This window comes from Kogia breviceps, chromosome 9, assembly GCF_026419965.1.
Source record: "Kogia breviceps isolate mKogBre1 chromosome 9, mKogBre1 haplotype 1, whole genome shotgun sequence".
Taxonomy (NCBI): domain Eukaryota; kingdom Metazoa; phylum Chordata; class Mammalia; order Artiodactyla; family Physeteridae; genus Kogia; species Kogia breviceps.
Window position 1 is genome coordinate 59,984,239 of NC_081318.1, and position 576,716 is coordinate 60,560,954.

The following is a 576,716-nucleotide window of genomic DNA, read 5'->3' on the forward strand; positions in this document are numbered from 1 at the left end:
AGAATAGGAGGATATGATGCATTTGGAGCCATGTGTGATGGGAATAACAAGCAGAATCAGCTTTTTAAGTTTACAATTTTAAGACCTTTAGGGAGACTGACTCCGGGCCACCCTGTGTGTCTGTGGGGACTTTGTTCTGAAATGTAGTGAGATAGCCTCAGCTCTCAGGTCTCTTGCAGTCAGAGGACAGGCAGCTGGGCACCGAGGAAGGTGTGGCACTTCACTAGGGGACAGCACTACTTTTTTTTTTTTTTTTTGCGGTACCCGGGCCTCTCACTGTTGTGGCCTCTCCCGTTGCGGAGCACAGGCTCCGGACGCGCAGGCTCAGCGGCCATGGCTCACGGGCCCAGCCGCTCCGCGGCATGTGGGATCTTCCCGGGGACCGAACCCGCGTCCCCTGCATCGGCAGGCAGACTCTCAACCTCTGCGCCACCAGGGAAGCCCAGCACTACATTTTGAGGAGACTTCAGGGAATCTCACCGGACCACGGCCTGCTTGGCCTGGACTAGACAGGTTTAACAAAGGCAAGGGAGGAGAAAGAGCAGCCTAGACAGCACCATAATGACACACCTCTCTCCTGCCCTGATTCCATTTCTCCACTGCTCCACGCTTCTGCTGACAGCCTCTGGAGCAAAGTCATTGCAGAGCATGATGACTAGCTGCCAACAGAAGGAGAGGGCATGGAGCAGGCTGGTCAAAAACCCTAACCAAGAGTTTGGAAAGTTGTCCCCCAAATGGCAACAGGTCTTTGGGAGTAAACAATTTAGTTTAGTTTACTAAACTAAATTGTTTAGTAAACAATTTAGTAAACAATTCTTTCGAGGAAGAAATATTTATGATTAAACATGATAGGTATAAAACGCTGGGAGAAACAATTTTATGGGCTGCAAGAAAAAGAGAGAGAGCGTTTACCCCTGCTCAGAGTGTTAAAAACCTTTCTCCCCCCTGTGGTCTTTGGCAGCAGATGGTACTCACTGGCAGGAGACCTGGTATTGCTTTTCCCTAGTCCCTAGTAAAGTTGCTCTGGACTCTGGCTGGCGCCCTTTTGGATCGTCACCACTGACTACATTTCAAGTGGCATGTGGGGTGTAGCTGGTGGGAGAACTGGGTTCTCTTGTGGTCAAGGAGCATTTAAAAGAGCAGGAGAGGACTTCCCTGGTGGCTCAGTGGTTAAGAATCCGCCTGCCAATGTAGAGGACAAGGGTTCGAGCCCTGGTCCGGGAGATCCCACATGCTGTGGAGCAAATAAGCCCGTGTGCCACAACTACTGAAGCCTGCGCGCCTAGAGCCCGTGCTCTGCAACGAGAGAAAACGCCGAAATGAGAAGCCTGTGCATCGCAAGGAAGAGTAGCCCCCGCGAACCACAACGAGAGAAAGCCTGCGCGCAGCAACGAAGACCCAATGCAGCCAAAGATTTTAAAAAAAGAGCAGGAGAAGGAACAGCCACGTCAAGGCCTGGCTTGTCCATGGGACCTGCTTTTGCCAGGAACCACGGGACGCCCGACCCCAGTACAAGGAAGGCCACATGGAGAAGCTGGCAAAGGAACTGTCCATCGGCAGGGCAAAGGAAGCAGCTTCTGTGGGTTTTCGCAGCAGCCACACTGACAGTGTTACACAATGTGATACGATGGGGGAGGGGAAAGCGGTCTTTCTTGCTTTTCCAAATTAAGATAGCCTTTCCTTGAAAAATTAATAAAAAATAAGTTTTTTAGAGTGAAAAATGATCTGAAGCCATTTGCCCATTAGCCAATGAAATAAATGGCATATGAATGTTCGAAAGGGAAATGGATAAACTGCAGTTTCACTCGGCTCCCTCCAAACGCTGAGACAGACAAGCTTGTTTCATCCTGGTCAGGAGCATGTGGTTTGATGGTCAGAGGACGGGCAAGGGAGTCAGAAAGTCTGGGTTGCATTCCCAGCTTTGCCGCTGACTCACTGGGTAACCTTGACCAATGGTTGCACCCTCTGTGTCCCCATCCAGAAAATGGGAATTTAATGACAGCCCCCAGAAAGGAATGTTTGAGCAGTTTCTAGGTACATGGGGTTAGATATTTTGAGGTCCCAGGCAGGCGAAGATGGCAAGATATCCAAACTTAATTTTCTTGCACAGGGAATCATGGTTGAGAGCTTATAGGAACAATTGAGTTTGAGAACACGATAAATCCCCATAACTGTCAGAGGTAACCTTTGATATATGGCTTTAAAAACTCTCAAATCTTTAAAGCCACCCCGTCACCTTCCAAGGTTTCAGGCTATTGGACTCTGAATTTATTTGAAAACAATTTAAAATTAAATTCCATGGCATTGAGTCATCTCCTGCCAGCCACTAAATACTAAGATGAAAATCTCTTGTGACATTTAAAACAATGGCTGTTCAGAGGTCTTGCATTAGATATTTTAAAGACTTTCATATTTTGGTTTGCTGCCTTCCATAGGAATCTTAATAGTTTGAAACACTGCTAATTATTTTCAGCCAGAATATGAATACCTCAGATTTGGGACAAAGACACTCCTCTTTCACGGGTTCTGTTCTTTGCTTGTCCTATAGAGGTTCTTTCTTGTGATGAGCCTAATTGGTGCTGTGAAAATAGTAACTAACAGAACAGGTGTCAGGAATCCTGGCATTTCTGTTCTGGTGAATAAGTAACTTAGTCCATCTAGGCATCAGTTTCCCTGTTTGTAGTATGAGGGTGTGTCTCAAAGCTTTCTGTTTTTGCTGTTGCCATAGACCCCTTCTTTCAAAAGAAGCATTATGCATCATTCTAGGATTAAAAAGATGGAAAAGAGGGACCTCAGCCCTTCTTTGCTCTGCTGACAAGCGCAGATCAGCAACTTTGTGAAACCCAGCATGAGTACCACTGGTTAGAGTCCTTCAAGTCGTTTTCATGTATGAGAATCTGTAGGTGAGAAGAGAGAGGAGGAATTGGGTATGTTTACAGCCAAATAATGCACGTTAGTAACAACTGCTGAATCCAAAGATGCCTATTTTGGGTTTGGTCCAGTCATTAAAAATAGAAGGCTTTCTACAGATTTAATGTGATCGCTATCTAATTATCTATGACATTTTTCACAGAACTAGAACAAATAATCCTAAAATTTATATGGAACCACAAAAGACCCAGAATTGCCAAAGCAATACTGAGGAAAACAGAACAAAGCTGGAGGCGTAACCCTCCCAGACTTCAGACAATACTACAAAGCTAAAGTAATCAAAGTAGCATGGTATTAGCACAAAAACAGACATATAGATCAATGGAACAGAAAAGAGAGGCCAGAAATAAACCCACACACCTACAGTCAATTAGTCTTCAAAAAAGGAGGCAAGAATATACAATGGAGAAAAGACAGTCTCTTCAGCAAGTGGTGTTGGGAAAGCTGGACAGTCTCATGTAAATCAATGAAATTAGAACACTCACTTGCACCACACACAAAAATAAACTCAAAATGGTTTAAAGTCCTAAATATAAAATATGACACCATAAAACTACAAGAGAACATACACAAAACATTCTCTGACATAAATCGTAGCAGTATTTTCTTAGATCCGTCTCCCAAGGCAAAAGAAATAAAAGCAAAAATAAACAAATGGGACCTAATCAAACTTAAAAGCTTTTGCACAACAGAGGAAACTGTAAACAAAATGAAAAGAAAACCTATAGACTGGGAGAAAGTAGTTGTAAATGATGCAACTGATAAAGGGTTGATTTCCAAAATATACAAATAGCTTATACAACTTAATGTCATAAAACCAAACAACCCATTCAAAAATGGGCAGAAGATCTACATAGACATTTCTCCAAAGAAGACATAAAGATAGCCAACAGGCACATGGAAAGATGATCAACATCACTAATTAGTAGAGAAATCCAAATCAAAACCACAATGCGGTATCACCTCACACTGGTCAGAAAGGCCATCATCAAAAAGTCTACAAATAATGAATGCTGGAGAGGTTGTGGAGAAAAGAGAACCCTTTTACACTGTTGGTGGGAATATAAATTGCTGCAGCTGCTATAGAAAACAGTATGGAGATTCCTTAAAAAACTAAAAATAGAGTTACCATATGATCCAGCAATCCCACTCCTGGGCATATATCTGGAAAAGATGAAAACTAATTCAAAAAGATACATGCCACCCCAGTGTTCATAGTGGTACTATTTACAATAGCCAAGACATGGAAGCAACATAAATGTCCATCTATAGATGAATGGATAAAGAAGATGTGGTACATATATACAATGGAATATTACTCAGACATAAAAAATAATGAAATAATGCCATTTGCAGCAACATGGATGGACCTAGAGATTATCAGACTAAGTGAAGTAAGTCAGACAAAGACAAATATTATATGATAGCACTTATATGTGGAATCTAAAAAATAATACCAATGAATTTATTTACAAAACAGAAACAGACTCACAGACATTGAAAACAAATGTATGGTTACCAAAGGGAAAAGGGGGGAGGGATAAATTAGGAGTATGGGATTAATAGATACACACTACTATATATAAAATAAACAACAACATCCTACTGTATAGTACAGGGAACTATATTCACTATCTTATAATAATCTATAATGGAAAATAATCTGAAAAAATATGTATATATAACTGAATCACTTTGCTGTACACCTGAAACTAACACAGTATTGTAAATCAACTATACTTCAATTAAAAAAAGAAACTATTTCAGATAAAACAAAATAAGATGAAATTTTAAAAAGGTTTTAAAAGTTTGGATGAAAGCCACTTTGTAGTGCCCTTTTTGATATGCTCATGACCTATACTCACATAAAGTACATGTAGTTACTCTCATTTAACTACAATGCCCCATTCTTTAATCACTCCTGATGAATAAAATTCACTGTATTTTGTGCATAGAATTTATTCCTGACTTGAGTGGTTTCCTTTAAAGAAACAAAACCCTCATAAAATATTTTCTGTTAAGAGATTCTTTTTCCTCCAAAGTGAAAATAGCTTTAAAAACTATTGAAGATATACATGTTTACTTTCATAGTTTTTAAAGATATTTAAAAAAAATTATATAGCATATAAAGTAGAAGAATAAATTTACCGGTGATCCCAGGTACAACTGCTGGTGTACATCAGGTACAATTGCTGTTAACATTTCCACATATTTCTTTGAAGTCTTTTTCTATGCACACACCCTGTTACAAATCATGTAAAACATGTTTTGAGAAAAGCAAATAAATAACCTCATACATTTATTTATGCAACTATAGATATCCTGAATACATACATATCCTGAAAAAAAATACATAGACATACACACACATATACATATTTCACTGTCTATAAAGATAGATTTCATCATCTTTAGTGGTTATACAGTATTTCAATTCATGAATGTATCATCAGTTTTTTTCATTGAAGGACATTTAATTTTTCCAATATTTGCCTTTATAAACAATAGTGTGATGAACATTTTTGTACATATATTTTTGTGTAGTGCCCAATTATTTCTATTGAATATATTTCTTAAAGTGGAACTCAAACTGTACACACATGTGCAGTTTTAATATTGGCTATGAGAAAAGTTGGTACAATCTATAGTAGTAAAATGTGGCATCTGGTACGGAAATACTGAAAGGTTTGGATTTTATTAGAAAAAAGAATGACATTGTTTATTGGAAATGCTTTTTTATTGACTTTAAAATGCTTCGTCTTTGTTGGTTAAGGACGAAACTGAATGCTCTGAAAGTGGTAATAACTGACCAGAAAACTTCACTTAAGAAAAATGGTTACACAACCAGATGATTGGGTCCCCAGCTGGAATACTTAGTGGATTTCTAAGGCTCACAACTATTTTGAAACTAAAGGAATACAAATACCTTATCCTTGTTCATTGAGAATAATTCCCTCCCTTCATTCTTTTATTTTTTTAATATTCACATGATCTATATTTTCAAATGATGATTAGATTCAGACAAAAATAGGGTTAAATTGATGGATGACGGGGAAAATATTTAATCCAGAAGCAATTATACCACAACATATCCCTCTCTTAAGTAATCTTAGGCTCAAGAATGACTTGCCCCTGAAGAATGAAATTAAATTGTTTGAGACATTACTTTGATAATATTGAACGAGTTAAGGAAGAAGTACTATTATTTTTGTGTTATGAATTCATCTACTGTGCTGTACAATGATGGCCTGTCACTCTTTTTTTTTAACATCTTTATTGGAGTATAATTGCTTTACAATGGTGTGTTACTTTCTGCTTTATAACAAGGTGAACCAGTTATACATATACATATGTTTCCATATCTCTTCCCTCTTGCGTCTCCCTCCCTCCCACACTCCCTATCCCACCCTCGCTATCCTACCCCTCTAGGTGGTCACAAACCACCTAGTTGATCTCCCTGTGCTATGCGGCTCCTTCCCACTAGCTATCTATTTTAAGTTTGGTAGTGTATATATGTCCAGGCCACCCTCTCACTTTGTCACAGTTTACCCTTCCCCCTCCCCATATACTCAAGTCCATGCTCTAATAGGTCAGTGTCTTTATTCCCGTCTTACCCCTAGGTTCTTCATGACCTGTTTTTTTTTTTTTTTCCTTAGATTCCATATATATGTGTTAGCATACGGTATTTGTTTTTCTCTTTCTGACTTACTTCACTCTGTATGACAGACTCTAGGTCCACCCACCTGACTACAAATAAGTCCATTTCATTTCTTTTTATGGCTGAGTAATTTTCCATTGTATATATGTGCCACATCTTCTTTATCCATTCATCTGTTGATGGACAGTTAGGGTGCTTCCATGTCCTGGCTATTGTAAATAGAGTTGCAATGAACATTTTGGTACATGACTCTTTTTGAATTATGGTTTTCTCAGGGTATATGCCCAATAGTGGGATTGCTGGTCGTATGGTAGTTCTATTTGTAGTTTTTTTTTGTGTGTGTGTGTGCTAGGCGGGCTTCTCACTGTTGTGGCCTCTCTCGTTGCAGAGCACAGGCTCTGGACACGCAGGCTCAGTGGCCATGGCTCACGGGCCCAGCTGCTCTGCGGCATGTGGGATCTTCCCGGACTGGGGCACAAACCCGTGTCCCCTGCATTGGCAGGCGGATTCTCAACCACTGCACCACCAGGGAAGTCCTACTTGTAGTTTTTTAAGGAACCTCCATACTGTTCTCCATAGTGGCTGTACCCATTTACATTCCCACCAACAGTGCAAGAGGGTTCCCTTTTCTCCACACCCTCGCCAGCATTTATTGTTCTAGATTTTTTGATGATGGCCATTCTGACCGGTGTGAGATGATATCTCATTGTAGTCTTGATTTGCATTTCTCTAATGATTAATGATGTTGAGCATTCTTTCATGTGTTTGTTGGCAATCTGTATATCTTCTTTGGAGAAATGTCTATTTAGGTCTTCTGCCCATTTTTGGATTGGGTTGTTTGTTTTTTTGTTATTGAGCTGCATGAGTTGCTTGTAAATTTTGGAGATTAATCCTTTGTCAGTTGCAAATATTTTCTCCCATTCTGAGGGTTGTCTTTTGGTCTTGCTTATGGCTTCCTTTGCTGCGCAAAAGCTTTTAAGTTTCATTAGGTCCCATTTGTTTATTTTTGTTTTTATTTCCATTTCTCTAGGAGGTGGGTGAAAAACGATCTTGCTGTGATTTATGTCATAGAGTGTTGTGCCTATGTTTTCCTCTAAGAGTTTGATAGTGTCTGGCCTTACATTTAGGTCTTTAACCCATTTTGAGTTTATTTTTGTGTATGGTGTTAGGGAGTGTTCTAATTTCATACTTTTACATGTACCAGTCCAGTTTTCCCAGCACCACTTACTGAAGAGGCTGTCTTTTCTCCACTATATATTCTTGTGTCCTTTATCAAAGATAAGGTGACTATATGTGTGTGGGTTTATCTCCGGGCTTTCTATCCTGTTCCATTGATCTATATTTCTGTTTGTGTGCCAGTACCATACTGTCTTGATTACTGTAGCTTTGTAGTATAGTCAGGGAGCCTGATTCCTCCAGCTCCATTTTTCTTTCTCAATATTGCTTTGGCTATTCAGGGTCTTTTGTGTTTCCACACAAATTGTGAAATTTTTTGTTCTATTTCTGTAAGAAATGCCAGTGGTAGTTTGATAGGGATTGCATTCAATCTGTAGATTGCTTTGGGTAGTAGAGCCATTTTTGCAATGTTGATTCTTCCAATCCAAGAACATGGTATATCTCTCCATCTATTTGTATCATCTTTAATTTCTTTCATTGGTGTCTTATATTTTTCTGCATACAGGTCTTTTGTCTTCTTAGGTAGGTTTATTCCTAGATATTTTATTCTTTTTGTTGCAGTGGTAAATGTGAGTGTTTTCTTAATTTCACTTTCAGATTTTCATCATTAGTGTATAAGAATGCCAGAGATTTCTGTGCATTAATTTTGTATCCTGCTACTATACCAAATTCTTGATTAGCTCTAGTAGTTTTCTGGTAGCACCTTTAGGATTCTCTAGGTATAGTATCATGTCGTCTGCAAACAGTGACAGCTTTACTTCTTTTCTGATTTGGATTCCTTTTATTTCTTCTCCTTCTCTGATTGCTGTGGCTAGAACTTCCAAAACTATGTTGAATAATAGTGGTGAGAGTGGGCAACCTTGTCTTGTTCCTGATCTTAGTGGAAATGGTTTCAGCTTTTCACCTTGAGGACGATGTTGGCTGTGGGTTTGTCTTATATGGCGTTTATTATGTTGAGGAAAGTTCCCTCTATGCCTACTTTCTGCAGGGTTTTTATCATAAATGGGTGTTGAATTTTGTCAAAAGCTTTCTCTGCATCTATTGAGATGATCATATGGTTTTTCTCCTTCAGTTTGTTGATATGGTGTATCACGTTGATTGATTTGCGTATACTGAAGAATCCTTGCATTCCTGGAATAAACCCCACTTGATCATGGTGTATGATCCTTTTAATGTGCTGTTGATTTCTGCTAGTTGGTTTCTTGCTAGTATTTTGTTGAGGATTTTTGCATCTATGTTTATCAGTGATATTGGCCTGTAGTTTTCTTTCTTTGTGACATCTTTGTCTGGTTTTGGTATCAGGGTGATGGTGGCCTTGTAGAATGAGTTTGCGAGTGTTCCTCCCTCTGCTATCTTTTGGAAGAGTTTGAGAAGGATAGGTGTTAGCTCTTCTCTAAATGTTTGATAGATTTCGCCTGTGAAGCCATCTGGTCCTGGGATTTTGTTTGTGGGAAGATTTTTAATCACAGTTTTAATTTCAGTGCTTGTGATTGGTCTGTTTATATTTTCTATTTCTTCCTGGTTCAGTCACGGCAGGTTGTGCATTTCTAAGAATTTGTCCATTTCTTCCAGGTTGTCCATTTTATTGGCATATAGTTGCTTGTAGTAATCTCTCATGATCCTTTGTATTTCTGCAGTGTCCGTTGTTACTCGTTCTTTTTCATTTCTAATTCTATTGATTTGAGTCTTCTCCCTTTTTTTCTTGATGAGTCTGGCTAATGGTTTATGAATTTTGTTTATCTTCTCAAAGAACCAGCTTTTAGTTTTATTGATCTTTGCTATTGTTTCCTTTATTTCTTTTTCATTTATTTCTGATCTGATCTTTATGATTACTTTCCTTCTGCTAACTTTGGGGGTATTTTTGTTCTTCCTTCTCTAATTGCTTTAGGTGCAAAGTTAGGTTGTTTATTTGAGATGTTTCTTAAGGTAGAATTGTATTGCTATAAACTTCTCTCTTAGAACTACTTTTGCTGCATCCCATAGGTTTTGGGTCGTCGTGTCTCCATTGTCATTTGTTTCTAGGTATTTTTTGATTTCATCAGTGATCACTTTATTATTAAGTAGTGTATTGTTTAGCCTCCATGTGTTTGTATTTTTTACAGATCTTTTCCTGTAATTGATATCTAGTTTCATAGCGTTGTGGTCAGAAAAGATACTTGATACGATTTCAATTTTCTTAAATTTACCAAGGCTATATTTGTGACCCAAGATATGATCTATCCTGGAGAATGTTCCATAAGCACTTGAGAAGAATGTGTATTCTGTTTTTTTTGGATGGAATGTCCTATAAATATCAATTAAGCCCCTCTTTTTTAATGTATCATTTAACGCTTGTGTTTCCTTATTTATTTTCATTTTGGATGATCTGTCCATTGGTGAAAGTGGGGTGTTAAAGTCCCCTACGATGATTGTGTTACTGTCGATTTCCCCTTTTATGGCTGTTAGTATTTGCCTTATGTATTGAGGTGCTCCTATGTTGGGTGCATAAATATTTACAATTGTTATATCTTCTTCTTGGATTGACCACTTGATCATTATGTAGTGTCCTTCTTGTCTCTTGTAAAAGACTTTATTTTAATAGCCTTTATTTTAAAGTCTATTTTGTCTGTTATGAGATCTGTTACTGCAGCTTTCTTCTGATTTCCATTGGCATGGAATATCTTTTTCCATCCCCTCACTTTCAGTCTGTATGTGTCCCTAGGTCTGAAATGGGTCTCTTGTAGACAGCATATATATGGGTCTTATTTTTGTATCCATTCAGCCAGTCTGTGTCTTTTGGTCAGAGCATTTAATCCGTTTACATTTAAGGTAATTATCGATATGTATGTTCCTATTACCATTTACTTAATTGTTTTCGGTTTGTTATTGTAGGACTTTTCCTTCTCTTGTGTTTCTTGCCTAGAGAAGTTCCTTTAGCATTTGTTGTAAAGCTGGTTTGGTGGTGTTGAACTCTGGCCTGTCACTCTTTGTATTTAATTTTTGACAGTTTGATTATTATGTGTCTTGGTGTGTTTATCCTTGGGTTTATCCTGTATGGGACTCTCTGTGCTTCCTGGACTTGATTGACTATTTCCTTTCCTATATTAGGGAAGTTTTCAACTATAATCTCTTCAAATATTTACTCAGTCCCTTTCTTTTTCTCTTCTTCTTCTGGGACCCCTATAATTCGAATGTTGGTTCGTTTAATGTTGTCCCAGAGGTCTCTGAGACTGTCCTCAGTTCTTTTCATTCTTTTTTCTTTATTCTGCTCTGCAGTAGTTATTTCCACTATTTTATCTTCCAGGTCACTTATCCATTCTTCTGCCTCAGTTATTCTGCTACTGATACCATCTAGAGTATTTTTAATTTCATTTATTGTGTTGCTCATCATTGCTTTCTTCCTCTTTATTTCTTCTAGGTCCTTGTTAACTGTTTCTTGCAATTTGTCTATTCTATTTCCAAGATTTTGAATCATCTTTACTATCATTATTCTGAATTCTGTTTCAGGTATACTGCCTATGTCCTCTTCATTTGTTAGGTCTGGTGTGTTTTTATCTTGTTCCTTCATCTGCTGTGTGTTTTTCTGTCTTCTCATTTTGCTTATCTTACTGTGTTTGGGGTCTCCTTTTTGCAGGCTGCAGGTTCGTAGTTCCTGTTGTTTTTGGTGGCTGTCCCCAGTGGCTAAGGTTGATTTAGTGGGTTGAGTAGGTTTCCTGGTTGGGGGGACTAGTGCCTCTCTTCTGGTGGATAATGTTGGATCTTGTCTTTCTGGTGGGCAGGTCCACGTCTGGTGGTGTGTTTGGGGATGTTGGTAGTCTTATTATGATTTTAGGCAGCCTCTCTGCTAATGGATGGGGCTGTAGTCTTGTCTTCCTATTTGTTGGGCATAAGGTGTCCAGCACTCTTTGTTGCTGGTCCTTGAGTGAAGCTGGGACTTGGTGTTGAGATGGAGATCTCTGGGAGATTTTCACCGTTTGATATTGCGTGGATCTGGGAGGTTTCTTGTGGACCAGTGTCCTGAGGTTGGTTCTCCCACCTCAGAGACACAGCCCTGATGCCTGGCTGGAGCTCCAAGAGTCTTTAATTCACACGGCTCAAAATAAAAGTGAGAAAAAATAGAAAGGAAAGGAAGGAAGGAAGGAAGAAAGGAACGAAGGAAGGAAGAAAGGAAGAAATGAAGGAAGGAAGAAAGCAAGGAAGGAAGGAAGGAAGGAAGGAAGAGAGGAAGGAAGAGAGGAAGAGAGGAAGGAAGGGAGGAAGGAAGAAAGGATGGAAGGGAGGAAGAAAGGGAGGAAGAAAGGAAGGGAGGAAGGAAGGGAGGAAAGAAGGGAGGAAGAAAGGAAGGAAGGAGGGAAGAAAGGAAGGCAGAAAGGAAGAAAGAAAGGAAGAAGACAAAACAAAGTAGGATAAAATATAGTTATTGAAATAAAAAATAATTATTAAGAAGAAAAATTTCTATAAATAAAAAAAGGGTCGGTCTAACCCTAGGACAAATGGTGAAAGCAAAGCTATACAGACAAAATCTCACACAGCAGCACACACATACACACTCACAAAAAGAAAAAAAAGGGGGAAATAATAGTATATCTTGCTCCCAAAGTCCACCTCCTCAACTTGGGATATTTTGCTGTCTATTCAGGTTTTCCAGAGATGCAGGGCACTTCAAGTTGATTGTGGAGTTTTAATCCACTGCTTCTGAGGCTGCTGGGAGAGACCTCCCCCTCTCCTCTTTGTTCGCACAGATCTTGGGGTTCAGCTTTGGACTTGGCCCTGCCTCTGCGTGTAGGTCGTCCGAGGGCGTCTGCCCTTCGCTCAGACAGGACAGGGTTAATGGAGCAGCTGATTCGGGGGCTCTGGCACAGGCCGGGGGGAGGGAGGAGCACGGATGCGGGGCGAGCCTACGACGTCAGAGGCCGGCGTGACGCTGCACCGGCCCAAGGCGCACCTTGCGTTTTCCCGGGGAAGCTGTCCCTGGATCCCGGGACCCTGGCAGTGGCGGGCTGCACAGGCTCCCGGGAGGGCCGGTGTGGAGAGTGACCTGTGCTCGCACACAGGCCTCTTGGTGGCAGCAGCAGCAACCCTAGCGTCCCACACCTGTCTCTGCTGTCCGTGCTGACAGCAGCGGCTCACGCCCGTTTCTGGAGCTCCTTTAAACGGCGCCCTTAAACCCCTCTCCTCCCGCACCAGGAAGCAAAGAGGGAAGAAAAGGTCTCTTGCCTCTTGGGCAGCTCCAGACTTCAACCGGACTCCCTCCCAGCTAGCCTGGTGCACTAACCCCAGCAGGCTGTTTTCACTCTGCCAACTCCAGACCTTTCCCTGGGATCCGACTGAAGCCCGAGGCTCAGCTCTCTGCCCACGCCCGCCCCGGCGGGTGAGCAGACAAGCCTCTCGGGCTGGTGAGTGCCGGTCGGCACCGATCCTCTGCGGGAATCTCTCCGCTTTTCCCTCCGCACCCTGTTGCTGCGCTCTCCTCCGCGGCTTCGAAGCTCCCCGCGACCGCCACCCGTGTCTCCGCCCGCGAAGGGGCTTCTAGCGTGTGGGAACCTTTCCTCCTTCACGGCTCCCTCCCACTGGTGCAGGTCCCGTCCCTATTCTTTGTCTCTGTTTATTCTTTTTTCTTTTGCCCTACCCAGGTACGTGGGGGAGTTTCTTGCCTTTTGGGAGGTCCGAGGTCTTCTGCCAGCGTTCGGTGGGTGTTCTATAGGAGAAGTTCCACGTGTAGATGTATTTCTGATGTATCTGTGAGGGGGAAGGTGATCTCTGCGTCTTACTCTTCCGCCATCTTCTCGCCTCCTTGGCCTGTCACTCTTGACAACACAGAAAAGAGATCCACTTTGATCTCTAGAAGTTAAAGCTGCAGGCAGGAATCAGTGTGGATGATAGACCTCCTGTTCCAGACTCTCAAACACAGAAACTCCAGGACAGAAGCAACAGAAACTGCCCTTCTATGTAATAAACACCTTTCAAAATACGTAGACAACTGGAGACTCTTATTTCTACCAACACTACTGCCATCATCTCAAAATTCCAACATCTTTTTCAGACATTAGAAATATAAATCAACTGGCTTAATTTGAAACCTGTGACTCCTCTTTTAAATTAATTTTTATTGGAGTATAGTTGATTTACAATGTTTTGTTAGTTTCTGCTGTACAGCAAAGTGAATCAGTTATACATATACATATATCCACTCTTTTTTAGATTCTTTTCCCATATAGATCGTTACAGAGTATTGAGTAGAGTTCCCTGTGCTATACAGCAGGTCCTTATTAGTTATCTATTATATATATAATAGTGTGTATATGTCAATCCCGACCTCCCAACTTATCCCCAATCTCCTTTCCCCCTTGGTAATGATAAGTTTGTTTTCTACATCTGTGACTATATCTCTGTTTTGTAAATAAGTTCATTTGTACAATTTTTAAAGATTCCACATATAAGTGATATCATATGATATTTGTCTTTGTCTGACTTACTTCACTCAGTATGGCAATCTCTAGGTCCATCCATGTCACTGCAAATGGTATTATTTCATTTGTTTTTTATGGCTGAGTATTCCATTGTATATATGTACCACATCTTCTTTATCCATTCATCTGTCGATGGACATTTAGGTTGCTTCCATGTCTTGGCTATGGTAAACAGTGTTGCAATGAACACTGGGGTGCATGTATCTTTTCAAATTATGAAACCCATGACTCTAAATGAGACAAGTTAGTGAAAGGATTAATTAACAGCTGTCCACAAATATTCAAAGCACCCATCAGTCTCTTCTGAATAAATGGAAAGGACAACAGATAAAGCCTAAGAAGGTGCTTTGTGACTAGAATTTGCCATACTACTGTGAGTTATTAACACATTTAAAGAAAAGTTGAAGAGACAATGGGTAATTTGAACCAACCTATTAATCTAGAATTACTTATGATGGAAAAGAAATTTTTATAAATGGAATTAGACACAGGCTTCAAGAATACAAGTGCTATAACAAAGAAGAGGCTAACTGATTGTTTCTCTCCAACTTTATTCTACCTCTTCTCTGTCCCCTTCCTCCCCTAGAATACAAGTTTAAGTTTAATCTAGAGCTTTAAATTAGATGTTAGAAATATTTTTTGATGATGCATATATTTTAACTACTGCAATGGGACTATAAAACAACATATAAAATCAATTTCTCTAGAAAATGTTTAATAATAAAGTTGCTATTATTGGTCTGGGTTGGTTTGGCTCTTAGAGAGACATAAAATGAGGGGATCCTGAAAACTTTTCAGTTCCTTGAATCTGTACCATACTTTGGACTCTGCCTCATCTGAGTGTTAGGAAGTCCTGGGCAATTACCCTCCATGATTCTGCAAATAATCTCTATTTGGGAGAAAGTTTATTCTAATAATGAGTGGATATAGCTCAGATATTTATTTCCCTTCATTTGCCCAACATCTACAGAGAGGTATTCTGCCTCAGTATTATTATTTATTTTCTCTTCCTGATGATATCATTGTGGCCTACTTGATTTTAAAGATTTGGTTACACACACACATTCATTAATAATGGAAAATAAAAAAGATACATTCATACCAAGTAATTCTGCCTAAGGAAATTTGAGGTTTTTTGTGTGTTTTAACCTGTTGACCAGAGCTGGCCATTTATATGAACTAAAAAGGGAGCCACTGACTACAATGATTGGTTGAGGGACATAGATCCAACACGTTATACCCTTATCCTCCCTGTATTTGTCAAATGGCCTGAAGATCTTAACATTAGGATAATTCTTGAATGGCCTTCTTAAGGACCCAAGAGTTTGAATTTATGTGGGAGAAGAAATATACTACTTGGTTAATATAGCAGCCTGGTTAATTTATATGGTCACTGCAATAGTCCACTAGGCAGAGAACAGATCTCAGAGGGAAAATGAAGGCAAAGACAAGAATTGAAAGGAAGTTGATAGTGTAACTGTGGGAACAGAGGTTCCTGCCCAGGCCCAATCCTGGATGCCCACAGAAAGGCTTGATGTTAGGTCTTACTTGGCCCTACTGCCTAGCAAAGAGTCTGGTGCTGAATGAATAAATAAAGGAATGAATATGTGGGTGTCAAGGTGAGAGGGTATTTAATAAGTGTTGATGGTGGAGGCGGCCTCATAAAAGTGAGAGTACCTAGATGGGGGTGGTATGGATATACAGGGAATAAATTTAATTTTTTTAAGGGTGCCTCTCAAGATCTGGAATTTGTCTTGGGAACAGTGCCCCATAGCAGTTGCCTCTTGTGGGATTTTCTGAGGGTAGAAGTGGCAGGGTCCTCTTTTATGGCCTCTCTCTCTGTATACTAGCCCACATTGTCAGCCATATTTTCCTCAGGGCCATTGCACAGACCACCACTAAAGAACTCAGTCCTCTGTCCAGTATACCTTACTGATGGGGACATCAATCTTCCTCATAGTTGTTCCTCCCAGGTTTTCATAATAAAAATGTTCTCAGCTATTTGGGCAAGGACTTTTTTTTCCCCAGACTAGATGCAAAAATACCTCTTTGCACTGGGCCTATCTCATATGTCTTTTCAAAGCAGCACAGAGGAAAAAAAAGACTTAGAAGATATTCACAGTTTTTCACAGTAAACTCAAACCTTTCTGATGTGGGCTCCTGACATATTTGGCTAAACTGAGCAGCTGGGGGGCGAGGAGGAGGTAATGGTGGTCAAGTAACTTCCAGCACTCAACCACCATCCTGTTTAGGTTGAGGGCCTCAAGTAACACACTTGGTGGGAGGCCTGGGCTGAGCAGGATGAGTCTTCCTCCCAGGGAGCCAAGGAGAACACAAGATCATTGTCAATAAGGTTCAGGGGCTGCTGCAGGAGGCTTGGGCAGTGGCTGTCCCCAAATACCCACTGCTAGGGAGTCCACAGAGCAGCACTGGCTGTGACCTCAAAGGGATGGAGGAAACTGCCACGCTGGTCTGGGGTCACACTGTGTGTGGTGACAGGGAAAGGAATGTGGACTTTGGCTGAGTGAAGAGAGGAAATATGGGAACCTAGGAGAAGAGCCACATGAATTTGTTGAAGATTTACCACCAGCCAGGGAGGGTAATGTTTCTTGACCCTCAAGATGTGGTTTAGGAAGCCCCAATCTATTAGCTGCTGTGAGAAGTCTCACTCTCTATTGGGTACCATCTCAACAAACAACATGAGCTCTTTAGTGGGGGACAGAACTAATTGTTGGGTCCATTCCATGGAGAGTCAAGGTACATCAAAGGAAGAAGTCATTTCATAAGCACACAGATTTGTCCTTGACTTGGATTGCTGTAAAACTAGTTTGCAACTAGAAATTACAGAAAACTCTCAAAGGGGGAAATTACTTAGTAAACTCTTAATTACAGCTGTGAATGGTGGAATCCAGCAGGTTGGATTAGAAACAGGAATATCTGGGATGGAGCCCATTGTCTTCCATTTTCTAGTTGTGATGGATTTGAGTAAGTTGCGAAACCTGAGTTTCAGTTTCATTCCTATAAAATGAGGATAATCATTCCTTTCCTATGTCTGTCACAGTGTTGTTGTGAAGGCCATAGGTGGAAAACATTCTTTCAATTCTAAAGTTCCATACAAGTGCAAAGATTTATATTTGCTAGAGATCAGATACCTTTCCTCCCATTTCCTAAATGCCACTCTGCCACTGCCCAGAATACAAAAGGTTGACTCACAGTAAATACTAAAACAAAGAAACAAAAAAAATCATGCAGCTATAGAGCAAATATTGTGATGGAATGATCTCACATTGCAACAAACAATGGCACAGTCCTAGTCCTATACAGTTGGAGTTCCAAAGCCCAGCTGGTTGCATGTTATTGTCAAGGCCTGCATTCAGAAAACTTCAACATTTACCTTTATTTTATTATTTTTTAAAATAACTTAACCCACTGCTTCTTAGCTGATTAGCACAGACATAAACCAGAAAAGACTGCTCTGTGACCTCGGAAGTTTGAACAAATAATACTCCATCCAGGCTGTAATTACACAAGAGATATAACAAAGACAAATGTGGACCATTTGTAATAACCTCTGAATGTTGAAATGAAACTGTTCACGTCCAGCTGATTTCTATAGAGAGTAAAATAAAAAAGAATCAAAATATTATGTACTAGTAATATGAGGTAAGACTCTAAGAAGTATAATTCAACTTCTATTACTGATGGAAATGCTCTAGGAATAGAAAAAAAAAACAGAGAAAACTGCATTGTTAAAGACCTTAAGTCCTTCAGAGCTGCCTTAAATCCTTTTTATAACAAGACAGGACATAAACCAATGCAGACAGACACACATTAAAATATGTCCAGAATTCTTCCCTGCACATATTTTTAGTCTATTTTTACCTGGCCAAAAGGAATACAGAATTAGAAAAAGTGGCTGGTGAAATAAATCTCCACAAGGGAACCAAATAATCATTTAGTCCAATAACTGAAGACAAACATTAAAAGAAGGTGCTTTTTTGATTTGTTGTTGTACCTCTATTGCTCTTCACTGCCCTGACCCCCCCCCCACCATAATAGTAGTTTTAGGGGCTTATCTTTTACTTCTCTTTGTTTTACGTGTCACTGTCATACTCTGCGTAACTGAAATGGCCACTGGGACTGGGAATGCAAGGGAATTCTGAAATGAAATCTGTAAGAACTATTTATACAACTCTTAATCACCCAATTTAATTGAACTTTCAAATAAATGTCTAGGATTAGGGGAAGAGTTACTTAAATTTAGACTCAGCAGCATGATGAACTATATTAGGCAGTCATTTAAATAAATGAAAAATATTTACACTATAATATAAGGGAGAGTTAGTATAATTCAAAATATGATTAAACATTATCTGAAATCTATGTACAAGCAGAAGGTAAACTGTAGTAACATATGGGGATTGTGGTCATGTGCTTGCTGATAACATTACCTTTAATACTATTTTGGAATTGCATTTAAAAACATTAATGTTGCTTTTTTTTCAGTCTGAACAATGGTTGCTCAGTTGCCATTTTGACCTCCATAAAAAAGAAGAAGGGCTTCCCTGGTGGCGCAGTGGTTGAGAATCCGCCTGCCAATGCAGGGGTCACGGGTTCGTGTCCCGGTCCGGGAAAATCCCACATGCCGCGGAGCGGCTGGGCCCGTGAGCCATGGCCGTTGAGCCTGCGCGTCCGGAGCCTGTGCTCCGCAATGGGAGAGGCCACAACAGTGAGAGGCCCGCGTACTGCAAAAAACAAACAAAAAAAAAAAAAAAAAGGAAGAATCCAGGACGTCTTCAACGTTCAATTTAGTGTAGATTTTTAATTTTCTAATACACTCTGAAAGATTTTGTATTCATGCTGTTTAATGTTTTTCTCTGAATGATGTCCAAACTTCTACTTCTGCCCTCACAAGTGCAATATTGCCTGAATTTTTTTTTGGCTGCGTTGGGTCTTCGTTGCTGCACACGGTCTTTCTCTAGTTGCGGCGAGCAGGAGCTAATCTTCGTTGCACTGCGCAGGCTTCTCAATGCGGTAGCTTCTCCTGTTGAGGAGCGTGGGCTCTAGGCGTGCCAGCTTCAGTAGCTGCAGCACGCAGGCTCAGTAGCTGTGACATGTGGGCTCTAGGACACGCGAACTTCAGTAGTTGTGGCTCGATGGATCTAGAGCACAGGCTCAGTAGTTGTGGCGCACAGGCTTAGTCGCTCTGTGGCATGTGGTATCTTCCCGGACCAGGGATCGAACCTGTGTCCCCTGCATTGGCAGACAGATTCTTAACCACTCTGCCACCAGGGAAGTCCTGCCTGAATTTAACAACTATTTAATCTATTTCTCTTGAATAAATACTTTACTAAGCTCCTAAGAGGTACATATATAATAAGTTTTTTGGTAATATGCACCATGATATCTTTCCATTTCATTTAAATTTGATTTTTAAAAATTGGCATTTCTAAAACACTATGGAAACTGCTGATGAAAAGAGAAACCAGAGCAACAGTGAAAGAAACTGATAAATTGCTCTTATGTTCCTGAAAATCCTGCAGTTTCAGATTCAGTCAAAATGTAGTGAGATCTTATGTACCATAACAGGCACCACACCTGACGCATTGAATGACTTTTCACTCAACTTCCAAGACTCTATGCCATTGGATTATTTGCTCCATTCTACAAATGGGCACACTGGGGTTCAGAGAGGTTCAGTCATTGACAAAAGTCACAGAGCTGGTGAGAGGCTGGATTTTAACTCCAGTCTTCTGATTTCAGATCTAGGGCTCTTTTGATTAGAGCTTGCTCTAATATATTGAATTTGATAAATTCATCCTTTTTACATAAATAGGTGTTTTTTTGGTTTTTCTTTTAAACTCAAGTAATATTCCACAAAATAATCACATCACAAAGTGAATAAATATAAAACTACATATGAGAAAGGCATATTTCTATTAAAAAATAGATGGTAGGACTAGAAAAATGAGGGGAGGGCTTCCCTGGTGGCACAGTGGTTGAGAGTCCGCCTGCTGATGCAGGGGACAAGGGTTCGTGCCCCAGTCCTGGAAGACCCCACATGCCGCAGCAGTGAGAGGCCCGTGTACTGCAAAAAAAAAAAAAAAAAAAAGAAAAATGAGGTAGCTAAGATGGTAACATAATCACAAAGGACTCTGATAAAACTATTTGATTCTTAAATCAAGGTATGCCAGAGTGAGTGTAATGTTACCTGACCCACAGGTTGTAGATTAGTTTCTACCTGGTCAACATAAGTCTGGGCATGATTTCTTAGCTCTGCTAGTTATTGTAGGACTCCAGGCTGACAGATTAAAATAGGGATCTCCTGTCTAAGTAGGGAAAATGGTACTGCTCAAAGGAGTGAGATGAGTGCCTTCTCTCTAGATGGGGCTTCTTGGAGCCATGAGGACTGGGCTGTTAGTTCAGTGGCCGAGTGCTTTGGACAGGCATGAGAACAGGAGGAGGATACAAGGAACCAAGCCAATCCAATAAAAACAGGAAGTAAAATATTAGTATGAGATGGTAGATTAAAAAAAAAATATCCCAGAGGACCAGTGGGTAGGACAACTGGGTTTTAGTCCTGGGCCTTTCACTAAGGAGGTGGGTAAGTTTGGATAAATTACATGACCATTTTGGACTTCTATTTTTCATATGTAAAATGATGAAATTGAATTACATGATCTACTATCTCTCCCAACTCCCATCTCTCTCCTTATGTTGTATTTTGCCAGGAATTCCTAATTTGCCAGTAGATCAAAAGATTCAGGACTGAGGGAAATCTAAAACCTTTGCTCACTGGGGCATTTCAAGGCTTTGGGGAAAAGCATCTCTGCTTCAAATACCGATAGGCAATTTTTCTTTACTCATGATGATCCTGGTTTGATTGGATCATCAGTAACATTTTGAGAGAATTGGAAATTTTATAAACTCTTCCTCAAGATGGGCTCAAGAAATGCTTAAAATAAACAAATATCATGGAGCTGGAGAAATAAAAAGGACAACTAGTAAAAAGAGACCTTCTATAGGTAAGACTGGACTCAAGTCAGGCAGAAGTCCTTGGAAGAAGATATAGGGTTGAGTGGAAACCAGAGAAGGATTCATTCATTTATTCAACAAACTGGATACTTACCAAATTCAAGACTCTGTGCTGGTTAGTTAAGACATAATATTTGATTACAGATACTGTTTTCAAGGACTTTTATGTTCAGAGGTGACATAAAAATATACATAAATAACAGTAATACAGGGTAGAAAACATTGTTTCACTAGAAATAGAAGTAAAGATAAAAGTGCCACTATGGTCACAATGATGAAGGCACTACACCTTCTGATGATCAAAGATCTCAGGAAATGGCATTTGAACCAAAAGTGCAATAAAAGCTCACTGAAAGGAATCTAGGTAAAGGAGGTGAAAGACAGATGCAACTATAAACCATAGAGAGTAAACGTACTAATTCTGGGCCACTTATAACTGTTTCGGATTCAACCCAGGGCAGGAACCCTCTGATCTCCCTGGCACCCTGGATCCAGCCTGCCATCCTTGGATCCTGAACTGTACTGTGAATGAAAGCAGAGCTTCTGTTTGTTTGCTTGTTTGTTTTGTTTTGTTTTGTTTTTTAAAATTAATTTATTTTTATTTTTGGCTGCCTTGGGTCTTTATTGCTGCACGAGGGCTTTCTCTAGTTGCGATGAGCGGGGGCTACTCTTCCTTGTGGTGTGTGGGCTTCTCATTGGGTGGCTTCTCTAGGTGCGTGAGCTTCAGTAGTTGTGGATCATGGGCTTAGTTGCTCCGTGGCATGTGAGATCTTCCCGGGCCTGGGCTCGAACCTGTGTCCCCTGCATTGGCAGGCAGATTCTTAACCACTGAGCCACTAGGGAAGCCCAGAGCTTCTGTTTTGAGATCATCTGGCTATTTTGATCATGTGAGCATACTACAGTTTTATGAAAGCATGTTATCAATGTTTGCAAAGATGTATTGAAGTGGTTAAAAGTTTAGAGTTGTCAGATTCTAACATACCTCAGGATTAGGTTTGAAGGAAGGCTTCCTTTTTTCCAGTTGTCTAAAGATGGAGCCAGATGCAGGGTGATTTAGTAGTAAGAGCCCAGGACTCAGAGCCAAGTCCTAGCTCCAGACCTCACTCAGGGTAAGACTTGATCACATCACTTATCACTTGGAGCCTTAGCTTCATAATCTGTGAATGGGGTTTATAGAACTTCTCTGTCTACCCTACTAGATTCTTATAAAAACCAAATTAAATAAGGTTTTAAGTTAGTACTTTCGTCTTCCTTAATAGCAGGCATGTGTTGTGTGCATCTTTATCTCTTTAACCCCTAACCCTTAACGTTGCATATACCAGACCCTTGACCAATTATGTTCCATTGTGTTGTGTTGCCCTTTAAATAAACCACATCAGGCCCCTGCTATGCCCTTGCTTGGGAGTGTGGATTTGACTGTCTCAGTGGCTATTTATCCCTTTGGTCCATCACACCTGATCAAGGTGATCGTCTCTGATGAAGTACAGTGTAGTCTTTTTTTTTTTTTTTTTACAGTGTAGTCTTCCATTATATCATGCTGTTTTCCTGTGGTCACCATTCATCAATACAGTGTCATTTGTCATATAAAAGGATTTGCTATTCAAGAGCCTGGGGTCTGTTCTGTGTTAGCTAACAGTTATCCACCATGGGACGGCTAACAATACCACTCAATGGGAAATCATGCTTTAAATGATTTGTTTTATTTTAGACATGTCATCCTGTGTAGCTCTGCATTGCTTTATCTGGGCTATGGAAATAGTTTTGAGTGTGAGTGGTCAGAATCAAGCAGTGTTCTCTCACTTCATCGAATATGGCATATATTCTCTCCAGAAAATCCTATGGACATTTTGCAGACCTGCTTATCTCAGGAAGACTGAAGTTTTTAGAACGCTGCTCTTCCTATTTAGGGGTAAGTGGCAAGGGGAGGAAATGTTCGCTACTGTTTGGGTTGTGTTTTCTTAGCTTGGCAAAGGATTAGAACTTAATGGGATTGATTAATGACTCACACACAGGAGACAAGGTCCAGTAGTTTGGGCTGAATGAGGCTGAGTGCCTATTTTGCTTTTCACTCTCCCAGGACCTTTAGCAACTGTAAAGTCTCTACTTCCCCAGTTTACCCTTGGGGGTAGATTAGACGGAGAAGAAATGTATTTTGAGTAGACTTCAATGTACCTTATCTGCAGCTCTCTGGGGAATGTCACACCCCAAGAGAATGACATGTCTGATTTCATAGAGACAGTGGGGTTGAGCACTTAAACTCTTTTGAAATGGCTTTCCGAAATTATCTCATTTGATTTTATGAGATTTCCTTCCAGAACTTTTCATTTGGGAAGGTTAGACTATCAGACTGACTTGGTGGAGAAGTCAGCACCTTAGCAAGAAGATAAGACTCAGGATGTAAGTGCCCAGAGGTCTGGCACCACTCACCAGCCTGGCATGCCCTATTATAGTGGCTAGGCGTGTTTCTGTCCACCTTTCCACAGCCCCTTCCTAGCTGAAGTGCAAGTCCCTTAAGAGTAGAAACCAGATCTTACCCATATTTTGGTTCATCTGTTGATAGTGTTTCAATGTGTTAGCTGCTGCTGCTAATGAGTGTTTTCCTTATTAATGTATACATGCATGCAACAAATAATTGGACGTATTCTAGGCAATAAGGCTATGGATGTGAGCCAAACCAAGCTCCCTACCTTCATGGAGTTTGCTTTCTTTCTTTTTTTTGCGGTACGCGGGCCTCTCACCGTTGTGGCCTCTCCCGCTGCGGAGCACAGGCTCCGGACGCGCAGGCCCAGCGGCCATGGCTCACGGGCCCAGCCGCTCCGCGGCACGCGGGATCCTCCCGGACTGGGGCACGAACCCGCGTCCCCCGCATCGGCAGGCGGACTCCCAACCACTGCGCCACCAGGGAAGCCCTGGAGTTTGCTTTCTAATGGTGGAGAAAGCCTTCCATGAACAATCAAATTAATATTTAATCTTGTATCAGGTTGCTATGAGTGTGATTTAAAAAAATGAAGCAGATTTAAGGCATAGAGAGTCACAAGGAATACTGTTTTAGATCAGGCAGCCAGGAAAGGTCATTCAGAGGAAGTGACATTTGAGCAGGAGCCTGAATGGAGAAAGGAAGGGAGCTATGTCGATGTGTATCTAGGAAAAGTGCTTTCCAGATAGAGGGACAGAGCAAGTACAAAGGTGGTATGGGACTGTGGTTAAGACAATGGTCTCTAGAGTTTGGTTGACTAGGTTCAAATTCTGGCTCCTCCACTTATATCTCTGCATGAAATAATTATGATGACAATTGTTGGTGTTCTTTAAGTACTCACCACACATCAGTTACAATGCTAAACGTTTTACATAAGCTTTCCTGTTGAATTCTCACATCACCCCCACAAAATCAGTACTATTATGGATTCTATTCTAGCAACAAAGAAATGAAGCAAAAAGAGGTTAGTGAATAGTGGAGCCAGGATTCAATCCCTGCAGTTTGACTGGAGAGACAGTAGTTTTAAAACAAAATAAAACGTGGGATGAGCATAGCCAGATGTGGGAAAATTGGGACATTTCCCTTTATAATGTCTCTCTCTCCTGCCAGTGACCTCTTTTCTTTCAATACTGCCTTGGACCTTCTGAACTGGTTTGGGAGTGGTGTACCCATATGCATTACCACCCCTTTTTCTGGACTTTTCCACACAGAAATTATTCCTGGTTCCCACACCTTGGGGAACAGCCATTCTGGTCTTAGTATAAACTGTCAAACTAAGTTCAGCAAAAGTGCCAGTGGAATTGTGATTTAGCAGAAATAGCAGGAAATGATAAGTCTTGGCTTTGCAAGTAACCAGCTGTGTGACCTAAGTCAAGCAATTGGATCTCTTAGCCTCAGTTTCCTCCTACATAAAATGAATTGGTACTATTTCTACTCTCTTCTCACCTAATATTAAATATTATTTCTCCTGTAGAAATCAAATGAGGTCACACATGGTAAAGTAAAATGTAAGCTTTAGTCGAGGACAGCATATTGTTATACATATGCAAACACATCCTGTGATGTTTAATTTCTTGATTATTAGAATATGTTACTGGGACAAACTTCTGGCCTATTTTCATATTTCTGTTTCTGATGTCATACTTTACCACTTCTTCCAATTCTTCAAATTTCATTGCTCAGAACAATGAAAACTAGACTTTCACCAACAATTTACTTAAATGTTCACTTCTTTAAAAACTAAAAATTAGAGCAGTTTGTACCTTTTGGAATTGAAGCTATTTGACTCTGTACTATCAAACGTGTATTTATTTTGTTGTACAGAAAAACCTCTGTTAACCAGAATGCTAAGAGAATTAAGAGATTTAAAATAACTTATTCCTGGTTAACTAAAAGGCAAAAATGCATTAGAAACCCCTTTCTTTTTTTATACTGTAGACAATATTTTTGAAATACATCATTTACTTCTCTGATTTAGGAAGTAGAGCCCAATGAGGATAACCAAATCTCTGTGTGTATATGTGTGTGTGCTTGCATGCATGTGAAGACAGGGCGTGGGGAGAGAGAGAGAGAGAGAGAGATTATTATTATATTTTGGAGAACAGAATTGACAGTTTGAACTTCTCTGTTCAGTGTACAACACTATATATACAGTCACAGGCAACATAAGAAATTGAATTAACAAAGAAATAACCTTTAGAACATCACTTAGAATAACGAAGACTCATTACGAATTAAAAAATCTACGTAGTGGTTAAGGGCTTAGGCTCAATGTCAGTCCACTTGGGCTGGAATCCTGGCTTGGTTACTTAGTAGCTCTGTAGCCCTGGATAAGTTACTTAACTTCTCTGGGTCCCTAATGTTCTCATCTGTAAAATTAGGATAATAATAATAATACCTACTTCATAGAGTTATGCAAGTAAAGGCAGTACCTGATGCATAGTAAGTGCCCTATAAAGGTTAGAATTATTTCTGTGTTGGTGGTGATGAGCACTTAACTATGTCTTTAACATACTAATCCACAGCAACTCTGTGAAGCAGGTACTATTATTACCTTTATTTTACAGATGAGAAAATTAAATAGACAAAATGAGTAACTTGCCTAAGGCCACTTAGCTAGTACCAATGTGGCTGAGAACCCATTCCACACTTGTCTGGCTCCAAATCCATGGTCCTAACCTCCATCCTTAGCCACTTTGGTCACATATTTCCTGATCTCAATCCTTCTTATCACCTATCCTATTTTTTGTTATTTACCTTTGTTCTCAGGGTTAGAATAAACAAAGCATTTATGAAATGGAATGGCACTGAAAAATCAAAATTGAGATCTGATAGTTTGACTCCATTTAATGAGGTTTTTGGGCATTATTTGTTAGTGAACATGGTCCTTTAAATAAATCACATATTGGGAGTGGCCTTGAATAAACTATTTTAAAATTAATATTTCTTTTGCATCAAACCTACTAAAGTCATCACAAGATTCACCTAGAGCAATTTTATTCTGTTTGGCTTTGGGATGCTTGGAAAATTTTTTTCAGTTAATGTTCTGTCTTAGAATGTATTCTTCCAGAGGTCCAGGTTAAACTCTCAATGGTGCCTAGAACACCCACTTGCGTGCATATTTACATTATTTGATGTGGGCGATGGATTGCTTGACAGATGTAGCCTGTGAAGATGTGAGGATGGGGTGAAGAAAGGTATGCATGATCAAGTCTGTCTTTTCCAGTAACAGTAATGGGTCATGGCTGCATTTTGAAGGGAAAGGGAAAATTACTTTTCCAACCCAGAGTATAAAACTATGACTCATGCTGGAATTGTTCCAGAATGTTGGTCAAATTATCCAGATTGACAACTAAAGCTTAAAGATCTTGGGAAGACAACGTAGAGAGCTGAAATGCAGGGACAGACACATGGGAAGCTTAGATTCATTGGAAAAACATGAACTGGTTTGAGAAAAAGAATAAGAAAAGCAGAGTGTATAACATAAAAAAAAAAAAAAAAAAATCAAAGAAATGCCTTTAAAATAACTTTCCTGATCTCCTTAGATAATGCTAGGAACTCCAAACTCCCTACCCAGCAAATTAATAGGCTATCCAAAGAAAACCAATCCCTCCTTGTAAACAAAGTGGAAATTTCCTTCTTTCCAAAAGGGCCCCAGTCCCAGCCATAGAGGAAGCAAGGAGACGAAAACACATTTCTGCCTGAAATGACCTCCTATTTTAAGAAAAAACAACAGCCTCAAAAGAAGGAAAGGAAAAACAAAGTTCCACCCAGAAGGAAATTGTATGTAAACAGACCAAAGGGAGGCCAAGACTGAGAGGGCTGGAATACTGAAATAAGCAAGGAGCAAAGGCCTCTGACATTGTCCTTAGCCTCTGACAATATCAGAATCTGAGCTTTGAGACAGCTGCTTTGTGATTAAAAAAAAGGGTTGGGGTAAGGGAGGATCCGGACAAAAGCAAGCTGGTTGAAAGGTCCCTTCTGAAGTTGTGGCAAGTTTGATCTTTGAAGTTTGCCTACTTTTTCAGGACTCTGCTAGTGAGCAACCTGGGGGAGCTCAGCAACCACAAAGCGCTGGCTATGATTTTCTGCAATTTGCCACATGCCCTCTTCAAGCCCTGGTGAGATGGTTTTCTTTTGTTTTTAAGCTGAGAATGGTAGCAAGGTAATTCAGGCAAGATAAGAGCAAACTGGAATCTTCCTTCAGTTAATCTAAGCTTGGAAGCTACGCTAGCCCATTGGTGTATTTTAATTTTATTTTTTTCTGCATATGTATTCGGTTTGGCCCACACAGCACTCATTTTTCCCTCTCTTTTTGGATCCAACATTCAAAAATCAAGAGATTTCAAGTCAAAATTGGATTTCTATTTACTCTTGAAAAATCTGGTGACACGGGTCCCAGATTCCTGTGGGGTAACATCTGAAGCTGAATACCCGCTGCCCCAGCTCACACGGAGCCTCCACAGGACATCCTGACAGTCCCCATTGAGCTGGTTCTACTCAGTTCTGTCACCTGTTTGCCCCACCCACGGAAACTTGTGTTGGGTTCTAAACTTATCCATAGACATTTTTAGGAGTATCCGCAGTCTAATCCAGGACTGCAGCAGCCTGCTAAGAAGGATTCTAAGGCCAGCTGGGCTTGGCACAGGAGTTATGATTAGTTGTTGATATTCTCTTTGGCCACAGAGGGAGTGGGTGGCCGCACAGATGCCATGTATTTGTCCTCTCTGATTAGCTACATCTCTGCTTTAAGCCTGTATCTTGCCTTTAAATAGGACCCAGGCTGCTTCTCAGTGCACTCTCTCTATAAACATTCTTGAAACCAGTAGTGTTCATCTCATCTCAAAACCTCTAAACAAAACCTTATGGAATCTCATTGACTCTCTTGAAATCTCATTATTCCCACCTCCTTTCATAGGCCCTCAGCCACTTTACAAGCAGTTCCTGGTATAGTTCAAACAGAGCTCCAAATAAGTGAAAGAGAAAGCACTGATAACTTGTTTTAAGGTGATATGTGCTATGGCTTCTATTTATCTAACTGCCTATCTAATTGCCTATCTATCTATCTATCTATCTATCTATCTATCTATCTATCTATCTATCTATCTGTCCATCCATCCATTTAGACTCCTAGCTGCCTGCCAGAGGAGTCTGGCCTGCAGGTATTCTCTCTTCTTCTCTAAGTGGCTTTTCACATCCTCACCATGGCTCTCTATCTGCTGTCCCTTGGCCAACCTCTACAATTAATGGAGGCCAGTACCTAACCAAACCTTTCACACAAAATGGCCCACTAGAAGTCCAGGGGTGGGAATCTTGGTGAGCTGCTTTTAAAACTCCTCTGACCCTTAAATGAAACCTCTTTGGTGCTTTTATGGATTCTGTTGTTGGACCCACAAAGACCCTTAAGAATAATGCCTGGAGCCAGCTGGTCCCTGCCATCACTGAAACCCAAAGGGAGGAGCCCCACAGGCGAGGAACTGCTCCCTAGATGTCTTGAAGTTGCTTGTATTTCAAAAGAATTCAGCTTACCACCACTGTGGCTTTTAGCCTCTCTAATAAAGCAGGTTTTAAAAAGCTAAAAACGTAATCTGCCTTTTAAATTTGCTCTTCCTGCTGAGTCTAAATGGGGTTGCAGCAAAATGCCTGGCCAGCATTAGAGTTCTCTGAAGCCAATCAACTGAAATAGGCTTGCTTGGGGGATTTGAAATATATTTGAAAACACTGCAGGGGTGGCGCAAAATAACTGAACAAAGGTGAATTACATGAAAGGAAGAAGCAGGTGGAGGTTTATAAAACTAAAGAATCACTTGTATATTTTGGAAACATCAGTAATTGAGACAGGGATGCTGACCTTAGAAGTTCATCTATCTGATCATAAAAATGGTTTTCATTTGGCATTAAAAAAAGATTGTGATAATGAGTAAGGCTTCAAATACACAGCCCGGAATAGCCAAGGCTGTGTAAAATCCTTGAAGAAATACCTTTGTATCCAAAGAGAAGCTGAGGCTAAAACAGGTCACAGGCAAGGATGGGCATTACTGTGATGTTTTCTCAGCAACTTTGAGTAGGGCAGCATCATACATTTTCTTCATCCTATTGAAAAAATGTGGAGTTCCCTGAGAGTTGATTTTTTTGGTAACACAAACTAGTTTGCTCTTGTATCTTGTGGAAAAAAGAAAATCAAGGTAAGAATTGCCATAGCAAAATCACTATAGATAAACTGTATTTTTTGTGAAGACCAAATGAAGATTGTGGCATGCGACACATTGTACTCAATAATTTCCTGAAGGTAACGTACCTATGGATCAAAGTCATTTAGAATAAGGATGACTTATAGAGTAATAAATGTAAACTATGGGTTATCCAACAACATGCAAATTTTCTGATAGGGCAAATTTGGATGACTGCCCCCTGCCAAGGGACATCTCTCTAAGGCCTTAAGACAGGCATGAGACCAGTTTTCCAGTAAATTTGCAGGTTGGATGACATGAGTTGTCTTACAATTTTACTTGGCCAAAGTGAGTTCTATACTTAAGGAAGAGGATAATTTAGCAGTGCAAAATACTCTGAAAATAATACATTTCTCTGCAAGAGGGTCTTTAATGTTGCTTTTCCTATATTTTCCTATACTTTGTATGGAATATATAGAGAGTGGACAAAGTTGCCAGAAGTTGTTGTTCACTTTGTTGGATGATGGTACGGGGGTACAAACTTGAAAATGCAACTTTTGCCAGCACACAATTGCTTATTACCCTTTGAAGGCCAACATGTGTGCTGAAAGAAATGCCTCAGAACACTTGAGAAGGTGGATGCGTATAAGTAAATTGCAAGGGTTTGAAGCATTGGTTTGGATAAGAATGGAAAAATTCAATTGCTTAGCCAAGGCAGTTCCAAACAACTTTGATCTGGATATCTCAGGAGAATGAGCTTGTGCCGTCCCAGCATTTTCTGGTTTTGGCTGGGAAAGCATATAGTAAAGAAATAAATACAAAATAAAACCCAAAGTTTTTAATGGGTTTTTAGAACTTCCACTTCTGGCTACAAATGGGAGACAAAAGGCAAATAGATATTGTTTTAAAAATGCTAAGCCAGGCCTTTTCTAACCTCAAGAAAACATTGGGGTTTGATTAGGTTCAGATTTGGGGCAAGTTTCAGGACAGTGTTTGTTCTAGCAACTTCCTCCCCATCTCTGTGGAAAGTGTTGGTCAGTTGTGGTTCTGGAAGCCATGCTCTGAAGGCTCTAGGCTGGGGCATCATGAGACAGGCTCCAAAATCTGTCATTTGTGCCTCTGCCCACGCTTCCTTCAGTGTGTTCCCTGGAACCAGGCCTCCCCAACTGCATGAGCCTTTTCATGGCTAAGCAGAGCCCAGACCTCTTCTTGTCTCAGCACTTTATAGTAGAATCTCTCTGTTTACCTCCCATCTCCAGGCATCTCTTGTGTTAATCCATCCCTGGTGCCTCAGATGAGCATCTGTTCCATTTCTGCCTTCAGCTGAGCTTCATTTCACTTCTCTGTCTAAGCTGCCCTTTGGATTCAGGGATATTTCTTTTGTTCAGTCAGCAGGTACTTTTGGTTGTATTATTTATTCATTTAGTTCTGGAAATCCACTTCTATCTGGGAGATATTTTCTAGAAGGAAAGATAGTGATGTCTCCTGTGAAATAAAAGGAGGACAGAGAGGAAATTAATATTTTGTGAGAATCAAAAATGCTCCAGGCTTGGTTGAGAAGCTTAACCAAGGATCTCATTTAATCTTGATATCAATATAATATATAACATATTGCTGTAAATATCAAAAGGGATAATTCATGTAAGATACTCAGCACACAGCCTGGCACATAGTAAGGAGTCAATAAATTTGAGTTATAATGATTATTTCTTAACTTTTTTCCTAGAGAGGAAGGGACTCATTAATCTGTTCATTTCAGTCAGGATCTCCTACAACGGCTTGCTATTTATAGGGCTCCATAAATGTTTTCTGAACATGACTGAGTGAATGGACTCTTGCCAGAAGTATCTTGCTACTGTTGCTGACTTTCTGGTTAACTAGCTATAATTTGCCAGATTAATTTTTCCCCTTTATAAAACCATAGTTTTGAAGAAGAATCTGACATCAAAATGGTTGAGATAAGACAAAAATTTCCCCCTTATTTCATCTTTGTTTATTTTTCTTCACCTTATGTTATTATCCCTGAATTCTAATGAGCCATATACTTCTTATGCTTGGATGAAATATAAATACACTACTTAGATATAACTGTTTGATAAACCCAACCAGGGAATGCAATGTTTTGCAGACACAGAGACTAGGTTGAAATCAAGCCATGGGAATAAAAAAGTAAGAGTGTGAGAAAACAGAATATTGCCTGAAAAACATTATGATTGAGGAAGCCAATACGGGCAAATACTGCAGTAACAGCAAGAATTTGGAATGCATTTTTTAGCTGTAAGTGGGGCAACATAGAATAATGGAAAAGCTCAAATCTCTAGCACTTACTCCAAATCTTATCCAGTTTTCTCATCTGTGAAGTGAAAAAGTCATGTAGGTGAACTTCATAACTTCCTAACCCTAATATAGTATGATTTTATTTAATAATAATAATTTACATGTATAGATTTTTCACCCTTTGAAAACTCTTTTACATTGTCCTATTGAATATAGGGCTACTACACTAGTAGGTGCACATAAATTATTTGAGAAAGAAGAAATACAAAGGCCCAAATCTATATATTACTATAAAAAATGTGATGCACCTAAATCTGTTGAATAACTTTGTCAATCACAATGTCAAAAATAAATTTAACTGATTATTTAGCCACCTAGGATGTTAGAATGGAAGACGCTCAGAAACCACGGAGTCACCTTCTTTATCATAGATGATTTAAAGTAAAAGAACAGGCTCAAGGTCACTTGGCTTCTGGTTGAGATTTCTGAACTCCCACTAGGCTATTCTTTACTCAACATCAATGTCACTGAATTGATTGCTAAATTGATTATACCAACAGTCCCATGCAACTCAGGCAATCTTCTGAGCAAAATAGAGACATATAAGTAGTGAAATATATTAAAAGTCAGAGAAGGAAGAAATTTTGCTAGAAAAATGTCTGAGAAACTTAAGTGATTTCTGCTTAGTATCATTTTATCTTACAAAGATTTTGGCTCACTTGTCACCTACAATCAAGGAAAAAGATCTAGTCTCTATGTTATTTTTGCTTCTTTTTTCCTTCAAATCTACTGTTGGAATGTTTAGTGTTTACGTCTTTACCTATATTCTCCTGAACATATGTGGTGTCTCACTTTGGAAAACCAATAACAGAATTCTATATCTCCTAATAAATTAAATGTTAAATATAGAAGTTTTTTTTTAAAACTAATGTTATACCAGTTTTGAATTTATCCTCATGAGTGGAATGCCAGGGATCAGAACTTTTAAATCCTTAATTTAATTTTGTGCTAGAAAACTAACATAGTTTTATGTACTGACATCTAAAGTTTGAATGGCACATTAGCATAATTTTCAAGATTTCAACATGAACATCTATTTTATATTTTTTTAGAAAGACTGCAAAATTACTTCTCTTTGGGGGTAGGAGAAAGTCCTATTGCAGCATGGAATTTCTGTTAAAAAATCTTTTGTAGAATTCATATGCTAAATATCAAACTAGGTAAGTGTCAAACTTTGTAGAAATATAAGGAAATTAGTGCTTTCAAATTTATTAGTACATAGAAGCAGGAATCCTGTGGCACACATTTGAATACTAAAAAATGTACAGTGGTGTTAAAGTAAGAGGCATTTATCAAAACTCTGGGATATACAAATCATTAGGCTAGGAACTTCAGCTACTTCTTCCCCTTAAAAGCTTATCATCTAATATAGATCAAGCATCAAAAACATTTTCTGTAAAGGGGCAGATGGTAAATATTTTTGGCTTTGCAGGCCATATAATCTCTGTTGTCAACTACTGTAGAATGCAAGTAGCCATTGACAATACACAAAAGATGAGAGTCACCATGTTCTAATAAAACTTTATAAATGGACACATATTTGAATTTTGTATTTTATTTTCATGTGTTACAAAATATTATTCTTGCTTTGATTTTTTTCAACCATTTAAAATTGTGAAAACTATTCTTAGTTTGTGGGCCACACAAAAATAGGCAGTGGGCCAAATTCGGCCTGTGGGCCATAGTTTACTGAGCCCTGTAGTAGATGTGTAACAAAATAAAATAGAACACAGGGACTAGTATGCTATGATGGAGGAAACATATGCTATGGGACTATAAAATGGGACAAATTAATTAGAAAAGACTGAATTCTAACATTTTAATGGAAATAATCATTTTGCTTTCATATTTCTTTGAAATGAGATTTACATAAGGTAAAATTAACTTCTTAGAAATTAACAATTGAGTGGCATTTAGAATATCTACAGTGTATATCTACCTTTATATAGTTCCAAAATTTCTTCACCCCAAAAGGAATCCCTGTCCCCATTAAGCAGCTGCTCCTCATTCCTCTCTTCTCCCAGCCCCTGGCAACCACCAATCTCCTCTCTGTCTCTATGGATTTACCTGTTCTGGATATTTCATATACATGGAATCATACAGATCACAAAAGATATGTGATCTTTTGCGTCTGGCTTCTTTTACTTAGCTTTTCAAGTTTATCCACATTGTATCACGCATATATCAGTACTTCATTTTTTATGGCTGAATGATATTCTATTGCCTGTATGTATCATGAATTGTTTATCCATTCATCAGTTGATGGATATTTGGGCTGTTTCCACATTTTAGTTAGTTTGAATAATGCTGCTATGAACAAGTTTGTACATGTATTTGTTTGAGTACCTAATTTCAATTTTGGGGGGTATTTACCCAGGAGTAGAATTGATTGATCATACAGTAATTCTATGTTTAACTTTATGAGTTAAACTTTATTATCAAATTGTTTTCCACAGCAGTTGAACCATTTTATATCACCCCCAGCAAGGTACATCCTCACTAACACTTGTTATTTCTGTTTTTTTAAAATTATAGCCATCCTAGTGGCTGTGAAGCAGTATCTCATTATGGTTTTGACTTGCATTTCTCTAATGATTAATGATGTTGATCATTTTTTCATGTGCTATTGGCCATTTGTATATCTTCTTTGGAGTAATGTTTGTTAATGTCAATTTTTAATGCCCATTTAAAAATTGAATTGTTTATCTTTTTGTTGTTGAGTTGTAAGAGTTCTTTATATATTCTGGACATTAGACCCTTATCAGATATATGGTTTGCAAATATCTTCTCCCATTCTATAGGTTGTCTTTTCATTTTCTTGATAATGTCCTTTGATACACAAAGGTCTTTAATTTTGATGAAGTCCAGTTTTTCATATCTTTCAAACTTAGGTGCATCCTACTTTTCAAATCTCCAATTTTTATAGCTTAAATTATTAATAAAAATCATAAAAACCAAATTACTAAATTTTATATCCTTATCTAGTTAGGATCTAAGAGAACATCAATGGCATCACAATAACTAATATTTATTGACCATTTGCTATATGCCAGGCTCTGTGCTAAGTATTTGATACACAGTATCTTATTTAATTCTTACAGCACCAACCACTAGGCATGGAGAAGTCAAGTGTCCTGGGCAAGGTCACACAGTTATTGCATGGAAGAGGCAGCATTAAACCCAGGCAGTTTGGTTTTACCACCTCATAACTTTTTCAAAAAAATTTTTGAATGTCCATTTGCATACAAAGAAGAGGCTAATGTTATCATTATGTCTTTGGTTGACACGTAGGGGAATAGGAAATTGAGTTTGGCATTTCAAAAACATCTGATCAAGGGAGGACCAAATCATTCCAGATCTCTCAGGTAATTTGATAGTAAGAAAAAGCTCTGATTATGTCATTTCTTTGTTCAAATTGTTTCCATAAATAGACTATGTCTTCTGAATAATAAACAAAAACCAGGATTAATGAAATATAGTATGTGGCAGTGCTTTCAAATATGTTGCTTTGTTAGAACTCTGATAAGTATTGATATTTTAATTTTGCTAAAGAACCAGTTTTTAAAATGCTAGATTTGTCCACAAGGCCCATCTCTCCAAACTACTCAGCATATTCACAGGTTTCTATGATCTCAAAGGATCATTGTATCTTTATATCCTCTACTCCCATTAGCGTGAGTCAAGGAAGACTACACTTTCTCTTATGCTCCCATGGCTTTGTTTTCTGTGTCTCTTCTGTGGGCAGTTGTCATTCTCATGTGTCTACCTATTCTTCAATGCCTAAGTGAAACATCAGTTCATCCTTCAGGTCTTCACTGATCCTCCCAACAAGAATTCTCTTTCTCTCTTCTGAGACTTCATGACATGCTCTGTTTATAGACTCCTATTACTGACTGCATTTGTATGATCAGAGGTGGATTTTCTCTCTTCTACTGGACCGGAGTCTCCTAAATTCTGAATCTTATTTTAACCCCATTGGTGCCCTTCTCAACATCTTATCCAGTGTTTTGCCTTTAATGGTTTACTAGAAATAAGAAATACCTCATCAACTGGAGCCAGGCCCTAGCCTAAACATTGGAATTCAGTTCTCATTAGTAAGAGCTATCATCAGTGAGGTTTAAGAGAATGATTGTTATAATTGAGTACAGTGTATTTTGAAAACGTTTGTATTAGAATACTGGGTATTCCAGACTTCAGACAATACTACAAAGCTACAGTAATTAAAATATCATGGTATTGTCAAAAAAGCAGACATATGGACCAATGGAACACAATAGAGAGCACACCTATGGTCAGTTAATCTTCAACAAAGGAGACAAGAATATACAATAGGGAAAAGATAGTCTCTTCAGCAAGTGGTGTTGGGAAAGCTTGACAGCTGCATGTAAATCAATGAAGTTAGAAGATATACCCTCAAACCATATGCAAAAATAAACTCAAAAATGGCTTAAAGACTTAAATATAAGACATGACACCATAAAACTAGAAGAGAACATAGGCAAAACATTCTCTGACATAAATTGTACAAATGTTTTCTTAGGTCAGTCTCCCAAGGCAATAGAAATAAAAGCAAAAAGAAACAAATGCAATCTAATCAAATTTATAAACTTTTGTGCAGTAAAGGAAACCATAAACAAAATGAAAATTCAACCTACAGACTGGGAGAAAATATTTGCAAATGATATGACCAACAAGGGCTTAACTTCCAAAATAAATTGTACAAATAGCTCATACAACTCAATAACAACAAAGAAAACCCAATCAAAAAATGGGCAGAAGACCTAAATAGACATTTCTCCAAAGAAGACATACAGATGGCCAATAGGCACATGACAAGATGCTCATCACCGCTAATTATTAAAGAAATGTAAATCAAAACTACAATGAGGTATCACCTCACACTGGTCAGAATGGCCATCATTAAAAAGTCTACAAATAACAAATGCTGGAGAGGGTGTGGAGAAAAGGGAACCCTCCTACACTGTTGGTAGAAATGGAAATTGCTACAGCCACTATGGAAAACAGTGTGGAGGTTCCTCAAAAGACTAAAAATAGAGTTGCCATATGATGTAGCAATCTCACTGCTGGGCATATGTCTGGAAAAAACTATAATTCAAAAACATATAAGTACCCTTATGTTCATAGCAGCACTATTTACAATAGCCAAGACATGGAAGCAACCTACATGTCCATCAACAGATGAATGGATAAAGAAGATGTGATATATGTATGTGTGTGTGTGTGTGTGTGTGTGTGTGTGTGTGTGTGTGTGTGTATATATATATATATATATATATATATATAATGGAATATTACTCAGCCATAAAAAAGAATAAATGCCATTTGCAGCTAATGGATGGACCTAGAGATTGTCATACTGAGTGAAGTGAGTCAGAAAGAGAAAGACAAATACCATATGATATCACATACGTGAAATCTAAAATACAACACAAGTGAACTTATCTACGAAACAGAAACAGACTCACAGACATACAGAACAGATTTGTGGATGCCAAGGGGGAGGGGGCTGGGAGAGGGATGGATTGGGAGTTTGGATTAGCAGATGCAAACTATTATATATAGAATAGATAAACAACAAGGTCCTACTGTATAGCACAGGGACCTATATTCATTATCCTGTAATAAATCATAATGGAGAAGAATATGAAAAAGATTATATATATGTATAACTGAATACTTTTCTGTACAACAGAAATTAACACAACATTGTAAATCAACTATACTTCAATAAAATAAAAAATATTCAGTATTCATTCATTCAGTCAGTCACTCAACTATTTGTTGAATATGAATAAAACAGCAAATTCCTATTTAATGAAGCTTACAATTGTGTGTGTGTGTGTGTGTGTGTGTGTGAGAGAGAGAGAGAGAGAGAGAGAGAGAGAGCACTAACATAAAAAAATAAACATATGTCAGTTAGTAGTAAGTGCTTGAATATAAAGAAAACCAGGTGCAGGTTTAGAGAATGATGTTGGGAACTGGGTGATGGGGAGTCTGGTCAGGAAAGCCCTTTTTGATAAGAAGACATTTGAGGAGCTATAAAGGAAGAACTATAAAGGAAGTAAGGGACTTAACTGTGGATACCTGGGGAAGGACATTTCAGGCAGAGAAAGAGTTCAAGGACTTGAGGCAGAAAGCTGGTTGTGTTAGAGTGGTGGGAGATGAGGTCAGAAAGGTAGGGGGAGGCCATGCTGTGAGGGTCTTGTAGGTCGTGGTAAGGAGTCTGGAGATAAGCACAAATGAGCAGGAAAACTAGGGGGCGGTTTTGAACAGAAGAGTGACATGATTTACCTGATGTTAAAGGATCATATAGGCTGCTGTGTCTGATTTCTTCATTGACTGTGTCTCCTCAATGGCAGGGGATGCCTTGCTTATCTTTTTGTCCCCAGTCACTAGTACAATCAGAGTCCTATTTAGTATCCATTAAATAAGTGCTCACTGGATAAACGTTTACGAGAAATACTGACTGTTGGAAGGTCTGTGAAAGAGCTTAAAATAGAAAAGTTTCCTGAGTTATCACAACTCCAATAATACAATTTACTTCAGCAAAACATTCTAAGGCCTTTTGTATTTATTTATTCAGTGGAGAGTTGTTTTTCTGTTTCTCAATATTAATGCCCAAACTAAGGCTTTTGCTGCAATAGCTGAGAAATTTACAGCTTTTCTTCATAAGAGTCTTATACAATTATAGTGCTACACAAGTTTTTTTGTGTGTTTTTCGGTTTTTGGTTTTTTTTGTGGTACGTGGACCTCTCACTGTTGTGGCCTCTCCCGTTGTGGAGCACAGGCTCCGGACGTGCAGGCTCAGTGGCCATGGCTCACACGCCCAGCCGCTCCGCAGTATGTGGGATCTTCCCGGACCGGGACACGAACTCATGTCCCCTGCATCGGCAGGCGGACTCTCAACCACTGCACCACTAGGGAAGCCCCTCTACACAAGTTTTGAATACTGGGCCAAGGGAAATACACTGGGTTCTAATCTTGGCTCTGTAATTCATCAGCTGTGGGACCTTTGAATGTAAAATAGTCACACATCCATTTGTTTGTGAAGCACCTATTTGTTGAGCACCCGCTCACTGTCCTTGAAGTCAAGACGCTCACAGTCTGAGCAAGACAGATGTAAACAAACATAAAAAACCCAGGGCAGTGAGCTGGCTGCGGTGGAGGTACGCATCGAGTGCTTTGAGATTAACCATCTCATCTCAAGTTCACCAGGAAGCTAAGAGAGACGGGAATCCAAGGCAGGGGCATGTGCAAATCGCTGATCATAAAGAAGAACATGGTGTGTGCAGGGAATTGAAAGGCATTTGGGAGGGGGTTGGAATAGAGTAGCAGAGGATATGTCACTTTTCTCTGCCAGCATCTCTTGGGGAAGTCACACCTTACCCATTCCAAGTGTGTGTTTTTTGTCACTGTGCCAGGTTGCTGGCCACAGGATTGGACAGGTCATCTAGGATGGCCCTTCATAGTGACTTAGCCTCCTGGACCCAGGCAATTTTCCCCTCAGTTTTATTGAGAAATAATTGACTTATACCACTGTATACATTTAGGGCATATAGCGTGATGGTTTGATTTACATATATAGTGAAATATTTGTAAATATATATTTACATATATATGTATATATATATTTACATATATATGTAAATATATATTTGTAATATATATGTATATATATGTAATATATATATACATATATTATATATAGTGAAATAATTACCACAATAGGGTCAGCTTACATCCATCTTCTCATATAGATGCGATAAAAAGAAGAAAAGATTAAAATGTTCTCCTTGTGATAAGAACTCGTAGGATTTACCCTCTAACAACTTTCCTATATATCACAGAGCAGCCTTAGCTATTGTCATCATGTGGTACATTACACCCCTAGTTCTTCTTTAACTTATAACCAGAAATTTGTACTTTTTGACAACCTTCCTCCAATTTCCCCTGCTCCCACCCTCTGCCTCTGTAACCACAAATCTGATCTCTTTTCTATAAATTTGGTGTGGGTTTTTTTGTTTGTTTGTTTGTTTTGGTTTTTTGTTTAGTTTCTTTTTTTAGATTCCACATATTAATGAGATCATATAGTATTTATCTTTCTCTATCTGACTTATTTCACTTAGCATAATGCCTTCAAGATCCATCCATATTGTCATTTTTTTTATAGCTGAATAATATTCCATTGTATGTATATACGCCAACTTCTTTACCCATTTATCCGTCAATGGACACTTAGGTTGTTTCCATGTCTTGGCTATTGCAAGTGATGCTGCTATGAACATGGGGATGCAGATATCTTTTCAAGTTAGTGTTTTCATTTCCTTCAGATATAGTCCCAGAACTGGAGTTGCCGGATCACATGGTGGTTCTATTTTTAATTTTTTTAGAATTCTTTGTACCGTTTTCCATAGTGGCTGTACCAAGATACATTCCCATCAACAGTGCACAAGAGTTCCCTTTTCTCAACATTCATGCCAGCATCTGTTATCTCTTGTCTTTTTGATGATGGCCATTCTAACAGGAGTGAGGTGTTATCTTATTATGGCTTTAATTTGTATTTGCCTAATGACTAGTGATGTTAAGCATCTTTTCAATTATCTGTGGGCCTTTTGTATATCTTTTTTGGAGAAATGTCTATTCAGGTCCCTTGTCCATTTAAAAAATTGGGTTATTTGGGGTTTTTGTTGTTGTTGTTATTGAGCTGAATGAGTTCTTTTTCTTTTTTAAGATTTTTTTGATGTGAATAATTTTTAAAGTCTTTATTGAATTTGTTACAATATTGTTTCATTTTATGTTTTGGCTTTTTGGCCCCAAGGCATGTGGGATCTTAGCTCCCCAATCAGGGATCAAACCTACACCCCCTGCATTGGAAGGCAAAGTCTTAACCACTGGACCACCAGTGAAGTCCCTGAATGAGTTCTTTATATATTTTTGATATTAACCCCTTATCAGATATATGGTTTGCAAATACTTTTTCCCATCTGTACATTGTCTTTTCACTTTGTTGATGGCTTCTTTTGCTGGGCAGAAGCTTTTTAATCTGTTGTAGTCACATCTGTTTATTTTTTTATTTTGTTGCTTGTGCTTTTTGTGTCAGGTCCAAAAAATTATTACCAAGACCCATGTCGAGGAGCTTTAGTTCCATGTTTCCTTCTAGGTCTTTCATGATTGTAGGTCTTACATTTAAGTCTTTAATCCATTTGGGGTTAATTTTTATGAGTGGTATAAGATAGGGGTCAAGTTTCATTCTTTCACATATGGATATTCAATTATCCTGGCACTATTATTGAAAAGACTGTCTTTTCTCCATTGCGTATTCCTGGCTCCTTTGTCAAATATTTGTTGACCATACAGTCAACTTGGGTTTATTTCTGGGCTCTTAATTCTTTTCTATTGGTCTATTGACCTGTTTTTATGCCAGTACCACATTGTTTTGATGACTATAACTTTATAGTATAGTTTGAAATCAGGAAGTGTGGTGCCTCCTGCTTTGTTCTTCCTTCTCAGGATTTCTTGGTTATTTGGAGTCTTTTGTTGTTCCATATAAATTTTTGGAGTGTTTTTTTTTTCTACTTCTATAAACAATACCAACTGGAGTCTTGATAGGGATTGCACTGTTGGCTTCTGGTAGTATTGATATTTTAACAACATTCATTCTTCCAATCCATGAACATGAAATACGTTTCTATTTGTGTCTTCTTCAATTTCTTTCATTAATGTCTTGTAGTTTTCAGAGTAGAGATCTTTCATCTTCTTATTTAAATTTATTCCTAAGTATTTCATTGTTTCTGATGCTATTGTAAACAAAATTTCTTTCTTTTTTTTTTTCCAGAAAATTTGTTGTCAGGTGTAACAGTCCTGTGAAAGTCACTTAAGGACACTGGGGGAGAGTATCTCTTCCTTCTGATGAAGAATTGTAAGAATGTGAGTTTGGGTGTGACTATGGTTGTGTTTTTGTCTGAAAGGTGAGAACTTGTTGGAGAATTAATCCATAGCACTGAAGGAAGGAAGTTTAAGAAATAGGAATGGATATTTATATCTCTGTCTATCTGTGTGTATGTCTGTATGTTCTATCTATTATCTATCCATCCAGAGAGAAAGAGAGAGAGAGAAAATGACATAAGTTGAGCTTCTGGGTCCAGCCAAGATGAAATCATCCATGTCTGCAGGGTTCCTAGATTTATGAATCCATAAAAGTCTCCTTTTTACTCTTGATAGCTTAAATTATATATCTGTTACCTGTAGCTAAAAGACTTTTGATGAAAACCACAGTGGTAGAGGACAAGACTACAGAATTACCTTCAGTTTTCTAATTAAAAAAACTTGGGACATTGGTTGGTATCTGACAAAAGCATTTTATTGTCAGGACACCGCTGTGCTGAGTTAATACCTGGGACATTGTTCTCACTGAAGACACCTCTGGGGTCTATATTCATTTTTTTTCAGATTTTGGCTTATTTCTGCAATCCTTTCCATGTCCCCTTTCTCCTTTGCTTATGCATAATTTTTATTTACTCTGCTTGTACATAGTCTTCAGTGTACGTAAGGTTGCCCCAAATACAAGTACATCAGCAACTTTAATATGTCCATCTGACTTCCTCTCTACTCTTCATTTAAATAAAACATTATCAAGGCCCCATTATGTGCCAGGTACTGTTCTATGTGTTAGGCACACAGTGATAAACAATATAGGCAAGATCCTTGCTCTAATGAAATGTACTTTTTGATGGGAGAAAAGGTCAATAAGCAAGCAAAGACACAATAAATAAGATAGATTGTGATAATGCCTATGATGGGAAATAATAGGAACTGAATAGAAATAAAGGGGGATGGAAATCACTTCTGATGGACGACCAGTAAAGGCCCTCCCTGTAAAGGTGACATTTAAATTAAAAATGATTTCAAAATAAGCATTGCAAAGAGTTGAAGGCAGAATATTCCAGCCAGAGGGACTAGCAAGTGCAAAGTCCCTGAGACAGAGAGAGTGTGATGGGCTCCAAGTACTAACAGAAAGTCAGTGTGGCTAAATGGATTGGTATGAGTCAGGTTGGAGAGGGATGCAAATTTCAGATCATGCAAAGCCTTGGAAATCAGTACAATGAGTTCTTTTTTTTTAACTTTAATAAACAGTATTATTATTTGTAGTATTTACACACATAGTCTTCCATGGTAATGTTAAAGTTACCATTTTCTTCAAATGCCCCTCAAAATAACACACTCTGCCTTCCTAAGTAAATCTTGGAGGGGAAATTCAGTGAAAGTGATCTGCCCTTCATTTAGGTCTTTAATCCATTTTGAGTTTATATTTGTGTATGGTGTTAGAGTGTTCTAATTTCATTCTTTTACATGTAGATGTCCAGTTTTCTCAGCAACACTTATTGAAGAGGCTGTCTTTTCTCCATTGTATATTCTTGCCTCTGTTATCAAAGATAAGGTGACCATATGTGCGTGGGTTTATCTCTGGGCTTTCTATCCTGTTCCATTGATCTATATTTCTGTTTTTGTGCCAGTACCATACTGTCTTGATTATTGTAGCTTTGTAGTATAGTCTGAAGTCAGGGAGCCTGATTCCTACAGCTCCATTTTTCATTCTCAAGATTGCTTTGGCTATTCGGGTTCTTTTATGTTTCCATACCAATTGTGCAAATTTTTGTTCTAGTTCTGTGAAAAATGCCATTGGTAGTTTGATAGGGATTGCATTGAATCTGTATATTGCTTTGGGTAGTATAGTCATTTTCACAATGTTGATTCTTCCAATCCAATAACATGATATATCTCTCCATCTGTTTGTATCATCTTTAATTTCTTTCATCAGTGTCATAGTTTTCTGCATACAGGTCTTTTGTCTCCTTCGGTAGATATATTCCTAGGTATTTTATTCTTTTTGTTGCAGTGGTAAATGGGAGTGTTTCCTGAATTTCTCTTTCAGATTTTTCATCATTAGTGTATAGGAATGCAAGAGATTTCTGTGTATTATTAATTTTGTATCCTGCTACTTTACCAAATTCATTGATTAGCTCTAGTAGTTTTCTGGTAGCATCCTTAGGATTCTCTATGTATAGTATTATGTCATCTGCAGTGACAGCTTTACTTCTTCTTTTTCAATTTGTATTCATTTTTTTTTTTCTTCTCTGATTGCTGTGGCTAGAGCTTCCAAAACTATGTTGAATAATAGTGGTGAGAGTGGGCAACCATGTCTTGTTCCTGATCTGAGTGGAAATGGTTTCAGTTTCTCCCCATTGAGGATGATGTTGGCTGTGGGTTTGTGATATATGGCCTTTATTATGTTGATGTAAGTTCCTTCTATGCCTAATTTCTGGAGAGTTTTTATCATAAACGGGTATTGAGTTTTGTCAAAAGCTTTCTCTGCATCTATTGAGATGATCATATGGTTTTTCTCCTTCAGTTTGTTAATATGGTTTATCATATTGATTGATTTGTGTATACTGAAGAATCCTTGCATTACTGGGATAAACCCCACTTGATCATGATGTATGATCCTTTTAATGTGCTGTTGGCTTCTGTTTGCTAGTATTTTGAGGATTTTTGCATCTATGTCCATTAGTGTTATTGGCCTGTAGTTTTCTTTCTTTGTGACATCTTTCTCTGGTTTTGGTATCAGGGTGATGGTGTCCTCATAGAATGAGTTTGGGAGTGTTCCTCCCTCTGCTATACTTTGGAAGAGTTTGAGAAGGGTAGGAGTTAGCTCTTCTCTAAATGTTTGATAGATTTCACCTGTAAAGCCATCTGATCCTGGGCTTTTGTTTGCTGGAAGATTTTTAATCACAGTTTTGTTTTCAGTGCTTGTGATTGGTCTGTTTATATTTTCTATTTGTTCCTGGTTCAGTCTCGGAAAGTTGTGCTTTTCTAAGAATTTCCCCATTTATTCCTGGGCAAGGTTGTCCATTTTATTGGCATATAGTTGCTTGTAGTAATCTCTCATAATCCTTTGTATTTCTGCAGTGTCTGTTGTTAGTTGTCCTTTTTCATTTCTAATGCTATTGATTTGAGTCTTCTCCCTTTTTTTCTTGATGAATCTGGCTAATGGTTTATCAATTTTATCTTCTCAAAGAACCAGCTTTTAGTTTTGTTGATCTTTGGTGTCATTTCTTTCATTTCTTTTTCATTTATTTCTGATTTCATCTTTATGATTTCTTTCCTTCTACTAACTTTGGGGTTTTTTGTTCTTCTTTCTCTAATTGCTTTAGGTGTAAGGTTGGTTTGTTTATTTGAGATGTTTCTTGTTTCTTGAGGTAGGATTGTATTGCTATAAACTTCCCTCTTAGAACTGTTTTTGCTGCATCCCATAGCATATGGGTCATCGTGTTTTCATTGTCATTTGTTTCTAGGTATTTTTGAGTTCCTCTTTGATTTCTTCAGTGATCTCTTTGTTATTAAGTAGTGTATTGTTTAGTTTCCATGTGTTTGTATTTTTTACAGATTTATTCCTGTAATTGATATCTAGTCTCATTGCCCTGTAGTCAGAAAAGATCCTTGATATGATTTCAATTTTCTTAAATTTACCAAGGCTAGATTAGTGACCCAAGACATGATCTATCCTGGAGAATGTTCCTTGAGCACTTGAGAAGAAAGTGTATTCTGTTGTTTTTGGATGGAATGTCCTATAAATATCAATTAAGTCCATCTTGTTTAACACATCATTTAAAGCTTGTGTTTCCTTATTTATTTTCATTTTGGATGATCTGTCCATTGGTGAAAGTGGGGTGTTAAAAGTCCCCTACTATTAACTGTGTTACTGTCGATTTCCCCTTTTATGGTTTTTAGTGTTTGCCTTATGTATTGAGGTGCTCCTATGTTGGGTGCATAAATATTTACAGTTGTTATATCTTCTTCCTGGATTGATCCCTTGATCATTATGTAGTGTCCTTCTTTGTCTCTTGCAATGGTCTTTATTTTAAAGTCTATTTTGTCTGATATGAGAATTGCTACTCCAGCTTTCTTTTGATTTCCATTTCCATGGAATATCTTTTTCCATCCCCTCATGTTCAGTCTGTATGAGGACAATGAGCTCTTGAACTCTGAAGAACCTCTGAAAAATTTTAAGCATATAAGTGACATGATTTATTTACACTTTATAAAGCTCACAGTGGCTGTCATGTGGAGAATGGATTACAATGGGGCAAGAATGGAAGCAGGCCGACCACCTTTGAGGATATTGCAAAGTTAGTCAAGAGATGATGGTAGCTTGGGCCAGAGGGTGGGCAGTAGAATTGAAAAGAAGCAGATAGACTAAAGCTATCAATAGAACTGGCAGGGCTTGCTGAGATTGAATGGAGAGAAAAGGAGGACTCAAGGATGACTCCTAGGGTTTTGGCTGAAGAAACAAGTGGATGGAAGCGCTCTTTACTGAGATGGAGAAGACAGAGAAAGGGGCAATTTGAGAAAATGTCTCAATAGATCTATTTTAGAAATGTTGAGACTCAGTAGGAGCTGTACAATGAGGTCTGTATTTGACAAATTACCTTATCTCTGTTGAGAGATACATCCAATTGGCCCAGTTCATCTTTTAGAGTCTGGTCACACTAGGTCATTCATTGTCTAGCTTATGGTCTGATTTCCTTCCATTAAGTGCTTCCACCTTTCCAAACAGGTGAGGCCATGGAGGGATGTAGGTTCATGTAATCCAATTGATAGTTCTGGTAAACACACCCATACACAGTGATAAAAATGTCTGCCTATTCTACCTCACAGGGTTATTATGGGGGTTAAATGGGGGATTCGGTAGGTAAAAGTACTTTGTAAACTCTAAAGGTGATGAATTTAAAGGACTTTGAAAGCTGTTTAATTTACCAAAGCTACACATTTATACCAATTTTACTAAATCAGTTGAGAAATTATATTAAACTTTTATTTAACCAGACTGGTTATTGCCAAATGCCCATAGAAATGTAGCAAAAACTCACCTACTTTTGTGCTTAGTGGAATGTAATTTAGCACAAAGGCTAAATTGGGTCCATACAACTCTGAATAACAACTTGAGAACAATTACTTCATATTTATTGAGGAGTAAGTCACCTCTAACACTCTTGCCAGCCTGGTGTTGTGTTGGTACAAGGCCCATTTATCGTTGGTACTCTAACATCCTGGCAAAAGTGAGAGTAGTTGCTTAAAACAAGAATAAGGTGTTGTTCCACCACTTGTCCCTCCCTTTTAGACCACTATCCTGGAATTCAGCCTTCCTTGCTGCTAATCTGTGGCCTGAATTCTCTTAGGTCCAGCCTTCTCTCCAGGGCTGGCTTCATGGGCATGTGACCTGTACCACTGCACATGGCCCTGTGCCCAAAATTGCCCCACACTTGTTTTATTTCTCTGCTGTCTGTGTTTTGAAATTCTTAATTTTATCTTTGAACCTGTGTTTCATGCATGAAGTCTGATGGGACAATAAAGCATGCATATGAGCAGAGGGGGTATGTGCAGTGTAAGTCCCACCCTTCCTAGCTGTCCCATTTGTAGGCAGTGTTCACAATGCCCCATGGGCACGGAACTCTGGTGCACTCATGCAGCATGAGAGTTCAGCGAAACTCAAAGCAAGTATAAAGTAAGTGTGTTACATCAGGGACTGAGCGGCAGAGCTTGTGGGAGCGGTGGTATGCTAACAGCTCCCCAAACCACACTTTCTGTTTAAAAGAGAACTTGTGTCATACACAAGAAGAAGGCAGCAGTGTTGTTCTAAGAAACAGAAACAACCTGGGAAGCCTATCATATCTTCTCTTCCTCATATTACCCCTCTGTTTCAATGACTTATGCTGAACATGATGGCACAGAAGGAAAGGGAAAGATGGGGCAACCCAGAGTTCCTTTTCCTTTCAGTCTTACCAGTAAGCTGAAGGTAGAGTATGATGGTAAAATATGTGCATATCAAGAAGTAAAATAAAATAATTGAGATAGTTCTGTTCAGCATTTTCACTATTCTGGTAAGAACAACATACCTATGCCTATATGAGTTACTTAACAGATTTAACAATATTTTATAATTAGGATGGTCCCTTTTAAATTAGTGACTACTTTGAAGTGACTTCAAATTAGTATATTCTCTTATGGAATCAATCAAAATGGTCCTTCACAAATTCTAAAGACACTGTTAATTTCCTTTATAGATTCGTTGTGTATTGACAATTTGAAGTTGTAAATCACCTTATTTTAAAATTAATGAGGTTTAATTTGAATTTTACTATACTCTTAATTTCTTAATGAATCACCAAAATGGAATCACATTAAAAAACCTCCATCTATAACATCTGTTGGAAGGAAGAGTCCTTCCCTACTCCAGTGGAGGGAATTCTACTTGGGAAACACACAGGTATTCCTGCCCACTCCTACTGCTCCCTTGAGGAGTGACTTAATCTTATTCCTGAGTTTGGAAAGTGAAGTTGGACATGTAAAGCCAACTCTTTCCTCTCTAGCATGCAGCCACCAGCAGAAGCACATCTTTGGCTCAGCTCCTTGGTTTATGCCAGCAGTTTTCCCAGGTGATGTGGTCCAGACACCGGGTGGGTAAGTTTTTCTAATTCTGGGGTTTAGTTCTATTAGGAAGCCTGCCTGTCTGTGATAGAAGTCATACTCCTACAACAACCATGTTCTCTAATATGATGTTTTAAACAGTATTAAATTTTGTTAATTCTTTAAAATATTGAGGCAATTTCCCTTGAAAGTGTAGTAAAATCTGAATTGAATTCTATCAATTTTAAATAAAGGTAATATGAGTTCTAATCCACCTTACCCTTTTATTTCTTATTTGGTTCAGAACTCAGGAGGGGAAGCGAGAGTACTATTTAGTGGGCATCTTGAATTCCAACAAGGTCCATACTGTTACCTCTAATATTGGTGACAACTTCAGGAAAACTACGAGATGAGATAGGATTAGTTGCCTTCATTTTTGTTTCCATTTTCATGTTCCTTTCATATCCTTTGTAGTTGGTATAATGGCTTAAGCTTAGAAGAGTTTTGCACAATGCTCCCAAGGAGAAAAATAAAGATGAAGTAAGTGAAGCTCTGAAACATGCCATGGGGTAGACAGACCAGGGCCTGTGACTGGACTCCTGAGAGGAAAGGCTTGCACTTTCCTCTCCCAACCTTTTGTAGGAATGAGGAGACCAGAAATAGCAAATTGGTTCCATGAAATATCTCAGCCTCAGACTTGGTCTCAGTCTCAATCAGATTCAGCCACTGTCTAGAGGTGGAGGGAATGTTCTACACAGAATTTACACTGAAAATGGAAGGTCCAATGTTAGAACAATCATATTATCTTAGCTTAAATTTACTCTTTGGCAAAGTCAAGCTTGTCAAGTTGTCCTAAGATATTTTCTAAGATCTATTATGAAAAGTAATACTCATTCCAGCCTTGTTCATCTCCCCTGCAACACAAAAAGCTACAAATGAATCACCTAATTCCATCACTTTTGAAAGACAGTCTCTATAAGTAAACATGGAAATGAGAATAAATTCCAGAATTATCCTCCTTCATCCCATTAAATCAAATTTTCAAACAAAACTGATTTGGCTTTTAAAAGTCTTTGAATTTAAAATTTCACAACCAACTTTTCCTTGGCAGAGAAAGCTCTGTAAGGACTAATGAGCTCCAGATAGCTCTGGGGGTGGTCAGGGAGTGCTCCATGGATTCTGTAAAGTCCCACCTTGGGTTTCCTCTTTTAATGATGTCCAAAATAGACCCATTCATCTATTTTTAAACTTTCTAAAATTAGCAAGAGAAAAACAGAGTAGCAAGCCAGAGCCATAGGCTACTTCATTACCTCAGTTATTAGCCTGACAAAATAAATGACTTTCCATTAAACTGCAGTGACAGCAAAGGAGGAAGGTTTAGAGGTCAATAGCTCCTGTGATACATATCCCTAAATGTAGCAGTTCTCTAGGGACTGTTGGAATTAACTGTTGACAAGCTAATTGCTCTTATTACCTAATTAACCAAGTCTTGCTTCATTAGTAGCTTGTCGCAATTGGACAACATTTTCAAGGATATAAAGATCTACCCAATAATAATTAGTAAACAACTGAAATGAAACCAGCCTCCACTTGTTGACAAGATTAATTGAATAATTATTGTTTCATTGAGGAGAAAAAGAGCAAGGAAATGTAGCTAGGGAAACTGCGCCAGTCTTTCCTTGGGCACAATTTCCTTGGAAACACATGAAAGCTTTCTATTAAGAAGTGCTGCTGAATCTGATCTACCGAAAGAATCACAACATGGAATGTAATATTGAATTTGTTATGATTTATTGGGTTTTAACTATTTTTTCAATAAAGGGTACTTTTTCATGTATACACTTAACATTTGTATATATCATTTAAAACACTAACCATATGGATAGATTTTAAACAGGTATCTAACTGATGCTCTACACAAATATAACTTTGCAAAACCTAATTGATGCAGTGAAGCAAATTGTATGCTGTAACAACTTTTGGCAAATATTTCAGAACAGTGTGTTTGGTTTAGTTTGACTTAACAGCTGCGATTTTTGAAATTGTTCAACTGATTCTTTAGTGCCGAGTGCAAAATACAAAAATTTACAACAAACTTCCATGAAAATTCTTTTTTTGTGTGGCATAATTAAGCACTTGGGTGGATTTTACAGTCTGAAAATTGGTCACTGTGGACGGTCCGTGATTTCTTTGTACTTGAGCCTGTTTTTTACTTGTCAAAAATGATTTCAAGCGCACAGCTCAAACTGTCAGTAAAAAAAAAAAGTCCTGGCTGTCTTGGACAGGATAGTTCTCTCTGGAGACTTGATAGACTGTTAGTAAAAACCCATTTTAAAAGGTCTGGAAATTTGCCGACCCCTGTATCAGTGGGAAATAAGATCTCCCGGATGACTATGGGGATGTCTACCTGTCTTACTACAGGAGGAAGAGGGGACTCTAACATTTTCTTCCCAAATAGGCTGACATTACTGGGCAAGTTTGAAAGCCGAGGGGAAGCTCTGAGCAGGGCATCTAGAATTTGGGTGTTCAACCACCTCCAAGTGACAACTTTATGAAGCTTAACTAAGGGGAATTAACTTTATTCCAACAAGTTATACCAAGGCAAGGAAATGGTGACAATGTTAATCCAAACAGTGGCAGCAGCCATTTAATAAGCAACTGGTAGTGCTAGGGACTGTACATGCATTATTGCAGTGAATCCATGCGAGGATCCTGCAAGTTTTCTCTTCTCCCCAGTTTGTAAATGAGGAAACTGAGGTCAGAAAAGCCAGGTGTCCTTTAGAAAGTCATACAGCTGCTGAATGGAGGAAGTAGGAATTGTTTGGTGAGAATGTCAGCCAAAAGACGATCTATGAGAATCAAGGTTATATAGAATATAGATGACCTGGAATCAAACAGTATGATTTGGGGAGAAGAAAAAAAATCAAGGGGGCAGGGAGGGATAAATAAGGAGTTTGGGATTAGCAGATACAAACTACTATATATAAAATAGATGAACACAGGACTTCCCTGGTGGCACAGTGGTTAAGAATCCACCTGCCAATGCAGGGGACACAAGTTCGATCCCTGGTCGGGGAAGATCCCACGTGCTGCGGAGCAACTAAGCCCGTGTGCCACAACTACTGAGCCTGTGCTCTAGAGCCTGTGAGCCACAACTACTAAGCCAATGTGCTGCAACTACTGAAGCCCGCATGCTCTAGGACCTGCATGCCACAACTACTGAGACTGTGTGCTCCCACTACTGAAGCCCACGTGCCTAGAGCCCGTGCTCTGCAACAAGAGAAGCCACCACAATGACAAGCCGGCGCACTGCAAAAAGAGTAGCCTTGGCTCGCTGCAACTAGAGAAAGCCCGCATGCAGCCAAAAATAAATAAAATAAAATAAAACAGATGAACAATGAGGTCCTACTGTATAGCACAGGGAACTATATTCAATATCTTGTAGTAACCTATAATGGAAAAGAATATGAAAAAGAATATATATTTAAAAAACTGAATCACTTTGTTGTGTACCAGAAACTAACACAACATAGAAAATGTTTTCCTAAACATTTTTAAAATTTTATTTATTTTTAATTTTTGAATTTTATTCAATTTTTTTTATACAGCAAGTTCTTATTAGTCATCAATTTTATACACATCAGTGTATACACGTCAATCCCAATTGCCCAATTCATCACACCACCATCCCCACCCCCCCAGCGGCTTTCCCCCCTTGGTGTCCATACATTTGTTCTCTACATCTGTGGCTCAACTTCTGCCCTGAAAACAAGTGTACCATTTTTCTAGGTTCCACATACCTGTGTTAATATACCATATTTGTTTTTCTCTTTCTGACTTATTTCACTCTGTATGACAGTCTCTAGATCCATCCATGTCTCAATAAATGACCCAGTTTCATTCCTTTTTATGGCTGAGTAATATTCCATTGTGTATATGTACCACAACTTCTTTATCCATTTGTCTGTTAATGGGCATTTAGGTTGCTTCCATGACCTGGCTATTGTAAATAGTGCTGCAATGAACATTGTGGTGCATGTGTCTTTTTTTTTTTCTTTAACATCTTTATTGGAGTATACTTGCTTTATAATGGTGTGTTAGTTTCTGCTGTATAACAAAGTGAATCAGTTATACATATACATATGTTCCCATATCTCTTCCCTTTTGTGGCTCCCTCCCTCCCACCCTCCCTATCCCACCCCTCTAGGTGGTAACAAAGCACCGAGCTGATCTCCCTATGCTATGTGGCTGCTTCCCACTAGCTATCCATTTTACATTTGTTAGTGTATACATGTCCATGCCACTCTCTCACTTTGCACAACTTACCCTTCCCCCTCCCCATATCCTCAAGTCCGTTATCTAGTAGGTCTGTGTCTTTATTCCCATCTTTCCCCTAGGTTCTTCATGACCTTTTTTTTTTCTTAGATTCCATATATATGTGTTAGCATATGGTATTTGTTTATCTCTTACTCTGTATGACAGACTCTAGGTCCATCCACCTCACTACAAAAAACTCAATTTCGTTGCTTTTTATGGCTGAGTAATATTCCATTTCATATATGTGCCACATCTTCTTTATCCATTGATCTGTTGATGGACACTTAGGTTGCTTCCATGTCCTGGCTATTGTAACTAGAGCTGCAATGAACGTTGTGGAACATGACTCTTTTTTTTTTTTTGGCAGTACACGGGCCTCTCAATGTTGTGGCCTCTCCCGTGGCGGAGCACAGGCTCCAGACGTGCAGGCTCAGCAGCTATGGCTCACGGGCCTAGCCGCTCCGTGGCATGTGGGATCTTCCCAGCCCGGGGCACGAACCTGTGTCCCCTGCATCGGCAGGTGGACTCTCAACCACTGTGCCACCAGGGAAGCCCATGACTCTTTTTGAATTATGGTTTTCTCAGGGTATATGCCCAGTAGTGGGATTGCTGGGTCGTATGGTAGCTCTATTTGTAGTTTTTTAATGAACCTCCATACTGTTCTCCATAGTGGCTGTATCCATTTACATTCCCACCAACAGTGCAAGAGGGTTCCCTTTTCTCTACACCCTCTCCAGCATTTATTGTTTGTAGATGTTTTGATGATGACAATTCTGACCAGTGTGAGATGAGATCGCATTGTAGTTTTGATTTGCATTTCTCTAATGATTAATGATGTTGAGCATTCTTTCATGTGTTTGTTGGCAATCTGTATATCTTCTTTGGAGAAATGTCTATTTAGGTCTTCTGCCCATTTTGGATTGGGTTGTTTGTTTTTTTGATATTGAGCTGCATGAGCTGCTTGTAAATTTTGGAGATTAATCTTTTATCAGTTGCTTCATTTGCAAATATTTTCTCCTATCCTGAGGGTTGTCTTTTGGTCTTGTTTATGGTATCTTTTGCTGTGCAAAAGCTTTTAAGTTTCATTAGGTCCCATTTGTTTATTTTTGTTTTTATTTCCATTTCTCTAGGAGGTGGGTCAAAAAGGATCTTGCTGTGATGTATGTCATAGAGTGTTCTGCCTATGCTTCCCTCTAAGAGTTTGATAGTGTCTGGCCTTACATTTAGGTCTTTAACCCATTTTGAGTTTATTTTTGTGTATGGTGTTAGGGAGTGTTCTAATTTCATACTTTTACATGTACCAGTCCAGTTTTCCCAGCACCACTTATTGAAGAGGCTGTCTTTTCTCCACTGTATATTCTTGCCTCCATTATCAAAGATAAGGTAACCATATGTGCATGGGTTTATCTCTGGGCTTTCTATCCTGTTCCATTATAAACATTTTATATGTTTTTATATATACAACAAACAAAATCAACTATATTTCAATTAAAAAAAATCAGTTCATCTGGGCTAGTGCATTGCAATTCACATCTCACTGAGAAGCTATGTCGTTCATGGGCCCAGGGCTTAAATTTGTCCTTACTAGGAACTGAGAAGTGCTTGGGATATCTTTTCTTTGTCTACACTAATCTCCATCCTCAGATTGAAGAGCCTGCCCAGCTTCTACATTAAGAGCAGCAATGGCAGTGGTTCAAGGCAGCCTCACAGAAGAGAAGAAGCTGAATTTCAGTAGATGGGGCCCCAACTGTTAGAGCAAAGCTTAAAAGGGGTGGGGGACAAAAAAATTGTAGCTGGCAGGAAAGTCCATGTGCTGGAGAGGAAAGAACAATAGGCTGGGAATCAGGATACCTGGGTTCATGCTGGCCTTGCCCCTCTGACTAACCCTGGTGAAATCATTTCAGAGCCATGTGATTCTCAGCCCAGGTGGAACCAGATGACTCTCTTAGTAGCTGATTTTAGTCAATACAAGTATGGGAGGGCAACAGGCACTTAGCTGAGGAAGTTAAAAGACTACCATGCAGAGGTCAATCCTACACAGTAAAGACTGCTTTTGTCCCCAAATGCCAATAACATCTTCACTGAGAAACACTGAGCCCAACCTCCTGTTTCTCCACTTGTACATGGAGGGAGTGGCATTTCCATCTTGAAGTCCTTACTAAGAAGGTCAGGTCAGTGCAGCAGGTGGGCTTCTGGTGGGGCTTTGCGCCATGACCAGAGCACATCCAAGTGGCTCTGTTTTACATCTTGGGTTTTGGGGTGAGCCTGCATTTGAAGAAAGGATTCTCTGATTTTAAAAAAAGTTTGAAAATCAGTGGATTAGAAGACCGTTAAGCTGCTTTCTATTGTGGGTATTTTTGAGTAGAGGAAACTTGAGGCCGAAAATGAGAAATAGGAGTTCTAATGGGAAAAGGAGTCAAGCCTGATAAGATCTGGGAGAACTAATGACCTGGCCCAGCTGCACACTGAGTCTTTGATTGGCTGACAACCCCATGGGTCACAGCCTTAGAGTGGTTTGACATCACCCTTTCAAATGCAGATACAATCTCACTGGATTAGTGGCTAGAACTGGAAGATCCTCCCTCAGTCTCCTCCTCATTGTAATAGGATTCAGAAAAATTCTTGTTATAAGCGCACCTCTGTTACAAAAAGTTTTATGCAAATCAAAATTTAAAAGTTGAAATTCATGTTCAGTGCAAAGTAGGATCTTGCAGTAATTCTCCCCCGGAAAGTGGAGACTCTTTCTTTAATGCATGTAATTACCTGCTAACTGCTTTATCTATTTATATTGTATTTCTTTAAAGTGGTAGATGGTCCTGTTACTTATGAAAGCCCATGCATTGCTGGGTTGCCCTTCGAATAGTTCATTCCAAACAGACTACCTAAAGGAGAATATGTCCTTTATTTTTCCTCAGAAACACTTCAGAAAAGAGAACTAAGAAAATGGAAAGTGATCTTGAAAATTGATAAATGTAAGAAATGAGTGAAAATTTTTTACTATCTACAAGACAATATCTTTCTCTCTCTCTCTGTCTCTCTTTCTTCCTTTCTTGTGGTAATTCTTCTCAGTAATAGGATATGAATTATCAAAATATCATATAAAATTGATCATACTTTCTGTCTCTTGCAGCTCTCTAGCAGAACCGAGGAAACTAATTCCATTTAGAGGCTGGCATGTTATACTAGCAGTCATTGTTTGTAGGTGAAAGTTTAAAAGGCCACACTGCACAGAATAATGTAAATAAAGAAATAGACATAAATAGAAAATGTCCATCTATGCAAGCACGGGAAAGTATTAATGGTTTGGTGTCTCTCAGAGCACTCTGTATATGGTGCTCCGTGAGGAACTCTAAGGCAGGTGAAGTGTTATATGCTGTCCTTGTTTATGATCCTACTAGGGAAACAAGATGTAGCCACATAGGAGAGATAAGAAACACCACAAGGTGGGGTATTATAATTCAGTACATTTATTGAATACCTCCTAGGGGCAGCATGATTTGCTTGGAGGTAAGAAGTAGTACTACCAATGTGGCTTAGAGGCACCCATGGCAGAATTTGAGCTTGGTCATGCTGGTCACACGGTGAGGATGTAGCTGTACCTCAGAGAGCAAGCTGCAGGTAATAGAAGAGGCAGTTACATGCTGGGCTCTGGTACCTCGCTCCTATCTGGAAAGTTCCTTCCATCATTCACATCCTTCCTCAACCCTACATTTGTTGATACAACCAGACAAGAAATGCATGTGGGAGAGGGACCAAGTTCCAAGTGTCTAGAATGACTGCTAGTGTTCTTCATGTCCCCCAGGTTTCCAAGACTTTCAGAGGGAGGGAGTGTCGAGTATGACACAAAGCCTCTGCATGGCCAAGCCTGCCCCGTCTGCCCTATTGTTCTCAGCTTTGGACAAACTCAAGTTCTTTTGGCTTGTGAGCTGATTGCAGCATGGCCACCCCAGGGGCATGTGTTAGAGCCTGTTGGATTGTCCCTGGTTGCCTCATCAACTACCCCAGTGTTTGACCCTTTTGGGACCTAACACAGGTGCTCTGAGAAGTTGAATTTTGCACTAATATTCTTGTTCTTTATACAGAGAGCAGAGAGGCACACAAGTCTTTCCTCTGTCCTGGAAAGATCTGAAATAAGACAGAGTCAATAGTTGCATTTTTCAGGGAAACCCATACAGTATAACCTCCCCAGGCTCCCAGAAGGGCAATCTCCCTTATCAGCTCAGCAAGCCCAACATTCTGTGTTGCAGCATTAGAGCTTTTTCCATTTAACTTAAGACTCTATTCTTGGTCAAAATGAAGAAGCTTTAGGAAGTGGTTACAAATCTTACAAAAAGAAATAACATGTGAAGACTTGGCTTTACTGTGAGACTGTATTTATCAGTTATTCATACCTTAGCAAGAAATATTTACTCTTTCCTCTTAGAGCAGGTTTCCCTTCCACCCTTTCTCTCATACACACACACACACACACACACACACACACACACACGTACACACACACACACACACACACACACTTTAGTTTGGCTAATGGGGTATTCATTGCATGGTTACCAACTCTGCTCACGACCACCTTCACCTCCTGAATCCAAAAGAGACATTCCCTGTGCATTCTTTCTGTCGGGACAGGAGGGACAAAGCCAAAAAGCACGGATAACCTTGGCCTGCGAGACATGTTGAAGTTACCTTCATACTTTCCAGCTGCAGAATATGTCTGCTTGGTTCTTAAGATGCTCAATGAGCTGGGAATCACAAAGAGAAGTCTAAGGATTGGGAACTCCAAATGGACATTTTGACTTCTTCAGTGTTTTCCAAGATATGTTTTTTTTTTTTTTTTTTTTTTTGCGGTACGCGGGCCTCTCACTGTTGTGGCCTCTCCCGCTGCGGAGCACAGGCTCCGGACGCTCAGGCCCAGCGGCCATGGCTCACGGGCCCAGCCGCTCCGCGGCATGTGGGATCTTCCCGGACCGGGGCACGAACCCGTGTCCCCTGCATCAGCAAGCGGACGCTCAACCACTGCGCCACCAGGGAAGCCCCCAAGATATGTTTTATTTGTGTGACATTGTTCAGAAAATTATATTTCTGTTGACAATTGCATAGAAATATTTGTAAAATTTAACAATTGAAATTGCTTGGTTTTAATGGCATACACACCCCCATGTCCCTGGGAGCCTGTTCTCTCAGCAAAAGTATTGTAGAAACATGGGGCATGTTTCCAAAAGGAGTGCTAGACAGTGCTAGAACTTGCAACAGAAGCTAGATAGATCAAACTAGTGTGTGTTAATGGTTAATTTTGCCTCTCAGCGCGTGCACACGAGCGCACGCACACACACACACCTTTATGTATTGGGTTAATTTACTTATAGCACCTTAGCTAGATCTTGCTTTTTCATCAGATTCTTGCTGCAACTGCTAGCTGTGTTCCCAGGACCTGTGGGAGCCCCATTAGCTGCCTTTCCATAGCTTCCACACAGCAGACCAATCTATTATTTTATCAGGATCATTCAACCTCACGAAAAGATCTGTTTCTATGTGGGCAGATACTCTAAGTGCTTATTTCAGACCAAGGTCTGCTGCTCTGTTAGAGTTTTCTCTCCATATGCCTGAATGCAGAGCCCCAGAAATGAGGAGATGAATGGAAATGCAAACAGACCTCAGCTCCAGCAGATGAAATAACTGCTTCACAACTTTCATTTGCACAGAGGTCGAAAACAAAGAGTGAAAGTGGGCCCTCAGTGAAGAAATATAAGTGTGTTAGAAAATATGCTTTTGCTATAATAGGAGGAACAACCTGGATTGACACAAGCAGATTTTGTCCTCACTGATCTTTTTTAAAAAAATTCACATTTATCATCTGGAAGAGAGCAGCATGCACTTGGTTATGTCATGCTTTCCAATTGATTTCTAGCTTTTGAATATTTTAATTAAAAATTTTTTTTCGTGGATTCTTGACTTCTTTGCATGGTGACCACTCTTTGGTAGAAATTATAATTAGGTAACTATGTATTCTAATAACTTGGGCTCACAGAATACATGTTGACTATATATGTTCTTAATTGTTTGAATATGCTTCTGTCTACCCAGGTCAGCTTAACCTGTTGCTGAAGGGTCCTGGGGTGGGGATTAGGGAGGTGAGGGGGTGGGGAGTGAGAAGGCTAGCAGCCTTCAGCTTTTTCCTCATTCTAGCACCCCAAAGTGGAAGGAGCTGCGGGTTTAGGAGGGCGAGTTCACTTCCCAGCAAGCCCAGATGTCTCCAACTGTTTGCAGCTTTCTTTCTTTACAGTGTGGATACTTGATGCTTCTTTATTCTGGCCAATTTAAGGGCAAAAATATGAGGTCACCTTTTCATGTTGCAAAATTATTTGGGAATCTTTTCATTTATCTATTTTAAAAAATCAGAACATTTTAAATAGCATTAAATATACTTGGTCCTGAGAGTTTTGCTAGAAATTGCTTTTAACAGTTTTTGGTATGGAGCTTTTTATGGGAGAAAGTCTTATTCTTGGTCTTCTTTTTCAACTTCCTTCTATAGTTAAGCTATTAATTTATTAATATTCTTCATCCCCTTTAAACTTTTTCTTTTTCTTGAGGTATAGGTCACATATAGAAAAGTGCAAAGATCTTAAGCATACAGGTTGATGATTTTTACATACGTATAAACACAGGGAAGCACCACAGAGAATAAGAAACAGATATTTCCAGCACCCCAATAGGCTTCCTCATTCCTCTCCCCAAAGTAACCATTACTCTAATCACTATCATATATCAATATATCCATTTTGTTTGTTCTCAAACCTCTATAGATGGAATCATCCAGCATGTGCTCATTTGTGTCTGGCTTCTTTTGCTCATTAGCTTTCTGAGATTCATCTATTGGCATGTAAAAAGTTGTTTGCAAATATATAAAGAGTTACTGAATATATTATCTTTCTATCAAATCTGAGGAAAATAGTTGAGTAGACACTGTAACCAAAATGGAATTAATCAGAAGAGAGAATTCAACATAAGGAAAGATGAAGAGGACATAGGGAGGGGCAAAGGAGGATAAAGTATTTTCCCATCTATTTAAATGTATAATCATTATACATAATGCAAGGGCTAAGACAATGATCCTGGAATAGAGGACATGTACTGCAAAATATAATGTTAGTCTGGAACTAAACAAAGTACTAATCTCTGTACAACCTAGGAGGAAACAGGAGGAAAGGAAGAGAAAAAAAACATGGGAAAAGACTCATTTGGGAGGGGGAAAAATAGTGTCAAAAGAACATTTGTTCTAAAGAGCATTTCTTTAAAGAAAGGAGTAAAGAAATGAAAGACCAATGCCTTGTTGGGGAGAAAACAGTTGGTATCTACTTTTGTGTAATAGTTGAGTAAAAGGTGCTTGCTTATGACCTCCAGGAAAGGGAAAGTGAATATTTATGAATTGAAAAATTACAATGGCATTTTAATTATTTATTTTTATATTATTTTAAAAATATTTATTTATCTATTTATTTATTCATTTATTTATTTTCTGGCTTAGTCGGGTCTTAGTTGTGGCACATGGGATCTTTCCTTGTAGCGTGCAAGCTTCTCTCTAGTTGTGGCGCACAGGCTTCAGAGTACATGGGCTCTGTAACTGTGGCTCATGGGCTCCAGAGTATGTGGGCTCTGTAGTTGTGGTGTGTGGGTTTAGTTGCTCCACAGCATGTGGGATCTTAGTTCCTCGACCAGGGATCGAACCCACGTTGGAAGGTGGATTCTTAACCACTGGACCACCAAGGAAGTCCCTAATGGCATTTTAAAATAACAGGAGAGGGCTTCCCTGGTGGCGCAGTGGTTGGGAGTCCACCTGCCGATGCAGGGGATGCGGGCTCGTGCCCCGGTCCGGGAAGATCCCGCATGCTGCGGAGCGGCTGGGCCCGTGAGCCATGGCTGCTGAGCCTGCGCGACCGGAGCCCGTGCTCCGCGACGGGAGAAGCCACAACAGTGAGAGGCCCGTGTACCGCAAAAAACAAACAAAAAAACCAAAAAACAAAAAACAAACAAACAAAAAAACCAAATAAGTAACAGGAGATTGTGGAGGTAGGGAATAATTAAACAATAGAAAAAAATCCAAAGACCAAAAAAAGTACAAATAAATAAAATAAAATGAAACAAATAAAATCAAGAATATGAGCTTTATGGAAAATAGACTGAATTCTCCATTTAAAAGCAGGCTAATTGGATGTACTGTTTACAAAAAATATCCAAAGAAAGTGACAGACTTCTGGTCCTAGTCAAGATGGGGTAAGCGTACCACAGTCTATCTCTTCCACTGATTCCAGCTGAAAATCTGAATAGACTAGAAAGTGACAAAGAAAGAAAGGAAGTGACAGACTTCTGGTCCTAGTCAAGATGGAGTAAGCATACCACAGTCTACCTCTTCCACTGATTCCAACTGAAAATCTGAACAGACTACAAAAAGCAATGAAGCATCTGAAAAATTTGAGAAGTAACAATAGCAGACTTATGGGGAGGAAAATGAAGAATGACCAGTAAGGGTGAGTTTCCTGTTATCTCTCCCCTCAACAAAATATTAACAAATAGAATCCAGCAACATATAAAAAGGATGTCATAATAAAGTGGGATTTATCTTGGGAGGGAAAGGCTAGGTCAACATTTCACAGTCAATCAATGTTATTCACCATATTAACAGACTAAAGAAGTAAAATTGTATCATCATCTCAAGAGATGCAGAAAAAGCCTTTGACAAAATTGAACATCCATTCATGATTTAAAAAAAGAAAAACTCTCAGCAAAATGAGAATAGAAGGAAATGTCCTTAACCTCATAGAGAACAAGATATAAGTTTATTAAAATTCATTTAAAAAGAAATGGGAAATTTTAATGGAACAATTACATTAAAAGAAACTGAGAAGGTGACTAAATAGCACCCATTGACAAGATAATGGTTAAATCGTACTTAATCTCTCAAGTTATTTAAAGGATTTTAGACCAGTATTTCTCAGTCCTAAACACTCACTAGAATCACCTGTGGAGCTGTTTTTTAAAAATTTAATTGAATTAAAAATACTGTTTTCTGGTGAGTCCCAGACTACTTGAATCAGAATCTCAAGGAGACAGGCCTGAACATTAATATTTCTCTAAAGCTCCCTAGGTAATTCTAATGTGCAAACTAGGTTTGCCAGCCACTGTTCCTGTCTACTGACAAAGATGACAAATATAGTTCCCAAATCATTTTATAAAACCAGCTACAATTTGATACCTCAAACCAATAAAGAAAGCTACAGACTAGTTGTTTATGGATATAGAAGAAAAAATTAAAATAAAATATTAAGATATAGGATCCAGTAATATATCAAAAGATACACTAATTTTGTTGGTGTAACTGAACCATTTGTTGATGTAATTAATTATATTAACTTAATCAAGGTAGAAAGACTATATTATCATATATATAAGAAATTTGACATATTATCATATATAAAGAAATTTGATAATAAAAAACTCTGATTAAGCAGTCATTCTAAATAAAAAATTCTAAGATAGCAAGAGAAAAAATTATTTTTGTGTTATTAAAAAACATTTACCAAAATCACTTAGATGGTGAAACATAGAGCCCATTTCAATTAAAACCAGTAAATAGATAATGCAAGCTACTATCATTATTATTCAATATTGTCTTGAATATTCTATAGCAGTATGCTCAATTTTTACTGTGTACATGAGTCACCTAGGGATCTTTAAAATGCAGCTTATGATTTAGTAGGTCTAGGGATGGGGCTGAGATTCTTCATCTTTAATAAGCTCCTAGACGATGCCAATACTGTTGATTCCACACTTTCAGTAGCCAGATTAGCAAATGCAATAAGACAAGAACACTGAATAATCAGCATAAATATTAGAGAAGGAAAACAAACTAGCTTTTTTTTTGCCAATTCTTTGAATTTATATTTAGAAAATCCAAGAGACTATAGTAAAAATGCTAGTAAAATTTAACAAAATGCCTGAATATTTGATAAATATAAAAACATAGCTTTTTTTTTTTCTGTGCTAGCAGTAAGCACCTAGAAATAGAAGTGGGAATATATCTCATTCCCAATGGAGACAATTTAAAATATCTGGGAATAAACTTAACAAGAATTGCACAAGATCCAATAAAGAAAACCTTATTGAATGACAAAAAAAGTAAATCTGTAGGTGTCAGGTTTAGGGCAGGAAGAAAATAGTAGGTTTTAAACATGTTGAGTGTGTGTTGCTGGTGGAATATTTGATTAGAGATATCAAGTTGGCAGTGTGATATATGAGTCTTGTCTAAGAGACATGGATGGAGATGAAGGTTTGGGGGTTGTTAGCACTGTAGATCAGGAAAACCAGAAAGGTCCATTAATAGTTTTCAGGGTGTCCATGAACCTCCTAAAATGGTTTGGAAAAATTTCTGCTTGTGCACATGTTTTTAGGGACAAGGCCCAGAATTTTCATCAGATTCTCAAATGGACTGATAACAAATTTAAAGACTGCTGATATTGATGGTGGTTGAGGTTATAGGAATGGGTGAAATTACTCAGCAAAAATATGTAGAGTGAGAAGATAACCAAGGATGGAGCCTTATAGTAGAATAACACTTGTAGGGCAGGTAGAGGAAGATACTGAGGAATGGACAGGTATGTAGTAGGAAAACCAGGAGAGTGTGATATTATAAAAATTAATAGAAGAAAGTGTTCCAGGAAGGAGAAAGAGGTTCACAGAAATCAAGTAAGTTAAGAACAGAGCCCCATCCACTGAATAGCAACAAGGAGGTCATTGGTAACTGGTAAGAGTAGTTGCAGTGGGTTGGTTAGAAAACTTAGTTGGAAGTCAAAGCATAAGTTTAAGGATCAGCCTCAGGAGGGGAAACTCTTCCACTGAGACAGAAAGAAGAAAAAGACAAGGGTAGATTTAGTTAGTCTTCTAGGTCTGAGAGTGGGAAGCTAAAGAAATTCTCATAGGATCGTCTCTTCATTCTTCCTAAAGTAGGAGGTGAGGTCATGTCTTAAGAGCGAGACAGGAGGTTTGAGGCATGTTGCCTGAGAAGACTGATGAAGTTTTAAAATTATTACTAATATTTGATAAGATGAGATTGCTGACTAGGAATATATGGTTTACAGGCAGTGCTAAAAACCAAGTGAAAATCAAAGATCTAGAATATGAAGGGATACCAATATGCACTGTGAACTTACATTTTCCAATACTGCCTGGTAGATCATAGAAGTTAAAGGTGGGGTTTCCTAGGATAGAGTGTTGGGAGGATATGGGGCAAGGTTGTTGAGAAGAGTATTATGAGAGGGGTGACATGATAGATTATGAGGTGTAGACTAAGTAAAAAATAAAGTAGAGACAGGAGAGAATTGAAGTTCAAGGACAGGCATAGCAGGAATGAAGGACTTTAAAGAGCTAAAAGTAGCTACTATACATGGATTTTTTTTTTTTTTTTTTTTTTTTTTTTGCGTTATGCGGGCCTCTCACTGTTGTGGCCTCTCCCATTGCGGAGCACAGGCTCCGGACGCGCAGGCCTAGCGGCCATGGCTCACGGGCTTAGTTGCTCCGCGGCATGTGGGATCTTCCCGGACCAGGGCACGAACCCGTGTCTCCTGCATCGGCAGGCGGATTCTCAACCACTGCGCCACCAGGGAAGCCCTATACATGGATTTTAATTGGGATCTCTGGAAGAGACTTGGGGTGGAGAGGACCATTATGATACAGAGGCCAAAAACTTTGATTAAGACCATAACCAGGTGGGTGGTTAGTGGTTGATACTTTAGGAGGAATTGATGATATGTTAAACAAAATGAATCTCAAATGACAAACATATCTTTTAAACTTAAGGACAGGGAAATAATGGTTTGAAAAATACACTGGTGAGTGAAAAGAATGCAAAACACATGCCTTAGAGCTATGGAATATGGTATTTGGGAGAGAGTTATGGAATATGGCATACGGGAATATGGCCCTTGAAAGGGCCACCAAAGAAGTAGTGGCCTTGGGAGATGCACCAAATTTTAGTAAGGCAAGGAAGTATAGAAAGTGTTCTGTGTAGCAGCTGAGGGTAGAAGGGAGTCTGTTTACTCTGGAATAAGGTACATAGGGTTTTGCAGTGGGATGCTTTGGAGGGAAAGGAGGGTAGAGGTTGGGTCAGAAGAGGGGAAGCACAGAGCACGAAGGAGTGAGCTGACTGGATAGCTGTCTGGATGTGTGTACATTTTGGGGTGGTGACCAGGGATGGCAGGAGTGATAGGCATAGAATAGTTTGGCCTCCACAGACCTGATAGAGTCTGCTTTAGGGCTGTATCAGACATGGCTGCTTTTTTGGGTGGTGGTAGGTTTTTTTTTAATTTTATTAAAAAAATTTTTATACAGCAGGTTCTTATTAGTTATCTATTTTATACATATTAGTGTATATATGTCAGTCCCAATCTTCCAATTCATCCCCCTCACAGCTTTCCCCCCTTGGTGTCCATATGTTTGTTCTCTACATCTGTGTCTCTATTTCTGCCTTGCAAACTGGTTCATCTGTACCATTTTTCTAGATTCCATATATATGTGTTAACATACGATATTTGTTTTTCTCTTTCTGATTTACTTCACTCTGTATGACAGTCTCTAGGTCCATCCACGTCTCTACAAATGACCCAATTTCATTCCTTTTTATGGCTGAGTAATATTCCATTGTATATATGTACCACAACTTCTTTATCCATTTGTCTCTCTATGGGCATTTAGGTGGCTTCCATGGCCTGGCTGTTGTAAATAGTGTTGCAATGAACATTGGGGTGCATGTGTCTTTTTGAATTATGGTTTTCTCTGGGTATATGCCCAGTAGTGAGATTGCTGGGTCATATGGTAGTTCTATTTTTAGTTTTTTAAGGAACCTCCATACTGTTCTCCATAGTGGCTCTATCAATTTACATTCCCACCAAGAGTGCAAGAGGGATTGACATGGGCTGCTTTTCAAGATAATTTTTCTCTGACAGACTGTAGCTTGTTTTGTAGATCTTGAATCATTGTATTCTTGCCTAGTATTTTCTTAAATTATAAAGATTTCTTTTAAGGCTTCCAGTTAACAGATTTTGACTAAGGACTCAAATTCTGAGTGTGAGATACAGAAATTTATAAAGTGATAACCAGACTGAGGATCTGACCTCATGGAGCCTATTGACTAGATTCTACATGGGAATCTGTCACTAAACAAATGTGTTAAATCCTATAGGAGTTTCCTACAATACATATTATGGAAGTGTATCATATGGTACTCAGCCTTGTGTGGGATGGGGAATGGTCTCCTCTAGCTTATGTAAAACAGGTGGTATAAAGAAGCAAGAAGAATATTTGTTCTTTAGACAGACTGACCTGAGGCCCAATTTATTACTCCATCATTATTTCTATGTAAACCTGAATAGGTTTTATTAAACTCTGAGCCAAAGTCTTTTCATTTTTATATTGAAGATAGGTTATATCTTGCAGTATAGCAATGAGTGCTAAGCAAGTTAATGTAAATATAGCAATAGGTATAGTAGTTGGCACATGGCAAATAATCTAAAGGTTAGTTCTCTCTTTCCCTAGAGAACTTCCTACAGGTACTTCATCAAATACTACTAAAGTTATAAATAAAGAAATGTATTCTATTATTATATAAACTATCTCTTTGATATTATTATATTTAGATTAGGAAATTATCTTACCCATTTAGTTGACTGAATTTTTAAACTAAATTAAGCATATGGTGGAACATTATCTGATGAAGTTGGACTGGGAAATAAAAAAAATTTGTATGACTGCTACTCTGTTTTTCCTTTATAATATGAAAATCTTAGTAAAAAAAAAAAACTTTGTTTAGGATTGCCATGGGATTTGTTTCTATTTTTCACTTAAACTCTGTTGATTTGAGGGACCTTCAAGATGGTGGAGGAGTAAGATTTGGAGATCACCTTCCTCCCCGCAAATACATCAGAAATACATCTACATGTGAACAACTCCTAGAGAACACTTACTGAACGCTGGCAGAAGACCTCAGATCCCAAAAGGCAAGAAACTTCCCACATACCTGAGTAGGGCAAAAGAAAAAAGAAAAATCACAGACAAAAGAATAGGGACAGGACTTGCCCCTCTGGGAGGGAGTTGTGAAGGAGGAAAAACTTCCACACACTAGGAAGCCCCTTCACTGGTGGAGACGGGGGGTGGTGGTGGGGAAGCTTCAGAGCCACGGAGGAGAGCACAGCGACAGGGGTGCAGAGGGCAAAGTGGAGAGATTACCACATAGAGGATTGGAGCTGACCAGCACTCACTAGCCTGACAGGCTTGTCTGCTCACCTGCCGGGACGGGTTGGTGCTGGGAGCTGAGGCTCGGGCTTCGGAGGTCAGATCCCAGGGAGATGACTGGGGTTGGCTGTGTGAACACAGCCTGAAGGGGGCTACTGCACCACAGCTACCGGAGGGAGTCCAGGAAAAAGTCTGGAACTGCCTGAGAGGCAAGAGACCAGTGGTTGTGGGTGCACGAGGACAGGGGATTCAGAGCACCACTTAAACATGCTACAGAGATGGGCACGAGCCACGGATATCAGCATGGACACCAGAGACAGGCATGAAACACTAACACTGCTGCTGCAGCCACCAACAAACCTGTGTTCAAGCACAGGTCACTATCCACACCTCCCCTCCTGAGAGTCTGTGCAGCCCGCCACTGCCAGGGTCCCGTGATCCAGGGACAACTTCCCTGGGAGAATACACAGTGCACCTCAGGTTGTTGCAACATCATGCTGGCCTCTGCCGCCGCAGGCTCACTCCGCATTCCGTACCCATCCCTAATCTCCGGTGTGAGTGAGCCAGAGCCCCCTAATCAACTGCTACTTTAACCCCATCCTGTCTGAGTGGGGAACAGATGCCCTCAGGCGACCTACATGCAGAGGTGGGGCCAAATCCAAGGCTGAACACCAGGAGCTGTGGGAACAAAGAAGAGAAAGGAAAATTTCTCCCAGCAGCCTCAGGAGCAGCGGATTAAATCTCCACAATCAAATTGATGTACCCTGCATCTGTGGAATACCTGAATAGACAATGAATCATCCCAAAATTGAGGTGGTGGACTTTGGGAGCAAATGTACACTTGGGGTTTGCTTTCTGCATCTAATTTTTTTCTGGTTTTATGTTTATTTTAGTTTAGCATTTAGAGTTTATTATCATCAGTAGATTTGTTTATTGATTTAGTTGCTCTCTTCCTTTTTAAAAAAATCTATCTATCTATCTATCTATATTTTCCTTTTTTCTCCTCTTGTGAGTGTGTATCTCTTAGTGTGATTTTGTCTGTATAATTTGTCCTAGGGATCTGTATGTCCATTTTTCTTTTTTTTTTTTTAGTATAGTTTTTAATGCTTGTTATCATTGGTGGATTTGTTTCTTGGTTTGGTTGCTCTCTTCTTTCTTTCTTTTTAAAATCTTTTAAAATTTTTAATAATTTATTTTTTATTTTAATAACTTTATTTATTTATTTTGTTTTTCTCCCTTTTCTTCTGAGCTGTGTGGCTGACAGGGTCTTGGTGCTTCAGCCAGGTGTGAGGCCTGAGCTTCTGAGGTGGGAGAGCTGAGATCAGGACATTGGTCCATCAGAGACCGCCTGGCCCCATGTAATATCAAACAGCAAAAGCTCTCCCAGAGATCACCATCTCAACGCTAAGACCCAGTTCCACTCAACAACCAGCAAGATACAGTGCTGGACACCCTATGCCAAACAACTAGCAAGACAGGAACACAACCCCACTCATTAGCAGCGAGGCTTCATAAAATCATAAAAAAGGTCACAGACACCCCAAAACACACCACTGGACGTGGTCATGCCCACCAGAAAGACAAAATCCAGCCTCATCCACCAGAAAACAGGTACCATTCTCCTCCACCAGGAACCCTACACAACCCACTGAACCAACCTTACCACTGGGGGAAGACACAAAAAACAATGGGAATTATGAACCTGAAGCCTGTGAAAAGGAGACCCGAAACACAGTAAGTTAAGCAAAATGAGAAGACAGAGAAATACACAGCAGATGAAGGAGCAAGATAAAAACCCACCAGACCAAACAAAGAAAGAGGAAATAGGCAGTCTACCTGAAAATGAATTCAGAGTAATGATAGTAAAGATGATCCAAAATCTTTGAAATAGAATGGAGAAAATAAAAGAAACATTTAACAACAACCTAGAAGAACTAAAGAGCAAAAAACCAATGATGAACAACACAATAAATGAAATTAAAAATTCTCTAGAAGGAATCAATAGCAGAATAACTGAGGTAGAAGAACAGATAAGTGACCTAGAGGATAAAATAGTAGAAATAACTACCACACAGAGGAATAAAGAAAAAAGAATGAAAAGAATTGAGGACAGTCTCAGAGACCTCAGAGACAATATTAAATGCATCAATATTCAATGCATCAACATTCAAATTATAGGGGTCCCAGAATAAGAAGAGAGAAAGAAAGGGACTGAAAAAATATTTGAAGAGATTATAGTTGAAAACGTCCCTAATATGGGAAAGGAAATAGTCAATCAAATCCAGGAAGCACAGAGAGTCCCATACAGGATAAATCCAAGGAAAACACGCCAAGACACATATTAATCAAACTATAAAAATTAAATACAAAGAAAACATATTAAAAGAAGCAAGGGAAAAGCAACAAATAACATACAAGGGAATCCCAATAAGGTTAAAAGCTGATCTTTCAGCAGAAAGTCTGCAAGCCAGAAAGGAGTGGCAGGACATATTTAAAGTGATGAAAGGGAAAAACCTACAACCAAGATTACTCTACCCAGCAAGAATCTCATTCAGATTCGACAGAGAAATTAAAACCTTTACAGACAAGCAAAGCTAAGAGAATTCAGCACCACCAAACCAACTTTACAACAAATGCTAAAGGAACTTCTCTAGGCAGGAAAACAAGAGAAGGAAAAGGCCTACAAAAACAAACCCAAAACAATTAAGAAAATGGTAATAGGAATATACATACCAAAAATTACCTTAAATGTAAGTGGATTAAATGCTCCAACCAAAAGACATAGATTGGCTGAATGGATACAAAAACAAGATGACTCTATATGCTGTCGACAAGAGACCCACTTCAGACCTAGGGACACATACTGATTGAAAGTGAGGGGATGGAAAAAGATATTCCATGCAAAGGGATATCAAAAGAAAGCTGCAGTAGCAATTCTCATATCAGACAAAATAGACTTAAAAATAAATACTATTACAAAAGACAAAGAAGGACACTACATAATGATCAAGAGATCAATCCAAGAAGAAAATATAACAATTGTAAATATTTACACACCCAACATAGGAGCACCTCAATACATAAGGCAAATGCTTACAGCCATAAAAGGGGAAATCGACAGTAACACAATCATAGGAGGGGACTTTAACAGGCCACTTTCACCAACTGACAAATCATCCAAAATGAAAATAAATAAGGAAACCAAGCTTTAAATGACACATTAAACAAGATGGACTTAATTGATATTTATAGGACATTCCATGCAAAAACAACAGAATACATTTACTTCTCAAGTGCTCGTGGAACATTCTCCAGGATACATCATATCACGGGTCACTAATCAAGCCTTGGTAAATTTAAGAAAATTGAAATCATATCAGGGTCTTTTCTGACCACAAGGCTGAGACTAGATATCAATTAAAAGAAAAAATCTGTAAAAAATACAAACACATGGAGGCTAAATAATACACGATTAAATAGCAAGAAATCACTGAAGAAAACAAAGAGGAAATCAAAAACTACCTAGAACCAAATGACAATAAAAATACAACAGCCCAAAACCTATGGGATGCAGCAAAAGCAGTTCTAAGAGGGAAGTTTATAGCAATACAATCCTACCTCAAGAAACAAGAAACTTCTCAAATGAACAACCCAACCTTACACTTAAAGCAATTAGAGAAAGAAGAACAAAAAAACCCCAAAGTTAGTAGAAGGAAAGAAATCGTAAAGATGAAATCAGAAATAAATGAAAAAGAAATGAAGGAAATGATACCAAAGATCAACAACACTAAAAGCTGGTTCTTTGAGAAGATAAAATTGATAAACCATTAGCCAGATTCATCAAGAAAAAAAGGGAGAAGACTCAAATCAATAGCATTAGAAATGAAAAAGGACAACTAACAACAGACACTGCAGAAATACAAAGGATTATTAGAGATTACTACAAGCAACTCTACGCCAATAAAATGGACAACCTGGAAGAAATGGACAAATTCTTAGAAATGCACAAGCTGCGGAGACTGAAACAGGAAGAAATAGAAAATATGAAGAGACCAATCACAAGCACTGAAATTGAGACCGTGTTTAAAAATCTTCCAACAAATAAAAGCCCAGGATCAGATAGCTTCACAGGTGAATTCTATCAAATATTTAGAGAAGAGCTAACACCTATCCTTCTCAAACTCTTCCAAAAGATAGCAGAGGGAGGAATACTCCCAAACTCATTCTATGAGGCCACTATCACCCTGATACCAAAACCAGACAAAAATGTCACAAAAAATAGGGACCAATATCACTAATGGACATAGATGCAAAAATCCTCAACAAAATACTAGCAAACAGAATCCAACAGCACATTAAAAGGATCATACACCATGATCAAGAGGGGTTTATCCCAGGAATGCAAGGATTCTTCATTATATGCAAATCAATCAATGTAATAAACCATAGTAACAAACTGAAGGAGAAAAACAATATGATCATCTCAATAGATGCAGAGAAAGCTTTTGACAAAATTCAACACCCACTTATGATAAAAACCCTCCAGAAAGTAGGCATAGAGGGAACTTACCTCAACATAATAAAGGCCATATATCACAAACCCACAGCCAACATCATTCTCAATGGTGAAAAACTGAAACCATTTCCACTCAGATCAGGAACAAGACATGGTTGCCCACTCTCACCACTATTATTCAACATAGTTTTGGAAATTTTAGCCACAGCAATCAGTGATGAAAAGAAATAAATGGAATGCAAATTGGAAAAGAAGAAGTAAAACTAACACTGTTTGCAGATGACATGATACTATACATAGAAAATCCTAAAGATGCTACCAGAAAACTACTAGTGGTCATCAATGAATCTGGTAAAGTAGCAGGATACAAAATTAATACACAGAAATCTCTTGCATTCCTATACACTAATGATGAAAAATCTGAAAAAGAAATTCAGAAAACACTCCCATTTACCACTGCAACAAAAAGAATAAAATACTTAGGAATAAACTTACCCAAAGAGACAAAAGACCTGTTTGCAGAAAACTATGACACTGATGAAAGAAATTAAAGATGATACAAACAGTTGCAGTGATATACCATGTTCTTGGATTGGAAGTACCAACATTGTGAAAATGACTATACTACCCAAAAGCAATCTACAGATTCAATGCAATCCCTATCAAACTACCAATGGCATTTTTCACAGAACTAGAACAAAAAATTCCACAATTTGTATGGAAACATAAAAGACCCTGAATAGCCAAATCAATCTTGAGAAAGAAAAATGGAGCTGGAGGAATCAGGCTCCCTGACTTCAGACTATCATACAAAGTATGATAATCAAAGTAATCAAAGTAATCAAAACAGCATGGTACTGGCACAAAAACAGAACTATAGATCAATGGAACAGGATAGAAAGCCCAGAGATAAACCCATGCACATACGGTCACCTTATTTTTGATAAAGGAGGAAAGAATATCCAATGGAGCCTCTTCAATAAGTGGCACTGGGGAAATTGGACAGCTACATGTAAAAGAATGAAATTAGAACACTCTAACACCATACACAAAAATAAACTCAAAATGGATTAAAGACCTAAATGAAGGGCCAGACACTATCAAACTCTTAGAGGAAAACATAGGCCAAACATTGTATGACATACATCACAGCAAGATCCTTTTTGACCCACCTCCTAGAGAAATGGAAATAAAAACAAAAGTAAACAAAGGTACCTAATGAAACTTAAAAGTTTTTGCACAGCAAAGGATACCATAAACAAGATGAAAAGACAACCTTCAGAATGGGTGAAAATATTTTCAAACAAACAACTGACATAGGACTAATTTCCAAAATATACAAGCAGCTCATGCAGCTCAAAATCAAACAACCAAACAATCCAATCCAAAAATGGGCAGAAGACCTAAATAGACATTTCTCCAAAGAAGATATATAGATTGCCAACAAACACATGAAAGGATGCTCAACATCACTAATTATTAGAGAAATGCAAGTCAAAACTACAATGAGGTATCACCTCTCCCCAGTCAGAATGGCCAATATCAAAAAATCTACAAACAATAAATGCTGGAGAGGGTGTGGAGAAAAGGGAACCCTCTTGCACTGTTGGTGGGAATGTAAATTGATGCAGCCACTATAGAGAACAGTATGGAGCTTCCTTAAAAAACTAAAAATAGAACTACCATATGACCCAGTAATTCCACTATTGGCCATATACCCTGAGAAAACCATATTTCAAAAAGAGTCATGTTCCACCATGTTCATTGCAGCTCTATTTACAATAGCCAGGACATGGAAGCAACCTAAGTGTCCATCGACAGATGAATGGATAAAGAAGATGTGGCACATATATACAATGGAATATTACTCAGCCATAAAAAGAAACGAAACTGAGTTATTTTAGTGAGGTGGATGGACCTAGAGACTGCCATACAGAGTGAAGTAAGTCAGAAGGAGAAAAACAAATATCACATGCTAACACATATATATGGAATCAAAACCTAAAAAAGGTTCTGGAGAACCTAGGGGCCAGATAGGAATAAAGACACAGACGTAGAGAATGGACTTGAAGACACAGGGAGGGGGAAGGGTAAGCTGTGACAAAGTGAGAGAGTGGCATGGACATATATACACTACCAAATGTAAAATAGATAGCTAGTGGGAAGCAGCCACATAGCACAGGGTGATCTCGGTGCTTTGTGTCCACATAGGGGTGGGATAGGGAGGGTGGGAGCGAGACACAAGAGAGAGGAGATATGGGGATATACATATACATATAGCTGATTCACTTTGTTATACACGAGCAACTAATATAACATTGTAAAGCAATTATACTCCAATAAAGGTGTTTTAAAAAAACTGTTGATTTTGCCTATATCCATATGTATTTCATTAGTGACACATGTAAGTGTAAAGATGACCCAACATTTACAAACAGTTACATTTGAAAGCTTCCAATGTTTTCCAAGGGAAGGTCAGACAACCATTGTTATTCAGCACCCAGTGTAAGTCAAGAACACCAAAGTAAGTGTTAGAAGACAAAGTTATTCCCTTCAGTATTTCACCATCTTAAACCTTAGGCTAAAGAAAACCCCCATCCAAACAGTAGATCAATTCATTTTTCTTGAGTACAAAGTAATATTAGTGGTTCTGGAAGTGGCCCCCAGTTAAAATAGCAAATAGAAGGAAGCATGGGAACATGTGACAGAATTCCTTATTCAGAAATGCTATAAAGGAATATGACAAAATTTCTAATAACTCTCCAGGCTCTGTTACTGTGTTCCCTAAGTTATTGTGGAGAGGGCACATGTAAATTGGCCCTTCATAGAGGACTTAAATAGGATTGTAGCTGCAGGCAGAGCCTAGGCATTCTCTATCTAACATCTATCTCCTATCCCTTCCCGATAGAACCCGATTTTGAAAGTTTATTCTTTGACCCTCAGTTCCAGAGAAAGGTTCTGTTTTGTCTAAGCCAATCAATATTTGACAGTTCCCTAATGACCGACAAAGGGGTACATGGCTTCACTTGGCTCAAACAGACTGGCTGTGCTCTGTGCTTGGAGAGAGGTTTTCTATCTGTTCTTGACTTAAACAATGGAGCATATGGCATGTTAATCCAGAAGGTATCCAGTGTAAATGAGGGGAACCAGCCTAAGATGAGACCAGGGCTGAGGATTGCAGAACACAGAGAAGAAAGGAAGATGGGTCCTTGATGAGCCGCTGTTCATGTTGTCCTGGGGCCTGCCCCACTTTTGAATTTCCAGTTATATGAAATCATTAGCCAGGGTCAGTGGGAATCAGATATGTTTCATACACAGATTATATTAACTAACACATTGACTCAATATCCATGGCACAGCTTTATAGACATTTGGCTGGAGATTATGATTGAGAGTGTAGGCCTGTAGCTATTGGAGTTTCATGGGAAAACCATGGGCCTTGAAAGGGGACAGACCTGGGTTCCAATGTTGCCTCCTCTATTTACTTGTTGTAAGGTCTTGTGCCGGTAGCCTATCTCTTTGCTTCAGGTGACTCACATGTCAACAGTAAACTATACTATATCTATCTGATAGAATTTTAAGGATTAAAATGTCAGTGAGATAAAATTACATAGTGACTGGTACATAGTGAATGGGCAAAAAAATGGTAGCTAGTAGCTAGTATTAGCTACTTAAAGAAATAGTTTTTGACCCAAGTCTCATTTCTTTGATCCTTCCCATAAAACTTTGAAGAAGTATTGCCTAAAATCGTTCTTCACTTCCTCAAGTTCAAGTCTATTTTCAGCCTACTATAATCAGATTTTAGTTTCCCTATCAAGGTCATCAAATCCACTGAATTCTTCAGGTAGTCATCTTCCTCTTCATTTCAGTTGCACTTGACTCAATTGACTAATCCTTCCTTTTCATAGTACTTTATTTTCTTGGCTTCCAGAACACCATCCTTTCTTGAATTTCCCCCTGCTTGGTTCATTGATTGCACCTTTGCTGGCTTTTCCTCCTCTGTTTTCCTCTAAATTTGGGGATATTCCCAAGCTCAGTCCTGGCCCTCTCTTCCTCCCTCTCCGATCTCCCTATGTGACAATTCAGCCCCCATGGATTTATCTACCATTGGTTTGCTGATGACCTTCACATTCACACCTCTAACCCAAATCTTGCCCCTGAACTCCAGGTCATACATGCAGCTTCCTGCTTGACATCTCTGCTGGGATGCTTATTTTTCTCTGTTCTCATGTAACCACCCTAGTGCAGCCATCATTCATCTTACCTCCGCTATCATAATAGCCTCTTAATTAGTGTCTCCATTACAACTCTGGCCACTCCTCACACCACCTCTCTCCATTTTCTACCAGTAGCCAGAATGATGAAAAAAAAAAAAATGCAATTCAGAATATATCCCTTACGTGCTTAAAATCCTCCAATGCTTTCCCATAGCTCTTGTGATAAAATTCCACACCCTAGCAAGGCCTACCAGGCTGGGCCTCTGTCTTTCTCTCGACTCACCTCGTATCCCTCTCCCTCTTCACCACGCTCCAGCCACTGTGGTCTTCTCTTGTCCTCAAACGGGCCCAGCTTAGGCCACTGCATTTGCTTTTCTCACTTTTTGGATTGTCCTTCCAATGGCTGACTTCTCGTCATTTAATTCATTCAGTCTCCAGTGCAAAGATTACTTTTCCAAAGGGACTTTTCCAAAGGAACCCCATAGCCACTGTCTATCACTTTATCCTGCTTCATATTTTTCACAGCACTCATTATGCTCTAAAATCATCTTGTCACTTGTCTCCCTCATTACAGTGTAAACTGCTGTAGAGCTGAAATCATATCTTTCTTATTCACCACTCTATTTCTCTCACCTAGAATAATGCTCAGTGCCTACTAGGTGCTCAAAAGTTTTTACTGAATGAATAAAGGAATGAATGAGTAATAATAGCGTTTAACTAACATTGAACCGCATTTGGTATTTTGCGGAGTCCTTTCAATTTCATTACCTGGCGTCATCCCTATGATAATCTGTGAGGTAGGTATTATTATTAAATTCATTTACAGATGAACTGAGTAATTTGGTGCCCTTTTACCTCCACATCTAAAAGAAAATAGGTTGCATTTTTTTAAGTCCTCAAAGAAGAAGAAAGTCAAGGAACCTTAGTAAAATAATATAATAGGCTAAGCTAACCATCTGTGAATTTTTGCTTTTTGTTCTTAACCAAATGTTAGAAATTGAACTACATGTGTTTCTAGCCTGAACACTACAAACCATTGAAACAAAATTCTCTCTATTATTTCTGGGTCCAGATGCAAGAGGTCCATGGTAGTCAATGCTCTGTAATTAAATGAGATTTCAGGCTGAGCTTCTAATCCCCTGAGACACAGAATGTGCAGCTGTACTAATAACTCGGCCTATTATATGGAAAGCCAGCCAGGCCCTTATTTCTTTATGTATGTACACACATATACACACACTCACACACATACATTCACATTTATATTTTTAAAGCCAACAACAATCTAAACACAAGGTTCTCATTCTGTCTTTAAATATGGGAAATAATATTAGATTAAGTTAATGTAATCACTAACATCATGTTCTGAAAATTGAAAACTAATGCAGCTTTGTTCCACACCCCCAAACTGCCCAAGAAATCAGAATTTCCAGAATACCCAGACCCATACTTTTCAATGATAAAATATATGTACCACACTTGGAGTAAGGTACATAATTTAATATTTTATTGTGTTTGATTTATAGGCTTCCTCAGTCCTTATTAAATTTAAATTTTCACAATTGAGGAAAGGCCTTAAAGAAAACATTTTGTGGTTAAAGATGTATCCCACATGTGCTGGGCTGGCAATTTAAAAGGCCTGTTAACTCTTCTCTGAGACTTCACAGTGCTGCTGAAAATTCTGATCACAAAGCTCAGGTGAGCAGGGCTGAAGCGGAAAGGGTTAGTGTTCAGATTCCAGGCTAAAAGCAATGCTTATTTCTTTGAGGTCTGATGTTACATCAATATCTACCCCAGAACAAAATCTGGTATGCAAAGCTTTGGAAAATTATATGAAAGTGTGTCTTTTTTTTTTTTTTAAGAAATTTTAAGGGGGTAGGGAGAGTGATTTGTTTCTGACAACTTTGGCAAGGCTTTCACTAAGCACACTTTCAGAGCAGCAATTCCCTAGTTGATAAAGACCTGGACGTGACCTCAAATATCTGCACCTTGAGAAATGTTACACGGAGCCATAGATGACTTCAGTCAGGAATTCCAGGTCCGGATGAACAGGTACCCCTGGACTTTCAACTGTCAGTGCCACTTCCTGAAAGCACTGCCTGCCCCAGGGACTCTGGCCACTGAAAAAGATCCAAGCTATGGAACTGACACCACCGAAGAATAAAAATACCCTTTGGTTTTTCCAAACAAACAGTCCCTGCTAATCTTAATCCAACTCCAATGCCACCTAACCTTGAAGATGTTTCCAAGCCTCTTATCCCTAAGGAACTATGCTCTTATGTCTCTCTTGAATCTTTGCATTTCTATTGTGTCAGTGATTATATTCTGTCCTACCCCCTATTCCACACAACAGGGAACAGGAGTCTTTGCCCTCTACTCTATATCCTCTGTCTTATCTCAGAGTCACCTTTGATTCTTTCTTCTCCCACAATGACTCCATCTCATCAATCATTAACACTTCCTGATTCTCTTTTCTCAGTATCTCCTGAAAACATTCACTTCTTTACAGTCCCACTGTCCTATCTGAGTCTGAGCTACCTCCAGGTCTTGTTTTATCATCATAATACTCTAAGACGTTTTCCTGACTCAAGTCTTACCCCTGGTCTTCCTCCTCTTGCCCATTTATTTCTTACTCTGCAGCCAGAGTGATTTTTTTCTAAAACGCCTATTTATCTGATCATCTCATTCCCTTGCTTAAAATTTTAGTATCATCCCATTGTCCTGGGGATGAGGTCTAAACTCCTTACCATGGCTTACAAGGTTCTATCTCTCCCTTCTAACTCTTGTACTATACATTCCAGAGATACTTAACTCCTATTAGTTCCTCCTCTGAAGCCTGTTGGGCCCTTTCTTGCCTTTGAGCCTTTGCCTATGCTGTTCCCCAGTACTCTCCGTATCGCTTCACCTGGCTAATTCCTACTCATGCCTTTGTTCTCACGTTAGATACAACTTCTACCTGGACAGCATCCTTGACCTGTATTTCATATTGTTCTTTTCTAACACAGCATTTTGTCTTCCCCTAGCACAGCACTTAGACTTTATTATTCTTTTTATATTTATTTTCTTTTTCCCCTTAAGACTAGAAGTTCCTCAAGCACAGAAAGTATATGTACTTTGCTCTTATATCTTCATCACCTAGCTCAGTGCCTGGCACACAGAAGTCTTATTTTGAATTCCATACTTTAAAATATTATGCTGTATTGCCACTACTCTTTGCTTCGATAACTAACTAGGGACAGATTTGGGGATATATGAATTTATGGGCCGTGCAAAAGCCTTAGGAGTCTTTTGTGTGGGCAGCATGCATAATGCTTAGGAAACAAGGTCAGCCTCTTGTCATACCTGCTGGTCTTGATTTTAATAAAGCTTTGCAAGCTAGTCATAAGAGAAATGGGAGCAATCTGGAAATAAATTACTTCCATTATGCTGTAGGATCTCCTATATACTGTGGAACTTAGGAATTATTCACAGATGTATGTTTACAGTTAAAAAATCAACTACACTGTGCTCAATTATATGGGGGTAAAAACTCTAGTAAACAGTTTTTAATTGGATTGAAATTAAGATAAATTTAGGATAATGAAGGAAAATGTCTTAACAGCAAGTAGACTGTGTGCAAAACTCCCATTGGAAGTGAAGGAAGTCCAGTATTTTGAAATGTAAAATTTACATTCACTTGAGGAAAAAAGATTATGTGTACAATCTATTTCCATGTAGTCATGAAATTCTTTCAAAACAACCTAGGTTACACGTGGGTCCTTCAACAGACATTTATGAACATTTGCTGTGTACGAAGTCCTATGCTAGGTACTACGGGAGACAGAAAATCCTCTGAAATCTATAGATTTTACACAAGTTACAGATTTCAAGTAATTTAAAACCTACTTAGTTTTAAGACTTCTCTGTTAAAGGGAATACATGGTGTAGGCATAAATATTCATAAAATGAGAGAACTAAGTTATTAAGTGTTCTTTTGGAAGAAATGCTGCCTTTGGTAAAAGAGGAAATGAGATCCTAGAAGCATATATATCTTGAAAGAAGAGAAAGACGTGGGATTTATTTTTTTCCTCCTTTAATTCTAGGGTTTAAATGCAATAAAATGTATATGGAACATCCTATATGACATTTAAAAAACTAGGTTCTTTGAAAGCATTGGTAATATGGGGTGGGTTTTGAAGGATGGCACTAAGTCTACATTTAAAATCATATAAATGACTTGGGATAAATCATGGTATATTCTAAACCCATGCTATTCAAAGTGTGGTCTGTGGATAAGCAGCATCAGCATCACTTAAAAGCTTGTTAGAAATGCAGAATCTCAGGCCCACCCCAGACCTACTGAATCAGAATCTGCATTTTAACAAGACCCCAAGTGAATCTGTATGCACATTAATGTTTAGAAGCATTGGTCTAAATAAAAAAATCTGTGGCACAGAAGATGTTGCATCTTTGCTCTTTTTGCAATAATCATGTGTCATCATATCTTCTCTTTTTTCTCTATTCCCAGCTGCAAACCATCTCCTCTTGATAAACTGATTTTTATCACCATCTCCTGACCAAAATTTAAGATTTTCCATCTCTACAGCTTTTCACAAGAACTGCTCTTAACCTGAATGCTTTCTGTTTTCCTTTATGCTTAAGCCATCTAGGACTATTTGCATTTCCAGAATATGCTGGGTTCTTTCACAATTTCTGCCCAGATTTCCCTCCCTATCCTTATTTTGACCCACTTGGCCTTCAGGACTCTGTGAAGACTTTTATGTACCCTTCTTACTCTATTCTAAATCTTTTTTCACTTTATTCTCCTAGTACTTGATAATATTTCTATGTGATAACACTAATCGCACTGCAATGTACTGTTAACATGTTCTCTTTCAGTACACTGTAAGTGTCTCAAAGGAAGAAATGTTTTAGCTGCTTTTGTAGCCTGGGTGCTTAAAAATGTTTGCTGAATGAGCACTTTATTTGCAAATTAAAAATTATGCTTGCCTATTCTGTCTAACACTGGTCAGTGAACTAACTATAAGTATTAAGAAGAAAAGGATCCAAGTCTAGGATCTCTAAAATGTTATCAACAATGCTTACACACACACACGTGCACACACACACGCACACACACACATACTATTTGACCCAATTTATTGATTTATAATAAGCGATACAGCTTCTACAGGAAAAGTACCTGACTAATGTCAGATGATCTCACATTTGACAGGTACAAGTCAGATAATGCTAAAATGCATCAGGAGTAGAATAACATGGGTAAATTGTAAGATGACTTCCTACAGTCTCTATCATGGGAGTCCATGACACTATCATAGTTTGTGATTTTAAATCAAGTTGGATCTCTTTTTGTATTGTAATTTCTCCATGTGTAAACTGCTTGTTACCCATCTATGGGAAAAAGGACAGTATGGGTATTAACCTCTGATGACACCCTAGAAATATGTTCAAGTCACTGTTGCAGATTTTTCTGGAATATTTTTCAACTTTGGGACACCTAGACTGAAGGGCAAGATAATTTTTACCAAGTCTTATTAGGAATTTCTGGTTAGTTGTTTTTTTTCTCAATTGATGCGAGAACTGGTCGATTTTTATAGGATATTGTTGCTTTAGGAAGATATGGAAGATTTAAAAATAGACTTAGCTTATAGTAATCAAAACAGTATGGTACTGGCACAAAAACAGACACATAGATCAATGGAAGAGAATAGGCAGCCTAGAAATAAACCTACACACTTATGGTCAATTCATCTATGACAAAGGAGGCAAGAATATACAATAAAGAAAAGACTGTCTTTTCCATAAGTGATACCAGGAAAACTGGATAGCTACATGTAAAAGAATGAAATTAGAACATTCTCTAACACTGTACACAAAAAATAAACTCAAAATGGATTAAAGACATAAATGTAAGACTGGAAACCATAAAGCTCCTAGAAAAAAAAACATAGGCAGAACACTCTTTCACATAAATCATAGCAATATTTTTTTGGATCTGTCTTCTAAAGCAAAGGAAATAAAAGCAAAAATAAACAAATGGGAACTAATTAAACTTAAAAGCTTTTGCACAGCAAAGGAAGCTACTGACAAAATGAAAAGAAATCCTACTTAGTGGGAGAAAATATCTGCAAATGTTATGACTGATAAGGGGCTAATATCCAAAATATATAAACAGCTCATACAGACATTTCTCCAAAGGGACATGCAGATGGCCAACATCACTAGTCATCAGGGAAATGCAAATCAAAACCACAAAGAGATATCACCTCACACCTGTCAGAATGGCTATCACCAAAAAGAACAGAAATAACAAATGTTCGTGAGGATGTGGAGAAAAGAGAACACTTGTACGCTGTTGGTGGGAATGTAAATTGATGCATCCACTGTGGAAAAAAGTATGAAGCTTTCTCAAAAAACTACAAATAGAGCTACCGTATGACCCCACACTGGTTATATATCCAAAAAACCCAAAAACACTAATTCAAAAAGATTCATGCACCTCAATGTTCATACCAAAATTATTTACAATTACCAATATATGGAAGCAACCTAAGTGTCCATCAACAGATGAATGGACAAAGAAGGGGGAGTGTATATATACAACGGAATACTACTCAGCCATAAGAAAGAATGAAATTTTGCCATCTACAACAATACAGATGGACTTGGAGAGTATTATGCTAAGTGAAATAAGTCAGACAGAGAAAGACAAATACTGTATGATATCACTTATATGTGGAATCTAAAAATATGACAAACTAGTGAATATAACAAAACAGAAACAGACTCACAGGTATAGAGAACAAACTAGTGGTTACCTTGGGGAGAGAAAAGGGGGGAGGGGCAACACAGAGGTAGGGGATTAAAAGGTGCAAACTATTATGTGTAAAATAAATTAAAGGATATACTGTACAGCACAGGGAACATAGCCAATATTTTATAATAACTATAAATGGAGTATAACTTTTTTTTAAACATCTTTATTGGAGTATAATTGCTTTACAATGGTGTCTTAGTTTCTGCTTTATAACAAACTAATCAGCTATACATATACCTATATCCCCATATCTCCTCCCTCTTGTGTCTCCCTCCCACCCTCCCTATCCCACCCCTCTAGGTGGTCACAAAGCACCTAGCTGATCTCCCTCTGCTATGCGGCTGCTTCCCACTAGCTATCTATTTTGCATTTGGTAGTGTATATATGTCCATGCCACTCTCTCATTTCTCCCCAGCTTACCCTTCCCCTGCCCTGTGTCATCAAGTCCATTATCTACATCTGTGTCTTTATTCCTGTCCTGCCCCTAGGTTCTTCAGAACCATTTTTTTTTTTAGATTCCCTATATATGTGTTAGCATATAGTATTTGTTTTTCTCTTTCTGACTTACTTCACTCTGTATGACAGACTCCAGTTCCATTCACCTCACTACAAATAACTCAATTTCATTTCTTTTTATGGCTGAGTAATATTCCATTGTATATATGTGCCACAACTTCTTTATCCATTCATTTGTCAATGGACACTTAGGTTGCTTCCATGTCCTGGCTATTGTAAATAGAGCTGCAATGAACATGGTGGAACATGACTCTTTTTGAATTATGGTTTTCTCAGGGTATATGCCCAGTAGTGCGATTGCTGGGTCATATCGTAGTTCTAATTTTAGTTTTTTAAGGAACTTCCATACTGTTCTCCATAGTGGCTGTATCAGTTTACATTCCCACCAACAGTACAAGAAGGCTCCCTTTTCTCCACACCCTCTCCAGCATTTATTGTTTGTAGATTTTTTTCATGATGGCCATTCTGACCTGTGTGAGGTGATACGCCATTGTAGTTTTGATTTGCATTTCACTAATGATTAGTGATGTTGAGCATCCTTTCATGTGTTTGTTGGCAATCTGTATATCTTCTTTGGAGAAATGTCTATTGAGTTCTTCTGCCTATTTTTGGATTGGGTTGTTTGTTTTTTTTGATATTTGGAGTATAACCTTTAAAAATTTTGAATCACTATATTGTACATCTGTAGCTTATTACAGTATTGTAAATCAATTAAACATCAATTGAAAAAGACAAATAATAATAAAAAAACTAAACTTAGCTTGAAGTAGAATGCAGTTTAGGGAGGTAGAAACTGGACTCAACATTTTGTGTAATATTGTTTGGATTAGAGAAAGCTATGAAGATTAGATTACCATTCATATTCTGGCTGTTGGGTTAGAATTCCAAGGTGTTCATGTATTTTAAAAAATTGAGATATAAATGACATTCAACATTATATTAGTTTCAAGTGTACAACACAGTGATTCAATATTTGTCTATACTGTGAAATGATCACTACAATAAGCCTAAAATGTCCATGTATTTTTTCTCTTTTTAAGTTAATTTTTATTGGATTATAGCTGATTTATGTGTTAGTTTCTGCTGTATAGCAAACTGAATCAGTTATACATAGACATATATCCACTCTTTTTTAGATTCTTTTCCCATATAGGTCATTACAGAGTACTGAGTAGAGTTCCCTGTGCTATACAGTAGGTTCTTATTAGTTATCTATTTTTTATATATTGTATATATGTCAATCCCAATCTCCCAATTTATCCTTCCCCCCTTGGTAACCATACGTTTGTTCTCTACATCTGTGCCTCTATTTCTGTTTTGTAAATAAGTTCATTCATACCATTTTTTTAGATTCCACATATAAGCATATCATATGATACTTGTCTTTCTCTGTCTCACTTACTTCACTCAGTATGACAATCTCTATGTCCATTCATGTTGCTGCAAATGGCATTATTTTGTTCTTTTTTATGGCTGAGTAATATTCCATTGTATATACGTACCACATCTTCTTTATCCATTCATCATCGATAAAATGTCCATGTATTTTTGAGCAACCAAAATTAAGGGGAAAACAGATCATTTAAAAATATCTGTATGGGGGGAGAGACGATGGCAGAAGAGTAAGACGTGGAGATCACCTTTCTCCCCACAGATACATCAGAAATAAATCTACACGTGGAACTGCTCCTATAGAACACCCACTGAATCCTGGCAGAAGACCTCAGCCCTTCCAAAAGGCAAGAAGCACCCCACGTACCTGGGTAGGGCAAAAGAAAAAAGAAAAAACAGAGACAAAAGAATAGGGATGGGACCTGCACCAGTGGGAGGGAGCTGTGAAGGAGGAAAGGTTTCCACACACTAGAAGCCCCTTTGCGGACGGAGACTGCGGGTGGTGGAGGGGTGAAGTTTCAGAGCCACTGAGGAGAGTGCAGTAACAGGGTGCAGAGGGCAAAACGGAGAGATTCCTGCACAGAGGATCGGTGCTGACCAGCACTCACCAGCCCGGGGCTGGGAGCTGAGGCTCGGGCTTCAATCAGAAGCCGGGAGTGCACTGGAGTTGGCTGTGTGAACACAGCCTGAAGGGGTTAGTGCACCATGGCTAGCCAGGAGGGAGTCCGGGAGAAGTCTGGAGCTGCCGAAGAGACAAGAGAGTATTTCTTGCCTCTTTGTTTCCTGGTGCGAGAGGAGAGGGGATTAAGCGCACCACGTTAAGGAGCTCCAGAAACAGGCGTGAGCCGCAGCTATCAACGCGGACCCCAGAGACGGGCGTGGGATGCTAGGGCTGCTGTTGCCGCCACCAAGAAGCCTGTGTGCAAGCACAGGTCACGCTCCACACCTCCCCTCCTGGGAGCCTGTGCAGCCCACCACTGCCAGGGTCCTGTGATCCAGGGACAGCTTCTCCGGGAGAACGCGCGGTGTGCCTCGGGCCGGTGCAGCGTCATGCCTGCCTCTGCCGCCGTGGGCTCACCCCGCATCCGTGCCCCACCCTCTTCCCGGCCTGAGCCAGAAACCCCGAATCAGCTGCTCTTTAACCCCGTCCTATCTGAGTGAAGAGCAGATGCCCTCGGACGACCTACGTGCAGAGGCGGGGCCAAGTCCAAAGCTGAACCCCAGGAGCTGTGCGAACAAAGAGGAGAGGGGGAGGTCTCTCCCAGCAGTCTCAGAAGCATCAGATTAAATCTCCACAATCAACCTGAAGTGCCCTGCATCTGTGGAATACCTGAATAGACAGCCAATCATCCCAAGTTGAGGAGGTGGACTTTGGGAGCAAGATATATTAGTATTTTCCCTTTTCTCTTTTTGTGAGTGTGTATGTGTGTGCTTCTGTGTGAGATTTTGTCTGTATAGCTTTGCTTTCACCATTTGTCCTAGGGTTCTGACCGAACCATTTTTTGTTTTTTTTTCTTTTTAAAATTTTTCTTAATAATAATAATTTTTTAATTTTAATAACTTTATTTTATCCTACTTTATTTTATCTTCTTTCTTCCTTCCTCCCTTCCTTCCTCTCTTCCTTCCTTCCTTCCTTTCTTGCTTCCTTCCTTCCTTCCTTCCTTTCTTGCTTCCTTCCTTCCTTTCTTTCTTCTTCCTTCCTTTATCTTTCTTCCCTCCTTCCTTCTTTCCTTCCCTTCTCCCTACCTACCTTCCTTTCTTTCTTTCCTTTCTATTTTTTCTCCCTTTTATTCTGAGTCTTGTGGATTAAAGGTTCTGGGTGCTCCAGCCAGGTGTCAGGGCTGTGTCTCTGAGGTGGGAGAACCAATTTCAGGACACTGGTCCACAAGAGACCTCCCAGATCCATGTAATATCAAATGGCGAAAATCTCCCAGAGATCTCCATATCAACACCAAGACCCAGCTTCACTCAACAACCAGCAACGAAGAGTGCTGGACACCCTATGCCAAACAACTAGCAAGACAGGAACACAGCCCCATCCATTAGCAGAGAGGCTGCCTAAAATCATAAGGCTACCGACACCCCAAAACACAGCACCAGACGTGGACCTGCCCACCAGAAAGACAAGATCCAGCCTCATCCACCAGAACACAGGCACTAGTCCCCCCAACCAGGAAACCTACTCAAACCACTGAAAAACCTTAGCCACTAGGGCCAGACGCAAAAAACAACGGGAACTACGAACCTGCAGCCTGCGAAAACGAGACCCCAAACACAGTAAGATAAGCAAAATGAGAAGACAGAAAAACACACAGCAGATGAAGGAGCAAGGTAAAAACCCACCAGACCTAACAAATGAAGAGGAAATAGGCAGTCTACCTGAAAAAGAATTCAGAAAAATGATAGTAAAGATGATCCAAAATCTTGGAAATAGAATAGACAAAATGCAAGAAACATTTAACAAGGACCTAGAAGAAATAAAGAGGAAGCAAGCAATGATGAGCAACACAATAAATGAAATTAAAAATACTCTAGATGGGATCAATAGCAGAATAACTGAGGCAGAAGAACGAATAAGTGACCTGGAAGATAAAATAGTGGAAATAACTACTGTAGAGAAGAATAAAGAAAAAAGAATGAAAAGAACTGAGGACAGTCTCAGAGACCTCTGGGACAACATTAAACGCACCAACATTTGAATTATAGGGGTCCCAGAAGAAGAAGAGAAAAAGAAAGGGACTGAGAAAATATTTGAAGAGATTATAGTTGAGTCAATCAAGTTCAGGAAGCACAGAGAGTCCCATACAAGAAAAATCCAAGGATAAAAACGCCAAGACACGTAATAATCGAACTGTCAAAAATTAAATACAAAGAAAACATATTAAACGCAGCAAGGAAAAAACAACAAATAATACACATGAGCTTACATGAGCTCACATGTAAGATTCAAAAATATATGAGGAAATAAGTCACCATTAGAAAGTTAGTAGAAACAACAAATGCTACAGATATTAAAACTACTGGATAAATGTATAAAATATTTGTGTGACATACATGTAAATAAATGAAAGAGCCTATTAAAACTATGGTGCAAAACACAAGAGACTATTAAAAGTACCAAGTTGATTTTAAAAAGAACAAATACAATTTATAGAAACTAAAAATATAATAATTAAATTAGATACACAATGGAATAACCACTAGATTGGGAAAAAATGAAGGGAAAATTATTAAACAGAAACACCAACTGAAAAGACTATCAGAACACATATTGGACATAGGTTAAGAATATGAAAACTTTGATGCATTGAGTAAGAAGTGAGGAAACACATCTACTGGATGCTTCAGGCAGAGGGTGGAGAAGCAGCAACATCTGCAGTGACAACATCTGAGAATCTTCCAGAATTGTGGAATAACAGGTCACATAAAATATGAGTTAAAGTAAATCCCAAGCAGTATAAATAAAAACTTCTATTTTAGACACATTTAGAAAAACCAAAGGCAAGAGAAGATCTTAAAAGCAGAGAGAGGAGATAAATCAGAAAGGATACAGTGTAATGGTCAAGAATGTAGACTCTGCAGCCAGACTGCCTGGGTTCAAAGCTAGGTTCTATAGATGATGAGCTGTTTTCTCGTTTCCTTATCTGTAAAGTGTTAGGACCTTCCTCACAGTAGAGGAAGTGGTAGATGAATTTAAATGTACATAAATATAGCTGAAAATAGTCCTTGCCACATTGTAACACTATAAGTTTTAGCTACTATTTTTTAAATTCTTATTAATTACTTATACAGAAGAGACATCTCAAGAACGAGACCAGAAGAGAATGAAATATTATCAAAAAATTTCTGAAAGATAATTATACCCAGTAAAATTACCTTTCAAGAAGTCAAAATTATCTTTCAAGAAGAAACTAACAGCATACCCAGTAAAATCATCTTGAATTAAAGTCATTTTGAAACCAAAAAATGAGTCCATCACCAACATCTTACTAAAGAAATTTCTAGAAAAGTTACATCAGGAAGAAAGAATATGGTCCCATAGGAAAGCCTGAAACGTGAGAAGAAACTGTAAATAAAGAAATTGCAAACATGCCAGTAAATCAAAAAAAAATCAACTGCATAAAATAATTATAAATGTTTAACATGTAGAGCTAAAGAAATAAGGTAATACACAGCAATAGCATAGCTTTTGTCTGTGGGGTGGTGATAATCAGAAAGGGAAGCATTATAAGGATCTTCTTTTCTAAAAGAACATAAAGATATTAGGTAACTTTGACTTAAACATTCATGTTAATATTTACAGGAAAATCATTAAAAGAATAGGAATAGAATGTATAATTTTCATACTAATGGAAAAAATAAAATGAAAAAAAGACTGAATTCAGGCAGGAAAGGAGAAAACAATAACAGAAAAAGGACGAATAAACCCAAATGATAAGATGGACAAAATGAGAAGATAGTCTAAATATATCACAGCTCAAAATAAGTGTAAATTGGGTAGGCTCTCCAGTTAAGAGGTAATGATCATCATATTGAATTTAAAAATAAAATCCAGTTCAGTGATGCTTTCCCAAAAGGCACAGCTAAAACACAGAAACATTTCATCAGAAATGTTGAAAGTTAAAGGAGAGAAAAATATATACTAAGCAAATACTATTTAAGAGAAAGCTGGTGTCATGATATTAATATCAGACACAATAGACTTTAAAGAGATGGTAAAAAGTATTACTAGAGATAACCTACATAATGATTAGTGATTTAATCTACTAGGAAGCTATACCCCTTCCAGATAGATAATGATTACTGATTATTAATAATTACAGATAGATAATGATTACTGATTATTAATGATAATTACATAATTAGTGATTAATTCACTAGAAAAGCTCCCTCTCTCTCTCTCTCTTTATATATATATATATATATATATATATATATATATATACGTAGAAACATACATTTGTTTCATTGAAAGGAAATTTTTATAAAACTAAAAGTGGAAACTGTTAAATTCACTTCCATAGTGAGAGAGTTAATACATGTACCCATTTCAGCAACCGATAAATCAAAAGACAAAAAAATTACAGAGTATATAGAAGAACTGAATAACACAACACATTTGATAGAATGAACTTATATAGAACACTTTGCTCAATGATTGGCAAATACATGTTTTTTCCAAGCTCACAGAAATTAATAAGAAGTGACCACATGCTAGGACAGGGAGGACTGGTATCACACATTCCACATTCTTTGATCACAATACAATTGAGTTAGAAATCGATATCAAAAAGATAAAGTATGTACTTGAAAGTTAAAAACCACCTCAAATAATTTATGTATCATAAAATTAATATAATGGAAACTAAAAGGTACTTGGAACTGAATACTTAAAAATACTAAATATCAAAACTTGCAGAAAAGCTGTACTTAGAGGGAATTCCCTAAGTACAAGAATTTCCTAAGTGCTCATATTGACAAAAGCTAAAGATTAATGAACTAATCATCAAACTAGAGAGATTAAAAAGTAGAATAGTGGGCTTCCCTGGTGGCGCAGTGGTTGAGAATCCGCCTGCCGATGTAGGGGATACAGGTTCATGCCCCGGTCTGGGAAGATCCCACATGCCGCAGAGCGGCTGGGCCCGTGAGCCATGGCCGCTGAGCCTGAGCGTCCGGAGCCTGTGCTCCGCAACGGGAGAGGCCACAACAGTGAGAGGCCCGCATACCGCAAAAAAAAAAAAAAAAAAAAAAAGTAGAATAGTGAAATAAAAAAGAAAATAGATGGAAGGAAATAATAAAGATAGGGTGAAAATTAGAAAATAGAAAAAAGTCAACAATGTCAAGTTTGGTTCCATGAGGAAACTTTGACATGAAACAACAGTGTGGCTGGGTTTATCAAGAAACAAAATAAGAGACAGATCATTAATATAAGAAATGAAAAAGGGGACATAACTGGAGACAGTGTTAGAGGCACTTAGAGGAGGCTACACAGCATTTTGACTCAGAGCATAGGCTGAGGGATCAAACAAATTTGACAATGTGATCTTGGGCCAATCTCCTGACCCCAGTGACTCATAATGATAGATTATGAAGATAAATAAAATAGGAAAGTATTAAAACTTGGCACATAAAATCACAGTGAAAATTAGCTATACATTTTATTGTTTGTTTGTTTTTTTTACCATTGGAATCCTGGAGCAGTACCACTGGGAATCTTTACTGGTTTGGGTGTATAAACAGGGTGTCAACAGAAAGAAGTAGGGCTGCACAGGGAAGGGAGGACATTTCAAAGTGGGAACAGGATGAATATGTGAGCAAAGGCAGAGAAAGGGATGCACAGGGCCAGAGCAAGCCTTACATGTGGAAAAATCACAGTGTCGAATGTGTTTTATAACATTGGAAACTCAGGACGCTCACAGAAAACTATTTGTATTTCTTGGTAACACTGCCTGAGAAAACATAATCAAAAATGGGTTTGCCTACTCCTTACCTCCATAACCCCTCACTGTTCTCCCTGTACTCTCCCCAAGCACACTCACTAGTGTAAGCTTCTTGAGCTGGGGGCAAGAGCTCCAGGAGGATTAGATTTAAACAGTAACACAAGGAAGAGAATCCTGGGAATTCCCTGGCGGTCCAATGGTTAGGACTCTGCACTTTCACTGCCAAGGGTGCGGGTTCAATCCCTGGTCTGGGAACTAAGATCCTGCAAGCCACATGTGGGGGCAAAAAAAAAAATTATAATACTAAATTAATAGACTCAATGGGCTGGGGCATAGAGAGATTGTTAAAGCCCCCTCTCCCCCTTCAAACTGAACTGCACTTTAACTAGTCCATCTGATGAGAAACACACTTCTAAAGAAATGTGGTTCCAGCAAAGGAAACCATAAACAAAAGCAAAAGACAACCCACAGAATGGGAGAAAATATTTGCAAATAATGTGACCGATAAAAGATTAGTCTCCTCTAATACATATAAAATAGATAACTAATAAGAACCTGCTGTATAAAAAATAAATTAAATTAAACAAAAAAAGATTAGTCTCCAAAATTTACAAACAACTCATGTGGCTCACTATCAAAAAAACAAACAACCTAATCAAAAAGTGGGAAGGAGACCTAAATAGTCATTTCTCCAAAGAAGACATACAGAGGGCCAAGAGGCACATGAAAAGATGCTCAACATTGCTAATTATTAGAGAAATGCAAATCAAAACTACAATGAGATATCACCTCACACCAGTCAGAATGGTCACCATCAAAAAGTCTACAAACAATAAATACTGGAAAAGGTGTGGGGAAAAGGGAACCCTCCTACACTTTTGGTGGGAATATAAATTGGTACAACCATTATGGAGAACAGTATGGAGGTTCCTTAAAAAACTAAAAGTAGAACTACCATACGATCCAGCAATTGCAGTACTGGGCATATACCCAGAGAAAACCATAATTCAAAAAGACACATGCACCCCAATGTTCATTGCAACACTATTTACAATAGCCAGGCCATGGAAGCCACCTAAATGCCCATAGACAGACGAATGGATAAAGAAGATGTGGTACATATATACAATGGAACATTACTCAGCCATAAAAAGGAACAAAACTGGGTCATTTGAAGAGATGTGGATGGACCTAGAGACTGTCATACAGAGTGAAGTAATTGCTATACAATCTGGAACCCTGTGGAGTCCAGAGAATCTAACTTTCCTCTCAAGGGAGACATTTCCCGGCAGCATGATCCCAGAAGAAGATACAGGGACTTCCCTGGCGGTCCAGTTGTTAAGACTCCACGCTTCTACTGCAGGGGGCATGGGTGTGATCCCTGGTCAGGGAAGATCCTGCATGCCATGCAGCCAAAAAAAAAAAAAGATTCTACCAGAAGAAGATACAAATCCATGGGCCTAGATCTGGCTTCAGCAGTGAGCTTGCTACCCGGATAAGCTCCAAGAAAGGAGGGGTAAAGGGCTGGAGAAGCCCAGCTAGATTCATCTTGGGGTTTCCCTGCCTAGTAGCTTTCCTCACCAGGACCATATAGCATTCTCCACAGGCCGCTTCTCCTTCTGAGTCCCAAGGCTGGAGATTCCCCTGAATAGACACATCCCAAGCCCGAGCTGCTCAGGCCTCTGTCATTAAGTAATCCAGGGAACCCTCAGACAGCTGGAGACTGGCGTTTTTGAGGGAAGGCTGGGAGCTTTGCCCCTGCTGGTCCTGGCAGCCTTTATGGCTCGAGATTGCAGTGCAATGCAAAGGGATCCATTTGACAGTGTTTGCACCTTATCATTTGCAAAGAATCTCTGCTCTTGAGACAATGGGTGCTCTCAGCTGTCTGTCAAGTTCAAGTACTTTTTATCTTAAACATCTCTGAGTGTTGGTGCTAGAGAAACAATTAAAGAAGATCATCACAAGAGACATTATGTGTGGGGTTCAATTTCCCCCATTTCCCTATCTCTATGCTGTTCCTTCTTACCATGTCAGTCTGGGGACATAATCGACCCTCTCCCTGTGGATTTGGATCCTAAGGCACTTTATAATTCTGGTCTGGAGCTGCTGGGCAGTCTCTTTTGTGAAACCACCATTTCACAGGTGAATCAGTCACTCCCTCCAGGCCACCCTCCTTCTGTTCTGCGACAGGTCAGGGATACTGTCATTTGGGGACAATCCACCATGGCTTTAATCTATATTTTATCTGGCACAGGAGAGCAGACGGACACTCCATCAACCATAGGCCCAAGGGAATTATTGAAGCTAGCACTTCTGATGGGATTTTAGTTCTTTATTACAAACTGGTAAATAAAATATATTTTATCCTCCTATCTTGACAAATATACTCTCATAATGACAAAAACCAAATATATGTGTAAAGCTATGGTTTTAATGAGTCTGAGGTGTGGCAAAATGTCAGACTACTAAATTTCATTATTATTGCACATATCTGACTCATCTGTTAATGGGCTGGTGATAGTTGAGTGAGTGATAAAGATTTTATATAACTTATGTATTTGTTTCATAAAATTAATTTTTCTTGCCTTACTTCTGCAAAATCACTGATTTTGTCATTATATTCAAGATGTTTACGTAATTTATTTTCAACTCATAGTAATCGTCTGAAGGGTTTCAAAAGTTATAATTATTTCAAAGTATACAAAAATCATACAGATTTATGAGAACATATAAATTAAGTATAAAAGTTATTTTGTTTCCAAAAGTTTTCTTTTAAAATATGCAAAATTACCTAATAACTTTAAAAGATTAAAATACAAATTATAATTAATAATTTCATTAGGTATATTAATATTTTAATTAAATCTTATTTATTTTTATAAAGATAAAACCATTCAAAATTTAAACATTCTGTGTTCATCAGGTTGCCAATATAAAGTATTGCTGCCATGATACATGAATGCAAATTTAAAAGTAATATGAAATGTTAAAATCACAAAATGCTTATAAGCCACCATTTGCAACTCTTGTGAAATATTGTGCTAATTGAATTGAATACCATGGGAACCAGGGATTAGAACAAGAGAAGAAAGAAAAAAGATTCTTGACATTATTGAGAAGTGATACTTTGTTATGAAAGAATCTCTTGCATTCATGTTATCTTAAAGGAGGAATTTGACAAGTTTGACTTTTCTCTTAACCCAATGCTCTTTTCCCTCACATCGTCCAAGCATTCCAAAGCCATGTCATCATCATAACCCACACTCTTTCACAGCTTTAAAATCCTGTCACCTTTTCGTTTGAGGATATAGGGCAAGAGATGTGGAAATGCATTTCCCTAGGGCCTGAACAGTGTGGTCACGAAGGTGGGTGTTAGGAGCTATGAGCTGTGCTGTGCCAGCTCTGAGCAGCAGATCCTGAGTGATAGAGGCACCCATGTTTTTTTTTTTTTTTTTTGTGATACGCGGGCCTCTCACTGTTGTGACCTCTCCCATTGCGCAGCACAGGCTCCGGACGCGCAGGCTCAGCAGCCATGGCTCACGGGCCCAGCCGCTCCGCGGCATGTGGGATCTTCCCGGATCGGGGCACGAACCCGTGTCCCCTGCATCGGCAGGCGGATTCTCAACCACTGCGCCACCAGGGAAGCCCATGTTTTTGTTTTTTAAATTTTTATTGGAGTATAGTTGATTTGCAATGTTGTGTTAGTTTCAGGTATACAGCAAAGTGAATTAATTATACATAAACATATATCCACTCTTTTTTTAGAATCTTTTCCCATGTAGGCCATTATAGAGTCTTGAGTAGAGTTCCCTGTGCTATACAGTAGGTTCTTACTAGTCATCTATTTTAGCCATGTGTTTTTAATAAATTTATCTGTGTGTGATTGTGGTATGTGGACGACTCCAAAATACCTCTTACTTAGGTCTAAAGGAGGTTCTGTATGTATCAGCCATAATCAGACTCGCCCAGGAGAACCTACTGCTAACATTTTGGAGTATTTCCTTCCAGCTATTTTCTATACCCTGTTTTCACATAAGAGAATATGCCTTATATACAGGCTTATATCCTGCTTTGTTGATAAAACAAAAGTTACCAGTCTAACTTTTGCATTCTTTAAATACCACAAAGGCACATATTGCGCAGTCATGGAAGTTCACACCCTCGGAGTTGGAGGAAGGATCATCCTGTTCTCATTATGGTGGGTACAGCAAAAATAAAACCTCATTTGAAAAAATTAAATAAATAAAAATTCAGAAATATGTCCAAAGCACAGTGTTAGATGCAGCAGAGGGCATTCAAAGAAGTATAAGACAGAGTTTCCATCTTCATGAGGGCTAGCTTACAAACCAGTTGACTGGCTTTGTTCTCAGCACAAAGATGACTGAAGACTAAACTCTCAGCAAGAGGGATTAACAGATCATTGAAATGGACTAGCCTGTTCTGCCAAACAACTGGCTAATCTTTAGCACAAATTTACAATGGAAAGCTGAGCCGTTTAGAGGTAATATAGTCCCAGACACTGCTTAGGAGGATGTCATGGCTCTGTCAGTTTCCCTTGTACTAGTACGAGGAGCTACTATTTACTGGGGATATCATAGACTACATACTTTATACCTATTATTTCATTTAAAATTTAACCTTGAAATGTGAATTTCAAATTTCATTTGAATTTGATATTTCATTTGAATTGATACTTGAATATTTCTTATACTACTTACTCCCCAATTTTTAAAATAAAGATTTTATATTTTTAGGACAATTTTAGATTCAGAGCAAAATTGAGCAGAAGGTACAGAGATATTCCATAGACCCACTTCTCCCAGACATGAACAATCTCCCCTATTATCAACATCCCCCACCAGAGTGGTATAGTTATTACAACTGATGAACCTACATTGGCACATTATAATTACCCAAAGTCCATTGTTTACTTTAGGGTTATCTCATGGTGGTATATATTCAATGGGTTTAGGCAAGTATATAATGACATGTATCCATCATTATGGTATCATGCAGAGTAGTTTCACTAACCTAAAAATTCTCTGTGCTCTGCCTATTTATCCTTCCTACTGGCCAAGCTCTGGCAACCATTTAACTTATTCACTCCATAGTTCGGCCTTTTCTAGAATGTCATACAGTTGGAATCATATAGTATGTTGCCTTTTTGGATTGGCTTCTTTCATTTAGTAATATGAATTTAATTTTCCTCCATGTCTTTTCATGGCTTGACAGCTCATTTCTTTTTAGCACTCAATAATAATCCATTATCTGAATGTACTGTAGTTAGTTTATCCAATAATCTACTGAAGGACATCTTGGTCACTTCCAACTTTTGGCAATTATGAATAAAGCTGCTAAAAGCATTCTTATGCAGGTTTTTTTTTTTTTTTTGTGGACATACATTTTCAACTCCTTTGGGTAAATACCAAGGAGACAATTGCTGGATCATATGATAAGGGTATGCTTAGTTTTGCAAGAAACTGTCGAGGTATCTTCCAAAATAGCTGTACCATTTTGCATTCCCAGCAATGAATGAATTCCCAACAATGATTCTTGTTGCTGCACATCCTCACCAGCTTTTGGTGTTGCCAGTGTTCTGGATTTTGGCCATTCTAATTGGTGTGTAGTGGTATCTCATTGTTTCAATTTGTATTTCTCTGATGACATATGATGTGGAGTACCTTTTCTTACGCTTATCTGCTATCTATATATATATTCTTTGTTAAGGTGTCTGTTAAGGTCTTTGGTCCATTTTTAAAATTGGTTGTTTGTTTTCTTATTGGATTTTAAGAGTTCTTTGTATATATATAATTTTTTATTTTTTTAACATCTTTATTGGAGTATAATTGCTTTACAATGGTGTGTTAGTTTCTGCTTTACAACAAAGTAAATCAGTTATACATATACATATGTTCCCATATCTCTTCCCTCTTGCATTTCCCTCCCTTCCACCATCCCTATCCCACCCCTCTAGGTGGTCACAAACCACCTAGCTGATCTCCCTGTGCCATGCGGCTGCTTCCCACTAGCTATCCACCCTACATTTGGTAGTATATATATATGTATGTTCATGCCACTCTCTCACTTTGTTACAGCTTCCCCTTCCCCTTCCCCATATCCTCAAGCCCATGCTCTAATCGGTCTGTGTTTTACTCCCGTCCTACCACTAGTCTCTTCATGACATTTTTTTTTCTTAGATTCCATATATATGTGTTAGCATACGGTATTTGTTTTTCTTTGTATATTTTTGGTAACAATCATTTATTAGATACGTTTTCTACAAATATTTTCTCCCAGTCTGTGTCTTGTCTACTCGTTCTCTTAACATTGTTGTTCCTGGAGCAGAAGTTTTTAATTTTAGTGAAGTCCACTTATCAATCCTTTCATTCATGGACTGAACCGTCAGTGTTATATCTGAAAAGTCATCACCAAACCCTAGGTCATTAGATTTTCTCCTGTGTTATCTTCCAGGAGTTTTATATTTTTGTGTTTTTACACTTAGGTCTGAGTTCTATTTTGAATTACTTTTTGTAAAGTGTGTAAAGTCTGTATGCATATTTATTATTTTGTAAGTGGTTGTCCAGTTGTTCGGGCACCACTTATTAAAAGACTATCTTTGCTCCATGTATTCCCTGTGTTCATTTGTCAAAGATCAGTTGACCCACAATCAGTTGTTATTCCTATTAAGACTGACAAAACATGTATTAAGTGCCTAATTGTACATAGCATTGTTGTGAGTGCTGTCAAAGTGTCAGGCTTATGCACTATGCCATGTTCAGCACAAATAAGCTTTGAGGCCCTCCAAGTACAAAGAAAAAGAAATGTCTTGTTAGCTTTGAACATCTGTCACCAAATTATTCCCAAGGAAGGATCATTGCTTGCTTACCTCTAGGCGCAATTTAAAAAATCAGAATGACTGGTGTTACCTTATTACCCATTGTATTAGTTAACAATTGCTACTGTAACAAATTACCATAAGCTAGTGGCTTAATGCAACACAAATTTACTCTCTCACAGTTCTGGACATCAGTAGTCTAAAATAAAGGTGTCAGCCTGGCTGTGTTTCATCTCAAGGCTTCAGGGGAGAAATTGTTTCCATGCCTTTTTCAACTTCTAGAGGCCCCTTCAACATACCTCTCTGACCTCTTACTTCTGTCTTCACAGCTCCTCCTCCTCTCATCCTCCTGCCTCCCTCTTATAAAGACCCTTGTGTGGTGAGAGGAGCAGCCAGGCAGCCCAGCTTCTCACAGGTTCTCATATGTCTCAGCCCACAGGCACCCAGCCCGTGCCCTACCTGCTACCAAGATGCCCAAGAGGAAGTCAGCTCCACCGAAGGGGTAGCGAAGGAGGAGCGCAAGTGGAAATCAGCAAAGTTGTCAGCTAAACCTGTTCCTGCAAAAGCAGAAACATAGCCCCCAAAAGGCAACAGGAAAGGATAAATCTTTAGACAAAAAAGTGTAAGCAAAAGGGAAGAGAAGAGCAAAGGGAAAACAGAAGGAAGTGGCTAACCAAGAAACTAAAGAGGAATTATCCATCTCCATATCCTTAACTTAATTGCATCGGCAAAAGCTCTTTTACCATATAAGGTAATGTAGTCACAGTTCCTGGGTATTAGGGCATGAATATTTTGCGGGGAGAGCATTATTCAGCCTACCACACTCACCAAAGTTTTCCAGATATGTGATAAGCTGCAGAACATTTTACCCTAAAAAATCATTACACATGGGCCAGGGAAGCATTGCAAGAAAGGAAAATATCAGATGGAAAAGTCACAGATGAGAATGTCATAATATTGTTTGTCTCTAGTTTCAGTGTGTAGTGTCAAGGACTTGAGGAGTTAATTTTTTTCTTACTTGCCTTTTCTTCTGGGGCTGTCGCTCACTTGCTCTCAGATCCATGTTCACTCAGTGGTGGCTCTGGAGTTGGGCAGATCCAAGTATATTTGCTGCTTTATAAAGGCCAGATGCTTATTTTTATGGTCCCTGAGTCCTCCGGGCTGCCCAGCTGGGTGTCTTATGCCGGGCCTTCTCCCTTTTTATATCACTTTTGCCCTTCCTTTTCCTCCCTGTATAGCAGACATCACACAAACATCAGAGCCTCATGAAAGAAGTTAAAGGCATTGGGGACTTCTCTGGTGGCACATTGGATAAAACTCCATGTTCCTAATGAAGGGGGCCCGGGTTCGATCCCCGGTCAGGAAACTAGATCCCACACGCATGCCACAACTAAGAGTTCGCATGCCACAACTAAGAAGCCTGTGAGCTGCAACTAAGACCTGGTGCAACAAAATAAGTAAAATCTTAAACAACAACAACAAAGTCATTAAAAAAAAAAAGTTAAAGGCATTATCCCATATCTCTCAGGCTGGCAGAAGGGAAGAAGGTAGACACCTGACTTCCACCTGACCTGTGTCCTACCACTGAATTTTAAGTTACCACCTTGAGTGATGGGGAGAACCAGCTGCAGCAGCATGAAGAGGATGGGGCTGCTTTCTTCTCAGATCATAGACCCCTCTCCCTCACTTTTAGGCCCCTTATATATTATTCCACACCCTGGTCACTAGCTATCCAGGCCAGGTGTCATTTATTCTTGTCTCCAGCACAAGGGAACAGAAGTTAGCCCTTGGTACGTAATAGCCTCTGAAATAGAAAGCTAAGGATGAGGCAACCTGTAAATCCAAACTTCCTTGGGATGGGTGTGTAGCTGCTAGAGGAGATTTTCTGGTTACTCGAGTTAGACTGGTTCACACACTAAATATCCCCATGAAGAGTTCTCCTCCAGTGGCCCCTGGGAGGGGAGGCCCCCTGAAAAGTATTGAATGCATGCCTGCCCTCTGCTCTTGGGACCCCATTCACACCATTCAATAGCTGGAATTTAGGGAATTCCCTGATAGTCCAGTGGTTAGGGCTCAGCGCTTTCACTGCCGGGCCGGGTTCAATCCCTGGTCGGGGAACTGAGATCCCGCAAGCCGCGTGATGCAGCCAAAACAACAACAACGAGAACAAGAAAAACAAAACAAAAACCAAGATCATCCTTATAAAAAAAAATACTTGGAATTTAGCCAAGATGCCAGCAGGGCCTTTGACATGTGTATACAACTATTTGAGAGAACTTTGGAGCTGGAAGAGTCAGAGCCAGAAAACCTGCAGGTGTACAACCACAGGGCCCAGACTAGGATGAGGCGGGTGAGGCCTGTGGGGTACTTGTCTTGGGCACAAAATTTAAGCAGGTGCCAATCACTCCTGAAGTAATAAAAAAATAACATTTTGATGATGTATTTTTAAAAATCAAAATTAATACTAAAACCCCCAAGATGAACAAAGCATCAAAATTGTAAATAAAGATGGGATCAGCAATGATGTTGTTGCTATACTATATTAGAGACTGTCAAAGGAAAATTTGGTAACATTGATCCTGTATTTATTGAAAATTTTGATGTTTTGTTTATCATGGATTTTTTTGCATTAATTCTTAGTTTTAAAAAATATTTCATGAAAATATTATTTATCTTGATTACAGAGTTGTTTTGTGCTTCTTTAAATTTTGCACCCTCACTGTCCTCACCCTGGTCCCAGCCCTGTAATATTTACAGTAGTTTGGAGGTTTTAACTCTTTTGAGCCTTATGATTACCCTATAAGGTGGGCAAGGCAAGTATTATTATCTGCATTTGACAGTGAAGAAACCAAGTTGCAAAACAAGTGAAAAGGACTGCTCAGGACTACATGGTACATGTTAGACAAGAGATTAAAATTCAGGCCTGTTGACTTTGAATCCAGGGCTTTCTCTATGGCAGATATCTCAATATGCAATGTACCAAAATATCAGCTATGAAAATTGTTAAAATCCAGGTTCCTGAGTTCCCAACCACAGAGACTCTGATTCTGAAGCTCTGAGGTAGAACACAACAATCTGCATTTTTTGATACCCACACAAATTGATTTTGATGTCAGTGAGTCATGAACCACTGTTTGGGCAGCTCTGTCAGGACTCCAGGCAGATGCCCCAGACTATGACTGCACAGTCACCACTACAAGAACTTGAAGTTCTTTTTTATTTAATTAAAAAAAATTTTTTTTAATTTTGGCTGCGTTGGGTCTCTGTTGCTGCACGTGGGCTTTCTCTAGTTGCGGCAAGTGGGGGCTACTCTTTGTCGCGGTGCATGGGCTGCTTATTGTGGTGGCTTCTCTTGTTGTGGAGCATGGGCTCTAGGCATGCCGGCTTCAGTAGTTGTGGTGTGCAGGCTCAGTGATTATGGCTTGTGGGCTCTAGAGTTCAGGCTTAGTAGTTGTGGTGCATGGGCTTAGTTGCTCTGCAGCAGTGGGATCATCCCAGACCAGGGAACGAACCCTTGTCCCCTGCATTGGCAGATGGATTCTTAACCACTGTACCACCAGGGGAGTCCCAAGAACTTGAAGTTCTGATCGTTAACATTTCTGCTTGTAAAAAGATACATGCAACCAAGTTGGATTCATTACAGGGTCACAAGGATGGTTCAACAAATGCAGATCAATCAATGTGAGATACCACGTCAATAAAAGAAAAGACAAAAGCCACATGATCATCTCAATAGATGCAGAAAAAGCATTCAATAAAATTCAACATCCATTCATGATAAAAACCCTTTCAAAGGTGGGTATAGAGAGAACATATCTCAACATAATAAGAGCTATTTATGACAAACTCACAGCCAATATAATACTTAATGGTGAAAAGCTGAAAACCTTCAGCTAAAAGCCTTCAACTAAAATCTGGAACAAGACAAGGATGCCCACTCTCACTGGTTCTATTCAACATAGTATTGGAATTCCTAGCCACAGCAATCAGACAGGAAAAAGAAATAAAATGTATTCAAATTGGTAAGAAAGAGGTAAAATTGTCATTATATGCAGATGACATGATCACTGGGAACCATGGTCACTCCTGCTCTGTGGCTGATATTGGTAGCCCCTGCCCTTCCTTGTTCCTAGCCGTTTCTATTATGTCTCAAGCTTGCCAATCTCTGCGTGGTGTGAAACCAAAGCAGGTCCTTCATGCCATGTATCAAAAGACTGGGCAAGCTGGTTGCTCACTGTGTTCTCACTTTCCCAGTGAGGGGAACTCTTTCTAGCTGGGGAATTCCTTCTTGGTGCTGAGCAGTGTTGGCCTGGGGAATGGGATAATGAAAGGAAAATGAAGCTGTCTTCCCTTTTTGTGAGGTTATTCTCAGGTTTTTTTGTTCCATTGTTTTGCTAAATTTCTTAAGTGGTCTCCTGAACTCTCCTAGAGCTGTTTTGTTTGTGGATAGCTGTCTAATTGTTGATCTTTTGAGTGATGGAGGCTGGGGTCTCCTACTCTGCCATTTTTGGCACACATGCAATCTTAAGGAAGAGTTTGGGTGGCCTAATATCAACAACATTATAAGGATAGATCCCCAAACTTGAAAACAGCTAGCCTTCAAAAGTTGAACTTGGAAGATGATTGTTTGGACACACCTTTACTTCTAAGCAATGCCTGGTGTGAGGTTCTCAGATGCACTGTCTTAGTGCCACCCATGACAACATACAAATACTCTTCCCATACTTTCTAAAATATTCCTGCCTACTGCTTTTCTCCATTCTCATTTGTTGATAATCTTCCATTGCTCTGTAGCCTCCCTTACCAACAAGAGCAGCGGTTCTCAAACATTAGTGGCATCACAATCACCTGGAAAGCTTGATAAGCTACAAATTGCTGGACCTCACCCCCAGAATCTGCTAGGGCTGTGTGGGATCAGAGAATTTGCATTTCTGTTAAGTTCCCAGTTGCTGCTGCTGCTGCTTCTTTAAAAATCACCAAACTAGAATGATGGTTCTCAAACATGGAATCACCTGAGGAGCTTTTATAAAAGTATTGATGCCCAAGTTCACCAATTAAGCTAGACTCTTTGGAGATGAGGGCTTGCATTAGATTCCTAGGGTTACTGTAACAAATTACCACAAACTTGGTGGTTTAAAACCACAGAAATGAATTATTTTACAGTTCTAGAGGCCAGATGTCCCAAATGAGGGGTTGGCAGGGCCATGATCCCTCAAAGGATCTAGGGAAGGAGCTTCTCCTAGCTTCTGGTCATTGCCAGCAATGCTTGGCACTTCTTGACTCGTAGATGCATCGCTCCAATCTCTGCCTTCACTTTCACAAGGGCTTCTCCCCTGTGTGTCTGAGTATATATATGTCTGTGTGCCCTCTCCTCTTCCTATAAAGAAACCAGTGATTGCATTTAGAGCCCACCCTAATCCAGCATAACTGCATCTTAAATTGCATCTTAATTATATCTACAAAGACCTTATTTCAAGCAACGTCACTTTCTGAGGTTCCAGGTGGATGTGAATTTGGGGGAGGGGGAACACTGTTCAATACTGGGCCCTCATTTCAGATCCCTGAAGGCAAGATCCATATAATACAGAACTTCCATAAAGAGTCTAGCACAGAATATGATGCCCAAAAAAATATTCCTGAATAGATAAGCCTGAGTGTGTTTTCTTCTTCTAATCCACAGTCATCACAGCACAAACGATACAATACACTCTTAATTTATCTTAAAAGCTTGTTAAAACTAACTGCAGATTCCAAGGACTTTAAAGTGTTTATCTGTATGACTAATTCAGCTCTAAATTAAAGACATTTTTCCTTAAGCAACAGAAGATATTGAAGGTATTTCTTTGTAGAAAGAATGGTATGTTATTCTGTGCATTTTATAGGGAACATACCTATAAAGAGCCTAGATTACACACTTCTGAAAGCTTTTAATGGTAAGACACAATGTTTGTGAACTTCCCTTATGAACTAGAAATAATATTTTCACATGAAACAAAAATGCTAAATTACCAAACTGCCTCCCTTGGGTTTTGAATTTTGTACAGTGGAAATGATTGTTTTCCATGAATTAAAATGATGGGGGTGTCTCTTTAGAATGCCTGTGATGCAGAGCAGGAGACAAGTTACCTGTCATCTGAATTCATCATTGGAGGCTGTTATTCACAGGGTTGGCATGGGGATTGACGAACAACCAGGCAACAAAGCTAAGCAAAATATGGTCACATGTTGGGAAAAGAGTTGTGTATTCTAAGAGCAGGTGGAAATCAGGGAGTGACTAAGTTTTGTATTGGATGAAGTGGCAACTGAGGCTCACAGTCAAAGTTGTCCTAATAGCTCTGAGTTTACATTGGCTCTGTTATGTTGATATCAGTTATGGGGGCTTAATGGCGTTCTATGAACTCTACATTGTGACCCCCTTGGAGCAGCAGTGCATATACTGGGACATGTACTGACTGAGAACTGGAGCCCTGGATTCCTGTCTCAGCTCTACCACAAATAATCTCTAAAGCTCTTTGCAGTTTTTAAATATGTTGATGTGTGGGATGCAGTATAATTAATAACCTATCTGAGCTTGTGTATCCTGCTTTGCATTGCTGTGTCTGCATGATGCAGGTATCTTAAAAGAAGGCGATGGATGAGGAGATTTGGTCACTCATTTATTTTTGGAAGTATTTTTCCATTAGGGTTTTGACACCCTTTATGATAGAAAATTACTTCTTGCATAAACCAGGAATGTGACAATGCTTAGAAATTTTGAGAATATCCAAGTGCTTTTTAAATGTTTATGATGTTTTTAAAAATCTTTATAGTCACACACTCAATAGTTATAATAATTTTCCATTTTCTTTTTTAACCAGTGGTAGTGACAGCTCTCCAACAGTACCTTGTCTTACATCTCCCTTGAACCATTTTCTCTGCTAGTGAGCTCCACTGAGAGAGACTGAATCATCTGTTCATTTCTAAGCAGACTCTCTCAGTTTTCTGAGAACTTGGAAGTTCTACCTTAGTTCTTGCACCTTAATATTTTGTTTAGTTATAAAGATTCTTTAAGGTAAAAATCAAACACAATCATGATGTTTGATGTTTCTGGGATTTGGGCAGTAGACCTATGCTGCAGGGGTAGTTGCCAGTCAGAGGCGGCCTCATGTTTACTGGTGCATTTTGTGTATTTTCAGTTTTTGCTTCAGGGAGGGGGTACCCTTCCTGCACAAGCCTGGCACTTCCTTGCTCACTGACAGCCACCCTATGTCATCTTTGAAGTTATTCTCTGTTTGTTGAGAAAGATGTCCATTAATACTCCTGAAGTCTAAATTCTTCTGAGGGAAAAATTTCAAACTGTAGAGTGGTTTTTTAACTGAAAAGGAAAATAATATTTATGGAACACCTCCTAAGTGCTGAAGAGATTTACATACATTATTTCTTTTAATCTTCATTATTGTTCCCATTTTACAGATGAGGAAAGGAGGCACACAGCTAGTTCAGTGGCAGAGTCTAAATTTGAACCCAGGCATATAGATTCTTCTTATTTCCTGGAACACTTCTTTCATTAGCTCTCAGGGTTTACATATTCTTTCTTTAAGTTACTGATTTTTAAAAATTGTGGTAACCTATACATAACATAAATTTTACCTTTTAACAATTTTCAATGTACAGTTCAATGGCACTAAGTACATTCAAATCATTGTGCAACCATCACACCGTCCATCATGAAACGTTTTCATCCTCCCAAACTGAAACTCTATACCCATTAAATAGTAACTCTCCATTCCCCTCTCCAACCAGCCCCTGATAACCACTATTTCACTTTTTAAATCTATGAATTTAACTACTCTAGGTACCTAATCTAAGTGAAATCATGTAATATTTGTCCTTTTGTATCTGGCTTATTTCATGTAGTATAATGTCTTCAAGATTCATTCATGTTGTAGCACACATCAGAATTTCCTTCCTTTTTAAGGCTGAATAATATTCCACTGTGTGCATGTCATCTTGGTCTCTTTGCCATTGATCTCCTTCTATATTTAGTCTGTTATTACCATTGTTCATTTCTTCAACGTGTCCGCAGATTGGGTTCCTTTCATTAATCTGCCATTACCTTCACTCGGGTCTGATCACTGTGGATTACTCCAACAGCTGCCTGATAGAGCTTCATGCTTCCAGACCATTCCCCCACCAACCCTCCAACGTCATTGTCAGAGTGGTATTCCTAAAAATCCAATTTCATTATGTCACTGCTGAAGATCCTACTGTGGCATTAAATTCAAGCTGCTTTGTCTGTTTTAAAAGCAGTAAATTACCTGATTTCCTCTTATCTATGTGACCTTATTTTGTGCTTCTTCCCTGCATTCTTCTCTGCTCCAAGGGCTCTCATCAGTGCTAGCCTCACAGCAAGTCCACTTTTACCACTCTTTTAAAATCAAACTTTCTTTTTGTTTTACATTTTATGTCAGCTGGTATAATTGTACATGCTCAATGATCATATATTTGTTTTCTATATTATGTGACTGATATGGTATTTAAAAGGGACACTATGCCATTTGAGTTGCTTTTCAGTTAAGATGTTTTTAGTGTTGTCAGGAAGTAGAGCTTCTGTTTTAATGTGGGGTAGGGTGGGATCAGTTAAAAAAAGGTGGCGCTACCTCACAGGAGATAGGAAAGTGTCTACCAGGACCCTGTGAGTGCTTCTAAATATGTGTCGATGGCTCTGCTAGAATCTGGAACTAGATCTGTGTAATTACCTATGCATCTATTTGTTTCCAATTCATTCGTTCATTTATGATTCCGCTTTTAAAAGGCCAAGAAGAAATATGAATAAATTAATTTGGCAGTGATTAAAAAAAAAGTTAGCCTTACAAGGCATGCTCTTTCTCCAATCTATGCCACTGATTTTCATTCATCTAATCCCTTACAAAGCCATTTCCTATTGCACTTCAAAGCATATATGGTCTCCATTTATTTCCTATGTTTATGAGTTTTTGTCTCCCCCCGCCGCCGCCCAAACCACATGCTAAGTTTCTTGAATACAGGATCTTTGACTTGTAATTTTGTGAGAATCCTATGATCTAGGGCAGATAAGTGCTTGCTGGTTTATGAAATAAGACAATGTAACAGGAACACACAAATTTCAAAATGTGGAGATAGATTTTTATCAGAGCCCTTAGGAAGAAAATGCTTTGCACCCAGGAAGAAATCTCTTACAGAAGAGATTCTGTAAGAATCTTACCAGAATAGCAAGAGTGGAGCTATTTAAATAGTTCCTTATGCATCTTTTACATTGTGGTGTGCAAACTCAGGCCAGTGAATTTTCAGGGCAAAATGCGACCCAGGTGAGTCTGTTTCTCATTTTAAATAATTCTCAAAATATGTGATATACTCAATAAGTGTTCCCTCTTCTCCTAAGCATCCAGATGATGTCCAAACCCTAGATACACACTGGTCTAGGATATGTGAAATATTCATACTATTACTAAGTTTAGGAGTTATTTTCAAAATGGGCTTTTAAGTCCAGTTAATAAACAAATTTTCCCCTTTAGGGGGGCTTAACAGGGACAGTTTCACACCTTATAATAGTTACATAAATGGATAATTTTACACTATGTTGGGAATGCAAATCATATTGCTGTAAGCAAATGTGACATCCAGAAGGTTAACCCAGCATCTGGTATGCCCTCCTCTTGCATTAGGACATGAGTGTTAGAATTGCAACATTAACTAATGTATGTTTCAGAAAAGAATATGTCAACGAAGGTCAGATAAACAAGAACTAGAGTCAATAAGAGGGAGATAGACATGGAGAGGTAGGGAGATGGACAGAGAGAGAGAGAGTGAGAGAAAAAAGAGAATACAACATTGGAAGAAAATTGCAGTGATATCTCAGCCCACAGTAATATTGAGAAATTTTATAGATAAGTACATAAATTAAAGGCAGCCAGGAGTTTTTGGTTATGAATAATGAATAAATAAAATCATACAGTCAAATTAGCTCATTTCCCTCTCCTATTTGTAGACATTTATTTAAATAGGTTTTTCACAAATAAATACCAAATTCAGAGCTAACATGGCCAAGTGCATCCTTACTTTCTGTTCTCTTTGTTTTCACTAACTTTAGGTGAGTTAAACAAGCATGTAGGGGCTTTATTTGCAGCAACATGGACAGACCTAGAGATTATCATACTGAGTGAAGTCAGTAAGACAGAGAAAGAGAAATTGCTTATATGCGGAATTGAAAAGAAATGATACTAATGAACTTATTTACAAAACAGAAACAGACTCACAGACTTAGAGAACAAACCTATGGTTACCAGGAGGTTAGGAAGGGGGGAAGGGATAGTTAGGGAGTTGGTGATTGACATGTACACACTGCTATATTTAAAATGGATAACCAACAAGGACCTACTATGTAGCACAGGGAACTCTGCTCAGTATTATGTAACAACATAAATGGGAAAATAATTTGAAAAGAATAGATACATGTGTATGTATAACTGAATCACTTTGCTGTACACCTGAAACTGTCACAACATTGTTAATCAAATATACTACAATATAAAATAAAAAGTTTAATAGAAACCCTGATATTCCTCTAATTCTTGCTAAAGCAATCTGAAAGAGAGGCATATTAAAAAAGTGTTTAGAGGACTCCTGATAGTAAAGCGCTATTCTACTCAAGGTTATAATAACAAAAGTTAAAATTTAAAAATATTCAAATTGCACAAATATTTAATTAGCAATGTCACGTCACTGTTGGCACCAGAAAGCCCTGAATAAACTATTGTTGTGGGTTTGCTGATAGACAGCTTGTCAGGAAATGATCAGTATTGGCAATGATTTGGGGCTAATTTCATGGATGTTTTCCAGTTTCCGTGATCTTCCTTTCCCCTTTTCCAAACAAAAGTGCTTCTGAAAATTTCTGTTTAACATCTTTCACTTTGAATAAAGAAAACACAAAACATTCCCCTTGCAGCTGGTATTGGTGAAATTACTTCTCTGGAGGGGCCAGCAGATGAGGGGTCTTGCTTGAGAAGCACCAGGCAGAAGGTTGCATTCTGTATCAGAGCCCACACTCAGACCTGCAACTTGAGATCTGTCCCTCACCCCCCTCCTACCTAAAGACACACACACACACACACACACACACACACACACACACACACACACACACACACACACCATCTAAATGAACACAGATGGCTGGCACCCAGAGTAGGCATCTAGGAAAACAGCCCCAGGCCTCTCTGGTTGCTGTCATTTCATTCTATAAGTAAAGAGCCTTCAAGATGCCTGTGTTGTTTCTTAATCTGAGATCACTCCCGTTTGGCTGTTTATCCACTTCCAGTTAGGAAATGTACAAGAAGCATCAGAAAGATACCCAGAGATTGATTTGACTAAGATAAAACATTCCTTTAAACTCACTGGTTGTATAGTATTATATTTAATTAAAGCCATATTATGATAAAATCTGTATCACTTTCTAACAGGCAGGTTTTTTTTTCCTCCAGAGCTGTATAACATCACCTGATCTATTTGTTTCTCCATGTGAAATAAATTAATTTTTCAAATGTAATATAAAAGAGGATAAAGTCAAATTTCACAAATGCATAAAACAATCTAAATCTTTATACCCCCCCAAATCAAATGGAACATATGTTTTCCCCCACTTTTTTCTGTATAAAGTATGCAAACAATTACCTGGATTTGGAGGGCATAATTATGAAGGGGTTGATATCTAAAAGGTTATTATTGATTTATAGAGTTCTCTAGTTTAATCGAAGACAGATTTAGGAATAAGGAAAAAAAAATACTGTTTTCCCCAGGAACAATAAATGTCTCAAAGGGGAAATGTAAGATTTAAGAGTAATTTTTATAAGACACATCTACTACAGTTTGTGGATATGGGAGGTGTTTCTCATTTGAACAACTTCTATGTAATGAACATTTTGTAGAGCTGTCTCACTCATTGTAGCATATTTTATATGCCTCAAATTGTAGTGATTAAATTCCTAGGGTACTTTTGTTAAGTCTAAATTCCTCATTTTCCATTATGGATTTATAATCCTCAGTCTGCAGATTAAATACATACAAGTATAAAATATTTATTTAAACAATAAATTTAGTTTAATTCACTCCCCATAATGTGTGAATGTTCTTTCTCTATGTCTCTAGTGCATGTGCGCATACCCATACTCACACACACCGCAAGTTCATTCATCTAATGTTGGAATATGTGATACTGCTTAATATTAGTGTGTGGTTGTGTAATAAAAATTAAACTTTGCATGGGGAGGATTCCCATACTTTAGTTTTATATGTATGTTTAATTATCATAATCTATTTATGTAAGAGCAATCTAATCTTCATGTGGTATCAATATTCAGAGTAAAACCAAATGTTTTAAGAAATCAAATTTTCTTCTTTTAGGGAAAAATTTAATTTATCAAGTCACTCACAAAAGGCTTAATCATACCTTAAACCAGAGTTTAGATTATATAAAAGCTTCCTATTTTGTGGCTTTTACGTAAAGATCGGGCCATCTCCAATAATCCAAAAGCCGAATGTTATAAAAAGTGAAAAAGAAAAACAAGTTTTGCAGACCTATATTTGTGCTGTGTATTTAATAACACCCTGTAACCACATACATAAACTTGTCCATTTGCTACTCCTTGTAAACCGACTTGTACCTGAGGACTGTTTTATTCCTAAACTGGCATTTACAGAGATGGTAATAGCCAAGGATTTCTGGCCAAGATAGAGTAACAAGGAGTGGATTTACCTCACACCTCAAGCAAATTGAAAACTGGACAAAATATGTGAAACAATTTTCTGACATTGGACGACAGGCAGCACAGGACAGTTATCCCAGAGAGAGGAGAGGAGAGGAGAGAGGGGAGGGAAGGGGAGAGGAAGGGAGGGAGCTCTGGAGATCTGCAAAGGGGTCCCCATGAGTCTTTGGTTGAGAATTGATTTGTGCATGTGTAAGAGTAAACTGCCTGGCACCAAGGAAAGAAACGCTGAAAAGGAGTAGGGAGCCCAATAGTGATGGGAATAGTTGTGTTCCCACCAGCCAAATAGAAGGAACTTATAACATAGGAGATAGAATCCTTAGAAAAACATTGCCTCAGTAGAGGCTAAATTAGCTGTAGACCAAAGTCTCATTGAACCACCCTAACAAAGTTTAAAAGCAAACTTTGAAAAGACCCAACCTATTCCAAGTGACTTAGCTGCATGCCAGTTTGAAATCTAAAACTAATTAAGGAATACAACATCCAGCAATCAGAGAAAAAATTTGCAATGCCCAGCATGTAATAAAAATTTACCAGGTGTGCAATAAAGCAGGAGAATATGAACCATGACTAGGAAGAAATCAATTAGTAGAAACAAACTTAGAAATGACAAAGATGATGGAACTAGTAGACAAGGATCTTAACAACTATTATATTCTCCATATGCTCAAGAATTTGGAGGAAAACATAAGCATGATGAGGACAGAAATAGAAGGTATAAAAAAAAGACCAAATAGAGCTTCTAGATATGAAAATACAACATCTATAATGAAAAGTAATAATAGCTAAAACTTAGTGAGCATTTACTAGATGCCAGACACTGGGCTGAGTATTTCACATGTATTCTCACATTTAACTTTAGCCTCACCTCTATAAAGCAGGTGTTAAAGATGAGGAAACTGAGGATTAGAAAAGATAAATAATTGTAGATGATCATAGAGCTGAAATTTGAAACCATGCAGTCTACTTCCAAGATTCATGCTTTTAAGCAACATTCCATATTGTTTATAGCACTGTTTGTAATAAAATATAATTCAGTTTAAAGAATGAACCTCATCTGTGGAAGTTTACTGAAAGTAAAGTATCTCATTAAACATGACATTTTGGTGTGTGTGTGTGTGTGTGTGTGTGTGTGTGTGTGTGTGTGTGTGTGCATGGGTACACACATGCCTACATGATCTAGGTGTAGATTTGTTGGAGATCAGATAGATTTTTCTGACAGTGCTATAAGATTTGAGTTGGAGAATGACTGAATTTATTTATATCCTGCCATTTTCTCAAAAAGATAAGATAGAGATGAGTTGAATGGAACTTGTAACTTAATAGTAGAACAAAATGATGTTAAGATTATTCACAGCTCTTTTTCTTGCTGTTAAAATATTCTACAATTGGTACTTCAATTAAAGTGTGACAGTAATAAAAAGATGAATATAATGATATTAGGTGAAATTCATTAAATGACTGTCATGTATCTTGCTCTGTGCTAAAGTACATGTATTACCACATTTAATCCTTACAACAACTCTTTGAGGTAGATTCTACTCTTATTTATAGCGTTGAGGAGCAGAGAGAGGTTACCTGACTTGCCCAAGGTTATACAACAAAGGTCATGCAAAGTATTTCTCATATAGATTCGTCTATGTAAGGGAGTTTAATAAGTTTCTGTTCCATTACAACTTCTTGTATAAGACATTTACTTTAATGTTTTCCCTATAATATGATTTTATATAAAGACTATTTAATAAGCTAGCCTAACTATAATCAATACACTATCCAACTGATAAAGAATGAAAGCACATAGATTTAAAAAAACATCTTAATATACTGGTATGAACGCCATCAATTAAGTAATCATATTTATTCTCAAAAGTATATTAACTTAAATACACAGGTCAATCTATCATAAGATAAAAATGGTTTGGCTCCACAATTCCTGGAGTCCATAGTTATGTCAAGGAATTATTTTTTCCCTGAATAATGCCTACATACTTAATTAACCTTAATGTCCTTATACCAAGACTATTAGGCAACAGAGACAATTTGACACTTTCACTCCTTTGCAAGGAGGACAGAAAGTCCACTTAAATGTCATGTCACAGAATAAGTAAGTCTGTAATAAAATCAGAACTGAGATTCTCATAAATGGGTCTCACTCTAATACCTCAGCCCTTCGTATAAGCCACTTTCCACTCACAGGAGGTGAGTAGCCCTTTGCTGGGTTGGCATGACTCACAGTGTTCAGAAGGGAACTGAGTGAGGGCTTCTTCTATACCTTGCACAATTCAATTTAATTCCACATTAACAAGCATTTACTGAGCACCTACAAAGTTCCAGATGCTATTCTAGTTTTCTAATCCAGATATCTACTCAACAAATAAACCAGGCTATAATGCCTACTTTAGTTCCAACTCTACTCCAGAAAACCAGTCAAATGAATAGTCATGAGGCGTGGAGTAGAAAAAACAACGATTTGATCTGATTTTAGCATTGACTTGTACACTAGATGCATTCCTGTTGAGTCGATCAGGAACCAATTCCCACAAATTTGATTTCATGGGCTAGAAATTTTTTTAAAAATTGAGGATCTTAACATAGATCAAGTAGAATAAAAACCAAAAAGCAAACCGCCATCAACTATCACCATCAACAAACACACACAAGAAAGGATGTCAGTAAAATCAAACAAGTAGTAAGGACATAATCTTTTGTCCATATCAGAATAAAGGGTAATTATTTAAATTGAATAAATTTAGCTCTGTGAAAGAAAATTCACTACATTTTCCCTGTTCTCATTTTAACATGGGCCAGTGAAAACCTTGTCAGACTGGCACCTCTTTGAAAATAGGAGTTTAAGAAGCATTTCTGTGGGTGCATTTTAATATCAGTGTTATGAACAACATTTTAATAAGAAAAGAGACGTGCAGCCACACACCAGGGGGCAGTATTGAAGGACACACAGTGTTGCCCCTTTGCTGGTGTTACTAAAGGCAGGTGGCTGTCACGACCAGGTGGGCCCTCTTTGGAAACGAAGATCAGCAACATATAGAAGTGCTATGATTTCCTTATTCACTACCTGTGTTATTCATGAGGTTAAAAGGTAGGTAAATATGGGTATAATTCTACCTCATTAGTATAACTACCAAATTATAAAGTCCATATGGACTTCACTCACATCAGTGGTTATAAATGGCTTTTTGCTGCTGACTTCCCTCATATCCCCCCAAACATTTTCCTGGACTGGAGATCAGATTTTTATCTTGGCTCCCAGTTTGTACTCCTTCCAGCTCCCTGCCAGGCCTGGATTGCATTTGGCTGTGGCCCTGACAACTAACTCTTACTATCTTCTCCTCAATGTCTGCTTCTTGCTCCTGTTCCCCTTACCATGGGTTTATAGCCAACTGCAACTGGATGGTGTGAAAGAATAGTCTGCCTCTTACTATGGAACTCAAAGAACCAAGATACTATCAACTGACCTTTACATATTACTGCTGCTTCAAAACTATTGCCATGGTGCTGCTACTCTGAGATCAGACTTCTTGAATGGAATCAGACTTGAGGTCACTATTACTCCTATGCATATCCTAACTGGCTGAGATCCTCAGGTACTTGGTAAAGCCAATTTGTCCCCTCTAGTCCTGATTTAGACCTTTCTCTCTCCTTTCTTGCCATAGAAGTCCGGCATGCCTGACAGTTATGACAACATCTGAGTTGACATATGGCCACTTGTTTATATGGAAAGAAATAGTCAGCACAGGTCTTGAGATGTCTCCTCACCAGTCATTTAGCAATATTAACTCCTAGTCAATAGGGAGCAGGTCTGAGCAAAGTTTGATGGGCTAGCTTTCTTCAACTCTCTGATTAGGGCATCTTAGTAGTATATAGACCTTTCATGGAAAGAATCATTGTTTTAGATTAACCTTTAGTTTGAGGTTAATGAGGATCATTCCATAAAGTCCTTGAATTCAATGATGACAAGCGCACCCCCATTGTTCGAAAAGACTAAAAACCATCCAAACATGGTAGACATTGAGCTGTCACTGAATTATTTTAACTAAAATTTATAAGTATATAGTAAATGCTCAATGAGTGTAAATTATATTATTACTATTATAATTTTGTGTGTGTGCCAAACATTGTACTAAGGGCCTTACATAGATTATTTCATTTAATCCTAAGAAATGCTCCCTCCAACAAGTACCATTACTTCCAGTTTAAAGTCAACTTCCAGTTTAAAGTCAACTTAGACTAAGAACCTCTCAGTGTCACTGGCAGAACCATAATTCAAACCCCTGATTCCAGTGCCTATGCTCTAAGCCATGTACAACATTGCATCTGTATCACAAAGAAAATTTTCCTTGAAATGGCTTTAAAAAGTAAATGTAGATTTTTTTTTTTTGACAAGGCTTTTATTCTCTTGCTGTGAATAAGTAGAGGCAGTTTAGAGTACTGGTTAAGTCTGCAAATCCTAAAGTGAGACAGCCGGGGTTTGAATCCAGGCTCTGTCACTTACTACTTATGTGACTCTGAGCAAATGTCTTAAATTCCCTGTGCCTCAGTTTTCTATGTGTAAAAATGGATCATAGATTTGTAAGATCCACTTAATATGTACAATTAATTAACACATGTAAATACATGTAAACCCAAAACATGTAAACATATATAATACATGTAAAATGTTTAGGATAATACCTGGCTTACAGCAAATATGCAAAAAAACACCAGCAACTATTATTTGAGTTATATCAAATATCCTGATATGTTTTCAACTCCTGTATTTTCCAAAGAAATAATGAATTCCAGGTCAACAGAAAAATTCTCTAACCAATGATTCATGCTCAAATTCATTGGCATGCTGTAGTCATTCATGCAACACATGTTTGAGTGCCTTCTATGTGTAAGACATTGTGCCTAGCACTGCCACCATGTTCCAAGTTAGGGGCCAAATGAATGTGGACTAGCTATATTACTTCACCATAAGAGAAATTCTACAGTAGGTGTTTCATTCTGATTCAGCCCTAGAAATGGCTTGGATTTCTTGGTTTCTCTATGGTCTCCTATCTTTATTAGGCCAATCTAAGACCCAGCAGAGGTAATTCCATTAAATAACAGATTGGCAAATTCTTCCACTATCCAAGCATTGATCAAATGCTGAATTAAATAACCCAGAATAATCATCAGTAGAATATGTTGATCATTATTTCTCTACTAGAAGCATAGATTATCATTAGAAAAGCAGGGTCCCCCAAATGGCCATGATCAATTTACTTGTTAAAAACATGCATAATAACAAGAGAAATAAAAGCAAAAATAAACAAAGGGGACCTAATTACACTTAAAAGCTTTTGCACAGCAAAGGTAACCATAAACAGTATGAAAAGACAACCTATGGACTCGGAGAAAATATTTGCAAATGATGTGATTGACAAGGGCTTAATTTCCAAAACATACAAACAGCTCATACAATTCAATAACAACAGCAAAAAAACTAACCCAATAGAAAAATGGGCAGAAGACCTTATAGACATTTCTCCAAAGAAGACATATATATGGGCAATAGGTACATGAAAAGATGCTCATCATTGCTAACTTTTAGAGAAATGCAAATCAAAACTACAATGAGGTACCACCTCACACCAGTCAGAATGGCCATCATTAAAGTCTACAAATAATAAATGCTGGAGAGCATGTGGAGAAAAGGGAACCCTCTTACACTGTTGGTGGGAATATAAATTGGTGCAGCCACGATGGAAACCAGTATGGAGGTTCCTCAAAAAACTAAAAATAGAGTTGCCATATAATCCAGCAATCCCACTCCTGGGCATATATCTGGAGTAAACTCTAATTCAAAAAGAGACATGCACCCCAATGCTCATAGCAGCACTATTTATAATAGCCAAGACATGGAAGCAACATAAATGTCCATCAACAGATGAATGTATAAAGAAGATGAGGCATAAACATATAATGGAATATTACACAGCCATAAAAATAATGAAATAATGCCATTTGCAACAACATGGATGGACCTAGAGATTATCATACTAAGCAAAGTAAATCAGAAAGAGAAAGACAAATACCATAAGATATCACTTATATGTGGAATCTAAAATACTATGTAAATGAACCTGTCTATGAAACAGAAACAGACTCACAGACATAGAGAACAGACTTGTGGCTGCCAAGGGGGGGTAGGGGAGGGAAGAATTGTGAGTTTGGGATTAGCAGATACAAACTATTATATATATAGGATGGATAAACAACAAGGTCCTACTATATAGCACAGGGAACTATAAGCAATATCCTGTGATAAACCATAATGGAAAAGAATATGATATAATTGAATCACTTTGTTGTATAGTAGAAATTAACACAACATTGTAAATCAACTATACGTCAATAAAATTTTCAAAAAATGCCTTATAAGTAAACTTTTGGATCCCAATTCCAAGGACTCATTGATCTATGTGCTGTTCTGCCTTATTATTGGTCCTGAACAACGAGCATTTGGTGCCCAAGTGAGCTCTGGATCTCTGTGTCCACTGAATGGTACAGCACAGACTTGAAAGTGAAAACCTGCTTGCTGTTTGGAAAGCATATTCATGCTGGTTGCCCATATCACTACTGCCACTCTTTTCCCAATAGACAAAAAGCCCTAGTTACCTTTTGTAGGAGAAAAAGGACTAGTCTAGGGAAACTCACCACTTTTGTTTTCATCTTGGAAAAAGTATATCACTGGTTGCATGAATCATTGAGACAAATAAATCATTGAGATAGCCTAATCAATGTAAATCTCCCTGGAGGTTTCTACTTCAATTTCTCTTAGGTTTCTGGTGTGCGGAAATAATGCAGTGTTTCCTAAACTTTTAGCATCATTTTTTAGTGTCAGAAGGACCCTTAATGACTAGGGTCTTCAAGAACATTAGAAAATTCCAGGGCCAACAGCTATTCTGAAAGTGCTTACCTCAAAATTCCCTTAAATGAGAACTGCTACTGTGACAGCTGCATGAACACCGACAATGGTTGATGATAAGCTTGCACTGGGTCAGGGTTCACCATGATCTTTTCTTTTGCAAGATGACTAAGGTGGGAATTGACCATTAATACTGCCTGTGGGTACTGCCCAAGTATCTAATTCACAAGGTTTCTGCAGTGCCCACAACTGCCCACTTCCTGTTGAGTTTGCCGTGGAGCCCACTGGTATACGCTTGCAGTTTTTTTCATTTCCCCTCTTAGGGTGTCCACATTAAGGATTGTTATGTCTTCTTGGAGAATTGACATCTTTATCATTATGTAATGACCCTCTTTTACCCTGATAACTTTTTTTGCTATGAGGTCTTTGTCTGAAATTAATTTAGCTACTCTTGCTTTCTTCTGATTAGTGTTAGCATGGTATGTCTTTTTCTGTCCATTTACTTTTTTTTTTTGGTGGTACGCGGGCCTCTCACTGCTGTGGCCTCTCCCGTTGCGGGGCACAGGCTCCGGACACACAGGCCCAGCAGCCATGGCTCACGGGCCCAGCCGCTCCGAGGCATGTGGGATCTTCCTGGACCGGGGCACAAACCCGTGTCCCCTGCATCTGCAGGCGGATTCTCAACAACTGCGCCACCAGGGAAGCCCCTGTCCATTTACTTTTAATATATATATGTCTTCATATTTAAAGTGCATTTCTTATAGAAAATGTATGTTTCAATCTTGTTTTTTTGATCCACTTTGACTATCTTTGTGTTTTGATTGGTGTAATTAGACCATTGATGTTCAAGCTGATTACTGATATAGTTCAATTAGTATCTACCATATTTGTTACTGTGTTCTATTAGTTGCCTTTTTCTTTGTTCTTATTTTGTCTTTTACTTTTTCCTGCCTCTTGTGGTTTTGTGTGTGTGACAGCAACATTTTTGTTTTATTTAATTTTATTTTTATTGGAGTAAAGTTGATTTACAATGTTGTGCTAGTTTCAGGTGTACAGCAAAGTGAATCTGTTATACATATATCCACTCTTTTTTAGGTTCTATTCCCATATAGCCCATTACAGAGTATTGAGTAGAGTTCCCCGTGCTATACAGTAGGTCCTTATTAGTTATCTATTTTATGCCTCTTGCTTTTTAAAATTGAGACTTTATGTGATGTTATTTACTCTCCTTTCTTAGCATAACAATTGTACTTCTTTTTAACTTTTTTAATTGGTCGCCCTAGAGTTTCAATATACTTTCACAACTAATCCAAGTCCACTTTCAGATAACATGATACCACTTCACAGGTAGTGTGAATACCTTAAAATAACAAAATAATCCTAACTCCTTTCTCCTATCCCTTATATCATTTGTCTCTCATTTCACATACATCAGCATACATAAGCATACATATAAACATGACAATCAAATACATAGTTGCTATTATTATTTTGAACAAATTATTAGATTAATTAGGAATAAGAAAAATAAAATTTTTATTTTAACCTTCACTTATGTCTCTTTTATGCAGTCCTTTCTTTATGCAGATCTGAGGGGTTTTTTAACCCATATCTATTTTTTACCTATACCTATTTCCCTCTCTCTAAAGAACTTCTTTTAACATTTCTTGATAGCTAGGCAGGTCTACTGGCAACAAATTCCCTCAACTTTTGTTTGTCTGAGAAAGTCTTAATTTCTCCTTCAGTTTTGAAGGATAATTTCTCAGGGTACAAAATTCCAGGTATTTTTCTTTCAACATTGTAAATATTTCACTCCATTCTCTTCTTGCTTTCATGGTTTCTGAAGAGAAGTGAGATATAGTTCTTATCTTTGCTCCTCTATAAGTAAGATGTTTTATCCTCTGGCCTCTTTCAAAATTTTTTATCTTCAATTTTCTGTAATTTGAAAATGATATGCAAAGATGTAGTATTTTGTCATTTATCCTGTTCAGTATTCTCTGAGCTTCCTGGATATGCAGATTGGTGTTTAACATTAATTTGGGGGAAATTCTCAGTCATTATTGTTTCAAATATTTCTTCTTTTCTGTTTTCTCCTTTTCCTTGTTCTGTTATTCCCATTACGTGTATGTTACACCTTTTTGTGGTTGTCCCACAATTCTTGGCTATTCTGTTCTGGGTTTTCAGTCTTCTTTTTCTCCTTGCTTTTCAGGTTTTGAGGATTCTATTGACCTGTACTCAAGCTCAGAGATTCTCTTCTCAGCTATGTCCAGTCCACTAATAAGCCATCAAAGATATTCTTCATTACTGTTATAGTGTTTTTGATCTTTTGCAGTTCTTATACATTCCATCTCTTCCTTACATCATTCATCTGTTCTTGCACAAAATCTATTTTAACCATTAGAGCCCTTAGCATATTCATCATATATGTTTTAAATTCCCAGTCCAATAATTCCAAACTTTCTGCCATATCTGAGTCTGGTTTTGATGCTTCCTATGTCTCTTCAAACTGTGTTTTTTTATTTTTTGTTTTTCATTTTTGTATGTCTTATAATTTTCCCTTGATAGCCAGACATGTTATACTGGGTAAAAGGAATTGTTGTAAATAAGACTTCAGTAATGTGAGATGTGGGAGGTGGGGAGGTTTCTACAGCGCTATGATTATTAGGTCTCAGTAATTTCATGAGGCTGTACCTCTGGATTGTGAACTCTACATGTTTCTTAGTTCTCTCCCTCCCTTTAGGTGGGAGAGGATGGCCAGCATGGGCTGGAGTCGAGTACTTCCCTTCTCCTACATGGAAGACTAGTATTTCCCTTCCCCCATGTTGAAATCTAGATCCAGCTGGTGTTGGGTATTTCCATTTCCCCATGTAGGCTAGTCACTGATAAAACCCTAGCATATTAGGCTCTGGTTAAATAGTTTCTACTGTGGGCAGACCTTGTTAAGATGAGGAGAATGCTCTGGCATATTACAAAACGCTTCCTTTTCCTCTCCCCCTGCTGGAAACTTGAGGGGATTTTTCTCCAAAATTCCCTGTGTGGACTTGATAAAGTTCCTGGGGGTAAAACTCATAAAATTATGGGGGCTCCCCTATGACTGAGCCCCTGCTGGAGTTTAACTCTCAGAGTTGTTCACACTGACCCTCCAGTGATTCATCAATTACAGTACAGGTTTCCCTACTCTGGCCCTGGTTTCTGTAGAGGTTGCTACTTCTGGGATTCTTCCATAAGTTGGGATTCGTTGGTTTCTCCAATTTTGGTTTGCCCTGTGACTTCACTTCTCTGATGAATCTAAGAAGAGTTATTGATTTTTCAGTTTGCTTAGCTTTTGATTATTTGTTGTTAGGAAGAGGTGGCAACTTACAAGCTTTCTTGCATGCCAGACTAGAAACTGGAAGTCTTTCATGGTGTATTCTAGAAGAGTATTTTATGGTGGTATGTGGAACTCAAGATGGTGTACATATGAAAAAGAAGGTGGCTTCATCACTTCGGCCGTGTATGCATGAGTTCAGTCTCTACAATCAGAAAATGAATGAAAGAAAAGCAGAAGGGAAAAGGAATAGATTAGAAATAAGAGATGGAGAGGTGCTTCAGATTGGAAAAATGTATATTAAGGGAGAATCAACATTATCTATAACTTTAAAAAATAATAAAAAGTGTTATGTATTATTTATATAACACAAAGTTAATACAATTTAGTAAGAAATAGGGAAGGTGAGGAAAGAGAAAAGAAGTAGAAGGAAAAGGAAGAGAGGCAGTTGTATTAAAACTGAACATTGTAAAACACTTTTGGTGGCAAGGTCAGGGTGGGAAACAGTTTGGGGTCAATAAGAACAGTGCAATTACAAAATATTCCACTCATGCATACATGGCCTAAGTGATGAAGCCAGGAATAAAGCCCAGATTTCCTGATTCCTGGCCCTGGGCCTTATGTATTAAATCATGTTGCCTCTGCTGTCAGATAATCATCTTGCATCTGGAACATAAATACAGCCAATTCAAATATGCATCTTGATCTTATCATGTGGTTAGCAATCCATGCTGTTATTATTGTCAGTAGGACTGCATCCCATTAATACCAGTTCACTTTTTTGGCAATAAATCTAGTGGCATAAAGTGCATAAATACTACATAGAATGTGGTCAAAGGAAATCATCCTCATTGCAAATACCACAAGACATGAGAGGAAGCTCCCAGGTAGTGCTACTGTGGAGAAACTTCGGGAAGTCAAAGGGAAAAATGAAAAATTTAAGATTTGTTCAGCTTTGATAACTCTAAATCAGGTGGGATTTTTTAAAGTGTAATGATTTGACTAGAAGTCTATTTTTTAAATTAAATGTCTATCTTTACTATAAGAGGTAATCTTTTACTATCTTCAGTGTGCAAGTGAAGTCCACACAATCCCCAGTTATATTGCTTAGAGTTCCATTTCACATTAATGGGTACTATATGCCACATACACTGGAGAACTGATGATCAGAATCTGTTATTTGATGTATCATGAGTGATCAGCATCAGTGGAAGTTTTGACATGAAATAATAAACTCTATGGCTTGTGTTTCCCCTCCAAACACTTTGGCTCTGTGTTTAAAATGCTAGATTGTCTTAAAAACCTAAATTAAAATTTGTATACCCATGTTTATAGCAGCATTATTTACAATAGCAACCCAGTGTCCATGTTGGATGAATGTGTAAACAAAATGTGGTATATACATAAAATGAAACATTATTGAGCCTTAAGAAGCAAAGAAATTCTGATACATGCTCCACGAATGAATCTTGAAGATATTATGTTAAGTGAAATAAGCCAGTCACAAAAGGATGAATATTATATGATTCCACTTACATGAGGTACCTGGAGTAATCTGATTCATAGAGAGAAGATAGAATGGTGTTTTCCAGGGGGTTGGGAAGAGGAGACTGGGGAGTTAGTGTTTAATGGGTACAGAGTTTCAGTGGGGAAAGATGAAAAACTGGAGATGGATGACGGTAATGGTTGTACAACAATGTGAATGTACTTAATGCCACTAAATGTACACTTAAAAATGGTTAAAATGGTAAATTTTGTGTTATGGATACGTTACTGCAATTAAAAAAAACCCTAAAGTACATTTTATCAATCGGTTTTAATTTAAATATATAAGCTCTTCAGTTGGTCACAGGAAATTTGATTTAGCTGTTTATCATATTGATATTCATATTACAAATAGTTTCTCAATGGCCACACAGCCTTTGAAGTTTTTTGCTTAAGCAAAGGAAACCAGTACTTAATAAATCTTAAAAGAGAAGCTGGGAGTTGGGTCAGAATTCAAATGATATAATCTGGACCACCACATAGCATGCCAATATCAAGGAAGGTGAAATTACTATGATGTAATTTTATAACATAAGGTCTGTTTCTGAGGTTCTTGCCTGGAAATGATATTTTTAAAGTCCCAGTGGGAAGTTTTGGAAGTGGTCATTGCAAATAGATAGGGTTTTTCATCTTCTAGCTCTGGCTAGAAACATCTTGACCTCTTCCCCTCAATGCTCCTTTGAGATGTTTTCTGAATTAAGGAGAGTATTGTTTGGATGAATTTATGTCCTAAAAGCTGATTAGCCAGAAGTAGCTGGATGAGCTAAAAGGGCTCTCAGTTCACAATCATGCGAAGATTACCTCTGCTTAGGAATGCCTGTAGCCATTGGAGCCACCATCAGTCTGGGCTATATATAGACTGAGGAAGACTGACATTATTCTGTGTTTTTGATTCAAGCAAGTGTCCTTGGTAGAGTTTGCTGCCTGAGAGTGTTATGTGAGAAGGAGCTGAAGATCAACACCTCAGGAATTAGAAAACAAGTAGAATCATAGTTCTTAGAACTTAACTGATCTCAAGGAATAATCTGGTGAGGTGAGGCCCTGACTTCACAGATTCATTCAGTCAGTCAGTCGTTTGATTATTATTAATCACCTTCTATGTACTGGGCACTGTGCTGGTCCAGCATAGTGGGGAGACAATGGTTATAATAAAGATGATATAACCAGTTTAAGAGAGGTGCAACATTTTATAAGAATTCAAAGAGAGCTCATTTTTGATTGGGGAATTATGAAAGGGCTTCATGGAAAGGGCCATTGCAATTAGGAGAGAGTGTGAGAAGACTACCCCCAGGAAATCCAATAAGGAAGAATACATGGTGTTCATACAAGTTGTCCGACGAATGTACCTATGGATTGAAGTAGACAGTAAATCTGGAAGAGGCAGTATGGCTAGAAAGTTAGTTTGGGGACGTAGAATTGAAAAATTTTCGGGAATGTACGAAGTTTGTGAAAAGAGGAGTGATTAGAGCTGAAGGTGTAGCCAGGTTCTTGTATCAGGGAGCAAACCTCGAAAAGGCATTGTAAATGGATGGTGGCATGGAGAGTTAGTTCATAAAATGGACATTACCCTTTTTTTCTTAAATTAATTTTTATTGGAGTATTGTTGCTTTACAATGTTAAGTTAGTTTCTGCTGTACAGCAAACTGAATCAGTTATACATGTACATATACCCCCACTTTTCTGGATTTCCTTCCCATTTAGGTCACCACAGAGCACTGAGTAGAGTTCCCTGGGTTAAACAGTCTGTTCTCATTAGTTATCTATTTTATACATAGTATTAATTGTGTATATATGTCTATCCCAATCTCCCAATTCATCCTACCCCCCTTTCCCCCTTGGTATCCATATGTTTGTTCTCTACATTTGTGTCTCTATTTCTGCTTTGCAAATAAGAGCATCTATACCATTTTTCTACATTCCACATATATGCGTTAATATATGATATTTGTGTATCTCTTTCTGCCTTATTTAACTCCGTATGACAGCATCCACATCTCTACAAATGACCCAATTTCATTCCTTTTCATCTGAGTAATATTCCATTATATACATGTACCACATCTTCTTTATCCATTCCTCTGTTGATGGACATTTAGGTTGCTTCCATGTCCTGGCTATTGTATATAGGGCTGCAATGAACACTGGGGTGCATGCATATTTTTGAATTATGGTTTTCTCTGGGCATATGCCCAGTAGTGGGATTGCTGGGGGACACTACTCTTTGATTCCCTCTTTTCTGTGTCTCAGTCTGACCAATGATGTGAGAATCACATGTTAAACAGACTGACCCTTGCTTTCACAAAACAAGGCTTTCCTGTAAAACAGGGCTTCCCCCCCATTTTTTTAATGCATCACCCAGGGATCTTGTTAAAATTCAGATTCTGATTCAATAGTCTGGGGCAAGGCCCAAGACTCTGCATTTCTGGAAAGTACCAGGTGCTGCTGCTGTGGCTCATTGGTGAACACACTGAGTAGCCAGGCTTTAAAATCATATCATCAGAATCAAGTTCTCAGCAACCATCTCAGCCTCATACTCCCTTATAATTTGTTGAAAAGACACACATTTTGGAGCTTGTGCTCATGGGGCACACATTCATTGCTCCTACATACACAACTGCTCCCTCTCCTCATTCCCAACTCAGGATCACTATTGATCAGTGTGTTCTGTTGCAGGAAAATGAATTGGGCTTTGGTAGAAGGGATTAGAGTAGGAAGGGCCTGACCGTAGGGGCTACTACTGTCCAGGTAAGAGGTGACACCTGGATACCCTCAAGAAGGATTGCAGAAACACTTATAACATGGGATACTTGGAAGAGGTGAGATTCACCTGACTTATGGTATGATCCATCTGAGATTTATAACAATTTTAAATATCAAATTAGCTAGCACACATGAACTATTATGCTAATGAGCCCTCACCACCTGCCTCGTTCCACCTCAGCCTGCAGGTAGCCTGTGAGTGGGCTTGGATCAATTAGTCAATGTAATTGAAGCCAAATACAATATAAATTTGGGCTGTTTGAGTTTAATTTCACTAAATCACATCACGAAACTGGGGCATTATGAAGGGTTACTGAGAAAAGGGAAACAGGCTTGAGTAAAGCTTTCCTAGGAGCTATAATACTTGTATTATTTCTTGACCTGATACCCTTAAAAGAAGTGCAGATGCTCTAAATTCCCCCATTATTACTGATAAAAATCCCTGTGTCCTGCACACTTAGGTGTTTGTGGTCAAGCAGTTGCTAGTGAAAAAGCATACATGGGCTGTTAGATCTGATGGAATGGGCAGATGGTGGGTAGAAAGGGCAGGAGAAACAGTCAGAGAGGGTGTCCAGATTTTGATATTGACTCATAAGGAGCCATTAACAGAAATATAGAAGGAAGGCGAAGAAGTCAGAATGGGAGTGACGAGCATAAACTGGATTTTCTTAATTGCTTTCATTACATAAGCAGCACTATGGATCGAATTGTGTCTCCGCCTGACCCCACAAAAAAGACGTTGAAGTCCTAACTCCCAGTAACTGTGAATGTGACCTTACTTGGAAATAGGGTCTTTGCAGATGATCAAATTAAGATAAGGTCATTAGGGTGGGCCCAATTCCAATATGGCTTTCTCCCTATAAAAAGGGGAAATTTGTATTCAGAGAGAGACAGACGCACATAGAGAAAAGGTGATGTGAAGACACAGGGAGAATGTCATCGACGAGCCAAGGAATACCTAAGGTTACCAAAAGCCAGGAGAGAGGCAAGCAACAGATGCTCCCTCACAGCTGTTAGAAGAAACCGACCCTGCCAACACCTTGATTTTGAATTTATAGCCTCCAGAACTGTGAGACAATAATTTGTTGTTGTTGTTGTCATCACTGTTTACTCTTTATTTTTTTAACAACTTCATTGGAGTATAATTGCTTTACAATGGTGTGTTAGTTTCTGCTTTATAACAAAGTGAATCAGCTACACATATACATATATCCCCATATCTCCTCCCTTTTGTGTCTCCCTCCGACCCTCCCTACACCACCCCTCTAGGTGGTCACAAACCACCGAGTTGATATCCCTGTGCTATGAGGCTGCTTCCCACTCGCTATCTATTTTACATTTGGTAGTGTATATAAGTCCATGCCACTCACTCACTTCCTGCCAGCTTACCCTTCCCCCTTCCCGTGTCCTCAAGCCCACTCTCTATGCCTGCGTCTTTATTCCTGTCCTGCCCCAAGGTTCTTCAGAACCAATCTTTTTCTTTTTTTAGATTTCATATATATGAGTTAGCATATGGTATTTATTTTTCTCTTTTTGACTTACTTCACTCTGTATGACAGTCTCTAGGTCCATTTACCTCACTACAAAAAAATCAATTTCATTTCTTTTTATGGCTGAGTAATATTCCATTGTATATATGTGCCACATCTTCTTTATCCATTCATCTGTTGATGGACATGTAGGTTACTTCCATGTCCTGGCTATTGTAAATAGAGCTGAAATGAACATTGTGGTACATGACTCTTTTTGAATTATGGTTTTCTCAGGGTATATGCCCAGTAGAGGGATTGCTGGGTCGTATGGTAGTTCTATTTGTAGTTTTTTAAGGAACCTCCATACTGTTCTCCATAGTGGCTGCATCAATTTACATTCCCACCAACAGTGCAAAAGGGTTCCCTTTTCTCCACACATTTATTGTTTGGAGATTATAATAAATGCTTCTCTCTAGCATTTATTGTTTGTAGATTTTTTGATGATGGCCATTCTGACTGGGGTGAAGTTATACTCACTATAGTTTTGATTTGCATTTCTCTAATGATTAGTGATGTTGAGCATTCTTTCATGTGTTTGTTGGCAACCTGTATATCTTCTTTGGAGAAATGTCTATTTAGGTTTTCTGACCATTTGTGGATGAGGTTGTTCATTTTTTGGTTTTTTAAAAAATTTTATTTAATTTATTTTTTTATACAGCAGGTTATTAGTCATCAATTTTATACACATCAGTGTATACATGTCAATCTCAATCTCCTAATTCAGTCCACCACCACCCACACCACCTCACCACTTTCCCCCCTTGGTGTCCATACATTTGTTCTCTACATCTGTGTCTCAATTTCTGCCCTGCAAACCGATCACCTGTACCATTTTTCTAGGTTGCACATATATGCGTTAATATATGATATTTGTTTTTCTCTTTCTGACTTACTTCACTCTGTATGACAGTCTCTAGATCCATCCACATCTCAACAGATGACCCAATTTCGTTCCTTTTGATGACTGAGTAATATTCCATTGTATATATGTATACCACTTCTTCTTTATCCATTTGTCTATTGATGGGCGTTTAGGTGACTTCCATGGCCTGGCTATTGTAAATAGTGCTGCAATGAACACTGGGATGCTTGTGTCTTTTTGAATTATGGTTATCTCTGGGTATATGCCCAATAGTGGGATTGCTGGATCATATGGTAATTCTACTTTTAGTTTTTTAAGGAACCTCCATACTGTTCTCCATAGTGGCTGTACCAATTTACATTCCCAACAACAGTGCAAGAGGGTCCTCTTTTCTCCACACCCTCTCCAGCATTTATTGTTTGTAGCTTTTCTGATGATGCCCATTCTAACTGGTGTGAAGTGATACCTCATTGTAGTTTTGATTTGCATTTCACTAATAATTAGTGATGTTGAGCAGCTTTTCATGTGCTTCTTGGCCATCTGTATGTCTTCTTTGGAGAAATGTCTATTTATGTCTTCTGCCCATTTTTGGATAGGGTTGTTTGTTTTTAAATATTGAGCTGCATGAGCTGTTTATATATTTTGGAGATTAATCCTTTGTCTGTTGATTCGTTTGCAAATATTTTCTCCCATTCTAAGGGTTGTCTTTTCGTCTTGTTTATGGTTTCCTTTGCTGTGCAAAAGGTTTTAAGTTTCATTAGGTCGCATTTGTTTATTTTTGTTTTTATTCCCATTACTCTAAGAAGTGGATCAAAAAAGATCTTGCTGTGATTTATGTCAAAGAGTGTTCTTCCTATGTTTTCCTCTAAGAGGTTTATAGTGTCCGGTCTTACATTTAGGCCTCTAATCCACTCTGAGTTTATTTTTGTGTATGCTATTAGGGAGTGTTCTAATTTCGTTCTTTTACATGTACCTGTCCAGTTTTCCCAGCACCACTTATTGAAGAGGCTGTCTTTTCTCCATTGTATATCCTTGCCTCCTTAGTCATAGATTAGTTTACCATAGGTGCATGGGGGTATCTCTGGGCTTTCTATCTTGTTCCATTGATCTATGTTTCCGTTTTTGTGCCAGTATCATATTGTCTTGATTACTGTAGCTTTATAGCATAGTCTGAAGTCAGGGAGTCTGATTCTTCCAGCACCGTTTTTTTCCCTCAAGACTGCTTTGGCTATTCGGGGTCTTTTGTGTCTCCATACAAATTTTAAGATTTTTTGTTCTACTTCTGTAAAAAATGCCATTGGTAATTTGATAGGGATTGCATTGAATCTGTAGATTGCTTTGGGTAGTATAGTAATTTTCACAATATTGAGTCTTCAAATCCAAGAACATGGTATATCGCTCCATCTGTTTGTATCATCTTTAATTTCTTTCATCAGTGTCTTATAGTTTTCTGCATACAGGTGTTTTGTCTCCTTAGGTAGGTTTATTCCTAGGTATTTTCTTCTTTTTGTTGCATTGGTAAATGGGAGTGTTTCCTTAATTTCTCTTTCAGATTTTTCATCATTAGTGTATAGGAATGCAAGAGATTTCTGTGCATTAACTTTGTACCCTGCTATTTTACCAAATTGCTTAGCTCTAGTAGTTTTCTGGTAGCATTTTTAGAATTCTCTATGTATAGTATCATACCATCTACAAACAGTGGTAGTTTTATTTCTTCTTTTCCGATTTGGATTCCTTTTATTTCTTTTTCTTTTCTGATTGCTGTGGCTTAAACTTCCAAAACTATACTGAATAATAGTGGTGAGAGTGGACAACCTTGTTTTGTTCTTGATCTTAGAGGAAATGGCTTCAGTTTTTCACCATTGAGAACAATGTTGACTGTGGGTTTGTCATATATGGCCTTTATTATGTTGAGGTAGTTTCCCTCTATCCCTAATTTCTGGAGGGTTTTTTTTTTTTTATCATAAATGGGTGCTGAATTTTGTTGAAAGCTTTTTCTGCATCTATTGAGATGATCATATGGTATTTCTTTTTCAATTTGTTAATATCATTTATCACATTGATTGATTTGTGTATATTGAAGAAGCCTTGCATTCCTGGGATAAACCCCACCTGATCATGGTGTATGATCCTTTTCACGTGCTGTTAGATTTTGTTTGCCAGTATTTTGTTGTGGAGTTTTGCATCTACATTCATCAGTGATATTGACCTGTAGTTTTCTTTCTTCATGACATTTTTGTCTGGTTTTGGTATCAGGGTGATGGTGGCCTCATAGAATGAGCTTGGGAATGTTCCTCCCTCTGCTACATTTTGGAAGATTTTGAGAAGGAAGGGTGTTAGCTCTTCTCTAAATGTTTGATAGAATTCACCTGTGAAGCCATCTGGTCCTGGGCTTTTGTTTGTTGGAAGATTTTGAATCACAGTTTCAATTTCAGTGCTTGTGATTGGTCTGTTTATATTTTCTATATGCTCCTGGTTCAATCTCAGAAGGTTGTGCTTTTCTAAGAATTTGTCGATTTCTTCCAGTTTGTCCTTTTTATTGTCATGTAGTTGCTTGTAGTAATCTCTAATGGTCCTTTGTATTTCTGCAGTGTCAGTTGTAACTTCTGTTTCATTTCTAATTCTATTGATTTGAGTTCTGCCATTATTTCTTGATGAGTCTGGTTAATGGTTTATCAGTTTTGTTTATCTTCTCAAAGAACAAGCTTTTAGTTCTATTGATCTTTGTTATCGTTTCCTTCATTTCTTTTTCATTTATTTCTGATCTGATTTTTATGATTCCTTTCCTTCTGCTAACTTTGTGGTTTTTTGGTTCTTCTTTCTCTAATTGCTTTAGGTGAAAGGTTAGGTTGTTTATTTGAGATATTTCTTGTTTCTTGAGGTAGGATTGCCTTATGTATTGAGGTGCTCCTATGTTGGATGCATAAATATTTACAATTGTTATATCTTCTTCTTGGATTGATCCCTTGATCATTATGTAGTGTCCTTCCTTGTCTCTTGTAATAGTATTTATTTTAAAGTCTATTTTGTCTAATGTGACAATTGCTACTCCATCCTTCTTTTGATTTCCATTGGCATGGAGTATCTTTTTCCATCCCCTCACTTTTAGTCTGTATGTGTACCTAGGTCTGAAGTGGGTCTCTTGTAGACAGCATATATATGGGTCTTGGTTTTGTATCCATTCAGCCAGTCTATGTCTTTTGGTGGGAGCTTTAATCCATTTACATTTAAGGTAATTATCGATATGTATGTTCCTATTACCATTTTCTTAATTGTTTTGCATTTGTTATTGTAGGTTTTCTCCTTCTCTCGTGTTTCCCGCCTAAAGAAGTTCCTTTAGCATTTGTTGTAATGCTGGTTTGGTGGTGCTGAATTCTCTTAGCTTTTGCTTGTCTGTAAAGGTTTTAATTTCTCCATCAAATCTGAAAGAGATCCTTGCTGGGCAGAGTAATCTTTGTTGTAGGTTTTCCCTTTCATCACTTTAAATATGTCCTGCCACTCCCTCTGGCTTGCAGTTTCTGCTGAAAGATCAGCTGTTAACCTTATGGGGATTCCCTCATATACTATTTGTTGTTTTTCCCTTGCTTCTTGTAATATTTTTTCTGTGTATTTAATATTTGATAGTTTGATTAATATGTGTCTTGGAGTGTTTCTCCTTGGAGTTAACCTGTATGGGACTCTCTGCACTTCCTGGACTTGATTGACTATTTCCTTTCCCATATTAGGGAAGTTTTGAACTATAATCTCTTCAAATATTTTCTCAGTCCCTTTCTTTTTCTCTTCTTCTGGGACCCATATAATTCGAATGTTGGTGTGTTTAATGTTGTCCCACAGGTCTCAATTCTTTTCATTCTTTTTCCTTTATTGTGCTCTGCAGTAGTTATTTCCACTATTTTATCTTCCAGGTCACTTATCCGTTCTTCTGCCTCAGTTATTCTGCTATTGATCCCTTCTAGAGAATTTTAAATTTCACTTATTGTGTTGTTCATCATTGTTAGTTTGCTCTTTGTTTGTTTTAGGTCCTTGTTAAACGTTGCTTGTATTTTCTCCATTCTATTTCCAAGATTTTGGATCATCTTTACTATCATTACTCTGAATTCATTTTCAGGTAGACTGCCTATTTCCTCTTTCTTTGTTTGGTCTGATGGGTTTTTACCTTGCTCCTTCATCTGCTGTGTGTTTTCCTGTCTTCTCATTTTGCTTAACTTACTGTGTTTGGGGTCTCCTTTTCACAGGCTGTTGGTTTGTAGTTCACGTTGTTTTTGGTGTCTGCCCCCAGTGGCTAAGTTTGGTTCAGTGAGTTGTGTAGGCTTCCTGGTGGAGGGGACTAGTGCCTGTATTCTAGTGGATGAGGCTGGATTCTTGTCTTTCTTGTGTGCAGGACCGCGTCCGGTGGTGTGTTTTGGGGTGTCTGTAACCTTAAGATTTTAGGCAGCCTCTCTGCTAATGGTTGTGGTTGTGTTCTTGTCTTGCTAGCTGTTTGGCACAGGGTGTCTAGCACTGTAGCTTGCTGGTTGTTTTGTGGAGTTGGATGTTAGCATTTAGATGGAGATCTCTGGGAGAGCTTTCACCATTTGATATTATGTGGAACTGGGAGGCCCCTGGTGAACCAACGTTCTGAACTCAGCTCTCCCACCTCAGAGGTACAGGCCTGACACCTGGCTGGAGCACCAAGACCCTGTCAGCCACACGGCTCAGAAGAAAAGCAGGGAGGAAAGAAAGAACGAAGTAAAATAAAAAGAAATAAAAAAATTATTAAAAATAAAAAAATTAAAAATTAATTTTAAAAAAAAGAAAAAAGAAAGAAGAGAGCAACCAAAGCAAAAAACAAATCCAACAATGATAACATGCTCTAAAAACTATACTAAAACAAACAAACAAACAATAAGAAAACAGACAGACTGAACTCTAGGACAAACGGTAAAAGCAAAGCTATACAGACAAAATCTCACACAAAGAAGCATACACATTTACAAAAAGAGAAAAAGGAAAAAAATATATATATATATATATCTGTGCATTAAAAAAAAAGAGAGCAACTAAATCAATAAACAAATCTACCAATGATAATAAACTCTAAATGCTAAAAGAAGATAAACATAAAACCAGAAACCAGTCAGTCGCATACAGCAAACCCCAAGTCTACAGTTGCTCCCAAAGTCCACTGCCTCAATTTTGGGATTATTCATTGTCTATTAATGTGTTCCAGAAATGCAAGGTACATCAAGTTGATCGTGGAGATTTAATCCACTGCTCCTGAGGCTGCTGGGAGAAATTTCCCTTTCTCTTCTTTGTTCACATAGGTCCTGTGGTTCAGCTTTGCATTGGCCCCGTCTCTGCGTGTAGGTCACCTGAGGGCGTCTGTTCCCTGCCCAGACAAGTGGAGGTGAAAGTAGCAGCTGATTAGGGGGCTCTGGCTCACTCATGCCGGAGGGAAGGGAGGGGTATGGAATGCAGGGTGAGCATGTGGCTGCAGAGGCCGGCGTGACGTTGCAACAGCGTGAGGCACACCGTGTGTTCTCCCCGGGTAGCATGGGACCCTGGCAGTAGCGGGCTGCACAGGTTCCCAGGAGAGGAGGTGTGGATAGTGACCTGTGCTTGCACACAGGCTTCTTAGTGGCTGCAGTAGCAGCCTTAGCATTTCATGCCCATCTTTGGGGTCCGCGCTGATAGCTGCGGCTCGTGCCCGTCTCTGGAGTTCATTTAGGCAGTGCTCTGAATCCCCTCTCTTCACGCACCCACAACCAATGGTCTCCTTCCTCTTCAGCAGCTCCAGACCTTTTCCCGGACTCCCTCCCGGCTAGCTGTGGTGCACTAGAACCCTTCAGGCTGTGTTTGTGACACCAGTCCTCTCCCTGCGATCCGATCAAAGCCTTTGCCTCAGCTCTCAGCCCCCGCCCGCCATGGTGGGTGAGCAGACAAGCCTCTCGGGCTGGTGAGTGCTGGTTGGCGCCGATCCTCTGTGCGGGAATCTCTCCGCTTTGCTCTCCGCACCCTGTTGCTGTGCTCTCCTCCGCGGCTCTGCAGCTTCACCCCTGCCACCCCGCCCCCGTCTCCACCAGTGAAGGGGCTCCTAGTGTGTGGGAATCTTTCCTCCTTCACAGCTCCCTCCCACTGGTGCAGGTCCCATCCCTATTCTTTTGTCTCTGTTTTTTTCTTTCTTATTTTGCTCTACCCAGGTACGTGGGGAGTTTCTTGCCTTTTGGGAAGTCTGAGGTTTTCTGCCAGTGTTCAGTAGATGTTCTGTAGGAGTTGTTCCATATGTAGATGTATTTCTGATGTATTTGTGGGGAGGAAGGTGATCTCTACGTCTTACTTCTCCGCCATCTTGAGGGTCTCCCGACAATGATTTTCTGTTGTTTACTACATGCAGTTTGTTATGGCAGTCCCAGGAAACTCATACAAGCATTATATGTAATTATACAAAAAAATCCAACACTAGTGAAGTATGAAGTACAGAAATAAAAGGGGAAACTCTTGTCCTTATCAGGTAGTCTGAAGGGGTTGGTATTTCAGGACTTTTTTTTATGTACCTAAAAATATGTTTGTTGTAAAAATGAGATTACACCATAAATATTATTCTTTAACTTTTTTTTTTCATTCAGTAAATATATTGTGAACATTCTCCCATAGCAGTCCATATAGATCTGCTCCTTCATTTTAATGGCTACATGAATTTCATTTTATGGATGTATCATGTGATTTACCGTACACATTTAGGGGAAGTGGAAACAATTCTGCAATTAATGTATTTATGCAAATATCCCTATACTCTTCTGAGAGTGTTGTTCCAGGATGGATTATAGAAGTAGAATTGCCAAGTCAAATGTTCTTGTGCTTAAGAGCTTGATAAGAATTGTCAAATACTCTTTTAAAATTTTGCAATTACCCTCCAGCTGTGGTATGAGATTGCCCTTTCTCCATACTCTTTTCCACATATATATTATTAATTTCTTTAAATTTTTGCCAACCTAAAAGAAAGAGAATCTCATTATTTTTAACACTATATGTTCATGGTCACTAGTAAGATTGAGAAACTTTTCATATTTTTGGCCATTTGAAGTTCTTATTTTGAGAACTGCCTACTCATGCCTTACTAGCTTTCTTTTTTCCTACTGATTAAGTATTTTTATGTTTGGGATAGTAACAAATAGTCAAGATGAATATTTTCTCCCATATCTATTAATTTTAGTCTATTAAATATATGGCAAGGTATTTTCTCCCATCATAATGTTTTGTGAACTTTTGTAATAGTGTCTTCCGCCTCTAGTACATTTAATTTGAGAGTAGTCGCATCTGTTATCTTTTAATTTGTGATATTTACGTTTTATGTCATAGGCTTTAAACAGATACATATAGAGGCAAAGGCATACTTGCATACTTCTTAAATGGGTAACTACTTGTTCTATATTTAAGGAACTGAAGGCATTAGACCAGGTGGTACAGGGACAGTTGTCATGTAGAATGGTGTTAGAAATTAGAGAAAACGTAGTATAGGGTAGTGCCAGAATGGTGATTTCTCTGGTTGAGGCAAATCACAGTTTACCTAATCTGTATAGTGTATATTAATAATCCATTCTCTAATGTCATTGGATACATGTATTGAAAATATGTACTGAGAAAGTTACCCCATATTCCCCTTACTCAAATGAGGGGCTGGGAGGAAAGGATCTACTACTACCTACTGTCACCAGATAGCAACAGGCATAACGTTTATATCAGCCTATATAGTAAACTGGGATCTTATAAACTAAAATATGTAAGTAAAGTCCATATACATATTAAAATGAGAGTGATAGAATGATGAGTAGAACAAAAGTGCAATGTTATTAAGTCAAGAACAGAAGAGTTAAAGTTAGCAGCCAGTGCCACAATGTCTGTGGCAGCTGCAAACACAACAAAGTGACTGTTGGTGTGAACATCTGGCTCACTGTCCATACCTCTAGTTATTGGAATTGAGATATCACTGCTGCCAGTCAGACACAACCAAGTTCCTTTGCTCTCAATTTATATTCATCATGCAACCTTCAGCTCCTAATTTTGTTTTCTAAGTAGATTGCTCTACTGGGAAGGCAGTGCTCAAATTAACCAGTATCAATATTCTGATTAGCTTGGCAGATATGTGTCTCTTTGTGAATTATTCAGTCCTTTAGTAAAGGAGGTGATGTATTGCATCATCTTTTTTTTTTTTTCCTCTGCAAATTTTTCCCATAGTGACTGGTTCATTTGGTAGGGAGAAGTTTACAAGTTAATTCATGCAATGTCCCGTATGGTCCATTATGTGCCTCTATCATTCATATGCCTCTATCACCTATTATTCTGTCCTTATGCTAATAAACACTGAATAGCTTTTCTTTTTCTTACTTTTACACAGCATTCTGTGTAACACATATGTGCTGGAGATTGTTGTGAAACAAAGTAGAGAAGAGAGAGAAGGGTCATGCAGGACAGAGGAGATGAAGCACTTCATAGTTTATCAAGATATGAAAACTTGCACCTAGTTTTTTATGTACTGGAAATACATAAATAATAATTATTGGTTTTGTGATTGGGGGCCCCATAAGCAGTTTTACCAAGGCCTAAGAAAATGTGGCTCAATAAAAAATTCCTACATCTGTAGAACTGAGATACTTTCTGGTCCTTTGATAACCCTCATAAATGCCCTACATTTTTTACCCCAAAGGTACTGTGACTAATTGGCCTGGTAAATAATTCATGTGAATATTCACAAGTGGAGGCAAATCAGTGATTTGAGGTTATTTGATGTATAGAAACAAGTGACTGGTGAAGACTGTAATGTGAACAATCTTGACGGCTGAGAAAGGGAGGTAAGATGCACAGAGGAAGGACACTTCATTGTCTCAACAAAAATTTTTTGAACACTTACTATGTGCCAGGTACTGCTTTAGGCATTTGGGATACAACAACGAGCAATAAAAATCTAACTTCTTCCCCTCTTAAAACTTAATTCTGGCAAAAGAGACAGACAATAAACAACCGACATACTAAATAAGTAGATTACATGAGGCAATACATGCTATGCAAAAAAAATTCTAGAGCAAGGTAAGTGGGACCAGGAGTGTTGAGTGGGGGTGGGTGGGTTGAGAATTTTTTTTTTTTTTTTCTGTACACGGGCCTCTCACTGTTGTGGGCTCTCCCGTTGTGGAGCACAGGCTCCAGACGTGCAGGCTCAGCGGCCATGGCTCACGGGCCCAGCCGCTTCGCGGCATGTGGGACCTTCCCGGACCGGGGCACGAACCCGTGTCCTCTGCATCGGCAGGCAGACTCCCAACCACTGCGCCACCAGGGAAGCCCTGGGTTCAGATTTTTAAGTAGGCTGGTGGTGGGGAAGAGGGGCCCACTAAGAAGACACACTGGAATGAACACTTGATGGAGGTGAGAAAGGGAGACTTTTGGGTATGTGGAGGCAGAACATTCCAGGCCGGAGAGCCACAAGTACAGGACTGCTGCATAGTTGTGAATATGAAAGTGTTAAAAACAAACCAACTGTTCTGCAAAAATCCCCAGTCTCCCTGTGCTGGCCGAAAAGGTAAAGGTATACACTTATCCACCCAAGTAATGGACGGTTATTCCTAGAGTTTTAGATCACATGCAGAGACTAAAAAGAGCAAGGGTATTCAGTGACTGATAGTGAAAAGGATCACCTGACAGCTGTGTACTTGTAGGGAAAGAAGACAGGGGGCCATGGAGGGGCCTCTTGATGGACTTTTAATGGGCAATTTGGCTTTTATCTTATGGAAAGTGAAACCCACTCCAGTCCAATATGGTCTGCCAAGAAGATCCTGCTAGAAAGCATTTTGATGGATTGCTGGGGATGAAGTTTTACATACCCAAAGGAAGATGTTATAATCACCCTAGTTGAGAGGACCACAGTGGAAGTGGAGGTCATGGATGAATACATGATGCCAGAGGATGCCATGGGTCACTCACATCACCTGTTATTTTGCAGCCTAAAATAAGACTTTGGCAGGGGACTGGGTGGAATGACAAAGTCCCTAGACCACACCTGCTCTGCCACATCCTTCTGTGATTTCTGGCTAGTTACAGAATCAGTGGGGCTCAGTTTCTGCATCTGTAGAATTGGGAAATAACACCTGGCCCACCTACTCCACAGGGCTTTTGTGAGAATCAAATAAGGTAGCAGAGAAAACTGTCCTGTAAGTAATCAAATGCTCTCCAAACAGAAGATATTATTCTCAAAGCTTTTATTCTCATCAAATTCCTGATATACCATTTGATTCCCTTTAGTTCACACCTGGAAATAATCTGCATTTTCAGAATGAAAGTAACCTCAGTCCTGATGGTTTACTGTCCAATCCACAAAAGCTGGTAATGGCCAAAGGGTAGGGAGAAGGTTCAGAAGAAAATCTAGTACCACCGTATAGGTTAAGAAGAAGCATAGGAAGAAAATCCATGCTCTACCTCTTTTTCTTCTAGAACAGAAATAAAAAGGTGCCATGTCTTTGTTTGGGGGAAATCTTCTAGCATCTGCTCCCAGATTTTAATTTTTCTGTGGCTCAGGAGAAGACAGCCTGCTAGGCTGTGTTCACCTTTGCCCTGGCTCTCATCTTCTGGGTACTTATCAGATGTGAGCTTGGCCAGGTGATCTCGGCTGCAGGCTTGCCTTTCTCCTGCACTGCTGATTTTCCTGTTTGCCCATAATTCTCAAGGTCAGACCTTCACATGCAATGCTGAAGCTAACAAATCTAATCTCTCAAGCAAACAGGTTATTTTGCTACAAAACCTCACAAAGAAAGGGGAGGGACATTTCTCCTGGCTTGAAATTTTAAGCTACTTTGAGTCCAAACTCACAGAGCGTCTCTATGCTTTTCTTCGAGGGGGCCTAAGGGCAAAAAAGAAGGGCTTTCTGTCTTTTATTGAATATCCCCATTTCTGGCCTCAGTCAGACCACTCAAAAAACACTCCCTCCAACTTTTATCAGCTTTAACCTGGCACAGACATGTAGTGTGTGAAAGGATGTACGTTGTGATTCAGTGCCTCTGGCATATCATGTTAAGATGAAAAACATAAGTTTGCTACTTTAAGGGGAACTGTCAGTCCAAGGTCATCATTCCCCAGCAGGCCACAGAAAGAGCCACACCACAAATAATGTTCTGGGTGTGGGACAAGCATCTGGTTAGTGTCTCCATTTGGGAGAAGCAAAGAGAACAGCATTTCCTCCAAATACCAGATCAATCATTTAGGAGCAATTCATCTTCTACTAAAATGATCTCAAGTTCACGACTAATAAGACCACAGCTGCCTTTTTATGGTTGAGTTACCCACACACAACTCGGCACCATATTCTAGGTCAGGTCACAACTGCGTAATAGGCCTCAAACTTGGCAATTTCATGTTCTTCTGTCTTCTTCTTGCCCAACCCACACTGAATTACACACTGACCAAAGCTCCCCTGGAGTCACATGGAATGAAGATTTGGCTCTAAATCTCCAAATTTGCAGCCCCAAATGGAGGCCTCCCTGGGCCAACTAATCTTTTCCATTTCACTTCCAGAGGGCTGCCATGCTCTTTCCAAAGCCCTACACAGAATTCACTAGGCTGCATTTTCCTGTTGATGGTCCAGGTTATGCATATATAGATAGGGGAATCACAGATGGCCCTTAAACTATAAAGTTACCTCCAAATTCAAGAGAAAAATGAGACTCATTTGTTTACAGAATGAACTTGAACTGCAAGGAGCACAGAGGGAAGCAGATCTTAGGAAGAGAGAAGGAAAAGAGTAAATAAAATTTTGTCTTTGTTTCCCCTCTTTTCAAAATCAATTTTGCCAAATTGTTAATTATCCTTGAAAGGATGTGAAGTGCAGTAAGGAGGAAGTCAATGTTAGCATTTCAGATATCCTGGCATATGTCACGTGTGGTCTCTGGGACATCCAAGATGACATGGACTGACACGTTGCTCCAAGCACTGCTCTACATTACAATTATATTTGTGTAACTGATCCATTCCTGGCATGTAAAGCCCTGACCTCTGGGTGCTGAGGGATTAAAATATCAGTCACAGGATTTAAACTGTTGTCCTTATGTAGGTGGATGTTAACTTCTATTTGGCTGTGTCCCTGGACTTTTAGTTTGCTTAAGCAATGTAACACTTGAGTCAAATAGTGGTCTGAGGACTCATTGGGGTTCACTGCTCTCCTTCCTGCCTCCTGATTTTTATCTCATATTTGTACATTACACCATTAGCACTCCACACTGGGGCAACTACTATAGCCATGTATACATGCAGAGCTGAGCACAGTGTCTCTTACAAAAAGATGCTGAGTGAATGACACTGAGATGCTTACACCCTTCTTCTTGGGTCCCATCTTTATCAAGAATCCATCCTGCATGTTCCCACTAGATTTCTTTTGCTTAAAAGTCTGTAATGATGTACAGTGGCTTAGCTTTGTGTTATTTGCCTAAGGATGGCTTCATTCAAATCTTTGACCAAAATAATGAATAAGGGGCTTCCCTGGTGGCGCAGTGGTTGAGAGTCCGCCTGCCGTTGCAGGGGACACGGGTTCGTGCCCCGATCCGGGAAGATCCCACATGTCGCAGAGCGGCTAGGCCCGTGAGCCATAGCCGCTGAGCCTGAGCGTCCGGAGCCTGTGCTCCACAACGGGAGAGGCCACAACAGTGAGAGGCCCGCGTACCGCAAAAAAAAAAAAAAAATAATAATGAATAAGAAGACATCACAGAGCTCTGTGATGTTTCACTACAGATGTTCTAATTTCCACCTAAACATGTAGATCCAGCCTCTGTGGGGGTTTTTTGTTTGTTTATAAGAATCTCAATCAAAATTAATTCAATGTGAATTTATTGATATTCAGAAACTTGAATAAAAGAGGAAAACATTGTTCCAACCTTCAAAGAACTTCCAATCAGATGCAGACGGGGGTAAGGGATAGGGGTAGTTGGGGAGGTGAGGGGCAGGGGAAGTGTTTAGATGAGTATATAAATAGCCACAGTTTACCAAAGAAGTGCAAAGTGCCTCAGGGTTCAAGAGAGGAGAAAGGTTATGTTTGATTGAGGAAGTTCAGAGCAGCTTTATGAAGCAACATATGCCTGCTTCCCACATCACTTCTGATCATCACTCCCATGACTTTCCTCCACAATGTTTTCTATGGAGGTTCTGACCAACATCTTATTTCAGCCTTTCCCTTTCCTGAGCACAACACCCACCTGGCCATTCTTCCACCTTCAGCACTTAGCAGATCTTCTCTCTCTTTTACCAGCTATCTTCCTCAAAAACTCTAACAATCATGTTGCTAATGTTGTAGTATGCTACTATCCACTCCATACTCATTTACCCACTTAAAGAGTCATACCTTAGCCTTCATCACCACTTGAAATTGTTCCACTCCAATAATGCAGACTTTGAAATTTCTGTTGTATGATGCCCCTCACCTCTCTTCCATTTCTCGTATCATTTTACATTTAACAAAATTTTTTCTTGCCCACATTGTCATCTTTATTCTGTCCCTTTATCTTTCACCATCTTCTACGACCTCCACCCCAATTTTGTCCTTAGTTATTTTCTTCCTTAGCCTGGAGTTTCTGGTTAGCCTATTAAACAATACTTGTTCTTGCTAGGTAGAATCCCTTGACCTGCTGCCATTTTATCTCTGTCAACTGTCAACTGCCTTGCTTCAGTGAGGGCTTCATATCTACACTTCCAATCCTTTTATTCATCTCTTGAAGACTTGGTGAAACATTTCCAATATCTATGTTTCAGATCTTTACTCCTCTCCTCAAAATTCCCAATATCACCTTTAAGAAAGAATCTTTCCTCTCAACTCATTGAAAAGATGTAGATCAAAGCTGTTCAATAGAATCTCCTATGCTGATATAAATATTCTATATTTGCACTATCCAATATGGTAGCCACTGAGCATGTACAGCTATTGAACACTGAAAATGTGGCTAGTGAGACTGAGGTACTGAATTTTTAATTTTATTTAATTTTAATTAAAATTTAAATAGCAACATGTAGCTAGTGGCTACACTATTGGACACCATATAGACCAGCATTGTCCAACAGAAATATAATAATTTCATAAATAATTTCAAATTGTCTAGTAGCTACATTTAAAAAATAGAAATTAATTTTATATAACTAATAATATTATTTTCATATAATTAATGTATTTTATTCAACCAAATACTTGAAAATCTTATCATTTTAATATGTAATCAATATAAAATTATTAATGAGATATTTTAATATTGAAACCAAGCTTTCTATATCTGATATATATTTTATGCTTCTAGCACATCTCAATTCAGACACTAAATTTTCATGGAAAATATTTGATCTGTATTAGATTTCATAAAATTTATAGTTGAAAACATAGATTCACATACCAAGTTGTTCCAAACATACTTAAAAGTTTTCCATTAACTTAATCAAGTATCAGCTTTCTGTTTTCAATTTCAATTAATTAAAATTAGATAAAATTAAAAATTTATTTCCTCAGTCACATTGGCTACATTTCAAGTGCTCAATTGCCAAATGTGGCTAGCGGCTGCCATATAGGATACTGCAGAAAGGATGGTTTGATGTTCTCTCCAGCCTTAAGTCTGTCAATATCTTAGGTCTTGCTCTTCCTTCACTAGGTTGTCTAAGGAGGTCGCATCTTGCTTAACCATCCTCATCCCCGCTGCTTCTCTAAACCTTCCCTACCGACCTCAGGTTTTTATTTAAATTTACTAATCCCCATGGCCCCCTTCTTATTCCCATCAATGATTCCTCTTTGTCATGATTCCTTCTCCTTTTTGTACAAGTGGCTCTACAGGCCAACAGCATCAGCATCACCTGAAAACTTGTTAGAAGTGTAATTCTCAGCTTCACTCTACACTTAATGAATGAGAAACTCTATGGGTGGGGCCTGGCTGTCTGTGTTTTCACAAGCCCTCTAGGTCAGGGGTCCCCAATCCCTGGGCCACACAGCAGGAGGTGAGTGGCAGGCGAGTGAGCAAAGCTTCATCTGCCGCTCCCCATTGCTCCCCATTGCTGGCATTACCGCCTGAACCATCCTTCCCCCTGCCCCCCATCCATGGAAAAATTATCTTCCACGAAACAGGTCCCTGGTGCCAAAAAGGTTGGGGATCACTGTTTTAGGTAATCCTGATCCATGCTACAGTTTGAGAACCACTGGTTTATAGAAAAGTGTACTTGAAAGACACACTAAAACTAATAAAAGTGTATAGAGTGGTGGCAGGAGACAAAGTGGATGGAAAGAAGGCTAAAAGTGAGGGTTTTTAAAAATATTGTTATGATTGTGGAACCATTTAAATATTCAACTAAAATTTTCCTAAAAAGAGGAGAATATTTACAATATACTGATGTACTCTTCCCCACCCCCATTTTATTCCATTTGGTTTTGGGTGGGGCTTGGACTTTAGTAAATTTTAAAAGCTTTCCAGGTGATTCTATAAAATACACAATTCAATACTTTTTAGTATTCTTACAGAGTTAAGCAAACATCACCTCAATCAATTTTATAACACTATCATCACCACAGAAAAACCCCCATACCTACTAGCAGTCACTCCAACTGCCAACAAACTCCCTCCAGACTTTTATTATTTCTTAGATTTCTCGGACTTAGATTATTTCTTAGTTTGTAACAAGCAGTTTAAGAAATGATGCCATTAACCATGATATATTTATATAAAATATATTTTTCAGACATTCACATTAATTTTAGCAATAATAAAATAAGTCTCTGGGTCATAGTTACTTCCCTAGGCCTAAAACTTTTTTTAAACTTTTCAAAATATGTAGAGTATGCGAAGTTTTTGCAAACAATAGTCAAAGCTGCTTTTAACTTGGAGATGAACTGGATCCTCACTGTAGAGAGAAAAGGATCTCATTCCCAACTACTAGTAATAGGTCCAAATTTACACAGAAGTAAGTGAGGGAATGCTGAATGAAAGGCCTCTGCCCAAACCAAAAAAAAAAAAAAGGGGGAAAAATGGAGTCCAGAAATTTCCCTTGACTCAGACTATGCTGAGTATCCTAGAAAAAGGCAGAGGAAAGCCACTAGGACAAACAAAAGACTGGAATATTTAACTCAGCCTTGACGGGAACTTTCCAAACAGCGCCTTCCTTGATGTCCTAGGGCCAGAGGATGATAAGATGGTTTGTGGGCTCTGGCTGGTGCCACAGGGATGAGAGGTTGCACATGAGCTCCCACCCTCCCCACTCGTCTCTGAGGATGGCTTTGTTCTCCCCAGCCCTCGAGGCTTGTGTTCTGCGGGAGGCTAGGACAGTTTTTGTTATCGACTAGACATATCAGTTTCAATGACAATCATCCTCCTAAAACTCACGCACACACACACACACAGACACACACACACGTTATTTCTCTTGATTTCCTTCCTAGCTCTGAAAATGTAAGTTTTAACGAGAAAGGAAAAAAGATAAGGGTGAGAGAAGAAAAAAACTATATCGTCTTTGGAAGTTCAATGATGACCCTAGAACCATCTCTTAACCCATGCCAAGGAGTTTGCTTCCAAAACTATATGTACATAAAGAAATATATCTCCTCAGAGCACGTACCAGGAAGGTTAACGCAGGCTGTGGCATAAAGAATCTTGAGAGGAAATATATAATAGATATCTTGGGAGGGAAGGGAAATACCACATACAATGAAATGAAATGAGAAAGGAGGGTGGTAGAGGGAAAAGGAAAAAAATCCCTAGCTAATAACATGTTCTTTCCTTCCTTCCTAACACAATGACACACATGACTTAATGAAGCCAGTGAGTTCTGAGACTGATGTAAAAGTTCCAAAAAAAATACTCCTCAGCAAAGGCCCCTGGGTAAATGGTGTCATTTCTAATTTCTCCAGTTCCCGTGATTTAGAGCAGACCCAGGATCTGAAATTCACACCAGCTCTTTGTGCACCAGGGTCTGGGGCAGCCAGGGCCCAGGCCTGGGGAGCAGCAAGGCAGACTTCCTATGTGATTTCACCACCGCAGCCCTGCTTTGTCTCACATTTAAAATAATTTGCCAGGTAAAAATAAACTTCTCAGAATCACAGAGTGAAAAATGTACTTAACAATTCAATCCCTGTAAGTTTGGGATTGACAGAGAAAGTGCAGCCGAGGCTAATTAAATTACCCAACATGTATTTGAATGGTGGTTTCACTGGTGAGTTTATTAATTCACATCGTTATCATTGTTATTATTACTGCAACTCTGTAAATTATGCTTTTCTTGAGATAGTGAAATGTGCAAGTGAAAGGTGCAGGCTCTTAGCTCTCAGACATACCCTGTGTAGCTGTTGGTTCCTCTCCTGAGTACCATTCTTAGAAAGCAAACTTCATTTGTCATAAATCCCATGTCCCCAGATGGCATGTTCTGAGTTATTTTTGTGTATTACTTTTTGGAAATAATTAAAATATACCAGTACTTTTCACTTTCCCTCAGCTTTTTCCAGTAATTCTCACGATAGAAATAAGTATGGTTCATGACTCCAGCTCCTTGCAGGGTAGTTTCCCTACACTTAGCTGATTTGCAAAACTCAGACTCCAGGTTTAAATCCAGTGGAATCAGAACTACTGTATATTCCTTAGGGACAATTTATGGTACACATATAGGAGTTTTTGCAGTCTATGTCATTAAATATTAATTGCCAATTGTATATATGCTCATTTGCCCCCAAATTTGAGAAGACAACTGAAATGAGCAAAATTTAGCTATAAAATATATGAGGCAAGCATGTCAAGTCTTCTTGGTTCAAGAAGCGTCTGCCCTTGTGAAAGATGATTCCTAACTCTGGGATAAAACAATTTTGACTCCTAGGCCATGCTCCTCAAAGTGTGGTCTCTGGACCAACAGCACAGGCATCACCTGGGAGATTGTTAGAAATGAAGAATCTCAAACCATCCCAGACATACTGCAGTTATCAACACCCCCAGCTGATTCACATGCACATTGAAGTTTGAGGAGTGCTCCTAGAGTATGAAGGAGTAGAGAAATAAGTCTCATCCCACGCCTCCCCACCAGCAGCATCCTGTCACTATGATTGCCTACAGCAACTCTTGAAATATACTACATTGACAAACTTAGAAATTATACTCTAATATATATTCCCATAATGAAGAAATTAATGCAATCTACCCAGTATCTATCTCAAAAAATAAACAACATAAATGAAACATCTATTGTCAAGATGGTCTAACCTGCAACTCATGCTGGTTTGGAGGAAAAAATGAAGTGTGTTGTATGATCATTAGATAACTGACCTCATACCCTATGATTCAATCACCTTTAACTCCATGCCCTAGAGATTGCTAATGTTACATAATGAAAACGTCATCAGGATATAGATGCCTGCAAGACACTACTTCCCCCAAAAAAACTTTTTTAGAAAAAAAAGAATAAAAGATTGCATTAAATAAACATTAAAAAGTTTATTCAAATATTTAACATATTAATTTGCAAAGTGAAAAGGTTAATTTCAAATCTACTTTCTTCTCTACCATTAAGGCTTCCTTGACTTTTCATACCATGACAAAAGTAGCTTATTCCAGGATCCACTTCTACTGATAACACCATTGTATATTTATTTGGTGGATCACAGTTACAAAGAACTTTTGCATATAACAGTGACATTTCTCTTTTAATTTTCATCTCCAATTAAGAAAAATAAATTTTCTCTCCCTCACTCATAAAAATATTCATGGCAAATAATTAGGTATTTCAATAATCATAAGTATGATAAAATGCTTTGCATTGGAAAGAACTCACTGTAGTTCTTGGCAAAAAAAAAAAAATTCTAGTTCTTGGAGGAAGGTTCTCACTTAGAATTATTTTCAGCACAGAAAAGTAGCATTTCTAAAAAGGACCATCACTTTACAGAAATAGTTTTCCGGGTGTTTTATACTAACTTCAACCATCTTCAGGGAGATACAAATAAAATGTTTTTCATGTATAGTAACTGTGATCCTCTTCTAAAAACAAATACACATTTTGAGTTAAAAAAAATCCCTTGGTGATATGAACAGGAAGAGCTTTCACCATGGTCCTAATGCATTCTGAATTATTGTGGAAGAGCTCTGGGAATCCCTAGCTCTTGGCATAAAAATAGTTGTTCTGCTCCTCCCTGAAACACTTTGCAGAAGACATTACTTTACTAAAGCAAAAATTCTCTACTGAGACTCATGGATATCTGTGGACAGTATGTTTTGATTTGTTTTAGAATTGTTTCTAAGATGGTTGCTCTTCATGGCTCCAGTTGATGTTACAGATGCAGCATGGCAATGTGGAAGACCAAGTTCAGGGTGGGGTTATTCTCTGGGCTCACAGCTGAGGAAGAACAAAACTGTGAGGAAAGGCTCTGCAAGACCAAGTTTGTCTGGACGGAGAGAAACAAGCTGGCAAGGAGGGAAGGGGAGCATAGGGGTAGGGTGACAGTGGGTGGATGGAGGTGGAAGGGAGGCAGAAGGGAGGAAATTAGCAACAACTTAAGGGAATATGGGTAAAGAGTTGCTGCTCTGGTTGGGGTTAGGGTAGGCTATAAAACAGTGCCCAGGAAGTATCAGAGCTTGTCCACATCTACCACAGGTGAAGGCATCAGGGAGGTCTCAAATAGGGAACTTGGGAACTAAATCTAGGTCAAGGACTGCTGAATGGAATCAGAATGAGAGCCACCATCCCAGGGGCGGGATCTGAGAAGTCTGTCCAAGGAAACATGGTAGGGAGATAAGAGATTTCCCTAGTTGGGGATGGGTTGGAATAAAAAGGATGACAAGCTCCAGAAGGTTGCTCAGGAGTTATAAGACATCAGGGTCTTAACTGAGGGACAAACAATCCCATTCTCAGTGACCCCTTTTCTCCAGTGGCCCAAAGCCAGAAAACAATTCAGTGTAGTACTCTTAAGCAGGCACCACCCTCTTGAATTCCACCAGAACTCCTAATGGAGCTGGAGAAATATTGGCCCATTATAGACCCTGCAGAACACCTAAGAGTAGATTTGAAAAAGCTAAAATGGACTGGGGGTGGGCAGGAGCAAATGCAAAGAGGTGAGGCTATGTAAACTTAAAAGAACAATCCATGTGGGGTAGAGTAGGGTAAAAAGATTCCTAGTCCTGCTAAACTGAGCTGGGTCTTAAGGAATATGATAATCATGGGAAGAAGGAAAAAGGAACATTTATTTAGCACACAGATTGTTCTTAGGCACCATGATAGATACCCACAATAAGCAAAACTGTTGCAATATTCCTGATATGTACCATAGAACTTAGCTGTGAGGGTAGGGAGAAAGACTATCTTCTAGAGATTTTAGTATCTTAGAGCTGAAAGACATGTTGGAGATATTATTGTGGATAAAATGGTCATAAGGGATAAAAAGATGACCAAGTAATACAACATGAAAGCATCTTGAAAATTATAAATATGGGATACATATATGAAAATTTATCCTGTGATAGGAAAAACAGAAGTGAAGATTTTTTTGTGTGAGATCCAGTCTAATGGCTTTGCATTCAAAATGCATAATAATTGTTCATATGTCGATCAATCCTTGAAAGAAAACTTCCTGAGAGTTGAAATAAGAATACATAACAAGGATCAGAACTTGTAGATACTTGGTGTTAAAGAAATTTTAACATTTACCCTATTATCACTGTTAGTTAATATGGCAAGAATCTAGACATTTCAGCATTTCTACCTGCATTTCTAGAAAATATTATGAATGGCAATCCTATACTTTCTATGTCTGTAAGAATCAAGGTACTATTTAATTCCCAATATTTTTATTACTTTGGATTTTTATCTCTATTAAGTGTTTTTACAGATCTAATTGAAATGCCGTCCTCTCCTCTGTGAAGACTTGGTTACTTCTGGGAAGTTAGCCTCCCCTTTCTCAGGGTCCCAAGGCCTCTGCTCAGCCCTCTCTTGGAGCACTGTAAGTTATTTACCCACTATGTGCATCACCCATTAGGTTTTGAGCAGCTTGATACAGGGACTATGTTAATATATCCTTAAAGCCTGGCAGTATGTGGCACACACTATGTAGTTGATAAATATTTGTTAAATAAGTGAATAAAAAAGCAAGTTGAGATTGTGAGATGTGTATGCTAATTGAAACCAACTGCATAGACTCAAGGCCTGAATCAATTGGAAAGTTTCAAATATTATGAAGACTGGGAAAGATATTTTCATGGGTAACTCCCTCCTCTTGCAAGTGTTTGTTAAGTGTCATCATCTTGCTCTCTTGACCACCCCCACTAAAATTGAACTCCCCACCCCAGCCCTGCACTCCCATTCCTCTCTTACCCTGCTCTATTTTTCCAACAGTATTTATTAGGTTTGCTCATTGTTATTCCTCCTCAGTGGAATATAAAGCTGAGAGCAAGAGGGTATTTTTTTTCTGTTTTGTTCACTTCTACATCCTGAATGCCTATAACTGGAGCAGAAGCATAAGTAGATGCTCAATGCATATTTGTTGAATAAATGTATTAATGAATAAAAAACTGGTCAAAAGCATTTGTTTTCTGTTTTGTTGACTGGGAAAGTAGACTCAAAGATTTAGATAAGTTTATAGACTTGCACATTATGGGTTACAAAGAGATGGATAGGATTATCTTATGACCTTCAAGGTGGGCATCAAGTGTCAGAATATATGATGCATCCCTCATGAGGCATTTCAAGTCTAGTGCAGGGTATTTTGATAAAGATGTTTCATAGGACAGAGCCAGTTCTAATAAAGCTTTAAACAAACAATAATAGTTACTTCTGATGAACAATTTTTAGGCTGACACCCTCGGGTGCCATATTTTCTCTTGTAAGGGTGTTTTTGCACCAACCATTTTAGTCAAAGGCTTTTACATAAGTACAATATAAATCATTATTTAGTATTTGCTGTTTTACAGACATTATTGAGGCTAAATCCATCAAGACGAAGAGAAAGAATGTGCATTTATAACCGCTTAACCTTTTGTGAAATTTTGGTAAAGAAGTCCACTTTGTCAAAAATAATTTCCATGTCTCTGAGCCAATTCCACAGACACGCACTCCTTTCTCTTATCTCATCATCACTATATATACAAGTTCCCTACTACAGAGCATGGTGCTAGCCACTAAGAATTTCAAAAGAGATCAATCGTGGTCTCTGCTCCACGCTGTTGGGGAGATAGGAACTACCCATAAACAGCACTGGGGAGTCAGGTTGAGGGTCATAGGAGTAGTGCAGATAAAAGAGCCATAGAATTTCAGGGGAAGAAGTGAGAATGAGAGTTTGTGGAGGTTTTGTTGGCGGAGTTAAAGTTTGATATAAATTTTGAAAGAATTTTACAAAATGAAGATGAAAGAGTTTTTCTTCTAAGCCAGCTGCATCTTCTAACTGGTCTTCTGGTTTACAGGGGGGTAAAATCTTCAGTCTCAATGCTTCTTGCTTTTTTTTTCCCTACAAAATAGCTGTGAGTACACTCCGCCTCCAATGTGCTGACTCCCTGAATTGTTTTACATGACACAAATTTCTAATTTAGGAAAGTTGGAATTTCTTCTCATGTTAACTAAGTATGCTGATCATATCATTTTAATCAAAAATAGAATTTTAAGGCAAAACTAATTTGTTTTCAGTGGCTTCCATGTGACCATCCAAGTGTGAGAGGATTTTATTCTCCCAAATACAGACTAAAGCATATTTTAAAGGATAATTAATTAGTATTTAAGAAATCTTTTCTAGGATGAGCCCAAAATTTTGTTTTTACTCGCTTTTTCAAATAAACTCTTTTTTGCATTGTAAAGGTGGTATAAGTAAAATATAAAAATATAGAAATGCTTTAAAAGTCTTTGATCCCACTTCATACTCACTGCTAATATTTTGGTAAGAGTAACCAGCATTCAGTTATTGAATGTATGCTTGGACCCCAAATAACACTTAAGTCTGTCTTCATGGGAGCATTACAAAGTAAGAATTAATGTTTACTTTGAGAATTTGAGTGCTGCTCCCCAGCTTTTCTTTCTTAATCCCTCAGATGAAATATTTCTTAACCTTCTTTATAGAGGAGCATTTAAAAATGCTGCATGTTCATTTGTTGCCAGCATTCCCGACTGGTGAATAAATAAATGGATCATCCCGTTGTCCTTACACCTGCTTGAGACGGTCCTCTCTAACGTGCTTTGCCAGAGTGTAGTGGATGCATCTGCTTTATAAGTTAACTGGCAGAATTTGTTTATAAACCCACTGAAGAGCTAAATGAAGCAAACTGCATTATCGTGGTTGCTAATTACATTTCATTTCAGCAGAAAGCTTATTACAGATACAGCCTGAAAACCTGACTTTTTAATTTTGTTTACATCCACTTCTACTTTTACTTCAGACCCTGGAAGATGGGTTTTGTTTTGTTTTTTTTTCCCCATAAAACTGAGAAGGAGAATGAAAGCAGTTAACTGAAGCAGGCTGTGGTTATTGACTAATATCTCCTCAACTATGTTTGTTAATAAGAAAAGGCCTTTACGACTGGTAGAGATTTGTATTACTATTTGTATTAATGGACTCCTCAGACATCCAGAATGTATGGATGTCTTTCACTTTCCTTTAACTCACCATTTCCTGAGCAAAGGTTATGTTTCTTGTAGACGCAGCAACATGACCATAAGGGCAAAACACACTGATACTCCCAAACCACAGATATCTGAACAAGCCACATTCTTAACACTGTCATGTCAGCTGAGATGTGCTCTCCTCCTTTTTCATCAAAATGAAGTTATGCCCAACATTTCATCAACTGATAGCTTGCTGAGTATTCAGGAATGGCAGGACCTGTGCTGGCCTCAGCTCCATTGCTAGTTGATCCTTCCCATATTTCCCCTAAAAAGCAGTCTCTCCCTCTACCATCTCCATCAATCTACAAAAGTGAAAGATTATAAGTCACCTACAAAATCACCGTACTGTACAGTGAAGCTGAATCTCTAAGCTATTTAGATTACTACAGGCATAACTCCTTTAATTGTGTTTCACTTTATTGTGCTTCACAGATAATTGTGGGGTTTTTTGGTTTTGTTTTTTGTTTGTTTGTTTGTTTTTATAAATTAAAGTTTTGTGGCAACCCTGCATCGAGTGTCTGTTGGCACCACTTTTTCCAACAGCATTTGCTCACTCTGTGTCTCTATGTCACTATTTGGTAATTCTCACAATATTTCAAACGCTTTCATTATTTTTATATTTGTTAGGGTGATCTGTGATCAGTGATCTTTGATGTTGCCATTGCAAAAAGATTATGACTTGCTAAAGGCTCAGAATGGTTAGCATTTTTTAGCAATAAAGTATTTTTAAATTAAGGTATAGACATGATGTGATTGCACACTTAATGGACTATAGTATGATATAAACATAACTTTCATAAGTACTGGGAAACCAAAAAATGTGTGTGACTTGCTTTACTGTATTCACTTTATTGCGGTGGTCTGAAACCAAATCTGCAATTGTCTCAGAGGTATACCTGTACACTCATTTACAGTTATCTCTCTGATAAAATTAGAATCCCCCATATTTGTGTATTATGGTTACTTCCTCCTTAGCTTCTCCATTCTATGATGCCTATAGCAGCTACCTCAGAAGATTATTATATCCGTACAATGGTGACAGACACATCAGGCACTGAATTTTGGGGACACGAGTGACAAAGGTCTTCTTATTTTCTTCATATATCTCTCTAGACAGCAATTTAAAAAGTCTGTGGGGTTCACTTCAAGAGGCCCATGGGGTCAAAGCTATTCTCATAAAAATACTAAGGTATCTTCTGCCTTTTTTACATTGCTGACCTTTGAACTGATGGTACAAAAGCAATGGTGGGCATAAGTGCCAGTGCCTTTGTCCAAATAGAAGCAGTGGCACCAAATTGCTAGTAGTCGTATTTTTCTTTACCATGCACTTGCAGGAAAAAAAAGCCAGTGTCACTTAAGAATGTCCTTGATGAAGTAGTAAAAATCATTTTATTAAATCTCAACCTTTGAATATGCTTCTTTTCTTACTTTATTTTTGGCTGCATTGGGTCTTTGTTGCTGCGCTCGGGCTTTCTCTAGTTGCGGCGAGCACTGGATACTCTTTGTTGTGATGTGCAGGCTTCTCATTGTGGTGGTTTCTCTTGTTATGGAGCACGGGCTCTAGGCGCACGGGCTTCAGTAGTTGTGGCATGCGGGCTCAGTAGTTGTAGCTTGCTGCCTCTAGAGCGTAGGCTCAGTAGTTTTGATGCATGGGCTTAGTTGTTCCTTGGTGTGTGGGATCTTCCTGGACCAGGGCTCGGCCCGTGTCTCCTGCATTGGCAGGCAGATTCTTAACCACTGTGCCACCAGGGAAGTCCTGAATATGCTTCTTTTCAGTGTGACAAAATGGTAAGTATATAGAAAGCTCTTTTTGCTGCATAGTGAAGTACAACATGCATCTGTGAAGATATTTGAGTTGAGAGCTAAACAAGCTGTTTTTTTTTTTTTTTTTTTTTCCATAGAATGCCACTTTGGCTTGAAAGGATGACTGACAAACCATGCTTATTTAGACTTGGGTATTTGGCAGACATTTTGTCGAAAATGAACAAAGTGAGCTTGTCACTTCAAGGAAAACTACTGACAGTGTTTGTTGCCAACAATAAAATTTGAGCTATCGAGCAAAAATTAGAATTTTGGAAATTCGTATCTGCCACTGTGAGCTTGACAGCTTCCCAATACTTAAAGGCTTTTTGGATAAGACTGGCATGATATTAATGAATGTGATTTGTTGATACTGTATTATAAAATGTATCAACATTTAGAAACTCTGTGTAACTCAGTAAAGCAACATTTTCCAAATGACCAATGCATGATGTTACAAAATAAAACATGAGTAAAAGATCCATTCGAAGTACAAATATCTAAGTCCATCTGAATTAATATGTTGTTTAAGGCTAAAGTTTCCTTATTGATTTTCTGTCTGATGATCTATCCATTGATGCAAGTGTGGTATTAGAGTCCCCTACTATTATTGTATTGCTGTTTATTTCTCCCTTTAGTCTGTTAATATTTGCCTTATATATTTAGGTGCTCCTATGTTGAGGGCATGAATATTTACAAATGTTAAATCTTCTTGTTGAATTAACGCCTTTATCAGTATGTAATGCCCTTCTTTGTCTCTTATTACAGTCTTTGTTTTAAAGTCTATTTTGTCTGAAAAAAGTATAGCCACTCCAGCTTTCTTTCAGTTTCTATCTGCATGGAATATCTGTTTTCATCCCTTTATTTCAGTCTGTGAGTGTCCTTACATCTAAAGTGAGTCCCTTGTAGGCAGCACATAGATTTTTTTTTAATCCATTCATATGTCAATTGATTGTAGAATTTAGTCCATTTACATTTAAAGTAATTGTTGATAGGTATGTGCTTATTGCCATTTTGTTGTTTTCTGGCTATTTTTGTAGTTCCTCTCCATTTTTTTTTTCTTCTCTTGCTCTCTTTCTTTGTGATTTGATGACTTTCTTTAGTTGTATGCTTATATTCTTTTCTCTTTATCTTTTGTGACATTAATATAGGTTTTTGCTTTGTGGTTATCATGAGGCTTACCTATAACGATTATTATCTATAACAGTCTATTTTAAGTGGATAATAACTTAAGTTTGATCCCACTATTAAGCTCAATATTATTATTCTCTCTTATGTTTCTGATGTCACATTTTACATTTTTTAATCTTGTGTATCCCTTAACTAATTATTGTAATCATAATTATTTTTTACGAATTTTGTCTTTTAACTTTCATACTACCTTTATAAATGATTAATCCACTACCTTTACTATATATTTACCTTTCCAGTAAGATTTATTCTTTTTATGTGTTCCTTTAACTAACTAGTGCCCCTTCTTTTCAGCTTAAAGAAGTCCCTTTAACATTTCTTGTAAAGCCAATTTAGTGGTGATGAACTCTAGCTTTTGCCTGTCTGGAAACATTTTTTTTTTTTTTTTTTTTTTGTGGTATGCGGGCATCTCACCGCTGTGGCCTCTCCCATTGTGGAGCACAGGCCCCAGACGTGCAGGCTCAGCAGCCATGGCTCACGGACCCAGCTGCTCTGCGGCACGTGGGATCCTTCCGGACCGGGTCACGAACCCGCATCCCCTGCATTGGCAGGTGGACTCTCAACCACTGTGTCACCAGGGAAGCCCTGGAAACATTTTTATCTCCCCTTTATTTCTGAATGATAACTTTGCCAAGTAGCATTTTTTTTTTTCTTTCAGCATTTTGAATATATTGTGCTACTTTCTTCTGGCCTGCAAAGTTTCTGCTGAAAATCTGCTGATAGTTCTATGTGGGTTCCTTTGTATATAAGAAGTTGTTTTGCTGCTTTTAATATTCTCTCCTGGTCTTTAACTTTTGATATTTTAATTATAACATGTCTTAGTGTGGGGCTGTTTGGGTTCATCTTATTTGGAACTCTCTGGGATTCCTGGATCTGGGTGTCTGTTTCTTTCCTCAGGTTAGGGAAGTTTTTAGCCATTATTTCTTCAAATAAGACCTCTGCTCCCCCCACTCTTTCTCTTCTCCTCTAGAGCCCCCTGATGTGAATGTTAGTTCATTTGATCTTGTCCCATAACTCTCTTAACCTATCTTTACTTTTCTTCATTACTTTATCTTTGTGCTCTTCTGATTAGGTGAGTTCCACTGGCTTGTATTCGACTTGACTGGTCCTTTCTTCTGTTTCATCTAGTCTGCTGTTGAACCCTTCTACAGTAGTGTATTTTTCAGTTCAGTTATTGTATTCTTCAGTTCTGTGACTTCTGTGTTATACTTTGTTATATTTTTCATCACTCTGTTAAAGTTCTCATTGTGTTTAACCATTCTTCTCCCCAGTTTGGTGAACATCTTAATGACCCTTACTTTTAACTTTTATCAATTACTAAACTCTATTTCATTATGGATTTCTTTATGAGATTGTGTGTTGTTCTTTCATTAGGAACATATCCTCTGTTTCTTGCTTGACTCTCTGAGCTGGTTTCTATACAGTAGATGAAACAACAACCACTCCTAGTCTTTAAGGAATGGCTTCGTGTAGAAGATAAAACTTGTCTTCCAACCCTGCCTTAGCTCTTGGTTGTCTCTCAAACCTTTGTACTTGTCCAAGCAGGCTATTATATTTTAAATAGCTCTCAATAGTTGAGGATGTGCCAAGACCTGTTAGTGTCCCAAAGAGGAGGATCTCATCATCTAGATTCAAGAAACTAAACCTTTATGCAACAGCTTTTAAAAATATGCAAATATATACAGTTCTGTGGCACCACAAGCATAAGCCCCACTGGCCACCAGCACCAGATAATATACAAGTATCTCCTGGGTTGCAGTCAGAGATCACAAATCCAGACAAGTGTAGAAGCTCTTTTCTGGGTGATACCAGTGAGCTGGAGCAAGACAGAGGGAGAGTGCCCAGATGGCATATAGAGTCTATATTCCTTGAGAGCAGCTCTGGAAGAGCTACCCCTCAGGCCAAGGCTCCAGCACAAGCAAAGAGGCCTCCTTCAGAGAAAGACTGGCAAATGTGCCCCAGTCTACTATTTGTGCAGTGCCCTAGGGTGGTAGCCTGAAAATGACCATCTTTCATACTGCCACAGTCCTGTGGAACCGAAGAATGCAAGCCCTCCCCAACCCCCAGCTACCAGAGCCAGGTGATCAAGGGACATTCCCTGAGCAGCAGCCACAAAAACCGGGATACCAGATATAAAAACCAAGGCCCCAGACACATGTAAATCTCCTCTGCAGGAGACACTGGTGCTCTGACATGTGGCAGAAGGTGAGTGCAAATATAATGCACACCTTCCAAGATCTCTGGAAATGATTAGTAAACCCCAAGATGTGTATTTAATTAGAAGCCTGTCCCTCAGGTCACAATCATGATAATTAGCTAATATGCCTCTTTCATAGAAAAACCAAGCTCCTGGGTCTGTTGTCTCTTGCAGTGCAGTGGGGGTGGTAGCTGTTTAATAACTCTTTCTCCTTTGGTTATAGTCCTGTGGGACCCATGAACATAAGCCCCACTGGCCACCAGAGCCAGGCAAGGTAGAGGTGTCTCCTGGCAGCAGTCGTAAAATTTGGAGCACCAGCCAGGGGTAAGAGCTCTTTTCTGGGTGACACCAATTATTACAGTCCCATGGGACCAGGAATGCAAGATCCCCTGGCCTCCAGAGCCAGGAGATCAAGAGGCATCCTTTAGATGGCAGCCACAAAAATCCGATGTGTAACAGTAGATACTGGAGCATGGCAAAGGGAGAGTGCAAAGATGGTGCTCATCAGATATTTACAAAACTTTCCAACCAAAAGCAACAGAATACATAGTCTCCTCAAGTGTACATGGAACATTTTCCAAACTACATCATATGTTGGGTCACAAAACAAGTCTTAATAAATTTAAGAGGAGTGAAATTATATACAATCAACTTTTATACCACAGTGGTATGACACTAGAAATTAATTACACAAAGAAAACTGGAAAATTCACAAATTATGTGGAGATTAAACAACATACTACTGAACAACCAATAGATCAAAGAAGAAATCGAAAGAGAAATAAAAAGTACCTTGAGACAGATGAGAATGGAAATATAACATAACAAAATTTATGGGATACAGCAATAGCAGCTCTAAGAGGGAAGTTCATAGTGCTAAATGCCTATCTCAAGAAACAAGAAAAGTCTCAAACAACCTAACTTTATACCTCAAAGAACTAAAAAAAGAACAAACAAAACCCAAATTTAGTAGAAGGAAGGAAATAACAAATATTAGAGCAGAAATAAACAAAATTGAGACTAAGGAGAAAATAGAAAAGATCAATGTAAGAAAACAACTCCATTTACAGTTGCATCAAACAGAACAAAATACCTAGAAATATATTTAAACAAGAGGTGAAAGACCTACATTGAAAACTGCAAGACATTAACAAAACAAATTAAAGAAGACAGATAAATGGAAATATATTCCATGTTTATGAATTTGGAGAATTAATACTGTTAAAAATGTCCATACTACCCAAAGCAATATACAGATTCAATACAATCTCTATCAAAATTCCAATGGTATTTTTCACAGAAATAAAACAAAAATCCTAAAATTTGTAGGAAACCATAAAAGACCTCATATAACCAAAGCAATCTTGAGAAAGAATAAAGATGAAGGTATCACATTCCCTGATTTCAAACTATATTACAAAGCTATAGTAATTAAAACAGTGGTATTAGCATTAAAAAAGACACATAAATCAATGAAACTGAATGGAGAGCCCAGAAATAAACCCAACATATATGGTCAGTTAATTTATGACAAAGGAGTCAAAAATATACAATGGGGGAAAGGACAGTCTCTTCAATAAATGATGTTAGGAAAATTGGACACCCACATGAAAAAGAATGAAACTGAAATTATACACAGAAATTAACTCCATATGGATTAAAGGCTTGAATATAAGACATGAATCCATAAAACTCCTAGTAGAAAATATAGGCAGTAAGCTCCTTGACATAGGTCTTGACAATGACTTTTTGAATCTGACACCAAAAGCAAAAATAAACAAGTGGGACTGCATCAAACTAAAAAGTTTCTGCACAGTGAAGGAAATCATCACCAGAATGAAAAGGCAACCTACTGAATGGGAGAAAAATATTTGCAAATCATATATCTGATAAGGGGCTAATATCCAAATATATAAATAATTCATACAATAGCAAAAACAAAAAAAAAACAACCCAAACAATCTGATTAAAAAGGGCAGAAGATCTAAACAGGCTCCTCAAAAAATTAAAAATAGAAACTACCTTATAATCCAGCAATTCCACTTCCTGGTATTTATCTAAAGACAACTAATTCAAAAAATATATTTACAATAGCCAAGGTATGGAAACAAGCTAAATGTCCATCACCAGATGAATGGTTAAAGAAAATGAGGTATATTTATATATACACACACACATATATACCATGTATTTATACACACACACACACACACACACACACACACAATGGAATACTACTCAGTCATAGAAAAGAATGAAATGTTGCCATTTGCAACAATATGGATGGACTTGGAAGGTATTATGCTTAATGAAATAAGTCAGACAGAGAAAGACAAATACTGTATGATATCACTTATATGTTGAATCTAAAAATTACAACTAACTAGTGAATATAACAGAAAAGAAACAAACTAACATATATAGAGAGCAAACTAGTGCTTACCACTGGGGAGAGGGAAGGAGGGGCAAGATAAGGGTAGGAGATTAAGAAGTACAAAGTACTATGTATAAAATAAATAAGCTACAAAGATATATTGTACAGCACAGAGAATATAGCCAATATTTTATAACTATAAATGGAGTATAATCTTTAAAAATTGTGAATCACTATGTTATACACCTGAAACATATAATATTATACATCAACTATACCTCAATTTAAAAAACTGATATATACAACAATGTGCAGCATTCTTTACAATAGCCAAGATATGGAAACAACCTAAGCAGTGTTTATGGATACAGAAATTGTGATATATATAGATATAGATATAGATACACACACATATATATATACATATACACACACACATATATATACAATGTAATATTATTCAGCCATAAAAAAGAATGAAATCTTGTCATTTGCAACAACATGGATGGACCTCGAGGACATTATGCTAAGTGAAATAAGTCAGACAGAGAAAGTCCGATCACATATATGTGAAATCTAAATGTGTGTGTGTGTGTGAGTATAACCAACCTGACAGACACAGAGAACAGATTAGATTGGTAGCTGCCAAAGGTGGGGAGTGGGGTGTGTGTGGGAGAAATGTGTGAATTTTTTTTTCAGTTTAGATAAATTGAATTTAAAAACCACATACACCTACAAAGTCACCAGAAATGTACAAGTATACACATGTATTTGAGGTCATATTTCAAACATATTAGGATGGGTACCTATAAGAAGAAAGGAATGGAAGTAGCAATAAGAAGAAAAGAAGAAAAAACTACCATGAAATCAAAAATGAAAAGGCAAGGCATGGATTGATAACAATATGCTGGAAACTGAGTAGTAACATAAATTTAATTCTTTCTACCTGATGGCCAGAAAAGAGAGGGAAAATGAAAAATACCCCCACATAAATTTCTGAAATTAATTTAATCCCAATTAGGAGTCTGATTTTCTTAAAATAAATCAAATTTTAAATTTAATCTTGAAGCATAAATAGGTAAGAATAAGCATAAAAATCTTCCATAAATAGTGAAAAAAATTTATACTGCCAATCATTAAACCAAAAAAGGAAAAGACACATAAGTCTATAAGAATTAATAGAAGATAGTATGGGTTACAAAACATTGATAGAAATATAGACAGGGAAACAAAGTTCAGAATTGGACCAGAGACTATACTAAATTTCAGGGTATGGAGAAGTTAGCCTTCCTTCCGTCAAAAACCATGTCCTTTACCTATTGTCTCAGAGCCATACTCTTCCATTTCATTCTCTGACTTGAAACATGCCCATGATACAATAAGTCAAAAATCTGAGTTGCAGATCAACTCAAATGAATACTTTGTTTTATTTCTATGATCATTTAAAAAAATAAAAAATAACCTAGAAGGATTTCATCCCCCCTCCCCCTCACAAAAAGCAAACAAACAAACAAAAAGAACTACATGCACAAGAATTGAGCAGAACTGTTGTTCTGAGGGAAAACTGTGAGCACCCCCACTCCAAAGTGAAAATCTAAATTTATGCTACTTATTCAACACTTTCTGACAGCTATGACTATTCACAGAATAAGGAGAGTCTTTGTGTTTCCAGATGATTCACTCGCTTTTCTCAAATAGAGTTGTCCTGGATTACAGTGGAATTCGGCTTATAAAAATTAAAACACTCCACCCTCTGGAGGTTAAGTGCCTCACTCCTTAAGTGTGGGCTGTGCAAAGTGACTCCCTTCCAAAGAGTACAGTATGGGGAAGGGTAGGGGGAATGACTTTACAGTAGAGAAACCTGGCAAATTATGAGAGAAACATCAATATATCCCAAATGAGAATCATTCTACAAAATTCCTCACAACTATCAAGGTCATAAAAATATGAAAAGTCTGAGAAACTGCTTAGCCAAGAGGAGCCTATGAAAAAATTACAGCTAAATGTAATGTAGCATTCCCAGTGGGATCCTGGAATAGAAAAACGGACATTAGGTAAAAACTAAGGAAATTTTAATAAAATATGGTATTTAGGTAGTAATAGTGTATCAATACTGGTTCATTATTTGCAATAAATGTACCATACTAACAAATGATGTTATTAATAGAAGAAACTGGGTTTGTTTGTTTTTGTTTTAAGTACAAAATAGACTAACTGGTTTTAACTTATTAGTATGGTATGAAGAGCAGGGAAAGTTCATTTATATAATTTCAGATTCCACATTGCAATTATCCTTTAAGAAACTGTTGCTTGTTGAGTTTTGGAGTAGTATCAAATAATAGTCACAACGACTGTAAAAGGCTATTAAAATATTCCTCCCTTTTCCAACTACATACATACCTGTTGAAGCTGGATTTTCTTCATACACTTTAATCACAATATACAACAACAGATTGAATGCAGAAACAGATATGAGAAACTTAATACAAGTTGTCTTAGCCAGATATTGAAGATTACAAAAACAAAAACAATGTCAATCTTTTCATTAAGTTTTACTGTTTTTGAAAATATCATTACTTGGTATTAAAATATGTTACATTAACAAGTCATGGGACTCATCATATCCTCAAGGTGTCTATGTTATTATTAGGTATATAAAATGTATGCCCTGAATTATGGAAATATAATTAAAGACAGAATTACCAGCAAGTAAATGAGGAAGAGAAGAAACGATGTATAATTGATATTTTACATAGAAATAGAAGTTGCTATGAAGATTTGCAAATAATTTGTAAATAATGATGTGTTAAAAATCTCATAGAGTTTTCAGGGACTTCCTAAAGAAGACCTTTCCATATGTGTAGTACATGTTTTGGAAATAAAACTTATGTTCACAGTATGACTTCACCAACTAATAGTTCCTTGACCTTGATTACATTACTTAAATTTCTAAGCCTATTACTTCATTTTTAAAATGGACATACAATAGTACTCAAGATCTTAGAGTTTTATGTATATTAAAAGAGATACTTAATACAATGAACATTTATTGAATGTCTACTATATGCAAAACACTCTTTTGAGAGCTATGTAAAACAACACCACCAGTAAGGTTAAATCCTGCCCTCATGGAGAGAATATTCCAGTGGGAACGTCATTAACTTATCCATTCATTTAACAAACATTCATTTAATGCATATCATGTTTCAAGAAAATAAAGAGCAAGTCATGGGGTTATTATTGTTATTTAAGAATAAATTAATAAATAATTATTTTTAAAATTGTAATTTCTAATATGTAGATACCAACAGATAAAACTCATATAAACAAAATTTCTTTGGAGTTACCAATAACATTTAAAAGTGCAAAGGGGAGACTAAGAACAAAAATTTGAGGACTTTTGCTTTATATCACACCACGGTTTGGATAGAAAATAATGACTATTGTCTAACTTATGTTCTCACATCAAGACAGCCATCTGCACACAAATGTTTTGTATTTGCATGTGTGACAAAAAAGACTAAATTTCAAAAATTTTATTATGTACCTTAAAAAGTGATCTACGTAAAGTTGAATTTGTGAAATCCTCTGTTGTATAACCCAGGAACGTGTGTCCTAGACCACTGAAGTTTTTAGTAAATTAAAAATAATCATTCTTATAAACAAAAATCCTTTATTTAAGGAAGGCAGATATAGCTAACTTCAGGTGTCTCTTCTTATCTATGAATTTAATGCTATAAATTGTCCTCTAAGTCCTGCATTTGTTGTATACCACAAATTTTGATGCCATATTTTCATTTTTATTTAATTCCAAATATTGAGAAATTTTTCTCTTGTAACTTTTTACCCACATATTATTTAGAGGTGTATTATTAATTTTCCAAATATTTAGGAATATTTACTAGCTATCTTTCTGCTATTGATTTCTAGTTTAATTCTACTGTGATCTGAGAACATACATTTTATGATTTCTGTACTTTTAGTTCTTTTAGCCTCCAAAATCTTGAGCCATGTGATTTTGAGAAGAATATGTATTCTGCTGCTGTTGGATGGAATATTCTATATATGTTAATGACATCAAGTTGACCGATCATACTGTTCAAGTCATTTAATCCTTGTTTGTTTTCTTCCTGCTTGATTCATCAATTACTGACAGAGAGGCATTAAAGTCTCCACGTGTAACAGTGGATGTATCTACTTCTTGAACTTCTGAGTTTTTGCCTCATGTATTTTGATGCTCTTTTGTTAGGTACATACACATTAAGGATTAAATCTTCTTGGAGAATTGCCCCTTTATCATTATGTAATACCTTTCTTTATCTCTGATAACTTTCCCTGTTCTGAAGTCAGCTTTGTCTGAAACTAAAATAACTACTCCAGCTTTCTTTGGATTAGTGTAAGTATGGCATATGTTTTTCCATCCCTTTACTTTAAACCCATTTGGGTCTTTCTATTTAAAGTGGATTTCTTGTAGACACTATAGTTGGGTCCTAATTTTTTTTTTTTTTTTAGCCACTCTGACAATCTCTGTCTTATAATTGGTGTATTTAAACAAGTCACATTTAAAGTGACTATTGATACAGTTGGATTAATATCTACTATATTTGTAACTTTTAGATTAATTGCATTTTTTGTTTATTGTCCCCTTTTTCTGTCTTCCCTGATTTTAATTGAGAATTTTATATCATTCCATTTTATTTCATCTATTAGAATATCAATTTTACTTCTTTTTGTGGTTGGCCTAGAATTTATAACAGACATTTTTAACAACATAAGTCCACCTTCAAATAACACTACTACTAACATTTAGTACTGGTGTCTTATCACAGACTATTACCAATTTCTCTCTACTGTCCCTTGTGGCATTGCTGCCATTCATTTCTCCTATCCATGTGCTACAATCACCTAATACATTGTTACCATAGTTGCTTTTAAAAACTGGTTATCTTTTAGATCAATATTGAATAAGAGAAATAAAAGATTTTATTCTGCTTTCATTTGTTCCTTCTTGGATATTCTTCCTTTCTTTATATACATCCAAGTTTCTGATCTGTATCAGTTTCTTTTTTCCTGACCTGAAGAACTTCTTTTAACATTTCTTGCAGGGTGGATCTACTGGTGATTAATTCTTTCAATTTTTGTATGAGAACGTATTTTTATTTCGCCTGCTTTTTTTGAAGGATAATTTTACTGGATACAGAATTCTAGGTTGGTGTGGTTTTCCTTCTAGCATTTTAAATATTTAACTCCACTTTCTTCTTGCTTGCATGGTTTTTGATGAGAAGTATGCTATAATTCTTATTCTTATTCCTTTATAGTTAAGGTGCCCCTCTCCCACCCTTTACTTGTTTCAAAGGTTTCTCTGTTAAGCCAAAATTCAGAGATACTGTGGGTTCAGTTCAAGACCACCACAATAAAGCAAATATCACAAAAAAGTAAGTCACATGATTTTTTTTTTGTTTCCCAGTACATATAAAAGTTATGTTTCCACTATACTGTAGTCTACTAAGTCTGCACATAGCATTATGGCTAAAATAATTTACATACCTTAGTTAAAAAATACTTTGTTGCTAAAAAAAATGTTAATTGTCATCTGAGCCTTCAGTGAGTGGTAACCTTTTTGATGGTGGAGGGTTTGAAATACTGCAAGAATTAGCAAAATGTGACGCAAAGACACAAACTGAGTGATGCTATTGGAAAAATGGTTCTGATAGACTTGCTTGATGCAGGGTTGCCACAAACCTTCAGTTTGTAAAAAATGCAATATCTGTGAAGTTCAATAAAGCAAAGATCAATAAAATATAGTATGCCTGTACAGTGTTCTTAATTTCTAGCATTTCCTTGTGATTCTTTCTTAGACTTTCCATCTCCCTGTTAACATTACCCAAATATTCTTACATGTTATCTGCTTTTTCCATTAGAACTCTTAGCATATTAATCACATTCATTTTGAATTCCCTGTCTGATAATTCCCAAAGCTGTGTCATCTCTGACTCTGATTTTGATGCTGATTTTTGTCTCTTCAGATTGTGTTTTTCTCCTCACCTTTTAGGATGCTTTGTACATTTTTGTTGAAAGTCAGACATAGTATATTGAATAATAGAAACTGAGGTAATTTAGCCTTTAGTGTGAAGCTTTATGTTAATCTGGCTAAAAGTTAGACTGTGTTTAATGTTTTCTATAGTTATTGGTGAAAGAGGCTTCACCTTCCTCTAGTGTCCTTGGCTTTGTCTTTCCTCTTGATTTTGGGCTTCCCTAACTACTCCTCCTTAGAAAACATCTGTGTCTTGCAACTCTTTCAGCTGTAATCTACTGTTATCCTGCAGTCCTGTTCTTTTGGTGCCAAAGTATGGAAGAGGGTGAACATGCTAAAGAGGGACTGGAGTGGGAGAAATGTCCTTCCTTTAGCTGGGATAAAGCCCTGATAAAGTCCTTACCCCTGGAGAGTAGGCCTTTACTATGGAGAACACTCTGGTCATATTTCACAATGATTAGTCTTCCCTTTCTCTTACCAGAACTGTGAAGGCTCTTTCTCAGATTTTCAGTGTGAGAACCTGGTGGCATTCCTGGAAGTAAAACCCATGGAAGTGTGGGAATTCCCTTAAAACTATTACATATGATTGTGACTTCCTTCTTGCTAGCAGACTCTCTTTTACTTCCTTTCATGAAGCAAGCTATCATGCTGGAGATTCCCATCTGGCAAGGCACTGAAGGTGACCTCTAGCCCTCAAGGAACTGAATCCTATCAACAATCAAGTGAGTAAGCTCAGAGGTTGATCCTTCCCCAGTTGAAATTTCAGATGAGATCACATGCTCTGGGTCAACAACCTAATTGCTGGCTTTAGAAAGAACATGAAGCAGAGGACCCAGCTAAGCCATGGTTCATTTCTGATACACAGAAACAATAAACTAATATTTGTTTGCTGTTTTAAGTGACTTTTTGGGTAATTTGCTATGCAAAATAGGTAACTAATACATTATTACCAGAAATAACAAGTTGGACAAAAATCCATTTACATGTTTAGTTTTAAAATGAATATATTCACTCAACAAGTTTTTTTTTTCTCCTACATTAGGCCATATATATACACCCAAAGGTTACAGACAGGAAAGAAATGATCCAAAAGCTAAAAAGTGGCCAGTAGGCTTCTGAATGGTGAGATTATGGGCAATTTATATATTTGTTTTGTTTACTTGTTTAGGCCAATTTCTAAAATTCACAAAACATGTGTCACTTTTATAATAAATTTTTAAGTTTCTAAGTGACAATTGCATTTTACGTTTATTTTCTATCAATGTGAAATTGAAATTTTTCTTAATTTTCTTTTGCCACTCTTGCCTAAATAAAATGTTTTATGCATCACAGCATGAACCCAGCAAAATCATTTATTCCTGGCTCCTATATTATGGATGCATTAGTTTTAAACCATTATAGTGAAGTGAGAAGCTCTTACGTTTTCAAAGGCCTTTAGGAAACACAGTCCTAAAATCACCTTTACTAGCCTGTCCCTTTATTTCATAATTTGTACAAATTTTCCATATGTTTAACATAAACACCTCAGTTCCAAATAAACCTATTTTTTTTTCTTTTTTTGGTTTTCATCATCTCCACCAATAACAGAGAATCATGACATATTCAGTTACAGTACTGAGCACCTACTATGCTTCTGCCTCTGTAAAATTTATTAACGTCTGTCCTTTTTTCATAGGATTTTTATAAGGATCAAATGAGTATAATGGAAATATAAAGTACTACAGAGAAACAAGGCATTGTTTAAATAAAATATCTTCATTTTCTCACTATAGATATTCAATAAATTCTTTAAAAATAGTATTTTTTATTTAACAAAGTATCCTTATTGCATCCCCAGTGTACAAAGTAGGACAAGATGGTAGAGCGGAATTGCAAATGCCCTTGAAATTAAAAGACCAGCATCTTAAAACAATCTTGTGTATATATAGACTGCTAATAAAAACCTCATGGTAACTGCAAATCAAAAATCTACAATAGATACACACACACACAAAAAGGAATCCAAACACAACACTAAAGATAGTCATCAAATCACAAGAAAAGAGAACAAAAGAGGAAGAGAAGAAAAAGATCTACAAAAACAAATCCAAAACAATTAACAAAATGGCTATAAAAACATACATATCAGTAATTACCTTAAATGTAAATGGATTAAATGCTCCAAACAAAAGAAATAGACCGGCTGAATGCATATAAAAACAAGACACAGGGGCTTCCCTGGTGGTGCAGTGGTTAAGAGTCTGCCTGCCGATGCAGGGGACATGGGTTTGTGCCCCAGCCTCGGAAGATCCCACATGCTACAGAGCGGCTAGGCCCATGAGCCATGGCTGCTGAGCCTGTGCATCCGGAGCCTGTGCTCTGCAATGGGAGAGGCCACAATAGTGAGAGGCCTGCATACTGCAAAACAACAACAACAACAACAAGAAGACACATATATATGTTGTCTACAAGAGACCCACTTCAGATCTAGCGATACATACAGACTGAAACTGAGGGGATGGTAAAAGGTATTCCATGCAAATGGAAATTAAAAGAAAGCTGGAAAATCAATACTCATATCAGACAAAATATACTTTAAAATAAAGACTATTACAAGAGACAAAGAAGGACACTACATAATGATCAAAGGATCAATCCAATAAGAAGATATAACAATTGTAAATATATATGCACCCAACATAGGAGCACCTCAATATATAATACAATAATAGAGGGGGATTTTAACACCCCACTTACATCAATGGACAGATCATCCAGAAATAAAAATAAGGAAACACAGGGCTTAAATGACACATTAGGCCAGATGGACTTAATTGATATTTATAGAGCATTCCATCCAAAAGCAGCAGAATACACATTCTTCTCAGGTGCATATGGAATATTCTCCAGGGTAGATCACATGCTAGGCCATAAAGTCAGCCTTGGTTGGGAGTATGGCTCAAGGGAAGAGGATTTGACTGCAAGCCTTGGTAAACTTAAGAAAACTAAAATCATTTCAAGCATTTTTTCCAACCGCAATGCTATGAGATTAGAAATCAACTACAAGAAAAAAACTGTAAAAAACACAAACATGTGGAGGCTAAATAATATGCTACTAAACAACCAATGGATCACTGAAGAAATCAAAGAGGAAATAAAAAAATACCCAGAGACAAATGACAATGAAAACACGACGATCCAAAACCTGTGGGATGCAGCAAAAGTAGTTCTAAGAGAGAAGTTTATAGCAATACAATCTTACCTCAGGAAACAAGAAAAATCACAAATAAATAGCCTAAACTTACACCTAAAGCAACTAGAGAAAGAAGAACCAACAAAACCCAAAGTTAGTAGAAGGAGAGAAATCATAAAGATCAAAGCAGAAATAAATGAAATAGAGACAAGGAAAACAATAGCAAAGATCAATGAAACTAAAAGCTGGTTCTTTGAAAAGGTAAACAAAATTGATAAACCTTTAGCCAGAATCATTAAGCAAAAAAAAAAAGGGGGGGGAGAGGGATCAAATCAATATAATTAGCAATGAAAAAGGAGAAGTTACAACGGACACCACAGAAATACAAAGGATCATAAAAGACTACTAAGAGCAACTATATGCCAATAAAATGGACAATCTAGAAGAAACAGACAAATTCTTAGAAAGGTACAATCTCCCAAGACTGAACCAGGAAGAAATAGAAAATATGAACAGACCGATCACAAGCACTGAAACTGAAACTGTGATTTAAAAACTCCCAACTAACAAAAGTCCAAGACCAGATGGCCTCACAAGTGAATTCTATGAAACATTTAGAGAGAAGTTAACACCTATCTTTCTGAAACTATTTCCAAAAACTGCAGAGGAAGTAACACTCCCAAATTCATTCTATGAGACCACCATCACCCTGATACCAAAACCAGACAAAGATACCACCAAAAAAGAAAAAGAAAGAAAGAGAGGAAGGAAGAAAGAAAGAAAGGAGAGAAAAAGAAAATTACAGGCCAATATCACTGATGAGCATGACACAAAAATCCTCAACAAAATACTAGCAAACTGAATCCAAAAATACATTAAAAGAATCATACACCATCATCAAGTGGGATTTATCCCAGGGGTACAAGGATCCTTCAATATCTGTGAATCAATCATTGTGATACACCACATTAACAAAATGAAGAATAAAAACCATATGATCTTCTCAATAGATGCAGAAAAAGCTTTTGACAAAATTCAACACCCATTTATGATAAAAACACTCCAGAAAGTGGGCACAGAAGGAACATACCTCAACATAATAAAGGCCATATATGACAAATGCCCAGCTAACATCATACGCAATGGTTGAAAAGCTCAAAGCACTTCCTCTAAGATCAGGAACAAGACAAGGATGTCCACTCTCACCATTTATATTCAACAGAGTTTTGGAAGTCCTAGCTGAAGCAATCAGAAAAGAAAAAGAAATGAAAGGAATCCAAATTAGAAAAGAAGAAGTAAAACTGTCACGGTTTGCATACATAGAAAATCCTAAAGATGCTACCAGAAAACTATTAGAGCTCATCAATGAATCTGGTAAAGTTGTAGGATACAAAATTAACACAGGGAAATCTATTGCATTTTTATACACTAACAATGAGAGCTCAGAAAGAGAAATTAAGGAAACAATCCCATTTACCATTACATCAAAAAGAATAAAATATCTAGGAATAAACCTACCTAAGGAGGCAAAAGACCTGTACTTCGAAAACTGAGTACAGCGAAGACGGCGATGAAAAAAGTTGAAGATGACACAAAAAGATGGAAGGATATACCATGTTCTTGGATTGGAAGAATCAATATTGTCAAAATAACTATACTACTCAAGGTAATCTACAGATTCAACGTAATCCCTATCAAATTTTAAAATTTGTATGGAAACACAAAAGACCCCGAACAGCCAAAGCAATATTGAGAAAGAAAAACAGAGCTGGAGGAATCAGGCACCCTGACTTCAGACTATACTACAAAGCTATAGTCATTAAAACAGTATGGTACTGGCACAAAGACAGACTTGTAAATCAGTGGAACAGGATAGAAAATCCAGAAATAAACCCTTACACCTATGTCAATTAATCTATGACAAAAGAGGCAAGCATATACAATGGAGAAAAGTCAGTCTCTTCAATAAGTGGTGCTGGGAAAACTGGACAGGTACACATAAAAGAATGAAATTAGAACATTCTCTAACACAAAACTCAAAATGGATTAAAGACCTAAATGTAAGACCAGATACTATAAAACTCTTAGAGGAAAACATAGGCAGAACACTCTTTGGCATAAATCACAGCAATATCTTTTTGGATCCACCTCCTAGAGTAATGAAAATAAAAATAAAAATAAACAAATGGGACCCAATCAAACTCAAAAGCTTTTGCACAGCAAAGGAAACTATAAACAATATGAAAAGACAACACACAGAATAGGAGAACATATTTGCAAATGATCCAACCAACAAGGGATTAATCTCAAAAATAAACAGTTCATTCAGCTCAATATCAAAAAAACAAACAACCCAATCAAAAAATGGTCAGAAGATCTAAATAGACATTTCTCAAAAAGAAGACATGCAGATGGCCATAAAGCACATGAGAAATGCATAACATCACTGATTATTAGAGAAATGCAAATCAAAACTACAGTGAGGTATCACCTCACACCAGTCAGAATGGCCATCATCAAAAAGTCTACAAACAATAAATGCTGGAGAGGGTGTGGAGAAAAGGGAACCCTCCTACACTCTTGGTGGGAATGTAAATTGGTACAGCCACTATGGAGAACACTATAGAGGTTCCTTTAAAAACTGAAAATAGAGCTACTGTATGATCCAGCAATCCCACTCCCGGGTATACATCTGGAGAAACCATACTTCAAAAAGATACATGCACCCCAATGTTCATTGCAGCACTATTTATAATAGCCAAGACATAGAAGCAACTTAAGTGTCCAACGACAGAAGAATGGATAAAGAAGAATGTGGTACATATATACAATGGAATATTACTCAGCCATAAAAAGAATGAAACAATGCAATTTGTAGCAACATGGATGGACCTAGAGATTATCACATAAAGTAAAGTAAGCCAGGCAAAGACAAACATCATATGATATCACTTATATGTGGAATCTAAAAAATGATACAAGTGAACTTATTTACAAAACAGAAACAGACTCACAGATTTAGAAAACCAACTTATGGTTACCAAAGGGGAAAGGTGGGGACGGGTGATAAATTAGGAGGTTGTAATTAACATATACACACACTACTATATATAAAATAGTATTAATGAAATTGATGAAATTTTGAAGGTTTGCTTATGATCCTTTACTCTTGACTACTTCTGTATAAAGTCCTAATTACTCAACCTCACCAAAGGGGTTTTCAAGACCTGAATTTCACAGATGGGACAAAACTGCCTATTAGTCCTATTAGTGACATGGGCTACTTGCTTGACAAAGAGGGAACATAAAGTTCCTTCTATTTCTTATTCTGGAATCTGTGCAGTCAAGATCTTGGTATTTCCAGGTCTCAGTATTTCCCACCTACCAGATGCTTAATATATTTTCTATGTCACATTTATTTTATAGTCTATATGGACTATCGCCATGGAAGGCAAACATTCCACTTGGGATAGTAAACATTTTGTTTTTGTTTCTTTCTCTCTCCCAATGTACCACTCTCTTCCTTTTCTTGCCCTGTTCAGCTTCATTCTATCTGTCTTTCTTAACTATTACTCATACTTCATATGTATTTGAAAGTAAACTCACTTTGGGGAAATTTTATTTGGTTTCTTTATTCTTTTCTCAGATCTTTTTTCTCTTTTTTTTTTTTTCGCTGCATTGGGTCTTGGTTGCTGCATGCAAGCTTTCTCTAGTTGTGGCAAGCAGGGACTACTCCGTTGTGGTGTGCAGGCTTCTCATTGCACTGGCTTCTCTTGTTGCAGAGCATGGGCTCTAGGCATGCGGGCTTCAGTAGTTGCAGCACTCGAATTCAGTAACTGTGGCACGTGGGCCCTAGAGCGTGTGGGCTTCAGTAGTTGTGGTGCCTGGGCTCAGTAGTTGTGGTGCATGGGCTCTAGGGCATGCGGGCTTCAGTAGTTGTGGTGCATAGGCTCGGTAGTTGTGGGTCATGGGCCCTAGAGTGCAGGCTCAGTAGTTGCGGTGCACAGGCTTAGTTGCTCTGTGGCACGTGGGATCTTCCCGGACCAGGGATCGAACCTGTGTCCCCTGCATTGGCAGGCAGATTCTTAACCACTGTGCCACCAGGGAATTCCCTTTTCTCAGATTTTTAATGATTTACTTTAAAAATATTTAAGGCATCATAATAAAAATAAATACATAAACACCAATAACACAGAGTAAAACAAGGGCCAAATAATGAAGATGAAGTGCTAAAAATGGTTCAGTTAAACAAGAAAACCTTGGAGAAATGAAATTAATGTGATTGAGCAGAGAATTTAGCTGAGTTTCAAGGCAGCCAAATTAAAAAAGACACTGCGTTAGATACTTTGCGTTGGCTAACAAAGGAAACATATAAGTTTTATTTTCTAATGTGAGGCTGACCTAGATGTTGCTATGGCCTATAGCATGGCATAAAATTATTCCTTTAGATGGTTGATCAGCATGGAGTTACTCTAGGACTTTATAAATTGATTTAAACATGCACTGAGTTGCTGCTTCATGCCAGGCACTGTGGTAGGTTGGGGATGTACTGAAGCAGAAAAAACCTGCCTCCAAGGTCCTCCTGAAACTTATTCTAGAAAAGGAATGGCACAGTTTAATAACAACAGTAGTAGTAGTAAGATAGTACAATAGTTGAAGCTTTTACGAGATAGATAAATATACAAAGGTGGAGTTTAATTTAATTAGGTGGGTGAGGGAAGAGGAATGGCGGCATAGGAAAAGGGGTATGTCTCAGCAAGAATGTCTCAGATGAGGTGATTCCTGAGGAAAGACTTTCGAGGAAGAGGAAACAGCATTGAGAAGCCATAAGGACTGAAATGCAAGATAATGTGTGGGGCAGTCTGCAGGCCTTCACTGCCAAAGCATAAAGGACCTGGGCAATGGGGGAAAGGGTAGGCCTGGACCAATCCTGCAACATCCTCAGGAGCTTGCAAGTTTCCTTTTGGTCATGGGGAGCCAAGGAGGACCTTTTTTTTTTTAAGCCAGGAAGACACATGGCCAGACTTGCTTTTGGGAAGACTGTTTTGGTGGCATAGTGGAGGATAGAGGCAGGGAAATGGGATAGAAGGATCTCATAACTCACCTAGGGCAGTGATGGCAGGAACAGAACAGAGAGGACAGATTTCAGAAACTCTGCTGAGCAGGCTGTGTGGTTAGGCTCACACTCGGCTCCACCCCAAGCCCCGTGTTAGCCTTAGTATTGCTTGTGTCTGTTTCATAAGTTACCATGGGGTCATTCTCTTGTAGGACCTTTGCTGGTCCCACCAGCATCTCTGGGATGGAGGAGAGTGAGGAAGTGGATATGCCCCTTTCTAGACTCTTCACCTTATGGCATTTTATTAATGATCCAAAAGGAAATCTGACTCCCAGATCCTGGGGTGGCAGAGATGCTATTCTTTTATTGAATTGGTATTTCAAAAATTTAGTGCAATGCTTTCTAATTTTCTTACTAATTTTATTTAAAGAATAGTAACAATTCATATTTTTTGAGAAAGACTGAATGAAGGAAATCACAAGCTGCTCAGAGTCCCTGATGCTTTGGAAGTAGCAGTTGCTAAAGCTGAAGTAGTAAAACTCAACAGCTTGCTAAAATATTGCCATATGAGGCAAAAAAAATTTAAGACTGAGGAATTAGTGTGCTGCCAGCAATAAAAGACTATTTGTTAGCACTTGGCTGGAACCAAGTTTTGTTATTGCTAACAAGAAGCTGATAACATGATTTCTGAAAGATTTTCAGTTCTTGGCAAATACATTCACTCCTTAGTGTTTTATACTGATACCTCAATGCTAAATATTTCCAGAAAATCTAGGTTTCTTAACCATTTATCTTAGTTATTTTAGAGCCACGCATACAGCCCTGAACTTTCACTATTCAATACTTAACGCGTTCCAAAGCCTAGCCACACTTGGCGCATGAGATAAATGCAAACAATAGGATGAATGTTTCTATTCTCTGCTCTAAATCCTACAGCTTAATACTTTGACTCTGCAACAACTGATAAAGCTGAAAAGAGATCTGGGAGGCAAATTGTCATGCTTACGTTTCAATGATTGGTCTAGCAATGTTATGGACTAATGAGGCACTTCAGCCTAACAGATCCTCTTCCTGCCTCCTTCAGAAATGGCCCCTGAAGAATGAGACCTGAGAATCTAATTAGCTTGCACGTTTGTGCTTTATCCTTTAAATCAGCCAGTAGGATAAGCAGCTGCTCGGCAGACTTCTCTATCTCTCTGAGAAGTAGCTTGCTCTCGCTTCTCTAGCAGGAGGTTGCTCCTTAGCCAAGCCTGTCAATCATGTTGAATTTGAGAGTGATCAATGAGGCAAATTCAGATAAGGAAGACCCTACAAACATCAAGATTCATTGTACCTACTGCTAAATGTAGGGATTCAGCAATGAATAAGATGGGAAATAAAGTGAATAAGATGGCAAAATGGGTGAAGGTGGTCAAAGGGCACAAATTTTCAGTTATAAGATAAATAAGTTCTGGGGATATAAGGTACAGTATGGTGATTATAGTTAACAATTCTGTATTGTACATTTGAAAGTTGCTAAGAGAGTAGAATTTAAAAGTTCTCATCACAAGAAAAAAATTGGTAACTATATGTGGTGATGGATGCTAACTAAACTTATCGTGGTGGTCATTTTACAATATATACATATATCAAATCATTATGTCAATTAAAAAAATAAAGACGAGAAGTTTGGACGTGGCAATGGGAGATGAAGGGAAATGTTTTACAGGTCAGAGAATATCAGTGGGAGAGGTAATCTATTCAATCGTAAGCTTCTTAAGGGCACAGTACTATATTTCATTCATCTTTATCTCCCCTATAAGGCCTATTTCAGTGCTTTGCAAATTAAAAAGATGAGTAAAACATTTCCTATCTTCAAGGAACTCACTATTTGAGGGGAAGCAAATAAGAAAACAATTGCAATACAAATTATAAATGTTACATACAGGTTCCTCATCTAGAACTGAATACACACAGCTCACACTCTCAAACCAATTATCACATTCCTCTTTTTGCTTACACAAGCATCTCTAGAACTTGTGAAGTAATATGACCTTTGAAAAATATTTATGTAGTTCTCCACCAACTTTCACATGAAGAAAATGCTGATCATTTTTAGTACCCACCTCTTATGTGCTGACAAAAGCCAGCAGAATTCTCTGAAGTGTTTCTCGATTTATGTTTAGGTTTGACTAATTAACTGAGCAGGAGAAAGAAGGATTAGTCACTATATAGTTTTACAACTCATCAGCAACTCCAGGTCTCCATTAGCGAAAGCTGGAACATTCCACAGGCACGATCCTCACGAGGACATTGAACAGATTTTGTTCTGTGAGTTGTTTCAGAATGAAATTCTACCTGCCCTTCTTTGCTGATAAATGTGGTTCAACACAATTTCAATATTTTAAAACATCAGATGAGGGTGTAAGCTGTTGTTTAAGGATAAACTGCCATACCCTAGCCCAAAGCACATTTCCCCAGGGCTCACAACCCTCTACCTTGTTGGTCAGAAGCCAAGGTGTTTATTTGCTATCACCAGTAACCAGCTCCATCACGAGGGAACATCCTTTTCATTGTCCCTGGCATGAAGTATACATGTACTGTGTGGGGAAGCTGCAAATTCTCTAAAGCCAATTGCAGTGGAGGAGGCAGAAATGTGAGTTTAGCCTGCAGGAACTGATGAAGTCTTCTCTGATCATCTGGTTTTTAATGAGACAGCAATTACTGTATACAGCTGTGAGGGAAGCCAGGGAAGACACCACAACTCACTAATGCTTGAATGTTTAAGCTGAGCCACACAGTCACATGCATTTTAGAATTGAGGTTTCTTACGTCTCCATGTTAATTCCTTGATTGACAGTCCAGAAGAGATCAAGGAATCCTGTCAGCAAAACTGATTCCTTAGAACTGCTTAAGCTAAAGACAGTCTTTTATGTATGAATAGGGGCTTGGAGACGTGGTTATGCTTTCGCTCATCCGCTAAGACTCCCAGGGATGAATAGTATTGTGGTCAGTTTAGTCCCATGCCACTCACGGTTCCAAGGAAAAAACATAGCGTTTTCACATTTGAAAAGTGGCATATGTTTTCCTAGTAATTACATCTTATATGTTTACTATTCAAAACTGCAGGTGTGAGTTTTTGAACAGTGGCCAATGACAATGTGCCTGACTGGCAGCAGTTCCTAAGTGAGTCATGCTTCACTGTCTGTCGGTTTTTATAACTGTTTTCACTACTAATTTAGTTCTGTGATGCAGTGTGCAATTAGTTCTATTATGGAAGCAGCTGTCTTCAGTTTTACAATGACGCTTTCCCCTTTGGCTTGCACAGAGCATGTTGTGGTTCTGCTGATGCGATGATGGGAGTTGTAAAGTGGTACCTAGATGAGCCACAGTGGGCCTGGATCTTCCACACACATAGGATTCTTGCTTACTCACTGCTACTCTAATGCTGTTTCTCACAGCTCAGTTAAAAAGAGGGTTGCAAAGGAAGTTGTTCCTGGCAAGACATGTCCTGTGGAGATTGGTGAGCAGTCCCCAATTGTATGCCCTCCAATCCTGTTGTTTATAAAAATTCTATTTGTAAGTGATATATTAGGTCAAAGTTGAGAACAAGAAAGTTGTATTTGGTTCACTTTCTAACATCGAGCTGTGGTTTTAAAGAACGAAGATGAAGCCTGAATGGAGCAAATGCCATTATATGAACAACATAAGAATTAGACTTAACGTTTATAGCTAGATGGGATGGAATAATATTCTATGGCTTCTACTGCTCTTTGGAAAAGCATCCTATCATCTCAAGAGTTTTTGTGTTTTTAATTTGTAGTCCTAGGTCCCTTCTGACACCTAAAATTCTCCAGGAAACCTAAAGCAATGCTCATTATGAGTCTATTTGCACTAAGTTGGGTCCATAGTTTGAGCATTCCCTTCCAAGTATAATTCCAAGCATAATTCCCTAGTATATCTTTAGAACCTTGCCACTCAAAGTATGGTTCGCAAACTGGGAGTATTAGCATCATCTGGAAGTCTACTAGAAGAAACACATGGCCTCCAGCCTCAATCCAGACCTACTAAGTCAGAATCTGTACTTTAACAAGATCTTCAGGCAATCTGTATGCACATTAAGAGAAGCTCTACTTTAGAATTTTATTATTTGACTGCTACTTGTTAGTGATTGCTAATGAGTATGACTGAATTTTATTGAATTCAGAACACTTATGATCAACTGAAATATCTGCTTCTTTTATTTGTTTATATTTTTAATTGACCACACCTCCCTCTCTAAAACATAAGCTCTTTGAGCACAAGTACTTTCTCTGTTTTATTATAGTATCTGCAGCAAGTGGAATAGTGCTCCCACATATTAACATTCAACAAATATTTGTTGAATTAAACAAATGAACAAATGACCCATTGTAGATAAAATGCATGCAGTAATAGAGGCCTGGGAGATCAAGTTCCATAATCCCATGGTATTGCCTCAGAACCTCAGGTCATGCTGGGGCAGGCAGGTGAGAGGGAAATTGAGACGTAGTTTAGGAGTTCAGAGATCATACTGCTTTGATAGCCCCCAGAGGAAACCTTGGCTGTCTAGAAAAGGATTGGTGGCTCCAACTTTCTTCCTTTGATTCTTTGAGAACGGCAGTTATCAGTCTTGCTGCAAGATGTCATGCATTCCAGTTGAACCAAAACAGTCCTTGAAAATACTACTCCACATGGACTGCTGGAAAAGCAACCAGTGAAGTCCAGGAGCCTGAGGCTTGGTAGGCTGATCAACTTGTTCTGGTTTGCCTTGAACTGATCTGGTTTCAGAACTGAAAATCCCGTATCTCAGAAAACCCCTCAGTCCCAGGCAAACTTGAACCACTGGTCACCCTACTTGACTTTGCTGGAGGCCATATACTGAGAGTCTCTGTCAAAGGGTGAAGGACTTGGAGCCTCTGACAGATATGTAGATTTTTAGGGCACATTTGTGATCTAACCAAGAATGTCCAACAGCAAAAACTTCCCTAGAGGCAGATCGCTTAAGTCCAGCCATGGGATGGTGGCTTAAATCCCATGAATTTCACAAAGGAATCCTTTATTTTTGTCTTTTTTATAAATATGGGAAGGGACAGACCCTTTTTCTCAAAACAGGATGGCTCACTTAAAAGCACCATCTTAGAAATCTTAGTTTTTTTCATCAGATACTGCCTCAAAGTTGCTAATATTTTAATTATCTTGGAGGTACGTGGCCCCAGGACCAGAGCAAAACCTTTCCAGAAATACGTTCACACATTAAAGACACAGGGGTTATTTTCCTAAATTAAATTCATTTCCAGATATAATTTTTATGACTGCCATTTCCAAATACGCTCATTTAGTTCTTTCTACCTAAAAAAAGAAAAAGAAAAAAAGAAAAAGATAGATGCGATGGGATGGGATGGGGTTGGACTGTGGTGTTATAAATCAGGACCAGATGATTGGAATGCTTTTACATACACACAGCATTATTCAGCTTTGTAAGTAAATAATATTACCTAATGATTTAATCTATAAATGGCCTGAGCTTCACATTTTTGTCATGAAGCTGTTGCCATGGTGGCCAGTGGTCACCATTCAAAAAACACAGGACTGTTCAAAGCTGGACTTTCTTGAAGTCAAAAATAGGTTTTTATCAACATCTAGGGTTTAAATATTTTAATTTATTCCTTAAAACAAGTCCAGCAAGATATTATATAAGGTTTGTGAAACATATAGGGAAAAAATCATTTAAAACAACAACTGTTCTGTTAACAACTGTTGTGAGATAGTGGTTATTTTATATATTCCCCAACACTCTGCTTTAAAATACTATTGTCTCATAGACTTTATATAGAAAACACTGAACATGATATATGGTTCTATAATTGAAAAAGGCTAAATAAAGCTATTCCCCAGACTCATGTTTAATTGTTTAATATACCTGAGTGACTTTAGAATAGCTAAGTACTATATTACAGAGCACTTGATCATGACAAATGCAATTACCAACTGAAGTGCATTAGTATTTTCTGAACTGCATTTATTACTTTGATTGCAAAACAGTTTATGATTCCATTCACAATGCATGATTTTATTCTTGTTCACTCACTCATCTGTTGGATACTCATAGACTGTTTGCTTGTGATTATAGCACTATTCTTAACTGTGATGTTGCAACATACTGGTATGTCAGGCTTGATTATGAAGTGTGTTGAAAGAAGTTGGTACTAATTATAGGAAAGGGGTCCAAAGTTTACAAATTATTTACTTTTTAAAATAAATTAGAGTAGCTCTAGACTATCCAAGTCATTTTATCATGCTGTGCTTTCTTAAGAGAGAGAAAAGGAATGGGTTTTGAGCTAGTAGGGCAGGACTCGCCATAGCTTACTCTCTACATTTTTGTACAGCAGTCTGGGGAGTGTGACACATAGGAAGGTAGTTGAAAGAAACTGAGTAGGAAAAACTGTTAAGAATGACTGGCCTACACTGTCAAAAAGAAAGAATTATGAAGCAGAAAAATTAGGGTGTTGTATGTAAAATCCAATTTATTCCTGCACTGAAGTTCAATGGAAAAAAGAAACTCTTGCTCCAATGTTCATTCAGAAATAGTTAAGGATTTATCAGACACTGTGTGTGACAATTCAGGTCCTATAAGAAGCATTCTCCTTAAGAGAGGCATAGTTACTCCTGCTGTTTACCTGTGCTTCCTTGAATTTCTTCACTTTGACATTCAGAGCACCATTGTTACTGTTGTTTTTAGTTTAAATAAATTGAAAAAAATTTTAAAGAAGGAGCATTCACCAAGATGGAATAGACATGCAAGAGATTTATTGGGGGAAATGGTTATAAAGTATAAAAGGTAAGGGAGTAGGAATAGCTAGGGAGAACCTTCAGAACAATGCAGGTCTGACACACGTGAAAGGAGAGAAGGAAACATGATTAGGTGTAAAGGTCTCTGACCACACTGCAACCATGAGAAAGTTTTAGCCAAGTCAGTCAGGAGTCCCTGGGTGTAGTGGGTTGAATGGTGCCCCCTCCTGTCTGCCTGGAACCTGAAAATGTGACCTTATTTAGAAAAGGGGTCTTTGCAAATATAATTAAGGATACCAAGATGAGATAATTCTGGACTATCCATGTAGTCCCTAGATCAAATGACAAGTGTCCTAATAAGAACAGAAGACACAGATACACAGAGAAGAAGGTCATGTGAAAATAGAGGCAGATACTGGAAATATATAACTACAAGCCAAGGAACACAAAGATTGCCAGCAGCTACAGAAAGCTAGGAAAGAAGAATGAAATGGATTCTCCCTCAGAACCTCTGGAAGGAACAAACCCTGCCAACACCTTGATTTCAGACATTGGGCCCCCAAACTGTGAGATAATATATTTCTGTTGTTTTAAACCATCCAATGTGTAGTAACTTGTGATGGCAGCCACAGGAAACTAGAATACTAAGTCAAAGTTGCTCATTAGAGAGGGCCTGCATCCCACAGGAATGGGCCAGAACAGCACTCTGTCATGTCATTAGCTGGGAGCAGGCCCAGGAGAAGCATGGCCTCACCATGAATGCAACAATAAATCCAAAGGAGTGGTAGCTGGGGCTGTCATTGAACTATGCTTCTTGAAGAAGATCTGGGTGATGCAGCTCCATGACTACCATGTTATGAAATATCAAAGAAACAAAGAATAGAGAATACAGCCTTTGTCTTCCAGAAGTTTTGTTGGTCAACCAATGGATGTTGCACAAATGGAAATAGAAGTATGAATATAACAAAGCAGGATTACTTTATGCATACATTCTGAGGGAATCCAAAACCATGGAAGGGTCATCCCAGAATGAGTTGAATCTGGGAAGGCTCCCTAAATGAAGAAAGTGGTGCACTCAGATCAACGAATGGGAAGTAAGACAAATGGAATGAGTGCAGGCATACAGAAGAGGGCCAGCAGTAAGGATACAGATGAAAGCAAAGGGCTTGGCCTAGTTGTTTCTTGAAAAACTGTCTACAAAGAAAGAGATCAAGGAGGAAGAGATTTCACAAGGTAGGGAGTAGATCTGAAGGGAAAAGTGGGCAGAAACATAAAGAGACAAGAAGGCCTTCTTGAACCTTACATTTATTTATTCTATTAAAAAAAAAAACATTTCCCAGGTAACTTCACACCTAGACCAGAATCCACACAGCAAGAATCCTGGAAGCCCTAGTCTGCTGGAATGACAAAGATTTAATCAGGATCCAAAAGAAATTATTACATTTATTAAAAAATAAATAAGGAGCATGGTATTTAGAGCTGGTAGACCCTTGCAACCCTATTTATTTAATAATATTGGGTAAGCCACTTAAATTCTGAGGTAGATTTTCATGTGTTAAACAGAGATAATAAAATCTTTAAGTCAGAGTTATTGAGAGGATTAAATGAACCAGAGTATGTTAACGCACATGCATGCTTGATGGTGAACCATGCTATCATCTAAATTTGAGTTAAATACACCTAGGTATCCATAATCCCATCACTCAAAAACAATTACTATTAACTTTTTAGTATATAAATCCTTCCATATTTCTTCAATTTGTATGTGGAGATACATATTGACATATTTTTCCTGCCTGTATTACCACTTACCTATACCTGCTACACAAATGAATTATCCAGAACATGATTTTCACCCTACATAATGTACTGTGGACATTCTTTTGTGTTAGTAAATAAAGATCTATAGCATTTTTATTGGCCAAATATGGTAGAGATTACTAGAGCTCACCCAAGTCTTGTTTTCGTCTTCTTCTGGGTACCCAGAAAAATACACATCCCAGATGCCTTGAAGTTAGGCAGAGCCATAGAACTAGTTCTGGCCAATGAGCTCTAGTGGAAATGATGTATGTCACTTATAGGCTGAGGCAGTGAAGAACCTTTGCATTGCTCTCCAGCCCTCCCACAGTGCCAATTCAAAGAAATGATGGAGCTGTAGAATGGAGATAGCCTAAGAAAGAAAGCTGCCCTTACTCTCAATGGATTTTGTGTGAGCAAGGAAAAAAATTAGATGTAAAGCCTCCATGATTTCAGAATTTGCTTGGTATAGCAACATAGTCTAGCTCATCCTAGACTAATGGGTAATATTCCATTACCCATTTCTATGTGTGGACACATAGGCTGTTTCAAATTCCTCATTATTATAAGCATTCTACAATGAATATTTATATACATATATAAATATAATTTTTAATAAGTTTACCTGATTGTATCCTTGGAACAAACTCCTAGAAATAGGATTTCTGGGTCAAAAGGTATGTATGTATGCTTTAACTTTTGATAGGTATTGACCAATTGCTCCTTCACAGAGGTTTCACCCAAATTGTAAAGCCTTATACATGTTTGACAAAACTATGTATTATCAACCAAATTTTAAAAATTAATATCCTTGACTGCTAATGAGGTTCAGTTTTTTTCATATATTTATTGGCCATTTAAATTTCTTTAATAAAGTACAATTAATATCTTATAGTATATTTTTTCATTTGGCTGTTTGTTTTATAGCATAATCGCTCTTGACATGTCAAGAATATCAACTCTCTGCTATATGTTCCAAATATGTTCTTTGTTTGTTGTTTGTCTTTTAATCTTACTTTTAATGTTTTGCCATATGGACATCTTTACTTTTTACGCAGGTATAATTAAGAGTTTCCTTTACGGTTACTGATTTGGGTGTCTTGATTAGCTTTCTAATCCTTTCTATCTCAAGTTTAAAAAATACTCACCTGTATTTTATTCAAATACTTACAGGATTTTATTTTTCATAGTCAAATTATTAACCCATCTGGCAATTGTATGATAGGGCTCCTATATCACATATTAAATAATCTATCATTTTCCATTTGATTTGAAATAACACCTTATCATATAAAAATTCCTACATATTTTAATCTGTTTATGTACTTCTTATTTAATTGATCTACTGGTCTATTCCTAAGCCAGTATATGCTATTTTATTTATTATAGGTTTAAAATTTACTAAACTTAGTGCAAATCTTCCTCTCAATTACTCTTTTGTAAAAAATTAGAACTTTCATAGCTATATTTCTACATTAATTTGTCAAGATAAATTAGAATAAATTTGTAAAGTTCTGTACAACAAATTATTTATTATGCAAATGAAATCTTTTGCAGAACTGCTCAGGTTGAAGCAATGGAGATGGGGGTGCAGGGGCCTAAAATCCCATCTGCTTGTCCACCACTGGATTCCTGCTGCAATGTCCAAGGAACAATTTGAGAAATCACTGCTCTGGGGATTTCTCCTGCACTAAAGGACATCCTGTCCCATCAGAAAATGTTATGGGGCAATGAAAAACAAAGGAGACTCATGGTCTTGTCTTCAGTACTGAGGGCCTTGGTACCCTCACAAAATAGCTGAGGCTCCCACACCTTTGGATGCCTATAGCCTTCTGCTGCTTCTTACTGCAGTTGCTTTGGCTGCAGGTGCTCATCCATCATGAGTTGATCTCCTCTACCCTTTTATCTGCTTTTCAGCTGCCCTAAATAATATCTTTATTGCCCCAATATTTGAACATCTGTTCCACATTTAAGATTTTCACTTAACGGTAGCTTTGGAATCATTTAAGTAACTAACCATTTCCATACTCAGCTGTAGGGAATATAAAATGTGAAACATTAAAAATGTGCTGTAGATAGAGAAGTGACAAGTATGTGGAGACTCACTCTCCCTGAATAAAAGGAGAAAGCTCTGTGATGTTCTGATTTTTCAAGTTACATTTATGTCCTCAGCACCTGAGTTTGAAAGGTAAGTAATCTATCCTTTTAACTATGTCTGGTACATTTGTATTATTATTCACTAAAAAAGGTAGGACATTTACCACTGGTTTCTTTTTACCTCTATAGCATGGAATCACTATTTAGTGAACACGTTCTAGTCCTGGTAATGATCAAATGTAAATCCAAGTCATTAATTATAACTCATGCACCACAGGTAATTCCTTTAGTCAAATTAAAGTTCCAAGAAAGTTGAATGGAAAGCCATCTTTCCCTTGTTGTGATGAATTTGAAATACATACAGTACAAATTAAAGATCACATTAATTTGTTAAAGCAAGGCAATTGAACATATGGAACATAGTGGAACAAATTTATTGGAATTTGTTAGAAGTAATTTAGAAGGCCTCCAGTTCATTCATTCATTCATCATTCATTAATTTATTCATTCATTTTTATTGAATGTCTAACAAAGAGTACCATTCTATATGCTAAGGATATAGTGTACAGGATATATAGCAGGGGGAATGTTCATACTATAATGGAGCTAACAGTTTAGTCAGAGAAATTTTTTTTAAATGATAAATAAGCAATAAATAAAAATATCACATACTGAATAATAAGTGCTATAACTAAAATTAAAATAGACTAGTATAATAGACATTGCCTCCTTTGAATTGGTTGGTCATGGGTGCTTCTCCCTGACTTTAAGTAAGACACCCATATGAATATCAAGGAAAGAATCTTACAGGTAGATAGAAAAACAGGAACAAAGCCACAGGGTCAGGAGAATTTTGGTGAGTTTTGTAAGGCCACTGTGACCGGAATATAGTACAAGATGAGTTTCAATAGGTAGGGGCCAGATTACAGAGGACTTTGCAAACTGGGTTAAAGTGTTTGAATTTTATCCAACGTATGAAGGGAAGCCATTGAAAGATTATAAGCAGATGAGTGAAATGTTCTGATTTACATTTATAGTTCTCTGGCTGCTAAATAGAGAATTGATTAAGCGAGGCAAGATTGAAATGCTGGAGTAGTAAAGGGAGAAAATGATGATGCTGGGGAGAGGGAAAATTTGTTGGAAGGATGCTACTGAGTAGACAAGAGGTGAAATGAAAAAGGATGGCATTAAAACATACTGTTCATTCATGACAGGAAGAAAAACAGACTAGTCTAGATTCAAATAGGTGAATAGTGACATTGGAAGAGTTTGGAAATTTCCTTGGAAGAATTGTTCTGATTGCTTCTATTTTTTCAATGAAATAGGAAGAAAGGTCAGCACTAAGAGTAAGGATGGGGAAGGATGTGCTGGAAGTATAAAAAAGGGGAGAAGATGTAAAAGAGTAATATAGAAGAATGGGAGCATAAATGGTCATGGGCAGTGTAATATGATTGCCAGACAGCACCACAAAAATCCTCTTCATGTTAATAGTCATAAATTTAAAATGAGACCAGTCAATATGGATGTGCTTTTCTCCAGTCAAATTCAGCTATGCAGTGGTACATGGAGAATACAGAAAAATTGGAATTTACCAAGACTGATATGTGTCAAAGCCAGTGAGGAACAAGGGTGTTGACGATTTATGTAAGAGGGTGTTTTTTTTTTTTTTTTGCGGTACGCAGGCCTCTCACCATTGTGGCCTCTCCCGTTGCAGAGCACGGGCTCCGGACGCGCAGGCTCAGCGGCCATGGCTCACGGGCCCAGCCGCTCCGCGGCATGTGGGATCCTCCCGGACCGGGGCACGAACCCGTGTCCCCTGCATCGGCAGGCAGACTCCCAACCACTGCGCCACCAGGGAAGCCCCTGTAAGAGGGTGTTTTAATATTAGACTATGGAATATAAATTGGGTAAAGGTAGGAGTGAGGAAACAGTGGAAGCATAGGCATAAGAGACAGTGAAAATGTTGTATGATAGATAGCTTGTAGAGCCCAAAGGAATAGAAGAACTACTAGCATTAGAATACTAGAGGGAGTAAGCTAGAAAGATAGGTGATGGACAGAACAGAACTGCTGAAATTGAGATTATGGAGTAACTTCAGTTATTGGTAGTGACAAGGACTAAGATATAACTATGGGAGTGACTGACTGAAGTAGAGGAAAAAAGAAGAGGAGACTAAGGGACTGAGAGCCCAGGTACTAGAAGGATCTTCTAACTGGATATTAATGGTGCCAAGAATTATGACAGGAGTAATGGGACAGCATAAACAGCTCTAATAAAACATGGTAAAGAAAAACAATGAAAATGAAAATAAAAAGACTGATAAGGAGGCAGAGAATGGAGATTGAGCATATATATGTATAGTTGATGGTTTTGATAGAGAACAAGCATAATTAAAACAGAAGAATTAAGTAAAAATATAATGGAATTGAACTTTCATTTCCAGAAATATGGCAGATTAGACCTCAAGAGGGGCAACTACAAGGCTGGGGAAAGTTTTTCCAAAATGGTTCTAAATCAGTTACTGAGCTAACATGAAAATAAGGAATCTATATATTCCCAAAGCAAATGAAAGCAGGAACTCTTGGAGATGAATGAATTTCAAAGTTGCCTCTTCCTTGAGGAATCCTGACATGCCCTGGATACCTTGTGCCTCCACTTTGTTGGGTATAAGGGATGAAGGAGATGAAAGCAAAGACCTGAGGCCAGCCCTAAGTGGGAGATCCACTTGGGGATCTCCACAAAAAGATGCTCTCTTAAGGCCATACTCTCAATACAAGGGTACCTGACAAACAAAATCCACACATACAGGGCAAGAAAATATGCCTGTCTTGAGTCTGGCATTAGGTGGAAAGAAACAAAAATAATCCCTCTTGAGAATTCCTAGCCATAAGTCAGCCTTTACTTTGAGTTTTATTATGAATTCATGTTACAAGAGGATGTATGGTCCAAATGAAAAACATACAACTTACATGAAATAACAACAAACAAATTAATCCTCAAAGCCACAAACAACAACCAAAGCTAAGAAGTTAAATTTAAGGAGGTTATATCAGAAAATACTGATAGGATAATATATATGGTGATTATTTTTTTCATCCTTATTCCTGATTGTATTTTTCAAATTTTACAATAGAGGCTGCACTTAAACTGTAAACATAACATATTTATTGATTTAAAAATTAAAAATATAAACAAAAAAGATTACTGATAATTTCACTACTTAGATAATTATTTTGAATTTTGATATATATTTTTACAAAGAAATACAAATTAAACGAAACAAAAACTAGTCCTCGCTCCCTTACAAATTCAGTTAGAAAACAATCCAGGAATCCCGATCAGAGTAGGTTTTACTTGGTGGCCTTTAGGGTTTCAGTCAAACCTATTATCCTAGGATATTATACTTTAAAAAAAAACCCTTTCTACTCAAAGATAAACTTGATTTTTAAGAATGTCATTTCAAACATGAAAAATGCCCAGAGTGGGCTAATGGTTTTGGCTTTTGGTTGGGAAAGTGAATTTACAAGTAAAGAGTTAGGTACATTGTGCCTAAAACTTTTTAACCTTTACTTGTGGGTTGAAAGATCGGAAGGCATTTGCCCTATAAATTGTAATAGCCCCAAGGAAGCCATTATACTCTAAAGGTCAATGCTCTATGAAGCACATTTTAGTAAGTGGAGTTCGTGATTAAAAAGAGAAGAAGAAAGAAAGAAAAGAAGTAAATTCTCCCAGTTCAATCCATACAGGGGTGCTCTATAATGTTCCAAAGATAAATTCCTTCAGAGTCCCTTAGCTCATTTAGCTAAATAGGACACCTTGATGTGTTTTCACTCTCAATCTAGGTTTTGCAATTTAATAGTCTAAAGTTTGAGTAATGATCACACACACACACACACACACACACACACACACGGCACTAATTTTGTCAATGAAGAAAAGGCTTTAAAAAGAAGACTTCAAAAATCCCAGATCTATTAGAGATGCTTGTTAAAAATGAAGATGTCACAAGTTGTTTCACATCTCTATTAAGTAAAATTATAAAAGAAAATAGTGAAAAGAGAGTAAAAACATCAACTTCTCAACAAACATTCACATGGTTCTCCCTTAAGAGATAGCCCATGTACACAGTATCCTTGTCACGTTGGATAAGTTAACAAAAATTTAGAAATAATAATATAAATTAATGTCAGCAATATACCTGTGTGCTTTAGTCGAAATCATGTTGCCCTGGGCTTGAATGAAACATCTGCTATTTTTAAATTGTGTGACATTAATTAATCTACTTAATTTCTCTGGCTTCAACTTATATGTTGAGGTAATTATATTACTCTTTAAAAGTAATACACACATGGTTAAAAATTTAAACTTAGAATATATTGTGCTATAAAAACGTATGTGTTCATCTCACCTTAGCCCCTGGTTACCCTCCATAGAGGCAAATACTCTTAATATCTTGAGATGATTCACTCCAGAGAGATCATATATGGATACAAGCATACATGCACACATATTTTAGTATATCTCAGTCTGTTAGGTTTAAATTATATATTATTTTAATAAACATTTCTTTAATGACTGACAAGACTGAACATATCTTCATTTAATTAAAAGCTGTTTGAATTTACTTTTCTATAAACGGGCTACTAATGTCCTTTCTTCATTTTCCTCCTACTTTTTACATATATTTTCCAATTGATTCCTAAGAACACTTAATATATCTAAAAACATAGCCCTTTATTATATATCATATGTTTTAATATGTTACAAATATTCTTCCCAGCTTGTCGTTGATTTTATTTACAAAAGTCTAAGACAGGAATGTTTAATTTTTATGTAGACATATTTATCATCTTTTATGGCTTCAGCTTTTGTGTCATATTTAAAAAGTCTCTTCTCATTCCAAGATTAATTTTTAAATTCTCATATAATTTCTTTTAGTACGTTTAGAGTTTCCTTTTGTAAAGTTAAATCTGTGATCCTATTGGATTTCATTTTGGTATAAAGCCTGAGGTAGGAATTAATTTATTATTTCCCAGAAGGCCAGGCAATTGTTCATCATTAGTCATTGAATAAATCATTTTTTGCAGGGGGGGGGGATGAATTTGAAATGCTTCTTTTATAACAAGCCACATTACCATGAGGCTTTTGGTATATATCTCAACTCTTCATTTGTTCCATTGATGTTCTATTTTTATGCACCAGTAAAAATTTGTTTCAATTAATGTAGCATTATATTTTAATACCTTATAGAACTAACTTCACCTCAGAAATCTTCTATTTATAAATTGTTGTCTGTTCATAAAATTATTTTTGTGTTAGTTTCATTGTGATAATATTAATGTAAAAATTAATAAATGGAGATTTGCCACCTTTAAAATATTAAGACTTCTTATCAAAAAAGTATATAATTATATTTGTTCAATTCCTATTTTGTCTCTCTGTATTCTTTTAAACATATCTGTACCCTTTATATATATCTTGACCATTTCTTAAGTTTATTGTTATCATATTTTATCATTTTGTTCCCATAACAAATGCTACTTTTATTACTTTATATTTTAAAGTAAATTCCACTTGTACATAAGAAAATATTTGGTTTGTGTGTATTAATGCTATAGCCAGCTCTTTTACTTATTGTTGGTAATGATACTTTCTAGCTATACTATTTAATCATATATGTAAATAATGATAATTCCATGTCATTGCTTCAAACTTTTGTATTTGTTTCTCCTTTCTTTTTTTTTTTTGTGGTACGCGGGCCTCTCACTCTTGTGGCCTCTCCTGTTGTGGAACACAGGCTCCGGACACGCAGGCTCAGCGGCCATGGCTCATGGGCGCAGCCGCTTCGCAGCACGTGGGATCTTCCCGGACTGGGGCACGAACCCGTGTCCCCTGCATCGGCAGGCGGACTCTCAACCACTGCGCCACCAGGGAAGCCCTGTTTCTCCTTTCTAATTGTACATCTAGGACCTCTACAGCAATGACAAGTAATAATTGTAATAGTAGACATTATTATGTTTCTCCTGTTGAAAATATTTCTAGCAGTTTCACTATTAAGCACATGCAGGCTTTTGGCTGTAAATCAGACAGTTATTAAAAATGTCTGTTATTTTTTATAAAGTTATTAATAGCAATGGATTTTAAATTTAAATACCTTTACACACTTTCTATGTATGATATTATTTTTCCCTTCTGAAATAATAGTAACAAATTATATTAATAATTTTTCTAATATTCCTAATTTCCTTTCTTGGTCATGATGTATTCTTTTAAAGTAATGCTGGATTTTGATTGCTAATATATTCTTTTGGATTTTTTGATCAATATTCACAAGCATGGTTGATATGTAGTTTTCTTTTACTATGCTGTCAGATTTTAGTATGATTATTATGATGGGTAATATGAAAAATGGAAGTTTTTCTTCAATCTCTGCTCTGGAATCATTTTGAAAGCACTGGAATTTTCTGTTCCTTAAAATTTTTGGTAGGCTTCATATATAGTATTACTCTGAGTGTGACGCCTGCAACTTTTTGACAACTTTCATCATTTCTCTGAAATGGCCTATATAGATTTTCTATACACTTTGAAGTTATTATTGGTGATTTAACTTCCTAGAAATACCCATTTTGTTTAGATTTTTCAAATCCATGGGTATAAGGTTGAACAAAGATACATCTTATTTCTTAATTCCTTTGATAACTGTTTAGGTTCTCAACTTAATTACTCATTTTAGATACTTGTGCTTTCTTCATCTCTTACCATTTAAAAATATCGTGGTTTATCTATCTGATTAAATTTTTTAAATGACAATTTCTTGAATTTATTAGTTTTACCCTTTTACAGGGGTTGTTGTAACTATTCAGAAATTTCACCTTTTATTTACCAGTTCCTAAATTCTGATTTCCTTAGATTTATTCTGTTGATGACCACAATTTCTTATTCTGAATGCTTCATTCAGTTACTTTTACTCCTTATTTCACAATTTTTCTTTGAAGCTTGGTTTTACCTCTGATCAACTTTTTGTGTCCCACAGATTTCAATATGTAATGTTTTCAGTATTTTTGGTTTTGATCTCTTCTCTCATCTGAGAGTGTTTTAAATAAAATTTTAAAATTTTGGAGAGCCCTAAGTTTCTTTATTTTACTAATATAGGTATTAATTACTAGTTTTAGTTCATTGTGGATAAAGCAAATGAAACAAAACTAACAATTCTGAAATGTATTCAAATTTTTAATGGCCTAATAAATGGTCATTCTTAAGGGAAAAACCCATGTGTATTTGAGAAAAAAAAGGCATATTTCCTGAATGGAGTTTAATACATAGATCAATTAGACCTACTCTATTAGTTTTATTTTTATATTTCATACTTCTACTTGTTTTGGTCTACTTGATTATTTATGGATTAAAGAAGATGAATGTTGATTATTATTGTGTATTGTGTAGATATACACAATAGATATTTATCATCTATGTTTGTTATAGCTTTGCTTTAGGAATTTTTATGGTATGTTAGGTATTCATGACTATTGTACCCTCCTGTGGATTATGGCATGTCATTAAACAATGACTTTTAAGTCTTATTTAATGTTTCTTTGCTGTGAATTCAACCTGGTCTAATATCTTAGCCCCTGCATAATTTTGTGTTTTCATGACTGACACAGTGTGTTTATCCTTTTACTTTCAACCATTCTGAGACACATTGTTTAGCATATGGTTGAATTTTTATTTGTGAGTCAATCTGAAAGTCTTTTCATAGGTGAGTCTATAACATTTGCCTTTACTGTGTGTTGGTTTCAATTCTGCCATTGTATTTTAATTCTGACTTTTAGTTCTGTTTTTGTCTTTTCTATTTTACTACTATGTTTGTTTTAATGCATATATCCTTTAAAATCTGTTTTTCCTTTTGTCTTTTACATTCTAATCACTGGTCTGAGTTTGCTTTTTGTACACATATATTCCTTTGAAATTTGAAAGGCTTATCATCTGTTACAGTTTCTAGCGTTTACCTTTATAAATATAACCATATAGAATATATTTAATTCTATTTTTAAGACACATTAAGATGACTTTCCACTATGAGTGATAAATTAAATATACTTTCACTTCTTTACACTTCTCTTTCCACCATTTGATTATTATCCTTAGTTCTTCTAATAGTTTTCTTAACACCTTTAAATGATATTCTGAATTCCGTTTTAGGTAATGTGGCAAACAAGCGATCATGAATGTGTTTCTAGTATAGAACAATTAAAAATGTTGGATACAATCTTTAGACCTTAAGTGAATAACTAAACTAGCAAGAAATTGAGCCCCTAAGCATGAGAAAATATATCCCTAGAGAGTAAACATAGTACTGTCATTGGCAGCAACTTCAGGAGCATCCAATATTTGCTGATGGCCTGAAGTTTAATGGGTCACTTCTGGTTAGGGGATTGAAGGCTAAGGAAGATTTTGGCTGAGAGACTCCTGCATGAATCCAGAACCTCCCAAAGTGACTCTTTCAATGAAAGGGTAAAGATATTATTATTATATTATAATATTACTGATTATAATTTATTAATTAATAATGTATTAATTAATTGACTCACAAAACAACCAGCAGCAGAGAAGAAATGTTTAGCTATTTTAGACTTGGTTCTAGGTAGAGGGGTTTGGGGAAATTTTTCCCTGAGAATTCAAAATCATAAGCAAGTCTTTACAAGGGTTTGGTGATGGATTTCAAAGTATTCAGTGATCTGAAAAACCCAGAGCTAAGAATTTAATTTGAACTAGTCCTGGCTAGGCAATGCCCCTAGGTGACTGTCAGAAACAAAAATAAATCATACATAACGGAGAACACTTTAAACTTGAGCCTCAAAAAATTCCTACAGCCAAAATTCCAAAGAACATGGGTTAATGAAAAATATATTAAGTGAGGAACTAAACCACCATGAGCAAGAGTCAATAGAATGTAAAAAAAAAAAAACACCCTACTATATATTAAGCCCACTAAGACCACTGGACTAGAAATTATTACATACAGGATATAAAATAGGTACACTTGAAATCCTTAAAGAAATACAAGACTCAAGTGTAACTAAGCAACAAAAGACTATGAAAAATGACTATGGAAGATAAAAAATGCACCAAAGAGCTTCTAGAAATCAAATTAGAAACTCAGTGGACTAAATAATAGATTGGACTCTAACAGCTGATTGAAAATAGTGAAGATAAAATCAGTGAACATGGAAGGTAGAGTAAAGAGGTCTAATAAAAGTCTAATCAGACTTCCTGAGGGAGATAACAATTAAGGAAAGACAATATTCAAAATGACATTGGCAATTGGGAGATTGGGTTTGATATATACACACTACTATATATGAAATAGATAACTAATAAGAAACTGTTGTATAGCACAGGGAACTCTACTCAATACTCTATAAAATGGCCTATATGGGAAAAGAATATTAAAAAAAGAGTGGATATATGTATATGTATAACTGAATCACTTTGCTGTACACCTGAAACTAACACAACATTGTAAATCAACTATACTCCAATAAATTTTTTTTAATGACATTGGCTGAGAATTTTGCAGAATGATGAAAACACAAACCTTCAGATTGACAATCCCAATGAAATTCAAATAAGTTAAAGAAAAAAAGACACCTAAATACACAGTGAAACTGTGGATTGCCAAGATAAATTCTTAAAAGGAGCTAGAGATTAAAAACAACAACAACAATCTGCCTGCCAATGCAGGGCACACGGGTTCAAGCCCTGGTCTGGGAAGATCCCACATGCCGCAGAGCAACTGGGCCTGTGAGCCACAACTACTGAGCCTGCGCATCTGGAGCCTGTGCTCCGCAACGAGAGGTCGAGATAGTGCGAGGCACCGCGCACCGTGATGAAGAGTGGCCCCCGCTCGCCACAACTAGAGAAAGCCCTCGCACAGAAACGAAGACCCAACACAGCCAAAAATAAATAAATTAATTAATTTTTTTAAAAAAAACACAACAACAACAACAGATAGCTTAAGTGGAATGACAATTTGATTGACACCATCAGAAGATGCGGATAATATCTTCAAAATGCTAAGAGAAAACAATTGTCAACCTAGAGTCACGCAGTCAGTGAAGTATCTTCCAATGTGAAATTAGTACATTTCTCACAAACTACAAGAAATTTCTAAAGAAATTTCTAAAAACTTTGACACACACATAAACACACACACACACACACACACACACACACACGATTCCAAAAGGAAGGGCTAAGATGCAAGAAAGAATGCTAAGAAGAGACATTGGTAAACATGTAGGCAAATCTGTACTGAGAACAATCATGTCCTGGTTGTGGTGTTAAAAACAGAAATTTTTTTCATAGAGCATTTTAGAAGACTATCATATTTTATGAGACACACTCTGGGAAATGCTACTGATGAACGCCAGGTGGGGTGCCAGAACCAGCCTCTTTGCTGATGTGGTTAGTGAATACGGGTGCCCACCCACTTATCCTGAAGTATTCATTTTATGGATAAAATTATTGGTTATAATAGTGCTCATCAGTCTGACGATCAATTTGTTGAACTATGAATGCTATGGGTATGCCTTATAAAAAGCTAGGAGTCACAGCCATGCAAAACTATGAGAATTAGTCTCTTAAATCTTGACATATTTGTATTAAGGGCCAGAGAAGAACATGGCAATGAATATAGTATAAAACCAGTTATATCATCATTGAACTTTTACATCCTTAACTACCATGATGAAACTCTAAGGTTCCTCTGTTTTTTAAAACATAAGAAAAATCATTATAATACCATCATGAGATCATTTCTAACCCAGTGGTGTCAGTCATTACTACCAGTTGAAATATAGTTATGCCTTTCAGCTGTTGCTTAGTAATGATATTAAGTCTGAATTTTCTTGCAGAAGCAATTTATTCATGTCACCACTTACTGCTGTAAGCCTGTTTATGGCTTTTTAAAATGGGATCTGTTTCACCATTTGGTTCTTTCTTCAGCACATTTTGCTTTTTGTAAAACACATACATTTCCACAATGCAATCACAAAAGATGACAAAGAAGAAGAATTGACCTAGAATGTAAAGTAACTTCCCAAAGTATTTACATATGATGACCAGATTTACAAAGAGGGAAGGGGAAGCACATTGCAACCATAGAAGAAATGTTCAGAATCCTATAAAAATCCTGAATTATGATATCAAAACCCTCAAGTAACTACTTTTTGCTCTTGCCTACTTCCAGTTGTGAAAGTTGAAATATAATTACTAAAGTTAATCAACACTTATGCTAATGTAAACTTTTTATTTTGCCTCTTGAAAAGGAAAAATCAGGTGAAATAAAATCTCAAGTTCTGTATCTTGATTGTGGAGGTGAATGTGATAAAATTACAGAGAACTATACACACCCTTTATACCAATTTCAGTTCCCTGCTTTTCATATTGTAGTACTGTTACCTAAAATATAACCAGTGGGGGAAATTGATGAAGGGTATACAGGATTTCTCTGTATCATCCCTGAAACTTCCTGTGTATCTATAATTATTTCTAAATAAAAACGCTTTTTAAAAAATCTATTTCCTCACCTCTCAATTTTAAAAAGGATGAAGACAGGGATTTTTCTTCAATTCTGGGGAAAATGCAGTGAAAACTTGGCTTTCTGATCTCCATTCTGAGGGTTCATCACCTCTCCTAGGTGTCTCATCTTTCCTTCAAAATGCCAACTGCCAGTGTAAGAAGGACTCTTCCCACCTGAGCTCACAGACAGAAATCCCAGAGCCCATATACGTCTCAGCAAAGCAGATACTGAAAGCTTGTGAATGAGTAACGTAAAGGGCTAAGAAAACCAACTTATCTCATTTATATTGCCTGTCAGTTCATCCTTGCCACAATTAAATAACCCATCAAATCATTAACCCCTTTATGCATGTAATCTCACTAAATCCTCTCTACTCACCATGGGACTGATAAGATCATACTTATTTACATTTGGCCGTAGGCCCAGGTACCATGTTGCTTGGCCAGAGATTCAGAATTCATTTAAGCTCTAATCTCCAAAAAACATTTGAGTAGCCAGATAAAAATTGTGCTTAGAGAACTCACAAAGGAGGAGATGTGAGCACAGGATCTATAATATTAAGATTTTTCATTTCCTGAAGGAAATAATGCCATTTGCAGGTCCACGGATGGACCTAGAGATTATCATACTAAGTGAAGTCAGAAAGAGAAAGATAAATACCATATGATATCACTTATATGTAGAATCTAAAAAAATTATATAAATGAACTTATTTACAGAACAGAAACAAACTCACAGACATAGAAAACAAAACTTATGATGTGACTTATGATGTTTTTAATGAAAAATATCATAATTATTAAATGTACATAGTTACATAGTTTAAGATGTGAAATAGAGTATTATACACCTGATTCACTTTGCTGTACACCTGAAACTAACACAACATTATAAATCAACTATACTCCAATAAAAAAAATTTTTTTAATAAAAAAAAAAAAAAGAAAACAAACATGGTTACCAAAGGGGAAAGGGGTGGGGGGAGGGATAAATTAGGAGTTTGGGATTAACAGATACATACTACTATATATAAAATAAATAAACAACAAAGTCCTATTGTATAGAACAGGGAACCATATTCAATATCATGTAATAACCTATAATGGAAAAGAATCTGAATCACTTTGCTGGAAAAGAATCTGAATGGAAAAGAATCTGAATCACTTTGCTGCACACCTGAAACTAACACAACATTGTAAATCAACTAAACTTCAAAAAAAATCTTTTTTTGTTTCCCATTGCTGGGCATTAAGTTATGTATTTTACAAGGAATATCTCATCTGATTCCCCCAATAACCTATGACATAAGCCCTTTTATCATTGTTAGTTCTTTCCTCTTTAACAGAGAAGGAAACTGAGGCTTAAAGAAGTCAAGGACCCTGCTGAGACAAGTAGAAGACCTAGGATTTGAATCCAGGGATTCTCAATTCATAGTTCGGCTCTTAATGACCTTGTAATTTTGGTCAACACTAAGAACAATGTGGATGTGATAAAGCAACATTTTTGGTATCATCGGTATAGATATCACCCAGACCTAAGTTTCCAAATAACTAATAACCACAGAATACGAGTTCATTACTTCATCCACTCATACAATAGAGAATGTTACCAGATGGTCTGAAAAAATAATTCCATAGTTATATGTTTTATTAATATCACATATTAATGCTAATATTGTTTATTAATATTTATCCATATTAAACATGCATACATTTCCTTACAAAATTAAAAAGTTTTTAAACAATGGGACCTCTTAGAAATTGTAATATTCAATTATGTGTTGTAAATCTTCAAGATGGGAGTATATATATTTCTCGAGCATATTTAACCATGGAAAATTCCCCACCCCCTTCCATGGCACATCTTTTACATTTTTGGACACTAATTTCTATAGAACTCAGCTGGAGAAATAATATCCTTCCTCTATTCTAGATTATGCTTTTGTTCTCTTACCCCAGAGAAGTCTTGATTTTGTGCCATCACTGCTTCTGATTCATTACTACCCTTGCATTCTACTGTCTTCTTTGAGTTCTTCTTTCTTTTTATTTCTTATTCCTTTTTTCTCCCTTTTTGGAAATCTCCCTGATTCTCGGCTTTGGCAAGAGTGGGTTTGACTCCTCAGCCTCAGTGAGCACTGAGTGTGCACCTCGCTTCTGGCTGGTCCAGACAGCAGATCTGTTCTCACACTGCAACTGGGACCCTTTCTGGCTATCTTTTCTATTGTGTTTTTGTTTTTCCCCAGAAAAATGACATTCTGAACTGTTCTAAAGCAACTGATGTTATTTTACTGGTACTGATAAAACAAGAGAACTGGATAGTGTATGGTAAATTAACAAATCCTTTACTTATATTAGACTATATATAATACATATTTACTTATATTAGAACCTTGCATGATGAATTTGACATTTTCCTACAGACACTGAAGAGACAGTAAACATGTAACACTGAACACTGTGGAAAGCTAGATAAAAAAGCTAGAGAAAACTTTTATACCAGAAGATCCATTGCCTGTATTTTGTCACGTGAACTAAGAATTTCACCCTTTAAAGCACAAAAAAGAAGCACTTGTAACTGCCTTACATTTCATCAAGCCGATTAAAAAGAAAGGCATTTCATTTTGGGAACTTCAGATTATAGCAGCATTAGGTTTAACAAGATAGGTGTATTTTGTGATAATAAAAGTCCATTTCCTTGTAATAATAAAAGTACCAAACTTTATCTTCTTTCCATTTTGAACTCTATTTTAAGAGTAAGGAAGAAAAGAAAAGTGGGAATTATTAATAGCAGACTGAAGCTAATGATAATATAAGCAAAAAAAATAAATTTAAATTTAAGATTCAGAATATATTTCAATTCATACTGAGTGGATAATAGCATACATTAGAAACCTTGAAATATATAAAATTCTAATATTAATCAAAATTATTTGTAGCACATTTCTTAACTTTATTAATGAATAGTTTTAATTGGCCTTTAGTATAGAATTTGTGATGAAAGAAATCATAAGAAAATCATGAAACACATTCAATTGATTTTGTGACTATTTTGCTAAAATTATGAGCCATTAAAAATAAAAATTAGAACATTCTGCTACTGTAATTATGATTTTGAAATGAAATTGTCTTTAGTACGTTTTGCTTGTACTAAAAGTTATCTGAAAAGTTATCTGAAGTATTTGTTCCCTAATATTTTGCTTATGACAGTTCAATTTAAAGCAGAGAGTTCCTTCTTCCTTGAAATGAACTAATTTTAATCAGACCACTATTCCTCCATTTGCTATTCTTGTAAGGCTTCACCAGTTTTAAGTGACTGCTGATGACTTGGGTAATGGAAAGTGTTTTAGAGGGCTGTGAACAAAAATAACAAATGTTAATTAAGGCAGAAAACAATGGAGTTTCATATTTATAAACATAGAGAGAAATTTTGTATTTTACTAGAATGTGAAAAAAGGCATGAAAGCCCCATTCAGGTTAATATTTCTTGTCAATAGTATCTTATTTTTACCTATTATTTAAATGGATCTTCTCATATTTCCCCAATACCAAAATTGAAATATATTCATTCCTTTGCTTCCCAATAAAATATGATTCATAGAAAACACACATACATAAATCAATTTTGCCTTTACTCAACTCTAGGATTGCCAGATAAAATAAAGGTCACCTGGTTAAATTTGAGTTCCAGATTGACAAGTAATTTTTAAAGTATAATTATATCCCAAATATTGCATGGGACATACTTACACTAAAAACTAATTAATTATTTATCTGAAATTCAGATTCAACTAGGCATGTTGTATTTTTATTTACTAAATTTGGCTCTAGTTAGCTCCTTTATTGCTTTTATTTCTACAAATCATAGAAAACTCCACAAAGTAGCACTCTTTTTTGTTACATAAAAATCCAGATATAGGAAACTAGTTTCATATACAGAATATGTAGAAGGAAACATATGTAGGGGTCCAAAATTGCAGGAATTTTTAGCTATTTCTAATTGGGTCATGAAAGATAGTAGAATTCTAGAAAACAAAAAGACATTGCTTCAAACAATCAGGCTGCAATAATTAATAAAAGTTTAGTACCTTCATTCTAATCTAAACTAGAGTGCCTGAGAAAACTAGCACATAATTTGTCAAGATCTAAGGCAATTACTTAAAGAGAGGAGCAGGTGTAATTGAGCATGCAATCTTGTCATCTTGTCATTCCAAGAGCAAGTAGTTTCTGCCATTGAGGAAGTGTGACTTTGCCAAAAGCATTTGTTGAAACCCTATTTGTGGATGCTCTGGGGAAGGAGGATATTGTCAGAGGGAGGGTCCAGATTGCAAACATAGGAATGTGGCCTCCAAGGTCAATTAATATTAGAAAGTACCCTGGCCAGGGCTGAAAAGTAATACTTCACTTGATGAAACTCAGGAGTTAAAAGATAGAAGACACATTACTTGTTTAGAGAAATGATCAAGATTTTTAAAAATAGATGGCAATACTTGGCAATTTAACTGTAACTACTTATCAGGTGTTCTTGTTAAGTCTACCATATCCTCCGTTGTTTTTCATGGGTTTTTTATCTTAATTTTCTTTTGAACTATACAAGATTTACAAAATTAAGCTATTTGATAGGACTACAGCATTTATTTTGCATGATTTCCTTTTTGATCATTTCTTAACACAAACAGCAAATACCTTTAATACCACCTAATAAGAGTTACCTATATTTCATGATAAAAGACTTTGAATTAACTTCTGAAGTTTAAAGTAATGAACTGTCAACTATCAAATAGTGAACTCTGAACCTCAAGCAAACTGAAGATCAAGTTAGCACATCAGCCTCCATCTAACAGAATTCAAAATGCTTTCCTGGAGTTAATATATGCATTACATATTTTCAAGGAGAATAAAATGACAGGTTCTACAAAGGTTGCCTTAACCAGAGTACTGAAAAACGTTATTTAGCAAGAATATAACTCAAAACATGCACCCATACAAAACTGATGATTTCACTGGATGGGATTTCATTGGATGGATGACTTCACCTCAAACTGCTGATGTTGGGGTCAGTTTTGCTCAACACTGTCCTTACCCCAAATAACCTGAGTCCTTAAACAATTCACAGCTCCTTACATGGGGTCTTTCTTGGGGTTTCTCCTTTCCCCTTTAAATGCACTTTTTAAAAATTATGCCATTACATTTATTTTTAAATTTTTTTTCAACATTTGAAATTTAATTAATGTAATCCGCTGTATTAACAGTATGAAGAAGAAAAGTTGTAAAATCATATCAATTTACACAGAAAAAGCATTTCACAAAATGTCCTTTAAATGTATTTCAATTCAAATCCTGCCTTCACTGAAATAGCATGAAAGGAACCTCCGGGCCATGGTGAAGATTTTTTTCCTTTCAAGACAACAGGCGTTTGCTAAGTTTCAAGGAAGCACCTGTACTAATTGTATTTCCTGCTCATGTGCTGCTTTTGTTTGCAATAAAAGAATTCATCTCAGGTGAGTTAACCCTGCTTTTTAGAGAGGGCATCTGCAGTTATCTTGGTGAGGATTGTAAATCAAAACATGTTGAGCCTTTAAAGAGGGAAATAAAGAGGTGCTGACAAGAGGGGATGCCAGTAGGATTAGGTGACTTTCTCACCACTTGTATTATCAGGACAGAGAACAACTGAGTCACATTAAATTACAGGGGGGAGAAAGAGTCCCAGAAATTCCACAGATGGGAGGTTGACTGGCATCTTCAGTAAGCCTGGGAAGAGGGGGGGTCTGTGAGGCCTGAAAACCCTCCTTAGCCTCAGGCTTCTATAACTGACGAAGATTTTTTAGCTTGTGATTTGATCCAGCCATACCCTGTTAGAGGCACTTGCCCCCAACTGAGACCAAGGCTGGAGTGAATAAGAATTAGGTGACTCACTGGTATGTACAATACATGTGTTCACATCTATTAGGATAAATGACACATCTCTCACTTTAAGCACAGGCAGCGAAAATTGTCATATTCTGAAAATGACAACTGTTATTTATTTATTGAGAATATTTATACAGGTTCTTCCTGGGCACAAAAAATGCATTTTCAGCAGCACCATGACACTGGGCTGTCACGTGTCTAGAGCAGAACGTAGAAAACCATTAGCACCAGCGGAGACAAAGCACATGTACTTGGGGCAGCAATCTGTAGGAGTGTAGATTTAGAAGGTTGAATGCAGCAGGTTTTTAAGTGAGGTCCAAGTCATTATCTTAACAGGGTTTCAAGCTACTATGAAGAAAAAAGGATTGTTTTTTCCACACAGTATGGTTTCATTAATTGCCAAAGGGCCAGTTTTGAGGCATTGAATAACTTGGTCAAAGGGTTCACTTTATACAGCTCAGGGAGCATGTTGGTCATCTGGCAAAAGAGAGATGGAGAAAGATTCAGAAGCGGAGGCAATGGTTTTCATCTCATCTCATCATGGTGTGTATTTCACACATCACAGTCCTTGGGTAGGCTCTTTATTGAACCTCTCATAGTAAGTCAGGCTCTCTTCTGCTCTTTGCTATAATTTTCCCTGTATTAAAAGAAGCACAGGGCTTCCCTGGTGGCGCAGTGGTTGAGAGTCCGCCTGCTAATGCAGGGGACATGGGTTCGTGCCCCAGTCCGGGAGGATCCCACATGCCGTGGAGCGGCTGGGCCCATGAGCCATGGCCGCTGGGCCTGTGCGTCCAGAGCCCGTGCTCTGCAGTGGGAGAGGCCGCAGCGGTGAGAGGCCCTAAAATGGTGTTTCTCCAAGCATAGGCCCCAGTTCAAATTGCTCATTCCTGGGTCCTATCCCAGATCTACTTAATCAGAATGTCTGAGAGTGGGGTCTTGGAATCTGCATTTTTACCAAGTTGCGTCAGGTGTTTCTTTTACATACCAAAGATTGAAAACTAGTAAGGATCTTGGAAGAATAGAGTAAGGTTATGGAAACAAATGTGTTCTGAGCTTCGTAGATTCTAAGTGGTGGCTTACACTGCATTTACAACAATAAATATTGCTTGATGGCAACTCAGATTCATCCATTTTGTCTACACACACCCCAAATTTCTAAAAGGTCACTGTACTTTCCTATATTATAAATGTGAAGGAATAAGCATAACATTTTCCAGATAATACTTTAAGTATAATACATATACATTTTAGAAAAATTCAATTAAGCATAAAACATTTCTCTTACAGCCCCCCTTGGACAAGTTTTTTTGTACATTGGCCTTTCCCCAATCAAAGGAATGGAATTTGCAGATCCCATAGTGTGCCATATGGGAGACTGACCTATCTCATATTGCTACAGTAAGTCCTAGAGAATAATCCTTCTTAGAAATAGGTTAATGTCTCTTGGAAATGGAGTTTTAGCATGAATATTGAACTGCATGTATAAATTTAAGTTCAGGCCATTATTTTATTTGAAAGGACTAAAATCCAATGTCAAAGTGCTATTTTTTTTTCCACTAAAAATATGTTTTTCTTATTATCAAAATAAAATATCCTTATTATCAAAATAAATGATCCTTATCAGCAAAAATTTTAATGATACAAATAAGTATCTTTTAATAAAAACAAAAATCTTACAATCATACCTGCCCAAGGACAACTACTGTCAACACCTTAGTACATATACATCTATATCTACATATGTAAATAGACTCCTTTTTTTAAAGTAAAACTGGGATTTTACCATTCATATTATATCTTGTTTGTTTCATGCAAAATATATTGCAACCAACTTTCAAATCAATAAATATACTGTTATGGAACATTTTTAGATGTTACATGCATCTGTTGTGTGGATATGTAATAATGTATTTAACCAACACCTGACTTTTAAATATTTGGGTTATTTCCAATTTTGCTATTATAATCAGTGAGATAACGTTGTCAATCAAAAAGAATTTGCTGAATGGTCTATCTCTTATGTGAAAAGGATTCGCAAAACTGTAACAACCAAATGCTATTAGAAGTAGCTTATAAATGCGCTTATGGATCCTGACATCAGGCCGAAAGGGGGACAGTCCCCAAGAGTCATTCCTTCTAATTTCCCTGCCTTCAAACCAAGAGCTCCTTCCCACTCCATTCTCCATCCCTTGTCCTCTGAGAGTTCTGGGGATATGAGAGACACCACCCTCCGCTTCCTTCCCCAATATTAGCTTGAAGCTTTAGCTATGTATTTAGCTATATACTGCATTGAGCAGAGAAGCACTGAGGAACAAGGCACAACCTATCCCCAAATGGCACATTAAGTCACACCTATTGGGTCATCGCCCAGAGGTCCAAAGGCAGATTTTTCATGACTTTAATGAAGCTTAAGTTTCAGTGGCCTCTTATTTGCACAGCACTTTCCAAAGAGTTTGCTTTTTAAAATTTGCAAAATTACTCTGACATGGAGAAACAAATTTGGAAAGATGTTTTGGGATGCTTCAGTAAAACAAATGAAAATTTACCTACAACATCCTCCTGATTTGTATGCTTATGAAGGGTACCATTTTCGTCCTTTGTAAATGTATTTAAAAACTAAAAGGAAATTTAGGGAAAAAATTAATGGAATATGAAGTTAAAAGCAATAAAGATGAATGATGAAATCAATAGAAATTCTGATACAAAGAGCAATGTAAAAAAAACTGAGATGAAAACAAAGGCAGTAATTGATTAAGAAAGGGATATATTTCAATGGTGTCATGTAAAACAAGCTAGTTAATGAGTATATTTCAGTTTGAAGTGTATTTAAGATTAGTCATTGCAATATAAAACTTGAAATACCCTGAAATCTTATAGCTCATGTATAAGAAAGTTTAATGTTTTCCCCAATTTAATAAGGATTCTAAAAATTTACCACATTACCAATATCAAGATGAGAAGCTGAAAGAAACTTAAACTATTAGTAATAAAAGCTTTTTCAATCAATGTCATTAGAGGAAAGACTGAATTTATTTTCTCCTATAAAACAATTATAAAACCATTGGCATATCAAGAGGCAAAGAGTTTGCCTCTACCCCCACCCCCTACCCCTGCCAAAAGTAAGAAAAAAGTTCAGAGGAGAGTCAGGCAGCTGATTTTAAGGTCTTTGCTGTTGTTTTAGATTTTGTGATGTTTGTAGATTTGTCAGCTTTCTAAACTTTGTAATTTCTCATCCCAAATATTCATTTTTGTAACTAATTTTATATTCAGAAACTTTTTCATTCTTTTTGCTAAAGAGGGTCTCCTCCATATTTGAATGAGTTTCAGACCCTGCGTACCTGGATTCAACCCTGGTGTTGTCCAAACCCATAAAGCTCAGTTGCATCAACATTCGTTTGCACCAAGAAGGTGTCTGTGGCCAACAAAGAGGTGTGTAGCCCAGTTGAAGATCAAAGAATGAGGAAAGCATTGCAGCCTTTGGAGGGATGGGGGTGGGTGGGGTGGGTGGTGTTGGGAAGGAGCCATGCAGAAAATGTGCACAGGACACAATGGACTTGAGAATCTCTTTGTAAACAGGTAAAGTAACTTTCCTAAGCAGCATGTTAGATCCCTAAGTGGTGCTTAAACATATCACAAAGGTAGCAGATGAAGGATCAGATTGTTAAGGAACAACTTGCTTGTAAAACCCAAAGAGCTGTGGTTGATCTGATAACTGGAGGATTCTTAATAGCTCAACACAAATAAACCACTTGTAAATGCCCCTGGGCTGGCCTGCCTCACAACCCTTTTCACATGGCAGTAATATACGGCCAGTAATTACCATAATGAGCTACCAGAAGGCATCTATTTGTTAGCCCTGGAAGAACTTGCATCTGGCTTTTAGGTGTGAAGCTAGGAGAGGCAAATGACAAGGAGCATTTGAATATACATTTCCTCGGGCAACTACTTATTTGAACAGCTGCTTAGGAGGTACACAGCAACATTAAGAGTTAGTCCAATTCAGGAGGCTGTGTGCATCTTGATTTCTATTTTTTTCTTTGAAGTACAGGACCAGCCTATTTTCTCCCTGGGTAATAATTTCTCCAAATTAAAAGTAGTTACCCAACTTAAAACCTGTGACAAGTCTATTGTGTTGACCTCTGCAGCTGGGAGAGGGCGGAGGTTGCCAGGGAAATGGGCTCTAGAGATGAAACATGGAACACGCTCAGAAGTCACATGCCAAATTGTTTGGTTTTAGATTAAGCTTCACAGGAAAAATGATCAGAGCTTTCTTTCTCTATTTTTCTGTTTTTGTCAAAACAAATAATGTATAACAAAGGCAACATTTTTAGCCATCTGCTGAAAATGCAAGAATATTTTCATCAAAATAACAAATTGGTGGTTTGTTGTGTTAGCTTGTACATTTAATAATTCCAATGATATGCATTCCCCAGATACCAGATAGAGGCAAGTTTGCCATCTGAAGAAAAGAAAGGAATCTAAGTACATGAGAAATGAGTTTAAAATGACACTGGAACTAGTGCCTCAACTGGAGAATGGAGAATGTTCTGGGGGAGTCTGTGAGTCTTTGTAATTGTATGGCCATGAATCAAAACAGACGTGTGCTCTTCTTTACCACTGAACACACTGTCACAGAGCTGGACTGTTCAGTGCCTTAACATCTCTATTTATGAAAAGATATTAGAAAGGCTGTATATTTTACGAGCTATTGGAAAGATATGTGAAATAATGCCTCTAAAACACTCACAAACATAAAACAAAGGTCACAAGTATTTCTTATTGACCCAAGGTTTACCTTAGATAAAGAGATTTATTTGGAACCTGGAAGAGGCATATCAGAGTTTTGCCTTGACATTCATGGATCACTGAGCAGTTCCAAATGCTTCTAAGAAGATTATCAGGTGGTTGTGTTTTCTGAAGTTTCCTGATCTCTCCTTTACCTAGGGGTCAAACTGTAGGCATTTGGTAGTTTATCCTTGAGATATTAGCAAGACACAAGATGACAGAGCCTAAAAATAAAATACTGGTCAGTAATATAGACTTCCCCTATAGATTCATCACCTTTGAACTACTGCATTTTGTTTCTCTTATTTTTGGTATAATAAAGGACTTTAGAATTATATGTATATAGCTAATATAGTCACGTAGTTCAAAGATCTAACAGTATAAAAGCTGTCTATAGTAAAATATCTCCTCACCCCTAGTCCCAATCAGCCCAGTTACCTGCTGCCCAGTCTTCCTGCCCTAAATAACCACTGTTATTAATTCCTTGTGTATTCTTCCTGTGCTTTTTTATATCTGAGTAAATACATACATATTGTTCTCACCTATTTTTATGCAAAAGTAATACACCCTGCATACTGTTCTGTATCTTACGTTTTACCTAATACTATATCTTGGAGACTTTTTTTTTATATCTCAGTACACAGTTTCCTCATTGATTTTTACAGCTGCATAATATCTCATTGTTTTAACGGATTATAATTTATTTAATCCGAACTGCAGCATTTTAAAGTTCTGGTCGCTCTTAGAAACACCCTAAAAAATATGATCTGGCAAGCTCCATGTACTTTCATTTGTATTAAACTTTGAATTAAATTTTTATTTGCCTGTAGCTTGAATTTTTAAGACTCTAGAAAACATAGTGAGCCTGTGGAATCAGGGATAATTTGAAAGAATAGCCTGATTTATGAGTTTGAGTTAAATAAAATGCATGGAATTAGAACATAGAGTCAACTAAAAACATTTACGATGTTACTAGTTCTCAGGAGGCTTTTGTCTTGGGTTGCCTATATTCTATGGAGTGTTTGTCATGCCTACCTTATTTTCTTTAAATATTGTATAAACATCCAGACTTACTTTGATTTTTTTCCAAACATGGGAACAGCTGCCCTACAGGGCTTTGTCTCTCAGACCACAGAACTCGTGTTTCTTTAAGGTCTTTCTACCTCTCTGATCCTACTTTTACATTTAATTAAGGTAATCCTTCAATCTACATCCTCTTCCAGACCCCATTCTCCTTTCTTTCTAAGTTGTTATCCATGTTCCACCTGAAGCAGGAGATCATATTGCAGTTTTGGTCCTAAGCTCATTAAAGAAGAATGCATCTGGCATTTCTCTGGGAGGGAAATGGGCTTTCAAGTTCTAATTGGAAAGATCTGAAGAGTGTAGAACTACCATGTCTTTCTGACCATGGGCCCCAGACCACTGAGTTTATATGTTCACTATGTAGAAAATGTAGGGCCTATGATCCTACAGTTGTGTTTGCCTGTTAAAAAAAATTAGGATTTTTTTAAAAAAAACCTCCATCCTGATGTGGGCAAAACTGTGTAGGCATGTGTGGTCTCTAATTGAGATTAATATAATTTGTCTCTCAAGAAATCGTATGAGGTTTGTGGATAACCCTGGAGTATCAGAAAAGTTCAAACAAAGAGGACTACAACCAAGAGTAAAGCTATGCCATCAGAGAGCAAGAAAAACAGAAAAGGAAGGAAGGAAAAAAGGAAGGGAGGGAGGAAGGAAAGGAGGAAGGAATGAATCTCTTAAAACTGAGGTTGCTGCCTTTGTCTTTGCCTCCCATCAAGATGAAAGATTTAGAGCTTCATCAGGGGTAGAGAGCTAAAACATAGCACCTGGTTTTGCCTGAAGGAAAAAGCTAATGAGTAATGTTCTCTTTTTCACAAACATATTGGTGGCTCAAAGCCTTTCTACTGCAGAAATTGAAAGGAAAGAGGACTAGCAAAAAAATTAAAAAATAAAACCCAGAGTAATAACAGTTTCCTACCCACATACTTAACTAAACACATGAAGGTCACTCCAATACTCTCTTAGGTGTCCATATGCCTGTCTGCTGCTTGTGTCATCCCCAAGGATGTGTAATAAATATTTGTGGATGTTATTGATAGCAGGTGATATTATTTCCCCACTTGGTTGTACACATGACATGATAATGTTATCTTTGTATGTTTTATAAGTATTAAGTTAAATTTCTTAAAATGCTTCCTTTCCCAGGCCCCCTTTAAAAAATTGACATGTATTTTGCTCTTACAAGACTTTCAAAAAGAACAAGAGGACCAGCAGATTCCCTTCCTGCCCTTCTGACCCACACCCATCCTGAGGTCAGCCCCCTGGCCTGTCTTTATATAGTCACTGGAAAATAGGTGCCAGATCCCCTTCTCTCAGTTTAAACCCTGGCTCTGCATGTATTTATTTTCACCTGTTGAGAATGTAGTTCCACTAAAGTACTGAACCAAACATACAGATCCCTACTGAAATAATCATAAAAGGATTTATTTCCCTAGGAACTTGTTAGCTTATCTAAACATCTGCTACTCAAAAGTGATTACTTGGGAATTTCCAGGTCACAAAGGAACATGCAAGTCTGTTGCTACTGGATGCATTTAGACAAAAACCAGTAACCAAACATTTTGAGGTGAGGCAGAGAATGTTTTAAAAATTAGTCCATGTTTAAGGAACTCAAAAAATGTGAATTTATATACTTTTAAATGCCATTCCTGCTTTTGTTTTATTTTAATCAATCTATATAATTGGCTTTTCTACTTAGTCTTAGGTAGCAAATATACAGACACCATGAAAGTCTTTGAAAATAAAGACCAGAAGATTAACTCTCATGTAGCAGTATCAACAATTTTTTTTTAAGTGCGAGAGAGAAACACAGAATAAAAAAAAAATGTTTTGCAGAGAAGTGTTTAAGGAGAGACTTCAAAATCTAGGAAATACAGTATGCACAGGAGGTTGAAAAAAATCATAATGTTTTGAAAATAATATGTTCAAAAAGGGTAAGGGTAATGTGATTTAAGTGAAGGGGAGGAACCAAATTCCCTAAAATGGTTATAGCAAACATTTGGCTTGGGAGAAGGCAAGGAAGCAATCATCAATTAACTACCTACTATATGCCAAGCGTTTGGCATTTATTATCCTGTTTAATCCTCAGACAAATAAGATGACTCCCATTTGACAGGCAAGGAATCAACAACTCCGTGAGAGTAAGGTGCCCAAGGTAAGCGGCATAGCCAGGATGTAACTCCATCTGCTCGGGAGCTCACTGTGCCATGTCATATCTGTTTTCCCACAGCTATTGTAAGACAAGACTTAAAGCAACAGTGATGTCCTTTTGTCATGTGAGTGTTATGGCTCCTGGTGATTTGTTCTGGCCTCAACTACTCCAGGAGGTAGGTAGGCAGGTATCACAGTGGGTATGTAGCATTCTTCCTGGATTTCTCCACAGGCCCTTTGTCTGCAGGTTGGAGCCTGCAGTGCTGTACCCTGGATTAGGGCAACTTGGGGAGAGCAGGGAAGAAAGAGGAAGTAGAGAAGAAGCCAAGGATATGCCTAGAACTAACACCCTCCATACACCGTTTTGTTTACTATCTGCCTTTGATAATTTGGAGTAGAAGACATGCTTGGGCTTCCCTGGTGGTGCAGTGGTTGAGAGTCTGCCTGCCGATGCAGGGGACACGGGTTCGTGCCCCGGTCCGGGAAGATTCCACGTGCCGCAAAGCGGCTGGGCCCGTGAGCCATGGCCGCTGAGCCTGCGCGTCCGGAGCCTGTGCTCCGCAACGGGAGAGGCCACGGCAGTGAGAGGCCCGCGTACCGCAAAAAAAAAAAAAAAAAAAAAAAGAAGATATGCTTATGTGCTTATGTAGACTGGCTAGACCAGGGGCATAACGGAAAGAGAGGTGTAGGGGTGACATTGCTTACATTGCTTCTCATAACCAGAGGCTACCAAAAGGTTGACTATGGGCTTAGCCTGTGGGTTGTTTTATCTAGCCCACACAATGTTTGTTTAAGTAGTTGCCAACATTTAAAACGTCATTCCACATATATCTATTGGGCATGTGCCTGGCACTGTTTTAGAAGCTTAAGATTCATCAAAGACTCAAACAGACAAAGCCGCCCTTGTGGAACTTCTAGCAGGGAGAGACAAACAATAAATAATGAACATAATAAATGATTAACATATAGTATATTAGGAAGTGAGAGCTAAGGAAAAAAAGTAAATTAAGATAATGGGGGTTTAGAAGAAAGGTGGGGTGGGTGGGTGTAGGCCTAACTGAGAAAGTGGCATTTGAACAAACCCTTGCAGGAAGTGACAGAGCCTTAAAAAGGAAGGCAATTCTGACACATGCTACAACATGGATGAACTTTGAGGATATTATGCTAAGTGAAATAAGCCAATCACAGAAAGACTGTATGATTCTGCTTATATGAGGTACCTAGAGTAGTCAAATTCATAGAGACAAAGTAGAATGATGGTTTTCAGGGACTTAGGGGAAGGGAGATAGGGAGTTGTTATTTAATGGATATATAGTTTACTTGAAAGATGAAAAAGTTTTGGAGATGGATTGCACAACAATGTGAATGTACTTAGCACTACTGAACTCTACACTTAAAAATAGTTCAGATGGTAAACTTATGTGTATTTTACCACAATTTAAAAAATTTTAAAAAGCAACTGAGTCTGAAAAAAGTAAGGTTCATAATTATAGAAAAGCAGAAGATATTGAAATAAAAAGTGGGCTGGAGAGGGTGCGGAGGAGAGGGAACCCTCTTGCACCGTTGGTGGGAATGTAAATTGATACAGCCACTGTGGAAAACAGTATGGAGGTTCTTTAAAAAACTAAAAATAGAACTACCATATGACCCAGCAATCTCACTACTGGGCACATACCCTGAGAAAACCATAATTCAAAAAGATACATGCACCCCAATGTTCATTGCAGCACTATTTACAATAGCCAGGACATGGAAACAATCTAAATGTCCATCAACAGATGAATGGATAAAGAAGATGTGGCACATATATACAATGGAATATTACTCAGCCATAAAAAGGAACGAAGTTGGGTCATTTGTAGATATGTGGATGGACCTAGAGTCTGTCATACAGAGTGAAGCAAGTCAGAAACAGAAAGACAAATATTGTATATTAACGCATATATGTGGAATCTAGAAAAATGGTACAGATGAACCTATTTGCAGGGCAGGAATAGAGACGCAGACATAGAGAATGGACATGTGGATGCAGAGGGAGAAGGGGAGGGTGGGATGAATTGGGAGATTAGGTGTGACATAAATACACTACCATGTGTAAAATAGATAGCTGATGGGAACCTGCTGTATAGCACAGGGAGCTCAGCTTGGTGCTCTGTGATGATCTAGATGGGTGGGATGGTGGGGGAGGTGGAAGGGCCAGGAGAGAGGGGGTATATGTATACATAAAGCTGCTTCACTTCATTGTACAGCAGAAACTAGCACAACATCACAAAGCAATTACACTCCAATTAAAAAATATATAGAGAGATATAGATATTTAGATACAAAAATAAATAAATAACTGTGAGGTTTCTGGCCTGAGAATGACATTGCCCTTAGCTATATGGAGAAAGCAGAGTTGGCTTCACAGGAAAGAGCAGGAGTTCAGTTTTCTCCATTATGTTGGTGGTATCTATTAGATATTCCAATGGAGATGTCAAAGAGACAGGTGGATATGCAAGTCAGAGTTCAAGGAAGTAATCTGAGCTGAAGACAAAAATTTGGAAGCCATGAGCCTGAATGATGTTGCAAGAGTGGGTAGAGAAAATAAGAGAACCAAAACCTCTAAGGTTAGGAAATTTGGAAAATGGAGAAATGTTTCAAAAATATACAGATTTCTGTCTTCTTGTGAAAATGGGATAATGTGGCAACTCTAAACCCACATTTCTGCATGTCATCAATCAGCTGAAGCAGAATAATTGTTGAATATTCTCCACCCTCCCCTAGGCCCATCCATATGCTCTCCAGTGCGCCAATATCTCTACCAGGCTGGTGTCATTAATTCATATCACCTGCCTGGACTCTGGGACACATGAGTTTGCCAATCCTGGTACAGATTTATACATACTGATAGTACTAATGTTTCTACCTTTCGCCTAAGGGTAATAACCCCTACCTTGAACCAGTCTAGCTTTTTCTCTAATTGTATTTGGGAGATCCAGCCAGAATCTTCATGGAGAAGATGTCTGGTCCTTTGGTAAATCTGAGTCTGACATACTTACCTAGAGAAATAAGGAGAAAGATGGTCTGAGAATGATATACAAATATGAATGTATTAGTGAGTTTTTCAACCTTTTTTCCATTCAAGAACTTAAGTACTACCTCAATCTTGGTCAGCTTTGAAAATAGAAGCAAAGATCTTAGAAATGATAAAACGCAGGGTCATGTATAGGTAAAGAAGAGGAAAATAAATCAAGAGGAGAACAATGGATTGAGAAATAATCAGGATGGATATCCAGTTAAACCCCAAAAGTTGAGGCCCTAGGAATCAAGCATGATTATTTTGCTTTCATAGCAGCATAAAAGTATGTATTAATTGGAAAACAAAAAAATAATACATTTAGTTTTTAACCTGACAATTCACTTGGAAAGTGGCTTCATGTGTGGAGGAAATAGGAAATTGTGAATGAGCCATAACTACAAAGAAATATGCTTGGCCCTAAGGCTTTGAGCAAGAAATCCTTTTCTCCTTTGAGATTTCAAATACACACCCCTGCACTGAGATTCTGTGTTCACTGGTCTCAAAGGCAATCTTAAGATCTAAATGGGATATTAGTTGGCCAGTCAACAAACACACTGAATGTCTACGATCTGGTTCTGCAGGCTGGTTGAAGAGAAAAAGAAGAATTGCAGTTGAGGCTTATGATCATTCTCAAGATTGACCCATGGAATGGTAGTGAGTTTTGGAGGAGAATGTGGCAGCCTCCTAACACATTACTATCTGATCTTTGAAAGAGAAGTTGTCATCATATTTTGGGCATCTCCCCATTATGCCCTCTCTCCCTGAGAAAATACCATCTCAAATGCATGTACATAAAAAGGTGTTTAATATTTTCTAAGGGGTGCCAGATCCCTTTGTTTTCCTCATTTGGGGGGTTTTATTTTGTTTGCTACTCCTGTCTTCCTTGGGAACTGATATCTTGAGCAATTGGTAAATGGTTCCTATAGCAACAGTCACCAAGTGAAATCTCTCCCAACAGCTCTCCTCCCTCCCTCTAATTCTACCTCAGGAGTTTTTGTTTTTTTAATCTTTTCAGTTTTTTATACCAACATGTTTAAGTAAGTAGAGAGATTTTAAAATCTATTCACCAAACTCATATTTCTCACATTTAATGGGCACTCAAATTTATAGAACAATTTTTTTTTTTTTTTTTTTTTTTGTGATATGCGGGCCTCTCACTGTTGTGGCCTCTCCCGTTGCGAAGCACAGGCTCCAGACGCACAGGCTCAGCGGCCATGGCTCACGGGCCCAGCCGCTCCGCGGCATGTGGGATCTTCCCGGACCGGGGCACGAACCCGTGTCCCCTGCATCGGCAGGCGGATTCTCAACCACTGCGCCACCAGGGAAGCCCCCAGAACAATTTTTTAATACAGCAAAGCCTCAGGCCCACTCAGGTACCATCAATTTTGTATTTGTGGCTACACATGAAATTGTAGAACTTGATAATGAAATTAAAAATTTGTTAAAGAAAAGTTCTTTTAAATAGATTTAATTTTGATTATGAAAAATTCAATAGATGACAAATGGGGTTTAGAAACCAGATATGAACAAATACCCATTTCACTTAGCAAAGAAGTAAAGCAGCAGGAGGATGTCCAGCATGAATACATGCATGAGAAAGCCACCAGGATCAGGTCTACTGACTGTTCAACACTTTTTATCACCAGCAATGGGAGTGGCCAGCTGCAGGAAGACCCTTAAAGATCTTTAAAATATTCTTTCTGTAGCTATTATGACGTGCAAAGTAACATGAGACTTTTTATACTAGATTATACCTGACTTCCACACATTTCTCTGGTTTGTCTGGAACAGTGTTTCTTAGGCAGAGTTTGGGGACATTATGGCTGTCTCCAGTTCATCAGCATCTACAGGTTGATACCATCCAATTTCCCCAATGTCCATTCATGTCACATTATGGATTTAACATTCTTAAAGTTAGGCATGACTACATGCCTATTGGTATTTGGAGCCATTGCTACACCTTGGTATAAAGAGTTCTATAAGTTTTATAAGTTTACAAGTTTTGTAAGTATTCCAACAGTTGAGCTTACTTCAATATACATCAGAGGTCATCTAGTAGGTATTCAATAGTTAAGGTCATAAACTCTGGTGCCAGACTGGCTGGAATAAAATCCCAGCTTTGCCACTATGAGACCTTAGGCAAATTACTTTACCTCCCATATGTGAATTAGGAATAATCATCATATTTTTCTTACAGTATCATTATGAGGATTAAATAAGTTAATATCTGTAAATTACATATCATTTATTAATTTATTGGTTTTAATAATAACCCCATTCAACATTTGCCCTTTATGTTACAATCCTACTTTAAAATAAAATTAACCGACATAGGTGACCATCAGTTCCTCCAGTTATCCTGATTGCTCTTTTATCTTCAGTTCTACATAGTCATTCACGAGGTACAGAGACTATAATTAAATTCAAATGAACTATGGTGTTTTGGCTTTTTTTTCCAAAGTAAGTATGTACCAGGAAAACTGTAATGGCTGGTTTTATGTGTCAGCTTGACAGCACCAAGGGATGCCCAGTTAGCTGGTCAAACATTCTTTCTGGGTATGTCTCTGAAGATGTTTCCAGAATTGATCAGCATTTGAGCTGGTGGACTGAGTAAAGCAAATGGCCCTCCCCAATGTGGGTGGGCATCATCCAAAACATTGAGGGACTCAACAGAATAAAAAGGTGGAGGAAGGTGGAATTCATTCTGTGCCTGACTGCTGAAATGAGACATAAATCTTCTATGATCTACTGGGAAATACATCTTCCATGAGCCCTCTGTGCTCCTGTTTCTCAGGCCTTCAGACATGGACTGGGATCTGTACCATCAGCTCTCTGCCCCTCAGGCCTCTGAACTATACCACTGGCTTTGCTATGTATCTAGCTTGCAGATGGCAGATTATAGGACTTCACAACCTCCATAATCATATAAGCCAATACCTTATAATAAATCTTTGCAGGTAGATAAATAGGTAGGTAGATAGATAAATAGATAGATAGATAGACATATAGATATATCCTATTTGCTCTGTTTCTATGGAGAACCTGACTAATATAAAAACCAACAACCAACAATGGAAAACAACAGTAAGATCACACAGAGTCCTGGATTTGCAAATCTTAGTCTGTTGACACAAAAGTAACTCTACTTTCTACACTGGAAATTAGATAGCAATGCTTGGGGAGTTGGCCAGGAGTTCCCCTCAGACCTCACCATGTCAGAGTTGAATGGTAAACAAAGGCTCTCCAGATACAGGCCAAGGTACATTTGAGTTAGGACCGTTTCCAATAGGGTAAACTATTCAGTCCTTTCCAGAATCTACTTCCAAGCCTTTACCAGTGAAATTGATTTGCACTGAGTTTTACGCAAGATGGGATAGGGGATTTTTTTCCTCTTGAAATACATTACCTACTGATATCTGGGATTTCTTTGACTGCAATAAATAGAAACCTACTCAAGCCAAGTTTAAGTAAGGAAGATTTATACATGGCATAAGGGCAAAAAAAAAAAAAATGTGGACAGTAAATGCTGCTCAGACTCTAGTTAGCTGTAGCCAGAAGGATTACGGGTCCAACTTACTCAGAGCAGCTGAGCCTACCATAGCAGGAGCTGTGGAAGCCCTTCCTGCAGAGCAGGCACCCTAACTGTGTCACCTGTACTGCTTTTCTGGTAAGAAGAAACAAGCCCACATCCATAGACAACAGACTAGAATGGAGGACACAGGAAGCAGAGAGGAAATTGTGACACAACCATTACAAAAGGATTTCTTTATTTTCCACAGACATTTTCACCCAAGTCCTGCCTGAGATGTATAATTAAAATAATGTGGGACTTATTTCTTTCACTGCATTGATGTTGCAGAGTGACCCCTGGGCATACAGTAGGTTGCATTCAACAACTCTTTGGATTCTCTGCTGGTTCAGATCTGATAGTTAGAAATCATTATCTTATAGGTACATTTGTACCATTTTCCCATAATGTGTTATCATCTTACATCAGTCTACATGGAGCTTATTTGCCATTTTTCTATGCACTCATATGGCCAAGTTATTTCCTTTTACAGTTTATTCTTATTGCCTCAGTATGTCACTACACAGACAGCTCTGCAGAAAATTTTATTCTAGCAGCCATTTTTTCAAACCACTTATAACAATATTAAGTAAGATTGATCCAGCACTAATTCCTGGTGTTTACATATTTCCATACATAAAAGTATTATTTCCCTCAGCCCCTCCCTTTTCTTTCCCTGTCTCCCCTTACCAGCAAATATTTATTAAATACCCATTATGTGCCAGAAATTGTTCAAATGCTCAAGATACCTCAGTGAACCAAACAGATAAAAAATCTTGGCTCTCATAGAGCTTACTTACTGGTGTGGAAAGATAACCTATAACAAATAATGAATAAATGAATGCTATGTTATGTTGCTACAATGATAGGCACTATTTTTCCCTTCACTTAGTTTCACAATTTGAATTATTTCTTCAGTGATAAAGTATTTTCCCCAAACCCACGGTATCTATCTCAAATTGGAAGAGAATCACTTTTCTATCTTTTACATTTCATTTTTGAAAGAGTTAGAATAATGAACCACCAAGAAGGAAATAGAATGTTCACTCTTTTTCAGGAGAAGATGTTTAGGGTAAAAGGAGTTCATTTAACAAACATTTGTGGATTATCTATGAAACATATAAAAGAAGAATTTATAGCCCTGTGCTTAAAGATTTTATAATTTAATTGAAAAGAGTAACAAGCAACCAAGTAATAAGGGATGTCAGCAGCCCCCACCTCATATTTTTACAGTGGGATTTTGGCCTTGGATTTTGTTGCTGAGTCCCTGATCTAAATCTCTATCTTGTGTTTCAGTCTATTTCATGGGCATGTGCCCTTTTTATCTATTTAGCAAACAGTTACTAAGCATCTACTTGGATCAGTCATCATGTCAGGTGCTGGAGATATTAAAATAATAAAGAAATTGTCTCTGCCCTTGAGGGGCTCATAGTCTAGTAAGGAGATGTACCTATAAAAATCATGAATGAGCAAGGTCAACACGCTAACAATGTTATGTGTGGGGCACTATGGGAAAGAAAGACGATGAAGCCCCTACCATTGTCTGGAAGGGAAGAGGTCATATGAAAGAATTCAGAGTATATACCTAGAAGATTCTCAAAGGATGAATAAGAATTCACTACGTGGGTGAAGAGGGAAGGACCTGTCAAACTGAGCAAAGTACGTTAGCAAAGAAATGAAGATTTGTGAAAGAGCTCTTGCCAACAGCCCAATGGAAAGACTGGAGGTTCTAACTCCAGTTCTTAAACTACAGAATTTGAGCATGTTGGCTGGGACTTCGCTTCTGAACATTGCTACTATCCCCATTTGTTGGCACAAGGCACTACTTCTACTATGTTTTTAATTCTTTTGAAGACTTTCAATCCTTTTACATTTTAAAAATCGTTATATTGAGATAATTTTCATATCGTAATGGTCACCCCATTTAAAGTGTGCAATGCAATGGTTCTTAGAATATTTAGAGTTATGCAACCATTACCATAATTTAATTTTAGAACATCTTCATCATTCCAAAAAGAAGCTTTAAATTCGCTAAGAGTAACTCCCCATCTCCTTCCCATACACACAGCCCTAGACAACCACTAATTGACTTTCTGTCTCTAAAGACTTGGACTTTTTATATAAAGGGAATCATACCATATGTAGACTGGCTCCTTTCATTTAATAAAATGTTTTCAAAGTTTTTCCATGTTATAGCATGTATCAATATCTCTTCCTTTTTACTGCAGAGTAATATTCTATTGTATGAATATAACACATTCGTTCAACCTTTCATCAGTTTCTATTGATGGGTTGTTTCTACTTTTCACCTATTGTGAATAGTGCTACTATGAACATTGGTGTACAAGTTTTTGTGCATTTTCACTTCCCTTGGGTATATACACAGGAGTAGAATTGCTGGTTCATATGACAACCCTGTTTAACTTTTTGGGAAACTGCCCAAGTATCTGCGAAAGTGGCCACAATGTTTTACATTTCTATTAGCAATATATATGGGTTCCTTTTCTGTACATCCTTGTCAGCGCTTGTTATTGGTTGTTTTTTTTTTAACTATAGCCATCCTAGTGAGTATAAGGTGGCATACAATTGTTGTTTCTATTCACATTTCCTTAATGGCTAATGAATTACAAAATTACAACATCATGGCATTAATGATATAGCATTTAATTCAAATACTTGTACAAATGTAACTGATAGCAGAGGACGGAGGCAGGGGGATCTTCCTGGAAAAGGAGACTCAAAGCCTTATAAATAAAGCAGGAGGGTGGTATAGGGAGAAAGGATAGAGGAAGAAAGCAGTAAGATGTATAAGGAAACAATAAGGGGGCTTTAATAGTCAGAAATGAGATTTGAAAGTAAGGTTGAAATCTGTTATTTTGTCTTTTGAGAAACAAAATCCTTCACCCTTCTCTTGGGAATTGTTTCTCCTCCCACCCTCTAATTCCAACCACGTGGTTCAGATGCGAGAATCCATGTTTTAATGTGACTTCACCCTTATTCCTGACTAAAGCAGATTGGTCTAGACATGATCACCTGCCCCAAGCTGGACCATTTAAAGACTTTTTTCCCAGTAATTGAGAACATGAGAAAGAAGAAAACCATGTCAATCCCTTCCCATTATGGTAACCATAAGTTATAAATTCCAGCAGCTTTTTTGTTTGTTTGTTTGTGGTACACGGGCCTCTCACTGTTGTGGCCTCTCCCGTTGCGGGGCACAGGCTCCGGACGCACAGGCTCAGCGGCCATGGCTCACGGGCCCAGCTGCTCCGCAGTATGTGGGATCTTCCCGGACCGGGGCACGAACCTGTGTCCCCTGCATCGGCAGGCGGATTCTCAACCACTGCGCCACCAGGGAAGCCCTCCAGCAGCTTTTGATAATCAGGTATTCTACTATGTGGAGGAGAACTGTCTGCTGTGAAGGTGAAAAATATGGATACCAAAGATAAGCTAGATAAGAAAGAGAGGAGGCAAAGTCCTGGTTGTGTTCAAATCTCCAGCTTAAATATTCTCGAGGTTCAGCGACTTTCAGTGACAAGGTTTTTGCTTTTAACATGAAAGGTCAAGTGGGGACTTCCCTGGTGGTCCAGTGGTTAAGATTCCTCACTTCCACTGCAGTGGGCGCAGGTTCGATCCCTGGTCATGGAACTAAGATCCTGCAGGCCATGCAGCACAGTCAAAAAAAAAAAAAGAAAAGAAAGATCTAGTGAATTCCTAAAATTAATCTATGCCATAAACCTTGCAAAAACTGTGTGCCTCATCTTCTTCCAATGTAGGATTAGATATTTCAAGAGTCTTGGTCAATGTCTCATATAATTTAGAGAGTTTGCCAGAGTCTGCAGTCCTTTAAACTAGGCTGGGAAATCCTAAGATGTATACAGCACTGCTGTTGCCTTAGGTTGCTTATCATCTGACTAGCAAGTTATCTACAACAATCATCATGGAATATGAACCAAAACCAAATGAGTCATAGGGACCAGAAGTGCTGCTTGGAGTTCAGAAGAGGGACAAAGAGTTGGGAGCTATAGTGGGCAATTAAAGGAAGATTCACAGAGGAATAAAGTGGGTCTGGAAATTGAGTAGGATTCAGATAACCACAGAGAAAGAAAATGAAAGGCCAGAGAGATGAGTTCAGTGAGTACTGTTTTTTGAGGATTTTACTTGTTTATTCTCATAAGAGCTTTTGGGTCAGCCTAACCTACAAAGCAATCACAGACTCCCCTGTTTCATCAATTTCCTCCCATTCTACTCTTGAACAACTCTTATCAAGTGTGGAGCTTTTCCATCCAGTGCTAGCTAACCCCAACTCTATTTCAACATAAATTACTATCTTGTTGACACCACTGGGTTCCTAAGTTGATTAGACATACTACCTACATGTCAATTTATGACTCAGAGTCTTCATTAGATTTTTTCAAATACAGCCGTCTATCCCTACCTGGTGTGTATAAGTTCCAAGACCCTCAGGTGATGCCTGAAACCACAGATAGTACCAAACTCTATACACATGTTTTTTCCTATAAATACAAAATTTGATAAAGTTTAACTTATGAATTAGGCAGAGTAAGATATTGACAAAATAACTAATAATAAAATAGAACAATTATAACAATATAATTGGGGCTTCCCTGGTGGCACAGTGGTTGAGAGTCCACCTGCTGATTCAGGGGACACAGGTTCGTGTCCCGGTCCGGAAGGATTCCACGTGCTGCGGAGCAGCTGGGCCCGTGAGCCATGGTTGCTGAGCCTGCGCGTCCGGAGCCTGTGCTCCGCAACAGAGGCCACAACAGTGAGAGGCCCGCGTACCGCAAAAAAAACAAAAAAAACCAATATAATGTAATAAAAGTTATGTGAATTTAGTCTCTCTCAGAATATCTCATTACATAAATTTAATGCCTTTTCCATCTTAACTAAGCATTTATTGTACACTGTGGCCATAATTTTTGCAGTTTGAGGTGAGATGGCAAAACTAGCATGAATTTCTTTTTCCTTCTCCACAACTTCAAGGATAGAAGATTCTTTTTTTTTTTTTTTTTTTACTTTTTACTTTATATTGGAGTATAGTTGATTAACAATGTTGTGTTAGTGTCAGGTGCACAGCAAAGTGATTCTGTTTTACATGTATCTATTCTTTTTCAAATTCTTTTCCCATTTAGGTTGTTACATAATATTGAGCAGAGTTCCCTGTGCTATACAGTAGGTCCTTGGTTATCCATTTTAAATACAGCAGTGTGTACATGTCAGTCCCAAACTCCCTATCTTACCATAGATCTCAGCAACCTCAGCATACCATTTTTTTTCTTTCCTTATTAAGTCGAGAGCTTTCACCTTTTCATTTAAAGGAAGAAGTTTATGGCTTTTCTCTGGCATATCTGAATTGCCAGCATCACTACTCTTGTGTTTGGGGTTCATTATAAAATAAAATATGTTACCTGAACACAAGCACTGTGACAGTCGATCTGATAACCAAGGCAGCTACTAAGTGACTAAAAGAAAGGATGCAAGGGACAAAGGGATGATTCACAACCCGGGTGGGACAGAGCAGGACAGTGCAAAATTTTCATCATGTTACTCCGAACAGCACAAAAGTTAAAACTTATGAATTGCCCCCAAACAAGAGAACAAGGGCACAAGTTATAAATCTCCAAGTTGGGAGGAATATTAGTTACCATCAAGTGAGAGGTGCCCAAACCTAGCTGCACATCACAACAATCTGGGTTAGTTAAAAAAATTACAAATTCCCAGATCCATCTCCAGACCTACAGAAACAGAATCTTTGGAGTTTGGGGCTGGGGACTATGGAGCTGTGGGGAGCAGCGACAAGTATATAGTCTTTTTAACCTAAAAAATTGAATTGTTTTTAAATAAAGTACAGAAAATAATATAAAGAAACATGTGTACTGAAAACTAAAATGAGCAAATGTTAACCTTTGATCATGGTTGTATAGAGAAAAAGTTGTACTTTAATAGAAAACTGCATTGTCTAGACTGTAGGGGAGAACTCTCAGGGTTATCACATTCTGATTCTATGGAAGTTGATATACAACTTCAGCTTCAGCTGATGTACAAGCTGATGTATACAGTAGATAACTGATAGCAATGCAAAACAGTTCTTGTCTATAGACATACAAATTCTGTCTCTTCTCTTACCCTGGAAAAACAATTCCTTATACATTTCGATATTCCTGATCTATAAATCTGTCGGTTCATGGATTCTCTTTTGAACACATTACAACACCTGCCTAGTACCCTCGTTAAGTTAAAGAAAATCTATAACATGTATTTATTTTATATCAGTATGAGAGTCAGGATTTTATAATTTTTTGAAAATTATCTTTTAACAGTTTCTTCTAATCTTTTTTTAAAAGTTAATTAATCCTTACAGAAATTTAATATATACTAGATTTTCCCTTTTGGTCTCATTTTGTTTCTCTCCTCCTCTCCTCAGAGATAACTACTATCATGAATTTCGTGTGGATCCAAGTCATGCCTTTATATGATTCTTAAATATATACATGTTCAAAAATAATGTATGGTGATAATTAATTTTAAAAACATACTCTATATATCTGCAATATTTTTATCTGCAACTTTTAAACTTAAGAATAATTACTTGAGATCTCTTCATGCTGATATGTGTAATCAATGCCTTTAATGGTTAGTGGTGTACTTGATTTTTTTACTTCTTTTGAGATTAACTTGATATTTGTTTTTCTAGAAAATTATTCATTTTCTTCCCAATTTTCTGGCCTCAAGTTTTTCAGTTTTCTATACTCATTTTTTCTTTGTATTTATTATGCCCACATTTTTCATTCCTTAAAGTGTTTATTTTTGTCTTTTCTTTGTTTTCTTCACTTTTTTCTTTGTTTGCTTAGAAATACATACTTGATTATGCTAATTGTTTCTATAATTTTTGTTGCTGTTGACTTGCTTTTTAAAGTTATTAACTTCTGTTATTATCTTGATTATTTCCTTCCTTCTACTCTTTCCTGTTTATACACTGTATATTAATTATGCCCTCATGTTCTGAAATGTACTACTTCATTGTTGTTCAATTCTAATGTTTTGCAATTTTTTTTGTTTTGATTTCTTAACCCCTTGCATTCTTTAAGAGTTTAGTTTTTTAGTTTTCAAATATGTGAGTTGGGTTTTGTACTATTTTGTATTAGAGTTCTAGTTTAATTGCATTGCTGTTAGGAATGTTCCATTTGGTAAAAAGAATATATATTCCATACAGACAAAAGAGAAGGCAGAAATTTTCTGTTTGCTTGGTACATTTGAGACAGAAGTAGTAAAATCTCCCACTATGGTTATACATTTATTTTTGTAATTTTGTCAGTTTTTCTGGGCTATGTTGTTAAGTGTATATGCTTTCATGATTATTTTATTAATTGATGTACTGTTGTTTTTTCTCATTATATAATGTTCCTCTTTATTTTAATTAATATTATTACAGGGTTTAGTGCTTTTTCCTTAAATTCCATTGTGCCTAATATTATTGCTTCTCTACTAGCTAGCTTTCTTTTGTTTAGTATTTGAATACTTCTTTCTATGTTTTTATTTTCAATCTGTCTATGTCATTTTATTTTAAGTATGACTTTTGCAAACAGAATATAACTGGTTTTTTGAAAAATCCAATCATTGGTCCTTCTTTTCAGATGCATTTAATCCATTTACATTCACTGTAACTAATGTATTTAGACTTACACCAGTTCATCTTGTGGTTTCTTCTATTATGTTTTTGTCTTTGTATCTCATTTCTTACCTTCTGTGGTATTTGTAAATATTCTTTATTTTACTTTTTTCCCTCTGCTGGTTTTGAAGTTGTAGATTGTATTTCTGTTATTTTAGTGATTACTCTTAAATTTTTCTAATGACTATAAATATATAGCATCTCTATTCTCCTCTATCAAACTATCCATTAAATATCTTTTTTCCCTACCCCTCAGACTGTCCATCTTCCTTGTTACTCTTGCTAGACCAGGGGTCAGCAAACTACAGATGACAGGCCAAATCCTGCCTGCCACCTGATTTTGAATAGCTCAAGAGCTAAGAATGGTTTTCACATTTTAAAATGTTTTCTTAAAAAATCAATAGAAGAATAATAGTTCATGATTTCAACATTATATAAAATTCAAACTTCATTGTCCATAATAAAGATGTATTGGAACACAGCCACTCTCATTTGTTTACATATTACCTATGGCTGTTATCCTGATACAATGGCAGAGTTGAGTAGTTACAACAAAGACCATATGTCCCACAAAGTCTAAAATATTCATTATATGGCTTTTTATAGAAAGTTTCGGACCCCAATCTAGACATTAGAGTGTTGTTTTATTTTTAAGCTTTTACCTTAACAAATATAAAGCAAAAATTATGGTGGTTGCTCTCTTTTACAGATAAGAGTTAATAATATTTGAAATATATTTTATCAATTTATGTGTTTCCCACTGTTTCTTGTATCACATTATATCTTATTCCTTCTAAGTCTACTTTTCTTTCTGCCAAAAAAATAATGTACATTTTCTTATCATGAGTCTTCTGGATGGTAAATTCTGTTAGTTTTTGAATTTCTGAAAATGTCTTTAGTTTGTTTTCACTCCTGAAAGCAAATTTAGCTGGATATATAATTTTAGGCTAGTAGTTATTTTCCCTTAGCACTTTGAAGATATTACTCCATTGAATTCAAGTATTTATTGTTCTCATGAGAAATCTGCTTTTTGTCTAATTGCCTTTCTTTGACGTTTTTAAATATTCTTTTTACATTGTTAGCTTTTCAGTTTTTTTCTTAAAATCCTTGAGGTTTTGATATTTCAGTATAGTAAAAACAAGTTGGTTTTTTTTCTTTTACCTCTTTCAGCATTTGGGTGTGCACTTTTAATATGAAGACTCATTCTTTTGACACTGTTAGAACACTTTTACCTGTGATATTTCAAATATTATTTCTCCACTATTCTCTTTTCTCTCTCCCTGAGACACCTATTATATATATGTTGAAATCTTTCAGTGCTTCTTTGTCTCTTAATGTCTTTTTCATGTTTTTCATCTTTTTTATTTCTCTGTGTTCAACTCTAGGTGATTTTCTCTATACTATTTTTCAATTCCGTAATTCTTTTTTTTAACTAAGTCCAGTTCAGAAATCACTCTGCTTAGTAAGATTTTTATTCCAATAACTATATTCTGCATTTCCAGAATTTCTAATTGGTTTTTGGCTCGTATCAATCTATTTTATTTTCATAATTCTCTCTCTGGATAAAATTCTTTTCTGTATCTATTTGAGGATCTTAAATATACTTATTTTAAAGTCACATTGAGATTATTCTATTGTTTATATTTTGTCATGCGTGAATTTATCTATTTACCTCCTCTGTGGTTTGTTTTGGTTTCATTCTTGATGTTAAATTTACTAATGTGCTCTGAAAATTTAACCTGTATGTTCACTTTGAATGGAAAGTATTTTCATTGTTTTATGTTCCTGGTTTGTGGTCTGTGGTCTGACATTGTAACATGTAGCTTTCCTACTAAAGTTCTCTAGTCCAGAAGCAGAATAGGTCTTAAATAAACAGCTTGGAGCTCCAGTTTCAAGATGAACTGTGACTATCAAGATCCATTCACTCAGACAGCAGGGAGTTCTGTCCAGACCCCGAACTTTCTGAATGACATTTTCTGTTTCTTCTCGCCATAGCTTATACCTTATGCAAGCTAGAGCCATAGACAGCAGTGTCAGTTTTCTCACCCTTTCCTTCTTCCCACCTTCTCTGCCTAGATCCTGGTTTCAGGCAATGAGTCCAGCTCAGGTCTCTCATCATACATGGGGAGATTTGGGTTCTCTACAATCTCATGGTTAAAGAACTTTGTCTCCTTCTGCATAGAGGACCTAGTATATGTGCTACAGCTCAGAAATGGAACAGCTGTAGGCATCTGTTCTATTTCTGGTCCACAGAGATATTCAACTTGCCTTTTACACAAATATATGGTACACACAGACACACACAGACACACGCACACACACACACAACTGCTTTGTTTGGAAAGGAAGAGTGTTTAAAGTATAAGCTCAAAATTTAATTGTTCTTTTTTTATAAGCCTATATGACTCTGACCTCTAACACAAAGGTCAGCAAACTATAGCCCTCGGACCAAATTTTGCCTGCTGGTGTTTCCATAAATAAAGCTTTATTGGAACACAGCTACAGTCATTCCTTTTCATATTGCATATGGCTGCTTTCACTACAAAGGCACAGTTGAGTAATTGTGACAGAGACCATAGAGCCTGAAAAGCCTAGAATTTCTATAGAAAAAGATTGCTGACCCTGCTGTAACAATAGAGAGCCTCTTCCCTTCTTTATCTAATCTTCCTCATATGGCTTTAAATACCAGGTATATGATGACAACTCCCTGAACTTAAGTCTTGTTTGCTTAGCTGAATATCTGTTTGGAGACATATAATAGGCATCTTAAACTTAACATGTTCAAAATCAAATCCCTGACATTTTCTCTGTACCCTCCCTCCCCTACATGAAAGACTTTCTTCAAGTAGTCTACTTCCATGCCAGCAAATGAAAATTTAATCCTTCCCTTTGCTCAAGTCAAAAATTTTAGAAACATCTTTAACTTCTCTCTTTCTCTCACATTCCATGTCTTTTCTACCAAAAACCTAAAAAAAAAAAAAAAAAAAAAGCACTGAGAATCCATGAGTAAGTAATGGAATATGATCAGTTCCCTCCTCAGGGGATTACATGTCTCAGTTGTGAACCAGGTACCAGGAAAAGTAAGCCAGCAAATGTTGAAGTCAATCTCACTGGGAAGTTTGATATGGAATCTTTTCCATAACTCAGGATCAGACAGTCTCCGTGTTGAAGTTTTCTTATCTTTATGAGAAAAGGAAATATGCTAGGCTTCTGGTAAAGACCTTTGGATTAAACTCTCAGAAAGAAACTGGTCTCACCTCATAAACTCACCAGAACATAAAAGGACATGGAAGAGAATAATAAAACTAATGTGCTAATCAGTTCAATAAATGCACGAAGCAGACCTTAAATCAAATAAGACAGGAAAGGATGCCTAATTTTAGAGACCTGAGACACACAGTGATGAGAAAACATTTCCTCAGCTTTGAATTGCTGCAGGGAAAATATTGGGTTGGCCCAAAATTTCGTTCGGGCTTTTCCGTAAGATTCTTACCGAAAAACCCGAACGAACTTTTGGGCCAACACAGTAGTCATCGGTTTAGAAGTAACCTGATCACCAAGAGACACCGGTGGTAATTTCTAAACAGAAGGTATCATTTTCCTTTCTGTCTTCTTCCAGAGTTAATGGAAGCTCTCATATGCCAAGAGGGTACCTTTGGTTTCCTTCCCACTAGCTGCATGAGCAATGTGAAGCCTGCCTCCTTGGTACTAGCAATTCTCTCCAGTCCTCCAGTTCTAGGTATCTAGCCATAGGCCAAACTAGAAAGTAGGTGAACATTTTCTCTGTCAAACATCCATCAGCCTCAAATACCCCTTGACCACCTGATCAGTGGGAAAGCCATTTTTATAAAACCAATTCATACCACTGTGTTAGCAACATAATTCAGTTTCCTGTCTAGGAATGTGGCATTTTCAAAGGGAATAAACAACATTTACATAATTGTAAGTATCTCAAATGGTGGAATTCCAGCCTCAGTGTGCCCTATGTGGAATACAAGTATACAAGTGCTTTGGGGCCAGTGCAGTCTTGAAATTCTGAAAATGAAACTTCCTACTTCTCTAGGCTGCCACAAATCAATTCCGGTTTAGTGGGAAAGAACCCCTGTTCCACCTTTTCTCCAGAAGGAGCATCAAACTCTAACATCTTTCTACAAAAGAAAGGAGAGGTGTGAGCCCACTGAGGAAGCCCCAGGAAGGTGCAGCTGGTGGAACACACCTCCCTACTCTGTCATTACTTCCAATCAGCTCTGCCCACAGGCAAGGATCCAAGGGGACTCTGAGAAAACCTTTGCTCACCAGAATTGTTAACCTGTAAAAGTCTCTCATTCTAGCAATCAGACAAATCCAAGAATGTGAGTCATTATAAAGGCTCTTGGATAAGTCAGTGCTGTGGAAAAGGGGGGAAGTGAAGAGAGCAATTTTCTAGATTAAAACATATTTATAAGGAAAAATAACCAAATATAATATATGGTCCTTCACTGGACCCTGTTTGAACAAACCAGCCCTAAAATATCTCTGGAGAACAATTAGGAAAATTTGAATATAAGCTGTATATTAAATGATATTAAGGAATTAGTGTGGATTTTGTTAGGTGTGATAATTGTATTGTGGCTATGTAGGAGAATATCCTTAATTTTTTGGTGACACATACAAATTATTAAGGGGTTATACTAGGTTCCTAGGGCTGCCATAATAAATCAGCACAAACTTGGTGGCTTAAAACAAAAGAAATTTATTCTATCAGTTATAGAGGCCAGAAGTCTTCAATTAAGATGTTGGTAGGGCCATGCTCTCTTTGATGGCTCTAGGGGAGAATCCTTCCTTGCTTCTTCCAGCTTCAGGTAGCTGGAAGCGTACATGACTCCCATTTCTGCCTCCCATCTTCTCATCTGTGTGTGCCTTTATCTCTTCTGTCTCTGTCAAATCTCCCTCTGATTTTGTCTTATAAAGACACTTGTCATTGGATGTAGGGGCCCTAGGATAATTCAGGATGATCTCCTCATCTCAAGATCCTTAAATTAATTACATCTGTAAAGACCCTTTTCCCAAATAAGGTAACATTCAATCTTTTACCATATAAGGTAATATTCACAGGTTCTGGGGATTAGGATGTGGACACACCTTTTTGGCACCACCATTCAACCCACTTCATCCCCTTCACAGGGATGAAGTATTTTCAGAAATTTATTTTAAAATGATTCAATAAAAATAAATGTGAATGAAATAAATAAGACAAAAGGCTAATGATTGATAAATCTAGGTGGTAGATATATATGAGTTCATTGTACTATTCTAATTTTTGTATGCTTAAAATTTTCATAATAAACCAATTTAAAATTCCTTATTTTGTCAAGGAGCCTCAGTAAGGGAGTTATTTCAGTATAGGAGATAGGAGTGTGGGCTCTGGGGTCACAATGCCTGGCCTTGAATCCTGCCAGGCTTGATAGTGACAAGCTGTGGGATCATGTGTCAGTTACTTAGTTTTTCCATTAAAATGGAGATAATAATAATACTAACTTCAGACAATTGTTGTGAGAATTAAAAGAAATAATGTTCATGAGGTACCTGGCAAAAACACAGGTCTGACAAATACTAGCTATTTCATTATTATGTTGACTATTGTGTTATTTCGACCTTTAAAATTCCTCTGTTAAAATATGATTATCCTAGGGGTAGGACGGGAATAAAACACAGAACTACTAGAGCATGGACTTGAGGATATGGGGAGAGGGAAAGGTAAGCTGTGACGAAGTGAGACAGTGGCATGGACATATATACACTACCAAATGTAAAATAGGTAGCTAGTGGGAAGCAGCTGCATAGCACAGGGAGATCAGCTAGGTGGTTTGTGACCACCTAGAGGGGTGGGATAGGGAGGGTGGGAGGCAGGGAGATGCAAGAGGGAAGAGATATGGGAACATATGTATATGTATAACTGATTTACTTTGTTATAAAGCAGAAACTAACACACCACTGTAAAGCAATTATACTCCAATAAAGATGTTAAAAAAAAAAAAAAGGTTATCCCTGTCTGGGATGCAGGGAGGGGAATTTACACCTCAACCTAGAATCTACTACAGAAAAATTCTTAGAAGGTTAGAAGGGTCATTGTTAGCTAAGAGAAACGGAGACACAGGGGGCTACAGTGTGTGTGTGTGTGTGTGTGTGTGTGTGTGTGTGTGTGTGTGTGTGTGTGTGTGTGTGTGTGGCAGTGGGGAGCAGGAAGGGATACAGGGAGTTAGGTGCTTGCACAGGGGCAGAGGACAGGCCTGGGGGAAGAGTGAGGCAGTGACTGTGGAGGCAGGGAAATTCTGAAAACAAGGACAGTTCTTGTACACTTTTAGGCAATTCCCTAACAGCCATTGCCCAGGGCTTGATTCTTAGCCTTGATGCTGAAGGAGTTACTGCAAATTCCCAAAATACTTAGTATATCTAGGAAGCTGTTTCACTGCTAAGTGACTATGACTCACCCAAAGTGGAACTGTTATTTCTCAGGACTCAATCTACGCTAATGCACTTATTTAAGACTAACTCCCTCTGCCTCATGAGGAAGTTGCTACTTGTGGATAGTTGGAGCAGGCTCAGGTGTGATCATGTAATTAGGAAAACCCAATGTTTCAAATGGGATTGGAGCTTGCCGTACTCGGGTGGAGTGCTGAGGCTGCCACTTTCTCCTCCCACATCTCAGGGTGTTGGCGCATCTCCAGGCAATTCACACTTCACATTCAGGGTGTCATTTCATTTTTAGCTCAAGAGCATGAAGACTTTTGCCTCCCTCACTTCTCACTTAGCATCATACTTTCCCTCAACCTCTTGCAGTCACCAAATACATGCAAGACCTTGTATTAGGAACAAGAGAAATGAAGGAACTACACCAAAAACTTAAAGATGAAACAAGCAAGAGCAACAGGGATGAAATGCCAAGGAGACATGCCGCTCCCTAAAAAGGTCCAGATGCTTTTTGAAACAAATCTTTGGAACCACTCCATCGTGTTTTCACTTTCTACTCCCCACTAAATAAATTAAAATAATTAACAAAATAACAAGTCTCAAAGTTTAGGTTCTAAGATGCCAGGCTGAAACCCTTGTATAAAGAGTGCCACTAAAACTTCCATGTGACAAAAATCATCCACAGATATGGTAGACCTGAGACCCTACATTACTAACAAGCTCCCAGGTGATGCCAATGCTTTTAGACCACAAGTCACACTGAGTTGCAACGGTATAGAGCATTGGTTCTCAAATTTGGCTACACTTTGGACTTACCTGCAGAGTATAAAATAAGACTGATGGCCCAGAGATTCTTATTTTTTCTTGAGTGTGATCTGGACATTTGAATTTTTAAAAGTCCCCCAGTGTTTCTAGCTTTCAGCAAAGTTTGAGAACAAGTGGTATAGAGGTTGTTGATTTTCTTGAGGTCATGGAGGGCCAGACTCAAAGTGCTTTGTGTTCAATACCAAGTGACTCTACTGTCTGAATGTTAGCATTTTCTGGAGAGCTTTTAAGTAACACTGCTTGGGACCCACACCTGGAGGTTCATATCTAATTGGTATAAGGAAGGGTCCAGACATCAGAATATTTCAAATCTTAGCTGATTCTTATACACACCCATGTTAAGAATCCCTATCATAGATGTAGGAAGAAGGAAATAGAAAACATCTTTAATTGTTATAGAAGGAATAGACATAGTTTAGAGGGAGAACATATGTCAGTTATGAATATACATACACATATAGTACAGCAACTACTTGCTTTGTTATAATAAATCTAACTTTTTGGTACATAATAGTGAGGTTAAAGCATTAAGCATGGGTTTAGATTAGTACATCAATATTTAAACCCTTCTTTAATCTGCTTATTTGCAGAGTTAAAAACAGCACAATGTTTTACACAAAGTGGTTACAAAATCAATATTTAATGGCCTATTAAATTATAGGCAATATTATAACATTTTCTTGGGTGGATTCCATACCAAAACAATAAAAGTTAGCAGTAATAAGGATACATTACACTACAAAGCTATGAGGGAAAATCTCAAGACAGGCCAGGAAATATTACATGACACTGGAGGCTGCAAAACTGGGTTTTTATCAGTATCCGCATCCAAACTGGCAGAGCTCATCATAGGGATGAACTGTGGATATGAGGTTTGGATAGGAGACATTACAGCCTCTGGCGTAAGTGCACTTTGAATACATGTGGAAAAGACATATCCTGGACTTGGATCTAAAACATGGACAGGAATTAGTGTAGGCAGAATTCCTATGTAAACCAGTTTGTAATCATGATCATTACATAATTAAGACCATAAGTACCAACCTCTAATGAGGAGAAAGCTTAAAACATTCACCATGTAGTTACCCGACTTGGGACAGGTGAACTACAACAGAAGGTAGATGTCAGGGGAATTTGTAAGAAATCCTGGAGACTATTTCTAAACAGCCTTAGTGTATGTCCCTCAAATAAGCACGCCTTAGTTGAAGAAGATAAACACTAGTACAGAAATACTGTTCATTTAACTGGCAAAGCAAATGAGGATGATAGAGAGGACAACACGGAGCTTGACTCCATGAGAAAATAGTGGCTTGATGGAATTAAAGATGAATACAAAAAGGTATGGGCAGAGATGCTCACTTAAGCATTATCTATAATGTCAGTAAATTAGAAACCTAGATGTCCAACAATAGGCTATTTGGTTAATTTTGCTGTTGTTTTGCTTTCTTTTTCCCCTTAACTTCATTGAGGTATAACTGACAAATAAAATTTTATATATTTAAAGTGTACAACATGATTTGATATACATATACATTGAAAAAGATTACCATAATCAATTAACATATTAATCAGAGATTTGGTTTATTAAATTAGGGAGTAGTGTACCCTATGCAATCATTAATAATCATAATGTAGTAGAATATTTATTACTATGAGAAAGTATCAATGATGAATTGTTGAATAAAATGGAGATATAAACATATGTACAATATGATCCTAGTTGTGCTAATATATAGAAAAGTAGTTAGGAAGATATAAATCAAACAGTTAATAATAAATGAGATTATAGATGATTCTATGTCTCTTCACTGGAGCTTTTCTATATTTTCTGAGTTTATCACATGTGCATTTATTTTGTAATTAGAAAAAATATATTGTTTAAAATGCAAATGAAAAGTGGAGCAGGTCAAATCTAAAGAATGAGAAACTCTAAATAAGAATTCATGGATCATCTGACGTGTTTCTCCAACCAGAAGAAGTTCTTTTTTGCCCTTTAAGGGAGAGGTATTTGTGGTACCATCTGAGAATGATCAGAATTAGGGGAATGCTCAAAGAATAAAGGTTAGGTACCAATTAAGTATGAATTCTTGGGCTTTGGCCTTCTCTGAAAGATGCTAACATAGTCTTGATCACAAATCATCTTGAAACAGGTAGATCAGAGAAATGTGTCTAAGTAGGACTCATTAAAACTGAGTGTAGAAACAATGCCATGTGAGAAAATATAAAATTAGCAAATGATGAGGTGACCAGGCCAGACACCAAGTGCAGGCAGTGACTTTGGAGCCCTATATCGAGTGCACAGGACAAAAATCTCTGGAATTAACCGAGCCCCCATAGCAACTGTTGCCATGGGCTCTCCTGACCTAAACCGGACAGCCCCTGACTCCATATTAGGTAAAATATTCACCACGTATCAACCATGTAGCATCCTGACCAATCACCTAATGCCATCCTCTCAGTAGGAATCTTCTTTGTCTTGAAGCTATAAAAGTTGGCTACTAGCCCACAAAGGGGGTCGGCTCTCCCTGGTCTATCAGGAAGTCGACCTGCTGTATTTGCAGCGACCCTCACTAACTCTGCTCCTTGTTCTCAATAAACTCACTCTCATCTAAAATACTTTGTGTCTGGAAATTCTTCTTCCAACCCACACACGGATCACAACAGTGTCTGCTAATTTACCCTTCATTCGTAGCTGTTAGCTGTGGTCTCTGTGACCGGTTTGCTAGAGAAGTAAGTTGATGAGCTTGCCATTCTCCTTGGAAGCTCAGGGAGGACGAGGGTAGAGGAAAAGGAAGGCTATTGACTTGAAGAAAGTCTGAATAAAACCAGCAAACAGAGACAGCCAGAGGTACACATCAGGAGTCAGAGTGATGAGAGAGAAGGAGATGATAGCCAGAGAAAGGAAGGGAGCACTCAGTTCAAACAGGGGCCATAAGCCCATGCCTGGCTGGTTCACAGGCAGAACTAGACTGAGGGCAGCCATAAGAGAGGCTTTCATTTCATCTTATGCAGAAGCACACTATCCAGCACTTGAACTGAGAATGAACTGGGCTGCTAATTATGCTTTGCTAAGAACCCAACATCCTGAAATTAAACAGAAAGTACAATCAAGCACATAACCCACTGGCATCAAAATAAAGTTAAATAAAGGGAAATATAAGCTGAAAAACGGGACTTGCCAGCAATGAGAAGGACCTCAAAAGAAAATAGTTTATTTAATGAAAGTTCTAAGGACATAAACATACTAAAAGCACCCAGATGACACCTTGCTTGTGTTGCCTTTAGGTTGTGAATTGAAGAAGATCACGAAAGCTTGTGACACACTGTTCAATAGTTTGAGAGCTGAAATGAGAACTGTGTTCTATTTTTGATCAGGGACAAGGGAAATGTGTGCCAATCTCTGTGTGAGGGTGAAGAACATACTGAGACAACCAGAAAAGACATTTGAGTAATGCCACTTAACGTTAAAAATCTTTTTCTATGTCTAAGTACACCCTGGCGAACTCATGGTTTCCTGATAGAAGCAGTCCAGTCATACCCTCTCCACATCAGATCGTTTTCGCTGTGGCACTTGCCTAGGGACTGTGGAGAGCCAGGGACGGTAGCTAACAATAGCCTTAGACTCATTGCTTCTGAGTCACAAATGAGTAGAATTTTGAATCATCTCTTGCTTACATACTTTTTTTCACTTTACTCCTCCTTCCCACCCAGAGAGTACTTGTCTCGATTGCAAGGAGGCACCTCCATCCTCTGCTGAGTCAGATTTAAAAATCCAGATACTTCTCATCTTTGTAACAAGCACTACTAGGTGGACTTTAAGGTGAATAATGGACTAGTCCAGCAAATCACAACCCACAGCAATCACAGCTACCATATAAAACAGAGAGGAGTGGTGTCTTCACCCAACTCCAGTTCTGAAATCTCCATTGTGTGGCCTCTTTCACTAACCACATTTCTTTAAACTTAATCAGAGCTAACCCTTCTCTAATTAGACTTGGACAAGCTACTTGAGCACTGGAAACAAGATTCAGAAAAAATCCAGGGCCATTTGTGAACAGTTGATTATGATCTGTGGTGACTGGAGACACACGTGTGTGCACACGCTTTAGAGATCCTGGGTTATACATGCTACTTGCTTATTCTGTATTGAATTGATGAACAAACATTCCTGAGGGGAAAGAAGGGGAGCTTTTTGGGTTTCTCCCTTGTTAGTAACTGCTCTGACAAGCTCTTTGGATAACTGCTGGTTGGTTACCATGTCCTGTGAATTTCTCCCACAGAGTTACTCAGTGAGGTACAAATTCTGCCTTCCCACTGCAGTGATGTTGCTCAAAATGATCCAGTCACCATGATCTTCCCTTTATCAAGTCCTTCCATTTTCAGAGTTTTACTGGATGATCAGTGACCAGGAGTTATAACTGCCTAGATAAAGAAATCATAGCATATTTTTATTATATTGAGAATGAAAAGCCAGTCTTCACCTACCATTGCCACAAAGAGAAACATATGTATATGCTCAAAAGGGAAGACAGCTTGATGGTTGCACTTAATCACTTTCCATAATTCCAAGTTATAAGTCCTTCTTTTGACTTCTCTTAGGTGTTTGTGTTCCACTTAGGACACTCACCTCGCTTTCACTTTTGTATCATAACTCTTAAGGTTCTTATAATTCACACTTTTCTAGATGGTAGGCTCGTAATGCAATGCTAATAGTCTGCTGAATTGACTTGATTTAGTTTGGTTTGGAACCTAGTAGCCTGCCAGAAGTGGTTGGTTTTCATGAAAAGACATTAATTCTTTGACTAAAAAAGAGTATATACTATGAAAACATTAAAATTAAAAATGTATAATTATAAAAGGAAAACACCCATTATATACTACCACTTAGAGAGATGACATTATCTTTTTGAAGTTTACTTTCTTTTTTTCTAAAACACTGAAATAAAACCATTTATTTTTTTCCCAAATAAGTAAGAAATAATATCAAGATCATTTATGAAATAATCCTTGTTCTTCCAACCGATTTGAACTGCCATCATATTGAAATGGTTGAAATGCCAGTTTACTTATATTGAAAAAATTGTCAAAAGTAGCAGTCTCCACTTCCTCACCTCTCATTCTAATAGGAATCCCATATTCACCAACCTCACCAAGATTATCTTTCCAAGCTAATCAATGACCTCCATTTTGTTCTCGTCTTACTTGAACTGCCAGCCATACTTAACTACAGTTGACTACCCTCCCTGATGTGCTTTTTTCTCTCAGCTTCAATGTCTGCCTGGTTTTTCTCCAGCCTCACGGGCTACGTCTTCCCTGTTTCCATTGCTGCCTTGCTCCTCTTCTGCCTACCTCCAAATATCAGAGTGTACAGGGCTCCTTTCTGGGCCTCCTTGCTTCTCTAACACTGTCACGTGTGACCTGGCTTTAAATATCATCAGTAGACTAATTATTGCCCAAGTGGTTACCTTGAGCCCAACTTCTCATCAGAAAATGAGATTTGTATATTCCACTGCCTACTTGTTATCTCCTCACAATGTCTGACAACATCTAAAACTTGATATATTTGAAACCCTCAATTCCCTATACTAACCCCAATCCTGGTCTTCCTTCAGTCTTCCTAATATCATGTATCCAGTTCTTTTAGCCCATAACTAGGAACAACCTTTGATTCTTTTCTTTCCTTCAGTGTCCCAATCCAGTGCTTTTGACTCTTCCACCAAAGCATATTCCAAACCTATCCACTTCTTTCCACTTCCACTACTACCACATTAATCCAGCCATCTTTCTCTCTCCTGACTACTCAGACAGGCTCCTAACTGGTCACCTGCTTCCCTGATGGTCTCTTTGCATCTACAAATAGAAACCAGAGTGATCTTTATAAATGACTATATCAAACTATGTCACTCCTCTGCTTACAAATCTCCCAGTGTTTTCATATTATACTTAAAAAATAAAATTAAAACTCCTTATCTTGGGTGCAAAGTCCTATGAGACCTAGCTCCTGCAGAGGTCACCTTGTATTATTGCCTCCTTGTCTACTCTTCTTCACCCAAACTGGCCTTTGTCCTGTTTCCTGAACATACTAAACCTGATACCTTTGAGTGGCACATGATATTTCCTTACTTTAAATGTTCTTTCCCATGAATTACACACAGCTCATTCCTTTTAGTAATTCATTTATCAGCTTAAATGTTCCCTCAAGTCACTATTACCACCCTACTTGAATTATCTTTATTTTTCTTATTTATTTTGGTATATTTGTACATTGCTTATCTCTCCCACCAGAATGCAAAGAGAAACAGAATCTTGTGTACCATATTCACCATTGTATCCTCGATGACTGGAGCTTAGGACATTATTGTTGAATGAATGAATGTACCATAAATTAGCATTTTACCTATACTTAAGTATGTTTCTGGGTTATCTTTTCTTTTCTAATCTATTCTTCTACCAAACAAGAAAAAAAGCCAAGCAGAAAGAAAATACACTATTTAAACTGCTATAGCTATCATATACATTTTAATATCTGATAGGGATAGTGAAAGTTCTCCCTCATTACTCTCATTATTATAAACATTCCTGGCTAGCACCACCTGTTTACTCTCCAAATAATATGAGAACATATCTGTATTTCTTACTAAGTCTTAGCTAGTCTATACTTTTCTTGCTGTTGTGAACAGCATATTCCCTACACCAGGAGAGGTCATGCATTTAGGCTACCGCCTAGCCTTTAAAGGCATTTGAGTTTGTACCTCCTGATATACAGGAAAGTTGACATTTTTCTGTATTTATTTTCTATATATTATTTGTACTGGACTCTTTCATTGGCTTTACTACGTCTTTAACTAATTCCCTTTAGTTTTCTGGGTAGAATATCATATCATCTGCAAATAACAATAATTTGTTTTTCCCCTTTATTCCCTCTCCCACCCCTTGTCTGGTTGCATTCAGTAGAACTACCATAACAATATTAAATAATGATGGGAATCTTTGCCTTGTACATGACTTCAGAGTGAATGGCTCTAGTCTCCCTATTAATTATATTCTTAGACATTGATTTCAGATAGATTTTATCACATAAAGAAAAACATAACTGTCTTCTGGGTTAAAGTGCTTTCTTTTAAAGTCAGGAATGGATTCTGAATGTTATCACACACCTTTTCCACAACTATTGAGATGTGTGATTTGGTTTTTTCCAATAATCTACAGACAATAAAAGGCCATACAGTAGTAAGGGTGTGACTCTGCAGCCAGACCACCTGGTTTTGAGCCTTGCTCTGCCCTTACTCATTGTGTGACTTAGGTTAAGTCACTTACTCTTCCTGTACTTTAATTTCCTCATCTGTAAAAGGGATACAGTAATGGAACACACCTCATTTATTTTTGTGAGAACTGAGTTAATACATGAGCAGATCTTAGAATATAACCAGTCCTAAGGAAGTGTTTTCAATTGCTTTTTAATCCTGAAAGTAACCCTACTTTGTCCTCTTCATATACTGCTGAGTTTTCTCATCTGTATTTAGAAGTGGGAATGATGTCCAGGTTTTTTTCCATTATTCAAATTTTGTCAGTTTTAGTATCTACTCTATGGTCTTTATAAAATGAATTTTAAGTTTCCCATCTTACCCCTATGCTCTGGAACAATTAAAAATAACTGTCTTCCTTAAAGTTTTGAAAGGGCTCACTCAAAACTTCCAAGACCAGCATTTCTGGGGTAACAGTTTAAAAACTTAAAATTTGTTTCTATAATTATCAAGCTTTCTATTTCTTCTTAAATTAATTTTTATACTATGCTTTCCCAAAAAAATTTTTCAAGATTTTAATGTAGTGTTCTCTTTCCTTAAAAATAAATCTACTTTATATCCACCATCATATTTCCTTTCTTATTCATAACTTTGGCTATTTTATTCTGTTTTTTCCTTAAGTTAGGTAGAGATTGTTTTTTTCCCTCAAACAACCAGTTCTCAGGTTCATTTTTATCTTACCATCTTTCTATTTTCTAGTATATCAATTTTGCTTTAACCTTTTAGTATTCCTGTCTTCTGCTTTTCTTAGAATTGCTTTGTTGCACTTTTTCTAACTTCTTGAGTTGAACGCTTAAATTATTAATTGTTTGTTCTTTAATAATGAAAGAATCGAATGCTATGGATTTTTCTGAGTGCAGAAAAATGTTTCTTTACTTTTATATTATCCGTTTTTTTATAGATGTATTATGTTTTAAATTCAACATATACCTATATAAAGCCATTCTATATTTCTCTTCTTGTTTGATTAGAAAGTAAAGTGCATCTTTAAAAACACACACACAAGCAAAGAATTTAGAATGCCTCCTACACCTACCTCTTATTCACTTTCTGTTTTTGCTAACGTAATTTGGAGTTGTAGGCACAGATCATTCTCTTAAATGTTCCGGTTTTACATTACATATTTTCTATTTTCAGTAATCACTATAAAGCCTTTTATAATAAAACTTCCTCATTCTTTTTTTTTAAAACATCTTTACTGAAGTATAACTGCTTTACAATGTTCTGTTAGTTTGTTGTATAACAAAGTGAATCAACTATACATATACATATATCCCCATATCCCCTCCCTCCTGCATCTTCCTCCCACCTTCCCTATCCCACCTGTCTAGGTGGTCACAAAACACCAAGCAGATCTCCCTGTGCTATGTAGCTGCTTCCCAATAGCTATCTATTTTACATTTGGTAGTGTATATATGTCCATGCCACTCTCTCACTTCATCCCAGCTTACCCTTCCCCCTCCCCATGTCCTCAAGTCCATTCTCTACGTCTGCGTCTTTATTGCTGTCCTGCCCCTAGGTTCATCAGAACCCTTTTTATTTTTTTATATTCCATATATATATGTTAGCATATGGTATTTGTTTTTCTCTTTCTGACTTACTTCACTCTATATGACAGACTCTAGGTCCATCCACCTCACTACAAATAACTCAATTTCATTTCTTTTTATGGCTGAGTAATATTCCATTGGATATATGAGGCACATCTTCTTTATCCATTCATCTGTTGATGGACAGGGTGCTTCCATGTCCTGGCTACTGTAAATAGTACTGCAATGAACACCGTGTTACATGACTCTTTTTGAATTATGGTTTTCTCAGGGTATATGCCCCGTAGTGGGATTGCTGGGTCATACGGTGGTTCTATTTTTAGTTTTTTAAGGAACCTTGATACTGTTCTCCATAGTGGCTGTATCAATTTACATTTGCACTAATAGTGCAAGACGGTTCCCTTTTCTCCACATTCGCTCCAGCATTTAATGTTTGTAGATTTTTTTGATGATGGCCATTCTGACTGGTGTGAGATGATACCACATTGTACTTTTGATTTTCATTTTTCCAATGAGTAGTGAAATTGAGGATCCTTTCATGTGTTTATTGGCAATCTGTATATCTTCTATGGAGATGTCTGTTTAGGTCTTCTGCCCACTTTTGGATTGGGTTGTTTGTTTTTTTAAATTTATTTATTTATTTTTGCTGTGTTGGGTCTTCATTTCTGTGCGAGGGCTTTCTCTAGTTGTGGCAAGTGGGGGCCACTCTTCATTGCGGTGCACGGGCGTCTCACTATCGCGGCCTCTCTTGTGGCAGAGCACAGGCTCCAGATGTGCAGGCTCTGTAGTTGTGGCTCATGGTCCTAGTTGCTCAATGGCATGTGGGATCCTCCCAGACCAGGGCTCGAACCCGTGTCCCCTGCATCGGCAGGCAGACTCTCAACCACTGTGCCACCAGGGAAGCCCTGTTTTTTTGATAGCGAGCTGCATGAGCTGCTTGTAAATTTTGGAGATTGATCCTTTGTCAGTTGCTTCATTTGCAAATATTTTCTCCCATTCTGAAGGTTCTCTTTTCGTCTTGTGTATGGTTTCTTTGCTGTGCAAAAGCTTTTACGTTTCATTAGGTCCCACTTGTTTATTTTTGTTTTTATTTCCATTTCTCTAGAAGGTGGGTCAAAAAGGATCTTGCTGTGATTTATGTCATAGAGTGTTCTGCCTATGTTTTCCTCTAAGAGTTTTATACTCTCTGACCTTACATTTAGGTCTTTAAACCACTTTGAGTTTATTTTTGTGTATGGTGTTAGGGAGTGTTCTAATTTCATTCTTTTACATGTAGCTGTCCAGCTTTCCCAATACCACTTATTGAAGAGGCTGTCTTTTCTCCATTGTATATTCTGGAGAATTGTATATTCTCCATTGTATATTGTATATATGAGCATGGGTTTTTCTCTGGGCTTTCTATCCTGTTCCATTGATCTATATTTCTGTTTTTATGTGAGTACCACATTGTCTTGATTACTGTAGCTTTGTAGTATTGTCTGAAGTCAGGGAGACTGATTCCTCCAGCTCTGTTTTTCTTTCTCAAGATTGTTGGCTATTTGGGGTCTTTTGTGTTTCCATACAAATTGTGAATTTTTTTGTTCTAGTTCTATGAAAAATGCCATTGGTAGTTTGATAAGGATTGCACTGAATATGTAGATTGCTTTGGGTAGTATAGTCATTTTCACAATGTTGATTCTCCCAATCCAAGAACATGGTATACCTCTCCATCTGTCTGTATCATCTTTAATTTCTTTCATCAGTGTCTTACAGTTTTCTGCATACAGGTCTTTTGTCTCCTTAGGTAGGTTTATTGCTAGGTATTTTATTCTTTTTGTTGCAATGGTAAATGGGAGGTTTCCTTAATTTCTCTTTCAGATTTTTCATTGTTAGTATATAGGAATGAAAGAGATGTCTGTGCATTAATTTTGTATCCTGCAACTTTACCAAATTCATTGATTAGCTCTAGTAGTTTTCTGGTAGCATCTTTAGGATTCTCTATATAGTATCATGTCATCTGCAAACAGTGACAGCTTTACTGCTTCTTTTCCAATTTGAATTATTTTTACTTCTTTTTCTTCTCTGATTGCTGTGGCTGAAACTTCCAAAACTATGTTGAATAATAGTGGTGAGAATGGGCAACCTTGTCTTGTACCTGATCTTAGAAGAAATGGTTTCAGTTTTTCACCACTGAAAATGATGTTGGCTGTGGGTTTGTCATATATGGCCTTTACTGTGTTGAGGTAAGTTCCCTCTATGCTTACATTCTGGAGAGTTTTTATCATAAATGGGTGTTGAATTTTGTCAAGAGCTTTTTCTGCATCTATTGAGATTATCATTATGTTTTTATCCTTCAGTTTGTTAATATGGTGTGTCACATTGATCGATTTACATATACTGAAGAATCCTTGTGTTAAAAAACCCCACTTGATTATGGTGTATGATCCTTTTAATGTGCTGTTGGATTCTGTTTGCTAGCATTTTGTTAAGGATTTTTGCATTTATGTTCATCAGTGATATTGGCATGTAGTTTTCTTTTTTTTGTGACATCTTTGGTTTTGGTATCAGGGTGATGGTGGCCTCATAGAATGAGTTTGGGAGTGTTCCTCCCTCTTTTATAGTTTGGAAGAGTTTGACAAGGATAGGTGTTAGCTCTTCTCTAAATGTTTGATATAATTCACCTGTCGTCCTGGGCGTTTGTTTGTTGGAAGGTTTTAAATCACAGTTTCAATTTCAGTGCTTGTGATTGGTCTGTTTATATTTTCTATTTCTTCCTTGTTCGGTCTCACAAAGTCATGCTTTTCTAAGAATTTGTCCATTTCTTCCAGGTTGTCCATTTTATTGGCATATAGTTGCTTGTAGTAATCTCTCATGATCCTTTGCATTTCTACAGTGTCCGTTGTTACTTCTCCTTTTTTATTTCTAATTCTGTTGATTTGAATCTTCTCCCTTCTTTTCTTGATGAGTCTGTCTAATGGTTTATCAATTTTCTTTATCTTCTCAAAGAACCAGCTTTTAGTTTCATTGATCTTTGCTATCATTTCATTCATTTCTTTTTCATTTATTTCTGAACTGACCTTTATGATTTCTTTCCTTCTGCTAACTTTGGGGTTTTTTTGTTCTTCTTTCTCGAATTGCTTTAGGTTGTTTATTTCAGATGTTTCTTGTTTCCTGAGGTAGGATTGTATTGCTATAAACTTCCCTCTTAGACCTGCTATTGCTGCATCCCATAGGTTTGGGGTCATTGTGTTTTCATTGTCATTTGTTTCTACTTATTTTTTGATTTCCTCTTTGATTTCTTCAGTGATCTCTTCGTTATTTAGTACCGTGTTGTTTAGCTTCCAGTGTTTGTATTTTTTAGTTTTTTTCCTGTAATTTATATCTAGTCTCATAGTGTTGTGTTCAGAAAAGATACTTGATATGATTTCAATTTTCCTAAATTTACCAAGGCTTGATTTGTGACCCAAGATATGATCTATCCTGGAGAATGTTCCATGCGCACTTGAGAAGAAAGTGTATTCAGTTGTTTTTGGATGGAATGTCCTATAAATACCAATTAAGTCCATCTTGTCTAATATGTTATTTAAAGCTTGTGTTTCCTTCTTTATTTTCATTTTGGATTCTCTGTCCATTGGTGAAAGTAGCCTGTTAAAGTCCCCTACTATTATTGTGTTACCATCGATTTCCCGTTTTATGGCTGTTAGCATTTGCCTTATGTATTGAGGTGCTCCCATGTTGGATGCATAAATATTTACAATTGTTATATCTTCTTCTTGGATTGATCCCTTGACCATTATTTAGTGTCCTTCCTTGTCTCTTGTAACATTCTTTATTTTAAAGTCTATTTTGTCTGATATGAGAATTGCTACTCCAGCTTTCTTTTGATTTCCATTTGCATGCAATCTTTTTCCATCCCCTCACTTTCAGTCTGTATGTGTCCTGAGGTCTGAAGTGGGTGTCTTGTAGACAGCATATATATGGGTCTTGTTTTTGTATCCATTCAGCCATTCTATGTCTTTTGGTTGGAGCATTTAATTCAGTTACATTTAAGGTAATTATCAATATGTATGTTCCTATTACCATTTTCTTAATTGTTTTGGGTTTGTTATTGTAGGTCTTTTCCTTCTCTTGTGTTTCTTGCCTAGAGAAGTTCCTTTCGCATTTGTTGTAAAGCTGGTTTGGTGGTGCTGAATTCTCTTAACTTTAGCTGGTATATAAAGGTTTTAATTTCTCCATCGAATCTGAATGAGATCCTTGCTGGGCAGAGTAAACATGGTTGTAGGTTTTCCCTTTCACCACTTTAAATACGTCCTGCCACTCCCTTCTGGCTCGCAGAGTTTCTGCTGAAAGATCAGCTGTTAACCTTATGGGGATTCCCTTGTGTGTTATTTGTTGCTTTCCCTTGCTGCTTTTCATATTTTTTCTCTGTATTTAATTTTTGATAGTTTATTAATATGTATCTTGGCATGTTTCTCCTTGGATTTATCCTGTATGGGACTCTCTGCGCTTCCTGGATTTGATTGAATATTTCCTTTCCCATGTTAGGGAAGTTTTCAACTATAATCTCTTTAAATATTTTCTCAGACTCTTTCTTTTTCTCTTCTTCTTCTGGGACCCATATAATTTGAATGTTGGTGCATTTAATGTTGTCCCAGAGGTCTGTAAGTCTGTCCTCAATTCTTCTCATTCTTTTTTCTTTATTCTGCTGTGTGGTAGTTATTTCCACTATTTTATCTTGCAGGTCACTTATCTGTTCTACTTCAGTTATTCTGCTATTGATTCCTTCTAGAGAATTTTTAATTTCATTTATTGTGTCATTAGTCATTGTTTGTTTGCTCTTTAGTTCTTCCAGGTCCTTGAAACGTTTCTTTTATTTTCTCCATTCTATTTCCAAGATTCTGGATCATCTTTACTATCATTACTCTGAATTCTTTTTCAGGTAGACTGCCTATTTCCTCTTCATTTGTTTGGTCTGGTGGGTTTTTACCTTGCTCCTTCATCTGCTGCACATTTCTCTGTCTTCTCATTTTGTTTAACTTACTGTGTTTGGGGTGTCCTTCTCCTAGGCTGCAGGTTCATAGTTCCTGTTGTTTTTGGTGTCTGCCCCCAGTGGGTGAGGTTGGTTTAGTGGCTTATGTAGGCTTCTTGATGGAGGGGACTGGTGCCTGTGTTCTGGTGGGTGGGGCTGGATCTTGTCTTTCTAGTGGGCCAGGCCATGTCTGGTGGTGTGTTTTGGGGTATCTGTGAACTTAGTATGATTTTAGGCAGCCTCTCTGCTAATGGGTGGGATTGTGTTCCTCTCTTGCTGGTTGTTTGGCATGGGGCGTCCAGCACTGGAGCTTGCTGGTCGTTGGGTGGAGCTGGGTCTTAGCGTTGAGATGGAGAACTCTGGGAGAGCTCTCGCTGATTGATGTTACATGTGGCCAGGAGGTCTCTGGTGGTCCAGTATCCTGAATTTGGGTCTCCCACCTTGGAGGCTCACGCCTGACACCAGGCCAGAGCACCAAGACCCTGTCAGCCATAGGGCTCAGAAGAAAAGGCAGAAAAAAAAAGAAAGAAAAATAAATAAAAAAAATAAAATTATTAAAATATTTTAAAAAATAATAAAAGAGCAACCAAACCAATAAACAAATCCACCAATGATAACAAGCGCTAAAAACTAAACTAAGATAAACATAAAAATCAGAAACAAATCAGTCGCAGACAGCAAACCCCAAGTCTAGAGTTGCTCCCAAAGTTCACCTCCTCAATTTGGGGATGATTCATTTTCTATTCAAGTATTCCACAGGTACATCAAGTTGATTGTGGGGATTTAATCCACTGCTCCTGAGGCTGCATGGAGAGATTTCCCTTTCTCTTCTTTGTTTGTGCAGCTCCTGGGTTCAGCTTTGGTTTTGGCCCCACCTCTGCATGTAGGTCACCCTCAGGCATCTGTTCCCCGCCCAGACAGAAGGGGGTTAAAGCAGCAGCTGATTAGGGTGCTCTTGCTCACCCAGGCCAGGGGGAGGGAGGGGTACAGTAATCATAATTGGAATGCGGGGCCAGCCTGTGGTGGAAGAGGCCAGCGTGATGTTGCAACAGCCTCAGGTGCACCATGTGTTCTCCCAGGGAAGTTGTCCCTGGGTCATGGGATCCTTGCAGTGGCAGCCTACAAAGGCTACGGTTAGGGGTGGTGGTGTGTGTGGACAGTGACCTGTGTTTGCACACAGGATTCTTGGTGGCAGCAGCATCAGCGTTAGCGTTTCATGCCCATCTCTGGGGACTGAGATGATAGCTATGGCTCATGCCCGCCTCTGGAGCTCACTTAGGCAGTGCTCTGCCTTCTGTTGGCACATGCGGAAGGAGTCCTCTCTCCTCGCATACCCCGAAACAATGGTCTCTTGCCTCTTATACAAGCCGAGACATTTTCCCAGACTCCCTCCCAGCTAGCTGTGGTACACTAGCCCCCTCAGGCTGTCTTCACACAGCCAACCCCAGTCCTCTCCCTGGGATCTGACCTCTGAAGCCCGAGCTTCAGCTCCCAGACCCACCTGCCCTGGCGGGTGAGCAGACAACTGTTTTAGGCTGGTGAGTGCTGGTCAGCACCAATCCTCTGTGGGGGAATCTCTCCACTTTGCCCTCTGCACCCCTGTTGCTGTGCTCTCCTCCATGGCTCTGAAGCTTCCCCTCTGCCCACCCCCGTCTCCACCAGTGAAGGGGCTTCCTAGTGTGTGGAAACGTTTCCTCCTTCACAGCTCTCTCCCAGAGGTGCAGGTCCCATCCCTATTCTTTTGTCTCTGTGTTTTCTTTTTTCTGTTGCCCTACCCAGGTATGTGGGGATTTTCTTGCCTTTTGGAAGTCTCAGGTCTTCTGCCAGCATTCAGTAGGTGTTCTGTAGCAGTTGTTCCACATGTAGATGTATTTTTGGTGTATTTGTGGGGAGGAAGGTGATCTCCATGGCTTACTCCTCCGCCATCTTGAAGGTCCCTCTCAAAACTTCCCCATTCTTGAGCTCTTAGTTTTTATTTTTATTATGGTTTAAATAGATCTTTGAAGGTTGTTTTTACAAAGTTCATGGATGGTATATTTTCTAAGTTCCTCAGTATGCAAAAAAGTCCTTCTGTTTCCTTCATATGGGAAAGACAGCCTTGATAGGAGTAAGAATATAAGTCAAAATCTCTTAACTTCAAAACTCTAAATTTGCACTGTCCAACATTTAAGTGCGAATCATACACAGCTACTTCATTTTAAATTAGCTAAAATTAAATAAAATGAAAAATTCAGATCACCAGTCACATTTCAAAGGCTCAAATACCTACATGTGGCTAGTGGCTACCATACTGTATAGCACATATATAGAACATTTCTATCATCACAGAAAGTTCTATAGGACAGCACTAAGCTAAATATTGATCAACTAACTTCTAGAGTTCAGAGAAGAAGGTTGAAGACAGTCTTTTATTCCTTTATAGGATAAAATTTTTCTACCTGAAGTTTATAGAATTTTAAAATTTATTAATTTTAAAATTTATTAATTTTAAAATTATAGAATTTTAAAAGTTTTTAATTATGTAGATTTCAGTTTAGGATATCAATCTACATATTCTAAGTAGTTTCATCTCAGGAAAACTTTCTTCAATTACATTTTTTTAAATTGCTATTTTTCCTCCAGCTATTCTAGCTTCTTCCTTGGTTTGGGTTTCTGTTTTCTGTCCTCTTTTTTTCTCATAAAACTTTCACCTTTGCCTCTTTTTTTTTTTTTTTTTTTTTTTTGCGGTATGCGGGCCTCTCACTGTTGTGGCCTCTCCTGTTGCGGAGCACAGGCTCTGGATGCGCAGGCTCAGCGGCCGTGGCTCACGGGCCCAGCCGCTCTGTGGCATGTGGGATCTTCCCAGACCTGGTCACGAACCTGCGTTCCCTGCATCGGCAGGCAGACTCTCAACCACTGCGCCACCAGGGAAGCCCTCACCTTTGCCTCTTATTTTATCTTTCCAGGAAAGGTTCTCAAGTTAGTCCTTCATATCACTGAATTTATTTCCTATGTGCCAAATTATGTTTTTTTCTGTAATATGGATTTTAGTCCCACTATTATATTTTTAGTTCTTATAATTCCTTCTCATCAGATCTATTTCTTCATCTTATCCTGCTGTCTTTTTCTTAATCTGTTTTTTTCTTCATTACTTTTACTTCCAGTTTCATAGAGGCTATGTTTTCTTGATTTTAACTGGAAATTCCAAACAATTTTCTGAACTTTTTTCCAGGACCATAGAGTTGGTCTTTTTCAGTGATAAGCTGTTTCTGTTCTTCCAAGTCCTCAGCATGACATTTTCTTTCCCATATTTTGTACTGTTTTTCCATGGGCTCTCATTTGTTTGTTTGGTTTTCCTTTAGTTATTCTTAAGTAAGGTAAGAACAACAAAGAGTTTGTATTTGACAATAAAGGACTGCCTTTTGCTCACCTCTTTTTCCTTGTTAACTGCATATACCTAAATCTCCAGCTGGAAGCCTGGGTGACAATGTTTAGTGCCCCCATGCTCAATCCCAAGTTTTAACAGTCTCCGTCCCTACCCCCAACATCTTTGTGGTGACTCCACCTCCTAGGATGTAATAAACCACTGGCCACAACCCCTACTGGCCCATGGTTTTCTGGGGCTTGCTCCTTTACATGACACCGAAGGTTGGAAAGCAGCTTGGACAATGCTCAGGAAGCCTCCAGAAGCAGCAACTGTGTGATGGAGATTTCTGGCTGGATCCAGTTCTGTTTCTCTGGGTTATGGTCCCTGTCTCATGAGGGAAAGCTTGGCAATGTTGCCAATCAAGGAGAGGGTTAGATTGTCTTGACCAAGCTCTATCAGCCTGGTAGATTCCAGAGACTGCACCCAGATTCTCAGTAGACTTTCTGCAAGGCTTGGTTTTCAGTCTTGCTATTTTTATATTTTTTTGTGTCTTCATAGACGTTCAAGGGGGATGTGGGAAGACCTACCACTAGGCAGGCTGTTCAATTCCATTTTTAACTTGATATCAACAATCTTTATACACATTTTTATCTTTTATTATTTTTTTAATTATAAAAGAAGTATGTTTCTACCATAGAAAATAGTTAGATTGAAACAAAAATGTAATCATATATGATCCTACCACCCAAAGATAACTACTATTAAGGCTTCCTGCTACATATTCTTTCTGTTTGTCTTAATGCTATCTTTATCCTTTTTTTTTTTTTTTTTTTTTGCAGTATGCGGGCCTCTCACTGCTGTGGCCTCTCCCATTGTGGAGCACAGGCTCCGGACGCGCAGGCTCAGCGGCCATGGCTCACGGGCCCAGCTGCTCCGCGGCACGTGGGATCTTCCCAGACCGGGGCATGAACCCGTGTCCCCTGCATCGGCAGGCGGATTCTCAACCACTGCGCCACCAGGGAAGCCCTATCTTTATCCTTTTATCATATAAGTGTTAGAATATAAGAGAATTGTTCCTGTGTTCAAAAATAGGAAAAAGGATTTTGACATTCATTCAATGATCAATAAATTGATTGATCTCTATTCTCTTATTATTTCTCAAACTTTGTCAGAACCATGTTAGATGGAGAGGATGCAGAGATTGAAAATGTGAGTGGTTTTTCCCTGAGTGTATTGAATGTCTGGCAGGGAAGATGGACAGGTCAATGAGTAAATACTGTACAGTGGAATATCTGTGCTACTCTAGGGGCAGGCACAGAGAACATTGAGAACACAAAGAGCACCCCCAGACAGAGCAGGTCTGGGAAGTATTCCCAAGGAGGGGAAAATTGTACTGTGTTTTTAAGAATGATTAAGTGCCCTTTAGGTGGACAAGTTGGGTGCTGGAGCCAGGGTGGGAAGGTAGTACATTAGAAGAGAAGAGAAGAGCTTGTACAAAGCACGAAAGAGAGACCAGAGTATGCACAAGGGACTGCAAATGATTTGATGTGACTTGAGAGGTTAAGTTTATATGCCATACACAGAAGTTTGGTTTTCAATATTTAGGCCACGTGGAGACATTGAATGAGTTTAAGAGGAGTAACCTCAGATGTGCATTTCATATGGCCTACTCTGGATGGCTGGATGGATTAGAGGCAGGTAGGAATGAGAGGCTAGTAGGGGGACTAGGGAGCTGCTTCATTAGTTCAAGTGTAATGTGATGAAGGTCTGGACTCAGGGAGTAGAGGTAGCATCTTTTCAGGCTAGTAGAATGCCATCTTTCATGGGTAGAAATGATGATACACCTATCTTCCACAAAAAGAATATATATTCTGAGAATATTTAATCATGTATGGTTTCTTTCACACATTAGAATGTTTTACGGATTCATAATCTTTCATCCATTCTTCATTGTCCCAGGAATATATCCCTCCCTACACATTTGATGATGCCTCTTCCTTACAATGTATGTCCTTCTCCGTGGTCTAGACCAGGGGTCAGTAAACTACAGCCTGCATGCAAAATCTGGCCTGCTGTCTGTAGTTTTGATAGAACACAGCCCAGCGCATTCATTTGCCTATTTGTCTCTGGCTGCTTTTGTACTACAATAGCAGAGTTGAATAGCTGCAACAGAGACCATAAGTGGCCCATAAAGCACAAAATATTTACTATCTGGTTCTTTACAGAAAAAAGCTTGCTTACCTTTCATCTACTCTAGACTTATCCAAATCCTGCTCATCCCTAAAAGCTCAGTTCAAAGTTCCTCTTGAGTCCTCAGACCATAATGATCTTTCTCTTTCCTGTGAATTAGTAATTGTTTCTGCCTGGGGCACACGTCACGTTATTTTAGTTCTCTTACAATATATTGTCTTTGTGTTTCTTCTCTTCCTATAAGCAAAGAATTTTTTTTTACACCAATTACAAATGTAAACTTTTTTGAAAAGAGGGACTATATATGCAAAGTACTTGCTGGCTGTTTACGATATTCAAGGCACAATTCTAGGTACTGTGGGAAATGCCTCTAGATTCCTCACTGCCATTGTCTGCCCACTCCTACTCCCACACCTACTGCCAGACTTACCCCAAACGATATGGGCAACACTACTTTAGGATACTTCCAAACAAAGGCAGATACACTTAGGAGATGGCTCTGTGGATTAATGATGCAACTGGAGCCATCTAAGAACCTCACAATTTACCTCTTCTTTTTGTTAACTGCTTCTGAAAAGGTGAATTAGCAGATATCTCAAAAGGCTAGTGCTCACTTCATTATTACTCTCCAAAAATTAATTGCCTGGGTCAATTCTCCAACCTTCACTGGCATTGAAGGAACTTCCTTTCCTTTCAAGCAGTAGCTGGGTGTTGACAAAAGTCACATATTAAGCATTGGGAAAAGCTGGAAAAGTGTACAGATACTCTCATCATATGTGTTTTAGGCTGTACATATGGAGATGTTTACAAAGAAGTCACATATTTCAACCTCTTGTGTGCTCTCCAGCTTCCTCCCCTAATTATTTGTTTCCATGTTCTCTCAGTCAAGTTTTCTTATGGACTAAATGGCAAGCTCTGCTAGGGGTGTGAGGTACTATCACTCCACCCTCCCCTTATCTGTGAGACAGTTTTCCATTTTAGTAAAGAATGCAGAGTCTGGAGCCAAGCCAAGTTCTAAATCCCAGATCATCTCCTCACTAACTTGCCCAGGTTCCTTAACTTCTCTTAGCTTCTCATCTGAAAAATGGGGATAGTAACAGTACTATCTCAGAAGGTAGAAGCCAGTTTCCATGAGATAATACATGTCAGGTTCTTAGACTAAGGCCTGGAACACTCTAAACAATCCATCAATATTACTTATTATTATTTTTGTTGTTATTGTGTTATGAGACAAGTACTTTTTTTCCTAGAAAATATATTCAGTGACTATTTTAGTCATGTATGATTTCTTCCAGACACAGATTTGATGGACTACCTGAAATAATGCTAGTGATACAGGACCCTAAATTTCTCAGCAGTGAGACCATGACACTTTTTTTTTTTTGGAGGATGCACTAGAAAATAGGAAATAAGAGCTCTAACTTTGAAGTCAGTTGAATACAAAAGCCTCTTGTAAGGACTGTAACCACTATTTTATTTTAAATAGAAAAAAATTAAAAACAAGGAAAAATAACCTTCCAGTACTGACATCACATCCCTCGAACACATTGTAATTGTTTTCCTTTTCTTTTGAATAAAATCACAAGTATTATGTTAATACATCCAAAGACAACCTGGAATGTGTGATCCGTGAGGGAACGGAATTGCAAATGTTTGATCAGGATAACAGGAAGCACACATTCTGCCACTCCACTCTCGAAATAGAAAACCTATTTAGCACTTTGTAAAACACACTAAATGAAGTTTGCTCTCTCCTGCAGACAGAGATTTTACTTCATTTTGTGCTAGCAAAATTTTAGAAAATTGCATGAGGAGAGAGCAATTTTTGGCACTTTGGCTGGGAGTACAAAATGTTAGCAAATGGGGCTGAAAGGATCTTAAGTGTAATGTTGGAATAATATTCACACAGCACTGGCTGCATCTTTATTTTTAACCTATTTACACATTCACAGGAAAGAATGCTTAGCAGTTATTTGTTTAAAAGGGCCTATTTAAGGTGAAAATGGCATTCACAATTTTTGAATGCATTAAGTCAAGAATGCTGCTGCGCATAACAATTCATAAAGAAAAATATAATTTTAGCTATCATAGAAGAATGTGGAAGAATATAGGTGGAAGAATATTGGACATCAGTTTTAGCTCTGGACCCAGAAAGAAGGAAAAAGGGAAGTAAGCGAGAACCACATCCTGAAAACTTCCACAGAGTAAGTGGACACTGAGAGACCCACTAAAAAAGCTGAACAAGGCTGACAGAATTTCCAGAGTTCTAACTTGGCTCTCTTAATTTATGACCACTTGCTTAGTATAGAAGTCTCTCAAAAAGAGAAGCATGCTGTTCATCTGCATAAAAACCATATCATTCCATTCATAATATACTTAACAGCTATATTCTTTGTCCATAGCACAACAGTAGAAACTGTGGCACATATGTAGAAGTCTCTATATATTTCTTGCCAACCTATGGCACAGATTGTCTTCTCCAGAAGCAGATGCTGAGATTTTGGGATCTATACTTGTAAAAAGAAGTTAAGGGAGTAGGACTGAGCAGAGGTCAAATTGCAGTGTTTTGGCAGGTCAATTTTTTTGCAGACCACTGCAGGTTGAACTGCAATTCAGGCCTGACAAAGCCATGGCCCACCCAGCGGGGGGTGCTGAAACACATATTGGCCATCAAAGCTGTCTCACATTGGGCCAAAATGGGGAGTCTTTTTACCCTTGCTTGGATCAGTCATTGGATGTGGACAATTCTGAGGAGGGTGTGACCTGAGGTGGACAACCGAGATGGACCCTTCAGGAGCTGAGAACTGAAGTCTCTGTTGATGGTCCTCCTAGATGTTAGTAAGCAGCACATGCTGGAAAGAAGCTCTGGATGGAGCAGCTCCATGTCTACCACAATTCATTTGTAAGGCTCTTTGAGAACTTCTAATTAAAGCCTCTATTAATGGAGGTAAATGGAAATTCAGCAGAAAGAGCTAGCAATGGACTCCTGAGGAGTTAACTGTATACGGCTTGAGTACTACATGTCTTCAGATAGGTTAATATAGAGATAGCTCATAAACTAATGTGTTTTTATTCAAGCTAGAGGTTAGAAAACTAAGATAATTTTTTTGAGTTATGACAAGATATTCAGATGAAAATATTCCTCCAAACTATGAAAAAGTCTCAAAATCATCAACAAAAGGTCTCCTACTCAATGTTAGCTGTTTGGTTGTATAAGGAAAAATATCACAAGCCAAAGCTGGGATTGAAAGATCTGTGTTTTCCTTCTGAGGAAAGAGTCCACCAAATCTCCACAATCAATGATCTTGCTGGCCTTTAGTGAAAAATACAGTTGGTCCAGTGTCATGAGAGCAGTTAGCCCGATCCTTTGTCACTTCCAGATGGCCAGTCTTGACAAACTGTGAAGAAGGCCAACTTGGTGGCATAGAAATGCCTGTATCCCTTTCAACTGCATCGGCTCATCAATAAGCTGCTACTCCCAACCCTGCATGAAGCCATCATATGCAGAGCATGTATGTGCATGTCAGACAGCAGCAGGGCTTCTGTCAATCACTCTGAGCCATGTATTCCAGTGTGCCATTTGGCCCCAGTGTTCATTCCTCAAGAAGAGTCAAGATTCGATCAAAATTGTACCAAACACTAGCCCTATGGCCTCTCACACACTGCCTCCTTTCATTCCACCAGCACTCTTTGTAGTAAATAGTATTACTATTTCCACTTTTTTTCCAAACTAAGAATGAGAGAGGTCTGGAGATCTAAAGTTAAAATTATTATATATATTTTGGTAAACAGCCATTCAGTGTGAACATAGATCTGTGACTCCAAATCTATCCTTCCCATTGTTAATCAGATCCATCCTCCTAACTGTCCATCAGTACATCCTGTGTGCTTTCTATAGCTCACCAGTTCTATGAAATATTAATAATGTTTCCCCCCAAAAGATTCTGTGGTCAAACAAATTTGGAAGTCACTAAGCTAAACAAAGTTAAACAGAGTATTTTTTTTTTAAACACAGGAAGTCTCAGAATATGTTTGTGCTAATGTGCATTGTGAATCTATAAACAGCTCAAAGGCAGAGGTTTCCGTAACTGACTTGACCAGAAAAATCTTTTTTCCTATGGGCATCTTGCAAAAAACTAAGGGTCCATGGCACAAATGATGGGAAACTGCTGGGCAATCCTCCTTTAACCAGATGTCAGAAAGTCCTCTTTGGCCTGGAATGTTACACTATTGCCAAGTTGATGAGAAGATAGGTTTTCATCACTGACAGGCAATGGTTCCCAGCCTCCCAGGAATGCTCTCCAGGAAGTGGGGTAGACACCTTGCCAGCAGGTCCTTCCTCCGACTCAGTCTTACTAAGCCAATGCTAGGAGGCAAAGCCATTTGGGAAGACTGAGTTCTGGTAGCTTTAACATGAAAGGATAGAAAGATTTTAAAATCTGAGGAAAGGTTAATAATAACAACAATATTGTAGGGTTGTTCTGTCTCTGAAAGGCATTACTTAGAATACCAATGAGAACCAGTAACTTCTAAATGAAAAAAACAAATGGAAGAACTTACACCACTCACACACTCAGAGCTACAGATAAGATTCAATATTCTCACCATGTAAAAAAGTGGCATGACAGCTACAACCATTTCAAAATACATAAATTTCTCTGTTTTTTAGGCAGTGACTTTTTTGGTATAAGGTTAGTCTCATCCATGAAATTTGATAGTAGTCGCTTCTCAGAGTTGGTCTGGCAGTCAGGTTGCCTGTGGTGTGTTCAGGTGTGAGGGTCTGGGATTTATGTTTCCATTTGACTGTTGCCTTTGGACTTCTGTGCCTCTGGATTACTAGGACTGAGAGGAAACCAGTTACTCATGGAGGAAAATGAAGGGTGTGTGGGATGAACAACAAAGAAGTCAGGAATCTAAGATGCCACAGTCTCCAGGTCTTCCAAAAGAACAGCTTCAAACAGCATGTGGGTGGCAAGTCAAGGATTGGTTTTTATTAGTATTGCCATAAAATTTCCCAAACCTCATAGGAAATGTCACCTCTGTAGCCAGAGTGTTAATAAATTAGGGATTAAGAGAACTTAAAATTCCATACTGAAGAAGGTGTTAGCCTCTTCCTTTAAGATTCCTATTTAAAATATTATTTATATATGTAAGTGATTCCCATATCTTATTAAAGTAGTAGATGATATTTTCAAAGATAAGCTATTATTACTTAAAATAAGTATAATATCAAATGTAATTTGATATTTACATACTAATTAAATATCATAATTACATACTAATTACATACTATCAAATGTAATTCATCTTAGGTGGATGTGAGAGAAAGAACCACAGACACTGTCAAGAACCAGGTCATGGTGGATGCCCAGGTCTCTGCTCATGGACAAGGGCACTTGTGATCATCAAGACCGAAAAAGAAGCTTCAACCTACAGGGATGACCAAGAACAAGATGACAAAAGGGTTTTAGGATGCAAAAAGTTAAGGTCAAAAGTTTAACCAAACTCAAAGCCTGGGAAGAGGCTGAAAATTACTTTATCTAGGAAACTTCAGAGCAGAGCACAGGGGCCTCATGTTTGAATATTTAACATATTTCTACTTTTTATTTTATTTCATATCTCTTCCTATCTCTTTTTTTTCATCGGTTTTGAACAGCATGTAAAATTGACATAATAAACTTGTCTGAAAAGACAGAATATCTCTCTTAATCTGCAGGTTTGGATTCAATGCAATTGAATAATAAATAACTTTGTGGTAAAATGCATATTCAAGTCAAATAAGCTTTTAATGTTAAAATAATATTTCTTACTGTATTATTTACTGGCTATTTGTATTTCTTATGGTGTGAATTTCCTGTTCATGTCTGTTGCCCATTGGTTATGTGAGATCATTTGTATACTTCTTGTTAATTTTTATGAGCTAATTCTATTTTAAGGTTAAAAATCCTTTGCATTTATATATGTTGCATATATTTTTGTAAACTAGTTTGGGCATGTTGCAGACATGATGAAATACCTTCGTTTTTGCTAAAAATGGAGGAAAATCACAAAAAAGTAATCACCAACACAAAAAGAAGAGGGAAGATTTTATATTTAATTGACCATTTTAAGGTATATGCTGCATAAACAATCCAATCCATTATTTAGGCTATTTCAATTTTCACGGTAATCAAATACCATTTTTTAACACGTTGTAAGCATAAAGATTCTCCCAGTGAAATTTAAACTACCTTAGAAAAACTTTCTTTTTCATCTTCAGTTGTATTTCCCAAAAGAGGAAAGTGTAGTTTTTTCCCTCTTTGTACTCCAATTGCTTGAGAGGTGAAATAAAAAGCTAACTGTATGAATATACACATACTCATACAGATGATCATTCAAGCATTCGTTGAAAAGAGAACAGAACAAATACGTTTCTCCTTTTCTCTTTTTATTTCCACTCTTTCCGTAGTTTTGACAGTACCATCAGTGTTGACTTGCAAGCACTATCCAGGTGGATTTTCCAGCAGCTAGAGTACCATGGTACTCAATTCTAATAACAATAATCTAGAAATGGCTAGTGTGCTAAGCATTGGGCTGCATGCTTTCTGTGCCTTATCTGACTTAATACAACAACTCTATGGTGGTGGGTATTGTGATTAGCTCCACTTTACACATGAACAAATGAAGGCACCAGAGGCTTAAAGAGCCATTTGACCAAAGTCACGTGGCTTGTAAATGGCAGGGCCATGATTCCCATGCAGGGCTCAATGGCTCCAGACCCATGTGCTGACCATTTAAACACATTGCCTCTCAAAACACAGAACAAAACAATAAAGGGAATTATGATCATGTTTGGCTTTTTAACACAGGAGGCAGATTCCTAACAGAAAAAAAGGAGGATTTTTTTTTTTTTTTGAAAAGGAGGAATTTTGACTGCTTTCTAAATCTGACTTACTTAACAAAGTAAGCACCTAAGTATCAGGGTCTATAGAAATGATTATCTGGCCCCGAGTTCAGATTGTAACAGAGGAGACAGATACACAAATAAATGTAATTTATTTTGCCAGGGAGGATAGCTTCACAGAGGAGGTGACATTTCAGTTAAAGATGGGAGGAGATGTAGAAGGGCAGGGACTATTGTAACCAGCAACTAGAAATGGAAACAAGAATGGTGTCAGGAAGGAGTATAGAGTTCACCTTAGAAAGGAGTCATCATAGAGTTGATACCAGCCCATATGGACTGAGTACGTGTTATGGGCCAGGTACTGTGCTAAGCATTCACTTTCTCATTTATTCCTCCCCATAACTTATAAAAGCAATAGCATTATAACCTCTGCATTACAGATGAGGACACTGAGACAGGTTACATAACCTTTCCAAGGTCAACATACCAGACAAGACAGGAACCCAGGCCACCTTCCTCCTTCCTCCTACCCGTTATACAATATAGTCTCCTCTTTCTCTTCCAAAACAGGAAAGAATGAAGGAGTAGTGGGAAAAGACAGAGGATATGTTTCTGGGGAGAAATTACACTTAATGTTGTCTGTTTCTCTACAAAGTTGTCCCAAATGAGGGAGTATGACTGGGTGGGAGACTTGAAGAGAATTGTAAACCTTCACATCTAGCTAGGAGCTGACTAGAGAAGAGTAAGTGGTTTACAGAGAACCATGAGAGTGCAGTTGAGGAAGAAAGCACTGCATTTGTAATTTAACACATCAGTATTGTACAAATGATGGCAACTGGCCAAAAAGCACTCATACCAGTGTTCACTGAGGAAAATTCATGGAGACAGGAGACATAGGTCCCCATCTCACCTTTAATTTTACAGCATCATAGAGAGACCTAGACGGGCCAGGTTTCAGATTCGAGGAGAGGGATCTGAACTTCGGGCTGTGAAGCTTTTAAGCTACTTCATTAGAAAGCATCATCCCTCCCTTGGCATAATGAAGGGCAAGGATACAAAACCTACATAGTATAATGGAATCTTGGCATAAGCCTGTACTGTCAGGTCAGGGTTCATGACTGAGGGAAACTGGCTTCTTCCCTGGTATGATCAGAGGTTGAGGTATACACTTTGAGTTATAGAGATACAAGTGGCAAGTTATGTGGAGCATTCACCCTGTCAGTGTTATGGTTATGAAGCACCATGCCTTCCCCCGGCAGGACAGGGAGAGGCTAGGCTCCATGCCTTGTAGTTGACCAGAAATGATTCATTGCTCTAAGCACTAGAGCCTAGTCTCTTTCCATGGAGCTTTTCAGGAGGCCAACTCCTTTTCAGGGAGGCCAGCCAGCACGGGGTCAATCCTGGACAAGTTAGCCCTTACTTTTATTCAAATTTCTCCCCCAGTCTTGTTGACAGAAAAAATAGAGAGGTATCTAGTACCAGTAGACTCCCATTTTCATTGTCATGTGGTTGTACAAAAACTGCAGCTTATATTCACTTACATTCATCAACTATTGGTACCATCTGTTATTTTATTTCATGTTTTGAACAGCTTTATAGAACTATACTTGACACATAATCAACTGCCAGTATTTAAACTGTATAATCTAAAAGGGTTTGACATATGTCCACACCTATGAAACTAATACTGGATAATGAACAAGTCCATCCCCCTCAGAAGTGTTCTCAGGACGCTTGGTAATCCAGTCCATCCTTCATCTCAACAGATTTGGTCCTCCCCCCCTTTTTGTTTTATTACTTAGGTGCCTTTGGCTTTGATTAAGTTATTCAGCTTCCATTTTATCATCTCCTTAATAAATATAAAGCTACCTTCAAAACCAGAATATTTTGAGGGATAGTGATTATAAAACAAAGGACTAGAGATACAACTTTTATTATAATACTAGTGGAAAGTAAAAATGGAACTGGCTATATATTAATTAGCCATTAACCTTGATGACAGAAACTTTGGGCCAGATTCCCACACTGATTCTACACAGCCTTTAATGGACTCATTCAGTAAAGAAACTTGTTATGCAGGGTACTTCCAGCTCCCTGTCCTTTTGCTCCCCATCTCAAGTCTCCTTTCTTCCTTAGGCTCAGATTAGACCTCTCTCAGAGACAAGGTCTGGCCTTGGATAGAAGCATATAAAGTCTCCCTCTACCCAAATTCAGAGCTCAAAATCAAATTCCATTCTTGCTGGTGGTGTTAGCATCTGCTACACATACAAGATGCAGCCTAATTTCTCTGGTCTCAGTTCTGGCCTTAGGTTGCCCAAAACCACTTGTCCTCAGTCTCTTAGCCAGAGTCCCCCATTCCTTAGCATTCTTCCCTTGTAGCTTGGCTCATCTCCCCAAGTTTGACTCTCTTGTCTGATCATCACTGCTTCGCTGAATTCTGTCCTGCAGCCTCTGATATACCAAACACATCAACCCCCACCCCATCGTGGCCTCCCTGGCCCACCTGATCTGTCACCAACCATCAAATCCCAGCATGACAGTTTAATCTCCATGTCCATCCTCCCCTGGCCTAATTAATTTTGCATTTAAGCAGCTTCCATGATAAATTATACTTTTTTTTCTTTAGTCCTTAAGAGTCAGTGTAGACCTAGTAAAATAAAAGTAAGATTCTTTCATCTAAATGCAGGAACAGTGTTAAGAAATCTACCTTGCATATCAAAAATCATCTATATTTATTTAGTTAGTAATGCAAGATCAAGTGGGAAAAATAACATCTGAGTCCCATAAAATCTGTAAGTGAGAAAGGGTTGAATAAGAATGCCACACTCTAGAACTTTTAACATGTGTGCTCTTCAACTACTGGGGCTGATGTAGCCCAAATGAAGAGTGCACATGTTAAAAATATATAAAATATAAAAAGAAATTTAAAAAATATATATAAGTTGGGCTTATTTATAATTTGAGCCAATTTATAAACTGGGCAGTAGTTGTTACTATAAAAATATGCAATCTACAATATTAAATTGTGATTACAACAGAAATATTGTCTTTAAGCCCTGAAAACTATGAAACATCTGTTATTCATCTCCACAGAGACAAGAAATTTAAACAGCAGCAAGAAAATTTAAGTTGGATGCATGGGAGAACATGCAATAACAGTGAGAATGGTTAAACCAAGGAGCAAGTTAGGGCAGCCTTTCTATCTTACCAATGACATGGACATTTTTTCTTAGATGATTTTAAAAATGCCATTTATAGACTTGAGGCTATCTTAGCACTATGGAGATGATTCTAAATTGGGGATGGCTTACACCTGTAGGGGGAGTATTTCAAATGGAAATTTCCACTGCAGACAGAGATGCATGATTAAGAAGAGAGTACTTACAGGATGAATGAACGTCATAAAACTAAATCTCAGACATCTTTCAATTTGTGACTCTAAAATTCAGCATCTTTATCAGGACTTGATGCCACTCTTTCAGATTTTTGGTTTAGGCTATTTCCACCCTAAATAGAAGAGGATTAAAATCTAGGAAACGGAGAACCACCTCTTGTGACTCCAAAGGTATTCTGAGCAGGGTGGCTGCTCCCAGCTTCACCTCTTACTGGTGAAATCAAACAGAAAGAATTGCAAATTCTTTAAGGCCACCTCTAGTGGGTTTTCTCAGTTGGCTGGAAAACCTCAAAGGTAAGGATTTAATTAGGAATTTAACATTGGCTTCTAAAAAGAAGTCACAATCTCTAAGTATTTCACACAGGGGAGAAGTCGAACCACCCACAAAAGAGTTTCCTGCTGAAAATTCTTTAGTAGTAAGGAGTGTGTCTCGCTAATTGGGGTGATGGCCAAGAGGACGCTAGTAGCCAGCCCTTTGCCCAGGGTGGCTGTCTCCATTGGCAATATGCCCTTTTTGTCCACTCTGAAAGGCGCCCAGTGGGGAGGCCTGAGGAGCTACTGGTAGCCTTTGTGGAGAGGGCAGGTCTGGGCAGGCCTTGGGCCAGCAGGGCTGAGCAGCCACCTGCTGACAGGGCCTTTCTTCCTCATGAAGGAGTCCAGGGGATTCCATTAGAGAAAGTGTTGCTTCAAGCAAGCCATGGCCACCTTTAATGATTTCCAGGGAAGGAAATTAGTCTCCCAAATCAATTATGACACTCAATTAGGTTATTTAGGCTGATGAATCCCAAGTGAAATCAGAGGATGGGACGTGTGATTCAATGGCCTGCATCTCTCTTGGCTTCAGAGCCCAAGGGTTACCATGTTAGTATTTTGCTAATATTCCCTTTGTACCCTTGTAGCGCAAAGCTTGGTGCCAGCCCAGTTCTGGGCACAGTATTAGTGCCCAACAAAAAATGGCTGAGTGTAAATCTTCATGCTTCTCTTTTCTCTGGATTTGGTCAGTATCTAAGCACCCACTCTGGTGATCAGAAATGCTTGGTGTATATATTTTATATAATGAAAGTATGCTGTACATCTCTAATGTACAGTGTTTTCATTTCTTTACTAATTAAATGCTTAAATCACATGGATGTTTTTCATTAGTAAAAATGTCCCAATAATGTGTTTTCATATGAACACATGCCCCCCTTAAGAAAGTGTGTAGGTAAAAAGAAACGAAGGTTAAATCCATACTCAGGAACTATGCAATTCCCAGGAGACAGGGTCCATAACTTATTCCCATGTTAGAAGTAAGCCACAAAACATGGCAGAGTCTCTGTGTGCAAGTGTTGTTGAAGAGACCGGCCTGTCATCAAGCCATCTTTCTCTATGCACAACACGAAGATTTGCCTGTAGTTCTGTAGCCCTTTCTGGCTCCTTCCCTGTGCCTCTGACCCTAACCCTGCACCTAGCCACCACAGGTCTTAGCATTTCAGGGGTGCTACGATTGGTTAAAGCAGTGGTCCCCAACCTTTTTGGCACCAGGGACAGGTTTCGTGGAAGACAATTTTTCCACAGATCTTGGTGGGGGGATGGTTTTGGGATGGTTCAAACATATTACATTTATTGTGCACTTTATTTCTATTATTATTACATTGTAATATATAATTATACAACTCACCATAATGTTGACAGGAGGCAGAGCTCAGGTGGTAATGCGAGTGATGGGGAGCAGCTGTAAATACAAATGAAGCTTTGCTAGCTCACCTGCTGCTCACCTCCTGCTGTGTGGCTCAGTTTCTAACAGGCCACGGATCACTATTGGTCCATGGCCCAGGGGTTGGGGACACCTGGTTTAAAGACACCCAGCTAAGGACGCAACAAGTGACCAAAACCTACCCTGAGCCTTGCTCCCCAGGCCATGCTCTCTGCTCACTAAATCAAATGCCCTACACCTGCCTAAAGGGGGCACTTTTTTCTAATTTGCACAAAGGCACTAACCCATCCAGCCGAGGTCCTGTAGACGTGCTTAGTTGCATTATTGTGGTTGTCTCTAAACTACTTCTAACAATACAGCAACTTCATTGAAAGTCTTGTGAAAAAGTCTTGGTGGATGTCCGTACCTGCAGAGTTGTATTGCACCAAACCCCAGACAGAGATAAAAGAGACTTAGAGAAAGTCAATATCTAAAATAAAGTCTCAGAATTTTCCAGAATTGAGGAAATATGCATTCACAGACACAGGAAGCACGACATGTGCCAAAAAATAAATAAATAAAAAGAAATCCCCATCTGAATACACCAAAGACAAAGGGAAAACTTTAAAAGCAACAGGAAAAAATGATCCATAAATTACAGGTAGATTCTCCAGCACAATGAGGAAAGCCAGAAAACAGTGAAATAATATTTTCAAAGTGCTGACAGAGGGCTTCTCTGGTGGCGCAGTGGTTGAGAATCTGCCTGCTAATGCAGGGGACGCGGGTTCGAGCCCTGGTCTGGGAGGATCCCACGTGCCGCGGAGCGGCTGGGCCCGTGAGCCACAACTACTGAGCCTGCGCGTCTGGAGCCTGTGCTCCGCAACAAGAGAGGCCGCAATAGTAAGAGGCCCGCGCACCGCGATGAAGAGTGGCCCCCGCTTGCCACAACTGGAGAAAGCCCTTGCACAGAAACGAAGACCCAACACAGCAAAAATAAATAAATAAATAAATAAAAGAGAAGCCTCTAAAAAAAAAAAAAAGTGCTGACAGAAAATAACTGCCAACTTATATCCTCAGAACAATTGTCTTTCAAGCATAAAGGCAAAACAAAGATATTTTTGGCAAACAAAAGTTGAAATCAACATTTTAAATCAACTATATTCCCTGAAACTAACACAACATTTTAAATCAACTATACCCCTATAAAACTAAAATATTTTTAAAAATAAGAAAAATAAACCTACTTACATACTGAACTTGCCAAAAAAAAAAATTGAAATCATCAGTAAAAGATCTTTACTAAAGGAATTTCCAAAGGTGATTATCAGGAAGAGGGAAAATGATCCCAAGAAAGAAATATGGGAGACACAAGAAGAAAAGTAAAATTATTTGTATAAAATAGTAATAATTCAAATTTGATGGCTTAAAAGATAGAAACACTAAAGATGAGTGAGAGAGTGGTTAGAATTAAGACATATTAAGGATATATGTATTCTACAAGAGAGAGACTAAGGCACTGATTACTGACGTCTTTAAGCTTATTTCCAAATTTCAAGGATGATCACTAAAACAACAGAATTACAATGAAAAACTTTCAAATAAATAGAGGAAAGAAAATGGAATGAAAAAACAAAATATTCCATCAACCCCCAAAAGGTAGGAAGATAATTGGAGGAAGCAAAGAAAATGTGAATCAAATAGAAGGAACAAAGTATGATGGTTAAAAAAAAAAACAGTCCAAATATATCAGTAATCACAGTAAGCATAATTGTATTACACTTGCCAGTTAAAAATAAAAGTATCAGACCAGATGAAAGGTAAAATTCAACTATATAATGTTTACAAGTAGTATACCAAAAACATACCTAAGGACATGAAATAGTGGAAAATAAAAGGACAGGAAAAACTAGCCATGCAAATATGAATCAAAATAGAGTTGGGTTAGCTATAATAATACAGATGAGATAGACTTTGAGACAAAAAAACATTCCTATGGATAGAGAATGTCCCAATATAACAACAAAAGTTTCAACTCCCCAGGAAGATATAACAATTCTAAAATTGCATATAACAAATAAAATAGTTTCAAATGATATAAATCAAAAGTTGATAGAAGCATAGAGAGAAATGGACAAGTCCTTTCTCATAGTGGGTGATTTCAACACACCTCCTTCAATTATAAATAGGTCAAAGAGATTAAGAAAACAAAAAACTAGTAGAAATATAGTGGCATTTTGTTGTGCAATAATTTTATTTTTAAAAATCAGAAATATAGGGCTTCCCTGGTGGCGCAGTGGTTGAGAGTCCACCTGCTGGTGCAGGGAGCGTGGGTTCGTGCCCTGGTCTGGGAGGATCCCACATGCCGCGGAGCGGCTGGGCCCGTGAGCCATGGCCGCTGAGCCTGCGTGTCCGGAGCCTGTGCTCCGCGGCGGGAGAGGCCACAGCAGTGAGAGGCCCGCATACCACAAAAAACAAAAAAAACCCCCAAAATCAGAAATATAAATAACTGCTATTCTGAAGATAAGGACTCAATCTAATCCCAGTAAAAAGCAAAGGGACCTTATGCTTTATTTAAGCTGAGAAGCCACATGATTGTTGTATGTATAATTTCCAGTAGGCATTGTGAAAATTTTAAATTGTTTAGAGATCTTCTACATTACTAACTCAATTTCATCCACTAATCTAGTGAAACCCACACACTTTCAATGTATTAACATAGAAGATTTGAACAACATAATTCATAAGTTCAATTTAATTAACATATAGACAAATCTGTACCCAACAATTTAAGATTACACATTCTTCTGAAGAACTCATGGAATATTTATGAAAATTGACAATGAGTAGGCCATAGAGCAATTCTCAAGAAATATCTAACAAATGGTATCTGACCACAACATAATTAAGTTTAAAATAATATTATATAAAAGTCAATTACATGTTTATGTAGGAAAATGTAATTACAAAAAAAAGGAACCTAGGAATTCTAGCAGCAAATACTAATGTTTTTATTATTTCCCAGACATGTTCCTATATGTTTTGCATATTAATTCATTTACTATTTATAATAGCCCTTTGAAGTGAGCATAATTATATCCCCATTTTAAAGATGAAGAAACTAAGGCACAGTGAGGGTACATAAGTTTGCATTGCACAGCTGGCAAATGACAGAAATCAAATCCAGGAAGTCTGGTGCCAGATTCTAAACTCTACGGCTCTATTCTTTACTGCTTCTCAAAAGACATGCAACTGGGTAAATCCATAGTTTCACTGAAGGATATTCAGACCTAATAAGTCAAAGTATATACCACATTTATGATTAGAAAGACTCCCAAATCATTAAGATATCAATTCGCCCTCAAAATTGTTCCCTAAATTCAATGCAATTTCAATCAAAATCTCAACAAAGTGATGCTAAAATTCATATGAAAAGAACAAATAGTCAATAATGCTAAGACATTCCTAGAGAAGAAGAGTAAGATGAGACGACTTGCCCCACCAGATATAAAGACTTTCTGTATACTTTATTAATTAGGGTGGTATGGGGCTGGCATAGAAATAGATAAATTTGACCAAAGTGAACTTAATTTCTGCTAAACCTTGCTTCTACCACCTGGCTATAAAGAGCTTTCAACCTGTGGAACAATTGCTCCCTCAAATTAAGGAATGAATTTGGTAAATCATTTTTACTATTATCCTCACAGGTGGTCACAGACACTAATTTGGCAATTCTAATTAAGTCTATTGATATAATTAGTGTGGTCAGTTCCAATTTAGAAGAATATGGAACACCAAGACTCTTTTACAGAGGGGGCCATAAAATTTTTTTTGGCCAAATCAAGACACCTTTGAGAACGAGAGGGAGCCCTATATAATTAAGTTATACCTGTCAAACCAGGATAGACACCCTACTTTCACTCTATTCTTTGCTCTTTTAACAACAAGTTTGTTCTATCAGTTACGCCAACTATGTCTAAGCCAAGCAATACTTTAAAAAAATTATTGGTCATAGAGTGACTTAAGGATCATGACATGTATCTTTTTACAACAAGCCCGCCTTGACCAATAAACCAGCCTGACACTCGCAGTTTGAGCAGTGGATAGGATACACAGTGATGTTTGAGACAATCATTCAGCAACCTCTTTACTGGTTTCCAGTCTGCTCCTGATTCAACCCAGTTTCCATTCACTTTTCCCTCATTTACAACCCCACACCTGCTTAGTGGACTCAGCATTTGCATGTGGGCTCTCAATTCTGAAACTCTCAGTGCCCCTGTAGGCGCTGGCCTCCAAACTTCCCACTGGCTGTCCCCACAATCCTCTACCCCAGAAAGGCAGCTCTACACTATTCCCCACCCACCCACTGCTGGGAGCCAGTCCCAGACCCAAGCCTCTGGTTGGACTGCCCCCTGGCCTATCAGAACACAGGGATGGGTTTCATACACAACTTGGTCACAGACACCGCCAATCCACAACACAAGGAGCTACAAAAGGGGGGAAAACATAGGTATGTTGGTGGGGTTTCTGGGCAGGGGAGCAATGCTTGATGATATGTTTTAGAGGTATATATGCATCCTTAAAAACATGCCCCTGGTTTCTGATTCTTGTTCACTGTTCAAATTAATAGCTAAACTGGAAACCTAATAAAATAAAGGAAACGTAGAAACTTTGAACTCCTGAGACAGTAAATACGAAAAGTTACTTCTCTATTTATAAATAGGAAAATACTCTTTTTATGTTTACTATTTAGCTTAGCCATAGTTATTTTTACTAAGGAATTTCTCCAATGCTTTTTGCTAGACTAAGGAAGAAAACTACTTTTCACCTAAACAAGAGAAAAATATTATTCAGCATTTACATGTTGGTGCCCAACCTTGGCTGTAAAATGTAATCACATAGGGAGTTTCAAAAAAAACAAAACAAAACTGATGTCTGGATCCCATGCCTAGAGATTCTGATTTAAGTGATCTGGAATGTCAGAGGGCAGAGAGCAGAAGCAAGAAGAACTACAATCCTGCAGCCTGTGGAACAAAAACCACATTCACAGAAAGACAGACAAGATGAAAAGGCAGAGCACTATGTAACAGATGAAGGAACAAGATAAAACCCCAGATAAACGACTAAATGAAGTGGAATAGGCAACCTTCCAGAGAAAGAATTGAGAATAATGATAGTGAAGATGATCCAGGGCCTCAGAAAAAGGATGAAGGCAAAGATCCATTCTAAGAAGAAAAGATGCAACAAATGTTCAACAAAGACCTAGAACAATTAAAGAACAAACAGAGATGAACAATACAATAACTGAAATGAAAAACACTAGAAGGAATCAATAGCAGAATAACTGAGGCAGAAGACCAGAAAAGTGATCTGGAAGACAGAATGGTGGATTCACTGCCACAGAAGAGAATAAAGAAAAAAGAATGAAAAGAAATGCAGACAGCCTAAGACCTCTGGGACAACATTAAATGCAACAACATTCACATTATAGGGGTCCTAGAAGGAGAAGAGAGAGAGAAAGGACCAGAGAAAATATCTGAAGAGATTATAGTCAAAAACTTCCCTAACATGGGAAAGGAAATAGCCACCCAAGTCCAGGAAGTGCAGAGAATCCCATACAGGATAATCCCAAGGAGAAACACACCGATACACATAGTAAGCAAACTGGCAAAAATTAAAGACAAAGAAAAATTATTGAAAGCAGCAAGGGAAAAATGACAAATAACATACAAGGGAACTCCCATAAGGATAACAGCTGATTTCTCAGCAGAAGCTCTACAAGCCAGAAGGGAGTGGCATGATATACTTAAAGTGATGAAAGGGAAGAACCTACAATAAAGATTACTGTACCCAGCAAGGATCTCGTTCAGATTCCATGGAGAAATCAAAAGCTTTACAGACAAGCAAAAGCTAAGAGAATTCAGCACCACCAAACCAACTCTACAACAAATGCTAAAGGAACTTCTCTAAGTGAGAAACACAAGAGAAGAAAAGGACCTACAAAAACAAACCCAAAACAATTAAGAAAATGGTCATAGGAACATACATATTGGTAATTACCTTAAACGTGAATGGATTAAATGCTCCAAACCAAAAGACACAGGCTTGCTGAATGGATACAAAAACAAGATCCACATATATGCTGTCTACAAGAGACCCACTTCAGACCTAGGGACACATTCAGACGGAAATTGAGGGGATGGAGAAAGATATTGCATGCAAATGGAAATCAAAAGAAAGCTGGAGTAGCAATTCTCATATCAGATAAAATAGACTTTAAAATAAAGAATGTTACAAGAGACAAGGAAGGACACTATATAATGATCAAGAGATCAATCCAAGAAGAAGATATAATAATTATAAATATATATGCACCCAACATAGGAGCACCTCAATACATAAGGCTAGTGCTAAGAGCTATAAAAGAGGAAATCGACAGTAACACAATAATAGTGGGGACTTTAACACCTCATTTACACCAATGGACAGATCACCCAAAATGAAAATAAATAAGGAAACAAAAGCTTTAAATGACACAATAGACCATCGATATTTAATTGTTATTTATAGGACATTCCATCCAAAAACAGCAGATTACACTTTCTTCTCAAGTGTGCAGGGAACACTCTCCAGGATAGATCAGTTCTTGGGTCACAAATCAAGCCTCAGTATATTTAAGATAACTGAAATCAAATCAAGCATCTTCTCTGTCCAAAACGCTATGAGATTAGAAATCAATTACAGAGAAAAAAAATGTAAAAAACACAAATACATGAAAGCTAAACAATACATTACTAAATAATCAAGAGATCACTGAAGAAATCAAAGAGGAAATCAAAAAATACCTAGAGGTATATGACAATGAAAACATGACAATCCAAAATCTATGGGATGCAGCAAAAGCATTTCTAAGAGGAAAGTTTATAGCTATACAAGCCTACCTCAAGAAACAAGAAAAATCTCAAATACACAATCTAACCTTACACCTAAAGGAACTAGAGAAAGAAGAACAAACAAAACCCAAAGTTAGTAGAAGGAAAGAAATCATAAAGATCAGAGCAGAAATAAATGAAATAGAAACAAAGAAAACAATAGCAAAGATCAATAAAACTAAAAGCTGGTTCTTTAAGAAGATAAACAAAATTGATAAACCATTAGCCAGACCCATCAAGAAAAAGAGGGAGAGGACTCAAATCAATAAAATTAGAAATGAAAAAGGAGAAGTTAAAACAGACACCGCAGAAATACAAAGCATCCTAAGAAACTACTACAAGCAATTCTATGCCAATAAAATGGACAAGCTGGAAGAAATGGACAAATTCTTAAAAAGGTATAACCTTCCAAGACTGAATGAGGAAGAAATACAAGATATGAACAGACCAATCACAAGTAATGAAATTGAAACTGTGATTAAAAATCTTCCAACAAACAAAAGTCCAGGACCAGATGGCTTCACAGGTGAATTCTATCAAACATTTAGAGAAGAGCTAACACCTATCCTTCTCAAACTCTTCTAAGAAATTGCAGAGGAAGGAACACTCCCAAACTCATTCTATGAGGCCACCATCACCCTGATACCAAAACCAGACAAAGATACTACAAGAAAAAGAAAATTACAAACCAATATCACTGATGAATATAGATGCAAAAATCCTCAACAAAATATGAGTAAACAGAATCCAGCAATACATTAAAAGGATCATACACAATGATCAAGTGGGATTTATCCCAGGGATGCAAGGATTCTTCAATGTATGCAAATCAATCAATGTGTTACACCATATTAACAAATTGAAGAATAAAAACCATATGATCATCTCAGTAGATACAGAAAAAGCTTTTGACAAAATTCAACACTCATTTATTATAATAACTCTCTAGAAAGTGGGCACAGAGGGAACCTACCTCAACATAATGAAGGCCATATACAACAAACCCACAGCATACATCATTATGAATGGTGAAAAACTGAAAGCATTTCCTCTAAGATCAGGAACAAGACAAGGATGTCCAGTCTCACCACTATTATTCAACAGTTTTGGAAGCCCTAGCCATGGCAATCAGAGAAGAAAAAGACACAAAAGTAATACCAATTGGAAAAGAAGAAGTAAAGCTGTCAGTGTTTGCAGATGACATGATACTCTACATAGAGAATCCTAAAGATGCCACCAGAAAACTACTAGAGCTAATCAATGAATTTGGTAAAGTTGCAGGATACAAAATTAATGCACAGAAATCTCTTGCATTCCTATACACTAATGATGAAAAATCTGAAAGAGAAATTAAGGAAACACTCCCATTTACCATTGCAACATAAAGAATAAAATACATAGGAATAAACTTACCTAGGGAGACAAAAGACCTGTATGCAGAAAACTATAAGACACTGATAAAAGAAATTAAAGATGATACCAACAGATAGAGAGATATACCATGTTCTTGGATTGGAAGAATCAACACTGTGAAAATGACTATACTACCCAAAGCAATCTACAGATTCAATGCAATCCCTATCAAATTACCAATGGCATTTTTTACGGAACCAGAACAAAAAAATCTTAAAATTTGTACAGAGACTCAAAAGACCCCAAATAGCCAAAGCAGTCTTGAGGGAAAAAAATGGAACTGGAGGAATCAGACTCCCTGACTTCAGGCTATACTACAAAGTTACAGTAAGCAAGACAATAGGGGCTTCCCTGGTGGCACAGTGGTTGAGAGTCTGCCTGCCGATGCAGGGGACATGGGTTCATGCCCCGGTCCGGGAAGATCCCACATGCCACGTAGCGGCTAGGCCCGTGAGCCATGGCCACTAAGCCTGCGCCTCCCGAGCCTGTGCTCCACAATGGGAGAGGCCACAACAGTGAGAGGCTCGCGTACCACACACACGCAAAAAAGACAATATGGTACTGGCACAAAAACAGAAACATAGATCAATGGAACAAGATAGAAAGCCCAGAGATAAACCCACGCACCTATGGTCAACTAATGTATGACAAAGGAGGCAGGGATATACAATGGAGAAAAGACAGTCTCTTCAATAAGTGGTGTTGGGAGAACTGGACAGCTACATGTAAAAGAATGAAAGTAGAAGACTCCCTAACATCATACACAAAAATAAACTCAAAATGGGTTAGAGACCTAAATGTAAGACCAGACAGTATAAAACTCTTAGAGGAAAACATAGGAAGAACACTCTTTGACATAAATCACAGCAAGATCTTTTTTGATCCACCTCCTAGAGTAATGGAAATAAAACCAAAAATAAACAAATGGGACGTAATGAAACTTCAAAGCTTTTGCACAGCAAAGGAAACCATAAACAAGACAAAAAGACAACCTTCAGAATGGGAGAAAATATTTGCAAACGAATCAATGGACAAAGGATTCATCTCCAAAATATATAAACAGCTCATGCATCTCAATATTTAAAAAAACAAACAACCCAATCCAAAAATGGGCAGAAGACCTAAATAGACATTTCTCCAAAGAAGACATACAGATGGCCAAGAAGCACACGAAAAGCTACTCAACATCACTAATTATTAGAGAAATGCAAATCAAAACTACAGTGAGGTATCACCTCACCCCCATTAGAATGGGCATCATCAGAAAATCTACAAACAACAAATGCTGGAGAGGGTGTGGAGAAAAGGGAACCCTCTTGCACTGTTGGTGGGAATGTAAATGGATACAGCCACTATGGAGAACAGTATGGAGGTTCCTTAAAAAACTAAAAATAGAATTACCATATGATCCTGCAATCCCACAACTGGGCATATACCCAGAGAAAACCATAATTCAAAAAGACACATGCACCCCAATATTCATTGTAGCACAATTTACAATAGCCAGGTCATGGAAGCAACCTAAATGTCCATCGACAGATGAATGGATAAAGAAGATATGGTATACATATATACAATGGAATATTACTCAGCCATAAAAAGGAACAAAACTGGGTCATTTGTTGAGACGTGGATGGATCTAGAGACTGTCATACAGAGTGAAGTAAGTCAGAAAGAGAAAAACAAATATCGTATATTAATGCATATATGTGGAACCTAGAAAAATGGTACAGATGAACTGGTTTGCAGGGAAAAAATTGAGACACAGATGTAGAGAACAACCATACGGACACCAATGGCGCAAAGCGGCAGGGGGTTGGGGGTGGGGGGTGATGAATCGGGAGAGTGGGATTGACATGTATACACATATGTATGTACACACATACACACAATTTGATGTGTATAAAATTGATGACTAATAAGAAGCTGCTGTATAAAAAAATAAATAAAGTGAAAGCATAAAAAAAAAAAAGTGATCTGGAATGTGCCCAACCATCAGGGGTTTCACAGCTCCATGGGTGATTCTAAAGTAATTAATGTAATAAATGTAATGTAATGTTGAGGACTCCTTACAATCTGTCAAAGGCTAAATGTGCATACAAGAGTTTACTGACTCTTCACAACAATCCTGTGAGCTGCCAGCCCTGCAGGTGAGGAAACTAGGGCTCAGAGAGGTTAAGTAAATTACCCATGACCACACAGCCAGTAAGGGTCTGAAACAAGACTTGAAATTAAATCTGTATGACTTCAAAGTCCATGCACATAACCATTAATAAGTGAGGAAAAGCTGCCATTATGGGGAAAGACACTTACATATGGATAGGACCTGCTTAGCAACTTCAATTTCCTACTCTAGAGCCATTTCATTCCTACTTGAAAACACAGCCAAGGCCTAATGTCTAGAATCAATTTTGTTCTTAAAAGACACATTAAGAGTTTGCCCACTGTTTCCATCAGGCTTGCCTCCTAGATCTGATAACTAGGCTCTCACCTTATGCCTATGGACTGAAGTACTAACATGTTCCCTACTCCAGTAAGGATGAGCATAAAGCATGCACAGTGGTATTGGAGTCTTGGGTTCAAATCGCTTCTCTGTCTTACTGTATCCTTGTGACTTTGGACAAGTCAGTTAACCCTGCCAAGTCTCAATTCCACATTTACAGAATATAAAAAATAAAACCTATATTGCAGGGCTATAGTTAGGAATGAACAAGATAACAAATATAAAAAGCTAGCATAATACCCATCCCATAGAAGCTCAATAAAGAGTAGATGTCATATAGTTATTATTAATATTACTGTGATGATTATTATTACCTGGTGTACCATTCCAGCAGAGTGTGTTGCTTTATTCTTTCAAAAATAACTTGAATGTTGACATTGAAACCCACTCTTTGAGCCTCAACCCCAAAGATGAACAGCCCAACCTCCATGATGCTTGAGGCTTCCCTTCCAGAACTTCAGCCTGGTACCCACAGTCAGAACCTACCTCTTCTGCTTCTCCTGGAGACACTGAAGGTTTTCTCAATGAAAAGTCTATGCCCATTCAGTTCCCTGCAAATCACCCACCTCAGGGCCGTTCCAGATCGCCGTATGGTCCCAAGAAGTGTGCTCTCTTAGTTTCCACGTCTCCAATCCTCTCCTCTCTGGCTCATCTTGTTACATCCATGGCAACCCATGTTATGACTTCTGCCAAATAAAAAGCATAATGTTAACACACTGATTTGTGCATCATAAACTCAACACAATTGCTTTAAAAACTTGGGCCCGAGGGTGAGGCAAACCTTCCCAGTTTCCTGAAAGGGACCCTAGCCTAACCCCAAACCACAAATGTGGTGGGGCCCAAACCCGCATTTATTCCAATCATTGCATAGCAACATAGATAAAGAGGCATAATTCCCTTGAAAAATTTTCAAGGTCCTCCTTTTAGTGTGTTTCCCTCACTACTGTGGTTCTAAACTATGGCCACGGCCTCAAGACCAAATTACAGCTTTTGGCGGATGGTTTTAGTCTGTTGGTTACAGCAATGAATGTGGAGTCAGGAATCCTGGAGTCTCAGCCAACTATTCCCTGGGTAACCACAAGCAAGTTAGCTGCCCTTGTCTCAGTTTTTCTGTCAGTTAAATGGGGTAACTTTTTCTTTCTTCCAACTACTTCAAAAGCAAAGGTTATGACAATTAATTACCCCATGGCCCACTAAAACCTGGAACTTTCCGTGCAGTAACGAAGCTACTGTCAGCTTTTTCCTTCAAAGTCTAGTAATTTAATCCTAAAATACTGTATGTTTTGAGTGTCCAAGTGTTACACCTGGAGGTTCATTTGGAGGCATTAATATCTAGGGTTACTGAGAAATGCACCCCATTGCCCTAATACTGGCTGATGGAGGCAGAATCATGTTCTAAAACATTAAACCAAAAAGCCTGGATTTAGCTCAAGGGGACAGGATTGCTAAATCACACAGGTGGCTTTCTTTAACCTCAAGTGCCTTGGCTTCATATACATAAGCATAAGCATCTGATACTGTTTGAAAAATACTCTGTAGAATAGTTGGTATTCACAGGCAAACAAGGTCTGGTGAAAAGTTTCCCAACTCTGCTTCCTGCCCTTGTGTGACACCAACATATTTCTTTATTTGCCATGTTTCTATTACTTTTAGTTCTAAAGGGATCCTTTTTCCCATAATCCATATTTTAACGATATTTTAACACTGAGAAATTCTATTAGCCCCTTGCATACAACAATTAACAGACCTCTGGAGGTGAGAACCTACCTACAGATACTATTTTTAGAGTGTCTTTGAGAGAGAAATAACTTTAAGCTTGAGTTTTTATGGTTGATAAAAGTGATAGCCATTGGGAAAGGAAAAAAATTATATGTTATTTTTAAAAGAACTTAATTATTTACTGATTTTTCTCTTTAATATTGTCTTGTATGCATGTCACTTCCGAATAAAAATGTAAACTTTGACAGTTTAGCAGAATATTGAAGTGTCACTACATAATGTAGATTATGAATACAGTTTATTCTGTTTTCTGGCATGGTTAGCTGACACATAAAATAGAAAGAAAAAACTCATCACACTCATTCTCTCTTGGTGTTAATAAATAAAAATTAATTATAGTACTGGGAATTTGAGCCAATAATAGTCCATAAATTTAAATAGTATGTTTCATTATTAATGCTTATATATTAAGACATGTATATGTCTTAAAAAGGACTCAAAAAAGTTCTATATTGCATATACATTAGGTATGGGAGATTAATTCATTTTGAACCCATATAGTGTAGTGGAAAGATTATTCATTAATTAGGATTTCAGCTTTCCAGGTTCTGGTCCAAGTCTGTATGACTTCAAAGTCTCTTCTTTGTTCTGCCACTAACTCTCCTTGTGACTTTGAGGGAATCCCTTTATATTTTTGGAATCTAGTTTCCTGACAGTTATGGGTTGAATTGTGTCTCCCCAACCAACCCACCCTACAAACATAAAAAGATATTTTGAAATCCTAACCCACAGTACCTCAGAATGTGCACTTATTTAGAAAGAGGGCCCTTGCAAATGAGATTAGTTAAGAAGTATGACTCCAGAAGTCATACTGGAGTAGGGTATGATCCAATATGACTGGTGTCCTTATTAGAAGACAGTCACTGAAGACAGACACACAGGGAGAACGTCATGCAACAACAAAGGCAAAGACTGGATTTATGTAGTTGCAAGCCAAGGAACACCAAACTGTGAGCAAACCATTAGAAGCTAGAAAGAGGCAAGGAAGTACTCCCCTACAGGTTTCAGAGAGAGCATGGCCTGCCCACATCTTGATTTGAGACTTCTAGTCTCCAGAAATGTGAGACAATAAATTTCTATTGTTTGAGCCACCCAGTTTGTGGTACTTTGTTATGGCAGCCTTAGCAAATGAAAATACAATCTTTAAATTGAGAAGACTGGATTCTGAAAGACTTATCCATAAATATATTTTTATTATTTGAAGTCAGAGGTCAACATACTTCTTTCTGTGAAGGGCCAGATAATAAATATTTTAGGCCTTGCAGGTCATGCAGTCTCTATAACAAGCACTCAACTCTGCTGATGGAAAGCTGTCGTAGACAGTATGTAAATAAATGCAAGTGGCTGTGTTCCAATAAAACTTTATTTATAGTCACTGAAATTTGAATTTCATATAATTTTCCTAAGTCACAAAATATTATTCTTTAAAAAAAATTTTTCCCTACCATTTAAAAATGCACAAACCATTCTTAGCTCTCAGACAGACCACACAAAAACAGACAGGGGACTGGACTTGGTCTGCAGGCTACAGTTTGCTGAATCCTGTTCCAAGTTGTTGACATTAGTACAATGGACTTGGTAGAAAACGTGATAGAAGAGCAATATGCAGCCTTTACCCAAGACACATAAGCTAAGCAGTGGATGACTTTCTACAGATAATAATAATTGTATTCATGGAGCTATATCTCTCCATGTATAACAAAAATAGTTTTTATAAAACCACCTGAGAATCACATTTAAAAATAGAGTAGTAGGTTTTTTAAAAACTGCATTTCATTACCTTATCTCTTTACTTTAGTGGTCAAAGTTAAATAGAATAAATATTAAAAATGAAAACTATTATCATTTATTGAGCACTTACAGTGTCAAGCTCTCTACTAAATGCTGTATACAATTATCTCATTAATCCTACAATAACCCCACAAGTTACATAGTCCTATATCCCCTTTACAGATGAGGCTTAGAAAGATTAAGCAATGCATTTGAGGCCACACAGCTAGTACTTAACTGAGCCCAGAATAAATCAGGTGATTCTGACTCCAAGGTTCATAAATAAAGCCACTTTATATACTGTTGTTAATTTCGTATACCGGTTAATTTCAAATGTTCAATTTCCAAACAAATGTGGTAATTTACTATAATTAATTGTATTATTATAATTAATAATATAACCTACAATTTTATTAATAATAAATAAAAACCAATTAATAATCAAATATACAATTCACCATAGAATGGGAAGAATGGATAGAACAGAAAGAACAAAAAAATGGAAGAAAATTATATTTTATTTTCCTCTTTAAGTTAGATCAAACATAACATTTGATTTCTTTGACTCAAATACTGGAATTACTAATGGGTCCAGCCTTAGTCTTAAACTATTTAGCTCTGGAGAAAAAACTGAGAACAATGTAAAACTGGATACTGTTTTATGATATACTCTTTTATTACCACCTCATCAAAGAGAAGGTGGAAAAAAACCCAAACCAACCTGTTGATAGCATATGTGATTAAGTTCTTCATTCAAGTATATTGACAGATGGCAGAAAAGAGATGAAAGGATAGAGATGCCAGGGAGATGGAGGATGTTGTAACCAAATACAAAATCATCTGGATCCTTTGTGACCTAGGTCCCTTTGTGACCTAGCATTTGTGTTTAAGTTAAACCTTTTGTTTCATCACCTGACAGATCACAGACCAAATTTCCAACCTGAAGTATTCTTTCGGCAAGCATGGGGCACCAAAGTATTCTTTGAGGAAATTATACACTTCATCTATATAAAGGTTAAGTCAATGAAATTATCAAGTGGTAGAACAGGATTTAAAAGCTTAACCTCCAAGAATGCCATCATGCCTGGCACACAGAGAGCTTACAATATGCCCAATATGAAACGTCCACAGAATGCAAACCCAGCAGTCTGCTTTGTGTTACTTTCTAATAAATGTCAATGAGGAAAGTGTTTATAACTTGAAAAAGGAGGAGATTGAGGGGGGGGATCCAGTAGCTTGCCACATGGAAGTACATCTCCTTGTCGATTCCAGGAAAATGTCAAATCAGTACAACTGCTCCAAGACTCTTGGTCTTCACTTCTGCATTGATTAAACTGCACGTGCTATGTTTTTGGCATAATGAGCTGCATTCATAATGGCTGATATCCAATGGTTCAATAAGAATAGCAGACCTCACAGATTTCAGTGAATATAATATAGTCATTTTGCAGTTGTGCAAATTAAGACATATGGAATAAACAACTTGCTTCAAAACAAGTTAGAATTAGAAGTCAGCAATATGTTTCAAGTCTAGCTTTAGTGTCTTCTATTTACCTTCTCTGGGATGGCTGGAGCTTAATTTTGGTTCCCTTGTTTCAATGGTGGCTATATAGAATCAGTTCTCACTTCCAAAGCTGAAATGAATGAATTATGGAACTCTCACTACCTCTTATGACCAGCTTTTGCCCATTTAATTTGGCTCAACTGACATTATTAAGGACTTTACTAGATCTAAAAGTGAAAAGGCTGAATACAGACAGACCCCACCCATGAGGACTTGAGATTCTAATGAAGGGAGGGGAAAAAAACCTCAAAGCAGATAATTTCAATTAAATGAAGCTAAAAAATAAGATAAAGGTATTGAGTGCAATGGGAAGCTGGAGGAGGGGCACTGAGCCCAACGTGGGAGTCCAAAAAGGGCTTCCAAGAGGGGATAGTGCCCTAAAATGAATCCTAAAATGGTAATGAGGATTTAGCCAACTGAAGAAAGGAGGAAGGGAAAATAATGTTAAAAGCTTTAAATTCAGTGTGCACTGTAACTGGGAAACTTATTGTTACTATATGATGCCCATATCAGGAGGGAGAATTTGGTCCTAGAGCTATCTTCTATAAAAATGGATTTATGTTTAGAAAACCAAAATACTCCATTTGTCTCCTGGTTGGTTACACAGCTCACACCGGTTCTCAGGTCAGTGCCCTCACTGAGTGAAAGCTTGCTGTGACTCCAGGTAAGACAAATAGAAACCCAATGGCTTCTCAAGTATAATTTCCTGAAAATTATTTACTGAATATCCTGCACAGCAGCATTTCTTCCCAGGGCTTTTAGGCAGTACTTTGCACTTCTATAAGGAGAGAAAAATGGTGGGCAGGAAACCAAGAATGGTACCCTCTCTTCCTCAAGGTCACAATTGGGTGCTAAGTTATGGAATTTGTCAGGCAATTACTCAAAGGTTTGGAGGGGAAAACCTCCATTATTAAGAGAACCTCAGACCCACCTAGGCTTTAGCCTTGTGGGGAGACACTCTAGGTGGGAAAAGGCAGTTGTTCAAAAACCTCCAGCTTCCTCCCATTGAATTTTTGCCCCCCTCATTTCTATGCTTTGATGATGGGTACTACTACCCCCTGGGTGGTGCCTCTATGACTTGGGCACTAGAGCAGTACAGGGTACCTTTGGTTCTCCAACAAAACAGGATGAAGTTTCCAAAAACAATCTGTATGAAAGAACAACAACAACAACAGTAGAAGGACAATATCTAGTTAAGCTAAAAAAGTAATGGCTTCTCACTATCCAAAATTCATTTCTTAGGATAAACAGTAACTCCAAAAGGTAATACAACTTCATTAGCACCTTACACTCATTTCTTTCTCCTGTCCTCCGTCCTGTGCCTGAGAGATGCAATAACACTTTCTCTTCTACAGGGTCAGACACCAGGTCACCAAAGCCCTTTCTGGCCAAGACCAAGAAAACATTTTCAGTCTGCATTAGAGTTAGTAGTTAAATAGGCCCTGAGTCAGACTGCCTGGGTTTGAACACCAGCTCCATCACTTACCAGCTGTATGACCTTAAGTAAATTACTTAGCCTCTTTGCATCTGTTTCCTCATCTGTAGAATGGAATAACAGTACTTAGAATTAAATGAGAAAATGCATATGCTACATTGGTCACACATAGCATAAGATTAATAATTATTAGTAGTTATCTCTTTCCCATCTAGGACTCTAAAATTTGGAAGCCATATTATTATATAAAAGACATGATGTTGCACTGAACTCTGGTAACTGAAACAATAAATGGTGTCTCTTCAACTGTGCATCTTCTACATAACTATAGGAGGTGGCATGACCTCTTATGACTCAATAGTACTGCAGTATACTAACCATAATCTTACCTCAAAACTTTCCTCCAGGTTGCTCTCTCTGCCTGGAATGTTCTAGCGCCTGACTCACTCCCACAGACTCTGAGGTGGATGTGACTTGTGCTCAACAATGCACAGCTCTCTATTCCTTCCTGAGCATACCAGCTCTTTGCACTTACGTAGGGCTGTGAACTCAGATCGGGTCAATGGTCTGTTAACAGTGGAGAAAAGCACCGCATAACCTCCCCTGTTGGTGAAGACGTGGCACCCGCGTGTCAAGATCAGAGTCCATGTGATGGACCCGACTCACCAAGTATATAGCTCTCTCACAGAACAAACTTCACGTAAGCAAGAAATAAACTTTTAAGCATTAAGCTATGATGATTTGCTACCCTAGCTTAAGCCTGGCCCATGCTGAATAATACACATCACTTACATCCCACCCCAACACCAACCTTACATCTCCCACCCTTGACTCCCACCTCCCCATCCTCCTAATAGGTTCTTTGTCAATCTTCAGATCATGACTTATCTGTTCCTCAGAGAAGCCTAATAGTCATCCTTTCTTAAGTAGGTACCACCCTTACTATTCTTAATATTGAGCTCTGTTTTTCTTTAATATTATTTCCCTCATAATTTGTAATTAATAATTACACATTTGTCCACTTGTTTTTTCCTTTTCTCCACCACTAGACTATAAGATACACAAGAAATCTATAAGAACATCTAGGTTGTACTTTCCAATAAAACAGAAAAATAAACTAGGGCTTAGAACATCATTAGGTCTTCGAACAGTGTTTGTATTTTTTAAATTTTTATTTATTTATTGTATTTTTTTAAAAAAATAAATTAACATCTATCCATCAAAAGAAGTATATATAAAGTAGCAGGAAGTTTGCTGTATCATAATATGGACAATGGCATTGGAAGAAAGACAAATTCCACTGGACTATGTGCTGGGCCAGAAATTTGTACAGAGACTTGACTACAAAAAAGTTTTGTACACAGAAGAAACTCAAGGGCATGAAAAAATTCACAGCTAAGAGGAAAATCAGCAGGGCGTCATGGGCAAGAACCGAAAACCAGAATCGCTGTTATACTCTCTCCCATTCTAGGAACCCTGTCCAAAAGCACCAAGAGGGAGGAGCCAGGAAGGGTCATGTGGAAGGCTCTGGATCTTATAAGAGCCTAGGGACACAGCTCCTCACCCCACCCCCAGCAGATCACGTTGTTGATTATAACAAGCACTTCTTTGCTATCTTTGAGTATGGCAGAAAGAAAGGAAAGAAAGGGAAGAAAGGGTAGAAAGAGTAGGGAAAAAAAGAACATCAAGGGAGAAAGAAAGAAGGGAGGGAGGAAGGGATGGAGAAAGGAAGGAAAAAAAGAAAAAGAAAGAGGAAGAAAAGAAAAGGTAAAAAATAAATGCATTTCTATCTGTAAGAAAGGAGATAATAGAAATTTGGGACGTTTCTTCTTTCTCAAAGAAAACTGTCTTCTGCCTTATGGGGCAGACTACAAAGAACCAAGAGTAATCATGAATTCACAACATTACTTTTTTAGTATTTCACTACACATTTTCACCTGAGATTCTTCTTTCCTGGGTTATCCATTTCTGCCATCACTTCCAGACACAGAGAAAAAGGACATGCACTACAACACTGGGTCAGGAAAATTAGTTACACAAGTGCCTTTAGTTATTACACTTTTTATGTCACTGTCTTTACAGTGGTTTTGTACCAGACCTTGGACTAAATAATACCTTATCCAGGTAAAAATAGCAGATATTATTACCTAAGCCCTATACCATACGTTTATCATTTTGTAGTCATCCAGCACCCAACTCTCTCTACATATACCCACCTTCCTAATAGCACACCAGCCTCCCCTTGGGGGTAATTCAAATGGTGTGTAGTCTCAGTGGGAGGTCACTAAGTGCCACCTCTCACTGCCATTTCCCACTTCAGAAGTGGGGAGCCTGCTCCTTCATGAGCTCCCTGCTATACCCAGGGGCCGGGCAATCAAACACCACTCCCGGGATGGTAAATCCTGAGTGAGTGAATCAAATGAAGAGGGTACAGGCAGACGTCAAATCCATTGCAGCCCTCAGGACCCAAGGACCAGGAAGCTCCTGAGTTGAAACCTTGGTTAACTCCTGTTGCCAGAGATGCCCTAGCTCTTGTCACTTTCTCAGATTTCTGCAGCCCCCAATATCCTGCCAGTAAATTCTCCTTTGGCTTAAAATGTTTGAGGTTAGCCTCTGTTGCACACAACCAAAAAGTCAAACCATGGCTATTATGTATAGCTATGAAGGTAGTACTTTGTATAAGAGAACCCAGCAAAGGAAACCAGGAGAGCTGAAATCCAGCCTGTGCTCCACTTGCCAAGGGGCTACATTCTACTGGAGGAAAGAGTGGCATTTTCCAATTTCCACAGAGGCACTGTATAGACAGGCAGTGGCCCTGCCCCTGACTGATACACCTACCTTTTTCAGTTATGAAACAGAGGCCTAGAGATTAAGTCATACCAGTAAACTGTGATTACAGTAATGCAATGATATCGCATTGGACTATTCTGCTGCTTTTTTCTCTACCTACAGATTGAACCACCTATTTATTCCTGCAAGGAAAATTTGAAATGAGAAGTGTTCTTGCAGTAGTCCATCCTTCTATGATAGGGCCTACTAGTTACAGGTACCTGTAACTTGCATACAAGTATTAAAAGGATTAGAATTTTAACTTTAAAAATATGTAAAATATCTAACACTCTGTGCTACAATATAGTTTTTGATAGTTATATTCATCACCACTGGCAGAAAAACAACTCAAAGAACTCAAGAACTTTTTACATATCTTAATTTCCTACAAGCTAGATTTTCCCGATTTTATAGAGAGAGATCATACAAAGGGAAAGATCTCAAATTATGCTGACCAAAGCTCCATTATAATCTCTTCCATGACTGTTTTATGTCTCCCACGTGTCTTTTTCTCCCAGTTTAGATCACAAATTTATCTGGAGGGTCTGTGAACTAGTATATATACATGCCTAGCATGTGAATGGCATTTTGTTAAAAAGGAAACTAGAGAACCACCTCTCCTTCCATTAGGAATCTAACAATTATGCTTCCTTTCCTTTTACCATGTTAAGTCCTCCAGTCCTCCTTTCATGTGTTCCTATTTCCCCTCCCCATAAAAGAAAATTAAATTTGTTTTCAGGCTTTAATCCTGCTAAAATAAAGTGAATCAGCTCTGTTTTCATTACTGTCCAGTCATCTCATCAATCATTGAAGGGAATCACTAAAAGCAATCAACGAACAAGGTCAACAGCACTCAGCAGAGGGCTGGTGTGACGGTACTTTAACAGATGAAAATGAAGACTGGGAAAAGGATGACAGTGCTTTACAGCCCTAAGAGGTCCAGTACCTCTCCTTAGGAATCAGCCTTTAAATGGGAGAAGATAAGTTAGAGAAGGGAATTATCTTTATTGTGCAACAGGTCTCCAGATACCAAGCTTGTTTATATAACAAAGAGCTAAAAGGTTTATTGCAGGGTGGGGGATGGGGTGGGGTGGGGATATTAGGGTTGTCATTTCTTGGTACAATGACTCAGGTTTTGGACTTTTTGAGACAAAGAACCTAACTATTCATAGTTCCTGTTCTTCTCTAGCAGTTTGTGTTTCATGTCCAATAAAGAATTGCAGAAAGGTATCAGCGTAAGTGAGAGAAACCAACTTTAATTAACATAAGCTTAAGGGAATTTAGTGAAAGAACACGAGAGTTATGAGAATCAAAGATGAAGCTGAAATGCTAGCCTTGAGAAGGATAAAATCTAAGATGCTCTGGCAAAGAGAGGATCTCCGAAGTGGGAACTATTCAGTGGTCAAGACTGAATGAATTCTGACAGTTTCCCCATGTTTGTATCTCTCGGAGATAGAAGGTCCCAGGAAAAAGAGTTTAATTGGCCTAGAACTGGCCATATGCTTTCCACCCCTTTGGTTAGGGCTGGATGGATGAACTTGATTTTTGGCCCTCTGAAGGTGGGGTTGGGGGGGGTAGTTCGAATAGGGAGGTGGTGGTGTTAATTACCCATAAAGAAATCTGGGTGTTATTAACACAAAGGGCAAGGTATCCTAGGCGGCCAAGATGAAACCAATGTCCAATATGGTATTAAAAATGGAAATTATTTTAATCCTCAAGGCCAGGAGTCATCTGCTTAACTTACATTAACACCACATACTGCATAGATCACATGTAGATTTTTCATATGTAAGCTAACAGCCTCATTTCAGTAAGTAACAGTACCTGAGGCATGGTAGCTCAATAAATATTTTTTGAATGGATCAACTTCTTCTGCAATGTTATTTGTTCTCATCCTTTCCTGTATGCCATTAATATTTCCCACTTTTTTTTTTTTTTTTTTTTTTGGTGGTACGCAGGCCTCTCACCGTTGTGGCCTCTCCCGCTGCGGAGCACAGACTCCGGACGCGCAGGCCCAGCAGCCGTGGCCCACGGGCCCAGCCGCTCCACGGCATGCGGGATCCTCCTGGACCGGGGCACAAACCCGTGTCCCCTGCACCGGCAGGCGGACCCTCAACCATTGCGCCACCAGGGAAGCCCTTTCCCACTTTTAATAAATACTTCTTATTCAAGATTTCATGAAACAGAACCTCTAAAAGAGAAAGTTTGATGCAGTAGAAAGAATAATGGAATATAATCTTTTCTTGCTTCTGCCCAATGTGACCTTGGGGACATGTCACAACCGCTTTGGGTTTATATCTTCATCTGTAAAATGAAGTGATAGAAGTATATACTCTTTAAGAATCTGTCCAATTCCATAAGCCTAACATCATAGTCACAAATATATAGATGACAGAAACTCAGCAAACTTAGAAAAAAATGTTTATTATAATTTTCAGAGTATGAACTCGCTTTACCCTGAATCTGGACAGAAAGTAAAACCTAACTTACTCGGTAGTATTTAGGAGAAATTGCCAATATTGTAGAAAATCTAGATCTCTGTTATCAAATGTTAAAAGAAAGGCAGTGGAATCAATTTTTCAAGTAAAATCTTACACTGAATCCCAATGTCTAAAACAAATAAAGGTCAAAAAACTACAAATGAAACAAAGAGGGATGTGTGGATCCCCATCCTCACACCTTCTCCCACAGGCTCCTGGGAACACCATTTGACATGACTCATCTAATCCCTGACTGAATATCCCTATATTTTTCTGTACCTTATGATAGTTCTAAAAACAAGATAACCAATTTCATTCAGACAGGAAAAATTAAGAAAAAAAATTTCCCATGGAAAAGGAAAAGTATACGTGCTCTCTTCCAGTGGCTTTAAAAGACTTAGACAATTTGCTAGTCTATCAACAAGTAATTTTAATTTGAAAAACAATAAAATCAAACAGCAATTAATCCCCTACACTACTGACAACTAGTAATACATAGACGAAGACTACTGTGTCAGAGTGAAAATTCAGCTTCCAAAACATTTTACTACACTTATTTAACAAGCTAAATTGTAAAATATGAAAACTCTCCAATATATAAATCAATATAGCATTTAAAAGTTTGCTTATAATTTTGATAAATTTCAGCAAGACATCTTTCTCCTGTATAATTTTTTCCTACAGTCCTGCTTCAGAGGAAAGATACATATGTCTCTGAAGCCAATGTAATTTAGCATCTGCCCTTTTTTTAATCACCAAAGGGGAAACTATTGACAAATATTAAATGATACAAACATAAATTGTCAACTTTGTGGTTAATGAGTGACCTTCTTAGCCTTAATAAAGAAAAGCAATTTCTCTTCTCATAAAATCAGTGTTTTGTCCATTCCTCTACTTAGAAATATCATAATCAACATCCTTAAGATACTTCCTATTAACTTGGACCATAGGTTTCTACACATAAAATGCCAACCATGAGTCTTTGAGTATGAGGTTTGCAAAATTCAAACATCCTTATTAAAGTCATTTTTATTTACTTATTAACACTAATGTAGATAAAAGCATATTTATCTTGAAAATATTGAGATTAATATTTTAATAAGATTAATCTTGAAAATATGAGATTAATCTTGAATTAATCTTCAATCTTAAAAATATAAACAAGATTCATGTGATCAATTTATTGAATAGTTACTGAACTTCAATGATGCCATTATTTTGGTCAAAGCAAAAAGTTATGAAAATTTTTCTGCAGGACATTTTCCCTGCAGGTAACAATTAAAAGTATATTTCATCATCACTGGTGATCCTAATGACCTCTTGTAGCAGGATACAAGTTTTGGATTGGTACAACCAATTAGATGACATGACTTATTATATGGATTTGTGTCTGATAACCAAGAAGGAAGGCAAAAGTCATCTCTCATTATTAAAAGATATCTCTACTTCCTGGTCTATGCTGATTCTGCCAATGCTTCTTCTGATCTCCCAATCAATGGTTTCAAGATTTACTTTATAGTAAATTTAAGACACATCAAGTATAGCCTAGGGATGTGCAGATGTTGTCAGTGCCCTGCCCTTATTCATTCATCACTTACCATTTCCAAGGAGGACAGCCTCACTTCCAACTGTCAGCAGCTATGATTCTGCCTGAAGTCTTTCCCTGGCAGCCAGAAATGAACACTATGCACATGGGCCAAACCATGTTACTGGAGAATTAACAATTTCCCTCTCTCAGACTCACCCTCAACCAATGACTGACTGGAGTTGGTAAATACCCTGGCCCACTAGCCCCATGGTTCAAGTAACTGAGGTATGTTGTAAACGGCCTCCCAGAATTCCCAGGTAGAATTAAGGCTGTAACTTGCTTGATATACACTCTTTATTAGCTTCCCTCCATTTCTTGCCTCACTCTCCCAATTCCCCTGTGAACTCTGTAATAAACTACTCACATTCAAATTCTTATCTCTAGGTCTGCCTCTGAGAGAACCCAAACTAAGACAAGGAGGTATTAAGATGAATACAAAAGGGGTTCTGCCTTTAAAGAATTCACAACCTAAAACAGGAGACCAATAATAAAAAAACAAACTAACCAAAGAACAAAAACAATAACCAAGAGGAAAAATATACAATATTACATTGTAAATAAAGGTATGCTGGCTCAGGTGAAGATAACAATCTAGATAGTTTAAAATTTTCTGTGTAAGACTACAATGTTAGTAATGGTCCTTCCTATAACTCTTAAATATTATCTTCATTGGGAAAAAACTTAAGACTACCTAATAGTCACCTTACTCTAAAATGTCATCCTACCTTATTGCCATTATTGATACTGTTCTAATAATTGCTGAATAATAAACAGTAGCCAAAGGGTAACAAAAAGGGCAAAAGTATAAACTTCATTTAATTCCATAACATCTGTTGAACAAAAGGAATAACAATATAGTGATTCAACCTGACAAGTGGATTCAAACCATATCTACCATAAAATGAAATTTATCCTGCATTAACCTTTTTGACAGTCCATCAACCTCCCAAGACATCTACAGAGAGAGTAAAACCAAGTCAATATTCTGGTCATCATTCACCATTACTTTCTGAAAACATACTTTTCTGATCATTAGCATTGCAACATTAATGGAAAAATCAAGTATTATTGAAGAGCATTTTTTTCCTGGTAACCTCTTACGGATCGACTAGGTGGATACCTTAGACTGAGTGACTAGGGAATGCCTTACTTGTGAGGACTGGTACAAAGGCTCCTGGCATGTTCAAGCAACTACATGCAGTTTAATCATTTTCTGCTTAGGTGATTTTTTACTTATTCTTCAGATTTTATGCTGCTTTAAGAAGCCCTTGATGGCATTTAAGGGGTGACAGGATCTAAATTTTAACAAGATTCCTCTGTTTTTCCCACAAGACTATAGGGCAGAGAAAGTAGCAGCAGAGACCAGTTAGGTGATCACTGCAGAAAATCCTAGTCAACGATGGTGGTGGTTTAGACTAAGATACTAGTAAGTAGATAGATTCTGGATATGCTGAAACCAAATATCCAACCTAAGATGTCTTAAATAACAAAATTCATAGGCTTATTTTCAGGAAGCCTAGTGCTAGAGCAGGTTCAATGATGACATCAAAGAGCCATGCTTTTACAGATTTTCTAATCATTTTAACCCTCAAACTGGAACGGTTGTTAGACAACTGCCACTAGCAATTGAGACTAGGTGCTCCCTTACTCATATCCAGAGGGAGAGGCTCACTTGATGTGCTATTTCAAGAGCCAGAATTCCTCTTTGCCATTTGACTCTAGACCATTGTTTCATTGGCCCACACTTATTAAGCCTGTCCATCCCTCATTCATTTGTATAGGAGATGAACTGGGAATGGGGTTGGCTTGCCTTGAGTCACATGCCTATGTGAATGAAGGACGGATACCTGAGAGGGAAATATGAGTATTTGTTAGAAAAGAGGAAGGGGAAATAGATGTTGAGTAGGCAGGCAACGATATCAAATACATGGGATATTCTTTGGGGATGGAGTTGACAGGGCTTGTCAAGGGATTGAATACTGGGAGAAGAGAGGATTCAAGAACAGTTCTAACAGTGCTGCCTTTAGCATTGGGAAAAAGGGGTCACCCACTGTGATGCAACAGACTAAAGATCAGGTTTGAGAAAGATTATCAAGGTTTCTGTTTTCACCAAGTTGTCTTTAAGATACTCATTTGACACTGGAGTGGTGATGGAGTTGTTAGCTGATTATGAGTTTGGAGTTTCAGGAAGAGGCCAACACTGAGAATAGATAATCAAATCAGAGTTTGTTTGTTTTAAGCAACTGACACCAGATGAGATTACTAAAGACAGTATATGGATACAGCAAGAAGTGGACCTAGGGCAGAGTCTGGACCCATACCAAGATTTAAAAGTGGAGTAAAACAGGAGCCATTAAGGTAGCTAGAAAACTCTAGTCCAACTCTTCAATGTCATATATGAGGGTGGATTGAGAGTAGTGCAAATTATTAGCTCACTGCCAAAGGGTGGCAGATGTTCCTTCTTTCAACTTAAGGTTAAGTGTGGGAGAAAAAAGATACGGATATCTTTAAAAAATACAGGGCAGATCTTGACATACCACAAAAAAAGCATTATTAATACACTATACAATCTTTCAAAAGAGAGTTGGCTCATTATCATAGTTATCTAAATTAAATATTCAGTGGGAACAGTATGAAGGGACATGGCATCCAATGGCAACAATTTTAATCTAAGGCCTGATGAAAAATACTGACCATTATTACATCTACAGTTTGAATTCAAAATGATTCAAATGGAATTAAGTGATTATGGAAAATTACAAAGGAAAAAACCTGGGTTCTAATCTGCATCTGACAACTGTTGGCTATGCAACCTTGGACCCTTTCATTTCTTAACTTATTTTCTGTGAGACCCAGTTTTCTATTTCATGAGATGTTTATGATAGACAGGTCCTTCCTGCCTGCTTCACAGGTTCACTGTGAAGATCAAAAGTTGAAGAATATCTACTAACTGTAAAATCCCATAAAAATAATTTTCTTCAGCTGCCTGGCTAGTCTAACTTCCTACCAATGATGTGCTTCATCATCCTGATGCCAACAATCAATTTTCAGGTATTCAATCCTTAACAGAGAAAGCCACCTAAACTAAATTTTGAAAACTTATTAAGGACAAAACACTGAAAAACTAGAGGTAATCCATTAAAACCTCTGCCCAGTTCCTGTGAGGTTTCAGAATTGTACCTCACCAATTTAAATTCAAGGTATATTAAGTGGCCATACCTCAGGGTACTAATCTGACATTGTCAAGGTGGTATGGGGTCTAACAATGCCCTTGTAAACCACTTACCAGAATACTGAGAAAATATACATCAGAATATTTTTTCAAATGCTACATTAGTATGGCTGCCTGTGCTTCATTATATGATTTTAAAAATAAGGTTTTTTAAAAAATAATTTCCAAAGTTCTTTCTTATTCTTTATTCCATCTGATCATCCAGTAGTTCTGTCTAGTAGGCAAGGCAGATTCATGCTTGTCTTAGTAGGAGAAAACTTATTTATGTTCAAAATCATTTCGAGGCATACCTTAAATTATGTTTCAGGTGCCCAATTCCTATTTTGGTGTCAACACTACATCATGTTACATAACTTTTAGATTTTAAATTACTCCACAGTACCAATGATTCTACTTCTAAATAAGTAACACATTCAAGTTTGAAAATATTCCAAGTTAAAACTGTATATATTAGCTCCATTCTAAGTCTTATAAGAATCCTTTACCCACCAAATTGAATCTCCCCCTTTACAAAAGTAGATGTGGAAACAGTAATCACTGTGCAGAAACTTAATTGTACTAAATGAATCTATTCTGTAGTGTCTGAGAATATGCATGTTAACAAAGCATCTTGAGCCCACTTACGCAGTTTTGACAGAGACATCATTCTTAGAAGTGTGATCAAACCACTCTGGATTTTAAGAACTAATAATACTTTAACAACTATTAATATTATTAATGGCACAGGAACTAATTACAGCAATTTAAAATGATTAATATTTTAAAAACACAGGTTTTGAAGGGTCACCTTAGAAATGTCAGTAAATGCCTAAGCTTTCAAAATACAGATGAAATAAGGTTAAATGTAACTTAAAAGGAGTACCTTATAAATAAGACCAACATTTAGTCTATGTGGTTTAAGAAAAGTACTGAATTTGGAATCAGATGAATTCTGGCCTCAAATCATTTAACCTCTTGGAGCCTCAGTTAACATTAAAAAAAAAATCATTAATAGGAAATTTTGCTGTCTGTCTATAATAAAGCTCTGGAAAATCACAAATAGTATGAGAAAATTAATGATGAGAGTCAAAAGATCAAGACTTCTGAACCAAACCAATATTAGATCAAAACATTTATTTTTTGTGTTACAAAAACAAAAATAAATCCAAGGAGGTAATGAAATAAACATTTTTTAAGTGTCCCATCCTGGGTTCTCTGCTCTAGAATTTAGTAAACAGTTCAAGTTTAGGTTGCTTCAGCACTTCTGGATGCTATGATGTCTCCATCTTATAACCATGTTTCTCTAGTTCAGCTCTATAAAGAAACACAAAAGAACAACATCACTAGACATTCTTCATCATAAAATAAAGAAACATGATTTTTAGAAATAACACAATTAATAAATAATTGAGCTAATAAGCCTAAACATCAATTGAAAATACTACCAAATAGCTTTACTTTAGTCCCTAAAAAGAAATCTATATAAGAAGGAAACTGGATGTGAATCAACATAATGCTAATAAAATTTTGTTTTCCCATTAGTAAACTTATGTATTCCTTATTTTTCTGATAAATCTATTTATGGAAGAAATGTGAGGGAATTATTGATATTTTCCAAATACTGTACAATTATTCTGTTCATAATAAATATTTAAACATAAATTTTAAGAATTATTAACCATATGGCTAAGAACACTAGACACTGCTATCAAACTTTTAGAGATTTTATAATTACAATAATGTTATTTACACATGAACAATAAACAGATCGCTTTTCATATTGACATATATACTGCCCTAAACAAAACAAAAATTATTAATCAAATTTAAGGGTGTGTGAGAACTATTCTGTATTAAATATATGTAGGCTAAATGTAATAAATAAGTTATAAAATATTAAACAAGACTTTACTTCCCTAACTTTAAATGTGGATAAAAATCTCAAAAATGTATATTGGTATAAATATAAACACTTTAAAAAGATACTTTTTATAATTTTAAGTAAATTTTTCAACCTGAAATCTCAGTCATACTTTGAGAATGTCAACTGCAATTGTTGATCTGCCTTGTATAAACATTTGCACAAAAAGGTTTGGCCCTGTAATCAATATCAGTTCTTTAAACTACCATTCCAAATATCACCAGCAACTTTTCTGCCACAATTCTGATTTTATAAAAGTTCACAATAAAATTATGTGAGGACCAACCTATGATAAAATTGTACAAATGTTAAGCATGATTACATCATTATATCCAAGATAAAAAGACATTTGTTCTCAAGCATAATTTCACTTAGACACTATCACACTATCCAATGTAAATGTGAGGCAAAAAATACATGGTAGGAACGATGTATAATATTTATTATTCATTTCCCCAAACTCCTTCACTTCCTTAAAATTTTTAGATATTTATAATACAAATACTGACCTAAAGTCCATGAATAATATTAAGGCCAGAGCTTATTCATATGAATCATCTTTGTCTTCTGCTCAGGTGTAGAGGACAGTATGGGCTGGTGGTAAAACACTGGATTAGGAGTCAAGAGATCAGCACAAGTTTCTGACTCTACCGCCTCCTTTGCTAAATTTAACTAAAATGCTTCCTTTGTCCTCTCCTCCCCAGGAAATTAAAGATTATAATACCTGTCCTTCATATGTTTCCTATTTAAAATGGAGGTAATTTTAAACTTTCTTAAACAATACTTCTGCTGCCTTTAACAAAATCATTGTAAATTATTCACTTTCTCTTATTTTACAACAAAAAAACCCCAAAATTCAACCTAAGATTTAGATAATAAGTCACCAAATCCATCCAAGTTTCTGTCTCTGTTTGCCTTCATGACAGGAGGTGGTGACCAATTACATTTATAAATTGTTTACAAACACAAAGGAGAGTATGAGATATTTCTCAATTAGCTAAATTCTTAGAAAAGATGAAAAGTTCTTTGGTAGAACTCAGGACTTGTAAGAAACCAAAAGGAAAATAAATGAACACCACTAAGTACAAAACAATACAAAGACACTAATATCATGAGCCTGTTGAATGGAAAAATCCAACAGAGATGAAAAAGTAAAGAAATCCAGCACAATTGGAAAGATATCATAGGGCACACATAGTGAATATACATTATTTGAAACAAAAACAGCAGCATTCCTTTTACAACAAAACAAGAATAAGACTAACAGCCACTAGTAGGTTTCAGAACTCTTATTATCCAAGAAACTACTCTATGTGACACTGGCATATCTGACGTGGTAAATCAGGAATTATTGGCTTTTTGGAATTTTTATGTAAAATGTGATACATGTCCAAAAAATCTCATAATCCTACCTATTTCTACAGGTACGTACATAAACAAATGTTTCAAAAGCAGCAAAATCAGAATGATCTTTAGTTACATGGAATCATTGCTGGCCTTCTTTGTACTTCTACTTATTGAAGGTAAATTACACTGAAAGAGAAACATGGAAAATTTAAGGCTAAGTCCTTGCCAAGGCCATGCAGCTAAATAAGAGGCAGATAGGGGCTGGAACTCAGGGAATCTGACTGACTCTAGAGTATAAACTGCCTCTCTAAATTTAGATGGAATTAGGACTCAATCATATGAAAAAACAATAAAACATGTTTTGGGAATTCCCTGGCGGTCCAGTGGTTAGGACTCAGCACTTTCACTGCCTGGGCCCGGGTTCAATCCCTGGTACGGGAACTAAGATCCCGAAAGCCGAGAGCAGCGCAGCCAAAAAAAACGAAACAAAACATGTTCTTTACCATGGTTTATAATACCGCATTAAGGGCCTTGATGCATTTTACAAAGACTGAAAAGAACATCTTTGCAAGAGGCTTGTTAATCAAGACAGTTTTTAAAAGCAAGAATATAAATGTTATCTGAGGCTGCCTTGTCCAATACGGTAATCAGATGTGGCTATTTATTAAAATTAAATAAAATTAAAAATTCAGTTTATCAGCTGTGCTGGCCACATTTCATGTGCTTAATAGCCACATGTGACTAGTGGCTTCTGTACTGTATAGTGCAGCTTATAGAACATTTCCATAACTACAAGTTCTACTTGACAGCACTAATGATACATCAAAGACTGTTTAAAAAAGAAAAACTTACAACACAAATAGGGAAATAAAAAGAAAAATCTCATTCACTAATGGAGGTATCAAGATTTAGACACTTACAAAAATCCACAAACCTAAAGGCAGAAACACAACATAGAACATAAGAGCACTGTGGAGGTATATTATAAAACCAACAGGCCACAAAGAATATAAGGATAATGTTCTATTTCCAAAACCAATAAAAAGGCAAGATGCAGTAGTGACAAGAAATCCAATTATCAATACATTTACTACTAAAAGTCCCCTAATAAAACCAAAGTATTCAGTAATGTCTTGATTTAATTGTTAAAAGTGCTATTTTCTGACTAGTGAAAAACACCCTCACCCCAAAAGCCACTTGGGAGGAATTTGACTCTTCTGAATAGCAAAGGAAGAAAACTCATTTGGCCTCAACTTTAAAAATTTCCAGAAGATAACAAAAAGAAAAAACTGATACATGATTAAAATCAAAACACAAAATAGGGATCAACAGAGTTGTAAGGCCTGAAAATAAGTATTCTAACAGCATATGTTTATAATGAGAAAGAAAAGAAGGGATGCATTAAAAAAAAAGGAAGCAAGGTTTTCTCTGATGTGGCAAAATAAATAAACCTAAAATAAATACAAAAAGAAAGTGGCAAACACTTGTACACATAGAATTAATTTAATCCCAGAACGGAATGAGATCTGTAAAAAGAACAAAAAGGGCTTCTGAAAGCCATATATGTCTAAAGAAGAATGAGAAGAGAGAGATCGAATGCTCAGAATAGATTTTAGAGAAAAAGCAAGATTACTGTTCAACAGCTACTGCTCTATCTTGTCCATAAAACTGCAAAAAGAAAAACAACATCATTAAGACAAAATTGAAAATTAAGACAGATGAGATAATTCCAAACTACATTAAAGTAGTTTAAAGTTTCAAGGCCTGAATAATTACATCTCAGAGTACTGAAAGAAGGAAAAATATGAGAGTCAGCAATTTTGCGAAATCATGGAGAATTGTAAGAGCCAGAATAACTGTGAAAGGCAAACTGTACTATGTCCAAAAAGGGGAGAAATGAGATGGGTAAAACTGTTATTAGTTTCCAGCACAATACTAAAAAGTCTTTAGAATGTAGAGTTTTTGAGCCCATAAACAAACGCAGTTTAGAACAAAAGCTACTATATCACTACTAAAAATAAATTTTAAAAATTTAGTATAAATTACCTCACTACTTTTTAGAAAAATGTACTAGAGACTAGGAAATTAAAAGATTGCAACAGAACTTCTATATCATGGTTTGAGCAAAGCAAGTGATAGCTTACATAGATATCTTTGTGGCCAAGAAAGATAATGTATGGGTTGAATCAAAACAAGATTAGAGAAGAAATAATTGTCTACAAATGGTGCTGGCATAACTGGATATCGACATGCAAAAGAATGAAGTTGGACTCCTATTTCACACCATATACAAAAATTCATGCAAAATGGATCAAAGACCTAAATGTAATAGCTAAAATTCTGGAACTGTTAGAAGAAAACATAGGGATAAATTTTCATTACCATGAATTTGGGAATGAGTTCAAACGTAGATAAATTGGACTTTTGTGCAAAGAACACTATGAAGAAAGTGAAAAGACAACCTAACAGAATGGGACAAAATATCTGTAGATAATATGTCCCATAAGGGCCAGAATAAATAACTCTTACAACTCAACAACAAAAAGACAAACTTTGAAAATGGGCAAAGGACTTGAACAGATAGTTCTCCCAAAAAGATATACAAATGGACAACAAACACATGAAAAGAAGCTCATCAGTGTCATTAAAGAAATGCAAATCAAAACCACAATGAGATACCAGTTCATCCACTAGGCTGGTTAAAATGAAAAAAAAAAAAAAGGTTTTGCTGAGGATGTGGAGAGGTTAGAAACTTCCTATATTGCTGGTAGTAATGTAAAATTATTCAGTTGCTGTGGAAAACAGTTTGGCAATTCCTCAAAAAGTTAAACAGAATTACAATGTAACCCAGCAATTCCACTAAATCCCACCAAAACTGAACAGATATTCAAACAAAAACGTGTAAATGAATGTTCACTGTAACACTGTTCACAACAGCCAAAAGCTGAAAACCCAAATGTCCATCATCCGATGAGTGGATAAACAAACTGTGGCCTATGTATACAAGGAAACATTATTTAGCCATAAAAAGGAATGAAATACGGATACATGTGACAACATGGATGAAATTTTAAAACACTATACTAAGTGAAAGAAACTAGACATACATATCATTTATGTGATACCATTTATATGAAATATCCAGAACAGGAAAATCCAGGGACAGAAAGCAGATCAGTGGTTGCCAGGGGCTGGAGGAGGAGAGGAATGCAGAGTGACTGCTTAATAGATATGGTGTTTCCTTTAGGGTGCTGAAAATGTTTTGGAATTAAATAGAGATGATGGTTATATGACATTATGAGTATACAAAATGCCATTAAATGGGCTTCCCTGGTGGCGCAGTGGTTGAGAGTCCGCCTGCCGATGCAGGGGACACGGGTTTGTGCCCCGGTCCGGGAGGATCCCACATGCCGCGGAGCGGCTAGGCCCGTGAGCCATGGCCGCTGGGCCTGCGCGTCTGGAGCCTGTGCTCCGCAATGGGAGAGGCCACAACAGTGAGAGGCTCATGTACCGCAAAAAAAAAAAAAAAGCCATTAAATTGTACACTTTAAAATGATTAATTTTACATTATATAAATTTTACTTCAATCAATCGATAATCAAGCAATCATTTTAGGTAGATTTGTACATGAACATGAAAACATACACTCCCAACACCTCAATCTCCATTCCAATTTGAGAATCACCAATACATTGGGTCTGAGCACTCTATGATTCTAATTTCTGCTGAGTTGTTCAATATTGATAGAAAATTAACAGTGACAGAATTAAACCTACAAAGATTAAAAAAAAAAAAGCAAATATGCTTCTATTTTACTACTTTATAAAGAGACTAGAAAGAACAAAAGTTTTATGCAATTACACAAAGTATTCACGTTTAGAAACACAGGAGATGAGGCAATATATCTTATTTTCATAATTCGAAAATCTATTTCAAAGGCAATTGTCATATATAAGTTACATATTCCATGCTTACAATTAATACTAAGCTATATAAAAATTTGGCTTAAAACTTACCGTAACTGATTGGAGAAGTCATCCTCTACGTTGTCATCATCCCAATTATCCTCCCAGACATGTGCATCTTCATCTTCATCTAAACCAGCCCAGTCTAAAAACAGAAACAGATGCCATCTAAATATTTCTCATACATTATTTCCATAAACACAAAAACTTCAGAAAGCTTGCTACTGAACTCTCTCAATTCAAAACATCTAAAACCATATCTATGAGAAATGGTGAACTTCCTCTTTAAATCTCAATTGATGCTATCTTGTTTTCTCAATTCTTGAATTTGCAGATCATCTAAAACAGTAGCTAATATAAAAAATTCTATTTGCTATGAAACTTTATTGTAACTTCAGGAGGATATTTACTTTGCTGATAATTTCTATATGGTCTATTACACAATCTTTCAAGACACAGCACCAATAACAGAAAAGTAAGTTGAGTAGCAGGACGATACCGGCCTGGAATTCAAAACTGCTTAACATAAAAAAAGATAACTCATACACAGATAACAAAAAGTAAACCAAACATTTTCTTAAACATGGTTGTAAAATTGTGTTAGAGAATGTCCTTATTCTTTAAGACACACATGCTGAAATATTTAAGAATCAAGGGTCATTTTGTTGAGAGTTTACTTGTAAATGCTTCTGAAATATATTTTATATCATACATGTCTATCATATATATGATAGAAATAAAGTAAATATGACAAAATGTGAACAACTGATGAAAGGGGTGTTTGTTGCCTTCTTGTTTTTTGAGGTATAATTGACATATAACATTATATTAGTTCCAAGTTTACAACATAATTTGATACTTGTATACACTGAGAAATGATCTCCACAATGAGTCTAGTTAATATCCATCACCAACAGTTACAAATTTTTTTTCTGGATCAGGACTTTTAAGATCTACTCTCTTAGCCACTTTGTTTTTTTTTTTGGTGGTACGCGGGCCTCTCACTGCTGTGGCCTCTCCCGTTGTGGAGCACAGGCTCCGGATGCACAGGCCCAGCGGCCATGGCTCATGGGCCCAGCAGCTCCGCGGCACGTGGGATCTTCCCGGACCGGTGCACGAACCCGTGTCCCCTGCATCCGCAGGCGGATTCTCAACCACTGCACCACCAGGGAAGCCCCTCTTAGCCACTTTGAAACATGCAAGAGTATTAATAACTATAGTCATCATGCTATACATTACATTTCCATGACTTATTTTTGTAACTGCAAGGCATTACCTATTGACCCCTTCACCCATTACACTCACCCCATTTACCCTTTATTTAAAACTTCTATAGGGTTGAGTTTCAAAATTAAAATCTGAGAAAAATAGTTACTAAAAAACCAGTCTGGAAATCACCTCTGGAAGCTTACCTGATTCCCTCTCTTCCTTTCCTTCAGAGATTCGGTCCCCTTTTTTGTGTATATCTATCACAGCACCTACATACTGTACAATCATATTTATCAGTTTATATGCCTATGTCCATTACTAGTATCTGAGCTCCTTAAGAGTAAAACTCTTTTATTTACCTTTGTATTCTTAAGCCACAACAATACCTGTTGTGCATATGCATGACAGTTGGTTGTGAAAGATGCAACAGAACTCTAAATCAGACCTTGTGTATTTTTGCTTGATACCCTCCCCTCCAAAAACAGTAAGCATGAGTTACACATGCTCTTAAATGTGTCCTAGTAGCTTCATCTTAGTAATTACTTATTAGAAACATGGCTAAGAACATTTCGATCTTTAAAAAAAAAAAGAAGTCAATAAGAAAAGGTATGATTTAGGCTTTTCTTATAAGGCACATATAAATTTAAAGGTATTCAACAATGGTTGATATGGGTATTATATTCGTTACATTATGTATCTAACAAAAAATTTTAAATGCCATATGTCAACATCATGATTTAAGAATATAAGAAAGTACTTCCAGGGCTTCCCTGGTGGCGCAGTGGTTGAGAGTCTGCCTGCCGATGCAGGGGACGTGGGTTTGTGCCCCGGGCCGGGAAGATCCCACATGCTGCGGAGCGGCTACGCCTGTGAGCCATGGCCGCTGAGCCTGCACGTCCCGAGCCTGTGCTCCACAACGGGAGAGGCCACAACACTGAGAGGCCCGCGTACAGAAAGAAAAAAAAAAAAAGTACCTCCATTTACCTGGTCCCCCCAAACCAGAAATTTGGGAGGCATCTTAGCTATCCTTTCTCCTTCAACTCTCGTAACCATTCATTATATCCTTTTGATTTCAGCTCAAGAATCTAGTTATAGTCTCCCCCTCCCTATTCTTGCTGCCACTATGTTAATTTAGGAAGGATTATTCTCTTCATGGACTATTACTGTGGTCTTTTTTCTGTCCCCTCCTCTCTAATCTTACAGTCTGTACCCTCTTCCACTGATGCCCAAAATGACCACCATTCCTGTAAGTAACTATGCAAAACATTCAGGTAGGAAGCACATTTTATTAAATTTGCAACTCTAATGTCTATAGCTGAGTACCAGGCACACGGTAGACACTCAAAAAAATGTTGGGTAAATGGAACTACGTTTCTCAAGTTCCCTTCCTCTGAGTGGTCAATCTCAAGAAAACAGAGGGCAGTGTGTGGTTTCAGTGAAGCCAAGAGTATATATTTCAAGACAGAAGAGAATAACAATATCTTGTATTATGAATGAGTCATGTAGAATTCTCAACTGTATTTACTCTAAGAATACTTCTGAGACTTGCGATCATCTGTCTGAATGCTCCCTGAAGAGAGATCATGTGGGAAATTTAAGATGTTAGTGCCTGAAAAGATGAAAGTTTCTCTTAGGCAATTTACTTCAGTTTGCTAGGATGCTCAGTAAAATGTATACTCAACTTTAATCATTGGTATAGGGTAGTGAATGTATATTCATTAATAAAAACTTTCAGTTATCAAAAATACTGATTTTTATTGGCTTAAATGTTCTTATATCTCCCAGGAATATTGTTATTCTAAAAAGGAAATATTGTAATGATCTAAATTCAAATCCTATACTATTCTCTGAGGTCCACAACAGTAGTAATACTTAACAATACTAAGTATTAATTACATCTCAAAATTAAGTTGACTGGGCTACAGATATCCTTACATGTTCTCCTTTCTTATAGAAGTACCTTTCAAACTGAAAATTTTTATTCTATTTATGAATCCACCTATAGTTTATAATGAGTAGATTAAGAAGTTAAAGGAAATCACATTTAGGATTTCCTACAGTCTACAGAAGAGCAATGAGAAAGCTAATGCAATAAAATTTTAAAAAATAGTGTATCTGGGGACTTCCCTGGTGGTCCAGTGAGTAAGACTCCACATTCCCAATGCAGGGGGCATGGGTTCAATCCCTGGTGGGGGAACTAAGGTCCCACATGCCATCCGGGATGGCCAAAAAAAAGAAATAAAGACAGTATATCTACTTCCAAAGCTAAAGATAAAAAACAACATTTCTGAACTTTTATAAACAAGCAAAGTGACTTAGTTAAGAGTTAATCATTAGGTATAGGGCTAAAACAGTACTGCTATTCTCATATTGCCATTGCAATCAATAATAAACTGTTTAATATGTACACTGTTGAATACAAATTTTTTTTGTTTTTCTAAGAGCAGAGAAATCTCAGAAAGAAGGGAACTACTTTAAGGCAAAAATAAAGGGGGCAGAAATTGCAGCATTAAGTATACAAGAGAGGAACATTATGTAAAGATGGTATACAGGTTGAAGACTAAGATCAGATTTTAAATTTAAAAGGGTCTCAAACAGTAGATATATTTCCCTAATACTAAATCATCAAGAATCAACTACATGATTTTAATTTTTTAAATTAAAATTAAATAAAGCACTTCAAATCATAGAAATTCAGATTCTTGTACCTTGAACTTATTATAATGGAAAAATGCAATCCATTATCCCTTTTATAACAAGTGAATCATGCTATTCCTCCCCATTCCCTCCAGTCTTCCTATAACCTACAGTTCTGAGCTATCTAATAATATTAATGGACAGCTTAAGAGTTTTTGTTTCTTTTTTCTTTTTTTTTTTTCTTTTTTTTGCAGTACGTGGGCCTCTCACTGCTGCGGCCTCTCCCGTTGCAGAGCACAGGCTCCGGACGCGCGGGCTCAGAGGCCATGGCTCACGGGCCCAGCCACTCTGTGGCATGTGGGATCCTCCTGGACCAGGGCACGAACCCATGTCCCCTGCATCGGCAGGCAGACTCTCAACCACTGCGCCACCAGGGAAGCCCGAGTTTTTGTTTCTTGATTTGTTTTAATGACACTAAGCATTCCAGTATAAAAAATTCACATAAAACTATTTCATTAAAACAATGCAGCAAAGTTTGGCTTTATACTTCAAGTTTTTATAAAATGGCTAAGATTACAGAATTTTGTAAACAGAGGAAGCCTTAGAGATCACTGTATAGCATACCCCTCTTTGTTTTGAAACCACCACCATTACCACTACCAACAAAACAGAAAGTGAAGACTGTCTTACAAGAAAATATTAACTTTTTTCTAGCGTTATTTCACAACTTAAAATCCTAGACTTTAAATATACTTGGGTTGAGCCTAGAAATAAGAATTGTCAAACGAAATATTTGTTTCACTGATATTTTAAGGAATCTTTATAAAGATATCTAATAGGGCTTAATGTTCCACAAAATAATTTGAATACGTTACGACTGGATAATATGCTCTTGAGTAAAGAAGGTGACATAACTCAAGTCACAATTGAACTTTAAAGTTCTAAGACACCAAGCCTCATATCAGCCTGAACCACTTCTAACTAACCAGTTTCCTAAATTTTTAAGGAAATGATAAAATGTCAAAAGCTTCAAGTTAGAAATATAAAAAACAAGAATATTTATTTCACATTTCTCTGCTAATCTTTTAAGCCTACCCTTTCCAGAACAATAAAAATACAGGGCCCACAGGAACTTTTAATCTAATTATGACTTGATTCAAAATGTTGATTTCAGGGAATTCCCTGGTGGTCCAGTGTTAGGACCCTGTGCTTTCACTGCTGAGGTCCCAGGTTCAAACTCTGGCTGGGGAACTAGGATCCCACAAGCCACATGGTATGGCCAAAAAAAAAAAAAAAAAAAAGTTGATTTCAATATTGTTATTACTGATGTCATTCAAATACCTTCAAGTTGACTTTAATTCTTTTAACTTTAAGAGACTAAAAAAACATGCTTGTTAATTTGTACCCTACTGTCTCAGAGAATCTAGAACAAGAAACGTAACAGCTTCAATAACTTATTTTGTAGGATGTCCAATCCTTAACTCCATAAAGGCTAGGGGGAAAAAGACAATCAAATTCTTTACGTAATATGGGAAAAAAGAGTTTGAACACGGTCTTTTTTTGTTTCTGTTTTTTTGTTTTGGGCCTCACAGCAGCATGTGGGAATTTTAGTTCCCCAACCAGGGACTGAAACGGTGCCCCCTGCAGTGGAAGCGTGTGGTCTTAACCACTGGACTGCCAGGGAAGTAAGTCCATGAACAGTAACTTTTTTAAAATTTTAAAACTGGTACAATTTTTAGTTTATCAAGTTGAATTCTGATGATCATTTATCATAGGATCAAGTATCTCTCCCTCTGGTAACAACCATCTCATGTTACTTTAATGGCAAGGAAAGGAAAAGGAAGAAGGTAGAAATAAAGTCCCAAGAAAAATAAACTGGCTCATGAACGGAGGGAAAACAGTATTATGAGCAAAATTTTAGGTAGAGGACTTCCCTGGGACACGGGTTCGAGTCCTAGTCTGGGAAGATCCCACATGCCACAGAGCAACTAAGCCTGTGTGCTGCAACTATTGAGCCTGTGCTCTAGGGCCCATGAGCCATAACTATTGAGCCCATGTGCCACAACTACTGAAGCCAGTGCGTCTAGAGCCCGTGTTCTGTAACAAGAGAAGCCACCACAATGAGAAACCCGCGCGCCGCAACGAAAAGTAGCCCACGCTTGCCGCAACTAGAGAAAACCAGCGCACAACAATGAAGACCCAACACAGCCCAAAATAAATAAATAAATAAATATATTTTTAAAAAAAACGACGTTAGGTAGAACACACACAAAAAAATATTCATGACAGTAGCTCTGTATTTCTTTCATATTATTATACAGTACTTCACAATTATGACACTACTGAGCATACAAACCAGAATCTATAATCTATTTTAGGTGGAAACTTTAAAGATTTTCTTTATTAACTACATATGTACTGAACTATATTATGTAAAAAGTTTAAGTGATAGGGTATAACATCCCCAAATTTATTTCCAACACTTATAAGTCCTCCATGTTATACATGTTACAATATATATAAACTATAATATATGTAAACTCAACTAAATGAAGGGGAACATAAAAAACATGTGACTGTTGTAATCTCTGGATTTGGCAGACTTCTCTTGCAAAACATCTCTGAACTGTGTTTTACTTTTCAATTATAACACTGCACTGTTAACCATGCAATTTTATTTAATCACTTACTTTTAAAGCATTAAACCCAGAAACAGCTTTTTTTAAAAGGGCAAAATAATAAAATCAAACAAGGATACCTGATTTATGTCTAATGTCTTCCTTCAATACAGAGATGACTATAAAGTACACACTGTATCTTCAACACTAAATGCATTGCCAGGATTGTGATTAATCATTTAAATAACCACAGCTGTGTTTACTTCAGTGTGCAGGCCTCCAGATGTGTACTGGTAAAAAAAAATTACCATATTTTCAGAAGTCAGAATTGGAAATAACCAATAACAGATGCCTAATACATAAGTGTCTAACAATTCTAAATTATTTGAGACTTTGCCCCCAAATTTGACTTTGTTACATCTGCCAATGAGAATCACATCTTGGACTATCTTTAAATTTCACAAATCTGAGTTACCAAAGATCCCACATACTTCATCTAAGTATCACCTTGACATTTAACTGTGAAAAATGGTTCACTCTCAATGTTTTTAAAAGTACTTACTCTCCCCCACCCTCCAACATACCTTCTGAAATTTCTTAAAAGTATGAAGTATATCACTTTGGAGAAAAGTAAAGGGGAAATTCTATTTATACCAAATAGGGTTGCAAATGTTCTATTTTAAAGCGATTTTCAGGAGCATCAAACTCTCATTCATTCCTTAACAGTAAAGCTAACTCTGAATATAAATAATCTCCAACAAAGTTGCTTCAAATAAAAAATGTGCATGTATATACAGAACATTACATGAAGAAAAATATAAAAGAAACAAAGGACAGTTCAAAAAAGTTCTAAATAGTACATTCACCGCTATAGGTGAAACAGTAATAGCTGCAAATAGCATCATTACACTGATAAATATGATAATAAAGCCACACTAAATCTAGTCATTCTGAGATAAATTTACACACGTTCCTGCTTAAGCTGTATAAAATAGATTAAAATTTTTTATAAAGTTTCATTTCTGTAGGTTATCATGATACAAAAACATCTATATACCCTAGAAATCTAATGTCTATTCAGTGGTTAAGAAATCACTACTAGCATAGCACCATTGTACTATACTTATATTTTCTCCAACAAGGACCATAAATGTCAGTGGGGTACTTCAGAGCAAACAACCAAAAGCAAGTGTTAAATGATGTTGCTACCAAACTATTGGTGAACTTTCAGTTGTTTGTGGTTCTGAGTCTGAAACACAAGTCCAAAACGACTTACATAACCATTTATAATTTTTCTTACATTTAAAAAAAAGGAAGTTCAAACACAATTCTTCTCATCAATAATTAAACATATGTATACACACACGCATGTGTGTGTGTGTGTATATATATATATATATATATATATATATATATATCAGAATGATTCCACTACAAACATGCTGACTTTTGTTCTCTTGGTTGATTAGTGCTTTTATTTCTCTCTAATTCTATAAAATTCCTCAAAGCCATTAGTTATTCTAATCTTTTCCAAGCACTCATGCCCTACACTCATACCAATTCTCTCATTCTGATCCTCCATATTACTGAGGCAAGAGTATCCAATGTAGGACACTTCTCTGGTGGCGCAGTGGTTAAGAATCCGCCTGCCAATGCAGAGGACACAGGTTCAAGCCCTGGTCTGGGAAGATCTCACATGCCGCGGAGCAACTAAGCTCATGAGCCACAACTACTGAGCCTGCGCTCTAGAGCCCACAAGCCACAACTATTGAGCCCGCGTGCCACAACTACTGAAGCCAGTGCGCCTAGAGCCTGTGCTCCGCAACAAGAGAAGCTACTGCAGTGAGAAGCCCGCGTACTGCAATGAAAAGTAGTTCACGCTTGCCACAACTAGACAAAGGCTGCGCACAGCAACCAAGACCCAACGCAGCCAAAGATAAATTAATTTTTTAAAAAAGAAAAAAAAAAAAGAGTATTCAATGTGAACTCAACCATCGGTCTTCCATTAATTATGCAAGTGCAAAATCACAATCCCTGATTTCTTACTATCAAAACAGCTGCCAAAGCTCCCTTGTTATTCTTGCATCACTCTTCCCTAATAACAACCTATTTCAGGCCCTTAGTCCTCACCTAAGATATTTCAACCATTTGCTAATTAGCTTCCCTGACTTTCAATCCTTTAAAATTCTTCTGGGTTAATTTTTCCTAAACTGCCTATTGCCTAAAGGAAACATACACATATCAAACAAACAAACAACCCCCCCCCCCCACTTCTCATCTACCTAAGGATCAAGTCCAAAGTGGTCACTGGCTTAAAGCTTTCCATGATCAGGCCCCAAACTACCTGTGTAATTACAACTACTATGTCACAGCCAAATAAAATACACATACACATTGATCTTCCACCTCCAAGCATCTACTCCTCTTCCCTTTCTCTGGAAACCCCTTTCCTACACTTCTACCTTTTGAAAGCTCTGTTCAAATGTTGCGGCCTCATGAGGCACACAACTGGAAATAATTTCCCCTTCTTTTCAGCTGCTGTTTCACTTACTATCAGTGGTTTAATCCCCACACCACCACCACCACCACCCACACCCCCCCCCTTCCACTGGAAGGAAACCAAGTGAAATCTTACCCAGAAACCCAACAGAAAAAGACAGTCAAGAGCAAAGGTGTACTGGTTTACTTGGGTGTGGGGAGAGAAAGGCTTGGAGTGCCCCCTCCTAGGATAAACACTTGCAAAATATTAAAAAGCTCAAGTCTGGCACAAAAACTTACTGATCTCCATGGACATTTATATCACTAAGTCCAGAGACAAATATCTACCTAAAGAGTCAAATCTGCATCTGTGCAGCCTCTAGTTAACTTTGTCCTTGGTAAGTTATTTTACTAAGCCCCAAGTATAAAGCTGTCATAAGGCTGCTCTGAGGATTACATAAGACAATGTACCTAAAGCACTTTGTACCGATAAATGGCAGCTAGAGTTATTCTCGCTCTGCACCTTTCAGTGCCAGATGTATAGGAAGCATTCTACAAACATATAAAGGATGAATAAATCATTTATTATGGGCTAATCACCCCAAGGAAACTTAAGGGGTGATAGAGGTAAAAAGAGAAACAGGTTGCAGAATAAAGATAACATTTCTACCAAGCATTACATCAGTACCAGAGCACAAAGCTGGAAAAAAAGATATCTGGTAAATTTTTAATACTTCAGAAGAGTGTAAGTATAGTTTTTGAAACTTATATTTTCCCCTCATTGTTTTCACTGTTCATATCTTTCAATGAGTTATGCTTAAAAACAACATAACTACGTAACAATGAACACCATTTAAGTCACAATTGCTTAACGCTTCTTCATTCCATTGAACCAGTTAAATAACTAATCAAATAGTTTTTCAAAGTAGTTTTTACTGTTTAATATCCTGAGTCACACCTCTCACAACCCCCTGGCAAGCACTAGTATCTTGATTTGGGGGTGGGAGGGGGTTCATTCCACTGTATCTCTTTATACCTCTTGTACATTTGTATGCATCCTTAAACAATACATACTATTGTGTTATGTATCTTTATATTTTATATGAATAATCAAACTATTTTTTAAAGTACTTTTGGAAAAACTTTTGACAATGTCTTTTAATTTATAAGTTTTTAATATTAAAAAAATAATCAAATAACCCACAAGCTCAACAAGCTTAATTTTGGATACATCTAAAATTACAAAATATTTGTTGAAAATGGTTCAAATTAAATAAATACCAAACATCATGCAAAATCCAAATCCCTAAGTAGATTAGGAGGGAGAAAAAAAGGGGCCTAATGTTCACAGAATACCAGCTTTGTGCCAAACTCTATGCTACACACTTTACACATATATCATTCTTATGGACTGAATGTTTGTGTCCCCCAATCCTGAAATTCATATGAGGAAGTCCTAACCACCCTCAATGTTATGGTATTTGGAGATGGGGCCTTTGGAAGGCAATTAGTGTTGCATGAAGTCATGAGGATAGAGTCCTCATAATGAGATTAGTGTTGTTATAGGAAGGGAATCCAGAAAGCTCTCTTTCTCTACCTTGTGAGGACATGGTGAGAGGCAGTAGTCTGCAAGCCAGAAAGAGAACCCTCACCAGGTACTGAACAGGCTAACACCTTCATCTTGGACTTCCTAAACTACAAATTGTGAGAAAATAAATTTCTATTGTTTAAGCCACTCAGTCTATGGTATTTTGTTACGGCAGCTCAAACAGACTAATACAATCATACAATCCTTATATGACTCTAATTATTATCCACAAATTACATGAAGGAACTGAGGATTAAGAAGATAACAATGAAAGGAAAAACACAATGGTCAATCTTGCGCAAAGAAATCAATCCAAATCAAAATGATGCGATTCCATTTTCATTCTTCAGGTTTGTAATGACTAAAATGTTTAATATGGAGTGCAGGTAAAAGGTGAACTGTAGATGGAAATTTGTGCAACCCTTGTAAAAGGTAATTTGAGAATATGTCAAAATTCAAAATGCACCTGGTCCTGAATGAGGTGTCAGAGCCCAAGCAGAGCCAGGAAGGCATTCCTGTGGAGGGGCAGTGTTGTGTGGTTGGTGTGTCATAGCTAGGACAGAGTGAAGAAACCATCTAATGATGGAGTAAGGATAAGTGACAGTGGCCTAGCATAAAATGTTGAAGCCCAAGTGAGATAAGGAGGGGATCTGTGGGTGTAGGGGACAACAAACATTGGTTAGGGAGGAGGATGACCTAATAGACAATGACCCAATATTTACAATAATGGGAGCCAGGTTTCTCAATGCTGGGGAAGAAAGTTACAAATGTGGAAAGGGAAAAAACTAGAATGAGCCCTGTGGTGTTGAACTGTAAATTAGAGATATCTATGTGAACTCATGGTTTTATACAAACACATACATAAATAGATGTAAAAGTGTATATATGTACATACATTTGTCTATTTCCTAGTTCCTTCCATTGACAGCATCCCAAAAGCCATTAGCACAACTGGAGGTAAGATCTTATCTTCCAAATATCATTCTCCACTGAAAGCTATGCACCTTAAAGGAATAGCTGATTCCAGGACTGGAACAGGAAAAGTATAAGATTAGCTTGGGATACCTTCTTGTGTCAGAATGCTAGGAAATGCACAAAGAATGATGGTGACTTGTCAAAAGGTCACAGAAGACAGCTTGATGAGATTCCCCATGTACAAACTGGGACAATCTGAATATCAAAATAAATAATAGCAACAAATTATAACCCATCGAATGAGAATTCATGAGTCTACATTGATATAAATACATAAATGAATAAATTGAAAGTTTGATAATGAATGGAAAACTGTAGTTACACAGTTTCAAAGTCCCTCCTAGTAAAATATCTATTAATTACAAAGGGAAAATCAGTAATCTAACAATGGAAAAGTCTCAAAGACACTATCTTAATAAAGTTACCATCATCAGCAATGGAATAAATGAGAATCATGTTCCACCTGACAGGATGCAATGGGAACACAGCATCACTACTATGATATTCCCGCCAAGGTGCAGAACCGAAATCGAATCATATATAAACGTGAGCCAAATCCAAGTTGAGAAACATTCTATAACTGGCTTGTAATCTTCAAAGTGTCAAAATCACAAAAGTCAAAGACAAACAGACCTGCTCTACACTGAAGAAGACTAGAGATATGACAACTGAATGTAATCCATGATTCTTAATCAAGACATTATTAAGACAACAGAAGAAACCTGAAAAGGACCTATGGATTAAATGATAGTAATATATCCGTGTGTTAATTTCCAATTTTGATGGTTGTACTGAGGTTATGTCTTTGTAGGAAATACACATTAAAATATATAGGGGTGACGAACATCAGGCTGGCTCATGGAAAAACATGTTGTTTGTATTGTACTTTCAATTATTCTGTAAGTCTGTAATTATTTCAAAATAAAAATTATATTTTAAAAATTAAAATGAACCTGCCAATTTGATCTGGCAATTTCCTAAGAATTTATCTTACAAATAAGAACAACAAGAACGTAGGATATAAGAATATTCACTGCAACATATTCTGTAACAGAAAAAAACAAAACATAAAAACAAGCAAACAAAAAACCTAAAACCATCTAGATATCAATTGATATTTATAGATTATTGTGCATACAGTGGACTAGTAGAACACAACTATTAAAAAGCATGAGGTAGATGTTTTTATTAATGTGAACACACATCTAAGATATATAATGTAAAAAGTAGAAAAACTGTATATGTAATATGGTCCTTTGTGAGGATATATATACAAACACACACAAATAAATATATATATATATATACATATATAAATTCAGGAAGGACACTGAAAGAACTGTTTAACAGTGACTATACTGGAGCATAAGAAATGTTTTTGGGGAAAGTTGGCGAGAAACAGTGCTTTCACTTTTTAATTTATACCTTTTTATAGGTTTAAATTTTAAATAAGCAGTTACTTGTATAATTATCCTACATATTTTGCTGCAAAAATATTTTAAAGGATTTAAGTAACTAATACAAGTTGACAAGTTAAAAACTGATGCACGAGATACCACTACACCTATCAGAATGTCTAAAATTAAAATGACCATGTGTTGACAAAGACATAGAGTAACTAGAACCCTCATAGACTGCTGTTGGGAATGTAAAATGTATAACTACACTGGAAACAGCTTGGCAGTTTCTTAAAGTTGAACATAAACCTACTGTACCACTCAGTCATTTCACTACAAGGTGCTAAACCAAGAGAAATGAAAGCATATGTTCACACAAAGACTTCTACATGAATATTCATAGCAGTTTTATTTGTAAGGGACAAAAAAACCGGGTAATTATACACAAAGACTTCTACATGAATATTCATAGCAGTTTTATTTGTAAGGGACAAAAAAACCGGGTAATTGGAAAAAAAAAACAAAACAGGAAATGACCTAAATGTTCATCAGAAAGTGAAAGAATAAACAAAATTGTGGTGTATCCATGTAGTGGATGGATATACCATCCACTACATGGATATTCTCTCTCAGCAAGAGAAAGGAACAAGCTATTGATAAATGCAACAACATGGATGAATCTCCAAATAATGATTCTGGGTGCAAGATGCCTGAGGAAAAAAAAAAAGATACTGTCTGATTCCATTTATATAAAATTCTGGAAAATGCAAATTAATCTATCATGTCAAAAGGAGATCAGTGATTTTCTGGGGATGGGAAGGGATGTGGAGAGGACAGGGAGAGATTATTATAAAGGGACACCAGTGAACTTTTGGGGGTGATGAATATGTTTGTTACCTTTTTGGTGGTAATGACTTCTCTGTGTATTCATATTCTACAACATATAAAATTGTGAATTTTGAGGGGAAAAAAAAAAGTTGATGGACAGTAGATTTTGAATCTAGGTCTGATCCTAGATTTATCACGCTTATTCCATCCTGTAGTTCAAAAATTTTCTTCTTGCATATGATTACAATGAATGGACATCGAACAGGCACTTTATCATTCATTACATTTATCTTTTTTCTTAAAAGATTTTAGTAACATGAATTCATTTCTTGCTACCACCATACAACTAATTTAAATATATGACATTATTATTTATTTATGTGTTCCCAATATTACATTTAATAACTGAAAATACCAAAGCCCTTTTGGCTCTAGGTAAACTGACTAGTACAGTATCTGACATAGTCAGTATTAATTGTATCTATCTTCCACATTTAAGATTCTAAGAACTCTTTTGTTGAGGATTTAGTCCAGTTGGTAACCAATGTTCACATAAATATTTCTCAGTGGCATTTTTCACAGGACAATTCTTCCTTGTGCAGGACTGGTCCATGCATAGCAAGTATTTAAAATCCTTGACCTTTACCCACTATATGCTGGCAGTTATTTTACTTTCTCACTTGACAAGTGAATGTGATATCCAAAAATACTCCCTTGGTTAAGAACCACTATAAGATGTCCTTCTTTGTTAGGCACAGGAGAGAGTGCCTCAGTTATTCCAGAACGCTAGCAGCATTAGGGAACCACCAGCCTACTTCAGATAACACGGCAGTTCCTGTGATTATAGAAAAATTATAAACTACTTAGTATAATAGTATTCTCTTGTAAACACCATTGCTTCTGAAGGCAAACTCAGGTTCATTTTAAATATTCTTTCCCTCAAAAAAAGGAAAGAGGGCTTCCCTGGTGGCGCAGTGGTTGAGAGTCCGCCTGCCGATGCAGGAGACGCGGGTTCGTGCCCCGGTCCGGGAAGATCCCACATGCCGCAGAGCGGCTAGGCCCGTGAGCCATGGCCACTGAGCCTGCGCTCCGCAACAGGAGAGGCCACGACAGTGAGAGGCCCGCCCGCGTACTGGGAGCAAAAAAAAAAAAAGCAAAGAAATCTCTCAATTCTGGCATAGGAAGAACAGAATAAAAGAAATTAAAGGCCCACTTGTTCTTCGCATTTTCACTCTCATCCACTTCTAATTATAAGAGAAATGAGATTAATGAAAATATTTTAATACCTTTTTAATATATGTCTGATTTGAAAAATTGTTTGAAGTTTCAAATAAATTATAGAGTATTTCAGTTTTAGGCCCCACCCTACTACTATTAAACTAGCTGTATGATCTTGACAAGTTCTAGCTTCTCAAGACTTTTAAGTTGCTTTCCAGTTCTAAAATTCTAACCATGCCAAGCCTCCAAAATTATATTAAATCATTCCCAAAACGTTGAATGTCTTCCAATAAATCTGATAGTCAATCAGTTTAAACAGTCAAGAAGTTGAAGAATTCACAAAGATCCTAAACATGATTTTTTTTTTTTTTTGCCGTACGCGGGCCACTCACTGTTGTGGTCTCTCCCGTTGCGGAGCACAGGCTCCGGACGCGCAGGCTCAGCGGCCATGGCTCATGGGCCCAGTCGCTCCGCGGCATGTGGCACTTTCCCGGACCGGGGCACGACCCCTGCATCGGCAGGCGGACTCTCAACCCCTGCGCCACCAGGGAAGCCCCCCCTAAACATGATTTTTAACAGTTCCTACTTAATGACCAGATCACACAGCCACCAATTAGAATTGTAAGGAACTGCCAAAGTAACACAGATCCACAGTCCAAATGATAAAAAAGTAGCACTTGTTTCTTTGCACCTTCAGAAAATCACCCCTAACGTTACACCTCACACTGAAAAAGAGCTATTCAGAAGAAACAATGAAGTCTCCGTGAAAACACATTATCTTAGTTTCCTTTTCAGAACAGAAATTCCCCTTCCTTATAATGATTGAATTGACATCTTACCAAACAAGTTCTTATCAGGAATGAGATGTAGCAACAACACCCTCAAAAAATATACAATTCTTTAGTCAAACCAGGGATACTTAATTTCAGTAATGCTTTCATGTAACAGGCTGTTAACTGCAAGCTACCCTAGACAATGGACATCATCCACTTTCTGGAGCACAGAGACCTAAATGGGCCACTGAAAGTAAGACCTCCTCTACATTGAACAGATGATTACAGGCAATTTTAAGTTGTATCTACTAGTGCGTTTGTTAATGGCATATTTATCATAAAGACAATCACAAGAAAAAGAATCTCCAAAGAAGTCAAAGGAATTGGTAATTCAGGGCACTAATAACTGATCTGAAAACTCAAATACTGAAAGGTTCAAAACAGGCCAGTTTCACAGTACTGCTTCTCCAACTTTACCTGTCTGAATTAAAAACCAGAGAAGAAACACACAAAAACCTAAACAAGCAAAGGCATTTCAAATGTTACTGCTCATTCTAAATAGAAAATTTCCTGAATAAATGAGGTTCTACATATTCAAACCTGAAGATGACAGATTTTCTGTAAGGTGACCAATAAATGGTGAGTTACTAAATGCTAATAAACCAGTCTGTTGTGGGAGGCCTGTCTTCAGAAAAAATATTCTTTGTTTTTCCTTTTAACTTTAATGAGTTTTTTTTTTACTATGTAACTGCCAACATTTTAAACAAATTGATGCTCCCAACATAAACTTAGTACAAGAATTACATATTCTGCAAAAGCTGATGAAATGAAAGTTGCTGAAACATCGTGTGTATCATCAGGCCCAGTTACCTTTAGATAACTGGATCTAACTGGATCTATCTTTAGATCCTTTTTAAGCAGTCAATTCTTGACTACTTATTTTAAACACAGGTTCACTCATTCGACAAGCATTTACTGACCATCTACCATGTGCCAGGCACTTTGCTAAACGTTTGGGATTCAGGTTAAAGTTTGCTTGGGATGGGTACTCAGAGATCCTGACGACCCCTTAAGGGCAAGCGTTTAAAATCTCTGAGCCTCAGTTTCATCAAGAGATGTGATAATTAGACTATATAATGTAGATAATGTGCCTAACATGGGATCTTGTATATGATAAACAATAAATGCTAACTATATCAAGTATGAAGTTTGCGTTGGAAGCAGATCCTGATCTCAATAAGCCAGTTTTTTACTACATAGCTCACAGTTGGAGGATTATGAACCAACTTGAAAGTGAGATCAAGAAAACATGTCTGCACAGATAAATCCACTACCAAAACAAAAAACAATCCCCACAATACATAATGAATCCCAGAACTGAAAATAGATGTGCTTTGGGTTAGTTTACAAGTTTGTGTAGTATGAGCTCCAAGGTCTTCTTTCACTAAACAACCCAGTACACTATAAATAAAAATAACAAATGTTACAGCTTTGTGGTTTTATGCACAGTAGGATCATGAGGGAGTACAACTTAGCACCATTTTGGTGAAGCAGTAACTATTTAATGTAACAGATTTGTAACCATTAACCACAGTTCTTTTCCTACACCTTCAGAAAGGTCACCCAATAATAACCTCCTTTTTTTAGAAGATATTTACCTTACGCATAGCAATTAGTTGATAAAACCAACAATTTTGAAACCCTGATTTGCAACAACGGTCTAACAAACAGAAGCAGTACAGCTAAAGAGTTTAAGAGAGCTAGTGTCTACTGGGCCAGGTGTCCATCATTTCTAGCTAGTTACTGTGACACTGGGCAAGTTTCTTAATTGTTCAAGCTTCAGTTTCTTTATCTGAAAAATGTAAATACCAGTTCCTACTTACTAGGCTTGTGAAAATGAATTAAGTTAACAGAAGCAAAATACTCAGACAAGCAACCACCCAAAGAATGTTAGCTATTTGCTGTTACCTACAATGAGAAAACTAAAGTTCCTCTTGGTAACCATGAAGCTAATAAAAATGTAGACGTTTTAGGGTCTTGTAAATCCTTAAACACGTTAGTTTGAAATTAAGTGATCAAAAATTAATGAGGAACAAGAGGAAGGCAATAACGGGTATTAAGCACTAACACCTGATCCTCCCATTCTACTTAACAGGCTTCATATGTTAAGTCCTAAATGTAGGCAGCACTGGCCTAACTAGGAACAACAATTTAATTCTGGAGGGGTTCACGGCAAAGGAAGACTGCTAAAACAAGTAATAATAACAATAAAGGGAAAAGAGATTATGTAGACATGAACGAGGTGGCGGTAACCGGGCTGAAGAGGAAAAGGCCCCACCATCCCGGACACCGGGCTAGGGAACCAGGGTCCCCGTGGCTCCTCCCAGTGAGGAAGCAGAAGGCATTTAGCCTCACCGCTGAGGTGAGTCCCACCGTGACACCTCGACCCGAAGACGGTCGTGGAGGGTCGCGCGTGCAGAGCCTTGAGAGCCAGCAGCGGGGGTCCAGGCTTCCCGCGGATGCCTCCCGGCCGAGCCCTTCCACCCGCGCCGCCTCCACTCGGAGGCCTTAGTCACTGTCCGAGCGGCCCAGAGGCTGCGGGCCAGCCGGTTACCTTCTGCAGGGAACTCCTCGAACTCGTCGTCCTCCTCCAGCAGACCCAAGTCTACCGGCTGCTTTTTCTCTGACATCGCGACCCTCCGCGGCCAAAACCTCTCAGTCCAGTAAGAAACTTAGACCTCTCACTCCACCTCACCACAGCCGCCACCGCCGTTGCCGCCTCCCAGGCCGGCTCTATCATAGAGACGCGGGAGAAGAGCAACCGGATAGCGCGAGGGATGCTGGGATACTGGAGGTCCGCCCAGCGCTTTCTGCGGGTTTAGCAGCCCTTCAGAGTTAGCAAGGTGGATTGCTTTGTGCGTTTACCGCTTTGCCCGGACTCTCTGACTTGACAAACTGAGAACAGGGTAGGTTTCCGTGACTGGAAAAGACTCATAATGTGTGGGGGAAAAAACCACCTTTACTTGGTTTAGGCTGAGGGATGAAGTATTGGCTAAAGTTCGTTAAAAGCCCGCCAAGTGCCAGGCCCTTAAATTAGATTAACTCCGTCCTTAAACCAGTTCCCTAAATATGGTATTAAATGTCTCCACATCACAGGAAATTCAGGTTCAGAAAGAAATAGCCTACGACACTGAGGTAGTGCTAGACAACCCAAAAGCACATTTGTTTGCCTGACTTTAATCTCCAAGCTTTTCCATTGTTCAGTGTTCTTCTGTCTTGTGGTTAAGGTGTGGTAAATAACCTGTTAAACATTGTGCTGCGTGTGTGTGTGTGTGTGTGTGTATGTAATAACTAGTTTACAGGTTATTATACTGTGTAAAACTCGATATATGTGACATTTTATGGTGTTCAAAATAAGTCATTTTGAATATAGTTGTGAACTACATAAAACTTGATAGGGTATATGTATATGTAGTATAATAGAGGAATAGTGTGTAATATATAGATACATAATTGGGTATTATTGTAAATTTTGATACATATGTTTGTATATTTAAATCCCATTCCTTCATTCAACAACATTAACATATCATGTACTAGGCACTGTGCTGAAAATCAAACATGTATAGACAAATGCCTTCCTTCAAGTAGTTCATATTCCACTCAGAGACATGTAAAAATAAATCACAGTGAGACATAGTAATACATTTGAATCTCTATTTTAAAATAAAATTATCTGAGAAGTGAACAGAGTATATGGGCATACAGAGAATGGAGCAACTAAATAAGAGCACAAATTTGGACCAGAATTTGGGAACCTATAATTAGATGTAAATTTTAAAAAATAAGATGGTTCTTATAATACTGTTTTGACTTGTATTGATTACTGAAAACATTAGCTGTCTTCAAATTAAGTTCAAAGTATGTGTAATTTGGCATGTTATATAAGTAAATGCCAAATTAATGAAAGAAAAGATGAGGAAGCTCTAAAATTGGAAGTAAATGTAGACAGTGAGATCTCTTAGAGTTTCATACTCTCTATTATGCCCTCTATTGTACATATTACATATGCCACTGGCAACCCACTCACCAAGGTAAAGTTTTGGGCAGTTTGATTAGGCAGCAAAGAATAAAAAACAAATCACAGATCTGAGACAGCCATTTTGTACAGAGATAAAAGATTTTCCCAAGGACATATCTGAAGAGACAGAAACATTAATGACTACTAGGAGATGGATAAGGGGAGATTTGGGACTAACTGCTAATAGGTGGAAGGTTTCTTTGTGGAGTGATAAAAACCCTCTGGAACTGGATAGTGATGATGGTTGCAAAACATAATGAATATACTAAAAATCACTGAAGTGTACACTTCAAAATGGTTAATTTTATGTTACATGAAGTACGTATATCTCAATTTTTGAAGTGCTATAAAATTTTTGACCAAGATGTCAAGAATTTCAAATTCTAGTTTCTGGGCCTATTATATAATCTGATATATGATGACATTTGTATTAATTCTTAACAAAAGAACAAAATCAGTGGCAGTATAATGATTTTCCCCTAAAACTGAATATATTCAATTTAAAGGAATAATTTTAACATATTTTTGACCCTGGGATTTTTGTAGAGACTAACGCCTGTGGCCAGCAATTTGTCATGTAAGTGAATATTGAAAAACCCGTGTTTGAGTAAATATAAACAACTTTTTTTGCACTTAATGTATTTATTTGAAACTTTAAACATGTCTTACTAAAGCATTCTCATATTTCGTTAGAGCGTGATAGGCAGTATAGCAGGCACCTCTGTGCAGGGGAACAGAACATCTATTACAAATATACTGTGTTTCACTGCGCTTTCCCCTGGAAGAGCAGACTCTACACTTTCTGGCGGCATTATTTTTTTTTTTAGTCCTGTGGGTGTTATTTCCTCTAGAATATGTTCTTTTATTTTATTTCATAGTCGACAAGGTGGTTCTTTTCAGGGGACTCTTTTAGAAATGCCACAAGAAGGACCAGGTGCGGGACTACCCCTACATTCACCAGAATGGTCAGTTACCCATTCTCTAGCTATTGCTAACAAAAATTGCTTGTAAGTCATTTTATTCTGTGCACTAAGGCTACAATAAATTTTAAATGCATTGAATAAACTGCAATTACTCAAATAGAAAACCACTTTCTTATACCATTTTCAAGTTTTCCAGAGGATATTGAAGTTTGCCAGATATTAATTGGATCGATTAACTCCTTTCATATATTTATTTTACTCTAATATGCAAGTGGGCTTAGTTATCTGACAGCCAGTCCTCCTGTCTTCCTTTCCTGTAGGTGCTATGGAGGCATCATGAATAGTTGTCACCATGTGGACTAGCCTCTTGTCACTTCTCCCTTCTGTAAGAATGTCATTTCTCCCCTCTGTAGATTTTTAAATTTCTCCTTTAATTGGTTTGGTAGACCACAATTCTCTCTTACAGTCCCACAAACTCTGGTTTTATTTTTCAACAATATTTCAGATGTGGACACACTGTTGTAAAGATTGTCTGGTAAATATGGTGCCATGAACCAAGATAAGGTTGTAGGACCGATAATACTGTTTTTTGCAGTTTCTTTCCTTCACCCATGTAAATCTCAAGGTTGCATATATATTTGCTGTTTCGCTAACCATCCTGACCAAAATTCCATACTTTTCAAGTTTTCCAGGATTATAGGTTTTGAATCTGAGTTGTTTTTTCTCCACTTTATCATTGCCTCCTCAAGTGATAGCTCTTGTTTGGGTATATAGATCAATCGAAATTTTGGTAGAAAATAATCCAGAAGAGGTTTAACATTTGAAATTCTGTCTGTAGGAAGAGGAGTTTCTGAGTTATCGTTAGTGAAGCAATGTCATTATTTATTTGAACCTTCGCCTCATCATAATCTTTGGAAAGATAAGTGTTTGAAGTAAGGGATCAGTTGACCAATATTCTTTCCAGCGTGACTTTCTTATTTGTCCCATCAAAATTATTAATCCAAGAAACTTCTTCATGTCACTATTGGTTACATCAGTCCATTTTAAAGGCTTATCATACTTTTTATATGATTTTTTTATTCTGTTGGTGATACAAGTTTGTTTGAGAAGCGACCAACTCGAAAAAGCCATTACCAAAAATTAATTCTGTTATTTCACTAACACTTTGCGGGTTATTACATTCAGTAGTTACACCTGACACACCTGTAAGATCTAATTTTCATGAAATGTCTTCAATCCACTCTTCTGTAGAAGCAAAGGAGCATTCTCCAGCACTGTTTCATTTTCACTCGCCATATCAAAATCAATCACTAAGGTTTTTTGTCTTTTTGTGGGTCTAATATTCACATCATCTGAATCAGAACTATATTCTGAAAAACTGTCATCTTCTGAGACACTAGTATATATGTTGCTTGGACAATCAGAGAAAGTATCTGCATAAAATACACTGAAAAATTCTTCACTCAGAATTTCATGATGCGTCATTTTTGAAAATTTTATGGTAATAAACTTTTGTTTATAATATACACAAGGTTGGAACAAAAACCTAATGGAGCAAAATATGAATGATAACAACATAAGTTGTATATGAACCCATGATCAATTTTAAGCTTTAATAACAGGGTGATGTTAATTGTATCACTCTCTGAAAACGTATTGATACATCTCTGGTCAGAAACATTCGGGTAACAAAAGACGTATTAATACGTCTTTGGGCAATAAATTGTTAAAAAACAACCTTATGTTAAATCCCCAATTAAAAAAATTTTACTGATTCGTTAAATCCAGAATGCTGGAACCACTGAAATAACTTCTCATTTTAATCATCGTGACAAATGGCACAATGAACAACTTATCATTTTAATGGTCATGGCACATGGAAAAACTTTGGAAAATGGTAGCTATTAAAGTGTAAGCAGCATTATTACTTAGTTAAATTAAGCACATAAGAATATGTATTTTATGGACCAGCATATAAATCCAAACTCAATCCAAACCCCTACTAAACAGGGGTTTAGGCAAATCACTTAATTTCTCTGAAGTACATTTTAAATATCTCAGATCCTGCATACCAACCCTCCTAAAAGTCTCTGAACATGGGTTTTGTTTCTTAGATGGTACCTTGGTGACACTGTGCAAGGAAGTCAGGCCCTCCACAAGTTAATAATAATGATAATAATAACACCAATGATAATAATAATAAAGTAATAATAGGTAACATGTATTTAGTGTTTACGTTGTATGAGGTACTGTGCCAAGCCCTTTCTGTGTATTTACTTACTGAATCTTCCTCACAACAGCCCTATTAAATGAGAACCAAAAAATCCATTTTATACTTATGGGTATTGAGGCACAGAGAAGTTGTGATGTGGCCAGAGTCACAGTGCTAAGAAGTGGTGGAGCTATTAGATCCTAAGGGCTCTCTTAAAGGATAAGAAACAAACCATATCAATGTGTGAAGAGGCAGATAGTTGATACAAGAATGCCTGGAATCATTTCTTTCTTACACTACTAAACATACACACATGTAGGAAAATGGCAAAAACACATAAGTGTAGATAGACATGCAGAGGGCAAAGCCATAGAACGAAGAAGAAAACAACCTTAGGATTGACTCAGCTCTCTGGAGGGGAAACCCTCCACAGCTCTAGTGAGAAGCATTGTAGTTAAAACTATGCCTTTACCTACATATCAGGTCATATCTATAATTAGTTAATTACATTTGGCTTCACAGAAAATCAAGTTAGAAGCAGATTTTATAGTAGGTGATCCCCTTTGTCTCAAGCAGATGAAACCTAAAAGTTCCATTCGGGATCCACATGCTATAAGTTAAATTACAAATACCTGAATCCTTAAGTTTGCTGTGGAGTTGACCATTCAGTAACTAGGCAGAATGGATCAATAAGACTGACCTTTCTATATCTATCTTTGTCCAGGTGAGGGATTGTTAAATGGCTGATATCTGAAGGACCGATTTCAAAGGCACTTTCCTTTTGACTTTAGGAAGGAACAGCAATTGGCTGGCCATGAAGAACTGAGGAGGCTGACCTACACCTCAAGTCTCTATGATGTCTTTTCAAGGTATGTAAAAAGCTTTGGCTCTACCTGAGTTCAAACTCAGGCTCTGCTACTTACCAGTTGAGGGGACCTAGAAAATTACTTGCAGACATTGTCATTCCCCATTTAGAATTTACATCCTAGGTAGTAGCTTCTTTTGCTTCCATCAGTCCACCAGAATAAAACTTCTAAATTTTTCTGGAGCAAATATTTGGGACTGACTATGTTTCCAGACTTTAATGTGCATTCAAATCTATGTTAATCTTGTTGAAATGCGGATTCTTATTCATTTGGCCTGCCTAGGACCTGAGATTCTACTTTTTTAACAAGCTCCCGGGTGTTATCAATGTTGCTGGTCTGGAGACCACATTTTAAGAATCGAGGGTTTCAGTGAAATGTAAGGGAAAATATCTGAGTTTCTGAAAATTCATCCAGCTAACAAAACTGTGTGACTAGTCCATAACTTGTTGTGGTTCTTTTAACATTGTAGGAGAGAAAAAACTTTCCATCTGCTCTCCTAGGTTCAATAGCTGGGTCTATAAAATAAATTTATGACAGGCAGATTAACAGCATTAAAGGTAAACAAATTTATTAATTTTTATTATAACACACCGGGGCATCACAGAAAAAAAAAGTGAACACCCCAAAAAGCAGTGAGATCTGAGAGCTTGTATACTGTCTTAATAGGGGAAGGTGGGAGACATAGGCAACCTAGGGGAGAGTAAATGATTTTTAAGAATGATAAATGGGCTCCTAGAAGAATAGTTGGGAGATATGATGATAGTTTGTGACAAAGTTTATCTGGGTTTGGAGTTGACATCTAGTGTCTTCCCAGGTGATAAGAGTCAATCCTTGGGAGGGGATTTATGACAATTGAATTCCTTTTGGAGGATCTGTCTTTAGGCAGGTAAAGGGAAGTTCAGAGAAAGCTCTTGCCATTTTTCATGTGTTCAGCTCACAATAATATAACAAAGCAACATATTTTGGGGTGGCATGTCCAGAACTCCTTCAACAGCCATACTAAATTCAAGTGTTTGCTTCTCATTGTTGGAACTTTTCCTCTGAAATGTTCTTGCTCCTTAATTATTAGGAGGCTTAGCTCTTCTTAGAGGGATGTATAACAACTCACATTCACATCTTCATTAATATTATGAGTACTGTATACTCAATGATTGGTTCTGGACTTTGAGAGAAATTACAATCCCAATAAAAGATTTCCTGGACCTTTTATCATGACAAAATGCCTGGACAAATAAAAATGTGAAAAATTGTCATTGTAAAATAACTAAAATATCTAGATCTCATTGTAAAGCAATTAATAATGAATAGAGAAATGGTTACATAAAATTCAAATGCTAATATGATAAGTACTTAATCTACCATAAATTAAAAGCCCAGCCGAAAAAAAGACCCATCTTGCACCAGAATACATGTTCAAAAATCAATATTTGCATGCCCAACACTTGTTTGAGAAGGCAATTATGGTCTCACAAGTAAATCATAAGAATTTTTAAAATTTAGTAAATGCTGTATTTATGTGACAGACAAGAACCACTCTGAAGGAATCATTATGGTTTGGGAAATGATATGCAATTTCAAAATCATCTAAATCATTTCAATTGCCTGTATTTACATTTATATAATGGGTATTTATAATGGTGATTATTTTAGAACTTACCTTGTTTTCCTGGATCTCACATTGGTTTCTATGGGAACGAGAATGGCTTAAAGAGGAGCGTTTTAAGAACTCTTTTCATATTCAGTGACTGCTAACTGAAACTGCAAATTCTGTTTGTCTGTTAAATGGTTTTTAACTCTTAAATTTTAACACAGAAGTAAAAGTTGGGCATCTAGCTTCATAAATCATTTTTAAAAATAAAAACTGTTTTTATGAAACATCTGGCACATTGAAACATTTGAAAACAAAATAACTAGCTTTAGGAGCTAATAATCTGTTCACATTATTAAATTCATTAGTGATTAATCCACATTAGCCATATGCTTGCTCTTGGAAAATTGTGTAAAGAAAACTTCATCTGATATATTGTTGTAATACATTTTCTCTGTTATTGATAGAGATATATTGTTGTAATATATTTTCTCTGTTATTTCTGTGTATTATGTGTGTGTATATTTTTTTCCTTATCTTTGAGATCTTTGTAAAAATCCCTTTAAAAAGCAGTGTAAAATGTTCTATGTTTGAAGTTTCCCATTACCAATGCCTCACCCATCCTCTGCTATTATTTACCCTGGTACTGTGTTGTACCTTTACTATGCTCTTACACCAGCTGGAACTTATTTTTACTATTTTTTGAAACAAGCTCATAAGTTTTCGAATTTCAGTTTTTCTTTTTCTTGGAATAGGTTCTTAGATCATGTAAAGCTCGATGTCTAACTTATGTATTACATTTGTGCAGTTTACTGTGTTTAATATTTCCCCACATTTCATGTTTTCCCATAAACTTTATTTTTTTAATTCCCTGGAGAAATGATAGTTCAGTATATTTTTATTTAAATCCCTGTCAAAGTAATTAAAAACCACTAAAAATAAGAGACGCTTATTTCAGAAGAGAGTGCTAAAACTAAATTTTTGTTATACCCAAACTGTAAAAGATGCCAGTTGAAAGCACATGGCATCCCATAACCAGCTTATGTAATAGCTACTCTGGTTATTGCTGACATATAATCTGTGTCTTGAATCCAAAAAGTACAAGTTGATGGCAGAGTGCCAGACAGGGTGAAATAAGTGAGAGTGTTTTTTAATCTTTCCTGGATTGGTGGATTTATGCCCGCTATCAGTGTGGCCTTGGTCAGGATTGCTAGAGACTAGTGAGAGTTCCAGAAGTGAAGCTACCAGCATCTGTGACCAAGAAACCATCATATAACTCACTGACCTGGTATAAACTCCGAGAGGTTGTTGTTTTCTTTCTTAAAAGTATTTTTCATTCAGATTTAATTTTATGAAATAAATTAAGGATTACTACATGTTGAAAAAGTGAAGACAAATAAATGGGAAACATAACTAGGTGTTTTGGGGAAATGATTAATTGATTGGCTCTTCTATGAATATTTTTTAAAAGTTGAATTTGAAGGGGAGCAGAAAACAAGCTGAAAAGTAAAAGCAAGTACTATGTTAATCATCAGAAGAGAAATATTTATCTTGAAAAGTATCTGAATCTGAAGGAATATGATTGTCCATCAAGGCTACTCAAAATGAGGTCCATGGACCAGTGCCCATATGAGACAAGATAAATACAGAAAATGAGTGTAAATTTGAAAATCTTAGAGCAGTTGACATTACTACTTCACCCAACCCTGTGATTTTGTATTTTACAAAACTCAGCCCATGGCATTTGGCGATTTAAAAAATTTTCCCTTTACTACAATTAGTTTGAGATGCATTGATCTAGCATAAATTACTGTAAACAAACAAACAAAAAGAATGCCATTTGAACTTCGTAGTATTGAAAACAATTTAACCTGTGTGATTCTATCTGAAAAACAGCTGGGAAATGAAAGGTTTTTATCTCTGAAAGATTTCTTTCTAGCCCTATAACCATATATTTACTTTCATTAAGATTACAGTAAAGGAGGCTGAAGCGGATATTCTCTCCTTTTGCAGATATAAAAAGAAAAGGTCAAAGGGCTTAAATGAGATATCTGACATTACACAATTATCATCAAAATTTTAAACTCAAGTGAAGAGCATTGCACAGAACTTATTTAATATTCTGTTGAATAAAAATACCCTCATTGTGAGCTTCCCTGGTGGTGCGGTGGTTGAGAGTCTGCCTGCCGATGGAGGGGACACGGGTTCATGCCCTGGTCCAGGAGGATCCCACATGCCGCGGAGCGGCTGGGCCCGTGAGCCATGGCCGCTGAGCCTGCGCGTCCAGAGCCTGTGCTCCGCAACGGGAGAGGCCACAACAGTGAGAAGCCCGCGTACCACACACACACAAAATAACTAAAAATACCCTAGTTGATTATGACAGTGAATCGGATATATTTGCAATGTCACAGGGTAGATGGCAGTGCTTTGTCTTCAGGTTTCAGAAGGAAAAGCATTATGTTACAGTGGTTCAATGGATGGTTAGTGAAAGTACACATACTAATAATCAAGATGAAGAGTTTGAAGGAATTCAATAAACAAAAATAAAATTAAACAAAGAGAATGTAGAAAGATTAAGGGAGGAACACATGTATAGTTTGGCTAAGGAACAGACAGAGTGGATATGTAAGTCCACACTTCTTTGAAAGGTATAAAATCCCCAAAGAGAAGGGGCTTGCTACCTTGGACTACCAATAGGGAAAATAAAATGAAAATATGAAAGGGAAAGTTTAGATAAACACTGAGAATTTTTGTTAATTGTTAAGGGTATTAGGTTAGTTGAGTGGGCACCCAAAGGAATCTCTGAGGACATTTAAAATCTCATTGAACAAAGCCGTTGTATTGTATTGTGTAGGACATTGTATTGTGTAGAGCAAGACTTCAATGGCAAGGGGGATGGACTAGATCAACTGTGAGGTCTTTTCCAGCTCTAATTTCTACTCTTCCATAGCTCTGGGAAGAATAGTTGCTAAATTGCTTGATTAACCCAGGAAAAAATAAAACTCAACATAACAATAAAGCCCCAGACAAAACAGTGAAGTCAGCCAAAATTGAAACACACCCTTCCAAAGAGACAAAAAAAAAAAAGAACCTAAATCTTGCATCATACCCCAAGGTGGACAAATTCAGGCTTTGGCAACTTGCCCAGCGGAATAAGTTCCAGAGACAGGACCCTTCAGTGAGTAAGACCAGCCAACAGGTTGGGAGAGTTCAACTTCTCAGACAGACTTGCAAAACCTCCCAGCTGATCTTAATACTAGATCAGGCTTAAAAATTGAAAAGGGAGGGCTTCTCTGGTGGTGCAGTGGTTAAGACTCTGCCTGCCTGTGCAGGGGACCTGGGTTTGAGCCCTGGGCTGGGAAGATCCCACATGCCACAGAGTAACAAAGCCCACAACTACTGAGCCTGTGTTCTAGAGCCCATGAGCCACAACTACTGAAGCCTGTGTGCCACAACTACTGAAGCCCGCGTGCCTAGAGCCCATGCTCCACAAAAGAGAAGCCACTGCAATGAGAAGCCTGCGTAACGCAATGAAGAGTAGCCCCTGCTCCCCACAACTAGAGAAAGCCCATGTGCAGCAGTGAGGACCCAACACAGCCAAAAATAAATAAATAAATAAATTTATTTTTTTTTAAATTGAAAAGAAAGAAATCTATAAAAGTGCCTGGTCTATGAGTGAACTTATTCATTTATTCATCGTACAAGGATATGAGTGCCTACTATAGGCCAGCCAGTGCTCTAGGATAGGGTACATCAGTGAACAAAACAGACAAGATCTCTGCTCTTGTGGTTTTACATTCTAGTGTGAGGAACGATAAACAACATAGGATGATATAAATTAAAGGGTGCTGGGTGCTAAGGAGGATAAAAAGCAGGGTAAGGAAAATGAGGGGCAGGGGTGGAATCCAGGAAGCTTACTGTATTTAATGTGCAATCCGGGTAGAACTCAGGAAACACGTCGGAGCAAGACTTGAAGGAAGTAAAAGGAGGTAGCCAAGTGGATATTGGGGGAAGAGCGTTGTAGTCCAAGAGAACCTAAAGCACAGCTGGAAGGTTGGAGCAAACTTTGTGTGTCTGAGTAGCAGGAAGGAGACCAGTGTGGCTGGAGAGGTGTGAGCTTAAGGAAGACTACTACAGTGAGATCTGGGAGGCCTTGGAGGTTGTTATTAGGACCTCATCTCTTACTCTGAGTAAACAACACATACTATCTTGCTTCAAGAATCCTAGGAACTCAGTGAAGAAACTAATTCATACCAGGTGTCAGCCTCCCTGGGAAACCACTCCACCCACACATCAGCACTGTTTCTGCATGCTCCTTCAGTCTATAAGTTTTAATCATGTCAGTATTATGCAGCATTGTGGGCCCTTAATGTATAAATGTGTCCTAGAGTTTTACTAAGAATGAGGAATGCTCATCAGTATTGGAAGTCTAGATATTTGCTTCCATTTATTCTTAGACCAGCAATAGAAAAATCCAAACGAAATTTTATCTGTGACTTTTATATGATGTTTGTACATATATGAAATATGTATTCTGTCACAGAAAATAAACCCCTAATATCAGCAATTCTATTATGGGCTCATCCTCTATGAAACTTGATCTTTACTGGGGCTTGATAAATATTTAAAGATAAGGAGGAGCTTAAAAATCAATTTGGAAGACAAAAATGGATCTGCTTATAAGAAATAAAGGCAATATTGGGCTGCCCTGGTGGTGCAGTGGTTGAGAATCCGCCTGCCGATGCAGGGGACATGGGTTCGTGCCCCGGTCTGGGAAGATCCCACATGCCGCGGAGCGGCTGGGCCCGTGAGCCATGGCCACTGAGCCTGCTCATCCGGAGCCTGCCCTCCGCAATGGGAGAGGCCACAGCAGTGAGAGGCCCGCATACCAGGAAAAAAAAAAAAAAAAAAAAAAAAAAAGAAAGAAAGAAAGGCAATATTAAAGGAATTATTAGATGTTTTCAGGTATTTGAAAAAATGGTAATAAAATTAGAGGTTAAGTTAGAAAAGCACTGTTAATGTTCATTCATTAATTGGAAAAAAATGTGTTGAGTGCCCGCTCTGTGCCAGGCAAGTTTTCTAGACCCTGTGGATACCAGAGCGAACAATACATGAAAGCCTGCGATCTGTTACTCCATTAAAATTCTCCTCAGGCAGTTTACCAGATCATTCTTGTATAACAATATGTAGTTGAGAACGTGCGTTGCAGGCTTATCTGCAACCCAGCATCACCTGTTAAGATGGGACATGGTCAGGAAAGGATGCTTCTTGACTTGTCTTCATTTGGCCCTCTACTCTGAAAGTCCTTAGGCAGAGACTACTACGTGCTGAAGGCACAGGAACTTTAGAGAGGGAAAAGAGCACAGCATTTGAGTAAGAGCTGTGTTCTCTAATATAATAGCCGCCAGCCACAGGTGACTACTGAGCAATTGAAATGTGACTAGTCCGAATTGAGATGTGCTCTAAGCATAAAATACATTGGATTTTAATGACTCAGTTTGGAAAAGAGAATGTAAACTATCTTAAAATTTTTATATTGATTGCATGTTGAAATGCTAATATTTTAATACACTGCGTTAAATAAATTATATTATTAGTTTATTTTGTTTCTTTTTACTTTTTTATGTGGCTGCTAGAAAATTTAAACATATATGTGGCTTAATTATACCAAATGAAGGGATCTGCATTTGATTGATAGAATAATAGCTGATTCTTATTGAATACTCAACTCATTAAGTGGCAGGCTGTCTTCCAAGCACATTACTTGTATTTAAATATTTAATCCTCATAATAACCTTGTAAGGAATCATTCTCCAGATGAATAATTTGAAGCACAGAAAGGTCAAGAAACTTGCCAAAGACTACAAATCTAGGGAGTGGAAGAGCAATGAGGCTTTAAAGTTGTAACTAACCCAGTGGCTTTCAAACCTGAGCGTTTATCAGAATCATCTGCAGTGTTTGTTAAAACAAAATCCTGAGCCCGACCTCCAGAGGTCTGCTCCTGTGATCTGGGGTGTAACCTAAGAATGTGTCTCTCGAACAAATTTCCAGGTGATGTTGATGCTGGTGATTTGCAAACCACATTTTGAGACCTACGGGTTTAATCAGTTTTAAAGTTCTCAGTCTTTTTGAACCATAGTTTCTTTACCTTAAATGTGGAGATTTCATATACCTACCTCACATACCATAAAATTTACCATTTTAAAGTGTACAACTCACAGGTTTTTAGTATAGTCACAGTTTTGCAATTATCATCACTATCTAATTCCAGAACATTTACATCACTCCAGGAAGAAACCCAATACCCATTAGCATTCACTCTCCATTTCCCCTTCCACCAGGCCCTGGCAACCACTAATCTACTTTCTCTAGGGATTTGCCTAATTTAGACATTTCATACAAGTGGAGTCATATAATATATGGTCTTTGGTGTGACTTCTTTCCCTTAGAATAATGTTTTCAAGGTTCATCCATGTTATAGCATGTATCAGTATTTCTTACTGTTTTATGGTCAAAAAATATAAAATTGTATGGGCACAATACATTGTGTTCATCCATTCATTGGTTGATGCCCATTTGGGTTTTTCACTTTTTGGGTATTATACATTTATGTGGATTTGTTTCCATTTCTCTTAGGATATAACTAGGAGTGGATTTGGTAGGAGTGGAATTGCTGACTCATATAGTATCTCTATGTTTAACTTTTTGAGGAACTATCAAACTGTTTCCAAAGCATGGTACCATTTTACATTCCCATCAGCAATGTTTGAGGGTTCCAGTTTCTTCACAATCTTGGCAGCACTTGTCATCTTCTGTCATTTTGATTATAGCCATTCTAATGGTTTTGATGTAGTATCTCATTGTGCTTTTGATTTGCAATTCCCAAATGACTAATAATATTGTTCATTTTTCAAATGCTTGTGGGCCATTTGAATATCTTCCTTGCATAAATGTCTATTCAAATTCTTTGCCCATTTTTAAATGGAGTTGTCTTTTTTTCCCCTTTTTTTAGCTATTCAGATTAGACATTGGTTAATAAGGTCTTTTAAAAAAATTTTATTGTGGAGCATAGTTGATTAACAATGCTGTGTTAGTTTCAAGTGTACAGCAAAGTGATTCAGTTATACATATATATGTATCTATTCTTTTAAAATTCTTTCCCCATTTAGGTTATTATAGAATATTGAACAGAGTTCCCTGTGCTATACAGTAGGTCCTTGTTGGTTATCTATTTTAAATATAGCAGTGTGTACATGTCAGTCAAAACTCTGAATCTATCCCCCCCACCCACCCTTCCTCCCTTGTAACCATAAATTTGTTGTCTAAGTCTGTGAGTCTGTTTCTCTTTGTAAATAAGTTCATTTGTATCATTTAAAAATAGATTCTGCATATAAGAAATACCATATGATACTTATCTTACTCTGACTTGCTTCACTTAGTATGATAATCTCCAAGTCCATCCATGTTGCCACAAATTGCATTGTTTCATTCTTTTTAATGGCTGAGTAATATTCCATTGTATATATGTACCACATCTTCTTTATCCATTCGTCAATGGACATTTAGGTTGCTTCCATGTCTTGGCTATGGTAAACAGCGCTGCAATGAATATTGGGGTGCATGTATTCTTTTTTTTTTTTTGATATACAAAGAGAACTTTTATTTTTTATTTTAATTTATTTTTAAAAACTTCATTGGAGTATAATTGCTTTACAATGTTGTGTTAGTTTCTGCTTTATAACAAAGTGAATCAGCTATACATATACATATATCACCATATCTTCTCCCTCTTGCATCACCCTCCCACCCTCCCTCTCCCAATCCTCTAGGTGGACACAAAGCACTGAGCTGATCTCCCTGTGCTATGCATCTGCTTTCTCCTAGCTATCTATTTTACATTTTGTGGTGTATATGTGTCCATGCCACTCTCTCACTTTGTCACAGCTTACCTTGCCCCTCCCTGTGTCCTCAAGGCCATTCTCTACATCTGCGTCTTTATTCCTGCGCTGCATCTAGGTTCTTCAGAACCATTTTTTTTTTTTTTTTTTAGATTCCATATACATGTGTTAGCATATGGTATTTGTTTTTCTCTTTCTGACTTACTTCACTCCGTATTACAGTCTCTGGGACCATCCACCTCACTACAAATAACTCAATTTTGTTTCTTTTTATGTCTGAGTAATATTCCATTGTATATATTGCCACATCTTCTTTATCCATTCATCTGTCGATGGACACTTGGGTTGCTTCCATGTCCTGGCTATTGTAAATAGAGCTGCACTGAATATTGTGTTACATGACTCTTTTTGAATTATGGTTTTCTCAAGGTATACGCCCAGTAGTGGGATTGCTGGGTCCTATGCTAGTTCTATTTTTAGTTTTCTTAGGAAACTCCATACTGTTCTCCATAGTGGCTGTATCAATTTACATTCCCACCAACAGTGCAAGAGGGTTCCCTTTTCTCCACACCCTCTCCAGCATTTATTGTTTGTAGATTCTTTGATGATGGCCATTCTGACCAGAGTGAGGTGATACCTCATTGTACTTTGATTTGCATTTCTCTAATGATTAGTGATGTTGAGCATCCTTTCATGTATTTGTTAGCAATCTGTATATCTTTGGGAAAATGGCTGTTTAGGTCTTCTGCCCATTTTTGGATTGGGTTGTTTGTTTTTTTTATATTGAGCTGTATGAGCTGCTTGTAAATTTTGGAGATTAATCCTTTGTCAGTTGCTTCATTTGCAAATATTTTCTCCCATTCTGAGGGTTCTCTTTTCATCTTGTGTATGGTTTCCTTTGCTGTGCAAAAGCTTCTACGTTTCATTACGTCCCATACATTTATCTTTGTTTTTATTTCCATTTCTCTAGAAGGTGGGTCAAAAAGGATCTTGCTGTGATTTATGTCATAGAGTGTTCTTCCTATGTTTTCCTCTAAGAGTTTTATAGTGTCCGATCTTACATTTAGGCCTCTAATCCACTCTGAGTTTATTTTTGTGTATGCTGTTAGGGAGTGTTCTAATTTCATTCTTTTACCTGTCCAGTTTTCCCAACACCACTTATTGAAGAGGCTGTCTTTTCCCCATTGTATATTCTTGCCTCCTTTATCAAAGATAAGGTGACATATGTGTGGGGGTTTATCTCTGGACTTTCTATCCTGTCCCATTGATCTATATTTCTGTTTTTGTGCTGGTACCATACTGTCTTGATTACTGTAGCTTTGTAGTATAGTCTGAAGTCCAGGAACATCATTCGTCCAGCTCCATTTTTCTTTCTCAAGATTGCTTTAGCTATTCGAGGGTCTTTCGTATTTCCACACAAATTGAAAATTTTTGTTCTAGACCTGTGAAAAATGCGATTGGTAGTTTGATAGGGATTGCATTGAATCTGTAGACTGCTTTGGGTAGTATACTCATTTTCACCATGTTGATTCTTCCAATCCAAGAACATGGTATATCTCTCCATCTGTTTATATCATTAATTTCTTTCATCAGTATCTTATAGTTTTCTGAATACAGGTGTTTTTTCTCCTTAGGTAGGTTTATTCCTAGTTATTTTATTCTTTTTGTTGCAATGGTAAATGGGAGTGTTTCATTAATTTCTCTTTCAGATTTTTCATCATTAGTGTATAGGAATGCAAGAGATTTCTGTGCATTAATTTTGTATCCTGCTACTTTACCAAATTCATTGATTAGCTCCAGTAGTTTTCTGGTAGCATCTTTGGGATGCTCTATGTATAGTATCATGTCATCTGCAAACAGTGGCAGTTTTACTTCTTCTTTTCAATTTGGATTCCCTGTATTTCTTTTTCATCTCTGATTGCTGTGGCTAAAGCTTCCAAAACTATGTTGAATAATAGTGGTGAGAGTGGGCAACCATGTTCCTGATCTTAGTGGAAATGATTTCAGTTTTTCCCCATTGAGAATGATGTTGGCTGTGAGTTTGTCATATATGGCCTTTATTATGTTGAGGGAAGTTCCCTCTATGCCTACTTTCTGGAGGGTCTTTATCAAAAATGAATTTTTTGAATTTTGTCAAAAGCTTTTTCTGCATCTATCGATATGATCATATGTTTTTTCTCCTTCAGTTTGTTAATATCATTTATCACACTGATTGATTTGTGTATATTGAAGAATCCTTGCATTCCTGGGATAAACCCCATCTGATCATGGTGTATGATCCTTTTAATGTGCTGTTGGATTCTGTTTGCTAGTATATGTTAAGGATTTTTGCATTTATGCTCATCAGTGATATTGGCATGTAGTTTTCTTTTTTGTGTGACATCTTTGGTTTTGGTATCAGGGTGATGGTGGCCTCATAGAATGAGTTTGGGAGTGTTCCTCCCTCTTTTATAGTTTGGAAGAGTTTGACAAGCATAGGTGTTAGTTCTTCTCTAAATCTTTGATATAATTCACCTGTGGTCCTGAGCTTTTGTTTGTTGGAAGATTTTTAATCACAGTTTCAGTTTCAGTGGTTATTATTGGTCTGGTTATATTTTCTATTTCTTCCTCGTTCAGTCTTGGAAGGTGGTGCTTTTTTAAGAATTTGTACATTTCTTCCAGGTTGTCCATTTTATTGGCATACAGTTGCTTTTAGTAATCTCTCATGATCCTTTGTATTTCTGCACTGTCAGTTACTTCTCCTTTTTCATTTCTAATTCTATTGATTTGAGTCTTCTCCCTTTTTTTCTTGATGAGTCTTGCTAAAGGCTTATCAGTTTTTTCTGTCTTCTCAAAGAACCAGCTTTTAGTTTTATTGATATTGCTGTCATTTACTTCATTTCTTTTTCATTCATTTCTGATCTGATCTTTATGGTTTCTTTTGTTCTGCTAACTTTGGGGGTTTTTTTGTTCTTTCTCTAATTGCTTTAGGTGTAAGGTTACCTTGTTTATTTGAGATGTTTCTTGTTTCTTGAGGTAGGATTGTATTGCTATACACTTCCCTCTTAGAACTGCTTTTGCTGAATACCATAGGTTTGGGGTCGTTGTGTTTTCATCGACATTTGTTTCTAGGTATTTTTTGATTTCCTGTTTGATTTTTTTCAATGACCTCTTCGTTATTTATTAGTGTATTGTTTAGCCTCCATGTGTTTGTATTTTTTACAGTTTTTTTCCTGTAATTGATATCTAATCTTATAGCGTTGTGGTCGGAAAAGGTACCTGATATGATTTTGATTTTCTTAAATTTACCAAGGCTTGATTTGTGACCCAAGATGTGATCTATCCTTGAGAATGTTCCATGAGCACTTGAGAAGAAAGTGTATTCTGTTGTTTGGAAATGGAATGTCCTAGAAATATCAATTAAGTCCATCTTGTTTAATGTATCATTTAAAGCTTGTGTTTCCTTATTTATTTTCATTTTGAATGATCTGTCCGTTGGTGAGAGTGGGGTGTTAAAGTCCCCTGCTATCATTGTGTTACTGTCTATTTCCCCTTTTATGGCTGTTAGCATTTGCCTTATGTATTGAGGTGCTCCTATGTTGGGTGCATAAATATTTATAATTGTTATATCTTCTTCCTGCATTGATCCCTTGATCATTATGTAGTATCCATCTTTGTCTCTTGGAATAGTCTTTATTTTAAAGTCTATTTTGTCTGATATGAGAATCGCTGCTCCAGCTTTCTTTAATTTAGATTTCCATGGAATATCTTTTTCCATCCTCTCACTTTCAGTCTGTATGTGTCCCTAGGTCTGAAGTGGGTCTCTTGTAGACAGCATATATACAGGTCTTGTTTTTGTATCCATTCAGCTAGTCTGTGTCTTTTGGTTGGAGCATTTAATCCATTTACATTCAAGGTAATTATCGATACGTATGCTCCCATTACCTTTTTCTTAATTGTTTTACCTTTGTTATTGAAGGTCTTTTCCTTGTCTTGTGTTTCCTGCCTAGAGAAGTTCCTTTAGCATTTGTTGTAAACCTGGTTTGGTGGTGTTGAATTCTCTTGGCTTTTGCTTGTCTGTAAAGTTTTTAATTCTCTGTTGAATCTGAATGAGATCATTGTAGGGTAGAGTAATCTTGGTTGTAGGTTTTTCCCTTTCATCACTTTAAATATGTCCTGCTACTCCCTTCTGGCTTGCAGAGTTTGCTGAAAGATCAGCTGTTAACCTTCTGAGGATTCCCTTGTATGTTATTTGTTGCTTTTCCCTTGCTCCTTTTCATACTTTTTCTTGTATTCAGTTTTTGATAGTTTGATTAATATGTGTCTTGCCATGTTTCTCCTTGGATTTATCCTGTATGGGACTCTCTGCACTTTCTGGACTTGATTCACTATTACCTTTACCATGTTAGGGAAGTTTTCAACTCTAATCTCTTCAAATATTTCTTCATTCCCTTTGTTTTTCTCTTCTTCTGGGACCCATGTAATTCCAATGTTGGTGCGTTTAATGTTGTCCCAGAGGTCTCTGAGACTGTCCTCGATTCTTCTCATTCTTTTTTCTTTATTCTGATCTATGGTAGTTATTTCCACTATTTTATCTTCCAGGTCAGTTATCCATTCTTCTCTCTCAGTTATTCTGCTATTGATTCCTTCTAGAGAAGTTTTTAATTTCATTTATTGTGTTGTTCATCATTGTTTGTTTGCTCTTTAGTTCTTCTAAGTCGTAGTTAAACATTTCTTATATTTTCTCCATTCTATTTCCAAGATTCTGGATCATCTTTACTATCATTACTCTGAATTCTTTTTCAGGTAGACTGCCTATTTCCTCTTCATTTGTTTGGTCTGGTGGGTTTTTACCTTGCTCCTTCATTTGCTGTGTATTTCTCTGTCTTCTCATTTTGCTTAACTTACTGTGTTTTGGGTCTCCTTTTCACAGGCTGCAGATTTGTAGTTCCCGTTGTTTTTGGTGTCTGCTCCCAATGGTTAAGGTTGGTTCAGTGGGTTGTTTCGGATTCCTGCTGTTCCTGTGTTCTGGTGGATGAGGCTGGATCTTGTCTTTCTGGTGGACGGGACCATGTCTAGTGGTGTGTTTTGGGGTATCTGTGAACTTATTATGATTTTAGGCAGCCTGTCTGCTAATGGGTGCGGTTAAGTTCCTGTCTTGCTAGTTGTTTGGCATAGGGTGTCCAGCACTGTAGCTTGCTGGTCATTGAGTGGAGCTGGGTCTTAGCATTGAGATGGAGATCTCTGGGAGAGCTTTTGCTGTTTGATATTACATGGAGCTTGGCAGTCTCTGGTGGACCAATGTTCTGAACTCAGCTCTCACACCATAGAGGCTCAGGCCTGACACCCAGCCAGAGCACCAAGATCCTGTCATCCACACGGCTCAGAAGAAAGAAAGGAAGAAAGAAAAAGAAAGAAAATAAAGTTACTAAAATAAAATAATTATTAAAAATTTAAAAAATTAAAATGTAATAAAAATATAACAAGAGAGCAACCAGACCTAAAAACAAATCCACCAATGATAATAAGCACTAAAAACTAGACCAAAAAAAAAATATGGACAGACAGAACCCTAGGACAATTGTTAAAAGCAAAGCTATATAGATAAAATCACACGAAGCATACACACTCACAAAAATAGAAAAAAAAAAAAAATATATATATATATATATAAAGGAAGAGAGCAACCAAATCAATAAATCTACCAATGATAATAACTCTAAATACTAAACTAATATAAACATAAAGCCAGAAACAGATTAGATGCAGAAAGCAAACCTCATGTCTACAGTTGCTCCCAAAGTCCATCGCCTCAATTTTTGGGTGATTTGTTGTCTATTCAGGTATTCCACAGATACAGGGTACATCAAGTTGATTGTGGAGATTTAATCCACTGCTCCTGAGGCTTCTGGGAGAAATTTCCCTTTCTCTTCTTTGTTCTCACAGGTCCTGTGGTTCAGCTTTGGATTTGGCCCCACCTCTGTGTGTAGGTCTCCTTAGGGCATCTGTTTCCCACCCAGACAGGATGGAGTTCAAATAGTAGCTGATTAAAGGGCTGTGGCTCACTCATACTGTTGGGAGGGAGGGGTATGGAAGGCGAGGTGAACCTGCGGTGGCAGAGGCTATCATGACTTTGCAGCAGCCTGAGGTGTGCCGTGTGTTCTCCCAGGGAAATTGTCCCTGGATCACGGGACCCTGGCAGTGGTGGGCTGCACAGGCTCCTGGGAGGGGAGGTGTGGATATGGACCTGTGCTTGCACACAGGCTTCTTGGTGGCTGCAGCAGCAGCCTTAGTGTTTTATGACCATCTCTGGTGTCCTGCTGATAGCCATGGCTTGCGCCCGTGTCTGGAGCTCGTTTAGGCCATGCTCTGAATCCCCTCTCCTCGCACACCCCGCAGCAGTGGTCTCTTGACTCTTAGGCAGTTCCAGGCTTTTTCCCAGACTCCCTCCCAGCTAATTGTGGCGTACTACCTCCGTTCAGGCTGTGTTCACGCAGCCAAGGGGGTGCATGTATTCTTTCAAACCATGTTTTTCTCTGTATATATGCCCAGGAGTGGGATTGCTGAATCATATGGTAGCTCTATTTTTAGTCCTGTAAAGAACCTCCATAGTATTCTCCATAGTGGCTGTACCAATATACCTTCCCACCAACAGTGTAGGAATTTTCCCTTTTCTCCACACCCTCTCCAACATTTACTGTTTGTAGATTTTTTTGATGATGGCCATGCTGGCTGGTGTGAGATGACATCTCATCATAGTTTTGATTTGTATTTCTCTAATAATTAGTGATATTGAGGATCATTTCATGTGCTTCTTGGCTATCTGTATGTCTTCATTGGAGAAATGTCTGTTTAGGTCTTCTGCCCATTTTTTTGATTGGGTTTTTTTTTTTATATTTAGCCACATGAACTGTTTGTAAAGTTTGCAAACATCATTTGCAAATATTTTCTTCCATTCTGTGGGTTGTCTTTTCATTTTGTCTATGGTTTCATTTGCTCTGCAAGAGCTTTTGAGTTTAACTAGGTCCCGTTTGTTTATTTTTGTCTTTATTTCCTTTTTTCTAGGAGGTGGGTCAAAAAGGATCTTGCTGTGATGTATGTCATAGAGTGTTCTGCCTATGTTTTCCTCTAAGAGTTTGTTAGTGTGTGGTCTTACATTTGGGTCTTTAATCCATTTTGAGTTTATTGTTGTGTATGGTGTCAGGGAGTGTTCTAATTTCATTCTTTTACATGTAGCTATCCAGTTTTCCCAGAACTGCTTATTGAAGAGACTGTCTTTTCTCCATTGTATATTCTTGCATCCTTTGTCATAGGTTAGGTGACCATAGGTGCGTGGGTTTATCTGTAGGCTTTCTATCCTGTTCCATTGATCTATATTTCTCTTTTTGTACCAGTACCATACTGTTTTGATGACTGTAGCTTTGCAATATAGTCTGAAGCCAGGGAGCCTGATTCCTCAAGCTCCATTTTTCTTTTTCAGATTGCTTTGGCTATTCAGGGTCTTTTGTATCTCCATACAGATTTTAAGATTTTGTTTTTCTAGCACTGAAAAATGCCATTGGTAATTTGATAGGGATTGCATTGAATCTGTAGATTGCCTTGGGTCATATAGTCATCTTGACAATATTGATTATTCCAATCAAAGGACATTGTATATCTTTTCATCTGTTTGTGTCATCTTCGATTTCTTTCATCAGTGTCTTTTAGTTTTTGGAGTACAGGTCTTTTGTTTCCTTAGGTAGTTTTATTGCTAGGCATTTTATTCTTTTTGATGTGATGGTATGTGGGATTATTTCTTTAATTTCTGTTTCTGATATTTCACTATTAGTGTATAGACTTGCAACAGATTTTTTTGTGTTAATTTTGTATCCTGCCACTTTACTGAATTCATTGATTATCTCTAGTAGTTTTCTGGTAGCCTCTTTAGGATTGTCTATGTGTAGTGTCATGTCACCTGCAAACAGTGACAGTTTTACTACTTCTTTTTCCAATTTGTATTCCTTTTATTTCTTTTTCTTCTCTAATTGCCATGCCTAGGACTTCCAAAACTGTGTCGAATAATAGTGACAAGAGTGGACATCCTTGTCTTGTTCCTGATCTCAGAGGAAGCGTTTTAGCTTTTCACTATTGATTATGATGTTACCTGTAGATTTGTCATATATCGCCTTTATTATGTTGAGGTATGTTTCCTCTATGCCCAGTTTCTGGTGAGTGTTTATCATAAATAGGTGTTGAATTTTGCTAAAAGCTTTTTCAAGTTGTCTTTTTTATTGTGATGTGTTCTTTATATATTCTGAGAAAAAGTCCCTTATCAGATATATATGATCTGCAATTCCTCACATTCTGTGGATTGTCTTTTCAGTTTCTTGATGATGTCCATTGAAGCAAAAAGTTTTAAATTTTTTTATTTGTATATTTTAACATAAAAGCTGTGTATATTTAAGGTGCACAATGTGATGATTTGATATATATACACATTGTGACATGATTACCACAGTTAAACTAATTAATATATCATATCACATAGTTACCATTAAAAAGTTTTTAATATTAATGAAATACAATTTAGCTATTTTTCCTTTTATCACTTGTGCATTTTAGTCACCTCTAAAAACCATTGCTTAATCCAAGGTCGTGAAGATTTACGTCTATGATCCATTTTGAGTTAATTTTTGTATATGGAGTATAATAAGGGTCCAACTTCATTCTCTTTTAAAAATGTGGATATATAGTTATCCCAGCACTATTTGTTGATTCTAGGATCTTCTTAAAATTTAGGTAAAAAGACTTCATAGACTATATTAATTATAATATATTTATTAATATTAATTACAATACTGTTTTTTCTCTTTGGGTGCTTTCCTATTAGTCTGTCAAAGCTTTGTAAGCATTGTATTTAGAACAGACAGACATCCTCTGAATTAAAACCTCACATCAGTAATGACTGACTACAAGATAGGTTTGTTCAACTGTACTCCCTTACTTATTGTTACATATTAAAGTGCTAAGATCCTCACCATTATGTCATCCTATATTAATTCTCCCATTCACACTTACAGGATGAGGAACAGAGCAATGTTTGTCCTAGATGATGCTTCTTTGTGATTTTTATAATACCATTTTTCTCATTTGTGCTTATGGTACCCATTCAACTGATGATATAAACACAAATTTGAAATGTGATAAGTTATTCTCATATGCTATTAAAGTAATTGGATACACAAAACAGGCCAAAATAAGATGAATGCTAGAAAATAAATGAAAAAGAAAAAAAAAAGGTGAGTTCTACTGTATACTGACAGCAATGAGTATAATGATACATAGAGACTTCCTTTCTATAGGAAGTTAGGTAAATGGAATGTAAAACACATTATCCAAATGTTATTAAGAGGGTTGCAATGGGGGTGAAAATGTAGAATTCAAAAGGTGTGGGTTCATAAGGCATCTGGAAAAATGAAAATTGTGAAGTAAGAATTTTTTGGTATGTCCTTAAACTAAGTACTCCTGGACCATTGACAGGATTGTTTAGGCTCCGGGGCAGATGTAACTCTGTCATGTCTCAACTGTAAGAGGAAGTTTCAGCAAGCTATCTCAGCTTCAAAACATTCTCTTTGCTTTGTTCCCTGGCTCCACAGTCATTAAACCCATGGTTGTCCTTAGTTCATGAGTTCTATATCTAGAGAAAAGATTAACTTTCTTAGTGTAAATATTTTGCATTATAAATTAATAAACTCTTCTGGTGACTTTATGGAACATAAGCCTCTGTTAGATCGAGTTCTGGATCTAAGGACTAAGTGAGGAAGAAGATCCTAGAGTAACTTTGAGTCCATGCAACGTTGCTGAGTAGAGAGGCGACAATGAAATTAGAAACCAAGCCACAGAGCCTTGTGCATTTGTTTCACAATCACATTTATATTTAATAAAATTCTGGTTATTTACTCTTGTGAGTCACATGATAAAAATAAAATTTGAAGTCAAATTCTCCTTTTTAGCATATTGATTGAATAACTCCTTAGCATTCAGAGAATTCTGGAAAGGGATGTAAGTATCCCAATAATATGTTCATGGGGGTTGATTCTTGTGTTGTGAAAATGCCCACTGAATTTGTTTAACACACATATGAGAGTTCCTGAAAAATAAATATTATCCACAAATAGGGACTCAGTCAACACTTTTCCTTATTATTGCTTTTGAACTTCACTGTTAAAATAAGGACTGAAAGCCAAAGGGTGTCATTGTAGCCAAAGGGACTATGACTGGAAGAATTTTATATAATTTATTGGCTTTTACAACTTTCTCCATGCTTACTATATTCTTTTCTGTTGTCATCATTCCTGTAGTACTTAGTCTGAACTTTTAAAGCAGAAATGTTGTCCATGTATATACAGTTCACAAAAACATAGAAGAGAGTACATGATTCACTCACAGTCTTGGAGATGAGAAGAGAGAGGAGTTTCTAGGGAAAGCTGAGGTAGGAACAGTATTAAAGAGAAAAGAAATGCAGGCTATAGAGTTCAGTCTTATAACTTTCAAGTCATGTAATACTAAAACTCAAGCCACAGAGCTTGGTGAATTTATTTTCTGTAAAATTCTTGTCAGTAGCTACCATAAGTCATAAGTCTTTATCAGCATGAGTTCCACAGGCCTACATGAGGGACAAAAAGGAGCACTTGTAAATTTCCTTGGGCCATAGACTGGAGGTAATTGGTTGGTTGGTCACACCTGGTGAGATTCTCTTGACTCAGGCACTGATAGCAGAAACCCTAAGAAAAACAGACACCACAGAATTGATGACCATTCTTACCCCAGCTTCCTAGTTTCTGGCGTAGACCTAATCAGGTCTCCTTTCAGAACCTGTAGTTGCCCTTACTGTCTTGTGACTTCTGATTACACATGGGGTTGTTTCCACATTCACACCTGTGACTGAATTGAACAGCTGATTGCCTCACTCTTCCTAACATTACCTGATGAGATCAAGCAATGGTGTGTTAACTCCAAGGGCTCAGGGATGGCGAGCAGAGGCAAAGCAAGCACAAATATGAAAGCTAGTACCTAGGGTCTTATGAAAAGTATGCATTTTTAGGATATTAGAAAAGCAGGCTGTAATTAGCTTAATTCTGAATTCTGGGGCTGATTCCAAGGAAAGCAAAATTCCCCATGTCCTGGGCAGAGCAAGTCTGTACGTGTGGTGGCCTTGATGTCTTCTCTCTAGGCAATCACTTCTCTTAACTTAGAACAGCACAGCCAGGTTGCCAAGGACTTTTCCCTCACATCAAGGGGCTGATTCATGAAACAGCAACTTGCTGGGTTACACTGTGTCCTGGATTTTAAAAACTGATCAGGAGCCAGGGTGTGGATTGTCTATGCAATTCTGCCCCCGGCTTGTGTCAGCATGTCCTGGTATTTAAGCAAAGTGTAAGTGTGTGCTCGTTTTTGTGAAGAAAATCCAACAAAGGGGTAAAATCATTATAGGCCTCTTCATTGACAGGAAAGTCAAGTCTTCTAGTCAGCTGTTGAAATGGATGAAAATTGATTATTTTTAAAAGCTCTGATATTAGAATGTTAGCCCTAAAGTAATTCTTTTTATGGACTATCTGTTTATTTCATTTCATTAAACTTTATAAGCCTCCCACATAGTAGAATTTTATCTATTTTACAAATGGAAAAATGACTTTTAAAAGATCATAATTAATCAATAATAAAGCTAAAGAAAAATAGCCCTGAATTTCTTAATCTCTATTTATGATGGCAGGATGGGAAAAGGCTAATTTATTACACTTCCATGATAAACTTATTTCCTGTGAATTAAAAAAAAAATGCTGTTCTTTCTGTGTCCTTAGAATTTTTAAAGAAACATGAGAACAAGAGAGGGAGAATACACATTTTAACAAATTTGTTCAAAGCAAGATCCTACTTCCATGCTTTTTTGTTTTAGTTATATTTTAAGTAGACTTTATTTTTTAGAACAGTTTTAAATTTATAGAAAAATTATGATAGTATGGAGAGTCCCATGTACCCCACAGCTAGTTTCCCCTATCGTTAACATCTTACCTTAGTATGGTATATTTGTCACAATTAATGAACTATTATCAATACATTATTGCTAATTAAAGTCCGTACTTTATTCAGATTTCCTTAGTTCCTACCTAATATCCTTCTTCTGTTCCAGCATCCCATCCAGGATATCACATTACATTTAGTCATCATGTCTCCTTAGGCTCCTTTTTGACAGTGACAATTACTTAGACTTTCTACATTTTTGAAGACTTTGCTTTTTGAGGAGAACTTAGGTATTTTGGTTTTAGCTATACAGTAAGTCCCCTACATACAAACGGGTTCCATCATGAGAGTGTGTTGGTAAGTCTAATTTGTTCATAAGTCCAACAAAATTAGCCTACGTACCCAACTAACACAATCAGCTATATAGTACTGTATTGTAATAGGTTTATAATACTTTTCACACAAATAATACATAAAAAACAAACATACACAAAATAAACATTTTTAATGTTACAGTACAGTACCTTGAAAAGTACAGTAGTACAGTACAGCAGCTGGCATACAGGGCTGGCATCGAGTGAAGAGGCAAGAAGAGTTACTGACTGGAGGAGGGAGAGGAGGTGGGAGATGGTAGAGCTGAAGGGTCATTAGCAATAGGAGATGGAGGGCAAGCTGCAGTTTCACTCACGCCTTACGTGGTTGGACATGTGAACACACGTTCGCATCTTTGAAAGTTCACAACTTGAAGGTTTGTATGTAGGGGACTTACTGTATGTATATCTATGTTAGTATTTTATAGAATGTCCCTCTTTTGAGATTTTTCTGATGTTTTTCTTATGATTAGACTGGGATTTATCATCTTTGGGAGCAAGACCACAGAGATCAAGTGCAGTTTTCATCCCATGACATCAAAGGTGCTATCAACATAACTTACCACTGTTGATGTTGACCTTGATCACCTGGCTCAGGTAGTGTTTGTCAGCTTACATGCTCTTTTTTTTTTTGCGGTACACGGACCTCTCACTGCTGTGGCCTCTCCCGCTGCGGAGCACAGGCTCCGGACGCGCAGGCACAGCGGCCACGGCTCATGGGCCCAGCCGCTCCGCGGCATGTGGGATCCTCCCAGATCAGGGCATGAACCCGTGTGCCCTGCATTGGCAGGCAGACTCCCAACCACTGTGCCACCAGGGAAGCCCTATACATGCTCTTTTGAAATATTATTTAATTATACAGAATGGTCTCTTCATTAAAAATTATTGAATTCAGGGACTTCCCTGGTGGCACAGTGGTTAATAATCCACCAGCCAATGCAGGGAACACGGGTTCGATCCCTGGTCTGGGAAGATCCCACATGCGATGGATCTAAGCCCATGCGCCACAAATACTGAGCCTGCACTTTAGAGCCTGTGAGCCGCAACTATTAAGCCCACGTGCTGCAACTACTGAAGCCCATGCACCTAGAGCCCGTGCTCTGCAACAAGAGAAGATGCCGCAATGAAGAATAGTCCCCACTTGCCGCAACTAGAGAAAGCCCGCACACAGCAATGAAGCCCTAATGCAGCCAGAAAAAAAAAAAAATTATTGACTTCAATTTTAAACATAATTTATCTGAGTAGCGCTAGAATTAGAACTAGCTGCACAGGTTACAATACATAAGAGATGACATTGCATATTTAGCACAGTGACAGGAGGAGGAATTACACAACAAAGAAACTGGTTTAGTGAATCTTAAAGTTCATCATGTGCACAATTCCTGTGGAGAAGGTCGATACTCTCAGTTCTTCACTAGCATATTTTACTTTGCAAAACATGTTGCAATCATTCTTTGTTTACTTTCCCCACAACATCCCCAATAAGAAAGCAAAGTAGGGCTTCCTTCATTCAGTTCACTTTCAACAAGTAAGTAAAGGAGGAGCTTTGGAGTCAGAGAGACTTGTGTTTGATTTTTGAACTTAGACACTTTCTACTTTGTGATCTTTGGGAAAAGTTTTTGGAGCACCTGATCTATAAAAAGGGGCAGTGGCTATATACAAGAATACAAAATGAGTATTGTGAAGTAGGTTGGGCAAGGAGGCATGGTTTACTACAAGGTGGAAAATATGAATTCCATGGCTCTTATACATCCAAAAACATGTTCTTAATGCCCATATGCTTTATGGTACAAGAGAAAATACAAAGCAGGTATTTTGATAAGGCCTCTGGTGTGGTGGAGAAACTCAAGTCCAATAAGTAATCATCTTATCATCTCACAATTAGGTGAATGACACTTCAAGAGCTCAGGATTTAGAGTCAAAAGACCCAAGTCTATATACCGAGTCTGTCACTTCCAACTGTGTGGCGTTGGGCACGTTACTTAACATCTCTTAGGCTTGTTATAGTTGTCTATAAAATGAGTGTAATGCGGAGATTAAATAAAAGCATCTAGCACATCAGTGAATATTAATTACATCTGAATTTTAATCAACTTTGGAGAAGCTGAGTCAACTTGCCTCTTGAATAACTAGCAGAAAGCTACAGAGCATTCTTAGCTGCATTTTCAGTGAAGGAATTGGGCTCATACTGTCCTAGAAGGCCATTATTTTGACATTTTGTGTAAGACTCATTCTTAATTTGACTCAAGTTATTTTAGGCAAGAATGTTTTCAAAAGACCTAAGTGATGTTATTAACAAATGGGTTACATCTTCTCCACACAGAGTTAAGCCTCTAATTATACCTTGAGCTGATTTATTAGTACTACAGGCTTAAACATTTCCTAACTATTAAGGCTGACTACAGACTCAGGATAACTGTCCACACGTAAGGGATCTGAATGGCAAAAACACCACAGAGGAAGAGGTGATACTTGGTGAATGAGTCACAAGGAAAGGCTCAGAGGAAAGTTTTAATTAGGGTAATAGGAAATTATAACAAGTAAAATATGGGTTAAGTATCAGTGAATTTCCCTTAAGGACATATTTCCTATGATAGGAGGGAAGATTCTTCTAAAGGAGGTGATTAAAACCTCCAAGCTTAAGACCTTTAAAACGAGACTAAACAGACTCCTTATGAACATACCAGAGGGAAGAATCCTGCCCTGGTTGGGGGAGGGGGGAGGTGGTGGGTGATCTAATACCCCTTTGCACTGCTGAGGTCTTTGAGTTGCTGATCTACCCAGTAACTGAATACACTGCAAGCCATCAAGTACACAGTTGCCTCCCTTGAGTTGTGTAGCTGTTATTCCTATGGGCACTATTTTCTTTTGGGGCAACCTTCCAGTATCACTGATATTAACATAAAACTCTATAAATCTGCCTTTGTTTTTAAGATCCAATACATATATTTTCATTGTTTTTCCAGTAAAGGAAATTTTATTTCTCAAGACATACAGGTTAAATATTAATTTCAGCTTCCTCACAAGGAAGGTAAGTTTTTAATGCAAAACTGACTTTAACTTTCTCAGACTTAATTCTTTCATTTCTTATTTAATGGAGTCTTACTAGTTTGGCAATATCAAATGAGTAGGGATGAGCTGCATCTCTCAGGAACCCCACCAGTGCGTATGTATTGAAGGAATGAGGAATTGTTAACAACTATCACTATTCTAAGTCCAATAAGGAGAGAAATGCACAAAGGCCCGTAGTCTTACCTTCAGCAACTTTGTGCCCTGCCAGTAGTAACCACAACCAGGCTGATCTGTGTCTCAGGCAACAATGGGCAAAGCACGCCTCCTAGGCCCACTCCAGCTTGAATTTACCCCCCACCCCCACCACACCACATGAGCAGGCTAGATGGCCACCTATGTGGAGTGATCTCAGGGGTACTGGCAAGGTCCTCCTTGTATGCCTGCTTGCTGATATCTGCAAGTATCATTCTTTAATTAGCATCAAGGTGTGGCACCCTCTCCCGACTGCCCTTCATCATCCACATCTTCATCCTACTTCTGCCCTGCTCTCCACTTCTCCATCTCTCCTCTTCTTCCTCTCAGGTTCCCCAAACTAGTGACACCACTGTTAACTTTGCACCCTTATTTCATTTAATAGCCAAGTCCTCTTAAATCCACTTCCGCATATCTCTGAAATCATCTACTTTTCTCCACCACCTTAGTTTGATCCACATTCATCTCTCTCCTGGATTATTACAACAGCCTCCTGACTGGTCTTCTTGCTTCTCTTCTTGTCTCCCTTTAATCCATAGTCCACAGAGGAGCCAAGGTGATCTTTTAAAAAATAAGTCTGTTTTAAAAGATTTAAAACAGGAGAGAATGTGGAGAAAAGGGAACACTTGTGTACTGTTGGTGGGAATGTAAATTGATACAGCCACTATGGGAAACAGTATGGAGGTTCCTTAAAAAATGAAAAATAGAACTACCATGTGATTCAGCATTCTGCTTCTGGGTATTTATCTGAAGAAAATGAAAACACTAACTCAAAAATATATCTGCACCTCCATGTTCATTGCAACATTATTTACAATAGCCAACACAGGGAAGCAATTTAAGTATCCATCAATGGATGAATGGATAAAGAAAAAAATATATATATATATATTATATAATTATATATAGTATATACTTATGTAACATTTTATATATATACATAGTGTAATATTATTCAGCCATAAAAAAGGAAATACTACCATTTGCAACACCGTGAATGAACCCTGACGGCATTATACTAAGTGAAATAAGTCAGACAGAAAAACAAATACCATATGATCTTTCTGATATATAGAATCTGAATTTTTAAAAAAACCCCAAACTCATAGATACAGAGAATAGAGTGGTGGTTGCCAGAGGAGGTACAAAATGTGTGAGGGGAGTCAAAAAGTACAAACTTCCAGTTATGACATAAACAATTTCTGGGGATGTAATATACAGCGTGGTATGAGATAAACAATTTCTGGGGATGTAATATACAGCATGGTGACTATAGTTAATAATACCACATTGTATATTTGATAGTTAATAAGAGTAGATCTTAAAAGTTCTCATCCTAAAAACAAAAAAAAAAACTGTAACTATGTGTGGTGATGGATGTTAACAAGACTTGTAGTGATTATTCCACAATAAATACAAATATTGAATCATTATGTTGTATACCTGAAACTAATATAATGTTATATATCAATTCTATCTAATTTTTAAAACAAAACAAAACCCCAAACAATAATCTCATTATGTCATGCCCCTGCTTAAGACACTTCCTACTTCCCTGCTGCCTTCAAGATGAGTTTCAGCTCATATTATACACAGCTTTCCTTTCCAACCTTATCTCCCTCCTCTCTCTGTCTCACATTCAGTGCCTCAGCCACACTGAATTGTGGGCAGCCCTCCAGATATTCTGGCCCTTTCTTCCTCATCTTAGTTCTTTCTACCCTTAATGCTTTCTCCCAGTCCTTTTTCACTTTAATAACTCTCATTCATCACACCGATTTAACCATGGACAGCTTGTTCTCCAAATATCTTTCCATAGTCCCCCAAGACAGGATTAAATGCTTGTCCTGCCTATTCCTGCACCGCCTATGTTCACCTCTCTACAGCTCTATCACACTCTAATATTCCCTGAGAGATTGTCATGTTGGACAGGGACTGGGTCTTTTTCCCTATGTTATCTCCAACACTTACTATAATGTTGGCATTGAGTAAATACTAAGTAAAACTTTGATGAATCAATAAATGAACAACAAATCTTCCCCTGGGAGAAATAACACATTGATTCAATAGCAAAAATGGGAGACAAGTTAGGGAAAATTACCTAGGGAACTTTGTGAAGGAGATGTAATTAGGATCTGGGAGAGAAGATGTAATTAGGATCTGGCATTTTGGGGTGAGAGGAACTGTTGTGAATAAAGGTATCTAAATGAGACTAGGAAAAGGCTATTCATGAAATACTGAAGAGTCTGGCTTCATTAGAATGGAGGATATATGTAGAGGAAATGAAGAATGGCCAAATTATAAGGAGTTTTGAAAGACAGGAAGAAGACTTTATACACAGTGTAGTTGGAAATTGTGACCCATTCATGATTTCAGAGCAGATGAGTGACATGATAAAATTAATGTTTAAGGAAGATGAATATGAGAAATACATACAGGAGACATTGGACAGGATAATTCTATATTCATCAAAGCAGCTAAAAGGTTGCTGTTCCATAACATAAAGGGATGTGGTAGGTTATATTTCTATTTTAAACATTTGCTCCCTCTCTCTCCCACCCTGTATCTCCCACCCCTTGGGTCTGGACTTGACCATGTGACTTGTTTTAGCTGATAGAATGTTAGTGGACTCAACAAGCATTTGTGTGATTGAACTTGCTTTTGCCATCACCAAGAGGAGAACATGGCTTGGCTAGCCTAGAGATAGAGAACTGGGGCACAGTTGAGCCTCCGTTAACCCCAGGCAACCTGCAAACTTTACATGATAAATACTTGTTTTAAGCCATTAAGTTTTGGGGTGTTTTGTTATGCAGCAATAGTAACTGATACAGGGGATAAGGATGTGACAGTGGTATAGAAAGCAGGGAGGGAATGATTATGACATACTTAGAAGGACAAATTAACAGGTTGAAATAGGTTCTGGCCATAATGAAATAAGTTTAGATGTCAAAAATGCAACAGAATAGCTTTAAAAGCCATTTTCCTTTATCAAATGAATTGAGAATATCTGAAGAAGAAAATCTGAAGTAAATGAATAACATTATTGTTTCTAAGAAGCAGTTACTTGGTATATTCTTTCTCTTTGAGGGTAGATTTTTTTTTTTTTTTAATTCAGTGAGTGTGTTCTTTGTGCATTTGCAAAGGCCCTTATTTGGTGAAATTCTTCTTTTGGAAAGTGTACCCGTCAATTAATTATCTACTTAAAAAGAAGGGAGGATGATGTCATTAGAAAACATTTATTCTTGTGAATTTACATAAATGTATAATACAAATAAAATAACATTTTCTGAATAGTCCCTTGTACCTTTTCACTTTGGGAGAAAACAAAAATTGACTATAGGTTTCTGGTAATTTTTTTCTTTTGTAAACTATTAAGTAATTTGGAGTGACTAATCCAGCTGTCTTTACTCAACCATTCTGGCTTGCTTCTGGCAAGAAGCACATTAGTGGTAGAAATCTGAGGGGTCATTAAAATTAGAAGAGCAAAGAAGAACCATATAATGCTTTGCTTATAGAATCACCTATTGTTGGGGAAATTACATTGCAGCACTTTAAGTTTGGAGTCAAATCAATCACCCTTGTCTAGACATAATCCTCTGACCAAAGTGTTTCTCTTTGCCCTTCCACCAGACTTCCTGCTACAGATCTGCTTTTACCTGAGTCCCGCTGTATGGATTCACATTGCTGTGGGCAAGCAGCTTCTGATTATTTTACATACAGAGAGAGAGGGAGAGTGGAAAGGAAGGAGAGAGAAGGAGGAAGGGAGGGAGAGAGAGAGGGAAAAGAAGAAGAAGAAAAGAAGGAAAGAAAGGGGGAAATGAATGAAAAATTCTCTGCAGAGTTATTGGAAGCCAGTACATATGGCTGAGGTATATGTACTTGTCAAGGCCTATCAAACCATCTTGCCCTGGCTATATTCTTTCTAAAAGCTCAACACCTTCACACAAAACTGCCACCTCAATTCTGTGAGACACCCTCTTCTATCATTGTAGAAGTAAAGCTTTCTGGATGAAAGACTCAGCCTTAACATATTTCTGAGCAGAAATGTTTTCTTAGATAACATTTTATAAGTGAGGAGTGGGATACAGTCGCGAGGACCCAGAAAGTGCTTGGCTGGTTCTGTTAAGAAAGGGAGCTAGCTCTAGTCCCCTGACCCACTCCTGGGGATGCCAAGAGAGAATAAAAAGGCTGAGGAATCCTAGAACCTGACATTCAAACTGTGAGAAACTTCTGGGAGGACAGAAGAAAGTTAGGCCCAGGTATGAGGGGCATGGTAGCCCAAAGCAGAGGACCATTCTATGCTCTGGATCTGAGCCAGCTGAGGAAGAGTTTTTTATCTTTGGTGGACACTGATAAAGATCACGTGCAAGAGGCCAGCCCTTAAGTATTCTTCCGGCCCTCTCCCCTTTATATTTCCCATGGGATAGGTGATTGCAATTCACAGAGGCAGCTCTTGACAAAGAGTAGTGCCATAGCCCAAGGCATAGGAAGATTTCAAAGCAGCTTGCCTAGTTGATGGCAGAGCAAGCAGAGTGAGTGAAAGGAGGGTGAAATTCACCATGTTATGTCTATGGTGACATAACACCATAGACCTTCTTCCTTGAGGAATATCTCCTCCCTGATGCCAAATGCACTCTGATGGCTATTAGACAGAGTCTAGGCTTTTGCTCATTCCACTTGGAAACATTACCAGCTAAAGTATTAATTTTTTGAGGTACAAGCATTTTAAAAGAAGATAAACTGAACAGCCTGCACTAGATGAAGCACAATTAATGCACCAGAGGGAAGATAAATTTTTTAAGCATAATAAAAATCCTCAAAGAAATAAGAGAGATTATTAGGAACACAAAACAGGCAGAAATCATTGTAAGAATGAGTCAGTGAAAGAAATTCGGGCATCAAAACATGAGAGTTAAAGTAAAGAACTCAATATACCTGAAGATGAATTAGAGAACTGGAAGATCAGATGGAGAACTCTCCCAGGAAGCATCGGGCTTCCTGGGAAAGCAAGAGATACAGAAGATAGAAACTTGTTTAAAAAGTTGAGATCTATATAACAGGAGTCTTGGGAAGAGGGAACAAATAAATGGAGGAAGGAAATCCTGCCATTTGACAACATGGATGCTAAGTAAAATAAGTCAGTCAGAGAAAGACAAATAATGTAGGACTTCACTTATACATGGAATCTAAAAAAGCTGAACCCACAGAAACAGAGTAGAATCAGAGAGTAGAGTGGTAGTTGCAGGACTGGAGGAGTGAGGGAAATTGGGAGATGTTAGTCAAAGGGTACAAACTTCCAGTTATAAGATGAATAAGTTCTGGTCATCTGATGTACAGCATGGCGACTATAGTTTACAATACTGCATTATATATTTGAACGTTGTTGAGAGTAGATCATAAATGTTCTCACCACACAAAAAAGAAAAAAATGGTAATTATGTGAGGTGATGGATGTGTTAACTTACTCTGGCAAATCATTTCACAATATATGAGTGTATCAAATCATCACATTGTATACCTTAAGTTCACACAATGTTATATGTCAATTATAGATGAATAAGCTGGAAAAAAAAGCAAAAGCAAAACCAAATAAATGGAGGAAAGGAAATACTTGAGGAAATGATAAACTACAATTTTTCAGAACTCAGGAAATATATAATACCTTAGATAAAAAAAGACCCATGGACTGATAAATAGAGTAGATGAAAAAAGAAATCAAACCTAACAGCAGTATACTAACACTTAAGACCATCAACCAAAAAAGAAAAATTCTACAAGCTTTCAAAATGGGGGTAGAGGACAGGGAGTTATACCTACAAAGGAACAAGAATGAGATTGCTGTCATTGGCATTAAATGAGTTAATATATGTAAATTTCTTCGAATATTCCCTAACACATAGTAAGCATTCTGTGTTAGCTATTATTATTATCTAACTTCTCAACAGCAACCCTAGATGGAATAAGATAATAGAGTAATATTTGTGTTACTGGTTAACACAAAGTGTTAAAGAAAAAGATCTTTGAACTTTGGGTTTTATATTCTCAGTGAGGTAAGGCTGAGAAAATATATAACATAAGACTCTCATTAAATACACTCTTGGACAAATATTTACAGAGGAAGAGAAATAGATATTGCAGGATTCTGTAGCTGTATAGGGACTAAAGTTTGATTTCATATTAAAATGCAAGAATCAGGAAGAGAAACAAGATATGTCTATAATAATTCCAAACAAAATTTTGTGTGATACCAAAATGGCCAGGAGAAGAGCAACCAGAGAAAAGTGAACATAAGCTTAATTACATCTGTTTCTTGGAAGGGAGAGAGTGGCAGTTATAGATGTTATTAGCTCATGAAATTGATGAGGAAAGCATCCATTTTAATATCAATGAAAAATAAAACTATACACTATATAACTTCCAAACTGGTTGAAGAAAATTCCATATTTCAAAGGAAGTTAGGAGTCTTAGCCTAGATACTCCTGAGAAAGCAGAATCTGACACAAGAGTTTACATATAGATAGTTTATTTGGGAAAGTGATTGCAGTGAGCAGGAGTAGGGGACTGGAGGAGCAAAATAGAAGGAAAGGAGGAAAAACCAACGTAAGGATGCATTATGGAGCTGTGGACAGATAGAGTGGTCCTCGTGGGACCCTCTAAGGAGCTATGGAAAATGTTCCTTGCAATTGTCTGCCTTCCCAAGGATTGAAAGAAGGAAGTGTATTGCCCGTGAGCTGCAAACTCACACTTTCAGTTTGCCCGTGAATAAACAGCTCATGCCATGCTACTGCATCAGATAAGCCTTGGGGCAGAAAGCCAGAAGCAAGAGATACAACTTGCAGGTGAGTCAGGGTACTATTAGGTCATACCCCTGTAAAGTTGATCACTGCAAGAAAGACTGGAGTAAAAGGTAGAGTGAGAGTATGTAAAGCAGGGCACAAGAGCTACCTGATACAGTGGGGAATAAAGAAATCACAAAAATAATAAAGAAAACACAAAATTGTTTTATAGAAATAAGTCCTAGTAGAATAATAATTACAATAAATTTGAGTAAACTCACCAATCAAAAGACATAAATGTTCAGGTTCAAAGAGAGAACAAAACTGAGCGGCATGTTCATAAGAAGAGAGAAATTTAAAATGAAAAGATTCAAAAAAGTTGAAAATGAAAGAACAATACCTATCAAGCAAATTTCAAACTGTTGAAAGTAGAGTTAGCGAGCTAGAGTTTCAAGACACAACTCTCAGTAATTGATCCTCCAAGTGTCAAAAATAAGCAACAACAAAATATTTAAATAACCAATACATTTGAGCTAATGGATATGTACAGAAATTTATGTCCATCAAACAAAAAAATGCATATTCTTTATTTTTATTTATTATTATTTTTGTTGAATATAGTTGACAAAATATATTAGTTTCAGCTATACACATAGTGATTTGGTATTTTTATAGATTATTATCCATATAAAGTTATTATAAAATATTGGCTACATTCCCTGTGCTTTACATTATATCCTTTTACTTATTTTATACCTAGTAGTTTGTATCATTTAATCCCCTTCACCTATCTTGCCCTTCCCCTCAACCCTCTCCCCACTGGTAACCAGTAGTTTGTTCTTTGTATCTGTGAGTCTGTTTCTGTTTTGTTATACAGTATTCTTTATTTGTTTCATTTTTCATATTCTACATATAAGTGGAAACATATAGTATTTGTCTTTGTCTGACTTACTTCATTTAGCATAGTACCCTCCAGGTCCATCCATGTTGTTGCCAATGGAAAAATTTCATTCTTTTTTATGACTAATATTCCATTATATATACATCACATCTTCTTTATCCATCTGTCTATCAGTTGGTGCTTGTGTTGCTTCTATATCTCAGCAATTGTAAATAATGCCGCTGTGAACATTGGGGAGCATATATCTTTTCAAATTAGTGTTTTTGTTTTCTTTGGGTAAATACCCAGGAGTGGAATTACTGGGTCACATGGTAGTTCTATTTTTAATTTTTTAAGGAACCTCTGTACTGTTTTCCAGAGTGGCTGTACCAGTTTACCAATAGTGTACTAGCATTCCAGTTTCTCCACACCCACACCAACGCTGGTTATTTCTTGAATTTTTGATGATAGCCATTCTGGTGGATTTGAGGTAATATCTCATTGTACTTTTGATTTGAATTTCCCTGATGATTAGTGATGTTGAACATCTTTTTATGTGCCTGTTGGCCATCAGTATGTCTTTGGAAGAATGTCTATTCAGATCCTCTGCTCATTTTATAATTAGGTTGTTTGTTTTTTGAATATTGAGTTGCATAAATTCTTCATATATTTTGCATGTTAACCCCTTATTGGACATATCATTTGCAAATATCTTCTCCCATTTGGTAGGTTTCCCTTTTGTTTTGTTGACGGTTTCCTTCACTGTGAAAAAGCTTTTAAGTCTGATTAGGTCCCATTTGTTTATTTTTTAATCTTGTTTCTCTTAACTGAGGAGACCAATCTGCAAAAATGTTGCTAAGAACTATTTCAGAGAGTTTACTACCTATGTTTTCTTCTAGAAGTTTTATGGTTTCAGTTCTTACAGTTAGGTCTTTAATCCATTTTGAGTTTATTTTTGTATATGGTGTGAAAAAGTGTTCTAATCTCATCCTTTTACATGTAGATGTACAGTTTTCCCAACACTACGTATTGAAGAGTCTGTCTTTTCCTCATTGTATATTCTTGCCTCCTTTGTTATAAATTAATTGACCATAGGTGCATGGGTTTATCTCTGGGCTCTCTATTTTGTCCATTGATCCGTGTTTCTGTTTTTGTGTCAGTACCATACTATTTTGATTCCTGTAGCTGTGTAGTATAGTCTGAAGTCAGAGAGTGTGATACCTAAAGCTTTGTTCTTTTTTCCTCAAGATTTCTTTGCTATTTGTGGTCTTTTGAGGCTCCATACAAATTTTAGGATGATTTGTTCTAATGCTGAGAAAAATGTCATGAGTATTTTGATAGATATTGCATTAAATCTGTAGATTGCTTTGGGTAGTATGGCCATTTTAACAATATTAATTCTTCCAATCCATGACCATGGGATGTCTTTTCATTTATTTATATAATCTTCAATTTCCTTCATCAATCTCTTACAGTTTTCAGAGTACAGGTCTTTCACCTCCTTGGTTAAATTTATTCCTAGACATTTTATTCTTTTTAAGGTGATTGTAAATAGGATTATTTTCTTGATTTCTCTTTCTGATAGTTCATTATTAGTGTATAGAAGTGCAACAGATTTCTGTATATTAATCTTATATCCTGCTACTTTACTGAATTCATTTATTCTAATAGTTTTTTTAGTGGAGTCTTTAGGGGTTTCTATGTATAGTATCATGTCATCTGCAAATTATAACAGTTTTACTTATTCTCTTCCAATTTCAATGCCTTTTGTTACTTTTTCTTATCTGATTGCTGTGGCTAGAACTTCCAATATTATGTTAAATAGAAATGAGAGTGGTCATCCTTGTCTTCTTCTTAATCTTAGAGGAAAATCAAAGCTTTTCACCATTCATTATGATGTTAGCTGTGGATTTGTCATAAATGGTCTTTATTATGTTGAGTTATTTTTGCTCTTTACCAACTCTGTTGAGAATTTTTATCATGAATGGATGTTGAATTTTGGGTCAGAAGTTTTTTATGCATTTATTGATATGATCATGTGATTTTTATCCTTTGTTTTTGCAATGTGGTGTATCACATTGATTTATTTGTGGATATTGAACCATCCTTGAATCCCTGGAATAAATCCCACTTGATCATGGTGTATGGTCCTTTTTATATATTGTTGAATTCAGTTTGCTAATATTTTGTTGAAGATTTTTGCATCTACATTCATCGGGGATACTGGCTTGTAATTTTCTTTACTTGTTGTGCCTTTGTCTGGTTTGGGTATCAGGGTAATGATGGCCTTGTAGAATGCATTTAAGAGTGTTCCCTACTCTTCAGTTTTTTGGAATAGTTTGAGAACAATAGGTATTGAGACACTTTTATATGTTTGGTAGAATTCCCCTTTGAAGCCATTGGTCCTGGACTTTAGTTTGTTGGAATTTTTTTTTTATTATTACTGATTCAGTTTCACTACTAGTAATTGATCTGTTCAGATTATCTCTGTCTTCCTGATTCAGTCTTGAAAGATTGTATGCTTCTAGGAATTTATGCATTTCTTCTAGGTTGTCCAATTTGTTGACATGCAACTCTTCCTACTATTTTCTTATGATTGTTTCTATTTTTGTGATATCAATTGTAACTTCTCTTTCATTTCTAATTTTATTGGGGTTCTCTCTTTTTTCTTAATGAGCCTATCTACAGGTTTATCAATTTTGTTTATCTTTGCAAAAAACCAGCTCTTGGCTTCATTGATTTCTTCTACTCTTTTTTGGTCTTTTAAAATTTACTTCCACTCTGACCTTTATTATTTCCTTCTTTCTGCTGATTTGGGCTTTGTTTATTTTTCTTTTTCTAATATTTTTATATGGTAGGTTAGATTGTTTATTTGAGATTTTTCTTGTTTTTTGAGGTAGGCCTGTATCACTATAAACTACCCTCTTAGAACTGCTTTTTCTATGTCCCATAGACTTGGAAAGTTGTGTTTTTATTTTCATTTGTCTTGAGACATTTTCCAATTTCCTCTTTGGTTTCTTCATTGACCCATGGGTTTTTTAGTAGCATGTTGTTTAGTCTACACATATTTCTGTTTTTTCCATTTTATTTCCTATAATTGATTTTTAGTTTCATACCACTGTAATCAGAAAAGATGCTTAATATAATTTCAACCTTCTTAAATTTATTGAGACTTGTTTTGTGATCTAGCAAGTGATCTATCATGGAGAAAGTTCCATGTGCACTTGAAAAGAATGTGCATTCTGCTGTTTTGGGGTGGAATGTCCTGTGGATATCTATTAAGTCTATCTGATCTAATGTATCATTCAAGGCCATGGTTTCCTTATTGATTTTCTGTCTGGATGATCAATCCATTGATGTAAATGGGGTGTTAAAGTTTCCTACTGTTACTATATTATTATCAATTTCTTCCTTTATATCTTTTAGTATTTGCTTTATATATTTAGGTGCTCCTATACTAGCTGCCTATATGTTTACAAATGTTATATCCTCTTGTTGGATTGACTCTTTTGTCATATTATAATGCCCTTTTTTGTCTTTGATTGCAGACTTTGTTTTAAAGTTTACTTCATCTGATATGAGTATTGCTACCCCAGCTTTCTTTTCTTTTCCATTTGCATGTAATATCTGTTCCCATCCACTCACTTCAGTCTGTGTGAGTCTTTATATCTGAAGTGAGTCTCTTGTAGGCAGCAAATCAATGGGTTTTGTTTTTTATTCAGTCAGCCACCCTGTGTCTTTTGATGGAGCATTTAGTGCATTGACATTTAAAGTGATTATTGATAGGTATGTACAGTACTTGTTGCCATTTTTTTTTTTTTTTTTTTTTTTTTTTGCGGTATGCGGGCCTCTCACTGTTGTGGCCTCTCCCGTTGCGGAGCACAGGCTCCGGACGCACAGGCTCAGCGGCCATAGCTCACGGGCTTAGTTGCTCCGCGGCATGTGGGATCCTCCTGGACCAGGGCACGAACCCGTGTCTCCTGCATCAGCAGGCGGATTCTCAACCACTGCGCCACCAGGGAAGCCCCTTGTTGCCATTTTGTACTTATTTTCTCATTGTTTTTGTAGTTCTTCTTCTTCTTCTTTCAGTCTCTTCCCTGTGGTTTGGTGATTTTCTTTAGTGTTATGTTTGGGTTCCTTTCTCTTTAATTTTGTGTACCTATTATAGGTTTTTGATTTGTGGTTATCATGAAGTTCTTATATGTCAACCTATAATTATATCTACTTGTTTTAAATTGATAGTCATTTAAGTTCTAACACATTCTAAAAGATCTATGTTTTTCACTCCCTCTTCCCCCATGTTTTGTGTTTTTGGTGTCATATTTTACATCTTCATGTCTACCCCTTAACTGTTTATTGTAGCTGTAGTTGCTTTTACAATTTTTGTCTTTTAACCTTTGTACTAGCTTATTTAAGTGGTTGATCCTTTGCCTTTGCTATATATCTTCCTTTACCAGTGAGATTTTCCATTCCTATTTTTAAAAAGTTTATTGTTTTAGCCTTTTGCTTTTTCACTTAAAGAAGACCTTTTAACATTTCTTATAAGGTCAGTTTAGTGGTGATGAAATCTTAATTTCTGCTTGTCTGGGAAACTTTTTAATCTCTTGTTCAATTCTGAATGATAACCTTGCTGGGTAGAGTATCCTCTGTTGTACATTTTTTTCTTTCTGTACTTTAAATATATCATGCCACTCCCCTCTGGCCTGTGAAGTTTCTGCTGAAAAATCAGCTGATAGCCTTATAGAGGGGTCCCTTATATGTGACTCTTTGTTTTTCTTTTGCTGCCTTTAAAATTAAGTTTCGCCATTTTAATTATGATATGTCTTGGTGTGTGTTTCTTTGGGTTCATCTTATTTGGGACTCTCTGTGCTTCCTGGAGCTGGATATCTGTTTCCTTCATTAAGTTTCGGACGTTTTCAGCCATAATTTCATCAAATACATTTTCTACCACCTTTCTATCTCTCTTCTTCTTCTGGGAATGCAAATGTTAGTACACTTGATGTTGTCTCAGAGGTCCGTTAAAGTATCTTCACTTAAAATTTTTTTCCCTTTTGCTTTTTTGATTGAGTGATTTCTATTACTCTATCTTCCAGATCACTTATGTGTTCTTCTGTATCATCTAATCTGCTGTTAGTTCCATCTAGTGTGTTCTTCACTTCAGTTATTATATTCTTCAGCTCTGATTGGTTCTTTCTTATATTTTCTAGTTCCTTGTTGAAGTTCTCACTGTGTTCTTCTAGTCTTTTCCCAAATTCAGTTAGCATTTTTATTACTGTTGCTTTGTTGGGTAAATTATTTATCTCTGTTATATTAGGGTTTTTTTCTGGGGTTTTATCTTGTTCTTTTATTTGAAATATTCTTCTGTCTTCTTATTTTATTTGACTTCCTTGTTTTTCTCTATGAAATTAGGCAAAATTGTTACCTGTCCTGGTCTTGAAGGCTTGTCTTTGTGTGGGAACATGCCTGTTTGGTCTGCATGTGCCCAGTAGCTTTGGGGGGAGAGCTGGATCTGAAGTGAGCACAAGTCACCTCTTCTCCAGGGATGTTCTGGCAGTTGCTGCCTTGGTTGGAGGTAGGACTAGAGATGGATGGACTAAAGCCAGAGCCAGGTGTGAGCTGGGGCTTCTCTTAGGCTCAGTGGCAGTCACTGCCTTATTATGGGGCAGGACCAGGGCCCAAGGTGCTAGAGTAGGAGCCCTGAGGTTATTGGGCTTCTCCTGTGTCTAATGGCAGTCTCTGCCTTGATTGGGGGTATGGCCAGGCCCAAGGGGCTGAAGCCACACTTCTGAGCTGGCTCTGGGTCTCTGCCTTGTTCAGAGGCTGGATTGGGGCCCAAAGGATTGGAGTCACAGTTTTGAGCTAGCTCCATGTCTCTTCCCTGGCTAGAGGCAGGGCCAGGGCCCAAGCTGGCTTAATTCCTTCCCCAGCATGTACATTGGCAATGGTGGTCTCTGCCTTAGTGAAGAGTACTACTGGAGCAGGAGGACCTGGAGCAGGAGCCTGGTGCAGGCTGATATGTGCTGGGACAGTCCTGGCAGGCCAGCCAGAGCACCAGGCAGTTTTAAATCTGCTGCTCCTGCACTGGGACTGGGTACAAGGAAGTCTGTGCACATGCTCTTCGAGAGCAGAGTCTTGGTTTCTTACAGCCCTTCAGTAAGCCCCACTGGTTTTCAAACCAACTAAGGGGGCTTGTCTTACTGGTGTCAGACCCCAGGGCTGGGGTACCTAATGTGGGGCTTAAACCCCTCAGTCCTTATGGAGAATCCCCTAGCCTGTGATATCCCCCCCTCTTCTGGGTCACCCACTAGGGTTGTGGGTCCTGACTCGTTCACTTCCCTCCTACCAGACTCCATTAGTTTTTTCTTTATAGCTTTGACTGTAGAAGAGATGTTCTGCTTAATCTCAGGTCATTCTCAGCAAGAGTTGCTCTATATGTAGTTGTAGTTTTGATGTGTTTGTGGGAGGAGGTGAGGTCAGGGTCTTCCTACTCTGCCATCTTGATCCTGCCACAAACTGCATATTCTTTTAAAGCACAAATGGAACGGTCTCAAAAAGTGACTATGTCATAAAGAAAGAAAATTCCTCAAAAAAATTCCAAAAATGTAACATTACACAGACTACATTTTCTGACCATAATGAAATAAATTTGGTTGTTAAGGAAAAAGTAAAATAATACCTTTAAAAATGTTATGTGTCTGTATATATGTATATATATACATATTTACCAAATAAACTAACAAGCTAACTAAATACATATATATATATAAAACTAAATAACTCTTAGGTTGAAGAGTCAATCATAAGAAAATTTATAAACACATAGGAAGCACTACATATCAAAATTTCTGGGACATAGCTTGTGATGTGAGGCCCAAAATTAAGATTCAATATTATGTGCTGCCTTGACATCTGAAACTGAGAGGACTTTAAAAGGTCTACTCATGAGTTCCCCTACTCTCATTAAATATGATGCACTGGGAAAGGCTCCCCACCTGGCTAGTTCCCCTATCAGCTGGACTGGCTGCATCTCACCTGATCCTCAACCTAATTGGCTTCACTGCCTTGTCAGCCCATAAATTATTTAAGCAAGCCAGTCATATCCTCCTATGGGAACCAAGGGTCACCACTCCCTCTTGATACTACAAAGCCTGACTCCCCCAGCCCCCGCTTGTTCACTGTGTTCCCGAGTACAACCCCTGTAGCCTTCCATGGTATGCAGTATTCTCTTCTCCTGGGTTGTGAGTTTATGTGACTGATAGCACTGCTGTCAATCTCATATATCCAGTGTCAGGTGTCTTAGTGTTTGGCCATCTCATACTATTTAGCGTGGGAGAGTCCCTCCCTTACCAATGGGGGGTAACTAGAAGGCAATCAAAACATAGCTAATGTGGACTATACAGGAAACTCAAAAGATTTAAATATATTTATCAGCAAACAAGGAAGTCTGAAACAAATGAGCTAAAAATTCAACCAAGGAAGCTAGAAAGGGGCAACAAAGTAAACTCAAAGAAAAAAAGAGAAATGAAGATATTAGAGATAATGTTGAAAAAGCAATGAAATAGAGAATAACAACAACAAAACCTAGGTAAAATATATAAATTTTGAGAAAAAACATGAAATGTATAATTGGCCCAAGAAGAAATAGAAAAGTTTAATAGACTAAAACAATTAAAATTTTATGGTAATAAAAGCATTTTAACAATTCTACAGTAGAGTTTTACTAAATTTTTAAAGAACTGTTAAATTTTATATGAGTTATTCCAGAAAATAGAAGAAGAGGGAAAGCAGCCTAAGTCATTTTACAAAGCTAGTAAAACCTTTATTTCAAACCCAGATAAGAACAGTATAAGAAACAATATTACTTATGAACATAGGTGAGAAAATTCTAAATACAATTATTTGCTAATAGAATCAAGCAGTGTATTTTAAAAAAACAATAGTATCATGATCAAGAAGTTTTTCTCTTGAGAATACAAAGGTGGTTTAACATATCATCTCTGTATTAAGGGACTAGAAAAAAAGTTTGTTATTCAAACAGTGGTGGGAAAAGAATTTGGTAAGGACTATTTTTAAAACTGTTATTAGAAGGAAGAGTTTTCCCTAGATAAAGCCTATCTACTAGAATTTATAACCAACATTATACTTTATAGAGAAATTTGAAGGTTAGCTGCAATGGTCACCATTATTTGATATGATACCAGAAGTTCTGGCCATACAATAGTGCTAGAAAACAAAAAAATAGGTATAGGATTAGAATGGCACAAACAACTGCCATTTTTAATGTCTACATTAAAAAAACTCAAAGGAGTTAGCAGACAAAGTATTGAAGTATTAGAAGTATTGAGAGAGTTCAGCAAGTTTGCCAGCCAAAGTCAGCTTAAAATTTTCAAGCAGCAATAATAAGCTTTGGGCTTCCCTGGTGGCACAGTGGTTAAGAATCCACCTGCCAATGGAGGGGACACGGATTTGAGCCCTGGTCTGAGAAAATCCCACATGCCGCAGAGCAACTAAGCCTGTGCTCCACAACTACCGAAGCCCGCGTGCCTAGAGCCCATGCTCTGCAACAAGAGAAGCCACGGCAACGAGAAGCTCGCGCACCACAATGAAGACCCGACGCAGCCAAAAATAAATAAATTTATATTTTTAAAAATAATAATAAGCTAAAAATATTAATAGGCAATACCATTTATGGTAACAATCAAAACTGTACTTAGAACTAACTTAACTATATAATGCACAAGACCTCATGGAAAATTTTAAAGCTCTATTAAGAATGTAAAAGAAAATCTGAGTAAACAGATAAAATGACAACATAACATTTTTTCTCTTAATATTGACCTGAAAATGTTAGTGAAATTCCAGCAGTATGTTTTTAGATTATAAGATTTATATGGGAGAATAAAAGTCCCCAAATTACTAGGACAATTTTTAAATAGAATAGCAAAGCTGGATGACTCACCTTAGGCTTTAAGATACATTCCTGACCTTAGCAATAAAAACAATGTGGTATTGGTACAAGAACAGACAAAGATACCAGGGTAATTGAACAGAGAGCTTATAAACAGACCCATAGATACATAAAACCTAGTTTATGATTGAGGAAGCATTATAAAGCAGTAGAGAAAAGTAAGTTTTTAACATATTATTCTGGCTGTGCTGGTTTACCACATGAAGAAGAATAAAGTAGCTCTCTACTTTATACCATACACAAAGATGAATTCCAAATGAATGAAAAACCAAAAAGTGTAAGGTTAAACTATAAAGCTAATATATAGAATGTAAAAGAAAATTTTCTAACTCCATCCTAAGGAATGGCTTCTTGGATGCCCCAAATTGATGGTTGTAACTATATGAAATTTAAGATTTTCTTTTTAGTGAAGGGCACCATAAACAAGGCTAACAGGTCACTCACTAGAAGAAAATATTTGCTAGCTCTAAAACTAGAATAAACCGGGAGCTTCTCTGGTAACTACAAACACAAAAATGCAGGGGGAAAAAAGAACCATGGCTATAGAAGTGATTCACAAAATGAAAATTCCAAATAGCTAATAGATGTATGAAGAGATGCCAAACCTCACTAATAATCAGGGGAAAATAGAAAATTAAAATAACTATTTAATATCATATTTCACTGACCTGAGAGGCAAAAATTAGAAGTAACATAATATCAAGTAAGGTCTAGGTGGAAACAGGAAAGCGGAAAACTAGAAGTAGGGATGGAAACAGGAAGAGCCATACTGGAGAGTAGTCTGTCACTACTTATGTTTAAAAAGTATGTAGATATAGATATAGTCTATTCAGTTTCGTGTAAGTCCTGCTCCTGAGTTTATACCTCACAAAATATTCTCACAGATCCGTAAACAGTTACATATGAGGTGGTATGTGATAAGAGTGGGAGGCAACCCAGGTGCAACTACTAGAATATATAAATGAAATATAGCAAATGCATATTTGGAATACCATACAGCAGTTAGAATCATACCCTAGATGTACATACAGCATCATGGATAGATATAAAAAACATACTGTTAAGTCACAAAAGCAATGCACATATTAATGCAGTTTTCAAAGATATGTGCATATCAAAGGACATATTAAATTAGAATGTCTATTGGTGAATGGAGTGGGTATTGGGGTCGAAAGGGGAAACATAAGATATAAAACAAGAAAGAATATATGCATAGAGCCAGGAACCCAAGAGTATAATAGTAAACACATCTATGCTTCCAGAGTCCAAAAGAAAAAAAAAAACCCAAAGCCTTATTCTCTAATCATTCATACAGGCTCTCCCATAATCTCAAAATATAGGATGTAAACATACACACACACACACACACACACACACACACACACACACACTCCCTGAAAAAACCAAGCCAGAAAAAATTATTTTTAAAGTCTTAACCGGAAGGGTTTATTTTTGTGTCTAACAACTAGTCAAATCAATAAGGGCAGTTGAGCTGGTTTGTGCTTTTATTTTCCTCTTCTTACGCAGATTTCTCTGCACAGTCAGCACCATACCCCCACATCAGTTACTCTGTAAAACTTTAGTAAATCAGTAATATTAAATGCTGAAGGTAGCTTGTAAAACTAAAGATAAATTCAAATTAATTTAGTCAAGTGTATCTGTTCCAGGTATTGAATCTTTGTACAGGTCAATTGGAAAATTGCATACAGCAATTTTGATTAGTAAATTGACAATATGAAATTAAGCCCCAAACTTCTCCTCTTGCTCAGTGGTAAAGTTCTCATCTGAAATGTCAAGGAGATGTTTCATCTGAATTATGGAAAGAGGAAAGCTCAGTTTCCAAGCAGAATTTAACTCCCTAAGAAACTGAAAAAATATAATGGTTAGCTAGAGTATTTCTACTCTCTAAAACAATACCATTAAAAATATTCAAATGGTAATAGTTAACATTTAGTAAGAGCTTACTGGGTTCTCTGCAATAGCTAAGCATCCTGTATGCACCTTATAAGGCAGTTGCTGTCATTATCATCTTTTTTACAAATGAGGAAACCAAGGCTTAGAAATGGAAGGCATTTAGCTGAAGATTACACAGCTACTAGGTGGCCAAAATGATAAAAAGCAACCAGTTTTAAGAGATGTTTCCTCTTTCTCACCGGAAATCATTCGTATATGTCTGTAGTGGGGCAGAGCAACAGTTTCTGAATTGCAGGGTTAATACCAGGTTGAAAGAAGGTGATGTGTGGATACATGCCCTTTCCTGTTAGAGACGAGGTTCTGTTCCCCTGATGCCAGTTTCCTTACCTGGTGATCATTTTGGCGTCATGAAGATACACGCCTTTCCTGTCCTCTGGAACTCATGATATAAGACCCCAGCTCATTAGACCTGTCCAAGCCAGACCTCAATGCACAATCAGCCCTGGAGACCTACAGTGGTCTGGTGCTAAGTTCTGTTTTCACCTAAGAGAAAAGAACATCCTTAGCAATCCTTATTTTCCAAGAACTCTATGTTAAGACATAATGTACAAGGAACCTCTTCAAAGGTAACTGTTACTCAGTCATTGTATTGTCTGTCAGTCCTCTTTTATTTCTCTCTCTCTCTCTCTCTCTCTCTCTCTCTTTTGCTATGATCAAATCTCAGGAAATGGCAGGCAGTTTCTATTACATACAAGAGTTAAAATTTCTGAAGAATCAAGATGGGCAATGAGTAAGGATGTCATGATAGTTAAAACATAAGGTTATGTGCTAAAAAACAGGTTAAACCAGGAAACAGATCTGTTTTTGATCCTTGCAGTTTCCCTGATGTTGAACAACTGACCTATCTCTTTTGGGCCTTCATTTTGTCATCTGTAAAATGACTGCTTTGGACAGATAATTTCTAGTCTCCCTATTAAATTCTAATGTGGGCCTCATTAATTCAATGCATAATTAGAAATACAGGAAAAAATAAAGTGAGATTGATTAAGGAAATGCTCAGGATACAATACTTGCTGTACGCTTAGTACAGCAAATGTGACCTAAGGGTCATGAACAATAACAGAACAATGAGAAAGTCAAAGGCAGGAGGCTCTGGGCATAAAAACAAGCACTTGTGGTTCTTAAGTTTCAGTATAATGAGTCAGAACCACAAGGTAATCCTTTCATGGCAGACAGGTACAGCCAGATGTTTCCTAGAAAGAGGGACTGATACACTAATTATCAAGGTATAATTTTTAACTGTTGTGTTAAATGTGATTGTTAACATTATTGGAGCAATAACCTTCTTTGGGAATCTGATAAAATCTAGGTTATCTACTCAGAAAAATGCAAATATGAACATACATCATTTTACACTGAATTTTAGAAAATCACAGGCACCATGAATTCCACCTTCACATTCAAAGCCCTAGGGTATATATAACTGGTCTCTATATCATTTAGAGATTTGGTTGACTATTTCCTTGTAGTTTTAATTTTTATGGCCTGACTTATTTATTCATTAAGTCTTTCAACAAATGTTTATTGATCACCTGTAGGTACTGGAAATCCAAAATTGAAACACATAATACCTGCTTTGGGGGACTCTAAGTAGATAAGGGTGGGAGAGCACAAACTAGGGGCAGGGTATGCTTAGGGCAAGATTTCTCAGCCTTCGCACTATTAAGTGTTTGAGTCGGATAATTATTTATTGGGGCAACTATTTTGTACATTGTTGAATAAACATTCAACAATTCAAAATAAACAATGCTGCTGCTGTAGCAGCAGCATCCCTAGCCACTACTGACTAAATGCCAGTAGCATACCCACTCCTAGCAGAGACACCAAAATATGTCTCTAGACATTGCCAAATGTCTGCTGGGGCAAAAAATTACCCCTGGTTGAGAACCACTGACAAGGGAAAAGAGCCTCTAAATCTCTAAGTAAAGGCTAGAGAAGGATACACATGGGAGTAAGCACTGAAGTGAGGCCTGAAGACTGTTATACAGGACTGCCTTTCTCCCACTTCTGGTGTCCATGTGGAAGGATGTTTCAAAGCACATTCCTGGCCTCTCTCTGACTCTTTACTTACCCTGTCTTAGTGAGAAGGAAATGACTGGCCTAATTGGAAAGTTTATGAAAGATCACTGGGCTTACCAGGCTCAGTTTCTCTCTTCTTCCTGCTGGGATCCACTGCCTGCAGGGCACACGTATAACAGTGCATCTGGGGAAGGCTCTCCCTTGGCCACCAGGCAAGGCTAAGTCCTACCCAGTGCTGCTGCAGTGGGCTGGTGAGCTGCCCAACTCTGGTGTTCTTTATGAGCATCCTCACTGGGTTCATATACCTAAAAGCTGCAACCGCCAGTCTGAGCTCCAAGGGTAATCTGTGTGCTATTTTTATCTCCCAACTCCTTAATCTTTTTACTTTATTTTTCAATTTATTCAGAACTGAGATAGGGAAGAGGGATATTCTATATTGAGTTCCTTCCAAGACCCCCCTCCCCCACCTGCCTACTTATCTGTAGGCAGGCAGATAAGTTGGGAGAGGACAGTTAGGCAAAGGAAACATCATAAACAGAAATAAGCAATTGTGAGGTTGTGGTGTACTCAGGAAACTCTAGTTAGTTCAGTAAGCAGAATTGAAAGTACAAGGCCTGGGAGGATTATGTGATGAGTCAAGCTGGACAGGGAGATGGAGGCCAGATCAAGAAAGGCTTTCTGTGGCATCCTGAGACTCTAGATTTTTTCTGAGGTAATGGTGGTTATTGTGGAGGAGCACTTGAAGGGGTCATGATGAGAAAGGAAACTATTAGGGTGGCTCCTGCAGAAGTCAGATCAGGAGAAGCTGGAGGCCTGAGCAAGGACAGTGTTGGTATAGATGGAGCTGTTTTGTGATATTTTTCCTAAATTGATAGAAAGCAGACTCCACGCATTGTGTTAATTGTGAGGCCAGTTTATGGTGGCAGATAAGAAGGGGTGTATGTGTTTTTCTCCATTTGTCTCACTGAAGTGGTCTTTGAGTTATCAAAGCTTGTGCCCAAAAGAGAATTTCTCACTAAAAAGCATACCAACCTTGAGCACAATTGACAGAAGAGCCACAAAGTTGCTGACTAAGGAGCTGGTGAATCCAAACTTGGAGGAAGAGTTAGGAGAACTGGAATGATTCAATTTGGAGAAGAGATTAACTTACAAAGGTGCCAATTCTACCCATTTTCACTGAAAACAGACAAAAGGAATAGGCCAAAACATAGGCCTAAAATTCTTAGAATAGTGTCTTAGTCCATTCCATTTGCTATAATAAAATAACACAGATTGGGTAGCTTATTAAAACATAAATTTATTTTTCACAATTCTGGAGGCTGAAAGTCTGAGATCAAAGTGCCAGCATGGGTGGGTGAGCACCCTCTTCCAGGTTACAGATTTCTCCTTGTTTCCTCACATGGCAGAAGGGGACAAAGGAGTTCTGTGGGATCTTTTTTTTTTTTTTTAAATAAGAGCATTAATCTCATTCATGAGGGCTCCACTCTCATGACCTAAGTATCTCCAAAGGCCCCACCTCCTAATACTAACACATTGGGCATCAGGATTTCAACAAATGAATGTTGAGGGGACACAGACATTTAGACCACAGCAGATGGGCTGGAATAAAAAGAAGATTCTGATGATGAGAATTAAATAGTAGAGATACTGAGAGACTTGTGGAATCTCCTTCTATAGAGACCTTTAAAAGTAGGACTTATAAGTATAGTATATGGTTCAAGTGAGGCCCTTTAAAAATACATATGTAAATAAAGGTGCTAGGCATACAAGCTTTATAAAGCACTGATTCTCATTTTGTTTAAAAATAAAAACGAGAAGATGACTTTGAACTTGCAGTACAGAAACAACAAAAAAGCAAAATACATTCCATTCTGGAATTTTGCTTATATTATCTTAAGATTCATTCACTCAGCAAATTTTTTGAGTGCCAACTATGTACTAAAAGCTGTTCTAGGTGCTGGGAATACAAGACTGAACAAAACAGATAAAAATTCATGCTACATGGAACTTACAATCTTATTTATAAGTAAATGAGATAAATTAGTAAAAATATACAGGATTTTAGATAGATATCAGTGCTAAGAAAAAAACTGAAAGAGAAACGAGGATAGGATGTATCTTTGGGTGCAGAGGGGTTGAGGGTGTGTTCAAATTTAGACAGAGTGACTAGAGAAGGCCTCATTGATAAGGCAAAATTTGAGTAAAACCTGAAAGTTAAGGAGAAAACCAGGTGGATCTTTGGAAGAAGAGCAGCCCAAGCAGAGGGATTAGCAAGTGCAAAGGCCCTGAGACAGGTCCATGCTCCGTGACTGAGGAGGTCAATGGGGTAGAAGAGAGTGAAGAATAGAATAGGAGATGTCAGAGAGAAAATGAGAGCAGATCATGTAGAGCCATGAAAGTCACTGGAAGGGCTTTGGTTCCAGTTTTTATTCAGAGATGGAGAGGCAGTGAATTTTCAGTGGAGGAGTAGCCCTGGAGCACTCTGGGTACTCCTGAGAGTAAGCTTTAGTTGCCAGGAACAGAAACAAGAATATCAGTTAGGGGACTTCCCTGGCGGCACAGTGTTTAAGAATCTTCCTGCCAATGCAGGGGACATGGGTTCCATCCCTGGTCCGGGAAGATCCCACATGCTGTGGAGCAACTAAGCCCGTATGCCACAGCTACTGAGCCTGGCTCTAGAGCCCGCAAGCCACAACTACTGAGCCCATGCGCCACAACTACTGAAGCCCACGCACCCTAGAGCCCGCACGCCGCAACTACTGAGCTCACGCACCACAGCTACTGAGCTCACACACTGCAACTGCTGAGCCCACGCTCCACAAGTCCTGAAGCCCATGCACCTAGAGCCTGTGCTCCACAACAAGAGAAGTCACTGCAATGAGAAGCCCACGCACCGCAACAAAGAGTAGTCCCCACTCGCCACAACTAGAGAAAGCCCACGTGCAGCAATGAAGACCCAACACAGGCAAAATAAATAAGTAAATAAATAAAATTAAATTTTAAAAAAGAATATCAGTTAGAAGAATACTGCAATAACCAAGAGAGAAATGATGGTGGCTTGGACTAGAGTCTTGTGGGAAATATGATAAGTGGCTAACTTCTGGGCATTTTTTGGAGGTAGAGTTTAGTCCATAGGATTTCCTGATGGACTGGATATGAGATATAAAAGAGAAGAGTGGAGAATGACTCTAAGGATTTTTACCTGAGCAACTGAAAGAATGGGTTTGTCATTTACTAAAATGGGGTATTTTTTGAGAGAGAGACTTGGGGTGTGCATATCAGGAGCACCATTTTGGATAGGTGAAGTTTGAGATGCAGTTTGGCAAAGTAGATGCTTCTACTATACTACAAAGCATTAAAAGAACAACAGATTATCTAACTCTACTCCCTTTCCTTACCACCCACTTTATACAACCTTCCCTTGATCTATTGCTATAAAACAAAACAAAAAATCTCTTTTATTCCAGGTTTTAAAATTCACACAATGATTTGCTTTGCTTTAATTTTTCTCTTTAGTTTTATTTTGTTTAATAGAATGAAATACATTAAAATGCCTGGCATTAAATATGCATTAAAATGGTAGGCGTTGAATAAATATTTGTTGAATGAATGAATGGTAGTAGAGAAGCCACAGGGTAATTACTCTTTCCTGAAAAGACCACACAGGAATAGAAGGAAAGCATGGCAATGTTGTTAGAGTCTGAATAAGAACCACTATACGTCTTGGGCATTGTCAGAAAACCAATGAGAGATGAGAAATCCAGAAATCTTCTACCTCTGTAGACCCCAGAGACTTGGACAAAAGCCTTCAAACAACATATTCCATTAAAGAAAGAACTTTTGAAAAGAAAAATACTGTTTTTTTCTTCCTTTCTTAAAATCTCAGCCTTACAACTCAAACCAAGCATAAAGAATTGGCAGTACTTTTTTTTTTTTTGAAAAAAAAAAAAGCCTTCTTACAATGAGAGCTTGAAAACTCAACAGTGTTGCCAGCCAATGAGAGAGTGGTTTTTTAGCATGATGGACAGAGATGTTAATTTGGGGGCTATGCAGCTGTAAAGTGACTCACGGTAAAATAAAATGTAGTCTTTGGGAAGAGAGCTCAGGATCCACGTGCAAGACAAATCTGTCGGATGAGATTTGTAATCCATGCATAAGGACCCTTCAGAGCTCTCTTCTGGAAAAAGAGGCAGAATCTCACAGAGGAACCAGCCTCCAGAACTGAAGGGAGGATGTGCCATGGTTAGATACCAATGCTTAAGAAAGAGAGGAGCTCTTACTTTTGAAGGAAGAGAAAGGCCACTTCTTGAGTTTCAGAGGAATGTTAAAATTTGGTGGGCTTGATAGCAAGGGTAACTGAAACAAAGATTCCAGTTTCTTCAAATGTATTGTGAAGTTGTCAGTTACATCCTCCGAGAAGCAGATGCTCAGATGGTGTGGAGTTCAAGTGGCTTATGGGGCCAAGGGAGTGGAGGAGGAACACATGTGAAAGTTAAAGGAGGAGGAATCTGACTTGGGCAGGGAAAGCCTTCAGACTGAGATACCATTCTGATACCTCTGCAAGGAAAAGGGCCCGGGGAAGCCAGCCAGCAGGAAGAGCCTCAGACCATGGTAGAAATCCAACAAAGTCTTGGCCAACCCAGCAGGGAGCTCCAGACCACAGATACCTAGTTCGAGATACAGATACTCTGTTTACTAACTGCATTCCTCGCAGATGAACAGGAAGCCATTTCTTGAAGGGAGATATAAGCAGGGAACCTCCATGGCTGCCACACAAAATGTCATGATCTAAATGAGGCCGCCTCACTATATAAGTGATACACTTGACCTATATGCTCTGGTAGTAAATGTGCTGGAAACCTAGCAGACATTATAGAAAATACAATGCATAATAAATTATAGAAAATACAATGCATAATACTCACTGGAACTACTTTCTATAAATAAAACCAGATCTCTTCATTCATGCTTTTGGAATGGTGCTGCTATACCTATTTAAAGCTTTTCCCCTTCATATCAGTAGTTCTACAGGGCTTTCTAAATTAAAAGCAACCAGACATAGCAGTGAACAGTTGGAAAGTGAAAAATTTTTAAATACCATTTATGATAGTATCTAAGATATCAATTATCTAATAATAAATCTAACAAAGATCTGTAAAACTTCTACTCAAAAAATTACAAAACCTTGCTGAGAGAAATTAAAGAAGAACTAAATAAATGGAGAAATAAACCATGCCCATGGATTAGAAGACTCAATATTTTTGAGATATCCATTCTTACCAAATTGATCTACAGATACTATACTATCCCTGCAGACTTTTATTTTATTTGTTTTTGTTTTGTTTTGTTTTTCAGTATGCGGGCCTCTCACTGTTGTGGCCTCTCCCGTTGCGGAGCACAGGCAGGCTCAGTGGCCATGGCTCACGGGTCTAGCCGCTCCGTGGCATGTGGGATCTTCCCGAATCAGGGCACGAACCCGTGTACCCTGCATCGGCAGGCGGATTCTCAACCACTGCGCCACCAGGGAAGCCCCAGACTTTTATTTTAAACCAACTTTATTGAGGCAAAATAAACATGCCATATGATGCACTCATTTTAAGCATGCATTTCAACAATTCTGAAAAAAGTATATTCCAGTGTGTTCACCACCGCAGTCAAGATATAAAACATTTCCATCGTTCGAAAAAGTTCCCTTGGGCCTCTTTGTATTGCCACTCTCCACCTCCAGTTCCTGGAAACCACTGATCTGCTCTCCGTTTTGTTTTTCCTAGACATTCGTATATATGGAATCATACTCTTCTATGTCTTGCTTTTTTCACCACAAAATATTTTTGAAATGCTTCCATATTGTTGCATATTTCAGTAGCTTGCTTCTTCATGTTGCCAATTACTGTTCCACTGTATGAATACATCACAATTTGTTTATACAATCACCTGTTGATGGATATTTGGGATTTTCCAGTTAGGGGCTACTATGAATAAAGCTACTTTGAACATTCATTTACAAGTTTTTGCATAGACCATGATTTCTCAACCTCAGCACTTTTGACTTTTAGAGTGGAAAATCCTTTCTGTGGAGGTTGTCTTGTGTACTGTAAGTTTTTAAGCAGCATCCCTGGCTTCTACCTACTAGATGGTAATAGTCCCCAGTTGTAGCAATCAAAAATGTCTCCATACATTTCCAAATGTTTCTTGCTTTGCAGTGGTGAGATTCATCCTCAGTTGAGAACCTGTGCTATAAACATTTGTATTCATTGTTTTGGGTAAATACCTGAGTGTAATTGCTGGATCATTTTATGAATGTATATTTAACTTTATATGGAAATGAAAACAGTTTTACAAAGAGGTCATTCTGTTTTATACTTCCACCAGCAATGCAGAAGAGTCCTAGTTGCTCCACACATTTGCCTACATTTGCTACTGTTAATCATTAATTGTTTTCATTTTAACAATTCTAGTGAGGGTAAAAGAATGTTTTGTTAGATTTCCATGATTACTGATGCTATCAAACATCTTTTCTTGTTTTTATTAAAATATATTTGCCTTTTTATTAAGTGGTTGTCTAATTCTTTTGCTCATTTAAGAATCACTATTGTTATTTTAATTGTTATTTTTGTAAGTCCTCTCTATATATTCTGCATATTACCACTTGATTAGATGTATGTTGCAGACATTTTTCCCAGTCTGTGGCTTGTTTATCCACTTTATTAATGGTGTGTCTTTTGAAGACGTGAAGTGTTTATCTGTATTGTCTTTTATGGTTAGTACTTTTGTGTCCTTAAAAAAAAATCTTTGTTTTTATTTTCCCAAGTTTGTGAAAATATTCTTCAGTATTTTCTTAGAGAAGCTTTGGGTTTCTAGGTTTTAAATTTTGAACTATGAGCCGTTGTAGGTATATTTTTGTGAGTGGATTAAGATAGTGGTTGAGGTTCATTTTCTTCCTTAAGCATGTTTTTGAGTATCTAGTTGTTATATCACTATTTTTTTTTACCATCTTTATTTGAGTATAACTGTTTTACAATAGTGTATTAGTTTCCTTACAACAAAGTGAATCAGTTATACATATACATATGTTCCCATATCTCTTCCCTCTTGCATCACCCTCCCTCCCACCCTCCCTATCCCACCCCTCTAGGTGGTCACAAAGCACAGAGGTGAACTCCCTGTGTTATGCGGCAGCTTCCCACTAGCTATCTAATTTACATTTGGTAGTGTGTATATGTCCCTGCCACTCTCTCACATCGTCACCACTTACCCTTCCCCAACCCCATATCCTCAAGTCCATGCTCTAGTAGGTCTGTGTTTTATTCCCGTCCTACCACTAATCTCTTCATGACATTTTTTTTTCTTAGATTCCATATATATGTGTTAGCATACGGTATTTGTTTTTCTCCTTCTGACTTACTTCACTCTGTATGACAGACTCCAGGTCTATCCACCTCATTACAAATAACTCAGTTTCATTTCTTTTTATGGCTGAGTAATATTCCATTGTATATATGTGCCACATCTTCTTTATCCATTCATCTGTTGATGGACATTTAGGTTGCTTCCATGTTCTGGCTATCGTAAATAGAGCTGCAGTAAACATTTTGGTACATGACTCTTTTTGAATTATGGTTTTCTCAGGGTATATGCCTAGTAGTGGGATTGTGGAGTCATATGGTAGTTCTATTTGTAGTTTTTTAAGGAACCTCCATACTGTTCTCCATAGTGGCTGTATCAATTTACATTCCCACCAGCAGTGCAAGAGTGTTCCCTTTTCTCCACACCCTCTCCAGCATTTATTGTTTCTAGAGTTTTGGATGATGGCCAATCTGACCGGTGTGAGATGATATCTCATTGTAGTTTTGATTTGCATTTGTCTAATGATTAATGATGTTGAGCATTCTTTCATGTGTTTGTTGGCAATCTCTATATCTTCTTTGGAGAAATGTCTATTTAGGTCTTCTGCCCATTTTTGGATTGGGTTGTTTGTTTTTTTGTTATTGAGCTGCCTGAGTTGCTTATAAATTTTGGATATTAATCCTTTGTCAGTTGCTTCATTTGCAAATATTTTCTCCCATTCTGAGGGTTGTCTTTTGGTCTTGTTTATGGTATCCTTTGCTGTGCAAAAGCTTTTAACTTTCATTAGATCCCATTTGTTTATTTTTGTTTTTATTTCCATTTCTCTAGGAGATGGGTCAAAAAGGATCTTGCTGTGATGTATGTCATAGAGTGTTCTGCCTATGTTTTCCTCTAAGAGTTTGATAATGTCTGGCCTTACATGTAGGTCTTTAACCCATTTTGAGTTTATTTTTGTGTGTGGTGTTAGGGAGTGTTCTAATTTCGGTAGCTGTCCAGTTTTCCCAGCATGACTTATTGAAGAGGCTGTCTTTTCTCCACTGTATATCCTTCCCTCCTTTATCAAAGATAAGGTGACCATATGTGTGTGGGTTTATCTCTGGGCTTTCTATCCTGTTCCATTGATCTATATTTCTGTTTTTGTGCCAGTACCGTACTGTCTGGATTACTGTGGCCTTGTAGTATAGTCTGAAGTCAGGGAGCCTGATTCCTCCAGCTCCATTTTTTGTTCTCAAGATTGCTTTGGCTATTCGGGGTCTTTTGTGTTTCCATACAAATTGTGAAATTTTTTGTTCTAGTTCTGTAAAAAATGCCAGTGGTAATTTGATAGGGATTGCATTGAATCGGTAGATTGCTTTGGGTAGTAGAGTCATTTTCACAATGTTGATTCTTCAAATCCAAGAACATGGCATATCTCTCCACCCCTTTGTATCATCTTTAATTTCTTTCATCAGTGTCTTATAGTTTTCTGCATACAAGTCTTTTGTCTCCTTAGGTAGGTTTATTCCTAGATATTTTATTCTTTTGTTGCAGTGGTAAATGGGAGTGTTTTCTTAATTTCCCTCTCAGATTTTTCATCATTAGTGTATAAGAATGCCAGAGACTTCTGTGCATTAATTTTGTATCTGCTACTTTACCAAATTCATTGACTAGTTCTAGTAGTTTTCTGGTAGCATCCTTAGTATTCTCTATGTATAGTATCATGTCATCTGCAAACAGTGACAGCTTTACTTCTTCTTTTCCTATTTGGATTCCTTTTATTTCTTTATTTTCTCTGATTGCTGTGGCTAGAACTTCCAAAACTAGGTTGAATAAGAGTGGTGAGAGTGGGCAACCTTGTCTTGTTCCTGATCTTAGTGGAAATGGTTTCAGTTTTTCACCATTGAGAATGATGCTGGCTGTGGGTTTGTCATATATGGCCTTTATGATGTTGAGGAAAGTTCCCTCTATGCCTACTTTCTGCAGGGTTTTTATCATAAATGGGTGTTGAATTTTGTCAAAAGCTTTCTCTGCGTCTATTGAGATGATCATATGGTTTTTCTCCTTCAGTTTGTTGATATGGTGTATCACGTTGATTGATTTGCGTATATTGAAGAATCCTTGCATTCCTGGAATAAACCCCACTTGATCATGGTGTATGATCCTTTTAATGTGCTGTTGGATTCTGTTTGCTAGTATTTTGTTGAGGATTTTTGCATCTATGTTCATCAGTGATATTGGCCTGCAGTTTTCTTTCTTTGTGACGTCTTTGTCTGGTTTTGGTATCAGGGTGATGATGGCCCCATAGAATGAGTTTGGGAGTGTTTCTCCCTCTGCTATCTTTTGGAAGAGTTTGAGAAGGATAGGTGTTAGCTCTTCTCTAAATGTTTGATAGAATTCACCTGTGAAGCCATCTGGTCCTGGGCTTTTGTTTGTTGGAAGATTTTTAATCACAGTTTCAATTTCAGTGCTTGTAATTGGTCTGTTCATATTTTCTATTTCTTCCTGGTTCAGTCTCCGCAGCTTGTGCATTTCTAAGAATTTGTCCATTTCTTCCAGGTTGTCCATTTTATTGGTGTAGAGTTGCTTGTAGTAATCTCTAATAATCTTTTGTATTTCTGAAGTGTCAGTTGTTACATCTCCTTTTTCATTTCTAATTCTATTGATTTGAGTCTTCTCCCTTTTTTTCTTGATGAGTCTGGCTAATGGTTTATCAATTTTATTTATCTTCTCAAAGAACCAGCTTTTACTTTTATTGATCTTTGCTATTGTTTCCTTCATTTCTTTTTCATTTATTTCTGATCTGATCTTTATGATTTATTTCCTTCTGCTAAATTTGGGGTTTTTTTGTTCTTCCTTCTCTAATTGCTTTAGGTGCAAAGTTAGGTTGTTTATTCGAGATGTTTCCTGTTTCTTAAGGTATGATTGTATTGCTATAAACTTCCCTCTTAGAACTGCTTTTGCTGTATCCCATAGGTTTTGGGTCGTCGTGTCTCCATTGTCATTTGTTTCTAAGTACTTTTTGATTTCCTCTTTGATTTCTTCAGTGATCACTTCATTATTAAGTAGTGTATTGTTTAGCCTCCATGTGCTTGTATTTTTTACAGATCTTTTCCTGTAATTGATATCTAGTCTCATAGTGTTGTGGTCAGAAAAGATACTTGATACGATTTCAATTTTCTTAAATTTGCCAAGGCTAGATTTGTGACCCAAGATATGATCTATCCTGGAGAATGTTCCATGAGCACTTGAGAAAAATGTGTATTTTGTTGTTTTGGGGTGGAATGTCCTATAAATATCAAGTAAATCCATCTTTTGCAATGTATCATTTAAAGCTTGTGTTTCCTTATTTATTTTCATTTTGGATGATCTGTCCATTGGTGACAGTGGGGTGTTAAAGTACCCTACTATGATTGTGTTATTGTCGATTTCCCCTTTTATGGCTGTTAGTATTTGCCTTATGTATTGAGGTGCTCCTATGTTGGGTGCATAAATATTTACAATTGTTATATCTTCTTCATGGATCGATCCCTTGATCATTATGTAGTGTCCTTCTTTGTCTCTTGTAATAATTTTTATTTTAAAGTCTATTTTGTCTGATATGAGAATTGCTACTCCAGCTTTCTTCTGATTTCCATTTCCATGGAATATCTTTTTCCATCCCCTCACTTTCAGTCTGTAAGTGTCCCTAGGTATGAAGTGGGTCTCTTGTAGACAGCATATATATGGGTCCTGTTTTTATATCCATTCAGCCAGTCTGTGTCTTTTGGTGGGAGCATTTAATCTATTTACATTTAAGGAAATTATTGATATGTATGTTCCTATTACCATTTACTTAATTGTTTCGGGTTGTTCTTGTAGGTCTTTTCTTTCTCTTGTGTTTCTTGCTTAGAGAAGTTCCTTTCGCATTTGTTGTAAAGCTGGTTTGGTGGTGCTGAACTCTCTCAGCTTTTGCTTGTCTGTAAAGGTTTTAATTTCTCCATCAAATCTGAATGAGATCCTTGCTGGGTAGAGTAATCTTGGTTGTAAGTTTTTTCCTTCATCACTTTAAATATGTTCTGCCACTCCCTTCTGGCTTGCAGAGTTTCTGCTGAAAGATCAGATGTTAACCTTATGGGGATTCCCTTGTGTGTTATTTGTTTTTTTTCCTTTGCTGCTTTTAATATGTTTTCTTTGTATTTAATTTTTGATAGTTTGATTAATATGTGTCTTGGCATGTTTCTCCTTGGATTTATCCTGTATGGGACTCTCTGTGCTTCCTGGACTTGATTGACTATTTCCTTTCCTATATTAGGGAAGTTTTCAACCATAATCTCTTCAAATATTTTCTCAGTCCGTTTCTTTTTCTCTTCTTCTTCTGGGACCCCTATAATTCGAATGTTGGTGCGTTTAATGTTGTCCCAGAGGTCTCTGAGACTGTCCTCAGTTCTTTTCATTCTTTTTTCTTTCTTCTGCTCTGCAGTAGTTATTGCCACTATTTTATCTTCCAGGTCACTTATCCGTCCTTCTGCCTCAGTTATTCTGCTATTGATCCCATCTAGAGTGTTTTTCATTTCATTTATTGTGTTGCTCATCGTTACTTGCTTCCTCTTTATTTCTTCTAGGTCCTTGTTAACTGTTTCTTGCAATTTGTCTATTCTATTTCCAATATTTTGAATCATCTTTACTATCATTATTATGAATTCTTTTTCAGGTAGACTGGTTATTACCTCTTCATTTGTTAGGTCTGGTGTGTTTTTATCTTGCTCCTTCATCTGCTGTGTGTTTTTCTGTCTTCTTATTTTGCTTATCTTACTGTGTTTGGGATCTCCTTTTTGCAGGCTGCAGGTTCGTAGTTCCCGTTGTTTTTGGTGGCTGTCCCCTGTGGCTGAGGTTGGTTCAGTGGGTTGAGCAGGTTTCCTGGTTGGGGGGGACTAGTGCCTCTGTTCTGGTGGATGAGGCTGGATCTTGTCTTTCTGGTGGGCAGGTCCACGTCTGGTGGTGTGTATAGGGATGTTGGTAGCCTTATTATGATTTTAGGCAGCCTCTCTGCTAATGGATGGGGCTGTAGACCTGTCTTGCTCTTTGTTGGGCATAGGGTGTCCAGTACTGTTCGTTGCTGGTCCTTGAGTGAAGCTGGGTCTTGGTGTTGAGATGGAGGCCTCTGGGAGATTTTCACCGTCTGATATTACGTGGAGCTGGGAGGTCTCTTGTGGACCAGTGTCCTGCGGTTGGTTCTCCCACCTCAGAGACACAGCCTTGACACCTGGCTGGAGTGCCAAGAGCCTTTAATCCACCCGGCTCAAAATAAGAGGGAGAAAAAAATAGAAAGGAAAGAAAGGAAGGAAGGAAGGAGGAAGGGAGGGAAGGAAGGAAGGAAGAAAGGAAGGGAGGGAGGATGAAAGGAAGGGAGGAAGGAAGAAAGGAAGGAAGGAAGGAAGAAAGGAAGGAAGGAAGGGAGGAAGGAGGGAAGTAGGAAAGAAAGGAGGGAAGAAAGGAAGAAAGAAAGGGAGAAGACAAAATAAAATAGGATAAAATATAGTTATTAAAATAAAAAATAATTATTAAGAAGAAAAATTTCTATTAAAGAAAAAAAAACCAAAAAAAAACGGGTCGGTCTAACCCTAGGACAAATGGTGAAAACAAAGCTATACAGACAAAATCTCACACAGCAGCACCCACATACACACTCACAAAAAGAAAAAAGGGGAAAATAATAGTATATCTTGCTCCCAAAGTCCACCTCCTCAACTTGGGATATTTCGCTGTCTATTCAGGTTTTCCACAGATGCAGGGCACTTCAAGTTGACTGTGGAGCTTTAATCCGCTGCTTCTGAGGCTGCTGGGAGAGACCTCCCCCTCTCTTTGTTCGCACAGCTCCTGGGGTTCAGCTTTGGACTTGGCCCCGCCTCTGCGCGTAGGTCGTCCAAGGACGTCTGCCCTTCGTTCAGACAGGACGGGATTAAAGGAGCAGCTGATTCAGGGGCTCTGGCTCACTCAGGCCAGGGGGAGGGAGGGGCACGGATGCAGGGCGAGCCTGCGACGTCAGAGGCCGGCGTGACGCTGCACCGGCCTGAGGCGCACCGTGCGTTTTCCCGGGGAAGCTGTCCCTGGATCCTGGGACCCCGGCAGTGAAGGGCTGCACAGGCTCCCGGGAGGGGCGGTGTGGAGAGTGACCTGTGCTTGCACACAGGCCTCTTGGTGGCGGCAGTAGCAACCCTAGCGTCCCACACCCGTCTCTGTTGTCCGTGCCGACAGCCGCGGCTTACGCCTGTTTCTGGAGCTCCTTTACACGGTGCCCTTAATCCCCTCTCCTCGCGCCCCAGGAAGCTAAGAGGCAAGAAAAAGTCTCTTGTCTCTTCGGTAGCTCCGTGCCCGTTTCTGGAGGTCCTTTAAGCGGCGCGCTTAAACCCTTCTCCTCGCGCACCAGGAGGCAAAGAGGGAAGAAAAGGTCTCTTGCCTCTTCGGCAGCTCTAGACTTCAACCGGACTCCCTCCCAGCCAGCCGTGGTGCACTAACCCCTTCAGGCTGTTTTCATTCTGCCAACTCCAGACCTTTCCTTGGGATCCGCTCGAGGCTCAGTTCCCAGCCCCGCCTGCCCCGGCGGGTGAGCAGACAAGCCTCTCGGGCTGGTGAGTGCTGGTCGGCACCGATCCTCTGCGGAATCTCTGCGCTTTGCCCTCCGCACCTTGTTGCTGCGCTCTCCTCCGCGGCTCCGAAGCTTCCCCCTCTGCCACCCGCAGTCTCCGCCCGCGAAGGGGCTCCTAGTGTGTGGGAACCTTTCCTCCTTCACGGCTCCCTCCCACTGGTGCAGGTCCCGTCCCTATTCTTTTGTCTCTGTTTATTCTTTTTTCTTTTGCCCTACCCAGGTACGTGGGGAGTTTCTTGCCTTTGGGGAGGTCTTCTGCCAGCGTTCAGTGGGTGTTCTACAGGAGAAGTTCCACGTGTAGATGTATTTCTGATGTAGCTGTGAGGAGGAAGGTGATCCCCGCGTCTTACTCTTCCGCCATCTTCTTGCTCCCCCGGTATATCACTATTTTTTAACAAGACTTTCCTCTTGGTGGCTTGACTAAAACTCAGTTGATCACTGTGTGTGAGTCTATTCCGGACTTTCTCCTCTGTTCCATTTATCTAATTGTCTTTTTCAGTGTCTCTCAACCTCTTTTTATTATCACCGTCCTAAGGAGTCTTTCTAGACTTTTTTATTCTTAATTGCTCCTCTCCCTCATGGATTTTTAATATCTGAAATATATTTATGTACTATATATATATATATATATGGTTTTTACATGAAAAGAATAAGAATATTTCCCTCCAGGAGCTAATTTCCACCCTCTTAGGGGTGATATCATTCGCACTGAGAATACATAGTCTATTCTAATACCACGTTGTAGCTTAATAGACCATATTGAAATGAGGTAGTGTTAAGTACAACTTTGTTGTTTTTTAAAATTATATTGGCTATTCTAGATCCTTTGATTTTATGAAAAAATTTGGAATCAACTTGACAATTCCTTTCTAAAAAGATGTGGTGAAATCCCACTAGTGGCCATGAGGGAGTAACAGGTACTAGATTTACCTTTTCATGTAAAGCACATGGAATACTCTACAAAATACGTAAACATTTTTTTTTAGACATTGGACAACAGAAAGTACAGGACTGCGGTCCCCAAGAAAAGGGTAAATAAATGAACTAAGCCATATGATCACCCCAGCTTACTGCTTGGAGGCACATTCTGAATTGTGGAACAGGAAGAAGGATGTCAAAGAGAACACAGCAGAGTTCAGGGATTCTGAGGTGGCTAGAAGTTGCAGAGAATGCCAGCGGGAAGGCAGCTAAACAGAAAAAGAGCTTCAGAAATATACATAGAATTTCTCTTGGGTTTTTGCTGAACACTAAGACCTGCACACATAGGATAAAACTCTCTGAAAACAGGTGTGAAGGTATTATGCCAAATGTAATTTTCCTGGGTCACAATTTCAAAGAATTTTATAGGTCTGTGGAATCCATTAAGTGAATTATTTGAACACTCTTAAAGTCAAACTGTTTATTACAAATATTTTATAAAAAGTTATAATTTGAGTATTTTTATCAAATATCTTTTTGGCTTTCTTTTTTTAAAAATCATATTTTAAATAAGCATGGTTTGGGCCCATCAAGCAGCTTAAACTATTTTTGAAAAGTTTTGGGTTCAATAAAACCCAAGCTGCTTTTTGCCAAGCACCTTTTCCTCTCATTTTGAAAACCATATGTATTTTAAGGGAAATTTAACCCATGTGTTTTTGATTCGTTTAAATTTAAACAATCAAAATGGTGTTTTTTACAAGCTAGTTGATGTCAAAGAAGCTTTTTGAGCCTTTTAAAAAAACTTTTATTCTAAAAACAAGGAGCAATGATTTGCCAACTATAAATGCATTTCAACACCAAGAGGCTTGTATTCATTTGTAACTGCAAACCCCTGATTCTGAGTCCCTTCTATATCTGGCAGAGAGATCATTCCTGTTCTCTAACGTATTGGGGCCTAGATTCCCCAAAGTTAGCTGGCTTTTTGATGAAATAAATGTATTAAGGCTGTAAAGATAAGAAAAAATGGTGATGATTGTTAAAATGTTTTAAGAAATCATTTGGTGGTTCTAGAAGTTGTGTAGTCAAATGGAAAGCGTTTTCCTTCATCTGTCACACATTTATTGAGTCTTTATTATGGATATGGCACTAGGTGGTGGGCAAGCTGCTAAGGTGAACATCTTTGGGCTTCCTTAACCCAAAATTAGGAAGAGTAGTCTCAGAAGTTTGTTTTCTTCATTTATTAAAAGAGTCCTAAAAAGTCCAGTTGAGTAGGATTTTGATGGAAGGAGGACTAAGATTTGGGTTTTGGAATTTTGAGAGAAGAGGGTAATATTCTTAGGGAATTAGATTAAGAATGAAAGGAGATAAGAGTTTATCAGGCAGATGGTACTGCTTTTTCTCTTTCCCACCTTTGTCTCTCCCTGTTGAGAAATTTGAGTATTCTGTCATCTTTCACATTAGCTATTGAAGAAATTGGTCTTTTATATCCAGGTTACTGTATAAATATTGAGTAATACCAGACCAAAAATTGTTGTGACATTCAGCTAGCTTCAGGTTGACATAATTTCATTCAACAATTGTTTATCACTTAGTAGGTACCAAACATAAAATTGCATTCATTAATACTCCTGGCTATATTTCCAGTTCAATTTATTATTATCCAGCCTATATTTTTTATCTTCTACCCAGGGATATCTTTTGATTCAATTTACATAAGCATTTGGAATGTGAAATTATGTGCCAGAAATTGTGCTAGCATTGGGGTCACAAAGAAGCTTATAATCTCGTAGAGAAGAGAGATGTACAAAAAAAGATTTTTAAAAAATGTGATCAGAGGAACAATAATCATCAGAGTCTTTGGCATGTTTACTTCTAAAATAAGTGGGTTTATAGACTAACAATGTGTTTAACCCTATCCAAAAAAAAAAAAGAGATAAATAATGATTGAGGCATCAGTTTTCTTAGTTAATCCAGACTGAGTTTTAGACCCTGCATCACTTCCCAAATGCTCACACATTGTCTGTTTACCAAACAATTAATATTTTGCCAGAAATCAACTTCAAATTGTAAGTAATTTCCAAAAATGATCGTCTTCATCCTTCTTTTAAAATCAAGACCCTTTAGAGCCCTCACTTACTTTCTACAGTGTCCCCAAAAGAATTAATGTTGACTTGGAGACCACACTTGCCAGTTCTTTCAGCATCCTGGGAGCATAGAGTATCTGGGAGCAGACATATTCACTCATTAAAATAGACAGATACTATATATTCTTTTATCCTACTACTTCTCTTAACTCTCTAGACCAGTGGTCCTCAAGCTTTAGCATTATCAGAATCAGCTGTAGAGCTTTTTAAAACACGGATTCCTGGGCCCTACTCCCAGTGTTCCTGATTCAGGGCATCTGAGATGGGCCCTGAGAATTTTTATTTCTAACAAGTTCCCAGGTGATGTTGATACTGCTGGTCCAGGGACCACGTTTTTGAGAATCACTGCTCTAGAGTCTATATCTACCACTTTGTTTGGAAATCATTTTTCTTGCCAAAAAAGATGAAGGGAAAATTAAGAATGAAATAATTCTGCTTTCTTCCTATAACTTAACATCATCACACTATCTTTACTAAGTAGTTGGAACTCTCTCTGAATTCATTCATTCATTTAACAAATGCTTATTGAATACCTACTATGTACCAAGCACTGTACTAAGCACTAGGGAAACAAAGATAAAACAGATTCTCAGCTCATAGAGAAACTGTATGGAGGGATACAACAGAATCCCCCTGGGAAGTGCTGTGTTGAGGTCTGCTAGGGTCATATGAGGGACCAGACCCATGTGCATTATTCATGAGTCTTTGTAGGGGAGGGGAAGCTCCCCAAAAAGGCAAGGATTGTTCTGTGACCAAGAGGAGTGATGCTGGGCAGACCAAATCCACACTCCACTTTGGGGGTTGGGGAAGATTTTGCAAAAGAGATGATATACTATAAATTATTTCTGTAAGTATTTCCTAAATTTTTCTGTTGCATTAACTTTTGTTATAGTAGTTTATGTTTACATAACTGTGGTTAAGAATCTGGCTAACAGTGCAGGGGACAGGGGTTCGAGCCTTGGTCCGGGAAGATTCCACATGCAGCGGAGCAACTAAGCCCGTGTGCCGTAACTACTGAGCCCACGTGCCTAGAGCCCATGCTCCACAACAGGAGAAGCCACTGCAATGAGAAGCCCATGCACCGCAATGAAGAGTAGCCCCTGCTTGCCACAACTAGGGAAAGCCCGCTCGCAGCAATGAAGACTCAACGCAGCCAAAAATAAATAAATAAATAAAATTTTTTTTTTTTTTTTTTGTTTTGTTTTTTGGTTTTTTTTTTTGCGGTACGCGGGCCTCTCACTGTTGTGGCCTCTCCCGTTGCGGAGCACAGGCTCTGGACGCGCAGGCTCAGCGGCCATGGCTCACGGGCCCAGCCACTCCGCAGCATGTGGGATCTTCCCGGACCGGGACACGAACCCGTGTCCCCTGCATTGGCAGGCGGACTCTCAACCACTGCGCCACCAGGGAAGCCCAATAAATAAAATTTAAAAAATAGTTTTTCCTTTTACATTTGAAATCACTGATAATCTTACAAATAATTATAAGAAAATGAAATTTTTAAATACTTTGAGTATTCTTTCCTTAGGAATTAGAGATAGAAGCCCCACATTCCTAAACCTACCCTCTGCCCCCTGCACTGAGGTGGAGCAGAGCCAAGACCCTGGAATATGTTGCACAGCATCACACTGCATGACCAGAGTCAGGCTATAGTTATAATCTGGGAAGCAGAGACAAGGGAGGGGAAAAGGGAGTCACAGTAGATATATTGGGAGCTCTGTCTGATGTTCTAGAATTCAAACTTCAGAGTGAAACTGAGAGAGTAAAACGGAGTCAGAAACCAAGAAAGGTTAGGCAGTGTCAGAAATTAACATTCTAGGTGGTACTAAAGAATTTTTCCAGGAAACTTGCATTTATCCTCTAAGTGATTTGCATTGAGCTTCTAGCTCTACTAGGTCATGGTATACTAAAGGTGTTCAGCCTTTGCCACAATCTCAGACACCATCTTCTTTCTTGGGTGTGAACAGGCACACAGCATGGTTGCCATGCAGCTTCTCACAACATGGCCTCACCTTCTCCCTGGGGTACCTTTGAGGCAGTCCGTTCCTCCCTCTCAAGAGGAGCAGGAGAACAGGCTATGGAAGGCAGAATTCTCACAGTTTTGTCTTGTACACATTACTTTTACCTGTAAAGGTATGAGATTCAAAATATCTCAATTCTTCAGCTTCTGGTAGCCCAGTTGACCTCTCCCTCTTTCTTGCACACACACGAGAATATAAAATAAAAACTGCAGTTACCTCTGGGTCAAAAAGCATTGAGACTTATCATTCAACAGCAAGTATTTACTGAGTATTATGTGCCAGGTCCTGTCTAGGTGCTTGGAATGTGCCAATGAAAAAAATAGACAAAAAAATGTCTTTGCCCTTGTAAAGCTCACATTCTAGTGTAATTCTTTGCAATCCCATGTGAATGAAAGTATCAAATTCTTTCCTCAAATGACATTTAATGGGGAGGGGCATAGATAAAGTGGGAGAACCATAAACATGATCTGGACACATGGCTTCTCTGAGCGGGTAGAAAGGGGATGAGTGACAGAGATAAATTTAACTACTTTACAGTTTTGTTTGGATTAAGACCATTTATCTTTTTAACAAAATGGAAAAAGTTCTATTTTTAAAAACTAGTAAACTTAAAAGTAGGCAAATTTAATAGGTAAAATGATTTTCTTTTTCCTCCCAGCAAATCTCTTTCTGCTTTTCAGGTGTTAACATAATCCACCTACCAGTGAGTCGGTCAGTGAGCAGCATATCATGCTCATCATTTATAGTATGGCACTTCCCAGATAAGAATCCCATTTTCATTTTTCTTGGTTTCAAGAGCTGTCTGGCAGTCAGGGTGTTGAATTGAATTCAAGGATGCTTTCAGATTAGTGCCATGAAACAGGCAATTCACTGTATTTCCATAAGGCACATTACTGTCCCTCATTGAATGATATCTGACAGAAACAGTAAAGAGCAACTTATGTAGCATCTAACAAGCAGTGCTTTTCCCAGGATGGGCAGAGAAAGGGATGCTGAAGGGAGGCATCACATGTAAGTCTTAGCATCATTGAGTAATCACAGTGAGTACATGGTAAGCAAGTCAGCCCACGCCCACCATTGTGGCTGGAAAGCCTATACTATGGCACCTGTCCTTGAAGAACTGAGACGGGTAAAGTTCCATTTCAAGTGAAATAGAATAAAAAGCACAATTCTCTGGAAACTCCAAAAGGAGAGACCTCTGTGGGTTGATTAATGGGGAAGAAGTGGCCCCTCAAACCATGCATGAGACCAGAGTAGATTTCTGTCAGTAGACTTTGTTGCCAAGTCTTATGGTATTACAGAGTCAGAGTTGCTACCAAGTATTTGCCATGGGGAAAAGTATTGTCATGGGCTTTCTATTCGATTACAGGTGTCATCTCTGAGAAATGTCTACACAAGTGCTATAGCACAAAGACCTTGCATTAGGACAATTAGCTAGTCAGTCAACAGCACTATTGGCTGCTATTTTCTGTTGGAAACAGATTGAAGCCTCAGTATAAGTAAATAATCTCATCCTGGGGCAGAGGAAGACTTTTCTAATCCTTAAGAGTATCCTTTGGGACTTATTTTAAGTTTCTTAGAGTCATAAGGTAGGTATTGATTGGGAAACAGTTCCAGATTTCCACTGGGTTCTGTATTGTGAAAATTGCTACATCAAATGAACAATGAATTGTTTCACAGCTACTTTGGGGTTGATGGGTGGGAAATGCATCACAATGATTGTTTCCCAATTTACAAACCAGTAGGAATTTTTTTCTTGGAAAATTGAACATGTGTAACTATAACTAGTCTGATGTTTAGTTTTCCATTTAAAAAATGTATGAGTAAATGTATACCATATACAGTGCTTTGTGTGCTAACATCAGTGGAGAATGGGTTTGGGCAGGGTTGACACCATTTTATAAAATGATTATTAAAAGTCTAAATGGGATGAAAATTCAAACAAATACTTTTCCTGAAGTTGTAGATTCAACCTAAAATTAAATCCACAGTTATTCTACTGTGGCTAGAGGTGGTAATCAAAGACTAAATGGATTTGCTTTGCCGGGGGTCCCCAGTTACCATCAAAGCACCTGTAATCTCTGGATTGAGGCCTATTCCTATAATGAAACTCATTTGGTTCTTTCACATTTTCTCCCTTCAACCCTAATAGATTCCTGTGGCTTTTGTGTTATATTTTCATCATTCTGATCAAATAATTAGTCCCATCCCATCTTGCTCATGCTTCTTTGCCTCATCTCTTTTGTTGCAGATTTAAACTTACACGTACTCCCTCTTGTCTCCTCCCTACTAATCCTGCCCAGAAATCATCCTACGGGTGAATAGAAGGTGTTGACTATTCAACATGTTTTCTGTGTATTGTCAGCTGCTTTATTACTGCTTCTCTCCAGTTCTTTGCTGCTAAGAAGCATGGAGATGTTCATTTAAATCGCTAGGCTTCTGTCATGTCACAATGGGATGGATGCCTGGGATCAGGTGGATGCTTAGAGTATTACTGAAAGCCGTGTCTAACTGGTGTCAGCAGCAAAGCGGCAAAGAATGCAGATATCATTCTCGGATACAGAAAAAACATCCTCAAAGTGGAACTATTTTCTCAGAAATACCAGGCTTATTAATTTCTGGTTTTCAGGGACTTATAATCATGGTGAATGAGCTTGAAGTTTAAAATTCTGTGGTTGTCATTCAAGTAATATTGGAGATCCAAGATGTATTCTCAATCAAAGTCTTTGCAAGCACAAACTGAGCTTATTCTAGTACTCTCCTCTCTTGCTAGATGTTCATCAATGTTATTTATTTATTTCTGAGCAGTTTGGGGTTCTATGAAACATCACTGAAATAGGTAGCCATTAAAAGGAGGGCGTTGAACGCTATGACAAGTAAGGATGTTCCTGCTATCTTATTAAAAGTAAAAACAATGTGTACTCCATGATCTGATTTTGTTATACACACACCAGGCATACACACACATACCCTGGGTAACAAAGAATGAAATTATTTACACCCAAACATTAGCTGGGGATATCTCAAAGTGGTGGGATTACAGAGGGTTCTTATATTTTTCTTTATGGTCATTTTAATTTTCACAATAAATGAAAACAGTGAATATTATATATTATAAATTAAACCACAAGCAATTTGACTTCATATACAGAGAGCCCTCAAGGGGATGGGACTTAACATTGGAAACAAACAAAGAGAACAAAACAAAAACAGAACTAAAAGTCCATGTTACAGGGGTAACTTAGAGGTTTCATGATGATTTACTGGTTCTGAAGGTGAAAATAAGTTCTGATAGATTTCAAATTAGTTTAGTCTTCATTGAGGCTCTCAGTGTTCCCATTCAGTGTTCCAGTGTGGGTTTTGTTTATGTCTAACACTATTTCCAGATGGTTTGGGAGGAAAACAACAAAGATTTTTTTAAGGTAGTGTCATCACATTTTATTCTCATATTTGGAAACAAACAATATTGTATTGTGCCCTTCTTTTATACATACATATATGCCCTTCTTTTGATATATTTAAAGAATTTCTTTTCTACTTCCTCTTATGCCTTTTTGTAATCTTTTTTTTATTATTATTTAGTGTTTTGTGATCTCCCTCCAAAAGCTTTATGACAGCTGAGTTTAAGTGGTTGCTTCAGGCTACAGAAGTCAAAGATGAAATTAAATTATGCTTCCAGGCTTGGCATACAAAATCACGAAAAATTTCATTCATTATGATTAATTAATCCAGAAGCACAGTGGTAGTATTATGATTCTATTGTATCTGGAACTTGGCATATTTTCAACTGACGTTTACATGGTAAAGGAGAAAAGGGAATGGTAACTCTGTGCCTGGCAAACTGCTCCATAATAGACAGGCTGGAAAAAAAAGAAAGAAAGAAAGAAAAAAAAGAACAAACGAGATCAGGGGAAAAAAAGATGTTATATATTGCATGTGGGGGCTTGAATTTTTTGAGACTCCTCTCACAATTGATTATATCCTAGAAAATACCATAATATGGGATAACAAATGACTTACAAGTCAGAGTTACCCTCAATATCATTTTTATTATATACCTTGATTCATCTTATATGGTGTTATAGTGAAAATTAATCACAATGATAGTGATATGTATAAGTGAATAATAAAAACATTTCAAAATGCCTGTTAAAAAGAGGCATTGCTAATGAGAATTGCCTGCTCAAATCCTTTTATGTGGACTCCTTTCCTTTGTTGTAATAAACTTCAAAAGTAGATTACCTGGGATTTATTATCTAGCAGACAGCTGACATAACTAAGGGACCAGCACCAGCTGAGGAGGGACACTTCTCAAAGGTGAAGAAGATAAAGAAAGACAAGGAGAGAAAGAGAGGGAGAGAGAGGAGAGAGAGAATTAGGAGTGAATCTATTAGCGACTGCTGCAATAACACAGAATAATAAACAATCACAAAATCTCAGTGACATACAACAATAATCATATATTTACCACACATCTGTAGGTCAACTGCTGATCTCTACTAGGCTTGCTCATGCATACGCAAACCAGGGGGAGATCAGTTGCCCTAGGCTGACTGGGATCTACTGAGCTTCTCAGGTTCAAAATGCAGGTCTATAGGTCAGCCAAGAGGCTCTGTTCCCCATCTTTCTGTGAATAGCTGGCTAGCCAAGGCATGTTCTTCTCATGGCAAAGGCAGAGGCCCAAGAGAGAGCAAGCTCCACCATATAACAGCTTCAAGCTTAAGTGCCCATGACATCTATAAACACTCATTGATCAAAGGAAGTCCCATATCCTGGGCATTAGTAGAATGGGGAAATAGTAGACCCTAGAGAGAGAGAGTAAGAACTGTAGTAGTAGCTCCATCATCACAGGAGGTGAAGTGGAAGGGGGAGTGAGAGTAAGAGAGACTTGGAAACAAATAATTTCCTTTAGATTTTGCCTGACCCATAGCCAAGCAAATGAGGAATCATATTGGTAATGTTCGGCCTTACAAGGTTTTGGGAGCTTCATTAGAATTTATTTTGAAGAATTCTTGCTAATAGCATGGTGGTGACTTTGGGGAACACATTCTGTTGTGGGTCGTAATTGCATCTTGGCAGCAACTTTCTTTCCCATATACTGGCATGAAGTTTTTTCTGAACAGTGTGGGAGAAACTTCCTTTTCTGGGGGCCTGTGAATTTCCATTTGTCATTAATTTTGAATCATGCTGTCATCATGACAGCTTAGGGGCCTTACGGATGCAAACATCAGATAAGTCAGGTAGGTATAAGTTAGGTTGCTCTCTGAAATGTACTGTGCATAAGTGCTATGTATGGATGAGGATCCAAAATATACTTCCTATGTGAGAAAGCCAGTTAAAGACAGAGCTCTTTAATTATTAAGGCATGTATAGGAACACTGACAAAAGACTGACTTCCATAACTGGTTCTATATCCATTTATGTGACATTATGCAAAGGAAACCCTTTATATTCCTTGAAGTACCTTATTTTCTATACCTGTAAAATGAGATATTTAAAACATGAAGCAAAACTTACCTATATAACCAAAAGATCTATACTAAAATATTCACATCTATCATTCTGACAAACTAAATCTGTTCCATTTTCAAGGTTTTACAAAAACTTTGAGACCTCAGTATAGGATTTAGACTGAAGTGAGGCAGAGGCCATTTTTCTGTCCCTTTTTTACTCTCTCCTGATAAACATGGTTGTGAAAATCAGATTTCTCTGCAACAATGTCCTGCTGTCCATCTGCAGTCTTCCTTGGTGAGAAGAAATGGTGGTGATGGCAGCAACAGCAGCAGTGGCTGCTTGCTCTGATCTAATCCCTGCATTGTAGCTTCTTGGGTATCCAGAAGCCAGAGCAGCAGTGGCAGCAGAGTGGTAGCAGGTTCTTGACTCAGGCTTGGCTCCAATAGTGCCTCAGTGGTAGTAGCTTGTGAATCAGTTTTGTATTATTCTGTAATCCCTTCTAAAGACCCAGAGCACTGCCTGATCCTTCCACACTTGTGATGATTTCATAAGAACTCATTTTCTATATGAATTCTTCCTGCTTATAAATACCTAAAGTGGTCTCTCTTTCCTGCATTGAACCTTGACTAACATAGAACCCTAACTTATACAAATATATAAATGATCTAGAAGAGGATCACATGAGCCAATTAGTAGGAATATGCAAATCTAATATAGAAAAAGGATGATCAAATTAATTTTGTACTTGTATTTCCTCTATATACTCATCAACAAATATGTACTTGTGTCATCAAGAATACAGGAGCTATAAAATTTTGTAGATGAGATAAGTGCTGCATTATAAGAATTCAAATTTTACAAAGTAAGGAGACTTCCTCATGATAATTTTTGTCTGATATTAATATGGTTACAGCAGATAGTTTTTTAATTGAAAACTTGATTTTAAAATTCATTTGGAAGAACAAAGAGCTAAGAATAGCCAAGATACTCCTGAAGAAGTAGAAGAACAAGGTGAGGGGACTTGCCTTACCAGATATACATGTATTTGAAAGCAATCACAAATAAGGTAAAGTGATATTATTACTTTGGGGAAACTGACAGAACAGAATGGAATGGCTAGGAAGAGACGCAGTATGGAAACTTCATATATGACAGGGCTGGCAATGAGGCTCAATTGGGAAAGGATGAACTAGTCACTCCAATATGTTGAGAAAACTAGTTACAGGAATTTTTTAAAAGCCCTACTTCACTCTATTCACACACACACACACTTCAGAATGGTTTGGTGATTTATCCATGAATGGCAAAACTTCAAAACTTTGAGAAGAAAGTACAGTAGAATAGCTTTAAGACTTCTGAGCAGGGTTGAGTAGGGAAGACATTCTTAAACAAGATACAAAAATCAAAAACCATAAAAAAAAAAGACTGGCTTTGTCTTTGACTGCAGTTATTTTCTGAAAAACGTAGATGTGTAGTCAGATAAAAGTCAGATACCTCAGAGATTGTTTCTCCATAAGTGGCAGCAGGTCACATCCAAATGACTGGGACATAACAAGAACACAGAGTTAAGGACTAAGAAAAGGTTTTGTGTAGACCCAGTTTGTAAATGTGAGCAGCCAGTTGTGTGTCACCTGCTACCATTCCAGAAAAAGGCAGGACATGTGGGAGGGATAAAATTCAACAAAGATTCTCATCATCTCAGGTCTCGTTGTAATGTCTTATTATTTTCATTTCCTATTAAATGATCCATAGTGATAAGGTTTTATGGCTTTATTTATTATAAATTCTGTTCAATGAAAACCCTTGAAGAACATATGGCATCTCTAGTTCCCATAAATGTGAAGCATTTAAAACGTTAACATAGTTATTGATTTTTTTTAAATAACTGGGTATCTAATTGTATTTTAATATCAAGTATGGTGTCTTAAACTGTAATAGACTTAGCAGAGGTCTGTTGACATATTAATGGCCTAGGGAGGAAACTGGTGAAAAAAATCCTTCCATTGGAGTGATAGTACTGTTGTAGGTGGGATAAAGAGGGAAATAATAGGGTGAGACACAGATGTGGAGAAATAAAAATGAGCATGCTCTCAGCTAGAATTCACACACCAGAATAGTAAAAACCAACTTTTGAAATGGAAAACAATTCTTTACTTTTTATATTATAGCAAAAATTCTTCTAAAGGGAAAGAGAACATTTTAATAAAATGGAGGTCTATCATAATAACAGTTTAGAAACAGGATGACTGATACAACAAGTTCATGCTTTTTTAAAAAATGTGCTTCTTAAAACTATATAAACTAAACCTCCTATGGACTAATATCCTTGAACAAGGGTAGGTATTTTGCTTTTTATTTTTAACATTTTTTTAAGTTTGGGGACAACTTACTTTCCCAAAGGTTTCTTGACATATTAGATACAATGCAAGTAAAAGTGAATAATATCTTAAAAGGAAACATCTAATAGGCTTAACCCAACAATATATAAAAGCATGTATGTCTCAAAATTCATAGACCTAAGTTCCAGTCATCAGTGTTGAGACCTTAGGCAAACCTTCCAACTTTCTTATGTTTCGATTTTCTTGTCTGTAAAATGAGGGTATCGTACAAAATAATACTGAAAACAAAACTAAAAATCTAGACAAGTAGAAGGGCAGTCATTAAGCACCAGGGAAGTTGCAGAACCTGTGTAAAACAGGAGGCCAGAGAGGAAACAGTAACAAGAGCGCGACAGAGCTTCACTCTTCAAGAGAGACTGGGTATCTATCCAGCTAAAAAGACAGATGGCATTCAACAGAGGAAAACATTTTTTTAACACCTTTATTAGAGTATAATTGCTTTACAGTGGTGTGTTAGTTTCTGCTTTATACCAAAGTGAATCAGCTATACATATACATATATCCCCATATCTCCTCCCTCCTGCATCTCCCTCCCACCCTCCCTATCCCACCCCTCTAGGTGGTCACAAAGCACTGAGCTTATCTCCCTGAGCTATGCAGCTGCTTCCCACTAGCTAACTATTTTACATTTGGTAGTGTATATATGTCCATGCCACTCTCTCACTTCGTCCCAGTTTACCCTTCCCCCTCCCTGTGTCCTCAAGTCCATTCTCTACGTCTGCGTCTTTATTCCTGTCCTGCCCCAACATAGGAAAACATTAAAGTTAGTGGAGACTGAATCTGAAACAAGATAAAACTCCAGGTTGCAGAACTGGGGCCTGAGAACTAGGCCGCTTTTGCTGAGAGGATATGCGTGCTGCTGAGCGTGGGACCAGTGCACCTTAAAGCAGTCCTGTCTCAGGTCTGACATTATTAGTGTTTGGGATTAGGAGAGCCTGGTCTAAGAGATGGGGGCGAGGCACTCCAGGAAGGTGAGAACACAAGCTGTGGAACCAGGAACCCAAGTAGCACTGTGATTTTCAAGACATTATTAGGTCCCCCACTGAAAGTAACCAGCAGAAGAATGAAAATTTCATTAGCACTTTGGTAGAACCAGAAAACATAGTCCTAGACAGGCTGTATGGCTGTTAGCCCAGAAACTTCACTGTAAATCATTTGGAAAACCATGTTTGTCAACAGAAAATTAAAATGCCTTTAATGGTAGTTGCTTAAATGTTGTCTAGCATTTTCACCACAGCCTCCTTTTCTGGGGAGAAAATTTCAAATTTGTCATTATTATCCTCTCTTAGAAGTGGCTCAGGGAAGTTGTATGAAACATAAACCAAAGCACAACAAACAACTTCCGAATGGGATGCCAGTGTCATGTATGGAAGCAGCATGCAAACCACAAAGGGAGGAGAGTAGGCAGCAGATTTGCCAGGTTGCCAGTAAAAGACAATGTCTACATTTCTGTAACCAGATCCGCCTTTAGAATATTTTATGTTTTCCAAATCATACCTGAGGTTTTCTGGCATGATGAACAGTAACACTCTAAGCAGCAAAGTCTTAATCAGTACTACTTTGAAATGTATAGCTGAAAGTTAATCAGGTCACCCTGTTGAGGCTAAGAACATGATTATGTGCTGATGTTGCTCATTTCACACATGGAAAAATCCCAGGGCAGTTAGGGGCCCTCTTGAGCCATTTGTATTTTTTTAATTGTTTATTTAGATTTGATTTTTCTGGACTTGGTTTAAATGCTTTCGCTTTCTATGCATGTTAATGTCTATGTCTGTCTGCCAGGTTTTCAATACAATATAGTGTAGTGAAAAGAATGTTGGATTATGTCTCATCTTTACTTGCAGAGAACCACCAGGTTAGGCATTTAAACTTTCTGAGACTCTCTCCAATCTGAAGGAAGGAAAATCATACCCACTGCAAAGTTGTGTCATGAGGAATCACCTGAGGGAAACTGTGCAAGGCCTGGCTCTTCACAAATAGTTTCCGTTCTTGGCCTACAACTGGCCCCACCCTACCTACTTAAATACATTTCCTCCTCACTTAAACCTACAACTTTCACTCTAGAAAGGCAAGTTTCCTTAATATTCCTGCCATTCTAATTCTCACTTTCCACCTTGGGTTACACTACTATGGCCCCATCCTCTTTACCTAATTTTTACTCATCTTTCAGGTCTAAAAGGCAAACGTGTCCACACAAAAACATCAACAAAATGGAAAAGGATCATGTTATTTTATTTTACTCCTACTTCTGACATCTTTTCTTGGCTACATATTTGTGTAGACAACCATTCCTTAATTTGTGGATAGCGTGTGGAATGCATAAGATAGACTTACTGAAGTTCATCTTTGTTAATATTCATTTTCAATTCTACAAATATTTATTGCTTGCCTACTATGTAGAGGGTATACATTTGAGCAAAAAAAAAAAAATCAGTCTATTCCCTCGTGGGCTCATTATCCCCTTAGGAAGAAATTAGAATGATGCTACATGTTGTATTTTTCTCTCAGCTAAGGCAGTTATTTTGAAGTATCTTGTGTCTTTACATTTGGTGAAATTCAGGCCATCAGTAGCCTTTTGCTTATATTTTCTGGAGTGTAAAATGAGATTATGTAGTCAGCACTTTAATATGATATATGATGATTTTAAAACAAGGTGCTGTAATTTTCCATCAAAGCTATTTAAAAATCATATTGAGGCAAAAATGGACAAATTTTTTTGCCAACAGATTATGACTTGGTAAATGATTTGTTAGGAGTTAAACAAAGGGCTTAGTGGTAATGTGATATAACCAGAACACATTCTCCAGAGGTGAGTTACATTTATCAATCAAATGAAAAATGTGTTTAACTGCTAGAATACATGTCAATCCATGTGATTCCTCGGCTTCAGTCAATGGAAGGTAAATCTGGTTAACTATGTTTGAGTATATTTTGTCAGCTTTGTTCACATGGTTTATAGGTTTATATATGAACTCAAAGTTGCAACCTTAGTTTATTAGTTCCAAGCTGGAGGCTTATGTTCTCCTTTAGAACATTCTCTTTCTGCACTATTAATGTCCCTGTCTCATAAACTAAACCTTATTTTCTATGTTCACTGAGAAGACCTTATTCTTTAGAAAATAAAAAGAAAGCAATTATATACTTCCTGGCACTATTTAGCCTCTGCTTTTATGGTAGGGCATTTTTACTGATTCTTCTGGGCAGAAGGACATGTTCTCCTTGTGTTAGAGAAGGTTACTTAGGCGGGATAGTCTTCAGCCCTTTGAGGTGCCCGTCTATTTGAGAACCTGCTGAGCATGATTACAAATCACGAGTTGGGCTTGGGTTTTCCCAAGCTGGCTGCAGAGACAACTTGTCTAGGCTCTCAGTGAATATCCACAGCCCACAGAGAATATGTGTTTACCCAGACCTTCTCCATGGTTTACTTCTGAAAATTGGTTGAACCACATGGGAATCTAGTTAGACTCTTGGAATTATCATCTTTGACTGGCACATAGCCCAAACATTTAAAAATAGGATTTGGAAGTCAGATTGGAGCTTAGGAAATGAGCAAAGAATGGTAAGAGTCCCATATCTAAACCTCCTTCAGGTCCATCTGAAATCCACCTTTTAAAACATGGGTTTCCATTACCAAATCATCCATTTTTACTAGTTTTAGGTAGGAAGCAGAATTTTAGTGAGACACAGTGAAAGGTAATGTTTCAGTCCTGAGGCATCTCACTAGGAAGGTAAAGGTGTATGAAAACTTACATGTGTAAGATCCCCTATTAAGCTAAACGTATTCCACCCAGCTGTTTAGGAGGATGATTTTTGTAGCATAAGGTCGATTTTATAGTATACACCTGTGGTATTTCATCCATGGACCAAGGTCCGTGATGTGGTTGATAAACTGAAGTGTAAAGTTGATAGATAAACTCTATCTTTAGGAACCTTCAAGTTATTATATTTGCATTTCTGAGTACAAGAAGGGAAAAATTAAGACTGATGCTTTATTTGAAAATGCAATGTTTTTCTTGTTAATGATAAACCATAGTTACTAATAGAAAGAAAAAGCTTACCCATAGTAGAAAACTAGCAAAGCAAACAAACAAACAAGAAAAAAAAACTTGCTATGCAATGAAAAACTTGCCTTTTCTAGTTCTAACATTCAGTAGCTGAAAGCAGATCATTGCCATAAAGAGTATTTACCAATTTTAAAAGGTCTTGGCCCATCATAGCTAGTGTTAGATTTGGAATATAGCTTTTGTTGCCAAGGTGACAAACACTTATAAATATAACACATCTTCTAATGTGCTTTTAACTTGGTATTTTTATGGCTTTTAAATCAGATACCATTAGCAAATATATTAGGTAATTTAGCTGAAAGACCATTTTCCTCTAACACTTTTTGTTACATTTCCCCAGGCATTTCAGTAAATGTCTGTTGTGACATTCTACTCCTGCTAGGCTTCCAACGTAAGGGGATACATAAAGTACATTTGGTAAAGATGAACATATATTACCTTGCCTTTTTTGTATTGATCATTGAAAAATGTATAAAAGAGAGTTAAATTTGTAGTCTCCTTGAAGAGCAATTATTGTTCCTATTGTTATTTTGGGGGTTATACCCCCTCCCCCAAGTAACAATCTGGCTTTAAGATTCAATACACAGAGGAAAGGGTTTTGGGGACAGCATAATAACTATATATTAACACTCCTCAAAACCTCCATATCTAAATGCTTTCTCTTAGATATCAAAAAAAAAGAGGGCTATGGGGAAAATAATTACAATAGACCATCTGGAGCCCTACTATATTCGCAAATCTCAGTTTATTGTTCCAAACAGTAAATTCAACAGCCCAGGCAGGGAAGGAATCAGCTCTAAATGTATTCACTGGATTTTTAAAAGACACGTGAGGTGGACATATTTGTCACAGCAAAGGTAAAATCAGATGAGACATATTTAGTTTAAGCCCAAATTTGCATTTATTGTTACCTTGTCAGAAATTCTTCTTAGAAGATTGTCCATTAATTCATTCATTGTTTTTTCTTTCATTCATTCAACTAACAGACATTTAAGAAGCATCAGCTATTTTTCAAGCATTGGAGATGAGCAAGTGCTGGACCTCAAGAAGAATATAATATCAGGAAAGAGGTAGGCAAATAAATGAAGTATTACAATTCTGGTAAGTGCTAAGGTAGAGATTGCACATAAAGAAGGGGTCAGAGATGAGTCCCCAAAAAGGAAAGATGCTGCAAATTGTCTTTAGAGAATCAAGATGGAAAAGAGAAATATATATTTTACTTAAACAGCAAAACTCTAGACAGGTAAAATGTTTTATATAGTAAATCCACAATTGCTGTTTCCTTACTGTGTGATCCTGAATGTTTCTCTGTCCCTCAGTTATTCCTTCTATCTAATGTAGATAATTATCCTTGCCACCCGCATAGCTCATAGAAGACTGTTGATAGGAATAATGGGATATGAGTGGTGTAGCTATTTGAATTCTTTGGAAAAGAAAGATGCTATGTAAACACACAGTATCCTTATTATTCCAAGCGGTAGCATTTTGGATAATTGCTGTATAATGCTGCACCTTTGTTTGTGTGTGGTTTGTTTCTTTATAGAAAAGTAAGTGCTAATGTTAAGTTTCTCTAATAACTTTGGAAGCAATTTTAATCCAGCAGACAAAACATAATAACCTTTAGAGTAAGTTAAATCCCTTTGTATTTGAGTAGATTTTGTTATTTACCAAGGTCTTAGGCAATTTTACCACAGTTATGGAAAAAAGTGCCCAGCAAGCCCAGTTCTCTCGGTGAGTATCTGAAAGACACTATTGCAGCAGACAGGCCAGAAGCTTCTTTACAACAGACACGGCTCTGAGAGTGTGTGTGTGAGTGTGTGCGTGCGTGCGCGGGTGTGGGTGTGTGCGCGCACGAGTATGTTGTGTGTGTGCCTGAGCCTGGGGCTTGCCAGAAAGAGCTGGGAACGAGCTGAGACTGGCTAGCATACCTGAGGCAGCTGTTACACCATGGCGCCTGGATTCTTCTCACAGACTCCAGGCTTGCTCCCCTCCTCCTTCTCCTCCACGCCCTCTTCCTTTTCATAGTCTAACTCTCACTGTCTTTCTTCCTCTTCCCTGTGATTCAGTGGGAGATTCTCATGGCCTGAGACTATGTCCTAGTCCTGCTGCCAGACATTCCAGGACTGTCTGGCTAATGGATGAACCCATACTGGTCAGAAAAATGACCCACAGCACTCTTAACCTGTTTCATCTTTTCTTTCACTCATTCATTCTCCCTCTGCTTCTCTCTCTCTCTCTCTCTCTCTCTCTCTCTCTCACTCTCTCTTGCCCTCCCACCCTCTCTAGTTCTCACCTTGAGTTCGGTGCTGAAGATTAGCCATGAATTACTTGGCAACCATGGAAAGTGACAGTTTAAGGCAGATCTGCTCTTGGGTACTGTAACTTGCTTCAGGATATCTCAACAAGACCTGTCTATGAACTCAACCTGGGATTTGCCAAGGTACTTCAGCCATCCATTAACGGGAGAGGCAGCCTCTACTGAGGAACCTGCATTAATCCCTCCTCTCCCCCTAGAAGTGCTGCTGCTCAGAAAGCTTACTCCAGGAGCAATGAGGTGACACAATAAATAGCTAAATAGCCGCAAGGATTAAAAACCTATACAAGAAACTGTACTTTTCAGTTTAATCTGGCTTCTCATGGTTTGAGGTAGTTTACCATTGGCCACCACTGGAATTGGGCAGAAGTAGTGCAGCCAACCAGGGTGAATTTTCCTAGGGAAAAATGCTAATACTAAACTAGCATGTGAAAGGCAAAGAACCCTAGGGCCCTTGACAAGGGTAAAAAGTATGTATCACCACTGGAAAGGACAATGATATTAATCCTAAAAGATGGTCTCTGCTTACATTTCATGGACTTGGGACCCACTGACAGAAAAGAGCAATTACTTATAGTCATATTTTTAAAAACTTTGACAAAGATCCCAATCATGGTGGATTAGGTATATTTAATATCTCAATTAATCAGCCTTCTACAATAGTAATATGTCAACTTTGGTTCAAGAAATCCACTCCAGTTGATAGTCATCCAGGAAGCATCTTTCATGCCCACATATTAAATTTAATCTGCCACCCCTGTTTTATAAGACTCTGTATTCATCTGCTGAAGAAAAGATGCTTATTTTTATCATTCCAGCTTAACAGCTTGCTTAGCAAAGCTGATAGGTAGGAGTTTAGAAGATATTCATTGAATGCCTATTTTGTATATTTACAAAAGAGGTAGATTTAAGGGAGTTACCCAAAAGCAATATGTTTTTTGTCCCACCATTATCCTATTGGTCTTCCTTTCATTCAGCAGATTTATCTGTCATGAAGAATTTAAGTTTCATATTTTCCTCTGTCAGTTGTGAAAAGGCCTGTCAGCTGGGGCTTACACTATAGTTTGTAAAAGGCCTATAGCACACAATGACAATACAATCTTATATTTGTGCTCCCAGTCTCCAGATAATCCCCCACTTTCCTCCTCTGCAGCCCAGTTATGATCAGGCTTAAGTTGCATATTCTGTTTTTAGCCAGATTTTGCTGATAAATGCTATCAGCAAGACTGAAATGAGATACAGAAGGTTTAGCTCTTATTACCAGTGTAGAACATGCCTTGGGAGTTGGGAGTGTGATACTGAGACAGTAGTTGTATAAAACCATTTAATTCACAGAAACTAAATAAAGGAATGTTAATGGCATTGGCTTTTATCTGTTGAATGTTTCAAGGTCTTTATTCATGCACCTGAAAATACAGACTTTTGATTAACATTCCAGATGTCCCAGAGATAGCGGGCCATTTCCCTTATGGTTTCCGGTAGGGATATAGTTCTGAGAGAAAACTATGCAAAGTCTTAACATTATTGGTTAATACCTTCAAACACAAGATACTTTGTTTTTGCCATTTTTATTCTGAGTTCACCAATACCCCCAGTCTCAGAAAGATTTACATTTCCCACATCTATGCAGAATCTAATAATCTCATTAAATGGAAACCATGTAAATAGTTGGAGGCCTACAAATCATTCTTTTTATAACCTGCTGGATCTGCAGTAGAATGTGAAGGACTGGCATATTAGAAAAATGCATCATTGCCTTAACCAAGGAGAGGGAAGTGTTAACCATCATTCCTAGAACTCTGGAGTGGAACAAAAGCTTGCAGCCTGACACCAAAATAACATCGCAATGAGAAGTGAAATTGCTTCTAAAGCTAAATTGCTTCATTTGAAAGTTGTAGTGATACTGAGAACAATTATGTCACTTAAACTTTCACAATTTTGTATTTATAAATCAGTTGTAAAACTATCATGTGGTTTAAATGTGATTATTTAATAAGGGCATTTGTAATTGTCCAGCATAGTCAATTATGCTTCAGTCAGGTTCTTCTCTGCAACTGTGTTTGTGTTAGCGGCTGAGTCATTCTTATGGTAATATATACTTTTTGAAAAAGCTAAATAAAAGCATTGTTTTCCAGAAAAGTTCTTTCCCCCTCTGATTGCAAAGCATTTCACCAACTGCAAACTGAGTCTCGGAATTCATTTTCTTTCCCCCTTGTCTTAGAAAGTAAACATCTATTCAAAGCATGAGAAGGAAAAACATACTGCTAGATAATAGGTGAAGTGAAAGTTGGTTCTTTAAGAGTCATGATAGTGTTGTCAAGTATGTTTTCTGAGCTGAGACCGGGGCCAGAGCCCGGGGAGCATGGAGTGGCGTGTGAGAATTACCCAGCAGGAGCCATTATGATGTTGGTACCACAAGTCACAGATCATGACTCTTATTTTCTAAGAAGAAGGAGAGCTTAATCATGGGCTGAGTCTAGGCACATTCAGGCCTCCCAGAGGCTAGAGGATTTTAGTTGCTGTGTTGTGCAATTTGTGGGCTATTTGGTCCACTTTGGACTGCCTAGAGAGCTGTTTTCCTTCCACATTTCAACTGAAGTCTCTGCTAATGCCTTACCCCTGGGTTTTGCCTGGTTCATTCTGATCTCTGTACCCACTGGCTTGACCAAGAGGTTTCTTAGGAAGCCAGACTTTCAGCCTCTCTTTCCTCTCCCCCTCCTTTTTTCTTCGTTAGACAGATTCTCCCCTACCTTGACTCCTCTTTTACATTTCCTGATTCTCTAAAGATTCTCACCACTTCATGAAAATATCAGCCCATTTCCTCGCTCTGCTGTGCATCCTGCCCTAAGAGCAGATCCTCCTACTTAAGAGCATTTCCTCATTTCAGTCACTCTTCAGGAGAATGACTGAGTCCTGCCAGTCATATAAGATGTTTAGCTTCAATCACATGGATCCAGCAGAAACTGAAGCAGGAATCCAAACAAAGCCTCCACCATACTGGAGCCAGCGAATTTGTTGTTTCAAAATCCAAATTCAGTAGTATCACTTCCTAGCTTAAAACCAGTCCATGGTATTCCTTTATCTTAGCTAAAAGCCTAAAGGTTCTGTGTGCTCTGGCCCAAATAGTTCTTGAGTTTTTCTCACACCTTCTTTCCCTTCACTCTTTGTCCCAGTCACATAGGCCTTCTCTCTAAATTGGCCAGTTTCTCTTCCAGCCCAAGGCCTGTACATCTGCTGTTCCCTCTGCTTGTGATTCTGCTTACCCTCACCTGGCCCAAACTGCATAACCCTTACCAGGCTAGTTCTCTCTCATTTCTCTTTCCCTTTTAGGCCAAGCATCACTACTTCAGGAAAACCAACACAGATGCCCTGAACCAAGAACACATTCTCCTGTTGTATGGTTACAGAATGACAGACTTTTCCTTCAAGTTATTTATACACTTGTAATGTTCTGTTTATTTGCACTATTACTTGATAATTATCCCATTCCAATGGCCCCTCCTCCAGAACAGGGACTTAGTTTCTGCTTCACCTGGTGTCTCTGCACTCAGCAGGAACTCAGTTTATTTCTGTTGAATGAATATACTCTTTGGGGTTCATAGAAATTTTATATCAGAAAATAAGGAAAGCAAATTTCTTAAACCTGGCTCAAGCAGGAGGGTTTTGAAAGCATCCTCACATGTATTCATGGAGAAATGTACAATGACAAATTGAAAATAGCCTAAAAAAAAAAAAAAAAGAAAGAAAATAGCCTAAGCATCAGTGGAAGAGCAGATAAGTAAACTGTGCTGTGATCATAAAACATAAAACTATGCAGCAGTTAAAATTAGTGAATTAGTGTCATATGTGTCCACATGGCTAAGTCCTCAAAACACATACATAAAGAAAATGGGCATAAAAAATATACATTGGTTTATTTGCCTAGAGTCCATGGAAGAATATTCAGAGACAACAACAGTGAAAACATAAGTAAGTACTAAAGCTAGGGATGAAATTTAGAAAGTGTGGGAAGATGAGGCCTTCAGAGTTCTGTCCTTCCTTTTCATGTCATTCCCCAGCCAGAGTACAGTAAGAAGAATGTAATCAATCTCTGCTCCTTTTTTTGGCCACACTGCTACTGTCTACTTTCTGGGGTAGTCCTTAATTGCACTTAGGAACAAACGTATCTCTAAAGGGTAAAGATGAGAGGATCATAATCATTTACAAATGGAAAAAGTAAAAGGAAATAAACTAGAGAATAATAACAATATAGAAGAAAATTGATAATACACAAAATATTGAACTTTAATTCCTCTTTTGAAATATGATATGGGACTAAGTTTTAATAAATAACAAGATATAGAAGGTCTCAGATACCTAGTTGAAAATTAAATGAAATAGCTAAAAATTCTCCAAGACTCATGCTCAGCTCTAGACTGGGAGACATCATACACAGACATATCTAATGCATTATGGCCTTTCTCATAGTATAAGCTGCCTCTCTCCCCCTTCTCTCTTTTTTCTTTTTTTGTGTAATTGGAAAGTTTTAGAAGCCATTCTTTTCCAAAATATGTCCCTTACTTACCTTACTACAGAGCCTTCAAATCCACTTTCTTTGTTGACTTTGAATCAATGCATTGAAAAACACTCTTAATCCCACAAGATTTTAGAATGACAGAAAGATCTTTCTTTTTTAGATTAGATGCAGAAAATGATGCTTGGAGAGTTAAAGTAACTTTCCAAGGCCACCCAGCTATCATGTAGCAAGTGGGTACCAGAACCCAAAACCCAATACTCCTGATTCCTGGTGCGTTGTTCTTTCCAGTATTGCATCTAGGGCCCCTGTATCAGTTGTTAATGCTGTGGTTTGCATTTGTTTGCTAGGGACAGAGACAAAGGTAAAATCAGCTAAAGAGTGCTATTTACATACAGTAGAATATTATTCAGCCTTTAAAAGGAATGAAATTCTGATACATGATACAACATGAATGAACCTTGAAGATATTATGCCAAGTGGAATTAACCAGATACAAAAGGACAATATTGTATTATTCCACACATATGAGGTACCTAGGGTAGTCAAATTCATAGAGACAGAAAGTAGGATGGTTGTTGCCAGGGGCTGCGGGAAGGGCAAAATAGGCAGTTATTGTTTAACGATCACAGAGTTTCAGTTTGGAAGATGAAAAAGTTCTGGAGATGGACGGTGTTAATGGTTGCATGACAATGTAAATGTTCTTAGTGCCACTAAGTTGTACACTGGAAAATAGTTAAAATGGTAGATTTTATGTTATATGTATTTTATCACAGTTTGAAAAAAATCAGATGAGAAATCATGAATTATGAATTCCAGCCCAAGAAGGCAAGTGCAGTGGGAATTCCGGGAATACAGAAAGGACTAAGAAAGTACTAGATGCTTGAGTAGGGTTGGAAGTGGAAGAGGGGGAAAGAGAGGAAAAGAGAAAGATCTGTTTTCTAGACCAGCACTGTCCAATAGAACTTTCTGTCATGGAGAAGGATTCTTTATCTGTGTTGTCTGTTGTAGTAGTCAGTAGTCACTAGCCACATTTGAGCCCTCAAAATGTGTAACTGAGGAGCTGAATCTTTTATTTAATTTGATTTTTTATTAATTTACATTTAAACAGCACAGGTCTAGACCTTCTATTGGTGATTTCACTTAAAGTACTTGTATTTCTGCTTCTTCTAGCTCACGTTCTATACATTCAAGCATCATTCACTTATTTATTCAGTCACTGTCAGCAGATATAGTACATCTCCTGTGTGCCAGGCTCTTGCTAAGCAATAGGAATAAAAGGGAGTTAGAAGAAACTCTACATTGCTGGAAGGAGCATAAATACATTTAACCACTGTGACAAATAATGTGACCGTATGTCCTGAGGTTAGAAATGTTCATAACCTGCAACCCAGTGCTTCTACATCCTAGAGAAACTCTCATATGTGTTCAAGGAGACATGGACTTTAAAAATCTTAAAAGACCTAAAGATCAATGAAAAACAGATAAATAAGGCTGTGTTTATAAAACAATACTATGCTGTGTAGTTAAAACTAATGAAGGAGTAGCTAAACCACCAAAACACAATAGTAGAAAAAACCTCAATTGTAGGAGGATACACACAGGATGATATTTTTAAAAACCTTTTTTTAAAAACTTGCAAAGTTATTGTTTATGGATACATACATGCATACACATGAAGTAAATGTAAAAATATGTGTGGGCATGAGAGAGAGAGCACGTTCAGGGTGGTGGGTGCTTCTGGCAAGAGAGTGAATGGGATGGAAGAAAGTACACAGAGGTCTTCAATCTATATGTAATATTCTATTTATTAAAAAAGATCTGAAACAAATATGACAAAGTCAGAAGATGAGTTCATGGTGTTGTTAGCCATACTTTTTGCTAATACTTAAAATATTTCATAATAAAACAGATGCTAAGAAGTGGCCCTTCTGTTAAGAAGCTCTCAGATTAAAGGGGCATCATAAGTACAAACAAAAAATTTTCATAGTGCATTAAAAGTAGTAATAGAGGCATGTATGAGGTAGGAAGACAAACACAGAAGAGGGTAGAAAAAAGTCTCAAGGAGTCAAGGAATATCTCGCTAGGTGATTGCATTTGGGTTTATTCTCTGAGGGCATATAGATGTTTATTTGGGAGAAATATAAAAATGGATATTTATTAGAGGCTGAGAAGACAGTTTATACAAAGGTCAAGGTGCAAAAGAGTTTGGTGCCTTCAAAGAATAGCAAGAAAATTTGGCCTCACTGGAGCCTAGAACTGTCAGGGTAGAGGTGGACTGGTAAGTCTGCTAAAACTGATTGAGACTGGCTCAGGTCTGGCTCTGTGATCCAAGCCAGGGCAGCAGTATGTGTAGGGTGGTGGAGTTGGGGAGTGGTAGAATGGAATAAGGAGAGACTTGAACCAGGAAGACCCATAAGGAAGCTCTTGTAAGTGTCCAAGTGAAAGGTGGTGAGAGCCTGAACTTGGTAATAGCAATGAAGACATGGAAGAGGATGGTTGGGGGATGTCGTGGGTGAATCTATAGGACTTGGTGACTGGTTGAATGAGTGAAGGCATGAAATAGAGCAAAGAACCAAAAAATGAAATTCCCATGTTGGACAACCTTGGCTGATGGTGACCTTGACATTGAAGAAAAAGGAAAAGGAGAAGAAGTAAGGTTTCCCTAACCTTGGGAGTGAAAAGGAGAGGTAAGAGGATAATGAGAATACCCGGAATGGATGACACAGGCAAGAGACATCCTGTAAAGTGAGAAAAGAAGATTGTACGATAAAGCTAAGAAGTTGGATCATCACACTTTAGGTGTAGGCTAAGGCTCTTCCTCCCAGAGAATGGTCCATGTATTGGCAGGAGAACCTGAAGACCTCTAATTCAACAACAACAAAGAGGACTAAACAGTGGGATCATGCTCCAGGCTTTGGCATCTAGCCTTAGGAAACTAGTGTAGTAATGAAGGCACCAACTTTTATAGTTAAACAGACCTACACTCAATGCATCCAGTTCATTTAAATTTTCATTCCCTACTTACTTGGTGAAAATTTGAGCAAGTCCTCAAAATATTTCTGAGCCTCCATTCCTCATCTGGAAATAGGAATGATAATACCTGCCCCAGAGGATTGTGCTGAGGATAAAGTATAATAATGTTGTTTGATAAAGATAAATACATAGACAAATACAGAATACTATATTATTGTAATGGGATGCGTAAATCATTTTTAATTCTAGTATTAAAGTTAAAAGACAAAAGTATTAAAAATAGCTATACATAAAAATATGTTAAAAGATCCATGGTATAAATAGATGTAAATTGTGAAATAACAAAAAACTGTGTGTTGGAGAAGTTAAAGTGTAGAGTTTTTATATGCAATCTAACTTATTATCACCTTAAAATAGACTATTATAACTGTAAGAGATTTTTATGGAAGCACCAAGGTAACCCCCCCACACACAAAAGCCTATAGAAGTTATACAAAAGGAAATGAGAAATGAATCAAAGGAAATCAATACCAAAAAATCAACAAAACACAAAGGAACACAGCAAGAGTGGGAAAGATAGACAAAAGAACTATAAGACTAAAAAATAACTAACAAAATGGCAATAGTAAATCCTTCCCTATCAGTAATTACTTTAAATATAAATGGATTAAACTCCCCAAGGAAAGACATAGAGTGGCTGGCTGGATTTTTAAAAACACCCAAGTATATGCTGTCTACAAGAAACTCACTTTATTTTTTTTCTTCCAGTTTTATTGAGATAGACTTGACATACAGCGATGCATAAGTGCAAGATGTACAGCATAATGATTTGACTTATATACATCATGAAATGATTATCATAATAAGTTTAGTAAACATCTGTCATCTCATATAGATAAAAAGTTAAAGAAGTAGAAAAAATTTTTTGCCTTGTGATTAGAACTCTTAGGATTTACTCTCTTAACAACTTTCATATAAAGTACAGTAGTGTTAATTATATTTATCATGTTGTACATCACATCCCTAGTATTTATTTATCTTATAACTGGAAGTTTGTACCTTTTGACCGCCTTCATCCAATTCCCATTCCTCAACTTCACCCTGCCCCCACCCCCACCTTGGATAACCATAATTCTAGTCTCTTTTTGTATAAGTCTCTTTGTTTTTGAAGTATAATTGACCTACAATATTATGTTAGTTCCTGGTGTACAGCATAGTGATTTGATATTTCTGTATATTTCAATATGATCACCACAAGAAATTCACTTTAAGTTTAAGAACACACATACACTGAAAGTGAAGGGATGGAAAATGGTAACCAAAAGAGAGCAGGGGTGGCTGTAGTTATGTCAGACACAATAGACTTTAAGTTGGAAACTGTCATAGAGACAAAGAAGGACACTATATAATTATAAAAGGGTCAGTCTGCCAGGAAGATATTAAAATTGTACATATATGTAAATATATATAGTGAGTATCCCTGCTTTGTTCCTAATCTTACATGGAAAGCTTTCAGTTCTTCACCATTGAGTATACTTGATGTTAGCTGTGGGCTTTATATATAACAGCCTTTAGTATGTTAAGATACTTTCCTTCTATTCCTAGTTTGTTGAGAGTTTTTAATTATGAAAGGATGTTCAATTTGTCAAACACTTTTCCTGCACCTATTGACATAATCATGTGATTTTTATCTTTTTAATTTTTATTTTATTTATTTATTTTTTTTTAGTGTGGTGCAACACATTAATTGGTTTTTGTGAAACCATCCTTACATCCCAGAAATAAATCCCACTTGGTCGTGGTGTATGATCCTTTTAATGTGCTGTTGGGTCCTGTTTGCTAGTATTTCTTGAGGAGTTTGGCATCTATATTCATCAGGGATATTGGCCTACAGTTTTCTTTTCCTGTGGTGTCTTTGGCTTTGATATCACATAATGGTGGTCTCATAAAATGGGGTTAGAAGTATTCCCTCCTTTTCAGTTTTTTGAAAGAATTTGAGAATTGGCAGTAATTTTTCTTTAAATGTTTGGTAGATTTCACCAGTGAAACCATTTGGTCCTGGGCTTTTCTTTTGGGGGGAAGTTTTTGATTACTGACTCTCTCCATATTAGTTACAGGTCTGTTCACACTTTCTATTTCTTCCTGACTTACTCTTGGTAAGTTGTATGTTTCTACAGATTTATCCATTTCTTCTAGGTTACCCAGTATCTTGGTGTATAATTGTTCATAGCAGTCTTTTATAATCCTTTTTATTTCTGTGGCATCAACTGTAATGTCTGCTCTTCAATTTTTTATTTTATTTGAATCTTCTCTCTCTTTTTCTTAGTCTAGCTAAGGGTTTATCAATTCTTAGTTTCATTTTTGTTGTTCTTTTCTTATTTTCTATTTTGTTTGTTTCTGTTCTATTTTTGTTATTTCCTTCCTTCTGTTAACTTTGGGCTTAGTTTCACCACTTCTTTTTGACATAATTCTGGAAATCCTAGCCAGAGAAATTAGACAAGAAAAGGAAATAAAAGTCATCCAAAATGAAAAGGAAGAAGTAAAAGTGTACCTTTTTGAAGATGACATGATCTTACACATAGAAAATGCTAAAGACTCTGTTTTAAAAAATTTCTAAGACTAATAAATGAATTGCAAAAAGTTGCAGGATACAAAATCAACATACAAAAATCCATTGCATTACTATACACTAACAACAAACTATCTGACAAGGAAATTAGGAAAACAGTGCTATTTAAAATAGTACCAAAACAAAAATAGTTAGGTGTAACGTAACTAAGGAGGCGAGATAATTATATCCTGAAAACTACAACAGATTGATGAAAGAAATTAATGAAGAAACAAAAAAGTGGAAGGAGAGCTTTTTTATCAATTGGAAGACAATATTGTTAAAATGTCCATACAACCGAAGCAATCTGCAGATTCAATACAGTCCCTATCAAAAATTCCAATGGCAGTTTTTACAGATAGAAAAAACAATTCTAAAATTAACAGGGAACTACAAAAGACCCCAAATAGCCAAACAATCTTAAGAAGGAAGAAAAAAGCTGGAGGCATCACTCTACATGATTTCAAAATATATTACAAATCTACAGTAATCAAAACAGTATGGTATTGGCATAAAAACATACATATAGACCAATGGAACAGAATAGAGAGTTCAGAAATAAATCAACACATATATGGTCAACTGAACTTTGACAAAGGAGCCAAGAATACACGATGAAAGGGTAGTATTTTTAATAAATGATATTGGGAAAACTGGATAACCACACACAAAAGAATGAAATTGGACCCTTATCTTAAACCATACATAAAAATTAGCTCAAAATGTGTTAAAGACTTAAATGTAAGACCTAAAAGTGTTATATTCCTTGAAGAAAACATAGGGGAAAATCTTTATGACCTTGGTCTTGGTAATAATTTCATGGACATGATACCCAAACACAGGCAACAAAAACAAAAATAAACAAGTGGGACTACATTAAACTAAAAAGCTCTGCACAGCAAAACAACAACAACAAAACAATCAGCAGTGCAAAAAGCAGACCTATAGAATGGAAGAAATTATTTGAAAACCATATATCTGATAAAAGCTTAATCTTCAAAATATGTAAGGAATTCATATAACTCAACTCTAAAAATCTAATAACCCAATTTAAAAATGGGCTGAGGACTTGAACAGGCATTCCTCCAAAGAAGACATGCAAATGACCAACAGGTATATGAAAAAATGTTCAACATCACTAATCATCAGGGAGAGGATTGGGGTTGGCTGCGTGAACACAGCCTGAAGGAGGCTAGTGTGGCACAGCTAGCGGGAGGGAGTCTGGGAAAAAGATGGACCTGCCTAAGAGGCAAGAGACCATTGTTTCGGAATGCACGAGGAGAGGGAATTCAGAGCACTGCCTAAACGAACTCCAGAGACCAGCACAAGCTGCAGCTACCAGCACAGACCCCAGAGATGGACATGAGATACTAAGTCTGCTGCTGCAGCCACCAAGAAGCCTGTGTGCAAGCACAGGTCACTATCCACACCTCCCCTCCTGGGAGGTGGTGCAGCCCACCACTGCCAGGGTCCCATGATCCAGGGACAACTTCCCCAGGAGAACACACATCATGCCTCGGGCTGTTGCAACATCATGCTGGCCTCTGCCGCCACAATCTCGCCCCACATTCTGTACCCCTACCTCCCACTGGCCTGAGTGAGGCAGAGCCCCCTAATTATCGGCTACTTTAACCCCGTCCTGTCTGGGCGGGGAGCAGATGCCCTCAGGCAACCTACAAGCAGAGGCAGGGCCATCTCCAAAGTTGAACCCCAGGAGCTGTGCAAACGAGGAATAGAAAGGGAAATCTCTCCATGCAGCCTCAGGAGCAGTGGATTAAATCTTCACAATCAAATTGATGTACCCTGCATCTGTGGGATACCTGAATAGACAACGAATCATCTCAAAATTCAGGCAGTGGACTTTGGGAGCAACTGTAGACTTGAGGTTTGCTTTCTGCATCCAATTTGTTTCTGCTTTTACGTTTATCTTAGTTTAGTATTTAGAGCTTACTATCATTGGTAGATTTGTTTATTGGTTTGGTTGCTCTCTTCCTTTATTATATATATATATATTTTTTTTCTTTTTCTCCTTCTGTGAGTGTGTATGTGTATGCTTCTTTGTATGATTTGTCTGTGCAGCTTTGCATTTACCGTTTGCCCTAGGCTTCTGTCTGTCCATTATTATTTTTTTTTTAGTATAGTTTTTAGCACTTGTTATCATTGGTGGATTTGCTTTTTTCATTTGGTTGCTCTCTTTTTTTAATTACTTATTAATTTTTTATTTAATAATAATTTTTTTATTTAATAACTTCTTTATTTTATTTTATTTTATTTTTAAATTTATTTCTCTCCCTTTTCTTCTGAGACATGTGGCTGACAGAGTCTTCGTGCTCCAGCTGGGTGTCAGGCCAGAGTCTCTGAGGTAGCAGAACTGAGTTCAGGACATTTGTCCACCAGAGACCTTCTGGCCCCACATATTATCTAATGGCAAAAGCTCTCTCAGAGATCTCCATCTCAATGCTACGACCCAGCTCCATTCAAAGACCAGCAAACTATAGTGCTGCACACTCTATGCCAAACAACTAGCAAGGCAGGAACACAACCCCACCCATTAGCAGAGGGGCTGCCTAAAATAATAATAATAAGTTCACAGATACCACAAAACACACCACCTGACGTCCTGCCCACAAGAAAGACAAGATCTAGCCACATCCACTAGAACACAGTCACCAGTCACTCCACCAGCAAGCCTGCACAACCCACTGAAACAAACATACCCACTGGGGACAGACACCAAAAACAATGGGAACTATGTACCTGTAGCCTGCAGAAAGAAGACCCCAAACACAGTAAGTTAAGCAAAATGAGAAGACAGTGAAATACACACCATGTGAAGGAGCAAGGTAAAAACCCAACAGACCAAATAAATGAGGAGGCAATAGGCAGTCTACCTGAAAAAGAATTCAGAGTAATGATAGTAAAGATGATCCAAAATCTTGGAAATAGAACAGAAAAAATGCGAGAAACACTTAACAAGGACTTAGAAGAACTAAAGAGCAAACAAACAATGATGAACAACACAATAAATGAAATTAAAAACTTCTCTAGAAGGAATCAATAGCAGAATAACTGAGGCAGAAGAACGGATAAGTGACCTGGAAGATACAATAGTGGAAATAACTACCACAGAGCAGAATAAAGAAAAAAGAATGAAAAGAATTGAGGACAGTCTCAGAGACCTCTGGGACAACATTAAATGCAGCAACATTCGAATTATAGGGGTCTCAGAAGAAGAAGAGGAAAAAAAAGGGACTGAGAAAATATTTGAAGAGATTATAGTTGAAAACTTCCCTAACATGGGAAAGGAAATGGTCAGTCAAGTCCAGGAAGCACAGAGAGTCCTATACAGGATATATTCAAGGAAAAACACGCCAAGACACATATTAATCAAACTAACGAATATTAAATACAAAGAAAAAATATTAAAAGCAGCAAAGGAAAAACAACAAATAACATACAAGGGAATCCCAATAAGGTTAACAGGTGATCTTTCAGCAGAAAGTCTGCAAGCCAGAAGGGAGTGGCAGGATGTTTAAAGTGATGAAAGAGAAAAACCTACAACCAAGATTACTCTACCCTACAAAGATCTCATTCAGATTTGACGGAGAAATTAAAACCTTTACAGACAAGCAAAAGCTAAGAGAATTCAGCACCACCAAACCAGCTTTACAACAAATGCTAAAGGAACTTCTCTAGGCACGAAACACAAGAGAAGGAAAAGACCTACAATAACAAACCCAAAACAATTAAGAAAATGGTAATAGGAACACACATATTGATAAACACCTTAAATGTAAAGGGATTAAATGCTCCAACCAAAAGAAATAGACTGGTTGAATGGATACAAAAACAAGACCCATATATATGCTGTCTACAAGAGACCCACTTCATACCTAGGGACATATACAGACTGAAAGTGAAGTGATGTAAAAAGATATTCCATGGAAATGGAAATCAGAAGAAAGCTGTAGTAGCAATTCTCATATCAGACAAAATACACTTTTAAATAAAGACTATTACAAGAGACAAAGAAGGACACTAAATAATGATCAAGGGATCCATCCAAGAAGAAGATATAACAATTGTAAATACTTATGCACCCAACATAGGATCACCTCAATACATAAGGCAAATGCTAACAGCCATAAAAGGGGAAATCAATAGTAACACAATCATAGAAGGATACTTTAACATCCCACTTTCACCAATGGACTGATCATCCAAAATGAAAAGAAATAAGGAAACAAAAGCTTTAAATGATACATTAAACGAGATGGACTTAATTGATATTTATACGACAGTCCATCCAAAAACAACAGAATACACTTTCTTCTCAAGTGCTCATGGAACATTCTCCAGGATAGATCATATCTTGGGTCACAGATCAAGCCTTGTTAAATTTAAGAAAATTGAAATCGTATCAAGTATCTTTTCCAACCACAATGCTATGAGACTAGATATCAATTACAGGAAAAAATCTGTAAAAAATGCAAACACATGGAGGCTAAACAATACACTACTAAATAACCAAGAGATTACTGAAGAAATCAAAGAGGAAATCAAAAAAAAACCTCGAAACAAATGACAATGAAAGCACGACAACTCAAAACCTATGGGATGCAGCAAAAGCAGTTCTAAGAGGGAAGTTTATAGCAATACAATCCTACCTCAAGAAACAGAAACATCTCAAATAAACAACCTAACCTCACAGCTAAAGCAATTAAAGAAAGAAGAACAAGAAAACCCCCAAAGTTAGCAGAACAAAAAAAGTCAGATCAAAAAATCAGATCAAAAATGAAGGAAACAATAGCTAAGATCAACAAAACTAAAAGCTGATTCTTTGAGAAGATAAACAAAATTGATAAACCACTAGCCAGACTCATCAAGAAAAAAAAGGAGAAGACTCAAATCAATAGAATTAGAAATGAAAAAGGAGAAGTAACAACTGACAGTGCAGAAATACAAAGGATCATGAGAGATTACTAGAAGCAACTTTCTGCCAATAAAATGGACAACCTGGAAGAAATGGACAAATTCTTAGAAAAGCACAACCACCCGAGACTGAACCAGGAAGAAATAGAAATATAAACAGTCCAATCATAACCACTGAAACTGAAACTGTGATTAAAAATCTTCCAACAAACAAAGGCCCAGGACCAGATGGCTTCACAGGTGAATTCTGTCAAACATTTAGAGAAGAGCTAACACCTATCCTTCTCAAACTCTTCCAAAACATAGCAGAGGGAGGAACACTCCCACACTCATTCTATGAGGCCACCATCACCCTGATACCAAAACCAGACAAAGATGTCACAAAGAAAGAAAACTACAGGCCAATATCACTGATGAACATAGATGCAAAAATCCTCAACAAAATACTAGCAAACAGAATCCAACAGCACATTAAAAGGATCATACACCATGATCAAGTGGGGTTTATCCCAGGAATGCAAGGATTCTTCATATATGCAAATCAGTGAATGTGATAAACCATATTAACAAGTTGAAGGAGAAAAACCATATGATCATCTCAATAGATGCAGAGAAAGCTTTTGACAAAATTCAATACTGGTTTATGATAAAAACTCTCCAGAAAGTAGGCATAGAGGGAACTTACCTCAACACAATAACGGTATATGACAAACCCACATATATGACAAACCCACAGCCAGCATCATTCTCAATGGTGAAAAACAGAAACCATTTCCACTAAGATCAGGAGCAAGACAAGGTTGCCTGCACTCACCAGTATTATTCAACATAGTTTTGGAAGTTTTAGCCACAGCAGTCAGAGAAGAAAAAGAAATAAAAGGAATCCAAATCAGAAAAGAAGAAGTAAAGCTGTCACTGTTTGCAGATGACATGATACTATACATAGAGAGTCCCAAAGATGCTACCAGAAAACTACTAGAGATAATCAATGAATTTGGTAAAGTAGCAGGGTATAAAATTAATGCACAGAAATCTCTTGCATTCCTATACACTAATGATGAACAATCTGAAAGAGAAATTAAGGAAACACTCCCATTTACCATTGCAACAAAAAGAATAAAATACCTAGGAATAAACCTACCTAAGGAGACAAATGACCTGTATGCAGAAAACTATAAGACACTGAGGAAAGAAAGTAAAGATGATACAAATAGATGGAGAGATATACCATGTTTCTGGATTCGAAGAATCAACATTGTGAAAATGACTATACTACCCAAAGCAGTCTACAGATTCAGTGCAATCCCTATCAAACCACTAATTGCATTTTTCACAAACTAGAACAGAAAATTTCACAATTTGTATAGAAACACAAAAGACCCCAAATAGCCAAAGCGATCTTGAGAAAGAAAACAGAGCTGGAGGAATCAGGCCCCCTGACTTCTGACTCTACTACAAAGCTACAGTAATCAAGACAGTATGGTACTGGCACAGAAACAGAAATATAGATCAATGAAACAGGATAGAAAGTCCAGAGATAAACCCACGCACACATGTTCACCTTATTTTTGATAAAGGAGGCAAGAATATACAGTGGAGAAAAGACATCCTCTTCAATAAATGGTGCTGGGAAAACTGGACAGCTACATGTAAAATAATGAAATTAGAACACCCTAACACTACACACAAAAATAAACTCAAAATGGATTAAAGACCTAAATGGAAGGCCAGACACTATAAAAACTCTTAGAGGAAAACATAGGCAGAACACTCTATGACATACATCACAGCAAGATCCTTTTTGACCCACCTCCTAGAGAAATGGAAATAAAAACAAAAATAAACAAATGGGACCTAATGAAACTTAAAAGCTTTTGGACAGCAAAGTAAACCATAAACAAGATGAAAAGACAACCCTCAGAATGGGAGAAAATATTTGCAAATAAAGCAACTGTCAAAGGATTAATCTCCAAAATTTACAAGCAGCTCATGCAGCTCAATATCAAGAAAAACAAACAACCCAATCCAAAAAATGGGAAGAAGATCTAAAGAGACATTTCTCCAAAGAAGATATGCAGATTGCCAACAAACACATGAAAGGATGCTCAACATCACTAATCATTAGAGGAATGCAAATCAGAACTACAATGAGGTATCACATCTCACCAGTCAGAATGGCCATCCTCAAAAAATCTACAAATAATAAATGCTGGAGAGGGTGTGGAGAAAAGGGAACCCTCTTGCACTGTTGGTGGGAATGTAAATTGATACAGCCACTATGGAGAACAGTATGGAGGATCCTTAAAAAACTAAAAATAGAACTCCCATATGACCCAGCAATCCGATTATTGGCCATATACCCTGAGAAAACCATAATTCAAAACGAGACATGTACCACTATGTTCATTGCAGCTCTGTTTACAGTAGCCAGGACATGGAAGCAACCTAAGTGTCCATCGACAGATGAATGGATAAAGAAGATGTGGCACATATATTCAATGGAATATTACTCAGCCATAAAAAGAAATGAAATTGAGTTATTTGTAGGGAGGTGTATGGACCTAGATTCTGTCACACAGGTTATGACAGAAGTAAGTCAGAAAGAGAAAAGCAAATACTGAGAAAAGCTACCACATATATGTGGAATCTAAAAAAAAAAAGTGGTTCTGAAGAACCTACGGACAGGACAGGAATATAGACGCAGACTTAGAGAATGGACTTGAGGACACGGGGAAGGGGAAGGGGAAGCTGGTACAAAGTGACAGAGTGGCATGGACATATATACAGTACCAAATGTAAAATAAATAGCTAGTGGGAAGCAGTCACATAGCACAGGGAGATCAGCTCGGTGCTTTGTGACCACCTATAGGTGTGGGATGGTGTGGGTGGGAGGGAGATGCAAGAGGGAGGAGATTTGGGGATATATGTTTATGTATAGCTGATTCACTTTGTTATAAAACAGAAACTTACACACCATTGTAAAGCAATTATGCTCCAGTAAATATGTTAAAAAATTTTAAAAAAAAAGCAGTACGGCCAACTTAAAAATTGCTTCTAAATTTAAAAGGGTATATCTCATCTTAAATGTTCTTACCTTAATAAAATTTAAAATATTATAGTATAATGTTGGTATTTAGTATACATTAAGTGCTCAGTAAATATTAGTTCCTTGTCCTTGTCTTTGCTCTTATTCTTGATAATTCATGCATAGATTTGCCTCAGAACATTTAATTTATTTAAGTACATTGCTTTTGACTCAAAATAAGCAAAGGACTCCTAACCACAGAAGCTCTAGATTCCTTGAAAGTGGTGATCATATCTTATAGTTTGATCAATTGGGCATTTACTATTTGCCTAACAAGCATGTAGTACAATGCTGGTACATAGTAGGTGCCCAATTAATAAATGTGTCCTGAATTGATGTGTACTGCAGCATAACCAATAAAATAAGCATAAAATGTTTTATAATTTAGGTTGATATATAATCACTTGGTAACACCTTGTTAAGCCTAACAACATCCACAGGCAATAAGTGTATCATTTTATAAAGAAAGAGAAATAGTTATAACAATTATTTGTTCAAGTTCACAGAAAGGAAGAGTCATTTCAGAGCCAGAAATAGACAGCAGTTAATCTAACTGTCAGTAAGTACAGGGAAAGCTCCCAGTGGTATTTCAGTTATGGGCCCAGTGAGGCGTGAACAGACCATCCCTTAGGATTTCTAATGCAGAAGAGCAAACATAAAAATAGAAGACTGCCTTTCACGTTGTAAGTCCCAAGTTCTCTAATCATATTCTAAGCAGCAACCAGGATAGAGAGCCTTGGGTCAACAAGGAAGTAGGTTTGGCTCAGAGGAAGTCTGTCTGGGTTCAAGGGAATGGGTTATACAGATTATGGAATAGCTCCATATCTTTGGGATCCTTTTTTATGACTGTGCTGAAAAATAAACTGATAGCATAAAGGGTTACCATACAGGATGGGGATCTGGTTTAATTTTATCTTTGGGACTTTCTTAGATTGTGAAAAAGGAGGGTTTAAACCAGAGTCTAAGGTGGGCTAAGATTTAGGGATTAATAAAGTTCGCCAGTAAGTACTCAGAAATGAGGTTGGTGTATTAGTTAAAAAAAAAAAAAAAGAAAAAGCACAGTGTCAAACTGGCTAATTGGGATATTAGGGAGGTGCGGAAAGATAACCAAGTAAAAAAGAAGTGGTGGCCAAGTGTGGCAGATTTTGAAACATATCTGTGGTATGCTGAGGTCAGAAGTTAAAACAAGAATAAAGTTAGAGACTCCTTTCTGGAGTAGATAGACAGGGAAGGGTAGGTTCTGTTCTTCTCTGGGCTATTGTGTCCTCATTTGTAAAATGCATGTGTTATAAATGCATATATACAGAGGACATCCTTAGTAAAAATTATTCCTACTTTTAAAAAATATGTTTCTCTGAGATATGGAGGTGACAGTTGGGGTTGAGGCATGGCAGAAGAGGCAATTATATAGTCAGTAAGCAGAGGTCAAAACCTGAAAAGTCAAGAGGTTAGTTAAAGGCAGCAGGAGGGATTTCTCCAAGGAAGCAGATTACACAGCTAATCCGTGTGTTGTGAGGTGAGTTGTGTCCCCCAAAATGACATGTCTAAGTCCTAACCCCCAGTACCTGCAAATGTGATCTTATTTGGAAATAGGGTCTTGGCAGATATAGACGAGTTAAGATGAAGTCATAATGGATTAGTGTGGGCGTTAATCCAATGACTGATATCTTTAGAAGAATGGGGAAACTTGGACACTCAGCTATACACAGGGGAGAAGCCTACATGAAGATCAAGTCAGAGATTGAAATTATGCAGCTACGAGCCAAGGAACACCAAAGAATGCCAGCAACCACCAGAAACTAGGAAGAGGCTAAGATTCTTCCCTAGAACCTTCAGAGGAAGCATAGCACTTCCAACGACTTGATTTTGGACTTCTATAACTGTCACTCTGTAACTGTGAGGGAATAAATTTCTCTTGTTATAGGCCATCCAGTTTGTGATACTCATTACAGCAGCCATAGGAAACTAATGCACCTTGCTCTCTGAAGATGATTTTCAACTGTGTGTGTTTCCCAGTTTTGTGAGTCAACTGAGAAAGCTGGTGCTGGTCTTCACACTACATGTCCTTACTTGAGACCCTGCCATTAAACTCCCCTCAAATCCTACCCCTTTACCCTGCCAGGCCAGGAATCCCCTAATGGAACAAGGCTTGGTGAGAGTACTGGTCATGGAAGACCTCTAGTATGACTGGAGAGTTCAGGCTTGGCCTTCTGGACCACATCTTTTCTGAGTTCTGAGGGCTAAGGTTTTTCTCCTTCAGAACCAAGAGCACACAAATAACTGTACCTCAAATTCTTTCTTATATTACTAGTATAAGAGGCAGGTATGGTGTTTGACCAAGCAGAACAATAAGCAATGAAATAAGTAGTAAACCTTTTGAGTTTTGGGAAACCACTGGATCAGTGACTGCACTTTAGAGTCACCAAGATTTTAATAAACATCAATGTCTAGGTCCTGCCTGCAGAGATTAGAGTGGGATAAAGCCCAGGTATTGGTATTTTTTAAAAGCACTCCAATATTCAGCACTGAAAACTTGTACAAGGTGAGACATGGGTGATAAGAAATCTATAAGGGGTCTATGATGGATGCACCCAACTTCTTACCAGGTCATGTAGAAAGTTATTAATTTATTAGATGGATAATTATACCTAGTTCCTGAGTGTCAGAGTTCTCTCAAAACTACTTTTTGTGTTTTAGATCTAACACCAAGCTTTGTGTCAAACTCCTCCTCCTCCGTCCCCCATCCCCAATCAGTCACCTCAGTAGTTTCTTTAGGTCTTCAGATGTAGCTGGCTTTAGACTGCCAAGAAAAGGCATAATTCTTCTTATGCTGAGCAAGGTAGTCATGGTGAAGATGTGGGACAGGAACTGTTTGCATTAGCTGGTAAAATCCGGAACTTGCTGGAGCACCTTAGACCTTAAGTTGGAGGAGGGTAAGGATCTTGTGGGATCTAACTGGATGCCCAGGAGATTGATGTTGTGTCTCAGAAACTGGACTTCTGCCTGGCCAAATAAACACTTCCCTAGCCTACCTTGTAACTTGTACTGCTGGAGGCTGGCCCAGACCATGTAGATATGCACAATATTCTGGGCCAGGTCCTATGAGTAAATCAAGATAATATCAAAGAGATTCTTTATAAACCGTTGGAGACCAGTCTATCGCATCATTCCTAATGGCATTATACTCAAAATGACTGTACTGAGTCAGAGGGTAACTTTGCTTTCACTCTCTCTGGATTCAGACTAGTTTGTATGCCCCCCAGAAGTTATTTTGTGTAAACAATTAATGTACATTGTCAGTCTTACAAATTGGGGAGTATTAGATGGTGATGGTGTTGAGAATCAGTTGTCTTATATAACCTCATTTGCTCACTTTTATATTACACAAGAAGAATCTAAACCTAAGAACAGGAGAGAGGAGGGGAAATGAGCCTTCACTTCAAATTTGCCTCAATGAACTTCTGGAGTTGCCTTGTATCTGGCTTCTTTTTCTGCTGGCTAACTATTGTTGGATGTTTACCCTGTTTTAAGGCACTATTCTAATCTCCTTCTATACATTACCTCATTTAATATTTACAACACATCTTTGAGGAATGCATTGCTAGTGGTTCCGTCACAGAAACTTTGGAATTTGCTAGTCAGTTGTAGATTCAGTTCCATAAAAGGATATTTAAGATCTGCTAGGATCCATATCAATCTCAATGCCATGGTTGTGGTGTAACACATGACCTACAATTTGTGGTACATCTAGAATTAAGTCCAAATGCGGTTTCACCTGTTTAGGTGGGTCAGTAGTAGCCCGGGGGAACATGGGTAATATTAGTAAAAGCATGCAGACATGAAAGTCAGTTCTCAGGAATGCCATGCCCTAGGATTCAAATGACCAAGTTAGGATTCAAATCCAAGGAAACGTGGGAAGAAAAGGAATAAGTGATACAGTTCCCTCTTGTTGGTTCCTAATAATCATTGTTGGATTTTGCTCTTAAAAGGCTAACCAGATGAGGGGAATGATTTCTAAAATTTTTTATACAGTTTTCAAAGGTTGCTTTCCATTTATAGGTATTACAAGATGTTGGCTATATTCCCCATGTTGTACAATACATCCTTGAGCCTATCCTACACCCAATAACTTGTGCCTCCCACCTCCCGTACTCCTGCGTTGCCCCTTCCCCCTCCCCACTGGTAACCACTATTTTGTAGTCTCTATCTGTGAGTCTGCTTCTTTTTCGTTATATTCACTAGTTTGTTGTATTTTTTAGATTCTACATATAAGTGATATCATACAGTATTTGCATTTCTCTGTCTGACTTACTTCACTTAGCATGATGCCCTCCGAGTCCATGTTGCTGCACATCTTCTTTATCCATTCATGTATTTATTTATTCATCTATTAATGGACACTTAGGTTGCTTACATATCTTGGCAATTGTAAATAATGCTTCTATAAACATTGGGGTGCATGTATCTTTTCAGATTAGTGGTTTTGATTTTTTTTGGATATGTACCCGGGAGTAGAATTGTTGGGTCATATGGTGGTTCTATATTTAGTTTTTTGAGAAACTTCCATACTGTTTTCCACCATGGCTGCACCAGTTTACAATCCCATCAGCAGTGTACAACGGTTGCCGTTCAGATGAGGAGAATGATTTCTATAAGAAATCAGAAATCTAGGAATTAAGTCGCAGTGGGATCAATGTAGTCAAAGTACAGTCTTCGGACCCTGCATCAGAATTTCCCACCTCAGATCTCCCAAGTCAAAATCTCTGAGAATATCTTGTGGGAATGTGGATAGGATAAAAGACAAGATGTTTTCATTCCTATTAATATGCAAAATCCTTTAAAACTCCAATCAAATACATCCCAATTTAGGAAAATAAAAAGGCCAAGGGCAAATTTTTGAAGCTATTTTATGGTTATGGGTGTTGTGAATAAGTGTGCTTGTGGGATACACATCATTTGTCTACTTTGTAAAGCCGGTAGTTCTGAAGTGATTGCCATTGCATTTTCTCCTCCTTTACTCAAAGTTTGAACTGAATAATTGATAAAGGAGGCTGACATAGGAAGCTTGTGTGAGTTGGCTGGAAGAGGAGAACTGGATCAGTGGAATTGTTCGTATGAACAATTGAATCTCAAATTTTTCTGAAATTTCTGAATTTCTGAATCTCAAAGATTTCTGCGGGTTACAAATCACTTTGAATGTGAGTTTTAGACGATAACAAATTCAGACAGTAAGAAGCATGCATTTGGAAGATTCTAGTGTTTACCTTAAGATGGAAGTTCTATTTCTTTTATGCTCAAGTTGTAACAGGAACAACTTCAGGATTTTTTTTTAACATCTTTATTGGGGTATAATTGATTTACAATGTTGTGTTAGTTTCTTCTTTATAACAAAGTGAATCAGTTATACATATACATATACATATATTCCTCCCTCTTGCGACTCCCTCCCGCCCTCCCTATCCCAACCCTCCAGGTGGTCACAGAGCATCGAGCTTATCTCCCTGTGCTATGTGGCTGCTTCCCACTAGCTATCTATTTTACATTTGGTAGTGTATATATGTCCATGCCACTCTCTCACTTCGTCCCAGCTTACCCTCCCCCCTCCCCGTGTCCTCAAGTCCATTTTCTATGTCTGCGTCTTTATTCCTGTCTTGCCCCTAGGTTCTTCAGAACCTTTTTTTTTTTTTTTAGATTCCATATATATGTGTTAGCATACGGTATTTGTTTTTCTCTTTCTGACTTACTTCACTCTGTATGACAGAATCTAAGTCCATCCACCTCACTACAAATAACTCAATTTCATTTCATTTTATGGCTGAGTAATATTCCTTTGTATATATGTGCCACATCTTCTTTATCCATTCATCTGTCGATGGACACTTAGGTTGCTTCCATGTCCTGGCTATTGTAAATAGAGCTGCAATGAACATAGTGGTACATGTCTCGTTTTGAATTATGGTTTTCTCAGGGTATATGGCCAATAATGGGATTGCTGGGTGATATGGGAGTTCTATTTTTAGTTTTTTAAGGATCCTCCATACTGTTCTCCATAGTGGCTGTATCAATTTACATTCCCACCAACAGTGCAAGAGGGTTCCCTTTTCTCCACACCCTCTCCAGCATTTATTATTTGTAGATTTTCTATCATGGTCATTCTGACTGGTGTGACGTGATACCTCATTGTAGTTTTGATTTGCATTCCTCTAATGATTAGTGATGTTGAGCATCCTTTCATGTGTTTGTTGGCAATCTGCATATCTTCTTTGGAGAAAGGTCTGTTTAGATATTCTTCCCATTTTTGGATTGGGTTGTGTTTCGGTTTTTGATATTGAGCTGCATGAGCTGCTTGTAAATTTTGGAGATTAATCCTTTGTCAGTTGCTTTATTTGCAAATATTTTCTGAGGGTTGTCTTTTCATCTTGTTTATGGTTTACTTTGCTGTCCAAAAGCTTTTAAGTTTCATTAGGTCCCATTTGTTTATTTTTGTTTTTATTTCCATTTCTCTAGGAGGTGGGTCAAAAAGGATCTTGCTGTCATGTATGTCATAGAGTGTTCTGCCTATGTTTTCCTCTAAGAGTTTTATAGTGTCTGGCCTTCCATTTAGGTCTTTAATCCATTTTGAGTTTATTTTTGTGTGTAGTGTTAGGGAGTGTTCTAATTTCATTCTTTTACATGTAGCTGTCCAGTTTTCCCAGCAGCATTTATTGAAGCGGCTGTCTTTTCTCCATTGTATTCTCTTGCCTCCTTTATAAAAAATAAGGTAACCATATGTGCGTGGGTTTATCTCTGGGCTTTCTATCCTGTTCCATTGATCTATATTTCTGTTTTTGTGCCGGTACCATACTGTCTTGATTACTGTAGCTTTGTAGTAGAGTCAGAAGTCAGGGGGCCTGATTCCTCCAGCTCTGTTTTCTTTCTCAAGATTGCTTTGGCTATTTGGGGTCTTTTGTGTTTCCATACAAATTGAGAATTTTTCTGTTCTAGTTCTTTGAAAAATGCCATTGGTGGTTTGATAAGGATTGCATTGAATCTGTAGACTGCTTTGGGTAGTATAGTCATTTTCACAATGTTGATTCTTCAAATCCAAGAACATGGTATATCTCTCCATCTGTTTGTATCATCTTTACTTTCTTTCCTCAGTGTCTTATACTTTTCTGCATAAAGGTCATTTGTATCCCTAGGTAGGTTTATTCCTAGGTATTTTATTCTTTTTTGTTGCAATGGTAAATGGGAGTGTTTCCTTAATTTCTCTTTCAGATTGTTCATCATTAGTGTATAGGAATGCAAGAGATTGCTGTGCATTAATTTTGTATCCTGCTACTTTATCAAATTCATTGATTATCTCTAGTAGTTTTCTGGTAGCATCCTTGGGATTCTCTATGTATAGTATCATGTCACCTGCAAACAGTGACAGCTTTACTTCTTCTTTTCCAATTTGGATTCCCTTTATTTCTTTTTCTTCTCTGATTGCTGTGGCTAAAACTTCCAAAACTATGTTGAATAATAGTTGTGAGAGTGGACAACCTTGTCTTGTTCCTGATAACTTCAGGGGTTTTAAGCAGACTATAATTTGCTTCAGTGGTTCTCTCTTTATTCAGTATTTCTTTAAAATTGTTAGATCCCTGGCTGGAAGGAGTCATTCTGCTTCTTAGGCATTATTTTTTAAAAATCAGAAAAATCAGCTAAAAACATGAGTATTTCTATGCAGCATCAAAACCTGTTTGTTTATGTTCAAATGGACTGATGTAGAAACAGGAAGTAAATTTCAGAACTATATAAATAAGAAAAGAATAATTTTGGTCTGAAATTTATCAGTAATTCATTACAGGCTTCTTTTAGACATCACATATTTTTGAAGGGTAACTTGCTAAAAATGTAAAAATGCTCTTTCAGTGGTGGTTTTATATATAACATATCATTTCTTCTTTTTGTGATTGACAATCTAGAGAACTAATTCTCAAACTATTTTCCCTTGGAACTTGCTGAACTTAGGTTTTTCTAGTAAGATTTTTTCACTCTGAATGGAAAAATTACTTAAATTTTTCCTTATTATTTATTTACTAATGTGTTTATCTGCTCTTGAATGTTAATAGTCAAGAAATAAATGAACACATAAACATGAATGGATAAAGAAAGTGTGGTATATACATATACATATATTTATAAATATATATACATATATTTATAAATATATATATATATTTATAAAATATATATGTATACAACGTAATATTATTCATCCTTAGAAAAAAGAAATCCTACCATTTGTGACAACATTGATGGACCTTGAGGGCATTATGCTAAGTGAAATAAGTCAGACAGAGAAAGACAAATACTGTATGATATCACTAATATGTGGAATCTAAAACAAAACAAAACAAAACAAACTCATAGGAAAAGAGAGGTAGAATAGTGGTTGCCAGAGGCTGGATGATGGGAAAGATGTTGGTCAAAGAGTACAAACTTCCAGTAATAAGATGAATAAGTTCTGGGGATGTAATGTACAGCATGGTGACTATAGTTAATAATACTGTACTGTATGTTTGAAAGTTGCTAAGAAAGTAGATCTTAAATGTCCTTAGTACACACACACACATAAAGCCAGTTATGTGAGATGATGGCGTTGTTAACTAACCTTATTGTGGTAATCGTTTCACAGTATATACATGTATCAAATCATCATGTTGAACACCTGAAATTTACACAATGTTGTATGTCAATTGTATCTCAATAAAGGTGGAAAAAAAGAGAAATGAACAAGTTGCAAAACATTAGAAACAAGATCCTCAGAAAGAGTTGATCCTTGTGTGCCAGCTTAGCTTTTTTGACATGTGAGATTGTGGTGTGTTTTCCTGTCACCTACATAAAATGTTGTCATATCATGTGATAGGAAAATGTCATATGTGATAGGAAAAGTGTTCATATGATGGAATTATCTTCAGCAGTATGGGATTGGGTTCCCCAAAGAGCACCAGCACCTACGGGAACACTCCCACACCAAAAGTTTGAGAATTATGGATTTTGTTACACGTGTGTCCTCTGACCCTGTTTCTCCATTTCTAAGTATTGATCATATCCACTGCACAAAAATATTTAAATGTGCATATAGTGCTTATAGCACTGTTTATAATATTTTAAAAATTGGATATGAATCAATATTGGAGAAGGTTTTGATAAATTTTAGAACATCCATGCAGTAGTTTTACAAAACAAAATATAAATATTTATATTGTTATGAATGATCTTTAAGATATAAAGATAGACAAAAGCAAGCTAAAAAATAATCCATATATGTGACTCATACATGGAGTGGGGAAGGAGAAACAAGATCTTAGAGCAAGGTCAGGAATGATATACACCAGACTCTTAATAGAGGTAGCCTCCAAGTGGGAGAGTGAGATTGAAAAGGTGAAGGAAAACTTGAACTTTTAAATCTGTATACTTCTGTAGTTTTAAAATGTATTCATGAATCATTTGTGCATGTAAAAATAATTTTCAAAAGAGAACTTATGTGCTGAAAGAAAAGCACATGCAAAGAAATTTCTTTCCTTTAGAATTTGGTGCCAGAGAAACTTTGCCTTCAAAAAGGAATTTGTTTATATGCATCTTCATTTCTAATGATAATAATTCATGATGCTTCCCTTTGAATTCTGCCTTTCAGGAAACTCAGAATCAAAATTGATTCTCACACAGAACAGCTGTACTAGCCTGTGAAGTTAGCATTCTTTCTATTGCCTCTTTTCACAGATCCCATTTCCAATTCCTCGGTTTATTTTATCAGACTTGTTTTATATGTGATCTTGGTTATAAGCTACTTCATATATTTTAAGAAAGAAATGAGTAATACATAAATAAACAAATAACCTAATAATTATTTTCATTGAATTTGAAAGTCATTTCATGTTTCAGAATTTGTTAATGATGGTTTACTTGTACTCAAATGTAACTCAGTTTTAGACATTCTTATTCTGCAGCATGTAACTCACACCTTAAAAAAATCATCAGAGAGTTCCAGAACTTGCAGAAAATATATATACAGTATTTTGCTTTTTTCCCCTTGTACTGTCTGAGGTAGTTGTTTAGATCTAGTGAGCCATCCAAGTTAATTATACCGCAAGGAAGTCCATAGACCTCAGGGATTTGATGGCAATGTATCTATTTATTGAAGTTCTCTTTGGGTGAAGTAAAATAGTCCTTAAAGAATAATCGATGGAAAGACCCTAGTACAGATTTATACAAGAAAACAAAAATGCAGTCTACTTCAAATAATAAGACTTTAAAATTCTACATTCTTTAGAATACTGATAATCATGAATACAAGCCCACCTTCCCCCATCCGCATTGCCACACAGCAACACACACTCTCTCATACAGCATCCTGTTTTGCAAGTCCCAAAGATGGCTCTATTCCTGGTTTAAAAAAAAAAAAAAAGTAGATCATTTTTGGTACTTTTTAGTGTGCTCTTTATTTTGAGTGCCTTTTGAAACACATCCTGCTGTGTTCCAGAAATAAACTGGCAGCTCCCTCTCTCGCCCTGTTGAAACTGCTCACCCTACAGTTCCCCATGCAAACAAAGCTATGAGAAAAGCCTTTTCCCAACTAACAGCTTGAATGTGCTCTGGGAACACCAACATGATTTTTTAATTAACGTTAATTCTGCTTAGCTTCAACTATGAAAAAAAATGGGGTTTCTTCAAACACCAATTAACACAGCAAACCCCAATAAAGGGAAAATACTGTCTCCCCACCTCCAGCCCCCAACAGGAAATTCCCCCCTGTTGAGTTTTCCCCAAGGTCTCTCTATAAAGTTTTTCTGATGAACTTGCTAGAGCCTTAATGAGAATGAATCAGCACAGATTTTCCATCATATAAACAGAAATATTTAATTTCACGAAAGGGAACAGCATGCTTGACTCTGCCCAGCCTACTACATAATATCTTCAGTTTTTCCTCCTTCCTGGTAATTTATCTCTCATGGTATTTTCACTACAGTAATTCCTCAGGGTTTCCGAAACCTGAGGACTATACCTAAACATCATAGGTGAAAGAAAATGACTTAAGCCTTTACTTCATTGCTGACTCCATTTTGTTACTTGAAGCAGAGAGAAAATATTTGCCCACTTTGTGTTTGCTCGGAATAAATTTTCCGGCATGGGCCTCTCCCAGGACCCAGAGGGACAATCATACTTCCAGACATGCCCAGGGGGCAGAGCAACATATCCAAAGATTCCACTAGGACAACATTTCTCACACCATGTTCAGAAAAAAACACAAGATGTTATTCTGTGTACTATCCAGAAAGTGTTCTGTGGTCAAATAAATTTGGGAAATGCTACAAACCATGTTCTTTTATAAATTCACAAAACATTTTGCATGTTAAAAGCTCTGAAAAGAGTTTTAATTAAAAAGAAACCCTAAGTAACTTTGCTTAACTGTTTATATTTTTCCAACTAATTTGACCACAACACCTTGCTTCATGTAACACTAGCATTCTACAAATCACTGGAAAAGGTGGAAAGGAATTGAATACTTACTAAGCACCAGCTATGTGCATTGAATGTTTGAATTAATCCTCTTAACCCTGTGAGATAAGTATTATACCCATTGTACAGGTTAAAAATACTTAGAGGTTCTCACATCCAGTTTTATGTATATAATTTACAATAAATAGATGTGTAATGTATAATAAACTATAAACTAGCATTCAAATCCAGGTCTGTCTCGACTTTAAGACCTGTGTTCCGGGCTTCCCTGGCGGCGCAGTGGTTAAGAATCTGCCTGCCAATGCAGGGGACATGGGTTCGAGCCCTGGTCTGGGAAGATCCCACATGCCACGGAGCAACTGAGCACGTGTGCCACAACTACTGAGCCTGCACTCTAGAGACCTCAAGACACAACTACTGCAGCCCACGTATGGGAACTACTGAAGCCCACGTGCCTAGAGCCCATGCTCAACAACAAGAGAAGCCACTGCAATGAGAAGCCCGAGCACTGCAACCAAGAGTAGCTCCCACTCACCACAACTAGAGAAAGCCCGCACACAGCAATGAAGACCCAACACAGCTGAAAATAATAAATAAATCAATAAAATAAATTTTTTTAAAAAAAGACGTGTGTTCTTTCTACTCCTTTACATTTACTATTTAATCCCCAAACTAAGTTCTTGGTGTAGCAAAAATTTGACTAACCTCTTGCACTGTATTGACAGATTTATTATATCCAGGTAGCAGGCTTCATGAGGGCAGAAGCTGTGTGTATTGTGTTTATCTGTGTCTCTTCAGTACTCGGTACAGTGCCAGGCACACAGGAGACCCTCAACAGCTATTGGACAAAAGAATGAATGTGGAAGTACTACACTTGTCCAGACGATGCCTTTTCATTGTGAACTAGAGAACTTTCTAGGGACAGTAACTTGGATGGGTGAGGAGATTTGACTCTACATCATGTGAGGAAAAATTGACAATTTTAACTACTAATCTGAGTTGGAGAAGTCTCTTCGGATATTTGAAAGATGGGACTGTCAAGTGAAAATTGGATTACTCAAGCATTAGGTGGGATGAATTTATGACCTTCAAGACTCCATTCAGGCCTGGAATTCTATGAGCTTTGGGGCTGTTAAAGATGCACAAAAGAGTAGTGTAGTTCACAGCCTCTGGTGCTCAATTATCTTTCTGGACACTCAACTCTAGAATCATATAGCTTGGAATTTCTGTCAGGGTTTTCCAGAGAATAAGAACTCAGAGGATATATAAAAATATATTAAAGGATATTTATTACAAGAATTTGCTCACGTGATTATGGAGGCTAAGATATGCCACAATACGCCATCTACAAGCTGGAGACTCAGAAAAGTCAGTGAGTCCAAAGGCCTGAGAACCAGGGGAGCTGATAGTGAAACTCCCATTCCAAGACCAAAGGACTGAGAAGAGGGGGAATGAAGCTCTGATGTCCAAAGGCAAGGAAAGATGGACATCTCAACTCAGGAAGAGAATTTACTCTTCCTCTGCCTTTTTGTTCTGTTTGGGTCTGCAGTGGATTGGATGCTGCCCACCCACATTGGTGAGGGTGGGTCTTCTTTACTCAGTCTAATTCAAATACTAATCTCTTCCAGAAGCACTCTCACAGTGACACCGAGAAATAATGTTTTACCGGCTCTCCAAGTATTCCTTGGACCAGTCAAGCTGACCTGTAAAATTAACCATTGCAATTCCATAAGGTATTCATACAACTTATAAATGTAGCTAAGGATAAGTAGTTTCAAGGCCATCAATGCAACAATGTTTCAGTCATACAAAAAGAACCCCAGTGGTTTCATCTTGGAAAAACCAAAGCTTTACTGTACCATAATTTGTCATAGAATGAAACTTGACATTACATCAGTAACATCTTTATTGGAACCTATCCAGTGACCTTTATTTATAAGACGTGCTAGAAAGGACCTTATTATAGTGTGTGTCCCCCAAAACAAAATCATTCATGGTTCTAGTATACAAAAAGTGGTATTACAATGAATGTATCAATATTAAGGCATTGAGGGTGTGAGTAAAATTTCAGACTAGTAACATCTGGGAAACCTTTTTGTATGTTAAGCAATTAGTTGTAATATTTATAGAAAACCAAAAAGTACAGGGAACTATTTTGGATTTGGGTCGGGAGGAGTGCTTAGAAAGTTATATATGTAGAGATAGAGATGTTCTGACACGGAAGAGAGTAGGAAAACATGAAGGAATGAAGGAACTGTATTAAATAAAAACACATTACACTTTTATAATGTGTGTGTATAATGGCCATAATATTTTAGTGGATAATTTAGAAATAAACACCACAAACCATAAAGAACAACTCTGCACACTGTGCAAAACTGTTTACGATTTCTCTAAAGACTAGTGTGGAAATGTAAAAAAAGTATTGACAAAATCAGCTCCATAGTTAGGTTCCCCTATAATCCTATGTAAACTGTTGTCTACTCTGGTGTCAAAGCTAATAATGCCTAATTATTTACTGGGATTTTCCTCCTTGTTCCTAATCCAATTAATTGGGGTTAGAAATGGTGCTTTAATAACTCTTCTAGGGAAAGCACTGGAAATTGTTCATATATAAAACTATATGTGTTATTTTTTTTAAAAAAAGCAAAATAGAATATGCTTTAGATCACTTGGAAGTCATTTATTCAACAAAAGTGTGCTGAGAGCCAACTACATGCACAGCACGTGAGGGACTCAGTAAAGAGTGAAATATGGTCTGTCTAGAAGTGCTCATATTCCAGAGAGGAAGAGAGAATATTTGACAATACAAGAATACAACGTGGAAAGTGGCTATCACGTGCAAGAGAAGAAGAGATGAAGTGCAGTGAAATTCAGAAGATGGTATTTATTTACTAACCATGTGTCAGGTCTAGACTCAACAGACTGTCATTCTTTTGCCTTCCATGATATTCTGCTCCACACAAAAGATATGACCAAATGCACAGGATATACATATAGTCTAGAAACACTGATATAATTTTTTTACAGACTGAAGATATTTTGATGACATTTTGATTATTTACCTATGTTTTCATGTTATACAGATACTGTAGACACAAAAACAAAACAATTTTATGGGCAATCTATTCAAAATTATATGGAATAAGTGAGTGTCTTGGAATCCTGGATAATATCCATTGTGTGAAATGTGAAGTTTTCACTTACTTTGTTTGCTAATAACTAATAGGAATAAACTATAGAATGACTATGGAAGAAAACATATGTCTTCAAGCCTTAATAGCATTTAATAGGCAGGCATAAGTAAGTGAATAGACCCTATTTTTATTTCTCCTGCTAGATTTTATGTAGTTTTCTAAATATGTTCATAAGAAGAAACTAGAGATAAATTACCTTAAAATGGATAATGTGTATTCTGTTTAATTGCCAGGAACTAATAAGCATTTTGAATCAAGTAAGACTGAAGGTTCTTAACTCTGTAGCTTAACCTTGTTATATACTTTAAATTAAGAAACATAAAACTTTTCTTCAAAGAATAATTTTATGCTCAGAATTACTAAAGGCATGTAGCATAGAATGACTCTATCTTTTCCTATTGTAATCTTTGCATTCTTCTTTTTTTCTAAGACATAAGGTGACATATCCAAGTGCTTATGCTTCATCAAATGTTTCTATGAGCAGCAGAGCAGAAAGGTCTAATATCTATTCATTTGTAATGTGTCATTCTGAATGTAGTAAGGACAGTTGACTTCACATGTCATAGGTAATTAGAAAGTCATCAGTTCTAGATATTTAAAGTACAGCACCATATACTTTTAATAAGTACATGTATTGATGTCTTTCAATGTTTCTGAATTTTCTTCTATCTCTCACTTTTTTTTTTTTTTTTTTTTTTTTTTGCGGTATGCGGGCCTCTCACTGTTGTGGCCTCTCCCATTGCGGAACACAGGCTCCGGACGCGCAGGCCTAGCGGCCATGGCTCACGGGCTTAGCTGCTCCGCGGCATGTGGGATCTTCCCGGACCAGGGCACGAACCCGTGTCCCCTGCATCGGCAGGCGGATTCTCAACCACTGCGCCACCAGGGAAGCCCTATCTCTCACTTTTATAGTGGGTAAATTATCTCCATGCCACTTAATTTAAGAGATTAACCAAAATATACTTCCTCTTATTTTAATCCCTTAGCTGGGATTGTGCAATAGAATTTTACTGTGTTTTTTCTTGCAAGCAAAAAAATTTATTTCTGTCCTGAGATTCAGTAACCTAGAATGTTCTGTCCCTAGAAGTAATTTTTAGAGGCTCACCTGAAAAAACAAGAGAGTTGAACAAGGTGTAGGTGAAAAATGGAAAGTTGATATGTCATGTTCAGACAGCAGGGAATAGTAGGCTTGTGAATGTTGGGCTTTTTAGGAAGGGCCCAGCTAGTTCAGGTGTAAATGCCCAGCTAGGCTCTCTAGACTTATTAACAACAGTTCAAAGGACCTGTCTGCTGATGAATTCTCGTGAGCTGAGCTGGAATCACCCAGATGTCCAGGCCTAAGGACATGTGTGAATCAACACTTCAGGATTGAACTGTGCGTTTACTGCTGTTCAAGGGCATGGATGGTCACCTTTCAGACTTCTTACAGATTTGACACATTCATTACCAGAAGATGGACATTTAGGGCAGCATTCACTTTCTAAATAAGGTATCTTCAATACAGGAAAACTTTCTAATATACTAAGCCATTTAATATAAGGGACTTGAAGCACCTGCTGATTTTAGAATCTATGAGGTGTCCTAGAACCAATCCCCCTTGAATACTGAGGGACAGTTGTGCTTTTCTGGTGGGATCCTGCCTCCAGAGGCATCTTGGCACCAATTAATCATCGAAGCATCTGCTAGGTTTCAGGCCTCCTCAGACTAGACCTTTCTTCCAGTATGAAATATGACTGATCATGGCTGGTTTCGTGAAGCCCTCTTTTCCCTCAGTTTCCTTGATGCTGAGTTTTCTGCAAACTGTCCTAGTTTTCCTTCTATTTCTCTGGCCTTTCTTCTGAGAATCCTTTGCATGTGCATCTTACCCTAAGCAGTCTTTAAAAAGACACCATGGATGTATGGTCAGCTACAAATGATAGAATGGGAAGAAAATAGACAATACGCCTGCATTACTGTTGGCTAACCTGCAAAACAAATACTGCATCCCCAAAATGTATTGTAGCTCAAATATCGCAGAGGTTTATATCCTGCTCACCTAACAGTCCAGACTGGGGGTTCATGGCTGGCAGGCAGCTACTTAACATTGTAATTCGGGGACCCAGGCTCATTTTATCTTGGGGCTCCACCCTACACATTTTCATCTGCATGCACCCAGTAGAAGAGGATAAAAACACAAATTGGAGGCATGACAGACATTTCGTCTCATAATCCCCTGTCCAGAACATAAATACAGTTACACACACACACACACACACACACACACACACACACACACACACACGCTACAGCAAAGGAGACTAGGGAATGTACTCTAGCCGTGTGCAGAGGAAAAGAAGTGGAGAATTAGATTTTAAGAGGCAGCCAAAAGACTACCACAACACATTACAATGGATGTCATTTATATGCAAGAGCTTCTATAAATTGAGTAGAAACACAACAGAAAAATGAGTAAAGGCCATACACTTACAGACACAAAAATATTATCAAAGCAGAAATGCAAATCGCCAATAAATAGACTTTCAATCTCAGTAATTGTCAGGGAAATGCAACTTAAAATAACAATAATGCATCATTGTCAAATATTTTGAAAAGCAATACCAAATGCTAGTGAGTGTTCAGGGAAATAGACATTCTCATACGTTGTTGATGGAAGTGCAAATTACAATAACTTTTAAGGACAATAATCTGCAAACATGTATTAAAATATAGTTACACTCTCTAATTAGCAATCTGACTTTTGGGAGACTGTTTGCAGTGGATGCTGTGATTACCCCCCTGGATTTCCCTCCAGGGAAGAGAGGGTTGCTGACTGAAGCATTCCTTCACCCAGCTGCCAGCAGTGTTGCCTGCTGATGGCTCACAGCTGTGTCCCTTTTCAGGAATTTTTCCTGCACAGAAGAAAGCTGTCTTACCCTAGGCTGTGTCTCCTCCCTAGGGGCAGCCCACCTGTACTGACTGGTGAACTCAGAGGGTATAAAGGCTAGCCTCCTAATGTCAATTGGGGACTGGCTCCATGAATAAAAATACATGACTTCTCCCAAGAGTATCTGCAAGAGTCATTACATATCAGAATGGCAATAGGTTGTTTTATTAGTGAGTCAATAAGTCATAGAAAAGAACTCCAGGTTTTACCTATTTGGAGACTAGTATTAGATGAGGAACTGCATTTGTTTATGTATTTGTTTGTTGATCTCAAGGCACAAAGTTGTATTCCTTGAAACTGCATTATGTATGTTCAGGGTTTCATCTAATTACAGTAGAGCAAATTGCCAGTTTCACTTCTTCAACAATTTTCATCTATTACTCAGGTACGATTGGGCATAGACAACTAGTTTATACTTCAGCCTGGATTGTTGCCATGGTTAATTTTATATCAACTTGACTGCACCGTGGGATGCCCAAATTAAACATTATTTCCAGGTATGTCCAGGTGTTTCCAGATGAGATTAGCATTTGAACAGGTGGACTCAGGAAAATAGATTGCCTTCCCCAATGTGGGTGGGCATCATCCAATCCCTTGAGGCCCTTAATAGAACAAAAGGCAGAGAAAGGAGGAATTTGTCTTTTTTGTTTCCTGCCTGCCTGCTTGAGCTGGGACATTGGTCTTCTCCTGCCTTTGGACTAGGATTTATACCATTAGCTCCCCTAGTTCTCAGGCCTTTGGAATAGGGCTAAAATTACAATACTGGCTTTTGTGGTTCTTCATCTCACAGATGGCAGATCATGGGACTTCTCAGCCTCCATAGTCACATGAGCCAGTTCCTCAAAATAAATCTTTATATCTCTCTGTCTATCTATATCTATAGGTATATAGGTAGATAGATAGATAGATAGGGACATAGATATATAGATATCCTGTTGGTTCTGTTTCTCTGGAGAACTCTTAACACCATGGTCTGCACTTGACCTTCATGACAAATTTGGGAAGTACCTATAAGGTTATTAATGTGCCCATTTTACATATAATGAAACAGTCTAAGGAAAGTTTTTTAAAAACAGACAAGGATGCCACAAGAAAAGAAAATTGTAGGCCAATATCCCAGATGAACATAGATACAAAAATCCTTAACAAAGTATTAGCAAGCCAAATTCAACAATATAATAAGAGACTCATACACATAATCAAGTGGGATTTATTCCAGGGATGCAAGCCTGGTTCAACATCTGCAAATCAGTCAAGAGATGCACCACATTACAAAATGAAGGGTAAAAATCATATGATCATCTCAATAGATACAGAAAATGTTTGACAGAATTCAACATCCATTTATGATAAAAACTCTCAACAAAGCAGGTGTAGAGCAAACGTATCTCAGCATAAAAAGGGGTCATATATGATAAGCCCACAGCTAACATACGCTCAGTAGTGAAAAGCTGAAAGCTTTTCTTCTAAGATCAGGAACAAGAACAAGGATGCCCACTCTCACTGCTTTTTATTAAATATAGTATTGGAAGTCCCAGCCAGAGCAATTAGGCAAGAAAAGGAAATAAAAGTAATCCAAATTGGAAAGGAAGAAGTGAAACTGTAACTGCTTGCAGATGACATAATATTATATATAGAAAACCTTGAAAACTCCATCAAAAAAACTGTTAGAACTAATAAATGAATTCAGTAATGTTATAGAATACAAAATCAATATTCAAAAATCTGTTCTGTTTCAATACACTACAAACAAATTACCAGAAAGAGAAATTAAGAATACAATCCCATTTACAAATGCATCAAAAAGAATAAAATACCTAGGAATAAATTTAACCAAGGAGGCAGAAAACCTGTATACTGAAAACGAGAGGACATTAAAGAAAGAAATTGAAGACATAAATAAATGGAAAGATATTCTGTGCTCATGCATTGGAAGAATTAATATTGTTAAAATATCCATATTACCCAAAACAATTTACATATTCAGTGCAATCCCTATCAAAATTCTAGTGGTATTCTTCACAATAAAACAATCCTAAAATTTGTATGGAGCCACAAAAGGCCCTAAATAGCCAAAGCAATCTTGAGAAAGAAGAACAAAGCTTGAGAAAGAAGAGGCATCACATTCCCTGATTTCAAACTATATTACAAAGCTATAGTAATTAAAACAGTGTGGTATTGGCATAAAAACAGACACAATGGAACACAATAGAGAGCCCTGAAATAAACCCACCCATATATTGTCAGATAACTTATGACAGAGGAGCCAAGAATATACAAAGGGGAAAGGACAGTCTCTTCAATACATGGTCTTGGGAAAACTGGACAGCCATATGCAAAAGAATGAAACAGGAAAACTGCATTGCATCATACACAAAAATTAACTCAAAAAGGATTAAATACTTGAATGTAAAACCTGAAACCATAAAACTCTTAGAAGAAAACAGAAGTTGTAAGCTTTGACATAAGTCTTGGCAATGATTTTTTAAATCTGACACCAAAAGTAAGAGCAGCAAAGGCAAAGATAAATGGGACTACATCAAATTAAAAAGCTTCTGCACAGCAAAGGAACCATCAACAAAATAAAAAGGCAACCAATTGAATGAAAGTATTTGCAAATCATATATCTGATAAGGGCTAATATCCAAGATAAATAAAGAACTCATACAACTCAATAGCAAAAAAAAAATTCAATTAAAAAATCAGCAAAAGATCTGAAGACATTTTTCCAAAGAAGACATATAGATGGCCAACAGGTACATGAAAAGATGCTGAATGTCTTTAATCATCAGAAGAAATGCAAATCAAAACCATAAGATATCATCTCACACCTGTTAGAATGGCTACTATCAAAAAGACAAATGTTGGTGAGGTTGAGGGGAAAAGGGAACCCTTGTGCACTGTTGATGGGAATATAAATTAGTGGCTACTATGGAAAACAGTATGGTGGTTCCTCAAAAAATTAAAAATAGAACTACCATATGATCCAGGAATTCCACTTTTGGTATTTATCTGAAGAAAGCAGAAACACTAACTTGAAAAGATATATGCACTCGCATGTTCATTGCAGCATTATTTACAATAGCCAAGATATGGATAAAACCTAAGTGTCCATTGATAGGTGAATGGATAAAGATTGTGGCATATATATATATATATATATATATATATATATATATATATATATACAATGGAATATTATTCAGTCATAAAAAGAATGTGAACCCTTGCCATTTATGACAACATAGATGGACCTCGAGGGCATTATGCTAAGTGAGATAAGTCAGACTGAGAAAGACAAATACTGTGTAATCTCTCCAATAAGTGGAATCCTTAAAAAAAAAGGCACAAACAATAAAAACAACCAAAATCATATGTACAAAGAATAGATTGGTAGTCGCCAGAGGCAGGGGCTATGGAGGTTGGGGGGGAAAGGGTGCAGGGGGTAAAAAAGGTTAAAAAAAAAAGAAATTTAATTTAAAAAAATCATTCACAGCCAGTTCATTGTAGAACTGGAACTTAAACTGAAGTTTCATTGTCTAGAGTAGGTGTGTCCTCTTCAGGCACATTTTTTTATAATGACCCACAAAAAAAGCCTGGAGTTGCTTCCCTTTTGTAATATTTCTTCCATTTCCTCAAAACCAGTAGTTATTCCAAGCAGGAACTTGCATTCAAGTCATAGAATCTTAAGGACCCTTGTATACACTTATCTCCATTGGAGAATAAAAGAACAAATGCTTCTTGAGCAGAAGCTACACCTTCTTGCAAGATTTGTAATTTTGTCCATGTCTACATGGGAAAAACAAAATGTTTTCTCCACTAAAAGCAATTGGAAGTGTGTGTGTGTGTGTGTGTGTGTGTATGTGTGTGTGTGAGACAGCAAACTCCTCTTGACTTCCCTTTCTATTTCTGAGACTGAAAAGCTGTTGCTCACAGCTCTAAGGGTCTGCCGGCTGCAGGGCATGCAGCAGCGCTGTGATGCATTCCCAAAGGACTGTCAGGTCTGTGTGAGATATGCTGCCTCAGGGCACCAGCCCCTGTCGAATCCAGGCCTATTACAATGTGGGTATCTTTCCTCCTCCTGAACATGCATCTGACAATGATCTTTCATTGTAATAATTGCTGAGGAAGTAACCAAGGTGTGGCTTTAGAACAATTAGTTCTTTTCAGAGTTGTAAAACTACACTAAGGAAGCCTTAATTTTGTCCCTAGAATTAAATTTTTTTTTTTAAAAAAACCCTGTGGTTTCAAAAAGGCCTTTGTTCTGAACACACTCTGTACCTCTCCTCTCCTCTCCTCTCCTCTCCTCTCCTGCCAGCAACTGTGTCTAGACCCGTGATGTAGGCGTCCCTGTGCAGTTGGTGATACCTCGCTTTTCAGCCCTCACCATAGAATCCCACCCCTACCACGTAGTGTTGCTTTGTATTTTGTTTGGGATAGATATTGGTGTATCTTAGCAAAGGTTTAACTTTTAATTGTTAAATTCCAGCCAACAGAGGCAAGTGAAAAACAGATAATTCCAAATCTTTTGTATTTGTTTTCCTTTGTTTTAATTTTTATTGGAGTATAGTTGATTTACAATGTTGTGTTAGTTTCAGGTGTACAGTAAAGTGATGCAGTTATACATATACATATATTCACTCTTTTTAAGAGTCTTTTCCCATGTTGGTCATTACAGAGTACTGAGTAGAGTCCCCTGTGCTATACAGTCGGTCCTTATTAGTTATCTATTTTATATGTAGTAGTGTGTATATGTCAATCTCAATCTCCCAGTTTATGCTACACCCCCTTTTCCCCCTGGTAACCATAAGTTTGTTTTCTACATCTGTGACTCTATTTCTGTTTTGTAAATAAGTTCATTTGTATCATTTTTAATAGATTCTGCATATAAGCAATATCATATATTTATCTCTGTCTGACTTACTTCACTTATTATGATAATCTCTAGGTCCGTCCATGTTGCTGCAAATGGCATTATTTAATTGTTTTTTTTTATGGCTGAGTAATGTTCCATTGTATATAAGTACCACATCTTCTTTATTCATTCATCTGTCAATGGACATTTAGGTTGCTTCCCTGTCTTGGCTCTTGTAAATAGTGCTGCTGTGAACTTTGAGGTGCATATATCTTTTCGAATTAGAGTTTTCTCTGGATATATGCCCAGGAGTGGGATTTCTGGATTATAGGGTAGTTCTATATTTAGTTTGGAAGGGTGAAGGGTGTAAGGAGGACTTCTGTCACATTCTTCCTCTCCTTCTTCCTCTCCTCCTCCTCCTCCTCGAGGCAGGTAGAAGACTAACTTCCTGACATTTCCCCATCTAACCTTAAATTTTCAACCCCCAACTGAAGAAATGGAGCAGGGAATCAGGCTGACAAAAGACAGAATATAAACTGAGATTAAAACCTGATGCCAGAGAAACAGCAAAGCAGGTCATCTGCATTCTGAAAAACCAGGAATTGACTGAACTTTATAGTTTGTTCAGCAGTCTCCCAACACTGAGTTTATTGTTTTTACAAAAGGCAATAGAGAAAAAGGAGAGATCATCAAACAGGTTGAAATTTTACATAAATAGCAAGCAGATGAATATGAGTAAGAGAATTCTCTGGAGTCCTGCTCCAAATGCTCCCAAAACTTCCCCTTCTGCCTGATGCCAGTAGAGAGCTCTGCTGACCCTGCTTCATCCCAGTCAAAACACAGCTGCCTTCAATGAGCCATACATTTGACAGGAAGAGTTCATTTCTTGCCATACCCTGAGGTAAGTCTGTACTGTATGTCTCTTCAAACAGGGATGCAAAGAGGGACAGTCCCAAAGCATCAACATGGAAGAATTGATTGGATACCCAGGAGCCTGTCTCCACAACTGCAGCAAGTTGAAATTAACAACCCATTTTAATAATTTTACCAGCGTTAGATGACAAGATCCTGAATAACATTTGACACAAGTAGTATAATTGGCCCTAGTGATTTTAGATATTTTAGGAAATTTGTTTCTTTCTCAAATCAGCATAAACAAGTTGCCCATTAAAAACTGATGTGCCAAAACTGAAAAAAAAGAACATGCCTTAAAAAAAACTATCTCATTAAAATAAAACAAATAAACAAATATATCAAAAGAGAAACGGACTCAGAGATACAGAAAACAAACCAGTGGTTACCAGAGTGGGAGAAGGGTGGGGGAGGGACAAGATAGGTGAAGGGGATTAAAAGGTACAAATTACTAGCTATAAAATAAATAAGTTACAAGGATGTAATATATAGCACAGGGAATATGATCAATATTTTATAATAACTTTACATGAAATATAATCTATAAAAATATCAAATAATTGTGTTGTACACCTAAAACTAATATGATATTGTAAGTCAACTATACTTCAATGAAAAATAAATAATTTTTTAAATTAAAGTTTTAAAGAATTATAAATAAAAAATAAAATAAAACAAAAATCTCATTCTGGGGGCAGAATATCCATGACTTCTGAATGAAGAAATAACTATTCTCATTCTAGACTAAATGCATTTTACTTAGAGGAAGGAACATTCTTCACATTTCCCAGAGATCACAAAAGAAAGTTTAAAACATTACAAAAGTTGTGTGGCTGCCTTATGAATTAGTCCTTTAATGTTTTAAAAGCAAGTACAGCAGATAAGCTTCATAGCAGTGCATTTTTTCCTCTAAGGGACCAATGAAGATCTCTGTGGTTAGTGATATTTTTAATTCAGCTCTGGACTTTCTCCAGGAAATCACTCATAATTACTAATTGTATTTTTGTAAGTTAATGAAAGGATGCAGAATTTTTTCAATGCCTCCTTTCACTTGTGTAATTAATGATGTTGCTTTTTTACATGATTGAGTAAAGCTAAAATACAGAGACATGAATTAACTGAGAAAGCTTCTTTGTGCAGTCTGATAGAAATTAAGTATAAATCCTAGTCATGCAATTGTCTTAAACTATTCCTTCATCATCATTTTTCTTCATTTTTTGCTGCTTAGATTTATAATAAAAACTAGCAGAAAAGAGAATCATTTAGTGAGGTTTTTTTAAATGTAGTTTTCCATTGATTTGTGGACAATCATATTTGCAAAAATATATTAATGGGATTTCCTTAGAGAGCTTTTTCACAGTGTTGAATTTAACTGAATCTCAGTAAGAGTAAAGCACCCAGAGTGTATTTTCTGATGCCTCCAAGATTTCCCAACTGAAATTTAGATAGCTCCTTAAATTTGTGAAGTCAGGTCTTTTCAATAAAATCTCCAAACACTGAACACACTATCAACCAAATATTCAAATAACATTTAAAGAATAACAAACAACTGCAAAGTACACTTGTTTTTTCAAACAGATATGGATTTTCAGCAAAAGAAACCATATTTTGGGCAAAAAGCAAGCAAACGAAACTCAAAACCAATGAATTTAAAGGATTAAAATCATACACAGTTTTCTCTGACCACAGAGAAAATTAAATTAGAAAATAATAAAAAGAAGACACCTAGAAAATTCCCAAGTATTTGAGAATTAAATAAGACACTTTTGAATGAAAAGAATGTATCACAAGGGAAATTAGGAAATATTTTGGGGTGAAGGAAAATGAAAATAAAACTTTTCAAAATTAGAAAAAAATATCTCCAGTTCTTTTATTAGATTGAATGGAAGTTTATGATTTGGGGGAAAACATTCTAGGAATAATAAGGAGGAAAAACTAACGTTTTGCATGAGAGGTGTTGATTTCCCTTTCAAACTCTTCTGATAACTTGAAGGGCATCATCATGGAAGTACACAGGTAGTCACAAATGGTATGTGTTTCTGAGCCTGTTAAAGACTGTTACAGAAACTTGACCATGAATTAGACTCTTCTTTCCCCTTGCAAGCTCCCTGCTATTTTGCTCTCTAACATATCCTTCCTTCCTTCTTTTGTTCCTCCCTCCCTCCCTTCCCCTTTCCTTCTTCCTTCCTTCCTCTTTCCCTCCCTCCCTCCCTTTCTCACTCTCACTTTCTTGTTTAAAATTGCTTCTTTCCTTCCTTCCTTGCTATTATTGTTGTTGTTGTTGTTTGCTTTATTTTTCACAAAAGAGAAATATTTCAGCCCTTGAAGATAGTTTGAAGCCAGGCGTTTATTCCCAGTTTGGACATGGAGAAGGGATTCACTACTAGATATTTAAAGCTCAGCTAAACATTCAGTCTGTGATTGGAATGATTAGGTTGTAGGCTAATAGCAGGGGCATTGAGTGCAAAGTAACCCCAAACTACTAAGGAGGTACCAAGAGTTATATGTCAATGAATATCAGGTTACCTAGGACCATAGTCAGATATCAGGAGAGAGGAATGATCAAATACGAAGCATTATACTACTACTACTAGCAAATACTTAAGGAGTGCATACTATGTGCCAGGTACTTAGTATATATACTCATATTTTTTGACAACAGTCCTATGAACCATGTACAATTATTATGCCCATTTTATAGATTAGGAAGTGGAGGCACAGAGGAGATAAATAACTTATCCAAGTTCACACATTAGTATAAGGATTTAAACCCAGGCATTCTGGCTTCAAAATCATCCTCTTAGATGTGGATGTACATAGAGATTGTCATACAGAGTGAAGTAAGTCAGAGAAAAGCAAATATCATACATGAACACATTTATGTGGAGTCTAGAAAAATGGTACAGATGAACCTATTTTCAGGGCAGGAATAGAAAGGCAGACATAGAGAACGGACATGTGGACATGAGGGGGAAGGGGAGGGTGGGGCGAACTGGGAGATTAGGATTGACATATATACACTACCAAGTGTAAAATAGCTAGTGGGAACCTGCTGTATAGCACAGGGAGCTCAGCTCAGTGCTCTATGAAGACCTAGATGGGTGGGATGGGGGAAGGCAGGAGGTCCAAGAGGGAGGGGATATATGTGTACATATAGCTGATTCACTTCACTGTTTAGCAGAAACTAACATAACATTGTAAAGCAATTATAATCCAATAAAAAATAATAATAAAAATAAATAAAATTTTAAAATAAAAAAAACAGGGAAAGATTTCTGCAGAGAGGGTTATGCAGCCTGAGAAGAGTACAAGGAATGAAGGAGTGTATTGTGGTTAAGAACATTGGCTCTGGAATCCAGACAGATCTGAGCTTAGATTCTGCTTCTGCCACTCCATAGCTGTGAGACCATAGGCAAGGTACTTTTCTGAGCCTGTCTTCTCAGCTCTCAAATCTGAATAATTATACTTACCTTTCAATATTGTTGTGAGAATTAAATGAAGCAATGTCTGTTAAGTTCTTTGTAGCCCAACACCAGGCACAAGGTGCTTAATAAACAAGACATTCATATATATAGGTACATACAGGTATGGATAATCTGAAGGGTGGAAAGGAGCCTGGGAATTTCTAAGTGGGAAGAAATGTTCTTTATTTCTGTGATCAAGAATAGTCATTGGTCTTTGCCTATAGAGGTGTTTAGTTTTAAAATAATTTTTTAAATTGACAACTCTTATTTAGTTTTCAAGAATTCACCTGTACTTTTGAGGCTCCTTCTGAAAAGGAGCAGTGTTCATCACTATGCAAAAGACACACACACATAATATTGGGACAAACCTTTTGTGGCTTGGACCTCTTGCCAAGAAATATAAACAGAATGGATGAAAAACACTGGAGGTGAAGGCTGTGCGTGACTCTCCCAACCCTCAGCCAGTGCTGATGCACTTACATTTGATACACACTTTAGTTAAGGCAGTAAACAAACTTCACAGCCCAAGAATAATTTTGGATTACTTATTTTGATGAACACGTTCCCACTGGGTTCCTACTGATTATGAATTAATTCCACTCAGGTATTTCTCACAGGGAATGTTTTATAAAATTATCATATGCAAATAGCTTGTGGCATATTTACCCTTTTTTATTTATTTATTTTTTATCCACACCAGTTATTTTGTGGAGTGCTGCTCCAGCAGCACATCAAAACTTGCTTTTCAGTCATTAGGCACAAAATAAAGACTTCTACACTTGCTATTGTTTCACAAGTCTTGGAACTAGATGACTTAATTTTCTTATTTCGGAATCTGAGAATCCCAAAGCATGACGGCCTGTTCTTTGCATATTCATTTATGCCTGGTGACTCAGACAGATACGGGGGAGAAAAAAATCATCACGTGGAATAAACTGCAGTATTGTTTGTTAGTCTCAACATGCAAAGTTATTCTATGATACCTAATTTCAATCTGCTATGCCTAATTAAAGTGGTGATAAAATGAGAAGTAGAGAATCTGAATTTTAAATAAATTTTAAAATATATGAGCATTTTTAAAGAACTTAGTGGTAGAACACTAACCCATCATGCTTAAAATAATTTTCAGAGTCTTTCCTTTTGGTGTGATTGGCAGACCACCCTTTGGAAAGCTTAGGCGGACAGTCTCACAGTAGACAAAAAAGTTGGTTCTTTTTGAAGATAGTAAATAGAATTCATGCTCCATGTTTGCCTGAGGAGGTTTAAGTGATGCACTTCATACTCTATCTTGGGCTTAGTCAATTCCAAATTCAAATTTAATACCAAGATGCTCAGAAGCTTTGTGGCAGAGACTTTTGTTTCTATCAGATTTAAACGTGTAACTGGCCAGACTGTGTCAACTCATGATGGCACCTACTGAGAAAGATAGTTCTTAGGTAAATCAGGGCACAAGCTAGTGACAATATTTTTTGCCAAAACATTTCCATATGTAAAAATTTAAATACAAAGTGTTATTCATCAAGATGCTAACAGTTAGTTTATTAGTAAGCAAATACATCTATGTAAAATAATGAGTCTGGTTTCTGGACAGCCTAAGAAAACCCAGAATCACATGTTTAATTATTTGGTAAGTAGCAACACAGGTCACCCCAGGGAATCTCTGTCTATTCGTGGTAGTGCCTTGACCTAAACCAGCTTCACAACTACTATACATTGTCCTCAAGTTACATGGCAGCTTAATTTGCCTGTATATGCTCATGAGCTAAAAGACATGATAGAAAATGATGTCTGGTAAAGAAAAAGGGCACCAACCCACCATACCTCCAATGTCTTGGGGATCCTAGAGGTGAGCTAATCCCATGCAGTGCTGAGGTCTTATATTTGCCACAGTAGCTAGTCTGTGAGTTCTGGCCTGAGTGGAAACCCTTTCTTCTGCTGGGGTCTATGTAAGAGATTTCGGTTTTCTCTAAATGGAATAGATGTGGCTCAGAATCAGGAACCCAAGACTACTGCCAGTTTTCTTTCTGTTCCCCCTTTCCCTGCTATGGAAACCACAAGACACAGTGGAGGTGAGGAAATGCATTTTTCAGAAAAGCAGAAAGATTATCCTAGAAAGGGAGGCACTGGCACTTAGGATCCTCAGAAGTGGGAGAACCTAAGACCAGATGAAGTCCTAGTTGGAATAATTAAGGTAAACAGCTAATTAGAGGCTTTTGAAGCCTGAGTGGATGGAGGAAACGAGAAATAAAGGTGAAGTAAGCCCAAATGGCAAGCTTTCTTGAAAAATTGCTGCTTGAAGCCAAGAGGCATGAAGTTCTGCCAAAGAGAACAGAGACTGGAAGGTTTCAGACACAGAAGGGATTCAGAATTATTGCTTTGTAGACTTAAGAAGGAAGGGCCAAAATCTAGTGATAGAATATATTTAACCTATCTTTAAATGCTTAAAATTTTAAAATATTGTTCTTTAATATGTATGCCTCTTCATCCATTAGGCTATTAGAATAAGTCATTCCAGATATTTATTTTTTTTGCCAAAAGACTATATTTACCAATTCACAGTGACACTAACTTGGCTCTTCTTGGGAAAGTCCCACTAGTTGCTTCATACAGCCATAAAGTAAGGCGCCATTATTCATTGGGCAGGGGCTTCTTGAACTGGAACATTGAAATAGGGAAGAACTGCCCAGACCAGCCTTTATCAGGGTATTCCTACACCTTCCCAGTAATAAAGACCATACATGCATGTCCATCCCAGAGAAAATCCCTAGTGTCATCCTAAATTGGCATGGTCCTCCTGGGTACATGGAGGATGCTGAGTCATGCCCCAGCTCAAAGCTTTATTGTCTTTCCACCTCAAACCACAGAGAATTTATGTATTAAGCTCAACAGCTTAAACTTTCCTCTGTGGCCTAGTGCATACTCCTGGCCCTTGGTGCAGTGTGCAGTGTGGCTTTAACCGTTAAAGTATTTTCTTTATGCTCTACCAAGGAAACAGGAAATCATACATGATTCTGGTTGTATTGGCATTAAAGAAAAAGCATCGCAGCCTATTTTCACATACCTAATTCAGATAGGAAAAGACAGTCTTAGCCATAAATTCCGAAAAGGAATCCAGAAGTAAAAGTGGAATCAAGGGAGTGACTGAGAAATACGGCGATTAGAAATCTAAATGTCACAAATATATATTTACAAAAATGTTCATTGCACTATTTTTTGTGATCATAAGAAATTGGAAACAGCTTGAATATCTATCAGTAAGATGATGGTTAGGTTAATTATACAACCACCATACCATGGTGTGTGGCAGACAGGGAGATTATATAAGATAAAGGAGTGTGGTAGATAGAGAAAAATCCCTAATACATATTGTTAAATGGAGAAACGAATTGCATAGCAATACATATTGTATAATCACATTTATTTCATAATCAACATTACGCATATACAGTAATATTATACATATATTCTTAAATGCATTTTTTAAATCGTCTGAGAGAATATTCCTAACAGTGGTTACTTCCAAAGTGGAAAGCGAGTTGGGGAATGAAGGGGAAAAGAAAGACCTAGATTTTTTTACTGCATTGATTTAGGCTTTTAAAAAATGTTTTTTACAATGAACATATATTATTCACATATCATTTATTTATATAAAAAATAAATAAAGGTGAAGAGCAACACCTAATGGTTCCTTACCTTAGTATCTTAATTTTTTTCTTTTCTCCTTATCCCGTTTTCTCTCTCTCATTCTCCTAGGGGTTTTTATAGATACCTCTTCATTTTTATAACACTTGATAGAATCATGTTCCTATGTTATTTTAGGCCAGCAAATATTGATGGATTAATATATCAGGGTCTCAGTGGTTATATTAATTTGCTAGGGCTACCATAAAAAAATACTACCGATTGGGTGATTTAAACAACAAAAATTTATTTCCTCACAGTTCTGGAGGCTAGAAGTCCAAAATCAAGGTTTGATTTCTTATGAGGCCTCTCTCCTTGTTTTCGGTTTCTTGTGAGGCCTCTTCTTGTTTCTTGTTTCTTGTGAGGCCTCTCTCCTTGGCTTACAGATAACCGTCTTCTTGCTTTGTCCTTACATGGTATTTCTCATGTGCACACTCAGCAATTTGTGTTTCAATTTCGTCCTCTTATAAAGACATGAGTAAAATTGGATTAGGGACCACACTAACAGCCTCAGTTTAACTTAATCATGTCTTTGACAGCCCTGTTTCCAAATAGGATAGCATTCTGAGGAATTGGGGGATTAGGGCTTCAACATATACATTTTAGAGGGACAAAATTCAGTCATAAGAATGAGCCTGGAGCTCAAAATTTTCTTTAAATGTTCACGCTTGTCCACCAGAAGAAACCAAAAAGAACTTGAGTCCTTTAAGTGCAGATCTGTGTTCTTAAATGAGGGCTCTTTGTCACCTCCAGGCCATTCCAAGGGAATGGACATGCACTGAAAGTCAGCACTTTGAGACCCCTCTCATTCACCTCAAGGGAGGTGGTATGGCACACCATGGTGAAGAGAGGATGGGCTTTAGAGTGAGACCACCTTCTCTGCCACTTAGCAGCTCTTCTTAGACTCTAGTTTTCCATCTGAAGTAGGAGGACAGTAATCCCTGCCTCAGGGTCAGGGCCAACTACATACATTTTTGGCCTCAGAGCAAAATGAAAATGTGGGGCCGTGGTTGGGGTGGGGATGTCAGTCTTCCCAACCCACTGGCAAATGGATAACGCCCAAGGGATTGTTACCTCTGTGCTAGAACATAGGTAGTACCTGGATCAGGGCTGGGCGAAAGGCCTCCAGCCAGTCATTCCAGTTGCCAGCTACCTCTTGGCTGCACTGAGATGCCCCAGGGGACACACGCCTGACCATGATCCTCCCCCATGGTCATGTCCAGGTCTCCAGCAGGAACAGACGGCAATGATGGATCACAGCCTCTCCTTGTCGATACAACCTGGTTGCCACCCCAGAAGAAGGAGGGCTTATTTCCCATGTGTGGGGCTGGGGTAAGGGGGAGGTCAAGTGCTGCATGCAGCTCCAGGTAGTGGGGAGCTGGGGACTGAGAACCTGTCCAGAGAGGTATGGAGGTGGTGAGACATGGGACAGCATGTGAGTTCAGACTTCAAGTCCCCAGCACATACTTCAATGTTCTATCAGATTTCACCTACAAACCACAAATTCAAAGATAAAATTATTAAGAATTTCAAAACACTAACTGCAGAGCATTAAGCCCCAAGTACAGGGCCATTCTGAGCACAGTGTCCTGTGCGAATGCACTGATATCATGCTCATGAAGCCACTCTGCTCACGGCTAAATAGCCTAAGAAAGGCTTACTTAACACAGAGCCTGATACACAGTATGAGTTCAGAACAAGAGTGTCTCTCTCCATTCCCATTCATTAAAGGAAGCTTAAAATTTCTCTTGCATCATTCACTGTCTTCATAGGACTTCTGTCACTTATCAAAATTAGTTTATCAAAGGATCCAAACAAAAATAAACCATGCCCTCTTATTCTTCAGGACCCAGCTTAATTTCCATCTACTTCAATAAGCCCTTGCTTTTGAATTAACCTCTATTTCCCCAGGTGGAAATTCTCCAAGAACTTTGCTTGTTCCTGTATTTAAACTCTGCCTTAGTCCAACCCAGGCATGTTGGACTATAGACATTAGAAGGCTCTGGGAGACAAGCTAGTCTCATCTGATTGTGTCCTTATAATACCTAGCACATGAAAATAAGTTTGGGGTTGAATTAAATTCAATGGAATTGAAATGGATTCTATCTATTCTAATGAAGCAGTTTTCTAATTTCTGAGTTTCTCATTCCCAAATTTGGTTATACATTTTAAAAGTAACACTAAGTGACCTAAAACAAATACAGGAAAAAGTTAAAGCTCTAAAATGAGTTTAACCGAATTCTGGATTTTATTTGAGATTTCAGGAAAGAAGTTCTAGTCCAACACAAACAAAATGTTCTTACCAAATGATAATTAGCCAGATTGATAAGTACATACACGAAACTCCATAAATTCAAGACACTGAATAATATTTAAATGGTCAAATGACAAGGCTTCCATTAAGTTATTATTTAGGAAAAAAATGTCTATCCTAGCACACTTGTAATATTCTTTAAAAAATGCATGATATGGACTTGAAGAGAATGTAGAGATATGAAAAGACATTAATTTGTCAGGATGATGGGGTTATAGAAAAATTATTTCTTTATTTACTCTTGTGTTTAATACATTTAGGAAATAAACTAAAACGAAATGTTTCTGTTCATACTGCTACTTACTACAGTCCTCGAGTATACTATTCCTTCACGGATACTAGTCCCAAGGGAAGGGTAAGGTTTTGACTAATCAAAATTAGTCACATTTGAAAAGAAAACACAAGAACAACAGAATTCCCCTACCAGATGATTTCCTAATATTCTTAACTAATCAATTTCTAAGATTAGTGGACTTTCCTGTTAGTTTCTTAAGAGGTCTAAAATTCCTGTGAACATTTATACCTTTTTAAAAGCATACCTTTGGCATTTTATTCAAACTCCATTCAGTACCGGTATGTGCCAGGCAATGGATTCTCATGGATTTTTTTCCTAGAATTTGCCTCCCACCAAAAGAGCATAAACTATCAGTTGTGGTGTTCCCTAAATATGTGATGATTATCAGGAACACTTCTTGTAGACTTGTTTTGGAAGATTTTATTTAGGCAAGGGCCAGCTATTTGTAATATCCTCTAACTAATTTATCACAGACAAACTTGTTCTATTTCAAATACCAACCTTAAAGAAGTAGGACTTCTAATAAGCCAAAAACCGTTCCTTGTACTTTGAGAGTCCTTTGGCTTATAATAGCTTGTGGTCTCTGCTCCCATGAAGTTTTGGCAACCCTCACTTAAAAAAAAATCTGAAAAGAAATTCACATCTGGATTCAATTGATTGGACTTTAACCAGCCTCCATTGCAGTATGCAAATAATCGTCCTCCGTGGTATGTTCTTCATGGCTGATAAAACTGAGGTGTCTTATTCTCAGAGCCCCAAACTTCTTTCTCATTTCCTTCCTTCCTCTGATACCAAACCTTTCAAACAGACACATGTCTTCATCCAGAATGCATCTCAAATTCTGGACAATATTGCCTAAAAACGTCAGTGCTGTACCGCAAAACATAAAACAAGCAGATGTGAAATTTCATTAACAAGGTTGCCTCACTGTGAGGCAAACGGACTCCTTCCAACAATCTCCATAAGAGCAGACTTAGAATATGGACACAACTCTCTCCACATCTCTGTTTTCCTCACTTAATTCCTCTCACTTTTATACTGACCCATGCTCTCTCCACCTCCCACTCACCCACCTGTCCACAACATCCAAAAGTCCCCTTGTTTTTGCAAATCTAAAGGTCATTCATCTCTTCCCTTCTTTCAACTCTTCACTACTGTCTATATTTTCTTTCAATGACTTGCTTATTTTTCATGATCTCTCTTAAGATGTCTAAAACATGGAGATTGTTTTAACACTTGGAAAGTGACCTAGGATACCCAAAGAAAGTAAAGTAAAAATTTTGGCATGCCCAAATTTCCAGAATACCCAGTAATCTGAATTTCCTAAAATCTAATACTAAACTTGAGAACTTGAGAACAGCTAATCAACATGATTATATATTATATATCCTTAATTTCAATTCTAGATGTGAAGCAATATGCCTACACAAATGTTCCCATCAACGGTCTCTGCATTGGATGCTAGTCCATTTGAGAATTCAAACTTAGATATATCATCCTATTAGTTTCTCTGACATTTATCCCCACCCCCACACCCCCAATTTCAATTCCATGTGAATTTAACACAGGTGCAGACTCAGGCTTAACATAAGGGAGCAATTTTCTGATTCATTCGTGTAAGACCCCGAGGGAAAGGGAGAACAAGATGTACCAAGGTAATATTGTATTGTTAAAAAATTAACTTAGCTTGTTTTTCTACTCAGGCAAAACCGCCCACATCCAAATGCTTAGATATGTAAATTAGGTCTCACACACAGTTCTTGTCTTAGTCATAGTGTGGTAGCATTTTGAAAACTCATTCTCAAGAAAATAATTTTAAAGGAATATAGATAGATGATTATTTTAATGGGATTGTGGGGGGAGAAGTCCATATACACTGTTGTTTCAGTTCTGCTGGGGGCAGGGATGCAACAGCAAAAAATAAAGTGGACCCTTCCCCTAGGCACACTGCTCTGCAAAAGCCACTCTTGTCCTGAAAGGAAATGGCATGTTGAAACATTTTTTATTATTATTTACAAAAATTCTTAGGTTTTATTAGTCCAGGGCTCAGTGAGTCTTCTAGCTGAACTGTACAGTTATTCAGTGCCTAGGAGCAGAATGGAGGGAGAAACTAATTAGCATAGTTCTTACATCACCACCAGAAATTCTTTATTTGCCTTCAGGATCCACATTGCTGTGTGCTGATCAATATGACAAGGTCAGTAACACTGTTTTTGTAACAATGAATGCTAACAAACTCAGGCCTCACACACATTGTCATTGTTTAACAGGGTCAGCTGAGTTAACTGAGAGCATTATGCATGTACAGTGCCAAGAAGACCCCATCAGCAGTCAAATATACAGTGTTATCATTTTAGCATAAGTAGTGGAGCAACAGATTGCCCAGCTGTGAGCAAGTCAGATTTATCCAAAGATTCTGCACCAACAGTTGAGCCATAAAAGGATTTATACCATGGCACAGGGACACTGGACAGGGAAATGGGAGACAAGGGTGCTAGTCTTGCCTCTGCCACTTCTTCTCTGAAGGCTCAGTTTACACAGCAAGAGGATGAGAAGTCAGACCAGATGACTCTGAAAGCCTCTTTATGCCCCCAAGGCTATGATTCTAAGGCAGTGTACAGGATAAATGCATTGCCATTATGAATTTCAATGGAAACATAGTTTTAATACAGTATGTTTTGTACTGAGTTTCTATTTTTATTACTTTGGCATTTGGCAGAGAGATAAACTGAATTCCAGCAAGTCTGGTTACCTCAGGTGGCACATGTGCAGGAACTCAGAAGTCTGTACAAGATGAATCACGTGATGACTGATATGTGCTCCTTAGGCCTTGCAACATCGTCAGCCCTATAATACAATCTACTTATCACTTTTCTTCTGAGAAATTCTGTTTAGATGTCCAGTGGGAGTGTGTGACTCCCTTTAGAATGCCGGGGAAATAAACATTGTTTAATCCATTTTTCCATATTGAGAAATGGAGTTGATTCCAGTTAAGTCAATATTAGGATAATTTTAAGGCTTAACCAACAATTTTTTCATTTTTGTTATTAAAATTTGCTTTTTTAATGTCATCACACACACAGAAACAATTCATAAATATCAAATAAATATTAAGACAGAGTGGAACTGTAACAATTGCCTAGAAAGAAGAAAACCCAATATTCTATAAGCAAGTAACAAGGTGCTTTTGGTGGAAGAAGGGAAAACAAGGATAAAAGAAAAACTGCCTAATGGAAAAGTACCATAACGTATTGTAGATTGACATATATATTAAGACAAAAAATATGAAGGAAGGAGTGTTGCTTTTAAATCCATTTTAGTATAAATAGACATCTTAGAAAACAATTTATTTTTAATGCAAATTGTTCTACTGTTATAGTACAAACTTCCTTTGAATATCGTATTGGTTAAACTATGTCTTTTCAACCTTAATTTTTTATATTAAATTGTAAATGTTTGGGCCTTTTAAATGCTTGATGCAGTGTTATTGTGCAGCAAAACATTTTTCAGATGTGCAACATTATTTTACAATAAATCCCTCAAGATGAATATAGTTGCTGGAGTCCCTTGAAATTTATGGCATTTAAGACTGTGTTTCTTCATTGAGGGGGCTTTTCAAGGGAATTTTTGACTGCTGATGCAAACGTTAGTAAGCAATGCACTTGTTTGGTTAAGACTTTTAGCCTTGACCTCTAGCTTTAAACCCTTGTCCTTTATTAATCACGTGTTTCCTGAAGGAAAGAGAATATTTTTGGAGGGGGAAAATTGTTCTGGGACTGAAGGAGTGTTATATACCAAACAGACATGCCCAGATGACAAATAACCCCTGCATGATAGCCAGGGTTCATCCAGCTGGTCGGCCCCATATTTTGTGATTGATGGTGTTGATGTTCTAAATAGGCCTAAGATGTGCCAAGTATAAGAGCCATAACAAAGTCCTTCAGATTTATACTGTAGATAGAAGGAGGAAGCGAGAAGGCATGTTCCCAGCACATGGCAATTCTAAGAATGGTGTCATGATTACAAGTAACCTTGCAGAGTTTGTCTGGTTTCTTTCGAAATTAAACAAAAACTATTTGCTGGTCAGGAATGAGTAGGGTCACGTAAGGTCTGTCTGAACCTTATGATTACTAAAATATTTCTCTGTAACTGGACACCTCCTGAAACTAGGATGACATTGGAATCCATTGTAGGGATTAATACACTGATTTTTCCTTTGCCTTTTGAGTCTTCTGAGAAAATAAGAACAGTTCTTTGCTTTAAAAGAAAGAAAGAAAAAAAGAAAGTGGCACCATGACATATATTGAAGTCATTAAATATTTAAAGTAAAAAACCTTAAAGAGGGCTTCCCTGGTGGCGCAGTGGTTGAGAGCCCACCTGCCGATGCAGGGGACATGGGTTCGTGCCCCGGTCCGGGAAGATCCCACATGCCGTGGAGAGGCTAGGCCCATGAGCCGTGGCCGCTGAGCCTGCGCGTCCCGAGCCTGCGCTCTGCAACGGGAGAGGCCACAACAGTGAGAGGCCCACATACTGCAAAAAATAAAAATAAATTTAAAAAAAAACCTTAAAGATTTTTTAACTTAATCCTACTCTCCTTACATTTAGGAAAATGGGATGTTTTTAATTTAATTTAATTTAATTTAATTTATTTATTTTTTATACAGCAGGTTCTTATTAACTATCTGTTTTATACATATTAGTGTATACATGTCAATCCCAATCTCCCAATTCATCTCACCACCACCACAACCCTCCCCCTGCTTTCCCCCCTTGGTGTCCACATGTTTGTTCTCTACATCTGTGTCTCTATTTCTGCCTTGTAAACTGGTTCATCTGTACCATTTTTTTAGTTTCCACACATATGCATTAATACATGATATTTGTTTTTCTCTTTCTGACTTACTTCACTCTACATGACAGTCTCTAGGTCCATCCACGTCTCTACAAATGATCCAACCTCATTCCTCTTTATGTCTGAGTAATAGTCCATTGTATCTATGTACCACATCTTCTTTATCCATTCGTCTGTCAATGGGCATTTAGGTTGCTTCCATGACCTGGCTCTTGTTAAGAGTGCTGCAGTGAACATTGGCGTGCATGTATCTTTTTGAATTATGGTTTTCTCTGGGTATATGCTCAGTAGTGGGATTGCTGAATCATATGGTAGCTCTATATTTACTTTTCTAAGGAACCACAGTACTGTTCTCCACAGTGGCTGTATCAATTTATATTGCCACCAACAGTGCAAGAGGGTTCCCTTTTCTTCACACCCTCTCCAGCATTTGTTGTTTGTAGATTTTCTGATGATGCCCATTCTAACTGGTGTGAGGTGATACCTCATTGTAGTTTTGATTTGATTTTCTCTAATACTTAGTGATGTTGAGCAGCTTTTCATGTGCCTCTTGGCCATCTGTATGTCTTCTTTGGAGACATGTCCATTTAGTTCTTCTGCCCATTTTAACTGGGTTGTTTTCTTTTCATCTTGTTTATAGTTTCCTTTGCTGTGCAAAAGCTTTTAAGTTTAATTAGGTCCCATTTGTTTTTTTGTTTTGTTTTGTTTTGTTTTGTTTTTGCGGTACGCGGGCCTCTCACTGTTGTGGCCTCTCCTGTTGTGGAGCACAGGCTCCGGACGCGCAAGCTCAGCGGCCATGGCTCACGGGCCGAGACACTCCATGGCATGTGGGATCTTCCCGGACTGGGGCACAAACCCGTGTCCCCTGCATCGGCAGGCGGACCCCCAGCCCCTGCGCCACCAGGGAGGCCCCCATTTGTTTATTTTTGTTTTTGCTTCCATTACTCTAGGAAGTGGGTCAAAAAAGATCTTGCTGTGATTTATGTCCAAGAGTGTTCTTCCTATGTTTTCCTCTAAGAGTTTTATAGTGTCTGGTCTTACATTATGTCTTTAATCCATTTTGAGGGTTTTGGGTTTTTTTTGCAGTACTCGGGCCTCTCACTACTGTGGCCTCTCCCATTGCAGAGCACAGGCTCCAGACGCGCAGGCTCAGCAGCCATGGCTCACAGGCCTAGCCGCTCCATGGCATGTGGGATCTTCCCAGACCGGGACACAAACCTGTGTCCCCAGCATCAGCAGGCGGACTCTCAACCACTGCGCCACCAGGGAAGCCCCATTTTGAGTTTATTTTTGTGTATGGTGTTAAGGAGTGTTCTAATTTCATTCTTTTACATGTAGCTGTCCAGTTTACCCAGCACCACTTGTTGAAGAGTGTCTTTTCTCCATTGCATATCCTCGCCTCCTTTGTCATAGATTAGGTAACCATAGGTGCATGGGTTTATCTCTGGGCTTTCTATCCTGTTCCACTGCTCTATATTTCTGTTTTTGTGCCAGTAACATATTGTCTGATTACTGTAGCTTTCTAGTATAGTCTGAAGTCAGGGCATCTGATTCCTCCAGCTCCACTTTTTTCTCCCAAGATTGCTTTGGCTATTCAGGGTCTTCTATGTCTCCATATAAATTTTAAGATTTTTTGTTCTAGTTCTGTAAAAAATGCCATTGGTAATTTGATAGGGATTGCATTGAATATCTATATTGCTTTGGGTAGTAGAGTCATTTTCACAATGTTGATTCTTCCAATCCAAGAACACAGTATAGCTCTCCATCTATTTGTATCAACTTTAATTTTTTTCATCAGTGTCTTGTAATTTTCTGCATACAGGTCTTTTGTCTCCTTAGGTAGGTTTATTCCTAGATATTTTATTCTTTTTGTTGCAATGGTAAATGGGAGTGTTTTCTTAATTTCACTCTCAGATTTTTCATCATTAGTGTATAAGAATGCCAGAGATTTCTGTGCATTCATTTTGTATCCTGCTACTTTACCAAATTCATTGATTAGCTCTAGTAGTTTTCTGGTAGCATCTTTAGTATTCTCTGTGTATAGTATCATGTCATCTTCAAACAGTGACAGCTTTACTTCTTCTTTTCTGATTTGGATTCCTTTAATTTCTTTTTCTTCTCTGATTGTTGTGGCTAGAACATCCAAAACTGTGTTGAATAAGAGTGGTGAGAGTGGGCAACTTTGTCTTGTTCCTGATCTTAGTGGAAATGGTTTCAGTTTTTCACCATTGAGGACGATGCTGGCTGTGGGTTTGTCATATATGGTCTTTTTAAAATTGAGGAAAGTTGCCTCTATGCCCACTTTCTGGAGAGTTTATATCATAAATGGGTGTTGAATTTTGTCAGAGGCTTTCTCTACATCTATTGAGATGATCATATGGTTTTTCTCCTTCAGTTTGATATGGTGTATCACGTTGATTGATTTGCATATATTGAAGAATCCTTGCATTCCTGGAATAAACCCCACTTGATCATGGTGTATGATCCTTTTAATGTGCTGTTGGATTCTGTTTGCTAGTATTTTGTTGAGGATTTTTGCATCTATGTTCATCAGTGATATTAGTCTGTAACATTTTTTTTTGTAGTATCTTTGTCTGGTTTTGGTATCAGGGTGATGGTGGCCTCAGAATGAGTTTGGGTGTGTTCCTCCTTCTGCTATCTTTTGGAAGAGTTTGAGAAGGATAGGTGTTAGCTCTTCTCTAAATGTTTCATAGAATTCACCTGTGAAACCATCTGGTCCTGGACTTTTGTTTGTTGGAAGATTTTTAAACACAGTTTCAATTTCAGTGCTTGTGATTGGTCTCTTCATATTTTCTATTTCTTCCTGGTTCAGTCTTGGCAGGTTGTGCATTTCTAAGAATTTGTCCATTTCTTCCAGGTTGTGCATTTTATTGGCATAGACTTGCTTGTAGTAATGTCTAATAATCCTTTGTATTTCTGCAGTGTCCGTTGTTACTTCTCCTTTTTCATTTCTAATTCTATTGATTTGAGTCTTCTCCCTTTTTTTCTTGATGAGTCTGGCTAATGGTTTATCAATTTTATTTATCTTCTCAAAGAACCAGCTTTTACTTTTATTGATCTTTGCTATTGTTTCCTTCATTTCTTTTTCATTTATTTCTGATCTGATCTTTATGATTTCTTTTCTTCTGCTAAATTTGGGGGTTTTTTGTTCTTCTCTAATCGCTTGAGGTGCAAGGTTAGGTTGTTTATTCGAGATGTTTCCTGTTTCGTAAGGTAGGATTGTATTGCTATCAACTTCAATCTTAGAACTGCTTTTGCTGCATCCCATAGGTTTTGGATGGTCGTGTCTCCATTGTCATTTGTTTCTAGGTATTTTTTTATTTCCTCTTTGATTTCTTCAGTGGTCACTTCGTTATTAAGTAGTGTATTGTTTAGCCTCCATGTGCTTGTATTTTTTACAGATCTTTTCCTGTAATTGATATCTGGTCTCAGCATTGTGGTCGGAAAAGATGCTTGATACGATTTCAATCTTCTTAAATTTGCCAAGGCTAGATTTGTGACCCAAGATATGATCTATCCTGGAGAATGTTCCATAAGCACTTGAGAAAAATGTGTATTCTGTTGTTTTTGGATGGAATGTCCTATAAATATCAGTTAAGTCCATCTTTTTTAATGTATCATTTAAAACTTGTGTTTCCTTCTTTATTTTCATTTTGGATGATCTGTCCATTGGTGACAGTGGGGTGTTAAAGTCCCCTACTATGATTGTGTTACTGTCAATTTGCCCTTTTATGGCTGTTAGGATTTGCCTTATGTATTGAGGTGCTCCTATGTTGGGTGCATAAATATTTACAATTGTTATATCTTCTTCATGGATCGATCCCTTGATCATTATGTAGTGTCCTTCTTTGTCTCTTGTAATAGTCTTTATTTTAAAGTCTATTTTGTCTGATATGAGAATTGCTACTCCAGCTTTCTTCTGATTTCCATTTGCATGGAATGTCTTTTTCCATCCCCTCACTTTCAGTCTGTAAGTGTCCCTAGGTATGAAGTGGGTCTCTTGTAGACAGCATATATATGGGTCCTGTTTTTGTATCCATTCAGCCAGTCTGTGTCTTTTGGTGGGAGCATTTAATCCATTTACATGTAAGATAATTATCGATATGTATGTTCCTATTACCATTTACTTGTTTCGGGTTTGTTATTGTAGACCTTTTCCTTCTCTTGTGTTTCGTGCTTAGAGATGTTCCTTTAGCATTGGTTTTAAAGCTGGTTTGGTGGTGCTGAACTCTCTCAGCTTTTGCGTGTCTCTAAAGGTTTTAATTTCTCCATCAAATCTGAATGAGATCCTTGCTGGGTAGAGTAATCTTGGTTGTAGGTTTTTCTCCTTCATCACTTTAAATATGTTCTGCCACTCCCTTCTGGCTTGCAGAGTTTCTGCTGAAAGATCAGTTGTTAACCTTATGGGGATTCTCTTGTGTGTTATTTGTTGTTTTTCCCTTGCTGCTTTTAATATGTTTTCTTTGTATTTAATTTTTGATAGTTTGATTAATATGTGTCTTGGCATGTTTCTCCTTGGATTTATCCTGTGTGGGCCTCTCTGTGCTTCCTGGAGTTGATTAACTATTTCCTTTCCCATATTAGGGAAGTTTTCAACCATAATCTCTTCAAATATTTACTCAGTCCCTTTCTTTTTCTCTTCTTCTTCTGGGACCACTATAATTCGAATGTTGGTGCATTTAATGTTGTCCCAGAGGTCTCTGAGACTGTCCTCAGTTCTTTTCATTCTTTTTTCTTTATTCTGCTCTGCAGTAGTTATTTCCACTATTTTATCTTCCAGGTCACTTATCCGTTCTTCTGCCTCAGTTATTCTGCTATTGATCCCATCTAGAGTATTTTTCATTTTATTTATTGTGTTGTTCATTGTTGCTTGCTTCCTCTTTAGTTCTTCTAGGTCCTTGTTAAAGGTTTCTTGTATTTTCTCCATTCTATTTCCAAGATTTTTGATCATCTTTACTATCATTTTTCTGAATTCTTTTTCAGGTAGACTACCTATTTCCTTTTCATTTGTTAAGTCTGGTGGGTTTTCACCTTGCTCCTTCATGTGCTGTGTTTCTTTCTCTCTTTTCATTTTGCTTATCTTACTGTGTTTGTGGTCTCCTTTTCTCAGGCTGCAGGTTCGTAGTTCCCATTGTTTTTGTTGTCTGTTCCCAGTGACTAAGGTTGGTTCAGTGGGTTGAGTAGGTTTCCTGGTTGAGGGGAGTAGTGCTTGTGTTCTGGTGGGTTAGGCTGGATCTTGTCTTTCTGGTGTCAAGTCCACTTCTGGTGGTGTGTTTTGGGGTGTCTGTAGCCTTAGTATGATTTTAGGCAGCCTCTCTGCTAATGGATGGGGCTGTGTTCCCGTCTTGCTAGTTGCTTGGCATAGGGTGTCCAGCACTGTAGCTTGCTGGTCGTTGAGTGAACCTGGGTCTTGGTGTTGAGATGGATATCTCTGAGAGATTTTCGTTGTTTGATGTTACGTGGAGCTGGGAGATCTCTTGTGGACCAGTGTCCTTAAGTTGGTTCTCCCACCTCAGAGACACAGCCCTGACGCCTGGCTGGAGCACCAAGAGCCTTTAATCTACATGGCTCAGAATAAAAAGGATAAAAAATAGAAAGAAAGAAAGAAAGAGGATAAAATAAAGTTATTAAAATAAAAAATAATTATTAAGAAGAAAAAATTTTTAAGTTAAAAACAAAACAAAAACGGGACTGTCAGAACCCTAGGACAAATGGTGAAAGCAAAGCTATACAGACAAAATCTCACACAGAAGCATACACATACACACTCACAAAAAGAGAAAAAGGGGAAAAAAATAATATATCTTGCTCCCAAAGTCCACCTCCTCAATTTGGGATGATTCATTGTCTATTCAGGTATTCCACAGATGCAGGGTACATCAACTTGATTGTGGAACTTTAATCCACTGCTTTTGAGGCTGCTGGGAGAGATTTCTCTTTCTCTTCTTTGTTCGCACAGCTCCTGGGGTTCAGCTTTGGATTTGGCCCCGCCTCTGCATGTAGGTCGCCTGAGGACGTCTGCTCTTCACTCAGACAGGACAGGGTTAAAGGAGCAGCTGATTCAGGGGCTCTGGCTCACTCAGGCTGGGGGATGGAGGGCTATGAATGCGGGGCGAGCCTGCTGGGGCAGAGGCCGGTGTGACATTGCACCAGCCTGAGGCGTGCCGTGCATTCTCTCGGGGAAGTTGTCCCTGGATCACGGGACCCTGGCAGTGGTGGGCTGCACAGGCTCCCGGGAGGGGATGTGTGGATATGGACCTGTGCTTGCACACAGGCTTCGTGGTGGCTGCAGCAGCGGCCTTAGCATCTCATGCCAGTCTCTAGTGTCAGCGCTGATAGCTGCGGCTCGCGCCCGTTTTTGGAGCTCCTTTAAGCGGCACGCTTAATCCCCCTCCTTGCGCACCAGGAAACAGAGGCAAGAAAAGTCTCTTGTCTCTTCGGCAGCTCCGCACCCGTCTCTGGAGCTCCTTTAAGCAGTGCGCTTAATCCCCTCTCCTCACGCACCAGGAAGCAAAGAGAGAAGAAAAAGTTTCGTGCCTCTCCGGCAGACTTCTCCCGGAGGCCCTCCCAGCTAGCCATGGTGCACTAACCCCTTCAGGCTGTGTTCACGCCGCCAGACCTCTTCCTGCGATCCTATCTTCCTGTGATCCTACGGAAGCCCGAGCCTCAGCTCCCAGCCCCCGCCCATCCCGGCGGGTGAGCATACAAGCTTCTTGGGCTGGTGAGTGCCGGTTGGCACCAATCCTCCGTGTGGGAATCTCTCTGCTTTGTCCTCCACACCGCTGTTACTGCGGTCTTCTCCGTGGCTCTGAAGCTCCCAACTCCACCACCTGCAGTCTCCTCCCGTGAAGGGGCTTCTAGTGTGTGGAAACCTTTCCTTCTTCACAGCTCCCTCCCACTGGTGCAGGTCCCGTCCCTATTCTTTTGTCTCTGTTTGTTCTTTTTGCTTTTGCCCTACTCAGGTACGTGGGCAGTTTCTTGCCTTTTGGAAGGTCTGAGGTCTTCTGCCAGCGTTCAGTGGGTGTTCTATAGGAGCAGTTCCATGTGTAGATGTATTTCTGATGTATCTGTGGGTAGGAAGGTGATTCCGCGTCTTATTCTTCCGCCATCTTCTCTCCAGAGTGGTTTTATTGTGTCATTTAAAGCTTGTGTTTCCTTATTAATTTTCTGTCTGTGTGATCTGTCCATTGGTGTAAGTGAGATGTTAAAGTCTCCCGCTATTAATTGTGTTACTGTCGATTTCCTCTTCTATAGCTGTTACCATTCACCTTCTGTATTGAGGTGCTCCTATGTTGGGTGCATATATATTTATAATTGTTATATCTTCTTCTTGGGTTGATCCCTTGATCATTATGTAGTGTCTTTGTGTCTTGTAACATTCTTTATTTTAAATCTATTTTATCTGATATGAGTATTGGTACTCCAGCTTTCTTTTGATTTCCATTTGCATGGATTATCTTTTTCCATCCCCTCACTTTCAGTCTGTATGTGTCCCTAGGTCTGAAGTGGGTGTCTTGTAGACAGCATATATATGGGTCTTGTTTCTGTATCCATTCAGCAAGCCTGTGTCTTTTAGTTGGAGCATTTAATCCATTCACATTTAAGGTAATTATCCATATGTATGTTCCTATTGCCATTTTCTTAATTGTTTTGGGTTTGTTTTTGTTGATCCTTTTCTTCTCTTGTGTTTTGCACTTAGAGAAGTTCCTTTTGCATTTGTTGTAGAGCTGCTTTGGTGGTGCTGAATTCTCTTGGCTTTTGCTTGTCTGTAAAGGTTTTGTTGTCTGCATCGAATCTGAATGAAATCCTTGCTGGGTAGAGTAATCTTGGTTGTAGCTTCTTCCCTTTCATCACTTTAAATATATCATGCCACTCACTTCTAGCTTGTGTTGTTTCTGCTGAGAAATCAGCTGTTAACCTTATCTGAGTTCCCTTGTATGTTATTTGTCTTTTTTCCCTTGCTGCTTTCAATAATTTTTCTTTGTCTTTAGTTTTTGTCAGTTTGATTACTATGTGTCTTGGCGTGTTTCTCCTTGGGTTTATCCTGCCTAGGACTCTGTGCTTCCGGGACTTGGTTGGCTGTTTCCTTTCCACGTTAGGGAAGTTTTTGACTATAATCTCTTCAAATATTTTCTCGGGTCCTTTCTCTCTCTCTTCTCCTTCTGAGACCTCTATAATGTGAATGTTGTTGCATTTAATGTTGTCCTAGAGGTCTCTTAGGCTGTCTTCATTTCTTTTCATTCTTTTTTCTTTACTCTCTTCTGTGGCAGTGAATTCCACCATTCTGTCTTCCAGGTCACTTATTCATTCTTCTCCCTCAGTTATTCTGCTATTGATTCCTTCTAGTGTATTTTTCATTTCAGTTATTTTATCGTTCATCTCTGTTGTTTGTTCTTTAATTCTTCTAGGTGTTTGTTCTTTAATTCTTCTAGGTCTTTGTTAACATTTCTTGCATCTTCTCGATCTTTGCCTCCATTCTCTTTCCGAGGTCCTGGATCATCTTCACTATCATTATTCTGAATTCTGTTTCTGGAAGTTTGCCTATCTCCACTTCATTTAGTTGTTTTTCTGTGGTTTTATCTTGTTCCTTCATCTAGTACATAGCCCTCTGCCTTTTCATCTTGTCTATCTTTCTGTGAATGTGGTTTTCATTCCACAGACTGCAGGATTGTAGTTCTTCTTGCTGCTACTGTCTGCCTTCTTCACATTGAATCTTTAATTTTTGTATCCTAAGTTCCTTGTAGTGTTGGAGGGTCTCCTGCAGGTGGGGGGTGGGGTGGCTGTGCCTCACTGTGGGGACAAGGACACTGGCAGCAGAAGTTCTGGGAAGTATTCTGTGGTGTGAGCCCTCCCAGAATCTGCCATTAGCCATACCAAAGAGCCCGTAGGCTCCAGTGCTCAGGAAAATGGGATGTTTTTAAATCAGGGAGAGTCATAGGAACTTTGTGCTGTTTATTTTTTAAGGCATTTATAAACAATTCTTTTTTTTGTTAATGTCATAATAATTTATTTTAAATCCATATGCAGTCACACATCTAAACTTCCATAATTATCTCTTCTGGGACAATAAAAAAGAATATGCTCCTGGGGGCGGTAGGGACTTCTGACTATACTACAAAGCTACAGTAATCAAGATAGTATGGTACTGGCACAAAAAACAGAAATATAGATCAATAGAACAGGATAGAAAGCCCAGAGATAAACCCCCACACATATGACCACCTTATCTTTGATAAAGGAGGCAAGAATGTACAGTGGAGTAAAGGCAGCCTCTTCAATAAGTGGTGCTGGGAAAACGGGACAGCTACATGTAAAAGAATGAAATTAAAACACTCCCTAACACCATACACAAAAATAAACTCAAAATGGATTAAATCCCTAAATGTAAGGCCAGACACTATCAAACTCTTAGAGGAAAACATAGGCAGAACACTCTATGACATAAATCACAGCAAGATCCTTTTTGACCCACCTCCTAGAGAAATGGAAAGAAAAACAAAAATAAACAAATGGGACCTAATGAAATTTAAAAGCTTTTGCACAGCAAAGGAAACCATAAACAAGACGAAAAGGAAACCCTCAGAATGGGAGAAAATGTTTACAAATGAAGCAACTGACAAAGGATTAATCTCCAAAATTTACAAGCAGCTCATGCACCTCAATGTCAAAAAGCAAACAACCCAATCCAAATATGGGCAGAAGACCTAAATAGACATTTCTCCAAAGAAGATATAGAGATTGCCAACAAACACATGAAAGAATGCTCAACATCATTAATCATTAGAGAAATGCAAATCAAAACTACAATGAAAAAAAAAAAAAAAACTACAATGCAATATCACACTGGTCAGAATGGCCATCATCAAAACATCTACAAACAGTAAATGCTGGAGAGGGTGTGGAGAAAAGGGAACCCTCTTGCACTGTTGGTGGGAATGTAAATTGATAGAGCCACTATGGAGAACAGTATGGAGGTTCCTTAAAAAACTAAAAATAGAACTACCATGCGACCCAGCAATCCCACTACTGGGCATATACCCTGAGAAAACCATAATTCAAAAAGAGACATGTACCATAATGTTCATTGCAGCTCCATTTACAGTAGCTAGGACATGGAAGCAACCTAAGTGTCCATCAACAGATGAATGGATAAATAAGATGTGGCACATATATACAATGGAATATGACTCAGCCATAAAAAGAAACAAAATTGAGTTATTTGTAGTGAGGTGGATGGACTGAAGTCTGTCATACGGAGTGAAGTAAGCCAGAAAGAGAAAAACAAATACTGTATGCTAACACATGTATATGGAATCTAAAAAACAACCAAAAAAATGGTCATGCAGAACCTAGGGGCAAGACGGGAATAACATTGCAGACCTACTAGAGAGAATGGACTTGAGGATACGGGAAGGGGGAAGGGTAAGATGGGACAAAGTGGGAGAGTGGCATGGACATATATACACTACAAAATGTAAAATAGATAGCTAGCAGGAAGCAGCCACATAGCACAGGGAGATCAGCTTGGTGCTTTGTGACCACCTAGAGGGGTGGAATAGGGAGGGTGGGAGGGAGGGAGACGCAAGAGGGAAGACATATGGGGATATATATATATATATATATATATATATATATATATATATATATATGTATGTATAACTGAGTCACTTTGTTATACAGCAGAAAGTAACACACCATTGTAAAGCAGTTATACTCCAATAAAGATGTTAAAAAAAAAAAGATTATGCTCCTGTTAAACTCTTCCCCTTGGTTATAAACAATTGTTTAAAAGCAGACAACATATGGAAAAGCCAAAAAGTCATATTTGAGCTTCTCAAGAAGAGCCACAATGATAGCACTTCCCATTTTTAAATGAATATTAAATAGAACTCATATGCATAGGAAGTTGATACTGTTATTTTATGAGGCTTTCATTAGTAAAATTTCATATCCTCATGTTTATGTAGCAGTTATTTTTGTGAACCTTCAGAGCACCAAGGAAGTAGTTCCCAGTAAACTAACCCCCATTCCTCATCTCCTGTACATTTGCTAAATTGCTTCCATTGGGTGCTTTAAGGAACAGTTCTAGGAAACATTCCTGAGATTGATGTAAGCATGTTGGTCAGGACAATTTCTATGCAGACACTTTGAGAAACTTCCTTCTAGTCTTAGCATGTGAAATAGTTGTGCTTCTCTGAGACAGTGTATTTACATTTATCATAAAGACCCTCAGGTGCACATAACTGAGGGCATTCCTTCTTTGCATTGGCCATTAAAAAGCGTGGAACTGGGCTTCCCTGGTGGCGCAGTGGTTGAGAGTCCGCCTGCCGATGCAAGGGACACTGGTTCATGCCCTGGTCCTGGAAGATCCCACATGCCACGGAGCAGCTAGGCCCGTGAGCCATGGCTGCTGAGCCTGAACATCCGGAGCCTGTGCTCCACAATGGGAGAGGCCACAACTGCGAGAGGCCCGCGTACTGCAAAAAAAAAGAAAGCGTGGAACCTAATTTGAAACCCATCTTTCACAATAAAATAGGGCTCACAGTGCACATTTCAGTTTCTAGTTCATTCCTGGGCTCATTAACTGGTCCTGTCTTTTCTTTTCATTGTGGATTTCTCACTAAATTGTGTTGTCTTGCTGTATCTATATCTTTGTGATCCTCAAGTTTTCTGGGAACAAAATAAGACTGTTAATTAATAAATGTTTTGATTCCTTGTGAGAAAATGTTTTTCCCTATCACTTTTTACAAATTCTAGAAGACTTTATAAATGAGAAAACTAATAAAATGCAAAGTTTGTTGAATGTATATAAATAGTACTATGGCTTAATATGACAGAATTTTTAAGATCAGAATTGTCAATTAATCAAATCATATGAGGCTTATATTATTATTAATGTTAGAAATCTATTTCCCAACTGAGGATGGGTTTATCAGTCAGGGAAGCCAGTTAGATTCTTTTACCTGATACTTATAATATTTATGTATAATTGGGTATGACTACATCTAGAAACCTAAGGTTGATAAAATACTATATACCAGTGAAGAAAATCAAAGTAAATTAAATCATTATGTCTTCATTATGTTTTTATGACTCCTATATCAACAGTATTTGCTATAACATTAGCAAAAGTATTAAAGAGACCAGGTAGGGCTTCCCTGGTGGCGCAGTGGTTGAGAATCCGCCTGCCGATGCGGGAGACACGGGTTCGTGCCCTGGTCCGGGAAGATCCCACATGCCGCGGAGCGACTGAGCCCGTGAGCCACGGCCGCTGAGCCTGTGCGTCCGGAGCCTGTGCTCCGCAACGGGAGAGGCCACAACAGTGAGAGGCCCGCATACCGCAAAAAAAAAAAAAAAAAGAGACCAGGTAAATTATAATCACTTATTATGAAATCAGAAATCAACTGGTGATATGACAAATTTTTGATGGCACAATTTTTTAAGTGCTGCTGAATTGCCAGTTCTGAAAAATATTCAACAGATACATGTAGAATCACCTAATTTGCCAAGATCAGACTTAGATGAGTTTTTAGTTACTATTGCTAATATAATAATTTAGAAAATCTTTAAACCTGTAAGTCATGGGACATTATCTCAGGGAAAACATCCACAGTTTTAAGGATGAAATTCTCCTCCTGACTTAAAGGAACAAAAATGAAGTTTTCCTCTCTATTGTAGTTTTGAAAAATAGAGTGCTACAGTACTCCTTGGTTTGTTTTTATCTTTGGCACATTGTTGTTTCTGTTATCAATATAGTTGTTACATTTTAAAGTGCTTTATATTTGCCCATTAGCCTTCACTTCAGCTTTCCAAGGCTGGGGAATATCTAGTTTCTTACGTCTAGTTAACAAATACGTAAACCAAGGCACACATTTAGATTCTTTTTCACCCATTACATAGCAAGTATGGAGTATAGCTAAGAATAAAGTCTGTGATCACATGACTTCAGATGATTGGCTGCACCACCAGCTCATGTCTCCATGAGAGATGTGGGCAATAATGGTCAATGAGATCTAGCAACATAAATATGTAGGGATATGACCAACAGAAGAATTCTACTCCAAGCTCTATTCTTACTGGAGAAGTTTCACATCTCTAACTTCAGATGATTTTTAATACAGATAAAAGTAAAAATAATGTCCCAGGAAACCAGTGCTGTCATTTGCTAAAAAAATCCTCCCACTGACAAGATTGTGAATTTTGTCACAGTACAACCTGTAGTTCCAATAGAGTCCTAAGCTTTTCCACCTCTACATAGAATTTTAGCTGCTATAATCAGAGTTTGCTCAGTTCAGATATTTATTTTCAGCAATAGATGACTTTGCTATGAAGACAACAAAAGTGCCTATCCTAAGGAATAATAATTAATGCATATGCTATAATATACATGTATACAATATATGTATATACACATATATTTATGAATAATTATTTTCAGACGCTTTACTTCAAATGAGATGATTCTGATGATTCCAGTGCTCCTATCCGCAAAGGAACTTGTAAAACTCTTAGCTAGGAGTGGTTAATGGGAGACTCTGGGATCTGGGTTCTCTTTTCCTCTGGTTCTGCTGCTTTCTTTCTTATATCAAGGCTCTTGTAACTATTGGTGGGTTTGCTCAGTCATTGAAGCTGCAATTGCTCCAAGTTCCCTTGAAACAGGGATTATATAATCTATTAATAGTATTTTAAGGATGTTTGCTTCTTCCCAACTTCCTCAGGAAAATTTTGTCGTGGTTACATAAGAGGCTTGGAATGATTGCTCTCTTATTTTTTGCCTTAACTTTGCTCAGAGCTCTGCTGTAACCACTTCCCTCTGTGTTCTCCCTGTGCAAAATAGAAGAGGATCTATTTTGTACCTTGGGGGAAGGGGGGGAGGGAGGAGGGGGAGTAGTTTCTAGAACAGAACTAAAATTCCACAAGTACACATCATGATCCCACCCCACTGTCATTTTAAATAAACACTATATCATATTACCTCCTCTTTAACAACATTAAATATGCATGGACTGGAGGACTCATCAGTATTCCAGATTAGATTTTATTTTGCTTTAGGGTGAGTCTTTCATTCAAGTTAGTTGTCAGTGTTGATGGAGTTGTTTCCGCTATACTAAATATCTACCCACTTATAGTTTCACCGAGACACCTATGAAGTCACCAGTCCTTTAGTTCTGACCACTCTCTCAGGTATCCTCCTCTGTTCCTAGCCTTTTATTTGTTTTCACTTCCAGTTATAGTGAGTGTACACTGTCTCCCCAAGCGCTTTCCTCAGAGACTCTCTACTGATATTCCAGAGGGCCTAAACTTCTATTCTGTCTGTCAAAAATGGTTAATACATGAGTATTAACGTCCCTTTTTTTATATAGTAATTGAAAGGTTGCCTGCTGTGCACAAGACTCTGTTCTGCTAGCCTGGAACCTGACTGGACACAGCATTTGCCAACCACATGCTGGGAGTGACAGCGCAATGAGATAGCAGGTGAACTCCGTCACCCAACAGGCATTTGCCAGGGTCTGATTTCTGTGATTCAGGCATGTGCCTTTTACAGGCTCTTCATCCAACTGCAAATCTTCCCTTCACTCATCCACTCGTTTGGATTCAGAAGATAGCACTTGGCACAAAGAGACACGTTCCCTAATAACGTTTTATTCTTTTCTGTCAACCACCCTTTCTTTAATCCCCTGCATGTGGTGAGCTTACTTGAAGTCCCCTGACTATATACCCTGAGCCCATATCCTTGAATCTTTGTGTCCCTTTTCACCATTATCACTACAGAGAGATTTTCTTTGTAATCTTGGTCAGCTCTTCAGACTCGTCCTTTGTAATAGTCTGTATTAATATCCTTTCCTTTCTATAGCATCCTGTAGGTTTTCAAAACCTTTTGATTTTTTAGCTTTTCTCTTGTGATTTTCTTTATGCTTCCATTTTGCACTTGTTTAGATGCTTCCAATCTGATTGAAACATCTGTCAAGTTCAAGTTTTTGACCCACTTTCTGCTCAGCTTCTAGAATTCATTTCAGCAGTACACTGTGGTTTATTCATCTTTCTTGACTTTCCCTACAAGCTAGACTACTGTAGATGATTAGTGTCACTTTCTCAGTGTGGTTTTCACAGCCTTTATAGGGCTTAAGAACTCTTGCAAAGGTCTAAGATTCTTGCATCTGTAACTTTTAACTGCCTTAATGAATTTACAAGTGTTTTTCTTCTCTACAGTGAATAAACTTCTCTTGTCCTTTACGGGAACTCTCAGTATCATAATGGTTTCCATGCTGCTTAGTTTCTTAACCTTCTTTTTGATTAGTTTGTACTAATATTCAATATGCTTCGCTCCTGTTTTAACTCCTGCTCTCTATGACTCTAAGATTTTAAATCATCTCCGTGGATGATGAGTTTGTATTTCTCCTTCCTCCAAACTGTAGTTTTCATCAACACTATGTCTATTTATGCAAATAGGTAATTTAACGCTGAGCCATAAACCTAAATATTCTTCATCTTGCATGTGTTAAAAACATACAAACCTAAATGTGTAGCTCCTAATTTAACTAATTCAGTTGGAGAACTGCAGGATTTTTTTTCTGTCTTTGAGTCTCTGAAAGATCATTGTTTCCAAATATCTTACATTTTGTGACTTTTCTAAAGTTAAAGCCCATTGTTGACTAATGAGGGTAACTGGAATCTCTCTTAACATCCTTGAATGTGTTTATAGACTGTTATTATTTCTCATTTCAGTTTTTTTTCCCTCTCAAGTGAGTATGCTCCATACACTGCACCTCCTTTTCCAGACGCTAACTCATACAAACCCTTTATCAATTTTTTTGTTCTCCTCTGAACTCTGTCCTATTTACTTGTATTTTAAAAACTTTGTTTACACATTCTACCACATTTCCAATAGTTCCAAAGAAAAGTACAGAAGGAATTTAGTGCTCACTCTGCCTCTATTACTTAATCTGCACTTTGTGAGTTGTCAGGAGCCAACTGGACCCCCTCACATCTCATAAGAGCTCAGTGGTAGGTCTGACATCCCAAGGGTACCCTCTGGCACACCTGGTTCCCTTAAACAATGATCTCCTCCAACATGGCTCTGCTTTGCAAGGGAGTAGATATACAACCCTCCATAGCCCTTTGGTACTAAAGAAGCCACACTGCCCTTAACAACCAGAAAATAACAAAGTTGCAAATGTATTAAGATGGGACCTTAAAATAAGAGTCTTTAGCAAAAGATTTCTTAGTCAGTTGGATGGCTACGTAGGTTTATATTCTCATAAGAAATGAATCTGGAAACATCCCCTCTTCTATCAAATCCTGCTCAGTCAATTCAGTCACACTGCCTCGACTATTAGGTCCTGGGTTCTCAGAGAGATGGTTTGGATAATTTTGTTAAAGTTGTGTTTGTTTTGCCAGTGTACAAGAAAAACAGATAAAATTGAATGAAAAAGTGGGAAACATAAGAGGACAAGAAAGATTTTAGAAGAAAAATAGCTAAATATAGGTATAGATACAGATTCCAGCTAACAATAGAGAAGTTAGGTAAAATGCACATCCTCTTTTCAAATCTCCCTCCTCTAATAAAACCTTTGGATTTTTTATGAAACCAAGAAGATCAAATTTTTTTTTCTAGCAAGAGAGCGCTGCTAAAAGAAGTTACAAAAATTTTTCCCCAAACAATAGCAATTATAATATTAAATTCAATTTCCCAGTATGCTTTAGGAAGCAAACACTAGTCTTTGATTTTCATCCAGAGAGGGGCATTCTCCATGTAAACCTGTGGAGAAATTAGCTTCACATGTTTGTGCCTTCTCTTACCTTATTCTACAAGATTAAGAATTTATTACCTGCATCATTTTATTGGTTATTTTTATTTATAGTGACGTTCGATTTTAAATTCCCAGTGATGCTGTGGAAAATGATGTTGCAAAGATTGTACACCTGTCCTCCCATCCTGATTAACAAAGGAATTGGCATGGATCTCTGAGTATAAATTTAGGATCATTTTAGATGGGGAAAGAACCATAATAACTGACAAACTGGTCAATATAACAGATATTTTGCCACTTTAAAAAATGCTTGTAGCGAGCATTAGCTGAGGTTGCTGCTGCAGCTACTAGGCTCCTGTTAGCTGTGGTGGTACAAGTCCTAGAGGAGTTGATTTGTCTGTACTGATTTTCATGAAAGCTTTGGTTTTGGTGAAAGGAGGAAGGTAGAGGTTTTTTGGTGTGAACAGTTCCCATCACTGTCCCAAATCCTGTACATGCTCCCACAGTGATTAAACTCTTTCATGGGCCCAGATAAAATGCTGGCCCTTTTTAGCTTTTACAATCCCTCCTGATTAAGGTCTTGAAGCAAGTTCACAGAGGCTGGGCTAGAGGTGTTTGAGAGACACCACCCAGTGATGCATTTGACTATTCTTCCCTGCTGAGAGTCAGCCAGAGTAGCACAGTAAGGCATCCATCTTTGCCTTTCTACAGTACAACCTCCAGGTAAATTTTCTGCATTACTAGGGACACCACATTCCAAAGGCTAGACCACTATGTCCTTTCCTTACTTGGAAATGTTATTCCTGGCCTCCTAGGAGTTCCAAAGCTTTCTATACCAATTCCCCAAGATCCTGGTGACTTGCCCTAATTATCTCAGATTTGCTGAGAAGTTTATATAGATTATCACTCCCATAGGAATCTTTTAACAAAAAAAAATAATGCCACTCCTAAGGAAACTACAAAAAGTGGCTTGCTATTTAGTTGAGGAGGCAAATCAAAGGTTAAAGTAGCAATCCTCATTCCTTATGTTTTTTTAGCACTTTGCATATTTAAAAATGCTATCATTTAGCTGATCTCTATTTTGCATCTACAGATACCCTGTGACATAAGTAGGGGCAGCAAAATTAATTTTTAGAACTGAAGAAACAAACTCAGAAATATTAAACGGCTTGCCAAAGTTAGCTTCTCATAAACACAGACACAAAAATCCTCACGAAAATATTAACAAATGAAATCTATCAATATGTAAACAGAATACTGCAGCATGAACAAGTGGATTTTTTTTTAACATCTTTGTTGGAGTATAACTGTTTTACCATGGTGTGTTAGTTTCTGCTTTACAACAAAGTGAATCAGTTATACATATACATATGTTCCCATATCTCTTCCCTCTTGTGTCTCCCTCCCTCCCACCCTCCCTATCCCACCCCTCTAGGTGGTCACAAACCACCTACCTAATCTCCCTGTGCCATGCGGCTGCTTCCCACTAGCTATCCACCCTACGTTTGGTAGTGTATATATGTCCATGCCACTCTCTCACTTCGTCACAGCTTACGCTTCCCCCTCCCCATATCCTCAGGTCCATGCTCTAGTAGGTCTGTGTTTTATTCCCGTCCTACCCCTAGTCTCTTCATGACTTTTTTTTTTCTTAGATTCCATATATATGTGTTAGCATACGGTATTTGTTTTTCTCCCTCTGACTTACTTCACTCTGTATGACAGACTCCAGGTCTATCCACCTCATTACAAATAACTCAGTTTCATTTCTTTTTATGGCTGAGTCATATTCCATTGTGCCACATCTTCTTTATCCATTCATCTGTTGATGGACACTTAGGTTGCTTCCATTTCCTGGCTATTGTAAATAGAGCTGCAATGAACATTTTGGTACATGACTCTTTTTGAATTATGGTTTTCTCAGGGTATATGCCCAGTAGTGGGATTGCTGGGTCGCATGGTAGTTCTATTTTTAGTTTTTTAAGGAACCTCCATACTATTCTCCATAGTGGCTGTATCAATTTTCATTCCCACTGTTCTCCCATTCTGTGGGTTGTCTTTTTGTTTTGTTTATGGTTTCCTTTGCTGTGCAGAAGCCTTTAAGTTTAATTAGGTCCCATTTGTTTATATTTGTTTTTATTTTCATTATTTTAGGAGGTGGATCAAAAAAGATATTGCTGCAATTTATGTCAAAGTGTGTTCTGCCTGTGTTTTCCTCTAAGAGTTTTATAGTGTCCGGCCTTACATTTAGGTCTTAGATGCATTTCGAGTTTATTTTTGTGTATGGTGTTAGGGAGTGTTCTAATTTCATTTTTTTTTTTTTTGACATGTAGCTGTCCAGTTTTCCCAGCACCACTTATTGAAAAGACTGTCTTTTCTCCATTGTATATTCTTGCCTCCCTTGTCATAGATTAGTTGACCATAGGTCTGTGAGTTTATCTCTGGACTGTCTATCCTGTTCCATTAATCTATATTTCTGGTTTTGTGCCAGTACCATACTGTTTTGATGACTGTAGCTTTGTAGTGTAGTCTGAAGTCAGGGAGTCTGATTTCTGCAGCTCCATTTTTCTTTCTCAGGATTGCTTTGGTTATTCGGGGTCTTTTGTGTTTCCATATAAATTTTAGAATTTTTTGTTCTAGTTCTGGGGAAAACACCATTGGTAATTTGATAGGAATTGCATTGAATCTGTAGACTGCCTTGGGTAGTATACTGATTTTGACAATATTGATTCTTCCAATCCAAGAACATGGTATATTTCTCCATCTGTTTGTGTCATCTTCTATTTCTTTCATAAGCATCTTATAGTTTTCAGAGTAGAGGTCTTCTGTCTCCTTAAGTAGGTTTATTCCTAGGTATTTTATTCTTTTTGAGGAGATGGTAAATGTAATTGTTTCCTTGATTTCTCTTTCTGATCTTTTGTTTTTCGTGTATAGGAATGCAAGAGATTTCTGTATACTAATTTTGTATCCTGCAACTTTATCCAATTCACTAAAGAGCTCTAGTAGTTTTCTGGTAGCCTCTTTAGGGTTTTCTATGTATAGTATCATGTCAGCTGCAAACAGTGACAGTTTTACTTCTTCTTTTCCTATTTGGATTCCTTTTATTTCTTTTTGTTCTCTGATTGCCATAGCTAGGACTTCCAAAACTATGTTGAATAAAAATGGTGACAATGGACATCCTTGCCTTGTTCCTGATCTTAGAGGGAATGCTTTCAGCTTTTCACCATTAAGAATGATGTTAGCTGTGGATTTGTCATATTTGTCCTTTATTATATTGAGGTGAGTTCCCTCTATGCCCACTTTCTGGAGAGCTTTTATCCTAAATTGGTTTTGAATTTTGTCAAAAGCTTTTTCTGAATCTATTGAGATGATCATATGGTTTTTATGCTTCAGTTTGTTAATGTGATATATCACATGGATTGATTTGCAAATATTAAAGAATTCTTGCATCCCTGGGATAAATCCCACTTGATCATGGTGGACGATCCTTTTAATGTATTGTTGGATTTGGTTTGCTAGTATTTTGTTGAGTATTTTTGCATCTATTATCATCAGTGTTATTGGCCTGTAATTTCCTTCTTTTTTTTTTTTTTTTTTTTTTTTTTTTTGCGGTATGCGGGCCTCTCACTGTTGTGGCCTCTCCCGTTGCGGAGCACAGGCTCCGGATGCGCAGGCCTAGCGGCCATGGCTCACGGGCTTAGTTGCTCCGTGGCATGTGGGATCTTCCCAAACCAGGGCACGAACCCGTGTCTCCTGCATCGGCAGGCGGATTCTCAACCACTGCGCCACCAGGGAAGCCCTGTAATTTCCTTCTTTTGTGATATCTTTGTCTGGTTTTGGTATCAGGGTGATGGTGGCCTCATAGAATGAGGTTGGGAGTGTTCCTTCTTTCTGCAATTTTTTTGGAATAGTTTCAGAGGGATAGGTATTAACTCTTCTCTAAGTGTTTGATAGAATTCACCTGTGAAGCCATCTAATTCCCAAATTAGGGAATTAGGGAGGTGCAAATATAAACCATGATGAAATACCATTAATGCACTTATTAGAATGGCTAAAATAAAAAATACTGACAGCACCAGGTGCTGAAAAGAATATAAAGCAACTAGAGCTTTCCTACTTTGCTAGTGGTACTGTAACATGTTATGCCCCTCTGGAAAATAGTCTGACAGTTTCTTATGAATTTAAATATGCAATTACCATAAGACCTAGAATTTGTATTATTGAGCATTTATCCCAGAGGAATAAAAATGTATGTTCATTCAAACACCTATACACTAACTTTATAGTAGTAGTGTTCATGATCACCCCAAACTGGAAACAACCCACTGTCCTTTACCAGGTAAATGGATAAACAAATTGTGGCACAGCCATATAATGGAATACTGCTAATTAATGAAAAAGACCAAACTATGAATACAAGCAACAACTTGAATGAATCTCAAAGACATTGTACCAAGTAAAAGAAGCCAGTCTCAAAATGTTACCTACTATATGATTCTATTTATTTGACATTCTTGAAAATACCATACTATAGTGATAGAGAACAGTGTTTGACAAGGGTTAGGTTGAGAGAGTTTTCGGAGTTTGAGGAACTGTTCTAGATTCTGAATGTGGTGGTAACTGTTTAAATCTGTATGTGTTTTAATATTCATTGACCTGTACACCAAAAAGAGTCAAGTTTATTCAATGATATTTTGTTTAAAATTGTTTAAAATGCAAAAAAAAATGTATACACTCCCAGTATCTGACCAATCCTCATCAGCCTCTATTGCCACCTGGTCCCGGCTACCACCATCTATCTATTGCATTATTTTATTTTTTTAATATAAATTTATTTATTTTATTTATTTATTTTTGGCTGCGTTGGGTCTTCATTGCTGCGCACGGGCTTTCTCTAGTTGCGGCGAGCAGGGGCTACGCTTCGTTGCAGTGCACGGGCTTCTCATTGCAGTGACTTCTCTTGCTACAGAGCACAGGCTCTAGGCATGCCAGCTTCATTAGTTGTGGCACATGGGCTCAGTAGTTTTGGCTCGCAGGCTCCAGAGTGCAGGCTCGGTAGTCGTGGCACATGGGCTTTGTTGCTCCACAGCATGTGGGATCTTCCTGGACCAGGGCTCGAACTCATGTCCCCTGCATTGGCAGGAGGATTCTTAACCACTGCGCCACCAGGGAAGCCCCTATAGTAGCCTTCTTACCGGTCTCCCTACTTCTTCTCTTTCAAACATGTGTTGAATAATGTCTCTCTTCAGCTCCAGAGCCTTCACTGGGCCCCAGTTTCTCTCAGCATAAAAACTGAAGTCTTTACCACTACCTAGATGGCTGTCAGGTCCCCCAGAAACCTCTCTGACCTCTTCTTCTTTGAGTCCTCCTCACTCACTGTGCTCCAGATGCACTAGCTCTCTTGCTGCTCCTTGAACATGCCAAGCCTTTGCACTGGCTGCTTCCTCTGCCTGGAATATCCTTCCTCCAAATAACCAAATGGCTCCCTTCCTTACTTCATCCTATTCTTTGCTGAAATGCCATCTTCTGTGTGTGTGACCTACTCTGACCACTCTATTTAAAATGACATCTCTCCCTGCATCCTCCCCTTCCATTTACAGCTTACTATTTCTCCACAGCACTTATCATCTTCTAACATACAGCATTATTTATTAGTTAATACACTTAATTTCTGTCACCCCCAACACAAACACACGGGTGTAAGGTCTTTGAGGGCAGAGCTTTTCTGGTTTTGCTCACTAATGCACCTTCAATGACTGGCACATAGAAGAGTGTCAATAAATATTTGTGGAATGAAGAAGTGAAGGAGGGAGAGAGAGAGAGAAGGAAAGAGAGAAAAGGTTAATTTGTTATTAGCCATGTGAGAAAAGGGGGAGGACAAGGACAGCATTACCGGAACAGCTGGTGACTCAGCAAAGGCCAGTAAACTAGAGCAGTGTGAGTGCTCGCAGGGCAGGAGCACAGGGCAAGGCCAGAGCGGGCACTGGGAATCAGCCTTAAATGTCACAATAAAGAATTTGGTCTTTATCTTTAGGTTGAAAGCATTTAAGTGACTGAGAAACATAATGATGTTTGTGGAGAGTCAATTGGGTGAGGACAGTGAGCTAGTTAAGAGGCTAATTGTAATCTAGTAACTAGTTATTTAAGCAAAAGTGTTGACCTGAACTAAGACTGTGGTAAAATCAACAACACAAGGGGGCACATTCCAGAATCTTTAACAGAATCAGTAGGACATCTGGTAAGTGTGAGAAGGGTAAGAAATCGAGGATGCCCGCACCAACCCACCCACCAAATTCTTCCTTGTGCCTCTAGGAAGGAGAGCACAGATGAATGGCTTTAACAAAAGAGGATGAGTCCAGAAGCAAATTACTTGTAATGTAGTGAACACACTACTCTTTCCCATCTCAGTGCCTTCAACCATCGGGGTTGTTATGTCCAGAGTACCCGTCTCATCCATCTTGCTAACTCCTACCTCAGCTTTCAACTCACAGACCCTGACTCAGCTTATAAATATTATGAAAAATATACCCAAAGATTTTGGTAACTATCAGAAAAGACAAGATGTAGGAACTGATAATGCAGTTATTGGACAGCTTATGGAGACGGAGATTGATCCCATTTAAAAAGCAGACATTTTTCATACCAGCAGATTTCTGTCCGAGAAATATGTTATTGTAATGTAAGTGGCCCACAAGGCTCATACTGTTATAATGAGTTTACACAGGATGCACTGGGATTATAAAAATAAAAACATTAGCTTTGCACTGTCAATGCCAAATGTAAATACAGTGATTCTATGTGTTCCCTTGACATTTGCCCTTGAGCAAGTTTTCAACCCACTTTTGCCTCTGTCTTCTCATCAAAATTGACAAAATGATGTCTCAGGGCTATTACAGCTCCAAAAATCAGGAATTTTTCTTTTCTTTCTTTGTGAAGAGTCAGAGCAGGCACTATGCATATTTTACAGATGGATAACCAAGGCTCAAGAGGATACTCCCCTTTGAACAGACCTGAATAAGAGCCCACCGCCCCCGCTACCCTGATACCTGTTCCCATGGGCTACTCAACATCCAACTACTGCAACATTAAAAACAATCATGTTTTTAAAACTATAAGGATAACTTGATTGTATGATATTTTTAAATTTTGCCAATACAAAACAGGAAATTTTTGTTTTGCTCTTTTGCAGCGAAAATAAGTTTAAGTCAAGTTTCAGCCTAGGGGGTTTTTGTGTTTTTTTGTTTTTTTTGGCTATTGCAACATAATGGAAAGTGACTGACTCAGATTTAACTGCTGTGAGGGTTTAGACTCTTAAGAAACAATGAAGTGAATTAGGTGTTTTTATAGATATTTATGTGAAGGGGATCATTAAAATGATTGAAAAAGAATGTTAAATATGAAAAGATGTTATAGAGCATTATTCAGTTGGAAAATGTGGTAGTTATTTTAAAAATAAATTAGTTTTACATGTTATGTTTTAAAAACTTAAATCTGATAAAAAGTTTCATAATAAAGATCAGTATAATGACAGAAAGAAAACCATAGATCCAGGAAGCTCAGAGAACACTATTTATGAAAATACCTAAAACTCTATAAAATCAAAGACAAAGAGAAAATCTTGAAGGAAGCCAGAGAGGTGGGGGGAGGAACCTTATCTATAAAGGAACAAGGATAAGAATGACATCAGACCTTCCTTCAGAAACCATGCATGCAGAAAAGAACAAAACCACCAACCTAGAATTCTGTATCCAGTAAAATTATCCTTCAAAAGTAAAGGAAAAATAAAGATTTTCACAGGCAAAAATTGAAGGAATTTGTCCTCCATAGATCTGCCTGGCACGAAATGTTAAAAAATATTCTTCAGAGAAAAGGAAAAAGATTAGGTCAGAAACTCAGATCTACATGAAGAAAGGAAGAGCATTAGTGAAGGAATAAATAAAGGGACTTCTCAGTTCCCTCCTCTGAGATACTGTAGCCATGCCCAGCACCCGGATTCCCCTACCCATGCTGAATAAGTCAGACATGAGCACGATGAATTGTTGGGCTTAAAAAGAAAGAGGAGACAACATGCTGCTTTCTTACCCCACAGCTGAAACCTCTGCCTTTAAAGATACAGGAATGTGAAGTTAGAAAAAGAAAAACAAATACTATATGCTAACACATATATATGGAATCTAAAAAAAAAAAAGTGGTTATGAAGAACCTAGAGGCAGGACAGGAATAAAGGCACAGATGTAGAGAATAGACTTGAGGACATGGGGAGGGGGACTGGTAAGCTGGGGATGAAGTGAGAGAGTGGCATGGACTTATATATACCACCAAATGTAAAATAGATAGCTAGTGGGAAGCAGCCGCATAGCACAGGGAGATCAGCTTAGTGCTTTGTGACCACCTAGAGGGGTGGGATAGGGAGGGTGGGAGGGAGATGCAAGAGGGCAGAGATATGGGGATATATGTATATGTATAGCTGATTCACTTTGTTACAAAGCAGAAACTAACACATCATTGTAAAGCTCCAATATATTTATATTGGAGTATATTTATTGGAGTATATTTATTATATAAATATATATTATATTTATTATACTCCAGTAAAGATGTTAAAAAAAAACCCCACAAACTTATTGAAAAAGTAAATAAATAAAGATACAGGAATGGACATAACAGGCTACCTGGGCTCATGGAAAAGGAATCTACTACAAAGAAACTGGGCAAAACTGTAAATAAGAAATAAAATTATGCTGAAAGCTATCTTCCTCTTAACTTTACAGATTTTAATGATATACCTTATTGGTATATCATTATCACCTTATTGGTATATCATTATTGGTATATCACAATGGAACAGTTTCATATAGTATCATGATGCCAGCTAAGTCATCCTTTGAGACCAATCATTTAGAGTTTAAGGACAAAAGAATTAATGTTTTAAGTGTAGACTTTAATGAGCTCTTTAAAAACCAAAAATTGTAATAGGTTTTCAAACTAGAAATGAAAAGACCACTGAAGCATCCTATAGGTTTTAATTTCTTGTAAGGTAAATACCAATTGCTATAACCCACATAAAAACAAAGCGCTTCAGGTGTCCCTTTTTTAAAAAAAAGAATAAAAGAGTCTTGAGACTGAAAAGTGAGAAAACCACTGTGTTTTACCCCTAGCTTTGATAGATTCACTTCTTGCTATTACCTCATAAAGAGCCATTTTAATGGAATCCCAAGCACCTATACAAATCCCTGGCTGGGCCTAGGTTTTTGGTCCTTCTAGCTCAGGAAGTTGGTTTTTGATGACCTGAGGGACTTTTACCTAGTTAGTTTTATTCCCTCTTTGGCTTTTTGTCTGTTTTGTTTCCTTTTTTTTCTCTGCTTTGTTTTTTCTTTTTCTCATTTTTTCTTTTTTTTTTTTGTTTTGTTTAAACCACTTGATTGAGGTATGATTGACATACAAAAAGCTGTACACATTTAATGTTCACAACCTGAGGAATTTGGATATAAGTGTATACCCATGGGGGGAGCTATAAATGGAGCTTACTTAATTACATCTATATATATAGTGTTCACTACAGAGCTAATAATCTGATAGGATCAAGACCCCTTTTCTAAAGAGTCCAATATCATGACTGCTGTGCTCCTACAATTCAGTTGGAATGTATTTCCTATTTTTGTGCTCTTCCATTTGCCTTAACTATATTCCCAAGGTCTCAGTCATACCTTCTGTCCTGTTGATTCTTCTTATTTCTTGAAGATCTCCCTCCTAGAGCCATTAATCCTCATATTCCCAACTGGACCAGTTGCTTTCAGGTCTGCTGCAGTTACCATTCTAGAGGAGGAATGTCAGTACTCTCAAATTGGATTAATTGTTCCTGAAAGCTTCTTAATAATTATTACTACAAAAATGCTGTGTTACCATAATGCTGCATGACAAGCAGCCCTGACATCTCAGTGGCAACAACAAACATTTACTGTTCTCACTCTGCTTCAGAATGTGGGTTGAATTCAGGACTGCTCCATGTGTCTTTCATGTGGTACCAGCAGCTTTTTGGGGCACACTCTTCTCATGGAAGATGGAAGAAGAAAGAGAAAGACCAAGACATGCCAAATAAGCATACTGAAAGCCTCTGCTCATGTGGCATCCACCAGTGTCCCACTAGCCAAAGCAAATCATATGGGCAACCCCAACATCAAAGGAGTAGGGAAATGTAGACATGAATGTATACGTCAATGACAGGGGAGATGTGAACAATAGGAAGCAATAGTCCAGTCCACCAAAGGAGCATGTGCCTTACTCATTACTCTTTGGTTGTGGTGGAGAATACCCTCTAGTAACTTCCTAAGAAAAGATGTATGGAACATGTCTGAAAATGTATTCTATCCTCCTTCCTAATGGTTAAAAAACCTTTAGAGCCTTGCTCCATTATCTTCCAGTACCCAGTGCTGCTGATGAGAAGCTTCTTGCCAGGCAGTTATTTTGTAGGTGCCTCTTTCTGTCTCTCTCCATATTCTCTTTACCCCTGATGTTTTAAAATGCCTCAATGAGACAGATATAGGTAATTTTTCCTTTATTGTGCCAGGCTGTAGGTTCTCTCCAACTGACAGACTTTTAACAAATCTTCCTGTTTTGCTGCACAACTCATTCCTGACCTCCTCTGCATCAAATGTTTCCAAGTGTGGTGACTTATACCCCTCCAGGTATAGTATAGGCTGCCACTTTCTCCAGTATGCTTCATCAACTTTCTATATTTCATAAACCTCTTGAATCCCCTTGTCCACTGATGATCCTTGTCTTACTCTCTTCAGGTTGTGGAGTGAGAGCACTTAAAACATTTTTTTTTGCTGTAGTTTTATTGGTGTCTCAGGAGGGAGAAGTAAGAAAATGGTGTACCTAGGTCATCATGTGACTCACTAGTCTCAATATTTTATTTTTCTGAACACTTTTTACATTTAAATATAGACTGTTTAAAATATTTGTAAAAGGTTTGTCTGTACCAGAGAATGTAACATATCTACGACTAGTATTTTAAAACCTGGCTATATTAGCATTCAGATGTTCAAAGTTAATTAGTTTGATTATGATTATTTACTTTACAGAAGAACTTGAAACATCACCAAAGATAACCAGTTTCTCTAAGGTAGCACTGTTCAATACAATTTTTTGCAGTGATGGAAATGTTCTCTGTCTGTGTTGTTTAATACAATGGCTACAAGACACATGTGGCTATTGAACACTTAAAATGTGGCTGGCACTGCTACTGAGGAACTGAATTTTATTTTATTTTATTTTCACTGATTTAAATTTAAATAGCCACGTTTGGCTAGCAACTCCTTTATAGGACAATGCAGCATGGATCTAGAATTTTATTAAATTCACAAAATTAAAAATGTTTTTAGGCATGCATCACTTATATAAAGAAAATTATACCTGAAAGAGATAGACATGAGAAATCTTATAAGACATATGGGCAGTATAAAGTTATGTTTATGATTTATACCAAGGAATATATTCATTCACTCAGTAAATATTTTAAGGGTACATACCTTGTGTGAAAGCACTATGCCAGGTTTCAGGGTTACAAAAATGCAGACACACAAAGCACCTGCCCGCAAGAATATTTCAGTCTACTGAGGAATCAGACATGCAAACCAGCCAGCAAATACAATCAGAAGATTACCTTACCTGCATATGCTGGGAGTGAGAGGAGAATGTCCCGTTATCCAGGCAGTAGCATTTGAGTCCTGACTCAAAGCTGAGATTAATGAGTAAGACACTTCAGACAGAGAAAGAACAGCAAGAGTACAGGCATGGAGACAGGTTGCAGAAAAGTGGGACACCTGGTATTGCTAGAAGCTACAGTGCAATTGTGGGAAAATCAGGACAAGGGACTGGCCAGTTAGTTAGGCAGAGTGACAAATCACTGCAAAGTGAGAAGAGCCACCCCACTCCTACTGAGGATAAAGTATAAACCTGATAGGGTGTAGATTTTTTGAGTTGGAAGAATGGTAAACTTATTATATGTTCTGACCCAACCCTCTCTGTTCAGTCAACAAATATTTTTTGATATTCTCCTAAATCTTTTTTTACACTGATGATTGGCTTTAGGAACTTTTTATTTTTCCTTTTTTCTTTTTCTTCCAGTCTTATTGAGATATAATATACAACACTATATAAGTTTAAGAGGTACAGCATAATGATTTGACTTACATACATCATGAAATGATTACCACAATTAGTTTAGTGAAATCCATCACTTCATATAGATACAAAATTAAAGAAATAGAAAATTTTTTCCTTGTGATGAGAACTCTTAAGATTTACTCTCTTTACAGCTTTCATAAATAACATGCAGCAGCATTAATTATATTTATCATGTTATACATTATATCCCAAGTACTTATTTATCTTACAACTGGAAGTTTGTACCTTTTGACTACCTTCATCCAGTTACCTCTCCCCCCAACCCCCCTCTGGTAACCACAAATCTGATCTCTTTTTCTGTGAGTTTGTTTGTTTGTTTTTGAGGCATACTTGAGCTACAACACATTGTTAGTTCCTGGTACACAACATAGTGATTCAGTATTCCTATACATTTCAAAATGATCACCATTATAAGTCTAGTTACCATCTGTCACTATATAAATATACTACATAACTGTTAACTGTATTTCCCACAATATACACTTCATACCAATGACTCATTTATTTTGTAACTGGAAGTTTGTACCTCTTAGTCTCCCTCACCTATTTCTCTCCTCTTCCTACTCCCCTCCCCTCTGGCAACTACCTGTTTGTTCTCTGTATCTATGACTCTGTTTCTGTTTGGTTATATTTGTTCATTTGTTTTGTCTTTTAGATTCCACATATAAGTGAAATCATACAGTATTTTTCTTTCTCTGTCTGACTTATCTCACTTCACATAATTCCCTCTAGGTCCATCCACTGTGTCACAAATGGCAATATCTCTTTTCTTTCTATGGCTGAGTAATATTCCATTTTATGTACGTGTGTGTGTGTGTGTGTGTGTGTGTGTGTGTGTGTGTGTGTGTGTATCTATGTATACCACATCATCTTTACCCATTCATCTATTGATGAGCACTTAGGTTTCTTCCATATCTTGGCTATTGTAAATAATGCACAGAAGTGCATATATCTTTTTGAATTAATGTTGTTGTTTTTGTTTTTGTTTTTTGGTTAAATAGCCAGGAGTGGAGTTGCTGGATTAGGAACTCTTTTTAAGTAGCTGGTGAAAAAGTAAATTTTAACCCAGCATCAACTGGAATGAGAGCAGATTCCTAATTAGAGACCTCCCACTCAATAAACACATTTAAAATGATGATGAATATCATACTACAGACTTTTGCAGCTCCAGAAAACACAGGATTTAACTCCAACATGCAACTGCATAATAACAGAAGTCATTCCAGTTGCCCTTGAACTTTCCAATAAATCACAAATGTGCTTGTGCTAATTACCTATCGACAGGCACATCTAATCATCTTATCCACTTTGCAGGTTTACAATATTTATTTATTTACATCAGCACTATTTGAATCTGGTGAAATTTGGGCATTTGGAAAATGAATTTCTCTAAACAGTTACTTCTCCCTGAAAATCTGATACCACAGAGAATGGTAATTTTTGGCATAAGTGTTCTAGGGAGAGTCAGGGAATGGAGAAGAGATCTAGCCCAAGATTTCTATATGCTTTAAATTTATCTGAACCAAGACATAACAAACTACAGAGTATCATTCCCTGGTCCTTTAAACACACACACACACACACACACACACACACACACACACAAAATCACTAAAATATTCTCAATTAGAGTCAGTGAAAATAAAGTCCTGGGTTAGCACAGTGAGTTTTTTAAAAATAATAAAAAATACTTACCAAGGTGCCATGACCCCATCTTATTGTTGAGTTCATCTTTTCCATTCTAAATCCCTATTTTCTGTTTATAACCTACTCTAAAATGTTCCTTTTTACCTTTGGGTCTGATATTTCTCTTGCTTCATCTCAATCCAAAGGTGAATTTATATGCAATTTGAACTAAATCTCTTCAGTTATTTCAGTTACTTGAGTTTGAAGAAAATACCTGCTTTGTGCTTTCAGAAATCATTCAGATTTTTTTCCAAATATTTTAAGTTCAAATAGCTTAAAAATGACTTTATTTTGAAGCTATAGAATTAGAATAGCTGTACTAAAGATCCAATTTGAAAGGAGTTGGTTAAGAAATTTGGATTAAAGAACCAGAAATGATGAGGCTCTGTAGCATGTAATTATGTGGAGGCAAGTACACATCCTCTCCCATCAGTTGTCTTGCACATGCATGTGACAGTAGTAACAAGAGAGGTCAAAATCTACCCCCCAAAAATCAATTTAAAGTGCATGTCTGACTTTTAAATGTTTGACATAATAATAAAATGGTCCCAATTCCCACAAAGAACATATTCATATGCAAGGAACATCCATGTGATTTTTGCTGGAACTTGGAGAATAGGATGCAAAATACACTACTGGGACTTGAATCCTCTGGATTCTAGCTCAGGTTTTCTTCTGACTTTTATTTATGACTCTAAGTTGGGCCTCTAATCTTGCTTCATCATTCTGTCTACAAAATGAAAGATGACCTGATATGTGATCATGCTGAAAAGAATTAACCATACCATCTATGCTTTTCAAGGGCATTCCTTTCAATAAATAACTTTATTTCACACCTACTGAAAGCCAGGCTCTGTGCTAACTAATGCTGTGGGTATGGAGATGGAGAAGACAAACTTGCTCACTCAGGAAATTCCCTGAATATGGAAGAGGTTGATGAAGTATAGTAGTATAGAATAAATACAAACATTGATTATTTTCAATAAAGACAGGTAACTTGAGTCTATTGCTTTCACTAAAAGAAAGCAAAAGAGAGATAGACAAGTAGACAGATAGAGAGTAGACAGATAAAGATACAGATCTAGACATAAATTCCTAATGCCTAAAATGGAAAATTTAAAGATTCTACATACTCACCATCAACCCCTCCTCACCTCCAGTCCAATCCAGGCCCTCCAGATAATAAACATACAATCTAAAGAAATCAGCGTGCTCGCTAAGCAAATGCATTTTTAGAACAAGTCCCTTAGCTGCTCAGTCAGCCTCTTCCCAACCAGATTGTTTCCTCCAAGCCACTCCTACTCAGGAATTCTGGAGCTCTCAAAAAAGGGCCCATCCTAACAGTGCATCCAGATAATTATAGTAAAAAAATTATCTGATTCCTCTGTCTGAAATTAAACTCTGTGTCCTTCAGACTTCCAATGCATTTATACTTGCCTCTCCTAGAACAACTACTGCTTTCCCTTGATTCTTTTTTTTAAAACATACATTTAATATTTATTTATTTTATTATTTATTTATTTCACTATTTTTGGCTGTGTTGCGTCTTAGTTGTGGCACACAGGATATTTGTTGCAGCATGCTGGGTGTTTCGTTGCAGCGCACGGGCTTTTCTCTACTTGTGGCATGCGGGTTTTCTCTCTTTAGTTGTGGCGTGTGGGCTCCAGAGTGCGTGGGCTCTGTAGTTTGCATCACGCAGTCTCTCTAGTTGAGGCGTGCAGGCTCAGTAGTTGTGTCGTGTGGGCTTAGTTGCCCTGCGGCATGTGGGATCTTAGTTCCCCGACCAGGGAGCTAACCCGTGTCCCCTGCATTGGAAGGCAGATTCTTTACCACTGGACCACCAGGGAAGTCCCTCCCTAGATTCTTAATCACAGTTTTTTTCACATTTTAAAAATCATCCCTGGTGATGCAGTGGATAAGACTCCATGCTCCCAATGCAGGGGGCCTGGGTTCAATCCCTGGTCAGGGAACTAGATACCACACGCATGCCGCAACTAAGAGTTCACATGCCACAACTAAGGAGCTGGCGAGCCACAACTAAAGAGCCCTGGAACTGCAAGTAAGGAGCCCACCTGCCACAACTAAGACCCGGGACAACCAAATAAATAAATAAATAAATAAATATATTTAAAATTAAATCATTGTACATCTTGCAGTCAATGGGTACATTTACTTTAACGTTTCTTTTATCCCAAGAATATGTTATTTATTTATTTTTTGGCTGCGTTGGGTCTTCGTTACTACACATGGGCTTTCTCTAATTGCAGCAAGCTAGGGCTACTCTTCATTGCAGTGCACGGGCTTCTCATTGCGCTGGCTTCTCTTGTTGCAGAGTACGGGCTCTAGGCGCACGGGCTTCAGTAGTTGTGGCACATGGGCTGAGTTGCTCCGTGGCACATGGGATCTTCCTGGACCAGGGATCAAACCTGTGTCCCCTGCATTGGCAGGCAGATTCTTAACCACTGCAGATTCTTCCCCATCAGGGAAATCCCCCAAGAATATGTTATGAATTGTGCTGATTCATTAATTCAACAAACATTTTTTGAGCACCTGCTGTGTACTGGGCTTGATGCTAGGCACTTGGGCCATATCTTACAGCCTTTGAAGACCTGTATCTCATGACAGTTTCAAAATTTATCAAATGCTAGGCAAATTCAAAGCAGCTGGAGAATATTGCTTCTAAAATCTGGATTCAAAATCTGTTGACTTCTTGATTTGGATTTTTATATGCATATTAAAGTGACTTTTAAAAATCTTACAATAATGTCATTCTACATGAAGTGAGGTTTCGGAGCTGAGACGCAATGAACACATTACAGTGTGAGCTGTGGTAATGTAGAGCTGCTATCCACACAGATGGTATTGATTTTCATTTCCTGTGAAGCTGAATCAACATGTTGTGGCTAATGTCTACATAATTTAATGTATTGAGTAAAATGTACCATTTCTCTCTACTGGGGGATAAAAGGTCTTACTTGACTGTGGTACCTTGTGCTCTAAAAACCACAACAGACATGTTTAACAATCCTTAGTTATTAAAAATCAACCTAAGAAACCTTTCCTGTTTCTTAAAAAAAAACATTTTTTCTTTAACTCTTTTTTTAAAATATATATCAGAGTAGAAGAAAGGAAAGGCAAGTGTTAATAGAATTTTCTCTTAGGCTAACATGTTTTGCAGATAAAATTCCATTATGGTGCCAACATCATAAGATAGCCACAAAATGCCTGGAAGGATATACGGCAAGAATCAACAAGCTAAGGCATCAGTACCAAATGGGATGCTCTGCTCCTCAGGGTCCATGGCAGGGCTAAGAGGGGCCCTCCCTTCCTGTGCCCCTCATCGGCCTCCCTCCTGGGTGACCAGGGCTCTTGTCTGACTCTCTGACTGTCTGAAGCCACTCACTGCAGCACCTCCCATGTCAGTCTCCTATGTTACAGTCTCTGCATTTATTAAAAAGGAGACAATTATCCTCAGTCTGCCAACCTCACAAGATTTTTGTGGGGAATCAGATTAAATAACTTATGTGAAAACACTCATAAAATTGTAAAGTGTAATACAAATGTACATCATACTTTAAATGGTATTATGGTTTTCTTATTATCACTCAGTGTTTGGAGCATCTTGCTCCAAAATTACCCACTCCCCGACCATCAAAACTACGAGTCGTTTGAATCTGATTGGTCAGTGATTCAGTTTTCTGGCTGCAGAACCCTACAATAATGTGTGAATGAATGATAATTTTTAAAAGGACATCAGAATTGATAAAACGTGATGGGAGAAAGCAGTTTTTGTATATTGGTATGTTGGCCATTTTATCACCATCAAACAAACAGTGGTTAACAACCACTAAGAGAATTTTGATTTTGCCCACTCATTTTCTTCTTCAGATCTCCAAAGAGAAGTGTCTTTCCTTGCTATAAGGTGATTCAAAATTGGGAGAAGAGGGAGGACTGAAAGGAGGAGAGGCTCTTTGTCTATGGGGCAGGAGTTTAAGGTGAGTCAAATAACTGACTGAGTAGGTGTGAAAGCAAAGAGGGTTTAAGAAGTGTTGCTAAAGGCTATGTGTCCTCTTCAGAGGGTTAGTTAAGTATAAGTAAGGAGACTGAGCATATTAGATTTTTTTCAACTTCCAGGCTTTGACTGCTATACTGCTGTAAGACTGGACCACATGTGTCATAGCTTCATATCAACATTTATTTAACACTGAACAAATGCCAGATAATATATGTAATCACTTTTCATACATTATCCTATTTAATATTTACTCTAATCCTGCAAAAGGTGCTACTGCACCCAGTTTTATACATGAGGAAAACCCAGGCTTGAAGTTAGAGCCTACCACAGTAACACAACTAGGATGTTTCAAAACCAGGACTTGAATTTCAGAGACTGACCTCTCAATTACTCACTGTACAATTTCATGCAAACCAGTACCCCTCCCCCATTGGTAGATTGTACAGGAGAAAGGACTTTGATCAGCTGTGATGAGGGATAGGGGAGAGAAGTGGAGTCTTTAGTTTCCCTTCTCTAATCAAGTTGGTGCCTCAAGTTCAGGAAAGCAGAGTTGCAATAGCCTTCATTTCTGTAGGGTAGTGACAACTTTGCTATTTATTGTTAAAGAAACTGAATAATGGTGTACCAGATGGTACAGAAATAGCTTTAAAAATAACATTCAAAAAGAATACAAGAGCCAACACCTACATTCCCTCCAAGCAAAAAAGGAAGCTGCCTACATGAAATTAAGTTACTTGACTACACTTAAAGTAGAGGCGTATTGAACTCAATTTGGAAGAGGTGAGTCCAGTCTCAAACTGCAGGGCCATGATCCAAAGGAACCAGAATAGTTGAGAAAACTGTTTATTGGTGGTCGGAGCTTTGAAACTACAGATGATAGCTTAAGAGAACATTTTGAGAAATGGGGCACACTTAACAGATTATGTGGTGATGAGAGACCCCCAAACAAAACGTTCCAGGGGCTTTGGTTTTGTGACTAACTCTTGTGTTGAAGAGGTGGATGCAGCAATGTGTGCTCAACCACACAAGGTTGATGCCCATCTAACAGTGAAGAAAATTTTTGTTGGTGCTATTAAAGAAGATACAGGGGGCTTCCCTGGTGGCGCAGTGGTTGGGAGTCTGCCTGCCAATGCAGGGGACCCGGGTTCGTGCCCCGGTCCAGGAAGATCCCACATGCCGTGGAGCGGCTAGGCCCGTGAGCCATGGCCGCTGAGCCTGCGCGTCCGGAGCCTGTGCTCGCAACGGGAGAGGCCACAGCAGTGAGAGGCCCGCGTTCCGCAAAAAAAAAAAAAAAAAAAAAAAAAAAAGATACAGGGAAGCAGCTGCATAGCACAGGGAGATCAGCTCCGTGCTTTGTGACCACCTAGAGAGGTGGGATAGGGAGGGTGGGAGGGAGACGCAAGAGGGAGGAGATATGGGGATATATGTATACGTATAGCTGATTCACTTTGTTTTACCTCAGAAACTAACACAACATTGTAAAGCAATTATACTCCAATAAAGATGTTAAAAAAAAAGATACAGAAGAATATAATTTGAGAGACTACTTTGAAAAGTATGGCAAGAGTGAAACCATAGAAGTTATGGAAGACAGGCAGAGTGGAAAAAAGAGAAGATTTGCTTTTGTAACTTTTGATGATCATGATACAGTTGATAAAATTGTTGTTCAGAAATACTGCACTATTAATGCGGTATTTCTTTCTAAACAAGAAATGCAGTCTGTTGGATCACAAAGAGGTCGTGGAGGTGGATCTGGCAACTTTACGGGTGGTGGAGGAAACTTTAGAGGTGGTGGAGGTAACTTTGGCCATGGTGGAAACTTTGGTGGAAGAGAAGGCTGGTGGTGGTAGACCTGGATATGGAAACCAAGGTGGTGGATATGGAGGCAGTGGTGGAGGATATGATGGTTACAATGAAGGAGGAAATTTTGGAGGTAACTATGGTGGTGTTGGGAACTATAATGATTTTAGAAATTATAGTGGACAACAGCAATCAAATTATGGACCCATAAAGGGGGACAGTTTTGGTGGAAGAAGCTTGGGCAGTCCCTTTGGTGGTGGTTATGTATCTGGTGGTGGAAGTGGTGGATGGTAGCAGAAGGTTCTAAAAACTCAGAAGAAAAGGGCTACAGTTCTTAGCAGAGAGAGAGCAAGGAGTTGTCAAGAAAGCTGCAGGTTACTTTGAGACAGTCATCCCAAAAGCATTAGAGCAAGTGTAAAACTCTGCCACAGAAGGAACGATGATCCATAGTTAGAAAAGGTACTGCAGCTTAACAGGAAACCCTTCTTGTTCAGGACTGTCATAGCCACAGTTTGCAAAAAGTGCAGCTATTGATTAATGCAATGTAGTGTCAATTAGATGTACATTTCTGAGGTCTTTTACCTGTTGTAGCTTTGTCTTTTTCTTTTCATTATATCAGGTATATTGCCCTGTAAATTGTGGTAGTGGTACCAGGAATAAAAAATTAAGGAATTTTTAACTTTTCAAAACAATAAAAAATAAAAATAAAGTAGGGGCATTCCTTGTTACAGATATCTTTGTAACTGGCAAATTAATTCATAAGTAATCCCAAATTTAGACATTATGATCAATCAAATCTATAGCCATATCTAGATGTTTCTCCTTTAACAACAATGGAAGGAAATTCTTTTTATTTTTTTGAAATTTGTAATTAAATAAATTAATACACAGAATTATGTCATGGGTAAACTATAAACAAAATTACCAGATACTTATCTGATTTATAGATAGTCTGCTAGGCTTAAGTTGATTCTGTTGTCTTTGGATTCCTAACGGTATATAGTACACTGGCTTACCTATATAGATGATTATTGAATTAAAGAATGAACATGGGGCTTCCCTGGTGGCGCAGTGGTTGAGAATCCGCCTGCCGATGCAGGGGTCACGGGTTTGTGCCCCGGTCTGGGAAGATCCCACATGCCGCGGAGCGGCTGGGCCCGTGAGCCACGGCCGCTGAGCCTGCTCGTCTGGAGCCTGTGCTCCGCAACAGGAGAGGCCACAACAGTGAGAGGCCCGCGTACCACAAAAAAAAAAAAAAAAGAATGAACATGGACAGCTAACAGATTACAATACCTATATTTCTTCAGTAGAATATGATTCTTGGTTAACCACTAATGCCATTTTGCAAGGGACAGCTAAATTCTAGCCCTCGGTGGCTAGGCTCAAATGATAGGCTAAATGTCCAAAGAAAACCTTCTAGTACAGCACAAGTTAATATGCTAAATAAAACATTTAAAATGTTTAAGATCTATAGCAAAGCTGTTGAGAAGTAAAGGATTCCTTCAGAGGCCAGAAATAAGAAAATAAGAGCCAACAGAGCCAACAGTACTTGTTTAAACACTGGAGGCAACTTTTGCCCTACAGGTACTTGCTGAGGCTTTCTGGCTGAGAGCTGAGCTTCCCAACCAGTGTGAAAATCCTGTCAACCCTTGGGGTGATCAGCTGGACTTGGGGCAGCCAGAGCTTCCACTAGGCTAATCACCTCCATCCAGATACAGCCTCTTCCAGGACTGAGGAGGACTGCTCAGGCACAGTGAGTGGGTGGGCCCACAGTCCTTCCAGAGGACAAGCCCTATAATGTCAGCTGCCCCTCACCACTGTCTGAACTCACGGAGTACAGCCCAACAGGAGCTCTACAACCTGACATCAACTCTGTCAGCCAACTGCAGATGGACCATTGTGGACAGCAGTTCAGCCTGTGGAACTGTTGTAGGAGGTCATGATCCTGGTTCCCAAGGAGCCCCGCATGCAAACCAAGACGCAGCTACTTGAGAGTTTTGAAGCTGGGAAACTAGGCAGGGTCTTCTAGAATACAAAACTCCATGAGGTGCATCTCATCCATCTTTACTCATAGAGGGTGTTTTAGTTTCCCAGGGCAGCCATGACACATGATCACAAACTGAGTGGCTGAAAACAACAGAAACTTATTCTCTCACAGTCCTGGAGGCTAGAAGTCTGAAATCAGTTGGCAGGGCCATGTTCCCTCTGAAGCCTCTAGGAAAGACTCCTTCCTTGCCTCTTCCTAGTTTCTGGTGGCTCTCAGCAATCCTTAGCATACTTTGGCTTGTAACTATATTATTCTAATCTCTGCCTCCATAGCCATATGGCCTTCTTCTTCGTGCATCTGTGTCTCTCTGTGTCCTCTCTTCTTGTCAGGACACCAGTCATTGGATTTACTGCCCACCCTAATCCAGTATGACCTCATCTTAATTAGTTGCATCTGCAAAGACCCTAGTTCCAAATAAGTTCACATAGTGATGTTCCTGGTGGGCATGGACTTTCAGGGGGAACACTTATTCAACCCACTACAAAATATATTTCTGTCTGTCTGTGGCTGATGTGCCCTTCTAGCGGCATATCACTAGTATCTTTTCAAAGTGACTGCTATGATAATGCCTGAGCAGTTTACGAATTAGAGAAAAGTTCAGTTGAATTGCATATAGCCATTTCAGGCATAAAGGAAACCTGGTTAAACAATTTGAAAATATTTTGTTTAGAAATTTTCTCTTTAATATCTTAATGTAAGGTATAATGTATAATCTTAGTATGTATAATTTAACAACCCACATATCCATCAGTAAGAGAATAGATATAAAAATTGAGATCAAACAATAGATTAAATACAACAATAAAAATAAACAAAACACAGCTTTAGACAACAAACACAGGTTAATCTCAAAGCCATAATGTTGAGCAAAAAAGGGCAGGTCACAGAGGCATACACGTAGATGTGATGCAGTTTATATGAAGTTCAGAAGCTCATGAAATTAAGTGATTTATTATTTAAGGATACATACATATGTGGTATAACCATAAAGAAAAGCAAGGGAGGGCTTCCCTGGTGGTGCAGTGGTTGAGAGCCCGCCTGCCAGTGCAGGGGACACGGGTTCGTGCCCCAGTCCGGGAAGATCCCACATGCCGGGGAGCAGCTAAGCCCGTGAGCCATGGCCGCTGAGCCTGCGCGTCCGGAGCCCGTGCTCCGCAACGGGAGAGGCCACAACAGTAAGAGGCCTGCATAGCGCAAAAAAAAAAAAAAAAAAAAACAACTTGCAACCAATAGATAAATAAGTCCTGGAGATCTAACGTACAGTATAGTGAACATAGACAACAATATTGTATTATAATCATCAAATTTGCTAAGACTAGATCTTAATTATTCCCACCACAAAAAAAGAAATAATAATTGTGTGACCTGATAGAGATACCAACTGATGCTACAATGGCAATCATATTACAATCTATAATCATATTATATGTATCAAATCAACATATTGTACACCTTAAACTTATACAATGTTATATGTCAAATATCTTTCAATTAAAAAAACAAAACTCTAGTCAGACTAGCACAGAGAGTCAGAGTCAAAGGAATCTATTGTTCCTTCTCTTGGTGTCAGGCTTCCTTATGGGGTGGGGGAGGCAGGTGTGGGAGAAATATAAAAAAAAAAGAAATGTTATATCTCAAAATAATTCATGTTGTCTAACAAAACAGTGAAGATAAATTAAAAACATCTATCTCCCTACCAACAATGCTGTTACCACAGACTCACCCCCCAGCCAATCTCCATAGCCCTATTATACACATTTATTAATTTCATGCAACTGGTAGCAATTCACGATAGTGACATGAAAAAATCTGGTACCAGAGTAGAAACGTATGCTCTCAAACCTTATTTAAAATCAAACCTTCTCATAGCTTGGTTTCCATTCAGCTCAACCTAATTTCTCTCAGGACCTGGGCCAGCAATCACACTAATTTGCATGACCACCACTGTTTAAACAGCCCCCTTAGTTTTCGATGAATGACCTTCTATGTACTATCAGACTTTTTATGCATAAATCAACTACCCTTATTCTGGTAAGCCTGGGGCAAGGGTGGAGAAGACTGACTGTAGCTACAAAGCTGCATAACTAAAAGACAAAGGCATTAAAAGCAACCCTCCAAAAAGGAAAACAAAACCAGTGAAATGAGGCATACAGTAGGCCCTACTCAAAGCAAGAATATGTGCATGCAACTTCTTGATTGAGCTGCTGTATCTTGGCAGCAATATTTTTGTCTGTAGTTGGGCTACCACCATTTCCAGCCTGATACCATTGTCCTAAAGGTCAATAATCATTTCTTTATGCTGATTGAAAAGGAGTCTCAAAGGAAAAAAGGTAGCTGTACTTGAGCAATTTACATTCTAAGGGGGAAAACATAAGAGACAAACCAAAAGCAGTGTGAGAGCCTTCCAGCCACTCACAGCCTTGGCAACTTAAAACATTAAATATTTTTACTAAGGACCTACTGTATAGCAAAGAGAACTCTACTCAGTACTCTATACAGTTAATATGGAATTGGGTGGAGAAATGGAATCCACATGTGTGGAGAGCATTATATATGAGTATGTAGAGGATGTCAAATATTTTACCTTCTCCTGTCAGATTTTCTAACTGCATTTCATTTAACCACCACTAAAAGAGATTCTCCTTGCTGAGTTTTAAGAAATCTAGTGAAGAGTTGCCTTATCAACTTCTAGGGAGTGGAAACATTCAGAACTCATGCTGTCAGAGCAAAATAACTATTATGTTTCCTCCATAAAGCTAAATTAAATTATTAAGTCAGCAGTTTTCAAATCGTGGACTCTGAAGACCCAGAGCTCTAAAAGGCATCACTGGGGAGTCCTTAAAAAGCACACACAGTAATCATATAAGACATTTAAATTAGAACAGCCTCTGTTTCTCCAACACAACTCTACAGTAAGAAACTATAAGAAGTTTCTTCCTTAAAGCAAAAACACAACAACTAAATCTAAGGCAAAAGGATACCATAACTTGAGAGTGTGTAATGGATTAGGCAGTGACTCCACAGGATCCTGTCCTAGTAGTAAATGGTACTTATACCAGACTTGCTTTCAAAAATAATTGGGGGAAAGGGTAAAGATAATGAAAGGTTTGAATCTACTTAGTGTTGGCTACATCTCAAGTGCTGTATGTTTTGCTATATAGTCTCTCAAATTGCAAGGCCCCTTTCAATTCCAAATCGCATTCCCTCTAGATTCAGAAAAGTAGACCTGCTTCTTCCATAGTCTGTGTCTGAGCCCTGAGAAGATTGACGATCACCGTAAAATATTACTAAAAACATTTTAGATTTGGCAAATGTAACCACATTTTTGCCTTCTGAATGGTTTCTCTGAATTTTAATTCTGAGGACATTTCAAGGAAAATTTAATTTTCACTTCTCTGATTAACTTACATTTCATTTTTCATAATATTTTCTAAGATCTACTTTATAGCCAAAAAGAGAGATCAGCCTTTGGGTCTGTGAACGAGTAAATCATATTTTCCACAAAATAAGTGAACTAAAGTTAATTAAATGGTAACATGCTTTCAAACTCAAAACTCTTATAGAATTGATACTTGGCAAACTCTTATACTCATTCAGCTCATTTAAAGATCACCTATAGTGTACAAAGGCCTACACTATATAGTGGGTTGGTATAGAAAAATGAACAAAAAAATTGCCCTTGCTTTCACAAAGCTTCCTACCTCCTGGGGAAGGCCAGTGATACCAAACTAAAACAAAATGTAATCAATATGAAGGAAATGGGATTCAAAAAGTACAATAGGAGGTGCAAAGTATGAAACTGCCAATCACAATTGGGAGTGCCAATTTACAAGGACGGTTTCTTGGAGAAAATAACAATCTATTTGGGCCTCAAAGGATGTGTGGAGTTTTAACAGTAAAATAGGGAATGAAAGGCATTTCAGGCAGTGACTAACATGACCAAAAACAAAGTGTGAGAATATATATTTTGTACTGGAGGATGTAAAAAAATCTATTGGTGTGGCAGGAGTGAAGGGTACTTGGCCAAGAGGAAGATGTGGTAATAAAAATGTTGAAGTGGTAGTTTGGACCAGATTATAAAAGACCTTGAATGCCTTGCTGAGGAATTCGAACTTTTTAATTTAAATAATAGAATCATAGATCAAGATGGTGGAGTAGGAGGACATGGAGCTCCCTCTCACCACAAACACATCAAAAATACATCTACGTGTGGAATAATTCTCCCACAAAACTAACCGGAAACCGTCAGAAGAACTCCTAAACAATCAAAGCTGCAAGAAAGAGCTTCGTGTAACTGTGTAGGACAGAAAAGAGCTATTGAGTCGGGAGCTGCACCCCAGGGAAGGGTCTGTAAGGAAGAGAAGGTTCACATGGGTGGACCCTCACCCTGGGGAGCCAACAGGTCAAGCCACAATCTGGACATCACAGTCCTGGGATCCTGTGTGGAGGAGACAAGCCCATGTGGCTGCTGGGAGAATCACTGGGAGAGACAGAAGGGCTGGTGAAGCCTAGACTCCACTCGTGAGGAGTGTGTGCATGCTGGCTTGCCAACAATCAAGGCAGAGAGAGCCTTGCACAGGCAGCAGCCAACTCACTGCACATCCCAGTCTAAACAGGATGAATACCTGAGGCCCACTCACTCCACACCACAGCCTACTGTAAGATCTGGGCCAACTGAGAGCCCTGGGAAAAGACGCAGTCTAGTCATGCAGAGACAGACCAGGGGTTCTGGACTGTGATCTGGGTGGGGCGGCAGTGGTCAGTGTCAGTGCCCACAGGAGCACACAGCAGTTCCTCTCCCAGCAACAGTACCCCGGCTCCGCCCACCCACTCCACACTGCAGCTTAGTGCTGGATCTGGGGAAAATAGGTGCTGGGACAAGACTGTCACAGAGGCAGCCCAGATCTCTGGCAGAAGCACAGCCACCTCAATTTCCACAGCCACAGTGCCTCAACCCCCAGCCCCCACCTACTCCACACCACAGCTTTGCACCAGATCTGGGACAGGCACAACAGAAGAAGAGATGCAACCTTGGGCTGCTTCTGAACAGAGCCACAGACGCCTACACAAGCAGTGCATAGGTTCTCTGTGAGTGCAAGGGCCTCACTTGCTACAGCAATCGCCTCTTCTGGGGCAGAGCACGCACTCAAGGGCAACAGAGCCTGATCAAGCCAACCCTCAGGGCTTCGTGCCAACAGCTGGAGAGCAGACTCTGCCCCTGACAGGGCAGCAACAGCCAAGGAGCAGGGAGCAAGTCCCATCTCACACCCTGCTGAGGCTCTAGACCCTCCCTATCAAGGGAATAACAGCACACCCTGAGAAAAGATCCAAAGTAGGATAAACTGACTCTTTTGATGTGTATTCAAAGGGATGTATAGGAGGGCAGGGCAGAAGTCTAGAATGACTCTTAGGCCTCTCCATGGCCATTATGTAAGATAGAGACAACCAGAGCTTAGCAGAATTGAAGGAAAACATCACAACTTAGATTTGGAGCACTTGAGTTCCAGATGCTAGATAGATATCCATGGAGGAATGGCAAAAATACAGTTGATGAGCAGGTCTACTCCTCAGAAAAAAGACCAAAATAGAGCCACAGGTTTGGACAGGGCAAGATTAAGGTATATGGGCATGATAACTATTCTAAAGTTTGGTGCACCTCTTTATTTTTTTTTAACATGACTATTTTCTTCCAGGTTTATTGAGATACAATTGACATGTAGCATTGTGTAAATTTAAGGTATACAACATGACAATTTGATATTCAGACAGACTGTGAAATAATTACCACAATATGATTAGTTAACACATCCATCACTTCACACAGTTAACTTCTTTTCTGGTGCACCTCTTTAAACTGATATTCTTTCAATACCTGGTTGTATTAGTTTGCTGGAGCTGCCATGACAAAGTACTACAGACTGGATGCCTTAAAAAAATAGAAATTTATTTTCTCACAGTTCTGGAAACTGGAAGTCCAAGATCAAGGTGTCAACTGTTTTGATGCCTTCTGAGGCTTCTCCCCTTGGTTTGTAGATGGCCAACTTCTCTCTGCGTCTGAATATTGTCTTTCCTCTGTACATTTCTGTGTCCAAATTTATTCTTCTTAATAAGGGCAGCAGTAATATTGGATTAGGACTCACCTTATGACATCATTTTAACGTAATTGCCTCTTTAAAGATCCTGTCTCCAAATATATCACATTCTGAGGTACTAGGATTAGGACTTCAACATATGCATTTTTGGGCGGGGGTAGGGGAGTGGGGGGAGCACATAATTCACCCCATAGTATTATTGAAAGGAAAGATGGAGCACTGTGTAGGAAAGGATGGAGAAAGAAAATCACAGATGACAAATCAGTAATTCAGCTTATCTTTTTGTTGTATACCTTGCTCAGCAAAACAGAAGTACTAAAGATCACCCCTCACCCTCTCTACATGGTAGTTTAAAATCATCTGTTGGTAATTGAGCATGAAGGATAGTGTGAAGATCGTAATATACTGAATCTGACACATATGTATATGACTATAAGGCACATGAACTGTCTACCAGATATTCAGGCACACTACACAGCCAGAATAATGAAAGCAACACACAAATAGACCAATGGAATAAAATGCAGAGCCTAGAAACAGACATTTGCATAAATGGAAAGTTGATATATGATAAAGGTGGCATCACAAATCAGTGATGATTTTTAGGAAGGTTCATGGTAAACTGGCTTATTCTATGGAGAAAAAATGAATCTGTATGATATACAGAAGTGAATTCTAGATGGTTTATAAAACTTACCTGTGAAAGGTAATACTGTATAGTTAATAGAAGAAAATGTTGGCTCTTTGCAGCCAGCACAGATTGATGGGCATTTCTGGAGACAGCTGGATTAGTCCTGTTTTAAACTACCATTAAACCTCATGTGTGTGCTGTGCTTGCTGCTGGGACTCTGACCAAGGCAGTAATTGGTACCAGGTATGGAGGCGTGACAAATAGATCCTCAAAATGGGATTCTGGGATTGAGTTGCTCCTATTTGAAGAGTGCACAGAGTGCCAGAGGAATAGAAAACACCGGTAATCCACAGCATAGCATCACGGTCACTCAGATTATCACCAGTTGTGGCCTTGAGTGAAGATAGAGACCAAGGTGCTGACAGCTAGTGGCTGTGGTAATATTAGTGATTACCAAGATGTTGGGGGTGGGGGAATGACTACTTAACAGCTGCTCTGGAGAGTGTATGTAAAGAAAAAGATAAACATAAAGTCTTCAATTTCCAACCCAAGGCAGTTGTAGAGAACCAGAAAGCCTCTATGGTGCTGTATAATTTCCTCATCTCATGTATCTGAAAGGCAGACTTGGCTGAGAATCAGGCCAGGGCTTGACTGTAAGAGTTGGAATTGCTATTTCATTTAAATATACCAGACCACCAGGTCTCTTTTGCTAACATGGGAGACTAGTTGGGAAGGAGTAGGGCTCTCATGATTGGGGTGGGATATTTGGACAAACACAGGCAAGGCTGATAGCTTTAAATACCCACTTATCTCTGAATCATTCTCACAGGGACCTTGATTGAATTTTTATCCCACAAAACATCACCCCAGTCCATTTTCTGGGGACAGTATACTAATTGGATCTGATGAGTGGGAAAAGGCAAGGATCTCAAAGCCTTAATAAGATATGTGTGCCAGAGAGGGGGACGTAAAGAAAGTTCACAGGTTTGCCCCATGGGGAAGTGTCTGTGAGTTCAGTGTTCTGGAGCATATTGGGATATTTTTTCTAAAGAAGAGACATACTGATGCACCTTGAGCCTTCCCCTGTGAAGATAAAGGTACAAACAACACCTGGTGGACCTTCTTGGACTTTAGAGGCAATATATATTTATGTTACTCTGATACTAATAACACTTGAACAAAACAGAAAGAAAAGTATAAGTGCATAAACATGAAAAAGGGTGATGGTGGACAGGATATGTGTTTAACCCATTTGTAGACTGATAATAATAACCAGAAAAGTTGCTACATTCTCTGTTGGTTGGTTAGTTGTTATACATTTGTGTATAGTCCTCAGGATGAACTTAAGTATGTACACCTGTGTGTGTGTGTCAGCCAGAGAGAGAGAAAGAATAACAGAATGTATTTTAGGTAAATTATTTCAAAATACTGAAACTTTCAGTACATTGATCCCGCTGAATTGAGCCTTCCTTAAGTGCTTTAAGACCTTGCTATTTGAAGTGAGGTCCTCAATCACAGGGATCAGCATCACCTGGGAACTTTAAATGGAGACTCTGAGGCCTACCCAGAGTCTCAGAATCAGAATTCTGCACCCAGTCTTAGGCCCACCCAGACTGAATCAGAATCTGCATTCTAACAAAACCCCAGGTGATTTTTATATAAATTGAAAACTTAGAAGCCTCACCCTAAAATATGTGTTTATTTTGGAAAATGCATCAGACATTGGGGAAGCCTGGATTGCATCCTCACTAGCTTCAGGGGTGCTGGTGTCATATAAGAAATTTCCACTTGTCACTTTAAGCAAAGCCTTGGGCCTTCAGCTGTGTGCTTTTCCATGAAACCTTTGGACTAAAAAAACATGAGAACCATTGATAACTACTACAGATACTATTCATAGGTTTATCATCTTTGCAGTTTGTCTCCAAAAGATTCTAGTTCTCCACAAGACTCTTGTCTTTTCTTGTCTCAAAACATGTATATTAGGCTGAAAGCCCATCCAGAAAGTATTTGCAGATCAAGTGCCTTTGGGTCTTCACATGTTGCTGCTGTCTTTGTCTAAAGCTCTCTTTCCACAACCCCTCCTTGCTCTTCTGCTGGCTAACTCCTACTAGAGCCTCTGGTCCCAGTCTTATCTTCTGAGGAGTATTCCCTGACCTCTACTCCTCACCCCACCCCACCCCATCCCACCCTGAGCACTCAGCGGCCCTTCCTGGGAACCTCCAGGTCATGCTTCTATTCTAGAATGGGGCACACTGAAGTGAAATTGCCTAAAAGCTCTGTGAGGGTGAGATGGCAATCTCTGTGTAACTATAGCACATACACCTACCCTGTCACTTCTCAGGTGCCTGTTTTACTTGCTAGGTGAAGGAATAATACATACAGGAAAACCTGTACCCAAGACCATACAGCTGGGATTAGAGCCAAGTTCTGACTAAGCCTCCAAACCCCGTGGGTACTACCCCACGGTGCCTCTAGGTAACCTCCTAAATAACCAGAGTAGAAGGATTTCAAAGCAGAGATTGTGACATATAATCATCAAGTTTATTTTGTGCAGGAAGTGCATATTTTTACATATATAATCATGTTAGCATCACCATGCAGAGCTCCAGTACCGCCAAGTAAAGAGTAGTGAGAAATACATTAGAAAGAAAAGCTGTCCTTAGAATAAAATAGTTGTAAGGAAATGATTATCAGACACAATAAGTGCTTTGAAAGAAAATTCAAATATATATTGTGGTTTTCCTTTATTGCAAAAAAATACTCTAATTTTCACTCTCTTCAATAACTTAAATTCTTAAATTTATTTTCAGAAATGAGTGATTGTTTAGGTGTGACAGTTCACACTTGATCCCTTAAGAGTTCTTCCATTTTCTGTTTGAATTTGTTAATTATGGTAGCCTGAAGGCTGATAATTATTTCTCACCCTGGCACACCTTTCTTTTCTTTCTTTCTCTCTCTCCCTTTTTTTTAAGTATAAATGAAACTCTAACCCAGTTAGTTCTTTTTGGTCTGATTGCCAGACTTTCCAGTAATCACATCTGAGTTTTTTCCAACATGTGGGCAATTTTCATTATTTCGATCCAGCAGTGACCTTTGGAATTCTGGAATCATTTTCCCTCCCCTTCCTGGTGCCCCCAGGAGACTTAGAAGCACAAACACCTGAGGTACCTCTGGGCATCTTCACATCTGTTGGCATAGAAGATGAAGGCCACTGTGTGGTAGATTTTTCAACAACAGGTGTTGAGCTTGGGGAAGAGTTCTTTGGTTTTTGAGGGCTGGGCAGAAGCAGTACTTGATCCTTAGTTTCCAGGCTCTTTGGAAACACTTAGAAAACAAAGTTAATCTGTTTATACAAAGCTCACATTGAGAAACCACAGTATGCAATTGCTAAGCAAAAGTAGGCAGGTTTTTGGTTTCAAAGTTCTACATTTTGTATCAATTTTCTATCCAGAGCAACTCAGTCTTTCAATCTGGGGCTATGCCTCCTTGATGCATCTTGAATCCATGAAATATTATGTTTTCAAGGAGTACGTTATTGTTCTTATGCCCAGTTTTCAACAGTGCATACACAGTTGAAATTTTTTCCAAGACAAATTAGCCCAGTGGAAGTTTTTCACTAGGAACAATGCAAAAGAGTGAATACCATCTATAGTATCTGCCTTATGAAAGTATCTGGAATCACTGCTTTTCTTTGCTCACTGGTAGTGAAGACTCTGAAGTACAGAAACAATAGAAACACTGTGTTTAACTCAAAATATCACTGAAATCCCATTTTAGGAAAAATCTGTTTCTTTCAGATTTTCTCTGAAAAGTACAAAGTGTTGCTTGGTGTGCAGTTATCTGCCAGTATAAATGGTATAAATGGATGATTACTTAAACACGGCTTCTTTTAGAAGAGAGTTCGAGGACTTTACAAAAGCACCAAGCTGTGCTTGCCATACAGGTGAGCCTCTTGCAGGTAAACAATTTGACTTAAAGGATTGTTAGAAACTTTTCTTATCTCCTTATCTGGGCAATAATTGCTATATCTCGAATCTGCTTTTTTAAGATTTGTTGGGGTTTGATTCCTTCCAAATATCTTAAAATCAGGAATTATTTAATGGGAATGGAAAGGTAGCTGAGAGTGTCAAAGATAAGTGGTCATCTTTATCTAAATACCAAGAAGTATTACCTTTCCTATCCTGTAGCATGAAGCTGACCGCAACCTGCCTCTGAGACCTTGCAGTAAATGTGTTTTAAATATCCCATAGATTTGGAATTTTGGAGCAATGTTCATCTCAGAACATCACGTTCAGAAGAGCTTCAGTTTGCCAGCCCTAATGATCTTGAAGAGATGAGTTCCAACTCAGATATTCTGTAGTACTATAATCAGTCAAGTAGCCCTTTCATTGGGCACCACCAAATCCTTTTGCAGAGTATGATCTTTCACTGACTTCCAAGTAGTGAAACAATCTTTGTCCTTTTGGGTTACCCTTTTAAGGTAGGCTTCTGATGCCTGTGGACTAAACATTCCTCTTACACTACCACATTCTCGCTTCTGCTTTCAAGTATGCAAGTGCCTATGTACTGCTCTTTCTCAAGTTTATATCAGATTTCAGTAGGCATTTGCCTCGGAGGTTTTGCTGACCTTTGTGATCGGACTTCTTTTTCTCACTTAGTGAAAATTTGCTGTTAATAGACCAAAGTGTCAGAAAATTCAGAGTATTTTATTCCTCTTTGTAGGGATTTAGCTCATCCTGCCAGCTACCAAGCAAGGACATTCCACTGCTGGAGAGGAAGACCAGGTATGAATGTGGGTGTCTTAGCAGAAATCTAACCCCACTAGAGGAAAAAAAAATTCAAAGGAAGTGTCCTGGTGATGGGTCCATGGTCCAAAGACAAAGACCATGCCATAGACATGTAGGCACGCCAATCCAAGAGCTATAATTGCATCTTCCAGTTGGCATTCAGATAGAACCATGTATTTGCAAATTGTTTCCCAAATATTTTTCTTAGCTTTGTTTCACCATTGTTTTGTAAGGAGTGCTCCTTTCTATTTCACAGAAGGGGAAAGTTGCACCAAGAGTGATTACCAGACTGGTATAAGATAGTTTATCCCCTCTGTCAGTTCAGTGTCGACATGAGTTTTCTCCTCTTTCCTAATCTAACTGAGCCAAATGGCCTTTACTTCTCTGTTATTCCCACTGTTGCTGGATCTTTGTAATAAAAGTGAATCTGTTTCAACTAAGGGTGTACTTCCAGACCTACTGGCAGGCCTGAGGCAGAAGAAATAACAAAGACCTACTAATCATGAGGGAAATTACTAGAATTTCCATGGAATAGAGGTATCACTAACAAATAACATATCTTGCCTCAAGGAGTCAAGAGACTACTAGATTCCTTTTATTATTTTAATTTGTTTAAATTAAAAGAGTGTATTTACTTTTACTCAAAATATCACCATCCCCAACTTTGCAAAAATAACCTTTTCGGAGTAAAAAACACTGGCAGTATTTTCCAAAGATGGCCATCCCAATATCTCTGTTCCCACAAGGTCTTCTAAATCTTACTACTCCCATATCAAGAAGTGGAATCTAATTATCCTCTTTCCTTGTAACCAATAAAATGTGGTAGAAGTCTGTGTGATTCTGAACCTAGGTCAGAAAAAAAAACCTGTTATATCTTCCACCTTGTTTGACGGAACACTCATACTGAGTCATAAGCAACCATGTACACAGTCAGACTGCCATTAGGCCACCATACTGTGAGGAAGCCTAACTTAGCCCACCAGGAGAGGCCACATGGAGGAGCCCTGACACTATGTGAAGATAATAGATAGATGGAGAGATGGAAAGATAGAGAGATAGATAGGAAGAGATATGCCAGGCCAGCCAGCAACTGCTCCAGACCATTATTTCAGCACCAGCTACTAGTTATCTATAACCGTGTAAAAGACTGCAAGCTAGATCCACCTAGCTGAGCCCATCCCAAATTTGTGACCCACAGAAACTATGAGATCATGTTATGATTGTTGTTGTTTTAAGCCACTAAATTCCTGGGGTGGTTTGTTATGCAGCAATAATAACCAAAACAGATACAGTTCTATAAAGAAGAGACTGCCTATGAATTTATTTCTCTGAGACTTCTGTACTCACCAACAAGATAGGAATTGAAGGGATGATGGACTAACCACCATCCATAACACTCACTTCCTTTTGCTCCTTTAACTAGAATTAGTTTCATAGAAAAGTTGGGAGGTAATATGGCTTAATAACCTACACACACATCTTACAGCACCAGATTTTGCCAGCTTATACTCATCTGACAGCATTGTCTTCAAGATAGGCGATGCCTTTCTGGATCTAGAACTAATTTAAATTGTACTATGTACATTCCTTCCATCACTAGAAATTCTGCCTCTCTCTGGATGCAAGAACAAAATAGCATCACGTCATCTCTCAATAGTTAGCAATAAGCTTTGCAAAATATTTTTCTTGTTGCCCTTGTCTTACTTATTTTGAAATGTATTTATTTTTATGTAAAGCTGAAAGTATTGACACATGCTGTACCTTCCCTTTAGAAAAAGTGCATTTGCTTGACATGGCAGCTGCACGCATACAGCTGACGTGTTCTACTGGTACAAACGGATAATTTCTACATTTCACAGATCCTGCCTTCTTACTAATTTGGCAAAGTGGGTGTTTGGGATTGCTTCTTTTTATTTATTTTATTTATTTATTTTTATTGTTTGGCACTTTGCAAAGCTTGAGTGTAAGGAGAGAGAGGAAATAATACCAAGTTGATTTTGAAAAAGCAAAAAACAAACCTGCAAAGAATCTGCTGTTAGATATTCTACTGTGCTGGGTGGTTGTGCTCTAATTAAGTGTTATAAGTTAGAGACATCCAGGTTTATGGCAACTAAAATTACAGCCAGTAGCTTTTACTTTTGCATTTTTCATGAAAACAATGAGAAATTGCTCTAGCACATGAACAATCAGTCATGCCCTTAGTAAAAGGTGGATGAGAGTGAGTGTTATCTACTTGAATATCACATTTATTTTAAACATCAAGTAGGCAACTCCAAGGTTAAGAAGTGTAATGTTTCTCTGAATCATAAAAATGAAAAACTATGGCCCACTTCATTTTAACTAATTCATCCAAAGAGCTCTGGGAGTAGGAAGAAATTTTATTTTGTAGAAAATGGGAATTCTAAACACTGGTCACCTGCTTTAGAACACGACCACATGATTTTTTTGGTTACTTGGTCACTTATTATTATGGGCTTTCTAGAGGTTTTTATGATGATTGTTATTCATAGTTCTTAAATAAAAATACCTCCATGGTTCTTGAACTTTCCCCATATGTTATTTGTGTCCTTTCAAAGCAGCTTAGTAATTTGTGTGTTCTTAATACTCTTTCCTAGGTAATGAATGCATAACCTCTATACCAAGTAGGGCCTTATTCATTTCCTCTTTTGAAAACACTATCAGTAAAAACTACCCACATTCAATCTGCCTATGGTTTTGGCAGAGCTTGAAAACATTATGACTCCAAGATATACCGTTAGCTTAATATCTGATCTCATTAAGCTATGTTGCTTTCTAAGCATAATGTAAACAAAGAATTATTAACAACTTCCCTGAGTCATACGGTATAATTTATTTTTATAGCAGCTAGTTGTTAAATGAGGATATGTCTTTACATAGCACTTGTATTTCATTGTGTCCTCTGTCTTAACTGTTCATGAAACAAACATTTCTGCTTTCAAAGACATGAAAGAAATAAGAAAAAAAATGTAAAGTAAAAAACCTTATTTTTACTTTCACATTTCCAATAGTATGAACAGATTTTTTAAAAATCCACTAGGCTGTATTTTAAAAAGGTGCTGTCCATTAATTTACTGTGTTTCTTATTTGGCATTAAATAGAAAAATAATTCAAAATTAAATTTCAACTCTATAAAATATATCATGATAACATATACATTTATTGCAAATTTCTACTTAGATAACGCTTTTAGAATATCAGTATTAGCAATTGAGCTTAGGACTTAGATTATTAATTTACTTTCTTTTTTTCCCCAGCCAAGCAAAATGAAAACCAAGTATTTTGTGGATGTAACCAATTTTGACTTAGGTTTTCCATTGCAAACTACTCCTGAGTTTGCCTTTTTTTTTTCTTTTTGCGTTATGCGGGTCTCTCACTGTTGTGGCCTCTCTGGCTGCAGAGCACAGGCTCTGGATGTGAAGGCTTAGCGGCCATGGCTCATGGGCCTAGCCACTCCGCGGTATGTGGAATCTTCCTGGACTAGGGCGCGAACCCGTGTCCCCTGCGTCAGCAGGCGGATTCTCAACCACTGCACCACCAGTGAATCCCCTGAGTATGTCTTTTTACACCACTGGACTTTTCATTAACAGAACTTAAACTGGAGGCAGTTCTGTGCTATGCCAAACGAAATGAGGCCCATTATGAACAGAAACTGTACCCCTCCCTTTTCGTTTGATTACTTTCACTTAGAGAGTGACTAAAAGTAAACAAAAACTTCAAAAAATCGACAATTAAAATGTTTTTCATTTGGACAGCATGCTTTGTTGTTGACTTGGATGAAAAAAGACCTTTAAAAATATGTTATATCATTTGACCAGGTTTATATATACTATAACTATAGATATAGATGTCTAAAATTTTCTGCAGACTTTGATTTCAGGCTACACACGGACTATAAGAAATTATGGAACTTAGCTTCCCTATGGTGACTTCAAGCAGGCTACACCTATTCAGGAGTAGGCACTCCAGTACCACATGAGAGCTAGCAAAATTCAGGAGAACGAGACTATGGAACATTCAGTGAGGGACAGTTGACTCGCCTTACATCATGCAATAAACAATAAATTAATATTCACAAAACAAGCAATGCCCGGGGAGGACTAAAAACACCTCCCTTGCCTCTTTTTTTTTTTGCTGTACGCAGGCCTCTCACTGTTGTGGCCTCTCCCGTTGCGGAGCACAGGGTCCGGACATGCAGGCTCAGTGGCCGTGGCTCACGGGGCTCCCTGGACTGGGGCACGAACCCGTATCCCCTGCATTGGCAGGCGGACTCTCAACCACTATGCCACCAGGGAAGCCCCCTTGCCTCTTTTATGACATTTCTGATAACATTACTTGGATAGTGCAACTAATTGCATTTCTTAGAGCAATATGAGTTGCCACCCACCCAGCACAAACCCCACTAAATGCTTTCTTAGATTCCAAATAGGAAGTCACAGTCCTCAACCATCTGAACTTTCTGTGTTGTTGTATAACACCTACAGTAACAACTTTGTTCCTGATATTATGACAATGAATGAAGCACACCTCTTATTTAACAAGATGAAAATCTTGAGATGAACAGTTGATTTCCCATTTACCTCCACGTTTCCATGAATATGTAACTAGCATTGCTCTTTTTCTTAAGTAAGGAATAGTTAATACAGAAATTTTATGCAAAGTTCTTTCAGAAATTGGTTCCCCCCACCGCCCCACTGCAAAAGGTTCCCTGAGTTGCTGCCTTCTGTCCATTTTAAAAGCCGAGTTTGGCACCGAAAACATTTAAGAAAATGACAGAAAAATGAGCGTCATCAGCAACTTCAAAGTAAGGCCATAAAATTCAGAATTTGTTACTAAAAATCTTCCAGGTCTAAACCACACATGGAGATATTTTTCCCCTCATTTCTCAAAGCAAAAAAAGCTGTGTTGAGGATCGCCCAGGTTTATTAATTTTGCAATTGATTTTACTGATTGCATGAAGATTTCCATTGCAAAAACAGATTTTTAAGGACTAAAAATATGGCATTTATGCAGGTTACTCATTTAAGTGAATAAATAACTACAGGTTTTTTAAGTAGCAGACACTTAAAACTCAGGGAGTCATTTGCCCCCTTCTTTCACCTGCCTGAAATTTCTATTCATCATTTTGAATAAGAGAGTAGGGGAGGGAGGCAATGCATGTTAAATGGTAGCAATCAAGACCCTTCCATGCAACAATTCAAAAATCTAAAATGATGATCTGTGGGAGCTTTACAGGTAATTAAAATACAACATTGTCTTAATAAAGTACCTCCACGTAATTAAATAGAGCCTGATCCCCGGAAAGGGGAACCAAAAAATCCTCTAGCGGCTGAAAGTCCTTCAAAGACTTCAAAGGCCTTCTGAGGCTCAGCCAGAGCTTCCTCCCACCAGTACACTTCTCCTTCACTGCCTCCAGTGGTTCTCAACAGGAAAGGGGGACTGGGCATTTTCAGTAATCCCAACTGAAAATGAGGAGGTGCTCATGGCATTTAGCACCAGGGGCCAGGGATGCCAAACAGTCCCACGAAAAAAAGATTGCTCCACCCCAAAAGCCCTAACTCCTTATCAAAAGAAGACCTTTTGTATTTCTTTCATCTGCCCATGCTCTTAGCTCTCACAACAAATTTGGTGAAGGGATGAATGAAATCTCCCTTGGATGCTAATTTTAACTGAATAAACAGAACCTATTATCATCACAGTATAATGCAGAGTTTCTCAAACTGGCCTGATGTCCCACTGGCACTTAAGTTTCATGAGGGCAGAGGTTCTTGCCTGTTTTGTTTGCTGATGGAGCTCTAGCACCTAGAGTGTGACTGATATATATATTACATGTTTAATAAATACATGTTCAAAAATGATTGAGTCAAAGGGATCCAATGGGATGACTCATAAAAACACAAATAATTGGGCTCAGCTTAGACCTGCTGAATGAGAAACTCCAGGGATCAAGCCAAATGGATCTGGGACAATGCCTTGCTCTACCACTTAACTGCATGTCACCATAAGCTAGGCACCTCATCTCTCTGAGTCTGATTCATTCATTAAACAGATAGTTTAGGATGCCTGCTGTGTTTCAGCTTTGTGCTAGTGCTGTGGATATACTGATGGGCAAAACAATATAGCCCTTGCCTTCATGGAGTTCTTGGGTCCTTATCTTTAAAATAGGAATAAATAATATCAATGCCTAGGGTTAATGTGCAAGTCAAATGAGATAAAAATGTAAATTCAAAATTTAACACCAAAGCCTCAGTATGGAATTTGTTTCTTTACTGATGTCCTATTTACATGTCAACAAAGGAAAAATCACCCCCACTTGGCACACAGCAAAGCTTTCTGAAAAGTCTTTAACGTGTCTCTTACCCAAGCACCAGCCTGTGTCAGAAGTCACCCAACTCTACTGTCGGTCAAGAAATCAGACCAGTGAGATCTCTGTGTTATGAAACCTTTTGTCTTTTTCGAATTGGAAGTTTTCATTATTCAGGACTCCACATTTCAACTGAAGTGTGAAATTAGTACTTAATTGTCATTATCAACATTAATCATGGTGCTTTTTATTTGTAGAGTGCACTCATATACATCTCATACAATCGTAACAACTCATTTAAGATAGGCAGAGTTGATTTTATCTCATTTTATAGATGCTCAAAAAGTTGATGCTCTTTTGCCCATGGCGTTATACTGGGAAGGAAAAACGTAGATCGTGCACAGGTCTTCCTTCTGTTAGATTCTTAAAGAAAGTTACTCAGAGCAGAACAAATTCCTCTAAAGCCTTCCCTCTTAGTAGTATGATCCATGAACCAACAGTATCAAGTATCACCTGGGAGTTTGTCAGAAATTCAGAATCCCAGGTTCCATCTCATCCAGTGGAATCAAAATTAGCCTGTTCACCAGACCACCCAGGTGATTTGTATGCATGTTAAAGTTTGAGATGCACCATTCTAGGAAAAATAACTGTTTTACACGGAGCACATGTCGAATCATTTAATAACCCTTGGAATTCTTAACATGCTGAACTCAGCTTGTGACTAATACATTGTATAATACCAGCTGATAAATAATCATTTTTCATGAGTAACCTGTAAATGGATGAGTGAATGAGTGAGTGCCTAAATACCACAATGAATTTTACAGTGTCTTCATTTTCTCTTGCAAAAGTACAATAAAGCATCAGGATGAATGTTCATTTTCCTGCTGTCAGTCATCTACTCACTCTTGACACCTCCAAGATGGTCCCTGGCTGGAGAGTTTGAAAATCCAAAATTTCATTTCTACAGTATGCATTCGAACACCTAATTATTTCCTTAAAACTCTGCATGTAGGATCAACTACCTTCTCATAGCCACTAGCAAGGCTTGAGAACCAGAAGCTGAAGGAACACTTGGACGTAAAAATCATTTATTTAGCAAATTTTTTTTGTACCTCTCCTCGTGTAGGGCACAGATTAGGCCCAGAGAAGACATGGAGAATTTTAGCTCCTTCCTTAGTAGCACTGTGTGGGAATCAAAGATGAAATGGTATTGTCATTAACAAACTGACATTCTAAAATTTGAATAGTTGTATTACAAGGTACAGTGTGACAAATTCCACCAGAAAAGAAAAGATCAAGTACCCTGGTCATTTAGAGGAAGGGGAGGCTGCCCATGCTCTGTGCAGGAGTTAGGAGGGCAAGCAGTTTGCAACAGGAAATGTGTTATTGAGGAGTATCCCTGCAAGCTGAGATGGATGGAGTTCAGGTGAGGCCTCAGGCCTAAGGAACAGCAGCTGGGTCTAATTGTCAGGAAGGAGGCTCAGTGACCACGGTATGAGTGTGTATGGGGGAGAGGTGATTTCAGGGAGCTTTGATGGTACCAACTAAGGCTGTGTCTGGACTTCTAGACCCAAACTCTAGAAGTGCAGTTGACTCTTGCAAAGCCTCGTTCCACCACTGAGAGCTGCTGCTCTCATCCCTGCCTTGGTGAGGATTGGTTTGGGAACTGGAGCAATTTGGAGACAGCTGTGTGCTGATGGGGGAGATGCTAGAGGAGCAAAAGCAAGATGAAGGAGCAGGGAAGTCGAGCTGATCTTACATTCCTAGTCAATGTGCACTTTCTAGAATGTAAATTCTCTAAGTCTCCTGCCTACAAAAGATCTTTAGAAAGCTGACCTTTGCCAAAGTCCTAGTATAGCTACACACACAGAGGGTGTTGAAAAAACATCAGGTGGGAATGGCTCACAGTGTCAAGCAGCTGGCCCTCCTTTGTGCCTCCTCTGCTCCGGTATTAAAATATGCGGCCAGACTAGAGGGACTTTTGTGTGATGGACCATCATTTAAGCTTGGCTGCAATATTCTCAGACTAGATACTCCTCAGGCTCCTGGAAACTGAGATAGACATAGAAAAGATAAATAGGAAAATCTGTACTAATTCCTGTAGGTTTTCCATATATTTGATTTTTAGCTTGTTCTTCAGGATGTAGGGTTTGTGGAGTTTTAAAATTTTGTTTGTTGTTGTCTTTTTTTAATACGAGCAGGCTGTGTGACTTCTTCTTGCATATCTTTTTCACACACACCAGGAGAACAGTAGATTCTGGGTACTGTGTGTTTCTGTATATTATTTGGGTTTTTTCTGCTTGGCTCGCCTGTCACTATTACTATCCATACGACTATTTCATAGCACTCAGAAAGGAACAGAAGGACATACCTAATAATTTCCCTGCCTTCCCTTACCTTTCCACCCAGTTCCATGCTGGGCAGCCTCTTTTAGATGGGAAAACCGTGTACGTCTCGGCAAATGAATCATCACTAACAGAAACATCTTTAAATTGGTTCTTCTCGGGTTTGATTTCTTGAAAGAGAAAATGGAAAAGTTAACACTGAAGACCTCAGGTGACTGAGATTTCTGGAGGCCACAGGAACAAATTCAATTATGCTCTGCAGTCTCTCCCAACCAGGACCTATTTGGCACTGGTTATTTTCCCCAGTTGCTTCATCTGAGCACTGATGTTTTGGTGATACCAGTGTCTGCAGAAATGAGCAATGAGATTTCACCTAAATTATGTTCAGCTCTCCACCTACTTAGATGGGGAGTTATTGTGTTCACGTGCAGTAAACATGAAAAAATAGAAAGAAGAGTTCCAAAGTAGGCATTCTAAGCCATGGCATTCACCCATCTCTCATTCACATCAGAGACATTCTTAGGACCCATATTCAGACAAAAAAGATTCTGAATATTTCACACTGTACGTTTAAAATCCAACTCAAATGTCATGACATGCCCTGCTGTGAAAGTGACAAACTCATGGCAGAATCCTTAAAATTTCTCAACACTTGTCATGATCCTAATTGCCATCGGTTCTGTGACCACTGTTTCTTCACAGAGTCAACGTTTGAGCCATTTTACTACAAGCTGACTTTCAGCAAAGGTATAAGAAATAATCACTAACAGTCATATTAGTTTTCATTTAAATTTCATATTGTCCACAAATTGTTATCTGTGGGGTAGGGGGAAGTAGAGACAGTCCGTGCCCACATAGCCCTCATCCTTGGTTTAGTTCTATATACCAAGAAGAGAAGAACAACTAGACATTTCTGGGCTGATTTGGTTAACACTTTCTCTTTAGGTGACTCAGAACCTTCCTGATAATATTTATCTGTAAGTTCCACAGGAGTCTATAATCTGTTTTATGAAAATATCCAGTGGTTTCACAATTTTCTTGCAACCTGATAAATTCTCTTAGAACGATTGCATAGTTACCCAGCTGTGTGTTAACTCCTGGCCAGATACTAAAGCTAAAACCTAGCTGTTTCAACTTTAAAACTAATAATGCCACAAAGAAATCAATGTGTATCTCGTGTAAAAAATAAGAACAATTAATGGCAATTAAAATGACTGAATTGTTCCTATAATTCCCTTAAATACATTACATAAAGACATTAGGTACATTAAGAAAATTGAGATTTAGGTTTTTTACTTTCAGAGAAATGGAAATTATCCTAACCCTAATATGAAGATGCTTTGGATTTTCTCATATATGTGAAATTTCACAGACTCCTGCTTTATTTCTTAGCTGCTCTGTTGTACAAAAATCACAATAAAAAACATAAAAGTGCACTCATCCATAGCACTCATTAAAATCAGTACCCAAAACTCCACTGACAGTAACATGCCTTCAGTTTTCGAGTTAACGCCCATCTAGATGGAGAGATGAACAAATCAGAAATGTTAAACTGAATATTTAAGCCTTACCACACAGATAATTAACCTCAAGTAATATAAGAACTTTCGTGTTTCCTTGACTTTACCTCAGGTGTTAGCCACCCATAAAGTAACAGGCTGCCTCTAAACATTTCTGGCAAACAGCTGGGCAGCATTTCACATGACATAACAAGAACTTCACTAATATGACTTCCAAAAAATTAAAAGCTAGTTTAGATTGCTGTTGCCTTTGGGTGCTTGGGGCCATTTGGAGTAGAAAGAATTCTGCTGCTATTTAGAAATGTAACACGATGAGGAAGCAGAGTTTGGCCTGGTTTCTCTTCAAGGGTTAGGCTAGAACCAGTTCTAAAGAGAGTCTATGTTGCAGTTTACTAAAGAGTTGGTGCCCCTTGTTTGATCCTCAACAAAGAGCATTCTTACTGGCCCTGAAATTAGACACAAGCGGGTAGAAACAAGTCTTTAAAATAATACAAATACTATCCAGATCATAATCCTAAGCTTAGTCCTAAATAAGCAAGACTAATTAATAGAAGAGGTTATGGAAGAATTAATAATAACTGACTGGCATTTTCTAATGGTCTCAGAATAAAGTATCGTGTAATAAAATTACCTTTAACTGACAGATCATCTGAAAGCACTTCAGACTCAGTAAAAAGATGGTAATTAGCTTTGTCGAGTAATCACAATTAAATCCTTAATTTTAAATAAAACATATGGGAAGAACCAGCCAGTCAGCAATGCAAAATGCAAGGCACAGATGTACAGACAGAACCCAAGACACCATGAGCAGGAGATTGGAGGCAGCAGGAGTTAGCCCCTGAAGCTACCTCAGAAGCTCATATTTAATGAGGTCTTAGTGGGTGCTGGGCTTTGGTTAAATACTTTACCTGCATAATTTTATTTAATCCTCACAGCCATATGAGAGTCAATTGCAGTCCCTATTTCTCATATGAAGATACTGAGGTTTAGAGAGAGATGTGAAGTGGCCAGAACTCCAACCCAGTTTGCTTGATTGCAAAGCCTGTGCTGTTCCGGCTAGGAATACAGCCAGACAGAGCCCCTGGTCACAACCCTAGGCATCATTTCCTCCTGATCCTGAAGAAGTAAAGCAGTGTTTTGTAGAGCAAGCAAGGCTTCTCTGAATTAGTGTTGATTCTACCTATTGTGGAATTGAGAAGACAAGTGTTACATGAAGGGGAACAATTCATAGTTCATGGAACTCATATTTGGCTTTCGGGACATTGGAGTGGAAAATAAATACAAATATTCTGTTGTCACTTCTCCAACATCCTGAAAAGCACTCATTACTTCCTCCCTCCTTCAAGGTTACAACAGTCCAAGGAGTGAGATTACTAACAATTGTTAGAAGCAGCTTGCCTGTATCGACACAATGAGTACTAAGGCAAAGGTACAAGAAGTCTATGAGCCCCTTTGCATACTGGTCCTCAGACAGCAAGACACTGGAACTCACAGAAAGCATGAGTCCTTCAAGAAGAAAAAATAGGCAAGAGATAGTGTGTTTCTCATTGCTTCCCCCCTCCCCTTTATGATCGTTTAATCACTTATGTCACGGCGGGAAGTAAATTCGTCATTGATGGTGAGCTCTTCCCAGAAACTTCTTGTGCTTATGCTAGACTTCCTGGACACCTACTAAAGGTCATGTATTGTTTAAAAAATTAAAATCTCCTTCTTGATCTCAAATATCTATATGTGTGTGTGCACATTCTCCACTTGGTGTATATACATCAGAGTGGAGAGTTTCACAAAACACCCAAGCTCATAGTTTAGTTGCCCACTCAGTTTATCAGTGCTCCCACCAGTGTGATGGGAGGAGCATTTTGCTTCTTTATCCATATGACAAGAGGAGAATTTGCTTGTATTGGTATCTTTACTTAAAGTGACGTGAAACCCCACCGCGTTTGTTTTGTTGGTAAAAATCCTTAAGAACCCTCCTATCTTTGACCCCATATGGAGTCCTATAATCTAGTCTCACTTGGGGCACCAGAACCTTTTAGGCCATCACTGCTGAAATTGGTACTGGAAAGGAAAATAATATCTCTCAGAAAAGTCAGAGAGACTAACAGGAAATTGTGTGTGGAGAATATTAGAAAGAAAAAAGCTGAGGGGAATTTTTGTGTTTCATTGTTACTTATACTTTTCAAGTTAACTCTTTGCTGTTTACAGTATTCTTGTTTGCTTTTCTTTGACTCATGTTTTTGTGAATCAGCTTTAGGACTAAAGAACTGGAAAGCATTGAGAAAATAATTGTTTTTCAGAAGAGCTCCTTGGCACTCTTTATTTTATGTGTAAGATACACCATCCAAGAGGTTTTTGCATCAATGTCTAAGAAATATAAACTGATGTTGTTAGACTTTACATAGAAAACAGCACTAAGGCTAATAGTAATTACTAATACAGAGTAGGGAGGAAATGGTTCTATTTTTATTTATATATAGTACAGATATCCCTTATTCCTTATTTCTAAGTAAATTCCATGTATACATTTCCTAATGGGTACAATAGTTAAAATAGAGGTAAATGATTGGAAACCAAGAGGACAGAGGATAAAAGTAATTTTTCTAGGAAGAGTGCTTACAATTAATTCCGAATTTGACTTTGAGCTTTTGAGAGAGAAAAATAAGGGAAAGAAAATGAGGGTTACATCATTCTTATTATGAAGATCACCAAAAGAAACAAATGCTTTTCTGGCAATAAATGCTAGTAGAAATTGGTCACTCAGATTCTTACATAAGGGTTATTTGAAAAACTCTTACTTAACTTTCAGTAACTTCAATTAAAATTATATTATAGGAATAAAGCTTAAAAGATCAGAGAAAAGAAGAGTTAACATATCTTTCTTAGATACATGTTTTGTTAATTTGCTTTTGGTAGGTACTGGAGAACATGAATTCAAGGTTTTAATATCCCAACAGAGATCTGATGTAGCAAAACTGACATTTTGCTCTGAAAACCAATGGGCTTGTATTTGTGCCCAAAGAGAGAGTCACTCCAAGCCACAGAGTGGCCTTCAGAGGTTATCTATGCATAGGGTCAAAAGTCTTTCTGACTCTCTGTATTTAATGCAGGAAAAAGAAACCACTCTAGGTATTTCCAGCAGAAAGGGATTTAGTACAGGAAACCAGATGATCATACAATAATTGGAAGGGCTAGAAAAGCATAAGTCAGGGGATTGCCACAAGTCTTTTGGTTTCATGGTCAGCTGTGAACCAGCTTTTAGGAAATTACTGCTACTACTCATACATCTGTTGCAATGAACATGGCTGCTTCCCACTCCTGAAGCTGCTAAGAAAAATGTAGAGTCCAGAGCTTAGATGTCAGCTGCCATTCTTGCAAAAAGACAGCCTTCAACTTCCATCTACTTTCCAAATCTCTTCCAAGCACATATCATAATACATCCAGAATCCTAGCTGCTGAGGAATCTGAAAAATGCAAATTTTATCCTCAGCCCTTCAGTATAGGGGAGGGAGACAGAGTGTGAGATATAAATGGATGCCAAATGCCCAAAGACAGTATATAGTACATTCCCCCAAAGAGATTTTATTCTTCCCACATCCTTGCACATGTCTTCAACTGAGACCTTCAAGTTCTGTGCCATAGAACATGGAAGATGTTATTTTCTCCATAAGAAAGATGGACCACAGTGGGTATGGATGGGTCAGAGTAGGTCAGAATGCATCAGTGTTGACCGTTGGGAGCCTATATGGTTCCTGAACTGACCTTGCATCTCCTTGGCCTAGGATGCTGGGTCCCCGAACAGACCCAGCCATTCTTGTCAATACTGTTTTGCAGCAAGTGAGTTACATGCTTTGAGCATGAATCCTAATATAGAGAATCAATTACTTTAATGAATGTTATTTGTTTAATGAATAATATTTGCTAATGATAGCAATTTATTTTTAACAGAGCTTATCTTAAACTACTGTTTTTTAGAGTAAAGGACCAACAGGTTTAATGGCTTCTTAAAGCCATTCAAGAGATGGTACAGATATGTGTCTTATGTTTGTTGTGGTAGATATAAATCAGCTCTTGTCTGAGTCAAGTTGTTTAGATTTGTTTAAAGAAATGACCTGTAAACTTAACCTTCTTTCTACCATTTACATTTTGTATTTGATTTGTGAGAAAATCATTCTTGCCTCCTCTGGTTCTGACAGGAGAATTGGAAACAGGATTTGAAGGTCATTAGCAGTTTAGATAGCTTAGACTCCATAAGTGCCCTCATCTATAATAGATTAGAATGTGACTCTATTCTACATAATCTGAAATCTCAAATGTAAACATTCATATCAGAGATATGGCTGACAGCACCGGAACAAGCTCGGTGTTGACAAAAGTTAGCAAGGAAAATGAAATGTCTAGGAAGCAGATCGACCTACCAACAGAAATGACCCCTCTGGTGAATAATAATAATTATTACACTACAGTACAGATGTGATAATACTAAACTTCTTTACTTAATAATTTTCAATCAAGTGTAGTAGATGGGATTTGGGGAGATTTTTCATTATTAATATGGCTTTTCCTCATTTGAATGCAGATTCTCTTGCTAACTTTGCTTGGTAAAAATCAAATTCACCATGTTACTTTCAAATATGCTGTCTAGAAGAGTTTGTCTTCTTGAAAAGCAAGGGATTACCATGTTTTATTAATTTCCTTTTATTTCCTAATTTAATATATTTAGGTTTCAGGAAGACTTTCTTATCAAATAGCATAATTACTGACTTGGAAAAGTTATTTCCCACACTACTAAGTCTTTAGTGTAAGGTGGCAAATACCTATCTCTAAATGGTCTCCAAAGACCATGCTTGCCCAATGGAGTGCACAAAATAATACCTTAAGATGTAGGGTAGGGAAGGATCCTTAGATGTTCGCTTTAGATTTATTTTTATTCTTATGTCATACTTTTCTCATTTTTTGTGTCTCTTTTATTATTATTATTTTTTTTTTTTTCCAGTACGCGGGCCTCTCACTGCTGTGGCCTCTCCCGTTGTGGAGCACAGGCTCCAGACGCACAGGCTCAGCGGCCATGGCTCACGGGCCCAGCCGCTCTGTGGCACGTGGGATCTTCCCGGACCGGGGCACGAACCCATATCCCCTGCATGGGCAGGCAGACTCTCAACAACTGAGCCACCAGGGAAGCCCAATTTTTTGTGTCTCTTTTGTAATGTATGTATAAGTCCAACAGTATATATATGTAACTATAAATAAATATGCATACATTTGAAGTTTGTGCTCAAACAGTATTTTTAACAATAGAGGTGCAAAATCAAGAATTTTGAGGACTAGCGTTCTGCGTAAATGTCTGTCTGTCTTCAAAAGCTGTAGTCCATCCTATTCTCAGACTTAAATTAATCAAGAGCTCAGCAAACATCTTATGTTGAATTTTTAATTTTTTAATGGATATAAGAAGATGAATCTTAGAGTCAGAAAATTACAGAATTTTACTTCCGGAATGGAACTAGAGATACTCTGTCCAACCTCCTCATTTTTCTTTCAAGGAAAATGTAACCTGGAGAGGCTAAGTGACAGTGTGACCTCCACTTGCCCAATGATGAAAAAGAGCTGGTGTTTTTTCTATAGCCATCAAATCCCTGCCCATGCTTCCTCGAGTCATAACATGAACACAGCTGACTTTGGTGCCTGTCACTAGCCATGTAAGCGATATCGACTTCTAATCAAATGTTACTGTGTGTGCCTGCTGCAGTATCCATGGCAGTTGCATGATCTCTGCAATACTCTTGGTTCAGAAAAGACCAAAGGATGCATCTCAGGCTAAGATCACATAGTTTTCACTCATCATTAACATTTATATTCCCTATCCTTTCCAACTGAAATCTTTGGGCCTAGCCTTTCTGGCCCTGGATCTTAAGTTTATGCAAATTTGTATAACTGCTTTTGCTTATTCTTGGAAATGTGTCGATTCATTGGATTAAAATAAACAGATTAAATTATAACAATAACTGTGTGTGGTTAACTTTATATTACAAGGCCATTGCAATGTCTTTTTTGGCTTCCAACTTTTGTGCTCTTTATTTGGCTTAGTGGTTAAAGAATACTAACTTTATAGAATTAGGGACTTTCTGTCTCAAGGCTAGCTATGTAATGCTTTCATTTTCCTCGACCCACATGATACATCACTCTCCATGGCCACCCATGCTAGTTTCAGATTCATCCTGGGATAGCATTCCAAGCTCTTGTCCTCCCTCTCCTCCTGAATTAGCTCCTGAAGAGCTGATTCCTCCAGGGCACCAAGATAAACTAAGGTGGCCCTCTCCTGGAACTGCTCTTCTGAGCTGATCAGCACTTTCCCCATCATTAAATTCCTGCTCAAGCTTTCTGCAGTCCTTGACATTTGGCCATTTACTTTTTGACACCGCCTTTTCCTTCGGATTCTCTTACAAAATCCTCACCTTGTTCTCCTCTTTTCTTTCTCACAAGGTTGGCTTAATCTCCTTCAAAGACTCCTGTCTTCTTTGCATCTCATTGTGTGAACACGCCTCAAGGTTCCACCATAAGCCACCTTCCCCTTTCTTTTAGTTGAAATCCCTTCCAGCTGTAGAATATCAGCAATCACCAGTCTCTATCTCCAGAAAAGATTATTTCAGGCTTCCATGTAAAGCCTCAAATTCTTGCTATACATACCTGACAAGAAGTTTCAAGGTCAATATCTTTTACCACAAACTGAGTCCTTCTTCTTACTTCTCTCATAGGTGGCACCATTTCCTCACAGTCTCTTAAGCTCAAAACCTTTCTTTACAAAGATTCTTCTCCTTACCACCCACATCTAATTAGTTACAATATCCTGTTAACTTTTCATTTGAAATACTTCTGAATTCCAACCTTTCCATTCTAGATGGTGACACCCCTCTTCAGACCTGCACTGTTCCATCATGGTCAGCAAGGTAGAATGAAATTCATAAAAGCTATCTGCTACAAAATAGCAGAGGAAAAACTTGACCCAGGGGAAGGCCTGGATCAACTGCTTGAGGTCAAACATGAGGTAATAAAACATGGACCATCTAATGAAATAAATAGCCTTGAATATGGACTGTGCCAGGCCACATCATTAGGACACTTCAACTCCAAATAGCCTAGAATCTGAGAGTCCTAGAGCAAATTCATGAGTGGGAAATCTAATCCAAAGCCACATGGATTTACAAGAAGCAAGGCACAGTAACTAGGACCAAAGCCAGCTGGGTGAATTGCTGTATATAGCACTCATCATGAAGGAAGGCTTATGAAGGTCAGAAGCTCTGCCCCAGGTTCAAAAGACAGGTCCTTTGAAAGGCATGCACTTCTGCCCTTTTAAAAAAATCTCCAATTATCATCCCAGAATGGCCTCTTAGCTCTTTTCCTTGACTTGATTCTCTACCCAAGAAATTGGGTTATCTCTAAATCCTCTTCCATTCAGTCTTGATTCCTGAGCCCCTAAACCGCCTCACTTACTAAACTAGCTCTTGAAAAAATACCTCTTTTGCAAAATGCTATCAATTTTGTACTTCTGAAATTTATCATATCACCTTAAAAAACTACTTTCAGTGCCTACGAGCAAAAGTAATCATGAAACATCCAGCTATGAATGTGATTATTAGCATGTGCTCTTTTGTGTAACTAAATAACTTGATTATCCTGTGCTTTTTCACTTAAGTTGACTTGAGCAGATTTTGATAAAATCAAAATAGGATTTGTAAATGTCAATGAGCTATGAAGAATCAGTCAGTATATGTCCAAGCCCAAATATGTGGTATCCTCTTGAAAATTTTATAACAAAATTACAAAGGCAATAGTTACCCCACCTATAGGAAACCTATGGAAAAAAATTTATTATGCAAAATGTGCCTAATGAGTGCCTCTTTAAAAATCTCTCAAGAACACATCAGATGTTTTATTTTAGTCTCAAGAATTATTAACTATGACACAATATGTACACAGAACTCTTACTCGGGAGTAAGCTCTTCAAGGCCAGTGAATATGTCCTTCATGTCTTTGAATCAGTGCAGCAAATACAGTCATATGGCCAATGAACCATATTCAAAAATCAGTTCTCTGGGACTTACTAGCCCCGTTATCATCAATGAATTACTTAGTCTCTGTAGACCTCAGTTTCTTCATTGATAAATTGTAATGATAATCTCTATCCTATAAAGTTATTGAGAGGATTGGATAAGATTTTGTATGTGATATGTCTGGCTCAGCATCTGGCCCAAAGTAAATATGTATTGAGTTACTCTTTATGTCAGTCTCTGTGTGTAATGGTAAGAATACAGCTGTGAAATGGACAGCGTGGGGTCTGTGCTCTCAGAGAACACGCAGCCTTTTGGGATTCACGCTCTGTTGGACAAAGGACAAGGTGTTGAGGGAATACCCAGGAGGTGCCTGATGTCATCCTGGGGGCTCTAGGCAGGCTTCAGAGACTGGAAGGATGAGAAAGAGTAGGCTAGATGGGGAATGTAGGGTGTGCGTGTGTGTGTGTGTGTGTGTGTGTGTATGTATTTTGTGTAATCCACTTTAGTAATATGTATGTGAAATTGAGACTGTTCACCAGGAAGTTTTAATTCCTCTGGATGGTAAATGCTTTATAGCAATTTAAACATTTAAATGTGGCATAACTAGATAGCTCTTTCCCAAGATATTTTTCGAATCTAGCTCCTCCTGCACTGCTCAGGACTCCTCCTACTCAAAACAAGTTAAGTTGACAAACCTAGAATTAACAAACAGTACCTAATTACATTAAACAACACTTGTTGCTCCCAGAAGCAAATTAACATGTTTATTATTAATTTTCACTGAATTATACTTAGCACCAACCCCTTACCTTTATGAAGAAAAACACACTGCTCCCCCATACCACCCCACCTTGTCAAATCCACAAAACATTTGAGGTAATCACACTTGTTGCTGGTTTTAACTTCGGAACTTAGTCTTAATGATAGACATTTTTATTATTATTTTATCATTATTTCATGTACTAACAAATAAGGTTCTTTGTGGTCTAGATTTAGCACAGAGAATCCTAAAATGTCTGAAAAGGAAAAGGAAAGTTGGAAATTAACCAGTTGGGTGAGCTGGAGTCTGCTGCTGGCTGCAGCCTGCACTCTCAGTTGCACAGTTGGCTGGAGCACACCCAGCGAGGTATGGCAGAGCCAACACCAGCCACCAGCCTCTCCTCCAGGGGCTTGGAGAACCCCTCTCCCACCTAGCAGACTTTCCTGACACACCTTTATTCTTCTGCCCTCACAGTGACTTCAAGGCCTCGCAGACGTGAAGCGTTTTTTCTTCTCCTATACACTTTCAGCTTCTCTTAAACTAACAAGAGGGCTTTATTTTAAAGATGCAAGTTGAGGCCCTGAGAAGTTAGGAAACTGACTCCAGGTTCCAAAGCTATAGTTAATGGATCAACCAGGATTAAAACCCAGGGTTCCTGAAGCCCAGTCCTGTGTGGCCCCATCATGTCACTGCCTTCCACCCAGCCTGGGTCCACAAGGAGCAGCCCAGATCGGTCCTGGAGGGGTCAGGCTTGGGTAGCACATCCATGTGGGAATCCTTCCTAGTAGTTCTTGGGCTATTGATGTGTTTTTCTAAATCTCCAGGAAAATCTGTTAAGAAATTAGGAAAACTGGAAAAGTTATTCTGATTCTCCTGCAAGAACTAAGACGTAGCTGTCAATATAAAGATGTTACTGATTTGAAGAGCTCCACTGACATCAGGTCAAAAGCAGGAGCAGGGAATGTGAAAACAAACAGTCAAAGGTTAAGGTTGACCAGAATCTCAGGGAAAGGGAACAGGAGCATAGAGGGAAGAAGAGGTCACAATCTAATCGGTCAGTTTGGCTTGTAGCTCTTGCTATGTTATAAGTGAACATTTACAGTGCTGGCTGGTGCTAACAGTGAGTCATGCTTGCAAATAAAATAAATGTTAGTACATTTATATACACAGAATACTTTAAACAAGTCCTATGAGTGATATCCCAAGAAATAACAAGTTTGGGAAGCAATATGAGTTTTTAAATTGACAATTTAGAGACATGGTTCTGCATAGTGTTGAGAGATTTGAGTGTTATGTTGTTTGAATACTACCCAGTAGTGTTTGCTGGCATTTTACAGCATTTGAATATTTGCTATAGGCAAAATAAGTTCTTTGTAAATACTTCCAAACTTGACATTTCTTATTCATTACGGGCATACCTTGTTTTATTGTGCTTTGCTTTATTGAGCTTCTCAGATACTGCACGTTTTACAAATTGAAGATTTCTGGCAACCCTGCATGGAGCAAGTCTACCAGCATCATTTTTCTAACAGCATTTGCTCACTTCCTGCCTCTGTGTCATATTTTGCTAATCTCACAATATTTCAGACTTTTCATTATTATTATATTTGTTACGGTGATCTGTGACGAGTGATCTTTGATGTTACTATTGCAAAAATATTATGACTCACTGAAGATTTAGATGATGGTTAGCATTTTTTATTAATAGAGTATTTTTGAATTAAGGTATGTATACTGTCTTTCAGACATAAGGTTTTGCACACTTAATAGACTACAGTATAGTGTAAACATAACTTTTGTATGTACTGGGAATCCAAAAAATTCATGTGGCTCGCTTTATTGTGCTATCCGATACTTCATTGTGGTGGTCTGGAACTGAACCCACTGTATCTCTGAGTTATGCCTGTAAAATAAATTTTTTAGATATCCATAATATTGTGAGTAAAGAATACAAAAAATGTGGGAAGTATTTTAAAGACAAAAACAACTTATGCTTTCAGGAATTCCTGACAATTCCTGGGAATTTTGATCTTTCATTCCTGAATCCCAAAGATTACAATCTAATCCAACAAACTGTGGAACTATAAGAATATTCCCTTGACATATAAACATTTATATTTTATAAAATTATCTTCACATGATACCACATGGTACCAAAAGTAGGGTACAGAAATGAAAATAAACCATTTAGTTAGAAAAGAAGCTTAGGTATATTGCTTTTTAGATTCCATATCTAGATATTCAGTTTGACCAATCACTCTTCTGGCTCACAATTTTACAAATCTTGAGAAGAATAACAGAGCAGAGGCCTTCAGAAAAAAAACAAATCCACATTAAAAGCAAGATTATGAATTCCCTTTATTTTTCATGAAAGTTCTCTAATGAGTAATAAAAGACAAAAAACAATAAACAAAAGAACAGGTTAATATTTCAGGAATAACTTTACTATGTAATGAGGTTAATATCTTTAATATATAATGAGTTTTTACAAATCAGTAAGACAAGGCAATAACTTTAATTTTAAAGAGAAGGCAAAAAATATACAGGCAGTTTGTGAAGGAAGAAACACAAATGTACAACAAAGACATGTTCAACACAGCTAAGGAGTTAATAAAAGCTAAAACAATATACTATTTTTTAACATATCAGATTAGTAAAAGTTTTAAATATGATAATACTCTATATTGGTAAAGGTATGGGAAGAACAGGAACTCTAACACATAATACAAGGATTTTTTAAATTTCCTTTTTCATTTCTTCATTTACACATTGATTGTTTAGTTGCATGTTGTTTAGCCTCCACATACTTGTATTTTCTCCAATTTTGTCCCTGTAATTTATTTCTAGTTCTATACCATAGTAGTCAGAAAAGATACTTGATATTATATCAATCTTCTTAAATTTGTTGAGACTTGTTCTGTGGCCTAACATGTGATCTATCCTGGAAAATGTTCCATGTGCACTTGAAAAGAATGTGTATTCTGTTGTAGTCTGATGAAATGTTCTGTATGTATCTATTGAGCTCATTAGTATAATGTGTCATTGAAAGCCAGTGTTTCCTTTTTGCTTCTATCCAGATGATCTATCCATTGATTGATCTTAGCAGTTTTGTGGGGGGGCAACAAAAGCAAAAGTAAACAAGCGGGGCTACATCACACTAAAAAGTTTTTGCACAGTGAAGGAAACCAGCAACAAAATGAAAAAGCAACCTACTGAATGGGAGAAAATATTTGCAAACTATATATCCAATAACAGGTGGATATCTAAAATATATGAAGAACTTATATAACTCAATATCAAAAAAAAAACACAACCCAATTAAAAATGGGCAGAGGATCTGAATAGACATTTTTAAAGAAGACATACAGATAACCAATGGACGCATAAAAAGATGTTCAACATCACTGATCATCAGGGAAATATAAATCAAAATCATGGTGAGATACCACCTTACACCTGTTAGAATAGCTATTATCAAAAAAGACAAAAAATAAGTGTTGGTGAGGATATGGAGAAAAGGGAACCCTTATATACTATTGGTGGGAATGTAAATTGGTATAACCACAATGGAAAACAGTACGGAGCGTTCTCAAAAATTAAAAAAATAGAACTACCATATGGTCCAGTGATTCCATCTCTGGGTATTTATCTGAAGAAAATGGAAATACTAATTCAAAAAGATATATGTACTCCTATGTTCATTGAAGCACTATTTACAATAGCCAAGATATGGAAGCAGCCTAAGTTCCCATCGATAGATGAATGGATAAGGAAGATGTTTATATATATATATATATATATATATATATATATTACTATATATATAAATACTATATATATAGTATTCTATATACTACACATACTATACTATTTATAGAGTATAATATATACTACATATTATTATATATAAATATGTATTATATAAATAATATAAATATATATATTACTCAGCCATAAAATGAATTAAATCTTGCAATTTGCTACAACATGGATGGACCTAGAGGGTATTATGCTTAGTGAAATAAGTCAGAGAAAGACAAATACCATATGATTTAACTTACATGTGGAATTTAAAAGGCAAAACGAATGAAACAAAACAGATTCATAGATAACAGAGAACAAACTGGTGGTTGCCGTAGAAGAGGTGGATGGGGAGTTGGGCAAAACCGGTGAAGTGGATTAAGAGGTACAAACTTCTAGCTGTAAGGTAAATAAGTCACAGGGATGTCATGTACAGTATAGCGAATATAGTCAGTAGTATTGTAATAACTCTGTATGGTGACAGATCGTAACTAGACTTATCATGTTGATCATTTCATAATGTATAAAAATATTGAATCAGTGTCGTACACCTGAAACTAATATAATATTGTAGAGCAATTATAATTCAATTAAAAAAGAGTGATACCATGTTTCTGAGCAAAATTAGCCTAGTACATCAAAATCTTTAAAAATTGCATTCCTTTTTTCCCAGAATTTTTTATTTAAAATTTTTCCTAAGGAAACAATTGGATAAGAAGACAAAGAAGTATCTACAGAATGTTCCTTATGGCCCTGTTTATAATACCAAAACTTTAGAAACAGCCTTAATACCTAATAATAATAAAAAACTGGTTAAATGCATCATGGTAATCCATAAAACAGAACTCCTGGGAGAGAAGTGTGCAAATAGTGCATTAAATACTAATAGTACAATAAGGATATTATGATCCCATTTCTGTAAATAAAAAGTGTGGTTATTGGTATATAAATGCAACAAATACCTCTGGAAATAAGTCTATATACCAAAAAACGTTTGTTGAATGAATGAGCCAATAAATATGTTAGCAGTTATCTCCAGTTATCAGTATTATGGGTGATTGTGTGTGTTCTGCTGATTTACATGTTAAATTTTCCTAAAAATTAAGTGGATTCATTTTATTTAATTTTAAGGAAATGTTTTTTTAAATGTAAAGCACTGAGAGGAACTAAATGAATTCAGAGCTCTGGCTTTCTTCTATTATAGGTGAAAGAATGCAGAGAGATAAATGTGCCTGGAGTCTTAAGAAAACTGATGATTGATCTAATAAATGGATGAAAGAATTTATTCACATAAAAATCCTGCCTTTGAAACTAAGGTCAGTCAAAACTCTAGATTCTGAATATATTCAGGTTATGCAAGTAAAACCTGCCTGAAGGTAGCTTTGGTTTGACACACCCAATTTTAAGAAACATCATTTTGTACTGAAGACAAAGTTTGCCTTTTTTATATCATTCCTCCTTTTTTTTCAACCTACACTGGCTTTCTCAGTCATGTTTGAACCTCTCTCCCTTCACCTACATGGCAAAATGCCAAAGTCCTAGATTCTACTCAAAAGGAAGATTTTACTGACTTGGAGTACAAGTTTTCTTAAAGCAATATAGATCCTCCACATTCACCCTCAGATTGTATGAAAATAGGAAAAACTGTATGAAACCAAAAATCCAGAACATGTGTCAGCAATCAGATCCCACCTTAACAAATGTCATCATTAACTGAAGTCTGGATAATTAACAGGCTTCTTCCCTATGGTTAGAGCAGACAAAGTTAATTATGCATAGTGGGTAGAACTGTACAGAGCACCAAGAATACAGAAATGAACAAGAAACAACCTTCAAATTCAAGAAAACCATAGTCCTGTCGTATAATTTGAACAGAGCCCCTCAGGAGCAGCCATTTCTGTCTGGGGCATAGAAAAGGTGGAGAAGATCTTTGAGACAGAATTTAGAAAGTGAATATGCATTCCCCAAGTGTAAAAAGACTGGAAGGGCATTTCAGGCAGAGAGAACAGCAGGCACAAAGGCAAAGAGGCAGAAGAGTACCTGCCATAATAGGTGCGGCATGGTTCTAGCTCAGCACAAGAATTTGAAAATGATGGCAGAAAACACATTTGGCCCGAATGATAAATTAACAGTTACCTAGATAGTTCAGTTTATAGGTGACTGAGTTTCACAGACATAAAGACCTCTCTATTTAAGTGATTGGTTATTGTCTTTAAACTAGCTCTTTGTTCAGCTATCGTGGTAACTGCCTTTATTCTAAAATGGAATCTTTTTTTCCTTGCCAAGAAAGGAGTCATTTCACTTTGCTTCTCTTCCCTTTTGGTTCTTTCCATTTATGTTTTGCAGGCACATGGACACACCCTTTAAGCCAGGATTTCAATGAAAAAACCTAGCCAGTCCAGTTTTAACATTGTCATTGGTGGTGTTAACATGGAGACAGTTGCCTTCTTGTTGCTCAATAGGGTGAGACTTTGTAAAAGGCTTGGGCATGTACAACGTGTCTAGCTTCAGCCACCTCCTTCTCCTCCATTGCCAAAGAAACAGAAGCCAAGGAACCATCTCCTTATTGTTCTCTTGCATAAATGGGCCGACTGCCCATTGGGGGAGGGTGGTGCCTAGACATTTACGTGACCTGCTGTGGAAGGGTGGGGTTACTGTCTCAAAATCCCTGCTCTTAAAAACTAGGGAAAGAAGGCCCTTCTTAGTAAAAGGAAAAGAAAAATAATTGACCTGTAAGCCTGCTGACTGCTACTAATAGGAAAGAATGCTAGAGCACCTTCACTGCTCTAGCAAGGACAGCTGAAGAAAATGCAGTCCAGGCCCATAAGAAACATGAAGATTGCCAGCCCCTCACCTTGAAGGTCAGCTTCAGAAGGCCACCTTGTTTTTTGGCGTTTATTTTTGACCAGACACACACAATCGAGCCCTTTTGAATCTGGCATCACAGATGGTGAGACATATTTTTGCACAGCAGTTTATGATGACATTTATGAGCTATATTGCCTCACAGTGATCTCTCAAGGTGAGTGAAGGCAATCCAACAGATGTGGAAACTAAAGTGTTGGGAGCCCCGGCACAAGCCCCAACAGGTAGAAGCCCAAGAAAGGGAGTGACAAACCAACAAACTGTTCAAACCAACAAATGTAACTCCTGACTGGGGTGTATTTGTTTTTGAGTGAGAGAAGAAAAGTATATTTAGGGAGACAAGTTGGATAACAATAAGCATTGAGGGCTTCCCTGGTGGCGCAGTGGTTGAGAATCCGCCTGCCGATGTAGGGGACACGGGTTCGTGCCCCGGTCCGGGAAGATCCCACATGCCGCAGAGCCGCTGGGCCCGTGAACGATGGCCGCTGAGCCTGTGCGTCTGGAGCCTGTGCTCCGCAACGGGAGAGGCCACAACAGTGAGAGGCCCGCATACCGCAAAAAAAAAAAAAAAAAAAAAGCATTGAGGGAAAGATATAGGAGGCAAATCTAAATCAAACCTATCTTTAATATGCAGCCAACTCAAAGCATGAAAAAGCATATTCTAGAAATATTAAAAATATTCCTATATATTTTCTGTTCCTATAAATAGTTTCCTATTCCACTAATGAGGAAGCTGCTTCCATCCAAACTGAGAGGAAAAGATAATTTCAAAGATATTAGACATGCAGGCTAAATTCAGTTCCAGCCAAAGAAACAGCAGAAGTTCAAAGTCAGACTGATATGTACCTAATGACGGCAGGGATGACCCATATATTGCCCAGGTGGGTTTGAATGTTGCATTTCTGTCAGTGGCCTGATATCAGAGGACTTCTGTATAACCCTTTGGCTCAGAGAGCCTAAATACAAAATGTACTCTCTCTTTCTTTTTAAAAAAATATTTATTTATTTATTTATTTATTTATTTATTTTGGGCTGCATGGGGTCTTCGTTGCTGCTCACGGGTTTTCTCTAGTTGCAGCTGGCGGGTGCTACTCTTTGTTGCTGTACACAGGCTTCTCATTGCGGTGGCTTCTCTTGTTGCAGAGCCCAGGCTCTAGGCACACAGGCTTCAGTGGTTGTGGCTCGTAGGCTCTAGAGCACAGCCTCAGTAGTTGTGGCACATGGGCTTAGTTGCTCCGTGGCATGTGGGATCTTCCCGGACTAGGGCTCGAACCCAAGTGCCCTGCATTGGCAGGCAGATTCTTAACCACTGCACCACCAGGGAAGTCCCCAAAATGTACTCTCTTTAAAGCATTGTGTCACATTAGTACCATACAAGATTCTGGGTAAAGATGTATTTTCCACCCAAAAACTTTTAAATTTTTATTAAACTCCTCCAGCAAGATAACTGTTTTTAGACAAATTACTTTCAGAGGTGGTGTAAGCAAATCTGTGAGACAAAGGTTAAGATGAGATGTGCCATGTCACTTTTTTTTTGTAAGGACATTTTTAACAGCCATTTTTTTCCTCTTTAAAATCTTGATTCAATCCTATTTGCCATCAGTGAGGTATAAAGAGGCTGCATAGCATTGGAGAGAGAACATTGACGACCTTGTCAAAAAGGAGGTCATATCTCACCATGCTAACTGCAGTAAATAAATTTCAGGTGCTCGGATTCTGCTTTTCAGATCTTAGCTCATGTTGTCTCTATTGTGAATGTAGCCTACTCAAAGCCATATTCTTTTTTCAGCCTTATTAAGTTTTTCATGTGCCTGGGGCATTGGAAGCATGGTCTCAGAACCGAGGCTGACCTGAAATTGGATCCCAGCTCCCAGCTTACAACCTGGAGACCTTGAGCTTTCCTGTGTTTTTCTGTTTGTTCAGAGCTTTTCTATCTTGATCTGTTAAAAATGACATAAGATAATTATGAAGGCAAACCAAAGAACTATGTTAAAGCAAATAGTGAATGGTGAGTGGTACCATGAGCCAATCAGTTGCTAAAAAAGAAACTTGGGCACCGTTCTTGACTTGTCCCTCTCTTTCCAGTCCTGGCAATCCCTTCCTCTCCACTCTCACTCCCATTGCTTCATCCCAGGCCATTAGGCTCCCATCTCGAGTCTCACCTCCCTAATGCATTCTCTGTGCTGCCACCGTATTGTTCTTTCTCAACCACAAATGTGATCCTGTTGTCACCCACTCTGACTCCTTCAGTATCACCCACTGCACTCAGGATAAAGTCAAGCAACTCATCACCTGGCTCCAGTACATCTACCTCTCCAGTCTCATCTCTGGCTCTGTCATCCCCTATCCCTATCCCTTCTTATCCCTCCTGCAACTCTCTCTGCTCCAACCATACAGGACTATTTACAGTAGTTAATATTAGAATTAGAATTATCTAAGATTTTGTTTAAGTGCCACCTCTTCTTGAAAACCTTCCCTGACTCATCCCCTACCCCATCCAGTCTGGGTTGAAAGGCCTTCCCAAAGTCTCCCAAAGCACCCCATGCTCCCCTCAATTATAGTACATATTTCTCTGGGTAGTCTTTTTTGTCTTTGTAATCCCAACACCTAGCACAGTGCTTGGCATGTGGGATGCACTTCGTGGTTGTGAATGAATAAATGAATGAACTCATACACTTAGCACAGGGTCAGATGCATAGCAAGCATTCAGTGAGTCTGCTTTCCTTTCCTTCTTTCTCGAATAAGGTCCAGAATCAAAGGATTTCTGAAATGGTGACTGTTCTGCAGGAACTACTGTGAAGTTTTGTCCTCCTTTTATTTATCTCAAGACATAACTATCTACTATTTATCCCTCTCCTTCCCATCTCTCTAAACACACACACACACACACACACACACACACACACACACACACACACCACATCCCACAGAGGCATCTCTTAGCATCTCAGAGAGGTCCCTTAAACTGGCTTTCCCTTCCATGGAACTTCTAGACACTGGACCCTTGGAATTCCCCAAGAGTCCCTTAGGGAGCTTGTGAAAATACAGACGCCTGTGCCCCACCCTCCAGGCAAGTCTGGGGTGGATCACAGTGATTATAATTTTCAAAGCTCTCCCCAGAGTAATCTAGAAGATCTTCCAAAGTTAGGAACTACTGCCCACAGGTCAAACTTATGGTTTCAGACTCTAAAAGGAAACCCCACTCAGTGTGTGTCTCCTTCCCCCGTTGCCACTTGGCAGTAAGTCAGGCATGCCTGCTGCTGCCAAGAAAGGAAACAAAAAGGAAATGTGTATTTTTACTCATGTGCTTATTTATACCTGTGTTGTTCGAAAACAGTTTAGGGTGCTGTGGGACAATTAAAAAATAGGAAATTATGGAACCTCACAAAGTTTATAGCCATGAAATGGCCAGTACTTCCTAATGTAAAGAATTTGCTTCCTGTGACTTTGAACAAGATCCTTCTGCAATATCACATCTTTCTTTCCTGACACCATTCTTCACGAAGTTGTACAACTCTGGGACCATGATGCCTCCAAGGAAACTCAGCAGTTTCTTGTGCTGTCAGTTTGTATGTCTATGGCAGAGAAATGGGCTTCTTACTTCTTCACTTTGATGCTGCCAACTTCATTTTGCAAATGTGATTTCCACTATCCAGTAGGAAGGTCTTCACCATGCCACCCTGAACCCAGAGCCTATGACACTGACCAGGACTGACAGGATCCTGGATCCTGTCCTTGCCTCCTTCCCAAAATTCCCAAGTCCATGGGGATTTTGGATTATTTTTCTGGCAGAGTGACCAGGAATACTAGTCATACCTCTCAGTGCAGGGGCTCATTTCCTCCACTGCTGCATATTAATACCAAACCAGGGCTACATGGTATAGATCCTAGAAAGACCTTCCTTGACTTGAAAATCCTTCTATTGCCCCATTCTGACAGTGACACCAGCAATAAGCATGATCAAATGGGAATTTCCTCAAGCACACCACTCTTGGTATAGTAAGACCCCAGCAACAGAAATTATATACCCATTCTTGGGCCTTCCCCCACCCTAGTTAGGTGGCTGAAGAATGCTTTCTTCTAAATCCCTCCACTCCTAACAATCCTCCTGACCCCACACTGTGGTCTGTGGTCCCAGGGGGAAATCATTGTGCAATTTCACAAATCTGCTGCAGTCAAGACCCAGCTACCAGTAGACAATGCATGAAATTCTTGGAGCAACTTCTCTACTCCTGTCCTATGAGGCCATTTTCCCATGACATGCCAATAGTTTCCAAACTGAAGTGGGTGTATAGGGAAATATGCTCCCCTCACAGCCATCACACCCTGCTACTAGGCTGAAAAACAGTGCTGCCTTGTGACTTACCTTTTTATTAGCCCCACTATTTTTCCAGCCCCATCTCCTGAGAACTCTGGCCCTGGTCCAAAGGGGGAGGGATCAGATGCAATGAGGGTGCCAACTTCTTTTGATGCCCTTATTTTAGAGCAATGAGGGTGCCAACTTCTTTTGATGCCCTTATTTTAGAAATGCCTCCTCAAGATGAGTTATTTCCTCATTTAGTAACTGCTTCCTACTGGAGCAGGCCCTGAGGGTGATACTTAGCCCCTAGGGCTTTAAGGCCAGGAAGCTGAGGATCAGCTGAGTAGCTCTGTCCAGTCATTTCTCCTCCTCACTAGGCTTTTTTTTTTTTTTTTTGGATGTTAGGAATACTACTCATGGGAGGTTATGTCTGAATTTGTGGTAGGCATGTATAACTTAGGTCCTCATCCTACAGTTTCTTTCGTTCTGCTCCTTACACCAACATGTTAATACAAAAATAAACATTCATTCATTCATTCATCCATTCAACAGACATTCACTGAGAAGCTTGTATGTGCCAGGCACTGTTCTAGGTGCTTGATGTATTCAGTGAGCAAAATAGGTTAAAAAATCTTTGCCCTCTAGGAGCTTCATCCTAGTGAGACAAATGATAAACAAACAAAATGCAAAAGTAAATTATATAGTAGGTAAGAATACACACTGTCGAATTCATACAACTGGGTAAGGGGGATCAGGAGCGAGGGAATAGGGTGGGGCTGGGGAGCTGGGTGCAATTTAAATAGAACAGTCAGGGTACAGCTCACTGAGGGAGTGACAGTTGAGCAAGACTGGAACCAGGTGAGAGAAGAATATGAATGGAACAAAGTGAAAGAGGCAATAGCAACCAGATTACACAGGGTCTTGGAGGCCATTGACAGGCCTAGGATATTGTTTTTTACAAAATACATTCTCATACATTTAATATTTTCAACGTTGTAAAATAAGTTCCATAGTAAAAATAATAGAGACTTACAGATAATTCAAAACTCATTTTTAGCCAATACTGTCAATATATGTTTCCATGAAAATTGTATCAGCATATAAATAATGCTGATAGGTGTGATTTGATTTTCATCTCTTTTCCCTTTCCACCCCCTTCTTCAAGGCCCTGAATAATCCACCCATAGAACATCCACCCACATTGCTGAGGTTTCACTACAATTCTGAAGAATTGGCTTCAATTCTGGGGTCATGCAGAGATGAAATTTCATGGGGGGGGAAAGTTTGATCATTTAAAAAATCAACTTTTCCATGTGTAGCCTTTTAGTTTGCTATAGAAGAATAATCCCTCCAGGGAAACAGGAAGCCCAAACTAGGAGCAGCCGTTAAAAACACTTGACAACTTGGAGAAACCAAGGAGCTATAAAGCCAGAGCCCACAGCCAATCCTTCAGCAAGTCCCATCAGCATTTCTCTCAAATTTATCCCCAATCTAAATGCTCCCCCCCACCCCACCGCCCAACACTGCCACTCAGTCCTTCAATCCTCACCTTGACTACAACAGCTCCTAAGTGGTATCTTACCATGCTGACCTCATTCCCTCCCTCCTGGAGAGGAGGAAACTAGATGAGCATGGTGCTAAAGAAGATTGGCAGGACCAGCTGGTCTTGGATGGCCCTTGAAAGCCACATGAGGAGTTTGGATTTTTTTCTAAGTGAGATGGGAAACCACTCAGAAAACTGGAAACTGTGGAGTTGTGATCTGGGAAATAATGTGATTCGATTTAAGTTTCTTTTAAAAAACACTCTGGTTGCTGCTTGGGGAATTGACTGCAGTAGGAGCCAAAGCAGGGACACCAGCCAGGAGGCTGCTATAGCAGAAGAAGTGAAGTAAGACCTTGAGGCTCTCTTGTTTTTCCTTGAAAACGCCAATTCCCTTCCTAACCCTTTGCTCTTCCTGTACCCTTGGTCTTGAATACTGTTTCCCAGATCATCAATACCTCATTTCTCTCCATTTATTCCTGCCTTAACTTAGATGTCACCTCCACAGAGGCTTTCACTGACCACTGTATCAAAGACAACTTCCATCTCTGCTGATCATTCTCCATCCTCTCACCTTTTTTCCTCCTACTATTTATTATTACCTAATATTTTACACTGTATATATCTTTGGTTGTTGTTTAGTCTTATCTCTTCCACAAGAGTTTACAATCTATGGGAGCAGGGACCTTGTCTCTCTTCTTTGCCTGGCACAAATAAAAGTAAGTGAGACTCAATAAATATTTGCTGCATGCATAAGTGGATGGATAGATGAATACATTTATCTGTTTATAGCATGGTCTGAAACAAGTTAAATGAGACCAAGTTCTATTTCTTAGAAAACACTTATATTTCCAGAAAAAGGAAATAATGTGTAAAAAGCACCAAAGATTGCTGGTGTATGATAATTATTCATTTTTATTGAGGGTTCACTATATTCTAGGCAGTACTATGAGTTTTACTTAGTTTGTCTGATTTAATCTTTCAGCAGCCTTAAAAAGTAATAGATTTTATTATCCTGATTTTTAGATGAGGAAACTGAAACTTGGATACCTACCCATTATGGACTCAGGAACACTTGTAAATTCATTGCCTTCCAATTCTGAGAAGCCCTTGAAAGGTGGCTTTAGCCTTGAAAAAGAAAAGTTGCTGATAGGCTTGTTTAAAATCTGAGAAGTTGTTACAGTTTTAAAGCCTAAATTGGACCTGGTGTCAGCTGATCCGACAACCTTCCCTTTTTTTAATCCCAGGTAATCCGGTAATCTCCCAGTGATAAGCAGAGCATGTACACTCCATTAGTACTGGGTGCAATTAGACGCCACTGCCTCAACCTCAGGTGCCCAGCAGGAAGCCATAATTGACAATACAGATCTGAGTGGGGCAGCATGGTCACAGGCTGGTCACCTTTCCTGTCCATCTTCCTCATGGAACTTGCTGCACTGATTTACTGCTCACCTCTTCTATGACCAGTGACTGATGCCCTGGACTGGACGTTCCTAGGTGCAATTCTGTTCCTAACCCAGATGATTGCTGAGGTGAGTTATAAACACCCCACTGAATCTCACCTGAAAATTTACACAGAATTGCCTCTCTATTCTTCACTCCCACGATGGGCTAATACCCCCCAGATGTGTGAGGCTCCTCATAGGAAAGACATGTGTAGAGTCAAAGTTAATACTGGATGTCTCAAATTCAGAATTTAAAAAAGCACTGGGAGAAGTAAATATTTGTAGATCTACTGCATCCTTAACAATGTAGTCATAATATGATCAATTTTATTTTCATCAAAAATTTTTTCTTTTGTTTCTAATCACAGAGACAGGAAAGAACCCCTTCCTGAAAATATTGGCTATGTACAATTTAGTTATAATTTTAGGTTATCCACAATTGGAATTTGATGTTTATATTTGAGTATTAATTTGAGTATTAATGAGATCATTTATATTTCTGTCTAGTATCCTAATAACATTAGCATGTCTCTCCCTGCCCCACCTTTTATGAATTAGAGACCAGCTGATTCACCTCTTCCCACCTTTAGGGCTTTTCTAAAGATTTTATCGTAAAGAGTTACCTTTTATAAAGATTTGGCATCTTTGTTTTCTTTCCTTCTTTCTTTTTCTTTTTTTTTTTTTGCTCCCCTTTCATTAGGAAAACAGCAATGGATTCTTTTCAGAGATACACATTGATTTGTAGGAAGGCAGTCTAAGAAGCAATTTGTTCAAGAGCAGAGATTGTCGTCTGTACAGAAAATTGTACCGATATCTCTTTCCAGGGTAAATTAGGGAGATATGTGGGTCTTATCCTGTACATCTAATGGGTACAAATCTTTCTTTTACTTCAGGGCCTGAGGCTATTTACAAATAAACACAGACCAAGGTGATATTCTGCCCAAGATAGCACTATGAGGGGAGCTACAGAGTCTTTTGGTTAATGACCTATTTGAAAAAATACACCACCACACATACACTTGATTCAGGGACAGAATGCAATGCCATGTTGGGTGGCCCAGTACTGAATACTATGATGAAAGCCCTTCACAATGGTTTCCAAAGAATGGGAACCAGAAACACTAAAGTCATACTTTCACAGAGCTATAAGAGAAGGGAGTACTAGCAATGAGCCCCCATGGAAAAAGGTTGCCCCAGCTCCATGGCCCTAACTAAGCACAGCCCTGGGAACCATTAGAGAGGGGCTCTGGCAGATCTCAACTGACACATGAGTGAATGGCAGGAGGCAAGAGAAGGAAACTGGGGCCTACCCCAAGTCAGACTTCAGCGATGCAAGGCCATTACACACACACACACACACACACACACACACATACCATTAACTGTCTTTAGGAAGGCACGGTTCACATTTTAATGATAAGCAAATATCATAACAGTAAATTGTCTCCGCTTCTCATAGAGATGGAAAAGAAGTAAGCTCTTTAAAAGGAACAAAGGAGGTAAAGACCTGAACTCCCAGGTCTGAAGGTGCTCTGTGAATGACTGGTTGATGGACACAATCAGCTTTTGGTTTCACTGTATTTGTTGTGCTTCAAGGAGCTCTGAGTATGTTACTTAGCATACCTCTGCAGGGAAGGTATATCAGTAAAGGGCCAAGATGGAAGGATGCAGTACAATTCTAAGTTAGTCAATTTTCTTCCTTAAAATTACTCCCCCTCCCCGCACCCAGCATCAGTAATTCTGGGTCCTCTCCCACAACTCTGTCAGGCTCAGTCAACCCCAGTTCATCACCTTGTCCCTTCACATCAGTGGTTTCCAATTCAGCGGTGCTCTCCCCCTGAATGTTCTTATGGCTGGATCTTTCCTATCATCCAATAGCAGCTAAAATGTCACCTTCTAAGAGAGAACCTCCCTGACCACACTGTCTAAAAATTACTTTTTTATTCTGTAAATACCTGTTTATTTCCCTCATTGCCCATTTTCTAACCTGAAATTCTTTTTTAGATGTTTAATGCCTCTCTCCCCCTTTGAACATAAGCACTTATTTATACGAGGGCCCATTTCTTCTTTATCACCATCCTCCGCTCAACTCAGTAACTGTCATGTAGAAAATATTCAATAAATATTTACTGAAGGAATGAAAAGATTTAGCTGAAGTCTCACCTTTTCCATTTCAGTCCACAGTGGTCTTTCCCCTTGCTGGAAAATAAAGCTCTTGAAATGAGTTCTGCATCCACATCATGCAGTACTTCATTTTAGGGTCTTGATGGTACATCGGTCATGTCATCTTACCTCATTTATATGCTATTGGAATTAAGGATCAGATTTTCTACTCTTCTTTTTTTCCCAAACCTCCCCACCCCCGGCATAGATCTAGATTCACTTGTCTTGAAGCCTGTGTAACAGAAATGTTAACTCTGGGGAGAACAGTCCTTTCCCCCAGAGTGGTCCTTCCCCCATAAAGCCCTCTAGAGAGCTGCAGACCTAAAGCTCAGATACTGCTCTAAGAACATGATGTGAAACCCAAGGCCTTGGGTTCAGAGTGTCAGGAGCAAGCTATCACCTTCAGGAGAATGGGTTTGCTTGTGGAAGTCTTGAACTTCTTATAAACATTGCTCATTTCAGGCATACTATGAAAAAGCTAAACAGCTGTAAGAGCTGATTGTAAATTATTGCAGATTTCCTCCTGTTGCTTTCAGATTATTTGTTTAAAAGGGTCTGGTAAATACCAGATCTTTATTATGATGACAAATGTCCTGCCAAAAGAAGAGGGAAAAAAGCTCTTTCAAAATTATTCTGCACAGAAATACAGGTGGCTCTGCCCAGCAGAGCAGACTCCCCCCACCCCCAGGCAGCCTGTCACTTCTAAGCCTTGGAAAGAGCTCTTTTTAAGATTAGGACTTGCTTTCAAAATTGCTTTGACTGAGAAGCCTGTGCCTGTTGTTTTGCTGACATTTGCTCCATGTTGTCAATCTTTGGTTGACAAAGCAAAATGACCCCCAAATCCAGAATACAAATTAATAATTCAAGCATTAAACTTTAGAATATATGTTTGATTCTTCAGATAGGGTGTCCCACCACCTGTCAGATGCTTTGGACGAGATAAGGCAGAAAGAAGAAGGCAGTGTACAAAATGCAAAAAAAATAATAATAATTTAGTTGAGCATCAACTCCAGATTTCCAATTCAGCAAAAATGGGAATTCAGAGACCTGGCTCAATTTTAACTAGAGAAAAAAAATGGCAAAAGGAAAGGAAAGAAGCATTCATTTTTCATCAGAGCCTTAATCATGCAAGATATCCTAAAATCTCAATTCTAGTGCACTAATATTTTCAAGACTTTATTTGTGGTGTGCTCTCTAGATAGCATCACACACATACACATGCAAACATACCACCACCACTGCATGTCTCAGAGAACAAATTAATATCTCACTCTGTCAGTAACTCTGATCAATTCCTAAAGTACTTTTGCTCTGGAGATTCCCTCAAGGAATCTAAGTTGAGCTTAACTTTGAAAACGTTAATGTGGTCTCATATCCCTATGAAATAAAGCTTTATACTGAGTGGATATATAATAAAAAATGAAGTAATGAAAAAAATAATTGTGCTGTTTTTGAGCACTGCTGTGAACTGAATTGTATCCCCTTGAAATCCGTATGTTGAATCCCTAACTGCCAGTGTGACTGTATTTGGAGATAGGGCCTATAAGGAGGCTATTAAGGTTAAATAAGGCCATAGAGTGGGACCTTAATACAATAAATCTGGTGTACTTATAAGAACTAGAGTTCTTTTAAGAGATATCAGAGAACTCTCTTCTCTCCACATGCACAGAGGAAAGGCCACACGAGAACTCAGTCAGAAGGCAGGCACCTGCAAGGCAAGAAGAGAGGCTTCACCAGAAACCAACCCTGACAGCACATTTATTTTGGACTTCTAACCTTCCAGAACTGTGAGAAGATAAATTTCTGTTATGTCACCTAGTCAGTGGTATTCTGTATGGCAGCCCAAGCAAACTAAGACAAGCACTCACTCTTGCTTAGTGATTACCAAGTATTTCATATGCATTATCTCTTTTAATCTTCATAATAAACCCTGTGAGTTAGGCATTATTATTATCCTCATTCTAAACATGAGGAAACTGAGACATAGAAGGGTTATGTAACTTGCGCAAAGTCACACATGGTGTCAGACCTCTCTGACTCCAGATGGTATTAGAATAAGTAAATGAAAATAAATATCTTTAAGATATATCAGGGCTTAAAATTTTAAATATTATGGCTCACATGTGTCATTTATTCCTTCCATTGATATTATTGGATTTTTGTCAGTTGTGCTAAATTGAACTTAACTTGCATTAATAATCCCAACCTAAATTAACCAACGTAATGAGCTCATAATACTCACATTTAATCAATACCCACTAGGGAACAGTTAAATTATCATTTTTCTCACACTGTTTTGCCTTTAGGGATGGTATAATCTGTTATTGAGTATAAAGTAGTAGGTGGGTTAATTCTTTTTATTAAGCAATGCTGTCAAGTACTACAGTTATAGCTGCAAATCTTGACTCATCTGGTGGGAAATGTGCTCTATCTAGATTCTAAGTCTGTTCTTCTTTAGTGCATATAATTTAATGGGAGGAACAAGACGATCATGAAAAATGTCTTGAAATATCTATTTTTATTTAGTGTACCATTTATTTTCCAAGAATACGAATGAGTTATATAGTTTTCGTACATGGAGAACCCATGGAAAATAGGAACTTTGAGATTGTAATCTATTGGCAGGACACCAGAATGGTGATATACCCAGACTTGGAGTTATGCAAATATTGGCTCCATTTATAGTATTACTACTTACCACTAGTGTAGCCCAGACAAGTTACTTAACCCCTCTCTACCTCAGTTTCATCATGTATAAAGTACAATTAATATATCAACTTCCAAAAGTGAATATAAAAATTAAATGGAATGATGTTTATAGAGAGCTCAGCATTCTGCCTGGCAAGTATTAATACTACATGTTCAATAAATGCTAGCCGTAGTTATTGACATCTGAATCAGGTGGGGTTTTCTTCTGCAATTTATTTATGTAGTCATTCAGCATCCTGGAAAAACTCCTGTGTGGCTCATGGGTATAATCAAAACAGATCCTGTGGGTACATTCAAGGTACTTTCAAGCCATAAGAAGATATAATATGAGAAGTGTGGGGGGGCAGGAAACAGAGCTAGAAGTAGGAAAAAAAAACATTTTTCAAAATGAAGAACTGTTATTTTCTAGCTCCCAAGAGACTTTCCAACAATAAACAGCAAAAAGTAGGAGATGATTACACTTTACACAAGAGACAGCTATTTATAAAGGAGTTTTAAATGATACACAACAAACACTATTGGGTCCACCAACGCAATAGACAGGGGTGCAAGCTGTTCTGTAGTTAATGCAGATGCCTTAGGAAATACCACAGAAAGTCACTAGAATGAGCTTGAACCCCAGTTACATAGACCCAGGCATTAGACTAGCACCTGCTAAAGGCCTGGGAAGCCCCAGGCTTAACTAAGAGAAATTGGTCAAGTAGCAAACACATGTAAACTGTGACCCTCAGCGTGGCTGCTGTTGTCCAAAAGAGCCCAGGTTGCCCTGACATCAAATCATCACCCCGGTGACCCCAGTGGGAGAGGACAGATTGGTGAAAGGTTTCAAAGGATAAGGTCAGAAAAGCCTAGCTTTGACTTAGGTTATGTGGCAATGACAGTTAACTAATCCCCAAAATCTGTTTCCCCTTCATGGTCTGGAGTTGTGGCAACATAGGTTGTGCAGCCAGGAAGATAATTTCTTAGCCAGGAAGATAATTGCATCTTGGCAATGCGATGTACCTGAGTTCTAGCTAACAGGGGGTGCGGGGGCTGGATATGAGTAGAAGTGATGTGTGCTACTTCTAGGACCACTTGTGAAACCTCCCACACTTGCCCTATTCTCCTCCAGCCACTAGACAAAAAAAAACACTATGATGACCTTGGAAACTAAATGCTAAAGATTGCAGAAACTCCTGATATCAATACCTGGGTCCCTGAATGATGAGGAACACCCCCTCCTCCCCACTTCCCATTTGCCTTAAACAGCTCAGGACATTTTATGGGCAAGAGACAAACTTCCGTTTTGTGTGAACCGTTACACCTTTTAGTGCCTGCTTATTATAGCAGCTAGTGTTATCCTAACTAGCACAAGTTATAAATATTTGGCATGTGAATATTGCTAGATAGAGCACAGGAATTTAAACACTTTTTCTGTTCTGTGTTCTGTTTTCTTTTTCTATTCTGATCTTTGCCTTCAATTCCTCAAAGCCATAATTAGCATTAGAGTATTGCCACTTTATTGAAATGTAGTGGGAATGAATAAAATGATACCCGACCTACCACTCTGAGCTCCCTGGGGTTAAAAGTATAGTAAATTAAGTATAGTATATACACAGTCAGGTTTTAAGGTACCTATTAAACACAAATCGAGTAGAAATCAAGTTATGTAAAACTTAAAGTTATCTAAAACCCAAGAATCCCAAACCACCCCATTATGTACACAAGTGAGTGTGAACAGCATTATCTTGTATATTAAACAGGTAAAATTAGCTTTACTCCTCCTTGAGTTGCCTTAATGACTAAGAAAGTCAGTAACTATGCAAAAGCAATCTCTTTCATAGAAATGTAAACCTCTGGGTTGGTGTTAGACATATGTAAATCTGTATAATCTTTCTGTCAAAGGTAGTGGCAACCTAACAGTGTTTCTGTGGTTGTTAGTCAGAGATGGCAGTCACTAATGGTGTCTCTAGCCTTTTGTGCTGATTTTAAAGACTAGAAGTATATTTTGAGCATATTTCTAACTAATTTGATTTTATAGTAATATCTGTTAAAGGTGATCTTACATTATGTTTGATCCAAGTTTCATAAAGGAAGACAAACACATGGTAGCTTAAAGTTAGGCTGAAGTTAGCCAAAATTGCAAGATGAATTGTTCGTCACCTGATGATCTGAACTTAGGAAAATCCCCAATCCTAGAACTTTAGCTAAGTTTAGCACCAAGTCATTCAAGATGTATCCCTTCATGCCTATAGTTTCTTTACACTGCCATGATTCATTCATTCACAAATACTTACTGTGCCCCTGAACTTGAAGCTGGGGATTCAAAGATGCCTAAGGTACAGTCTTTGTCCTCACTGAGACACAGTCTAATAGAGAAGACAGTCATATAAATATGTGACCATAAGGCACAGCAATATATCTAATACAGCTGTGCCCAGTGTCTAAATGCATCCCAAGCTCCATCATTGGATCATAGAGTATTATGGGATAGGAGCTAAGGGGAAATGGTGTATATTTTGCCATCTGTGCTGCAAATTTAACCTGAGGCTCTAAGGTTGATGAGTTCACCTCAACTGCCCATTGTTCTGTTTCAACCTGGCCAGGCAGCATAACATTATGGCCTTTTCTTATGATCTAGAAATTTTAGATGCTCAAGTGAAGAGGCTGCCATCTTGAACTGGCCAAAATTCATGTCATTCTCAGAAGTGAAAAGTCTTATTTACATGATTTCTGCCCTTTGATCCATCACTCTACCGAAGTATTAAAAGCCCAATGCCCCCTCATGTTTTTCTTTTACATATTCATACTTGGGCCAGAAAATATTAGTGAGAATATAGAGGCACTGAAGTAAGTGGTAGCCATCTGTCCTGGCCAACTTCTAAAAAAAAAAAATTCCTGTAGAAGATAAAGCCTTCTTTGGATGACACCTGTGCCCCAGGGAAATTGACATATTATTATGAGCAAGAGAAAAAAGTCATTCTACCACATGGGAGTAATTGTTAGCAGGCAAGAGATCATGTAATACACAGCAGTTGTGGATTTTAAGGGCAAGATTCCATATCATGATATAAGCCCAGTTGTCTGTCCAAGGTTAATGGGGTAATGTCCTTGCTTACTTCAGCTCAGAGCTTCATTTACTTTGTAAACTCTGAGTATAGGTTCTGTCTTTTGTCTATAGGAGTCAAGATTTAGTGTTCTGAAGGGGACCAAAGGATTTAATGTTTAATGCAGTATTTGTCCCTCTTTTCGGCAGGCTACAGACACATCTCTCTTTTGAACACACCCCTCTGAAAAGAGACCTGGAGAGGTGAGAGTCTTTGCTGACAAATATAATAAATTCTTAGTTTGTTTAGAGAGATTTGTCAGGCATTGTGTTATGAGACTACCTGGCCTGCCTGCAGCTGTGCTTACTACTACTGAAGCATAAGATTTAAATCATCGAGTTCCATGAGGCCAGTAAGTGCTGCATAGTATTTTTCGTTGAGGCTCTCTCTGTTCTGTACAAGCTGCCAAAATGGCTGCCAGTTTTTTAAGAAAAGCCATTCAAATGAGTTTGGCCTTGTGGGGTGCTGATGAGGGGGGAATCCATCATGTTTCAAGGCAGTGAATTGACTGACTCCATTTTTACTTTTCAACCGAATGTTTTGGCAGCCTGCAGAAGAGGGTCAGACAAGCTGTCCTGGTTGAATGCTATTGTCATCAGAGTGAAGGAGACTAGTTTCAATGGCTGCAGTGCCATGTTCAACATCTGTTTGCTTGGGAGCAAAATGATTATCGTCGGAGAGCAGCAAAGTTCAACTGCGAATTTTGTATGATATTTACAAAACATCCCTTGCTCTATGAACATACTGACTGAGATGACAGTGGAGCTCCAGGATAAGTCCTTGAGAGAAGCAGCTTCAGAGAACCAGGTGTACCAACAGATTGCCCACTGCCCTGCAATTCAGAATTGGCTCATGTCCACCTTCTCAGGTCAGTGCCATTTTTGTTTGCTGGTAAAGACGTCCTTATAACCACAGTTCAAAAATGCTAAGTCAGCGTCCCAACGTGGTGGGAAGGCTTTACCAATTTTACACTCACCAAAAACATTTCCAGTACTGGGCATAGTCACACTGAAGAAAGGTAACCAAAAGTTAGAGAACCTGAGGAACCAGGAGAGCAGGCCTGATGCTGGACCTTTGTGCCTCAAACATTGAGGCTACCATTGGTACTGGATACCATCTACAGAGAAACATTTCCAGAGTTTGATATTCTAAGGTAATGTGTTAAAGTATTTCCTTATGTCATATTCTCACCCCAAGAAAGCTTAGAAGCGAGTCAGGGACACAGACCTATGTAGAAATGACTTCATCACTGTATGATAAAGGTTAGTAATACAACCTGGGAATGGTGAACTTGTTTGGGGACCTTCTAGTTTGGATGCACATCATTGAGGCTCTGTCTAAACAATCAAAAACTCAGGATCAATAATTGGTCAATCCATCATAAAATTGGATTGCGATGATGGTTGCACAAATCTATAACCCTACTTTTAAAACATAATTGTACACTTGCAATGGAAGAATTTACAGTATGTAAAATTGCCCCAGTAAACATTAATAATTATGTTTATAATAAACAATATTGTTAAATAAACAATAAATAGCCAATCTGTTATTTTCAGATATTTTGACAACTACTTTGTGTTTTTTTGGGTTTTTTCCATATATTACCCCTTTTATTTTTTAAAAAAATATCCCCATATCTCCTCCCTCTTGTGTCTCCCTCCCATCATCCCTCTCCCACCCCTCTAGATGGACACAAAGCACCGAGGTGATCTCCCTGTGCTATGCGGTTGCTTCCCACTAGCTATCTATTTTACATTTGGTAGTGTATATATGTCCATGACACTCTGTCACTTCGTCACAGCTTACCCTTGCCCCTCCCTGTGTCCTCAAGTCCATTCTCTAAGTCTGCGTCTTTATTCCTGTCATGCCCCTAGGTTCTTCAGAACAATTTTTTTTTTTTTTTAGATTCTGTGTATATGTGTTAGCATACAGTATTTGTTTTTCTCTTTCTGACTTACTTCACTCTGTATGACAGACTCTAGGTCCATCCACCTCACTACAAATAACTCAGTTTTGTTTCTTTTTATGGCTGAGTAATATTCCATTGTATATATGTGCCACATCTTCTTTATGCATTCATCGGTCGATGGACACTCAGGTTGCTTCCATGTCCTGGCTATTGTAAATAGTGCTGCAGTGAACAATGTGGTACATGTCTCTTTTTGAATTATGGTTTTCTCAGGATATATGCTCAGTAGTGGGATTGCTGGGTCATATGGTAGTTCTATTTTTAGTTTTCTTAGGAAGCTCCATACTGTTCTCCATAGTGGCTGTATCAGTTTACATTCCAACCAACAGTCTATGAGAATTCCCTTTTCTCCACACCCTCTCCAGCATTTATTTTGTGTAGATTTTTTGATGATGGTCATTCTGACCAGTGTGAGGTGATACCTCATTGTAGTTTTGACTTGCATTTCTCTAATGATTAGTGATGTTGAGCATCCTTTCATGTGTTTGTTGGCAATCTGTATAACTTGTTTAGAAAAAATGTCTATTTAGGTCTTCTCCCATTTTTGGACTGGGTTTTTTGGGGGGGTCTTGGGGGGGCTTTTTTGTTTTTTATTTTTGGCTGCGTTGGGTCTTCGTTGCTGTGCATGAGCTTTCTCTAGTTGCAGTGAGTGGGGGCTACTCTTCATTGTGGTGCACAGGCTTCTCATTGCAGTGGCTTCTCTTGTTGTGGAGCATGGGCTCTAGGCACATGGGCTTAGTTGCTCCGTGGCATGTGGGATCTTCCCAGACCAGGGCTTGAACCCATGTCCCTGCATTGGCAGGTGGATTCTTAACCACTGTGCCACCAGGGAAGTCCTGCTTGTTTTTTTAATATCGAGCTGCATGAGCTGCTTGTATATTTTGGAGATTAATCCTTTGTCAGTTGCTTCATTTGCAAATATTTTCACCCATTCTGAGGGTTGTCTTTTCATCTTGTTTATGGTTTCCTTTGCTGTGCAAAAGCTTTTAAGTTTCATTAGGTCCCATTTGTTTATTTTTGTTTTTATTTCCATTTCTGTAGGAGGTGGATCAAAAAGGATCTTGCTATGCTATGATGTATGTCATAGAGTGTTCTGCCTGTGTTTTTCCTCTAAGAGTTTTATAGTCTCTGACCTTACATTTAGGTCTTTAATCCATTTTGAGTTTATTTTTGTGTATGGTGTTACAGAGTGTACTAATTTCATTCTTTTACATGTAGCTGTCCAGTTTTCCCAGCACCACTTATTGAAGAGGCTGTCTTTTCCCCATTGTATATTCTTGCCTCCTTTATCAAAGATAAGGTGACATATGTGTGGGGGTTTATCTCTGGACTTTCTATCCTGTTCCATTGATCTATATTTCTGTTTTTGTGCCAGTACCATACTATCTTGATTACTGTAGCTTTGTAGTATAGTCTGAAGTCAGGGAGCCTGATTCCTCCAGCTCCATTTTTCTTTCTCAAGATTGCTTTGGCTATTCGGGACCTTTTGTGTTTCCATACAAATTGTGAAATTTTTTGTTCTAGTTCTGTGAAAAATGCCATTGGGAGTTTGATAGGGATTGCATTGAAACTGTAGATTGCTTTGGGTAATATAGTCATTTTCACAATGTTGATTCTTCCAATCCAAGAACATGGTATCTCTCTCCATCTGTTTGTATCATCTTTGATTTCTTTCATCAGTGTCTTATAGTTTTCTGCATGCAGGTCTTTTGTCTCCTTAGGTAGGTTTATTCCTATGTATTTTATTCTTTTTGTTGCAATGGTAAATGGGGGTGTTTCCTTAATTTCTCTTTCAGATTTTTCATCATTAGTTTATAGGAATGCAAGGGATTTCTGTGCATTAATATTGTATCCTGCTGCTTTACCAAATTCATTGATTAGCTCTGGTAATTTTCTGGTAGCATCTTAAGGATTCTCTATGTATAGTATCATGTCATCTGCAAACAGTGACAGTTTTACTTCTTCTTTTCCAGTTTGGATTCCTTTTATTTCTTTTTCTTCTCTGATTGCTGTGGCTAAAACTTCCAAACTATATTGAATAATAGTGGTGAGAGTGGGCAACCTTGTCTTGTTCCTGATCTTAGCAGAAATGGTTTCAGTTTTTCCCCATTGAGGACATTGTTGGCTGTGGGTTTGTCATATATGGCCTTTATTATGTTGAGTTAAGTTCCCTCTATGCCAACTTTCTGGAGGGTTTTTAATCATAAATGGGTGTTGAATTTTTTGACAACTAGTTTGAATTAACTTCATTCCCAGCCCAAGCAGTCTTGAAGAAATACGGCAATAATATGGCCCCTAAATGCCCCAATTTGTCATAAGAAATTATTTGTCAAAATTTGACCTGGTTTATGTACAACTAACCATTTTTAAATCAAGATGAACATTTGTTTTCTCATATCTCCAACTAAACAGAGAATATCTTTTAGATCTAGACAGCATAAATAAAAACAAGTATTTCAGTCATTGAGAAAAATGAAAGTAAGAATAATCTCACAAATGATCACAGAAAGTCCATCCCTTTAAGTATAATTATTCAATATTCTGATAAAACTCTATACATAAATTTCCTTCAGAGAAAGATAGTACTTAATTTTTTAAATTGAAATCTCAGTAAACAATATGTCCTATTTCCCTAGGGCTAGATGCCTTACATAGAGGGGAAAAAAGTACTCATCCATTTCAGCATAACTACTAAACTTTCGGCTGAAAGAGAAATATCTTTCTTTCTTTAATGTAACTTCTGTTTTCACTGGTTTGAAATAATGACCATAAAATTTTAAACAGTGGGAAACTTCACAAAAGCCAATTATCATGCATTCAAGCTCTATGATCCTTGCCAGTTTATCTAAAACTAGTTCAGACCCAAAAGTAACTTCCCATAGAAAAAAGTTGCTTTTCTCATGGTCTAAGAAATCAATCAGCTCTCAAATACTGTTTAATCTGTAATATAAGGAGACCACTATATCTCTAGGGGATTCATGGGAGGCAAATTATGAACTCTCCATTTGCATGTAATTACCCTTTTTATTATAATACAAGTTTGAGTGAAATGCTTTTAGGTTTGAAATTACAAAATCATTTATTTCTACTATTTGCTGTTTTTCACTCATATAGGAATTAATTTTATGCAAAATGGCTCCACAATTATTATAAGGGGTAGAGGGATAACTGCTAATTTTCAGTTATTGTTTGGTCCTCACAATAATCTTTTAAGCCAGGTAATGTTATTATATATGTTCAATTGACGGAGAAGCTGAGGCTTAACAAAGCTAAATACCTTGGCCAAGTTTGTCACACTAATATACAGCAGAGACAGACCCCAAACCCAGAACTGTGTTCTAGAGTCAGGGTTAACAATTCTCCAATAGAGTAAGAAAAACTGAAAACCAAGGAGTCTAACATGAGCCTCTGTCCCGGGAAAAGCTTTCCAAAGGACAAGATCAGACCAACATCGAGTCTGCATTGACTGGAGAACTGAGTTACTCTTAAACCTACATGTAAATGTTGTGCTGGAAGATAGTGGCTTAAGAAAAAAGCTTTCCCCAAGGACTGGCTAGAAGGGGGATTCTCCAGGGAGATGAGGTATATGGTCTGTGAATTTCAGCCCCAAATGGAGCAGCCTATGCAGGATGGGACCTGGTTAGGTTAATAATATTTTTGACCTGTCACTTACTATGGAAAATTCTAAATTGACCACAGCTTCCAGCTGCTTCAGATGGGTTATTTTAATAAGAAATTGCACTCACAGACTGTCAGTTTCCTGACTGATAAACCTAAATGCAAATAGTATTTCATACTGTTTGGAAGAGGCGAAGATCAGGCTGAACAGTACCTTTTGGCTGGGAACTCCCTAAACTTTTTCTAGGAGCTCTTTCTTCCTGCTGGCAGAAGAAAACAAATCTAGTTGGTTATTATAAGATGTTTCTTTTTCTTCTTTTTACCCTCAAAGAAAAATACACTTTCCTGAGAAATCTGATATTATAACGTGCTCTTTTAGATATTGCCACATAATTTACACTTCTGGCAAAGATTCTCCCAGCAGCCACTTGGGATACATTTTCATTCAACACATTGGCACTCTTATGTAATGTTGATAAAGGTCTTATTCACTGGGATAACCATGATAACCCACTGTCCTTTGGTTGTCCCAACTGGACTATTTGTTGAATGGCTTGAATTGCTGAGTGACTGGATAACTGTGTTACCCACGAAGCACATTAGGTGGAGGTGAAACACATATAATTACATTTAAGGGCTCATTAATATCTGGCAAGGCAGAAGCTGGGTAGCTCTGCTTGCATTAGCCAGGTCCTCCAAGTCTTTCTGTTTCTCCATGTTGAAACTTGGCCAATCTTGTCAGTCCAGTGACAATGGAAAAAAAGAAAAAAATGAAACTCTGTTAATAGGATTATACGATTTGGGGAGTAGAATGTTGTTACAGATGATTTATTTTGAAAGCTGATTTCGTTTTAGTGAAAACAAGCTCAACCCATTACACCAGAGGCCATGGTGCCAAACACAATCATTTCTAGTTTGAAAGATGTGATTGCTTTTTAATGTGGAAATTTCTTGAGGTTACAAAGAGGAAAAATATTCAACTACTTTCATGTAACAAAGTCACTTTGGGATGTGGGTTACAATGCCCTGACAGTGTCCAGATACCCTGACCACATCGCAAGTTAGAAAGGTGGATCCGTTTGATTTACACTATTTCTCAATTGTGTTTCTCTTATGCCTTTGAAATAACATAAGAGTTTTTTTTACCAAAATAAATAGAAAGTTAGATAACCTAAATACTGGAAGTGTGCAGAATCAGGCAAGGATAGGCAAGATAGAGGAAACAAATACAGGTAAAGAAACTTAGTCTACAGACGTGTGTGTGTGTGTGTGTGTGTGTGTGTGTGTGTGTGAGAAATATATATATATAGAGAGAGAGAGGGAATTCTCCTTTGCCAAAACAGTTTTATTTGCTTACTCCAGTTTGACCAAACCAAAAGCCTGTTATTTAGCTTGTTCTAATTTATCTGGTGATTTGCTTTCACCAGGTTCCATAGCATCTTCTTTTCTCACATATACCTTTGGGGGATTTTAAAGAAAATAAAGACTCATCAAATCAATTTTTAATGTGTTCATAGGGTATGGCTGAGATTATCATAATGATGATGGCTAGGTTTTGACTCTGCCATAATTTGTCAGATATTATAATTCTTTGTTAATATGTAATATAATGTGAAATTCTTAGAAAAACAGTTGATGGGACAAGGAAAAAGTGTTTCTACTGGTAAAAAAAAAAATCACTAAATTGAGAATGATCAAAAAGTTAAGTCATCTTGAAGAGAATTGAATGTTTGTTATGTGAAATGCATCTCTTCATTCTTAAACTAGGCTTTTATCCCTAGCTGGGAAGGATGGAGCCATAGCAGGGAATACAGCCGTGACAATGTAGCATCATTTTTCAGAACCTTGGATAGGAATGACATATACAGCATGAAACCTTTTTGTCCTTCCAGTAATTGGTTGTTATTTTTTGCCTGTGCATTTTGAATGCCTGTTCTTTGTGACTGGCAGGGGAAAAGCAGGTGAAGAAGCCATATAATTGCAGTGCTTCTTGCAAAAGCTTGGCTGACAAAATTGCTACTGCGTCTTTGGGAGCCAGCATAAAAGAACACAAATCTGAGCATCAAAGGAACTGGGGCACTGGAAGGGAAAGGTGCTGGCCTTTTGTTGGAGTAAAATTTAGGAGGAATGAGTTAGGAGTCTGAAAAACAAGCAAAGCAAGACTACAATGTCCAGTTTCAAATTTAAGCAAATCCTAGTTAGCCCCTGACAGTTCCACTTAGCACTATTCATTTAGTACTCAGGCCAACCCTGAACTGCCAGATCAGCTAATGTGGTAAGTGTACATGTCCTTCCATTTTCCTTTTTTGATTCTTTCTTTTCTGGTCATTGTCACTTCAGTTCTGATATCTAAATACCTACATAGATTATTTTACTCCTTAACATCAATTCCTGTAAGAAAGAGCCTTGAGTACAGTAAAGTAAAATTTGGGATCATTATGGATCAATGTAACTACTGCTCAAGGGAAGGACTAAGCGCTTTAATTTATTGAATGGCTACCATGTTCCAACTATTTCACGTACTTACTTAATCCTCACAAAACCTTGAGATAGATACTATTATCCCACTTTGAAGAAGGAGCAGTTGAGATGCAGGGATGTTAAGGTACCACAAATTCATCTACTCCAAAGCCCATGTTCATCCCACTTGTTCATTCTGTCTCCCAACTTCACTTATGGCAAAAGCCTATTGATTCTTGGGGCTGAGGAATGGACTTATTCAGTAATATGAAGTCTAGTTATGACTCCAGTTAGGACCTCAGAGTCCTTGGTTATGAGACTTTGAGGAAAGGGTTTGGAGATCTTCAGATGAAAGAAAAATGGAGCATAACTTTCTGTAGTCAAATGTATATTTGATATATATATGACAAAGTGCTATCGGCTTATATAGATTTTTTCAGCAAATAAGTCTCTGAGACCTTCATCTCTATATTCTTGATACCTAGAATAATGGCTGACACACAGTGGGTATCCAATGAATATATGTTGAAATTAACTGTGGGATCCATAATTATGGGAATAAATCAGGAAATTTGTTAACTAGTGCAGAAATGATATTTCAGATTTATTTCCAAAGTTGTCATATCTGAGGTGATTCTAAAACATTTATCCATATTTTACTCTTTTATGGTATGATGACAGTGGTGATCGTAAGAAGACTGTAAAATGACATCTCTCGTTATGTTCCGTTTTAAAAGGTGAACTATACATGCCCCTACAACAATATTCCCACAATGAATGAGTCTCATGGAGTATTGATTAATGGCTTCTTCAGTTAAAAGAAAAACCAGTTTCTTCTTGGATTTCAGTGGTTGCTAAGACTGCGCAGTCTATACAGGAAAAAAACTGTGTGAAACCAGACTCCAAGCTCAGAGGGCAAGCATGCACACTGCACCAGAAATCATACTATTCCAATCCAAGTGTACTAAATCCTCCTGTAATGTGTGGTCAAGGAGTTAAGTTCTAAAGGAAAATGCAAACAGCCTAACGTGGAAACCATATCTGTCTGTCTCCTTCAGCCTCTGAGCCTCTCTGACAGGACTCTGCCGAGGAAGGTGTCTTAATGCTTCACCCAGTAATGATAGCCTCACCAAGTGCTTCGAAGGAGTTATACAGTAAGGGCCAAGTTTGGGTTTGGAAAAGAGAGGAAGCAAACTGACTCTGTGGTTTGTTATGAGATCCTGGGAGGAGCTTCGAGCGTTACAAAGAGTCTTTCCTCTTCCAACCCTTCCGACCTCCTCCTCACTCCCTCCTGGGTTTCATTCTTTTTTCACAGAAGCTTGGCAGCAGGCAGAGTGAGAAAGGCTAGCTGAAAAAGGACCCCTTCGTTCAGGTCTCCTTCGCATGACCTATGACTGAAGCCCCAACTGTAGGTTGTGAAACTAGAAGCCCTCTTTCATTGAGTCCGTCTTACCAAGAGGAAAAACTGCTTTGTGTGATGACTTTATGGCAAATCCTGGCAAAAGCTTTGCCCTGCATACTGAAAGAGAGACATTTCTAACCGCAGCTCATGAACCACACTTATTTACTCTGGCACATGCCCACTATTTGTTCATAGGCTTTCTGTCTCTACCAATGTGTTCCAATTTTGGAGGCTAAATCACTGCCACTAGTTTCCAGGACATTCCGCTAGGCTAAGCAAAATCGCCCTAAGCAGTAGTCAGAAACCACTGGAGTAGTATTGTAAATACAGACTATTTGACGAAAATGAAAGATAGCAAACATCTTATCGTTTTTGTGCTGCAGAATTCCATGGGTCATATCTTGCAGAAAGTCATGCAAGACACTAACAAGAAACTAGAGCAGGGTACAAGGGCTTTCATCCCCACTAAAACTCAGAAATTGTGCTTGAAACCACTTTGAAAGTTGGTCACAGTCTAACACAGCTTTAAGTACATACTATGACCCTGTTCAGGAGTCATGTTAGAGATTAGACACAACCTAACCTGTAGTAGCCTTTTGTGTGGTATGGATTTTAAAATGAACACAAGATCTGAAAACAGTGGAGCAATGCATTTCTGCATTTGGTGATAGCCATCCCATTCCCATGTGAGTCTTTACCTTGGGCCTAATGATGGCTTAATGGGTCATGTTGAACCAGGTTGATTTCAAGATCTGGGATAACTGGGAAATTCTCCATTTGTAATAAAACCTCCCAGCACTATTGAGCTGCCTTATTCATGATCTCACCCCAGGCAGGGTCTGAGGAAAGATACATTACATGATACTGCTTCTCTATCCATACCTCTTTTGCCTGTTTTCTATTAGATTTGTTTCTAACCAAAGCAGAGTTTTTATTTACCCATGTGTTTTAATAATGAATAAGAGTGTGTGTTATACATTCTGCAACTTTGATATCAGTGCATCAATATGACCATGTTTGTGTTTGGAAGGAGGAAGGAAGCTCACTCCAAAATCAAGTGCTCAGTATCCACCAGTATTCTTTTGAGGTGGCTTAGCAGATTCTTGAAGTACTTATACGTTTTACAATACCTCTTGAGACTTATTGAAACAAGTCTCTTTCATCCTAAGGGTGAAGCAAAATTAAGTTGAAATAAGCCACAATTAAAACTCCATGTGTTGCTTTACAAGGCAGAAGAAAGGGTATCCATATCTCTGTCCATGTGTATTCTGTTAACCTTTCAGGGATTTTAACTTTGGGTAGTGGACAGCATGAAGGGGGACTAGGTAGGAACAAGGCCACCACATCAAACTGATAGTGGGGTGGAAGGAACATTTGACACCTCCCGCCTTTTCTGCCCTCTGTCTGTTTTTAATTTTGCTAAATCATTCCCGTCTGGAGATTGTATATTTTAAGTTGCCTCTCCAAGCAACACAGAGGTACAGTGTCAGAGAGCCTGATCTCAAAACCAGGCAAAGAGATGTGAAAGCTGTAAAGGCCCCAAGCCACAAGAAAGACAGAAAAGGAACAGGGTGGGATCCTGGCTTAAATGATATTAGCCTTCAGGGTGCATGCAGTAACTGGGAAGATGCACTGGGAGACATAACCTTTCTCTCATGGTGAGTGTAAGACTTTTTGTATGTTTGTGTTTTAAAAAGTTAATATCCCTTTGAAAGTTCTAAAGGTGACTTCCTGGGAAATGTGAACTACCATGAAATTTTACTGGAAAAGAGATTCCAAGGCAAGAGACTTCAAAGTGAGATTTGTCCATCATAAATATGAAGGTAATAGAAAAGGGGGGAAAACTGGTGACAAAACCTAAAATGTGTTTTGCACATGTGCACATGCATAGAAACATCATGACGCTATGGAGCCCATCAATAGTGACTTTAAGAAAAAAAAAATTACCCTGTCATTATAGCCTAACACCACTCCCAAGTCATGTAGATCTGTTTGGGAGAATTTCAGATTCACGTGTTCTAGGTGTTGGCATTTACATGTACATGTTTCTAAAACACATCTATAAGATGGACATGTTAATAGATTCATCTACAAAAAAAGTCTCAGATGAGAAAGCAAGTAAAGTGCTAAGCATGGTGCTTGAAATAGTCAGTACTCAAAAATTATCTGCCATTATTATTTAAAGACTTACATGATATGGTGGGAATTGTTTTAATGTAGTACAATCATGATAACCAATAGCTTCCTCTCTACAGGGAATAGCCTTGAACCTAATTTACAGTTCTTTCAATTTTTTGTTTATTTTTCATATATACTTCCTCCTCCTCAGGTTTATTGAGGACTCTGTGAATGCATCATCACTGCAGCCTTGTGCACCACTGTAGTAATCTCTAGACAGTGTCAATATTGTGGTTTTAATGAAAGGAATGGTGTGGGCTTACACACACAGATATGCATTGCATTTGAAAAAAAAAACCCCAAAACCTTCTGAATGGCATTTCTTCATGTTTTAGCACCATTTAAAGGAATAATAAAACTACCTATTTAGTCTTTATATATATATATATATATATATATATATATATATATATATATATATATTTAAAATTTATTTATTTAATATTTTTGGCTGCACCGGGTCTTAGTTTTGGCAAGTGGGATCTTTGTTGCGGTGCGCGGGCTCCAGGGCACACGGGCTCTGTAGTTTGCAGCACGCAGGCTCTCTCACTGAGGCGCATGGGCTTAGTAGTTGTGGTGAACAGGCTTAGTTGCCCTGCAGCATGTGAGATCTTAGTTCCCCGACCAGGGATCAAACCCACATCCCCTGCATTGGAAGGCGGATTCTTTACCACTGGACCACAGGGGAAGTCCCATAACTACCTATTTATTCTTTTGCTGATAAAGCAGATGACGTTTATTGTAGTTCTGTAATGTATTTACCTCATCACTTTCCCAGAAAAATCCCTGTTTAGTTGTGTGTCTAGTTACAATGCCATTCTTTCTTAAAAGTGATAAATTATGGCTTTAGGTTGTTTTCCTTAAGCATTTTTTTTTGTATTTGTTATTATTTAATAGCTATAGAAGCAGTGGAGAAGTTACCTCAAATGAGAGAACAATTAGTAAATGAAGACCAGAGATTCATGGTGTTTGTGTGTGTGTATTCACAGGCACATGCACTTGAGCCAGCACTGGAAATCCTATACCCTGTGTGCATTTATGTATGTGAAAGACATGCGTTTACATACAGAAACCACATAATTATTAGGAACCAACAATGGTGCCCTTGATTCTCACTGAAAATCACTGTAAGTCACATGGGAAATTTTCCTAAGAGCTTAAATCAGAGCCCTGCCCACTCAATAACTCAGCAAATGTGTCCCGGCTAGGCTACGAAGATATTCAGAAAATCTTAGATTAGGATAGCAAAAATGAAACATAAACAGTGTCAAATCAAAACTGCCATGGGCATTTTTAAAGTTATTTGGCTTAAGTCGTCATGTAATCAGAAATAAAGCATTGCTGCTGCTTTCAAAGGGACAGTTAGAGAGCAGAGTGAAGATTTGATCAGAGGCATATAAGCACTTAAAAGAAAACAGGCACGGATTGTGAGATTACATATTCTAAGTAGGAATCAGCTGCAGGCACTTCTGAATCATTTGTCTTTCTGATCTTTTAGGAATCAGCCTGTAGGCAAACCACGGGGTGAGGCCGGGAATGCCTGGGTGAGGGTGCATGTGCACGTGGGAGGGGTGCTGAGCACCCTCTCTCAGTGCCAAACCCCCGCCCCCAGGAGAAAGGTATGTACAGTCCTTGGTCTACCTGTTGACAGAGGAGTTAGGCATGTTCTCCTGCTGTCTTGCTCCCTGCCAGCACTTCCTCCCTCACCAGTGATGAGACCAGGCTATGCAAAACAGGTACTCTGACTGTGCCAGGCTTGAGGGCTGGGCCTTCCTTACTCAGACTAGGTATTTGTCTTTGTGCATGATCTTAAGAGTGTGCTAAAAAAAATGTGTCTATGTCCCTAAAATATTACTCCCATCAATTTGCAACATAGCTTCTGAAACTTCACCACTAAAAATTCACATCTTTGAGTTAATGCTAATCATCCCTAGTAAGAGGGGCGGTGTATTAAACTGCTTTTACCCTTTCTACTCTCATTCTAATTAGATTACCAGATAATGCCCTGCTCTCTTGAAAGTGGAAGTAAATATCCAGTGGGAATGGGGCACAATGCAGGTAGAATTTGATAGGAAATTTGGTCAACATGAGAAGTGGAAAAGGTCCAGAGCATATCAGTTCAGGTGAGGGCCACAATGAGGGGACTTTGGGTAAACAGATTACAGAATTACACCTCTAGGCAGGGGAAGTAGGAAAGAGGAAGGGCCATTCCAAAATAAGTAAATGTTGCCAAAGAACCACTTACCAGCATTTCCTAAGGCTGGTCCTGCTGCTAGAGTGTAGACCTTCCAGCAAAATATATTGTGAAAAAATGTCACCCCTCCACCATAAACAAATACCCCACCCCCCCCTCTGTTCCTCTGCCCCAGTTTCTCATTTGGGAAACTTACAGTTACTATGGCAGCCTCCAAGGTTTTTTGGAGGAACAAGAATGTTCAAGGAAGCTAGAGCTCTTCAACCAAATGATTATATCTCAGATTTCCCAGTTCTGACACCCAAGCCCTCACTTTGGAACATCAATAAATCCTTGTTATATTGTTGCCTGAAACACCAAAAGTATACCTCTTGAGAACTGTAGAGATGTACACAGGCTACTTAGCATAACCTTGTCAAAAGAAGGTACAGTACTTTCTGGTAGTTCCTATCCCATAGTCAGGAATAGGTCATTGTTTTTAATCAGAAATATATATATATATATATCTTTTACTATCTTATCAATTCTTTACCTTCTCTTTGCAGGTCTTTATCCTTCAAGAGAACTGCAGATGGTCTTAGTATGTAATATATAATATGACATGTTAAGATTATGCCAATGAACTTGGTTTCCTGGAAGACCAGAAGCCTGGACTATCACCACACGTCCAACCACTCGATGCCACTACTTCCAAATCATGGGACTTCCCTATCCGCTCAGGACTCTTGGGGAAATTGCCCAGGCCATGTTTCACAAACAGGCCCTGGAACTCATGGGAAAGGAGTTGTCTTGGCTCATAAGAAAGAGGGCGCTCCAGGTTTCGTTATACGTTTTCTAGAGGTACAGATGAGGTAGGGTGAAGAAGGTAGAGTTCATGCCTGAAATAAGGAAAGAGATAATTATCAGGAAAATATTTCTTTAGCTATTCAACCCAGTCCCTTGGGTTAAGAAGGAATTTAGCAGCCCGGTTTTCCTGATACCTTCTTAATTTTGATAAAAGCATGGATTTAAAAACAACAACAACACAACAACAGGGGAGTGTCATTGACATTTCAGGATCCATCAGTGTCTTCCGATAACTGTATCAGTAATAATATTTTTTAAAGATGTACTTTCATTTTAAGTGGAGAAGAAAAAAAGAAAAGTGAAAAACACTTTAGCCACTTCATCTCATTCAGTTGAATTTTTCAGGCAAACTACAAACAAGAATGATAAAGTCATTCAGCCTCTGTTATCCCAAATGTCCCTAATGTTTTCCTAAGTATGTAATTTACTCTCACAGCAACTGCATCAGGAAGACAAAAACCAACAGAATTATCCACAGTTTACAGATGGATTAAGAAACAGGCAAACAATCAGGTGAAAAACAATTTAGTTCCCTCATTAGTTGTTTTGTCTTCATGATACCATGTTTTTATTTTATTTTATTTTATTTATTTGTTTGTTTGTTGTTTGTTTATGGCTGCGTTGGGTCTTCGTTGCTGCATGCGGGCTTTGCTAGTTGGGCCGAGTGGGGACTACTCTTCATTGCGGTGTGCTGGCTTCTCATTTTGGTAGCTTTTCTTGTTGAGGAGCACAGACTCTAGGTGCGCAGGCTTCAGTAGTTGTGGCACACAGGCTTAGTTGCTCCGCGGCATGTGGGATCTTCCCAGACCAGGGCTCAAACCCATGTCCCCTGCATTGGCAGGTGGATTCTTAACCACTGCACCACCAGGGAAGTCCCCCCGTGTTTTTAAAATATGTTTTAAAAAACAACAACAACATTGAATTGATTGAGTGCTTTGGTGCTAGGAGGACACAACTTCAGAAGAAAAAAAAGTGATCAATTTTCCAAAATTAAATAATGAATCAGTGGTGGTGCAGCTACTAGAATCAACCAAGAATATAGTTATAGAAACATTTAATCTCAGAAATGTCATTCCATTCATTAACTCAAGAAAAGCTTTCCTTGTGAACCACAGAGATTAAATAGTTTTAACGGAGATTATATCTAAGGAGGCCACCCAAATTCACCTTTCTATTACTCATTCCCTGGTTGTAGTCTAGAGACATTAGGTATCTTGGTCCAGAAATACATATTTTCCATTGAAATTAAGTATGTTGGTTTTCCTTTCTTTGGGCTAAAATTAGTAGTGAATCACAGACTCTTTCTACCAGATAATGTTACCAAGGAAAAATGTCTCTTTAAGGTTCTTGTGGATTAGATAGGCAAAATTTTCCCTGTACAAGGCTGTGCCTCTGAACAATTATGATGCTGACCCAGCAAAAGCAATGTCTACATTTCATCTTTGGAATCTGAGGAGGAAAACTAAAACAAGTGGTCATTACTGAAGGGGGTTTCAATAATTGCTTTAATGGGACAGAGTGGTTTTATGTGAAGGTCTTTGTGACAACTCAGGAAGAAACAATCAAAAGGAAAACTGTTTTTACAGCTTGTGACAAGGTAATACCAATAAATAGGAATGGCGCCTTGATCGTTCATCCCAGAGACCCTAATACTTAGTTTGACTGTATAATTTATCGTCCAAACCAAGATTTTTTTTTCGAGAGCGAAAGGGGGTGCAATTAACAATTACGCTGTAACAACAGGTGTGAATTAGAACATTTCAGGCAACCGGGACAAATGATCACACTACTAATACTAGAAAGGAGAAGGGGATTAATTATAAGAGAAGAACACTGACATGGGGCATGTTTCTAATTAATATTTAATATGAAAAGGAATTTTTTAAAGGAGTTTAATACATACTCATTTTAACTATAGAGGTTGGTGATATCCCAGTCATATCCTCTTTGTACTGATCAGTGAGTCTTATCTTGTTAAATGGTAGGTTATTTTATATATTTCAAACACATTGAAAGGGACATTGATTTTTTTTAACCCTGAAAACCAATTAGTAGAGCATAATAATGCCCTTGTCTCCTGAACATGAATACCCATTCCATTGGGGAGTAACCTACTTACCTGGAAAACAGGAGTTTTCAATCTATCTTTTTGGACGTGTCATGTCTTAAAGGTAATGTTTATTCCATATCATCTTGGGGGATAAAAGACCATTGTTAACATGGAGTCTTGGCACATAGTAGGTACACAATAAATATTTGTTGAATAAGTGAATGACATGTACTCAGCAGAATAATTAATTTTTTAAAAGAAATATGAATACATATATAGAAAATCATATATTTGCTTTTATTCAACTCTTTCTAAATAGTTGCAAAGACAAGATAAAGTACACACTGGAGTCAACAGATTATCATTTTGCATGTCCTTAAAAATGACAGCAAAGCATGTTGCTATTCAGAACTTATGGAGGAGACAGTATCTCTCTATAGATCCTGCAAGCTTAAGAGATGAAACAGTTTTTCTCTGCTTTTGGATTATTTGTTAGTATTAAAAATAAAACAAAACCCGGTTTTCACACTTAATTGAAGTATTCTATTCCTCCCATGCTTAGGACGGTTATCTTGGAGAAGGGATTTGATGTTGGTGTTGAAGAAAGCTCATCAATGGCTTGGCAAGAAATAGGAGATGAAGAGTTCTGGAAGCCTGTATAGAAAAGCTCATAGAAGAGAACAGGTGAAACTTTAGGAAAGGACACCAAGGAACTAATAATAATTTTTTTAAAGGATTGTTATATCTGATGTAACTTTGGGGGAAAGCTGGGTAAAGGGTTCACGGCACTTCCCTGGACTATGCAAATACTTGTGAGTCTATAATTATTTCAAAATAAAAAGTTTAAGCAAATTTTTAAAAAGAAAGCAAAGTGAGAAAGTTGAGATGGAGAAGTAAACTGCCTTAAGACAAATTTCATGTAATTTGAATATGCTAAAGGAAACTATAGTGAATCCCTCAACATTCCTTATTCAATATTCAGGAAATATGTTTTGAGCACTTTTCTCTATAACAATCATTTTTCTTGATGTTGAGAATACTGTGTTGAACAAAATAAAGTTGTGTTCTCATGGAGCTTACATTCAGTGCAGATATATAATGAGCAAATAATAGTCTAATAGATACATAATGCTTCAGATTATAGTAAGTGCTCAGAATAAAAATAAAAGGGTAAAGGGGCACAGCAAGATAGGCAAGTGCTATTCTAAAAGTGTTCAAGGAAGGCTCTCTGATAAGGTGACATTTGGGCAGAATAAAGGGAGGGAACTGAGCCATGTGGGTATCTGAGAAAAGAGCACTGCAGACAGATGCTACAGCAAGTGTGAAGGTCCTGAGGTGGGAGTATTCCTGGCATGTTCAAAAAGCTTCAAGGTCAGTATGGCCTGAGAACAGGGAAGGGGGTGATAGAGGATGAGTCCAGGGATGTCGTGTAAGTGCAGGAAGCATTATAGGCCTTGAGGACAAGGGGTCTGTAGTTTAGGGCCAGGTTGGGGCTTGGTCATAAAAGTTGAAAGACATCAGCATGGAAATGGTATTCAAAGTCAAGAGGCTAGATGAGATCACCAAGAAAATGAGTTTAAATAGAGAAGGCAGGTTGACTCAAGAACTGAGCCTTGAGCAGTCCTGATATTTCAAGATGAAGAGGATAAAGGAGAAACGAAAAAGCAGCAGACTGTGAGGGAGAAGGAGATCCAAGAAAGGTGTCCAGAAGGCCAAGAGAAGAAAGCGTTTCAAGAAGGAGAAAGTGATCAACTGTAAATGAGTTGAGAGAGAAAATGAGGATTAAAAATTGACCATTGGATTTGGCAAGTAAATGCCCTAAGTGACCTTGACAAGACAGTTGAGGGAGAGTGGTAGGGCAGAAAGCCTGAGAGGAGTGGTTTTAAGAATGTATAGAAAAAAAAAAAAAAAAAGACTGAATGGTAGGGGAGGAAGTGTCTTTACAAAAGGAAAGACAACTCTTTCAAGGAAAATTGCTGTAAAGGAGCACAAAGAAATGGAACAGTATTTGGAGAAAGTGTGGAGTTGAGAGAGTTGAGTGGAGGTTTCACCACTAAAACTAAGCAAACAAAATAAAACAAAGCCAAGAGTTTTGTTTTTGTTTGAGATTGGAGCTATAGATATTTATGTGCTGTTAGGATTGATCCAGAAAGCAAAGAAATTTTCTTGAAATAGATAGTTAGATTTAACCCAAGGTTGAAGTCTGTAAAGTAGGAGGGGGATTTTAGCTGCATCATTTTGGATTGATTTAAAGGGAAAGTTGAGAGAGGAACTGTCACTAGTGTTACTATCATTTCTTGGTCATGACTTTATCTGGGCCCTACTCATAGAGGGGAATGTAGGAGAGCAAAGATAAAGGAACAGAAAGCTCAGAAAACTTCAGGGAAGAAGTCAAGGAAGAGATCTGAAGAGAATCTGTGGGATATAAAAAAACAAAAAATGGCTGACTGGAAGGGCTGTTCTGGGAAATTTTGATTATAGGTGTGTAGAAGTCAAGTGCAATCCTTTGGTTGGGTTTATAAGTTTTTAAGTTATTTATTGTGAATTAGTATGTAGTTTGTGTAAAAAAAAAAGCAGACAATATAGAAGTACATAGGACAAGATAATGAAAGCACACACACACACACACACACACACACACACACACATTCTTTCTCATATTCTACTCTCTAGGGGGAACCACTGTTAATTTGGTGCATATCCTTAGAGATGTGTATGGGTATATTTATAACATACATATATGTATGTATAATTAATTTATAAAAATAGAATCATATACTATTCATACTATTCTGCAACTTGCTTTTTATACCTAACATGTCTTTTGTATTTTTCCATCTCAGTAAAAAAGGCTCTACCTCTGTCTTTATAGAAAAAAATATGAATAGATAATACATGAAGATGATACACTATATAAAAGGGACAACAGGGTATATAGAGGATCTCCCTCTAATTTCCCAGCAGTCAGTTTCTCCCCAGAGGCAACCACTATTACCAGATCCTTAAATGTTCTTTCACAGCTAGGCAATGTGAATAAACACAGATATGTTGTATTTATATAAATGGTAGATTACCATACATGTTGTTATATATCTTGCTTTTTAAATTTTAACTATATATCTTAGACATCATTCCATAGAGAGCTGGCTCATTCTTCAAAATGGCAACATTGTATTCTATCTTTACTTAATCAAATCCTATAGCTGGATATTTCTAACTTTTCACAATGAAGTGAATTCAACCATACTGAGCAAAAATTTAGAATTTATTCAGCAAAGGAAAAGAGAAGAAACCAAAATACAGAAAGAGCAAAAGAAGGCATTTTAAACTATAAAGAACTGTAAATTAAAACTAAGTCTGGGGCTTTGTCTATTTGGCATTAAAATTAATTCTTGAAAAGTAATTTGAAATTCTAGGTGCTAATATTTTTATTTTCAAAAAGGAATTAATCTTTTTATTACTTTCAAAGAAGATATGACAATGAAGAGCATCTCTCTGTTTTGAATGCCTGAACCCTCTTAACAACCCTGATAAAGCATTTTTCTGGGACCAATCAGTGAAGGTCTAGAAAGTCATTTTTTGTTCATAAAAATGCCTGGTTAAGAAAGCATTCTCCTCCGTTTGGTATTTGTTAATGGCTATTACAGTTGACACTATTCATAGAGGCTGGTTTTACAGATACTCTGAATAAATTAATGTCACTGAAATGACACATCTACTAGGAAACTCCAAGGGGAAAAAAGTGATGTTTTTCCCTGTATATAAAATACACTATTAATTGAATTGTCTAGAAAGACGATGTCCTGTGGTGGCTGGAGTCTTAAGGTATGAGTCCTCATGTCGTTCTTTGACCACTGGGTGCGTGAAGTTGCATTATTCTATTCTCTTTGCTTCGATTTCCCATTTGGAAGACAAGAGAAATAATTGTGTCCGGTGCCTCTGCCTACCCCCCAAGCCGTGCTGAGAGAAGCAGAAATGAGAACCGGCACAAGGCAGAAAGTTTTCCAGTAAGGTACTGTTTCTGTCATCATGTTAGTATGACTCTGACCCGATGATGTCTCAAAGTGGGTTTAGAGGCAGCGAGATGTGTGTATCAGAACCAACTGGGGAGATTTGTCAAGCCACTCCCTGCGTTGCTCCTTCCTTCCATCACCTGTTGAGAACCACTGTAACTGAAGAAAACTTCAGTGACTGGTTCCAGCAGGTATGGGACATAAGTATTGGGCTCTAAAGAGTGGGAGATGGGCACATGTTGATTAAGGTCAAGGACTTCCGTTTCAGGAAGAGTGGAGTTGAATGTTGGCCCCACTCCTTCATTAACTGTAGGATTTTAAACAATCTTTTCCACCTTTTGAAGCCTTCATTTCCTCACCTGTAAAACACCTGCCTTTAAGGTTGTGGCTGCCAGGTAACTAGTTAGTGCTCAATAGTTATGCCATTGTTTCATCAGTAACTCCAATGTTAATTGTCCACTCTGAACCATGGATTTAAGGCGATATTTGTCGTTCTCTCATAAAGGTTTAATAGAGGTAGGATCCTTACACACATATACGCTTAAATGTAGAATTTAAAGGCCGGAAATAACTTTAAACCCATAAAGATTACCCTCACCAAACTCTCACCTTATGGATGGCGAAACTGAGGCTCAGAAAAGCAAGAGATTTATCCAAGGTTACAGGGATATGTCGAAGGGTCATGACTAGGGCCACATCTTCTGTCTTCCTGTCCAGCACTCTTCACTTCCTGCCTCTCAAACCACACATTTAATAAATACAAAAATACTTGTTTTAAGAAGTTAACGATGAGAAAGTTATTTCCTTTCTATGGCAGGGTCAGTGACGTCATTGCATAGAACAAGAAAAATCCTGTGAGATGGCCCTCATCCAGCTAATAAAATTAATAGCACAGGAAGGTGTGGAAAACTATGTCCTATTATTGCAGAGGTGGCATCCAAAGACCCAGAGATGAGTGAGTGACAGCCTAGGCTCTAGGACTCAGATAGAGACCCACATAGTGAGGCAAAAGACAGTGAATCAGGACAAGAGTTTCCAATATCCCTAACGGCCCCAAATCTGCTTCCCCAGATTGTTTCTGGACTTCAAGCTGCTGTGCCTCCCTTGAGGACTCTCAAGATTTCCAAAAGCTTCAAGTTTTTTCACATGGCTGCTTCTTCCTCATATCCTCGACTCCTGCTCTGTGACTAATACAGACACCAGTGTATCTGAAATGAACTTATACAATTCCCCTGCCCTGGATGAACCACACCCACGGGGAATTCAGGAAGCAGAGCAGGGGCAATGACTAACACCAAGAAACCTTACATTCAAGTCAGCAGATGAAGGCAAGTCTGTGACTCTAAAAACAGGCCCAAAGGATCTTCTGGGCTCCCTCAACAAGGAAGGGCACCATCACCAATTGAAGAGTTATGCTATGGGTCTGATTCCCAGGACCAAGTCGAGTGTAGGGGAAGGTCACAGAACTGGAAGCACACCCAGTCCAGTTCTGGACACCTGCCTGTCTGCCCATGAATGACCACTGTGGAATCTGAGGCAAGAGGACAGCCCCCGAAACTCAGCCCGGAGTCTCTGACTCTGAACGTGGCCCGGCCCTGCAACCACAGCATCTCCATTCCAGTCTTGGTCACCATCAGGAAGGCATCTGTTACCTCCTGCTTGGCCTCCAGTTCTGTGGTCACCAGTATAATCCAACAGCCATAAATTTCAAACTTGGCTACATGTTGCCCTACTTTCTAACTCTAACTGCCTGCAACTTGCCCTTTGAGAAAACAGCTTTACTCCTGAGTGCTCTCTGCTAAATGAGTGCCACCTTGTCTCTTTCCTCCACATCATCATTATAATTAATAAGCAACAATATCATCCCTGGTGGTTATGTTCTTATTAGGTGTTAACTGGCCTTAACATCATTATCTCATTAGGCCTTTCCACCTAAATTACTTTATCAGCTTCCCTCTGAAGGGGGTCTGGTACTGTCTGGCTGAAAGGAATCCCTTGCACAAACACGAGAAAGTGAAAGGATAATCACAAGCATTTAGACCTGCTCCAGATATTAATCTTCTTTAAAAATTTATGCTATTTCTACTACTAGGAATACTTTACATTGCTGTAAACCCTCTCATCCAGTGTGTTTAAAGCAATACCCAGGAGCTTTTTAGCTTAATCTCACTCATTTGATGAGGAAAAAATATATATTGTAGAAGAATATATTCTAAAATATTTACAACAGTTAAAACTCTCCCCTCCCCCATGACTGCCCACATTTCTATTTGGATAAATTCTCTCCAGTTTTTCTCCTTAAGAGGCTGAATTTCAAAATTTTATATAAAAGACTGTGAACAGATTTGCTCACTTAGTCCCCACTTCAGTTGTTCTAGATGCAGTCTTCAACTTCCCCTGACAGTGCTTAGCATTTCTTTAATAGCACTCATTTTGTAATTTAACATTTTGTAAGAAGTAGATGAAGACAATTCTACTTATAGATGAATGGACAACCCAGACTAATACATTTCTCTAGAAATGCTTTCATTCCTGAAGACAAATGACGCTTACTGCTTCCTCTGTTGTCCTCATGATTTCACGTTAACCGTGAACTCTTTTAATCTGTTCCTCCTTTATTTCTAGGTTGTGCACATTCTCCAGAGGTTGGGGGACATGACGTCGAGAGTTCAAGCCTGCCCTTTCCACCTATTAGTCACTTTTTGTTTTCCATCCCAGTTACATCCTCCCTTCCTTGCCTTCCTGTGTACCTTAATCATCTCCCATGTAATTCATCATTCATCCTCACTTTCCATAGTAATTTCCTATTTTTAAATCTTATTATCTCATATTCCTCATTAACCACTTATCTTTCAAACTCTGTTGTTCGTTTAATTTTCTCACAATTTGTGTAGTTATTTGGTTTGCAGCATTCATTTCCCCCTTCTTGCTCACCCACCCATCAGTCATCTCTTTCCCTTCTCCTTCCTACTTTCCAAATCCCAAGCTCTTTTTTTATGAAGGTGTGGATCATGATTTGAATTAGTGGAGATGAATCTTAATGTCCTCAGACTCTCTATTAATTTTTAATATCAAATTATCTTCCCATGTGGGAAATCTAGGTTTCTAATTCTCAAGCCTTCCTACAGAGGCAATCAAATTCACTAGGTCTCTTTTTTTTACTTAATTGGAGATAATACAAGTCTCAAATGAAATTTTGCACAGTTGGTTTTTATCTGAGATGCGCTGACCATTCTTTTTCCCCTTTGCAATTGAAGCCCAGTATCATGGCCAAAAGACATCAATGTCCTTTGCATCTGTGTCATATAAAACTTCTCTTAGATTGAAAGTAAACCCCTAAATACAAATCCTGCTGTCATCAAACTTTTTGTTAATGCCCAGTCTTTTCTCCAAGAAAAGCATGACTTTATTTTTTGAACTTTTTTGTTTGCATTTTATTTTGTTTTTGAAACTTCACAGGCTTCAGAGCCTTCTTCCCTTTCTCTTGATCTTCCGTTCCTCCTCCTGAAATATCAGGATAATTCGTTTCAGCAAACTCTGGAGACATACATTCTTCCCTTTATTTTCTCCACTTTAGGATCCTTCCTCACTTCATCCTTTTCCCACAGGTACCTTCCTATTTCAAGTGTATGACAGGGACCAATTCCTGTCTTTGCAGAGTCTCACCTTTATGTTCTTCCTCACTTCCCCTCTACTGGTTTATTTTACTCCACACACGCACTCTGTTTCCATCCGTGAGCACGGTCAGCAGTTTGTGTGGCTGCTGAAGTTCTCCCAGCCTGTCTCCCTGGTCAAGAGGTCTGCCCTTTTCTTCCCACAGTGCCCCTCAAATGCTGGCAAGGAAAAGGCATTGTGATCATCAGCTTTATTAGTGATAACATCAAGGCAATGGGAATAAACATACTGACCAAGGGACAGCCTCATTACCCCATGATTAAAGAAAGAATTGGGGCAATTTCTCAAATTCTGTCTCCCTATTGTACTTCTCTGGAGATCTGTGTTCATTTTTCAATGGATGTTTATTGGATTTCCAACTCCATCACAGGTATTTGATGGAATAAGTTTAGTAAATTGTAACCACTGAAACCTACCATGCATTTCCATGATTATGAGTTTCATTCTAAGCTAGCCTGGGAGTTTCCTGGAGGTCCAGTGTTTAGAACTTGGTGCTTTCACTGCCGAGGTCCCAGGTCCAACCCCTGGTCAGGGAACTAAGATCCCACAAGCTATGTGGCACAGCCAAAAAAAATGCTAAGCTAGCCAAAGGTGTAGATTGCTTGTGCATGGGAAATCCTGCTCATTGAATTAGTATATTTCTTTGAAAAGAATTCATTTTCTCTGAGTTAATCATTTTTATATAATCCAAGTCATCTACTCTTTTTTCAAAAATATGACCCCTTTCCCCCTCACTATTATGTTATAATTCATGCACGATTTCTCTTGAGGTACAATATAGTCTAATTTTCTTTATTATTCAATTTGGATCCTGTTAAGTGAGACAGGCACTCACTGACAAGAAGGAGCATTTAAATTTTGGCAAATAAGTTCATTTGTATTCAGAAAGCTTTGCACCCCTCATATTTAATAAACCTTTCCATTACAGAGTAAAGAAATCCTGCAAAATAGTCAAACAGATTAGCAATGGGGCCACCAAGAGAGTACATTCAACCCCGATTCAGAGATGTCTCAGTTTATCTGTTTTCTGTCAGTCATTAAGAAAGATGAAATATACAATTATGTACAAGGAGACAGAACTCCTAATTCTTTCATCCTAGCTGAAGCAAAAGAATTTTAATTGCTTGAAAAAATTAGATTTTTGTTTCCTCTCAAGAAGGACAGAAAACAAATGTAAATTGCCTTAGAGTCAATGGCTGGAGCTACAAGACTTCGGAGTAGACAAATAAGAGGTAGTCCATCATTTGTATTTTTTCTTCATAATGGCCAGGATCCAGATATTTCGAAATATGAGACTTCTGACAAAATATTCCCTTTTCTGCTACAGCTCCTCCAGCATGTAAAAAAAAAAAAAAAAAATTCCCCTTTCATTAGAATATGTAGAGTTGTATAGATTTACTGATACCACTTCTGCTTAATGAGAGTAACACTGCACTAAGATATTTGAATATGCTGTCAATTATTCCAGGGTTGATTTTCCATTTATGTGAGTTATCAGGCCCTTTGTTTCTCTTGTAAGTCCTATCAGCCATCTGATGTTGTGAACTTTACACTGTTTTTAGTATATTTACAAGAGGTAAAGTAAGAACAAGGAGAAGAGATGAAGCATTAATCAATCCATTTAGTAATACAGTACAGCTGCAAAAAAAAATGAAAGCAATAGAGAAGATTAAAGCTCTTGGCCACAGAGAGGTATAAGCATTAACTGGAGGTGTCAGTACATTCCTTGACCTCAAATGGGAGGCAAAATTGAGAGTCAAGAGTAATTAATTCCAGCGTTTAAATCAGATATTGAAGTCCCTAAAACTATTTCCCAAGATAAAAGTCTCAAATAAAACAGTTTATGTCAGCAATTCTGAATATGAAATTCCATTGATTTATTTTTCCATAAAGTATTTTCTGCACTTAGAGATAACTGTCAGATAGAGTTGCTAATGATGGAAGAAACAAAGATAAAGAGAAGTCACATAGGAGTCACAATGAGGTAAGAATATATAACAATATCTTTTTGTCTGATTAGTGTTTTCCCTTTCCTTTTTAAAGAGGCCACCAGCCATAGTGAATATATGAAACACAGTATACAAGAAATATGTCTATTTAGTGAGAGGGATTTTTTTTTAAGTTTAGGAACTAGTCACCTAGAGTCTCCCCACCTGAGCAAAGATAGGTTGCAGAGGATGGGGTAGACAGTGACCATCACTGTATAGCAGATTATCTCAGATTTATTCCAAGAAGTGAAAAGTCATCTCTTCCTTTTATCGGGACATAGATCTTTTCATGGTGACCCTGGGCTGAAATAATTACCTGGATGTGTATCTCAGGGCACCTCAAAATTGCTTGAGCAGAATGAGGCACCTGCCTGTAGCCAGTTACCCACTAGCACACTCCCCTGGAACATCATCAAAAGGAAAGCCAGCAGATGAAGGGAAGGAGGGTTTTGTCCCCTCTCCTGTGAAAGCTTCTGGAGTGTGGGAAAATGTCAGACTTACCTTGTATCTCCAAACCTAGCCCACCCAGTACAAAGCATGTGGTGTATGCTCCATAGAAATATGATGAAGGAAAGGAGAGGGAGAAAGGCAGGGAGAGAAGAATGGATGAAAAAGGGAATAAAGCCTCTATGAGCTCTACAGGGTATGTTTCTGGAACCTTCTCAACTCCAAAGGGGAGAGACAGACTCATTGTATCCTACATGGTTGATAAAAACCCCTCCAAAAAAGAACAGTCAAATGACTATTGCAGATCTATTTGACCTAACAGCTTAGGAACAATTGAATTAGAAACTAGACAGTTGTCCTGTAGTCCAGGGCCTGATGTTAACATTTTTAGAGCTGGAAGGGATCTTGAAGTCATTCAAGATACCTCCAAGTGGAATTTAATGTGACTTGACCATAGTCACATAGCTTGATAGTCTTAGAATAAAGACTAAAACCTGGGTCTCAACGTTTCCAGCCCAGCATGTCTCACACTGCAGTTTTCCTACATAGGACAGAAGCAATTGCTGATTCTCTCCCTTTATATTTCCTGACCCAAGTCACTTAATATCTCCCCTTCCAGAAATCCTACTAATCCTAAGCCCTTCCCTTGACACCACAGGACTTTAGCTTGCTAGGGAAACAGTTCACACTAGTTCACCGAGCATTTATAGAATGCAGACTTGTAATTCTTGTAAAAGCTTGGTCACTAGGCATGATTAAGGCAAGAGAAAGTACTCTATTAATTGGAATCCTGGACTTGAGAATATCTTTATGGCCACTTGTTTGCTGTAGCCCCTGCTCTTCACACTCAAGAGAAACTAGAATATAAGTTCCATGAGGGTAGGAACCATGTCTATCTTGGTCTTAAGTCTCCACAGTGTCCACTAGTTACTTAACTGTCTGTTAAATTATTGAACACGACCACAAGTTCTATATTTCATGGTTCCAAGAATGTTCCTTGATGTCCTCATTTGCAAATAATTGACAGTACCACCCTTCAGTGAAATATTTTTGAAAATCTCCATTCCACTTGATCTCCATCTAGTTAACTCAACACAGGATCTGATCACCCAGCCCACAAGAGTTCAAGCTCCATTTGACTTGATCTGCTCTGTTAGCTAACAACCCATACCCCCGAGTAAATGAAGGCACATTAAGGGCTAACATTCTAGAACTGGAAGAGAGACAATCTATGACTATATCTTCATTTACAAGCCCTAGAGTGCAGAATGGAAATGTGTATGCTAATAAATTGGTGTCTCCTTCAAACCACTGCTTGCAGGATCTTTACTAGAGGACAGGCTGAGCTGTGTGTGGAGAAGAATTGAGCAGGAGGACCACTGGGGTAGTCTGCCTACCCTTCATGGTCACAAACAATCCAGCTGGGGCACCCAATTTATATATCCCAGTAGGAAAAACAGGATTCCTGCAGTAAACTATCCCCATGCTCCTCTATATTCTGGTTACTACCTACTTTCCACAACCAAGAAACTTCAAACCATTTCTTCCATCCCCACACAGAGTTCTCCCTAAAAGAATAGCTGGTATTATTTTCCTCTCCCTATATTTCCATAGATGTGTTAGCACACTGTGGACCTTTTAGTGCCCTTATGGGTTAGTCCTCCAAGCAGTTGTCCAGCTGGTCTTTCTTTAATTTGACCCTGATGGCAGCCATTACTTGAAGAAGGCAATCTAGTGAGAAACTGCGGTTGATGTTCCTCTTCTCTCAGGCGGTAGGTAGCCCATCCATAAGGTCTTAATGGTGGTGTCCAGGGGCCAGGGTTCAAGAAGTTCAGAAGCAGCGATGGGAAGCAATATAGCAAAAGGCCATGCTCCTCCAAAGGAGTGGGTTTTCTGTCTCAGCAACTGTAAAATTATAAATCAAAGATTAAAAAGTTAAGCCACTGCTCAAGTGAGGATCTTGGTAAATACATGGCTTAAACAAAACCCGTTGATGGATTCATTGGCATCTGAATGAAGCCTGGTTTTTCAGACAATGGGGCAGAGACTACAGGAACACACAAAGTATGCCTAAGGATTCTCTGTTCCTTTGTTTATTTTGCTAAACCAAAGAAAGAGGAAAATTATAATTGCTATTAAATATAAGTGAATCCGCATGTAGAAAGGATGTAGAATGAGTGGGCTACGGAGAGACAAACTGGGGAAAAAGGAGAGAGCCCACAGAATGCAAAACCAGCCACTGTTTCTTCACAGTGTTTCACGGGGCTCACCTTAATGGAGTTTGATTTTGTGACCTGAGTGAGAGTTGAATAAAGAATAGTATTTGGGGATAAATTTGGATTTAAGATCCCATGAAAAGTGAGAAGTACAGTGACCCAAACTTTACCCAGTTCCTGGGCAACCAAATGATTGATTTCCAGTATAATTAACAAAATAAGAGTGATAAGAACTTCACCTGAAGATGGTCTAGGTGAAGCATCACTAGTTTAGGGCATCTCTGCCCAAAGCATCACAGGAGATGTATTGTCCACCACTGCCAAGGTCTAGGCAAAACCACCAAATCAATGACTATCTTTGGCTGCCATCCCCTCCCTTTCTGTGCCACTCTGTCCCCTATCTCAGGCTCCAGGAACCCAAGTGCATGTTCTATTACCCATCCGCTCAAATTTCTTTAATACCACAAATACTAGTTTAACAGGAAGTCTTCCAATGGCTAGATTTGAGTATTTCATACTAGAGTATTAACAATTGGTGGCTTTAACATTCCCATGGGATATTTTCAGTTTAAAAATGGACTTATAGGGCTTCCCTGGTGGCGCAGTGGTTGAGAATCCGCCTGCCGATGCAGGAGACACGGGTTCGTGCCCTGGTCCGGGAAGATCCCACATGCCGCGGAGCGGCTGAGCCCGTGAGCCATGGCCGCTAGGCCTGCGCGTCCGGAGCCTGTGCTCCGCAATGGGAGAGGCCACAGCAGTGAGAGGCCCGCATACCGCAAAAAAAAAAAAAAAAAAAAAAAAAAAAAAATGGACTTATATACATGAAACTCTTAATTACTGGAATATGG

At 37.9% G+C, this 576,716-nt stretch overlaps 1 protein-coding gene, 5 long non-coding RNA genes and 1 pseudogene across 8 annotated transcripts in view; 3 read left to right on the forward strand and 4 right to left on the reverse strand.

The window, feature by feature from the left end:
* Positions 1-29,614: 29,614 nt before the first annotated feature.
* On the reverse strand, positions 29,615-273,811 carry LOC136794856 (uncharacterized). Its single transcript, XR_010842243.1, has 3 exons — positions 273,697-273,811; positions 31,142-31,380; positions 29,615-29,818 (listed from the first exon to the last, which is right to left on the reverse strand). It is a non-coding gene; the product is annotated as an uncharacterized lncRNA (long non-coding RNA).
* A 17,094-nt stretch (positions 273,812-290,905) lies between these two features.
* SEM1 (SEM1 26S proteasome subunit) lies at positions 290,906-315,554 on the reverse strand. 3 transcript variants are annotated; one of them, XR_010842244.1, is made up of 4 exons: positions 315,355-315,552; positions 297,071-297,164; positions 292,217-292,315; positions 290,906-291,100 (listed from the first exon to the last, which is right to left on the reverse strand). XR_010842244.1 is itself a non-coding variant. In XM_059074849.2 (4 exons), the coding sequence occupies exons 1-3, from the start codon at positions 315,428-315,430 to the stop codon at positions 292,262-292,264; spliced, it is 210 nt and encodes a 69-aa protein (XP_058930832.1). In that variant the 5' UTR covers positions 315,431-315,552; the 3' UTR covers positions 290,906-291,100; positions 292,217-292,261. The 3 variants fall into 3 exon arrangements, 2 of the variants coding, with proteins under 2 accessions (XP_058930832.1, XP_058930831.1); XM_059074849.2 differs by having other exon boundaries at positions 292,217-292,301; XM_059074848.2 differs by lacking the exon at positions 292,217-292,315 and having other exon boundaries at positions 315,355-315,554.
* A 94-nt stretch (positions 315,555-315,648) lies between these two features.
* LOC131762894 (uncharacterized) lies at positions 315,649-398,539 on the forward strand. The gene is made up of 3 exons (XR_009337446.2): positions 315,649-315,706; positions 320,748-320,825; positions 398,471-398,539. It is a non-coding gene; the product is annotated as an uncharacterized lncRNA (long non-coding RNA).
* A 91,971-nt stretch (positions 398,540-490,510) lies between these two features.
* LOC131762422 (heterogeneous nuclear ribonucleoprotein A3-like) lies at positions 490,511-492,642 on the forward strand (annotated as a pseudogene).
* A 46,011-nt stretch (positions 492,643-538,653) lies between these two features.
* LOC131762896 (uncharacterized) lies at positions 538,654-558,084 on the forward strand. The gene is made up of 4 exons (XR_010842247.1): positions 538,654-538,938; positions 546,959-547,012; positions 547,357-547,677; positions 557,977-558,084. It is a non-coding gene; the product is annotated as an uncharacterized lncRNA (long non-coding RNA).
* Positions 551,303-563,674, reverse strand: LOC136794858 (uncharacterized). Its single transcript, XR_010842246.1, has 3 exons — positions 563,599-563,674; positions 561,166-561,511; positions 551,303-553,133 (listed from the first exon to the last, which is right to left on the reverse strand). It is a non-coding gene; the product is annotated as an uncharacterized lncRNA (long non-coding RNA).
* Positions 563,675-573,070: 9,396 nt separating this feature from the next.
* The window catches only part of LOC136794857 (uncharacterized), a 35,848-nt gene continuing 32,202 nt past the window's right edge, over positions 573,071-576,716 (reverse strand). Inside the window, exon 2 of the long non-coding RNA XR_010842245.1 lies at positions 573,071-575,557. This is a non-coding gene — a long non-coding RNA (uncharacterized lncRNA). The remainder of the gene's footprint in view (positions 575,558-576,716) is intronic.

What these genes read in the sequence shown, in the direction of transcription:
- SEM1 (XM_059074848.2), bottom strand. Translation starts at nt 315,430, where the DNA reads ATGTCAGAGAAAAAGCAGCCGGTAGACTTGGGTCTGCTGGAGGAGGAC. An exon ending in CGAGGAGTTCCCTGCAGAAG is followed by an intron (nt 297,165 to 315,354) that starts GTAACCGGCTGG and finishes TTCTGTTTTTAG; the next exon opens with ACTGGGCTGGTTTAGATGAA. An exon ending in GACTTCTCCAATCAGTTACG is followed by an intron (nt 291,101 to 297,070) that starts GTAAGTTTTAAG and finishes GTTTCTTTATAG; the next exon opens with AGCTGAACTAGAGAAACATG.